This window comes from Andrena cerasifolii, chromosome 12 (assembly GCF_050908995.1).
Source record: "Andrena cerasifolii isolate SP2316 chromosome 12, iyAndCera1_principal, whole genome shotgun sequence".
NCBI lineage: Eukaryota > Metazoa > Arthropoda > Insecta > Hymenoptera > Andrenidae > Andrena > Andrena cerasifolii.
Genome location: NC_135129.1, coordinates 6,774,925 through 7,282,692, shown reverse-complemented (window position 1 = coordinate 7,282,692; position 507,768 = coordinate 6,774,925). Strand labels below are relative to the sequence as shown.

The 507,768-nt window shown below is 49.8% G+C and overlaps 25 protein-coding genes, 2 long non-coding RNA genes and 1 pseudogene across 75 annotated transcripts; 11 read left to right on the top strand and 17 right to left on the bottom strand.

Moving 5' to 3' along the window:
• Positions 1-20,568: 20,568 nt before the first annotated feature.
• On the bottom strand, positions 20,569-76,832 carry LOC143375005 (ubiquitin carboxyl-terminal hydrolase 48). Of its 7 annotated transcripts, none has more exons than XM_076823683.1 (18): positions 76,693-76,832; positions 74,925-75,064; positions 74,644-74,847; positions 74,239-74,565; positions 73,822-74,058; positions 73,499-73,749; positions 72,865-73,412; positions 72,690-72,791; positions 72,208-72,611; positions 71,757-72,120; positions 71,492-71,676; positions 57,082-57,189; positions 55,064-55,170; positions 45,660-45,790; positions 45,136-45,255; positions 42,055-42,180; positions 26,471-26,555; positions 20,569-21,866 (listed from the first exon to the last, which is right to left on the bottom strand). In XM_076823683.1, the coding sequence occupies exons 2-18, from the start codon at positions 75,056-75,058 to the stop codon at positions 21,844-21,846; spliced, it is 3,456 nt and encodes a 1,151-aa protein (XP_076679798.1). In that variant the 5' UTR covers positions 75,059-75,064; positions 76,693-76,832; the 3' UTR covers positions 20,569-21,843. The 7 variants fall into 7 exon arrangements, with proteins under 7 accessions (XP_076679798.1, XP_076679797.1, XP_076679795.1 ...); XM_076823682.1 differs by lacking the exon at positions 76,693-76,832 and adding an exon at positions 76,307-76,447; XM_076823680.1 differs by lacking the exon at positions 76,693-76,832 and adding an exon at positions 75,617-75,757.
• Polz2 (DNA polymerase zeta subunit 2) lies at positions 76,100-77,048 on the top strand. Its single transcript, XM_076823687.1, has 3 exons — positions 76,100-76,242; positions 76,309-76,606; positions 76,677-77,048. The coding sequence occupies exons 1-3, from the start codon at positions 76,224-76,226 to the stop codon at positions 76,981-76,983; spliced, it is 624 nt and encodes a 207-aa protein (XP_076679802.1). The 5' UTR covers positions 76,100-76,223; the 3' UTR covers positions 76,984-77,048.
• A 3,167-nt stretch (positions 77,049-80,215) lies between these two features.
• LOC143374980 (DET1- and DDB1-associated protein 1) lies at positions 80,216-82,227 on the bottom strand. 8 transcript variants are annotated; one of them, XM_076823608.1, is made up of 6 exons: positions 82,085-82,227; positions 81,859-81,916; positions 81,573-81,711; positions 81,429-81,499; positions 81,274-81,355; positions 80,216-80,637 (listed from the first exon to the last, which is right to left on the bottom strand). In XM_076823608.1, exons 2-6 carry the CDS (start codon positions 81,871-81,873, stop codon positions 80,597-80,599), a joined length of 348 nt encoding a protein of 115 aa, XP_076679723.1. In that variant the 5' UTR covers positions 81,874-81,916; positions 82,085-82,227; the 3' UTR covers positions 80,216-80,596. The 8 variants fall into 8 exon arrangements, with proteins under 8 accessions (XP_076679723.1, XP_076679719.1, XP_076679724.1 ...); XM_076823604.1 differs by having other exon boundaries at positions 81,859-82,030; positions 82,085-82,225; XM_076823609.1 differs by having other exon boundaries at positions 81,438-81,499; positions 81,859-82,030; positions 82,085-82,225.
• A 464-nt stretch (positions 82,228-82,691) lies between these two features.
• LOC143374977 (TBC1 domain family member 31) lies at positions 82,692-85,716 on the top strand. Its single transcript, XM_076823599.1, has 4 exons — positions 82,692-84,077; positions 84,176-84,645; positions 84,719-84,948; positions 85,034-85,716. The coding sequence occupies exons 1-4, from the start codon at positions 82,692-82,694 to the stop codon at positions 85,321-85,323; spliced, it is 2,376 nt and encodes a 791-aa protein (XP_076679714.1). The 3' UTR covers positions 85,324-85,716.
• On the bottom strand, positions 85,427-87,085 carry Aprt (adenine phosphoribosyltransferase). Of its 4 annotated transcripts, none has more exons than XM_076823602.1 (6): positions 86,930-87,085; positions 86,666-86,834; positions 86,442-86,568; positions 86,077-86,308; positions 85,911-85,989; positions 85,427-85,825 (listed from the first exon to the last, which is right to left on the bottom strand). In XM_076823602.1, exons 3-6 carry the CDS (start codon positions 86,522-86,524, stop codon positions 85,686-85,688), a joined length of 534 nt encoding a protein of 177 aa, XP_076679717.1. In that variant the 5' UTR covers positions 86,525-86,568; positions 86,666-86,834; positions 86,930-87,085; the 3' UTR covers positions 85,427-85,685. The 4 variants fall into 4 exon arrangements, with proteins under 4 accessions (XP_076679717.1, XP_076679716.1, XP_076679715.1 ...); XM_076823601.1 differs by having other exon boundaries at positions 86,442-86,582; positions 86,662-86,834; positions 86,930-87,084; XM_076823600.1 differs by having other exon boundaries at positions 86,442-86,576; positions 86,930-87,083.
• A 1,368-nt stretch (positions 87,086-88,453) lies between these two features.
• Positions 88,454-185,266, bottom strand: Eph (Eph receptor tyrosine kinase). 4 transcript variants are annotated; one of them, XM_076824317.1, is made up of 17 exons: positions 185,200-185,259; positions 183,368-185,071; positions 151,709-152,740; positions 132,327-132,406; positions 104,629-104,914; positions 103,984-104,520; positions 103,730-103,890; positions 103,363-103,627; positions 103,088-103,276; positions 102,881-102,992; positions 102,677-102,747; positions 102,064-102,081; positions 101,366-101,431; positions 100,012-100,188; positions 99,438-99,907; positions 98,992-99,350; positions 88,454-93,086 (listed from the first exon to the last, which is right to left on the bottom strand). In XM_076824317.1, exons 3-17 carry the CDS (start codon positions 151,836-151,838, stop codon positions 92,822-92,824), a joined length of 3,186 nt encoding a protein of 1,061 aa, XP_076680432.1. In that variant the 5' UTR covers positions 151,839-152,740; positions 183,368-185,071; positions 185,200-185,259; the 3' UTR covers positions 88,454-92,821. The 4 variants fall into 4 exon arrangements, with proteins under 4 accessions (XP_076680432.1, XP_076680433.1, XP_076680434.1 ...); XM_076824318.1 differs by having other exon boundaries at positions 98,992-99,329; positions 185,200-185,257; XM_076824316.1 differs by lacking the exon at positions 88,454-93,086 and adding an exon at positions 95,202-97,077 and having other exon boundaries at positions 98,992-99,329; positions 185,200-185,266.
• Positions 185,267-185,416: 150 nt separating this feature from the next.
• Conv (insulin like growth factor binding protein acid labile subunit convoluted) lies at positions 185,417-271,788 on the top strand. 2 transcript variants are annotated; one of them, XM_076824320.1, is made up of 13 exons: positions 185,417-185,957; positions 230,091-230,139; positions 266,815-267,064; positions 267,123-267,404; positions 267,475-267,712; positions 267,780-268,026; positions 268,087-268,341; positions 268,427-268,743; positions 268,818-269,115; positions 269,199-269,679; positions 269,837-270,100; positions 270,174-270,402; positions 271,004-271,788. In XM_076824320.1, exons 2-13 carry the CDS (start codon positions 230,104-230,106, stop codon positions 271,338-271,340), a joined length of 3,234 nt encoding a protein of 1,077 aa, XP_076680435.1. In that variant the 5' UTR covers positions 185,417-185,957; positions 230,091-230,103; the 3' UTR covers positions 271,341-271,788. The 2 variants fall into 2 exon arrangements, with proteins under 2 accessions (XP_076680435.1, XP_076680436.1); XM_076824321.1 differs by lacking the exons at positions 185,417-185,957; positions 230,091-230,139 and adding an exon at positions 263,320-264,022 and having other exon boundaries at positions 271,004-271,787.
• LOC143375332 (zinc finger protein 346) lies at positions 189,301-192,988 on the bottom strand. Of its 6 annotated transcripts, none has more exons than XM_076824327.1 (8): positions 192,848-192,988; positions 190,938-191,408; positions 190,693-190,766; positions 190,410-190,559; positions 190,246-190,340; positions 189,842-190,149; positions 189,699-189,767; positions 189,301-189,625 (listed from the first exon to the last, which is right to left on the bottom strand). In XM_076824327.1, the coding sequence occupies exons 1-8, from the start codon at positions 192,885-192,887 to the stop codon at positions 189,471-189,473; spliced, it is 1,362 nt and encodes a 453-aa protein (XP_076680442.1). In that variant the 5' UTR covers positions 192,888-192,988; the 3' UTR covers positions 189,301-189,470. The 6 variants fall into 6 exon arrangements, with proteins under 6 accessions (XP_076680442.1, XP_076680443.1, XP_076680440.1 ...); XM_076824328.1 differs by having other exon boundaries at positions 190,938-191,381; XM_076824325.1 differs by lacking the exon at positions 192,848-192,988 and adding an exon at positions 191,536-192,179.
• LOC143375333 (UPF0415 protein C7orf25 homolog) lies at positions 193,289-195,124 on the top strand. The gene is made up of 4 exons (XM_076824331.1): positions 193,289-193,438; positions 193,655-194,096; positions 194,194-194,747; positions 194,811-195,124. Exons 1-4 carry the CDS (start codon positions 193,289-193,291, stop codon positions 194,895-194,897), a joined length of 1,233 nt encoding a protein of 410 aa, XP_076680446.1. The 3' UTR covers positions 194,898-195,124.
• On the bottom strand, positions 194,311-198,060 carry LOC143375374 (uncharacterized). The gene is made up of 5 exons (XM_076824380.1): positions 196,357-198,060; positions 196,222-196,251; positions 195,815-195,963; positions 195,555-195,749; positions 194,311-195,491 (listed from the first exon to the last, which is right to left on the bottom strand). Exons 1-5 carry the CDS (start codon positions 197,487-197,489, stop codon positions 195,022-195,024), a joined length of 1,977 nt encoding a protein of 658 aa, XP_076680495.1. The 5' UTR covers positions 197,490-198,060; the 3' UTR covers positions 194,311-195,021.
• LOC143375334 (uncharacterized) lies at positions 198,368-203,701 on the top strand. 2 transcript variants are annotated; one of them, XM_076824334.1, is made up of 3 exons: positions 198,368-198,764; positions 201,600-201,815; positions 202,132-203,701. In XM_076824334.1, exons 1-3 carry the CDS (start codon positions 198,671-198,673, stop codon positions 202,266-202,268), a joined length of 447 nt encoding a protein of 148 aa, XP_076680449.1. In that variant the 5' UTR covers positions 198,368-198,670; the 3' UTR covers positions 202,269-203,701. The 2 variants fall into 2 exon arrangements, with proteins under 2 accessions (XP_076680449.1, XP_076680448.1); XM_076824333.1 differs by having other exon boundaries at positions 198,382-198,764; positions 202,087-203,701.
• LOC143375331 (uncharacterized) lies at positions 205,244-222,599 on the bottom strand. Of its 2 annotated transcripts, none has more exons than XM_076824322.1 (8): positions 222,182-222,599; positions 214,779-214,825; positions 212,475-212,614; positions 211,676-211,897; positions 208,369-209,066; positions 208,090-208,289; positions 207,838-208,015; positions 205,244-207,562 (listed from the first exon to the last, which is right to left on the bottom strand). In XM_076824322.1, the coding sequence occupies exons 2-8, from the start codon at positions 214,813-214,815 to the stop codon at positions 205,948-205,950; spliced, it is 3,090 nt and encodes a 1,029-aa protein (XP_076680437.1). In that variant the 5' UTR covers positions 214,816-214,825; positions 222,182-222,599; the 3' UTR covers positions 205,244-205,947. The 2 variants fall into 2 exon arrangements, with proteins under 2 accessions (XP_076680437.1, XP_076680439.1); XM_076824324.1 differs by having other exon boundaries at positions 211,676-211,894.
• Positions 224,538-228,770, bottom strand: LOC143375336 (U-scoloptoxin(01)-Cw1a). Its single transcript, XM_076824336.1, has 5 exons — positions 228,580-228,770; positions 228,298-228,369; positions 226,108-226,230; positions 225,896-225,997; positions 224,538-225,012 (listed from the first exon to the last, which is right to left on the bottom strand). The coding sequence occupies exons 2-5, from the start codon at positions 228,367-228,369 to the stop codon at positions 224,935-224,937; spliced, it is 375 nt and encodes a 124-aa protein (XP_076680451.1). The 5' UTR covers positions 228,580-228,770; the 3' UTR covers positions 224,538-224,934.
• Positions 232,449-238,134, top strand: LOC143375045 (uncharacterized). 3 transcript variants are annotated; one of them, XM_076823758.1, is made up of 5 exons: positions 232,449-232,898; positions 235,162-235,304; positions 235,470-235,691; positions 235,949-236,095; positions 236,414-238,134. In XM_076823758.1, exons 2-5 carry the CDS (start codon positions 235,179-235,181, stop codon positions 236,930-236,932), a joined length of 1,014 nt encoding a protein of 337 aa, XP_076679873.1. In that variant the 5' UTR covers positions 232,449-232,898; positions 235,162-235,178; the 3' UTR covers positions 236,933-238,134. The 3 variants fall into 3 exon arrangements, with proteins under 3 accessions (XP_076679873.1, XP_076679872.1, XP_076679871.1); XM_076823757.1 differs by having other exon boundaries at positions 235,101-235,304; XM_076823756.1 differs by having other exon boundaries at positions 235,045-235,304.
• LOC143375048 (uncharacterized) lies at positions 237,773-239,416 on the bottom strand. The gene is made up of 3 exons (XM_076823761.1): positions 238,992-239,416; positions 238,704-238,907; positions 237,773-238,633 (listed from the first exon to the last, which is right to left on the bottom strand). Exons 1-3 carry the CDS (start codon positions 239,094-239,096, stop codon positions 238,415-238,417), a joined length of 528 nt encoding a protein of 175 aa, XP_076679876.1. The 5' UTR covers positions 239,097-239,416; the 3' UTR covers positions 237,773-238,414.
• On the bottom strand, positions 241,099-243,692 carry LOC143375047 (uncharacterized). The gene is made up of 2 exons (XM_076823759.1): positions 243,231-243,692; positions 241,099-241,442 (listed from the first exon to the last, which is right to left on the bottom strand). Exons 1-2 carry the CDS (start codon positions 243,547-243,549, stop codon positions 241,099-241,101), a joined length of 663 nt encoding a protein of 220 aa, XP_076679874.1. The 5' UTR covers positions 243,550-243,692.
• On the bottom strand, positions 245,249-246,412 carry LOC143375364 (uncharacterized). The gene is made up of 4 exons (XM_076824367.1): positions 246,328-246,412; positions 246,129-246,260; positions 245,781-246,031; positions 245,249-245,681 (listed from the first exon to the last, which is right to left on the bottom strand). The coding sequence occupies exons 1-4, from the start codon at positions 246,410-246,412 to the stop codon at positions 245,286-245,288; spliced, it is 864 nt and encodes a 287-aa protein (XP_076680482.1). The 3' UTR covers positions 245,249-245,285.
• On the bottom strand, positions 248,357-249,254 carry LOC143375515 (uncharacterized). The gene is made up of 3 exons (XM_076824709.1): positions 248,889-249,254; positions 248,714-248,811; positions 248,357-248,626 (listed from the first exon to the last, which is right to left on the bottom strand). Exons 1-3 carry the CDS (start codon positions 249,082-249,084, stop codon positions 248,411-248,413), a joined length of 510 nt encoding a protein of 169 aa, XP_076680824.1. The 5' UTR covers positions 249,085-249,254; the 3' UTR covers positions 248,357-248,410.
• Positions 250,029-251,760, bottom strand: LOC143375109 (uncharacterized). The gene is made up of 3 exons (XM_076823883.1): positions 251,147-251,760; positions 250,895-251,032; positions 250,029-250,567 (listed from the first exon to the last, which is right to left on the bottom strand). Exons 1-3 carry the CDS (start codon positions 251,379-251,381, stop codon positions 250,353-250,355), a joined length of 588 nt encoding a protein of 195 aa, XP_076679998.1. The 5' UTR covers positions 251,382-251,760; the 3' UTR covers positions 250,029-250,352.
• Positions 254,026-261,422, top strand: LOC143374955 (uncharacterized). Its single transcript, XM_076823535.1, has 3 exons — positions 254,026-255,375; positions 255,877-258,640; positions 258,711-261,422. Exons 1-3 carry the CDS (start codon positions 254,053-254,055, stop codon positions 260,543-260,545), a joined length of 5,922 nt encoding a protein of 1,973 aa, XP_076679650.1. The 5' UTR covers positions 254,026-254,052; the 3' UTR covers positions 260,546-261,422.
• LOC143375335 (uncharacterized) lies at positions 262,113-262,952 on the bottom strand. Its single transcript, XM_076824335.1, has 4 exons — positions 262,814-262,952; positions 262,709-262,752; positions 262,372-262,637; positions 262,113-262,301 (listed from the first exon to the last, which is right to left on the bottom strand). Exons 1-4 carry the CDS (start codon positions 262,857-262,859, stop codon positions 262,193-262,195), a joined length of 465 nt encoding a protein of 154 aa, XP_076680450.1. The 5' UTR covers positions 262,860-262,952; the 3' UTR covers positions 262,113-262,192.
• A 1,971-nt stretch (positions 271,789-273,759) lies between the features above and the next one.
• Positions 273,760-292,285, top strand: Qsm (Zona pelucida superfamily protein qsm). Its single transcript, XM_076824079.1, has 8 exons — positions 273,760-274,170; positions 287,424-287,525; positions 287,636-287,745; positions 288,209-288,384; positions 290,467-290,697; positions 290,761-290,908; positions 290,983-291,127; positions 291,195-292,285. The coding sequence occupies exons 1-8, from the start codon at positions 274,104-274,106 to the stop codon at positions 291,437-291,439; spliced, it is 1,224 nt and encodes a 407-aa protein (XP_076680194.1). The 5' UTR covers positions 273,760-274,103; the 3' UTR covers positions 291,440-292,285.
• Positions 292,179-295,276, bottom strand: Mccc2 (methylcrotonyl-CoA carboxylase subunit 2). Its single transcript, XM_076824077.1, has 9 exons — positions 295,101-295,276; positions 294,524-294,777; positions 294,180-294,451; positions 293,575-293,722; positions 293,091-293,506; positions 292,886-293,020; positions 292,687-292,823; positions 292,543-292,628; positions 292,179-292,481 (listed from the first exon to the last, which is right to left on the bottom strand). Exons 1-9 carry the CDS (start codon positions 295,212-295,214, stop codon positions 292,364-292,366), a joined length of 1,680 nt encoding a protein of 559 aa, XP_076680192.1. The 5' UTR covers positions 295,215-295,276; the 3' UTR covers positions 292,179-292,363.
• LOC143375186 (protein daughterless-like) lies at positions 294,894-393,670 on the top strand. 17 transcript variants are annotated; one of them, XM_076824063.1, is made up of 19 exons: positions 294,894-295,103; positions 295,325-295,450; positions 298,090-298,407; positions 309,936-309,985; positions 312,479-312,719; positions 312,798-312,826; positions 312,908-312,955; positions 377,817-377,901; positions 380,545-380,681; positions 383,078-383,419; positions 383,603-383,764; positions 384,537-384,596; positions 385,243-385,395; positions 385,482-385,599; positions 386,916-387,069; positions 387,445-387,534; positions 389,015-389,160; positions 389,244-389,398; positions 389,478-393,670. In XM_076824063.1, exons 3-19 carry the CDS (start codon positions 298,326-298,328, stop codon positions 389,520-389,522), a joined length of 2,097 nt encoding a protein of 698 aa, XP_076680178.1. In that variant the 5' UTR covers positions 294,894-295,103; positions 295,325-295,450; positions 298,090-298,325; the 3' UTR covers positions 389,523-393,670. The 17 variants fall into 17 exon arrangements, with proteins under 17 accessions (XP_076680178.1, XP_076680181.1, XP_076680176.1 ...); XM_076824066.1 differs by having other exon boundaries at positions 294,894-295,167; positions 312,911-312,955; XM_076824061.1 differs by having other exon boundaries at positions 294,894-295,167.
• Positions 295,457-297,931, top strand: LOC143375193 (type-1 angiotensin II receptor-associated protein). 3 transcript variants are annotated; one of them, XR_013086831.1, is made up of 6 exons: positions 295,457-296,019; positions 296,504-296,538; positions 296,646-296,757; positions 296,829-296,898; positions 297,025-297,231; positions 297,423-297,931. XR_013086831.1 is itself a non-coding variant. In XM_076824081.1 (6 exons), the coding sequence occupies exons 1-6, from the start codon at positions 295,981-295,983 to the stop codon at positions 297,491-297,493; spliced, it is 465 nt and encodes a 154-aa protein (XP_076680196.1). In that variant the 5' UTR covers positions 295,457-295,980; the 3' UTR covers positions 297,494-297,931. The 3 variants fall into 3 exon arrangements, 1 of the variants encoding a protein (XP_076680196.1); XR_013086832.1 differs by having other exon boundaries at positions 297,025-297,235; XM_076824081.1 differs by having other exon boundaries at positions 297,025-297,162.
• Positions 393,671-393,920: 250 nt separating the features above from the next.
• On the bottom strand, positions 393,921-401,551 carry LOC143375188 (ATP-binding cassette subfamily G member 4 pseudogene; annotated as a pseudogene). The gene is made up of 2 exons (XR_013086830.1): positions 401,359-401,551; positions 393,921-396,710 (listed from the first exon to the last, which is right to left on the bottom strand). The product of XR_013086830.1 is annotated as an ATP-binding cassette subfamily G member 4 pseudogene (transcript).
• On the top strand, positions 400,013-406,747 carry LOC143375195 (uncharacterized). The gene is made up of 3 exons (XR_013086833.1): positions 400,013-400,801; positions 401,875-401,922; positions 406,244-406,747. It is a non-coding gene; the product is annotated as an uncharacterized LOC143375195 (long non-coding RNA).
• A 31,960-nt stretch (positions 406,748-438,707) lies between these two features.
• On the bottom strand, positions 438,708-442,821 carry LOC143375164 (uncharacterized). The gene is made up of 3 exons (XR_013086826.1): positions 442,627-442,821; positions 440,519-441,273; positions 438,708-439,924 (listed from the first exon to the last, which is right to left on the bottom strand). It is a non-coding gene; the product is annotated as an uncharacterized LOC143375164 (long non-coding RNA).
• Positions 442,822-507,768: the final 64,947 nt, after the last annotated feature.

Below are 507,768 nucleotides of genomic sequence, written 5' to 3'. Positions count from 1 at the left end.
TTCCGAATAAACGTTATAAAGAACCTAAATATCAGACTATGTAAGTGTAAGTTACGGTTCCTATATAGCTCTATAACTTTTATGTTTTAGGTTCTATAACTTTTATTTTTTTAGGTTCTATATAAGTTGAAAAGCGGTTATAGAACCGATTCTTGTAACGATTGTACAGAGTTTTACAGTAAATGAAATCACAACATATTACAACTATAGATTACTCTGTGCAACCAAATTGTTTAAAAATCATTGTAAATAAGTAAAAACTCTAAAATTCTGTACAATCGTTACAAGAATCGGTTCTATAACCGCTTTGTAACTTATATAGAACCTACAAAATAAAAGTTATAGAACCTAAAAAATAAAAGTTATAGAGCTATATAGGAACCATAACTTATACTTAAATAGTCTGATATTTAGGTTCTTTATAACGGTTATTTCGAATAAAGGTTCTTCGTAACTCTTTCAGTCAAAACCTTTATATAACAGTTTGAAACAGTTATTTCCAAAACCTTTTCAAGCCCTCGTTAGAACCACTCCCAATGGAATAAAAGGAGCTTAATATCGCTAAAACCCTTTTAGTCGTAAAAATGTCAAAAATGTACAAAGTATACGCGGCTGCTCTATCCCTCGTCGCCCCTGTCGTGCATGTTATCGGCCAATTATCTGACGCACGGTAATGAAACGTAAGCTGCGCGGTTCTCCAGGAGAGTTGTCTTCAACTGGACACCGTGGAAATCCCACCGTGAGGGATAAACTGGGTGGCTAGAAGAAACGGTATTCCGAATGGAGAACGCGAAGCTAGGCCCTGACCTTGTACAACTTAATTTCACGCCGGCACACGCGTCGAGGAATAGGTTGGAAAAGGTCACGGAGCATCGCGAGGCATCATGCAAAAAGCCGCCCCTGAAACGGTCCACGAATTCCTGGGGAATTTCTTCGTGGGAAAGGAAAAAACGGCCCCTAGGATAAAAAGTCACCCCAGCGACGACGTGGGGTCGGTGAACGCGTGCACAGAAATATCTCTTGAGCCTATCTCCTCTGGCTCGTCCCACGCTTGTCATTCGTCGAACCATTCATAGCTTTAAGACACTCCACGGAAGCTTTCTGTACCACCCGAGTGTAATAATAAATAAACAATGCTCCTCGAGCTACCACCGTGAACGATTTTATTGAAGATATCTGTGAATCCCACTTACAATTCTTCCTACAAATCCCTTTGAATGCTTGGGTTCCCGATTCTAGATCATGAATGCCTCCAAAGAATGCTTTGAAATTCAAATTCTGACGTAGCCATGCCAAGAATGAAGAAGAATGTTCAATCGATTGTTTGGAAAAAAACGGGGTGGATTATAGTTGCAAGCTTTCGTACGATCCTTCTTAATCGCGAGCCTCGAACTTGAACCTTAAACATCCCTCTGATCGTCCGTTAGCAAAAAGGCATCCAGCAGGAAGTCGACGACGCCGTCGACCCCCGCGGCGTGGTCCAGAGAAGAGCTATAACCACAAATCTTATCGCCAAGGGTGGAGGTAGAGCAGAATGGGGGTTGATGGTCACGGTTACAGGGTCACCGGACCCAAGACGCTCCAGTTTCTTAAACGTGCCGCAGTTAACGTCGCGATTGCCCTGTAGGTCAGTTCCGCCGAAGTGAATTCAGGGGTGGTTCGAATAAAACCCTGGGACGGGGGGAAGAAGCAGTCAGCAATCGCGTTACGAGGGGTCGAAGAAATACTTCCCTCCTTTCTGTCAACAGTGACTAAACGACTTCGAGGGGTATCGAAGACCAAGGTTTCTAGAATCTGATAGCGAAATTTTTAATATACATTGGATTTCATAACGAGCACCATGTGGTGCTGTATTGCGTGCTGCCCGAGGGTGGCGTGCAAAAGAGCTATGCTTCAGAGACTTCATTCTATAAGACACGTACAAGGTGCACCACTCTGCAATGCAGTGGGCACCATCGGTAAAGCAATTCTGCTTTTAGACACAAAACTGAACGTTAACTGCAGCTTTTCAAGCTCCATCACCCCAACCACATTAGATTGAAAACACTGGAAATCTTGTATATTCCCAATTTTCCCCTTTTCTCCGAGGAACCATTTCAGCCCTGAGTACGTCGACCTTGAAGTCTCCGCCTAGCCCCTATTAACCGCTTCCTGGTTTCTTTCGACCCCGTGGAAAGGACGTAGGCAAGGCATGGCCGTCGTCGACCCCCGCGGCGCGCCCCCAAAAACAAGCTATAACCACAAATCTTATCGCCAAGCCGCGGGACCAAGTGGAAGAAGGCGCGATGGGGGTGGCTGGTTAGGTTCAAAGGGGAGTCGGTCCCACCTTCTGAGCTACCTAACAAGTAGCCTGTAAGAAGAGCCGTTTCGCCCGGTGATTCGTGCTCGTGGAGCTGCCGGCGGCGTCGTTGCTGGCCGTAGGAAAAACTGCGACACGGTTTTTCGGCCAGCGAGAGACTCCCTCGAAGTTCAAGGCCATCCTCGAAGAAAGGAGAGGGGCGGTTTTTTGTTTTCTGCCGCTGGCTCCGACAGCAGCACGACCGACAGACCTCCTCGTCGCCCAGTCATCGGGCCGTTTCTTCGACACCTGTTCCCTTTTCGGCTAGATCGCTGACCTTTTACGAAATTTCGCGTGTATCATGCACGATGACGCTGCTTCTGGGTCTCCTCCTTCTGGGAGACCTGCGAAGTGGTACCTTTTGAGAGCTTCTGAGTGACGAGCATGGAACGCAGCTTCGTTAACTTTAGGTTTTGAATGGGTTTCAATTGATAGAGATATGCTTCTGGAAGCTGATGGAGTTTCAGGGGAGAGAAGTGCACACAGCTCCAAACCGCTTGCCCATCTTGGTGCACCAGGTCATAAAATTTAGAGGGAAACACTGTTGTAGAGAAAAAAACTGGAGTAAACCTGGATTATCCAGAAGCCAACCCCTTGTACGTGAAGCAAAAGAGGTTACTAGCTCCCTTAAAATTCAACGTGCCATATCAAGGAATTCTACACGAATCTGGAAAGGCATCAAAGGATCAAGGAATCTCGAAGTGAAGGGTTCTCCAAAGCTTGGTGGATTCAAACACTGCTCCCCTAACCCCCTCGAAACCCCGTAAAGCATCGGCGTATCGGCGGAGGGAGCTGGTCCAGCGTCGCGGCCATCTTCCGCGCCGGTTTTCACCGACCAATCGACCGGACGAACCGGGCGAAATTTGAAAAATCCCGGGACGAATCGTCAGGATGCTGCTCGTTGGTCGATCCCCGTCGGCCATGTTGTCAGGGGGCCGGGGGCTGGGAAAGGGAGGCGAAGGAGGCGGCCAGGCAAGTAGCAAGAAATCTTGAAACAGAGCAAAAGGGTGGAGACGGAGATTAATGAGAAACGAATCCGAGAGGAGAGAGGAGAGCGAAGGGAAGAGTGCTGGTCGAGAACCCGAAGATCGGAGGAGCCTCCGAGGCGATCCTGCGAAAGGGCTCGCCATGTTGCAAGGGAAATAGACGACCTCCTCGCGCACCATTGACTCAGGTCAGGGTTAGACTCTGCTCAACTTTTCCAGCCTGGGCTAGACCAATTTTTCCATTGCCTTCTGTGTTTTGTCGAGACGCTTGGAGGCTTGTCGGGGAGCACGAAGACGTCTCCATTTTTACGGACCACTTTTTCATTTCTCATGGGAAGAAAGGAAGCTGGCGCGTCTGATCTTCGGTGCACTGGTGACTTTGGGTAATTGACAAACTTTGTCGCGTATCTTTTGTTCTATTTTCTTATCATTGTCCAACTACTGATGCAAAAAGTGCGCCCCGAATTTTCGATAAATAATACATGCGAATAAACGAACGATCCTCGATCACTCGGTCATCGTTCCACCCCGAAGCTGGCGTCACACGCACGACGTCGATTTTTTTCCACCCCCCAAAGCTACAGACCGCTGATAACGCTGATCCACAGCCCCGTCGGAGCGGGGCTCATGCATAATTAATTAAATGGATGTGCAGTTTCGATTGCAAGCGACGGCGGGAGGCCAGTACACACCCCATGCCTCCCAGAGGGTTGGGTTGCTCATTTAGAAAATGAAATTGCAGGAGAGGGCGTGCACCCTCCGCGGGAACATGCGCACACCTCGCGTTACATCATCCTGCTAGGTATCCCCGCAGGTCCACGGCTTCGATCCTCCTCGGAGGATCCTCTTGTTCCCTCTGTCGCGAGGAAAATGGAGGCGGCTTTTTTGCCCAAGTACACTGACGTGCTCGCCATTTTAAAGCCCGTCTTTGGGGATGAATTTTGTTTATCGCTGTTATCGTTAACTAGACCCTTGAACGCCAACCCCCGCCGAGGGTGAAATGAAAGCTGCAGGGCCCCGTTCTTGCGCGGATGGTGAACGAGCGTGTCTTCAGGTTGGATGATAATGTACCGTAAAATGGGGGAACATTGGCAGCAGGGGATAAAATTGGCACATGCCGGGGTTACATTGGTACCTATACGCATGAACATATAAAGTCGCATTCGAGATCGAGATTTTAGGTATTCAATTATTTCAACGTTTGCGGTTAGATATCCAATAATCGCCTGTCAAATAGATAACTTTTTTACGTTACACATTATATTATTAATAACATTAGATCGCAATAATGCCTAGATTTATAGAAAGCATTTATAGATTCCGATCTTGATAAAGCTTTAGCTGATGTTAGAACTGGAATGTCTCAACAGCAAGCTAGTAAAAAACTTGTAATCGAGGAACCGAAACAATTTCTTATGAATGTCCAGTCTGTCTGGATGACGATTAGATTTTAGATAAGATGTAAAAAATAAAATAAAATAAACAAATTTAAGTGTCAATGTATCTAAAGGTTGGTCCAGTAATTTAGTCGAGTAGCGAGTAATTTAGTAATTTACGATTGTTTTATTAAAGTACTCGACTAAATTTTAATATCCACACACGAAAAATGATTAAATTACTGGCTAATCGACTAAACTACTGGACGTGTCTGAATCAGTCTTTACTGACTTCAGAGTAGTAAAACTTAACCTGTTACTGGTATTTATATGATGTGCCAATGTTACCCCATACCGGATGGTATTTAACATGTATTAAGGAAGAAAATGACAAAAATTTTATGCATTTTAACACTTGTAGTACAATCACGAAACATGCAATGTTATGATAGAATACTTAAAGCAACTGTAAACATTTAAATTTTTACAGTATATAACAAAATGTATCAAAAACCTGCCAATGTTCTCCCATTTTACGGTACCTTTTCTTTTTACCAGTTTTTGGAAGTAACCTGATACAGTGAAGATTCCAACAGGTCAAGGAACATCGAATATGGAATTCCTACTAACCCTGCGCCCTCAATTAAAAAAGGTACAATCTCTTTCAAAGAAGACTGATTCGAAACCCCGAAAATCTCTAGTCCCCAGTCGCGAAAGATACCAAACACTCAAAATTGCTAGCCCACATCCTCGCCTACCCTAAACGACAAAAAAGGAAAGCGGACAGGCTCGAATGGCAATTCTTCTTCCTCGGTGGAAACCTGGCCACCGCGACAGATCGCGTTGCTGGCGCAGGGTGTCTGAGGCGGCGCGATCTCAAGAGGAAAACCCCCGGAGGAAAAAGCGGGGCCATAGATTCGGTGCTCGTTGGAGGATCGGTTTTTGCCGTAGTCTCGCGGTGTCGCGCGCTAGAGGATCCTTCGCAGATGGCGCGAGGGCTCGTGATTAATTAAAACTCGTTTCCGCGGCTTTCGTGCCGCGAACCACACCGTGAGAGAGGAAGGAGAGGGGAGGGTGGTTGCAAGTTGCAGCTCGGGTAGACGAGCGCCTTGGAGGAGAAAGGGCGGCCGCACCCCCTCGAGGAAGGGGTTGGTCCTTTCGAGGAACGGTGCTCCTGCAGGGTTTACGGCGAGCGAAAAGCGGCCATGCGCACCTCACTGCCATCATGAAACCCTCCCCCCTCTCTCCCTAAGGGTGGAGGAAGGGTCGATGCCGCTGGCGGCCACACCTGTGCAGCTGCAGCTCGGTGCACCCTGGCTGCAATTCTCCTTCGAGGTCGGAGACGTGGATCTTGGAGCTGGATAATGGCACCATGCGAGCGGGAAATGTCGATGATGCTTTGGAAGGAGGCGGTGGTTCTGGAGTGATACCAATTTCGAGTTTTCTGTTTGGTCTGCATGTAACGCGATGATTTCTTTTACACAGAGGTCTGCGCTTCGCTCGTTATCATGAATTGAACAGCCACGGAGGAGTACCCGGTGTGGGAATCAGGTGGAATAAACGACCTCTGTTCCGTGACCACTAAAAAGCGCGGGAAAGGGGTAGAAACTAATCCGAAGCACGCGATTAACAAAACACGCGAGTCGATGCGCGATTTTTGCGAATCTCAACAGGTCTCTGCCCCAAAAACCGTGGACACCCGTCGATAAAATAATCAGGAGCCTCTAAAGAAGCGCGAGCACACCGTTACAGTGTGCTGGTACTGCAACACGATCCCACCCCTATGCAACACCCTCACCGTAAAACTGTCCACGCTGGAAAGGACACTGTACTATTTTCTCAAAAACAAATACACAGAAACAGAGAATGTAACAACAAGACCCAAAACATCTGAAAGGTGAAACTTATCGCGAGGTAAATATATCAAAGTGTACGAAGACTATCAATCTGAGACCGACCCACAATAATCTTCGAACAAAAACCACAACTCTGCCATCAAAACCAAAGAAAAAAAATCATAGACATCCATGAGATGCTAAAGAAATCTCGCCATCGACTTCAAAAGGTTAGCAAACGCACGGCACCAAAGGGCCAAGGGAAGCACCACCGTGAAAACTCGGCGCAGAAACCTCGGTATCCCTCGCAACAGGGGGACAACGGTCCAAAAACGGATCATCGAAAAAGACGCGCATCTAAAGAGGACCGTTCCGATCTCCGCGATAAGCTGAAGCGAGAGAGCAGAGACCAGCGTCCAGGGGAGAGGAGCGAGGGGGCCGTTTGCAGCCGGTTAAGAGGGACGAGGAGGGTCGATCCTCCGGGCAGGCTGCACAGGGGGGTTGAAGGGGAGACGAAGAGGGAACTACAGAGAGGACCAGCCGCGCTGAGGTCGATGAGGAAGCCAGCCTCGGTCGGCGCACTCAGAGGCGTAACCAGCAGCTCCGTCTCGATTGGTCGAGAACGGAGCTGCCTGGTTTCCACCCACCGCAGGCGCAAGTCTGAAAAAAATCCCGACCCCCTCCAGGAGGTGGAAACCGAGGCGAGGAAGGAGCCCGAAGGTGGACGAGAGAGGAAAGGCAGGAAAAGGAGCCAGACAGGAGCCTCTCCGCCGCTCCAGAGGCCAGCTGGTCCTCCGTTCCTCCGTTCCTTCGACAACCCCGCCCGAGGGTTGACTTCCAGGTCCTTCCAGCCCTCTGCCGCCGCCATCACCAACTCCCCTTCAACCCCCCATTTCCCTCCGTCCAACAGAGTGTTACTGAATCCAGGGATCTCCTCCAGGAGCTGGCTCTTCCCTTTTTTCTCCATCGCGACGCCTCTGCCACCGAAGGGTTTCATCGTTTCAGAAGGAGCTTGAATGTTTTAAAAGAGGGTTGGAGGCGAGCCCGGGAGTTGCCTGGGGGAGGCGGCGGACCCGGTGCTGGTTTCTGCAAACGTTTCGCAGAGGTTCGCTCGGGGAAGCTGGTTTTTGCTTCCCTCCTGGAATGCTTGGATCTGATGCGGGCGGTTGTTTTGAATTCTGATGGTTAATTGACTGGTTAGCGGAGGAACTAGATCTCCAAGTCGGCCGGAGGAAGGGGGTTTGAAAAAGTCGGGGTGAATGGTTTGTGCGGAGGTGTGGAGGTGCTCGCGTTGGAATGGCTGAGAAAGGGCTTTGAGTTTGTACCTTCGCGTATAGGTGCGCAGGGGTGAGTTCTTGACGATGATCGTTGCGAAGAGGTGTCTTTGGAGAGTTCTTTAGAGGAACATTTACAGAGAGATGAAGAACTTCACCCTACTTCTGCAAACCTCTTCTACAATAAATTTTCAAACAGCTGCGATTTCGGTAACAATGTCCGGACTTGGTTGCATCTAGTTCGGGCGATAACTACACTCATATAGATTAAAGAAATCTTTGGTACTATCGTTTCAGATGACTAGGACGGCCGCAATTCGTGCGCCCGATGGGGCCGGTTTTTTGATGACACGACCTGCGCTTCGGCGTGTAACTTGTACAAATTTCAATATAATGCATTCCAAAAATTTGTGTCGATAGTTGAAACGCTACTAAATATATGTGCAAAACCCCTGCCCTGTAGGTGCGATAGGTTTTCCAGAATTAATTTCCAAATATCACCTTCAAAAACGAGTGTCTAGACTAGAATACCCCCTTAATGTGGCAAAATCAATCCCGCCCCACCTCTCTCGCACGGTGCACACTTGGCAGCCGATGCGCAGAATGCTCGTCGCTGGAGAAACGTATCCCCGCGTTAATTGCAGGGGCCAAACGGCGGACGTTGAAGGTTGAAGGCGGTCCGCGGCGCACCGTGAGACGAATCCGAAGGGGAAATTAGCGAAACTCGCGTAAGAGACGGTTAACGAGCGGTCGCGCTCGGCTCCCCGGGGCCGAAATGAGCTGAAAACGGGCCGAAATGAAATTAGGATGCCGCGCGCGCGGCGTTCCTCGACGGCTGTCCCCAGGTAGGCATTGACTTTGCCCACGCGCATTCCTCGCCCTTTTGCGGCAACTGGAATTGGAGCTAAAATTCTGAAAGGATACGGCGCGGGATCTCATCCAGCCAGCCAGCCCTTAAGTAATCCCAGACAGTGAGGTATTCTAAAGAACTCCGAGGGGGGTGAAAAAAGTCCGCGGCGTTTTAGGCGGAGGAACGGCCGAGGATCGTTGAGAGGCCTGGACGCGTCTCCCACCGTGTCGCTCGATCGCAAAGATCGATTAAGAGCAAAAAAATCACCAGCGCGATCATATCCCTTGATATCCGCAGCAATTTCTGGAATCCGCGTGTCCTATTTCGTGCCTCGCACGAAAACAGCCAGATGAAGATGGAGGACTGCGCCTTATTCGTCACCGATTACCTTTGCTTTCATCTGTCCTTCGCGTTATTTCATTCTTCGGGATCCCAAGGTTGCATTCGCGAGGTTTAGATGGGATATGATTAATACATGTCTTACATGAAAGTGATCTAACATGGATTCGCAGGCAGCGCGTAATGTTCAGCAATTAAAGCAGCCGTGCAGATGAGGCTCGTCGACCGACGAAACCGCTTCTATTCGCCGAGCCTATCGGCGTGGCGATCGCCAAGCCTTCCCTGCGCCTTTTCCTATTCCCATATACACCGGTGCTAATTACAGCATGGCGATCCGACGAGTGGCTCTCCATAGAGGGAAATGGAATTTTCTTGGCGCGCGGAGTTCAAAGTCATCCGCTTTCCTGGAGGCAGGAAAGACGCAAGAAGTCAACGGACTCACGGTCAAGGAGTACCGTTCCGACGACGCTCGCGACGAATATCACGACCGATCGATAGATCCTCCAGCCTCTGCCGCCATTTAGCGGCACGCGGAACGTAGCAGTCTTCCACGAGAATGCAATCGAAGAAAAATAATATGGACGATAATCTGTACGAAAATTTGGTGGAATGAAATTCCCGAATTCTCACTAGAAGGTTTCACCCCCCAAAATTTATTTTGAACACTAGATCTTCCTCAGTTAAAATGCAGAATTATGAGGCGAAACTTGTTTCTTGCTTCTTTTATTCCCAGGAAAGTCACAAATCTCCAAGAAAACGGCAGAGAATTTCTCTCAAATGAGTGAACAGGGGATGTAGTCGGAGGTTTCTGGTTCACCCCGAAATTATTCGGGAAACGCCGGGATTCCCAGGGAAAGGCGCACGATAACGGTGATAACGCTCGGTTAACGATCGTCTCGAGAGGACGTGAAAAATCGCGAGTCACGGGGAAAAGGGGAATCCCATGCGCGAAGGGAGAAAGGACAGCAAGAAGGGCTACGCGAGATTACACGGCACAATCCGCAAACGAGCGAACTTAGGCCGCGTTCTAATTGCGAATATGACTGTGCTTAATTTCCCCCCTTCGACGTTGCACGCGGAATTAACGTCGCCCCGATAGAATTATCGTCCCCGTGGACTTCCATTGAGAGATGTCAGGCGAGAGAACGATATCTCGCGGTCACCCCTCGAAAAACCACCTTTCTTACCGTTGTTCCTTTTCGAAACCGTTGATCACGCTGATCGATACGTTTGTGGGTAGAAATTAGCAGCAGGCACTGAAATTTAAGTGTCCAAATTTTGTTTTATGGAGACAAATCACTCAATTTTCTCGAGATACTTTATAACTTTTCTATCAACGGTCACAGAGTTCAAGATGAAGCGACCTTCCACAATGTTTTAATGATACCACGTAGAATTTTAAAGTCCCTTCGTGGAATAAAGTATCTCTGAGCAGAATTATTCAATTCACGCCACGAAATCGCGTTCGTGTTTCGTTCAAGAAAGGTTCACTGTGATCGACGCTGAGTTCCACGATCGAAACCCGACGTTGTCTAGCTCCGGCGTGGAAATTCAATTCGTAACATCCTTGACTGGGGTCGTCGTCGAGGAGCGCAAAAAAAGGCAGAAGAAGAGCAGAGAGCAGCCTCCTACGCTTCGAGGAGAGAGGCGAAAAGAAGAAGCCGATGGCCAACTTTAAATCTGTGGCTCGTGCGTCAACCAATACCGTTAGGTGTTATTGACACCTAACCTGGTACCACCTGAAAGCCTTTCATTCACTTCGAGACGTTCACTCGGCTGCGAGGCTATTCATCAAAATGTGAACTTCAAAGATGCTGACCTCTCTTCTACTCAGACGAAATTCGAAGATTGAAGATTGTGTGACTCACTTTGCGAGAGATAACTGAATGGAAACCCCTGCTGTTTTCCTCGTTGCTTAGTTTTACGATTTTCCTCTATACTGTGATATTTTTCCATTATTTTATGACAACCCAAGTGCACCTGAATCATCGTACTCATCTTATCACATCTTTGCCATTTCCCTACAGATTTTATCAAGAACACCAAACACTACAAATCTCCTCCTCGTCAGACTCCCCTGGCCAAATATATCCATAAACTTTCGTAAAACAGTGATCCTCGTGATCGTAATTGAAGAAACCCCAGCCAAAGGCAGAGTCAGAAAGACTAACGAATCGAGGATGCCTGTTCACTTGCACTCGACTGGTAAATCGTTCATTCAGTCCCGCCATTTGAATACCAATAAAACCACTGAAAGATAGAAAGAGTGCCGAGGGCCAGCAGAGGCATGACAAAGAAACGCGTTAAAATAAATACGCAGCCGAGGGTGAGCGCGAAGTGCGCTCGAGCCGCTCTTAAACCGAATGAATATTTCCTCAGAGCGATCCAATTACACGTACATTTGCTGATCGTCGTGTAAAACACACCCCACACTGTACGCTACATACACGAACGTCACCCTCTCCTTCCTTCCACATATACAGGGTGTTTCTCAATACATGTACATAATTCCAGAGCTTCATCTTGCAAGTCCCACTTATCCCTTACCAATTTCTAATGAAAGTAATATAAGTAACTACATATATGTACATTTATCTACACTTAACACCTCACACCTCAATACCAGAAGTTTCTTAATTGAACTGCAAAGTTACTTTTCCATCACTACACTGCGGAGGTACGATAATATGCGTGATGCAAAAATCGGCGTAACTTGGAAAGCAGATGTAATTTGACAAATGTTTATACGAACTTTTTAATGAACCTAGTGAGCTGAATTTACGCTCCCATTGCACTGACGCTCACGCATTAGGAAACACCCTGTATGCATGCAGAAAGATCCACGCGAGGCATAATTCTGGACGGCAGGCCCGCTCCCTGGACGCAATTATCCCATTTAAATTAAGCCGCATAATTGGACGGCCGTCTATTCACACTCGTAAAGCACCCGCGCGAGCTTTTACAGCCCCGGGCCAAGGCAAGGATGAATTTAAGAAGCCGCTGAAAAAAGAGGGGTGGTTCCTTCAAGTTGAAAGGATACTGCTACTGTTCGCCGCTGCGAAACGATTTCGTCTCATCTCTGTCTGTTTTTCCCCCTCTAAGTTCCTTTTTCTCCTTTTCTTTGAGTTCTATGGCGCGCATTTTTTTCAGCCATTCAAACATCATTCTCTCTGTTTTATTCGCTTTTTCAGGATATCCTTTCGAGGCTGAAGCTTCCGAGTTAGGTATCACAGTGGCTGAATTTCGAGGATCGATTCTTTTGGTGGGAAAATGCAATTTATTCGTTGGGGGTGGAGTTTTTTTTCTGAAGAAAGGGACGAGGTTTGCATTTGGGGTAATTGATTTGTTTGGAAGGGGTGATGGATTTTTTTTATGAAGTTCTGTTGTTAATATTCTCTTATCCTCTGGTCTGATAAGATTTTTTTTCCTCCCACTTCTGCTGCAATTTAAATGTAATCGTACGTGGAGACTCGAACGTCGGTTTAACCCCAGGATCAAGCAGAAGGGTAATTTCCCTGTTCCTCCCAGTCACCTGATTTCCCATTCCCTTTTTAAAAGATTCCACTAATCCCGTGGCCAATGGGACGCTGGAATTAATGCCTGACCTTCGTCAACATCGTCGTTCCCGGTGACTAATTACTTTCACCGACGAAATTTCGTAATTTCGTATTTAAATCCAGCTCCCCACATTACGTGACTCGAAAAATATCCTTATTGCATTAGAAAAAGAGCCTGAAAGCTCCCGTCTAAAACTAAACTCGATCTAATCAACAATTTCCATGGATCAATCGATCAACAACAATTCGAACCTACTTTCGCTGATGAAACGAGCACGAAAATCGTGTTCCAGCGCTAATTGAATTTGCACTCGAGAGGAAGAGGCTCTCCTGATTTCTGTAGGACCAGATCAAGGAATCCATGGATCGTGGGGATCAACGGAGGAATGCATCGATCGGTGGGTCGCCTAGGAAGGGCTCGGGGATCTTTAAAGATCCACGGTATTTCGGGGACGAGCGTTTCGGCGGGAGCAAAGGGCTTCCTGGAAAGTCCTGAAAAAAGGTTCGCGTTCCAGCGAAGGTGGTCCTCGGTATCTCGAAGTCCTGAAGCTCGGCAGGACCTATCTGATTCGTTTTCGCGTACACACGAAGCGATTAAATGGAGAAAAGGAGATTTTCGGAAATACAAGCCCCACCGAGCGTGCGATCCAAGATCGATCGGTGGACGTGGTCGATCGTGAAGCAATGATCCACCACGCAACGCCAATTAGCCTGTTAATGCAATCAGCAAATTGGCGCCAATGTCGCGGTCGACTGCTTTCCCACAAAGTCCCAAGCGGAAGATCGGCCCAATTACGCGTTAGAGTGATAATTGGTGAATTTATAGTCGGCTGTGTGCCCCTCGGGCCATCTCCTCCGCTCGCCCGGGACGAGGAATTAATTGTCTAATTATCGTTAATACTGGCCCTCCGACCAGTCCCTCCTTCCAACGCAGTCTCTCGATCGAAACACCGTTGCAATCGCTTAGTCGCCTCGAATCGTTCCTTCAAACGGTGGCACAATTAATTCAATTCTGGGACCATCTATGTGGGCTGCTTTTCGAATTACACAATCGTCGAGGCTGCTGTCCTCTTATTTCGTCGAACTTCTGGCGTGAATTTCAAAACGTTCTCCAAAAGTTTCCTATATCGATAGCTCGCAAGAAAAACCGCTGACCCTCCCTAGAATTCATTGGCAGACACGATCATTACGCAAATTCGATCCTAAATGCTCCCAAGAAGGGGGTCCCAATCGCCGTCCTAAAAAGACTCCCAAATAAAAATCATCCCCAGCCATCAGTGGCTCAATAAACGCGCTGAAAAATCGTCTGGACAGCCAGCAAAGACGCCTGAACTTTTTCACCGCGTGCCAGGAGGTCCCGGTCGTTCGTCGACGGACGTATTAGACGCTAGGATCCCCTACATATTGATATGAACCGGCCGAAATCGGGAATCGCTAAAGAGCTGCCCCCCAGAACTCCATCTCTCTCTCTCTCTCTCTCTCTCTCTCTCTCTCTCTCTCTCTCTCTCTCTCTCTCTCTCTTTCCGTCTCCCGCGAGATCGGCGTATTAATTCACGATAGACGGGATTAGAAATGGTAATGGACGTTAAGAGGAGCGCGCACGGGGGATGATTAGTTTTTGCCCCGGCGAGGGACCGCTGGCACACTCGACTCAAATTAGTTCCTCGCTGCACGAACGTGCACGGGACCAGAACGGTGGACCAGCCTCGAAAGCGGGGATAAAAGGGCGAGGGAGAGGGACAGAGGGAGGGCGGCCGGCGTCGGAGGAGGGAAGGGTGAAATAAGTGGGAGGGAGCGGCCTCTGGGAACATCACAAAGCACCCGGGGAACCGCGTCTCCTCGCCGCGCTATGCCTTTTGTTTTATTTCACTTCGTTTTTAATTCCTCCCAATTCCACTGTCAAGACCCGGCCGACCGCCACGAAAAACCAGGGACACGCGGCCGCCCTTTCCCTCCGAGCCCTTTCCTATACCGTCCTTCGTCTACGCTCCATCGTACGACGATCCGCGATTGAGAGTTTATCGGCACGTCCCGGATGATCCTGAACGATGTCGACGGATTGCTGAAGCTTCCAGCGGCGAAGCTGGCGGGACAGGAAGTAGGATTACTGGAGAAATAGTGGGAGGAAGTTTGCTTCGAGCATGAAGAGTTTTCAGCTTGAAGATTCCTCGAGGCGAGGGTACATGCTAGGGGAGAATGGATCGTGGGTGTTGGAGGGTTAAGGGGGTATTCTACTCAAAAATTCTATTTTTTTTTGTTTGATTTTCAAATATTTTAGGGTTTCGAAAATATGTCTCGAAAATATTAAGGTGAAATTCGAAAAACTGCCAGAGTTATAGGGGTTTAAGGCCGCAGCGTGGCCGGCAGTCGTTCCCTCGACCCTTGTATCTAAAGAGGCTATGACATGATTTTTTTTAAGCTCAGGAAGGTTTCCTCTACGGTCCTGGTATACCAGATTAGGGATAAGTTACAGAAATTAGTTGTTATCTACCGCAATTTCAGTCGTATAGGTCGTACTGCATGAAAAACTTTGAACGCGTTTTTCTCGAAACAATTTTTTTAAATTGGGCGCACATTTTTCTGAAAAACTACTGGACCGATTGAGCTAAAATTTCACATACATTCAAAGTGAATGTGTACCTATAGCCGGAACTAGAATTATATCAATAGTTTTAATACAACCTTCCCCACACCTTGTTTTAGCTCAAGAAAAGTCGGAAAAATCAAAGATAAATTTTTAAACAGCTGTGATTTCGGTAACAATGTCCGGACTTGGTTACATCTAGTTCAGGCGATAACTACACTCATATAGATTAAAAAAATCTTTGGTACTTTCGTTTCAGATGACTAAGGCCAGCCGCAATTCGTGCGCCCGATGGGGCCGGTTTTTGATGATATGACCTGCGCTTCGGCGTGTAACTTATACAAATTTCAATATAATGCATTCCAAAAATTTGTGTTGATAGTTCAAACACTACTAAATATGTGTGCAAAACCCCTGCACTGTAGGTGCGATAGGTTTTCCAGAATTAATTTTCAAATATCACCTTCAAAAACGAGTGTCTAGACTAGAATACCCCCTTAAGGGTGGGTTTGTTCGCTCTGTTTTTGTGTGAAAGGAACGAGGATTGATATTTTGATTTGTCGTTAGAGATTCGGCGCAAGTGGTGGCCATGTGGTTAGAAGGAAATTTGGAATGATATAAAAGGCGGTGTGTAACAGGAAGTGTGGAGAAAAAATTCAAGCAAGTCGGAACGAAATCGAGCGGTGTTTCCCTTGCCCGAGCGGCCAAAGCAGAAACTTTGCTAATGTCATTATAATGGCCCGTCGAGACATCCGACCATTTGTCTCGAAATTGCCGAAAAATAAAGGATCATGGGCATCCTGCGTGGAGTGCGTCCTTCCAGTCGCGGCTCCCGAGGAATTCCCCTCTTCCAGCTAATGTTTCTCGACGCGGCCGAGTAAGACTCGATCATACTTAGCTTCCATTCCCTTGCCCCTTAAAATCAGGGCTTGAATAGGTTTCGAAAATAACTGTTTCAAACTATTATATAAAGGTTCTGACTGAAAGAGTTATGAAGAACTTTTCGGATTAACCGTTATAAAGAACCTAAATATCAGACTATTTAAGTATAAGTTACGGTTCCTATTAGCTCTATAACTTTTATTTTTTAGGTTCTATAACTTTTATTTTTTAGATTCTATATAAGTTGCAAAGCGGTTATAGAACCAATTCTTGTAACGATTGTACAGAGTTTTACAGTAAATGCAATCACAACATATTACAACTATAGATAACTCTGTGTAACCAAATTGTTTAAAAATTATTATAAATAAGTAAGCAAATATGTATTATGTACAAAGCTATATAGGAACCGTAACTTATACTTATATAGCCTTATATTTAGGTTCTTTATAACGGTTATTCCGAATAAAGGTTCTTCATAACTCTTTCAAGAACCGAAATCTTTATAATAACGGTTTCAAGACCTGCTTAAAATATTCGTGTTTTATTCGAGGTTACATCGTGCCAAACGAATTACTCCGACTGAAACTATTCCTTAATCACCTCCCACCTTTACTTAGCAACTTCATTCCTGAACTACATTCCTAGCTTCAGAATTACCGGGCATTAAATTATACTGGAATATGTACGAAATCTTCAGAAGTACCCACTTAGAGACACTTACTCAGGCTCGACAAAAACGTCCCCCGAAGCTAAAGAATCCCTCTGAGCAGCCGTTAGAAGCGAAACCCTCGGCGGCGCGCGGATCCCAATCGTTCCAATTTCGATTTCAATTTCAATCAGGAACGACGAGCGAAAGTTCCCGTGCCGGACATCTGTCGCCGACCCCTACCTGTCCCCCCGACGAATCGATCGTTTATTGGGGCCATCTTCCACAGGGGGGGAGTCCAAAAAGTTCACCTCGATGCCCCCGTTGCTCCCTCTTTCCGGCCGTGGTTCGTGGAACGACGTTTTCGATTCGCGTCGCCGCGGATTTTTTGTAATTAATCCTCGGTGCATCGCGACGCACGGGGGAGGGCGGGGGGGCGAGGTGGCAGCGGTGGTAGGGGAGCAAGAAGGAGGCGAAGAAGAGAAGAAAAAGGGCAGTCGAAGGGAGACAAAATGAGGAGCAGATAGCGGAGGAGCGTAGAGGGAGCGTAAAGGGAGGATGGTGGGAGGGGAGGAGGGAGGGAATGAACGAAACGAAAGGGAATAAAAGTAAGGGGGTGAGAGAGGAGAACGCGAGAAAGAGAAGAGGAAGGAACGGGGGAGACCAGTCTGGCGCGGTGTATCCGGTTTTTGCGGGCGTCAGATGACAGTCGCTTATTTACCGGGGCCCGCGGCCATCTTGCTGCGATCTGACTTAAGGAGGAGGCCCACGAACGCCCGCGGAAAAAAAAGGCACGGTGGCGCAGGGGATCCGAGGCGATGGACGTGGGACTCCGCGTTCGAATTAATCGATCGGTTATCAACGTCCACGGGATTCGTGGAATGGAAGAAATATGGCAGCCGCGGAGGACGCTGTTATGTGTATACGCCGTGGCAGCCTCCACGCACGAGGAACTTGTATGATTTCTTATTGTTCCCGCGGGTCGCTGGAATCGTTACCCTTCGTGGCTAACGACTGGGTCTTCGTACTCGTGCTTTTTTATCGTAATGGGCGCTTAGTGTTGCAGCCATAATGGGGGGTTATTAGCGACACCTTTGAGTCTCGATCAATTCATCTGGTAGATTCGAGAAATTCTTTGAAAATTCTTAGTATAGTTGCTCGCAAATGTGATCAAGGGTTATTGTATTCCTTCGTGTAATGCTTTTCTAATTAGAAAGAAACTAGGCGTCAGATACAAATACTAGAGTCTCTGATGTGAAACTTTTTTCGAGGGGGTGAGTTTTCTTCAGAACCTTCTGTACAAGACACTTAAGGCTTACGCAGCACAGGCTCATACCACTCAAGGGTTCATACTACAAATTCCAATCCAAACTGAATCTATTGTACTATGTAAAAAGGACCGTTCTCACTTGCGAGTCTCTAATAGCACCAAGAACATAGAACAAATCACCCAGAGGAAATGCGAAGAGCGCGCGTGGACCCGTCAGATGGCTCAATAATTACCTGGCCACCCCTTAATTATCGGCGAGGATTGCCGGAGGAGCGAGCTGCGAGGCGAGTAAATTAATTATGCCCGCGTGTCCTGCGGGAGCGTGTCTGCGAGGGAAACGAAGGGGATTCCAGGTAACAGGTAAACCACGTCCAGGAGGAAACGCAGAAGCGTCCGATCCAACGGTGGATAGCGGTGGACGAGCGCGCTTTAATTACCGCTAATTAACATGTTCCTGCCCTGGCCCAAGTCAGCCCCGTTTACGGCCAACTACTACGGAATGTCCGCCGAGGCCCGCGGAAACTCGATTGTTATATTTTTGCCCCGCCACCGTTTTCTTTTTACCCTCCTCCGCGCCGATCCACTCTCACCCTCCTTCCTCCGTTACCTCTTCGTATTTCAATGACTCTCCTCCGTGGAATCTTAATTCCACGCGTGGCTAGAGAAATCCACTCGGCTACTACTCCTTTCACTTGCAAATGCAGACCAGACAATTTCGATTGCTGGTGTAATTTCTTTCCTCGAAGCTGGAGCGACTCTTCAGTGCACCTGATAAATGAGTCACTGGATTCGTGTTCAAAGTGGCGAGCTTCGGTGGCACCCTGAAATCGAGCCGAGCGCTGCGAAATAGATGCATCACGGTGGGAACCCTTTTAATAGAAAAGGGGGTGTGTAACAAGGACTTGCTGGAAGATGGAGGCGAACGAGACAGAGAGAGGGACGTGGATCCATGCTACAAATGAAACAGTCTCCGTCCGCCTCCCTCGTGACGACAGATCTCCTTTCATTTGTCATCTCAGCTTTGCGTTTGACTCGCCAGTTTCTCCCCATTGTCTGGCCCAACGCGGGGATAGTTTTGTCCCCCAGCGAGGAGCCTGCAAGAAGTTCTCCGGGGTGCTATACACCACGATCTCTCGGAGGATCTTTAAGGAAGATCGAATATCAGTCTAGATCTTCGCGAGTGTCTAACGGTGGATCCTCGCTATGGCCTTGGCTGTTGCGGTCACCGAGAGGCTCGTCAAGGTCGCTCAAGATGGTCAACATTTCCTTGGCAGCCACCCCGTTCCATCCACTTCCTCCACTCGCGGTCTTCTCCCCTTTTTTCTTCTGCAACCCCCGGCAGGAGCTTCTGCTTTCTTTCCTGCGGAGTGAAACTCACGAGGAAGCTTCTTGTCACCCCTTTCTCCGCTTGGATCGATGTTGCTGGATCCTGGAGTGATCTGGATCGATGGTTTTTGACGGATCGGACCTCGGAATTAGTTTAATCCTGTTTATGGACGTAGAAGAGTGATTTGAAGAAGAAAATTTGATATTCTCTGGGATACTGGGAGGTGACTTCGGGGTTGCTTCCCCCTTCGACTGTCTATTGAAATTTCCTAGGAAAGCAACAGGATCGAAGTGCTGAGGGGGGAGCAGAGCTCGTGTGTGCGTTGATGGGTGCACGTTAATTAGTTGTCGAGGAGTTGAAAGGCGAGGCAGGAAGGACTTTGGCTTGTTCCTAGGTGGTCCCGAAGCCTCGAGTCATCATAGCCTCATTTACTTTGCAAAACAATCTCGTCGGCAGTTCGAATGGGCCTAACTACATTAAACTTGCCACCGCGTAATTAAACTTCGTTGTAAATCTCTAGCTGGGCCCGTCGTGAGGCGCGTTAATTAATTAACAGCTACCGATTTCGAGAAGTGGGTCGTGCTCCACTCACAGCCCCCTTTCTCTATGATCTTATTACTCTCTTCGATGATTCCGTTGCGTAATACTCCTCTGAAAGTGTCGAAGCGAAGGTGAGGATGCGGACGAGTCATTTACCTTGCAGAGGAGGCAGCTGCAGCTGAAGAATTCTTGTACAGTTAAGAAATATGTGGAGGTATCTGTCGCCTAGTAAACAATGAATGAAATTCGAGATCAGAGTCGGAGAAGTCGCGAAGGATTATCAGGGTGGGCCAGATTTCCCGCGCCAAAGCCCCCTTTTTTACTTATTTCCTTAGTAATCCTTACAAATGCCACGGCAATCAAGCTTTTTTCCCTAATTCGTATTACGAAGGACCCGCATGCGAGGTGCTAATCCTGACGGAACGCACCGCGCTCCTTCGTGGCTATTTGTTGAACACCTCGGTGCCTTATAAACAATCCTGATAATACCGGTTAATCCTCGGAAACAGGATCGATTGTCGCGATCTCTGTGATCCGTCTCCACGGAAATAAATAATTGCGCGTAATATCGTTTGCGGAGAACAGAGAAATGATAAAAGAAGGGCATGAGAAATAATAAAAAAGGATAAAAAAAATGATAAAAGAAAAGGTTGACACGATACCCAATTAGATAAAATATCGCTAACTGAGCTGATGGAACTTAAGATTAGAGAAGTCTGTGTTGAAGACGAGTTAAGGATTAAATGATTCCCAGGACACGGCGTGTATGGTCAGTGCTACTGTGCCTTTTATTGTAGTTTCTACGACAAACAATAAATTATATATCTAAGACTCCTAGATCCTTCGAACGCGAACCTGTAACCTTTCTTCTCTACGCGATAACAGTGACAGACGATTCCCGACATCTCGATGGGCCCGAGAACGAAGAAGGCGCTAAAGGCAATCGTACAGTGTTAATTAATAAAGTGTGCAAAAGCTCCACGCGCATTGCCACTCAACATTCACACGCACGCCCAGCACCGCGTTGCCACATTCGCGTGTACAAGTGTAAAAGTGTCGCTCACGCGGCGAAAGTCTCTCGAAAGTGGTATGATTACAGTCCTATCAGCACCTTGCGAATCGCACGATAATCCGTTTGAACTCTCTCCGCGCTTGGGGAACATATCGGAAGGGATGGTTCGCGAAAATCGTCCAATTCTTCGACTTCCCATTTCCCACGTGCCCTAAACTCGAACGTATTGCTGCATCATTCCGGCGCAGTGGCCTCCTTTGCCTCCTAAATTCAAGATACTCGAAACTCGCGTTCTCGAATGGACAAGATCCCGTGGAAGGCTTTAAAAATTGTATCGCTCGCGAAGCTGACGCATCTTCGCATTGAAACGAACAGCCACCGCGCGGAATAATGTTAGTTGGAAGGGACTGAACAGAGAAACTCGAGACAAACTAGGGCAAAATCGGTGACTTGTCGTTGGAACAGACAAATCGGTGGTAATTGCTAAAAGTTTCCTCAAGACACTAGTTTTCGTTGGTCATTTCCCCCAACCATCTCTTCGGGTACACCCCCGTTTCTTAATAATAGAGTATAATTCTGTTGCACCTTGAAAGTTGAACTTTTAAAACTGCGAGAATTGAATATTAGAGAGATATTATTTAGTAAGGAGAATAATAAGACTGAAAATGATAAAAGGAAACAGCGAATTGTCTTTGGGATCACTCGTGTTCTGCTCGCAGCTCCCATATCTCCTCCCCCATCTGTGCGTAAAATAATGATGATAATAATAAAAAGAATAATGAGCTCTCTCAACTTCCTGATTTCATTTCTCTGCGTTGATGCCATGCTAAGTAACGTTGGTATCTCGTTAATATATATATATATCTGTATATACGTATCGCTATATATACAGACTATTTATACATATATATCTATATAGGATATCATAACTCGTGTACAAAAATATTTTATGTTAAATCGACTATCGTTATTGAACGTCCCGTCACAACGCGATTGGCTATCCACTGATCCTTGGTGATGCAGATCAGCTCGGCACTAATTCCGTTCCTGGAACAATGGAAAACATCATTAATAATCATTCTGCGCGTGGAAAGCAGGCTACACCGAGACACGGTATCTTAATTCGATGAAGGAGCTCGTCGATCCAAGCGAAAGGTGTTTGAAGAACAGGAACTAGACTGATAGGAAATGACAGAGTGATTCTTTGAGGAGAAACGAGTCAGGGTTGTAAAATAATTGTGTCAAGAATGAGATGTGTGCAGGTGACAGTGTGATGCTGAGGACATCTGAAGCATTCACTCTTCTTTTCTTCTAACATTCATCTATCCTTCTCTTCTTTCATCCACCTATCTACACAAAACACCGCCATACATACACTAATTCCAATCCCAAAGGCGACACACAACCCCCAGAAGCTTCTCCACGACCAAAACGGACATTCCTCCAAAACACGACACTCCCGTCCAAACTTTACTTCTCCCATTGTCTTACAGAAGGGTCTGCCCGTGCTTTCACGAGTCACACACACACGTACCTATCCGCGGAATCGAATGAGGCGCGTGCTTCGCGGTCCACTGACTTTTCCGAAATGTTTTTCCCGCGAGCAGGAAACGACTCCATTCTTTCTTTCCCCCAGCCGTGTTCTTTTGTCTCCGACCGTGGAATCCTTTCTCGCGACGCTCGGCCGAGTGTTACCAGACGAGGAAAAAGTTCGATCGCGGAGGTTTTGCCCGCGATTCTCGAGCCACGGGAAAAACGGGACGCCGCGGAACGATCCTTCTGTTCGGCCGCTTTTCTAATCGACCGGGCTAATTTTTGTCCGCCTTGCTTTCGTAGATCATTAGAAAAGCGCGGGTAAAAAGAGCTCCACCCGTGCCGGGGAACTCTGTAGGATCCTCGCCACTTGTCTTCGATTGTGTTCACCCCGTAGATTATCGTAGATCGTGGGCGAGGGTGGAGTTGTGAGCTGGACGCTGGAAGAACTTGGATTAGAGGGGACAGAGATCGGGGTGCGTATTGGTATATCTGTGAATGGAAAAGTTAAATGAAGATAATGTTGAATGAAAATGTATAGACACTGTAGGAAACGGGAGGATGCTGAAAGCAGAAAGTCTGGAGTGAGTTTATGTGTTTGTGATCGATGATATTCTGGTGTCCCTTAAGCAATTTTCTATAAAAATAGTGATTAGAAGGTAGATGCAAGTACAGTTAAATATGAGAAAAGAAACTTTTAGTACAACAGTGCACCATCGCCTGGAAAAACCCTCTACCCCCACAAATTTGATTTCTTCTCAAGAATAAAACACAAGATTTTTAGAGAAAGTGTTTGATTCTGGTTGGAAAAGGTTATCAGTAGGATTTTAAGAATAAAGACCTCTTGTTATCGTGTACCATGCAGAGCCTAAAGGGGATGTTGGTCCGACGCGCAAAACTTCCCTCTATTTCCCCCTCTTTTTTGCTATTAGCTAAGTATACTGCCCCTGGCTTATGTTAAGCTTCGGCAATTATTTGTCATAGTCAGCTAAAACGAAAGCTGAGGACAAAGGCGAGGAAGGAGGCAGCGCCCTCGAGCTAAGACGTCCTCATCAATTTCTCTACAATCGCCCCCCTTCTTCGTTACCCTATTTCCGTGTCCGGCCTTCACCTCGCGCGTACCTCGAATAAAATAATCGATCGACTGATAACGATGCCATCCCGGAGCACGAAGAAGGTGCCGCTTCGATCACCTTGACCCCCTTCTACAGCCGAGAACCAACGCGACCACTCAAAACCCTTCGACCTCTCGATTGCAAGAACAGCAGGGAGGAATGACGCAGCGAGGAAACGCAACGAAGCCATTCGAGGCGCTCGTGGAAATGCTGGGGGCCTCCTTCGGAACGACATAATAATCAGCTGGGTCCGAAGATTGCGAGGAACAGGTCCGCCTAACTTATACTTATTATTCCATTAACTTCTTCAGCCTAAGTGTCGAATGGTAGTCGAAGAGTAGCTGGCCCTCGGGGAAGGGTGTGTCCTACGTACTCGATTCATCTTGCATACTCAAAACGAAATTAAAACACTCCGAGCACACGGTCCACGCTTCCGAAACGCGCAGCAAGCAAGTCTGCAACGCGTATCAACTTCCTCGGCTCAGAGATTCTTATCCCACGCAATTCGTAGCCTCTAAGGTCCCACTTTCATCCCTTAAATTCGTCAAGGCATTCACACCGCGGGTTAACATTCCAGATCGTATTCCTCGAGGAGAATGGCATTGATTCCGTGCACTCGGGTCATGTCCCTCGTTAGTGTACCTGTGGACAGGTGCATCCTCCCTTTCCTCCTCTCTCCCCCTCCACCTGCGAGGCTCCCTTGCGTTCTTGCGACTCTTAAACGCGCGGCCAACGATCACGATAATGTCTTCATCTGTTGGTTTCCGCGAGCGGATCCCGCGCCTCGTATCTGCGTCGAGCTTTTTACGACGATAGCGCGTGTAATTCTACCGGCTGGCAAAAAGGCCTGGGCAGAGGGAGGAGGGGAAATTGATACGGGGGCTGCGCGAGATTCGCGAATGCCAGAGCGAGGGAATGGTTGTTGCTTTTTTGGGGGATTTTTCTGACCACCCATTAAGATTTTATCATTGGGTGTGTTGAATCGTGTCGCGCTGCACTTGGGAGTGTTTTTTTAAATTATTCTACTGGGAAGGTGAATACCAGGGGTTGGCTTATTCTACTGATTAAGTGCGCAAAAGGAGTTTCTGTGCTTGCAAACCCCTCAGCGTTCTCAATTATGCCTGCTGATCTTATCTTCCGGATTTCTGCGAGTGTTATTAATGCTCTCTGTGGTTAAATTGAGAAGGGTAGATTTCGTTAAATTGTGTTCGATTCTATTGAATTAGAGCTTGGTGTCGATTAGTTTGATTTCTATGTAATTGTTCGCGACAAGTGGGGGGACAAGATGACTGGCGATAATTTGAATGCGACGGACTTGAAGGGTTCGAAAAGTCTTGTCGCGGCTGCAGAAAATAATATACGTTGCTAATTTCGAGCACGACCACCGTTCCTGACAAGTCCACCCCCGCGGACGGGGTGGCTTTCTCATGAATGCGCCGCGGAGTTTCGTGAGCTCCTTAATGAACCGAGTTCGCGAGAACCATTAATAACCGAAAGCCAAGTCTGGAAAGAGAGAGATCTGGGAAAGGGATGGACTCCTTCAACCCCCTGTGAGAAACGCTGGCAGTGTTCAGCGTGAACACTTTCCCTCGTGAGGGAAAGAATTCCACAACAATTCTTTCTCAAACAAACCAGTAGAAACTAAAAATAAAAACGTCCAATCAAGAGAACTTTGAAAATAAGCAGAACAAGATGGAGCATAAATGAAAAATAAAAGAAGACTAAATAATAAAAATATAACACCCAATAATTCTCTGCAACCCAATCAAACTTCAAAAAAACCCGTTGAAATCCTAAAAACACCCCGCAAGTATGAAAAAATAAAGTATAAAGGGGAAAAGTACCCAGAAGACACAGAACTGCATGGGAAATACAAAGATACTAAGGGAAACAGTAACCATCAACGAGCCACAGAAATCGGAACGAGGAAGGCGTCCGACGGGGGTGTCTGGCAGCCCCTAATGCGACGTATCAATATACGTGGGTGCCAGTGATGGGCCAATATCGCATAAGTGGCCCGATTCACCGTCATTTGTTACGTTTTGTTCGGTCTAAGTAATTTAAGAGTCACCCTTTGCTCGCCGCCCTCCATCCCGCCACGGAGAACGACCATGGCAAGTGGGATAGGGGGTGGATCGGTCGAGGAGGGGCCCAAGGATCCTTGGAGAAAGGGGAAGGCTGCACTTCGCCTCCATTCTTCGGCAAATCGCGGCATATTTGTCAGATTTTTGTTCGAGAACAAAACCTCGTCGACCTTCCTCCGTGCGCGGCGGGGGTGGCTGCTCTCGGAGCGGGGGGTTGGGAGCTAAGTGGATTGGTTTCGTCGGAGATCGCCGCGAGAAACGCGACCGACTTAATTCGAGCCCACTTCTCCGCCAGACACTCGATTCCACGACTTCCGATTCACGGGGGGCAGTGAACGATACTCTCTGGGAGGATCGATCACTTTTTCTTCAGCAAATTTTGAGGGTCGAGGTGACTACACGAGGGATAGCTTGCTTCATAGGCAAATCCCTTTTTGTGTCATCGGAGGCTGCTCTGTATTTTGTGTAAGATGGTTGGGAGAAGTGGGGGTGTAGAGTTGGCGAAGCTGAGAAGTTTGATTCTAACTATTCTGTATTTTCTCTGAGTACTCGAGGAAGCATCACAGACCCTTGAGTACCAGAAAGATCACCCAGATTTTAAAAAATCATTCTCATTTTAGAATCAAGATCCTCTTCTCCGTTTCAGCGTGTTAAATGGTCGATATTAACGAAGGGAAGGAGCGTTTGAGACAATGTGAAGCATGAAAATAAGGTAAACTAGGAAAGGCTGAATGGTGAATTGTAAATTGGGGGTGGTTCTGTAAAATCGTTGGAGTGAAATTACACGGGTGTACTGGGTCGTAAACGGGGGATTTTAAAACGTGCAAAGGGAATACCGTTACTCTACGATGCATTGCATGTTGATTAGTGAAAATAGTTTAGGTAAGCGCGGTATAATATCGGGGGATCTTTCACTCACCCTTGAAACCCTTTTCCGGGGAGCTGGCCTCGGGGTTGCTACCGTCCGCCGTCACGTCCGCCTCGTTTTCTATCGGTGTGTCGATCTGCAATCAAAGAAACAACATTCAATCGAGATTTCCTCAACAATTCAAAATAATAGAAAAACTTGTTGCAGAAGTACGCATACACTTTACAGATATGAAATTTCCCAGATGACTTTCATACTATCAGAGAATGTTCCAATATGAAATATAAGATCAGATATATATAATATCTGATAAGATTTTTGGATATGGATAGAGTTCAGTGATTCATCGAATCTTCAAGGAGCCACAGGCGAAATCTCACGATTCGTTTTGCATTAGAGGCAGTTTCGAGGGAAAGGGGGGTGAAAAAAGACGAAGAACGGTGGATATTTAGCGATGTACATAAAGGACACGTGTGAACAGCTGCCGACGTCCGTAACAGCGTCTTCCCACGCGTCTTCGTGGATCACAACACGTGGGATCTCGGAGTGCTCCACATGGATCTGGAGCCACGTGGATCCCTCGAACGAACGAAACGCTTGCAGCACAGGGAAAGAATTACGAGTATTTCCTTTGCAGGGGTTTATTCACAATTAACCCTCGCGAGCATCTTCTAACGAACGACAAGCTACTTCCTCTTGCGACAAATGAAATAACGAAAGCCCGACCAACGAAGCTCACGCGAGAAATTTTCCAACAGAGATTTGCACAGCATTCGCTCTCCCGGCAGAATTAAAAATTGCCTCGCTGTTGATGGAAAAAGGAAGGATGTGTTTCACGTAGGTGTAATTATGCCGCTGGAACCCCTTTTTCCCACAGAACTAAATATAGCGAGTGTCATCCGATGGCCTGGACACACATGTCTCGGTACAGAGAGCCACATCTGGTCGCTGTTTCCTGCTGGCCCCTAGCGTCCTCAGCGATATGATTTATTTTCGAGGCAAGGAATCCCAGAGATTCACCGCGCTATTACTCGGTGACCAGAACGAGCTTTGTTCAACGAGCGCAGAATACCATAGAATAAAACTTCCATCGTTTCAACGTCTTCGCTTCTACCATCTGCACCATCCACTTTCAATTTACCAAAAGAACTTAACACTTCATCCAACGAACCCTCTATAAACCCTCAACAAAATCAACCCTTTCCCTGAACTCATCCAACCAAACCAGAGAAGTCCACCCACAAATTCCCCATCTCCACCGAACCGATCCACCCAAGGGTTAGCCTTCGCAGAAGACGACGAGCATCGGGCAGCTCCCCAGATCGAGGTCACCATCGGCATCAGGAATGCACGGTGCACCGCGAGTTCCTCGAACGTTTCTTTCTTTCATCTCCGAAACATTATTCTCAGGCCTAACAACGGGCCCGTCCCTACTCGTGAAACAGGGAGCAGGGGGGCCAGAGGGGCCAGGTAAAGAGCGTCTACGCGCGGCCAGCCTCGAAACTCACGGCAATATAGTGAGTTCGTTACGAGGCTCGCCCCGACGTGCTATGGCTCATAATTGCAGAGCTGGCTTTCGAGCTGGCCACCTTGGGGCACGCTGTTCCCATCGACTGACACCTATTGTCCACAGGAAGATTCGCCTGCACCATAGAAATCGACTTCGGATAGTAATAAAACTGCCCAAGCGCCAGATTCCATGCAGATTCGTAATAGGGGTAGTTTTCGCGTGTACCCTCGGTTCTGGGCGCCACCGAGGGGCACGAGGGAAGGAGAGAAACGTACAAGGGGCAGACAAAATATTTCCAAGCCAAGGATGAAAATTATTAGCTCCAGAATGTCTTAATCCCCGGCAATGGAGCGGAGGCTCGCGTTGCTCGGCTTTAAACGCGAATTTTTTTTCCACCGCGGCGGCCCCCTCGAAACGCAAGAGGATGCGGCCTCTGGCAGACGGTGTAACGCGAGTGCATAATGCATGCGAGGCGTCGTGAACGCCGCGTTTAAGGTAGGCCACGCTTTTTGCAACGGAACGCTGTGCCTTCCTCGACACCTTATCACCGGTACACGGTCCATCTGGATGCTGCGTGTTCCTGGAAGCCACTGTGCTTCCATTTCGGTAGATTCTCGGTTTGGTGGATCGAAGTGCCGGGGTTTTTGTATCGGCGAAGCAAGCGGCAGCGACTGGGGAAACTTTTCCAGGGGTTGTTCTGAAGCTGTTTGGGGGATGATGTAGGAAGACTCGGCGATCTTCTTCACTTGCTTTGTTAATCGCTTTGTTCGATTTTAAATTTAATCTGTTTTAAGGCTGCAGAAAAACAGAGTGTTCCAAGTGAGCAACGCGAAGGAAGCGTTAGCAAGGCGGGGACCAGAATTAGGAAGCATCTCGTACGCTTTCCCCTACAAGAATTCCTCGTGCTTTCCTCGATCCCATCACGAATGCGCGTCTTAAGTTATTCCCAGGCTGTCTCCAGTTATTTATCTGTCTACACTAAAGGGGTGAATCCCACCCTGCCCCCTGACCGCGTCTTAATACGCGCCGCAGAGTAAATAAACCCGCTGTTCCCTTCGTGCTACAAGACACTTGTTCGAAAATTAAATTAATCCCCTTGGAACCGTGTCATCGTACGATCATCAAAATTTCCGGTAGAAATACACTCTGCGCGCTGAATATACGAAGGAGCAGTGCCCCTTCCCTTTGGAACTCTGTCGGAAAAATGGGTCAATAAATATGAGAACGGTGGAAAGAGAGTTCTGGGGAAACGGAAAAACAAAACCATGTGACCGAGAAGAGTAAAGTTGAAAAGCGAAAGAGAAGCTGTGGGAGGACTTAATACGGCGGAAGCTACGTGGCGGAAGACCGCGCGGTGTATAAATTCAAAGTAGATTAATATTGTCCCCGCGGCTGTCGCGGTGGCAAACTTATGGCGCTAATTCGCCGGACGAATTATTACTCGGGGCTGCCTCCAGTCAGCCCCACCGTGTGTTTTGCCAAAAGAGGGGGCTCTGTCGTTAATAGAAGTCGTACGTGCTCTCCACAGGATACCAGGGTCGACGTGTCTTCGGATATTAGGACCCCTTGATACCAAATTCCTGGGGCATTCGATGCAACACTGACAACCTTACCCCCCCTTTTCCTGTTCATCGTGAATCATTAAAACTGACATGTACTGTTTAGAATATAGTTATACAAAATTCTTCTCGTTCCTTAAAACAAATATAATTCGTGAACAAATTTGCGACTCTATATTTCCATATTCCATCACTCACAAATTTTGTATCTACTATGGTAAAAGTTCGAAATACCTTATAAAATATTTGAACTTCAACAAATTCGAGGCATTTCACTGTTTTCTGGGACAGTTTTTGTTCTCAAACCTTGGCCCCAACATATCTATAAAAATGGAGCCGCTTCGATCCCCGGTCTACACCGTACCCCATAATCCTCCTTGCCGATAAAAACGAATTCCCGTTGTCATTCTAATCGCGAGGAGAGGGTGGCTACCCGCGGACGGTCTCTTAAGAAAATTAAGGAGACCCCTGCATTGTCTCCTGCCTCGCGGATGCTTCCTCGGAGAGGAGCGTAGACAACAGCTGTTTAGCATCCCCGATGAAAAAGTCGGCCCGGTAATTATTCAAATTATTCTGAAGAAGGGCCGCGGCCTCCTCTGTCCCAGCCACCGCAGCGGATGTCTTTATACTCCCCTCTGTCTAACGGGTGCGAAGCCAGTGCACAGTGGTCCTCTCATCGCGCCGAGAGTCCACGAGAAGAAGAGGTGCACAACAGCCACTTTGTACGGGTCCGGCAAACCTTCCCTCCACATTTCCCTCCGCGGGGGACAAAAATTCGCCGCGACGAGACAGAAAACTGTTTTACACTCGGCCCTCCAATTTTACGGATCGTTACCTCTGTCGAATCACCAGCCCTTTGGCAGTCACGAACGAATGAAACGATCCACCGATCACTTTTCAGCAGCTTGCAGTGCTTTCATCCTTCAACTCTGTTCTTCTTTCCTCTTTCTGAGTTCCATCATTCTTCTGGATAGAATCCTAATGTTTCTAATCAGAATACTGTCGGGTCGCTGGCGCTTTTCAATGAGAGTCGCATTGCAGGCGAGAACGCGTCAGATTCGTGGAGGATTTAGGTCGAGCGTGGTCAGTGAACGGTATTCGTGACGACGTCATTGGCAAGGGATGGAGGAAGACAGAAAAATGAGGGAATGCTGGCTTCACCGGTCAACCAATCGAGCGGAAAACTCATCAGTCACTCCCACACACAACACCTCCTCCCGCTGGCTATTGGTGATCGTCTAAAAACCTTCCTCCAACGTCTAATCTCTACCACCCTTTCGCTCCTTTTTCCAACACCCTCGCCCATTTTTTCTGCTCATTACGGCGCCTTCATCCAGTCTTCCACGCGTCGCTGTAACCCTTCCAGGATCGGGTCTCTAGGTTCTGGGACAGCTGATCGCTGGAGAAGTCCAAGGCGCCAAGCAGAAATCTTCTGGATCGAGCACAGTGACTTCTGATCTCGAGGAAGTTATTTAACGATATTCCTTTTCAAGCGAACTAACTTGGACACCATACAAATTGCTGTTCTAAATAAAAACGATTGGTTTTGATTGATACTTTTAGGATTCTAAAAGTAGTTCTAATCCGTAGACCTCAGGAAATCTAATGACTATGACGTGAAGATTCGTGCAATTCAATGTGGACCGAGTAGCAAGCAATGACTAAACGTGGAGGAAACTCAGGGAACGTCGAGAATCACTTTAGAGTCTTTAGACACGTCTCCTATCAAGAGACGAACCATGCTTCCGGTAAAGCACAAAGAGTGCCTTCATGCCACAGCAGCATCCTCCTCGTCGTCATCGACGTCGCCCTCTTTGACGACGACCAAGCAATCGAGCCTGCTCGCTCTTCCAAATGACCAAGCAACTTGTTAATTACCATGCTGTCTCGACGTGTGACATTGCTTGCACATTGAATGAAAAGAAGCACCTTCATATTGGAGCGGAATTCACTTAACTAGAGATACAAGTGACTGGAAGCTGGCTGAATGCAGAAATACAAAGGTGAATGGAACCGTAAATTTATATGTACAATCGCTGAAGTTCGCGAGCAAAGCGGTTAGAGAGCGATAAACCGAGAACTCGCGACAATTCAGCACCCTCTGCAACCCTGGAGCGAGGGTGAGGGTAACGCCCTGGCAAATTGTGGATCGTAAAAGATCGCGATTCACCAAGCAAGAGAATTATATCACTGCAACTCTTAAAAGAGAAACTCTAAAGAAACATGCACCGAGGTCTCAAGCTAATCACGAATTGACTGCATATCTAAATAGAAACGACTAATAATGCAAACTTAAAAAAAGTGATCGAGGAAGTAGAAAATTGGAAGACCATTATCCACTAAAGTTCCAACAGCGAAGATTATCCAAACCAAAGAAGAAAGAGATATCCAAAGACAAAGAATTCCAAAAGGTAGGAAAGAGAATGCTTCCTCGAGGAACGGAAAGAGGAAAAGGGGAAACGGAGAGGGGTAATAGGTGGAAAAGAAAGAAAAGAGGGGGTGGGATATCAGGGCGAGGAGCAACCCTCGAGGAGACGCGCAGATAGTCAGCGGTCTTAGCGTGTCGCTTAGCACCCTATCTGCCAGGATCTTCTCCCTGGTCCGACCCCTGCTCATCCTCCCCTCCTACCCCTCGGGGGCTGCGTTTGTCGTGAGCATTACTCACTTTCTAGACGCCTACTTGCGAACCCCATCGTCGAGCCGTCCCCGAGGCTCGCTGACTACATTAGGGGACAAATCTTCCAGCGCTCGGCCCAGCCAGGATTCGAACGGGGGTGGCGTTTGCCCCCGTGTCACCCTTGCACGCAGACTGGACACTTTCCACGGCAGGACACACGCGACCGTGGACGTTGAACAGCGGCGATAGGCGTGAATCCTTGCTCCAGATTTATAGCCCCGCACTCGTGATAACCAGGGGGTGGTTTGCGCCACCAATGGGAAACTTCTCGAGTTTCAACCACGTGGATGTAGACTGGCGAGAAGAATGGAGGAGGTACTAGTGGTGGGTTTTGGTGGACACAGTGAATTTGTAGAAGTAAGGTCCTGATGACGGTGGTTCTGAGTAATAGTAATATTGCAAGTTGAAGGGTAGCTTTGGTTGAAGAAGCTGCTGCTAATGATTCCTCCAAACCTCCAAATGGAAGCGCACGTTACCCCCGACAATTTTATTTATTCAAAGAACAAGCTGCGCGTCCTCAGAGAAAGTCTCACAGCCACCAACTCGTCATTGAACCGTCCATCCTCGTGCGCGACGGAAACATTCAGAAGTTGGCTGTTTTTATCGAGAGGAAGCTATCGATCAAGCGGCTACCTCGTCCGCGAGCCACCCGATTAGGCCGCGCGATTCTTCTGGCGGAAAGAGGGGGGAGGGCGCAGGGGGTTGAAGAAGGGCGGCGCAGCGTAAAATCTTGAGAGGAATCTTCATAAGAGATTAACGAGATCCACGTGTCTGGCATTATCGGCACGCACCCGAGAGACCACTTGTTCGAGAGGGAACAACCTGTGGAGGCTGCTGGCATACCGCACCGCGTACGAGAAACGAAGCAGGAATTCAGGGTTAGCTGCTCGGCCAAATATAGATCGGAGTGTATGTGGGAACACGTGTACCCGGCCATAAATATACATCCACTTCGCGTTTCGTGACTACCGCCACCCAACTGCATACGCTCCGCGCATAATTAACTCGCCCACTGTCAATGTGCAATGGATATTTATTCGCTTCCCCCTGTTCCATTTCTTCGTCGTTTTAGAGAAATAGAAAGGAACCAAGAAACGAAAAACTTGAACTCAATATTGATCGAATTTTGGTTTGCAAAAATTTTGCAAGTCGATGATAACACAGATCAGAAAGTGTGAAAATAATAGTGGTTCTACGCCTCCAAGTGATATGGAAGGAACAGAAGACCCCCAGAAGTAACAGAAAAATAAAACTAATATTCCCTCCCTTGGACAGGAGGTGCAGGGGGTGGGAGCACCCCTCAGAAATTCGGTTCACCATGAATTTTTCGATCGCCAGCCAATTCCCAGCTGCGCCCAATATGAGATTCGTCCCTGGCATACGAGATTTTTTTCCTACCTCCCCCCGCCACCGCAACCCCCCCTTCCCCGTGGCCCCGATTTTTTGCCTGCTCGTTTCGGTCACTCGATTCTCGCCTTCTAGCCTAGCCTAAGTTAATATTAATGGGGATATTTATGGGCGCGGGTCAACGGTGGTCACCGCCAGAGCTGCGCTGATAAAAGGAAATCTGAAAATGCCATGATTTATGGCGCCCCCGCCTCCCGCACCCACTGCGCCTTTTTTCTTCTACGACATATCGAGCTTCCCTTAAACGGTGAATAAGTTACGAACGAAGCTGCATCCTTATTTCGGAGGCCTGTGTATACGCGTGTGTATTCGTCCTGTTTTAGCTGAATCCACGGAAACTTCTGAAATCGGGCGAATCACCGCGTGAAATCGATGCGAGCGTCGATTAAACGGTGATTTGGTTTCTTCGGTTGCTCGGGGGATGAAACGAGGAGATGATAGTCTCGGTTGCCTCGCGGTGTTCCTCTTCGATGGCAGAGAAGGGTTTCCAGAAGATATTTCTTGCTCCTGGTGTCTGAGATTTGGAAACTATTTTGATTTCTAGAGCACCATGTCCTTCGGCTCGCACTTTCTTGCCTCCGACCCCCACTCTATCGCTATCCACGTCGGCGCAAGAAAAGTGCAACGCGTGAAATGCAAAAGAGGACGGGAGACAGGTCGCGTGCACGAGTTCGATAGAGCTGCTTCGAAAAAATTCGATCTCTCTGGGCGAGGAAAGCCGACGATTTCGACACCTTGGTGCTCCCGTCCATTTTTTGCCACCTGCAGCTTCGCCACGCTCCGATAGGCCGTGCCTGAATTACACTCTCCTTTTCTTTCGATTTTCTATCATCTGGAACCTAGACTTTAACTCTCGCTGGGCGGGTGCAGGGTGTACCTCGACCCACCCTAAATATTAAGTCACATGTGTACGTATTAATACTACTTCTTCAGGGTGTAGCAGTAAAACTGTAGCTCAAAATCCACCCTGTGTGAGATAGCAGCCCAGCTATTCGTCATGCAAGAGTTAAAGAAGCATAAAGCAAATTTTCGAACTATCCACGACCCTATCAAACACTTCTCCCATTACAACCCTCAGATAATTCCCAAAGAAGCACCCGTTCAAGTAAACACAAAAAGTCCCAAAGAGAAACAGCCTCGATTTGCAAATTACCCTAAGGACCGTAAGAACAGAGGGTCCAGCAATTAAAGACCCAGCCGAAATGAGTCCCCCGTTAATTGTTCGCCGGCAACACGACCGCGGACGCTAAAATCACAATAATCACACGCGCCGCTGAAAAATCGAGCCGCTATTAATTGCCCACTTTCGTTAACCTCCACATATCGACATTGTAGCCGAGGCATAGGTGGATTTTTTCCTGTGTTGGTAGGAAGACCGGTAGCGAGGAGATCGGTAGCCGGAACACGGTAATTATTAGCCTTAATTGTCGAGCCTTTCGAGGATAAGATCGAAGAAAGGGCTGGCGAGGAGAAAGAGGTCCTTCGAGGCCGATCGTCCTGTCTGACACGGCCCCTCTCTGTCGGCCAATCAGCGCCGTCGGTCCCTTCGATCGCGGACCCTCTCAGAAATAAATCAATTAAGCCGATGCAGGCTTAAAAGGCATCGTCATCATCATCGACGTCGCTTCCAGGCTGAAAATAATCGAGCCGGAGAGGCGACGAGAGAGACAGAGGGAAGGAGCGAGGCTCCGGTCTTCCTTTCCCTGCCACTTAAAAGGCTTCAATATATCCGCGGAGATAAGTGATATCGCGTTGACGATCGAAAAAATCGTGGGACCGGATCATTCTGTCGACGGGAGCCTCGTTTGAACGTCATGCCGGAGGCTGGCTACTTTCAGAAGTCAGACCTTTTAGTCGCTGGCGAAGTTCACTTGAAGGATTACCGATCGCGAGGCTACAAAGAGGTGGCAGCTTGGTACGAGGAACATTCCTGTCTACTCGATTTTTGTCCTTCATCTGTTCCCCATTTCATGTTCTTCCCTCTTTAAGATCGTGCAATACTCGCGGTATAATATACACTTTGTGGTTCCTCGACAGGTATGTTTAGGTAAAGAGTCTCTTTGCGTTAATAACAGCTGTTTGGTGGATGAGGATGGATATAAGAGGGTCTTTCGGTATCGAGCGAATCCGCGAATAATCGTGAAGCCATAGGAATGGTCGACTAATTGAGTGGCCGTTGACGACCGTCCCTTTCCATCTCGTGGACGGGACCGCAAAAGGGTCGACGAAGGGTCCCGAGACACGCAAGAATTCCGCGAACGAGATTCCACGCGGTTTCGTAGCGTCTTTCGACCGAGAAATTTCATTCTTCTGGCCTGCGGCGTCGAAAAGTCGAACGAGCTCGGGATACGAGCGCCAGCGAACGATAAACCCTGCTCCGCCATCGATAAAAGCATCCTGCGAGCCTGCACAGCGTCGATTTCGAGCAACCACTCCCTCATTTTCCGTTTTAAAACGGGGAATGGTTAACTGCGGCGATCGAGGATACCCGCGACACCCCCTGGGGAAGGTGGTTTCCTCGCGGCAAGAACTCCGAAGACGCTTCTCTCTTTTACCTCCCCTCTCACTCCGTTCCCCAGGTGAAGGATCAGGATTCCCAAGCAAAACCATCTCGAGCGACAGTAAACACACCCCTCCGTGCAGGTAATGACGATAATTACTCCGTTTTCCGTGAACTTGACGATGAAATCGAACGGTTGGAGCGCTTTTTCCTCCGATCTCGATCCTCTAATCTTCCGATCCGTCGATTTCTCAGATCAATATCGCGGGAGATATTTTCGGAAGTCTTTGACTAAAGGGTTCCCTTGCAGGCTGAAGTCTCATCGGAGAAGTCACGCTTGGAATGTTAAATCGAGACGTACAGAGGTCCCAGGCGCGGTAGGATCGATCGATCGGAGCATGGATCGGCTTATTCTGCAGTCGAGCCAGTCGCGCGTCCCTTTTTGCCCGTGGCTTCGGGATCGGGGGCATAAAGGGCCCTATCGGATGTTTCCAATTTTCTGTTGGCGCGCCACAGGACTGCCCTGTGCGCAGCCGGCTATATTGGAATCCCTGGTGAAAAAGAGAAGAATCGCGGGGGGAAGGGCGCGATCGCTGGAGCAGAGAGGGAGACGGCTAACGGTGGAGGGAAGAGAAAGAAGACACGCGCGCGGGGTAATGAAGTAGAACGGGATGGCGTTCTCTTACAGAAATTATTGCGCAAAGAACTTAGAAGAATGAAAGCCTTGCAATTCATGGAAACATATTTCCCCGAAGAAGACAAAAATATAAGAAAGCAAGAGCACAATGGAAAGGAGCTAATGGACACTTAATCGAAGGAAAGGTACTCCAAAATGAAATCAAAGGGACCACGAATACCCAGAGGCCCAAATTCCCAGCTCATGAAGAGAAACTCCTCCGAAACTGATCGAGGAGACCAAAGGAAGCCACGAATGACGATCGAAGTCGCGAAGGAATGGAGAAAAGAAGAGGCTAGGGGTGGCGAAGGGGGGAAGGCGACAGAATTAGACGAGCTAGGAGGAATGAAAGAGGGGCTCGATCGAACCGAATACAGGAGCCCCCTGATAGTCAAACGGGGGACGAGGCGAGAGAGGCTGAAGGCGCGTAACGGAGAGAGAAATATCCGTGAAGAGAGGAAACGAGGATCGAAAGGAAGAGATGAGAAGAGAGGAGAATAGAAGAGAGGGAGAGGAGCGCGTCCAACGCGGACATTCGTCACACGACATCAAACGCGGCTGCCGCCCCGTTCGAGGCTCGACCGACCGACTCTAAAGACTCTCCCGGTCGATCAGCCATGAAGAGAGGGCGCGCACCGACCGCGGAATCGCAAAAAAATTGGGAAAAATGAGCGAGAGGAAGGGGGTGGAGGAAACGAGACCTGCCGACTTTGTAGGCAACTTTGCTGGCCACCGTTACCCTTGCCCCCGCTAATTTAACGCATCCTCCACCTATCGGGGGGGGGGGGGGGGGTGGAAGAATGGTAATTAGATCCTGACTGAGTATCAGGAGAGTACAAAGGAAGGAGGTAAAGAGACGTCCGAGTTGAGAAAGGTATGTAGGTGGATAGGGAGGACGCTCGGTTTGGAAAGAGAAAGAAGGGTGGAGCGAATGACCCGTTTGTGAGTGAGAGTAGAAGAGCCACAGGAGTAGATACTTTTGATCGTCCAGGGAAAGGTGCTAGAGGAATTTGTAGCTAGTGAATGGTCTGGGTTAGAAAGGGTTGGAGGAAGGAGAAGTTGAGGACCAAGGTGGCAGAGTAGAAAGAAGAGTGAAGAAGATTCTTTTTATGGCGCAGATGCAGTGGCCTTGTGAATGTCACATTTAACTCAGCACACAATATTTCTTTCCATTCCGTGATCCTATTCACAGAAATTCGAGCGGCCTGCGGTGGCCTGCCAGGCAAGAAAGCCGCGAATTCTCGGGCCAAGAGATGACTGTAATTAGCCCAGTGGCAGTGTCGAGTTCGAACGCTGGCTATCGGTCCTCACGGTCGCCGTAACGATAGTGATAAATCCTTGTAAGGATCGTCTAGCTGGTTTTAACGGCCGTGCCACGCTATCGGGGCCGTAACGCGACGGAAAAATCCGCAACAGAGGGATATAATTGTTCGCAGTTACGCGGAATAACCGTGGGCCAGGTTAGCAAGAAGCTCCACCGCGTTGCTCGATCGTTTCGCGAAATCCTCCGTCGTAAAATCTGCCCTCGTTCGCCGTCCAACGCGGCCGCGCTCGCATAATCGTATGAAATTTAGTTAAGCAAAGATCGCTGTACATACTTGCCAGCAAATTCCTATGGACAATTAATCTGTTCACGGCGGGAGACAAGAAACTGGGCGAACCTCGACCAAAGAAACGAGTCACAGATTTGTTCCTTACGGCGAGGAGAATTCTGGGAGTAGATACTTTGAGTGCTGAAGTAGAATTTGGAGCAGGAATCTGGGTGAAGAACTCACTTTATTTCGATCTAGAATTTAAATTATCGATTCCCTTTACAAATACTTCAAAGTAACCTCGAGAATGAAAATCTCCCTGCATGGAACTCCCAGACCACGATCTCAACAAAATACCCCACTGCAGAGGTCTCTTCGAATGCCCAGTGAACTCATCCACCCTCCAGATGAGGGTTAAAAGTTCGTAAGATTAGAGAGATCGTGCAGCTTCGATCCTAGGAACAAAGGAAGCAATCGAGTCACCTCCACTCACGAATCAGCCCAGAACTCTCCCCCTAAAGCAACGTCCACGGCTCGATGCAAGTTTCGACGCGAGATTAGAGCAGTGCCCCCCTGAGGCGTACAAAAACGGATGCGGTATTTCCGGCGTGAAATTCGTTTGGCCGTGCAACATACCAGACCGACGTCGTACAATCTATCCGATCGAGGGACACCGTCGAAAATCTCGGCTGGTCGCAAGCAAGTACAAGAAGCCTGCCACCACGAGGAGACCGCAAACCCAGTGGACCGTTCACACCGACCAGATACAAGCACGCGTATCATTTATTTCACGGTTTAAATATAGACCTTCGGCTATCGGGCAACGACGGTGTTTTTCGTTTGGCGCCATGAAAGCTGGCCGAAGGGGAAAAATGCAGCGACAAAATGCTGAGAACGCGAGCAAGACCGACGGAGTCAGGTGTTTTCAAATTCTCAGCCGTCACGGTGGCTGGGCCGAGCGTGTGTGTGAAATCGTCTTCCAAAGTGGAGTAACGAACGACACGGTGTTTTATCGTACCCTGTCGCTGCTTACTACTGTTTTATACACGGAAGATACCTGTACTCTAATCAAGAACTTTCCCTGCGATACATGGACCTTCTATGAACACACTCTCTGCATCGTCTATCCGGATTTATCTATGGAAATCAGCTAAACCCTTGTACGTCCACTCTGTAATCCTGATTTTCGTTCATAATAACATGCATATGTATCACAGAACATACTTTCGCATTAAATTTTGATTTTGTAACTGAGATTTCTTTTTTTCTTCTTAATCTTTTTAACCCACCCAGTGCAATTTCACACTCAATACCAAGTGAAGTACTATGTATGCAAAGTGTTAAGGAATCACGAAACTCGAAATGATTGAATAGCAAGAGTTATGCGCGATTAGAATTCGCAGCTGGTGCAAGCATGACCAACGAAACCTGTCCACGACGGAGGATTTCAGGTGTTCCTCTCGCCGAGGACTCCGGTTTAACGGTTCCGAGCGCGTCGAACGTAGAGGAGCTGAGCTGAGCGAGCTGCTTTCATAAAATCAGTGGACTGTGAACGGAGGAATGCGCAGGAATGCCGGAATTATGCCGACGGTTTCGCGGACGGACGGCCTCTGAAGCTTTCTTTCGACTGCCGGCGACAACTCGACTTGGCAAAAACCAGCCACGTCCGCTGAATTTTTGGCCGAATCTTCGATCCACGCGCGAACTGCTGGATGCGAGGAGTGTAGCATCGCGAATGGGGGAGGAAGCTCGGGATGGCAGATTCTGCTGCAAGTCGATGGATGGATTCGAAGATCCATAAGATTATAACCACGAAGAAAGTAATTGCTTGTGGAGACGAATTCTGCAATTTGATTTTGATATTTTGTGGGCAGATGCCTTCTCACAGATAAAAAGTTTGAACGATGGTAGAATGGACGGTGATTAGAGTAGATCGGAGAGTTCAGTTCCACCACCACTTTGCTTTCTCATTGGGACAGCTGCAGAGAACAAGTAATGCTCTAGAATTCGATAGCTTTTAAATATACAAAGGTAATTCAGAGTTCTGAGAGTTATGAAATTTCCAGGGGTCCAACTAAATAAATTACTTTGATCACTGAAGTGGATTTGATATTCCAACGTTGGGAACTATAAAAGGGATTTCTTTGGTCGTTGCAAAAATCGCTGCGCTTCCTGGAGAGCGTCGAAAGGACTGCTATCGTCCAATTCGTTAGATAAGGAAGATTTTTCCCAGCTGTATCTCTGGCGTGAAGAGCTAATCTTCCTCTAGTAAGAGGCCAATTAACGCTTCTAATCTCGAGGAGGCGACGTTCTCCGCTAATCCCAAGACGAAATCGTCGGTGTTGCCCTTATCTTGGACCATTGCCGACGTTACTTATCCATTGTCTACGGCTTAAGGGAAGCGGTGGCTAGATCTTAAATCTAAATTGCATCTGTTTGTCACTGTCCACTGCCCCCGAGCGCAACAAACGTATCGTTCTGACAACAATTAACACGCCAAGGGAGACGATCATTGAGAAGATCGATCAGGCTCTTCAAGAGGAATTAGATAAGCTACAGGGGAAATTTATAGAACTTAAAACTAGAAATTATTGAAAACACTGAGCTTCCCAAATATTCAAATATCAAAAGACAATATTCCCAGTGTTTTTAAACACTGAGAAATTTAGGCACCAGTTTCCCTCAATCCCTAATTTCTTCAAATTTAAATATGACCATATTGATGAACGATATCTGATGGAAGATTTCTGAATGGACCGAAATAAGGATGTAAAAGAGGCGAACGCTGACGCGTTAACCCAGCTTTCCTGATGGAAAAAGTCCGCTGGAAGGTGAAAAAGTTGTAATTGATCCGTGGTTTGTCCGTGGCGAATACAGGCTGACTAAGGCTCGAGTTATGCACAGCTTTAACACGTTTACGTAGTCACTGGCTATTTATCGAAGTTGTCGAGCACGTCCCTCTCTCTATTCTGTCCGCAGAGGCGATTGTATCCTCGATCGTATCTATATATGCTGGATTTTTCAGGTAATCGCAGGTGTAGCGATCCGTTTCAACAGCGATAATTGATTTCCAACTACCGACCTGGCTGGCCACTGGCAAAAATCCGCCACGAATTAGCGATGCCTTTGTCGGGTAAGAAGTAACGATTCCACTCTTTCCTTTTGCGCGGATTTTCAGGAGCGATAGAGAGCTACAGATTATTATTGTGGAGATACTAGGAGGAAGAGCGTAAAACTACTCGATTCTCGAGATGAAAGGATGTTTGCAAGTTGTTTGGTGGACTGGGAAAATTAATTGCGTGTTTAGAAAGGAGTTGAGTGACGATTGAGGTTTTTACAGCGAGGAATTTGAAGGGTAAAGTGGCTGAAGATCATTCGAGTCTCTGAATGAAAGATTCGCTTGGTGGGAAGATCGATATAGACAATTCTCAAACGCAGCTAACGCTTCTTAAATGCCCCTGCTAATTATTCGAGGTACCACCTCAGGATACCCAAACTGACTTCTCAAGAGAACACAATGTATTCCATATGCCAAGTCACTGAGAAAATCTTGCATTGCTGGAAGCTTAATTAAGAGATTCTGCATCTCTGACTTGCAGAGAACTCGAAATTGCTGAAATACACTGTACTCGACCGAGTGATGAGCTGTCTACCCAAAGATTATTCAATCTTCCTCAAAGGAGGATTACAACACCCAAATATTTCCAAGTCTCTCAGCAATTTCCACTACACCGCCAACGTTTCATGAAAAGTGTAAAAAGTCGTCAGTCCTACCTTTAAAGTTAACAGTGTCCCAGGAAATATACCAAGCGCCGCGAGACTCTGGCTGTGATCGGTGAGCTCGTGTTCGCCCAGCATCAGGTGTTGGTCGTACGGTCCCGCTCCACAAATTTGCATCGTCTGGGAAGCAAAACAGAAACACCTTAGTATCGCCTACACTCCCGCACAGCACCATTCCACTGCCTCCAAACAAGTCCCTTCCTCCACAAACAAAACCCTCAGCCTCTGAAATCATCAAATTCATCGGTGCGAACAGTCACTTCCCTTTACCAACCATCCACCAATCACCCAGCTTAATGAAAAGCATCGGAAGACGCGATATTAAGTCCAATGTGATCAACGAATTCCCTGAGCGCATAAAATTCCGGAACTCGGTGTTCTTACTCCTCCAGGCATTGAACTCTAGAAGCGCGTCGCGCGAGAAGACGGAGACGGGGGGGGGCTGTAAAGAAGAGCAAAGAAGAAAAGGACCAAGTCGGAATCGAGGAGCATGCGTCCAGGTAATTGCTTAATTTGTGGAAGCCGCCTGGAGAAACGGTTTCGCGTTGCTCCCTTCGTTCGGTTGCACGTTGCCGGGGACCAGCTTCCACGGTGTAAACGTGCAGGTTTCTGTTTTACGAGCGAGCAACCGACGGGAAAAAGAGCCACGCCGTGGATGGAAGGGCAGGGGAGGTGGTGCACACACGGCACACCCTGGTTACACCGTGTCCCGGTGTAAACGGAGTTAATCTGTCGACGGAGCGCTCCTCTTTTCAAATGGGTTTTTCCTCCTGCGATCCGAGTGATCCTGTGATCCCTTCATCCGAGACCCGGTGGAAAATTGAAGGCTGGATCGAGGATACGGGGAGACACAGTGAAATGTGTAAGGCTGCAGCATTGCTGAGGAGTCTGGTAGTGATGAAGGTAAATGGGGATGGAAAATGTGGTGCGGTGTTTGAATTTCTGGAGCACTTGATTCGAGGAATATTTGCAGCAGAAGTGATAGTGATTTGGAGTGCTCTACGTTAGGTTTTGGGAGTACTATCGTGGTAGAGTTTCCTGTAGAAATTTGGGAGTTACTTGACCCCGATATAGAGTGATGTGGCAAGAGTGCGTGAAATCGATCTTGAATTGGATTCCTACAATTAGTTCTAGTCAATGAAATTCAGAGTCGACAGACTTGGAGGAGGATGTTCGCCGAGGATCTTCAGAGTGACGAGGCTTATCGGGCAAGAGCGTTTACCAGAGCAACGAGAAAAACAAAGGCGACCAAAGGCTACGAGAGAAATGATTGGTTGAGTCGAGGAACCGACGCTTCCTCGTTAAAGTCTCCTCCGTTCGACAGCAGCGATAAATAGAGAGGAGTTTAACAAGGTTGCGAGGCGAGGGGGCGAGGGGCTGAAAAATTGCCGCGGGGTCGAGGAACTTCTCGTCTTTCTGAATACATTCGCAAACATTTGGAAAGCTTCTCGATTTTTCACTAATTATTCTGCATCTTTTAAACACCTCCAAGATCTCTCAATCATACACTTTCAGCACTGACAAACATGCAGCCAAATCGAATTCCTAATGAAAGTATAACAAGCCAACGAGCCAGCTCCTAAAATCCAACAAAATCCTAAATAATCCCTCCACAGCAAACGCAACTCAACCCAAACATCCCCCCTAAGCATTTCGCAACGATCGAACCGTATCAGACACGTGGACAAAGAAAGTGATCGCCCAAAGTCGAAAGAACTTCCTAACAAACTTTTTCCTATCCTCGATCGATCGACGTCGGTTCCGCGATCTCCAGCCGGGGGCAAGAAAACAGATGGAGGGGCCCCCGCAGGGGGTGGAAGGAAGGATTCGCGACTGGTGACACGGAATGTGGTAGAAAGTAATATTTACAACGATTATGTAAAACGATCGACGACTGTTGTCCCGCTTTGCTTGCTTGCTCACCGTTTGTCCGCGCTCGACCATGAAATTCGACTATTTTTGCTGGATGGTAAAAAGCAACGCTGATTTTTGTCAAACTTCGCCGATATCCGCGAAACAACGACCACCCTTCGGCCTGTAAATACTTTCCAACAGGAATCGTCGTCTAATTTCTGGCTGCTTAAGCCTGATGGCTGGAGGATCCATCGATGGATCGTGAAATCGTTTAAGAACGCTGGAGTCGAAGACGCGCGAATTTAAGAGTTTTACTACTGTCGGCGGGCAATTATTGCGGTGAAACCTGGGGCTAATTTGTGTCCCGTTGCTTCCCTTCAGTTTTTGTGGGGAATCCAGGAAGAAGTAGGCCGAAGAGTTATTATCAATGAAGAGAAGGAGACTGGGAAATGATTGTATATTCTTTCGATTCTCAAAAATGGGTCTTAGAAGATGAAACAAGATCCTCAGGGAAACGAGAAGACTGCGCAGCTCAACTACCCCAATAATATCCGCGCAGCGAAGGTGTTCGAGGATCCTCGAGCGGATTCGAGGCTTTTACAGGAGTGAATTACACGAGCGACCAGCGCAGAGGGGCAGAAAGGAAGAGAATTGAATAGCCATCGGTATGGAAGCAGGCAGTCGAACGAAGTAGAGTGAAGTGGAGTGGAGAGTCGTCGGAGGCCTGTTATTAGCGCAAGGTTTATGCTCTTTCGGCTTTTTGCCGGTGGCCCCAGCGCGGATGGAGAAAGAGACGGCCACAGCCTCGCAATATAAATACGCTTAATAGTTTAAGCACACCGACGGAGCCCGGCCGTATGCTAACCAGCCATAACTACGGCTTTACTACTTTCCTCCACCCAGAGAATCGACTCGAACCTCCACACCCCTTTTCCCTCGTTCCACGGCCGAAACGGCAGAGCCTCGCAAAACGAAGGCACCCTTTTCTAAACCACAGGTGTAATCCCTTTCAATTACCAAGCGATGTCACTGTCAACAACTACGTACGATCTATTGGAATGAGCACGTGTATCAACCTTCTGAATTGTTTGCACAGTAAGAAGAATGATGTTCCGTTGAGTTGTGGAGGGAGGGTATAATCTTGTGTACTAAGTGCTGTGTAGCGTTGATTGCCATTTAACTAATACAGAAACTACTAGAATATAGAAGCTGAACGCTCACCATGAGCTTGAGCTCCTTCAGGGTGATGTCAGAGGAGACTTTGAACTCGTGGGAGCCCTTCAGGTTCCTCCGAGTCCTCGAGGGCCTCGCGCTCTCTATCTTAGGTCTCTTTGCAGCCACCTGTAACAAACAATGCAATAAATTCAGAAACGATAATACATCACGTCGAATTATTATCAATCGGCACTTTTATAATTTGCAGCAGCTCGATGCTGCCTTCTCAGAGCGAGCAAAAGGGACTGATTCTAGGACGAGAGGGAGCAGGTGGCCTTAAGGTCCACCCGTGGAAACGTAATGACGATTATTATCGTGAAACGGACGAGACGGGGCCAATCTCCTTATCGTTCGACATCAATCTGAACCGGTCGACCGGTTCCAGGACACTCTGGTGACTCGGCACGTTGGCCCATTAATAAAAATCCCATGTAGCCGGGCCTCGGCGGCCGAGTTTTCCCCAGGGAGCTCGTCATTTCGCCGATTCCATCACAGAAATACGAGCAATTTTTAGCTGGCCACTGGCTCACCTCTGTGTCGGTGTCCGTCTTCGAATCCTCGTTGTCCTCCACGCACTTTACGTAAATCGTCGCCCTCTCGTACTTCAGGCTTTCCAGGCGTTCTTGCTCCACTCTCGCGAGCATGCACGCCGCGCAGATGCCTGCAACAGAATGACAGGAAAAAACTAATTTATTCCATTCGTTGGCCCTTTGTGAGAAGGGAGAATTTTTATACGATTCGGTCAACTATTTTAATGTTTCATGGAGGCTTTTTATTCTTAGTGTACTTTTCTAGCATGTGATGCAAATGGAAGTTGCACAATAATTGATTGAAACCATCCCATCACCTTCAATTTTATTCTCCTCCGTTTACAATGTCCTTCCATCGTATATACAAACTTTCAACGCATCCTTAAAATGGATAGTTTCTCACCCCCAGCCCTAAACGCTGCAAAGTGCATCGAGCGTCAAGGAAGAAGTGGTGGTCGCGGCCAATTTCGTGATTCCTTTAGCACCCTTTCCTGCAGCCTCCCTTCGTTAACACCCACCCGAGGGGGTCAGATTACATGGAACCACGAAGTTACAAAGTCACAGAGGGGTGGAAGAGGAACAAGCAGCGGCTGGGGTGTGGGCGGGCATTTTGACGACGACGGAGCCAGCTCGCTGGCTCTTATCCCATGTATAATAGATTGCTTACGGCCGGCGAGATTAATACAGTAATTAATAATATACGGTGACCAGAGCGGCCGTAAGAAGCGGCCATTGTTGCTGGCCGGACAGCGCAAAAACCAAGCCCCGAACCGCTCCTATCCGAGCGGCTTTCAGGAGCGTTACGTCATGTTCAGACAGTTTTCCGCTAAAGGGGCCAAACCCCGTTGCTCCAGGAACGCCACGACCCCGAATGAATTCGAATGTCCACCACCCTCCGGCAGCCCTAATTACCCAGCCCGCGCCCGTCGAGGTATCGCGCCCCCTGCGCCCCAGCATCTCGCAAGAACAGCCTCTCCAGCGATTACCTGACGGTCAACGACCTGCCCCGAGGATGGACGCGGGCGATGTTTCTGTTTCGAGAACGGTGACTGGTTTTTTTTTTAGAATTGGATGTATGGAGTTTTCGAAATGGGGATTGTGGAGTGTTCGGGGTTTCAAGGGAGTGGGCTTTTGCAGTTTGAGGGTTTAGGAATGGGAATTTTGGCGGATTATATAGGAAGTGTTTAGATGGGGAGGGAGGTAGGTGAGGACTTGGGAAAGTGGAAGTCGAGAGCTGGAAATTGGAAGATATGGTGAAGTGAGGTTTGGATATTTGAGATTTGGGATGCTAGAGCTCTAGGACTTTGGGTGCAATGGGAAGCTGAGAGATTAAAAATCTAGAGCTGAGAGCTCGGGGAATTTCAGTTCCTGGTACTGATACTTCCAAGGGGGAGAGACCAACGAACCACCAAATCAACTTTCCAATGAACGTCCTCCTAAATTACGCGAGGAGAATCTGAATACGTAACGAAACATTGGAGTTGAAAATCTCTATCCCAGCTTCCCACCGAATTCGATCAATAGCCACAGACGAAACTGCCAAGATCTTCTTACAGAATCCTCGAAAAACGCGATTACTGGTAAGAACAGGTAAATCGATTTACATTTTACGTCACCACAGACGCATTAACCATTTCCTAGGAGCAGAACGCAGGTCGACGTAGCTGCTACCCCGAATGAATTCAAATGTCCACCCTTGGACCTCCAATTACAGGGCTGCACGGGACGCACGATAGGATCGTTTGCTATCGAGTTTAATCGGAAATACGAGGAACCTAAGCTAATCAGGGGATGCGTGGGGATGACTGAGAATCAGAAGCCACCCGACACCCCTTTTCCGAGTCTTTTAACCCTATCACTACACCGCTGTAAATCACCCCTTTCGCAATGCGATGCTTGATCAGAAAAGGAGGCTACGCTCACTGCTGCAAGTATTCCAAGCAGATGCTGGGAAGATACATTATCCAAAAAGAGAGATCTACTACTCAGATTACTAATAGAATTGAAATTCAGTGCTGTGAAATACAATTTATATTGAATCTCTCCCACTATTTTACTAATTATTTGCATGGTTGTTAAGTTTTCTTGCAATCTACTGACCAAAGTTTAAGAAGAGACACCGAAGCTCCCAAGGAAGCCAATATAGGGAGAAGTGGAGGAGGAATCTGGAGAAGCATTCGCGCGTGTCGCGAACAAACATCCATCGGGGTTTTATTGGCTAATAATACACAATAGGCTCCACTGGTTGCCAATAGAGGCGAACAACGACGTGGCTTTCCTCGTGCATTTCCCTAAAGTGCCATCGGAGGGCAGTGAAACCATAAACGGGCGTGGAAAGGGGGACAAAAACTTGGACTCGATCGGTGTAGAAGTTTCCTCTCCACGGCACCGCTTCCTTCCGATTTTATCGCGTGCATGGAAACGGCCGGTCCCGAAATCCCCCCGTGGCACACCGTATCCAACTTTTCCTCCACTTCACCGTGCAATTTCGATGATACGATGGCTGACCTTCGCGCGAAATCCACTTGCAAGTGTATCCCTCGTTTCTGCGGGGCAATGGGGCCTCCAGGAAATTTAAACGAGAAACTTCGGTCGCTTTCGACGTGCTCCTTGGAATATTAATTATTTCAAGCTTCTATTTCAACATTTGTAATTATTAAATGGATCGCAGGGTGTATACTTTTCTAATTTTATCAGCCGTGGAAATAATTGATGGATTAATTAGGACGTTGCTTCAACCCCCACCGATCGATCACCGAGCTCAGTTTCACAGAAAGATTAGATCCCGCTGGTAATCAGGCTGATAATCGCGTGGAGACAGATCTAAGAAGCCACTTACAAGGTGATCGACTGCTGTTCACGAAATTAATTGGGAAATCGTCGTGAGGAATGGAACACGAACAGAAATCGCAGATGTGCGAGGGAATTATGCACCTGAGACCCACTAAATTAGTAACTCGATGAACCGAACACTTGAAGCTCGCAAATGACCATTCTGAAGAAAGATAATACCACTATTACCCTCTAAAGAAATTTTCCTCAATTTTCTTGAATGAATTGGTAATTGACAGTAGCTTTAAGATTCCTAGCTCCTCGAAGATGGCATGAATAAAATTGATAGAAGAAGCTTGTAGCACAGGTGTGCTCGAGACGTTAACAGACTTAGAAGTTCCCCGAAAGTCCAGGAAGCCGAAAGTTCACCCTCTCCGCCAGTTTGCCTGGGTCTTCGATCAAAATCGAAGCCACGTTAAGCGAGAGGACAGGCAGCAGCGCGACATTATATTAAAAGGCCTGGGCGACTTTCATTCATAACTCGGAATTCATCCCGTGAATGAAAGATTGATGCTTCCCAACCCCTCGATGAACAGTCGGCCACCCTCGAATATGCCTCGAGTTCTCCCTGATCGCGGCGAGTAAATAATGATTTTTTCTCGTCCCACGAGCTGGAGCGGTTTAATCTTCACCTGAACGCTGCGGATGTCGTGGGATATCGCTGAAAATTAAGAGCAATTTAACAGCGGTTCCTGTCCTCCAGCGGTTGACCTTGGATATCCCTATCCACTAATATATAGGTAACAATAACACACCAATCTTCTTTAACTTCTACCATACAAAATCCAATAAAAACTGAACAAGTGAAGAGCCACCGAGAAGAATCCGAGAAAAATCCTCGAAGAATCCCAAGTTGGTCTTCGCGAAGCAGGAGTTACTCGGGAAATCGAGGTTGAATGGTGCAAAAAATTGCTGCGAGCCAGAATTAATGGCCAGAAATGAGGAACTGCAGTGTGCTTGGAGGGAGGACGCGAACGGAGGAGGAATTTAGCCTAAGGAGCGCGGTTTCGCGTTTTAGGCGGCCCTCTAACGACGCCCGGCGAAGAAGGAGAAGATGGTCGGCGGCGTAACAATGATTTCGCTAACGAACGTCTTCGAGCGCCACAACAAAGTCGAGATTTAATCCTCTTATGCAGGAGGAGAGGCTGCGAGGCTGGCTGGCGCGTGTAATCGGGGCTTAAAAGCGGGCATTACACGCGGCTCCCTGTATCCGCAGCCTAGGCTGCGCGACTTTCGAGGAAATCGAAAGGACCTCTCGTGTCGCTAATGGATCCTCGATCGACGACTTAATTAAACGGGGAGCGGTGGTTTGCTAGGCTCGGTGTACGACGAGACGCAGCTACAGCCGTTTCCACTGTCAACCCTGCGTTTCATCTCTAATAGCCTCGGAACGAATCGAGGGAACTCCTGAATGAAACTCGAGGGACTTTTAGCGCGAAATGAACCTTGAATTCATCTGAAAAGTTGATGCAATTTTGCGAAGTCCTGAGGTGCGCTCATCTACTTTATATTTTATTAAATAAAGGTAGTCATATCTATGAGATAATCGACATCAGAGTACGAAAAAGATTCAAGTTTCCCACGCATAAAGTTAAAATCGACAATATGCCCCCCTTCGCGATGGAAAGCTCGAGAGTTGCAGACCAAGGGTAGTTTTTCCAGCAGAGGAGCGGAAAAGACGAAGCGTAGCGACGAGTCCAGCGATCTGCACGATTAGGCTTCTGGATTAACGAAGGCTCCTGGGCTGCCAGCGTCGCAGGACACCCCCACGGTGTTGTCAGTAGCGAGGAGAGGAAGGCTCCAAGCTTTATCCTCGTTTTATCTTGTTTTCCAACCACCCCCCTCGATCCCCTTCGCGAGTCAGGCGAGCATCGGTCATCTAGGCGCTCCATTTAATCCAGCTTGGAAAAGAACCCCCTGTAGCGCGGAGACAAGTGGGGATATCCTGGCAGGATAAGAGAAGGACCAAGATAAAGGGGGAGGGTGGGAGCCGGGGAGGCTCGAAACCGGCGGGATGTCGCTAATTCGAACCCTCGAAACTTGACCTGTTCTCCCGACTTTCCTAGTCCACTTCCACTTTAATTTACGACGCTGCTTCCTGCCTCGTCCGCTAATGAATCCTTTTAATCGCCCGTGAATGACACCGCGCCTTGGATGAGTAACTGGTACATGGACGAACAACATATTAGTCCCCCCAATCCGCAGAACTCGATGATTGCCAAAGTTGGCGAGGACCTCGATTGCAATAATTATCAAATTCTGAAAGTAACAGGACCTATTTAATTCCGACGACTATCAACCCCTTCTCCCACGGAAAACCACAACCTCACCCTCCACGACCCTCGCCGAAAAATCAAGGAAACCAAACACTGATATCGAAGGGGCAACCGTTCAAGGAACAAGTCGCAAAGTCGTGTTCACTGGTCGGCGAATGCATATATTAAGACGTGTCCGGCGCACTTGTCGCTGCTGCTCGAGGGGGAGGAAAGGCTAACAAATGTCCCTCCAGAAGCGTTTGACCCCCGGGGTAAGTTCGACCACCTCCTCGCCCCTCTGGAGACTAAATCTCGAGTCGAAAGGCGGGTGGCGACCCTCTCTCCAGGCTCAGCATTTATGGAAGGACGAGCGTCGCAGCGTAGCCGACCGCACGGGCCACGGGAGGAAACTAATCAGCAAATTCGTGTTCTAAATCTAAATCGCCGTCCGAATATTAATTCGAGACCTCTCTGTCCCGCGGCCAGAAAACGTCCCCCACTTCGGAGCAACGAAACACACTGGCCCAACCCCGTCCGCCGGCGTTTGCTCTAGGTTTTGCGATACAACGCCAGCGCAGCTAGGCTGATTTGTGGCACCGTCTGGCGCCTAAGCGATATTTACGACTGTCGTTCGAGGAATCGGGACACCGTGCGACGCGTCCGTCGCTTTTAATCGTATCGAAAAGTGGAAAGGCTTCCTGGAAATGGGATTCAAGCGGCAGGCGCGAATAAGAACCTGGGACTCCACCTCCCTCCATTTAATCTCCTCTACTGCGGCCTCTGTAAATTCTTTGCTGTTTTAAAATGTGCTGCTTTCAAGTCACGCGCTTTGAGCTCAGAAATTCTATTCTCCTTGTAAAGAATCTTCCACTACTGTATAACAATGTCGACTGCGTACTCGCTACCGACATAACACCCCTTTACACCACGAAGAACCATCCCTCTACGAAACCTCGTGGCAAGGAGGATTCCCTCGGTGTCCAGGCGAGTGAGTACAGAACAAACAGACTATTTGCCTCGTTTTAAGGGCGCGCAGGGTCGTGCTCACGTGTGCCCGGGTGAACAAAAGTGAAGGAAGGGACGAGCCACTTGGCTCGCGGTGGCAAAAAATCGGGGGTTGCTTTCGGTGACTGATACGGCCCTGACTAACGAGCCCCAGAGCCGGACGATCGTTCCGCTCACGAGGAGCCTCGAAGGGTGGTCCTGTCTCCCTTCGACGGCCACGTCCTTCCCCATTTCTTTCTCTGTCGTTCGCGGAGGCACATTAGGCACCGTCCAACCTCGTATCAATCACTCGACTACCCTGGTCGCTGGCTGGCTCGTCGGCCCCCGGGGTTGACAGAACCGGAGGTGACGCGATTGAATACCACCCCCGTCGGCCCACCGGCGCGATCACCACCACGCTCCGCTGGAAAACCGACCGAGGAAATGTTTCTCGTGCCGCTGCACCCGGTTAATGGACGACAGGCGAAAGACGATCGACGGCTAACGAGCTGGTGGCGTCTTCTCCTGGGTGCTTTCAGACGACGACAGTGTTATCGATACGCGTTCGGTGGATCATCGAGGAAAGGTTGATAGTGCTGGTGGAGTTTGCTGGGTTTTGTGGAGACGAGTGCAGGATTTCAGAGTTCTGGTAGAGGAGTTTAGAGAATTCTGTTTGAGAGTACCAGGGTTTACTCTGAGAGGGTTCAGAGTATTCGAGTTCAATTCAAGAGAATTCAGATTACTTTACTGAGATTCAGTTGCAAAGGGTCCAAAGTACTAGGGTTCACTTCGAGTGAGTCCACAGTAGAGTTCAACTCGAGAGTGCCCAGACTACTAGTCTTCAATTAAGGGAGTGTCCTGCTTTATAAGGTCCAAAAAATTGATTTTTTTTATTGCCTAAATCGATAGATAAACTATCTAAGAATGTATTCACAAAGTTATAGCGGCCGATTCGAAGTATTTTTAAAGATACAGAACCGGGAGCAGGTGAGCGGCAGGCATATGTGCGAGTGTTCGGCCGGAAACGAGCGCGTGCTTCACCCAAAAAAATCATTTTTTTTTTAACTTTTTAAAGCAGGACACTAACTTAAAGAGGGTTCAAAGTACCAGAGTTCTCTTCCTCAAGGTTCAATCTACCATACAAGTACCCAGCTCAAAACCTCCTCAAAGTCCCCACCTTCTCACCTCTCCCCCATTCAATCCCCCCAACTACGAAACTCCAGAATACAAGAACAACCTGCCCAGTAACTCCTCTCTCGCTTTGAAATCCTCCCGAAGCCCAATTCCCCATCGCAAAAAACCAAGCAAACCAACATGTAATCGATCCCGGGGATGTAGATCGATCGGCACGAGGCGAGGCCGCGAGCCGCACGCTCGCGGAGAAGATATCACGGTTTTAACCCTAAACGACATCTCCATCTGGGCGATCCGCGGCCGCTGGATGTTACCAGGAGCAGAGACGTCGGCCACTCGAATTCGTCTTTGCAATTCAAATGCAACGGGAGGCGGGGGACGAGGCATGGCTCCACGGGCCGTGGCAGGGCCTTGACAAATGTCGCGGGGCAAGGGAAGAGGAGGGTGAAAAAAAAGCCGCGGGCATCCGCGACCGAGAGACGGACAAGACAATGGGATGTTTAGAGGGCTCTCTCGGACGCGAGACAGGCTTCCTCGACGGGCACCGATGGAACGACGTGGAACATCGATTCCGCAGGCAGGATCCCCCTGGTGCCACCGTCCTGGGAGCCAATTTGCCTGCCAGCACGACGACAAGGATCAGTCGTTCGACAAAGTGGGCTTGCTTGCGCGTGGCCCAACCAACGGCCGCGTAAATCTGATCGGGACTTTCGGGGCGCTCGTATTTGTCCACGCGAATAAGGGGGAATTGAATCGTACACCATCGCGACTTTCGACCATCTAAAATCCGCCCTCCCGCTGCCTTTCTTCCGACTGATTGCAGAGAAATGGGGGCCGTTTTCGAATGTCTGCGCCCGCGTTTTCAGGGGAGATATTATTGCTGTGAAATCTGAGATTATTGCAAGGATATCCTGCTCCAGGGAGTCGCCAGGAGCAACTGAAGTTAGGGGTGCATTTGAAAGAGTGCGGATGAAGAAATCTAGGAATATTAAGATCCCTGTGGCGAAGGGAGGATTCCTGGTGCACGGAACGAGGGACCAGGGCCAATCGAGGGGCTACGGGTGAGAAACTTTTAGAAGGCCATTTGGACCGGCACCACCTACTCGTCTGCCCCGCGGTGGCGGTTTTTCTGTCAGTTAATTTTCAGGATACTTCTTAATTATAATGAGACACTTTGGGGTCCTGCAGGGGAAGCCAACCACGGTGGCCGCGAAACAAACGGAGGAGGGGGATTTATGTAAATCGACGGTTAATGTCTTCTGGCATTATTCCTTGCGCCATGGTTCGGGAAGGGAGGGCAGGAAGACGAAGGGCTGTGCTCCTCGCAGACCTTCCTCTTCGAAACTGTCTCCAAACGTCCCTTCTAACCGGCGATCAAAAGTGCAATTAGACCTGCGATCACCGCGTCTCAATTAACGGCCAAATCAATCCCATTAGCAGAGTACAGATTTGTCGCGACTCGAAAAAGAGAACTCGAATTTCCGCGGCACCAGCGATGGCTCAATTAAGGTTGAAATAGATTCCAGGCACATGCAGGGATTCGATTGACGCGAAAGTCAACGATTTATCGCGACTTCCAGCCTGCCGCGCTACTCGAAAAAGGGAGCTCGAATTTCCACGATTTCCACAGGCTCGATTGAGCGACAAATAAATTCTAGACACGAGAGAGAGAAATCGTGGTGTCCGCGAGATTGTGTACCGATAATTAGACCGTGCACGTCCGCGTGGAGGGGGAGGGAAAAAAGGAGGAGAGAGATGGAGACGTGCACCGTGGGGGAGAGAGCACTGGTAACGATCCGCCTAGGGACGATCGTTTACATAACGACCCCCCTGGAATCGTACGAAAATTAATTGCCGATAAGATCGAACGGTCCCAGGATGGAATAAAGAGAAAGCCGTTAATTGCGCGCAAGCGGTTCCTCGGTCGACGGTTTACCAGGAAATTGATACGCCCTATCGTAACCATTATTATCCGCCGCTGTAATCGTTTCAATCCACGTCCCCAGATTCCATGCAATAATTTCCCCCCATCCCCTGGATTCGTGAGCCACGAGAACTCGTCGAGAACTTAACTTAATGAGAAATATATGAAATGTTTATGGAACATGCAGGTGTACATTTTTTAAACACAGAATGCTGATTTAAGAAGACAGATTATGGAATGTATAAAAATATGGAAGGAGGATTGCTTTTACTCACTCGGTTCTGTGTAGAGGTTGCTGCCGTTCTTCTTAATGATAATTTGATAATCGACGTCGTAAAATTGCATGAGTTTCGCCCACTCTTCGGAAGTCACTATCGTGTATCTGGAACAGAATTTTTAAATTGTAGAGTAAATTAATAAATACGTCCGATTTGAGTCAAAGTTACTTGGAGAATTTATCATTGGAACTCGATTTCTGTGCGTGTATTTTAATCAAATTGTTTGGACTTGGGAATACGGAAGGAAGCGCCGATCGATTATTTACTTAAACAATTTACCGCGGAGTAACGCATTCAGAGAGCCGACTGTTCTGCGATCGAGCCAGGGGCGTACTCGCAAGGTGGAATTCGCGATTTTCCGACAACAGCGTAGAATCCCTGATGCTTTTTGCCCCGTCCCCCTTAATTATACCGCAAATTAGAAATTTCTTGCCGCGCACCGGCTCCAGCTTTTTGCCCTGCAATTGTTCACCCGATCCTGGCGTGGTTCCTGAAGCCCTCGCGCAACCCACCCGGAATCTCTCGCATCGTTATGATCGATAACACTTTGAGAAATCGTGCAAGTCCCATAAAAAAACTGCATTTCCAAACTCGCACACTGTCAAAATAATTATTTAGAATCAAATATTCCAAGTTCTACTGAAAATGCATCGGGAAGCGAAGTTCCCAGCTAAAATGGGGATGAAACTCGTGAACCATCTATTTGCACAATGATAATTACCTACTAAATAGAAAATTCTAAAGATTGAAAAAAGGGAAAAAGGGTAGAACCTTTCGAGCCTGAAATTTCCTCACCAAGAAGAAGGTAGAACCCATCGAGCTTGAAATTTGCTCCCCCAAAAGAAGGTAAAATCCGCGAGCTTAAAAATTCCTCCGCAAAAAGAATGCCCGACACATTTTCAAGCGTTCCAAAAATTCCACGCTCCGTGAGAAAGAAATGGGGTGGCAAGGGAGGCGAGGTCCGCCCCATCAGAGAGAAAAAGTGAAAACGACGCTCGTTAAACGATTTAATTGGAAATTATCGCGCGGGTGGGGGGACAATAAAAATCAACCAGCGGATAGGGGGACGTAGAAATTTATAGAGGCGACCAGGCTGGCCGATACGGGAGACACGGTGACGACACTGCCGCCGATAATTAGTTGCGCGACATTAATTTCGATTCAGCGCAATATGCCGCGCGGTCTCATTTGAATTTTGCGCCAGGCAAAAAGCACAAGCGGACGAGAGGAGCGTGTCGCCTCTCTCCTCGTGTATTTGCCTAACGCCCGAATAATGGTGGATGCATCGCGGAGTGCCGGAGAAAAAGGGAGGGAATCGGAGAAACCCTCGTCGAAAGCTGGAAAAAAAGCGGGGTGGCAGAGATATCGTACGCGTTATCGAATATAATTGCCCATCGATGGCATGCTTTCGAGCGTGGTCGTTACCTCCAAACGATCCCGCACCCTTCATTTTCATTTTGTATTACTATGTTAAAGAGGGAATTTAATATCGCGCTAGACGCAAAATTTCTTTCGATTTACTTTCGGGGAATTCAATTGCCACTTCGCGGAAAATAGTAAGACGTGTGAGAAGGCAGTGGAAGGTCGAAGATAAAAATGATTTTTTAACCGTCTCGAGGCAGTCAAGGGTGGAGGACTTAAGCCGTCGGCTATCTTAGGCAGATAGTGGACAATGGTTTAGCATAATGGTCAGAGGGTGGATGGTGCGTTAGCCCTGGGGCCATGTCGGTGACATTTTCGCGTATCCATCACGTCACGAGCTCCAAGGACGGGGAAAGGAAGAAAGCGATGCTGGGTCACGCACTTTCGCTTTATAATACAGTGTGGGGCATGGAAGTAGCTGAAATCACGACCACTTTTCCCTACACCGAAATGCGAACAGGACATCGTAACCCAGAGGATTCTAAGGCTTCTGGTTCCTCGCTTTTTAAATGGTTCCACTACCAATTCATGCATCAATTTCGTAGAAGTAGGAGAACTGATTTTAAGCGATGGAAGAAAGGCAAATTACTTACAAGTCGTTGTTAACCGTAGGTGAGTAAAGAAACCCTTTGTGCGGTTCGCAGAGGAGTATAGCGTTCCGGACGCCAGCCGGGGGTACTTTCCAAAATACTTCAGCGTATCTGAAACAAAGAAATTTCGCACTGATTAAAAACGCTGCATATTATATAAAATTAACACCTTACTCAAAGAATACCAACTACCCACCACTGGTCACACTATCTTCCACCAACCTCGTTATCAAACACCCCCAAAGTTGATCTCAAATTTCCAAAAAGGCAGAATAAAGAAACCACAGGTCGTTAAGAGATCCACCCTCGAAAGTCCAATTGCTTCCCCCCAGAATCCACCCCCTCGTGTTCGAAACAAGGACTGGCCTCGATTCGCGCCATAAATCCCCGAGCATTAAAAATATATTCCCAGGATTATTTTTTACCAGCACTGTCAGCCAGTTAATCGTTTCGAATAATGCAAGCTCGCCCGTGACACGTCTCTTTCGGGTGGTGGACCAGAAAGACGAGGAGGAGGAACGCTTCCTTCGGGACATTCCGCGGCGGGGAGGGCGGAGATATGTCCGGGGGATTGGGGTTGTGCATCATTTTTCACATACCACCGAGGGGGCGGACGGTTTTTGCCGTCTCCCTACCCGTCCGCCATCCAGATAATGCTCTTAAAGACAGATATCTCTCGCGAAAACGAGCCAGGTATGCGATCTGCCCTGGATTTCCCAGAGAAGCATCCTCTCCCCTAGCAACGCATCCAGAAAGATGCAATTCGCTCTGTGCATTTACCCCTCCGCTCGATATCCAATAACAGCCAAGTTCGAGGTTTAAAGGAAATCCAGAGTCTCAGCTCTATCGGATATTACAGAGAGAAATTTCTCTGCAACAAATCACAAGACGAAGACGAGGATGATCGTTGGAAGTCCAGGGAGGATCGACTGTCAGGAAAACCGTATCCGTCAGGGATGAACAAGGGGGAGACACGAGGCAGATGCTCGCGGAAAGCGTTCGGAAATCGTGGAGGAACGCCGTGGAAGAGCAAATACAGGAGCGGAGGATTTGAAAAAATGTCTCTCAGCCGGATACCCTGGAGCCTCTGGTTTTCCAGAAGCGGGTACGCGTATTAATTATGAGGCTTGTTCAAACAGTCGAACGTGGGGAGAGGCAGGGGGCGTACGAGAAAATTGGTCACCCTTATTACAGTCGAACCGGGGACATTCTCTATTGTCCGTGCTCTCTGTGCGTCCCTCTGTTTCCCTCCACCCCCTTCGACCACCCTCTCCGCGCCGACCGACGCCGGTCCTCCGCGTTTTTTCCACCGTTCCTCGTTCGTGGCTTTGCTTAACTTCTGTCGCGGAATTTTTCCGGCCCGCGGCGATTATTGCTCCCAGGAGATCGCGAGAGGAAAACAGGCGACCGAAACTCCTGTCCACGGGGGTGGTTCTGGCTAGCGAGACGGGGGTGGGAAAGGATCATTCGCGGTGGTCGAGGAAATCGTTGGGAAATACTGGATTCTTTTCTTGCTTCAACGATCCTCTGGTCACAGCAGAGAAGCAATTAAATTATAATCAACCGAAGTCCAGAAGAACGATCATTTTAATAAATTAGAAAGGGTGGTGAAGTTCTACTGCAAGGTTCGAGAGATTTAATGAGCGATTTCTAAGTTAAATTCATCTGGAAATTCAAGTTCCGAGGTTCCTCAAAGGATGATACCAAGGTGAGGATCGTCACCTTGAGATCGAAGAACCCTCCCTCCACGCGAACTCCAATTAAGCCACGAGTTACAGAGCAACAGGAACAGCCGATATGATTCACATACCAGACGGTACAAGTGGACGCGTCTCAGATATCCTCGTAATGATTGCGGTTTACATGATCACTGCGGTCGAGATATCATTACTCCGATACCGGTGCGTAATATCCTGCTCTATGCACGAACGAGCCTGGATGACAATCGGCGATCGCCCCTGGACTTTAATCAACAGAGGAGATACCGAGGCGAGCGGCGAGCGCCTCTTCCTCCATGGAAACAACGACTTGTTGGCGATCTACGCGCGCAACGACACAGAACCATCTCAATTTCATGCCCTCGCTCGTATTAACCCCTCCGCTCTGGCCGCCGCGTAATCGCTTTTCCTTTGACGACCGTACCTTATTTTCCGTGCAGGTAAAAAACCGACCAGTCTCGGTGGACGTATCGCCAGGAATCTTAAGACAGGTAGCGTGTATACAAATTGCCGCTGGTGATAGCAAATTACGCGTTAAAGGATCAGGCAACAGAGGTGTTCGGAATGATAGCTGTGATTTGTTTACCGCTGCTTGTGCCTCGAGAGGATTGTGATTTTAGGGGGCAGAGTTGGATAATTGAGATTCTGCGGGTTTATTCGCGATTGCACGAGTGTTAGGCGCGAGTACGGAAGGTACAAAGAGCGATGCGACGGAAAATTTTAGGCTGCGGTGGTTGTTGGTGGTCCTGGCTCGCGCGTTTTTCTTGGCACAGCAATCTTTTCATTAGCAACGTCAGAAGTGACACGCGTCGAAGAAGAATCGCCTGGAAGGGGACCAACAATGCCATTCCTTCCCCGACATCCCTTTGAACGTGGGCGACGGTTCGATATTAGCTCGAGCAAACCGCTTCCGACGAGGACGAGACGATTATTCCACCGAAACAGGGGTGATTCCTCTCCGTTTCACTCGCAAACACCCCGATAACGTAGCGGGCTTCCCCCGCGTCCCTCTGCCAATTCTTCCTCTGGACCCACGAACTTTTTCCTCGCCTCTCGTACCACCAATTATCCACGTGCCAGATCGTGCTCTCCTCTGTTTCCCTCGCTCGAATCTTCGTTTAATTACTCCGACTTTTGCTACTTTGACCAGAGCGCGAACATCCAAGCGCACGGACACCGAGATCCCTAAATTCCAAAATCCCACACCCACCACAGCCCAAAAACAGCGACCCCCAGAACCCTCGCAGACACCTACTCCTCGTTAACCACGAAAAGGGGTCAAGACACCCAAAATCACCACCGTCGATTGCGCCAGCGTCTCTCTCCATCTATCCGCAAACAAACGTCGCCCATGAACGCGCAAAACCCCTCGCCTCTACCCAGCAGGGCGATAAAAAAAACCCAGCTCGCTCCCCCCAAGAAACCGCCGGCGCTCGATGCGCGGTGCTCGGCCACGGTAATAACGCGATAATAATTTATAACATAACAATCGAGCCACCGGTGTGCGCGGCAACGATCCTTGTACGCGGTGCAAGAGGATGCATCCTCTCGCGGGTTGCGCGCATCGAAGCGTTGCGATCATTACGAGAGGGGGGGGGGGCAGCCAGGGGGCTGTATACGTGTCCGTGGCGAAAGGTCCAGCTAGGAAAAAGGAAGCCCAAAAAGCTTGTCCACCGACCCCAGGGAGGAGGGGCCGGGGGGTACGAGGAGGGAGAAAAACAATGTTGCGCCCGGGTACCGCGGTACATTCAGAAAACGAGAAGAGAGAGGGAACGTATACCAGCAGTCGGGGATGATGAGAAACGGACCGTACCCCCCTGCACTGCACCTTCCCTGCACCCTCCCCGCCCTTCGCCCACGATGGACGAGGCGAACGGTTGCACCAACGAGAGCGAATTTAAAGGCGATCACAGTTCTCGGCTCCCCTTCGTAAATGGAGGCGTAAGGATAAACTGTAAATCATCCGGCTCGTTATCCAGCCCGACACGATCCTGCTCGATTCTATTATTTTCTTGCGGCGCTTTTAGCGGCCCGCGGCCACGGGACGATATCGTCGGGGCCCCTGGTTCGCGTGATCGCGACGGGAAAGACGACGGGGCACCCGTCGATGGCGGCTGCCCGGCTGTCGCCGGAATCGAGCTCCTCTGGGGCATGGGGGTCTGGGCTTCGAGGAGTATTCAGTGGGTGGGGTTCAGAAGTTTCGGGGCACTGACGCTGAGGAATGTTTGGGAATTTGGGTTTTAGATATTCAGAACTATGGGATTTAGGAGTTTGCAGTCGGGAGGGTGAGAGAGAGGTCGAGGAATTGTGGGAGGGTTGAGAGTATATAGGGTCATTCCACGCGAAGTCGGACACTTCTCGGAGTAACATTTCGGATTTTGGTGTAACTTGGATACGTTGTAGTCTTTAGGGGTATATAAACATATCTCGAAGGATTTTTCGAAATGTCAAAAATTGTGGATGTTAGAGTGAAAAGGATTTCGAGGCTTCGATATTTCTAAACTCGCGAAATCGTGGGGTCTGATGTTGCGAGATCGGAAGTACTGATAATGCAAGTAATTGGTGGGACTTCTGCCCCATAAATCGGGCGATCTCGGGGCATCGCGGAGATCCGGCAGCGTTTAGTCAAATACCGTCGGCAGGAGCTGTAAATCAGGGAAAACCTGGGGACAGTCGTGTTTCCCTTCTTCCCGACCGGAAGACAAATGTCACCGGGGAGTGTGGAGGGTGGGTGCAGGGGGATGGTTGGCTTCGGCCTCTCCAGCGCGTAGATGCATGGTCTCGCGGCGGTAAATCAAGCCCGTTGATATTAAAAGGCCGCTTATACGCGAAAACACAAGATTTATTTCAGCTGAAAAGGAGGACCGCGCAAGAAACCGCCTGTACACGGGCGGCCAATCAATGGACGGAGACGGGGGCGAGGTGAAATGGAGAAGGACTCCATTCGGAGAGGGTTTGATTTGGAATTAACGAATTGGAAGAGGGAAAAAGCTGACTCCTAGGAGTTTCTCAGACAAAATCGGGCTTGAATAGCATTGAAAATGTATGCCAGCTGAAAGAAGATTATAAAAAAGATCTAATATTCGAATAGATTTCTCCCTGAAAAATATCAGATTCGAAGAAAGTGGAGAGCTTTAATTTCCAACTGCAATCCGAGATTCTCGACTTAGAACTTGGAAATCCTGATATTTCTCGGTTCCACTGCACTCACCGAGTCCTGCACGTACCCACGATCCTTCGATCGAACTCTACTTTTCAGCTCCGCTGATTTCACCGATCGCGCCAAGGTGAGCCTACTTAACGAAGGTCGGAGCGTTGCCCCGAATCGTTTCTAGCTCGAGGTCTCGGCGAAAGGCTGCTCGCTCTATTTGAATTTTTTTGCCAGCGCGCGATTAATTGATCACGATCGAGCGTGACTCTGATCGACACACCGGCCGAGATCTATCTACCTCTCTTTGTTCGGTCGTTTCAGCGTTTCCACGGGCCGTAATGCGCCGTTCCGTTCTGCAATCGAACGAAAATCTTGGGTATCCGTTCGAAAGACTGGCAGCCACGGGTCGGTCCGAGGAGGAAGACCCTCTGCCGTCGATAAGTCGAGTGGAATGCGGGTTGACTGCGACTCGAGCGATTATTGCTTCCCGTACCGTTAACGAAGCCTCGTTACAAGCGAACTTTGTAAATACCTGACGGTAGGAAGCGCCCGGGATCACTTTTTCGAACAATGAACGAGCCCCGCGAGCTTCGCTGGAATGCGCGCGGCATTAAATCATTCCGCGCCAGGTTCACGTAACGCAGAGTCATAATTAAGCTTGCACCGCGTTCCTTTCCTTCGGTTTTGTCGCGGGATGCTCGGCAATCTGTCGCGCACGATGAAGAGTCGAGCCGAGGCTAGCATTTGGAATCATTATACCCTGCAGAGATTCCAAATTTCCGAGCTTTCAACACCTGAACTCTGAGAAAGGATACTACCGACCCTCAGAGTTTGATCAATTAGCAAAGATCCTTCATTTTCAAGCTGAACTCGAAAATCTAACGCTACAAACTCTCACAAGTCCCACTTCCACTACCTACTTCGTACCACTGTCCAAAAATCTCCCATCTCTCTACCCTGAGCTGCAGAATTCAAACTTCCCAGCCCTTGAAGCACCTGAAGCTACGGAGCCTCCCCAATTCGCAGGAATTGAAGCTGCGTCCCGCCAACCGAGACGCGAACGCGTTCGTCAGACGAGGAGAGGAAAAGAACGGAGTGGAAACCGCACGAGCGCGAGGGAAACGTGGAGGATTTCACAATTGCGTGACGTGGCCGGTCGTAAGTGGGGAGGGGAGACGAAGGCAAGGCTGATTCGTTGAAGAATCGCTGTCAGCGGGCGGAAGCCGACGGGTGCGCTAGAATAACGAAAGCTAATTATGCGCTCGCCTCGAGGAAGGGGGAGGAATCGCGGCAAAAACCGTCGATAATCGACATCCTGCCGCGGTCCGTCGGTCAACTACGCTACTCTGGCCGGCGTAAATTTAGTCCCCTGCCCTCGCCTCTCCTCCCTCGAGGAGAGAACGCGACCGAAGAAGTCCCCCTGAGCAAACAAGAAGATCGGCCGAGGGGCTTTTGCCACGGCGTAAAAACCAAATCCGTGGACGATGCCCCGGCGATCACGGTATGCAGCCACCCTGCACCGCGAGATCCTGCGAGCGGAAAGGAGGCCCGCTCGAAATCGAACCGTCCACAACGTTCATCCTCCAGCGTCCGTCCAAACACCGCAAGAACCTTCAACAGAGTCCTACCAGAAGAATTCGGAAGAATTTTCTTTGAAAAGGGTTGCTTAATATTCAAGCTCCCGTTAAGTGAAAGCCACACTTTGGATTATCTTTAAACCTCCTCCAGAGTTCCTCTTTGAACCCTTGAACCTTCACAGTCACCTGTTCAGGTCTCCCTGATTAGTTATACATTGAAAAATAGTGCACTAATAAGTTCCCCTAGATATTTCCTTCCCTTTTCCCAGTTACCACACTTTTCACCTCGAAATCAGAAGCTCCCTCTTTGCAGGTGACTCCTCCAAGTACCCGTTGCGATCGGTTGAAGTATAAACTGTTAAACAAAAGTCGGGCGTTCCATCCGGGATGGGAGCGGAAGATTTTGATCGTCGTGGATGGAAGGCACGTCCCCGCGAGGGATCGATCGATCGCTGCCCGCAACGGTGCCAATGTAAATAGAGGTGAGCGACTGAGCATGGCGGGCGGCTACGTTTTTCGTGGTGTATCGCGGTAGCCGATGGTCACGCCTGGCGTGCAAGCTACGCGTGTTGCTCCCTGATCGGGAACGCTCGATCGGTTTTGAGAAATCGAGCAAAAACGCGGCACAGCCGGTGCAACCGATCCGCCGGCTCTGTCGGCCCCTCTCGCCGCAGCCTCGTTTCGAGAATCCATATTTTCCTCCCTCCGCAACCCTTTTTTCGCGACACCTCGATAGAATCGGATCTTAACAGCCGTGCTGCGAACGGATCTTTGAAATCGGAGGGCAAAAAGATTAGAGGAACGTTGAAGAACTGCTGCGGAAGTCTGACCGATTTTCCTGAACGACGTATTCGACTGATAGAGTTATGTTGGACACTCAAAGTTTCGGACTCTATGTGCTACTCACATTTATAACTAAACTGATATAATTGATATAATTCAATTATAATAGTATCGCCAGCCTAGGAAGATATTTACCGTGGAAGGCATTCCATAGATTCTTTTGCACCCCTTTCAGTACCTAAGGGAAAGCTTGCACGCTATTTCCTTCCGATCGATTCCCTCGGAAACCATCTACAGAAACGATCGAACACCCCACGAATTCGCGGAGGCAGTGCTAACGATCGTCGCCGTTCGAGACACAAATGCACGGGCGCACGTACATAAGGAATTCTTCCGGAATCAGGACGTATCCTCCCTCGCCCCGTCTCTCCACCTCCGCCAGGGGGGTGGCCAGTGTCTCGGGGGCGGCCATATATCATCCACCCCCGAGGGGGTGGCCGCGGGGGTGGTGGCAAAAAATCTTGCCGAGCAAAAACTATCATCAGTGCTCGGGCAAAGCGAGCTGAACGCCTCCACCTCCTCTTCCTCCTCCTCTTCGCCCTGCTTCCTATTTTCGTTCCTCCTTCGCGTATTCCTCGGGCTCCTTCGGAAACTTCGGAGGAAACGAAGGAAGATGAGAAACCGTGGGCCTCGGGAGAGAGCCGAGCTAGTGTTCATTAGGTTTTCAGACGTTTGCTTGTGGCAGCGTTTAATGAGAGAGACAAAACCTCCTGGAGGAACGGAGACCTTTTCAATTCCATGGAGGGTGGTTTTTTCGGCAGTTTCGATGGAAGAATGATCTGTCGTCCGATGTGTCTTCTATTTTAAGCTGCGAGTGCGACGCTGCGTCGTGGACGTTAAGGCTGCTGATTTCAGATTTTAGAAATTTGTGGTCTGAAGGGGTAGGCATCTGTAGTATTAAACAGGAATGCAGACTTCAATCGTTGGACACCTTCGAAGGAAGTGAATCATCGAGAGAAGGAGACGCTGTAAAGTACCGAGATCAAGTGTTCCAATTAGGCTGATCGAAGCGAGCCTGCGAAATGTGTATTCCCAGTCGTTTCGAGGAGCTTCATAAAACTGAGCATGTCAATTACCGTGAGAGTCGCCGGCGAGAGCTGCGCCCCAGGCCAATATCGAACAACAAGCAAGCTTATGGGAGGACTTAAACGAATCTCGGAGTCGATACAACGATATTTCATCCACGTTCACCCTGTTAAATTTCTTCGAGCGAGGGCTCGCGCGCGCCTCCCTCCCACGGGGTTGGCTGAATCTTCTGAGAATTAGCGAAATATCACCAGAATCGAGGACGGAAGGAAAGAAACATCCACGAAGGGCAGGAACATGAATCTCAATTGAAGCACCGGGGGTCGAAAGCTAAAGGGACAGAAGAAAACTGTAGAACTCTATGGAAAATCGTGCCTCGACAGTATAAATTTTAGGATAAGCTCTTGGGAGTATAAAATACTAATAGCAAAGAGAAAAGAAACAAGTTCGTTAAGATCAAGATCAATAAGAACATTTAAGAATTCTTTTTCTTTCCTTGCTAATCCTAGTCACCATCTTCTTCCAAAATCCCATTACCAAAAACTAACGCTTATTTTATCCTGCGTTACCAAAGTTCACGAGCTGAACGATACATTTTGTATCAAAGAGCACCTTTACATACTACATTACATTGTCGATATTTAACTGCAGCCTAGCACTTCGTGCATTCCAAGCTAGCCACGAATAAACAACAGCCTGTAAAAAGTAAAAGAAGAAAAGTGTCGAGTGGTTCGTAAGAAGCCAGGGAGGAGGTTGGTCTGAGCGCTGGCTGCAGAGGCCTCCTGCAATGAATCAACTTATTTAAGGGTAGTTGGATTTCGCGAGTCGATGCACGGCGACTACGAAGCACCCCTCCAACCCCTAGCCACCCACCTCCTCTTCACCCTCGACGCAGCACGCCTCGCGGAATGATTTATAGTTTTCCTTCCGTGGCCACCCACCACCCCCCTCGCCCCTACCCTCGCGTGAACGGCACCCCTCTGCCAAATGTACGCAAAATAGTCGGAATTTGTTCGCCCCGAGCTAAATCCCTGTACGAAGATGGAGAAGGCTGGTGGAATATGAAGTGCCTGCCTCGATTAAGACGTTTTAAAACGGAGAACCGATGATTGGATATTGAATAATACCGGGGGAGGGTGAAACGGGGGATGAAGCCTAGGTGATCGATGGAGCTGTGCGTGATGCACAGTTGTCTGATTAGTTCGGCATGAATGGGCGCGGAACGTGGACCAGGACACTGCCCCGTGGCTAGAAGGAACTTTCTCTGTTACGAACAGTGAAGATGCGAGGAATTTCTTAAGGGGAAGGGTCTCCAAGAATGATTTCAAAGTGGAGCAACCACTGTGATCTTTCCAACAGATGACAGCCTCAAGAATGAAACATCTGGCGCACAGTGTCTGGAAGCTATCCCAAGAAAGTCTCACACTCGATAACCCTGTCGCTCTTGAAACAGGGATACCCTAATCAAATGATTAAATACTCCCTGTTACCTAGTATAGTATCTGTTCAAGATACTACACGCGCCCGAGGGAGGTGGCGTGGAAAAACAGGCCACGGGAGGGCAGAAAAACCGCGAAAGAATCCATCCGGGGCGCGAAGGGCATCGCTAAATAATTATTAATGACCGGGCCGGCGTAAATGTGACTCCGATCGTGTTGACACTGCATTGTAAGCCGCAGACAATGCTCCTGGTGGCTTTCCGAAGCGTGTGCCTTGATGGAGGAGCGGAACGCCGCAGGCCCGGGCTCGTAATTAATAACTTGGAATTGATTAAGGTGTCAGATAAGTCCATGGAGCACGGCTCGTGGCTCTTTCTCCCTCTCGCCGCTACCATCTTCCCTCCCGCTCGCTCCGTCGTCGGGACGCGTTACGATGTGATTAATAATTTCGAGATAACGCTGGCCGTCCCTGGCAGAGGTCCCTGCGACGCTGTCCCTTCGAGAGGGACCGATTTGCGGCCCCACTTACGGCCTCATAAATGACTAATTATTCTCTCACCGTCCACCGTCCCCGTCGACTCTGCTTACCGGGGAAATCGGGGAAAGTCTTGACCTTTTACACTCACTTTTACTCTCCACCTCGTCGGCCATCGCATCTCCTTGTACTTGCAGTGAAATATGGTGGTTGGTGGTATCGCGTGATTGATTTCGAAATTCTTATGGGTACAAAGTGCTGTGAGAAGGACTGCGTGACCTTCTTAGGGAAATTGGAGAATAGTGGAAAGCTTGGAGAGTGGAGGGGAACTTGAAAGCAACCGAAAGGTCTTAAATCTTCTCCAAGCGAACGATGATTAGAGTTTTCTCATTCGAGATCGAGCAGAATTAAATCAAAGAACTCCTGAAGATGCACCGATGTTTCTAGAACCACGGAAAGACCCCAGTGGAAATACAAGAGGGGGGAACGTAAACGTAATCGGCCAAGGAGTTTCCAGCGAGAGGCGAATAAAAAGGCGTCACACGGTGCTCCTCTTCCCGCGATAGAAGTTGAGCGATCGTCTATGCAAATGCCTAATCCTTTCGCGGATCCGTCCAGGTGACGTTGACGAATTGGTGGAGGACTTTGCTCAGCAGGCAGCCCGAGCAGATTGCAATCCACGGGACCATTTGTTTCACCCGCTTGGGGGAGAGCTAGAGGCCGATTAACGGGTCTTCGTTAATTGCCGATAGAGAAGCTTTTTACGCGTCGAAATTTGCTCCGTTTGCTCCATCAGAATGCTGAGATCTACCCTATCGGAATCCTGGCAACCTTAGAGTCACTAAGCAACCCTTAAAGATTGTCTCCGCACGAATCCTTTTCCTCCCACACCTAACATTTCGCTCGCAGTGACAGAGACCTGAAATTCTTCAACCCAAAATATTCAAAAGAACCTCGAGATCTCTCTCAGCTTCTCTCATTCAAACCGAATCATCTCGCTTCTTCCACTCCAAGAGGACTTCCTCTATCCGCAACAGGGATTCGTTTGGAAACCCCGAAAAATATAAAAAAAAAAAACAGCCGTCGTTGATCCATAACGAAATTAAGCCCGCCACGAAACGGGAGCGTTAAATCTTCCCCCCAGCACAGGTGGAAAAAAGCTCTTAAAGCCCAGCCAGGGGAGGGCGTTACGAGGGTGCAACGCCAGGCTGATTATATGCTTCCTCCTGGACGCTCGAGATTGACGGATTCAAATTTGCCAGGGGCTTAAGTACCGCGGTTTACGGACAGCCGGCTAAACTGGGATCAACCCTTTGCGCGGATTACGCCGCGTGTCATGTCACGCTTGATTTCGGTACGAGCGCGAGCAAAGGGCCGCGAAAACCCTGCAATAAGTGGCCGCACCTCACACCAGACTGCTAAGTATTTGTAAAACGGTGGGAGAAGCGTCGCAAACCATCGCAAACCTGTGAGAATTAAATTACAGTGGCTAGTTGCCATCGGGGAAGTCGATTGTTTAAGTTGAACAGAGGTGGACTCGTGTGGGAAACAAATTAACTCGATATTTTATTTGGGAACATGTTTCGAAGGAAATTGTGATGGAAGGTATCATCTATTTGGGGTGCAAACAGTTTTCGATTTGGGCCTGAGTTTTAGTCATTTCGGAAGCGATGCTGGTGGATAGAAAAATGTAAGATGGTTAAGTCTGAATATTATCGAGGCATTTTTTGCGAAGATCTACGGTAGGGAAGCAAACCAGTCGCCTAAAATATTGTCGCCGTTTCATTGTAGAAGCTTAACCCTTGCACGAAGAAGGGAAAAGGTGTGAAATATTTTTCCAGCCCGATGGTATTGTCTTCGTGCCCCTGTCTAGGGGTGATTAATTTTTCAGACCCGCTGTTTTTTTCGGTAAGAGTAATTATCGGGTTCCAGTAGGCTTTTCATTTCTGACGATTTATAGACCTTCGACTTCCTCTCGGAATTATCAAGCGTGGCGTTGGTACAGGAGATTGGAACGTTGAAAATTCCAATGCCAATGAAAGTGTCGCCTTACACTGTCTGTCGGAATAGCTGGGATAGTTTCTAGCGTGATGCTTCGGTGGATTTCGTAAGCTTTAAAGAAGAATGTGCTCTTCCACGGTAACTGGCAAGATGCTCGAACTTTTCAAACACGAATACTGTGTTGACCCAAATACCTTACTTTCAATACCTTTACTCCAACCCTACCCCCGGAGTAACCCTCGGCAACAAGGTCGAAGAACGAGCTCGCCAAAACATTCCCAATTGGAACTCAGGAACATCGAGATACCCAGGTGGACCGAGGATGAGGAAGGATAAAAGTAGAATGAACACACAGACGCGGCCACGGGCAGAGAAGAGGGAGACAGGAGTCAGGGGCGCATTAACGAGCTTTTCCTAATTATGAGAAAAAACTGTACCGCGCGATTAAGGGCTGCGGTGGGCCCCCCCCCCCCCCCCCACTATCCTCGTGTGGATCCAGGGCCAGGAAAACTAATTGAAACCGCCTAACGACCCACCGGGCAAATGATACATCAGCCTCGAGGAAAGCAGACCCCGTCGTCTTAATACCGTTTCGCCTTATTCGACGCTCATCGACCATCGCGCAATTTCGCCCTTTTCCACCCCCCATATCCGCGTCTCTTTCCCCCCTAAGACGGGCGAGAACCCTCCACGAGAGCTCGGACACTCGCGTCGCCTAATTGCTCGCTCGAACGAAGATCGAGGACGCTTCCTCTACGTCCCTCGAATGATTTATCGCGTTTTCTGGATCGTTTGCTCGGCCTCCTCTTTGGGAAGACCCACGGGTGCACGGAGGACTAAGGGCTTGATCAGGAATAAGGGTCGAAGAAGGCGTCAGCGCCATCTGCTGGCGGGTTTGAGATACTATCGATTATTTTAATACGACGCGGAGGCGAGTTTCGTGATGGTAATGTAGGAATTTAGGTTTTAGCAGATTGATGGTTGGTGATACAGGGTCGCGAAATGGATAATCTACGAATGACGAATAAGGTTATTTAGGATCGAAATATGGGGTGGAGAATTGAAGAATTCAAAATTGCATGATCTGGATATGTAGAATTTGGAGTGGAGAAGCCAGAAATTCAGAAGTATGAAATAGTTCAGTAATGTAGAATTCACAAGGAGTAAATCAGTCGAAAGTGTAAAGTACAGAATCTATATATCTAGAAATACAGAATTAAGAAACTTGGAATTCAAAACTTAACACGTGAACTTAGAAGTTTTAAGTTTAAAAAATTCAAGATATTCAAGTGGCTCAAGTGGCCACCATGCTTCCCGCCATTTTCAACAAAGCAATCAAACATGGCGTCGACAAACTTTGCACGAAAGTGGGAATGACAAGCAGACGCCTAATTCTCAACACTTTCCTGCCATATCTGCCCTTGTAACAATATTCAAAGTCCATACTTGCAATATTGCCCAAAGCTTATTACTTTTCTCCACGTTTCTGATAAAATATAAAGCTTCATACACGAAAAATCAATAGCAAAGTGTCAGAGGCTAATCGTCGACAATTGACCAAATTTGTCGAACATGATTTTCACTTCACCATCAGAGATCAATCAAACTGTATCCACGAAATCTAATCACAGAGTCAAGAAGACGTTAAAGTATCATTCGATTGATCCCTGTCGCGATATTTAATGAAAGCCAGAAAATTATAATACCTATTCAAGCATCCAGCACCTTTTCAAGCTTTGACTCCCGTGCCACTTTTACACAAATAAAATCTAGTGCACACGATTACGAACACCAGTCACTCACGCGATTACGAATGACGTTAACACGAACCTCTAATAGAAGCTATTAAACTAAACAAACGCCGCAAAATCTCTTAAAAAATTGCTTAAAAACGGACCGACGCGACGGGGACTAGAAACACTGCACGCGACTCGATAGAACTAGCGCGAAAGTATGAACTGGAAGTTCATGCGCAGAAGTTCGTTAACCTGCGCCACCTATCACTGCACTATGAAATTAATATATAAAACTTACCAGCGGAATGTAATTATCAACATGGCAGATTATGAAATATTAACTTCGAGTAGTATAGGAATCAATTTTTCCAATTTGACAAAAAATTGCTACTCGATGTGACTTGATAAAAGCTAGTTCCATAAAGTTTAGACGCATAACAGACTCACCGAACGAAGGAACGCCATCCGTCCAAGAAGCCCTTCTCCACGATGTAAAACGGCTTGCCTGGGTCCTCGCACTTCAATATCTCGTTTCTGTTCCTGGCATGATACAAGTCGTTCAGTTCATCCTTCTGATGCTTCGCCTTTATCTTGTCGTCTTTCTTCGCCTTCTGCGCGTTCTCCATCTTCTCCTGCGCAACGAAACGCCACTTATGTATATGGGAGTTTAAAAGAAGCTTCGATTTGAATACATATATATTAAAGAACATACTTCGCAAATGGAACACGACGCAGATCCAATGGCATACTCCTTGGACTCCGGGAAATACTTCCGAAGAGTCGTCCAGGCTTCCCCCGGCACCACTTTCCTCGTAGAGTCCGGCGTCTTCAACGAACCGTGCTCGCAGAGCAGGTCCTCGTTGAAGTAGAGTATGATCTCGTTTCCTTCGCTCTCCTCGGCTTCCTTCGACCCCTCGCTCTCCTTGTTCGAGCTTTTACGGTCGTCGCGAGAAGCATGCGGATCTTGGCAGTCTTCGTCTTCTATTTCGTGCTCCATGTCCTCCATGAACTTCTCCATCGCCAGTCTCCGCCACGATTTCAACGAATCAGCGCCCACGATGTAGCTGGTCTCGGTCCTCCGAACGTGGAAATGAGAATTTTTCAACTAAACTATTTGCCCTCTGTTTAAATAATCGTATCATAATTACATACTCGTTACTCACGGTTCTTTTAAGTTGCGCACGAGCTCGCTGACCTCCTTGTGATCCCGTTCCAGCGATATTTTGAAGCGCAGCAACTTATACCGTCGCTTCACACAAACTTCGCAGAGAGAGTTCTGATCTAACCGCGGACCTCCGCGGTACTTATCGTAGATCAAGTTCGCCGCTTCCACTGGCATGCATTTCGCACGGTTCACCTTCAAAGGATCGAGCCGATAGTGAGAGCACATCAACGTGGAATTGTCGATCGGCGATACTCCGTCGACGGACGAGTGTCCGTTCAGCCATTTCGATAACCAATCACTCGGAATCCACTGGTATTCCTCCCAGGTCACTGTGTTCGAGATGATATTGTACGCGTCGATAACGAGTTGCCTCTTCGTGTTTTGGTCCTCGATCTCCTTTTGCTGAAGGGAACGGGCGTTACTTTAGAGCACTTGGATCAGCATTTGTATACTTCCAAGGAGATTCCATTGGTAACGTACCTTTTCCTGCTGAATAGCCAGTAAACTTAGCTCGTGCTTCACGTTTTCTTGCCTCACCAAATCGCGCAGCGTTGGACTGACTTCCCAATTCTCGAACTCCATCTGCAAAATGATGAAAACTGTGTAACCACGTGAATATTAAAAAGAGATAGAAAGAAAGGTGAAGCTTCCCCACCTCTTCGTAGAAATCTCGCTCCCCGCAACTCATTGCTCGATGCGCATCACCGTTTAACTGTTTGTAATCTACTTTCGCGTTTTTCATGAACGATTTTTTCACTGGCATCTCGTGGTGATTTTCTTTATTGTCAGACTCGTAATGTTTACCATTTCGTTCGTCGGAAGTAGAATCCACCGTCGAAGGGGCTTCATCTTCCTTCGCCGTTACGTTGTCCGATGAAGACACCAAGGTTTCTGCGTCCATTTTATCGTCCATGTCCAGCTTCAATATCTTTCCGGTGCTACACAAGTCCGGAACAGTGGAGTCCGGCCCGTTCTTTCGTTTCCCGTCGTCCGGCGAGTCTGACTTATCTTTCACGGTCAGCCTCTCCATGTGCGCTATGTCGTTATGGCTGTTGCTCTCTGCTTCCACTTTTTTCACCTTAGTCTTCTTCCCGTTGTTCATCCGCCCGTCGTTGGTAACTTTCTTATAAACTAACATATACGCGGTGTTAGACGAAAGAAAGCCTTTCGGTACACGACCGCGTTTCACGACTTTCGAGTTGTCTGCAGGAGAGAACAAATAAAGAGCACATTTAATCACGTCTCGAGGATGAATTTAGCAAGTACGGTGCAGTGGAATCCATGCTCACCGCTAACACCATCCTCGATTCGTTTGTTCTGCATCTTCTCAACCTTGTCGTCGCTAAACTGATGCCATTCTCCGTTCGAGTTACATATATTGGCAATGTAATGGCCCGAATGCGCAGATGGGCCTTTATGGCTGAGAACAGCGACAAGACTGTACACGTGGCTTTGCGGCGGACATCTTATATACTCAGACATATCGAGGTCTTCTGGGAACTGTATAAATGAGTTCAGCTTCCTTTTCTGCCCAGAATCCCTGTCCAACAGAATAATGCGATCAGTACGAGTGGCAGAGGGTGTCGTGGGGCGTCAAGCGACAGAAATATACCTGTGAAAGACAAAGCGCATTAATTGTATGTTCAACGTTTCTGGAAGCGATTCCAAACGTATGAATCGTCGCGCGTCCTTCTTGTCGTTGCAGGTAACGCAATGATATTGATTTGGTCCGGTCAGTTGCTCCACGGACAAGTATGTCTCTACCGCCTCCTTGAGGGTAGCCGCGAGCTGCAGATCCAGCTCGTAGAATGTGGTCGAGGTGGGATATTCGGTGCCGCATTTAGAGCAACTGCGTCAAACATAAAGCGCAAGTTATTTAGGAAGAGTTGACTTCTCTCTCGGCCAGATCAGTTGATCGCACCAGTCACCGCAGCGAGCAACGTGTCCTACCATGTTCTCATCGTCAAGATCATCAGCATCATCATCGTTTAGGACAATTCTCATTTGTTTTCCACTTCAGAAAACCCACCAATTGATATAGCTGTATCTCCCTTGTGTCAGCCTCTGCAGCATCTGCTTCAAGTCTGTGTTTTGTTGCAGTTTCCCTTCGATATGGCAGAGGAGCAGCTTGGAGAATTCCTGCGCGTCCTGCTGTGTTCTAGTATCCAAAGACAATGCAATAGCAAGATTCAGTGGATCGAGGAGCCGTCGATTTCCAAATTGCATCATTGCGAATATGTATTGCAACTGTCCAACCGCTGTCCCCGGATGGAATGGTAGTCCTGCCTTCGCGGCTTGCTGCTCAGCCTCCCTTTCTTCCGGATCCTCCGTGATGCTCCATTTGTATATTATCCTCCTGAAACGTGCCAGATTTCGTTTCGTAACAAGCGCGACAACTAGCTCGAACAGAATGTCAGTAATGGTGAACGCATACCTCATATCTTCGTTGTGAAACCACATTTGAATTAAACTGTTAACGTAACAGGTCGCCCCCAGATTCTTTAAGCCGACATACTGAGTAGGATCTCGTAATTCGGACAAAGAACTTTCTAGAGAAATTATTTCTATAGGTTGCGACTTTATGTACTTTTCTTCGCCTAGTCCAGTCAGACATTGTGGATTGTTCGTGCAATTGCGTCTGAAAACAAGATATCCATGTTAACGTATTCAGAAAAATGACCGGACGTATATTCTCGACGAACGTATCTAACTTACTTGCAATTCTTACAAGCCTTTAAACCTATCCTATACGCAGTTTCCAAGTGTATCCTTTCTATTTGTTCCGGTTCGGCACCTTCTACCCAAGCCCACGCTAATTTGTCTAAATCAGTCTTCTTCGTTGGTGGCATTTTTATCTGGAACACATCGACGCAAACCCTAGGTAAACGAAAGCGCATTAACACAATTCTCTTAGTAACTAACGCTAGGAATTGAATAATTTATTAACATTTTCTACGATCCGCCTTCTTGCCAATTCTGTATGCACAAATACAGAGAGAAATACATGGCTGTCTGGTGAAATTTAAATGCTTCCATTGAAACATGTCTTCAAATTGAATAGCTACGATTCTACGTAAAAACGCGGCAAGAGCATGCTAATTAATTCTACATCCATAAATATATCGGGACGAACAGTTTCCCTTCGAAGGCTCGTGAAAGAATTAGAGGGAATCTGTAACGCATGTCCGGAGCAGATCGAGAGTTCCGTTTCGCGCCATAAGAAAATCGTAGACTCGCTCGGAAAATAAAAATGGAACGAAAGTGGTACTCGATATAATCGATTTCACTGAGCGTCTGCAATCGAAATTAGCGACGGAAGAACGAACGCGGCCGATGCGGTCGACTAATAACGAGTACCGGATCCGCGGACGAATCTCGCGTGGCTGAGAATTCGTAGGGCTACATACCTGCACGAAAGCGATGTTCGTTGCTGGTTTTCAAGGTTATGAAAAACGCCGCTATAATCTCTATAGCGTTCTACTTTCCTCCTACAACATTATCTGATTGTAAAAGAAACTTATCACGCTCTCGAGCACACTTATCACTAATATCTATCGCTAGTCCCCGCGAATTGGTAAAAAAAAGTCTCATCAAAACACTCCAACCGTCTAATGTACACTGATCGCCATATGCAATCGTTTTCCCTCGAGGCCCGCGTCAAATCAATCGCTAAACAACACGACACCACGAGCCCAGTAAAAACGCACTTTTACAAAGCCATTTATTTGTAATATTTATCACAACGAATTTGTAATAGTTTTATAGTAGAAATTAAATTATCTTAACCCGCGAGGTTTGATAATAAATAGAGGATGGAATCGATTCTATTTGAGGATGAATGATATAATGATTTATATCAAAGTACCAACATTTTTTTTGCAGGAAACGATCTTGATACTTGAGATAAATGGACAATTGTTGGATGGTTCGATTTAGACGCGAAATGTGGCAGATTTAATTGATGATTTCGTTGTATCTGGGTGGAGGATATTATTGATTGGATATATAGATAGAATGTCTCAAGATAAAATAGGTAAATACTAGTTAAAGAGGGGATGTAAGTTAATAGGCAATAGAGTGAACTGAAATTTGCTTACAGTTGGTAGCGATATCCTGTTAGAATTCTTAGAAGTAGCATTCAATCATGTGCTGTTCTTCAGAAACCTATATCCCAAAGAGATCTTTGTTAAGAAAAAGATATACAGTACAACGGTATATGTTTCTGAACATCCAGAGCTGAATGAATACATAAAGAATGTTCTGAATGCTATCAGAGAGCTGGTGAAGGAGGATGAAAACAGCGTGAAGGCGGTGAATCTTGTTTTCTATAACAGAACCAAGCAGCCAATTGAGAAATTCGTTTTCGAACTTGTCAAGTTACAGGCGAATGCCGCGGAGTACGCGCACTTCTCAACGACTCGTTAACGACGTAATAATCTTCCTCGTTTAATTTTACAATTATTCTAGGAAAGATCCTTATTACTTGAAGACGGAAGAAGCGCTCAGAACGATCTGCTTGAAACTATCCATGTGCGGCGCGTACTTGAAACCATTGCCGGAAGACTCGTCCTTCTCTATCGAAATCCAAACGTACGAAACTGCACATGTCGCCGTGAGCGAAAATCCTCGTTGCGAAGATTTTCCCTGGATCATTGATGAAGGGAACCTTGAAATGAGAGACAACAACTTACTTCCATTGAAAACAGTCCGAACTGATTGCCTGAATTTGCAAATGTATGTGCTCGAGAGCGAAACAAACAAAACTACAGACTAATTGTAACTACTGTAGACTATGCCTCTACTTTTTTTTAAATAAAGAATAATTAATCCTTTCGAGTAGTTTATCTATCATTTATCTCTGTCATAAATAACTTAACACTTGATATGTGTGTCCTTATGCACGCGGCTACGATCAGCAGACTTACACAACTTAATAATCAGTTGATTTCATAGAAATTTTCGTTTTCTTTTATCGTTAAATATATAAACCTTCGTTATTCTTAAGCTTGTCACAGTTCCTTCTAATAGTACCATTGAAACTTCCAAAATTTCGTTAATATCCAAGTAGAATTTAGATTACAAAGATAATTCAGTATGTAACGTATTAAACACAAACTAATGACCAATAACATTTTAGGGCGTAGTCAGTAATCCATGTTTTGAGAGGCAAGCCCAAAAGTATCGAAATGAATTAGATAAAGTATTTACAAACACGAGAATTCCTTAATTTCTGTAGTAGCTCAATAATTCACTGGTTAAGAGGTTATGTTTACGAACAAGCAGCTCTTTTATTTCTTTATTTATTTATAATCGGAGGGCCTGAACCTCTTCTAGAGCCTTTACAAAACATTATGCAACAATTTCCAACAACAGAATTCTTTTTCTATTGCCGTAAAAAGGCTTTTGAAAGTTTGTTTAGTTTATAGACACACAAATGCTAGCGGCGAAACTATATAGAAACCAAAATTTGTCGATACATCGTAGAATAAATGTTCAGCTTTCTCAACGAATTCTTTAATTTGTAGAAATAATTTGTGCACTTTTGCCGTTAGATCTCAGAGCACAGACCTTTGACTACATCACCACATAATCTTTATAGTCGCTTTATTCATAATTAATTACTTACTAACGATTCTTGAACACGATCACGCATACATGCCGTTGTCTTCAGTACTATTTACATTAACTACGTACTCAGATCTTTTAATAAATTATGCATCTTCTACAGAGAATATATACACATTTGCAATTACAATTAAAGGTATAAACCCTTAGCTACCTTCCTGTATGACATTTATAACGATCGTCATTATAATTGATTACTTATAAACAATTCTTCATCGTGGTCAGACGAACGCACATAGTTGCTGTTGAATATCCACACTAACGATGAAATATGGATTATCCGCGAAGAATTTGTGCATTTCGATACCTAAAACTGAAAATATGGCCCCTTGCCTGTATTCTGCAAAAATTTTCATAAATGTTTCGCTCTATTTATATCATGTAATTAATAATCTAAAAAAGTGTGTTTTATCAACTGAAGAAACCCGCCCGTTCTGTCTATCTCTGTCCTTTTCCAAACAGCATCCTCTCTCACTCTAATCGCCACTTCCTCGCATTATGCGCTCCTACTATCCGGAGCACGAAAGCATCAGGTTCGCATAATCAAAGTTAGTGGCACAATTGTATCTCTATCTTTGTCGCACGTCATCTCTCTCTCTCTCTCTCTCTCGCTCGCGCAGCTAGACCGTGCCACCTCCTCGCGTGATGCGCTCCTGCTACCAAGAGCGCATAACCAAAGTTAGTGGCACGGAACTAGCGCTGTCCTCGTCGCCCGTGCTACTTTCTCCCTCGCGTAGCTCGGTCATGCAACCTCCACTACTATCATGTAATCCTATTAGTTTAGAAGATTTTCAGCTCCTGGTTCGCGCACACTTGACACGCGTTGCACGGCGTTTGAATGAGATAGGCAAACTACCGCATCGATAAGTTTAATAACTGCTTACATTTACACTAAATATGCGTGACAAGCATTGCCGATTATTATTAAGGGTCTACATTTTCGAATACGATTCCGAAAGAATATAAATTGGGGATGAAAATTCTATTAATTAATGAGTGATTAGAATACGAATGTGTTAGCGACGAGACAGAGTATCGGGGTTTCGAAGAATTTTTAAAACTAATGAGTTAGAAGCGATATGTGTGCAAATGTTATTGGGGACAGCTGTGAGAGAATAGTAGATTGTGATGGAGTTGTAAATGTACATGATAGAATCCATAATTCATTGAAATCTGCGAGGGTGTACTGATGGTTTGGCATTTTTTCTAATTGCGTGGAATAATTGACAATAACTGATTAATTGTCAGTGAAATGATCGCAAGTGTCGTGTAGGAAAGTAGGCCAAGGTCTAATCAATACAAGTGTGTATGAATTACTCGTAGGGGAAGATATTCGTAATTTCCTGGCACTGTCGTTAAATTGTATGTTGAATTTTAAAATGGCGGGCTATCTCTATCTTTGTCGCACACACTACGTCTCTCTCTCTCTCTCTGGGTGGCAGGCGTCTACCTCCTCTATCATTCTGTACTCCTGTTAACTTCTCAGAATTTTCTGATTCAAACGAGCGAGATATTAGTTATTTAATTTACCGACCGCGTTCAGGGCTAAGCCGGTAACTCAATGGCGGAACTCGTATTTGGGAATGCAGTCACGTGAGATACGTTGTTCGTTCTTATATGAGCAGATTTGGGGCTGGGTGAGGTCTCATTCGAAAGAGGAAGATTCAATGCAGCCCGCTCTGCTCATCGTTTGAGTCACAAAACTCTTTTAGTGACCTACAAATACTTGAAATCTGCGAGTGTCTTTTGTCGATTTTTTTTCTACTTTGGACACTCATATTATTAGATATCAACACAATCTCGTTGAACCACGATCAGAGCGGGCTGCACTGAACCTTCCTCTTTCGAATGAGACCTCACTCAGCCCAAAATTTGCTCATATAAGGACGAAAAACGTATTTCCCCAAACCCATGTTTCGGGCCAGATTGTGTCGGTATACCCGTGTCTACCCCCTTAAGCGTTTAAAAAGATTTTTTTAGCACTAAATTAACAATTACGTTGCTCAATATGATTATAGAATGAACTATAATGAATTTTATAAAAAGATCGAGGCTTTTTGATTCAGAAAGAAGAAATAAATCAATTTTCATACTTTACCCAACTGTCTGCTCCAGTGAATAAACAAACTATCGTACTTAGATCCTAATTAATGGATTAATCACTTTTTAAGAATAATTTATGCACTTTTAGAGTTGCATTCGGAAGTATAGATCTTTAGGAATCATCGGCAAAACTTTTCACATTTATTTTATGTAAAAGTTTATTATTATTAATTATTCTGGTCATACGTTGTTCTCCCAAATAACAGCAAGTTAAAGGCGGCGGTAGAATGAGTTCTTTAAATAAAGAAGAAATGGTTTGTAGAAAGAAAACGAGATAGTTTCGACTTGAAATAATGGTATATTCTATAATACACGTTAAAATTATTAATTTTGTATTCCATTGCACTTTATACAGAATTCAGGGTGGCAAATAGTATACTTGTTTTAAGAAAGAAATATTTGTTAAATTAGATATCTATTCAATTCCGCTAGAATTTACACTGTTCTGTAACTCTGTTTAAAAATAAATCGACTATCACAAAGAATATGAAATAATCGTTTTACCACTACTGTATACTCGTTGGTAATCTTTTTAAAAGCACGAGAGCATTCTCATCACACATATCTAATCGTTACACAAATTAATATTCCGTCACATTATTGTCTGCTTTTTAATGAAAATAGAAAAGAACGTATAAATCGGCTACAAAAACACTATATTACACGTATTTTTTTTTGCAAAATACACGTATATTAAGAACTTATCACTAAATATTTAATACAGATCTGAAGAATAGATTGCAAGACAAATTTACAAAATTCCTTCAAGTTAAATGCTCTGACAACTGACATCTTAAACTACAGCGACATTAATACTTGCTTCCTGAACAGTAATGCAAGCACATTACTGTAATTACACTTTTCCTTCGTTCCAATTAATAGCCATACAGAATTGAAAGAACGATCTCGAACGATACACCAATGAACACACTTACTTATCCGTACTGTGCAATCTAAAGTAATATATCACTCGGTACGCTAAATACAGACTCTCAAATCAATTTCAAACATACAATACAGTAAGATGAACATGCGAAATTAATAGAGTAATTCTTACTTTCGTTACAGTGAGTTTACATATCTAAAGAAACATTATTTGAAAACGTTCTTCCCACATCTTTTTAGGTCCATGCTCCGCACGCCGTTAAATCTAAATACAAATTATACTCGAACACCGAAGGTAACGTTTTGAAATAATCTTTCTAATGCAGATATGTCCAGAATATTTTGCCCTCTGCTTATATGATTTGTTTTCATCGCATATAAATATAATTCAGTGGAAAATGGAAATGAAAGCTGTGCAACACGTTTTAAAGTGTATTGTTTAGATCAAGACGTGGCCTTTTCCTACGGACCGCTGTACCATCATCTTCGGAGTCACCATTGGAAGATAAAAAATCTCGTTTCCTCTCGGCGTTCTGAAACATTATTATTAAACGATACATTTTGAAATGTGTAGCAACTCGTAGAAGACACCTTATGCAAACATACAATTTCTACCTTTTTATCCCATTGGTGGTGAAGGTACCTTAATAATATGGTTGTTTTCTCTGTAACTATAACTGAAAACAATGCTGTTCATAACAAACTGTTCTAGCCTTTCTCCTCTGAACATACCGCGAACTCAGAACTCACCTTGTTCCGAAGGATGATCTTTCGTAGGGAGGTAAACCGATGGCTTTTTCACGCAAGTTCTATTTCCACTGTCCGTATGAAAGTTCGCAAAATTGTTTTCATTGTGAGAAGGCAAACCCTTTAAAAATTCAGCAACGGACTGCAAACATAAAATAAGTTACGTCGCAGAACTGGAAATCGTAAGGACACTTTTACGAGAGCATCGATGTCAATGCACATTAACGTAAACTGTGTTAAAATAAAGAATGAACTAGGTTAATGAAAATATCTAAGAATTAAACATTACTGTTTTGTTGCTCATTGTGTCTATTTTAAAAACTACGATTTCCAGTTATTCCTTCGGTCTTCTGAAAAGCGCCGCATCAAAAGATTGTTGAAAGCGAAATGTTCCGAGCATATGAGACAATAATTATTGGCTTCCATTAGATTTCAACACAAAATGTAAATAACCTACAAAGCTGTGTCGCAATGAATGGGACTGTAACAGCATACGAATCGAAAATCAGACTTACCATTTTGAAACGAACAAATGTCCACTTAATTGATCCACGGAATACTTATGCAGCTTAGAAAAATATTTAGAACGCTGTAATTGATAGAAAATTAGCTACCGTCATTTCTCTTAAACAACCGCAGAATCCAAAATGTCTACATCCTATTCCTCTTGCTGGTTCATGGCATACTGAGGTGCCGAAAATTCTTCCACGGAATCAAACAGAAACTTCAAGAAACCTACACACGTATACCCTATTTCTGAATGTTTCTGGCTGCTTCTTATTCCTTCTTCTCCTTGCGAGAAACGAAAACGGGTTGTTCTTTCACCTCTTTCGCTGCCTGACTGCGAACGACCACCATACGAATGTTCTCTCAAACGGAAAAAGAATAGTCGTGTCGACGTAATTGGTAGAAAGTCTAGCACTACTGTTGCATGTTTTGCTACTAGTTTTTTTGTTTCTTTTTTTTACCGATGAAAGCCTTCGAGGAAATGAAACCTGAATCATACGAGCGATGCCGTGTTTGACGTTTCTCCGTGTAAACACAACCTAGAATTGATTTGTATCGAATGGAAGGAGCAAGCGGATTGGAGTAAACTTTGGCTTGTACCTGCAAGTTGATATAATGTATAAGAAGAAGTGGCAGAATCTGAGGAAAGTTGACGACAATTTTGAGCTCGAGCCAGAAGTAATTAATAGAACACAGTGCTCCTTGAGAGTTAATTTCACTCATTTGGCATTCGATTGCTACGAGGAGCACCTCGCTGCAACCGATACGGCAGGATATTTGTATTACGTGGACCTGTCTAACAATTCTCCGTCTTACCAGAAACTAGGGAATGTCGGACAAGCGACTTTTGTAGCTTTCAATCCTATAAACAAATTCGAGATACTGGTGGGTCTGACTACGGCTGACATAAAGATACTAAGGGTGAACGTGAACGTCGCCCAATTTTGCTTGCTGATTGCTCACAAAATACCGCCCGTACATGTTTCCTTCTATAAGAAGTACTGTTTAACTTGTTCGCGTAAGGAAGTTATAATATGGTGCCTGCGCTCTTGCAGCAAGGCTCAACAATTGAGAGTGAACACGAAGAATGTAGTGGTAAAGAAAGCGAGCTTCTCGAACTTAGGGCATATCGTTGTATTATATTACAATGATACTTTACAAGCGTGGAACTTTAATCACTTGGAGAATGATGTGAAAATCGATGTAAAGACATTCGGCGTAAGAAACATGAAGGACTTTGTTTTTACCCAAAATGGAAGAGCAATGATCATGTCTAGCGCTCAGAATAAGATCGTTATTCTGAATACGTCTAAATGGAATTTAATAAAGACGTTGCATTTACCAGACACCTTTATCGGGATAAAGCAACTGTCGCTTGTGCCATCACCTTTGGACGGCGGAGCAAATAATATATTAGCGTGCATCTCGTCCAACTTCAGTCTTTATTTCTTTGATATAAGTCAGTCTTGTATTATCAACACTCTGCAGCTTATCAAACCCATAAGAAAGATCGCAGTTTCTCCAAGCGGCAGGTATATAGCGCAGATAGAGAAAGAAGGGCAGTTGAAGCTAATAATTGCTGAGAAGCTGCTTTCAGAGAAGGGTGAAACCTCGCAGAAGTTGAAAGAAACGTGCAGGCCAGTCGCGCACGGGATATGCGACCACTTGCAATGCGTTAGACAGAACATGGAGCAGGAATTGCGATTGGAAAGAGTAATCCCCATCCTAAAAGAGTTTGGAGAATATCCCGAAGAATATCGTGTGTTAATATGGTCGACTATCCTAAAGTTGCCAGGCAATAGAAGCGCGTACAGTACTTTGGCTCATAAAGCTGCAAACTGTAATTTCACTTCAGAGCTGCTAAGAAACTATCCGCTGGCAAGTAGGAGTAAGAAAACAGCACTGACGACAATAATAAATTGTTTAATACAGTGGTGTCCCTTATTAGCTCAATGCTCTTTTTTACCAAACTTGATATTTCCATTTCTCGTGGTGTTTCAGGTAATAAACTTACCGATCCTTTTAACGACACAGAAAACAGTATGTTAGGAAAGGTGAAATTCTGGTCTTCCTTATATAACTATTTGTTTATGTTGCAGAAGGATCTCCTGCTTGGCTTCGAACTCATTTTAAGTATACTACTAAATTACTGCCAAAAATGGTTCGAGTATCACCCTTTACCGCCCCTGAATGTGTTAGGTATAATAGAAAACATTCTTCTGCAAGCAGATCCACCTTTGTTGAACATTTTCTGTGAAAGAGGAATAACGTCTAGCGAATACGCATGGCCGCTTTTGAAAACCGCAATGAGCGAAGTTCTGTCAGGCCCCGACTGGTTAATCTTATGGGACCATCTAATATCCTTCAGCAAACCTTCGTTTCTGTTAATGACTGTTGTCGCGTACAGCATCTGTTCCCGTGAGATTATAATTTCCTCGTTGCACACGCCAGAAAATGTTAAACGATATTTTACTACTCAGGGGCATGTCAGAGCAAAGGAGTTAATCAAAGTTGCTCAACAACTTGATAAAGACACACCGTTGAGAGTACACCCTAGTCGTTATCTCAGGTAAACTGAGATAATCAAATTAATTAACGTGACTTTTTATCTCTTCTATAAAAATGATCTTTTTTCCTCACAGAAACGAATTAATTACGTTGCCCTCTAAAGGGCCATACACGCCGTTTATGTTACAAGATTTTCCAAAATATTTGACCGACGATATCTCTATTTCTGACTTGGAAAAACTAAAAGAAAAAGAACGAATTATGCGCGAACATAATCTTAAAGCTGTGGAGCTCGCGGAAGCGAAGAGACTGAAGCACGAAGTGAACGCTTTTATGAATCAAATTCATCAAACAAGACTGAATGGTACGAGTTTGTACAGTGAATTAAGAAACTGCGCCAGCAGATGAATTACGAGAAATTTTTAAACTTCGATTTTTTTACTTTTCAGACGTACAAAAATGTATCAACGAACAGTTGTCTGATATGGACTGGAGGCTGGGAACAGCGCCAGCACATCAACCACAAACGGAGGAGATGTGCGACCGTATTTGTGAACGATTCCATATTGTTCCACGATTGGATCTAGATGTTCCGCGTGACGAGAATATCGTAGGTCCCGAGGATGACAAAGCCAAACAGTACGAACAATTGCAGCGCGATGTAGACAAATTAGAATACGAAGTGTACAGTCTCTTGAATTCCTTAAGATCTCAAGAATCAAGAGTAGAATCTACTTGATACATTTTAACAGAGACTTTCTTGTATGTTTATGTGTAACGTAAGAAACATTACCGCGTACTAATAGTGTCTAAAGTGGAATCAAAAGGCACTAATAGATAAATATTGTTTATCTGTATAAATTTATTATAAAATTTGTATAGAATATTTACAGTTTGTAAATACTATAAAATATCTTTGTATGTGAAATGATGAGATGATATATACATATTATGCATATATATATATACACATATACTACATAAAAATATTGATCTCTTTATTTAAATGCTTCGCTGTAAGAATATCGATATTATGGAGAGTGGATTGCCTAAGCTGTTACATTTAGATTTGTGCTCTTCGTATTTCTCTAATGTTCGTGACTAATCATACTGAATAAATGAATGCACAGGTGCACCGAGTTTCTCCCTTCCCTTCAGTTCATTTAACTCGATTATTACTAAGCATTCAACTACTTCAGCTCCAGCTGATTTTACTAATTGTACTGCAGCAGCCATAGAACCTATAGTTGAACGATTAAAGGAAACCTTGCTAACCCTGTTACTTTTACAGAATTAAACAAGTCTGTTTAATTAATTTTGCCTTACCTCCTGTTGCTAACAAATCATCTATAATAAGCACTCGAGCACCTTTATTCACGTTCTCTGTCTGTATTTCAAATGTAGCCTGTACGAAAGAAATTGTTAAAGAATATTCATTATGATATTAAGAACAGCATGGTACAAATGTGCATGGCGCTTTATATTCATATACCTCTCCATATTCAAGAGTGTAGCTATATTCCAAAACCTCTCCTGGAAGTTTCCCTTTCTTTCTAATCGGTAAGAAAGGCTTCCCCAATTCCAGACAAATCATTGGTCCGAAGAGGAAGCCCCTCGAGTCCAGGCCTACAACCAAATCAACTTCGAGGAATAAGATATGTTCCACTATCAAGTCTTTCATTGCTCGCAATGCCGTCATGTTACGAAATACGCCAAATATATCTCTGAAAAGAAGCAATTCCTGAAAATGTAATAACTTCTCCTAGAATCCATGCAATACCTGAAATGATCTTGGAAACGTCTCGAGGTTGATCGACTGAGATAATTGATTCAACGAAAGTTTAATGCAATACCCACCGAAATATGACGCCTGGCTTAGGGAAGTCGGGGTAACTTGTAATTGCATTCCGCAACAATTGAATTTTCTCGTTTTTGTTCATTCTTGCTGGCTAAGGTCGTTGAACAATGACAACGATTCTATGTGCTACACCGCTGTTTCTCGCAAAGGAAACGTAATAAATTAATTTTAACAGTATATCCTTTTAGATTAAAGATGTTAAGAAATATATATGTGTACAAACCGTCACAACGAAGGAGCGTTTGAAAATGGGAAAAAGTTGTAAGGACAGTTTTGATTCCGAAAGTCACGTGTATTATGCGTTCAAAACAAGACAAAAATCGACACGCCCGTCATCTTGCGTCGCAATTTATAATTAGGTAATCAGCTCAGGGTCATCTGATTAGGATACACTATGAACAGATAATTTATGAGGTTGCTGTTAGTAAAGTGGGAAAGTTAGACGTGGTAAATATGAAATTACAGACGGGGTGTAGAATGTACATACCTGACATCCAATGCATTTTTCTGTGACGGGTTTTGGAGGTCCCGGTACAGAAGAGATATAGAACAGATTTTTTCACTTGATGGACTTCTGCGTCTCACGTTCTGAAATTATCTGAAATACCAATTTCCAGAAACATTACTGCTTTTCGAGCACCTTCTACGTTTTCCGAGCATTGGGTGTGGGAAACATATTGCGTCTCTATCACTCACAATGGTAGAACCTCGTCTGCGAGGCTGTAATTAGTGTAATTTGTAATGTCACCACTGCTTACTGCACTGCAACATTCTGCAATACCGATCTGAGCTATGCTCGGAATAGGGTCTGAAAATCTTCTAAACTAATAGGAATACATGATACTAAAAGAGGTGGCACAGCCGAGCTGTGCGAAAGAGAGAGAGAGAGAGAGCACGCCAGTGCGTGCGACAAGGAGGAAGATAGATGGCGTGCCACCAACTCTAGTTATATGTGCTCCTGCTCCTGTACCAGGGATACATATAACAAGAGTTAGTTGCGCGTCATCTATCTCTGTCCTTGTTGCACGCACTAGCGTGCTCTCTCTCTCTCTCTCTTTCGCACAGCTCGACCGTGCCACCTCTTTTAGTATCATGTACTCCTATTAGTTTAGAAGATTTTCAGACCCTGTTCCGACCATATTGCTTACTGCACTGCAACATTCTGCAATACCGATCTGAGCTATGTTTGCTATGTTTGGAATTGGGTCTGAAAATCTTCTAAACTAATAGGAAACATGATACTAGAGGAGGTGGCACGGCCGAGCTGTGCGAAAGAGAGAGAGAGAGAGAGCACGCCAGTGCGTGCGACAAGGAGGAAGATAGATGGCGTGCCACCAACTCTAGTTATATGTGCTCCTGCTCCTGTACCAGGGATACATATAACAAGAGTTAGTCGCGCGCCATCTATCTCTGTCCTTGTTGCACGCACTAGCGTGCTCTCTCTCTCTCTCTCTTTCGCACAGCTCGACCGTGCCACCTCTTTTAGTATCATGTACTCCTATTACTTTAGAAGATTTTCAGACCCTATTCCGACCATATTGTCGGTACTACAGGATGTTGCAACGCAGTACGAAACTTGGCGCGCGAAAAATTCTTGATAATAATTATAATTGTAGAATAAGTTGCCGTAGTCAGTTTACGATATTCCAACGTGAAATAATAAATATACAAATAAATTTACATACCTTGTCAATATGTTTAACGAAGAGACGCAGAATTTTGGAGCGCCTCTTATTTGCAACTTTAAGACGATGCCTTTGAAGCTGAAATTTAGTATACCTCTTTCCACTTCATGTTCTCCTGATATATTGGCCAAAATCTGGCGAAAATTTTCAGAATGCACAAAATTGGGCTTTGTAACAGGAGAAAAAATAATGTCCAACTCACCGAGTCCCTGTTTAAGCAACTAATTAATGATGATTAGTGGTAGTTAACTTAGAAATGATGCGTGTTGTTTTGAAGTATCAGTAACTATTTAGGTATGTAGGATTGAATACGATAAAGGACTCAATTATTTTTTACATCGTATAAGGTATATTATTTATTATATCTTATTTACATTCAACATCGTCTTGACAACACCATAGGAAAAATGTTTTTAGACACATTCCAAAATTTGTCGACATTAACTCTCTTATTGCATCTGTTGCGCTTTGTCGCTTTGTTTCGTTTTTTTTTTTTATTTTATACAATGAATCGAGGACACACGGTGGCGATTCGCTGAACCAATTCTGTGAAAACTCAGTTCGACGAGAGTATACATAAATTATGATTGCGTGTACGTGATACAAGTATGGTGAGCTATTTATAATATTATACGGGACGGTACCTGTGTGATTTTTATTATCTCGCGAATTTCATATACGTTTTGTTTTCCGTTTTCTTATCGTTCTCTCTTTCAACATTTTGTTTGCTTTTCGTTTTCAAAGCAGGTACTTTGACAAAGTTCGCAGTAAACAGAGACACTGGTAAAAAAAAGAGGTAATCACAATAAAAAAAAAAGGAAAAAAATAGAAGAGAATTAAACGACGCGCGAGCGCACATAGATCGCTTTAAAAGGCGAAAAGAAGAAACGCTTAACTAAATCGATAATATAGCTGCTTAGAGGCTTGACGATCGATATCTATGATGCTGTGCTCCGTTTTTCCTTCCATTTCGTTTCTTTTTACACACCGACAGAGTTTTACGGAAACTCCGAAATAAGGAAATAATATGCGTATATCTTTCTCTCTTTCGTACTTTCGTTCTTTCTATCTGTCTTTCTATCTCTTTCTTTCTCTCGTCCCCTTTCGCACGATTCTAGCAAAGGTAAATAGATAACCTACGACAATTAGAACGTTCCTTTTTAATTTAGTCAGATCTCTAAACAATAAATAAGGCTTTCTTCGCTTTTTAATAAATAGTTGTAGTACAGAAGTGTTAATCGAGTAAAAAGTATTTAAGTATAAAGGGAGTGGCTTTAGGCTCTAGGGGTGTCTACTCAACGACTTATTTATCGTCCGTTTCACACCCATCGATGCATTTCTTCGATAGAAAGAATAGCGAATTACTTTAAAAAGAATCCGTATCTAATAATAAAAAGGATATGAAGAAAAGAGGAAAACGACATACTACTATTTAGTACGGGGACGAAGAAGGGGGTGAAGCGGGAGGAAGAGCGATAGAAGTCTGGTCGCGTGGATCGAGGAGAATTTTGATTTACGTTACATAATCTTTCGTTTTCGAAAACCAAAAAGCTCACCGCGCATATATCGCGTCAAACGATGGGAAATGGAGAGAAGGTGAGGGAGAGGCAGAAATAGGCAACGTAAATACGAACTATGGACATGTAGTACGATGAAAAGCTTTGAAAGTGTAGGCGGGTGCCAATAGAAATGTAGATGATGACGACGACGACGATGATGGTGATGATGATGATGAGGATGAGGATGAGGATGAGGACGAGGACGAGGATGAGGATGGTGATGAGGATGTTGTTGATGATGATGATGATGATGATGCTAAAGAAGAAGATGATGATGACGAGGATGAATAAAACTGAGGAGATTAGTCGTGGGGAGGGAAAAGAAGAGGGAGAGAGCCCCCGGCGTATGAAACGCGATAGACTCAAGTGAAAAATCGAAAAGGTCTCTCTAATAAGATATCCTTTACGCTCTAACTAATTATCATCTGCTCGTTTCGTGCCTACGATCGTGTAATATCGATAGAGATCTATGAAATCTAAATATTAATCGGCTGAAACTATCGACATTCTCAAAACATCAGGTCGCACTCGCAGGTTCGTCGCTAGACACAAATAGTTACAGCTGAAAGAGTTCTTAAAACCTTTTCTCTTCTTTCCGGTTCCGCGTGACTTCGTCACCCTCGCACGCTTTTACCATACCCTCTCGCGTTAACCTTTTTTTTTCCTTCTTTAATACGAACATTTAGGAAGATAGCGCTATCGATAATTAATATCTTCTGAAATTTGTTAACATTCTCTATATAAAAATCTGCATTTGCGGCGTAGTCGCTTATTGCTTCTTAAATCGTCGCCATTGTTCGGTAGCCAACCGGTTCTCTTCCACCTCTGAACCGAGACCTCGCGGCCATCCCTTCCGCTCCGCATCCGCTTCCGCTCCGAGGGCGGAACGCTGCGCGTCGAACCAACGTCCCCCAGGACCTTCCCATGCATTTTTTCGAATGCAGACGGAACAACCCTCGAGGAAGAATCTCCTAATCAAGAGGCACGGCGCGTGGATCGATCGAGTCCAAGGGAAAGCCCAACTTCCTCTTCTCGCTCCCCGACACATGTATTACATTTCATTCGCTACGCGGAACCCGCGCTTTCGCCTTCTGGACTCATTCCATCGCGGCGTCGACCTCGACAACTATATTCCTACAGTGTAATTCGTTAAATTAAGAATAAAAATTTCTCGTCACTTGGCGGACCCGCACGGAAGCGCTCGCCGCCTGTCTATGGACAAGTGTCCCCAGTCTTTAAAATCAGCGAACGCGGCTGGGACAAGATACGGACCATTCATAGCGACGAAACGAGCCCTTTTTTCTTTCCTACCTTCCCTACCTTCCCTCTGACGTTCGCTGTACGGCGTACGCGATGAAACTGCTCGAAAGGAAAACCCCACTCGCCTACTGCTTTGTCGCGCTGCGGAAACCCCCGCGAAACATCCCTGTCTCGTTTTCGCGCTCGTTCACGGGTCAAGCCTTCGCTGTGCCTCTCTTCCCTTGTCAGATACGCCATGATATGTTCACGTTACCGAGGGACTCGCTCGACGGTTTCTTCGCTACCTTTTCCACCCGATCCCGGTCGATTCCTCCCGTCAACCCCCTCCCCCCCACACACGCACACCTCCACTCTGCTCGCTCCACCCTTCGTGTCTAGGTTACGCGCGCAATATAATTTCTATTTCTCTCTCAAGTACGTACATATACAGGGGATGATTTCTCTAGCGATCCAGGCACACGAGGCCTCCCCCTTTCTCTCGTTCACGCACACTTTCTCTCGTTTCACAGCGTCATTGGCACATGTTCCTCCTCCCTCTCGTTTAATCGACAGATAGCTACACGGATCGCGCGTACAGCGTATGTATGCTCGTGTTTTCAACGGGGTAAGCGCGAAACGCAAGAATCATATGTCTTTTCTCCCCTTTGTCTCGTTTCGTCGCCGCGCTCTGGGGCCAATCTCGAGCAGATCATTTGGTCTGGCGCGCTCTCTTCCGTTCCCCCCTCTTTCTCTCTAGCGAAATCACAGGCGAAATGATAACGCGCACCTGCGTGTACGTGGTATCTGTGTGAATGTACGTGTTTGTGCATCGATTAAGCGTCACCGATATTATAACAGCTACGTAATATTCGTTGCACGCGGCGTTAGGCTTGCGAATGGAGACACGCTTGCGCCGGACTTCTCCCTTTGCCTACGTTCCTTATACTAATCTAACAGAGCCGCTTCGATTCTTCGCTGATTACGGGAGAGCGAGGGCAAGCGTGTCGGGGCGTCGATTAGCTTTTAGGCCGTCCGTTTGTTCACGCAATAATTGTCCATGGGGGCGATCCAGTCGATCGCCATCTTCGCGCGAAGGAATACCGATGGACAGGAATCGAGGAGCGTTGTGACACAACGCGAGGGGTGATTCGATCGATGGAAAGACTGTTTGTATTTTATATCGAGAAACGTTTCGTCTTTGTGTGTACGTATGGCGTGTGAGCAAAGATTCAGCGCGTTAGAGAGTCTCGACGGTGAGCAAACGGTTTCGCTCGACTTGGGTGTGGGCTAGGATTCTCCTTTCTCGTTTCCAGTGGTCGCGCACAGTTTCGTACGTGGATACGTAAATCGTTACGGCAGTGATTAATACAGTTTGGCAGTTCGGTCCTCCCTGGCCGGTGGGGGATGTTTTCATGATCTCGTGATTTCTCCTTAGGGAAGGAAAAGACGAAGTGGACGAGACTCGATTATTAGGCCGTCGTGCGGCGTATTCGCTAGCGGTTGATCCCGTCGCGAGCCTCTTCGATTCCAAGTTTCTCGACTTGATTTTCAAGGCTCGAGGAACCTCGGCCTATCTATCTACCTACCGATGGAATGTCTGCGGTGCGCGACACCTCGACTCCTCGAGGCAGTCGGACCCCGGTCGCCGAGGACCTTTGGACGGCCGTCTGGGTCGCTGCCGCTGGTCGCGGTAGTCGCGCGGAAATGGTACTTTTCTTCGAGAACGCCAATCGTCCTGACTAGGATCCCATCGTCGCCCCGCGCCAGAGCGTTTGCCGGGGGAGGGTTACGATCGACGCGAGTGCTCCCCGAACGAACGAACGAACGATCCGTGAAACCGACGGGATCGCGGGATCGATGCGCGCGAGAAGGTTCTGCGATCGGGGCGCACCGTGATTAGACGAGAAAGCCTTGCGAGGTGGCGGACATCTGGGCTCTGAGCGCCGTCACGCTGTTCATGATCTTCTTCTGGTGTCCCACCAACGTCACGCCGAGCGCCGTCAGTTCCTGGACGGTGACGCGCGCGGCCGCGTCCAGGGTGGTCACCCCGGACCTCTCGAAGTTCTCCGCGTACCGAGACATCTTGATCGAGCCCAGCCACTCGCTGACCGAGGTCAGCTGTGTCAAGTCCACCGCGTCCGGCGCCAGTGGATTCGCGCCCCTGTCGAGAATACTGCGTTAGACAACTTTCACCTGGGCCCCCCCCTGCGCGGCCTCTGGAGGGGGGAACGAAAGTTCTGGGACGGGGCGCTATGGGGGAGAATTAAAGACCTGTAAGTTCTCGTTCAAGGATCTACAGGTCGTTCGGTTCGATATCTAAGGAGGGTGGGCGAAAGAACGCAGGCGCTTCTCTGATTTCTAAGAGACTCTCCTGTACAGTGTCTAAATGCGATCATTTCGTAGAAACGAAAGAGAAGCATCGCCTTCGTTTTTACGCGTTGTTCGGGGTAGGGGGTGTAAAGAGCAGCTTCGAGTTTACTTAGAATTCTATTACTCAAGTACTTCTAGCAACAAGGGGGTCAACCCGCTTCGACGAGCGGACTAGAGCTCCATGCCATCGTCGAAGCGGTGATGCTCGCAATACTGTCCTAGATCGGTTCACACGAAGAGGAGCTAGATACCAAGAGATACGCATATGTACAGTACAGATATCCATTAGTTGGCGAAACGATAAAACACGCGTAGAATGCCTCGAGGTCTCTGCTCGTGGAACGTCTTCCTTGTAGAATCGATTCGAGCGTAGGCGTCGTTGCGCATCAAAGTATCAGCGCGTGTTCTTTACGCGTGGAAGACGTTCTGCGGGCGGATGTGAGATTCGGGGGGGTTAAAGTGGATTGCTTGGTTAGGGGCGAAGAGCGTGAGTCAGATGGTCCAGTTTTCGAGAGTCTGCTACTTGATCTCTAGGAGAAGTTAGTTCGGTTGGTGTCATTTATTTGACAGACCTTTTACGGACATGATACGGTGTTAAGACGGATCTTATCCTAAGAGGGGGGTTGGTGGTCGATAATGAATCTTTATGTACACTTGGACGCGATGCTCGATAGGTTTCCACGACCGCGCCTGGATTCTTGGCCTGATTCGCGTATCGGGCAGCCAGCTGCGCTCGGCTGCAGGGAACGGAGAACGGAAAGTTATCGGGGACGTCGCGGCGCGTGGCGCGGACGCGATTACGCGGCTCCAAGAAGGCGCAGCCGAGATCGTGGAAAGTGGAGGCATTCTGGATCGTTGCTAGCGATGGGTGAACGATGGTGATGAGAGTCGCTAATGGCGGTAATGAGAGAGTACTATGGCGGTGTGATTACGTCCGGCGGTGTACACAGAGCTCGGAGATTAGCTGGACGTGTTACGTATATACGTGAATGGATAAATGGTGCGTATGAAGCAAGCAGTGCGATACCAACTAAGAGGGTACAAGCAGAGCAAATGCTGTCTACGTGGCAGCAATACTCGGTGGTGAGGCAAGCGGAGGAAGCGACAAGCCGCGACGAACATTGCTGACGGCGCTGGTCCCCGGACGTATCAATCCCGTCGGAGAGTATCGATCGCGGGAGAATACGTTTGAGATCGCGGCTTGTTGCTCGTCGCTTCTTTCGTACTTTGTATACTTTTGGTCGGCTGAAAGCTGTTCTTGATTTTTTTTTACCTTTTCCTTAAATGCACGTTGGAGGATGTCGACGAGGCGGGTGGGGGTGGGGGTGGAGCACCCCTTTCCCTGATTCTGACAATTGTTAGCATTTGTTAGTGCGATTGAGGTCACACACTCTAGTGCGTGGTTCTGTGTGTCTCTGTGTGTGTTGTGCGTGTGCGTGTACCTGTGTACGTATAATTACCTCATCCCCTTTCTCTATCTTTCACTTTCGTCCCCTTTCCTCGAATTTCTCTCGAAACGAGCGTCAAGTGTGGTGTCGGTGCGGGTGTGACTGTGACGGTCGCGTGTATGCTTGCGCGAACCTGTTTTTATTTTTATTTCTCATCGCGATTGTCCACGTGATTGTTAGGTAATTAGCGCGCGCGTCCATTCCATTTCTGCGGGCTAAACGCGTTTAAGCTGATTGTCCGTTTCGATTCTCCTGCGTTTCCCTCGATACAGCAAAATCATTCGAGAATCCGCCCCGTCGCCTCGAAAGAGCGCGGGCAAACTATTTAGCCTCCCCTATCCGCGGTCACCGCGGATCTCATTTTTCCTGCAATGGTGTGTCGCGACGTTAACGTTACGTACGATTCAACTACGATCGACTTTCCGAATTTTCCTCCTAGAATCTAGAAGGTAGAAGTATGCGCGCGGCGATGTAGATCGTCGCGATCGATTCTGCTTGCCGTGGAGACACGGCCATTCACGGGCTTTGTCTGTACGGTGGTTTTCCGATTTCCCATTGAGGCTCGAGTAGAAAAATACTATTCTAAATCTGGTCGAACGGTCGCTCGCAAGATTATTAAATGCTAATAAGTCTTTGCAGGTTTGTTGCCGTAAAGTCGATGACGTCAATAAATACTATGTATATATCCGCTTCTTCAATAATAGCAATATTCATAATAATATATTTACGTATACTCGTGCAAGATGTATATTTATATATATATATATATATTATATATATATTACGTATATCAAGAATTAGAAAAACATCTGAAAGACTATAACTGCATTCTCGCGTACAACACGTCTCGCGGATAAAATCCTCCATCTCCCTAAGCTCCGAGCTTAAGTCTTCTCTCTCTCTATATTGCTATTCGTTGGTTCGATTCGTCCTCTATAAATTCTCATTATCTCTACGAAAAAACTGGAGGGTATATCTCATATACATCCATATAAATGCTCTCTTAAAATTTTCCATTTAAATCCCTCTAACTAGAACCATAAATATTCTCTATACGACTTCCACGTGGCAGCTAAGACCGATAAAATCTACCGCGCCTGGTGCTCGTAAGAACATCGCGATAAAAATTTCTCTGCTGTTTCGATAAGTATATAATACCTATATACTTAAATACATATGTATACGTATGCCTACCTATATACGTATCTTTCATCACGATAATCGATCGATATACATAACTGGAAATCGAGAAAATCTGTCATCTACAACGGCTAATCCTCTACCATTTAACATTTAACGCGTGGCTACACCTAATTCGCGTCCCCCAACGAAATTGACTGACCATTTAAATTTCACCTAACGCGATCGCGATCCTCTACGGTCTATAGACCCTATAGAAATGCGCGCAAACGGCCTCCGTCGCGATCTTCCGTCCGCGAGGAAAGCGTCCTTGCGGAAATTTCGTCGCTACTCCATGGGGATCCGTGGCGACGTGTCCGCGGCGAATGATGGAGAAAAACCCCAGTGATTCGTTCGAACCTGTTGATCCAGTCCGTCGACAGATCGGGACGCAGCCAAGTTCCATCTCGTCTCGTGGGAAAATGGCAGGCGTGTCCCCGCGTGTGGTCTTCTTTATTACGAGTAGAACGAACGGGGAAAGACTTCTCGCGGCTCCGCGAGCATTCAGTCGCGTGTCTCTGGTGTTGCTTGGATCGCGACTGTACGAGGGAAAGCCAAACTGGGGCATGCACGTACTTTGCAACCCCTGCGCGGCGAAGGAAGACTATGTCAAGTGCGCGAGGTAGAGAATCGGTGAAAGGAGCCGAGAAATCAGCGGATGGTTGGGCGAGGTGGATCGAACTCAACTCGATGGGAATGACGTGAAACGCGAAGGTAGCTTAGCGGTGGCTTCGCTCCCCTTTCTGACTTTCCCTCGTGAGATGACCGGGCAAGAAGCGCTCGCCTCGCTAACGGAAGAAGACCGATCGTTCTCGGTGTTAACCAAAGTGCGTGAACGGGACCCAGTTGGGGTAGGTAAGCGGTGGTTGCTGTGGCAATGCGTGTGTCGCTGCGTGTGTGTGATAGTGTAAGCTACGGCCGGCTCCTGGTGGCATTACTGGAACGGCAATCGTCGACTGGGCTTGATGGGCCTGATGGGCCTGATGGGCCTGATGGGCCTGATGGCTTACTACGTCTACGAACGGGCCGGTGGCCGCGGCTGGAATCGCAGTGGCCGCTACCGCGACCTGAGCGACCTGAGCGGCCTGTGCGACCTGTGCGGCTGCCGCCGCGTGGCTTGTGACATAGTATGGATTGTGTGCAGGTGGCCTCACGCTGTTGTTGTTGTTGGTGGTGGTGGTGGTGGTGGTGATGGAGAGGTGGTGGTAGAGATGGTAGTTGTCGCAGTTGCGTTCGGTTGCAGTCGGGTACCAAAGACACCACAAAACCAAAACCACAAAGAATTAGCCCAGAAAAAAGGGACATCGTCAACGGGAGAAACTGAAATTCTTTTCAAGGAGGGGCAGGAGGGAGCAGCGAGTGATGGGAAAGGAACAGCGACGCCGCACCGTCCGTTCCGTTTCACCGAAAACGCGCTTTCACCGATCCACGGTTGACGTTGCGGTGAAACAGTACGGGGCGGTGCGCGCCGCGGCGGCCCGTGTGAAATCCAACGATAATCGATTGGTCCCGTGACGCGACCGATCGATTCATTCCGAGGCGGACTCCCGTTACGATCGTTTTTCTTCGCCGGGGCAGAGAAAAAAGGAGAAGTTTTTCCCGTGGCCCGCCGCCGCTCGTCGTAACACAGACGTCTTTCCTCCGTATTCTTCATTAAACGATCTGCCGGCGATAAAGTGGAACGGGACGTCCGACTATCCGAGTATCGTTTGATCTCGCCTTTGTTCGCCTTTTTTTGTGTTTCGCGGGTAGGAATAAGTGATGGCAAGAGGACGGGGAGAGGGCTGGGAGTCGGAGGATTACAGAAACGATAAGCGCTAAAGCGATAAAAGCTCTCTGAAAGCCACCGCAGTACGATGCGCACTTTTCGTCGTTCTCTTGAAACGCGAGCGAAAAAATTATCCCGCGAGACTGATCGCGTAGAGAGACTTTCGTCCATAAATTAATTTTCCTCCCCAGCAAGTAGACGGAACAGAGACGACGGTTAGCGTGCAGCGGATCTTTTTTTTTCCGGCGTTCCAAAGCGAGTTAAGTCGTTTTAAAGCCACTTGTTATCGTTGCGAACATTCCGCCGGCTCTTTTTCCGCGTCGCGTCACGGATCCAACGAAAATATGTGCTAGAAACAAGAAAAATCCAACAGAAAGTTTTGGCCACTCGGATCTGCTGCTCGTTACTCGCACGGCATCGCGCGTTCCTTCGGCCCTAGCGCCGTTGAATTTCAAAGAGAACGATAAGCGAGGAAGCGGAGGCGCTGTACAAATCAATTTTGACGACTCTGAGCTACGGGAGACGTGAGTATCTTATGAAAAAGCGATAAAAAAAAAATAGACAAATAAAATAAATAAAAAAAAAAATCAGAAAACAATGAGCAGCTTCGAAAGAAAATGTTAAAATGGTGAAAAGAATCAGTCCAGTATTAGATATGCCCGGTTCCAGTAATGCCAATCAGGTGGAGGTACTTTCACGACGCCTCGAGCGCAGACGTGCACACGAATCCTCTCTCTTTCTCTTCTTCTTATCGAGTGGGCACACACACGTCGAGATTATATCCCTGGACGGTCAAATATTCGTCGTTTATGCGTGACAGACCTATTTACGAATATGAGCAACAACATCAAAGCCCAAGTCTAACAGCGTACGTGGAGAGCGCAGAGCGTGTGAGCTTTTTAGTAATCAGCGAGAGAACGGAAAAAACACTTTGGCTGTCGAGAGAAATTAATTTATGGACACGAAGTGTGATTCGCGTGGCATGCGGCATGATTCGTGTTAAGAGATGATAGACGAACGATTCTGCTTGGAGGGTCGGTCGATCTTAGGCGGATGGCGGATCTTCTGACCGTCCACGCGCATCGAATCGTTCGTGCGATGAAGGCAACGACGTATCGCATTGGCTTTTCCACTGTTCCTGCCACGTTTGTCCGAACGGAAACATTCCCAGCGAAACTTGGCCTGCGAGTGAGTCCCGACAGAGCGAAGAACACGCGGCCGCGGACATTTCGTAGCGCGCGCGATAGAGATACGCGAAGGCGCGGGTAGAGTCTCGCGCGAGCAAGGATAGAGACGTTTACCTGTTCTGGGCGATTTTCCTCAGCGTCTCCGGGCTTCGTATAAGCTTGTCCAAGGTCTGGGTGAGATTGGCGAAGGTGGGACGATGGGTCCGCTCCTTCTGCCAGCAGTCGAGCATCAGCTGGTAGATCGCCTCCGGGCAGTCCATCGGCGCTGGAAGCCTGTATCCTTTCTCGATCGACTTGATCACGTCCTGATTAGACCAGTTCCAGTACGGCCTCTCGCCGTAGGACATCACCTCCCAGCAGACGATGCCCATGCTCCACACATCCGAGGCGCTGGTGAACTTTCGGAACGCTATCGCTTCCGGAGCTGTCCATCGCACCGGGATCTTTCCACCCTTTTGGCAGGCGTAAACAGGCTTTCAAGATTCGAACGTTAGCAGCGTCTCGTGACATACCGAGGCAGGACGAACGAGAGAATGGTATACCAGAGGTGGAGTGCTTACCCTGGTCGTGTACGCTCCTTCCGTGGCGCTCTCGATCTCCCTGCTCAATCCAAAGTCGGCGATCTTGCAAACGAGGGCAGCGTTCACCAGCACGTTCCTCGCCGCGAGGTCGCGGTGCACGTAGTTCATCTCGGCGAGATACTGCATACCGCTCGCGATCCCTCGCAGCATGCCCACCAGCTGCAGCACCTGGAACTTGCCGTCGTTCGCGCGCAGGAAAGTGTCCAGGCTGCCGTTCTCCATGAACTCCGTGATGATCATCACCGGGTTGCTCTTGGTCACGACACCTTGCAGGAATATCACGTTCGGGTGCTCGAACTGACCCATGATCGAGGCCTCGGTGAGGAAGTCGTTGCGAGCCTTGTCCGCGGAGCCTGGCTTCAAGGTCTTGATGGCCACGTCGATCTCCGTTCGACCGTCCGGCGGCAGCTTTAATTTCCCTCGACAAACGTCGCCGAACTCGCCGCCACCTGTTCAAGCGGAAGCATAAGCGACCGTAGCGGGGGATGAGTTCTAGATGGAGGGACGCGTTGACGCGGAGAACGAGAAGGAAAGGTCTGGGTTATTCGCGTACCTATGATGGCTTCTATCGTGATGTATCCCGCGTCGATCTCGCGAGCGAATTCCCTGACGGCCTGATTCGGGTCCTCGTAGGTGTGAGGATCGACGTAACTCCTCGCACCTGCGCCACCAGCACCTCCGGCACCTGCGGCGGCGACCCCCACTGCAGGTGTGAACAGCGGCGTGGTCACTGCAACGTCACCAAAACAGAGTTCATTATATTAACACGAGGGTCGGTGTGTTAAATTTTGACGGAATCTCGGAGCGTGAGAGAAACAAACGCTCCGCGCCTGTCAACCGTTTCATCCCGTGAAAACACTCACACACCCTTCCTCTTTATTAAAACGAGTCTCGATACGTTCAATAATGTAAAACAGAATAAGAGAAGCTGTTACGCAAGTGAAGATCTATCTAGAGCTCTCTAACAGACCCGTCTCCGAGTCTCGCTTCTATTCAGAATTCTCTAGCTCTAGCGCGTGACAAGTAAACGTATCGTTGATTCCGCTATCGTAGAGATCGCTCGGGACCAATCGAGCAATAAAACGAAACGAAACGAAAACAGAAATTAGAACGAAAAGATTGTCTAACTGCACTATGTGTAAAAAAAAAATATATGTAATAATAGACAAAATGGTCGCGCACAACCAATTTCCATGCCAGCGTAGAAATTCTCGCATGCCTAATACGCCAAATGATCTCAATTACGATGCATCAGATTGAATGACATTAGTCGTATAGTACGGAGTGCAGAGGATGCTTCGGTCGAATCGAATTACTTGGTCGTCGCCCGTTAATCCACGTCCGCGAATGTATCTGCGGCCGCTCGGCTGGGTCTCTACGAGCCCGATTAATTCGAGTTCCACCGAAGCATCCAGTATTTCCCGCACGTCGACGCATCCGAACGTGTACTAGACGACCGACGATCGTCGGAAAGATCGGTGATCTGGCTGAAAAAGAGAACGATGCAAGAGAACACGGAGAACACGATGCAAACAACAACGTGACAGAGAGAAAAATAAGAAAGGAACGGCATGCTTTCTTTTCGTGCTTCTCGTCTACGTAACATCTAACAGACGGTCGAGAGAAAGATAGAGAAAGAGAGAGAGATAGATAGATAGAGAGAGAGAGAGAGAGAGAGAGAGAGAGAGAAAAAGAGAAGATCGGATCAAGGAACGAACGAAAAAGTAAGAAAAGGGCGAGAGCGTGTTGTGTCTGAGTTCGAACGAGTGTTGTAGAGTGTCGTTCCGTTGATCGAGAGAGAGTGTCGTTTGTGTCGGCGCATTTCCTCCGAACTGGACCGAACTGGCAATTTTGAACGAGCTTTCTTTTTTTTCTTGTTTGTTTAGTGGGACTGACTAAGGACTTACGCGAGGACTTGCTCTTGTTGTTGGTGTGGGTTGTCACAATCGGTGAACTGTCCATTTTGCAGTGCACTGTGAACAACACAACAACCAACACGCTAATTCACAAACAGCAAACAAAAAGAAGCGGTGGGTGTTCGATGATGAGCTTAATGACGCGAAGCGAAAGGAGACAGCGGATCGGAGAGCAGAGTAGAACAAGAACAGACAGAAGAAACATTATGTATCTGGCGCACGGCGTCGAGCAACCGGACGCTCTCCTCTAGCTCGAAGGAAACGCGTTCGATTTCCCCGTGGTTTCCTCGATCGTCGTGTCAGATTTCGTGTTCGATTTGCCGCGCACGGATGGAGCACCGAAAACGAAAACGAGAATAAAAGAGGACGGTACGCGCGGTAAATGAAACGAGTGCAGTGCCATAGAGAACACGCTAAGAACAATACGCATGCAGAATACAGAGAGCACGACACAAGGTATGCAAGCACGCGGCGCGGGCACGCACGTCTTTCGAGCAGATTGCTGCGCAAGGAAAGCACGGCTGGATACAGTCGCTCCGGGGGGAGAAGCGAATGGAAACGGAAGCTGTGCGTGCCCGCGCCTCGGAATCTGGAACGCGTTGAAAAAGATGCATGTACAGGGGGTGCAGAGATAACTACGCAAAACCGAGTTCCTAGAAAAAAAACTTGAGGTGTTGGAGAAGACTTACTGTAGGTCACAACTAGTCCTGTAGTAGCAGGCGATTGTGTACATTGTTTCATTGGGTTTTTTCATGGATTTTTCATGGAGGCAGGTTCGATAGATTAGGGGAATCGCACATGAAAAGAAAGAATCGAAAGAATTTGGTTAGAATAATGGCACTTAAGCTGCGGGCCGGATCGGATATGAATTTTGCTCGAATGCGATCGTCTCTCGTTTTTTACATGGCACGTATGTAATGTATGTAAGTGGCTGCTGCGGCCGAGTCGCATACACTTCGACAACTTTCTTTTCGCACATCTTTTTTCTCTAAACGAACCACTTTTCAGTAATCTTTCTTTCATCGAAGAGAGAAACTTATAAAAGTAGTGGGTGTTGAGCGACAAGACATTACCGTGGGGGGTGGTAAAGGGGGGGGGGGGGCGGGTGTTACTGTATACATGAGAGGGGGGGTTGGGGGCTGGGGTCGATACTTGCTGGGTCTAACGGGGTTGGTGGTCCAAAAATATTAGTCACAAGACACGAGGGCGTAGTGAGACAACTATGAAAGTGACAGGGGGTAGTAGCGATAATAAATTTATAAAGAAAAGAGTATCAAGCCTGTCGGCATCGGACAAACGTACCTTCGCCGTTCCTGTACTCCAGAGTGTCGCAGTCGCTCGGCTGTTTCTTGTTGCACTCGTCCGAGGCCCTGCTGCATCGAAATCACATCGCATCAATAGAATCAAATTAGCCTTAGAGATAATAGCGTGCAGCCACTCGCGCGATCTTCTCGGTCGCCGGTCCATTTGCACCCGAAAGTTTAGCGTCAAGATCAATTCGTTTACCTTCTGAGAATCAAGACGGTCATGATGATGATGATCACTAGGAGCACGACCACGGCCACGATAGCCCCGGCTATAATCCTCACTTGCATGTTGTCGTCCTCCCCGACGTAGTCTGTAACAGAGACGGACGTGCCCCATTGAATAGCCGAAAGCTCGATAGCTGAACCAGTGAGTTGGCCAGTCCCATTCGAACGTGGAGAATCTCACCTAGACCCATGGCGTGAGGTGTCTTTTTGTACACCACCGGCGTGTACTCGCCCCAACCGCGCGTGGTCTTCGCCCGCACTTGGATCGCGTAGTCCGTGGACGGTTTCAGGTCCTTGAACGTCACCGAGAGCTCGGTGGTCTGGATGACGGTCGCGTTGGTGGCGTCGTCGTATCGCGGATAGCACCTCACTGGAACAGTGCAAGGTAAAAAATCTCATTAGCCCCGCGTGGGAGGAGGACACACCGCGACGGAGGCGTCGAGGGTTCCACCTCACCTTCGTATCTCTCCACCAGATCGCTGTCTCCACCGATGTCGGTTACAGGGGCGTCCCAACTGATGCTGAGTTCGGAGCTCTTGACGCTCGTGATCCGGACGTTGCTCACCAGGCTGGGCACGCTGGCTTCGGTGGTGACGGTGATGTCCACGTACTCGGACTTGCCAGCCAGCGCCGACACTCCGTTCTCGGCGAACACTTGGAATCGATAGGTCGTCACCGCGTTCAGGCCCGTTATCGTGATCTTCGTGTCGTTGAAGACCTCCTGCTCAATGGAAATCAGACGATCGAGCTTTTAGAATCGAAAGAGAAACGGGAACGGGAGGATTAAGGGCAAGGGGAAGGGCGGGTGACAACGTCGACTTACGGTGTTCGGAATGTATTTGACGCCCATGCTACAGGCATCGCAGACCACCCTGTAAGTAGTGTCGGTCCTCCCGCCCAGCATGTGCGGCGCATTCCACGACAGAATCACGGTGGACTGGTCAACGAAATTCACCGTCAAATTCTGTGGCGCGGACGGTGGCTCTGCAAAGAGAAATCGTTTATGGCTGAGGTGTCCCGGTGGCGGGCCCACGGTTCGCCTATGGTAGCTAAAAGGAAGGAGCGTGCGCCACTCACGTGTACAGGGCATCTTCTTGGGGTCCTTCTCCGCTCTATAATAACCGGAGTTGCAGCGGCATTCCGTGAATCCGTAATCAGAGGACTTGCTGTGAGCCGGGCAGAGTTCGCAGCTCTGCGACCCTGCCTCGTGCTTGAATTTACCGATCGGGCACTCGGTGCATTCCTGCTTTTCGACGTCAGCTTGGTATCCCGGCTTGCAGTGGCATCCGCCGCTCGGAAGGTACCACTTTCCGTCCCCTTTGCAGAGGAAGGTGGGCTGCTCGATCACCATCGCGTTGGCCACGCAAGTGCCGATCGTTTGCTCGATCAGCGCGACCTCGCGACCAGTCGGCGTGGCCGGGAAGTGAGCAAAGTTGACGGAAATCTCCGGACAGCTGATGTAGTAGACCTTGATGGCAAGGATGGAGATGCAGGCGCCCTGGTCCCGGAACGCGAAGTAGACGCCCTTCTTCGTCACCGGGATCGACTTCACCTCCGTGTTTATCACCACCTCGGTGTTGGTGTTGAACCTCCCCTCGCCGGCGGCGATGCGCCCTGCGAATCAAACGGGTCGTTTCTTTTCCCGTCGAACGAACGGCATGGTCTCGCTAGAAAGTTTCCAGCGCGTTCGAAGGGAAGAGGCAGAGCGTTTGGCAAGCTTACCGATCAACTTGTAACTGTCGGTCTCCCATGGCGGCGGCTCCTTGGTGGCCGCGTCGAACTCGTAGTAAAGTAGACTGAAAGTTTCTTTGCAGCTGAGCGCGTTTCCGGGGAACAGCGAGCAGTCACGGGTCGTGAATTTGATTTCTATGTACATGCGGTTCGCCGGTCCCCTATCGATGAACGGCGTCCACAGCCAATTGTTCACGTTGTTGTACGCCACGTCGCAGACAACGTAGCTCCGCCAATTGATGCCCTTGTCGAAGTTGGTGAACGACTCTTCCAACCACTGCAATCAGCCGAGCACACGGGACCATCTTAATTTCGTGCGATTCGCTCGTTAGCCACGGAAACGCCGCGACGGGCTTTTTATCCGCGACCCCGCTTACCTACTCTAAGTGCCTAGTCGAACGCACGCGGGCTTCAAATCAACCGCGATAAGATAAACGCTGTTTAAATAACGCACGGCTCCGACGGGATCCCCTTTTGGGACCCCCACGCTGTTTGCGCTCGGATTACGCGAGATTCCACCCAGTCAGCATCTACGAAATCAGCTTTTCCCAAACTCCCAGCTTCTCCCCCTCGGGCCTTGTCGCGAGTTCCTCCGGAGGAGTCTTCCGCTCCACGCTTCAAGGTCTTCCTATTGATTCTACCTCCCAGCCGCGCCGCTTTCATGATATTTACAGAAACAACGAAGACGGATTACCGTCTCCGGATCTCCGAGTTGCAAAGAATCCCAGCCAGACGACAAAGAGGAGCCAAGCGTTCGGCGGAAAGATTTATTTCGGTGGAAAGGTGGACTGGATAGAGACGCTTCCCGATCTCCATCTGGCTGATCGCTAGACAACAAGGGGAAAGGAGCAAGGGAAAGGGGAAGAGGAAGGAGAGAGAGAAAGGAAGAGGGAGCGAGGCAGAAGGTCCAACGTCCTAAGTCCATGTCCGATCTGAGGAACCACTTGTCCGTCGACGTTGGACGCGGTATCCTCCCTCGGCAAATGACGAGGCGGAGAGGCCAGGTCGTCGACTTGCGACAAACAGACCGCAAGGAATTACCGGCGCGCGTTACCATTAGTTTTATTGCCCCCCTCGGCTTGGGCTCGTCCCGAGAGAGACCGCAAAAAGTTCCGACCGAGCAAGAAGGACCCGTCGTCGTCGTCATCGTCGTCGACGTCCACGTCCTCGTCCTGCTCGTCGACAGCTTCTCTCCTCCTCGCCTATCCTCTGTCTCTTTCGATACTCGCGGAGGACGGGCCTACGTAGGTAAGAGGGGGCAAAAAAAGGTGGATCGAGAGAACAGCAGGCTTCTTACCCAGAAGAAGATTTTCTTGCGGACGTGTTTCCGGCAGGGAGGCCGCAATAAATTCAGCCGTACGGTTACTCGGTAGCACAAAGAGATTATTACGGGGAAAGATGACGAGAGGACGAGCCGAGGAAAAAAAGTATATCGTCTCGGTACGTAGAGAGACCAAGGTCTCGTCAACGTCCAACGATCGGTAAAATCGAAGCGAATCGCGGTGACGTTAATTGGCGCGTTTAAGAATCGCGCCAGCCGATCGTAATTTATTTACGAAAGCAGGCTCCCAGCCACGGCTCTTCCCTCCTGTCGCGTCGGAGGAATCGTCGGGGGAAGAGGCGGACGGAGACTGGGAGTGCGGTAATATTGTAGCGCGCAAAGACTATTAGGGGAACGAAGAAAAGTCCTAGAGATGTTATTTCGACGCCTCCGCCGGAGCTTTATCGCCTGGGAAATTGCGTTACGACGGTAAATTCCACCCCTGCTCATTTCTCTCCTTCTCTTTTGCTTCGTTCTTTCGCCGGAGCCTTGCTAGCAGCCGCGAAGCGAAAAAAGACAGAGTACGCGCGTCGTTAATGCCGCGGAATTTAATTGGATCTCTCCGAGACGTCCTCCTTTAACGTGCCGCGTCAATTTTTCGGCAAGCCAGATTTCCCAGCGGCGCGACTCTCCCGTGAAATTACTCGTCAGTAGCAGAGAAGGAAAGAAAAGGCTGCGAGGGAATGGATATATCGATGTCCGAGAGTGCGAGAGATCGCTGCCGCGAAATACGCCGAGATTTTAAATAAAATTAATTACACCGATTAACCGGTTTCGCGTCCCGATTTCGTTGACGCGACGCATGCAAGATTAGTAGGAGCCTGGGTTGGCGATTTCGCTTTTTATCGCGAGAAATGCCAAATTCGCTGGATTTCGCGTTCCCTTCCCCAATTAGTCGCGATCAATCGATCGACGCAGCGCGACGCGACACGATGGGAATCCATTAGCGGCGTTGACTCGAGGATCCTGTTTTCGAAATCGGTCGGAATAATAAAACGTACGTCGCGGGGAATGGTCGCGTCACGAGTAAATTCGGTCGGAGCTGGGCCGCGAAAAAATATTTCCACCCGGGTTCCCATTGAGTTTCATTGCTCCGGGTGTAATAGCTGGGATGCCCAACCCCGCGGTGCCTCACCCTCCTTTATGGCCACGGAAAAAATATAGTTCTTTCGCGTCGATCGACGGTTATTAATTCGCTCGGAAATAATTATGTCGAGCACGAGCGTCCTCGACGGCTGTCGACGCTCGATGTTCCTCCGTCGATCGGCCCGGCGGCGCGGCATCCAATCGGCTCGGATTAATTCCCGGCGATTATCGATGGAAAAGCTGCGAGTTTCTGCGAAACGGGTAGCGGCGACGCGGTGAAAAAAGAAATTAGAAGAATACCACGAGGAACGTTGACCCGGGCTGATCGAAAGAAGCTCCGGTGATCAGGTGAAGAGGAGGAAAAAAGGCCACGTTCCGCATGGTTATCCCGTCCGCGATGGATTCCGCGGTCTTGTCCCGGGGAAACGATGAAATTTAGTCCCCGGCGAATAAAGTGCAACGCGTTACACGAACGGGGCATTAAGCTATCGATTCGTCAGGAACAGGAGCGTATCCCTGGCCGCAGCAGCGCGCAGACCAGTCTCGTCTGGCCGATCCGCTCGCCGTTTTCTATTTCCTCGCGGATCAGCCGCGCCAGTAAATAGATATGAACTGCTGCTTTCAAAATAAAGCCAATAAGCTCGGCGAGCGAGCGAGCGAGCGACTCGTACCACGAGTTGTCGGAAAGGGGACGACGGATAAACGAGGAGGGCAAGGAGCAGTAGAAGTAGAAGACGCCGAAGGAGAAGCTCGTGTGCTCCGTCTCTTTTTTCCTTGCCTATCCCGCGGCCACGTAGCTCCGGAGATACGGAACGGCCTCTCTCTCACCCTCGGCTTGCCGTAATATTGCCACCATAATCGCAATTCCGATGGTGTAGCCCCGTCCGTGAAGGGCGGAGGGTGGAGAATGGAGGGACTCGGTGGGAAGACTTAGGGGGTTACGTGGGGTGGACGAACTTTCAGTCTAGCGGAGGGTTCGCGGATCTTAATATATATTGAGCTCTCGTGCCCGGCCACCCCTCGCCCTTGGGGTTAGCTGCAACGGGGCGCACGTAGTCTCATCCTCGGGCTAGCTGCTATACGTGCATCACGTTCTACCGGCTGTTTCACAGGAACGCGCGCGCCGCTGCGCGATTGGCGGAATCGCGAAAGTTAAATTAACTCCGGGGCAAGTTGCGCGAGACGGGATTCGATCGACCGCCGCGCCTCCTTCGACTTGGCGGGATCGTTTTTTTGCGGACAAGTCGACGACTCTCGGGCCACTTTGCAGTCGATATTACTTACGGCGATAATCTTTATACAGGCTTTCCGTGTTTACACGGGACCATCTCGCGATCGCGTAATTGAGCGTTTCTGGTCCCGCGACCGGTCTCGTCAGCCTCTGCTATCTGTTAGATAACTAAATCCGCAGGATAGTTGTAGCCAGCGCTACATCTCCCTGGAGAAGAATCTCTTCCTCCCGTGAAATCGTAGAAGACGGGGCAGCTGATAAAGTTTTACGAGGCAGCCTGCGCGAGCTTTATTTCAGGACATTCGGTGGATTAGCTCGCAGATCCTGCGGATAGCTGGGTGACGGAGTGGAAGAGGGAGGCGAAACGTCTCTTTTGAAGAAGACGGTAGGACGCTAGAAGGTTCGGCGCGTAGATGAAGGGGGCGCACGAACAAGTGCACATATGTGTGTCCGAAACTCCCAACGAGCTGGCCACCCCTCGGACGATATCAGGGTGGTTACGCCGCGTGCCAATCGCAAACTTGTTGTAGCCGTTTTATTCGGCACCCTCGGGCTCGTACAGCGACGCCTCGAATGGGGAAAGTGGAAAAGTGGGCAGGAACGCCATTTAAGGAGCATTTCCATCGGGTCTGGGGCGTTAACCGAGATTTTTCTCCCGGCGGGTGGGTATACGGTGGCGTGTACTTGGAAAGGGAGGAAACATCAGGGCGAGAGAAGGGACGAGGAACGCGATCCGGTGAGAATTTATTTCTGGATTATTCGTCGGGGGATCTCGCGTCCAGGATTGGACAAATCGTTCTCTTCCTCGGGATCGAAACGTTGCGGGGCAATTTCCAGCCGTCAGATTTATGATCGGGAGATAGACTCCTAGCAGCGGCAATGGCGGCCGCGACAGCGACGGCAACAGCAACGGGGGTCCCTACGAAAATTCGATTACGACGCGCCGTGGCTATTTCGATTCTCTGCGTGGAAAAATCACCGCTAATCGCGTCGAATCCGGGGATGAACTCGTTGTCAGTCGTCGCGCGGCTGGACCTCGGCCGGGTTTTCGATCGGAAGGAGCGTCGCGTCGATTCGTGGGATCACCGCCGCGGGTTTATTGCGTTCCACGGCCCGTTGGAAACGCTCGCTCGTAGGTCTGTGAAGTTGGCAACCCCAAATACGATTTTTTGGAAAAATCGATGGCATTCGTTTGTCCAGCGTCCAGAATCGAATTATTAATAAAAATAGTCAAGAAGAAGATATTTCGAAAAATCCTTCGTTCAAATACTAGATAATATAATATAATAAGTAAATTCTTTCGAATTTTTTATTTTAGATGATCGACTTTCGAGCAGCAGTGGTCACCGCAGAAGCCTTTTTTTTAGAGAACCTTCGAGTGATGGATAACTTAGTTATTGCTAAATATTTTTAAATAAAAAAATTACGATGCACGGTACTAGACGCAATCCTTGAAAGGAAAAAAGATTTTTTGAGAAATGTGTTATAGCTTTTGAGTAAAAAATTTCCAAAGACCACTTTTTTTCGGCCTCCTGACTGAGCATGATCTCTTCAGTTCGATTTGTTGCAGATAAAACGATGAAATTTTCTTGTTTTGGTCATAACTTTTTTTTCGGACAAACGAAAATTTTGGGTGTACAAACGTGGACAATTATTTCCCACTGACAAATTTTAAAAAAGTTCTATGGAGGTGCTGATGGAAATTATTTTATTTCTTTATACCTTTTTTGAAGGGTGGACAAACGAAAATGTTTGTTGGACAAACGTGGACAAACGATGGACAAACGAATGCTATCGATTTTTTCCAAAAATTTGAATTTGGGGGTGCCAACTTCACAGACCTCTCGCTCGTCGACGTCTCCTCCGTTTCCAACTGTCCGCCGCCAGACAGAGGTGGAGGAATTTTTGTTTGAAGCTCGTCTGTCGGTGGGAATTTACTAGCTGCCTCGCGGTTGGGTGTCAGTGGCGACGGCGACGACGGAGACGACGACTCGCATCCATCGATAGCTATCCATAATGAGCCTAAGCGGCGTCGTAATATTTCGAGTTAGCTCGGCGTGTCGTCAGTGTCGCGTGTCGGAAGGGTTGAACGCACCAATGCCCGTCGCCCCTGACGAGACGGCACGTCACCCCGTAACGAGGAGGGCTGCACAGCCACGTGGGGCTGAGAACTCGACCACGTCCTATCGAAGCTTCGACTTTTCGACGAACGTTAACGGCTGGTCGCGTCTTCGCCACCCCTCTGTCGATTCTAGAAAGCCCCGCGGTACGTTCGGGGTACGCAATTTACTCCGACGTCGGAAACGGCGAGGAGGCAGCGCAGCTAGACGGACAGACAGGCCGGGCCAATAAAAGGTCCGACAGGAAGAAGAAAAGGAACAGACTCGGCAAGATCCGGAGCACGAGTTGCGTGGAGTTCGGGACTGTGAATGGAGTCTGGTCCAAAGATACACCGAGCGATATCCCGGTGCTATTTCGAGTCGGTTGCGGCGGGTGTCGGCGCGTAAGGGGCGTAGCCGGGCAATGATCGTGCACCAGACGGGCCGGCACGTCGCGCCGCGTCGGCGGTTATGGGTTACGGGCTCTCGTTGCGACGAGAGTCGATCGAACACCGAGTGGAAATTGCGGATCGAGTCCTCCATCGGCCTGCATACTCGATGTAATTTTTCTCTTCCCGCTCGGTGCACCCTCGCGAGCAATTGGATATGGGGTGCAGACGAGCGCGGGCGCGAGATCGCGCGTCCGGAACCGATCTTATGCTAATGGACGGAAGGGAGAAAATTCGTGTCTCGTTGCGTTCGTTTGTCATCCCCGTCTCTCCCCGGTGCTATAATAGTAGGAGGAACACAGCGGCTTTATAAAATCGTCAGAAATTAGCCTCGGAGGGTCGGCCCGTAGGGGTTGGCTTTAATATCGAAGGACCTGGTCAGAGCCCTCGACGCACGCCCCTGGACCTGTCAGTTTGACGTATCGCAGTCGCAGGAATCCATTATATAGTCAATTACTCGCCGTGACAGGGAACGCGAACACCAACGAGGCATCTGACGCCCTCCATTGCGCTCGTTCCACATCCGTGTCCGAACGCGAGCGGACCTCTGCGTCCCCGTAAAATCCAGCGTTTCTCGAGTTTCCCAGGCATTTCGACGATTCGCTAAAGTTAGGCGAGCGCGACGCGGCCACGAGTACGGTCGCGACCGCGCTTCTCCATCCTCCTCGGAATCTTTAGGAATGTCGAAGGAATCCCGATGACCGGCTGAGACCGACAGCTAGGCGATCGGCTAAGAGAAGCAAAGGACAGGCAACGAGCAGGTCGGCTGCATTAATTGAAATTCGCATGGCCGTATTGGGTGCCAATAAAGCGGGCGAAATATTGCGAGGAGCCGACGCGGCAGGTTGCAGCCATCGAGTGGAAGCGGCCGAAGCAGCCGAAACCCTCGATCGGGCCTCGTTAGCCGTTTCGACTGGTTAACGACGGCATCTTCTGCGCGCGGTTGCTCCGGTAGACGCGATATTTGGCTAATAATCGAGCCTCCCCGGGACGACGCGAGTGGGTACACGAGCCGCATAATGGGCGTCCAGATGGTACGCGGCAAAACGATCTTCACCTGCCGGCAAACGGCTTTCCTACGACCATTGTTCGAGCCTCGTTCCCTCTCTTCCGCCGCGACCTTTGACGCCCCGAGTTATTTCACCGGGATTGCCTTTCGATTCGGCGAAATATCAACGCGAGTCACCATCACCCGTTCGCCGGCGAATAATGGCCGTCTCGGTGAAACCGCCCGGATCCGTATCGTCTGCCGGCGGCGAGGTATAGGTAACCGATCCGCACCACGGGATTATTAAATTAAAAATACAATTTGCCGGGTAACCGAGCGTTTCCTGAGCCGCCACCTCGGTCGACTATTTTTTCAGGGGGCTTAGCCGGCGAACAATGCCGTCTCGTCTTGGGAAGATATCGCGCTCCAGCTAGGTATATCCCGAAAAAAATGCTACAACAGCGAAGGGGTGGAATAAAAAAGCCTGGAGAAAGTTCGGAACGGGGAAAATCGGAGGCGAGGATGGTAGGAGGTCGGAGCACCGGTCGCCATCACTTTTCCCGGCCGGTGAAATTGAGTTTCCGAGTTCGCTTTCCCCCGGGGGTGGCGTTCCCGTTCGATGCTACGCGATGCGACGCTCCAGCTACGTGCTACCACCTTTATCGTCGTAATGAAACTGTGTTTATGATAATCCAACAATGGAACAATGTAGGTAACGACCGAGGGTACCGCTCCAGTCACAATGGCCCGCGGCTATGCGCTCTCACCTAGGAAGAAAGCGAACGGGAGACCAGGGGGAGGGACGAGAGAGAGAGAGAAGCCGAGGGCGCAGAAGAGGGTCTTCTCTCCTCCGGGTTTCGGCTCCCGAATCTTAATTAGGAATTTCACAAGGGGTCGGGCAGCCACCCCGCTAGCGGCCGTGTCCGCGTCCGCGCTCTAAGGAAACGGAAGAGGGCACCGGCCAAAAAGAAATAACGTCGTCTCGGCACCCCAGTCTGATCGTTGCGTAGATAAGCTTCTTGGAGATAGCGCGATTGCGCCGGGGGAGACGAGAAAGGGTTCCTGCTACTCAGTGTTACCAACCCTACGGATTTTTCCGTAGATCTACGGATTTTTTACTTTATCTACGGATCTACGGATTTTTTACCTTAAATTATTTAATACTATTGATATGTATAATTTTAAAACTAAGGTAATTCGAAATTGATAAAACAAAAGATTCTGATTCTGATTAAAGAAATCATTTACTGTTTAATTTGGCCCATTGATTTTACGATCCAAACTGCCGATTTACTGCGGTTAGCCAAATTCCACTTCGCTACAAGAGCTTTTCATCACACTTAATCGCTGGAATTCAAACTATTATTTTCTAGTTCTACTACCCTGCATTTTGAACGAGTACAATAGGAATTAGCAAAGTTGATTTCAGAATCTTTGCACGTGAACTTTTTTCGTAATTTGTGAATTTTTGTTGTGACAATAATTTTTTCGAGGATGTTAGGCGAGGGTCGAAATATAAGATTTCTAGAAAGGATTTCGGTAATGACTGTTTCCATGAGCAAGGGAATTAGCTTCTTTCATACATGTAATAATTAACACTTATGAAGAAAATCCGTAGATCAACGGATTTTTCAAAGGAGGATCTACGGAATTCTACGGAATGTTGAACTTTTCTCTACGGATTTGCAAAAATCTGAGTTGGCAACACTGCTGCTACTACTACTTCTTTTTTTCACAACTTCCACCGCGCTCGCGGCACACAAGGGTGCTTGTTCCCCGAGTTCATAGAAAACTCCTACGAGGATTATTTAAAGAACGTTGGAAAGTTACGATGGTGTCTTGGCGATTCCGATGATTCACGGTGGAGGAAAGGTACGCGGATCGTAATTGAAGAAACTGGCCGGTGAATTAGAGAACCTCTGTTCCTCCTATGGCTTCGGGGATCTACTTTATGTTATGGATTCCTCGGCCGTCGTTATATCCCAGCGCCAGTTTCCCCAGGGAGCTGTAATTTCCGTCCTTCCGCGGATACGAAAGTTCCGGGCAACTTTTCGAGCAGATTAATTTGAGAATTTATCACGATCGAGAGGGAAGGGAGCTGACCGCAGGCGCAGCTGAGATCGTTCGAGTCGGAGGAATAAAAGTGTCGCGAAACAAAGGGCTGGAAGTTTTCGATTCCCTGGCGGTGGGAATGGGCAACGGCTATTCCCTGTGCTTTTCTTTCTGCTCGTACCTCGTCCCTGTTTATGGCCGTTCTACCACCGGATGGCCAAACACTTCTCGAGGGTGAAAAACCAACGACTTTTGGCCCAGTGGTCCATAGGAAAGTTCGACCGCGAATCTTCTCGAGACTCGGACACCGTTAAACTAACTCGCGACGGATCTATCTCCAGCCGCGTAACCTCCCTCTGCCGCCAACCCTCTTCGGTGCCGTCTTTGTCCGCCCGTCTCGCTCGAGTGCATTATCTGCTGGAAGCTGCGGCACGAAATTCTCGTGGAAAGACGCGCGTGGCGCCGCGGAGATCTCAACTGGAAGCGATTATGCCGCGCGCACACTTCTTCGGGGCATGTTCACCGACGTGTAGGGGAATAGGAAACGCGACGAGCCACTCGACGACTCGTGTCAATAAACAGAGTCTCTTCTAACGACGCGGCCCGGATGACAGATATATGGGGGATCTAAAGGCGCGCGAAAGAGAAGGAGTGGGAGAAGGAGAAAGCGAAGAAGCAGAGGGACAAGGAGGATGGAAAGAAGAAGAAGAAGAAGTAAGAAGAAGTAGAGGAAGAAAAAGAAGAGGGGGTGGAGAAGAAGGCTGAAGAAGAAAAGGACGAAGGACGGGGATGGTGGAGGGGCTGGGGAGAGAGGGCAGGGGGAAAGGGAAGGTGAAGCGGGAGAAATAGAGAGGAAAGAAAAGGCGGGAAGAGAAAGAGAGAAGGGAGGTGCAGGCAACGGCCTGCAGAAGCCCCGAAGGCCGTTCACATGAATACCAGTCTTTCCATTAGTACTCGAATGGAGGAGCCCTGGCCGATGCATGATCGATACTCGTAGATCCAATCTCGCTCGGGTCTCGTCCAATCGCGATCGAGGACCACCGCGAGACACAATGTAAGCGAGCTACGCTTCTTCAGCTTTAGCCCGTTGCTGTTTCTTCGGCGCGCGTGTGTCCTCCTACATGCGAGGCGATATCGTCGCGAAACGACCCCGTCGCGGCGGCTGTTGAAGCTTTTCCTAAAAGCTCCGGTAGAAAATGAAGCGTAACGAGTGGCCAGGATCCAATGGAAGCGGGGATCCTCGCCGGCTTCTCGAGGTTTCCGCGCGAAAATTGCACGTCCGAGGGAGCCGGGCGCTCGAGCGCCGGAAGAAAAAAACTTGTGCGAAAAGAAGAGGGCAATTACGGGGCGACGAAAGCAGGCCAGGGTTCCTCGAAATACTGCGAGGAGTGGACAGTAGTTTGAACTGCAGCTCACGGTGGATTCTCTCTCTGGTTGCCGGTTCCGCTCTACCCACTTTCCATCCACCACCTCCTCTCGGGAGGCTCGGAATATTAATGTCCCTCATATTTTATAGAACCACTCGGAGGGCAGAGTGTCTCGGTGTGCGTGCCGTCCTCCTCCCCCGCTTATAAAGGACTAAAAATATAGATATATATATGTACGTAGGGTGTGCGCGCGGGCACGGTAGATCCTTATCCGCGGGGACAATGACAAAACGAGCAAAGGTCGAAATACCTAGAGAAGTTAATTCGGTTGTCGGTTCGCGGCTCCTCTTCCTTCTCTCCCGCTCCTCCTTCTCCTTCCGTCCCATTTCTCTCCCTGGTACCGTACACCAGCCGCCACGCCACGCCGGCCTTATCAACCTCGACTTTTTATTTTTCACCCGATTTCTCTAACCCCGGGCTTTCTCACCCACCCCTGTTCCCCCGTCACCGTATCCCGTAGATAATTTTAACGAGTGCCACATTTTTCTCTGGGAAATGACCCCTTCGCGGATTAGAAGGAGTCGTTCGGGAGGAGGCAGAGTGAGAGGAGACCCCGAGCATCGTTCGCAGAGGGTACTTCCCAGCTCTTTTAGCGACCACCGGTTCTCCTCTCTCTCCTCCGCTGCTCCTTCTTCTTTTGTCCCGGCTGGAAACAACGCGTCGTCCCGACGAACCTACGGGAATACACACAGCGCGTGGATACTAAATCACTCTCGCTCGAGAGAAAGCAATTTATTAGCCGGCGATGCGCGTCGCTTTACTCCGAATCGTAGAATTAATTTCTCCCTGTAATCCCGATCGTTAATGCCCCGTGCGCCGATCCCCGTCCGCGGCACGGATAAAAAGAACCGGCCACGAATTCGTGAGGCTGTCGTCTCCGTCCCATCGTTCTTATTAATCCTCCCGCGATCCCATCGGTAATGTTTCCAATTAAATTTTCCACGGCGCGGTTTAACGCGCCCATACGCGTCACGGTGACCATGGTGTAGGTGTAGACTATAGGCTGCGCTCTACAGCAATACCGCCGACTCGTTGCTGGCGCAATAAAATTCGCGCGATACGCGACGAAGCGGACCAACGCTTCGATAACGAACAAACTGTGACTTCGGTGAGCAGGATCAAATTACGACATGGACCTTATCGCGGTGATCGGGACTCGAGCTTCCTCGAGGATTGACTCCTCATAGGGTCATTCCACGCGAAGTCGGACACTTTTCGGAGTAACATTTCGGATTTTGGTGCAACTTGGATATGTCGTAGTCTTTAGGGGTATATAAACATATCTCGAAGGATTTTTCGAAATGTCAAAAGTTGTGGATGTTACAGCTCTTTGAAATATAGTGTTTACTATTTTTCCAAAAATTATTGTTGAACTAATAAACTGATAAAAATCACCTTTTGGGTGCTTACAGTGGAGATATAAGAGTACCTAATAAAAATTATTTCACTTAATAATTTTTAAAATTGGCCAAATGAAAATTAATTGAATGTAACGCTGCGTCAAATCACACCGGCTCGACTGGTCGCTCGGGCCGTGCGGTAAAGAGCTGTGACATCCACAATTTTTGACATTCCGAAAAATCCTTCGAGATATGTTTATATACCCCTAAAGACTACAAAATATCCAAGTTGCACCAAAATCCGAAATGTTACTCCGAAAAGTGTCCGACTTCGCGTGGAATGACCCCATAAAGACCGAACGGTTCCTCGGTTCTGGAGAACTGTACAGCTCTTATCGAACGCAACCTTTTCTCCCGATTTTATCTCGAGAAAGGATTCGAGCCACTTCGGCTCCACTATCGAGAAAGCTGTATCGCGTGGAAAGTGTTGGGAAGGCTGAAAATGTCGAGGGGATGTCTTTCCTCTGGCGGAGATGCCAGTTTCGCGGGTGTCGTTGATTGCGTTCCTGCTGTCCGTCTAACACGCACCCTCTCTCTTCGGCGCTTCCCTTCTCTGCCCTCGGCATCGAGTCCGAACACGCTGAGCTTTTCCAAATTGACTTTCGCCCCGATTCCTCTTCCTGAAGGAGGCGCGGGAACTTTGGTATGCGCGGCCCGTTTCAAGGGAAAAGTCGGGGAAGGCTCCTTATTTCGGGCCAACAATGCCACGGGATGAATCATCGATCCTAGAGAGCTGCGCCTCCACGTACGTGCCGCGCGCGGTGTTTAAGGTGTATTTGTGCGGGGAATGGCTGCGATAGCTAGCGGGGTTCTCTGGTGGTGGTGCGAGATCCTTTGAGGGGGTCGAATATGCCGCGGTGCCAATCCAACCAACCGGTGGTAGTTGGACCCTTGGACAAATTGGCAATCCTCTCTCTCTCCCTCGCGGTGGATACGGCGGATACGGTGGTTCGAGTGTCCTCGATCGTGCTGTCGCGGATCGTTTCTTTTGTGCTCGCAGCGTGCCGCTTCGAAATTTCCCAAGACCGGTTTATCGATCATCGACTGGAGGGCCCGAGATTACCACAGGGCTCCTCGCCCCGGCCGCGTGCACGATATTCAGGACGGCTCGAGAGCTGCGCATTTTTCCGTTGGACGAAAATTTTATTAGCCCTGTTGTGAGCCCCGAGCCCGGAGAGAGAGAGAGCAACGCGCGTTTCCAAGCCCCGAGTTCAATTCAATTCCGGCGTCTGTGCAGTCGGTCGCTAGTTTTTCTCGTTGCGCCCCGGACGTCGGAACTTTTTCCAAGGGCCTGCCGTGCTCCCACGTGACCTCACGGTTGATTTAACCACTCTCTTCTCTACCCGCTGTATCCATTTATCCGGCTACCCCCGGCCCTCCCTTTTTCTTCGCTGAATCGAGGGAATCGAGCAGGAGGGAGGTGGTGAACGTGTGCCGGTATTGCACCCGTCACGCTCCTCCTTCTCTCTTCCTCCTTCCCTTCTTCCTTCGATCCCCTTGTCCGCGTTCCTCCTTCTTTCGCTCGTCTTCCCCATGGGCAACGTGGTCACGTCCCAGTCGCTATGGAAACCCGGCCGAATCGAGATGGAAACTCACCCCCTGGATATCCCTTTCTCCCGTTGGTCCTTCACCTATCTCTCTCGCCTTCACTCCGTCACGTATTCTCCACTCTCCCTGTCTCTCTGTCTCGCTCGTCTTCCATCCTTCTTTAATCCACGGAGCAGCCTGCTCTCGTCTTCCACCCGGCGTTGTCCTTCCCTTCTGGTTCTGATCTCTTCTCACCCTCTCGCTTCCAGTCGCCTGGTCTCGTTAGTTTAACCCACGCGCACCGAATCGTAATGGGAAACGTACAGATGCATTAGGAGAGGCTTTGCCATCCTAGATACCCCGATGGCAGCCGGGCTGGCTGCCACGTTCAAAGGTATTGCCGCTCGCTCCCGTTCTTCCATTTTCCCACCATCCCGTCCCACCAGCCCCACCTCCACACCCCGTCTCCTTTATCTCCCCGCGCACCTTTCCGAACCGCGCGTCCTTCGACGCCGTTCAGGATCCTTTCGATCGACATACTCAGCTTTGCTATTTAAATAACACCACTTCCCCCGTAGATCAACTTCTTGCCATCCTCCGGAGCTTTTCGTAACAAGTCGGATGGGTATCCGTCTAACGGGCGAGACGAGCGTTCCGCGGTATAAATCTTCAAAGGAGCAGGACGAGCGTTCAAGTAAACGCGCTCTTCGTGCCGGGAATATCGAGGCCGCGTAAACTCAGCGGAACATCGACTCCGCTTTCGGGCGAAATTAAATCTCGATCCGATCTATTCCGTGATGTACATAAAATTCGTGGTTCCCGTGGCGGTAAGGTCGGGACTTCAGAGAGGCCGCGAAGCTGGCCGGCTCGTTAGCTTTCCAAACGCATTCGACCTATCCTCCGGACTAAAGGACCCACGCGTCCAACGCAGACGTACATATCGTTTCGTCCGAGGAATATAAAGCGGCCGAGATGATGCGAGTGTCGAGACGCCCAACATCTCAAGGAATGTAGGTACCAAAGATCGAAACAGTCGGCGAACACGAGGTCCCAAGCTCCGAGAAAAATTCGGGTGGCATGGAAATTGAATTAACGAGCCGGGGTCGTAAGCGGTCGTAAGCGACGGTCGCGCGTGCGACTGATACGATAAAGGAATTAGGAAGACCTTGCCAACTCCTCGAGTCCCCAGTAGCGCTAACAGAACGACGACTTGCGCGTTACCTCTCATTCGCGATAAGAAAGTGATAAATTCGCCGCACCTTTAGTCATCCACTTTTCCTCGAGCCGTCTTTTGTGGCCACGACGCGACGCCTCTTTGGCCCGCATCTCCGGCTGGTTAAGCCGCGGAACTCTGAAGGGTTTAATCTGCGGGACGCGAGCCCCGATCTGGTCAAAGTCGTCCGCGGTACCTACTTATTCCGTCCGCGATCCTATTAATTCGTCGCGAGTTCGAGATACGAGGAGAGAGACAAGCCCGGGCAAACGAAAACGGATGGCAACGAGAAAGTTCAGAAGGTTGAATTTATGCCGCTGGTGAGTCTCGGGGTGGATCCAGCCATCCAGGGTACCCGCGTTTGTATGCTTTGTACTCGCCGGGATGTCCTCTTTCTCTTTGTCCGCGGGAAAGAGGGAACGCGCGGATTTTAGTATTCACGCTGGTTGTCGTTTTTATGATTTTAATTCCTGGAAATTACTTTTGAGGTCTGGCAAAAGGGTTCACCGTCATGTCCCCTCCCACCGCGGGCGGAGTTTGATATTCTGCCGCCGCGCCGAAGGGAACTTTGTAACGAAAGCAGAAACGTCGACGGAAAGTGCACCGGGGTGTTTTTCTGATATATCGCGCCACCGAAAAACATTGCGCCACGGACGGCTGAATTTCAAAGTCGTTTGCGCCCGCGATTCGCTGGGGAAAAAAAATATATTCGTGGACCACAAAAGGCTGCGGATGAGAACGGGGGAAAGGGTGGAGGAGAAGGAACATGATGGACGACAGAATATGCGATCCGCATGCCCCCTCCCCGAGAATACCGAAGCTCGATGTTTGCGCAGGCGACGCGACGTCCTGCACGCGGAAGGCTCCAGTTTGATGCAGCTTTCATTAATCCTCGCGAAAGGGGCAACGCTCGCCGCTGGAGATTGACACGCGCGCGTAACGCTTTGCCTGCACGCGCGTCTGTCCCTTGGAGCGGGCTTCCGGGGAACCGTTGTTATTCAGCCACCGTGGGGGCATTCGTTTTCAGCCGCGTCCTTCTGGTTAGGCTCGAGCTAGGTCAGGACTCGCCCGTCGAACAGGCGAACCGGCCCGTGACGCCGATTTTCAATTACTCGGTATGCTAAGTATATCCTCTCGCGCGTTAAACAGAGCTCGAGTCTATTTCCCTCTACCCGACAATTACTGGCACGATCAGGGAGGGTGCAGCGTAACGGTAGCCGCGAAATTCCTTGAAAGAAAGGTTCACGCGAGGCGTCATCGACGCGTTCAATCGGCGCGGTGGCGGATTTTTCGCCCGTGGCTGATGGATCCGCGGGTAGGTACGCGAGGCTCAATGGAAGACGGCGGGAAAATCCGTGAAGAGCGCGTGGCTCGTTGGTCGCATTCGCGTGAGACAAGCCCCGTTCTCTCTCTCTCTCGCATTCGCTCTCTGTTTCTATCTCGATGCTCGAAGACGACGCGAGCGTGGATGCTCAGGCCTCAGAGCGCACGGTGTGTGGATCGTAATCCCTTGTCGCGTTGTATACGATGTACGCTGGCAGTATATTTCACTGAATTCTCCTGAGTGGAAGTCTTTTAGAAGCCCTCCGCGCTTTCATTGCCAACCGCGGCCAGACGATTGATGCAGAAAACTGCAACAACCGGCGAACCGTACCTTTTCTCCCTTAATTAACGCATCCAAGGCACTTTACGGCGATCGCGAGGCCGTACCAGAAACAAAACGCTGCTTGCTTGTTATTTTAATAACAACGTCGACAAGTCGCGAGCTGGCTCTCGGATAATTAGACGTACCGCCGATCAACGCGCCACTATTTACCGTTGATTCATTGAAAGATCTCGGCGGAGTGAATGCCCCGGGAGTTCCCCTTCGATCGTCGCGCCTCCAAGATCCACCGCCCCTCCCAGCCTCTCTGGCTTTCGCGCCAATAATAATTGTTATCGTGGAATAACGAGAGACGCCTCGCGACAATGATCACACGACACTTGAAACTGTGTCAAAGATGCTTGCCGCCGCGCTCGAGCCGGGGTCGACGACTCCCCGGCCCGCAATCATCCAGACGATATCGGGGGACAATCGGCGAACGATTGAGCTCCATCCATCACGAAATCATTTGGCCCGTCGTCAAAGGGAAACCGACAGCGCCTAGCATCGCGGAGCCTGGCTGTACGGAGAGAAAGCAGAAGGAAACGTCAGAGGAGGAGAAGAGAGCACGTGTCGCGATGTAAATTCGTTGCGGCGAGTGGTCGTGATTTAAAAATTAAATCTTAATCGAGTGGAATTCGGCCCACACGCTTGGTAACGAGGACGATCTTGGCCGAACGCTCGCGCACACTGTGTCCGAGAGCGTAATAAACGGACGTGCCCGTGGATTGGTCTGGATAGGCCGTAGATCGTGCTCTTCGCTCCTTCTCGTTCCTCCTCCATCGTCTTCGCTCTCTCCTTCTGCTTCTTCTTCTTCTTCTTAGTCTTCCTGACTCGACCGACTGAAATATCTCAGCCAGTTAAAACGCTATCAGTTCTAATAAACGATCATTCGTCTGTTTCGTCCTCCCTGGTGTATCGTTAAACCCGAACAACATGCTGAAGGTGAGGACACACGCGGGCGAGGGGAGGCAGCGTCGTCGGGAGAAAGGGAAAAAAAGAATGAGAGAGAGAGAGAGAGAGAGGAGCAGAAGGAAGACAGGGAGAAGCCTGCCCTTTTTTAACCTGCACAGTCACGCGGTACACGAAAGGGATCGACACCACTGATCCAGATGTCGAGATCGACCGAGATACGCCTAGGGGCCGCGATGACGATGCCCCGATTCGATGTCACTTTCAATAAAAGATAACGCGGCCAGACCCTCCCGAGCATCCAGCTCCGCGAATAACGAGCTCCGAATCACTTTGCTCCGAATTTCTTTCAACCTGCATCTCTTCGATTCGACGAGAACGCATCTCGACGTCCGAGGCTGCTATCCACTTTGCGCGGCCATCCGTGCCGGGGCTTTTCGACGCGGCATGCGGCAGTTGGCGCCGAACGACCCTGCCTTATGCCGTGCGTGGCGTTTCCAGCGACCGGCGGGGGATTTTAAAAAATGGACAATGGCCCACCGCGAGGTCGTAAAGTAAAAGTCCGTGGTGGAAGGAAGAAGGTACGAGCGAGCAGAAGGGGAGGTGGGACGTGGAGTACACCATGATTAATCCCGTGGAAACGGGCTGACGCTCGTGTGACCGATGGCGTGTCCCGGGGTAATCCACCTCTATTCTCTCATTCGGCTCGGGGGATTAATTCCTGGGGATTAGCATTAATTTCGTCCCATCCGAGGTCACTCGGGTGTCCCTAGCCGGGCGACCCGCGTCCTGGAGGCTATCGTCGAAAGCGAAAACGGAATTCGGGGACATTCCATGGGTGGACGGAGGAGGTCGAAAAATTTGACCCCCGATCACGGGAGGAACTCGCGATGGCCCTCTTCCCCCGCTGAGAGACCCGTTAGGTAATCGAAGAAATCGGCTCCTACGCGCACAAGCTCCAAACGCATTCATTCGGCCTGCGTGTCGTTGAACCGGGCGTATTCTTCGCAGCGGACTAATTATCGTCGAGGTGTTTTCGAGCGCGAGGAAATTTACGGCACTGCAAATTCATCGAAGTTACGATGTTCCGCGCGAAAGGGTCATTCCACGCGAAGTCGGACACTTTTCGGAGTAACATTTCGGATTTCGGTGCAACTTGGATACGTTGTAGTCTTTAGGGGTATATAAACATATCTCGAAGGATTTTTCGAAATGTCAAAAATTGTGGATGTTACAGCTCTTTACCGCACGGCCCGAGCGACCAGTCGAGCCGGTGTGATTTGACGCAGCGTTAGATTCAATTAATTTTCATTTGGCCAATTTTAAAAATTATTAAGTGAAATAATTTTTATTAGGTACTCTTATATCTGCACTGTAAGCACCCAAAAGGTGATTTTTATCAGTTTATTAGTTCAACAGTTATAATTTTTGGAAAAATAGTAAACACTATATTTCAAAGAGCTGTAACATCCACAACTTTTGACATTTCGGAAAATCCTTCGAGATATGTTTATATACCCCTAAAGACTACGACATATCCAAGTTGCACCAAAATCCGAAATGTTACTCCGGAAAGTGTCCGACTTCGCGTGGAATGACCCGAAAGCGATAAAACGAAGGAGTCCAGGGTGGATCGGGAAGGGCGAACGACGGACCCTGAGTAGGAAGAGGATTTTCGTCGGAAAATCGCGGATCGATCGTGATCGACCGTCGATGGTATCGGGACACGAGAGCGCAACTTCCTGCTGGAGAGTGAAACGCACGAGAGCAGCGTAGTCTCTTTACCTGTTTGTTTCACCGCGAAGGCTGTACAACCTATACGCGCCACTTGTAGGCCCCTTTCTCTCTCTTTCTCTATCTGCCTCTCCGTCCGTGCTGCGACGAGCGGTACACGCTCGGCTAGTCACGAGGGACAGGATGAAATAAAGGACCGACGATGCAGATCACGCGACAACGATCCAATCCTGACCGAAGACGATCCAAGGATCGTACATCTATCGAGTGTCTCGATAAAACGTCTCGGCTCATCGGCTCCGAGGAAGCCGGAGACCGGTGGAGAAGGAGAAGGACAAGGAAGACGGGGAAGACGGGACACGAGAGAGTTCGTCCTTGCTTGTCCAACGGCCGGAATTCCTCTCCGCGTTGATGCCTCCGTATCCATTAAATCCGTTTCCTTTTTCCGAAGCGGGCACGATGCCGCGCGCCGCGTCGTCCTTCGAGGCTGGCCCGGCCAAAAAAATCAATCTCCGATGCATTACGATTAATGCTACCGCGTCACGAGAGGCCACGGCGACGCACGGCGTCGCGTCGCGTGTAAATCGATGGATAAGTAATAAACGGGTAGAAAGCTATCCGAAGGAGGAGGGATCAACGATCCCTGGACGTTCGATGGATGCCGGCGGGAAAAGACGACCGTCCTTTCCTCTTTTGCTCTTTTCACAATGTTGCAGCTCACGGATCCTTGGGGAGGATAGAGATGGAGATGGGACGGAGGAGACTGTGCACGCAGTATCGGCGTCGCGCGGCCGCCGAGAGAGAAGAGAAGACGAGGAGGACGAGGCAGAAGAGCGGCTGGTTCCGTCTCCTATACCTGCTGCCGCGGAAGGCCTTAACGACGCAATCACCGGATAGCTTCGCCGTGATAAAAATCCCTCGGCGAAACGACGCCGGGCCACAAATCAGCAAACAGATGCGTAAGCGCGACTCCTGGGTCAGGCCTGGTTACGAGCATCGATCCACCTCCGGTAACGACCCCGCTTGTCGACGATTTGGGCCGAGCTTCGCGTCCCAGGACACGCTCGTAATTGCGTATAACCCATCCACGCCGAACACCAGTAGGAGCAGGGAAGAACGAGAGGAACGGAGAGGGTTGCTAGCTCGCTCGTTTGCCTCCGCGATTTATTTATTTTACTTGTTCTTTTTTTTCCTACGTCTTAGGTACCTGGCTGTTTCTCTGCCGCGTAATCGTATTTGTACGAGCCGCGACTCTAAGCCAGCCTTTAATCACCGTGCGTTTGCATTAAACGGAGGGAACACGATGTTTACCCGCGTCTCTAATTATCGCGTCTTTTCCAAGAATCGTGCTCGCCGCGAACAACCACGTCCGGCCCCGTTTTTTCCTGTTCCCAGGCCCGCGAATCACGACCGTAAATACCTGATTATTTCGCGACCCTCCGCGATAACGTCGACGCGTGCCAGTTTCGCCCATTCCTTGCGAAACTTCCTCTCTCTCCCCCGCGTAATCCCAAAGATTTCGTTGCCTCTGTGTACCAAGAGTTTACTAGACTCCTACTTTCGCATGCCGCGCGTGTCGTCGCCGCTGCGATAAACGAGAAACAGAAGCAAAGAAACAGATGTCCCGACTCCGACCGTTTGGTAAATTTCAATATTTTCCCTTCGGAGCAAATATTCCCAGAAACGAGACTCGACCACCCGTCTCCAGGATCTGAATCACCGCGTCCCTAATTTTGCCCCCGAAGTTTCAAAGGCGAGTGCATGTTTGCGTAGCGGGAGCAGGAGGAGTGGACGCTCCGAGACAGGCTTCATATTCGAAGGGGTATTAAATCGGTCGCGAAGACACGCGCGCGAACCCGAACCGTGTAATTCGAAAAGGTCACGGCGAAGAGGGGGGCCCGGCTGGTTATCGATCGGGGCCCGTGATTTCTTTCCGTTCCGTTCTGTTCCGTTCCGCGGGGCACCCGATGAGAAATCTGTAATCGATACTTTCGGTTCGACGGGGCGCGCGCTCATGCGCTCATACGCTCGTGGGTTGGTCAGGGTGGTCCCGCGCCGCGAGGGACCCGTCGACATTTTACGAGCCGAAAACACGTGTAACGTTCCGCAATTCGAGAACTCGCCGGTCCGCGAGGCCGAGTTTTACCGTTTCCTGGACACCAGGCTCGGCCTCGGGCTCAATTAATTCCGCCGAGCGCCGATAACTCGCTCGCTTAATTTCACTCGGGGACAACGTTCCGTTTTTCTGCCCGGAGAACGCCCAGCCCGACCACCAACAGCCCTCCGCGGAGTACGATTACCCGATTTTGCATAATGCGTCCCCGTGCAGCGCGATAAAGAAAACAGAGGACAACTGGATAGCTTGAAAGACCGCGGAGGAACAAGAGAAGGAGGAGGAGAAGAACGGAGCTGAGTCACGCGTACCTGGAAGAAACGGAAATTCGATTACGGGTACCGAGAACCCGATCGGCCTCTATTGGCAAAATCCACCGTGTACAATGGTGTACACGCATACGCGCGTGGTTCAACCTCCCCCGAAGATAAGGGGAGCAACCGATAAACGGGGTCAATGACGAGAAACGAGACGCCTCGGCGTGGAGACAAGTGGTTCTCGAATTTCCGTCTCGAGGAACCGATAAATCATGCCGGGGAAAAAGCAGCTTCGTTTGCCGGGTCCCGTTCGTATATAATCGTCGCGATAATTTAGGGCCATGGATCGTTGCTCGTCTCGATAACGAGTCTCCGCTGATCGATCCTGGGGAGCTGCAACTCCTCCGCTGCCACCAACGACGAATTAGATGGTTTTTTTTAGTGGTAGCCGGGCTATGTAGGATTTCGGAACGACGTTCGGTCGGTTTACGTAAGCAAACCGGGGAAAATAAATCATCCACTTATCTGGCTAATAAATATTTAGCTAATAGCCGGCTAGTTATTCTAGACACACCCCCGAAGGTAACCCGATATTTATTATTCCCGCTCGGCGCGCGGTGCGGCGCGGCGCCCCGAAATGTTCACAGCTGTACGATTATTGCGCTCCACCCGGTACGCGGCCCAGCCCAAAGACACACGCGGCTGTCTCCACCCTCCTACTTATGTTGCCTTTTTATGAGCTACGGGTAATTACTTAGGCGCTCCGGCTATCTCCATAAAACCGAGCCAACACCGATATCAATTTCCCCGGCGACAATCGCGCTCTCGTCGAGATACTTGACGCGTGGAAAGTTTACGAATTCCGTAAGTCCCCGGAGGGTAATTAATCCTGTCGTGGGAAATTCTCTCCATCCCCTGGCCGGAGACGTTGAAAATCTGACGGCTTTTAGCGGACCGAAAAGAACTGTGTTTACCTAATAACACTGAATGGAAGACCGCGGTCGTAGCCACGTCGACAGCTACTAAATTGTTTCGCATTTTAATTGCCGAGCAGGCAAGGTCTCCGAGGGGCTCGAGACGACACGATGACTCATTCGTTTGAAAATTCGCGAGGCAGGCTGCCGAACGAGTGCCGCTACCGGTATGCAAAGCGCGAATACGCTCGGGGATGAGCAAAGTGGAGGAGATGGGTGCGCGCGCGCGTTGCCCCGGCCAAAGTGTTTTCTCGCGCGTCGCGTCGCGTTCACTCGCGTCGTCTCGCATTCCGGGAAGACGATCCTTGACGAGCGAGAGCCCCCGAAGACGCGGTTACTCGAGTCACATATCACCACGTGACGTCCTCAGAATTTCGCATCCGAGGAGCGCATTTAGATGCAGATACGCCCGCGGAGCAGCTCGGTTAAAAAGACCAGCTAGCAGAGAGAAAGGAAGGCCGAGGGTGGCGAGGGAGGCGAGTAGAAGGGGATGCGAAAAGGGAGCGGGCAGGTCGTTCCGGCGCGAGCTGAACGAAGAAGGAAGAGGAGGACGAGGAGGATGAAGATGAAGAAAACGCGAGATGAAACGGTCAGATAGAAGCTCGAGTGCCACGTGCGAGTCGAGAGGCAGACCTTTTCGCCGGAGAACAGCAGACACGATCGTCGCGTTTCATCGTCTCCAAGATGAACTTGGCGGCCGGCTTGGCTTCTCCTCCGACCGTTCACGATCGGCCAGCGATACAGAGGATCCTCTTTCGGAAGCCAAATTTCTTCCACTTTTTCTTTTCTTCGCGCTCTCCACGCATCAGCTAACCCGATCGAGTACCGTTAGCCCTCGCTCGTTTCCACGGAACCGCGCCAGGAACGTTGAACGACACCGAAGTTATCGATGAAAGTGTAAGGGCTCGATCGTCGCCGTAGCGTTTGTTCCTCGGGCGGGGAATAATTTAAATAATCGTTCGAAGAAACGTTTTATCGCGCCCGCCTGTTGGAGTCGCTCGCCCTGTTCTATCGAAGCTCTATCTACGCGGAGATAAATCGCTTCGCGTACCTATTTCCGACTACTATCCTCGACTTTTCCCGATGTCCCCGTAGATTGGGCGTCCCCGACCGGTACACGAACGATTGGTCCGAAGCGCATCTTCGATAATTTACGGTTAACGAGGCAACCGGCATAAAGTACACGGCGCGTACGATCGGTGTTCCCCAAAATCGTCCCGTCATTGTTTATTGGACTTTCTAAACGTTCCTCGGTCCTCTCCTACGCGCGAGAATTACACGACACAGGGAAACGAGTCGAAGCCGGCTGGAACACGGGTAAACGGACGATAAATTCATTCCGGGAAGAAGATCGAAGACGTACGGACGCATCATCTCGCAGCATTCGATGGACGTTGGGGGAATAACTATTTTCGATGCTTCGGAGAAATACTAGGGAAGTAGGTGCGTTGTTGTCGCGGTAAATATCCACGGGTACATCCACTCGAAGAGAGCCACACTGGTTGGAGGAGAAGCCCATGCGAAGAGGCTGCTAATAACGACGGGAAAGGTTCCCTTGATTGTGAAAGATGGAAATGAGGTAAAGTCGAAGGGCCGAGGGGGAGCCAGCCGATGGGTGCGTCGTTCGTCTCTCGATCAAGTGACTGGGAACTCGAGCATTCTCAATTAATTCAAGCGGGACTTTCTCCCCTGCTCCCTTTTTTTTCTTTCTGTTGTGTTTAAAGTCTTGAGCGTTGCGGATCTCTCGAGGACGAGAGAGAAACGCGGCCTGCTCTCTGCGAAGTCCTGCAGCCGAGATTAGCGGTACACGAAGAGATAGAGGGAGTTAAGGGGGAGCGAGAGAGACAGAGGGAGAAAGGGAATATCTTCAGGATCCCTTTATACGAGTTTCGAGGCTCACCAGCATCGCAGCAACGCCATCAAAGCGGCGTCTCGCCTCGCCACGCACGCCAACCCTTCTCTCCCCATCAGGTTGTTCAAATACTCCGAGCTAATTCTGTTTGGCTTGTTTGTTCTGACGCTGTTCGCCCTACGGTTCTGTATATTAATAACCCCCACACTGGCCTTACTTATTACGCGGGGACTTTGGCCTCCGATCCGGGAAAGCAAAGTGATTAGAAACGGGGTAAGAACGCCGGTAAACATGCCCGTCCCGATCCACCCTCCCTCGGGTCACCGTTTCCTCGGTTAATTAACCGTTTCTTGCCCGACGCTTCAAGGTGCTTTCGAAAAGCTTAGGTTGTCGAGGCAGTGGACCCAGCCGTCTGGAAGTACGGCTGATTTGCCCGGCAAAAAAATTCATCCGCCAGTCGCGACGATCCCGTAATCTATCCAGACGAGAGGTGCCGCTCGATCCAGTCAAACAGAGAGACGTATGTACGACTATCGTTAATCCCCGTCTGAGAAAACTGATTAGACCGACTTAGGGGGCCCCTCTTCCATGGAAGGCACTCGATCTATCTCGCATTCCGTCCTCGCGACTCCCTCGGAAAACCATCAGTTGGAAGCGGATCAAGAAGCTGGGCCGCTCTAACGTAAGAGGATTCCTCTCTGCCCTTCGCAGGATTTTTACCCGTCCCAGGGAACGCGGTGCGACGGAGACACGTTTCGGGGGTTGAAGGATTCCGTGAGACTGGGCACGCGTGGACGTTGATTCCACGTCGCGAGAATCATGCGCGCCCCTTCGTCATCCCGACGACCGGGAGACGACGAACCGGAGCCCTCTCGTTTCGATCGATACCGATGAGCTAAGGATCCGTGGAATTCGAAAGGAGAGCCGTTCCGGGAATCGTCGCGTGTTCTCGTTTCACGCGTAATCGCCGACAGGAGAGCGGCCGATAATCGCGACTAATAATACGGTTCGCGCATTAAGCGAGCTCATAAACGACTCGGTAAATATTGCAACGAGTCGACCAGCAAATTGTTCGAGAGCGGACAGTTAATTATTTACGCCAGTCCGTCGCTTGGGCGACAAATCACGGTGACGTTCGGCCCCAGCTATCCAGCCCGATCGCGATGAGCTAAGACCTCGAAGAATTTCAGGGGTAGCTATGCCGCCTCTTAATCACCGATACCGCGGCCGGATCGATTACGTCGTGCTTTCGAATGACAAGCAACGGGCGATGCTCTTTTCATTTATTTATTTATTCATTTATTACGGTATTTAATGTCTAATTTATGTCTTCAAACATTTTAGGCATCGCATTGCTAATGCAGATGGGCCTATAATTACTGACTTCAGTCGCGCTCCCGGATTTGAGAATGGGAGTAATCAGATTGACTTTCCAGCGCGCAGGGAAATCACCAGCCTTTAAAGAACGATTAAAAATAATCCACAAAGGACGCGACAATATAAAGCAGCATGATTTGAAAAATATTGGAGGAATACCATCTGTACCAGGGCCCTTCTTCACATCCAAAGAGTTTTTACGCGCCCATCGGTGCTTGGAGGCTCGGGGAGCGCGCTAAGAAAGTGTTAAAAACGATGAAGGGTCAGTTGCCTCCAGGAGGCGCAAACTGTGCTGAGGTCCTTGAGACAACACGTGCGCGAGGAAAACCATGAGCACATATTTGGACGTTCCACTTCCGTTTCTCGTGCGGCGCGAGTAGATATAGACAGAGGAGGTGCGAAGTGAACTCTCGAGTGCTCGAGGATGAGAGCACCGGCCCCGTTTTCTCCGCTCGTTCCAGGGAAAAAATCGAGCTTCCGTGCACGAGCCGGTGCGCTCGCCCCCCGGTCCCTTTCCTCCTCCGAAGGGAAACGGGAGGACGTTTAGCAGCTAGAAAAATCAACAGCAGCGTCAAAGAACCTTTTCAAACGGAGCGTTACGCTGCTCGATTAGCGGCACGGCACTAACGATCAACGCTGGAAACCAAGGGAAAAAGGTAAAACGCGAGCCACGACCGATATCCTTTCAGTCGCTGGCCGTTCCAATTCCAACCATTTATTTTCCCTTCTTCTTCTTCTTTTTTTTTTAAATTGGACGCGAAATAACGAGGTTGACCGACCAATAATTCGTTCGTGCCTTTATATCGGGACACGATCGCTGATTAATTATCCCCGGCTCTCGCGTTGGCGTCTCAATTTGGTCGTTATCGGTTATCGATCACGAAAATCTCTAGCGCGTAGCATGGGACCAGGATCGAGTCCCGGGGAGGAGTATCCGTTGCTCTCCGGAGCGGCGTGCCGGCCGACGCGACGCGAGGCGACGCGCGAAGCGGTTCGGACAGTTTATCACTTTGCATCGCGGCGAGGCCGGGATATTCAGCGTTCGACACCCACGTAGGGTCGCGCAGGAGGAGTCGACGGGTTCGAGTGAAATTTTCAGCGGCGCTGGGCACACAGGCCCGCGCCTATTAGCTACACATGCACGCAGGAAACTATACGTCCTACGAGGTTTAAATAAACGCATCCTCTCTCTCTCTCTCGCTCCGCTCGTTCCTCTCCTCCCTATCCGGCGGCCGTCTCTCTAATTTGTCCGTTCAAACAAAAAGCAATTTGTTACCCAGCGGACTGACTCTTGGTCCGGCGGTGCACGTCCCGCGCGAGACGAGCACAGCGAGAGCGAGAGGAGAAAATGTGTGCCCCCGTGCGCGCGTGTGTGTGTGTGTGTGTAAACGAGAGACACGGAGAACGAGAGGGAGATCGAGGGGCGAAAGCAAGATGAAAAGAGAAAAAGAGCGCGAACGCACGCGCGCGCAACGGAGAGAGAAGGAGAGACGAAGAGGGAGCAGGAGGTGCTGGATGGTCGGTGGTGAAGGAGGAGGAGGAGGTAGTGGCTGATTTAAACCTGTCTGGCGGCCCGCTGCGCGCTTAACAACTGAAAAACAAACATGGCGCCGAGAGAGCGCACCGGCCAGCGGGAGCCCACGTATGCCGCGCGCACCGAGACCATAAAGTGCTTCTGGTACCCCCGGAACCCGCTCTTCTTCCTCCACCGTGTTCATTCTGTCGCTTCGGACGCCTCGCGGACGGACCCAAAGATTTTTCCCCAGCGAAACGGTGCTGGCTATTTTCCCGAAGCTTTTCCCACGTCTGCCGCTCGGTCGCGGGTTCCACGGCGCTAAGCGCGTGAGCGATCCAATACGCGCGGACCACCTTGAATTCCCTGGCCGAGTGCAGGCTGCTACTTCCGAAGTCCGACCCGATTTGTAACTCCCTTGCAAAACGTGCGCTCGCTGTTTCGCTCGCAGAATACTCTTACGTAGCTCCCTCAACGAGATCAGCTAAACGAGATCCCGGTGAATCGATTGCAAAAACTTACCCCTGGGGTGTTGGCTTCCGGGCCGAACGGGTACTTTGTCCACTCGAGCTTCTCCTCCTGTGTCGTGTCCAAGAGAACAACTGCAACGAAAAAGAGAGCGTGCGGTTAGTGGCGATGCTAAATTCGTATCTGCGTTGTCCTTCGTTTGTCCAGCTCTGATGGACAATTTAATCGCGGGGCTGTTCGAAGGGAGAAAGAAAACGGGAGGGCTGCAATGGGAAATTGCAGACGACGGGTATGCTAATCGTCGGTCAAGGTAATCTTTCATCGCGTCGAAATCCTCGTCGGTGTATCGAAACGCGCCGGAGAGCCCCTAGCAAAGATTTTACCGTAAAAAGTCAACGTTTCGAGGGGGATGAGGGAAACGACTCCCTCTCAAAATGGCGGATCCTCGAGACCGTGCTAAAACACCTTGCTTCTCGGCAGCTCTCGTTCTCTCATCCTATACGAGAAGGGTGAGAAAGCCCCGGCCGCGAGGCGAAACAGGGAAAGAGGGAGAAAGAGGGAGAAGAAGGGTCGCGGGTATCGTTGCACACGCAGCAAAGCCAGCAGGTTGTGCGTCGTGTCCTGCGACACGTTTGTAGTGGTGGTCGTATCGACCGGCTCTCGGCTGCTGCTACAACCCACCCTCTTTCCTCTTTCCTCTTTCCGCTTTTCTCCCTTTCTCACTCCCACGTGGCTTCTCTCTTCACCCTCCGGCTTTCACCCCGTTTTCGAATCTCTCTCTGTCCATCCTCCACTTCCCTCTCTCTGCTTTCCCTGTCTATCGGCCTGTGTCCGTCCTTCTTCCACGGTGTTCACCACCGCCGTGCTGCTATCGGTCCAACCCCCTTCACTCCCTTTCTCTTTTCCCCTTTCGCGACTTCAATGACCTCTCTGCTTTTCTACGCGTCGATCTTCCTCCGTTTCGCGCGACGCCCTCGCTTCCACCCTCGCTCCTCCCCTTCACTCTTCATCCCTTTCTATTTTTCTCGATTACTGTAACTGCGTCCTCGTCGCACGGTGTTCAGCAGTGCCACGCAACTATCAGCCGCGTCGCCCCCGAAGCGCGAGCAGCGTCGTCGTCGCCATCGTCGTCGTCGCCGTCGTAGTCGTCGTCATCGTCGTCGTCGTCGTCGTCGTCGATCCCTCCCCAGACTCTGGGTCCTTGAATTCCTAGACCAAAGTACCCCAGCCGACGCGGTGGGTGCACAGCCCACCCCTGCCACCTCCACCATCGCCACCACCACCACCACCGCCACCGCTACCGGATGGAATCTCAAAGGTGAAAACTGCGCGCTGCAAAATCCATCCGAGCTCCTCGTCCCTCTCCCTTCGCCCTTCGCCAGCTCCGTGTTCCCGTCGACTCTTTGCCATCGTCACTACCCCCTGTCTACCACCACCGACTGCTTCGACGAGCCACGCAGAATCCCAGGGGCTCTCACGCGTACCGCGATTATCCGACCTCATCGAGACACCGTCGAAACACGGGGTGCCGGTGAAAATAATTGTCCCGCCGCCACCTGCTTCTGCCGTTCCTTTCACCGGTCCCGTCAAATTTTCGTCGCGGCTTTCCCGCCTCTTTCAAAGGGGATTCCCCGTCCCTTCCGCGCGCCCAGACGGAAACGTGTGCCACTGCAAATTACACCGACTGCTCTAATCGCTCGACTTTTCCCTAATCCTAACGTCCATGCTAGTATTCCCAACGTAGGAGGCAGAAAGTAGCGTTCCCTGCAGGATTCCCCGAACCGTACGCGATTTGCGGTCCCAAGTCGACCAAGGAATTCCAGGGATGGGAGGGTGTTTCGTAATGGACGCATAGGTATCCGTGAATTCTCGCGAACAGACCCTCGACCCGAAGCCACTCGAGCCGGTCCTCCTCTAAGTCGTCTCATTGTGTGTAATGGGCTTTGCAGCGCGCCGGCCTAATTCGAGCACCCTCCAGAAGCACTTCGGATATATCCAGCAACGCTCCGCCCTGCGCCGAATTCGCCAAGTAAGATCCAAGTTTCTCTCGCCACCTCGGCTCCGATAAACTTCCGCAATGGTAAAGCTTCCAGATTGACCCGCTATTCCGTAGCTGCCCAGAGGATTTACTCAGGGCAGCCGGATCTGGCGAGTTTCTTCCGTTTGCTGTTGCGAAAGCTCGGAAACGATTAGACCGGGCGCTATCCCAGCTCCCCATCGACGCTGAGACGCTGCCGATTAGTGCCGAGTAACAGAAAAATTTCAATCGCATTATGCAGCTGAGATGAAAAATTTCGCGAGCCGCATGATCCGCGGTGGTCTCGCGCGAGTAAAGAGAAAGTGGCGGGCTAGTAGGCACGGTGGGCTCGCAGATGCGACCGCGGTGCATCGTGCGTGCGACACGTACCTGCATTATGCCACTTAGTGCGACACGTGTCATGCGAAGCAAGCTACTCGTGCAGGCATCGTGGAATTCCTCGGGTGCACGAGGCAGACGGAATCGCGACGAGGAGCAGAGGGCGGTCGTGCCCGTCACCGGAAGCGAAGGTGCGTTTGCAAGGGACACTCCGATAAACCTCGGTGTCTGTCACGTTGCCCACTGATACAGTGACATTTGAGATTTGAAGATTTTCGAAGCAACAGCGTGTTGGAGCGCCGCCACGTCGATGGAAAAGAATTTCTCGGGGGAAGCTACGGAGGAGAGCGGACGTTCCCGAAAGCGAGCATTTTCGCCGGACGCGGTATCAGTGGCGAGAGATCGACGAGGCGAGTCAAACGGCAATCTCTTGAGCCAATGAAGCAGCCCGACATCAGGCAGAGGAGCGGGAAGATTGCCTGTATCGCGGAGGATAGGACGAGTCGCGAGGTCAGCGTCGAATTACTATTCCCGAGGGTGTTTACCGAGAAGCGGAAAGGAGCGAGCGGTCCGTCGAATAGTCGTGAAAACGACCGTGCGTCCCGATGCTTTCTCCTCTTACCCTCCTTCGCTCGATCCCCTTCCTCCGAACACGCACTCTCGCCAGTACGTAGGAGCGCGCACGTGTGAGTAACCGGTGTACGACGCGGTCCCGTGAGACGTACCGAATTTAAATTTCAAATTTGGAGCGTGTCGCTGGGTGTGACGGTATGCATAGCGTTGCCTGCCGGCCCTAACTCACTCCACCGATCGTGCGTCTTTCTTCTCTCCCGAACTTCTATGTCCCTCCCTCTGCCTCTCTCTACCACCCTCGGTCACAAGTCCTCCCTCGCTCTCCCATCAGCTCACCATATATCCGTCCGTCTCCCAAGTTCCCTCCATTTATCTGTCTATCTATCTTCCTTCCTGGCCCTCTTTCCCCCGTATCGGAGGAAAAGACCTCGATTTTTCATATTATTCAAATGAGAGAGAACGTGCGCGCGCTCCGAGCCGAGCATCGATATGCGCAACGGGGGGAAAAAAATCGGGAAGACTTGGGCGGGTTCAGCTGGCAGAAAATCACCGCGCGTCGAGGCAATAAGGTAAATGGCCCAATGCTTAAACAGTTAAGGCGAAGCTTGCGGTTACTAAGACTTTTTATAATTAAAAGCAATTGTTAGACCGAGTCTTCTTCTTTCAAAAAATGTATTACAGAGTATAATTTATATAAAGAGAAATATTAAAATGTATAATTTATTAAAAGCGTCCATTGCATCCAGTGATTGAACAGAATTTACGGCATGTCCCAGTGATTAAACTTAGCTATCTCAGTGTTTGAACATAAAATAAAATTGAATAAAAATCATTGATAAAACAATAATTAACATTTTTTTATATTGCAGAACTTTAAGAAGTTCGGAAACAAATATGAAAACAATAAAATATAAAAATAAAAGCTTATAAAATAAGAGCTATGACTTTATAACCTAAAATAAGGAAAATGTCCAGCGGTAGAACAGTTAAGGAAACAGTTGAGATAATTGCAATTTCTTTTAAGTATTTAAACAGTATAAAATTATAACTAAAGACAATTATTCTAAAGCGTAAAATTTCTACTGTCAGATAAAGTAACAAGAATCTACATTTGTTAAAGGAAAAGTTTCAAATTAATTAAAATATGCAACTGTTCATATGGGCCAGTAATTAAATGAAATTCGTAGCATATCCAAGTCATTAATTATCAGTGTCCCAATTATTGAATATATATTTAATTGAACTATTTCTATCAGTTAATGAAAAGAAATCAACATGGTAATATTTTGGGGTAATAAAACTATTTTATTTATAATAAATTTGTGTTCAATTTTTATTATTTACCCGAATTGATTAATTTGGGTTTTTTTAGTCGCTGTACCTGCAAATTAGTAAAACTGTTATTATTAACAATTTTTCTCCTCAATTTTTAATTATTGGGCCTTGTTTAAGCACTGGGCCATTTACCTTATCTCGAGTGTAGAGAGATGGAGGAGGAATATCGCGGTCGCGAGAATCGCGCGACGATGAAAAATGCCACGAAATTCTAGGGTGGATCGATGCCGTTCGACGTCGGAGAGATCGATGCCGTCGGCTTATCGGTAAAACACCAGCTCGATTTCCAATTATTCTTGCGCAAGAAGGAGAGCCTGGGCTTTCTCCGCTCGCTAACGTTGCGTTGGATGCAACGGCGACGCGTTGTCGTCTTGATTCCGTCCGAGTACAATGCGTCCCGTCTAATCGGAGACGATCGCGATCCACGGATCCACGATCGCGCACGCACACGGACACGCACACGCGCCCCCAGCGACAGGCCGAAAGAAATGAGAATGCCCGGTTGGACGATAAATCAATAGCCGAGGTCGCCGAAGGAGATGGATGAGTGACGTAACGAGCCTGTTCTTACCGTACGCTTGTAAGAGAGGTCGGCTCTCGCGCGTATATAACCCAAGACACGATTGAATCGCGCGGGGGAACCTGTTGCCCGATCCGGGAGACGAGCGACCGGCTACTCGACGCCGATTAAGATTACGATTTCGCCTCCTGCCCGCACGCACACCTGCGCGATGGCCCCGCTGTTGCTCGATATAATATCGTCCCCTGTCCTCCGGCTGCCATTCACCCCAATCAGCCGCCACACCGGAAAGCCGATCGCTGGACCAGATTTTTCAATCTCACGATTCACGGTGTTTCGGCCTTTAAACGGAACCGGAGGGCCGAGCGACTTTGCCGGGGAAGGGAATACCTTTCAGAAGGAGAGACACGCGGGCAGAGAGAAGGAGGGAGAGAGTAAGGGAAAGAGCTCCGATCAGGCTCGCCGGAAATAGGTTACGACCGATGTTATCGCGCGGCGAAATTTACGTTTCGCATATAAGTCGAGCAAACCCGGCGCGGCGTCATCCCCGATTCGTCGATCTTATCTCTTGTCCGTAAAGACGAACTCGTCGAAATACCCGCGTTGCGTGCTTCCCTGCCGTTTGAACTATCGGGCTGCCCCTTTCCGCGATCGCAGTCCACGTAAATCTCGGACGATTCAATCTCTGGAGCCGAGGTGCGGCGCGCTCGCTTTGCAGGGGCTAGCGAGAGCGGGACGGATAGAGAAGCAGGGAACGGAGGAAGGAGAATATTCCAGCAGTTCAAAGGCTCGATCGATCATAGACGCGGATCGATCGCGGCGACCGAAGGGTCAGGGGAACGACTTCCGATAGCTCCTATATCATTCGAAACAAGAGACGCGTGTGCGTTCGATTATCGATGCTCGTGCGAGCCTCGCTGCCAACCACCGCCGTGCGTCCAGATGCACGAGTTTCGGTGGATCGACCAACAGAGACGCGAGAGACGCGAGAGAGGCGAAAGCGATCGAGACAGAGGGAGGAAGCGAGAAGAGACGAGTGGAGAAGTGGAGAAGAGGAGATTGCCGGTGAGAGGAGACCACCTACGAACGCGGAGTGCGCGCGGCCAGCGCATATCCAATGGTATACGTTCCTCGACTTTATTTCGGCTCTAAAAATGCCGGGACGAGGATCGTCCTGACACGACTGTCGCGCGCGCGCGCGAGCGAGCGAGCGAGCGCGCCCGCGGCTCGTCTTTTCCCCGGAGCTCTCGGAGAGCTCTCCTCCCGCCGAATGTCGAAGCTCTTTTCTCTTTGCAACCAACGACGCGACGCCTCCGTGCCTTTGGCTTAACGGCCTTCCAATTTGTCAGGATCTCTCTTCCTCCCCCCTTGTGCCGTTCCGTCTCTTTCTCTTTCCGCGTCTTTTCTTCCTTTGCAACCCTCCCGTGCTCCTTTATTCTCTCCTCCACCGAGAACTCTCTCTTTCTCCTCCGTTCTCCTTGGTTCTCCTCCTTCCGCTTGCCTTGTTCCTTCTGGCCTGTTGAGTGAGAGAGAGAGAGGAGAGAACTCTTGCTCGCTCCTCTTTGCCGACGTATCCTATCGCACCTCGAACCGTTCACCAGGGTGTCGTTGACCTATCGGACGGCCGCGCTTCGAGCTCGCGGCCGATCGTTCGGTCACTCTGCCAAATTCGTGCATCGATGTAGCGCCGCCGAACCCGAGGACGATAGAGAATCCGGTCTTAATTGTCGGCTCGTCTACGGAGAGTCGAGAGTAGAAAGTCGAGAGCGCGGCCCGATCCACTCTTCCCTCGTAATGATGGCCCTCGAGGATCTTTTTAATTACGCTCGCGATCAAACATCTCGCCGGGTATCATCGGTCGCATCTCGAATGCCAGCCATCTCGCGAGAGATTCCCCCGGATCGATCCGAGATAAATCAGCTCGCGACGTCTTGATCGTCACCGACACCGGACCGTCCGAGGATTTCGAGGGGGGGCAACCGTGGGAGGAATCACCCCGAGCTCCAATCGGATGCTGAAGAAAACGCGAGAACGACGCGAGGAGGAGAGCGAGAGGGAGCTGAAGGTGGAGGCGGCGAAGACGGTGAAGGCGGAGAAGGAACAAGAGGGACAAGTCAGGGGGAAGAGAGAAAAAATATGAGGTGCTCGGAAACTTAACCCCAGTCTCCGTTCGCTGCGGGATCCCGTGGGCACCGGGCACGATCTTTGGGTCCAACTGGGCGGCATGGGGAGCCTAAGGGAACAGCCAGAACCAACGGAGAAGGGTGAAAGGGGTTCCGAAGGTGGCTCGGCCCACGCTACGATGGGGGCCAGCACGCCAGCCTTCGCTGGAATTACCATTTACATAGCGTTATTATGTTTGCGCATAATGTATGTACACGTGTTAAATCAATTATTTAAACAATATGGGTCCCAATGGTGACGGTGTGACGCGGCCGCGGATGAATCGGGAGATACATACAAGGGGAACGGCTCGGAGGAGAGGATCCAGCCTGGATACCGCGTGTCCACGAGATGTTAGATTACCAGTCGCTTTACCTTTTTCTCTCTTTCTCCGTCTATAATTTTCCCTCTCCCTTGTCGGCCCTCGCCCATTCTCCCACCCCCCCGAACGGTCCTCCGGCTCTCCCCGGCCCCCGCCGGTTCTCGCGAGGCTCTTTGCATATGGATCTTGAATTTCAATTGTGCTTTTCAAGTGCAGCCCCCTCCCTTTTGTTTCCCCCGTCCGTCTCGGCCCAACTGCCTTCACCCTCACCTTTATTCCCGCTCTCGCCTCGCTTCGTCGCTCCCCGCCCTCTGTTTCCCTTTCAATCTCCTTTCCTCCTCGCGACGCACGGAGGGACACAAGCGCGACAGACAACGCGATGAGCTGGCACGAAACGCGAGTACCGGAACACCCGGCCGGGGGGATGGAATGCGTGGACGAAGTTGAGGGGTAAACGCGAAACGGGGGGACGTAGGTGAAAACAACGGTGTCGCGAGGCCGAGCATCCATCATTCGCTGGATGGAAGCCAAGTCATCGAAATACTTATTTGTTCCTGTGCACGCGGTGATGTAGGTGCCTACGTTCAGCCGGATGGATAAATAAAACTTCTCAGTGACGTCTCTCTCCGACTCGTAAATTTGTTGGGCGGTGTTTAGCGCGACTACACGGCGACGATACTACTCGGGCCGCGCGCGAGCATGTCCCGCCGAGCTGACTTTTAATTTATCCCACCACCCTCCGCTCGCTTCGAAGCATCGTCTTTCCTGGCCGGTCGCGAGCCGCGCGCGTCACCGTTCCCCGCATTAGCATCTAAATCACTCGGCGCGAGAGGCCCTTTGGGAAAGAATCGGCCGCGATGAAACAACGGCAATCAAATTCATTAGCTTAAAGAGCCATGCGAAACCGGCACCGGGGCACAGTGGGACGGATCGACGTTTAGGTAGGCATTCAGTTCATTTCTTACATATTTCATCATTTAATGATTATAATCTAAGATTACAGGTAATGTATTGTATAATAAATACAATAATCTTTTTTTTTCTCGTCGCTCTTTTTAATAATGGGACTTCAAGAGTCCCTTCATGTTGATTTCCATGTATATACATCCATATATATGGATCGGGGCTTATTAATAAATTCACATCCAACATATATTATTCATTATTATTATATTTGAACATTACTCAATTAGTGTAATTTAAAGTTAAAAATACGAAAATGGTAACAAAAAATCTTAAGTTGGCAATAGAATATAAGTGTTTATATTTTTCATTACAAGAAAAAGACTAACTAAAACTATTCCAATGTGTAAAAGCTGGTCATTTTCTAAAAATGGAAATCTAAAATTTTTTTTAGAATATTTAACTGAGGAAGCCCAGAACGCCCGAAATAATGATTTTAAAAACTACTGCGAATTATACGCAAAACGAGCAGCCGAAAAATGACAAATCAAGATGTTCTAAATAATGTATTAATAAGCCCCGTCCCATATATATGGATGTATATATATGGAAATCAACATGAAGGGACTCTTGAAGTCCCATTATTAAAAAGAGCGACGAGAAAAAAAATGATCGTTGTATTTATTGTACAATACATTACCTGTAATCTTAGATTATATTCATTAAATGATGAAATATGTAAGAAATGAACTGAATGCCTACCTAAACGTCGATCCGTCCCACTGTGCGGGGGTTCCGCGACCAGTTAGGTCTCGATCCCAACTTGCCGCAAAAAGAGCCTTCGAATCTTTTTTCCGGAGCAATTTGCACCATCTACCTGGCCGTCCGTCGAATATATGTAGATACCCAAGTCCCATTTTTCCTTCTCTCTTTCCTCGAACGTTTTCACCGCCCCTCATCATCGATCCGCGCGCGCATTAGCATGCAAATTAGCCTCTGACCACAATAATCAAATTAATCGTCCCGTATAACCCATCGGCCGTTATCAAACCCCGCACCACGAGACAAAAGCGCGCCGGATCATCCCTGTCCTACACGTCCTGCCTCCACCTCCGCATCCGCCTCCTCCCGCCCTCTGCCCTGTCTGCTTCTGTTCCCCCATTTTTTATTCGATCCATGTCTTCCCAACTCGTCAACCGGCTATAAATTCCTCGTTATAACCTCGGTCGCTTTTTTTTTTACGCTTTTTCCCCCAGCGGGTCCATCGATTCGTCGAAGCGATCGCGGCGGAAATCGCTGGAAAATTGATAGACCGGCGTGGCGCTGGCCGGCGCAACGAAACCTTTATTGGAAATTTATGCGGATCAGTAATTCTACTAGCGGCGATACTGTTAGGTATTCGAGGATCGTTACCGCTCGGCCGATATCGGCCGTGGATTATACGGGACGCGCGAGTACAGGAGAACACGGGCACGCGCGCACACGGACACGCGAGTTAATTAATAAAATGACCGCGATAGGGGACGGGGCGGAAAGTACTCCGATTCGCGGTAGCGGTGTCTCCGTTTTCTCGAGTCCATTTGTCGGCCACCTGTCCGATCGGCAATTTATGCCTCTCGGTAATTTCACATACCGAGAATATTAGACATCGACACGTTCCCTCCGCTACCAGCGCGAGCCAGCGAGCGAGCGACCGCTGCAACGTGCTCGATCGCTCGCGTGTAGTCAGCATGCAACGCCTGAGCAGAGGTGGAGAGAACCTATACGATCTTGTGGCAAGTCTCACACAGAAACGGCCCTGCACACGTTCGTTAAAGCAGCTTTCTCTCTCTCTCTCACTCTCTCCCCTCCGGTAGGTATACACGCCATACACCCTGCGACCGCGATTTATCTCGACCGGTTAATGCGTTCCGAGAATCTATTACTGGCCTCCCAATATTATAATTATTTTATTAGCAGGTCACTCATTATTCTCCTTTTTACGACCGCCCGGTGAGATTACGATTATTTTCCCTCCCTTGGCGGCTACCTTTTTGTCTTTCATTTGCATGGAGACCCCGGGAGGAATCAAAAGCGTCCTTTCTGCTCGGTTCGCGAGCGTCCCAGGCAGCCGTGCATTAATCGAATTCGGTGCCCCGCTCGCGCTCGCGGACAGCGCGTGTTTTGTCCGCTCGGAGTGATCGTCACCGTGAACAGCTCATCGTCCGCGGCTTTATTTTATCGTTAAGGTATTAAGCGGCCGGTTCGACGAAGCCTCGGTGAGTCACGCACTGTGTCCGTGGATAAGGCGATCGTACAAACGTGTACCTACTTTCCAGAAATATGCACTCGCGCCGATCGCCAATGAACAGCAGATGCAGTTGGCCGGTGAGTCTTCTAGGGGAGGATTTTCTCGGAAGCGCGTATCGATTCGGCCGCGACGGCTTCTCGATTTCGTGGAGCAGCCCGTTATTAATCAGCGCGAGTCGCGTGACGTTCATTAGCAATGCGTTCGAAGGAAATATTTGCGGCTTCGGCCGATCCCCCAGCGTTTCCCCGTTCTGTCGCCCTCGCCCTCTCTTCTCCGCTGCGAGGAATCTTTTAATTCCGTGGCAGAGGGAGGGGTATACTATATTCCCGCGCGCGTTGTTAAGCCGGAGATTTTACGACACGATCCGAAATAACGAGAAACCTGAGTCATCCGCGCGCATAACTTATCTCGTTTCGTTTCACGTTCGAGTTACCATTCAGCCTCCATTTGCGTGACCCCACCGCGGGCGGCTCGGAGAAAAGTCACGATCCTAATCCCGTGGAGGGAGCTCGTCGGCCTAGATATCTCGCTCGTATCGCGCCTTAATTCAATCACCTTTCCCGATCCTTTTTCCACGCCCGTCCTGGACGAAGGTCGAATTAAAAGTAATTACCTACCGGCGGCGGACAGAGCCGGCCGTCGAGATGAATCGAGCTGCACGCGGACACCGCTGTTACAATCTCACGAGGATTACGGACATTCGCAATTTGCTATTCGCGAATGACGATACTGCCGCGAGGAGGAGACGGAGGCCTCCGGCCCTGTTCACTCGGGTATTATCATAATTGAAAAACATAATCCGCCCGATGCTATCGCTCTCTCTCCGCGTACACATATACATATAAAGAAAATGTATTGCTTTAAGTCAAATTTTACCGCGCCCCAAGCGTCTGTAACGCAAACTGCCGTGCACGGCGGAGATAGAGAGGTATCTTAAAAGAGTCACGTGTAAAGATATTAATTGGTCACGATAATTAAGTATAAGATTAATCAGGTTGTTAGTTTAAAGTTGTGTAAAGGGGAATTGACCATTAAAGAATAGACTTTAATTGTCGTTACTCTATTTCAGGTAAGGAGTTTGTACATAATGTAAATTAACGCGTAAATAACGAAATAAACCTCTATTTCAGAGCAACACGGGGTTTGCTCTTAATAGTATATTCCCCACAAATTGAATAATATTATATACATATCTATGTATGCACCCGCTCGCCTTCCATTTTGGCTCGAGTGCCGTTCTTTGTTCGATAGAGCTGCAGAAGCGTTTGCTAATCAGAGAGGGATTCTGACGGGTGATCGGTGCAACGTTCGAGTCGCGAAATCTCGGCTGGATCTGAAAGGTTGAGTGTTTGGAGGCAGTGGGAGTTGCGCGTAGCCTGTCGCGGAAATTCGAACGCTTCTGCCTCGTCGAGCGTGTAGCCTGTAAACGCAGCCGTTTGCCTCCTAAACGCGGGTCCATTATGCCGCCTGGGAGATACATCGGCGAGCACCTGCGCTCCGCAACAACACGGCCACGCTATCAAACTCGTTTGAAAGCGCGAGACCTTCGTGTACCAGATCTGGACATTCCATTTATCCCGCGCTCGGCCGAACCTTGTACAGCCTTATTACGCTCCTCGCTATCTCTAACGTCTTATTTCCTGGGAAGCTGGCTAATTTTCCCGCGATCGCGTCCCGATCCGTGTCTTTGTTCTTCCCATCGACCGCCATTGTCGCAGCTCCCGGGAATCATTAGCGGAGGCGACGGAGGCGGAAAGATCGCGGCGGTTACCGCAATCGCGCGATTCGTCGTTTATCATTAACTTTTTAATCCGAGGAGCGGTATTCCGTTTAGCTGTCGGCGCTTTTCCGAGAATAAGGAAGTTCTCGCGAGGGATTCCGCGCTCCGCGGCGACGCAAACTCGAACGAAAAGCAAAAGTAACGGTAGCTGGCTGGTCGTAAAAGCCACCAGCAGAGCTAATAGACCTATCCTGGCCGCGAAAGGAGAAGAGAGGAAGAGGGAGAGCGAGAAAGATGGAGAGAGGGAGAGAAAGGTGCGGAGGCAAGAAGCGAAAGAAAGGAACGCTTTATCTCGGAAAAGGGAAAATTTAGGGGTCCCTTTTACCACTTCTCTCTCCTGCCTATATTCCTCGCGCACGGCAGTCTGCCATATTATCACCGGCCTCCAACTACCTGTATTATTAATGGTGGCCTCCGGGTACAATGGGACGAAAAACAACCTTGGGTTATCTCGCCTCGTAAAATTCTATTGGCTGTGTGACGTACACCGGGGAAACACGGTGGCTGCCCTCGGTTTCTTCCACAATTTCCTCTTATCTGCTGGGCGACTTCTTCGTCCTCGTCTCCATCTGTGCCTACCCGAATTTTCCGTACGCGTTACGGCAGATACGCGGTCGGCTCGCGGTGGACATACAAGCGGATTCTCGTTATCCGTGAACACGCGCGGCTCGATCGAAATTCGCGGCAACTTTCGTGGACTTTTGGAGCGCGATAACGCTGCCAACGACACGATACGTCCCCGAGAGAGATATTATCCGCGCGCGGGCATCGCGACCCGATAACTCCCCGGATTCGGCGAGCGTGACTCGTCAGCGGAAATGGGATCGATACGATTTTCTTGCGCTGCGATAAGAGAGCAGCCATCGGCGGGCGTGCAGCGAGCAGAAACGAGTCGTCTCGTTGAAATTTATTATTTTTGGAGTAGCGCCGGCACGCGGGACGGGGCACGGCGCGCGTTCATTTATTGCGAACGAAAGGGTCGTGGGAGAAGCAGAGATTCACGCGGCGTTCAGACACACGCAAGCGTGTTGGCGCGCCGCTAGAGAAAGAAATCCCTTCTCCTTCTGCTTGTCGCGCGGATGCGGCTGCTGGATGACGGAGGGAAGTCACAAATTTTTTCATTAATATGCAGCGAGACACCCTCCTAACTCCCTGCACGGGAAAGGTAATGTAGTAGCAGGGGTAAAAGGGGAGAAAATGCAGTCTACCTGCGTGCGTGTCGGCGCGGTGCAGCCCTGCTCGTGTAGGTTCGCGTCCGTGAGGCCAGGGCACGGCGTGGGTGTAAGAGAGAAATAATGGTCTGCTAGGAAATGTAACCAGCCGACGCTCACGCCCTCGTCGCGACGCCTCGAGAGACTTTACGGGCGAGGGAGGGATCGAAGAAAAGCTGGCGCGAGAGACAAAACTGGATAGAGGGGCGGACGGAACGGAGACGGAAAACGGGGTGCGAACCGGCAAAGAATACCCCGTGCAAAATGCACGAATCCACCGATATCTGCTCGGATGTATACGCCTCGTTCGGGGAACATTGCTCCCCTTCCGCACCCACCTACCTTCCCCCGAATCGAGCTGTCCGTTTCCTGAAATATCCTCCGCCCTGGGCTTCTATGTAAATGAAATTCCGCGGCAATTCGACCGCCCGGGAGAATACCGTTGGTAAACGATATTAAAAACGTTAGAAGCGCAATTCGACTGGAACCTAGACCCGAGTTAACGTTCGTCTTCCATGGAAAACGTTCGCGTGGATCCCGTTCGACCAGCGGCTTTTCGCCTGCCTCCGCTGAAAAGTTGGCCAAGATCGCGGAAATTCTGGCGGTTCGCAGAGCTCAAGAGAGCTCGAAACACGTAATCCGGGCTCTCCTCCGCGTAGCTCGTCGTTGCCTCTCGTACTTGGAGCCCCGCTATTCGAGAGGCGTTTTACTCGTCGGCATACCTAACCTCTCTATATATCTCTATACCCGTCTGCTCCTTTCCTTATCCAGCCTCGCTCTCTGCCCGTCCTTCCTGCTCGAGATTTTTCTCGGCGATTAAAATTTATGCTCACTCGTGTTCCCGGTGCGTGCATATCGCGTTTCGTCTCGCGCGATCCTCGTTTTGCGCCGGGTTACGCACACGCCCAGCATCGCGGGTCTTTCCCGACGCGTTCCATAGGGCCGTTCTGGCTTGCCTGCCCTCCTACGAACGCAGCGCCTTGAAGCGTGCCGACTTTTCGCGACGCGGAAGACGAACGAGCAGGTACACGAAATTCCGATCGCGAGCGGAGCAATTGCCCTCGCGCGAAGAAAACGTCTACCTATCTATCGTATGGTACACCTGGGACAGCTTCTATACCGAACTGGTCCGACAATCAAGAGTAAATAGGTATCGTTGAGTAATACCGAGAACTGGAGTTTCCCAACATCCGTTCGATAATGACCACACAGACGTGCCGGCCGCAGGTTTTTTAGCCTGGACGTAGCCGGAGCCAAAGGAACCCATTTGTCCCAGGGGGAATGGAGCGACGTAGAGGCGGTCGCAGGGACGGTCCGGTTCGCAAAGGGACCACCGATGATGACCTCGCTTTTGTCGCGGTAGCGCGATCACCGCGGAAGCTGATGGCTATTGCCCCGAAACCAAATAAGATTGGCATTAAAAGCGAAGGACGCGGTCGTGTCCGATCCAGGCGAGCCTTCCCACCGGAAATATTGATTTTTAATCGGGCCCGTTATACCTACCGCACCTTTGTCACACGGTGGCGACGCGAGGATGGATATTGCGTCGCGACGGGGCGTATCGAATATTTAAATCGACTTGCCGCGGCTCGCGCGACGAATAAGCACGCCGAGAGGAAGAATATCGCGGGAACGGGTCTAATGTAAGTTGGAGTGGCGTCGAAGCTGCCGGAGAGCGTCGCGAATAAAATATTGTACAATCGGTCCCCTCGGGATTAAGGTAGGTAGGTAACTGTACTCGGTGCACGGTACCGCTTCGAAAATTCCTGCGGACGTTCGACTTAATGGAGGATTGCGTGGTGGCCGAAGGGCCGGCTCCGAGCCATCCTCGGCGGCGCTGGGCGACGGTTTCCTCGCGGAGGATCGTCCCTCGATCGGTCAGGATTCTTCTTGTCCCGTTCTGGCCGCGTGTCTCCATCTCCATTGCTCTCGGAGTCGAGCCATACTTCTCTCGGGCTCGGTCAATGAGAGTAGCCTACATTCGTCCGTGTGATCTTTTGCTGGCGCACGCACACACCTGGCGGAACGCTGCGGCGCGGGCTCGGCTGGGTCTCTATCACTGTTGCTGCACGGTCCGCGGCATCGCGCGCCCATGCCCATAGGCGCGTACAAAAGGACACGAACTCGGGAACGGGCACACGTACGCCGTGAGAAGAGACAGCGGAACGCACGCAAACACGTCGAAAGAGCCGCGGCGAGCAGCAGCCACGGCAGCGGCAGCACCAGCAGCACGCACCAAAGGCCCTGGGTCTGGGCCTGTGCCTGTGCTCGCGCCTGTGTCTGTGCCTCTCCGCCGTCTTGCTTTCTCTTTCCGGCGTTCCTGCTGGTTGGCCGTGGCTGGCTCTTCGTCGCTCGGACGGCAGGGGGCAAGTTTCAGTCCGTCCTTGTCAGCTCGATAGGATGCTGCCAGGCTTCGTACGGCCTGGACCTGGACCTGGAGTAGTAGGCTGTACAGGTATGCACGAGGTGGGCTGGCCGACCGGGCATTCCTGCGGCGTTGCCGCGTCTCTTACTCACCGTGGCCCCGTGGAGTAAGAATAAGAGAGAAACGAGGATATAGCCAGCAGGGACGAAGCAAGAGAAGAGCCAAACAGGCCGAGGGGATCCGAGAGAAAGAGGGATCCGAAGTAGGTAGGAGCTGAGCCATCGAAGCATCGAGCCACCGAGCCACCGAGCCACCGCAGCTCCAAACAGTCTTTCTGCCTTTTTCGTGGAGGCAATCGAGTTTGCTCGGTAGAGGACTGCCTCCCTGCTTCGACCTGCTTCCGAGACTTTGCCCGCTGTTGCTCCTGCTCCAGCTTCTGCTGTTAACGTCACCGCAGCCCCGATCTTGCGGCCTTAGCGTTCGCTGGACCCCTGACCGAGACACGCCGCGGCTCCCGCTGTAGTTAATTCCATTTCCCCGTTTATACGACTCTGACCCCTTCTTCTTCCTGCTCCCCACGCGTCTCGGATACTCCACGTACGTCCGAGCAATTCCGTTCGCCACATTTCATTTATCTTATTTCCTCGATAACGAACAACCGACGGGCGTAAATTAGATTCCTCCACAAAAGTCTGATGGATTTTTCTTCCAAAGAGATGGAAGAGAACGCGTCCATCGAAATCGTATTAGACGATCTGCCAGTTTCGTCGGGTCTCGTTACGGTCCACGATTAAAGGGAAATCGCCGAAAGGATACAGAGGACGAGAGAAAGAGAGAGAGAGAGAGAGAGAGAGAGTATCGAGGGTGGAGGCACGGAGTAAATCGAGCCCTAAGCGAGTCCACCTAGCGAACGAACCATGACGTTGGTTCAGAGTAGCTCTGCCCGTCCCTGTAGAAAGTAATCGAGTTTCGACCACCGTGTTATTGCGTTCGGCTGAACCCTCTGAGGAGTTTGCTCGATTCGATGGAAAGACACCCCCGAACTCTGTCCAGACTGCCCGACAAAAATTGACTTTGTCGATCGAACCGATCCCGAAACAGCTCTGCTTCTCTATTCCCGGTTGCTTTTAAATTTTCAATGCCCGTGAGAGGGACAGATGCGACCAGGCAACGTCCGCGGCATTAGAAAATTGTTGGCTAGACAAATTCGCTCGGCGGTCGCCGCGAGTTTATCCTCAAGTGGAATCGATGTGTACGAGTCCACCGGCGCGGCGCGGCGCGGCGGATACGGTAATACGAGTAGCCGATCCTCTCTCTCAGGGGTCCGGTGGAAGAATGAAATTCAGAGATATACCTACTAACGGGAGAGAAGTCGAGGAGAGGAAGGCATGAGCCGAGATATATCGAATAGGCAAGGGTAACGAGGAGCTCGGGTTTCGTGCAGGTCCAAGGAAACGAAGTTAGTCGTCTCCATTGCGCAGACACGGTCCACCGGGAACGTGTATCCTTGGCAAGTTCCATTAAACGCGTTACGTACAGAAGCAACTCCCAAAGGACCACGGCGCAGCAACTTGCCGCAAGAATACTCGCCACCCGAGGAATCAGCGTGGGAGGGTGGCCGGCAATCCCGAAAATATCGTGATTGAAAAGCTCCTAGGCTGTGATGCTCGAGCTTGCGCGTCGCCGTCGATGCAGCCGCGTTAAAATTTGATGAAAATGCTCCGGTCAGTTTTTCAAAATGGTAACGGCGTTCGTGACGAGAATCTACGAGAGTGGAAGGAGAGAAGGGAGCCCGGTCTCGCCTTAGCTGTCGGTATCGCGAGTAGGATACCGCTCGCATCCGAAAAGGCACGGAGAGGAGACCCGCTCTCCTTCATCTAGAAATCGGCTCACGTAGAGTAAACAGGCCCCGCTGAGTTTGCCGGTCAATTTCGACCAGCCGTCTATATACCTACATGTATATCCCCACCGTCCACTCCTTCTCCAACGGTCGCCTCCTTTCCTTTCTGTCCAGAGAGCGCGTCGAAATGATCCCCTTTTAATGCCGCGGCACTAACTACCGGCACCTCGAACGATCCCGCAATTCGGAAGATTGGCCCACATTACGAAATTATCGTTATTCCCGTGGAAAGAGGGATGAAGGGGTGCAGAGACGGACCCATCGAGAACCCCGGGGCGCCAGCTTCTTTTCGGTATAAATATGGAAAACGTTCCGGGTAGCTCACCTCGACCATCTCTGAGAAAGCCGGCTTCCTAAAGCCCCGCCGTCCGTTCCCATCGCTCGAATAAATCTCCCTCCACGTCGGTTATAGTCCACGACCACGACCACGACCAAGACCCACGACCACTGCCGACGTCCATCGTCTTCGCATGGTCGGATCGTTAAAAAGCGATCACGGAGACAAGGTGAACGAGGAAGCTGCTGAATCGCCGATGGTAAAAACGCGGGACGCGCGTCGTTAGGCCACGCAATACTTTCTCGTTCGTCTAGATAACCACGGTGGTGCAACCGGCAGAGAAATTCCTCGGCGAGTTTTCTCGGGGCGAGTAAATATTCGACAGAGTACAGAGATCGAGTTCTCGGCAAATATCGGCGCACTAGGCTACGAGAATACCGATTAAGTCGCGTACGTTCGAGAGGCTCTATATAGTCTTGGCTAACATCGACCGAGTTCCCTCGGAGGAGCTCGATTCCCTGCATCTTCGATGGGGCCGAGCGTGCATATCAATGCGTATCGATTCGCGCGAGTCGGTAAACACACGGGAACCCGGGCTAATCTCGACGATACATAGCAATACCTGAGATCATTGCGTTAACACGCTGTGGGATAATCGCGTTTCTAAAACGCACTCCACGCGGACCACGGACGCAACTGCATACCGAGGCAACAACAGCTGCTCGGAGCAATCGACGGCGGGAGGAGGAGTACAATCACGAGAAACAAACGGAATGCTCGATAAACGGTAACTCAACTGGTCCCCGGCTATAACGTTAATTAAGTTAGGTATTTATTGTACGCGGTGGAGATGGACAGCGACCGTATCGAGAAATCTATCGATCGAGCTCGTCTGGATCCCGTTGGAAAAATCTAGGGAACGCGACTCGGAAGCGCAGGAACTTGTTCTCGGAGAAGCTAGTACCTAATTACGTCGCCCGCGGAGCGACTTCAAACGCTGCTGCGTCCTATAGGGAAAGACTTTCCAAGGGGAATCGCCGAGATAGGTACGTCTGGTCACAGACGTACGACTTAATCGATGCATCTGGCTAAGTATACAGAAGGAAGTAGCAATCGCATAGGTGTATCGTGTCCCGAGGTGTCGTCCGAGACTATCATCTCGGTTGGCGATCCTCAGATAGAGGCAAGTGCAGCGCGCACGGTACAGGATGGTTCAACGAGCGTACCGCCGGGTACCAACAACGAATCGGCAGCGGGCCAAAAGTAATTCGTCTGGATATCGTGGCTCGATCGTTGCTGAATCGTTGAACGTCCCAATGGAGGGTGGAGGAAATCCCGTACGAGGGTGTGTAATCGAGTACCAGTTTGAGAATGTTCGGCGGTACGTTGTTGAATCGAGCTGTAAAGAAAAGAAGAGGAGGACAGGTAGCGAGAGGGTTACCTTGTTCGGCGTGGGTCCCTCGCGGGCAGATCAGCAACAGCAGCAACGGCAGAAGGTGGGCAGCGGAAGCAGCAGCGGCGGCGCAGGTGGCTAGAAGGCCTGCTACGCCCGCCATATTGAAGGGGGCCATTCTTATCGCAGCCCCACCGTCCTCGTGGGGGCCGCCGGTCCTCTCACGATCTGTGCGAGGCTGCAGCACCGGCAGCGTCGTCACTCTCTCCTCCTCATGCCTCCTCCACGCTTCGTCTGCTCTTTCCGCACGTCACGCGACGACGACGTGCAACCACCCTCGTCGCCTCCCGACTCCTCCAGCTTCAACACTACCACTAGCACTAACTCCTCCTCCCCCTCCTCCTCCTCCACCTCCTCCTCCTCCTCCTCCACCTTCCGCTTCTCCTGCCACCTCCTCTTCCTCTTGCTCCTGCTCCAGGTCGTGCAACCCTTCCGGATGCGCCGTGCAGCCCAACGGCGCTTCTTACCCCTCCGAACAGTAGCCTCGCTCTTCACCGATAGACCTCGCCCCAAACAGCACACACACCACCCCCCGCCGTTAGCCGCTGGCCGCTAGCCACTCTTATTGTCTATTCCCGACGTGTTGGTGATCCTCCGCCTTCTTTTCTTCTTCACCGAAAGAAAACGCTCGCCAGCAAGTTGCCCCTATGCCATTAAAAACGATTAGGCCGACCGCTGAAGGCTCGTGGCAGATCTGGACGCGATTAGGCCCTCTTCTTCGTATCTCGCGACTCGCGACCAACGTTCACGGCCGTCTGTGTCTGCTCCCGTCGGGGTATATCGGTGTAACCGGAAGTAGTAGGGCGACGATGCAACACGGCTGCCAGAAACGTGTTCGATTTTTCCCCCCCGGTCGTCGTATCACCTACAAAGGGTTGCTTCTCTTAATGACGAGAGTCGAGATGCGTCGCATCTCCTCTCTCTCTCTCCCGCTCTCTCTTTCACTGGCTGCGGCTCCTCCCGCACCTCCGTCGGCGCCTGAATTTCTCGCAGACGCGCGACTCCACGGGGCTGCCTCGTCTGAAAGAAACAAAGATGAACCGCATTAATTAAAATCCGCGAAATATCCTTCTCCCCATTCGCTCTCCACCCTTCCACCCTTCTCCTGATCCCTGCCAGCCGAATAGACCGGCGACTCTGTCTCCATCCCCCTTTTCGCGCGTGATACGAAGCGCCCCTAATGACATCCCTAAATGGAAACAACGCGACGAGGTCGTTTTTTGGCTCTGCCTCGCGGTTTCGACGATCGAGATCGAGACGTACTAACTGGTTGGGCGCGGCTTTATGCGTCCTCCTGTCCCTATCTGCGGCGCTTTGTTTCGAACTTCGGATCCATTAAATGGTCCGCGCGGCGCGGGAAAAACTTTCGCAATTTATGAAGCACTGCTCTCGAATCGCCGCACAGTGGGGTATTCGCACCGAAAAGCCGGACATTAGCGAATTTCAAAAATTTTGAGTAAGCCGTAAAATTTTTAGTATCAAAGGTAGATGAATGCCTGAGGGACAATACATCGGTATTCTTTTCTAAATTTGTGCACTCACAAGGCAGTATAGTTGATCTAAAGTCAATCCCAACCACTCTCTGAAACAGCGTTCGCTTATTCGTGATTTTCAAGTGTTCTACTGGCATTGTGTAAACTTTGTCATTGTAGAAGTTTTTTAGGTACATGTAAACAGCAGTTTCGAACAGTTTTCAAGCTGTCATCATCTATACTAGTATATAAATTAATATCTGAAGATAATTAATAATTTATTAACATTTTTGACGATTGTAAAACTTTATTTACGATTTTGTTATACTTCCGGGCACGTTTCGATACTTTTGCAGGTGTCGCCAGATTTGGTAAAGATTTGTGATCCCGGTGCAAAAAAATTGGATCGATATTCGTCCCAGTTCAATTTTTATAGCTAATTTCGTTAAGTAGATATGATGCTCGCAGCATTTCATCACGTAGGCCTGTACGTTTGCTTTCACTGGGCGTCCGCTAGATGCTTCATTTATGTTAAAGGAGATTACGAAGTCGCCCACGCGAGCAACTAAATATAGGAAATTTTGACAATGTGATATACTCCACTTTAAAGCCATTTTTACTTTTTAGATACCATTACGATGAAAGCACTTTAAAGAATCAAAAATTAGACAGCGCAAACTTTAAAATGGTTTTGTTTGATTCATTTTGGATGAATTCTGACGAAGTTATGGGAATTTAAAGATTGAGCAAATTTTAAACTCGTCATGTCCGGCTTTTCGGTGCGAATACCCCACTGTGCGCCGGCGCACTTTTACGGGCAACACAGCCCAGTGTAAAGATGAAAGTACACCGACTGTACAAACGCGAGGGTACTCATGAAATAATTAACCAACGGCGACGCACAGAACTCGATGGCGATCGAAACACTCGTCGCAGCCGCTCGGTATCCATCGGGGCCAACTTTCGTCTCGAAGGTTAAAAAGGAGAGGCAGGCTTCGATCAAGTTAAGCCCCGAGTCGAACGGGAAACTTTGGAGACGCCTTTGCGCGGATTTGCCGAGTGGTTTACTTTCATCGGGGCCGGCGAGAGTAGTCTTCCACCCTCGGTCCGCTGGTCGAATAAAGTCGAATAAAGTCGAATGAAGTCGAATGGAGTCGAGTAAACTCGTAGGTACCTTTCGAATGGGGCGAAGCGAGACCACGTATACCGAGATTCATCGAGTGGAAACGAGCTCCTTTTGTGGCTAACGCGACCGATGCGATCGCTCGACCCTCGGTTCCGCCAATGCAATATCAAACGTTTCCGACGCGGCTTCATGAAAATCAACTACCGAATATTGGCTCGGGCCCCGATCCGGACGGCCGTTTGGCACCTGTACTGTTAAGCCGGATGACTCTGCAGGGATCATTGTTTCTCCGGATATTCCATGGAGCGTGCCAAATGACGCGGTGCGAGGCAGATGGATGGACGGCTGCGTGCTCCCAGATCGTAAAGGCACTATCGGGATAACTCTGCATCCTGCCGTCGCATGGCTCGGTTCTTTCGCATCTCTTCCGATGGTCACACGTCGCGTATCGATCATTCCGTGGGGAACGACGACTACCTGGTAGATTTTGCCCTTTCGCGCCTGACTCTGCGGTTAAATACAACGACGTCCGTCCGATCGATTTCAATGCAATGCCCATTCTCTGTCGACCACGCGAGCGGTATTGGCTTCCGATGATTTGCCAGACGCGACGGAAGCAACGCAACGTTCGCGCGGACGGGGAGGCTACGAAGGGTCGCGGCGCGAGTGGAAGAACGAGGGAAGAGGGAGGTTTGAGCGACAAAAGCCAGGCGGATACGCACGAGGCCAGAGACTAATTCCAAGTTCAAGGTCGACTTGCATCACACACGAGGCATGCATCCTAAGGCTCGGTGAAATTCGCGCTAGTCGCTGAACCAGTCATCTAGCCGAGTCTGGAGGGGGGGAGGAGACGCGAGAAGAAAGGGGGAGGAAGAGAGACCGAACGCAACTTTGGGGTTCGTCGGTGTAGAGGAAGGGGTGCTAGCTGGGTTGGGATGAGGAGCGCAAGGGGTTTTAGGATCAATACCATGCGTTTATCCGTCTCTCTCTACCTTCCCTCTCGGGCACACATAGAACCCGCGAGACAGAACGTGCGAGCGAGAGAGAATGGCAAAGGGATGAGACGCGCGCGCGAGAGAGAGAGAGAGCTACCAGGGCGCGGGAGCAGGGTGAAGAGAGGGAAAAGCATCTCATCCACCGTCTTCTTTCGGCCAAGCTTTTGGTCGATCTCTTTTGCTCCGGTAGGCCGCAGGGTCTGGCCGGCGTCTCGCCATTCTTCGACGAAAAGAGACGAACAAGGGAGAAGAGAGGAGAAGAAAATAGAAGAGAAGGGAAGAGAAGAGATAGAGGACTTGGTGTACGAGAGGTGGAGGGTTCGAAGACGAGGAGGAGATGGCTGGGCAGAGGACTGAAGGAAGCACGAAATTCTAGAGTACCAAAATATAGTAGAGTCGGAAAGGGAAGGTGGACCGAGGGAGAAAGAGGTGGAAGGCAAGCGCGCTTTAGGAGTTCTTCTAAAGCGGGCAAAGACCTTCCTCTCCTTCCCTCGCGTTCTCTTGCTCTAGCTACACCAGCCGAGATGCATCCGCGAAATTGCAGACTTCAGTGAAATGCTGGTGCTGGTAGCCGCGCAGCGCCTCCTAGGTCTACGGTGCTTGCCTTCTTCCGTTGCCATTGCTCACGAGTGGCCTCGTAAAAAATTTAAGATGTCCTCCTCCTCCTCCTCCTCCTCCTCGCTCTCGTTCTCTCCTCTCGCCCTTCTCCTTGCCCTTTCTCGTCCTTCTCTTTCCTCCTCGACTTGCTCCTCCTCATCCTCCGCGACTCGGCCGGGCTAGAAATCCGTAGTGCCTCTTTTCACCGGCATCTCTCTTTCAACTTTTGACAAGACCCGGTAGCAATTGCCGAAAACAGCTTCGTGTCTCGAGAGAGGGAGAGGGAGGGGAGAGAGAGAAGAGGAGAGGACCGCTCGAGGAGCACAGCCTGACAGAAGAGCGGCAGGTTTCACGGAGGTTGGGTGGGTGGAGGTGGGCAAGAGTATCTAGCCTCCTTTGATAAGCCACGATTTCCCATTTTTTCCCCTCTTCTTTTTTCTCTTACTTTTGCTTCCTTCGGAGCAGATGTAAACACGGATGAGGATCGTCTGGAAGCGGGTCGACCACTCAGAAGGTGGTTGGCCACCATCTTCAGCGTGCAAAGGCCTCGTTCTTTTTCTATTCTTTCCCGGTGTAGACTTCCTTTCCAAGTGGCTGCTTACGATGGATCCCGCCAAATTGCAGATTTCGGCGGCGGGAGGAGCCCGGGCCTCGAGAGGCTCGTGAAATTTTTAAGCCGTCTCTAATAGTACTCGAACAGGTGCAACCGAGGCGGCTACACAACGTTCGCTTCTAACGAGCACTTCTTCCTCCCGGTCCACGTTCACAGAGCATTATAAAACGTCCTTTGAACCTAGCCGGGGGGGGGGGGGGTGAAACGGACGAGATGTAAAATTCTGCCGATATTTAAAATTTTAATCCAACGTGAAAGCTCGTTGCCGCCCGGACCTCGTTCCTCTTGCCGCGGTACGAAAACATTTCGCCGCTGGCCGCTTCCCTCGTAAAATACAACGCGAATATTTTAACATCTCGATCCCGATCGTAAATCAGCCGGGTTTGTTTTCGTTTTCCTGCGAGAAAATTAAATTCTCGCCCCACCCCCCGCGGTCCGCCGCCGCGCGCCGTGCCGTTTCTCACTCTCGGCGATGATGTTTCAGTAGGAAAGCCGGCACGTGGAAAGCTTCCTGCTTCCCATTTCTTCTTCCACTACTCTCGCTACAGCATTACACCCTCCACGGACTCTACGGCGTGCTTCCTTCCCGCGACATTACGGATTCTCTCGATGCCCGCTGCCTTTTTCTCTCCTCCTCCATTCCTCCGTACTCCTCGGATTTCTTTGCTCTCTCCTCTCTCCTCTCCTCGCGCCATTGGCTTCCGTGACCGCCTCGGGACAAATTCTATTTCCGCTTGAATTTAAGACCCTCCGGAATATACGGATTTATTTCACGGCTCCACTCGCTCGAGACGATACGAGAGAGATAGAGAGAGAGAAAGAGAGAGAAAGAGAGAGAGAGATGGGAAGAGAGATATAGAGCTGTGGAGAAGAGAACCAAGTGCAGAGAAAAAAACGGGGGTGGAAGCGTGGCAGAGGGTGGAGGTTTTTACTCTGGATCCAGGGAGGCTCGTAAACGTAACAAAGGAAAGACGTATACTCCGGAGACGGGGAAGAAAAAAATATATAGAACGAAACGGAGTGGCGAAGGTGCTGGTGGACGAGGTGGGCGAGGTGGAGGAAGGAAAGTTCCCCGAAATTATTATACCTTGGACGATCGCCATTCTCGACGACGCTCACTTTTATTTTCCCGAAACTCTCCGGGCGAACCCCGTATTTTTCTACTCCGACTTTTTTTTCTCCTATCGTGGTTCGATGTCGCGGGACACGGACCGCAACAGACGTCTACGGGACAAATTCTATTTCCGATGAATTTAAGGAGACTGCGACCTAGTGGACGATCGGGACAGAGATTGGAAGCAGCGGCGCACAGTGGGCAAAAGTGAGGTGGTTTGTTTCAAAATCAAAGAACTTTTGATAGAAATGCGATAGAGCGATGATTTTTTTTTAAATTAAAGCTGAAAGATTGCAGAATATGGGAAAATTAATGAAATTATGGTACGAACGTTTTTTACCTTTGAAAATCTGTGTTAAACTTGAAATTTTACAATAAAATTATGTTTTATCCATTACCATGTTCGGTTAGAATTTTTTTTTTACATGTTGTACATCAGTTCCCATAGATTTTGTCGCGCTGATTTCAAATCCGTTCGTAAAATTTGTCTACTCCCTCAGGATTTTGAAAAAAATCAATTTTTGTGAAATAAACTAATAAATCATAATTTTTTCGTTGAAATGATTTGATAACCCACTGGTTTTAAGGTATATTGTATTTCCATATATTATTACACAATCAAAATAAGAATTTTTAATGTTTATTTTAAAATATTGAATGTTTTACATGTCGTGATCACTTGACGTATCGCTGTCATTGTCGCTGTCATTTGCACATGAATTAAGGTAAGTATTTAATCTTTTTACCTTACTTCTCATCAACGAATTTTTTAATTTCTGCCGATTCATTATTTTGTTCGTACAACTTTAATCGATTGTTTATTAACATAATTGAAATTTTCGGGTCGGTTAAGTATATTGCTCGATTAAAAACGTCTAACATTCTATTCTTTCGACTATTTTGTCGTGAATGCAATATCATATTTTTCCTATAAAGTTTATGCCAGGATTGTCTGTCAAACTGTCTTGCTACTTGGAAATCATTCCAAAAAAAGATTTCCTTTTATGCATACCTATAAATTGGATATTCTACAATGCTTGTTCCTATGTGGAAAGTACTGTTGGATAAGAAGTCAAGTTGAGATTTTAGATTCAATACATTGTAGCGAGGCTAGATGAGAGTCCGTTCTCCTTATCGTGAATAAATATACAAATGCATAAAAGGACTACTCGAATAGCTAATTGGAAATGAACGAAACATTCTGCAGTTCTCAGTTAGAAGCAAGCATTCAGAGAGAGAGCAAACCACAGTGAAATTCATTTCATATAGAGAGTTTATTATATAACAGTATATTATAATATACAACTAAATATATATGTATAGTGTGTGTGCTTTAATTTAAAAAAAAATCATCGCTCTATCTCATTTCTATCAAAAGTTCTTTGATTTTGAAACAAACTACCTCACTTTTGCCCACTGTGCGGCGCGGTGGTTAGATTTATTTTCCAAGGATTCTGCCCACCGTCCTTCTCGTCGGGTTTTGCTGCGGTGGGTCGACGGTGGTACGAATTTAAAAACAGCCCTTTGAATTTAGAACGTTCCTTCTCTCTCCTCTCTCCTCTCCGCGTTCGCATCGCTTCTCCTTTTCTCCTAAGCTCGCGTCGCTCGGGAAGAAAGAACGAGCGAGACGGAGGACAGAGAATAATAGAATTTTTTCGACGTCTCGGCACTAGCTGGCTACGGTTCGTGTTGCTGCTCGTGGCTTCCCCTTTTTTCCTCGTCGCTCGTAATTAAAAACAATAATGTCGGCTGTACACCACCCCCCGCGCGTTAACTGTGATCGCGGGCCCCATCCTCCGGTATTTTTGTTTCCCTCGCGAAAACACATCGCCCCCCGCCCCGTCCAATTCGCGTTACAAAAATATCGGGGCTGCAAGGGGATACGCTCGCGGCACGATAACTCTTCAACACACGGCCTTTCAACTGCGTTCGTCTATCGTTTCGATTAACGAAGCCCGTGAATCACTCGCGCGTTGCCTACAATATTTGCAACATTCATCCTGTTTACGTGATCCGCGCGTGTTCGATGGGAAAGCCGCGCGTTTATCCCCCGGTCAAACAATTCTATCGAATGTCCTGAACTACCTGGCATTCTACCACCCCGCGTGTGCGCGCGTGGTTCACTGTCCTAAAAAATAAACCGAGTTTCAAGAATCTCCCCATAGCTGACCGCCGCGCCAACTGCGGGACGGCCTGGAGGCCGCGCACTAATCGAGGGAAAATACGAAATCTCCCATGAAACGCGGAGGCGACGGTCTACTCGCGCAATAACTCTGCATTAACCGTCCGCGCGGCGTGTACCTTTCTTCGTTCAGTCGCCGGTGGAAATAGAGGCTCGCTATCGACGCAGAGAACAACCGCGAGGATTTCGCAATCGACTATGCGCACGCGGCCGTTTCCAACGAGTGAAAGTAAGTCGCCCGGCGAGCGCTGCGCCGTCGAGCGAGTCCCGAGCGAAGGATCGACTCGCCTTCGAGCTTAATTAAGAACGTACGAGTCATTAGAGCCGATGGAGCGTTATATCGAAGCGTACGATAATTATAAGTCGGGGCTACGCAAATCTCGAGAGGCGCAAACGAGTAATTGGCCAGAGTCAGAGGTCTCTTTCGTCTCGCTTTCACTAGTTTCGTTCAGTCGACGTCTATCATTCGCGAATGTTTCCCGTAAGTGTTTAACCGAGACGCGAGTTTTCCGCCGCAAGCTGCAATCTACACCGCGGAAATGAACCGTGGCATCTGAATGTCCGTTCTCGTGTCCCTCGTTTTTTCGATTCTCCATATTCTGCTCGGGGGTTACGCGGGATCGCGAAGATTGCCGGTGTCCGCAGGATCCCAGGCCTTCGAAGTTGTAAAATCGGCCGGTTCACGCAAGGGAAGTGGACGCTTAGATGCATGCGCGGGATAGAAGAACAAAACCTGACGTACCTACGTTCGTCGATAATCGCCTCCTATACGCTTCCTAACCAGATTATCCGTCTATTTTTCTCGCGCCTCCGCTGGGCTTGTGCCTCGTCGACGGGAAAAGACGGCTCGACAAATTTCCGGGGAATGAACGTCGATGGGATGGAGGGGTGTAGTTGAGAAAGGACTAAAAAACAGAAGGAAAGAGGGACGAAATTCCAGGCGCGCTATCGGATACTGTCCGGTACGCGAGTCTCAGGGGCCGATGATAAAGCTAATGGCGTCCTTCTCCGCCCCCGTCAAGTCCATCGGTGATCAGTCACGCGATCCCGAGGAGCGAGCCTCGTGCCCGCTGCTCGCCCTGTTCGTGTTCTGACCACGGCAGAAACCGAGCCGTCTCGCTCGGTGCAACGGAACAAACCGTTATCGGGTTTTCGCCACCGCGCCAGGTGACCGAACCACGCTGAAAAGGAAGAGAACAGCGAGACGAGAAGAAGGAGGTGGAGGAGGTAGCCGGAGGTAGAGAGGAGGTGGAGAGGCCAGCAAGGAAGAGAGCGTAGCCGGTGCAGGTGATAGGCTAATGGTAATCCACGTTCCTCGGCTTATCCTGCCGCGGTGACAAACGTCTTGTACGCCAATCGCATGCGTCAAAATAGTTCGACCATTAGTGGTCTCTCCGCTATCGAGGACACTCCGTCGGTGGAAAAAGAGGGAAACAGGGAAAATAGGAGGAGAGAGAGAGCGACGGGGCGGGAGGAGCGTGGGACTGGCGCGGCGCGGCGGCCGTAATTTATACGCCTCTAATCTGGACGATAAGCTGCTCGTCGTTCGCGCCCCGGGGCCACGTTAAATGCCAACGACGCGTTTTCCATCGGAAAAGAGAGGATGAAAGAAGGAAGTTCTAGTGCGTGGGTGATATACTCGTGTCTTTTGCGGCAATAACGCTCTCCGTCGAGAGTCTCGCGTGCCTCGTAACTTTCCTTCCGAGGTCTAGCAGCCCTATATTTCACGGAGGGTTGCTGCCCGAACCCCGAACTTCCCTACGTCCTCTTGCCCTCCCCCACTCTGCCTGTTCACCACCCACCCCTAGCCTACGGCGTTTCTTTCTAGACACCGTACCGCACCGTACCATACCATACCGTATCGTATCGCATAGGCACGCTCCGTGTCGAGAGGGCCATATGGCTTTCGTTTCCTCTCGGTCGAGTTATCTTTCTCGTCTTCTTCTTCTCGCGGCATTCACCTCTCGCGGATCTTCTTCTTTTGCTCTATATTTGGAACCAGCGGATAACTTCCTCGAATACCGGGGCCCACGGTTACGCCGGCGGTCTCCGGACCACCCCGAGTAGCTCGCAGCACGTCGTTATCGCTGTTTATTGCCGGTCGGATGTTTTTTTTAACGAGTAACATTAATAATGCGCGAGGATAGCCGTAACACCGCGGGCAGATCGAACCTTAATCCTCTGAGAATTTTGAACAGCGACGACGCGTACCCTAATATCAATTTATCGCGCAAATCGAACCAACCGATGTACCAATTTGATAATCCAATAACCTAGGATACTCGACGAAACGAATACCGCCGCGAGGTTCGGAAATTTCGTTTCGTCTACCTACCCCCTTTTTAATTACCGGGAATATTAATGTTTAAAGTTAAATTGCGTCTAACGAAGGATCAAGCGAAGCAAGAGCGCGTGTCAGGGGTCGTATCCGCGTCTGCACCCCTTCCTCGCGCCGAAAGCACGCGGCGCACTTATTTTATCCAATAAATACAGGCGAACGAACAAAGTTCCTCGACTGGAAAGTTTGAAGCTTTTGTCGGTCTTTCGTCCCTATCTCCGTCGCCGGAGTTTCTCGGAACGAAATTATTTCTCAAAGGGACGCGCGTTTCTGTTTTCCACCCCGAAGCATTATCAGGCTCGTCCGGCGCAACGGCCGTGCGACCGCGCACAATGCACATCCTTCAAATTATTTCTTCCCGCAGAAACGATCAAATTTGTTTGCCCGCCTCTTCCTTTCTTTTGTCGCCGGGACCCGCCGGAGCACGCTGGAAGAGGAGCTCGCGGCGGGAAGCGATTCGTCGTCGGAATTCTAGTCGCCGCTTCCGGATTATCTCTCCGACGTTTTTTCTTTCTCGTTACGAAAGGGCGTCTCGCGCGTGGACGCTCCACTCCCACGGGCTCATTCTTCCCCGCATTTTTGCGCTGATCAGACGAGGCAGCGTTCCAACGTTAGGGTGGCATCATCCCGTGACATATGGAGGGTCCCTGAACGCCATGTTTTCCCCGTTATCCCCCCGGGATTCGGGATGTATCTTGCTGACCGACCAGATACTCCGCTCTCGTTCTCGACGAGGGGCTCGACCTTGGAGCAGTTAACGTGGAAGACCGTGGTTGTCGGATATTCTCATCCCTCTCGTCCCCTGTGCGCCGAGAAGATCGACGATGGGCGGCTATGTCGCCCAAGAGAATTATGAAAAGACCCGGGGATTTTCAGGGGAATCGAGATCGCCCGGATAATCTCTCTCCTTAGAAGCTCGAAGCGTAAACCAGGGCCCGTCCACGGGACGATGCCGATCGTCTGTTGCTTTAAAATTCGAGCGGGACGGAATATATCCGTGGATGAATTTTCCCGGCGATAAATCCACGGCGCCATTGACAAAGGAACGAACCAGTTCGACTCGCTGAATTTTAATACGGCCGCTGGCCCAGAGCGCCGATGCAAATACCTAGTATATATTCCTATTCTGCTTTACCGATAAAAATTCATTTCGAATACCAGCAATCCAACTTCTCAAAGGCCGCACCCGCGCGGTCGATGCTCCGACTCCGTGAGCGAATATGCCGGCCGCAAAATTGAACATTGAACCGGAGAGAATCGCGAGAAACAAAGGGCAGAAGACGATTAATGACGCTGCGTTTTCGACGATCACCGGTCACGTGAACCCGTGGCAGAGATGATTCGGACGAAACGAGCACCCTCGCTTCTCCAATCTCCTCGATGGGAGAGAGCACAGACGGGAGCAATGAGATCGGCCGCTCGGAGGATGTTTTCCGCAAACGACACCCAAGTGTCCACGGACCGACAGAGGGAACACAGAGATTGGTGGATCGTGAACGGGGGTCCCACGGACGATCCGTGCGTCAAACTCATCCCAGAGGAAGCAAAGGCAGCATGGGGTTTCCGCCCGCAGCCCCACGGCCCCCAGGCTCGACCGCCTCGCCGCGCCGCGCCGATCCACAATGGGGGAATCGTCCCATTAACGAGCAACCGTTCATTAGTCCCACACTCGCCAGTAATGCTTGCGTCGAGGTCAAGTTGCCCTCCGTCCATTTAAGTGCCACTAACGCACCTGACACAACGCACCTATCTCGCATCCCATATCTCATCGAGATTTCCACTGAAAAACCGTCGACCCTGGATTCGTCTATTTCGCGATGCATTCCACCAGCAGCCATGCAACTTATCGCCACGCGTTTCCGCTGCTGGCCAGAGCTCCTGCGAGAGGGGCTCGCGTGCAACGAGTTCAATGCGCACAATTCCCTTGGAAAGGAGGAGAGACCGAGAACTTGTACGAGCCTCAGTGACAACATTATTACACGCTGGCATTGTAACTTTATTTCAACTTTGACGGACATTGTCCCTCGTCGCGGCTAACGACGCTGCCAACTCCGGTTAACCTTCGTCAGCGAGCATTCCCTTGGAATTGATACTTTTCTTCATTTTTTTTTTATCGTCCGTCTAGAATCGCCACATTCCGGATAGCCATCTCCATCGTGGAGAACGATTGCTCTATAGAGGGGCTTCCGGTGTGCGGAATACACGCAACTGGAGGATCAATGAACCCAGAACGAGAGCCGTGGAAAATCGAGAAAGAAAAACGCCGCGAGTCGGAATTCTTGGGAGACCAGCGAGAGCCGCGCGCATCGTCACACCGTACAACGCTGGATGTTTCTGGGTCGAGAATTGTGAGGATACAGCGAGAAGACTTTGTCACCGAAGGACAAAGCCGCGCAGCGCGCCTGAATAGATGATTAATCCTCCGGGAATGAGAAAGAGGGACCATGTAGGTACGCTCGCGAGAGTGCGCGCGTCTGTAAAACGATCGTAGAAGGATCTCGCAAGGCCTTTTGCTTTTCAATTAAACCAGACGAGCACCGACTTATTAAACCAGCCAGAGGGTAAGACTTTCACCGCACGCTAGATAAGACACTCGGTCGCGCGTCGATCACGAGCAAATGGAAGTGAACTTTCACCGTCATCGATCCGCTCCTCCACGAAGAAGAAGGAGACGTCGAGGGATCTTTACAAGTCTGATATCTAGATTCGAGTAATGGTTTTCTTGATTGTCTATGCCGTGCACTCGGGAACCAAGGAATTTCGAGGCAGGAATCGTCATTCGAGTCTAGTCGACGACGATTACTAGGCGAACTGCATGCATATACCTTTTTGTATGCTAGGACAGTAGCAACGTTTGTAATTCCCCTTGATATATATCCCGACATAGATATAATTTTCCCCGTTGTATTCGGGGGCACGTAATCTCATCACGGCCGTTTCCGCGTATTCGTCTGGATCTAACTATAGCATCAGTCGCGAGCGAGCGCTGGTGCGCCGCGTTATGTCATTTTCTCGAAAAACACGTCGGCAGCGTGGACGACCACGACCACGGCCACGACGGAGAGCACGACGACGCAGGGTTCGAAACATACGTGCTCGGAATGACGAGGATCCTTCCATCAGCGTCGGGACGCGATCGCAAAGGCCGCGAGCTAGCTAGCCCGCACGCGTCCCCCTTTCGCCGTGGTCCGTATGCTCGGAGACGCCACCTGCCAGCCTCGCGGCTGCTAGTTTATATTTAGTTTCCCGAGTTTGGAAAACTCTTAATGGATTCTTAATGACCTGGAGCAGGCCTGCGTCGGTTGCGGAGCAAAGACGAGGAGCAGGCACGAGAGGGCAGAGAAGAAAGCAACAGCTGATGCACCGTCGCGTCGCCACTCTCCTCTGCTCGTTCGTGTTTCGTCGCGGGACTGATGACGATGGCGATTACTGGCTCGTCAAGAAGGAAAGGCTACGGTTCGGGCGTTTCACGCTCGATTTCGAATCGCCGTACGAGTCCTGCGCCGCGATGGCATCGCCTGCAAGCCAGTAAACCTCCGGCTTAATCTCCTGGGGAAAGAGTTTTTCCTCGGCAAACGCACGGTTTCGTGCGAACGGGCGAGAAAAAAACGATTAACGAGATCCTCTCCCCCATCTACCACCCTGCTGCTTCCAGCGAAGCTCGTAACTCGAAGCCAGAAAAACTCCGTATTAATTCGAATGGAGCGATATTTTATCGGGATAAAGCTGTCATTCGAGCGGAGGACATTCGTTATAATCTCGGGGACCGGAAGAGAGATTACCGTCTACTTTGCGAGCGAGGGAGCAAGTGCGCGCGCGTCTTCCCCGGGCCGGCATGGCATCTCAACCCTTCAACCAGCATGTCCTGGTTCTTCGGCCCCGAACGATCCCACTTAAGACGATAATGAAGATCGACGGAATTCCCACGTAATCCTTTTCTCATCGGCTGGATGAAAAATGCGCGCGCCTCGAGGCTGCTGCACTGTGCGGCGCCGGCGGAGGGTAGATATCGTAATAAATTTTTCACGACGAATTTCGAACGAGAACGATCGCGCGTGCACCCTCTCTATTCGTCTCTCGTGCAATTTAAAAGGTCTGCGCGAGCTCGGGAAGCATTTTTCCGGTGAAACGACCGGAGGGTGAAAGAGAGAAGGGAGAACGCGAGTATCTGGATTCCGGAGGTGGGGGGTGGTCGGAAGTTTTCCCGAGTTTATCGAGGCGTCTGATTCCTTTTTTTTCCCTCGATTGGCATCGATTTGCGTCCCGCCGTATACACATATACGCGGCCATCGGTCGTACGGTGTCGGTGAACGGTAAAAAGAGAGAAATAAATTGGTGGACCGAGGGGGAAGCAGAGACAGAGGGGCTAACAGGGCGCAGGGGAGAAAGAGGGAAAGCGTGTGCGGTTATAACCGCGGAACTCAGCCGCTTAAATAATGTCCAACGACCGACGAGGCGTAATTCACGTCGGATGAGCTATCGGTCCCGATATTTCCTCGTCGAGGAGCCGAAAAAAAGGAGGAGGAACCCCGAAAGGGTGCGAGCAGGGGAGAATCCCCAGGATCGATCACGCAATTATCGGAAATGCAGCGATCGTTGCTGGCGCTCCGACAACCAGTCGGGGATGCATATCGTCGGGGTTCCGCGCCGCGCGCCGGCTTTCGTCGCGTCTGGGAATACAAGTTATGGATAATCCAGACGACTTTACGATTCCGTGCATCCTTAAGAGCCGCGAATCGCGTGGCGCGTATGCGCGTACATATGTACCTACACGTCTGGCGGCGTGGAAATAATGCAAACCCGTACGTTATAATTTACAGTCGGAAACGGGGTCAGAACAGTCGAGTCCGGTTCAACTCGTTCACGCGGTAACACGCGCGTTCAATAATTGATGGTTTCCTTCGAAACCCCTACCGAATGTCCCATTAATAACGCGAGCGATTCTTTGAGAACTAAATCGAAACTCGATGCCGCACGAGTCTCAATATTTTCCACCAAGTAGCTCCTTTTACCCCTTCCACGTTCGCCGAGCTGATTGGATCGGCGAAACCTCGGGCCGCCGTGGTATTTAAATAATTACGTCGCGAAACCGATTAAGGATTAAGCCGGCCAGAGTCTTGGCAAGAGAATCGCGGAGGGGCCGGGGGAGAGTAAGGTGATCTTCGGGTAAATTGCGGCCAGAATCGTCATTGCGCCCAAGACGACCGTCTGTTTCTCAAGGAACCCTTAAATTCAATGAATGCGGCTTCCGGGGGATAAAAATAACGACCCGAAGAAGTCGTTGGGAACGCGAGACAATCGGCAATAAGCGTTTCTATGCAAAATAACCAGCCAAGTGCCTGCCGCTTCTAACGAACAGCTTGAAAGTAGATAGACGCGGGAGCACCACGGCGATGAAAAAGTCGCACCGTGGTCACGGATAACTAGAGAATTAACATAAAAATACACCTTCTAACGAGGAAACGGAGAAACGAGTCTCGCTGGCTTGGCGCGTTTAACGCAGGACCGGGCTGGATTATGCGTCAAAGTTTTCATTTGCCCTTCGGTTGGCGGAAACCGCTCGGAAATCCATAATTCGAGATCGACAGAAGCAACGGCAACCTTGCTGCGGGAGCATCGCGGAGGCCTCGAGGACGAAGGACGTAACGCGAAGAGAGGACGGAGAGGGCCCATCTCTGCGTCTGCACGCTCCGTTTCTCCATCGAGCCGACCATAGAACGAAGGACCGAGAGAGCATGTCACGCCAATTACGAGAGACGCCGATGGAGGAAGAAGGAGAGGCCGAGGGAAGAGGAGACCCGCGCGACACAAGAAAATGAGAAGGATGGGAAGAAGTTCCGAGGGAAGGAGCGAGAGACACAAGACCCGGGGACTCAGGTACGCCTAAGTCGGTCCGAGGGAGAAGGAAAGGAACGGAGAAAGGGGAGAGGGAGCAGGGGGGAAGGAGCAAGAGCTAAAGGTAGAGAGACGAGGAAGGTGAAGTGCTGTTCCGAGAGATGCTGCAACGCCGGCCTGCGGAAGAGAACAGGCGAGCGAAAGAGCGAGGGCAAGAAAGGCACAAGGTAGAAGGAGGGAGGATAAAGAAGAAAGGTGGACTGGGGAGGGTCGGAGGACGAGGAAACGAAAAAAGAAACGATCGAGCTGCTCCCGACTCAGCGGCTCTCATATTTAATGATATACTCCAGCGTGCCGGAGTCCCGCTAATGCACGGACACTACAATATGCCAGCCTCTTTTCTCTTTCCCTCCTTCCGCGACCGATGGCATTTCCCTCGCCCTCTCCTCTCGTTTCGTTTCGTTTCATTTCGTTTCGTGACGACGCGAGCTGATAATGCGTCCCTCAAAGCCGCGCTGCTCGCCCAGCAGGAGCTTCTCGTGAATCGCGATCGCCCGGAATATCGGAGGCGCCGCTCGATTCAAGGATACTCCGCGTACGAATAAGTGGAGACTTGAACGAGGGAGTAAGAACGATCGCCAAGGGAAATCGATGCCAGGAGAGAAGGTGCGTGGCTGGCCACCAAACACGAGCGTCGGCCAACGATACAAGAGGAACCAGGTCTTCTGTCTGGTGGCAGAATTTTCGAATAGCATAGGTGCATCCTTCAATTACGATCGAATCTGGATAATTCACTTAAGACCGCGAATGAACGAGGATTACCTTCGGCCTCGATAATTGTTAATTATTAGCCCGTACCGCGAGCACGGTATCGTCGGTATCGGCCGAATTAACGGTACACGAGAAACACGAGGCGGTGCTCCTCGAAGGCGAATTGAATACAGCCACCTCCGGAGGAAATTAAATACAACCAGCCGTTTGCCTTTTTCTTCTGCACAATTTCGCGTCTACGGTCACGTTCGAGGGAACGCCGCGCCGGTCGCAGCCGTGCCTTACGACAAGTAGAAGAAGGTGCGAGAAGAGACCTTTCGAGTCGCCTTTTTTACACGAGCCCCTTCTCCTCCCTTCCTTTCCTTCCCTTTTTCGGTTCTGCCGCGTAATGGGCTCCGCCAATGAATGATCCTGACAATGAAAGGCACTCCGGGCGATAATTAATCGAGGCCTGGGAATAGTAGCCGAACCAGCGAGATGTTCGAATTTTTAATTACTGGAAAAATAAACCGACCTCCCTCGTTCTCGCCCTCTTTCTCCGTCTCTCTCTTCCTCGCCCTCTCTCAGCTCCTTTGCCGTCTAGCGTCCCCCAATTAAGGACTGCTGCTCGACGATGTACGCTCGCACGGGATGCCGGAAACTATGACAAATCGGCCCTTTTAAAATTCCTACGAGACACCCGAAGTAGCGGACTTGTAAAGCACCAAACTCGTTTTCATTTCGTCGGCCTCGTGTTCTCGCCGCGTCTCAGGACCAACAAGGACCAGAATATATAAATTCAAACGGTCCTTTTCCTTTTACGAGAGAGAGAGAGAGAGTGTGTACACTCCCTTCCGTGGGCTGAGCATTATACTCCCGCAGATGTTTGCAGATAAATTAAAAATGCGCGAGGAGTCGGCAGTGTTGGCGTGGAAGCGCGCTTAAAGGCCTCGCGATACGTATGGGGGACCGTTAAAATATTTAGATACCGAATCCGGCAATGAGAAAAGAATCTCCGAATTGCAAATATTTGAGATATTTCAAACGGAGAGATCCGCCTCGTGGCGTCGCCAGAGGCAAGGAGCGGCGAGGACGAGGCAGCGAGAACACGGGGAGACGTACATACAATACAACGCGTGCGATTCGCCGATTATTTGGACGGTTGGCGGTGGAGCGTGTGTTTAAGGAAGGAGCAGCGCGTCGAAAAAGGAAAGTGTAATTGTAACGCGACGCGCTACACGAGAGTGCACTTTGGGGTTGGCCGAGGGGATGGAATTTCGAAAATAGACCGAGTCACCAGGGAGTGATCGCGTATACGTGGTCTGAATTGCCTCTGGTCACAGGCTACAGAGGACAGGAAACGCGGTGCAGAGAGCGCGCGCACGTTTGCACTGCTCCCGGTCCCAGGAGCGCTGTAAAAGTTACTTTTAACGCGTATCTAGAAAACATCTGGCGGTACGTGCGTTCGCGGGGATCACCAGTCGCGGCAGCGCGGAAAGCGAGCGCACGGTGGAAAAGTTTCTGGTCGAACGACGAAAATTCGAAACGACCGCGTCGGCAGACAGGCGAAACTCGTTCCTCGGCGACTTCGCTTTCGCGTGACTCGGCAACTTCGTCGCGCGACACATATCTTGGGCTTTTCGCGACGCACCGGAGAAATGCCTGCTCGACGAGAGCCGCGCGGAAAGGTTAAAGTTCCCGGCTGGAAGGAAAGAACGGGAAGCGAGCGAGCGAGCGAGCCAGCCGGCGGAGCTAGCGAGAACACGCCGAGCCGTTATCGCTCTCTATCGTTTCGCTTCCACGAATTCTCCTCTTTCTTTCATTAGGCTAAGAGTGAAAGTGCAGAGGACGAGACTGGTCGGAAAGGCCGCGGATATCGTCGTAGAAGTCGTAACTCGTAGCCCGTCGTTGCCGATGCCGTTGTCGTCGTCGTTGGCATTGCCATTGCGTCGCGTTACGGCTTCTCACCGTCGGCTCGGCTCGGCTGCAGTTTTTACGACTTCACCGAGAGACTTTTACGAGTCGTCGTACCCTCCTCGATTTTTCTCCTGCCGCGCCACCCGCCGTTTGTTTTCGTTGTAAATGTTCCGCGATCTTTGGCGTCGCCGTCGCGGCCGCGCGCTATCCGAAATCTCGGCGCGCATCGGCTCCGCGCGAGAGGTGGGCGTTTTATTTATTTATTCTTGCCCCTTTATGGACGTTTTATTTGGAATCGAGAAACGCTGTCGACCGGCGGCCCTGCATCCAGCGGACGCGTCCGTACCTTTACGACAGCCTCTCTAATAATAGATGCCAGAATTATTGCGGCGGCCTGGCGTAAAAATGAATTATACCGCGTGCGCGCCTCGAGTGTCAGTCCGTAATTGGTACCATAAATTCATTAGGTACAGATTATTCCCGAACCTTCCCAGCCCGTCGCGACCATCTTATTTTAAGAGGATTAACCAGGGAAATCTTGAGCGGTTGTAAATATCGAACGCGGCCGAGGCGTTCTCGTTTGCCAAAGGATATATCGCCGGAGTTAAAATAGCCGCAAAAAAAGGGGGCGGATAAACGGTTCGCGGAGCTTTTCCTCGGGATTCGCGGGATTTTCCGTGGAACGAGCGTGGACCACTTACGCGGCCCTCTCTCCGCGGGCTTGGGACAGTGCAAACGTACAGAAAGAGTAGAAAAGGAGGGAAAGCTCGGTCAGAGAGGCTGAGAGAGACAGGGAAAAGCTGCAAGAGAGAGAGAGAGAGAGAAGAGAGGAAAGCGTACTCGTTAATGTGAATGGCGTTTACATTGGGAACTTGCTTGCAGGTTTATTTATTTAATCGACAAACCCGCCCAATCCCCGCCACCTACCCCAATGCCCGCGGCGACAATGGGAGGACCGGAGCGAAATGTTTGGAGAATTTCCGGGGCAATCTAGTATAGGTACACATGCATAGGTACCTATATGTGCGCGGACAAGCGTGAAATAATATTTGCATGTTTGTTGGTTTATCCGACGACATTAGGGCAATGGGGTGTCTCGGCAGGCGCCAGTTACATAAATACAGGCGAATAACCGTGGACCAGTTTCACCCGCGGAAAAATATCGCACCCCAGCGGCAACCGGTTCCGTTATTTATTCAAACGGGGGTATATCTCGGCGTTTACGTATAATTCAATAATTTTTCGGCAAACAGCTTCCGCGAAACGCTCATTCCACATTCTGCTCGACGATACCTCCCCTGCGAGCAACGTTATCTGCCGCAGCTTCTCTCTTTCGGCGCGGCTGCTCGCTCGCGTTACATCAGACGGACGCGCGCGAAACCTTTCCCTCCGACTGCATCGCGCTTAAAGTGGGCCAAAGCTTTTAACGACGTTCCATACCGTTTGAAATTGGATTTGAAAGAGAGGAGGACGCAATCGATGGAACGCGCTCGCCTCAAAGATAACGTTACTCGGCAAAGAGCTACCGTTCCGCGTAATGTATGCACACCCCTTAACAGGACAAACGTTTTTGCCGCTCAAAGTATCTGGCGTCCTCGCGTGAGGAGGCTGTTTATCGGGGGATTTCGCGGCCGCGGTATACTTTTTATTGGCCGGCTCGTTAGGAGAACGGGCGTTTTCTAGAGTTCGACACCGGGAGGAGGAAGAGCAGACGTGGAAGAAGCCAGAGGGCTGAATGGAGAAGCGGAGGGCTAAAAAGGCAGAGGAGGCGAACGTCGCTGCACATTATCGCGTCCCGGGTCTTCGTGGAATCGCGGTCGCCTCGGGACAGGAAGAGGGTTCGTAGACACGTAACTACGGGGACACCGGTTACAATGGTGCTGCTTTACATACGAAATTACAGTCCAACGCGTGACACGTATATTTCTCTATGCACGACATTGTCATTACGTTTATTAGGTTCCGCTCGCTTTGCAGGCCACGGTACGCGTACAAATTATTAGTTCGCACGTACCGGCGACCAGAGAGTAGTCCGTATCGCGCCTACCCCCGTGCTAGACATTGTAAGAAGTAGGCGCGTCCACGCCGACGGAGATCTCTCGCCCGAGTGGCGATAGCCATTAACCTTCCGATCGGTTTTATTGCGCTTTATCGGCCCGCTGACATCTAATGAGTCGCGTGTCTAATTGGAAATCGGCAAAAATACCGTCCGCTCGGATACACATCTCGCACCGACCATATGTTCGTCGTTTCCTCGGCCAAGATAATTAGCACCCTGCCGCGGAGATAATCGACGCGCGAATATCTTTCTGCTTAACTGTTTTACCGCGAGATAATGGCCCGCGGACCGGCCCCGCCATTCGATATACCTAGCTTCGAATCTCGGACGAGTATACACGCGGCAGGCCGGTGCAAGAAATTCGAGAAACCTCCGGGACGGAGTACCTGCAGCGATTCATCTCCGCGAATGAAATTCCGTCCACGAACCGAGCCGGATTTCCACGCGACCACTCCGATTACCCTGTTGCCCGTCGTCCACGAGAGGCAGCCGGAGACGGAGATGCAGGCGGAGAGGGAGAGGGAGAGAGAGAGAGGCAGCGGTGTTTAAATGGAATTTCTCGAGTGACACGATTCGTGTCCGAGGTACGCGAGCCCCCTAAAAAGAAGTTGTCTCGATGGCAGCGGTTATTACCGGTCGGCTCGTGACGAGGAACCGCTTGCACGTACCACTCCGCTGATATCCGGTTGATCCGCTGGCATTGGCAGGCCTGGAAATATCCAGGGGCACTTAGCGCTATCTACAAAGGCTAATGTAGCCGCCCGATAGGAAGGTAGACGTGCCCTCTGTATATATCCTGCCAGTGAACGAGAAGAAGAACCGAACACCGGAGAAGAGGGGAACACAGGCACGCACGCCTCGCCACGGCGTACGGCATACGTTCTCTCTTCGTTGCACGCGTATGCACCCTCCTGATTTCTCAATCTTCACGAGGACCCACTGCTCCCGGACTTTATTTCCTCGTCTGGTCCCATGAAGAAAATCCGTCCACGAGATAGGCGCCGATAAAGACCACCACGCGCTGCGTCCAATTCAAGTCGCGGTTGTCACGCAGTAAAAGGCTCAAAGTTTTGAGGTTGACGTGTGCCAAGGATCCGCCAACTGGACGAATCGAGATAGCTAGGAGCAGGCAGAGTCACCTTCGGTCGAGGACGCGTCACCCCCCCGGAAAACATAAACCTGGGAGAAGCAATCGGCGCCATCCACGAATCCCATCGCGCATCGACGTTTACGTCCGACGACCGTTTTACCGTATTCATTTGATCGAGTAATTTACAAGGCATAAATCACCGGCGTGTATCGCCGCGCTTATTGCGGGTGTCACAAAACGTAGCGCGGAATTCGCGACGGACTTTAACGCTTGCCCACGAGCTGCCGAGTGAATGAATGATACCGTAAAAACGAGCGTAAATCACGGTTAACGAACCGACGTCGGTCGTCTTCGATGCAAAAACCTCCCTGGTGGATAATTATAAACAAATAGGCGAGGCGCGCGTACCTTTAGTATACGAGACCGAGGCCCGCGTATAAATAGTGGGGAGCGAGACAGTGGGGTGGCGGCGCATAAATACGCAACGCTGCTATATTTCCTTTCATCTTTTCTTCGACGAACGTCGGAGTTCGGAATCATTAACCTTTCGAGAGGGAGATGCTCGCGAACGAGTGGATGCTATCGCAATCATCGGAGGCTCGCTCGACCTTATCAGCCAGCTCGACTTCGAGTGCGAGCTCGAGCTCGAGAGAGACAGAGAGAGAGACAGAGAGAGAAAAGAAGAGAAAAAGATGTGAACAGTCCAAGAAGCTGCCGTAATAGACCTTTTTAAATCGTCTCCTTTTGAGCATTGACTTAACCCACTTCTCTGCAGCGAGGAAGAATAGCGAAGAGTAGGGAGACGGAGGAAGACCGACGATGAGAATGACAGGGACGGAAGGGAAAAAGGAAGCAGGAGACAAAGACGAACGGAAAGGAATATGGGATTGATCCCGGTGAATCCAATTGCGCCTTACGAGATACTTTCATCCCTTATCTCTCGCGACGTTGATAATGGATGCAGATAAGAGCTAGCTGTCCCGTAATAGCGTTTCTCGGTATTATTAATACGCTATCTGCTAGGCGGGATAAAAAAGAATTGAATCACCGCTTCTAAGAACACTGAAACGAACGATACCGACGATAACGATCGCTAACAAGGCGCGCGCACTGACTCTCGTGTATCGAATTAAGGGAGAGAGACAGAAGGGGGAAGACAGAGAAACGAGGGCCGGGGGGAGAGAGCAGGGAAGGCAGGGAAACCAGGGAAACGGATCGGCGGTTCGAATTTTTACGCGTAAAACGGCCGACACAATGGGATCAGCCCCGTATTCCGAAATCGCCCGTACAAATTGACCTGCGGAGGCAGAACGATCTGCCCCTCTTTATTTTCGGTCGGCTTTTACACGAGCGGACGGACGGCTTTGAATCCGTCGGGTGTCAATTGGAGAAAATCGTTGGGGGAGACCCCAGGTGTCCTCTGGAAACCTTTACACGCGCACAAAAGTCCGAAAGGGAAGCTACTTGGGCAACACCCCGAGCGAGCCATACACACGCGCGTACCTACGCGGAGTAAATCGTGGCCGAGAGGTCGAGTCGATCCAGGAATTTCCGCAGGATGCACAAGCAGTGGCCGACAAAGGAAAACGAGCCGGCCCCGACTATTTGCACGGGGGCCGTTCGTTTCTCACACCTCGGCGCCGACGAAACGATCGCCGCGAATCGTTAAACACCGTGAAATTTCGGTGAAATTGACCGGATGATTTCTCGAAAGGCGAGCCCAGCCGCCCGTTTAACGCCGATCGGCGATACAGAGCGAGGCGATTCAAGTTATCACCTGGACGTCCGACGTTACCATTCTCCGTGAAAGGGATGCCTACTTTCAATCGTTTGTGGAGAGAAGCTGGTGAGCATTCGATACCGCAGCGGTGTCCATCGTGCAACTTTTAATTGATTAACTTCCCTCCGCGTGCAATAATAAAGGCGGTAATTTGAATCGCTCCACCCTGTAGATATCAGAGATTCATTCCGCGCGACCGCTTCCTCGTCGGCTGCAAATTGCTTCGACGGTTTCGCGTGTATGCAGCTTTCGCGGCGCGGATGATCGCGTGCCGCGGCGAAATTAATTTGACCGCCGGTTTCGCGGGAACAAAAGTAAACTCGAGCGACTCGCGGATACGCGAGAGTTCCTCGTAAATCGAGCCGGGCGAATCGAATTCGTATCGAGTCCTCGTTAATCTCGCGCCCAGGGCCAACTGGCTCGTAACGGCAAGCGGAGGAAGAAGGAAGAGGATGATACGCGTCAGGCATCCAGCTGGATTTCGTAACGATCGAAATCTCGCGCCTTATGTCACGGATGCTGAAATGTCGTCGCAGCTGTTCGCGGCGTCAAATATTTATTCCGGGATTCAAACGGTCCGCAATAAAAGGACGAAGGAAGCTACCTTTCGATTCTTCCCGGACTTTACTTCGTGGATCCCGCGGGCACGGAAGACGAACGGCAGCCAGATCCTCTGAGCAAACATCGAGAACCATCGAACGAAGGAACGACCGAGCGAGCCTGTTCGGTCTCCCTGCCGATCCCGCCGCGGTCGTCTCAGGTGCTTCGATTAACGTGCCGCTCGATCCGTGAATTTTCAAACTTCCCTTCTCCACGGTCTAACGAGCTCCGGCGAAAAAACGAGGAAATTGGAAAGCCAACGCGGGGATCGTTGGTTGTTGGTCAAGTGCAAATAAAGTAGTCGTTGGAAGAACGGATGCGCGGACACGATCGTTTATCCTGGACGTTGAATCGATCGGAGTCGAGGTAAACGGCCACAGAGTAAATCGTTTCTGCCTCTCTCCGGAGGACGGGAGGGGGGGATTCGATTAAAATATTTCGCAAAAATTAAATCGGCCGCGCGGGGCGAGGCGCGGAGGGGGAAAAAAAAGATACCGCGGAATCGGAGGAAAAGGCACGAAATTAATTGCAGGTGCCTCGGAGGACGAGGTAGAGATTAACCTCGACCCGAATCTTTTGATCCTCTCCGTGAGATAACCGTTCGCGAGCGCAGAAAGAGAGGCAGGGAAGCACCAGTTCTAACGGTTCATTCTCCCTGCCTCCGCAGCCCGTTCTCCAGCGGAATTCTTCCTGAAAGCGCGTTTCGCCCGCTGACGTCTTTCCTTATTGCAGTCCGCCGCTGCGATCTCTCGCTTTTCGCCGACCCGTTCGGGCCGCGGCTCGTATTTTCACGGTCATTTTTGCCGTCCGTTCGAAAGTGTAATGCAAATAGGTTGGATCTGGAACAGCGGGGGGGCGAGGCGTAGCGGCGGTCGGCTAGGAGGAATCTCGGGTCAGAGGCACGGAAAAATAATTAGCTGGACTCTCGGTGAAGAGGAGAAGCGGTCCATTGAATCGGGGGAAAAAGTAATGCTCACGGATGAGGAAATCATTAATTCGAGCGTGTCGAAGCCAAGTAGAGAACTCGCTCGATACAGACCGCGTAAAAGGGTCTTTCTCTCCGTCTCCATCTCCTTCTCCCTCTCTCTTTCGTCGTTCCTTTGATCGCGTACAAAAAATGTCCCTTTGTCTCGAGCCACAATGCGAGCGAGCCTTTCTTTCGACCGGGCCAGCCTAACCTGTACTTTACGGCTTTTTCGAATGAAATTGGCCGACCGGCTACGCTTTCGTCGTCAACGAATCTCCTATGTATCTCGAGGGTCTCTCCCAGGTGACGAGCGAGAAACGACCGACCGCGTTTTTCGACTCTGGCACTAATGCTTCCCCGCTTCGCGACTTTAAACCCTCCGAAACCGCTACCTCCGCACTGCCTGGATCGTATTAATTCTCGATTATCGATTATCGCGGCCGGCCAGGCGCAGGAGGCGAGCGAATTCTTCGCCGCGAATTTGTCTTCGGCGGGGTGCCCATTTACAAGAAAACAACTCGAAAGTCAACGTGAATTCGCGGGGACACGTGTGCGAGCGGGCGTGCATGCGCGGGCACACACGCGTCCACGCATACCAGTTAGGGTACATTCTTGGCGAGTGCAAGAAGAAGAAGAAGAAGAAGAAGACGAAGAAGAAGCAGAAGAAGCGGGAGACGCGACCACGACGATGAAACAGAGAATAAGGAGGGAAAAGAGGAAAAGAAGAAGCGGAGAAGGACGAAGAAGAAGAAGAATCAGACAGGGCGGAACACAATGGCCCAAAAACCGGAAAGAGGTACGCCCACTTCCCCCAAAAAATGGTCCCCCGAATGAAAACGAAAAAACGCAGCCATATGTACATCGCTGCTAACTGCACGGAGCGTGCAAGAAAGGCACGAGGAAAGGGGCACGGCCATTGGCCAGATTCCCATGAAACTCGAGCACCGAGTATAAGGCGAATCTCCATTCACGCTCGCCTGTCAACGAGAAAATAAACTTAAATCCATCGAGAGCAACTCGCCTGCCTGCCCGCCCGTTTGCCTGTGTACCACAGCATAATCACGTCCGACCGAAATCCTGGTAATTACCGCCATTGTTCCGACGATTCGCCGACGTGTGCGCCAAGCCATCCACCCCGAAACAATGAACATCGTGGACATTATACTTTAAATTCCGAATTAGCAGCTGGCCCTCGCAAAGTCGAGCTAAGCGACCACTTGCGAAAAGAACCCACGACTCACCGGCGTCCTTTCTCGCGGATTCCTCTCACACCCCTTCCATCCCCCGCCTTTCAATTCCATTTCTTCCCCCGGGGTAATCCTTGGAAATCCATTTGCAATTAACGCGCGAAGAGGATCGACGTCGGTTCCGTCCCGTCGAATCTGTCTGCCTGGACGACACTGTTTTTTCCCCCCTTTTCCTGCGCCCCCAGCAGAATAATAATGCACCGTTCGATCGGCCGTGAATCGACAGACGCGATACAGCCTCCGCTAGGAAGATTTAACCGGATTTATCGCAAGGTTGTCACTCTGCCGAAGGAGGAACGGGATCTTTGTGATCGACAAGCCCGATCGCGCACTAAAGGAACACGTGGCCGATCGTTTAGCTAGAGCTCACAGCCACGTGGACACAATGAATCGCCGTTTACACTGGCGCAGGAAAATTCATGAGCCGAAAAAAAGGAGGATAATTCCCGGCCCCTGTTGGGGACGTTCTCTCCGTTGAGCGGGGCCGCGATCAGGCGACACAGGTCTTAATCGACCGAGGAGATTTTAATCGACTCCTTTATCGATGGAACCAGGTAAAGAGAGAAACGCCGACGTGCCCGCGATAGCATCGTAATAAATTCTCTATGGCTTCATCGATGCGACTGCATTCTAATTTATGCGAGGCTGTCGCGATAGGTTTTTCCCCGGCAAAAAACGACCGCCTCGCGCTAACTGGGGCGAAACTGGATTTTCATCCACTTATCGATCCGAAGGAGACTTTCAATGTTCCGCAGACAACGATTAACGATCAATTCCCTGGTTAAAGCTTGCCATAAATTTGCAACTAGTCGCGTGTCGGTCTTCCCTGTCCCCTCTAAATTTAAACGACCGATAAGTTTTCCTCGAGCTGGAGAGTCTGATAGATAACTGGGTCAAAAGACCTTTCACCCTGTATCCGCGCGATTATGTGCGATCAACGTTTCGCAATGCACACGTACGACGTGCATTGTAACGCGGCTAATTATTACCGCGGTTGTGTCACAGGTACCTACTCTCTCGATTATGGCCGATCGCGGCCCGATACGCAGACATCGTGGATTCGACGTTGGCATCACGCTCGAGGCAGTGCCGGTGATTTTTTCAGAAACGATACGACAGGCCCCGAGCGTAAAAATTCATGCAATCGCTTCTCGACAGCGAAATAAAAATCCTATGTAAATGAAATTGCGCAACGCCGTTCCTCGCGGTAGGTGCTTTACCTTTTTCTTACGGATTTAATAATGCCCAGCCCACAGAGCGCGCGCGTGTATTTTTTTCTTCTCTCCCGGGCATTGCGCGAGTGAAATTTGATACGCATCAAGGAACGTCTCTCCCAACGACCAGCACTTTTCTTCGCCGGCCGGGAGAGTTTCGAACGGTATATATTCGAATTTCGAGATGGTATCGCGGCTAAATATGTTCGCGGCGACAAATGAAAGTCTCCGGGCCCGCGGTACGCCCCGGAGCGCGATCGGGGCATTATTAATTCAACGCCGCGCAATTATTAATTCCGCCTTCTCCGCGTGGAATCGAATCGAATCGTCGAAAGTATGGAAATCAGCGGGGCTCATTAAGGATTCCGGTAGCGAGCTTACACGTGTGCCAGCTAGCTCAACAATTTGTTAAGGAAAATGTCACGGCGTCCACCGCGAGCGGTAAGACGGAGAAGAACACAACCGGCGTGTGTAATGGAATCGAAACTTTCGAACACGAGCATGCCATCGATCTCCCTAACTGCACGGGCAGGGGGAGTTGAGGAAAAACGGGGCTCCGGCTGCAAATTGAATTTCCACGGCGCGCTGGCGGCACGGAAATGGCGATCTTATCGGGGCGATATCTGTCTTGGCATCTCCGGTCGGGTCGGGTCAAAATGCGACCTTGCGAATAATATAATAATATCCCGGAGGAGATGAGCGTGGACACGGCGGGCCTAAGTACTTGTAGATGCTGGGGCCAGGTAACCCTAGATCCTAGATGAGCCTCGAGATTAGCGCGGGAGCAGAGAGACCTGTCGCCATCGTTGGAAACGTAAAACGAGATTCGAATCGGCCCCGTCGCCAGTCAGGAGGCTGGGTCCCGAAATTTCGGCAACGTCCTGACTGCGCTTTGGGTCGCGGGATGCGTTTAGGGGGCCAAGCCACTTTCCAGCTTCCAGCTTCCGCTCCGATTGAACCAGACCTCCGCGCGCGTCTATCGCGCTAATAGGTTGCACGACAGACGAAGCAGACGAGGGGAGGCCGCGGCGTTCTCGATCGGGGAGAACGCAGGTAGACAGGGACGAAAAGAGTTGGAGATCCTCCGTTAGGGGTAACTCGATCGCGCGAGAAAGAAACGAGAGCGCGCACCGGGCAAAGGTGTACGGTGGGCACAAGTGGTTTTCAAAGGACGAGCCAGGTGGTTGCACTACTTTCACTATTTCCACAGGTCTGCCGGCACGGCCGCGGCGCGGCGGGCCGCTCGATCGAGCGACGCATTTCCACGGGGCCGACGAGAATCGCTTTGTAACACTTTCACGATGCAATTACGCGCGGCAATGTGCGCGCAACGGTCTCTACACCGCGGCGTATCTAACGACAGACTTTCGACGCGCGACTACACACACGCTCGCGCGCTCCATCCGATAAGCGAGCCTCTAATAATACCAGGGATCATAATTAATCGGTCGAGTCCTCTCGCGAACGACAGTGGAGATTGCCTCTCGAGAACGCGCAGCTTTGGCTGCGCGAGAAAGAGCAACGGGGAAAACGAGGGCCAGCCGCGGTTCCTCTGTCTAACTCCGTCTGCTCTGTCTACTCTACCCGCGATCGTTTTCTTCTAACGGTTCAAGTATTATAAGACAGATCCTAGGGAAGATGTGCGGTGCCAGAGACAAAAGTCGAGGATCCGTTTTCTCGCGTCTAGCACCTCGGCCACGAATGGACGGCTGGCTCTCAGGCGGAACTCGAAATTCAGGCTAATTATCATGAATGTCCCTGGCAAGCAGCTCGGCCCGTTAGAAAATGAAATTAAGCTTGACGAGACCTATCGATCGCTCTATTAAATTACTCGCGTTTCAACCTTCCTCCGACTTTGCTCCCCGATCTCCATCGCGAGATTATACGATTAAAGTGCACTCTCTGTCGTGCAACTGTCCTACGACCCACCGAGCACCGTCTCGGATTCGTTAATCAGACCATTCGTACCCCGTGCTTTCCTGCGCGCGATGCGAGTGCACGTCCGGGGACCACGGAAAGCAGGATCTCTACAATTTCGTCACGTCCGGGGAGGCGCGAGACGACCACGATAAACCGGGCTTAGGTAAACCGTGGACCAGGAGCCCGCTACCTGTGCCAACAGGTAGAAGGCAGAAAGGCGCAGGGGTAGCCGTCTTTTCGCCCAAAGAGCCGCTCGTAAAGTTACTATTCTACCTGGCCACGTCGGTGTCAACCGCGATAGCGATCGGCTACCCCGAAACCGCCATTCGTGACGATCCTGCCCCACGAAAATTCATTTACTTGCCCCTGCGACACCGATTGCCAGCTCCCTGTCCACGCACCCGGGAAACGTTTCCTACAGGCGTCGTATTCCCTCGCTACAGTGGAATCTGATCGCGACGCAGGGGACGGTACCCGTGACGCGATAACGCGTCAATGATCCTTTAATGAAACGGTGATTTATCGTGCCTACTCTAATTCTCGACGAGCAACCCGCAGGGGAGCGCGAGACTCTTTGTTCGCGAGATTACGTAAAATTCAGGAGGAAATCCCGTTGTTGGCGGGTACGAGCACCTTCTTCCCGTCCGCCTCTCTTCTAGGAGGGCATGATCCGTCATCGCGAGTGTTTGCCCGCGCGAAATATTTGCACGAGGAGGCGAGCTCAAACACACACCGGGGCCTCCGACGATGGCCTGTCATTTTCCGAGTAGAACATGTATGTAGCTTCGACTCTCCCCGCTCGCTCGCCCGCTCTCTCGCGTTCGGCACGTTTAGGCGCGTGCGAAAGCGCGTGTGTACACGGTCGACTGTGCACACACGCGTTACCTATGTACACACGTCCAGCCGGGCTCTCGTGTGCGTGCGTGTCACTCGGACTTTCAAATAGCCCGCGAACCCCAACCCTCTCAGATTTATTTGCATAATTACGGAATCGTTAATGCTGGACGCGCCGTGCACTTACTGCCATTGCGGGGCGAAAAAAAAGCCTCCAAGGATTCGGACACCGATAACGAACCTTCCTCCTCCGTGTGTGTTCGGTTCATGTAAGCGAAACAACGTCGCTCCCCCTTTTTTCAATCGCTTTGACTCGTTAACCGGGGTAAGACAAAATTAACTATCTTGCGAGCTATCGCGTGCAGAGGTTGCCTGTGATCGAGGAGCGATCCAATTAATGGGTGAAGGAATGCAGCGAGTATCTACACGCTTCGGAAGCGTCCGCTTATCCTCGCTATCCGATAAAAATGTAACGAGTAAAAATGCAAGTTCCGCGAGTGAGAAAGAACTTTGAAAATCAACATCGAACGGGCTGCACGTGAACGGTTTATATACATCAGCCTCCTGCTTGTGCATAGCGCGAAAGAACTGGAAAGAACGCGCGATTGCGGGCACTCGAGCCGAGGAGCGTTCTTCCACGGCGCGAGGCGAAGGCAGCGCGAGTTAAAACAGCAAACCTGTTCGAACGGAATCCACACTCCTGACACAGCGATACGAGGTTCAACGAATCAATGCCTTTCACTGGGATCGTTAATATCTGGTGTCGTAAGCCGTGGATACCGAACGGAAAACGTGCATTTTCTTCCATTGTCGACGCGGCCCCGAGATAAAATTTCTCGTGACCTCGTCCTACCGAACTGCCACTCGCCTAGGGCCGTGAACACAATCCTGCGTAAACAACAGCCTGCCCTACGTATACGAAAGCTCTGCCGATTTCTAGAAATTGCGACGCGCCGGCTGCGAGTCCGCTACGCGAAAAATAGCTTGCGGTATTTACCTTTCTCGGTGCGACGCGTGTTCCTGGAAGTCCGCTCCGCCGACGACGCAGCTTCGGCCCCGAAAATTCCAGCCTCCGGACGGCTGGGCAACCAGCGGCCGCCGCGGAATCTTCCTCTTCTCCGGCGACGAAGAGTTCTCGGCGAGCTGGACTCGGCGATGGTGCGATGGTGGTTGCCGGGTTCCCAGGCAAAGAGACTTTAAAACCGCCGAAACGATGGAGCAGGCTCGGGGGAGAGGCAGAGGGCGGGCGGTGCGAAAAGGAGATGCGATCCCGCGAAATGTTCGGCCACTCAAAAACGTCGCGACTGGCGTCGACGCGATTCCATCGTCGGATTGTTTGTCACGGTCGATAGAGGCACACGGACGAAAGCAAGCGCCATTTTATCCCGTGCACTCGCGGCAACGCGAAAGGTGGACGGAGAACGGAGGACGGTGCACCGCGCCGCGGCCACCACGGGCCTACGATCTCTGCTCCCGTCTCACTCTCTCTCCCCCTTGACAATTCTCGCCGACAACCGTTCGAAATGGGAATCGATCCTCGATTTAAGAAGGGGGGAGGGCCCTTATCGGACGTAGACCGTGGCTGGCACGACGCGGACGATACAGACTCGCGCACTGGGTTCACCACTTTTTTCTTTTTCTTCCACAAGTCACAAAACTCGATCGCCGGCCGGAACACTACGACCTCGTGCGTCGTTCTCGGGAGACACGCGTCCCTCAGTCTACTCGCTTTTTCCGTAACCCACGACGCGGCACAGTTCGTAATATACGCGCGAACACCGTCGAATTTACGTACTCGTCACGCGAAACTCGTCGAAGGATAAAACAACAGTCCTCGTTCTTTATATCCTCTTTCCCTCTCTCCTTCCCTCTCACTCTCTCGCTGTCCCTCCTCTGTCTATCTCTCTATCTCTCACTCTCGGAACAGAGATGTGGAGACGCGAAACCGGGCTCAGAAACGTCTGTCGTGTACAGCGAGAGGACACGAACTGAAGCGACGAGCCAAGGCGAGGCGAGCCGAGGCTTGCTCGGCTGGTTTCACCGTACCGCTATTCGGCCGTGTTACACTAGCGCCACCACCCGGGGCTGCACCCTCGTCGTCCGACCATTTTCCTCGCTCCTTCCTCGCCTACCACAGATTTTCGTCGTCTCGTCCACCGCGAACGGCTCCTCGATCCTCCACCTGCCCTCCTCGCCAATCGAATACCTCTTATCCTCCGACTTCTTAACACGCGGGGAAATAAAGACGCGAACACGAGCCCATCGCAGAGAGGGGTCATTGATTTTTTGAGCCCGTCAAGTGTAAGCCGGGCGCATGCGCGATCCTGCCGGCGGCATGACATCGGGCGTTCTCATACCCATCCACGATGTTACGGACGAATTTCTGGTGACTTTTGCCGGCGGCGACGACAACAGCGAAATATTCTTCGAAATATGCTTTGGCCTGTCTACGTCGCTGTTTACCTTTTCTCTTCTCCTCCTTCGTCGCTGACTCGAAGCGTCCTGCTTTCGCGTACCAGTTCCATAGCAGTAGTCTTTCCTTGAAATCTTCTACGTTCCAAGCAGCAAAATGATGATCGATATTACAGATCGTTCTCCTGGCACCGAAGGTGCCACGGGAGAAGCTTGTCCTTCGACGGAGACGACATCGATGCTACTGTCTTGAGAGGTTATTATCCTTTCCGTCACCGTTACCATGCACCTTGAAAACGTTTAAAAATATTACATTTATGTTTGCGTTATAACGAATCGCATTCGCGCAAGGGACACTCGGCATCGACAACGATGCTTTCTGACAGACTCCGCAGGTTGTGTCGGTCAGTTAATTACCTTTTTTATGTACCGAAGTAATTGACCGCGCGACGAGTCCGCCAATTTTTCGACGACAACTGACCGACCTACCTTTCCAGTGATCACATGACCCAGCGAAATGCATCTTGGGTAACTTCTTGAAACTTGAAACCACGTGACCAATCCTATTGCGTACATACGCGACTTCGTGTACTTCGGGGGTCACATGACTAATTCGAAGTGCATCATGGGTAATTTCTTGCAACTTGCTAGTCGCGCGCGCGTTCTTTACCCGTCGTTTTATCGCCTGCGGTTTCTCTCGTCATTCCACGCTATTAGCAGAATGATTCGCCGCCTGTCGATTCTCAACGATCTCGTACAAGTCCCGCGAGCTCGAGTGAGTGTTATCCACCAGTTTCAAGCGTTTCCGATCGAGAAATCTCAGAATCTGTATTGACGTCGCGAGCCGGTCGCGGTGTGTTCTGTGATTCCGTACCGAGTGCCTGTGAAATCACCGTTTCCCTTGTAATTACGCAGTGTCATTAGAAATGAGATCCCGTATGACGATCGAAAGTGAGTGATTAATGTGTCAGTGCTTTGGAATATCGTTCTTCGATATCACTGTGCTTGAATTATCATCGGGACGAAAGTGAACATCAAAGGGGAGCCATTACCACGACGATCCTCGTCCCGGCAATCCTGTAAACATCTTTATCTCCATCGATCATGAGTCTGGCTGGAATTAGACGGCAGCTGAAGGCAGGTTCAACCCGAGACCACCGTCCGGATTCTTCTCGGTAAGTAACTTAAACTGCATGCGATCTTTACTTTTCATAGCTCTTCCTGCTTCCGTACACCACAATACAGCATCGGCCGCTCGTTTCCTCGTGATCCGATACTTCGATAATTCCCATTTCCGCGCTCACCGCGGGTGCTGCGATTGCGTTGAAAATAAGTAATTAATTGGCTCGGATGAAGCCGATAAGCGGGCGACAGTGGTGGAGGCAGGAAATATGGATTTCGATAATCATACGATCGCGAGTGATGCATATGTACGTATTATCCGTATCCTTCGCGAGAAGATAACGCGCTCAGTTATCAGCTGCCTGTTCTGAGAAAAACTTATGAATTTCTTTGTCCGTGCGATGAAAAACACTCGGCACATGTTCGATCTCGTTAATATCTTGATCAATTGATCAAGGGTCTGCCGAGTCTGTTCTTCTTACCATTCGATGGTAAAGCGTTAAGTCGGTGCGGTACGATTTGGCGGGAAATGTATCGAAAGCGTTGGTCAAAGGAAGTTTCGTTGGCGGCTCGCGGAGGTAAATGTATCTATCGGCTCCTTGGAAGCCCAGTGACGGGGGTAATCGGTCGAGCGATCAGGATCCCTCGACTCCCCTTTCTGTGTCGTCGCGGCGGTGGCGGCAGCCAACTACACATAAGCATAGACGGACGGCTATTTCCGCATGACATCACACCGCCCGCATTTAGGGGCACCAGGATTTTCTATTTTCTTGTCGGTCTACATTGGTGGCCCGTGAAGACCTGCAAGGTCAGCCCCACCGGGAGATGCGCGCCCGATCTCTTTTTATCCCTCTTTTCGTTCCGCCTGCCGCCTCGCCGCGTCTCCTTCGCCCCCCTCGCCCGGCCGGCAGATTCGCAAAAAACGTCTTATTAAAGGCAGGCCGCGACGTGGCCGCGAAATTTCCGCGATTCGTAGGAAATTAGGACCGCACGCTGCACGCCGTCGTTCCTCTTCCGCTCGGCTGTAATACAGCGAGGCAATCTGGCCCCGGTCATCTCGCCTAATCGAGAAATAATTGCACGAATTTGTCCGAGGGCCGGCGAGCCGGGCGGAAAAGAAATCTTCTCGCGTTCCCGCTCGGTCGCTCGCCTTTCGGACGCTGTTTTTTACCGATTCATACTCTCAGCTGGAACAATGCTTTCGGCGAGACAAAGGAGCGGCCGCTGCTGCTCGCCGGCGGTACCGTTTCCCGCGCTAACTCATTTAGCCGTTCGTTAGCGGAATTAGAAATGAGAAGCTTCTTTTCGCGCGAGAAGAAAATTCGCGGTGGACCCAGCCGCCGGCTTATTAGACCGCCTCGCGCGACTGCTACACTCTCGCAGACTTCAGCGAGGGGGGAATGATTAACGGAACGAGCTCCGAGTCGTAGGACTTAGCCGCGATCCGTGTCGCAGGCGCTATTAGAAATTCTAATAGCCCCGCTTCTAACAATGAAACGAATCTTTCAACGGTCGCGGCCCGTTTTTAGAAACGACTGCCCCGCGGCGATGGACTTGCCCATTTACCGATCGCGTCTGAATTCCACGGTGCCCATCACCCGAGACGATACGCCGATCGATACGTGTTCTGTTAATAAAGTGGATCCACGCGACCACGGAAGAGGATCTCTGCGCGAACAACTTCATAACTGCCGGTCGTAACGCGCCATACGTCGGCGGGCTTTTATAGGATCCTCTGGGGAATGTATTTCGTCGCAGAGGAATTTATCGTCCCGGGTAAATTACGATATTAGAACAGTTGGAAGCACCGGCAAGTCGAAGCGATACGCAGCTTAAACTTCGAATCGATCGCTCGATCTCTTTCGCTGTACCATCGTTTCGTCGACTATCCCAGGTGAACACGGTTCGCGCTCTTCCGGAGGTTCTCAGGAATTCCCCCCAGTCATCGGGAGGAATTCCACCGAATTTCAGAGCGGACGCGCGATGATTGATAAGTTTTTACGCGGATTACACCTGGCCGCGTGACGAATCGATTCTCTCGCACCCGTTCCCATCGCGGCTCACTGTTCCCATTATTATTGTTTCACGGGTTAATTTTCGCCCCGCCTCGGAAAACTTTCCTACCTCCGCCGGGTTATCTCGTCCATCTTCTCCTGCGTTCCTGTTGCGCAGAAATTAACATTCCGGTCGCCCCGTGGTAAGAAGAGGGCCGTAGGAGAAATAGTAGCGTGTGGGCATGTGTACGAGACGAGAAGATGGAAAAGGGATTTCGGGTGATGTCGTGGATTGGGAGTAGGACGCAGCGAGGAATAAAAAGAAGGGGGACACGTTGAGAGTGGAACCGGGGGTCATAAAAATCCGAAGCGCAGGTATAAACCAACGATCTACAAGTCCGTTGCGAGGACGATCCTAATCTCTGGTCGCTAGTGGGATAGCGGGAGTTGAAGCTCTGGGGACGGAAAGGCAAAAAGAAGCGTCGGAAGAAAATAGTCGGGCAGCTAAATTGCTACGGCAAGAGTTTTTTTAGAAAATCGGCGGAATGCGGGTTGTGGGAGGAGGGCACGGTTTTAGAGGAATTTTCAAGACCGAACATCTATGCCACCTAGATTTTTGGTCTTCTTTTAATAGCTGCGGCGCGGTACTCTTGAAATTTTTACGAGGAATTCCTTTCTTCGCTCGGCCTAACGACGACTAATTTTATTCCCTCGAAATATGCCGGCAGTTGGCTAGTTCTTTCTCTCGCGGCACAGAGTTCGCTACGCTTCTGCTCGCTGTTTCTGGCTATCGCGAACGCTAGCGCCAGGGTCCTCGGCTGATTCATACTTAACATTATGTCGACGTATTCGTATACTTGTCGCGAGTAGACGATAGCAGAGACAGGCTGGAAACGTTGATCCATCATACGTGTGTTAGGAGGTAATTAATAGAGGAGGGTTCGACACGGCTCGTTCGCTCGGTCGTAAATTCTGCGGAAGATCAAGAGGCAGCGACGCATAAATTTCACGCGTGTGCGATAAAACGCTGGCTAGTTTACGCGAGTGCGATTTCGCGAATCGAGCGACTCGACGCTCCCCGGCGCGACTCGGAGCTAATGGTTTCGTAATTGAATAAATGTAGCCGATTAGTCGCGTTGCCTCCGAGAGACGGTTAACGAGCTACCGTTCGAATAACCGTTCGGCTGACTGGCAATCGAATTTAGAGTTAATCGGTATTTAATTTAAATATGCTCGCGCGCTAACAGACTTATCTTGCTCATCAGCCGCGAGACGATCGGATCTATCTTCGCATTAATTCATAATTTTCTGCCAAGTCTAGGCGGCGAGCCCGCCGAGACGTCTCGGCCGCGAGGGGTTACTGACTTCCTCCTGGAAGTCAGCGACATTGGTGACACAGCTATATCGAACAAGAGTTTTATTTCTTTCTCCACAGATCACCGCGCGCTGCCTTGGCGCAGCGACAATACATCTGCGTAACCGAAGGGAAATGACAGAAACACGTCTCGGTGAAAACAATGGGCGGGGGGAAAATGTAGAATACGCGCGCACAATGCCCCGAACGCCGTGGCCTTATTTCTTCTTGAATCTGGCTTTCTTCGATACCACCACGGAGTTAGACGGGGACTTTGGGTTCGACTGGTTTTTGTGTTTCTTGCTCTCCACGTGCTGAGCGAACGTGCTCTCCGAGTTTAGCGACAGATTGCACGGCGCGCAATAATACTGGCCTGCAAGGGAAAGGGTTTATTAAAAAGGCAGGGCCGATGATAGCGCTCTCCTCCCCGCGGATCGTATCCTTACCCGATGGTGTTCGGTAGATAGAATAATCTATAGGTCCAGGCGTGGTGGGGGCGGTGTCGTTCTCGGTAGCTGAAAAACATTAATCACCTTCTTTCTTTCTTTCTTTCTGCTTGCTCCTCGACTATTCTGAATCGGGTACTTACCAGCCTCCGGAACGGGCAACCCGTTCAGCCTGAGCATTCGCAAGTGCCTGGCGCCCCGCTTGTGCGTTTCTAATTGGTCCTGCCGATTCGCCGAGACTCCGCACAGATCGCAACGCAACGGCGTCGGATAAGGCGGTGGTGTGTAGATGGGCCCTGTCGCCGGGGTCGGTACCGACGCGGTACCCTCAGGTACGACCGGCTGCGCCGGTGTCGATTGCACTTCCGGCTGGAATGCCAGCCCTATCCCGAATCGGCCGCTCGGATCTAATTGACTGTACTGACTTTGATTTTGAGACTTCTTCGACGGCCTGCAGAATTCAACGCTCTGGTATGACGAACTCGGCTGACACAGCTACAGATATCTAATTGTAAGAATAATTAGAGACAAGTATGCATCTCTGTACCTCGCACGACGACCGCCGTTCGCCGCTCTAATGTGCTTTTTACCGGCGTAGTGTTGCGTCGCATCCGTTTGCGACGTGAACCACGTCTTACAGATCTGGAAAAAGGGAACATTCGATCGTAGAAAGTCGAGGGACCTCCTTCTTTTTGGGGGGCTGCTACTTACGTCACAATAGTTTTGCCAGTCGGTGGTGGTGCTAGTCACTTGGCCGTCCTCGGTCTTCAGCTTCTTCACGCTCTGATTTAGAAACATGGACACCTTCTTCTGGTGCGGCTTCCCGTCGTAGTGGAGCTTGGCCTGCAGCGTGGAGTTCATCTGAAAATCATTCGTCCCGTTGTAATGGTCGCGCGAGGGTACACGCGCTTCGATTCAGACAAGACTCGATAAAACACGGTGTTATTCAACAGGATCTACAGTATTCTCATCGGATAAAGTAATCGAGCCTTACAACTGCATTGCACAGATCGCATTTCAGCGGTTTCATTAGTGCCGACAGTTCCCTCTGGGCGCTCGCGACTTTCTCTGCGAAATAGAAACATAAATCAATCTTTAATTAGCCCAACCGCCACTGGAATCTGGATTCCGATTTCTCAATCATATAATCTGATGGGCACCGAGAGTGACGGACGCGAATTCTCAAATCGAAGCGTGTTCCAACAGTATCCCGCGGGTATCAAACCTTTCCCTGTTTACCTGCATCTTGGGCAGGATCGATGAACTCGCTCTTTCGCTTGTGGTGCTTGCTCTTCGCTTTCCCGGGCACTTGTAGCGTCGGCGACGTGACCGTCGCGGCCGCCGCTTTGTAAGTGGTGTTGTACCACCGCGCGTAGAGCTCCGACGTGTCCGCGTCCGTTGGTATCCACCAGGGTGTAGCTGGCTGCCCGGGGGTGTGCGGCTGCATCGTCGGGTGCATGATGTACGGCGTCGGCACGGGAAGGCTGGGGAACGACGCGACCGGTGCTTGTGCCGTCGTCAGGTTCGCCGCGATTTCGCTGGTCGATGAATTGGTCGTTGTCGGCTCTGTCTTTATCGGCTGCTCCGGTTGCTGGTGCTCCGTCCTATTTAGTACGTCGTTGCTTTTCGACGTTGCGACCGGAGGTGGCGGGGGCGGAGGTGGCGGCAGGAAACACTCGAGTCCTGTGTTGCATACGGTGGTTCTAAGAACTGGGACAGGGTATAGCTCTTTTCTCAATGAAAATAGTAAACACTGGTACAGGAATGCGGCGCAAGGCTTAATGAGACCCGTCCACTGCTAATGGAACGAGACGTCTTTAATCAGCGGAGATTGTACCTACAGCTCTGAAACATGTCGTATTTAATAACGGATAACGACGGTGGCAATGATCGACCGGGGACACCAGGCACATTTTGCACGGCGGCAGGAATAAAGCGGATGGCAGGAGTTTACGTTACGCGTGTCACATTTACGACGACGATAAAGAGCCGGAGACAGTCGAGGCTGGTTCGAACCGCACGCGAAAATGCGCGGTTAAATTATCGGAAGCACGAGCCGCGGAGCGCAAACTAATAAAGCATGAATCATAAATATCGGTGCCAGAGGAGATGCGTATCGTCGCGATTTCCTCCGGGTTCGGATTTAATCGCGCGTAACGCTGATACTGATTTCGCTAATTTCCAACGATCTGGCCGATACCGGGCCCCGTAATGTCGCACATTTTTATTGGCAACATGCGAAATACGTTTCGCGAGAGGCGCGCACATTTCCCTTATCGACTGCACGCCTGCTGTCCGCACTGTGCACTTCAGGAGCGAACGAGTCGATTTAGCGCCCGCGATACTCGACTCCGTCGCGATCGAGATAACGTGGCAAACGTATCGGGCAAATTAGTCGGAAAAAAAATTTGTATTACGCGGACCGAATGAAATTATGGATAACGGCAGCGGGTATAATCTTCGACGATCGTTCCATCGACCACGGACGCACTGTTCCAACGGATACCCTTTGTTGACATATGTATATATACATACGTATAAGAATCACAGGTTACGAAGCAACAGGATAAACACTCCGCCTTCGCATCGACGATTATTTCCTCGGAATTACGCGCGAGACGTTACACTTTCGTTGACGAGCTTCGGAAGCGTGTGCAAGCAACTGATTGTTAGTGTCGCACTGCATTTGCAACCGGTATATACAGTACGTGTCTGTTATTTTTACATCCCGAGTCGTCAGCTGATTTCGACGGACGAGTATTCAATGAAATTTGTCAGTTAGCACGAAGATGCTTGGCAGATCGTATATGCCTTCGTGTTATGGGCCTGATATGGAGCACGATATGCTTATTCTTCGCGTAATTGTTTCGATAATTGGCTGATGGCACAAGCTGCATCCGGCTATTTCTGTCGGGACCGCGTTACAAATACGTAGGTTGCTATCGCCCTCGCAGCGACGCTGCTCCCTTCGAAAATGTAACGCTTCAACGTCATCTCGACGATAATGTGACAAATATCGTGTATTTCTACAGATCGATGCACGAAGACTATTTACGCGTTCACGTATCTCCCCGATAGCGGATTCACTGGGGCACAGGTCTCCTATGAGCGTGAATCAATGATATCGCTTCCTAGCACGCGAAACTCACCCGGTATTTCTGGATTCTCGATGATCTTAGCACTGGACATTTTCTAGCCGAAATATCGCGGTATTCTCTATTATTGTCAGGGAAAAGTTGACAGCGTGCGATAATTACGGCGCGACAAGCAGGCTGGTTTTCGTCTCCTTTCCACTCGCGAATTATTTCTACGCCCGTCGCTTCCCTCTTCGCACGTTTCGCTGAACCGCGGTACCATTACCATTCATGTATTACGTTTGACTGTCAATTATTCAGCGAAATAGAAAAGTTGGTGAGGTTAATAGGCGAGTTTGACAAGCGACTCGACGACATTACACGATATTGACCTGTGATGCAAGATGGCTGCTGACACTACGTTCGTCGGTCGTGCACTGTCCAAAATTATTCGAATCGCCAGAAAAAGTACGACCTCCCATGGGCAAGTCGTTGAGGATCGTTTGATCGCGAAGGATGGAGGATAAGGCTGCGCTGTTGAAATGTCTCGGGGAAAAAATTTACAGTGGCAAGGCCACGATAGATCGGCTGAAACTTGCAGGCAAGATCGACGGGATTGAGAAGCTTATAAGAAAGATTCAGCAAGAGATTAAATTTTTGGAAAAGGTATGCCCCGTCGATTCACTCGATACGTGCCACGCAGTTCCTTCGCGACGTAAAATCATTAATAGGTGTAAGGTGCAGCTGTGCAGTCTGGGGAGCATCGGTGCACCTGATCTCAGTATTTTGTATCGAGCACGGATAACGTGGAACATTATTTAAATACCATATGCTGTCGGATTAATACTGTCAGAATTATAATCGCCCACTATTCTCATAAAGGTACAATCTACAGGGAATGTAAAGAAAGAGCATCTGCAGAGCACAAATCTCATTCACCTAAACGCAATTGTGGCACGACTCTTTGGCAGCAGTAAACCCGTCAATGTTCTGAAACCCTTCAAGTATGAGGAGTCGAGGTTAGAGGTAGACATTGTGTGCAATGACGGAGCATCGTGGGTGAAAGTTATTGCTAGGAACGCTAGAGCGCTTACGTTGATCTCAATGGGTAACGGAGAATACGGGCAGAAGTCTGTACTAGATCAAGCGGCGTGTTATTTGGAATGCGCCAAACATTATCCGCACCTTTATAGGCCACCAGATATCGTGTTCCACTTTGCTTATGGCATAGAAGTACCATTGGCCATGCGTTTGGAACAGACGGGAGTAATTGTCGAAGGAGATAGAATAGAGTGCGAAGATGAAAAGAGCAGTGATATATGTGGTATAAATTTCTTTCTAGTACGATAACTGCATGAACCTATACAGTACAATAAGTTAAAGGAAGATATTCATTGCTATGTCTATTCTTTCGGATGTAGAAGTGGAGGACAGATTCTCTATGTGGATGTACACGACGGGATCGGTAGAGGAACCTTTAGAGAAAAGCAAAGAAAGCGTAACTTCAGATCTAGAAGCATTGAGCACGTCTTCTCTGGCAACTGAAATAAAGATTCTTAATCTGGATGTATCCGCTCTATTAGCATACGTAACAAATATGACTAATGGGTACGATCATTTCATTTATCGGGAGCCGCTGCTCACGCAACAAGCAGAGATGGAGAGAAAACGTCCGATCAAACCAATCCTAGAAAAGTTATTTAAGGACAAAGAACTGATTATTTGCCAGACTGCTTACGAGAATTTTATGAACATCGTAGATGTTATCGGTGGGTCCAAGGAAACCCTCAGGGCAAAAGAATTATTGAACAGAGTTCGGATTGTTGGCGATATAACTACAGGCAGAATTATGGAAAGGCTAAGTTTGGGTGGTAAAATTAAAGACAGATCTAGACTAGTTTTTGCAACAGGTGAATATATGAAAGCTATTACGGTATCCGCGAACGAGGGATTTGTTAGAGCTGCGCGTATGCAGGTATAGGTATTATTACTTTAAAACACAAAGGGTTCAAATAATTTCAGTAATAATTTTTTTCAGGGCATTGAGTGTACAGTTTTTCTGCATGAGCCTAGATCTCTCTCGGAGATCAAGGAAGCTTTTGCGACCAAAATAAGTTCGTCCTGATATATATTGATAAGATTTTAGACTATTGCAAAAGAAATACAAGACACTGTACATGAGAAATATTTCTATTTTACATAAGATCAGGCCTGGTAGTCGATACACGCGTCCATCTTCTTTTCAAAGTCTATAAAAAAAGAAACACAGACGAGCTGAAATTCGATCGTAATAGGAATGTTTCAGTTGTTAAAACATTAAGTATACCGTCAATAAATTTGTTGAAGTGTGGATTTCTTTCTCTGGCTAACTGAATATATTCTTTACACTTGATCTGGTTTCCAAGATGCTTGTAACACTTGGCACTGTTTAAAAGAGCTTTCAAATTCGTGTCAGATACTTTCAGTGCCCACTCGAAGTCGGCTAAGGCTTTTTCGTATAGTCCAAGATGAATGTACGACAAAGCCCGGTTATTCCATAACACAGACGAGTCTTTGCGTTGCTCTATTGCTTTGCTATAATAAGTTACAGCTTTTTCATAATTTCCCTCCTTAAATGCCCCATTCCCGATCCTCTTTAACGTGTCCGCTCGTTCGTTATTAATCTTTCGGCTATCCGCTCTCTCCTTCGCATCTTTCTCTACGCTCCTCATGAATGCCTCTACGTGTAAAGAAACGTTGGATCAGGACGCGAGCGAAACGATCGCAACGGCAGTGTGTATACCTTGTGATATTTGCTCCGCGCTGATGTTACTGTCGTCCCTATATTTGTTTATTACTGTGCGATTAGTCTTCACTGTCAGTTCATCGTGTTCGGAGAAGCTTTTCCCAGATCTTTGTTCTAACATCTGATCAGCCAACAGTTGAGCTTGCTGCTGCTCCTCGACATTCGACGACGCCAGTTTCTTCACAATCTTCCCTTAAGTATTACGATATATCAAATATTGTATCCATAACCCAAACATACTTACAGACGATACTTACCCACTTCTGTAACGCGATGCATGAAGTTCTGAAATTCCTCCTCTGTTACTCGTTTATCAACTGATAAATCATCCAATATTTTTTGCCCCTCCATTATCTTCTCGCGCGTTTCACCGCTTCCTGATCTTTCATTCATATCTCTTGGGACTCTCGATGCAAATGATTAGAAAAATTGATCTAACTACATTTGAAGCAGTTTAGTCACAGTAGGTTTCCATAGAAACGTATGATATAGCGTTAGAAGTTGTGTATTGTAGTAAATATTTTGTGCGGTTAGTAGTATGGTAGCGATCTACTTTCTGATTGGGATAAACGATGCGAAACACAATGACTGGTTTATTATAAAATTGAATAAGATTGTGTAGCAATGAAGCGAACGAGGTGACAAACTGTGGGTTAATTTGTACATGTTTTTAAATCTTTGGAAATGTTGTCGGCTAAAGAAAGACTCGTAATCATAAAAAGAGTTTTATTCAGTCTAAGTATTATCATTGATGTAACACGTATTAATCATTTGAGTTTTCAAAACACTTTATTACATCTATTCACCATTGGATTTCCTCCTTGAGTATTGCCGAAGTGCGCCTGCATTAAAAGATGTCCGATCAAGATTGGCAAAGGAAAACCGTCGGGACAGTGCCGAACCTTCATTTTCAAGCTCTTCGACTTCAAGGGGATCCATCTCTTCCTCGTCTTCTTCTACCTCGTGCAAGATATTTAGCTCGTCTTTAATATAAACCTCGCAGTTCATAGATTGGTTGCTCTCTGAATTATTTCTATGTTTCCTTCTATCCAAGGGTTGATTTTCCGCCGTGTCTAAAGTAATAACAGGTGGTTTCCCAGCTGTAATCTCTACTTCATCCATAATACATAACTTCTTCAAGGGCATAGATTTATCCTTCGAGATAGCTGATAGAATACGAGGCCAACTGACGACAGGATCAGGCGATTCTTTCCTCTTTTGAGGCGGTGGGTTCGAAATTCCTCTACTAGTGCTTGGCATGTCGATGTCTATATAGTTGAATCCTGACCTGCCAGCCTCCAATCGTTGATTAGTTAAGCTATTATTCTCCTCGACCCTCCGAGTAGCTTCCTGTGGGAATTTGCTTGCCGTTTTTTGCGTATGAGTAGACGAGATCAATTTTGTCGACGTGCAAGAGGGCGTCTTATTCTGTGGTCTGGCATTGGGTTCGTGTTCAGGTACAGTCTTGGTTGGTAATCCTTTCGGATCCTCGATTCTCACGCGAGACGCCGTGGTTGTACTTTTCGAGGTGTCGTGAGACGCGTTGTTGGACTCTCCGACCATAACCGAGGTCTGTACGTGCCTCAACCCGGTTACTTCTAATATTTCGGCGAGTTTCAGCAACCGTTTAACCTCACTTTGTACCACTTGTATCTCGCCGCAGTACATGAAATTAATGATAGTCTTCAGGTCGTCCGCCTCGATATCGTGCAAGATGATCATGGGATGAGGGTGGTCGTTGGCCACGAGCAAACGCCGAAAGAACGTGCTCGAGTTGGCCAATACCATCTTGTGACACTTCAATATCGTCCCATCTTTACATACTAGCGAGAGATCTACAAACTGTTGCTTCTCGTAGCACGTATCGAGGGAGACCGCTAAATGGGACGGGAAACTGTGCCACTTTAAGCTCAGTACCGTTTCTTCCCTCATTTCGATTGCTGTAACTGATAGCTGGTGGATTTTATGTGAACGTCTCACGGCACACGACTTTCGTTTATGACAACACTACTCGCCATGACACGTGCCGCTGCCATCGCGACTACGTTTCGACCACCTACGTGTTAACGTACATTTATGCCTGTTTGCTTGCCAATCTTTTATTTTCAAATCGCCGAGATTCCACTCTGAAACCGCGCGATCGACGCGTCGAAATCCCGCGAGCTAGTTTCGCACGATTCTAGTGGATTCAGCGAGGGTCAGCGAGTTGCGGAGCTTTTCCAGAAAACTTGGGCTCGAGTGGGGATTCTACTTTTTAAAAATACCTTGTATAGCAATCGATTTCCGCCAGACGGATGCTAGCGTTATCTAGCAGACAAAAAACAAACTATCGGCACGGATACATGGTCCAAAAATAAAACTTTCGTAGAGTCGCGACGATAACGACACCCGTATGTTAGCGAAGGTTTTTCGCTTCGTAATTGCGTATTCATCCAAAGCTATGATTGCGAAACGGCTCGTTCAGTAGCGTAACAAGTAATCCGACGTTACACGCGTCTTCGAACCGACCGTTAAAAGATTCCAGAGAAGTTTGGATCGTTTCATTAAAAGACGAAACTGACTAGGACTAGGAGATTGTGCCCGGTCAATTGTGCGCGCAAGTAGCTCGACGAATTTCGCGAATCCGATGGATTCTGGCGATTCGGAGTGCGCGGCTCGCGTTTGAAATTTAAGCGTGGCGCCACGCTGTCGGCGCAGGCGTGCTTCGGCTCTCGAGATATCTCGAAGTCGAGAGGCAGCCAGCGATCCCTCGATGCCAATTGGCTTCGATAATAGCAAATGGTCGTTTAATAACAGATGATTGAACGCGTTCCGCGGCGCGGCCTAGCATTTATCTGTCAAAAGTGGTGACGGCCGGCCGATCGGCGATGAGCCGGTACATGGGCGAATCTTGATCCCTCTCGCGAATCGATTCTAGGTTAACGAGGGCGTATTACTATTGATGAGAGACGCGTGTGCACGTTCCTGCGTTTCGACGTTAGCCGTTTTTCCCAGCGGCACGAACGCACCGACCGTCAGCGACTGCTGTTCGTATAACCGGCCCGCGTCGTCGTTTATTATGTGATCGTGAACTGTGAACGAACGATAGCAAAGAGAGAAGGCAGGAAGGCAGAATGGAGGAAAGGAAAATGCGGAACGTTCCACTGGACGTTCTCTACTGTCTCATCGTGGCGGCTCTTTTTCTAGCGCCATTCGCTCGTGCAGCAGGTAAGAGCACGACGGGTTCTGTGAAACGATTCGTAGCCCGTTTGGCAGTAAATTCAATCTCCCTTGTAGCGAACGAGGGCCCGAAATTGCCTCGCTCGACCGAACCATTGGGGTCACCCCTGCTGCTCAGGCCACAATAGTCTTCTTCCGCTTTTTCTCTCCTTCCCCTCGACCCTCTTCTCCTCACCCTTCTGGGCAAAGCACGCTTTCTCTATCTCTCTGATTCTCTCGCCCCGGTCGTCTCTCATTGTCAGCGTGTCTCTTCTCTCCTCTTTGGCCTTCCTTCGGTCCAGTAATCGAGTTCCCTTCGGTGTTGTGTTTCTCGCCGCTCCGCGTACAGTTTCCGCTCGATTTTTCCAGATACCACCGGGGGCTATTCACGTGTACACGATGTCCCGAAGGATGGCAAACGGTTAACGTGTCACGCGCCACACACGCTCCCTACTCGCAGAATCAATTTCATTTCAGGAGAATGCGATTCCTCGATGTGGTATAATTAATTCGGTATTCCCCGGCGTACTTTCCCGTTTTCGAGTTCTCGGTGACGTCAATCGTAGCCTGGTCGCGTTCTTCTATTAAAACATCGGCTCTTTCGCGCTGCATATCGGGTGTCTTGCCCGAGCCGACGATCCGGAAAATCCGCGATACCCGCGCATTCGTCGGTTACATTGTCGATCGTCTTGCAAGCTCCGTGCCCGTAGAAAACTATGAGTTTAAGTAAGTCGAACCGCATCGGAAACACGCGGTACGCACATATTGCCCAACCGAGAAAGCTAAAGGCTGTCCTTTGGAGAGGCCTCCGCTACGCTCGTTTCTTTATTCGGCTCGGTAGCAAGGACGCTCGTTTCGCTCGTAATACACCAGATGAGTCAACGTGATAACAAACGTCCGCGATATCGTACGTAAATCGCTTAGTGTGGCGCGCGCGATCCACGAGCACATTTATCGTTTTCGTTTCACGATCAAGGAGCGACGATACCCCGTAGGCGAAAGAAACACGAACGCGTTACGAAACTCGAAATCGTGACGCGTTGAATTGGAAACGTGACTGGGTGCCACGCAATAATAAATTTCCTCAGGGGACAGGAAGAAGAATAATTAACGCGTTTAATGTGTTTGGACTCTGTATATTGCATTGTTTTTGTATTTCGTATACTATGGGTATTTCCGTATAATAATAATAATAATAGTAATAATAATAATAATAATAATAATAATAATAATAATAATAATAGTAATAATAATAATCACGCATCGCTGGTTCGCGAGCGCGTTATTTCGCAAGCTTAGTTCATTTTTCATCTTCCTTTCGCCTCTCTCCTCTTCTTTTATTACAATTTTATCCAGCAGAACTGTTCCTTTCGTAGGAGAGCACAGTTACGCGGCGCTCGCTCGAAAACGTTGCGTTTAACTTTCCAACAAAAAATTGTTGTGTAATTTCATCTTGTGCGTGCAGCGCACCGTTCCACCTTGAATCGAAGATTGCAGTTACGTAATTTCTTTGGGATCCATCTGCTCCGGTTAGCTCTGTACAAGGGGGCTATTCGCTTCTGTCCGTTTCCTCGGGATAAAAGTACCTATCGCTGAACGTTGCGGAATCTGAATGAAAAGGCCCATTGTTCGATCGAGCTATGAAATCCGCGACGTTATCGCGCGAAAGTTCGTCAGCCCGTATCAGCCGTTCGAATTAATCCGCGGCTGACCCGCGAATGTTCGTCGACTCCCTGAAATTTTGCCGGCCGTGTTTATTCAGATCGCGTGTAACCGTATCTTATCGAATTAGCGCTATACCGTCTACTTAAATCAAAACTAACTCCATAATTTGCTTGACTCAACCGTGGCGTAGTTAACCCCTGTGTGCCGGCTGATAAAACGAATTCGTCTCAATTAACTGATTCAGCCAATCTCGGCACACGCAGCTCCGATAGAGTCTCGCAAAAATACCAACCGCGTCCGAGACGTTCCGTGTCTTTTGTTCGGCGGGGAAAAAAACAGCCGGGAACGCCGACACAACTCTGATAACGAACCGATAACGAGCACAATGCGCGCTCGTGACCAAAAAGCCCGAATCTCGCTGTGGGAACGACGAGTGCCGTTAGGCTCAGGTAAAACAGCCAACGGTTTGCGTAAACCACTGCGACGCGCGATAAACTGCTGTTCTAGATTAAAATTCATGAAGCAGGGTGAATCGCAGATACGGTCGCAGACTTGGGCTCGCTAATCGCGATTCGCGAGCGCGGCAATGTTCTCGCGCGTTCCATTGCACGAGCATCGCGACTGTTATCTACATCTATTTAACCTTTGGTTGGACGAATTAACTGGAAGCCCCGTTACGCACTGTCGACAAGTTGCCGGCCACGAGGTACACGGAAATACACGAGTCCTTACGCGTTTGGTCGCGGCGAGCAGCAAAGGTTCCTGCACAAGTCGCCGGCGACTGGTCGACAATGCGTTACGAAAGGGTGTCTCGTGTCCCCCGTTTTCAATTTGCGTGATCGTTGACGCGCGACGCATCGGTCGATCGAACGCTATCTGGACCGTTGTCATTAGCTACTTGTTGATCCCCGATGCGCTATAGGTATGCAGCGTTCGCTCGCGAACCCGCTGCAAAGAAGGGTGATTTACTGCCAAACGGGATAACCTTCGACATAGAAGAAACCGAAGAACAATTTCGCGTTCTGGTTAGAGGAGATACGCGGTGTCATAACTGCAATTACGAATGCGATTAACTGTCGAGTTCAGGGTCCCACGTATCGTCGAATCGTTTGTTCTGGACTCGCGCGTGTTTCGCTCCCTATCGGCAGCGTGTCTCAAATACTCAGATCTGTTCAACAGGAAATGACATGATTCAGTCTAAACCGTGCGACACGCACAAAGGGTACGAGCAGTGCGATACAAACGAGAGATGCGCTCAGAACTCGGAGGACGAGGAGCCGCAATGTATATGCAAGAGGGGTTACGAAAGGATAGCCGGGGTGTGCACGCAGGAACCAACCACCGTGGTTATTAGCACGACTACCGTTCAGCCAGACCTCAAGCACAACTCAGGAGGTACCTATGCATATGAAATTGAGGAGACGGAAAGGCAGGCGAAAGGTTTCGCGATCGCGCTCGAAAGAATTTGCCGGGAAGCTTTGAACCGTAGATACCTAAGTCGAACTACTGTTCACTAACCGCTTGTTTGCCCGATAATACGGTTGCATTAGTTGGTTATTCATAGGCCGATGCGATAGAGCTTATCGTAGGCGGGAGGTCTAAAGTAAGGCAACAGCTGTGCATGCCGATGCTGCTGGGACTAAATACTCATGTGAATTTTGTTTAGGTAGTTCTGTAGCCGCTGGTTTGTTAATACCGACCTTCCTCGTAGTGGTCGGTGTCTTGCTGTACTTCGGCGCGAGACGATACAAATGGCTGCAGCGATTTAGACAGTTCCGTCAGAATCGTTACGGCAATGTCCTAGTCACGAGGGATGACGATGACGACGACGATCCGCCGATAGCGTAAGGGGGAGGACTTCTAACGATAAGCGGAATGTATGTGCCGTGTACAAAGTGCGTTTCATTTTTTGTTTTTTTTTACTCGAAGCCACGAATTTTAACCAAGAAGACGCGCTCGGTTACACAATCCATAGTTAAAAGCGGTAAGCTTTTAGTCGCATCGCCGTGCGTATATCGCGTCTCAACTTTCTCGCGAAGTCAATGAAACCGTTCTTGCGGAGTCTTTAAATGCCACGATTTCAACGGGCTCTTGCTCGCGCACGAAAGTCTTCTCGAAGCTTGCTGACGCTTAGGGAACAATGTTGTGTAACTCGGAGTAAATATCGAGGAAATGTTTTAGACACAAGGTATATACATACCTATAATGCAAGGGAAAATATCGTCGAACTGAATTAAGAGGCTAAATGCGAAGGGGTGTTGGTGTAAGTGGACGTGTCTCTGCGCTAGGCACTTTGGAGTCTCGTCGATTTTCCAGCGAAAGATTTCGCATCGCTGATAATTTATCAATTGTATTTCGTTTTACAATGGGTTCTAATTCCTTTCCTCCATTTGTCGCGCAAACATGCTGCTGCTTACACGATCACTGGCTCTATGTTTATATACGATGGTTGTAAGGGATGCGGGGTAACTGACGGCGTTCTCGATAGTTTGTAAGAACACACTGAAAGCATAATTTTCTACGATGATATTAATAAGCTGGTCAGTAAATTTTACACGTTATTAACGTCTTGTAGTAGGAAAACGGTGATCGCTGGATCGCCGTGCGCTAACGTTAGGACAATTGTATTAAGTGTTATCGAAACTTCGATTGCGGGATGAAATTTGTTGCATGCGACGCGATTATCCCGTAGGTTTCATATTTCTTTAAGCACGCATCAATTACCGCGACTCTGACAACGTGTCTGAAATTTCATCGGTTTCTCTGAACGTCTTGTTCTTTCGTGGGTAACTCTCCAAACGGGCGCCTGTTCGTTTCATCTTCCTTTACCAAAGAATGACGGTCCCAGGATCCACACCAGTTCAACACGATGTTTAGAATTCTCAAGCAGAAGCCGTTGGTATTTTCTTATCGCTGCGAGGTTTCGTTGCAGGCTTGAAACGCGTATCGATCAAATGGAGTTAACTTTTAAAGTGCAAGACGTTTAGAACGCACCGCGCTCACACCAAAACAACGTTACATTTCTTACTGTGCATCAGTGGCGCACTCAGGGTTTAATCTAGGGGGAGTCGAGTTGAAGGGGTAAAAATATCTTCAATGCAAATTCAATAAAATTCTTTAGGTGATTAGAAAAATTTATTTAAAGAATAAAAGTTAGTTTCCTTCTATTTTTACAAAACCCCTTCTTTGGAGGGTGCCAGGGCCCCTTGGTGTCCTCCCTGGGTGCGCCACTGCTGCGCATCGATGTGGTATTTTGTAATATAACAAAATTTTGTAAATAACCCTCCGCCGTTCCGCGGACGCGTATTCTTGCCAGCCCAGTAACTCTTTTTCCTATAGTGTGTAATCTAATCGTGAATTCGAAAACGAATCGCATTGTCTATGTATAGGGAGAGAAGAAAGGGAGATTCCTAAGATCAAAGGGAATCTTCGCTCGCGAAAGATATAATATTATCGAGACGTACATTTGCGAGATTTATATATACGTATATACATACATATATATATATATTTAACCTATTCTTGTACTCTACCATTTTTGTACAGAACTATACGCTAGAAGAGCAAATCGGTAGCGTAATCAGTCGGTACTAGGGATCGATCACGATTCGTTAGACCGCTCGGCATCGCAAGACGACGAGATTCGATATTTTTATAGTTCGCGAGTACAAAATGAAACGGTGCGACTGGTACTAGCGAATTATCGTCATTCATCTTTAGTTTCATATGGCTCGCAGAATCACAGACATCGGCGATAGCTGCGTTTCCTTCACTTGTTAGTACGCTACCCCCTGCGATGCATTTCGACAATTTGACTGTATGGAGTTGTTGTTACCGTTTTTCTGTCTTAGCCATAGCCACTAGGGCGGAGCGGAGAATTTAAATTTGATTTTTCTGTTGGCCTGGGTGCGGGATAGTTGTCTTTTGATTAACCAAACACAACTGTAAAAAAAATTTGGAAAATATTCATGTCTGCAGGTTTCTTTTCCTCCTGAAAATGATCATATAATCATATAATCATTTTTAGGGGAAAAAGGAACCTGCAGACATGAATATGTTGGCAAAATTTTTTTACAGTTGTGTTTGGTTAATCAAAAGACAACTATCCCGCACCCAGGCCAACTGAAGATTCAAATTTAAATTTTCGCCTACATAGTATCGCTTCGCTCTAATAGCCACGTTTACGCGAGACACTTGTGATCTTCCGTTGCAGATGCGTTTCGAAGCGAATTAGAAGCTAGAATTTTGCTACACCGACTCTGTGTGCGCGTGGCTCTGTTAAGTTGTAAATTTTACTCTGTGATGTATCTTACGTTATCCTTGACTGACCACTTGTCCATCGATTAAATCGCACTCTATTGGCACAATCTGTTAGGATAGATGTTTACTCGATTGCAAAAAAGACGTACCGCTCTTCGGGTTTCTTCGACGCATTCACGTAACAGTTTACGTGTTAAACGCGTTATGCAATACAGTCCCTGGATTTAAAATTCTGACAGCGGGAGTGTTGCTATCGTACCGTACCGTTGACAGGTTTTACTCGTTCTTTGCATATGGCTGTTTTACTTGCAGTGAGCTAAAATCCATTCGACTCCTCTGCTTCTGAAATTACGTGTACGAAGCGGATCACCAAAACTGTCTCGAAATCGGCCGCGACGAAGAATTTGTAAATATATCAGTATCGATAAGTATGGAACAGAAAATAATAAAGGAAATAACAGTGATGTGGTTCTTCAACATTCCTGATCCTTCTGTGTAAAGCAGGGAAGTTGATATTATTTAGATTAGATTATAAGTCGTAGGATAAAGAACTCGCTCACCTGTGTTTTTCATTGTTTAATGTCGTACGTCACAGTTGATATAATTTACAATACGTTTGAAGTAAAATGTAATACTCGAGACGACTAATTCGCTACTAATGTCGAAAGAAAAACTCGAGACGACGAATGCGCTTTCGTAGAAATATCCCGCGCTTAGAATAATAATTTAACTGGAAAGTATGGTAGAATTAGGCGTAATCGTGCGCATATTTACAAGTTCAGCCGAAAGTAGAAACAATTACAGGGTGATTTATAACCATCCTATTGTGATTAAGTTATATCTGCCGCAGGGAATTACAAATTCAGCGTTAATATTATATTGCTAGAGGACTACACTAAACGTTGATACCTTTCGATTTCTTTGCCCAACAGAAGCTCAAATTTCGTTTCGGTCGTTACGCTTTTCAAATTCAACAGTATGGAGGGTAATTGATGTTTTGAAACGCTCTGCTCGATTCACAGCTCTCATCTCGTTACTACCATCGACGCTTGTTAACGTTACGAGAGTTTGATTATACATGTGTTCGTTTTCTATTTTTCAAAGACTTAAGCACGGAAGGATTCCGTTTTCACGTCAGCGTGCATGAGAGACATCGAGAAGTCTGACCACGCGCCTAACAATAAGGGCCGTCCAATCCAGAAGGAAGTGGATCCTGGTAGGAGCTTCTTTACGAAATTCGGCTGGCTGGGCCAATTCCGAATTCCTTTCAGTAACCGGTGTAATCGTGCCACGGTCCCCTCTGCTGCCTATACTGCGTTCCGCTGATTTGAATGGTCTCGGGCTGCCTGTAGAACACGGTCCTAAGCCTGTCGTTGTTGCTGACTGCTGGCAGAAACTGGGGGCTGGGCACGAACGGTTTCTGTGGCTGCTGATTCACGGGCCTCGAGACTTTGTAATTGTTTTCGGAGGATTGGAGGACCGCGTCCCTTCCGGCGATCTGTCTGTGGAGAGGCAGAACGAATCCACTTGGCAGATTCGCCTCCTGATTCAGCGTGGGCGTCAGAGCGTCGTTCAAAGTCACGTCGTACTCGCTCTCCGGGATATCTTGCAGCCGATGCGTCACCTCGTTAATCCTCTGTTTCACGCGGAAGCTGCCCGGGCCCGTTGGATGCTCTTGGTTCTCCTCGTTCTTCAAGGTGGACCCATAAATGCTGGGGCTTTCGCTCGCGGTTAGCCTTCCTTTGCCACGAAGGGAGGAGCTCGGCGGCTGCACGCTTCCCTCGTTACCTTCCGCGAGGGCCGAGTAATCCTCGGTGGACCACTTGTCGTTGGTCAGACCTTCCTCGTAATTCTGCCGATCCTGCCCCTGCTTCGATCCTCTAACAAACGTTTCCTCCACAGGCTTCTGCGTCTCCTCCTCTCGTTGTCTGTCCAACGGTCTCCGAATCGCGGGTCTGGCGATGGTCGTGTCGTATTCCTCCGGCCTGCGCTCGTGCTGGCTCTCGGTCTGCACAGTTTTATATGGATCGTAACTTTCCTTCTCTTCCGGCTGGGCTTTGGAGTCTTGATCGGACCCTCGGCTGCTGTCTTCCACTGGCTCGTGCAGATAGTAATTCTTCGGCCTCTCTTGCAGCGCAGTCCTCTCCGTTACTCTGTCTTCCTCCCTCTTAGGCGTAGTCGCTTTCGAGCCAACAGCCGACAAGCCCCTTGGATTCGCATTTCCGCCCCTGGACGGCAAGAATGGCCGTTTCACGATCCTTACGGCTGTTCGCGGTGGAGGGGTCGGTGGATCTTCGGGCTCGTCGTAGTACTCCTGCGAGTATTCCTCCATCGACGAGGTCTGGTAATGGCCCGGTTCTCGTCTGTCCTCTTGGTCCCTTTCTTGGTAATCCGTTTGCTGGTTCGTTCGATCAGGCACACCGTCCTGGATCGGTGTTCGCGTCGTTTGGATCGGTCTGGCTGGTCGATCCGTGTGAGCTGGTCTCTCGGATCGTTCCCCGGGCTCCTTCGATTCTAAATCTGGTTTGTGAAGCAGTTGCTCAGGCATACAGGTGGTCGTAGTCGAGGTGGTAGTCGTCCTTTCGGTGCGATCGTAACTGTTCGGTCTCCTGGCCGGCGAATCCGTCACCTCTTGTAGATCCTTCGATCTCGAGCCCGTTCTAGTACGATCCATCTCCCTTTCTCTGTCGAGGGGCCGCGTGGAATATGGCCTCTCGCGATCCGGAGCTCTGTCCGCCGTGCGATCTTTTCCACGGTCCAGGGATCGATCTCTCCCGCGCTCACCACCTCGGTCCCTGTCTCGATCATAGTAGCGATCTCTCGAGCGATCCGAGTGACCCTTCCTGGGTCGCAACTCCTCCTCCTCGTCCCGGTAACGGGGCCTGGAATCACAAGCTTTGTCACCCTTTCGCACAGACCAGATGTTCTCACTGTTTTGTGTCCAGTGTTTCTCGAGAACTGCATTATGTGGTAACATGAGCGCATCGACGAATGTACAATGCTACTGTGGCGTAGTTAGGAACGCGTGTTATTGTGTGGTACGAGTGAACAGCGATATCAGTCTGCAGAATATCGCTGGGCCAACGATGTACATTGATTAATCGGTTATGACACACGAATATAATTGTATCAGTGTTGTGTACGTACGTCGGCTTACCTGAAGGGTCGGTCCCTGTCCCTTGTGTCGTAAAAATCTCTGTCTCTGTCTCTGTCCCTGTCCCTGTCCCTGTAAGACGGTCTTCGTCTCAGTGGTCTTCGAATTGGTCTGTAATCTTCCACTTCATCTTCGTAGTAATCGTCGTCCGCGGCGTCCGCGGGCCTCCTTCGAGCCTCCCCTACAAGAAACGAGCGCAGACGTAATTGCTTGCTCACAAAGAGCCTTCTAAGCTATTCAGTGGTGCACAGTTACCCGTTGCTGGAGTCGAAGTGGCTTTGTAAGCGTACTTGTCCTGCTCGGAAAGTGGTACCGGTCTTCGGATTTTCGGCGGGGCCCTTGGTCTCGAGTAAACGGAAGTCGCGGATGCCGCTGGTTTCACCAGCCCTTCCGAGCTGGTAACTGCGGCCGCGGATGCAGCAGCGGGATCCTTGTCGTCGTACTCGTCCCTATATCTGTACAGAAATTGCATCGTGTTCATCGCGAAGTCAATTACCTCGGAGGACTATTACTCTTGATCGCTGGATGGGTTACCTTTTGTCCGGGAACCGACGATCGTCGGTCTCTCTGACTCTAGATTCGGTTCGTCGGTCGTCCAACTGGGCGTCGTCGGCTTCCCTGGAAGCGGACCTTGATCCTTGATCGGGGTCTCTCGCTCTGACTCTGGTGTCTTCCTCCTGACGGTCTCTCGGTCCGGCAGGGTCTCTCCTGTTGTTTCTGCTCGGGTATCTGTCCCTAACGCTCGTATCTCGATCCCTGTCGTCTCTGGCAGTCCCGTCCCTAGACCTCGGCGCGTCCCTCTCTCGGAATTCGCGCTCTCGATCTCTGAACTCGCGGTCCCTGCCCCTACTGTACTTCCTGTCCTCGTAATCGTAATCGTCCCTGGTGTAGCCACGTGGACGACTGTAGTCGTCGTCGTAATACTCCTCGTCGTAGTAGTCGTAGGCTGGTCGTCTTCTGAAGGGTCTTCGTCTCCTCGGGAGATCCCTGTCCCTCGACGAGGAGCGTCCCGCGGCCGCTGTCACCGGCGCCTGCGTCGTCGTCGTCGTTGACGTGGACGTCGTCGAGGTGGTCGCCGCCTTGTAAAGGGCGTCGTTCCTGTGCCAGTACTTCTTCGAGTTGGCGCAGTCCACTTCGGAGACGAAGTGGCAGATGAAGGTTTTCTGGTCGAACGCCGTGAAGTTCGCGCAGAGAAAGTCGTACCTCGTGCCAAACAGGCAATGATGATACACCTTGAACAAGAAAACATTGCGTTAGCTCGGAGTATCGTACATTTCGGATCGAGGATCGGCAAACATTTGTGTCTCCCGATAGTTTTAGGCGCGACACGGTCGGATGAGTGAAAGCGATGGGATCGCAGAGAAACTTGCGCAATTTTCAGAAACAGTCTTGCACGCGCCAACATTACCGCGCAGGAAGCGCTGGGTTCCCGTTCGGCCCGCAAACATAAGTGTACGTAGTTGGCACATCGGTTCTTCCAAGTCCACCTATTGCCCTAACGATCATTCGCGTATTCCCAAATTGTCCAGACCAACGCAATCGCCGCGTTTCTCGGGTGCTTCCTCTCTGCTTCGGAATGGGGCAACTGTAACGACAGTCTTAGCACACTTCTCATCGAAGCACACAGACGGTCGACGCTGCTAGACGCTACCATAGCTTTCACACCGAGACTACGTGTGCGCGGGTAATTGCTCCGAGCCACACGAATATACATCGCCGTGTAGCACGTACGAGCTGGTTGTCTCTGTAAGGGTATCTGCGATTGTCTGGCACGTATCGCCGCGCAGGATTATCTAGAGGAATTATCTAGAATCATTCAGAGCACGTCCTCGCTCGTTCGTCCAACATTCGGTTTCGTTTCACCGAAGCACTTGCAGCTGGTGGCTCGTCGTGATCTTTTCCGAGTCGCTTCTCCAGTTTTCCTCGCGTCGCGATTTTTCATCGCGCAACCTCTTTGCACGCTCGCCCCATTACACCTCGCCGGCAGAGAGTTTCTCTGTGCTTTGGTGATTTTACTGGAAAGTCGGCGTCCCCTGTTCTAGATCGCAGGAAGTGGCTCGTTGCGTATTTGCACGACAAGAACGCCAGCTCTGCTTGAAATTGCTCGGAACCGTTGTTTCTAAGCATCTCCCTAGCCAAACACGGTTCGGAACTCGATTCGCCTACGTTTTCCAAGATAGCTCGCGATGCTTGCTCAACTTTTGCCTCCGGTAAATGTCAGATGAACGTCGATACGGTACCGCGGGCATTCGTTAGAGGAAGCTTGATTGCCAAAACGGTTCCGCTGATTACGGGTCGAGTGGAGCGGAACCCGTGTCCAATTGCGAAAGGCCCGCTCGGCTCGCGAGCGTCTCGCGAGGAAGAGTTTTTCGATGTTTTTCTCTGCGGTATACGGTCCGCCCGGTGTCCGATCGAGGGGGAAGCGAATCCGCGAACATTTGCATGACAATGGCCCATTCGGTTGGTATCCCGGGCAAAACAATCGATAAGGAACGTCGGAAAGGGATACATTTGCAATCGCTTTCACAATACCAAGATCGACGGGCGTGAATCTGGAAACGGTCAGGGACGGGAAGTGTATCGAACCGCGAAACTCTCTTCTTCTTCTTCGAGCTGCTCCCGTGGCCTGCGTTTCCTCCTCGCCTTCGTTTATCTGCTCCTCGACTCCGGCGACATCGCCCGAATTCAAACGAGAAACGCCTACCGTGACGCGTACTCCGGACACGCGTGTTCCCTTGGCTGTATCTGCATACACGGTGAAACGATCGCTGCTGTTTTTGCATCTGCATCTCGCTTCAGGACTCGCTTTCGTTCGCCGTTTTCCGCAGTCACGGAGAACCCTGGTAGAAATCTGAAAGGCCGTCTGCTTTGATCGCGATCGGTGTCTGTCTCGTGGCTCCTTTGCCGAGCCGGAGAACCGCAGTCACGGATCGTTGACATCCGTTCATTACGCGAGTGGACGACACACCTTGTCAGAAAATCTTTCTCCGGCATTCATCCAGATGACACTGACTTTCCTTTTCACTAGAGCGGTCACGATACCCACTTTTACTCCTGCACCGGTCGCGATCGCCCCCCAGTTTCTTGATGTATGCGCGATCGCGAACGGGTTTCCACCAGGACGATATACAGACATACATTTGCACCTACGCGTTCCCTCCCGGAGAAAAAGGAGCAATTTCAGATCGCTGGTAGCACCTACTTAGCAGGGTAGTTTGGCCGCAAGAACGATCGCCCGACCTGTGTTAGGACATCCAGGACTTGTGCATCCAGGTGGCTAGCGCTCGTTGAGAAACACCCCGTTTTGTGGTCTCTGTTTTCCATCACGTTCGAGCACGTATTCCTATTCATTACGCAAATGCGCGAGAGTGGGCAGAGGTTTATATGGGCCGCGCAGGGATTCCTCGAGAATGCTGCGATATAGACCGATTTACCTCGAGAAACTGGGCCTTATTAGATCGAGTCTAAAAAGGTTCGACGTTGATCGCACCGCGGGAAACGTGTCTAGCCCAGAAGCAACAGGTGCTTTCCCACGCGGATCCGTTTGTCCTTCGCGGGATTTTTACACGAGTCACGCGTTCTGCAGTTTCGTTTTGCCTGGCAAGGTCTTTCGGGACGGGAAGGATAAAGATCGCTTAATTACGAAGGCGGGCTGTCTCGGATATTAAAACCTCGGGCAAAAACTGAGCGATCGTTAAATCGAACGCGGGCCAAACATTTCTCCCGCTATCACAGTGGTGCATTCCTTTGGACGTTGATAGAGTTTGCCTCCATCGCTAGTAATAACCGAGCGATTGATGCCGCGTCAAGTGCAATAATTGCGACACGCGACTCTTCTCACCTGACATTTGTGAGGCACGCTGGCGTAAAACCCATCGTGCAAGCCGTCGCATTTGAAATCGATGTCCTCGGGTATGCTGTTGTAGAACGGATAGTCGCTGAGGTTGTAGCCGTTCAATTCCCGCGGCAAATTCGGGTCCCAGATGTAGTCGATCTGAGGTATCCCCGTGAGAACGTGCCCGCTCGTCCCATTCGTCTCGCTGGCCGCAGTGGTCGCGGTCTGCTGAAACAAATTAACAGAGGCATTCTTTTGCGGGTTAATCACGCCGCGAGCTGCTCGGAGCTACCCGGAGCTGTCGACTGGCTCCAACAGACGCGGCAGCTATTTAACGCATCGCGGATTCGCCGTGGCTCATGGTAACGGTCACCGATCACCTCCCGATGCTCGTTTGATGATGTCACGGTGTCGTTTGTGTGTGAAGGCAAACCTGTCGCACGTGCCGTGACGATACTTTAGCTAGACGTTAATTAATTTCACATGAGCACGGCAGAAGCGTGCGGCATAAAAGGAACCCGTAAGAATAGAAACGGTTGTTTGATCGCTACCCGCGATACTCGGACAAGCGGCTGGAAAACAGAAAGAGACGCGCGGTGTGTCGTGACTGCGGCATCGTCGGCACCATTTGCATCATCGAGGATAAACGATCTCCTCGTTGGGTTCCGGTACACGCAGATACCTAATGCAATCGCCGCGAGGCGTCCCGCTTTGCATCGCGCATCGATCGATGCCTAGCTGCAGCGAACGGTTTCGCGGGGAGCCTCGGCCCTAGGTGGTATCCGGGCGGTAAACGCGATCTTACCTCTGCATCCTCGTTCCCGTTCTCCCCGACGTGGCTCTCCTCGGTGGTGCTCGTCGTGGAGGTGGTGGAGGTTGTCGCGATCTTGAATTTCGGCCTGGTCGCCTTGAGCGCAGCCGAAACTGCATTGACCAAAAGGATTCCTGGAATTCGGAGCAAGTATCAGAAACCGGTCGCGGGACCATTGGGAGTTTTCACGAGGGCGAGGATTAAAGGGCACGGCTCGATTCGTTTGGACCCCGGAATGGAACCACTCAGGATCGGCCATCGAGAAAAACAATCAAAGGCCGTCACGCATCCGTGGATTGCGTAAATCGCGAAGAAGCGTCGGCGTTGCAAAACCCGCGCAACGAGAAGAGCACCGATAACTTGGCGCATGTGTCGCAATTTTCGCGGTGCAGGTGAACGCATTCGGTTGGGTAATTGTTTTAAAACGGATCAAGGCTGTCTATTGATTCTTTTCTTTCAGTGGCTTTCGTTGATTTATGACTCGCGCAGTGCTCGCACGGTCCACTTCTCCTCCGGGATATTTGCCTGCACCGCGCGAGTATCAATCGTTTCTTTTTCTGGCTGTATCGCCCTTCTGACGATGTCTAATTAGCTGAACTCACAGCCCTCGCCCACGAGCTACCCTTAATTAGTTGGAACCGGTTGAAGGTCAACGGTTCGACGAGAACTTCTCGAACCAGACTAGACGATAACCTGTCATCGGGTAAAAAACGAATTACTTTCGCCGCTTCTCGCTTTCTATGGAGCATTTAGCTGCAGCCTCGACTGTCCCGAGTCTAATTAATTTGGCGCATCTGAGGGAAGAACAGGTAGCGATAAATCGCTTTATCGATGCTTCTTCGCCATGGTCCAGCGGTTACCGTCGATGCTACCGTCGCCGGTGCTCGCACTCTCTTTCGTCCGTCGTATAAAACCGTGTCCGAAGCCGGCGATTTTGTTTACGCGGGTGTTTCACTTAAGGAATTTCGGTGTGAGGATTTCTTTACGGGCCTCCACGGCGATTGGTTGTCCTCGATGCTGAAAAACACGTACTACCCAGCAACGGTTGTGCAGCTCTGTAACGGGATCGTGGTTTTCCGAGCAGGGATCGATAACGAGCAGACGGGGGTCGCGACGTTGCATAAAAATGAATTATGGGAACGCGCTCGCATTCCGTTTGTGGGAAACGTTCGCGTGGGCACGCCCTGCCCGCGAACGTAACGGCGGAACAGATTTTCGTGACGAAACAGCCTACCGACGCCGCGCCGTAAACAAATTGCTTCACCCCGATCGGTTATCTCCGAGAAACGATTGTCTCTACGATTTCTCCCCCGCGAATGGGAATGGGAACGTCCTGACATTTTCATTAAAAAGGGCGCGACGACATTGGTTTCCTCTGGCGCGACGATCGGACAATTTTCACCCAACCCACCAGCTCTCCGCTCGCGAAGGTCCCGCCGGAGATGCTTGGATCGGGATCGGGAGCTGGCGAAGGTCAGGATCGTTCGGGAGCGTGTCGAACGAACATGGGTGGAAATTTTTGTGGTCCCGCGGAGGCGATCTCGCGGCGTGCAGGGCACCGTATCGTTCGGTAGCTTTCAAACGAGTTTTCGAAGGCCTCGACTGTCTCTCCTCGCGAGCAACAGTCGTCGAACGGGTGAAAATGTCAGAAATCGCGTTAAATGTTAACCCACCGTCACGTGGTCGCTTTAAAACCTTCCACTGGACACCCTCGATTGCGCCTTCGGCATCCTATTAGTCTGTAATCTGTGACGGTTGTTTACGCGAAACTATGTCTAATGTGTCTGTCCGGTTGGTTTGTTATTTCGGCCAAGAATTTCGGAGCTCGTCGGCTCGCGCTGCACGTCGCTACAGGACAAAGGAAGCGAGCTTCTTGGTATGCGCGGGAGGTTCATCTTCTCCTTCGTGGAGTCTTTCTGCGAAGCTCTTTCGCGCGTCACGCCTATCTGCGCGATGCATACGAAACGTATATGTTTTTTTTTTCGCGTCGATCGACAGATTCGATCACGGCTCGTCAAATTTTATCAGGCAAACCCGATACGTCGGTGTGAACGAACCTTGAGCGTCGTTGCAAAACACTCGGGTGGAAGGTCGGCGCCGTCTTCGGCGTGCGTCTCCCGATATGGTGAGTCCCAAAATACTGGAGACACTGTCGCGGCGCTGCTATCAGCGCGGACGGGACTTTTACTCGCTGGCCGATCGAGAGTTTCAGCGACGCGTGCCCATCGAATTTCTAATTACTTAATAGCCTTCATCGGCACCTACTTGGCGTAGAAGCTAAAAGTTTGATTCACTTACCGTACAGAGCGAGCAGAAGCCACCTTTTCTCCCGCATGTTGGCGCAACTGCAACAGAGAAACAACCATACGGATTAATTCTACGGAGAAGTTTCACGACGATGATGCGACCGGTGTCCTCGTAGGTTTCGCGATATTGAGTTGTAGCGAGCAGGATCGGGGCACGTTGAACATAGCCGAGGCGTCGAGCATAGAGCGCGCAGCCACTTGAGCATATGGGAACGGATAGGGAACTTTCTCTGTGCTGTCACCACTGCTAACCATATAATGCAAGGATAATGTGGGTGTTATATAAATGCACGATCACGTAATACCGGGTGTGACTTTGTCGTCGCTGCTGCGCACCGCGCTCCTAATAATTACTCGAGCCATCCGCGGACACGACTGCCAGGGTTCCTCCGCAAACATTCCCGAAAAGAAACTCTTTCGACACTCCGTCCTTGGCCGGGCAAATAGAGTAGCTGGACGCCTCGACCTGGGACGCAAGCGAGTTGGAAATATTTTATCTTGCCGTATTCCGATGGGATTTACCCGGCGACCTTCGGCTTTAAATCTCCAACCACGACGGTGTCCCTTCAGTGAAACAGAATCTGGTGAAAGTGACCTCGCAACGAATCCACTCCGCGATAGATTTTTGGCTACGCGCTAGGAACTTTTCTACGTAGCCAGGTCGCTTCTCCTCGCGTACTGCGCACGCGAATTACTTGGAACGGGTGATTAGAGCGGGGCATTCGGAGCTGAGGTCGAACCGAGGTTCCCAATACCGATGACGGGGAGGATTTTCTACTCCCGCTGAAAAATGTAGACCACTCGGCCCGATCGCTCTCGGTTCGCGGCATAAATTCGCATTAATTAAGCGCTCTATCGCGCTCCAGTTCGCAGGCGGCTCGTTATCGTTCGCGTAAAAGCGGCAGGAAAAGGCGGAGGATGCCTGTTCTCCGTTCAAACGGAGAATCGTGCGTCTCGGTTACACAAGTTTCGTTATTGCTTTCCTCGCTCGTGTCACAACGAGTTCTCAGGCAGGCTGGGAAATTCCGCCGCGGCGTTCCTTTCATCCGGGGGCTGCGCGAACAAGCAACGGTGCATCTGCCTCGGTACAATCCCGGAGGCATCGTAATGTATTCTCGCCATTAGGATATCTCGTCGGAATCCATATGAATTTCGAGACATTCACACTCGAATGGAGGAGGATTCCCAGCTGGTAGTGTCGCTGGTGGAACGCAACACTCGCAGCGTTACCTTACGGTAAATTACGTTGTGTTACGACACAACGTAACGGTCATCCCGAGCCCGCTAAAGGTCACCGGAAGCAACTCCCCGTGATCACGACCGGTCCCCTCGATCGGTTCTATATCTTGCGATTAAATTTAAATGAATCCGTAATCGAGGAACGCGTCTGCTCCTCCGCGCGCGTCTCTGGAAAGCGACTGTTCGGTTCATGAAATTCTAAGTAATCTTAATTCCCCGAACGAGAATTCTTTCACTATGCGTTTCTCGCGCGAAAAGAGATCTGGCTAAGAAAAACGAACTTCGCTCGGCTGATGGATAGCTTTCCGTTGTTTTCCACCCTCGGGACAGGCATACGCGCGATTTTTCAGATCGACAATGCACGGAGGCGTGGTTACAAAACCCGATAGCCTTCAAAAGCAGCACAGGCCGGTGCCGGCGAGCTTTCATTTCCTCGTGCTTGCTGCTCGAACACCTATCGCCGTTGCATTAATAAGTTATACGCGATCACGGCCGTAATAATGATTCAACGAGAGGAAACGCTGGTCGTTGGAGTCAGATTACGCGTGAATCCGCGAGTTTCCGCGTTTTTCCCCAGCATTCCTCGCGGTCGCTCGCATCGACAGTGTCCGTTCCCCTTGGTTCGCAATCGGAAAAACGATTACTCGGAATCGGAACGTGAGAATGAACAATTCGCTGGCACGTTTCACCCGTCGCGTAGGGAACGCGAAGGTGGCACGCGTTCACCGGAAGCTTGAATCGTTCCGATCGCTCCGCGGTAGAAAAAGCCGAGAAAAAGTCAGCCGCTTATCAGTGCTCCCTAAGTAGATTCCGATGGTCGCGGCCAGGCATTCCCTGGAAGCGTTTTTCCCGGCCAGAGGCCGTTTACTTTCTCGCGGGAGTATAGTTTCCCGCGGCCAATCTCGCGGATTCAGATTATCGTTAGGTAACCTTATTGGCGTGCTTTCGAGCACGTTGCGATCTCGCTCGTTTCAGTGGAGCCGCGACTTGCAACGGATCGGGCGAGGTCAAGGCACAGGGCAATTAACTTCGATCCTGAACGGGAAAGGTAGCGCGATATTACGTCCTTCGTCGATGGATCGAGCCGCGCGTTCTTTCGCTCGTCACCGCGGATCATCCGTCTCTTCATCCGCGTTTCACGTTCATCGATCTACGGACCACCGCGTCCACGGTAGAAAGTGTCTCATCAAGGTGTAATGTACATTCCGCGCGTGCGCCCGCTCTTCTTCGACGATCTAGAATCCGCTGGGACGGCAGCTACGATTAATTCCCAGAGTTCGTACATTTATGGGACTGTTCCGTCTCGTTTGCTAGCGCGATCGCTGCTAATGGATTTGTGTTATTAACAGCGCACAATCGAGGCAATTCGCAATTGTATCTGGCAGGCCGTGATCACGTTATCTCTCTGCATCGTTAATCTTCGCGTCGTTTAGCAGCGGGATCGGCACTTTGTATGTAGAAAGTGTTGGATTGTGCAGGCGAACGTGTGCGGCACGAACTAGCGCGCCAGTTCTCGCCTGGAGAATATGGAACGGCCAGTTGTATTGCGATCGATTTTGCTCAGGCATTCGACCGGGTTGTCGTAATCGTTGGAAATTAGGCTGAACCAGCTTCGCTCTCGCTCTGGAAGCTAGCGAGCCTCGCGCAGGAAAGCTCGGGAACAGTTGGCCGCGCCTCGTCCGCTTCTTCGGACACGAAAATCGAGCACCGTGGTAGGGAAGGTGCGCCTTAATGCTTGCTGGCTTTTCGTGTCAAGGCGCCAGAATTATCCGGATCGGTCGCGTGCGAGTGAACAGAAGCTGACACGTGAGACATCGTCCAATCCGCGCTGGTCCCTTGCCAGGGGAACAAAGACGTTGGATCCGAGAACAGGAAGCTGTCTAGGCCAGCCCGATTTCTCTTATTAGAATATCCGAATCCCTGCGCCACCGTCGCGGTGTCGCCCCCGCGGGGCACTTCTGCGCGCGTAAACGCACGGCTCTGCGATTGATCCCGTGTTCCGTAAGATCGGTCTGCTTGCGTAATCGATCGCAGCGCCCATTCATCGGCGGTAATCGTCCTCGAAGCGATGCTCGCGATCGTCACGGTGGTTTCTAAATTCGCGGGCTATCGGTGGAGTTGCTTGAACCAGGAACCGAGCCACTCGAACTTCGCTACTTTAATTTACAAGCGTGAAATGTTTCTGAAACGGCGATCCGCGAGAGGTGGCGAGTGTTTTGCTTTTGCCGCGGAGAGAACCGGCTTCGAATCAAATTTATTCGACCGTAAAGCAGCGGTCCCCGCGCGCGTTTTATCGGCGCATTGTGCAAGCTCGCCGCGCGACAAGTAAAGCCGCCTTTCAGCCTCGGGATGGTTTGCAGAATTCGACAGGTTTCGTTCGTTTGCGCCTGTTCTCGCGGTACGCCGAGGAAACCGCTGATATTAATCAGAGAATTGGCAATAAAGATCCAGGATTTCCTCCTCGCCAGCCGTATTACGGCCATCGGTCGTTTCGACGGTTCGGAGTATCCAATTTCGCCACGGTTTCGAGGAAAATTTAGTAACCGGGATAGTTCCTAAACCACAGGAAAGTCATTACGCGGGAAGAAACTCGGCGTAATCGGAAATTGAACGGATCTTACCGCTGTCTTCCATGAATTCCTTCCCCGATGCAGTAGGAAGGGGACACTTGCATGTATAATTAGCGCAATTAATACCTGGCGAAGTTGCTGCGCCTCTCTTCTGGTCTTTCACTGCCGCGGGACCAACAATTGTTCGCTGAGAGAGCATAACGAGGCCGATGCTGAGTAGCGCACGGGATATTTTGCACTCGCTTCCTGCCGCTTCGTAAATTACAGCCGCGTCTGTAAATTACACCGTCGCGTGGGCTATCGAGATGGAAAGCTCACGGACCATCGACATCGACAGCGAACGATTACCCAGCGTTCAAGAAATTGCGGCAGTTCTAGCTCCCCTTTGGATCGCCCAAGTGCGATCGATATTATAGTCGACAGCGGACAGTTGCCTCGAAATTTAATGGTAGGCGCAGATCGAGCGGGCACCGTCGTAAGCGGGCATCGCGCAATATTCACGCCTGTGTCGTAGAACAGCCTGACACACTTTGTTTCGTTTCGAAAGCGGCGATGGTCAAATTTCGCTTTATCCTAAGGCGGAGAATAATGTTCGGAGCGATTGGTTCTTTCGCCAATCCCCGTTTACACGAAACTATTAGTTCCACGTTATCCAGTGTCTCACCTCGAATCGAACGCGAAATAACGATTTTACGATATCGGCGAGAGCATCGTTGACGTCAGATCGAAAGCCAGATTCACCGGTATTTCAGGTGCTCTTTCGGTTTCGAGGAAAGCGAAATAAGAGGAATCACGAGAGTGTCCTCGAGCAGAGCGCAGCCGAGAGATAGTACTATCTGCCGGCATTATTCAAGATTCAAGTGAAAAGGGTGTTTCGAAAGCACGTGCTTCCAGGAATCCTCGCCGCGCGAGGCAGCGGAGTCGATAAATTTTCAATGTTGCATCGGTGGATGATGCTCGACCGCAAGCCACCGCAGAAACAGCGCAGGACCCTTCAATTATCATGCCTATCAATGGAAACGCGGTTAACCTTTCCGCGGCGAGGCCTGAGCCGTCCGAGAAAATGAATTTAAACGAAGCGGCGTGTGACGAAACGCGTCTCCGCAGCTGTCCAATTACGCGTCCATCAAAAAGCGCAATTACGTGTCGTGCATCGCGCGTCGTCTATTCACTGGATCGGAATCCGGTTGGGCCAGGAGGGCAGAAATTCGCTCGGTTTTCGCAGCGTTTCGCGACCGTCCATTAAGCCTATTCCCGGCGCGGAGTGGCGGTTCGATTACGGCGAAGTCGCTCGTTTATTTTTCCGTCGGCGTAGAGCGGGAGAAAGCAGACCACTCGCGAGAGCGCGCGAGCGCGCCTCGTGTCGTAACGCTCCACGCGATATTGTTTATTGAAAAAGTTCTGACAAAATATCGGTCGACGTGTCAACGGTGCTCGCGAAAGCGTCCATGGATTACGCAACCACCGTCGCGTCGTGTCGGCCCCGTTCGCGACTCGTGCGCGGTTCAATTAGCTTTCCAAGGGTTGCGATTGCCGGAGCTGAACCTCTTTCACCCTCCTCATCCAAGTTTCTTCCCGCTTCTGAAGATTCTTGCTAGCAGTCTCGTGGCTTCCGCTGGTAATTCATTTTCCGCCCCAGTGGCCATCGTTTTGGCGAACAAGAAGTAGGAGCACTCCGTTCATTGGTCGTTACTGTGCTAAATACCTAATGCAATCGTACTGGTATAAGCGATCGAATCTCGGGGACCTGGAATCCTTCTATTTGCGTAGGAATCGCCGTAAGGACTCGAGAAAGGACTTTGCGGTTGTTTTCTTGGCCCCTGCGAGTAATTAGGCCGACTAGGCGTGTCGCGCGTCTAACGGGCTCCTCGCGAATTAAATTCACTTTCAAGCGTATATAGACACAATCGGCCGCGGAATCTGTCGATCGAAAGTGAACGTGGACGCGTTAGAATGCAATAAGGAGGAAGGAGCGGACGAAAGGGAGACAGGCGGAGGGCGGAGAGAGAGTAAGGAACGGTGGTTGGTCGAGGCACTGTCGAGGTTACAGAAAACGCACGGGACTGATCCGTACGCGGGGAGAGGCTCGTTAATTTCCATAGATCGCCAATAAAAATCGAAGCTGGAATTAGCCGGCGCGTACATAAGTCGATTAACGGTTGTGTGGCAAGCCGCGTAACGCCTCGGGAACGTTACGTTTCGCGTTATACCGGGAGCATAAATCCGTGCTCGCGAGACGGTCATAACGATCCTGAATCCGTGAGAACGGGATTGAGTCGTGACGTTCGATCGCCTCTGTAATTCCAGCCAGGACGTCTATATCCAGCGATCCTTTTTCATCGCGTCGCGTTTACTGGCGAATCAATGGGAATCCGATCGAATCGCGTTTTTCCTGATGCGTGGCATCTGATTGCGCGCGCGTCGCGCCGAGCACGTGCGCCGCTTCCTCAAATGAAACTATCCGCTCGTTAGCGGTGATTCTCGCGGTGCAGAATAGAAACCGGCGATTCTCCGCTGTGGCCGCGGCCGACTCGCCCTGGAAACGCGCGAAAATACGAGCGGTCCCGTGGCTCGCGAACAAACGTAACGCGGATATTTTTTTCCTTTCACCTTATTAAATTATCGCCGAGCAAAAGGCGGGCGTAGGAGTGGCGCTCGCTTTTTTACCCTGCCGAAAGGAGAGAAAAGAACCGAGTGGAAAGTTGGACGGCGGGCAAATTCGACGATAGAACCAGTTCGCTTTCGTTGTCATCCGGAGATGCAAAAACGTGTCGCCGCGAGGAGCAGAGGAGCTGGGGAGGAGAGGATGCGGCGGCCAGCGAAAGTCCTGGCGCTTTTATCATGCTCCTGAACCTCGCGCTCCGCTCGATCGTCCTTTCACGACATGCGTGGTATTTGTCCACCGATGGATTCGTCGCGCGGCCCGTCTGGAGTAAACAGATTTCCCGTTCCCGCGAGACTTTACGCAAGTGGAAGCGTTGAGGTCGCTGTCAGGAGAAAAGCGTACCGACGCGCCGCTGGCAGCAGCATGTGGCCGTCGCAGTTTTCTCTTCTTACGAAAATTTCGCGCGTCTGAATAGCGGGGCGTCGCGCTCGCGATCTCTTCTTTCTGTTTTCGACTATATCGGGCGGAGCGAGCTGTTCGGAGTTTCGAGCGGTTTCGCTAGCCGCGAGGTGTACGGCTTAACTCGGCTGGAACGCTCACGTGGAGGGATTGTCGCAAGAAAACGGTGACATTCTGGCCGCGGGCAGAAGCCGACCACCGCTTCTCTCTGAATAAAACACTGTGATTAGCGCCGCTGAAGTAATCCGAATTTCGTTCGCGTCGGCCCGTTAAGAAGGCAACGTTCGCGGGTATAAATAGCGAACGAATTGCCACTACTTTCGCCACGTCAATCTCGCGGATCCTTGTAAACCCTCGTACCCCCGCAGCGAGGATAATCGGTGCCGAGCAGTTTTGTCACGAGTAATTTTCTTTTCTTCGCCCGGAGTTTCGTGCACTCGATGCCGATCGCGTGCGAGTTGCTCGCAGCGCGAGGAAAACGGCGCGGTCTATGTGTAATCAAGGAAGAAGAAAAGCACAGACCTGTCTCTCGGCTCCGCTGGTCCTTCGTTAATCCCTCATGAAAGACACCGTGCTCGCGTCGAGGCGCACACCGACTAGAATTTCTCACACCTGTACACCGCGAATCCTGATGCAGCACACTTGGCGAGGACGCGCTCGGAGTCTCTGACAAACGGGGGTGGTCGACGCGTGCTTGATCGTGGATACTTTCGAGAGGAACCACCGGGGGGGTCGGCGCGCGTTCCAGTGTTCGAGTGTTCGAATGTTCGAAGCAAGACCGCGTCCGGTCCGGCCAGAAGACTGCGCGATGGAAGTGGAAAAGCCAGCAGCAGGAGCGTTGTGCTCCGACCAGCGTCGTCTGGTCGAGCTTTCTACGACCGAGGATAAGGTCGAGGAGGGGGCCCGCACGGGCATAGGCGTCTCGGCTGCCCTCGCATTGGCGTAGCTCGGTCAAAAAACGGGGCCCCACCGAGGGAAAGGCTAGCCAAGGAGCACCTGCGTCGCCACCTGATAGCTCGCCTGAATGCCACTAGAACTAAACCACCGACGCGCTGCGGAACCTTTCAAACTTCACTAGCGAGCGTCGCGTCGCCGTCCATTAGAAGGCCGTCCATTATTTCGCTACAGCCGCGACTTACTTTTACCGGGGATTTTTCGCGCCGCCCTCGACGGAGGATCGAGCCGAGACAAAGGGTGGACGGATCTCGAGCGGCTGGAAAGTGGAAAGGTCTGACGGCGCCTTCAGGGGATTCCTATTCGCGCTCTTTTCCCCTTTTCCGGCGCGACCGAGCCCACCCGGCTAATCTCTGGCTGCAAGTTTCCGAAAGATCGATCGAAGAAACCCAGTGAAAGTGGAACACGCTGCTCCACCGACAAAGGACATCGACGAGGGCAACAGTGACGAGCCACGCGCGTACATCGCGCCTCGGGGATATCATTGATCGATAAGAGGCTCGCGCTCTCGCTTTCCTAGCCCGTGACTCGAGGACCGGCTGTTTAGAAATAGGAAGTTTGGCTTCCCGTAACGATCCTTTCGCAATCGAACGGCGTCCAGCTCGAAAAGTCGAGCGTCTCTCTCGGCGAGCTGACCAGCTTCTCAATAAATTACCTTCAGGGTCGCAGTCGGCGGGCGAGAGAGCCATCGATACCAAAGAAAGCGTTTTCAACGAGCTCCCGCTCGACTTTGAAGGCATACGAGATACGAGTGGAGCTGGCTGCCCATGTAGTACATGCGCGCAACCTCTTTTTCGCCTCTTTTCCCCTGCTTTCTCTAAGGACGGCTGGTCCTTTCTTCCTCGAAGCCCAAGGACGAAGCATCCAGTCCCCATTTTTCCGCATTTCTCCCCCGGTCTATAAAAATAAGGTCGTATCCGCGTACGGGCCGTTGCCCCGCCTGCAGCGCGAAGGACTCGCCGGCTACCCTACCTTAAATTAAACGGAGCAGCTCGCTGGTTAATGTCAGCCAGTTCGAAGATGACTCGCCTCGGTCTCGCTAATCGTCCGACACGCCTGTTGATCTTTGAAAGGGGATCGCGAAGAATCTCAGGACGAGGCGTCAGCTACGCCCGTGGTATTTGCGCCTGCGATCCGCTCGAGGAGCGTCCTGGCGCGTGCTTTTCACGCGCGGAATATCAACGCGTTACGTATTCCCCGGAACGGTCTGCGTAAATTTGAATAAACCTTCGACGTCGCGTCAGGCTTTTTTTCACCGTAATAATAGATCGTGATGTCGAGGAAGACGGGCGCAGGAGCGTCCCGGCGGTTGGACAATTATAGTTAGCGACGATGCAATCGCTGTTTTTCTTTTCATTTCGCTCGCGTCGTCGACGCAACGCGACGTCATCGGAATAACGGCGCTGCTCGATGACTTTGGCCTTGCCGCTCTAAAATGTGTTCCGCAGGCGGAAGCTAGGCTTTCGTAAATGGGCGTGCCGAATTTCTACTGGTTTATGTAACGCGCGGAATTACGATCAAAGTTTCTCGCTGTAGATGGTAATTAGACGCGCATAGATCGCAAGGAACGCGTCCGATAGAACTTTCGCGGGGGCCAGCTTACTTCGCCGAGGCGAAGAACTGCTCGTAGGCGTATTTGGTCGATCTCGAAGCTGTATCCGCGACGAGGCGCGCATGCAAATCGCAGGCGGAAAAGTGTAGCATCGAAGACAGCAGTTTGACGGGGAAAAGGTAGAGAACGGACAGGCCACTCGCCACCGAACCATTCACTTTCTATTGTCCAATCATGCCAAGAAGTTTAAGCGATAGAGGCCCCTTTTTCTTCGTTTTCTGAAGTCTTCGCTCTACCCCCCTCTCGAAGCGCCGTTACGCTCGCAAAAAGCCGCGTAGTGAGTATCGCGTTCGCTCGATTTATAGCAGGGAGTTAATGCATCAGTTGGTTTGTTTTATTGAAGGATCGAGTTTGTTATAAGGCGATTAAAAGCTATTCGGATCGTCCGTCGGAGGAAATTGTGCGGTAGAATTTTAAGAGGTCTATAGAAACATTAGAAACAGACGGCATGCGTGGTCGTGTCCAGTTGAGGGTGTATCTACAAGTTCGAACAGCTTGTAACAGTCGATTGGTATCGTGTAATTTAGCGTCTGATAATATTACAGCGGCCTGTTGACACGCTTCTCCGCCGGCAAGCTAGGAACTCACAACTCTGTGAACGAATCACCCTTCTATTAATTAAGTTACTCTCTTGCCCCGAAGAGACTGTACAGAAATGTTGCTCGTTGACACGCGTCTTGGGGTTCGCAGCGTAGGATGTTGGTTCAGGTTAAATCTTGTTCCCGTTCACGTCTCTGTAGAGGTCGTCGTTGATACCGTACAATCTCGGCGAGTCGTTGCAATCCACCTACGATAAACAGTCATTTCAGAAATTGCAGTAGAAACGCGAAAGAACGACTGAGAAGTGTCGCTGTCTGCGGAGTTCTGCTTGAGGCGTTCGCGCGCTTTGCGTTGGAATCGGAAGAAACCGAAGGAGATGTGGTATACATGTACCTACTCCTTACGACTCCTCGAAAGTCTCGTAGGCTGCTTCTTTTCCCACGTTTTTTTCTAGCCCATTGATTCAGTGACCGAGGCTTTTTTGCTTCGAAGTCCGACGAGTTGACCCTCTGATCTATTCCGGTTTCGTCGCGACGACAAGCGGGGTCAGTGAAATATGAGACGCGGTCAGCTCTGTCGCGTGAAAAAAAAGTGTGAACAAGCTTCGCGTGAAAAAAAAGTGTGAACAAGCTTCGCGTGAAAAAAAAGTGTGAACAAGCTCGAGGCTTTGGAGGGGTCGTAAGAAATACATATATATCTACATCCATCGCCTTCGTGCGCTTTCGGGTCCCGTTGCGTTTGCTTTAAGAGAGGAGGCCTACCTAGAACGGTGAAAACAATATGCTACTTTGGGAATTTTTTCTAGAAAAACCGTTTTGGGTCTGAGCGCTACACCGAGAAACACCTACCTACTTACGCGCGTATAACTTTGTCAATTTTGATCGGATTAACTTGACACTTTCAGGGAATATTTTCAAGATGTTGTACTTCCATAAAAATCGATTTTTCGAAAATTTCTAGATAGGCCTCCCCCTTAAAGGAGAGCACCGTAGACGGCTGTATCGGAGTATTCCTACTGCCTGATCTAACGCTGCTGAATTTAAGGTGTTGCTGCGCTTGTACCAAGGTTCAACACGTGTTTCAATTAATTATTTAACGCCTGAGTGATACCTCTGCCACCTTAGACATACCTTGAACCACCAATCACAGACGCGAGCCGACTGGCTAAAAACGGTGCCGTTTGGACAGAGGAAGCTGAACTGGCGTCCATTCGGCAAGCACCAGTGCCAAACCTGAAAAATAATTGAATAATTAACTGTCGGCAATCGGTACATAAAATCACGAAGTAATTAAGTATCGTAATTTGATTCGACACTGTCGAGACGTCGGTATCGAGAGTTACCTGACATCTGGCTTCAGGATCGGCATAGTAGCCAGGTAACTTGCCTCCGCAGGTAAATGTCAGGCCGAAAGGTACGGAATCGTAGATCGGGTAGTCCACGCCAGGTGTGTAACCGTCTACTTGCTGGAACACGTCAGTTAGCATTGATCGGCAAGGTGTTTTAAACTCGAACGGAAGCAGCCTAATTAATGCTAATTATTCGATGGTGATTATCAATGGTATTACGCGAAGGTGTTTCGTGGATTCGGAAAGTTTTCGCGCGAGCCATTCGAGCCGCCGCTGATTTGAATTGAAAGAGCCGAGTAGTTGCGTGAATCGCATCTCGGTTTCCCTCGGAACAAAGGCAATTAGCCGAGAGACGCAATTAAGAAAAGCATTATTTGCATCGAGATTCCCCCGTAACTCTGTCGAAACAGCACCGACAGCTTTCGTCATGTATCATCGTTCACAATAGAACGTGGACCGCGCGGGGATGCACGCCATAAGCACGCACTTCCTGTCCATATTAGCCGGGTTATCGCGCGCGTCTCATCGGCTGCGGGTTAGAGGGAGCTTACTCTTTTCGTCAACGTCCAACCCCGTAAAAGCTAACGATTCTTTCGCGATTGTATGGTAAACAGATGTTCGCGTTTCCGGCGCGAAAGGCAAAGGGTTGCAGGAAAGGTCGAGGAGGGGGCGAGGAGCGGCGGTTAATGATCCGAGCAGCTCTAAAGGAACGTCTAGACCAGCGCGGCGATCGAAGGGGATCTCTCGGCGAGATCTTTTTCGCAATCGGGTATCGGACGAAATGAGAAGAGAAAAAAAAGAAGGTGGCCGTTGCGACAGACGAGAAGGCCGGATCGAGCCAGTCCAGTGCGTGCACGTGCCGATGTCTGACCGGAAGTTGGGTTACATTGTTCCCCGCAAGCGGATGCGCATCTCCGTGCCTTTGTATTCGATCTCTCGTCCAGCGGTAGCCGCGCAACCGCAAAACGCGGCCTCCACCCCCTCGACGTGACGTCGCCGGGCGATTTCAACGGCTGGGTAGGAAGGCGGAGCCGCCAATCGTGTCGCCGAGCACGAGATTAGGGCAGGTCAGGGTCTCGCGCGAGCATCGTCCAACGAATTTCGCCAACATTATCGGCTTCGACGCCGGCGATCGTCGAATTCTCGGAGATTACGGGATCTCTGAATAGAGGATTAAAGGAGAATGTCCAGAGGCGCGCACCGTGAATGTTAGCCGCGATAACGATCCTCCGATTAATTAATCTCCCTCGGCTCTCTGGCCGCTGCCCCGGCGGCATTGAAAATTCGGTGCCTTTCCGTTCCCGCCCTTCCTTCGCGACCTGCTTTCACGGCCATCGTTTCTTGTGAAAATGGACATCCTCGCGGTTCGCTAGTCGCACGATCGCCTGTCGATTAACTTGCGAATAAAAGTATCGTGGGTAGGGGCACGATGGGAGCCAGGCTGAAATTGGATAGGGGCCAGGGGCGTCCGCAGAAGGGTGGGAAAGGGGCAGTTGGGGGTTTGAGAAAAAATCGCGTATGTTTTAAAATAAGTTTATACTAAGAAAGTGAATATTTTCAAATTTCAATTTTAATATTTTTAATTAAATTGGCACTACAAAATGGCTTCGAACGAGCAACGAATTGTCGCCTGTTAACTTGACTGTTTCTCAAAGTTTCCCCCCCTGGAAACAAGCCTGTTTCTCAAAGTTTCCCCCCCTGGAAACAAGCCTGCGGACGCCCTTGATAAGGTCTTTCGTAATTCCGGGAACGAGCGCGGTTTTCGCGGACCGTTGAGTTGCGCAAGGTAGTATCCTAGTTGGTCCGGCGCAACAATCGCAGAAGGAAGAGACGGAAATTTCAGCTAACGTTCCCCGAACGACTTTGTCTAACGAAGCGCAAGCAGCGCGCGCGAGAAAGCACGTTCGCGCAAGACGAGCTAATTAATGAATTACTTCATACTGCCACCTGCGCGAGATGACGCGAGAAGATACCGCGTCCTCCCTCTGTCATTGTTGCACGTGAGAATGCTCCGATGAATATAATAATTTCGCTCTTTAGCTCATCGCGGGTTTCGCAAAGGCATTGTGCCCGCCGGCTGGTATCCAGCGGGGTGTCGCGTGTCGCGCGGCTCGCTGGACTTTTCAATCGAATCCTTTTCGAAGCACGATCGCGCGCCGCTTCGTCCACAATGTAGATACTTACCGCCATCGCCTGGTAGAGCAAAACCGCGCCGTACACCAGGATCGCGCACAGAATTTCATACCGCGAAATCATCTAGAAACAGATCAGAACAGTGATTACCTGACAGGATTGGCGTAACTTAACGAAAGCTACAGATTCGATCGTGGTTCCTTATTTCGAGCGGAGAGTTAAATGCACGGGGCAGAAGGTGGACTTTAGTGTAGCAGCAAGCAGAACACTCGCGACGTACAGGATTTTTTTTGCAAATTTTTCTTTGGAACGGGGGGAACTAGCTCGACTCACCTTTTCGTAGAGAATCCAATCACCTTAATCCGCACTATCCTTCCACGTGGTGTTCATTTATCATAGGGTGGTCCTTGTTGTTCGATCGCACAATGCACTCACCGGTCCTGATCCGCTGGACCTCCGCCTACACAAGTTTGGTCTCCACGGTGTTACCGGCAAAGTTTCTTTCTCGAAGGATGCTACCACGAAGAGGTGGTATATATATGGCTTTAGAGATCGAGCAGGAACAAGGGGGGGTTCTTGAGAGCCCCTCTTTCCCGGGGCTCCCACACCGGACGAACGGAGAAAGAGAAGATCCCAGGGAGGTAGGGGAGGGATCCACTTGTGCGATGCCGCAGATTCTTCTCTTCTCTTACGCAATCCGTTCGTGCTCTTACACCCGTGAAAACAGTCGTAACGATCGTACTTGAACCAGGGATGCGACTTTTTCCACGTATGTACACGAGGTACCTACGCGCGCGAGGTGTACACGCTTCGTCGACGCGAGGGCTGCCAAAAGAGAAAGACACGGTAGTCCTTCGATGGCCAGAAATTCGCCTGGTCGAGACCTTGAGCAGCGCGGGTTTCTTCATCTGCGCGCGAAAGCGCTGTCAATCGCGCGCAAGATCCTTCCCCTGCACGGCTCGATGACAGGAAACGTTCCCGACTCTTCTCACCCGTCACCTACGTACTCTCGTTATTTTTTTCGCCGCAAATGCTAAGTGGACGTTACCGGGGCGGTTACGCAACGGCTCTGCTTCCAGAAGCGTGAAAACGATCGAGCTGCAAGGACCAAAGGGAGAGTCCGCGCGGTTTCCTTAAAATTTGCCCGTTTCAAAACCACGTCCCGTATCGCCCATCTCCCGGAGAAGCTCATGCTTCGCCAACCCCGACACCTTTCGTAAATTGAACGCGATCCTATCGATTAATTACACTCTGTGTGTTTTTCTCCAGGAGGATGCTCGAGATTATTTCGCAGATCCTATCGATCAGATACGAATGTCTTTTATTTCGTGGGATCCTCCGGCGGAACGGAAAATGCCCATCACGAGTAACAGCCCCCGTAGGAGCCTGCGCGTTGCCTCATCTCCTTCGTCATTCACTTACGGTTTACAGGGTTCGGCAACTATTCATTTAGAAACATATGTAGCGAAGAACGTTGGGAGTTGGAAGACGCCACGTTACTCTGCGTTAAGTAGACGTCCGTTGCAGTCGAACAGGCGGAAAACTGGAATCTCGTAATCGCGTATGCGATCAAATCGTTCATTTGCATGCTGTTGCCTGCTTCTCATCTTCCTCTCGGCAGCCCCTCAATTTTCGAGGCGCGTTCAGTCGCCAATTAGCGGCGCGTAATTGCTGCCCGCGAACTTTTACAGATTGACATGCAAATTCCACGGAATTAGACGGCCGATCTCAGCAACGGTTCGCTTAGTTCAGCCTCGAATTGGATAACAAAGTTTTATGCCAAAACATCTTCTGACACGTAGACACGTAGGACAGGAGCTAACGCGTTTTCTTTTCTGTTTCAGCTGCGCGGGCTGAATGCATGAGGCCGGCAGCGAAGAAGAGGGCGAGAGGGTGAGTGCAGTCATTGCTATGAATTGAATTATCGTTAATTATATATTGGGGCAGTTGCGAGATCCATGTAACGTGCGTGGGAAGGTCTACTTCTTTCTTTTACGATTGAGCGTAGCGCGGAATCATCTTGTTGTCATCGTTGACGGAGAAGAAAGCTCGTATGTCCTCCGCCTGTCGAGGAACCTACTGTTAGGAACTTTCCCCCTATCAGCCCCGTAATTGTCAAATTTTACGCGAATCGGATAAAAAATTCCTACGTCTTGTCGCATTTAGTTTGCGTGGTAACGTCATCGTTTCGAATGCATGGTGCAAAGGCGCGGGCGTTATTGCGTCCGCGAGCAAAGAATGGCTGAGCCACCTGCTGCTCTTCCTCTCTTCGGGAAGGCAATCAAAAGAAGACCATTTGTTTTAATGGACACTTTCGTCAGACGGTTACCTTTATATCCCGAATCTTCACACGCTCGGCGATGTTCAACCTATATAAGCTTTCGTAATTTCATAACGAGTTGACTTCCGAGCATCTTTCCTGTCGCGTACAAAAGCGCCATGAAAGACTTTCTCACGTTTCTACCACTGCTGGCCGATTAAATATTTAATTATTATGATACGCTACGGGAGCCCGATAGTCGCGTCTCGAATTATGCCGCGGGTTTAGCAATCCCTTTCAGCCAGGCCGATCGCCACGCATTGGAAAACGGCCACAAATTTATGTAATTTACCATTGAAGGGTAAGATGAATTTTTCGTGATTTCGCGATTTACAGCATATTTTGTTGGTGGCAACTGGGAGTACAGGATTGTCGAATTACAAGGGGTTATAACGTTCAAATACCCCCGTAAAATAATTTTTAACCGACTTCAAGAAGGAGGAGGTTATAGATTCGACTCGTATGTATTTGTTTTATATGTGTGTCCCTGCATAACTCCTCAGCTTATAGACCGATTTTGATAATCTTTTTTTTTTATTCGAAAGACGGCTATGCCTCGGTGGTCCCGTCTTACGCTACATCAATATTGGCCAATATTTCGCCAGTTCTGGTTAATAATAGAGACTACTGTCACCTAATTTTTATTATATTATGTACCTATGCACATATCTTTTCAGCATGCTGTATCAATATATATATATGAAACTAAAAAGTTGAAAATAAAAAATTTAAAAAAAAATTAAAACCGACTTCAAAAAAGTAAAAATGTACAAAAAAGTGGAAAATAATTTTTACCCATTTAATCTACGACTCTCATATTTTTTAAGTCGACGCCTCATCCTTTGCACTGTGTAAATCTGGCGCCGACTTAAAAAAAATGCGCGTCGCAGATTAAATAAGGGAGAAGATTCTTTTTTACTTTTTAGTGGATTTTTATTTTTTTGGAATCGGTTTAATTTTTTTTTAAATCTTTTAAAGGTTTGGTATACTGGTTATAAACGGATAATGTCCACAATGAACTGGAACAAAACACTTAATTTTATCGATAAAGCTGTTTTGCGACATCCCCTGTGTTCCCCCTTACCTTTCAATTATCTAGATTCGGCGACGATCAATCGATGCTCGAAATCGTTTGGACCGTATCGCTGGAAATCCTTATCGATTAAGCTCCGCGTCCGCCGATTGTCCAATTATTTTAATTCCTACCTAGCCTTTTATCCGCATCTTCGTACCTGCGCGAGCGCGCGCACAATCAAATCCGTGATATCTTTGTTACGTAAGAGACTGCGCCGGCATCGCATGGATTTTATTGTATTCAGAGTTACGTAAGCAATATACCATCAATTATAACGAATCCTAGGAAGCACGTCTCGTTTTGTCGCACAGGCGACGCGAGTAACGTTCCAGCGTTCCGTATCCCTCGCAATCAGTCTTGCCATGTCCATATTTGGAAGTGTCGGCAGGGACGCGTGAGGAAACATCTTTATAATCGTTCTCCCTTGTACTTATCTCATGTTCGACGCGCTGCTTTATCGTTTATGAATCACGCATTCCACGGTGTACATACCATCGCTCAAAGATGTCCCAGATTTTCAGCGCTGCGTACGTGACACCTGTTCGCGGGTGAATTGATAAGTGGGGGTGCTGGTCGTTGCCGATCGACTAGGCAAATTTCTCGTCCCAGGGACAAAGGTTGAATATCTTTCTCTCTTGTTACTTTATCGGGGCGGGCACCTGAATGAAATTACAACCAAAGTCAGTAGCATTTCACCGAATAGACTTAAGTAGTTTCGGGTTTCTGCCACGCGCTATTTCGCCAGGTGTAGCGGCGTTATCTGGCCAGCAATAGCTGAGATTTATCAGAAGCACGGCGATAATGGGCGAGGAAGACAGAGGCATGCGTGCGTCGTGGCAGCTCGCGACGCGTTTTATCAGTCGGCGCGAGCGGAGCGGAGTGGAGTCGAGGCGAGCCGCGTTGTCCCAGATTTTCAGTGGCGCGTCCACGCGACAGTGCATAGCACGCAGCTGGCTGTCGATCGTTGCTCGATCCTAGATCGGGTCCATCCTCAGAACGGTTTCGCGGTTGAACGAGCGCGGATCGATAGGCCGGCACCGGTAGCCACCACGTCCACGGCCATGTTTCCGGATAGCTGGAACTCGTAGCTGCGCGCTGCGTGCCGCGAGCCGCAGCTGCATTCGAATCCAGATCACCTGAGATTGCACCTGTGTGCAGCAAGCGCCGGCTCCGTCTCGATCTCGATACGGCCAAGTGTTTGGTGAACGTGTCCCCCCGGTGATGGCAGTTGTCGTTCCACCTCCAGGAACTGTCACGGTAAATCATTGAAAGTAATTCGCTGGATCGTTGTTAATTTTCACGTAGTGGGTAAGACGTAGAAGGCAGCTTCGATTCACTTCTCTAGTTCACTTCTCCAGCCAGAGAAGTCTCGCGAAATCTGATCGCTCGATGCTGCTGCTCAGTATGCATCATTATTTTGCCGGAACGCGTGCGAACGCGCTGCATCCTTGGCTCCGTCTCCACGTAGCTACTCCAACGAAATCATCCTCCATCGAGCACAATAATTCCTCCTTATCTTTCCGGCGGTATTTGCTGATGATAAGGTCGACAACGATTTCTGGCCGATTGCTTCGAGAAGCAAAGTTCTTTCGCAATCCCGCTTTCTACTCTGGACGCTGAAAGGGTCTTAAAAGCCCGCGCATCCAACGCAGCATCGTTATCTTCGACTCCTGCAAAGTTCTTCTTCCGCGTGCTGAATCGCGACCAGTATCGTCCTATCGTGGGAAAGTGTGGGAAGGAACGGCTATGAATAACCCGTTGCACCATCCCATTTCGTCGGGGCAAGTTAGCCATCGAAGAGTCCGTTCCCTGATTAACGCTCGACTTTAATTAATTAGAAGACTCGCGAAGCGTTAACCAGTAATTGAAAGAAAACAGCATCGTCGCGATTAAAGAGAGTAAATACGGCCGGGTACGGTTGAAATTCCAGCGAGCCGAGACGCGCGTCGTTGCGGTTCGCTCGTGACACGAGTATAATAGTTTCCGGTCAGACACCCATCTACCTCCGCTTCCGGTATAGTTGTTACCCTCTCGTGAGCTCGAAACGAACAGGGAATCGTTCTCCTTCTCCGCTTCCTGCGCGCCGACGTCCTCGGCGCTGTCGCGTTATTATGAATAAATAATAAATATCGACCTCGCCGCGAAAACTCAGCGAAGCCCGATACCCCGGCGGCGTAACGGAAGTCTCGGAAAACCGTAATAACGAGCAGTGACTGTCTATCGTTTCATTTGATCCTCGAGCGATACCGTTACCGCCACCGCCAAGCCTTTTTCTTTTCCCCGCGTAGATGTCCTTGGGCCGTCGTAATTGGTCAACCAACAAATCCTCGCCCTTTTCTCCGATAGCTTGCATACGGCCCGCCGGAGGCGGGCTGCTTCTTTGTTCGAGCACCCGGTACGTGGACACGCGCGTTAACAGTTCTAGTATTGTACGCGGGTGTAATTGGACGACAGGTGTACAAGCGCCGCGAGTATACAAGGTGTTCGAGAATAAACTCGTCCACCTTTTATCGCTCGAGGACCTCCTGAACTTGCAGCTTCGAGCTCGGGTCAACGACGGTGGACGTCTCGTTAACTTAAGTCGATTCGTCCGTCGTGCTTCTTATTTCCGATCGCCGGGAAGCGCGTTATCTAATTTCGCGCGGGGGAAAGAGGTGACCCGAGGCGGGGTAAAATTTCACGAATGTCATTTCGCCTCGGTCGGCTGGTTTCGACCTTCGTTCTTGAATTTCTGCGTGTCCACCGGCGCGTGTTTTCGAAACGGTAACCGTGCACACGGATTCACCGACGGGAGCTCGCACAACAGAATGCCCGCACACCTGATCAACGGACGGAATACGTTAATGAATCCCTTTTCACCTGACTATCGGTCACCTGACTCATTTCCTGCCCGTTCAAAGCCAAGCCCCCTGTGCGCATTTAGGATCCACGATATCATCGCAATTTGCGCTCTACGCGCCTCCTCGCATCCGTTTCGTTCGATTAGATCTGCGTCGCCGTTGTCTCGTCCCTTTGACGCTGCTGTCCCCGCGCCAGGATTCCCTCGCTCATCGATTCCCGAAGCTTCGAAAGCCGGTCGGTGCCGCGTATTCGTAATAAAACGGTCGTCCAAGTGGCCGGACGGAAAGAGAGCGAACGGAACGACCGTGCGGAGCGCAAGGTGCAACACGTGCTGCGCGACAGCTGTTTTCCGCTTTAAGCCGAGACGTTAAGCTCGTTTTTAATTCCGCGGCCGAACGCGTTTCGGGATACAACGATGACTATAATGACGGCCACGAGGGCCGGATCGTCCCCCTCGGCCGTTGCTCCACCGTAAATTGCGGGCTGCGAGAATTGTCCGTAAACAAAGGGAACGCTCTAAGCTTTACTTGGCACAGGCGCTTAATGTTGCGCTTTCTGGTAGGCGGTCTTAGAGGGCCATGACGAGGACTAAGCATTTCTGCACGTCTTAAGGTGTAGGAAAAAATTGAGGGGAGGAAATAGATGAGCTTGGATAGAGCGGGATATTTCGATTGTCAAGGGGACCCAAAGATCATTATGGAGGACGAGGACTTTGGTTTCACGAAGAGGGATGATGGGATCCTGAGGAACGTGAGCAGTCAGCCAGACGAGGGCAAAGATGCAGGAAGGGCCGAGAAGGACAGTAGCCCTCCAACGACAAAGGTTCGTTTTTAGAAAGAGAGAGAGAGAGAGAGAGTGGATGGGGGCTCTGTAAATTTTGTCTCGGAAGAGGGGGACTGCAGATCGTAGAGAAATGTTACGATACTGTAGGAAATGCATGATTATTGGATGGGGGTCGGTGATGGAGAAATTGTGAAAATTTGTTAGACGGGAGGGGTGGTCGAAGGGTCTGGATCGGTGACGTCAGCGCCGTTATCCGGGGCGACCGAGGCCGGAAACGCCGTCCCTGAGCGGCCAGCGACCGTCTCTGCGTCCTCTCCGGCTTCCTCAGTCGTTTCCAACCCGCCGAACATACCGAACGTGGTCGAGTATCACCTGAAAGTGAAGCCTGGACAAGCGCAGAGAGTCTACCGGCTCGATAACACTCCAGTGAGTACCAATCAACGCACGCAACGATTTCCAACGATTCACTGCTCGAGCTGTCTTTCGATATTCTCGGGAGATTTAGAGGAATTCGAGGCTGCTTCGTAATTTCACTGAGTGCGTCAAGTGATGCGATGATACAACTCTCGCCTCACGTCCGTTTCGTATCGCAAAGACAGCATCTTGCCCCGTGCATTCGGTTTAGGAATCGTTCGGCAAGATTCGTTAGGTTTATGTACAAATGTTGACGGTTGTTCGCACAGAGAAGTGAAGCGGCGGAAGAGATGAAGAAAGAGAAGAGCCCCGTCTGCAGCGGTGACAAAAAGAAAGACCTTGTGTCAAAGCTATCTCGCCTGTCCATCGACAATAACGTGTTCGAGGGGTCCACGGATTTGCCTCAAGTGTTTCAGGTATAACTTTCGATGTTTACCTTCTACCTGCCCCGCTAACTAGTGCATTTAAAGGCTGCTGGCCGTGTCGAAAGCGTTCGAAAGTGCTCGTCCCCCGATCACCATAACAATACAGTCAAAGTCAGAGGCTTCCTAATTCATTGACCAAACGTGGTAGAATTTTTGCGTCCAGTTAGTATCGTAGCGTTTCGTAGCCTCCTACTCGAGCTGTTTCGAAAGTAAAACGCGTACGCTATGGGCCCAAGGCCTCTGCATAGGTTTAATTACTACCTGAGCGGACCGACCGACGCGTGGGAGACTAAAGGGGACCCTTTTCAGGTGAAATATCTGGGCTCTCATGATGCCAGGGGCCTCTGGGGCATCAAGCACACTAGAAGGCCCGTCGATAATATGGTGGCTGCGGCGAAAGCCTTGCCAGCCAACACCATGCTTCCTCTCATCAAGCTGATTGTCTCCCAAGAAGGTGTCGCACTGCTGCCTCTCGAGAAGAGGAAGCAGCACCCGAACTTCGCCAAGATGTACGCTATCGAGACGATCTCGTACGGGGTCCAGGATCTCGTCTACACCAGGGTGTTCTCCATGATCGTTGTCCGGGAGACCGAGAACTTCAGGAGAGTCTCGCCGTTCGAGTGCCACGGTTTCGTTTGCGAGTCCAAGCACCACGCCAGGCAGCTCACTTACGCCCTGGCCACGGCCTTCGAGATCTACTCGAGGACCGTGAAAGCCCAGGACAAGATGGCAGAGATGGCTGGTAATAACGCGAAAAAGAGATTCGCCATAGATCTCAGGAGCCCCGAGGAGATCGAGGCCGATCTGGCGTTAGACTCCGAGGCTTAGCTCTCGACAGTCTGCCCGAAGTGATTTCGATTGTTGTTTGGGCACGGCAAAAGCTGCCGCCTACAGGGAAATCCAGGAGGAAAAGTGGTACGCTGGAATGCAAGGACGTCTACTCGGAGGACAACACAGGGTACACATTGTCGAAAATATTTAATTTGTATATAGGACACTAATACGCTGGTAGCCGCACGCTCCTTTACGAGGAAAGTATTAGTATTATTTTTTCAACCGTTACGAAATAAAAGACTAGACGATAGGTGGTTTGTTAAAGATGCGAGGGCTCGCGTTCACGTTCGCGAGCGCTCGTATCCTTGACAACTTTTTGTAAATACACGGTCTACCTGTATAAAGGATAGTATATATATCGATTAAATAAATAGCAAGTCGTTTAAATACTGATCACTGCTTTTTGCGTTGGTGTAACTAAGCGTAACCAGTGGTCAGCGACTGTTCGAAGATAAACGGGATGCGAAGTAAGTTTACATTTTCTTCTTTTCACTAGAAAGTACTTAAGTCAATGGTCGAGTACGTACTTTAGGGTCGTTGGTTGAGAAAGGCTTGTCGCGAAACTGTTTGCGGGCACGAAAGTTGGTGTACTTGTTGATTGTTAATTACGCTATCGGCATTTACGAGCGGAGGAATAGGCGCCGCCTAATTCCACGACATAATGGCTAGTTATCCAAAGATACCAAATAGGAAAAACGAACCGAAGATTGCCGACTGGTCTCGGTGATTCTTGCGATTTCATAAAGATTTCATATCGTGTGGTCTCTTATCACTTGAATTAAAACAAAAAAACATTGGATTTACTTCTAGCCGCTTTACGTGTGTGCGTGTGAGTGTGTTGTTTTGTTTTCTTCTTTTAGTGTACAGCAACGTTCATTATCTTCCTTACTCTCTCAATTACTTTATTTATTACCTTCGACTTACCGTTAAGTCACGAAACCAATATCGACACATATCAATCGTTGTAAATAAATAATCGAGAAGATGGTTGTTCAGTAACGCCAGAGTTCCGCTTAGTTATTAAGTCACTATTTCTTTGCTTTTAATTGAAACATATCGAACCGCTGCACATTGTAGGCTTGGGACATTTGTGTAACTCCTTTACGCGCGTGAGTCGACTGCTTAATTATAGCCATCTAATTACCAGTATTAGCGACTTGTATGGATATAGTGTATAATAAATTTTCTACGGACAATTTAACCCATTTATTGCGACACCGGTCAAAGGACTTAAGTTTGTCAGAAACTCGCACACCACTATCTCTAATGTATTGCACATTTTTACACGTCTCGTGCATACCTTGCGACTGCAAACATTACAATTAACGCTTAAACACTAGATAATCTAATTCTTCGCTCGATCGTGCTCCAGGCAAGTAGGTATAGTCGATTCCGTGTGTTTCGTAGTCCACGAGGTGGACGAATGATTCTGTAACGCGTACAGTTCATAATTGTTGCCCCTCGACGAGCATCGTCTCAGTGTCGCCGCGACGACTTCTTCCTGTTCAAAATCCTCGACGTTCTAGCTGGCGGCTTGCTCGAGATCGGCTCCACAGCATCCGATTCCTTCGTCGACTGCTCCATGTCCCTTTCCTCCTCTTCCACTTCCTTGCCAATCGCCTCGTTCAGATTGTAGAAGCTCTCCGATTCCTCGCAGGGTATAGAGTTCTCGGTTCGCGTGCAAACGAACGTGGCCTACCACGAAATGATTTGTATCGCCTCAAAGTTGAAACGTAAGATAGATCCAAGGGAAAAGGCCACTTACTTGATTGAACACTGTCTCCGCAGGGCAGATGAAACTCCACCTTGCCGCGCCCCTAGCTTGTGGCATACAGACGTGGAAAATCTGACAGTCATTCTCCATGTCGGCGTAATATCCATAGATCCTCTCGTTGCAGGAGAAATTGTCCACGATGTCCTCTCGAATGAGCGTCGCGTTGTCCGGCAGTTCTAAGCCTCCAGTATTGTTCTGCGATTCACAGAAATTTCATGTAGCTACATTTTCCAGATTAGCTGTTCGAACACGGAGCCAGCTAGGTCTCTTGCGACAAACCTTGAATTCTGGGAGGGGTCTCCTAGACTTGGGTTGCTGAGGAAGACCCCAAACAGTGGCGAGAACACCAACGAGCAGCGCGATCAGACACGTTCTACGAATCATGATAACTCGAACGGAATCTATCTCTAGAAATACTGCAGAAGCGTTGAGCCAAGTTTCGTTGGAGTTTCCAGGGGGATTGGAAGAGTTGTATAGAGTTCTGTCTTCGAGTATCCTGAGAAGACTGATGATTCGATCCGCGGAAGGGTGTTATATAGCGACCTGCGGCGTAAGGATCTTGAATATTGTATGAATGGCCAATTCTCGGTAGGCAGAAATTAGTAAGTTCATCACGTTTGGTCTGCCAATGACCATCCAGACGTCCACATCATCCTCGAAGGCCCGATGCAAATTTCTCCGCTGATGTGCCGAATGATACGCGCTCCTCGTGCAGCCGCGACGAAATTCCTTCGGGCTGGCGAGCGCGTAACGCTTATTATTTGATCATTCAGCGATCGTTCGCCATGCCCATTCAGCGATTTCAGCTGGCCAGGCCGCTTCTTCCGATCGGTACGTTTACGAGCAAACGTCCATTCGATAAGACGACTGTTTCTTCCCCGAGAGTTGAACAAAGAGGCATTAATATGCCCTTAAGAGTCCCACGAGCCGCAGACGTCCTTCCGTCGAAGGAGGAGTATTCCTGAAAGGAATCGGGCACGCCGGTGGATGCTCTCTGAATATCCTGAGGACGTGCCTGCCGAAGGTCGGATGCAAATGGCGGTGGAATCGAAATAGCCCCCGCTAAGCTGGATTGAATTTCGTTAGCTGATTAAGAAAAAGTTGAACGTAGTCGGGTCGCCGAAGAAATTCTATAAATGAACGGCGGAAGGATATTTCAGCGTCTCTTCTCACGAATTTCGATGATTCCGATGTGACACGGTGGTCCGGTTGGCCGCGGTCCAATCGGAGCTCCGAAAAGAGGTTTCAGCCGTCGAGAAGCGAGCCGCCGAGGGCAAGCAGGCCGGCCAGCGGGCCTCGTCTTCGGTAAGGCCGCACCGCGACCACCCGATTCGTCAGGATGTGAATACTTAACAGTTTCCATGGGGTCCCCACCTGTTACGAAACCCTGCCCGCCAGAAGTCATTGACCATGAGGATCACGAAAAATGTTGATCGTGATACATTCGATCGCGTCTTCTTCTGCGTGAATAATGACCCTCGCGTTTGCTTCACTTTGACAAGCATTACGCCAGAGTTTATCGAGTCCCGACTGACCAGGCCCTAGGGGCTGGTTTATGATAAATTTTTCCTACGAGGGGGATCGAAGTGCGCTGGGAATTTCTGGACTGTGTAAGGACGAACGTCCCGGGAGTGCAATCACCGCGTAAATCTACGGTGTTTATCGTTCGATCACATTCGCGGCAAGGTGAACAGCCCGAAAGTATCGGTGCTCGTTGGAAATTCCATCCGCATTTTCCCTCCGCGCGATCACCGGGAATACAAAGGGCATTCTTCAGGTTGGTCCACGCTCCGCGGAGAAAGAAGGTCGTAAGTCGATTCGGCAAACTTTCGCGGTGGCGTCTCGATCATGGGTGTTTCTTATTCACCGTCGATAAACCGACGATCTACGGTTCGCGTTGAATGTACAATTACGCGGACGTGTTAATGGAGTGTTCTCCGCGGAGGTGCTTGCTCGAGGAGAAAATCTTCGGCGGTCTTGGCTTAATATGAAAATAATTTATTGCTTGTACGTTGCTTACAGGTGTTGTTAGATAATAAATTACGGAAATTTCGCAGGTATAGACAGTGAGTGTACAACGGATACGCAAAGCGGACTTTGGTTCGGGAAGCGTGATCTCGATCGAACGCTTTGCGAGTCAGCGAGGATATTTTACAGTAGAATATTTACGCTGTGTCGCGATATAAATAGACAAATAAATAATTTAATAAATATAGAAGTTACGTAGGTTACGAAACGAGCGACGATCAACTCCTCGATCCTTTCAACAATTAACTAGAAACCTGAGCACGACGAAAATAATTAGCAGGAGCGGAGGTTCGGCCTTTCTCTCTGCCATTAGTTTTCATCGAGAAGACGAAGCTGCCCTCCCCGGTCCCATCCCCCGTTAATTTTTCGGAGCGTAGGCCGAGTAGGCGAGATCCTGAGGGGAATCGTTGGAGGATCGCCCCCAGTAGCCAGGCTCGTGGTCCTCGTGATCGTAGTGATGCTGGTGCTGAGCGTGCTCGTAGTAGATAACCTTGGCCGGGGGGTGGGATTTCTTCAGGTCGATCCAGAACTTAGCAGCGTTGATCACCAAACTGATGATGGCGACCGCGAAGAACTTGAGCTGCACGTGGTTGGAAATCAGCTGAAGCAACAGGCTCAGCTTCGCTTTGAACAGCATCGCCAAACTCAACAGCTTCGCGAGCTGCTTCTTCTTTTTGCCGAATTTCTTCCGGCGTCCTTCCACTGCAATCAAAGTTTGAGGAAAGGTTCAGCGGCGGGTAAAAACTACAAACGAATTCGAAAAATGCAGACACGCAAGCGATCATTGATCAACGAGATGCAGGCCCGGCTCGAGGCATTTTTGCGCCCCAGGTGAACTTGCTAAACCTGGCCCTTTATTTATAATACACTTATTTGAGTTTTTTATGACCTTGCTTTGAATTTTTATTCGTAGCTCGAAGTATTTACAGCGCAACCTGCAATATTTCATTTAAAGATTTATTTTAAAAAGTACCAAGAATGAAAAGATCATTTTGCGCCCCTTGCCAGCTTCACACAGCTGCCTAACTTTGCCTATAGGGACGCGCCAGGCCTGACGAGGTGTACCGTAATCAAGTAAAGTACGATAGGAATCGAAGGCACCGTAACACCGTTATGATCCCGAAGACGCTCCTGGAAACCGTGGCACCGATTTTCCCTGCCACCCTTCTCCGACCCATGCTCACATTAATGCGTGAATCGACACAGAAACCATGGAAACAAGCGACTCGTTTCTTACCACGAACTCACTCTCTTCGCTGGACTACATACATACGTAGTCGTTATTCGTTTCTATCGGCCAGATCACTCGTAGCAGGATGTTTACGGCATCGATTTACATGCTCCTCGCTTGTCTCCACTTTCGTTCAATATCTCCGCCGAGCAAAGCTTCAGCTGGATATAAAAGTTCAGCTGACTTGCCACGGGCAGAGAAAAAGAACGCGAGTGGACGTCGGACGACCTAAACAGCGCGGGACTGGTCGGAATAATTAAAGTAATTTTTAGGATGTCCCAGTCGCGTGACCCAGAAACCTCTAGCTCTCACAGGCCACGTAATTCCTGTCTGGCGGTCCTGCTTTCTTAAAAATGAGTCACGAGTTTCGTTGCGAAAATAGTCCCCGACCCTGATGCCCCGGAAGCAAAGCCGACGTTTTGGTGCTTTCAGAAAGATTACCCTGATGCCCGGGAAATTGATCAATTTTCTGGCAGCGATCTGCTCGAAAAGATAACGAGCCCGACTACCGTTAGCGTAGATTTGCCTAACTCGTGGCATCAAACTGCGAGCACAAGTCGGTGACATATCGGATGTTGTTTTTCAAGCGATCGTTGCTGACCTAAAGACACGTATTCGCATGATGTCAGAAGGCTCGTCCTCCGCTAACGTTCCCATGCTAATTGCTTTTCTTTAAACAAACGTCGCGAAATCTAGGATGTTGATTGATAAAAAGCTCGCTCTTCGCGTAACCATCTCGGAAACGTCTGGCTCGTTCTTTCCTAGGATCCATTCATAAAAACGAGCCTCGCGTTACGCGCGACACTCTGCAACGCCGTTCATCAAGTAACCTTGCGCGTTCGAATTTAGATTCAACGTTCCTCTACACGGTCAGTAACTTGCGAGACTTCGTTACCTTTAGCGGAGTAAAAACAACGAACGAGAACATTCAGAGGTTAATCAAACGAATCTTGAGCCCAGTTTCGATAAGGCAGGCTGAAGGTTGGTAAAAGTTAAGCCGACTTTTTTACCGGTGCTAAGAGCCACGAAGGAAAGTTGACGGTTGATCTTATCATGCGCTCCACGTGCCGGCGAGTCAATTAGAAATTCGAGCTACCATTCGCGTGATCGATCTATCCTTTCGTGAATCAATCGGTGCTGCGATTTGGGACCGGTTTCGAAGGAAAACGTCCACTCGATTCACTCTGGGAACGGTCCTCCAAGATTGCTTCCCCGTGACCTGTCGCGAGTTCTCTGACAATCTTACAATTAAGCCTCACCTTGTTCACCAGCTTCCGCCTCCTCCTCTTCCGTTTGATCCGCTCGCCCAGGATTTTGAATGTCATCGACGACCTCGGCCACAAAGTTGCCGGCCTGCTCGATGACCGCGCTCATCGGTGGTTCGCTGTTCTTCCCAGTCACCTGCATCTCCACCTGGTCAATGTCCCTGGCCAGCCTCGTCCTCAGACATGTCACGGCGTTGTCCTCGAACACACAGTCCAGGGCACTTTGCTCTTCCTCCTTCCTCTCGGTGGGAGAGTCAGCCTGGGCGCACAGGGCGAGCCCCAGGAGCAGGAAGACGGACACTGTTATCCTCATGGTTCCTTCGAGCTACCTCTGCGATACGTGATCCTTGGAGAATTGGGGAATAGTCACTGTCACCACGCGTTAGCACTGACTAGCGTCCCTCGTGTGCTTCCTCTTCTACACCCTTGGCCGGCTTTTCATTAATCCGCGCTCGACCTTCCGCTTTTTATATCCTTGGACCGCGTGTCACAGGCACCAAGTGGTTGTGGAAGGTGCGTGGTCGAACATATATGAGAGTCTAACCCCTTCCTCCTGCACTTCCTCCAATCAAGTTGGTCCTGTTTCAGGTGAGACCTGACCGGCATCCCCCCACTGCCACGCTTTTCGTGGGCACACGCCGTTCTAACCGAACGGCGACGTCTGCCTCTCCTTAAGGAATTCTGGCCACCTCGTGGGGCTAGACGCTCCCGTGAATGGGAAAGAATTTTACCGGATATCTGTGTAACAGGCCGATGGCCCTCCAAACGTGCGACCTTTCGTTCGTTAATTGATTCCTTAATCAACTCTGTCGCTACGCACTAACGGGGCCTTCTTGTTACACGCCGAGATTCGTTGTCAGGGTCCCTTTGATCATCTTTCCACGGCTCCCGATTGCATTCCTCCGGAATCGGTACACAATCGAAATCCGCTTGTCCCTGCGCGGTGGAAATGAATTTTTATGGCACGTTCGGCGATGTTTCCCCGTTGCTGAAAAAGCATAATGAATTTAGGATTACGCGCGTGTAACTTGGCACACCGGTGTGGGTCACGTACGTGGACCGACGACAGAAATTCCGCCTTAACTATGCTGGGATGCTAATACAACCTAATTCCGGCCCTCTTTATCGTTATTTAAAGAATCAACGGACACGGAATCGTAGTGAAATCGTTACTTTCCAAACACCATGGGATCAAGAACAACCCGCATTTTTTACGTACGCTATCGCGACCTTTCTTTTAATAAAAACTTTCGGTGACAATGACGGAAGGCCGTGAGATTTATCAAAGCGACACTGTTCTCGCGACACTCGAACAATCGAGGAAATGAAGCGGCACCTTTCGTTCGGCTCGATTACCATAATAAAGACGTCCGTCTTACAATCGTTAGGGGCACAGTCTCGCGTGTACGAGCGCAACGAAAGGACTGTCACAACAGCTTGTAGATCATTCTGCGGACGATTCACCGTGGACGCGAAAATGGACATGACGTTCATCCTCCCTTTGCGTAAAAGCTAATATATTCGATTGCCGGAGAAGTATTTGCAGACATTTTATGGTGCAAGAACCGGTAGATTTTCGCGGCGTTTATGAAGGAAATGGAAAAGCATAATCGACGTAAAATTTCCCCGTTTGAGAGAATGCTATGAGCCTTACCTTTACCTTACGAGTAAAAGAGAAAATTGAGATCGCGAGATCGAGCTGCCACTTTTAGACGACGAAACGAAGGCATTTATCTTCGTATTCATCAACGGCAATTAACTCCTCCGTCAAAATTGTCCGCGTGAAATTAGCCGGCCGCTTAATTTCTGTAAAATGGCCGCGACGCGACCCGCACGGCACACTTTGACCGGTCAAACTAGAATTTTTGCGGAACCAGTTTCGTCTGGCCGAATTAACGTTAGGAAGAAGGATTTCTAAACACATGTCGTTTCGCCAATGAGGACTGCCTTATTGATCATCGATATAATCTTTATTTCGCGTGTTTCTAATGCTACATTGTTACATGGGCCCCCTGTCGGAGGAAAAAACTTGTTCGAGGGGATGATCTCTCAGGACCAGTACCAAAGAAAGGAGTATCCCTTGAGACGCTGGTCCTCCGTGGTCCCATTGGCCCTGGGAACGAACGAAATGTTGGGCTGATGACCGAATTCGTTCGCCAGATACTTCACCCGCGTGTCGACACCATTTTCACTTTGCGCTCGATAACTGCCGTCCTTTTTGCCGCTCCTGTACCCGTCCTCATGGTGCCCGTGCGTCGTAATCGTATAATTGAATCGATAGTACAGATCATCCGCCATTTTCTCAAGAACTCGATCGCTCGTCAGCATATTCCTGGAATTCCCATCACCAGCTTCCCCTTTGCTCAACAGCTTCTTCGCCGAGTTCACCATGTCCCTCACAATTCCCTCTTTCAAGCTCTTCCCTCGTCTGTCATTCGACTCATCCTTCGAATCCTGAGGAATTTTGTTCTTCCCTTGAAGAACTTTGCCCTTCGAGGCTCCTTCTGCAGAAGTTACTGAATTAAAAGAAGAAGAATCCTAAGCGCTAAAGTCGCTCGTAGATAAATTTTTACCAATTCTCCTGCTCTCAGCTAGAGTCTTCATCATCTCCTTTAATATGGGACCCAATTTTGCTGCAGAAGTGGATGTCGAGGCTGTTGGAGGAGCTTGCGTGGTTGTAGCAATCTTGTCTTTCGTTATGGGAATCGTACACCCACCGCAGGCCTTTATCACAGCCTCCACCAGCTTCTTCGCAGCTTCCGGCCTGTCTTTGAATATTTCCTGAGCATCCTTCACTTGTGAATGTAAAATTACGGTCCGTCCAAATTATTGCCAAACCGTGCAGTAACCAGATGAAGATGTACTCGCGAGGTTGATATTTGGCAAACTCACGGCTGTTGATCTTTCTGTTTCTCATCCTGGTGATAATGAAATCGTCGTTCTTGTCCGTCGCGTACCCGGTCTCGTGATACACTCCGTCCGCGGTTATGAATCCGAACTCCCCGGTGATAATTCCGTCGGCATCTCGTAAAGTAATCGTGCCATGTTAATCTGCCTTCTCGACGCTTTAACCTTTCCTCCTTTTACGTACCTTTCTTCTCGTACCTGTGCTGGAAATCGACGATGTTGAATGAAAATTCGTAAGGCCTGGTCTGGTTCCTCGCCTCGTCCCCCATCGCGATGCTTGCCAGCGAGACGTAGCAGAGGAGACGCAGAACAGCGAGACCTGTCTTCTGACAGGCAAAGGACAACATTTCCACGAGGATGCCGCAGGTTTAAGATCGCAAGACTGAATGAAGCGGACCATTAGATACCTCGATGGTCGCACGGTGATGCAACTAAGCGAGAAAAATGTTTTCCCTCTCGAGGGATTCGCAGAGGGAGAAGAGGAAATTGTGGAATCCGCGCGAGGGAAAAAATCCTGGGAGGCTGACAGGGATCCTCGACGTTCGCTTTCACGCGGTTCGCGTCTTCGAATAATTATACAACGGCGAAGAACGATCGTAAATCTTGGTGCTGGAGCAAAGGAACAACTATCTACTCCGCAGGCACAGAGTCGTAAAACTATACGTCATCTTTCTGCACCTTCATGAAAATCTTGCGTTTTAGGAAGGCGACGCCAGGCGTGGCCAGAGTTCACGCGACCCAGTAATAAATAATCGCGAGCAAAGTGAGAAGGCTACATAATAGAATCTCGCGAATTCCTTCGCAGCAGATCCTTCCTATCAACCCGTCAGCGCATTGTTATAACTTGTACGATTACCTATGACGTTCAAGATATGCATCTTCTCCACTCGAACGCGACTTCGACGTCCTTTTGACGAGCCGCAAGTGCAATTGTTATTAAGAACATCGTGGCCTAGAGATTTTTCTGCGTGTTGTCAGAGGGACGTCATAAATCAAGGAGAACCGAGAGGCATCGGTAATCTGCCGGAGGAATCAATGTTCATAATGTCAGCAGAGCATTCGAGGAATCACAGTGAAAGGGCCGATTAAGAGAATTAATTATGAATGAAACTGTATACGAACGGACACGGGGAATAAATGCTGCCAATTTGTATTGTCAAACGCAAAGGGGCAACGGTCGCCGAAGGCCTTCGACTTTTCCAACAGGCCGTTGGACAGTTTGGCAAACTAGAAAGGCGAGGATGGATTTCTGAAAAGCCTGGATGCTTTCACGTCGGCAGACCGCTGGCGACGATCTAAGCAGCGAGGTATGCAAAGATTAGTCCGGGTTCGAATCCGATTTGCCTCGTATGCGTAGTGCATCGTGCATTTTGTAGTTTAGAAAACGGTATAGCGTTACGACTCGGTATGGCGAGGTGTCGATACAGGATCGATGGCGGCTGGCATACTAACTATACAATGTACAAACGGAAGGTGGGTTTCTGGCACGTATACGCACCGCGAATATCGAGGCCTTGGGAAATAAATTCGACATTGACAGAACTTTCGTTACGTGCCCCTAACACTGATCTAAATATGTGCGTAGTACGCGCCTAACGATCTAACGATGTACGCTCTGCACGCAACGTTACGTCGCGTTGTTCCCTGAACAAAGTGGGACATATCGCTCGCAATAACTTGATTATTCTAATTATAGACCAAAGAGGCTTAGAAATCGGCGAATAATAATGTGATTCGAAGGACTCTATTACGGGAATGTTAAAAGCGAACCGTTACAGTCCAGCCCGTCTATATTTGCATCGATGATGAGATCGATTAAGATTATACTAATTTCGATTTCGACGTTGGCTTTAACGACAGAGAAAAGGGAAACCCGGCACGCCGTCGGAGGTGGCCGCCGCAGAATCTGGACCGAAATGCCGTTACGCGGGGACCGAAGTAGGTCACCAAATATCTCGCCATTGGTCACCTCATCGGATGGTTATTCGAGAACCGATTTCATTTAGTAATCGATCGAGTGTCGCTTGATTACGTGGAGAGTCGTAATACTTTTGAGTCTCTGTATATTTTCACGCAAGTATTACAATTGTTACAAAAGGAATCGCTTTCGAATACCTTATCAACTAGCCACTTGGTGGTTATCACGTATCACAGGCGCGCAATTTTGTCGCGAAAAGAGTATCAGAGTTTGAAAAAGGTAAAAAGAGAGCAAAGTGATTGGAGGTAATATGTCGGACGTTTCGTTGACGGAAGCTTTGTCATCTCGCTCATCTCCCGAACCAGCCTTGGTCGTCGTCTTCTGGTTGATAATTACTGTGGTAGTAGTGATCGTGGTATTCGGGTTTATGGACCAGCACCACCTCAGATTTTTGCGAATTCTTGATTATATTGTAGAGAATTATGAGTAACGCCATTTTCCCCACGAATAGGCTCCTCAGGAGACTCATCTTTATGGTTGCGAGAGCGCCGGGTAAGGACATCATCTGAAAAGTGATGGGACGTTAAAATTACCAAGTCATCGAATACCACGTTCGATATTATTTCAAATGGTACAAGATATTCGTTCAAACCTGTATCACAACTGGGGCCATCATTATCGCCATTCCTATCTTTTTCAGGCCATCTTTGAACTTCAATCTAGGCTTGCTTCTTTGCTCCACCTCGTTGCCTAAATAACAGAATCGCAGTACTGATGAGAACATCGTCACGCCTCGAAGATAATTGGTACTTCGTAGCATCACCTACCAGAAAGCAGAGCCGACATTCTTACGGCGATGCTCGTTTCGTTGTTTGCGATTTGCAGCCTCATACCTCGAGAAATCTCAATCTGGAGGCTTTGATTCGAATCCTTCGAGCGCCCTGTCCCTCCATCTGCTCCAACAAAGTTCTTAAACGCAATCGTGAAACAGAGACACCAAAGGATCGCTTCCACTCTAGTCATAGCTCGTAATCACGGTCCACTTACAGCGCTAATTTCTAAAACACAGAGCAGGAATTAATGAAATCTATTCTATCCGAGGCTAGGCCTCGCGGTCAGTTCCAAAGGACTCTTCGATTGCTCTCTACATTCTCCCTTACCATTTTCTCGATTTCGCTCGTTATGAGAAGTGCAGAATCACGATACCGGACACCGTTACTCACTCGATCGCTTGTCACATATAATGCTACGTATTTATCGCTACCTTTTCCTCAATTCCGGAGACACTGTCAAGTTGAATCAACACTCAGACCAGAGGGAACATCTTGTCATCTCGCGGCGCACTCGACACTGCAAAGATTTCACGCATTCCAGGGCAAATGGCCTCCTTCCTACCGCACGGCTGGCAAACGGCTAGCAAAACGCGCCTCTCTTGCATTAGATCGGCGAAGAGACTACCGGGTGATCCGCCAAGCGGAGAACAGACATTTTTCTTTTTCGCTGTACGCTCACCCCACTAAGGCCAGGAAACTGGGTCTGTGCAGCCTGTCGGTGCAATTCGTGTCATAGAAGGTGTAATACACACGCGGCTGGCCACAGACTCGTGCGAGTTCAGCAGACCTTGAAACGTTGAAAATTCAACCGGGAATCGCCGTTGAAAACGGTGCTTTCGATTTTCATCTCCTCGGTAAATAGCTGGCGAGCTACGTTTTATCCGAGTTCTCTAAATTTCGATCATCCTGGAAGTCTAGGATGGCCGTCTGCTCACCGTTACGAGAGCCGACGGCGCTGACGGAACAACGGAGTGAATTTGACAATGAATTTAATAAATACGATCGACGATGATACACATGACGGTATAAATAAATGGAAGCGCGGCGCGAGACGCAGCTTCTTACAAATAAGTTACTGGTAACGTGAGGTAAACGGTTATTCCTTAAACGTACGAGTGCGGAATTTTGGTTTTACAGTTTGGAGTAAAGTCTACTGGCGATATGTATCCACGCTTATTCACTTTTCAAGCGAGATAAAATACTCTTAAGGTTATCGTTACAAGTTGTAGAGGTCCTTTGGTTCTCGGGAGATGTCTCCGTAGGCTAAACAGTAAAGTCGTCGGGCGTAAACCGCAGCAACAGCCGTTCCATTAACGTTCGTTCGCGTTAGGAGAGAAGTAGACGATAAAAAAAGGGAACGACGAAGGATCGCGGGTTGAAGCGCGATAGCCTGGTTCCGTTTGTGGTCTTCGTAGAAGTAGAAACAGTTTCTCGTCCGCGAGATCAGCGTTTCCTCATTTATCCTCTGTAATAATAGTGCTCCTCGTCTTCTGGACCGCTGGCACTGTGAGGATGCATCCAGCCGGCATACGGCTGATTGTGAGCGACTGGTAGGCTGTTGTGAACGTGCACATGGACCGGTTGAGGCGACCAGGCCTGTGCATGGTGCTGCTGCCAACCGGAGGAAAACTTGGCTATTATCGTGCCCAGCTTCAGCACCAGCAGAGTGGCACCTGTAACGAATTTAGCATCTCTGTATTCTCCTGTGCTCGTCGATTTAACGAGACTAGAACGATTTCTGCAACGTTAGCCAGTTAGGGTGTCCATCGAAACAGAGGCAGGCGAATGAAAACTGATTTTGATACCGAACAATGGTCAGAGAAAGGAAAGTGGGTCCACCGGTAAAATTTGGTTCTATCGCGACCGGCGAACCGTGGAGACGCCTTATCGATAAATAGGTCGGCAATGTCCCCTGATTGTGTATGCGCAAGGTGTACGGCCAGCATACCTTCACCGTTATCTTTTCGTGGATCGAACGATTCTCCATAATCTGTGCTTACCGATCAGCAGTCCCTTCAGCGAGATCACAGTCAACACTGTCAACATGGTCATCATCACTCCCATTTTGTACATCATCGGCATTAACATGAATTGCAGTCGCTTCATGCCGAAAGTCCGAGCTTCGCCCGCTGTCGTTTCTAGGCACACCAAGATCCATTAGCTTCTCGATCGCGCAGTTTGCCAGGATAAACAAATACCGTTTTATACGATCGAAGGAGGCAGGTGAAAAGGTAGATACGCTTTGAACTCACCTTGACTTTTGCTCCGGCCACTGAACAGATCGTCGAAAAAGTCCCTGAGCTGTCGAACATCGGGATCCAGGGCGGTGCGATTGGCAATTGGCAATAGTTTCGTGACTTTGCCGCGTGCAGGTTGATGCTGGCTCGCCGTGGGGACACGGACGTTCTCCACGACCGACGAGATCGCGCTTTTTGAAAAACTGGTCGCGAGCAGCACGCACGCCAGCGTCCAACCAATCGGCTGCATTATCGAACCGGTTGCCAGCTATCACGTGATCCTCCGCATCGACACCGCGGTATCCGCCCGAATAATCGATTCGCCCTGTCGCTGGAGCGTCCCGCGATCCTCGAACTGGAACCGCGAATCACGTGCTAATCGAGCCCGTACGAGTCGGCGTATGATTCGGACGAACGGCCACGCCGCCGTTCCAACTCAAAAGAGGATCGGCCGACGCGTCGCTGCGCGACGTGTGCGCGGCAGATCTGCGCACCGCCTCGAATTTCGTGGACGCGCGCGGAACGCGGCTGAAACACTTTGCGGGAATGTCGATAGAAACGTTCCGCGTGCTCCGCCTGTTATGCAGTCGATGATCGCATCGTTGCGTTTCCGAGCGCGCATTTTTTTCATGCACTTGCCCACGAGTACCGCGCTCTACGCCTCGTTCCCGCGATGCTTCCTCAAAATATCGGTCTATGTAAGATGAGAGATCTCGACCAGGCGGCTGTTGTACACAGGGATTTCGGGTTTTAAGCGTTTTCGTCCATCGAACGTATCGTCCCACTTTCTATAGGTATCACTGCCACGGTCACGGTCCCGCAATAGTCCGCGCGCACTCCTCGCCTTTACTGGCACTGCCTGACCGTGGAAACCTGCAATCATACGATCGCCTTGTCAATGGGACGAGGCATTGATCCACCATTGTTTTCGGAGAATGACAAAGGGCTTGGTGGTCTTTCTGCTAAGGCTAGAATCCAAATCAGGGAACGACTGCGGCGTAGAAGTGGAAGTAGGCGTCTAATCTATCAAGGTACATTTGTAGTTTAGTGACCTGTTGCTTCCACACGAATTCGTGGGTCGTAGTAACTTTCCCGGAGAGTCAATAGCTAGCTGAATTTTACGGCATTCCGTTGCAGTAAAATTTCGTGAATTAATGGGTAACATATTACCGAAGATTCGTCTCAGTCAAGCGATTTCGTTCGCTCGAATCGAAACGGAAAGCGTAGCGTTGGCGATCAACCCAGACCAATGCGACATCGACAGATAAATGTGCAAATTGCTGGGTGAAAGAGAACGACAGAAGTAAATGACCGAAACGAATGGTTGCAGCGGTCTCGAATCGCATCTGCAAAACAGTCGTGGCCAGTAAAATCGATTCAGCTGTTGTGGATGCACCTTAAGCGCATCGTGCAACTCGACGGTTAAAAGGAAGAAATGCGGTACAGGTTTAGTGCAGCGGCTTTGCGCCGCGAATCCAGCGGGGAAAGAGAGAGAAGAGAAGGCCGAAGAAGGAAACGAGGGAGGCCATCTTGGAAAATAATGCGCGCCGTAAAAATTCTTCACCCTCCCGTACCCTGTCCCTGGGAACACCTCTTCCTCCCCCTGGCCGTCTCTTCTAGCCTCGATTCCTTCAAGGACTAAAAATACAACCCCTTGCGCCAGAACCAGAAAGGCCGTATTAAAGATGAGCCTGAAACCTGGTCTGGACTTTGTTCGAGCTGCATCCTCCGCGTCTCCAAGACAACTTCTTCCACCCGCTGCCGTTTTACTCCCTTTTCTTTCCACTCGAGGGTACTCGATCTCCGCGAAGGCCTGGACGGTGCGTTTACCGCGCTGATTAAAAACATTTTCCTCTATCGAAACTTTGTTCAGGCTTTACCAAACACGGTTGCAACGATTTCTTCGGCGATTCGTTTATAGGTAGCTGTTATAACCTGGCTTCAGATTCCATCTCTACGCTGTCTAGAAAATAGCAGACGACTTTTTTTCCCTCTGTAACGCGTATCAGTGGGCGTACGTTGATCTATCAGAATCATGGATCAAGGAAGAGACGCGAGTAGATAGCAACGTGGTTGTTAAATATGCGGGGCAAGTGGCCGAGTAGCGAACCGCAGGTGATGTCCATGTTAGATCTCACTCAGACAGAATGTACCACGTTACTTTCCAAGCACCACTGCTTCAAGGCTAATTGGCTCATTACCGCCCTGGCCGCAAGAAGAAACAGAACTGGACACTTATAGCGGTTGGTCACTATTTGCCAATACGCTTCTGTGATTAACTCGTCGCTCCGATAATTCCAATTGTCAGGAAAAGCGGAATTTAATCCAAAGATATTGCTCTGTTGAAAAACTTCCAGGAGAAACCAAATGAAACAAAATTATTCATTTATTCAGGGATATCTATTTGGTCGCCTTCAAAGTAATCCTAATTGCTTGCAATACACTTATGCCAACGGGTTTTCCAATCTTCATAGCACCCCTGGAACTCGATTTCTGGGGTTTTTGTTTTATCGCCTCAATTGACTCAAAAACTGCGTAGTGGAAGTTTCAGTTGGGGCTAATGATACTAATAAAAATGTTCAAATATAGCAGAAAATTGCAGCATCAGCGTTTCGATGGTACTTGTTTGTTGCTCTTCGAGTTCCGTCCACCTGAGTCGCTCGTTCACTGAAACGCTCCCGCGAATCTTTGTTCTGGATGGGCTGATCGGAGGATGCATCGAGCTAAATGCATCTGCGCCCGTTAGACCGTGAACTCGATCCCCTCGCAACCCCGAGGAGAGTCGTAGAGGGGCAGCGTAAAAATGGGAATAGCCAGGCTGTTGCCTATCCACACAGACTCGCGATTCCCCGCGTCTCGTTGGTTGAGCTTGTACGTACACTGCGACAGGCATCTTGGCACGCTGCAGAAGGGACGATGGTATGTGTATTACCATACCTCTGCCATGGCTGACCATAGACCGGCTCCGAAGTGGCCGCGACATTCGCCTCTCGACCGCGACCATGAGAGCACTCAACTCGCGACGCCCACAGCTAACTAGTACCTTCTGTCTCTTCCCTCGTTCCTTCCTCTGCTTTCTGCTGTTGCTGTTCGTTATTCACGCTGGCCGAGCGCGCAGTGTGCCACGCGACGAAGATGGGCTGGTCCAGCCCGAGGGCAAGCTTTCGCCAGCCGAAAACCAGCCTGACGTTCAGCTAATTTCGGGCAAAACGGAAGGCAACAGTGCGCCGGAACAAGTGCAAGGGAAGCTGCTCCTCGCCGCCCAGGACGATGGCGTTCACGGTGAGAAGGTCGAGCCTGAGGAACCGGAGAATATCCAGGGGAAGATTTCGCAGTCGGAGATTGAGGGCAAGTTGGAATGGGCTGACGACAGCAACGTCAAACGGGTCATTGATCCCTTACGAGAGGACACCCCGTTGCTCCCCGAGCAACTCAGTATTGAGAAAGAAGGGGCGAAAGAGATCGATGCAGTGGAGACACCGGTTGCTGCAGACATCAAGATCAGGGTTGCTGTTGAAGGTAGCGAGGTGTTGAATCAGGACGACGAAGAGGCTAGCGTGGCTAAGAAGCGGAGGAGGAACGACGTTACTCTCGTCGGTAAATCTGAGATTCAGGGGAACGAAGGAATCCCTGCTGAGCAGGCGGAAGAGGCCAAGAGCGAAGGGATCCGGAGGTTCGACGTGCAAGTGGACGCGGAGGGTGCGGCTCCTTCTCAAGAAAACGATGACGCCACAACAGTGAGCAACGCTGATGCGTTCAAAATTCTGATAGACGTTCGACAAAATGAAGAACAGGAGCTAAAACCAATTGGAGGCAGCGACGTTCAATATGTCCAAGAACCGAAGGAAGAAATTCCTGTCTATTTCCGCAAATCCGGAGCGGTTGATGATGATGAACTGAACAAGGGCGACGAGGATATCGGCTCGAAAGGTGATTCGGGTATCGAAGAAGACGCATCTGCCAAGAACAGGGAGAACAGGTATTTGACCGACTCCCAGAGCAAATCCAGACGCAAGAGCTCCACCGTCTACCTGAACGCCGAGGAGAAGAAGATACCCGATGGGGAGCAACAGTCGATCGTCGAGGGACAGATAAAGAAGCTGATATCGATTCGCGACGACGCCCTGGACGCGCAAAAGGTGGACAAGCTGGACGAGGCTAAGGTTCTCAGCTCGAAGCGGGAGGTCGGAATGGACGAGGTCGCCTTCACGCAGCAGAAGGATGAAAGCGAGCGGGAGAACAAGGTAAAAGACATTACACTAATACAGTCTAGGCAATCGGTAGGCAGCAACGGTGTTTTTAAGAAATGGCGGGATCAGGCTATAATGCTTCAAGAACAGATTCGAAATAGAACGTTCCTGTCCCGTTTGAAGGAGCAAGCAACCGAACTACTCCCAGAAATTCCTAAATTTACGGAGAACCAGTTGCTGAACACGTTGGAGCAGATCGCGCTTTCGAGGAAGTCTTTAACCGATCAGCATTCAAACTATTCTTACGCGAGCACCGTGAAAGATCTCGGGCTGACCGATAATCAGCTGCGGATAGTCAAATGTGCCGCGCAATTGTTAGCCGCCAGAGAGCGGCAGTCCTTCGTCGCGAATTTGGCAGATTGCATCCGAGGACTCAGTGTGTTTAATTGCCTAAAGATCTTCGCCTGGCCCATCGTTGTGGACAATCTACCGGCATCTATCAGTCAGAATCTCGGCAGCTTGCCCATCGAGATAAACTTGTTTGACTTGTTTCAGAGCAACAAACAAAAGTCGGGCCGGGCCCAAAATATTCACCAGGTCAGGCTGATCACTCCAGAGACCATGGTGTACAGCATTCTGCAAGATGCTCTGGAAACGTATCCCAAAGACGAGACTCTGGTATCCTACGTGAACCCGAATAACGAGACGCTGAAGGAACTTCTGACATCCAATCAGGTGACCATCCTTCAAATGGCCGAGAAGCTTCTGCCGCAGACGTTGCGGCAGGAGTACTCCGACAGCATGTTCTCGTGCGTCAGGAGATTCGAGTACTTCAGCTGCGTCAAGTATTTTGCCTGGCCCATGATCAAGCAGTACTTCCCAGCTCTGCCATCCTTCCCAGATTACCCGAGCTGGTACCCAATCGTCGACTTCATCTCGCAGTATCCTATTCTACCCTTCCCCAGCTTTTCTGGAGACGTGGGAGAGCTACCAGAGGTGGTTGACACCGATGCAACCAGACAGTGGAGACCCAGGCCCTCAGCCGCGGATCGTAATCATCACATCATTCTCTATCTTGAGAATATCTTGAAGGAGCGACCACGATTATCGACCATACCGTCTTCCCTGGATCCCTCTACGGACTCCTATATCGCTCTGATACCGCAAGATCAGCTGCTGGCCTTCAACATGGCCGAACAACTGCTCCCAGTTTCCTTGCGACCTGAATTCGCTCAGAAAACCGTCAATTGTATGAAGGAGTACAACTATCTGACTTGTATCAAGTATTCCACCTGGCCTACCCTCCGGCAGGTCATACCCACCTTGCCCGACATCTCTGGTCTGCTGCCAGACTTCCAAATTCCAGGACTGTCGGACATTTTTGGCAACATTCCACAGCTTCCAAGCTTCCCAGACTTCGGTTCTTACTGGCCATTCGGGGGTGGTTCCGATCCGGGGACGGCGGGAAGCCCGACTTACATCGTGTTGAAGAGTCACCCAAAGATCCTTCGTTCCACAGACGAGCTGGAGGCAAAGATCTTGGAGCTTCTGCTGAATTTTCGAAACTCCATCGAGAAATCCCAAGAACTATCGCCGTTCATCCTAACGGGTAACTCGATAACTTTCTCCACGTTTACGAAGAGGCAGCTGGATATTCTGCAACTAACCGAGTGTCTCATACCGGCTGCTGCTCGACCAGCTCTGATCACCGAAGTCATCGTCTATCTTCAGAGGAACGACAACTTTATCGATTGCGTTAGATACGTAATGTGGCCGACGATCGCGAGGTACCTGCCGAACTTGCCAGAATTCCCTACACTGGGAAGCAAAGGAGAGCCCGTAAGTTTAGAGAGTACACAGAGCCTGCTGAAGACGAAGGCACCTGCTATCAGTCCTGGCGAAAAAATTCAGGAACGAATCAATTCGGACACCGAGGCGATCCCTTCGACTCCTCTACAGGATAAAGAATCAGGAAACAAGGGCCAACAGAACGGTCCAGTGATCAGCGTGACTGGTACCAGATTCGTACCAATCTTCACGGAGCATCCGGAATCCGTGATCCTCAACATCCTTCGATCGGCCCACCTGCAGGCACTTCACTTCAATCGAGCAGGCACCGTCCCGGCAACTAAGAATCAACAATTCATCGATTTCCTCAACCAGCAACAGCTGACTATCGTAAACCTCGTGGACAGCTTGCTCCCCCAGAGCATTCGAACCGACTTCGCCAACAAATTGATCGTATGCCTCCAAGCAAACAATTTCGTAGTCTGTACCAGAGACGTGATCTGGCCAACGTTGATGCAGTATATCCCCTGGTTGCCTGCCTTCCCGAATTTCTCGAATTTCGGCTCCCCAGCCATTCCTCCCAGCAACGACACGTCACCCCAGCCTGCCAGACTCAATCTGACAGAGCCCAGCTCAGACTCTCGACTCCTTTCGGAAACCGACGTCAAAACCGGCCTGCACGGAGACACCACCGTCACGATAACAGACACCAGATTCTTCCCCATATTCAACGAGGTGCCGGAGTCGGTGATACTGAACATTCTGAAAGCCGTGCAGCTCTCCGTTCCGAGCCAACCCGGCTCCCCAGTGCCAGCGAGGAAGCAGGAGTTCTCCACTGCTTTGACAGACCAACAGATCAACATCCTACAGGTCGCGGAGAATTTGCTACCCATTCCGATCCGATTGAATTTCATCGGTAGAATCCGCCCTTGCCTCCGGGAGAAGAACTTCCTGGAATGCACCAGAGACATAACTTGGCCCATCATCGCCCAGTCTTATCCGTGGCTGCCGAGCTTCCCGAACTTCGGGAGCCTGCAGAACTTGCCCAGGATCAGGTTCCAAGTGTTCCTGGCTGAGAAACCTCCAGCGTCGGATTTAAACGTGCAACCCTCTCAAGAGAACTTGAACCAGAATTCAGAAGAAGAGCTCTCGGAGAAGGGTGCGGACAGGATAGAAGATATTCTGTTAAACCGCGTTGCGAAAGCTAGCACGCAGAGCATCACCTTGCCCACCCGCAAGCAGTTCGCTCGTTCCTCTGGAAAAGCTGACACCCTGGAAGAGTTGTTGTCGCAAATGTTTCCAGTCACTGAGCCTGCTCCGGATTCAGCTGGACCCATGGCAGACTCTGATGGTGACATTCCGATCATCCCAAGTAACTCTGAAATTCCTAGCGGACTTCCTCCGATCCCCGCCGAAGTTTCTCATTTGCCGAGTGTCGCAGGATCTTCTGAACAGAGAGCCTCGCAGGCGCAGCTTTCCTCCCGGTCAGGAAGCCAAGGGATGCCAACATCAGCGTTCACGCCGTCAGTAGGTGAATCTGTCATTCGCTTGACACCCGTTTAGGCTCCCGGGACGATTTCTGACTCCCCCTGTGTTTGCAGGTGACGAAGGAGAAGTACCCGGCTACGCAGGACAACCGCCAGGCATCCTCATAGATATCTCGAAGGAGAAAGTTCAGTTGCCCGATAACTTTCAGCGACAGGGAAACACACCCCCCACGAAACCGGCCGTAGAAGCTAGCAGCAGAAAGCGCAGGAGCGCAGACCTTTCGAATTCTTATTACGAGACCCACGAAGGATTCAACGGCTCTTCAGCCTCGCCCCAAATGTTTCCAAACATCACGGAATCCAGATACCTCGAGCTTCTAGTTAAAATTAAGCAGAACGTGAGAATCGCCAGCGGGACCTCCTCGAAGCAGTACTTTGTCGACACATTGAATTCCACGATCAGGGACTCCCTGACCGCGGATCAGTACGAAATTCTCAAGCTTGTCGAGGACTTGGAACAGAAGACGTCGAGCAGAGGAATCGTTCAGCAGATCGCCCAGTGCATTCAGGGTCTCAGCTTCATCAGGTGCGTGGGAATCTTTGTCTGGCCCCTGATCACCAACAATCTGCCTTCCTTGATCGGACTTCCGTCTTTCCCCGGCCTGGGTATCTTTGGACGTTCCCTCGACATGGAGAACAAGGTACACGAATATTTCGGCATGTCCCCTACTGATTTCGAGAGCGAGCTGCTGACAAGGAAAGAGACGATCGAGACTTCCTTCCTCGACTGGTACAAGAAGTTGGCCGAGGACAAGTTCCAGGCGAACGTGGGCTTCATAAAGATCAAGGGCTACGGGAACGGTGAACTGGGGTTCAGCTTCTCCGGTTTCAGGGAGGGAAGGGGTGCGAAGCTGAAGGACAACAAGAACCTCCCCAGTATACTGACGATCATTAGCGACATCATGGAGGAGGTCCTCGAGCAGAAGCCGGAAGGCGAGAAGCCGAAGAGAGACAAGGAGAAGAAGGAAAGGAGCATAGACGTGTCGAGGGAGTCTGATATCCAGTTCTTGAAGGACAGCGAGGAATACGTCGACATCAAACGATCGATAAACGACGACGAGATCATCACGATGTTTCTGGATAAAATCAAGTCCAACGACTCCAAAGCGGATGGCGACAAGGTAACGCATTTCGGTCTGGAGGATGCGTACAATGCCTTTGGGGTTCTCTTCGGTACTCGTTTGCACACCAGACTCGCCCACAAACTGCAGAGCGTCGATCGTCAACTGAGGTCCCTGGAGGAGGCCGGCCCCAGCGGGGCGAACAAAGAAGTGGAAATCGTGCCATTGGAATCGCGCGAAGGCTACGATCAATTGAAGGTTCTACCTTTAAAGAGCGAAGTAACGTATGACTTGGAGAAAGAGTCAGCCGCAGAGCAGGGAGACGGGCAGAGGCAGAAGCGAGGCAAAAATTTCTTCAAGTCGTTTCTGGACAAGCACTTGCACAAATTCTCGAAGGAGCCTGACGCGAAGAGGTTCGAAGATATCGAGGACAATAAAATCACCGATAAACAGCAAGGCAATGATGGGAAGTCTGGCCTGATCGTTAAGCTGCCGCGTCTGGACGATAAAATCACGCTGAAGAAACTGACCGGCACGCTAGCGCACGTGGGCAGGTCCATGAAGACAAAGATGATGCAGATGATGCCGGGAGTCGGACTGGTCATGTCCTTCTTGATTCAAATGGGCCTGGCTCACGCGCGGACCGCTGCCTCGATGGCTGGGATCATCAGTAATATGGCCATGGGCTCTGCCATAGTCGGAATGATCCGCGACTCCTTTTTCGGATCGAACAAGCAACCGCAAATCAAGTACGTTTACGACAACGACAAGGTGGGGCCGGGCATCTCCTGGCCCGCCTACGGCCCTACTGCCCAGCATCACGGATAACTGAGCGAGTCCTAATCGAGAATTTTATCAAAACCTAGGGTGTACTGTTTGCGCGCGTGGCGACATTGGTGAACGATCGACGTCGCTGAAAGAAATTTAATATCTATAGGGATAAGGCTAGACCTAGACGATATCTGAGAGAGACACATTTGGGAACTTGGAAGCGTTTGCTTTGGGGTGGTCTCGGTCGGACTCCCACTTACAATTAGAATCGCCTACGAGCCATTTTTACTTACGATTAGTATGAGGGTTCTAGGGTTAACGATAGGGACTGTATCCTCGTAGAATCGTAGATGACGCACGGCACTTGGTCCACTAAGAGTTAAGATTGAACGTGATCGTTCTAACGTTCGTTTGTTTCCTTAAATGTTGAACAACAGTGAACGTTCATTGGGCTAGCTTTAATTTTCTTCCGTACGCGGTCTACGAAGACCGCCGGTGCTTTCTCCCGATCCCCTTGGACATAAGTATCTACGTAGACGTTTTTAGTAGCACGGACTTGGAAGACTCGGTTTTAGGTAGCTGCGAATAGCTCGTATTCTGTTGGTTTGGACGTTCTGTTCATTACTCGTATGTTAAGGTGCACATCAGCTCTCATTCGTTCCTATGGGATTTCACGGTGATGGGTAACAATCTCTCCATGTAATCAATCCGCTCAACAATAAAACCACCATCATCTGTATGGAACATTGTAAAACCCTTAGCTTGTAAGACACTCGACGGTTCTCGTTTAATTCCACGTTTACGAAAATAAACGTTTGAGTAATCCATGTACCCTGGTTTCCTTCGCTCGAGCGCCTCGATTTCCGCATCGACTTCTTCTCGTGATAAGCATCTCCAGATGCACGTACGGGCAACGTAATTGCTCGTGCTTCCAGCGCTCTTTATTACGTTAAAAGGAAGAAGAAAAGGCAGCAGCAGAAGGAGAAATGATCGTTATTGAATCCTGCGGCTCTATCGCGATCGGAATCACCGCTGGCTGGGGTCTCAAGGACCTGGAGGAGCTCCATCCGAATGGTCAGGGTTAAGATAAGCCCGAGATTATTCTCGGTTTGCAGCGTAGGGCCCCCTGGTACATACGCTTGCTTCTTTATTTGCCCCACTTTTTTACCAAAGTGCATACGAGCGGACGTTGCATCTGCGTGCGTTAGGAACCGAGCAAACGGCACGCGAGGTCACTCGATCGAGCGTTGAACCCTTTGAAGATCGAAGGGTATCGCAAGAAAGAAAGCGAGAAGAAAATATCTGCCCCCGATAATTTAAAAGTAGACGTCCTTAGCAACACGATCGTTTATTTTAATAGCTTCTGCTTTTCCTATACGTCGGCCACTTTGCCGATCATCTTAATGTTTGCAGTATACCATTAGTCGGCTGCTGCTGCCATGCACTCCATATTGCGCCACTACAAGTACTTGCAGCCACGGTACGAGGCAAAAAGAGCAACGAAATCTGTCTACAGGTTTTATTTGCAATAGCCGCGATCGAAAAAGCGCGTTGGCAAGCTACGATACCTCCCGAGGAATCCATTTATCGTGGGTATTGAACTTGCAAACGGGCGAAGCTGTTTCGAAGACATAAAGTCTCTTCTTTATACATCAATATATTATAAATACAATAATGGTTATAGATACTTTAAGCTTATTAGTGTCATGATGACAGGAGAGGTAAGACTGAAGGGATATCTTCCTTTTCCTCCACCCTAATCTCATTTGCGTCTGTCACTTCCACAGAGTAGGGCAACTCGTTTAAATAATACCTGAAACAATTGATTTTACGAAGTAATTGGATTCATAACGATCCGAATCAAATATCAAGATTTAAGGTACCATTCATCCACACGTCCGCAGTCAACGTGTTCTTCTTCCACGCAAACTCGCTCCCTCTGATCGAACAATGTGTTGTTAGGACAGATCACGGGAAAGCCTCTTCCAGAATCGTCGCAGGCGTGAAAAATTCGACAGTCGTATTCAGGATCGGCGTACAAGCCGATGGGTCTGCCCTCGCAGGAGAATTGAAACGTTAGATTGCCAAAGAGGTCCATGTCGTTCGATTCCCCAGACAGATCCTCGTACGTCTCCAAGCGATGTCGGTCCTGTTCAGTGAAACTTTTTCAAATTCAACTGGATAGTGACCATTACTTTTCGAACGAACGAGATTCCTTACGATGTAACCCAGGGTTGGTAACGCGACGACTGTGATTAACATCCCTGCAACCCGATGACATTCAAGCGTTTTCCACCAGAGAACACATGATTACGTTTCACTTACGGAGTATCAGGAGATGCTTCAGCACTGGCAAAATTTCCTGGTCCATTATAAATAAACTCGACGAAGTCTTCTGGATCTCTGCGCACCGATTCGATACTCGGCTGATGCAGTAGCTGTCGTCACTGGCACTCGGTTCATGGACCAAGCTGCTCGGAGAACTTATCGACCTTAATGAGCGCGTAATGTCTTGAAAGGCGTGACGCTATTTCGCGCTACGGTCTAAACGATGGCTAACCGGGATGTCCGGTTATTTCGTGGGACTTTAAAAATCTTTGCGGTTATTTGAATTGACGGCGAAGCTTCTTGGTCCTCGGTGCTAAACCGCGTCACCGTAAACCGGTGGGGAATTTTGCGAAGTAGAACAAACTTGACAAGTACACGGTCATCCATGAAATCGTTAACAGGTTCATCAGTTTCAAATTGCTCGAACGATATAATCGATCGAACAGTTCACTGCGAATATTTTAAGGTGCCAACAGATGTCACTGGCAGAGGAAGAAGCCAGGTAACCGTGTTCTAAGTGACTTTCACCAACGTCGACCAATGGCAATGGCCGTTCTTGAGTTAACTTTCTTCTACCGCGAGCGCGCCTTTCAGGGACGTGCGTCGACTCAGAAAGCCCCGTTAGAAATGCTTCTAAACATGATTTTCTTGGCTTCTGATACTAAAACGACCCAGCTTATCACCTCCCCTAACTTTCACACAGCTTTGACATAAAAAAGAACCGAAGATCGAGGCATGACTCGTTTGGAATCGCTGTGGGAATCGTAATAATGGCGTTTGAGACGGTCCTGGAAACCAATGAACCAATGAAGCGCAACCTTAGCGTCCAGCTCGGTTAGAAGTAAGCCGGGTTTAGAGCCAGAGAGTCGCGTGTCCGCGAAAGGACAGCGCGTATCAACTGCCAATGAGAGAAGCCTCGCTTCTCAGGCTGCCTTTCTCTTTAGCTCCTAGCCACCGCTCAGTTTTCACGGCAGCCTCATCCAGGAACCACGGGCAGAATGTCTTCAAGGCAGAGATGTGGTGAAACGTTCTCGTGATCTCCACCTCCTTCTTCTTCTCTTTTCTGGCACTGTCACACGGCGCGCGCGTGCACAGAGAACAAGGACTGGTCCAACGACGAATATGTGACCCGAGGACGAGGTAGTCCTAAAAGCAACGACTGTCATCGTGCTTTCGGAGTCGTTCCGGGCAAAGTGCAATAACAAGGTATTTTATCCCGAGTAAAACGATCACTTTGGAAGGACTGTGGTTTGGTAGACAGCTGTCGACAATGGAAACTGCTTTTTCTTAATGTAACTTTTATCTGAAATTCCTGAGACGAAGTTGAAATCATTTATAACTTACAATTGCTCGGTAAAGTGGAACAAAAGCACGTTGGTATGGCGCGTCACTGTTCCACGTGTGTCGTGTGTCATCTGCTAGGTTCGCTGAGTGGTGATTTCAACGCGTGGACAGAGAGATTACTCGCGATTAAGCTCGGCTCACTTTTCAGTAATTCCTTCACTTTGCCAACGAACGGTTCGATCGCTTGTGTAATATTCTTTCCGATCCAAGCTCATAGCTCGCAAGAAAGTGCCGAACAATAAGTAGTTCCTCGCTCACTATGAATTTCGCGTTGAATAACTTGAAATTCACTCCGTCACGAAACGTGTCGCGTTACAAGAAAACTTCAAACCTTTGCTAACACTATCTTGCACGAAGCCACAGCTACAAGGACAACCGGTGAAACGAAAATATCCTTGTGCTCGGTTGAGGCAGAAGAAAAGAAACGAGAATGCATCTGAATTTCGCAAGCTCGTTTCTCCCTCGCATAGCAAATACAGATTAAACGGAGACGCGTCTGGAGTTAACGATTGACGTTACTCTAGTTCGTCAGAGCTTTCCCCTGCCGCGCTGTTTACAACAACATTAATTGGCCTCGGAAAGTGGAGCGCGGTTTATTGTATTTTCTTCGCGCATCAATTATTTCTTCCGCGATTGAGGAACGGAAACAGCGTTCTCTCACGAGATCAGATTTCTTCTTAATTATTCCCGGCGCGTCTTGGCGCTTTTTCGAACAGAGCGCAGTCAGCGGTGCACCTTTTCCACTCGACTTTCGTCACAATCGCCCGATTTCTCGTGTCCCTGCGGATACGGGGCGACCTGAAATATCAGGTGTCAAACGCGATATTACGTCAGTAGAACCGGTGCATGGAAATCTTTTAATACGAGTTTGAAGTCCAAGTGATTCGGTTCATTGCTTATCGCAGCGGTAGCTAAGGTCGGTTCGAAATAAGTGAAAGGAGCGAGTGTTTTCGTTCGGCGTACTTACGGCTCCATCCGCATACTTCTCGCCCGTGCATCAAGCTTTTCTTTCTAATTTTCATGAAAGAACTTTCCGCTACATTTGGCGGCGAGCGAATTGCGCAACCGCGTTAAAAAAAAAACTTGGCGGAGCTTCCTAGGAAACAGCCGTTTCCACGGTAAGCGACGGATTTATGGTTGGCTGTCATGGAAGGCTCGTATTATGTTCGGCACGTTGCATAAACTAGCGGCGAAACTAGATCACCGCGCGTTTCTTTTTACCTTCTCGCTCGCTGAATTACTAGATTACTGGAACCGTAATAAAGTCTGCTTATTCATTTGCCGGGTTAGTGGGCCTCAATGGGTTAGTTCCACCAGCAAAATCTTCGCCGTTCTTCTCTTCCCTCCTCGCCGCTCAGTGACCCGTTTAAACACTCCATTTCAAGGCCGCCTCGATCGCCTTCGCGCATCATCGATACGTAAGTACATTGAAATGAAAACACTCGATTCGCAATCATCTCTGGCCCACGCTTTTCTCCCGTGGCTCCTCTTCGAGGTAAACGGTTGCCCACGATCTAACGGCTCCGACCAACAGCTCCTCCGCGGGCCTATTAAGTCCAGTTTTAAAAAGAGCAGCGCCTACGAGTAGCTGCTACGTTGCTTTCTGAGGGAACGATTTCATTTAGCCAAATTGATGCTCGCACGCAACCACTCGTTTCACCGCGGATCTCTATCTTCGAGAACCCGCTAATCTGAAAGAAAGTATTTGCATTCGACCGCGCATCGCGAGAAGCCTTCATTTCACTTTCCGTCGGAGCTCTGCCAACCGGGGAGCGCATCCACGGCCTGGTGTTTTTTCACCTTGCCGATAGTTCGCGCAAAGATTAACGATTCTTCGGTAAGTTGCAGTGCCCCATCCGGGATATTTGTACAAACTCAATTAGTGTAATTGCTTGCTGGGGACGACAGCTTCGACGGCGCCCACTCGCGTAGCTTTTATCGCGGTGACCCCGCGAGTGGAATTGTCAGCTGGAATCACGGCTTAAGCAGATACGCAACAGGATAACAGTTCCTGCACGCAATTCCTCGTAACACGGACACGGCGAGGAAGTAGCAGCAACGAGGTCGTTCGTCGCTTTATGACTTCTTTGTCTCTGCCGGCCTCTCGAAGCGGCGATCGCCGGTCCGCGAATGAATTAGTCGCGCCTCGATATGAGCGGAGCGCCCACGAAATTCGCGTTTTTACAGACAACGGGTCCTTAATGAATCATCGTCCGCGTGGGTCGCCAGTTAGAAAAACAAGCTGAGGGACATGCTGATTAGTTTCTTGGAGTCCTCAGAGTCCAGCTCGTCGCGGAAATCTCAAGTGAGTCGAGAGGTTTCGAAACGCGATGCGTCACGGTTTTTGAAACGAAACGAAACGAGGAGAGTAGAATGCGCAGCCGATTCGAGGGTCTCGTTTCGAACCGGGGGGAAAATTTTAATTGGCCCGCGTATCTATAGGCGAGTGTTATCGCGGCGCGGATCTAACGCGGGGCCAACCGACCGCGGGGAAAACTTTCTCACGTTTCGCGCAAAACAGTGCGCGATTACAACAGGAACGGTGACTAATAAAAGTTGTAGGTCTCGGAAACGATTGTTCCCGGCCCGCGTTTCTATTGGGGGTGCTCGCGGAACGAGGCATTAATTGGAACGCCCCATTGTTTGTCGCGCAGATGATACTGTTCCCCTTATTATGGGCCTTGGTCCTGCCCGCCATGGGTGGATACGTTCCACCTGGGCCGCGGTTCAGGTGTCCCAAAGAGCCCAAGTACATCTACCCCTGCGTTTGCCTCCGCGGCAGCGACAGGGGACTCTACGTCCGCTGCGAGAACACCAATCTGGCCAGCCTCAGCTTGGCCTTCTCGAATTTGGGTAACGAGGGCACACCCATCGAGGAGCTCATTCTGTACAAATGTAACATAGGTAAGTGTAGCGACCGATTCATCGAACACTCGCTCACTTGAAAGTGTCCCGTTTAAAGGGCGATTTTATGGGCCGGCGCTCTATCCCCTGGATGTCCGGGTGTTGAAGTTCATCGACACACCGTTGAGGCTGATCGAGGAGCACAGCTTCCTGGGCGTGAACAGGACACTCCAGGAGCTGCACGTGCTGAACAGCGCGCTGGAGAAATTCCCGCGCGAAGCGTTGCAGATCTTGGGTAATCTGAGCATTCTGATCATCGCTGGTCATCGTATCTCCACGCTGCCAGCGGACAGCTTCGCCGAGAGCGGGGCGAAAATTGAGAAGCTCGAGATTAGTAACGGTACTGCCTTTCGCAAAAGGAAGCCACGTCGATGTAGGTTTTCTCCTTGACTTTCCAGTCTGCTTTCTAGGGACGTTGGCTTCCCTGCCTGTCGAGGCATTGGCGTCTCTGAAGAAGCTGAAGAGGCTCGACCTCCACGATAACGAGATCAAAGAGCTGAAGAGGAATCAGTTCAAGGGGCTGAGGGACACCGAGTACTTGGACCTGTCCCATAATTTCATCAGCAAACTGGACGGTTCCCATTTGGCTGATCTCACGAAGATGGGGTGGTGCAATTTGTCTCACAACGCGATCGCCGATCTGAAGAGGTACTTGGTTTATAGAGGGACTTCCTTGATCGCTGGCTTCATGGATACACCTTTTTCTCGGACACAGGGGAACCTTCGCCAGGAACTCTCTGCTCAAAGTCCTCAACTTGAATCACAATAAAATCAGAAAGCTCGACTCCAACACCTTCCGTGGCATGCGTTTCTTGGTAAGGCTGTATCTGAGCGACAATCAGATCGACGACGTGGGCAGGGGGACTTTTGGGCCAGTCACCAGAATAGGCACCATCGATCTGGCTAGGAATTTCATCAGAAAGATCGACTTTCAGATGTTTAATCAGCTGCAGTTCGCCGAGGTACGACCACTGGGTCTTGCGAAGGAGTACCTTCGACTATTTATTTGTTCTGCTTCGTAGGTGCTGGACGTTTCTGAGAATTTCGTGTCAGTGGTAGAGAAACTGTCTTTCAAAGATCTCTACCTGGCTAAGATCAACTTGTCGCATAACGAGATCTCGAAGATAGAGCCAGGGGCCTTCGAGAACTGCGTGAACATGACGGTCCTGGACATGAGCCACAACAAGCTGGAGAATATCTCCAAGTTCTCGTTCGACGCGTCAACCTACGCCAACGACTTGCAATTGAGTTACAATCAGTTCACTTCCCTCAGCCAGGTATCGTTTGAGCGTCGAGTAAACCTACGAATCGAAACTTTGAATGCTAAGAATTCTGAAGCGAAAGGATCAATAACGATTGCAGGTGCCGCTGCACAACATGACCGGTCTGAAAGTCCTGAACGTTTCTCACAACCTGTTACACTCTGTGCCTCGACAGACGTTTCCAAAGTTGTACGAGCTGCACACGATCGATCTGTCCCACAACAACTTGTCAGAGATACACAACGCGGTATTTCAGACTCTGTTTAGCCTTCGGTTCTTAAATCTCTCGCACAACTCTCTGGAGAAGATCAAACCGTCCACGTTTGGCCCTCTACCGACGCTCTTGGACCTGGATATGAGTTACAATCAGTTAAACGACGTGGCTCGCGGTAGCCTGACTAGATTGGCCAGCTGCAGGTGATAGATAATTTCATGAGAATTCGATGTTAGGTAAGGGATTCGAGTTAGCGAGAGACTGTGTTAAATTGCAGAAGCTTGACAGTGAGGAGCAACCGTCTAACAAAGATCTTCCAGCTGCCAATTTCTTTGGGCTCGTTGGACTTTTCTGATAATTTAATGGAAGACATACCGACGATGGACGTGTGGCCGGCGATGAACGCCCTCCTCTCCTTAGACCTTTCGAAGAATCGGCTGGGCGATAATCTCAAGCATAAGAGCTTCGAGAACCTGCTTACCTTGAGGACCCTGAACCTCCAGTCGAACAACATCACGAGGCCGCCTTGGGAGGCGCTCAGCACACTCAACAGCCTGCAGTATCTCCACCTACAGGTTGAAAAATATAAAGAAACTCCCTCTCTTCTGGTAGAGGCTAGATCCGCCAGGCAGCGTGTTAACTGTAACCAATAATTTAGGACAACCAGCTAACCGAACTGGGAAAGTCGGCGTTCGGTCGACTGCCGATAGTGTTCGAGCTGAATTTGGGCAACAATCAGATATGGAACGTGAGCACTCGCGCGTTCGAGGGCCTGCTGCAGCTGCTGACGTTGAATCTGACGGGAAACAAACTCAGCCACATTCCAAACGGAGCCTTCCAGGGACTCGTCTCCCTGAGAACGCTCGATCTCTCCCACAATAAGCTAGAAAGACTGGACAATAAGACCAACGGACTGCTGGACGATTGCCTGTCCCTGGAGAGGCTGAACCTCAGTCATAACAAGATCTCCTTTATCACCAGGAAAACCTTTCCATACGACCCGTGGATCCCTTACAGGTTGAAAGAAATCGATCTCTCTTACAACACCATGCCTGTGCTCACCTTTGAACTGACCATCGGGACGAAAAAGGTTCAGTTCTTGAATATCAGTCACAATAACATCAACGAGATTCGAAGATGTGAGTAAACAAAGGGGTCGTCCTTAAATTACTGGGGAGGGGGTCAGGAAGCGTCTTACGTAATATTTTTTAACCCAATTTAATCTATTTTTCATTCAAACACGAAAGCGTGTTAAATGAATTATATAAACCTTTAAAAGAATTTTAATCGCTTTAGATGTGATCGGGAATCTGACGGCGTTGCAAACGCTTGATCTCTCCCATAATGACATCAGCGACCTCTCCGAAACTGACGTGTTCGATCCACCGAGGAACCTAACTACCTTGCATTTGAGTCACAACCATCTGAGTCACATACCTTTGCACAAAATCCTGCCGTTGCCAAATTTGAAGATCCTCGACGTCGAGTCAAACAGTATCGGTGTGTTTGACGATGTGTTCATGAAAATCATTCAGAACGGCACGAAGCTGCAGTATTCTGGTAAAGAAGAGTTAAGATACGCGTGGGCGTTTTCCAACGGAAGGATAATAGGTAATGCAAGTTTCATATTCAGGGAACCCATTGCATTGCGACTGCTACGTGCGGCCTCTGAAGAGGTGGCTGAACACGCACACCGAGATACCAAAGGAATGGCTGAACGTCGGCTGCGAAAGTCCAAGCTTCCTCGCGAATAAATTGATTGCGGATGTGACGGAGGATTTAATGGGGTGCGGGGAGAGGGAGATCAAAGAGTATCCCGAGTTCGATATCACACCGGACGTGAAATATCGAGCCATCGAGTAGTACGTATTCTCCACCAGTTGGTACACTGAATGTTGCCTACTCTTTCGCTCGAAAAATCCGCCACTTTTCGGTGATGGTTTTTGTAATGAAATTAACACTTAACGTTTTCGAACTTTTGGGGGTATATTGTACCACTCTTAAAATACAAGAAAAAAATCCAATTTTTGGACAAGAATTATGAAAATGGCGGTCGATCAAAGTAGCAAGTACTGGAAATGGAATTTCTATTTTATTTAATCGATATAAAAAAGTGGGAAAATATTAAGAAAACTCTTGCAAATTGAAAATATGTTTGATTTTTTTCAAAGTTCTTTTTGTCAAATTCTGAAGACGCCAACTTCATTGCGAAATATTTACGTAAACAAATGAAATAAACAAACAGCAAATATTTCTTCTTGCATTTCAGGAGTGGTAGAATATACCCCCAAAAATTCGAAAACATTAAGTGTTTATTTCATTATAAAAATCATCACCGCAAAGTGGCCGATTTTTCGGTCGAGACAGTAGAATGTCCCCTTAATTTAGGTCGTCCGCCTCAGAGGGTATAGGCTAGTCCAGCAGGCCAGCATTTCCTTCACGTAGCAAACAAATATTTTCCAGCAACGAGGATGACAGAAGCTGGAAAGCGACGTGGTACGTAACGTCCAGGGAAGATATCGGCGACTTCTACGTGGTGGTGAGAGAGTCCGGAAGCAGCAAGTCTGCAATCGAGAAAGATCTGGTTTACAGCGAGCGTTCGTTCAAGATCCAAGATCTGCAGGAGTCCAGGTCCAAGTACGAGCTGTGCGTCCTCGCTAGGGACTCCGAAGGGAACGTGAAGCACTTCCGGAGCTCGCAGTGTCAGATTTTGGCGCAGGGCGCGTACGATTCGTCGACGAGGTTCACGGTCACCCTACCCTTAATCCTAATCGCTGTGTTCTTCGGCAATTTGCTGTGACGGTAGAGGGAGAAGTAAGTGTTTTCAGCGGAACGCAGAGTTTCGTAGGTCCTAGGTCTCACAATTAACCGCGTAGGTAAATGGCGACGCGGTTCGCGGTTGTATATACATAGGTTGCATCGTTACCAGTGCGAATTTGCGAGGGCGTTGAACGTCGTGTATTTATTTTTGTAAAATATACACTGAAGGATTCCGTAAGATCGCGCCTGATCCTTCATTGCCAGTGAACAATTTCCAGGCGGCAGCCCGGATCGATCAACGAAACGAGAATGGGATCGGCGGATGGAACTGGAAGATTGATCGATAGAGAGGGATCGAAGGTAGACAGGAAAGCGGGAAGAGGACGGGGTCGGGGAATAATTTGAAATCGTTAGGTGGGTAGGGAGGTCGAGACGATTACCGGACAATTTGTCTTAATAACTCCGGCCGGCTAATCCCACGAGCCTAATTCCTCCGCAGAGCGTTGTCCCGTCGCTAATAAAGGCGTTTCTCTCGAGGCCCGGTTGAAAAAGTTCTCAAGGAAGTCAGAGCGGGCTGGCGGGCTCGTGGGCCTCGCGTACCAGCATGATTTCATTATTCCCCGCATTATAATTAGCATCCACGGTTATCCCGGAGGAAGAGGAACGGCTTGGGGGCTTTCTAATGAGGCCTTGGTCCCGTGCAAGTTGTCGCTTCCGCAAAACGATCAAACGGCAAGATTAATGCCGTCAACGCCTACGACACGATCGTCCACGCGACATCTTTCGCTCCACTTCCTATCGTCCTGGCATCCCTCTGCCGGTGCATCTTGCAGGATACTTTCCGCGACGAAGGCTAGCACCGACGCAGGCCTCAGTTTCGAAGGTTCTTCGGGATTTAGCGGGGAACGGGCTTGGGTCGTTGACGATTAACGGTACTTGGAATCAGTAAACGCGCAGCGTGCGCCGATCATTATCGCCGGGCTGCAAAGGGAAAAAACAATCGAACGTACGCGCTTTCTCTCGTTGCGTGTGTCTCGAACAGGAGTTGCGTCAAGGACCCGGGGAGTTTCAGAAGGCATTGGTGCGGCCGTGATCTGACGAGGAAGAGGACTCCGAGGTCATTAGCATACGTTAAAGATTGACAATTAGGTATAGGAAGGTTGGACGGCATCGTGGCCAAATGAATGACACAGCAGAGGGCGACGGGGTATCCGCGATCCTGCGGGACGAGGTAGAAGCGCGTCCATCTTTCTCCAGACAGAATCGTTATATATTGCGATCTGTTTGCGCGATAGGAGTGGATCCACGATAACACGTAACCGGAAATGTTGTTTCGTGCGATCGCTTTAATTATCGAATATTTGCGAGGCAGTCGCCGCGGAAGGAGTCCAATTAGACTCGAGCCGTGGCGGTCGTTACGAAGCCAAACGATTTCTCGTCGCAATCGTAATCGGTATCGGTGGCTCGTTACGAAATCCTTGGACACTTTCACCCGGAGGGCTAGCGATGCCGTGGCTCCTCCAGGTGCCGTGCACGAGCGTTCACGATCGCGCCCGAACCGCCACGAAGTCGTCGCGCAGCCTGTGTCTACGAGGGGCAGACATCCGTTCGTCTGGCCCCGGTCGGGCCATAAGGCCCCAAGGCTGTTTAACGTGAAAGAAATTTATGCGAGTCCTTTCCTCGTTGGTCGATCGAGTCGCGACTAGCCTCGGTTTCGTTGAACCGTGCCTAACCCACCTCGCACGGTTTCCTCTCGCAAAAAACGCAATAATTAATCATCGATCTGCTTCGAGGTTCATCCACAGCAGAGAGCAATTATAAATAGACTGAAAGGTTTCACGGGGGGAAGGGACGACCACTTCTCCAAGCTCGCTGGGACTCATTTACATAGTCGACTTTGGCCGGTAACTCACTCAGGATCCGTGTGTCCAGTATCTCGCGAATCTGAACGCCTACGGCAAGACTCGGGTCGACGTCCATTTCGGAAATAAAGATTCCAAAGAGGCTCCGAGTCTCCAGGAGTTTCTAAACTCGCTAGCCACTGTACCACTTGAAGCTTGATATCTCCGCTACTCCGCGCGACTTTCTCAAAGTCCATGAGTGTTTCTGGACACGAACTACATCCGCGTATTCTCCAGATTCGTCGAGAGATAGAGGAGCAGTTTGGCCATGAAAGGTGAACTGCCTTCGTTTCGAAAACGGCGTAGATTCCCCTGGAATTCCCTAATTGTCTAATTGCTGAGAAGGGTACCTGCTGCGCAAAGTACACAGGCACACGCATATCAGCCAGCGGATACTCACGTGCGCCCCGTTAAAAAGATGTTGCCCCGTTCCGCGTGGACGTCCGGCCTGGCAGCGCGGGCGGGTTCGGGCCCGCTGGGGGCCCGGTGTGTGTCGGTGTGCGGTTCGAACTCTCCCGCCAGTGGTCGGGCCCAGTCAGTGTCTCTCGCGTTCTCGCACGGGGAACATCTCCGTCGCGTCTCTGAGTTGCGGTCGCGGTGTCTCTGTCTCTGCCTCGTCTCTGTCTCGTATTCCGTGCTCGGTCGTCCTGTGCGCCTTGTGTTTCGCGCGAACCCACTCGCACAGCGAACGTTTTCCCAACGGTGGACGCGCAGCGACGCTGAGAAAGCTCGTCCACCAGCAGCCACGGCAATCCGACTAAATGAGACTTTTCTGCGGTTAGACCGAAAACTCCGTTCCTTCTCCTTCTTCCTCCCTTGTCCCCCCTTTCTCGTCCCTCTTCCCTATTTCCGGCTGCGATCCCTGAGTGCGTCGTCGGGACCGACGATCAAACGTGTGAGCCATGGAGACTGGAGTTTGGAGATTGACGCTGTGCTGGATATGTGTGCTGGGAGCAGCGTGGGCCAACGGTGAGCGAACCTCCCGAGTCCCTCGAGCCGATTTCCCAAGGGAGAGCGACAGGGAAAACGGGACACGTCCCCTTAATTTCGAGACTCTCTAAGCGTCACGTGGGCGATGGACGATGGACGGTGGATGCGTGTCTCAAGGCCGACAGGCGTTCACTCGTCCATTGCGCCGATCTCACGGATCTCGCGTTCTCCGTCCGCCGAGACGTCGCTCCTCTTCCCTACACTCAGCACCGAAATTGTGCGAACCCTGGACAATACCGGCAATTCTCACCCGCGCCGTTTAGGCTGATTGCAGGTTCTTTTGTTCCGAGAGTCGACGGAAGTGTCGCGCCAGTTTAAGAACCGGGAATCGCTACCAATCGTGGGTGAGCTCAGGCTCTAGTTCTACTCGAGTAGCTATCAAGCGCGAATTTCACTGTGGCGGCTCTCATTGTTACCATCGCGATCGATTGCGCAATCATCGGAGCCCGGTAGAATAAGAACAACTCCGCGACTCTGCGGTGTACTTTCGCGAGCAGGAAAGCCTCGAGGAATTGCGTAAGGATTCTAATAATACCGCGCGAAAGCCTCGCTAGTTGCGTGATTTACGCGCGAACAATAAGGCTGTCCGATGAATCACGCGATCCCCGTAAATCTCATTATTCCGCTCGCATTGCGTCTGTCTACTGCAAACACGGCGTTAGTTATTAGCGGGATCGCGCGATAAAAGTGAAACGGCAGGCGGGAAATTAATTTAATTGCGAATCGGTCGTGCCCGTAAGAAGCTAGGATAGATCTCGGTGCTCTTTGATCCGACGAGACCGCTTTTTTGCGAGATCCGAGGGAAGACATATTGTTCTTGATTGCTTCCTCCAGTTAATTCCTCGGCGTAGGCCTAATGGGCTCCATCTTGCTGCTTGATCGACCGCGATCGATTTTCTTCCTCGCTTCTCTGTTGTGCCGCTTCGAATTCTCGTCCAACGGTCCGGCGGGTGAAATTGATTATCCAGCCTCCGTTCGCGTAATTGAGGCGACCCTGGAGAATGCTAGCCGCGCGGAGATCCTTTCTGTCGCTGAAAGAAAGGGAAGGTGAGGAGGAAAGTGATTTTCCGCGCTCAGAGCTGTGTGCTCCAGCTCGGCCTCTCCTGCCTGCTCGTCAAATTGTCGAGAGGTTAAAAGGAATGCCGAGCATCCGGGGAGTCGTTCGAAGCTCGTTGCTCGCTGTCTGGAGATCGGACGAGTTTTCCTGGATTCGGAGTGGAGAAGGGGGGCCAGGACGGTGGCCAGAGGCGGGGCTGGTTTTCGTATGCAGCTCCTCCGCTTCGGTCGCTTCAGATTCGCTGCACGTGGGTAGGAGAATCGAGGAAAGAGAAGGTGAAATTCGATCTAACTAGTTCACTCTCGTCGCTGCTGCTCGGTATCGAGCGACGGAAGATTTAAGAACGATGAGCGATGTCCCTTGGATGGTCGGTGAAGAGATCTAACGCCTCGAACGCATCGGCAAAGGATGCGCGAATTAAGTTACCGTTTTTGCCTACGAGCAAAGAGTCGCCTCGCTCCATCACGAGTGACGTGGCTGGTTTTTGCGTGCCCCTGTAGGTGAGAGGATAGAACACACCGCAGTATCCTCTGCTTGTCGTAAGAGGCGACTAAAAGGGGGTGGAGTCGAAGTAACCGAGTCCCTCTTGATAAAAGTACGCGCTACACCATCATTTGAGGAGAAGAAGAGAAGTTGGATGAACGTAACATTGTAGGAAACCGCCTCGATTCGATATCCTCCCCTGAGATCCACAGCTCGCCGGAGGAAATGAAAAAGCGGAGATCGAGCGTAACGCAAGAAACGCGGTTCAATCACGGAATAAATCGAGTTGTCCGATTAAAATAAAACGGCCAGGCCGCAGCGGTCCGTGGCCAGATGAAACAGTAATCGCGGTGGTTTCGAGGCACCGCGGCCCACCCCTTATCTCCGGCTAGAAGGCCGCGAGGGAAGCCGTGAAAAATCCGCCGCGAGCGGCGAGATTCTCGCGGGAAAGCGAAAACCAGTTCGCGAAAGAGGTGCGCTGCGGACACCGCGATTTGCTGGAAGCTGAGACACGTGGCGAGGAATGAGGACTAATGAGAGTACCAAGGATCGTTCAGCCACGTAGCCGCGGAGCTTGACGCCCTGCTTTTCAGCCTTATGCAGATCAGGGACAAAAAGACAGGCCGGGGAGAGAGGGTCACGCGCGTCGAGCTATAGGAGACCGTCTCGCGATCGGTGATGTAAAGAGCGTTCGCGCTCGAGAGACACACCGAGGTCGTGGCGCATTTAATTGCAAGGCAGCGCCTCGCGAACGCTCACCTTGTATGCAAAATGAGTATTCGCGGAAAAGTGAATCGAGTGGGTGTCGCCCAGTATCGTAGACGGTCGAAGGCTGGCCCGTTAAAGGAGATCGCCGTAGAGCGCAACTAGCCTCTGCGGAGAATCCGCGATATCGGGCGTCGACACCGCGTAACATCCGGCATAACAGTGTTCCTCTCCTCGTGATACGGCGGCCGCTCAAAGAGCCGGGGAAAAGATAAGGGGACGAGGAAGAAAGGGAGAAGACGGGATAACGCGGCGGCCCTGGCCGAGGAGGACGAGGAGGACGCGGAGAATGCGCGAGGGTTCGCTGGAATGGGAATCGGAGGTGGGAGTGAGAGTGGGAGTGAGGAATCGGCTGGGAGAGGCCATAGGAAAACCGGTTGCCAATCTGCGCGGACGTTGGACATCGCCGGAGAGAGAGAAATCCAGAGAAAGAGAGCGAGAGATGGAATAAAAGGGCAAAAGGACCGGCACTCCGGTTTTCAGCAAACCAAACACCTACCCTCCGAACCATTTTCACTGATTTTTCCTCGAGACCACCGTGGACGGGGAGCGCGAGGTAAATGTACAGATTAATAAGACAAGTAACGAGCGAGAGCCACGAAGGAATATTCGCAGCGCTTCGAGCACGCGGAGAAAAAACCATTCACGATCGCAAAGCAGCACGGAGGGAAGCAGTTCAAAAAGTCCGAGCGATCCTGTCGTCGATCGAAGCCGAAGCGATCTCCCCACCTGGGAGGTCTGAAAATGACTCGAGCTCGGATTTCCAGATCGGAGACTCGATCCTACATCTCCTTAGAAGGCCTAGTTATCGGCCGATGGATCACTCGATCGCCCCTTCGCGACTAATAGCCTCGATTGGGCGCTGAGAGAAATCGACTACCCAGTTCTTTGTTCGTTCGCTAATCAATCCTGATCCATGAAGAATAGCTAGCCATCTGGAGCGATCCATCTATCGACTCTTTCCCTGAGGGTGGAACTAGGTCGCGTCTGCTTGATCGTTCAACGATCCGCGACGCGTACGCGGGTGATTCTTTTCCACGCTCGCCTCCGCGAATCCTGCGGACGGAAATTGCTCGGCGAAAGATAGCGGCGACGCGCGACGGGGGAAAAATTTGTACAGTTATTGCGCCGTTCCTCCGCGAAAACGATCGCCACGGGATCGTGATCTCTGACACGGGAACTTTTTATGTCAGCTCGTGCATGAATGGCGATACGTCCGAGGAAGGAACGTGCCGTCTATTCTTCGTACCTTCTTTAACGATCCACGCCACGCTGCCTACGTTATTCCCTCGTAAATGTTATTTCACCGCGGAGAGCTTTTTCGAATAGGTAAAGAATCAGTCGTTAAAATCTCAGAGGCGGGTAGCTCGCTCTCCGCGCACGTCCCTGGATGTTCAACGGTTACGTAAAAACGGTTTTCTCAATTCGATGACTTGACACGATCCGCGCAAAAACCGTGAAATCGATAGAGCAGAGAATCGTTATGTTCCCGTATGAAAGGGCTACTTCGACTCGCTTGCTTCGCGTGCCGAAAAAAAGTGTAAAATTACAGGGTCTTAGGTTTCTCGATCCTGCACCCGAACCGTGGCCGTTCGAGGCAGTCAACTCTGTGCTTCGAAATGGTTAACCGGCGGTAGAAGACGTTGCTCCGCCTCGGCGTTCCAGGGAGATGTTGCCATAGAACGATCGTAGAAAGCCTTACCCTGGCCGCGATAGCTTTCGTGACCTCTTCTCCTGGTGGATTTCTGCTTCTCTGTAGTTCACGCGGCTGTTCCCCCAGCCAAATATGGCGGATACCGGTCGAACCACTCGTGGTGCACGCGTGTCACCGTGGCTGCGTGGGCACGCGCGCCTGTGCGTGTGGAGAGCTGGAGACGAAGAACAGACAGGAGCACCCACGGGCGAATTCCTGCCGTTCGACGATCGCCATTCGATGCCGTATAAGCTTCTCCGCGGTGAGGTTCGCCGTAAAAATCGCCCACCGGTACCGAGCCTCCGTTTTAGGCTGACGATGTCTTCTTGCGAGGCCGTTTAAGCGAACCGTGCGCGTCGATTGACACGTAAAGAACACGCTGCGCTTCTCTTGCCGCCAAGCCCCGCGTTGGCTTCAACGAGGCTGTCCGGGAAGACACTTCTATTCCCTTGGATGATATTTTTGCCAGGCCTCCTAGGAGCATTCCTCTGTATAAACAGGCTGGCGTCGTTTCTCCTAAGGCTCTTTCATTCCCTTAGACTCGCCACGAGGCTTTAAAAGTGAAACGCATTAGGCGAGTTCAGTAGTTCAGCTTGAAGGGTTTCCAGCAACCGGATCTACGCATCTGGGACGTAATTTCAAGCTGGTCTCGCGTCGCGTACAGAGTAGCAATTTCCAAGGAACGGAGTATAATCAAGCCAGCGAGACGACACATTCTTATTTCTATCCTCCACTCGAGAATGTCAATGACGATACCGCCTGTCGACGTGCCTCTTCACAGATCTTCCCACTTTGCTCGAGCAATTGTCTTCGCGTTCGTCCGTCCCATTAGAACCGTTCGATCCTGTTCGCCGGACTTCGCGGTCGCTTGCCTTCGCGTTTAATAATCGTCGAGCGAACTCGAGGAACGACTTACACGCACGGACCATCATTCGGAGTTTGCGAAGTCACCCGGTGATTAATCGTTAGTAGCGTCTTTTTCGCCGGTCCTGTAATCCCGCAAAGTCGCTAGTCATTCTTAATTCATTATCAAAGCGCCTTATTTTCATTGAGGAAGAATGGCCCCACGTGAACGTAACCATTCGCGTACTCGCGGGCCACGTATTCCCCGCGCTTTAGGATTTATATAAGCGAATTTAATTGGCCTTCCATCATCGACCCGCGAACTCTTCCCCCCGATTCGAATTCAACCAGATAGTCCCTGAGCAGTTTCCGTTTCCGCGCCGACCGTGTGACGATCGTTCCACGCAACCGATCGGGGCCCAAAGTGCTGGCGCGGTCGCCGTTGCACTCGCGGAAACATTAATGAATTGATAGGGGGTAGGTAGGTGCTCCCGCGAGATCGCGTTAAAGGCAAGTTCGCGGTGAAGCTCGGGAGATTAATGAAGAATTAATGCTAACGAACGTAATAATTACGGCGGCGTTCGAAAGGAAGCACCATAACGCGAACGGAATGGGCAATCCTAATGGGGATAAGGGTAGAAAATATCGTCGAAAGTCGTGCACGGGGAACTATTAACGAAAAAGAATCGGGCGAGGATTTCCTCGATCAGATAAGGGCCCGACGAAGAAGGAGAGGGCTGCCGTAAAAAACGGGCGACATTGGCTGTAAAGTAACGGCAATGAAGCGGCCGGTTAACGAAACTACCGGCGGCGGATCGTTTCGTAGCTCGGGTATCGAATCAGTGGGAATTACAGCGACGATTATAACGGTCGTTAACGAACCGCGTTTGCGCAGATTCTCGGCAGACTCGGGCAATTAGAGCCGAATCGCGGGCAACGTTTGCGCCGACATTACGATGCGTGACCGATTCGCGCAGACTAGACGGCGCGGCGTTCCCGCGACAAAAAGCGAACCGATCTCCGCGGGATCATGGAGAACTCACGGCGCCTCGATATCAGAGCGCTCCCTCGCCCGACGTTATTGCTGGCAATTAGCCTGAGTGGCGAGCATCACGCCCAGCCATTCCGGCGAGGAAAAACTCCAAATGAATCGGTGAAAACTGCGCAACGCCTTGGAGACCGGTGGTCTACGGGCTCCGAAGGCTTCTCGCGGCTTACAAGCAGCGCATTTGTAAGGATTAAAAAGCCGTCTTCTTCAGGGAAGCGTGTCGAGTATGCACCGCCACGCGTTCGCTCGTCGAGTGTGCGAGCGCATTATCGCGGCTGGATCGCGCGTATAGGTTCCCAGACGCACGCGTCGTTCGTGCGTGTCTTTCGTCAGGCCCTGTACCCGAGAATTCCACATTTCTGCCAATGCGTTCTTCGATCGTTAGCTCGGCCATCAAGCGCGATAAATCTGGCCTCGCGTACCCGCGCCCTCCGCATACGTTTACTTATACCTACTTTGCGATAATTGCGCGCTGCGAGGCCTGGTAGCCGCGCGGCTGAAATTTCAAATAAATTAACGACCCGCGAAACGCCGGGCAATTCTCCTTTGGTCATGGATCGTTTCGTGAAAATAGCTTTCTGTCGGGGAGAACGTGGCGTACACTCCCATCACCTTTGTCGGCTGTCTTCTGCATCCAATAGTGATCTATCGCATCGCCTTGACTTCAATTAATCGACGAACGCGGTGCATTTTCGAAAGCAGCGACTTCAGAGTGACACGGGTTGCGCCCGCGGGCTTAAGCAGGATCCGCAGGGTCTAATGTTATTCCCCCTCGGGAGACGTCCAAGAATCAAGGAGGATAGGACGGACTCGAGGAAACAATTAAATCCTGCGATCAGATAAGCGCGCGAGTATCCTCCGGAAAATGTATTCCGCGCTCGGGTCGAGAGCTACAAAGTCTGGATAATAAAGCGTGCCGGAAGTCGCCTAGAGATAGATCCAGCCCGATTCGATATCTCGATACGACACGATGCGACAGCACGAGCAAGTCCCTTTGAGCGATCGGGGATTATCGTTCCTCCAATAATTTCCCCATGAATTATCTCGCTGCGTCTGAGGCGATACGTTCCCGCTCCACTGCGATTATCGAGAAACTTATCGCCGCGTGAGATGTGACAGCGACTCTCGATCGTATCAAATACTAATTTCTTCCTCCTCTAATTCATTCCTCCTCGGCTGCCCCACTCGTTCAGGCTTAGCCGCTGGACAAACAAGAAATCCCTGATGGAATCGCGCTCCATAGATTCGTTCCCGATCAATTTCCCTTGTTTCGCGAGGGAACGATGATAAAAACTAGGCAACGATGTTTCCTCGACCGGCATCAATTGCCACGTGTGCTTAGGATTGCCTGGTTTTTGTGAAAATACAGTACTATATGTGATGAAAAATATAGTACAAAATAGAACTACATTAAATTGACACCTTATTTTTTAAATGTATATATTTTTCTGCATTTTGCATTATTAATTAATTTATTGTCCTAAATATGTCAAAGGTTTGATGGCACTGAAACTCCAAATTAACATAGGTGTATGGAGGGCTCATTTTTTATGAGAGATAGACTGGCTCTGTTTCTCGCTACTTCATATTAATGAACATAATGATAGGAAAAATCCTCTTGGTTAAGATTTAAATACGCAAATTAAAGTTTTGTCGTTGCCATAGAATACAAAAATAAGTAAAAATTGCAGAATTTTATCGGTGTACCAGAAATATAGTATTTTTGCATGGATACTACCTGTATCTTTTTCTAACAGTATATAGTATTCTAGACAAAAATATAGTACAATACTATATATTATCGTGCAGCTTGCGTATTTTCGCGAGTGGCGAACAGAGATCCAGAGTGGAGAGGTCCCGTTACGCGTCGGTCGTAATTAAGCAGAATCCTCGCTGTTCCGAAATCCTGGTTGGCGAAAGAATACCGCGGATGCCCCGGGGAGGAAAGATCGACGCAGCTCGTTACGTCTCGCGCACAATACCATCCGAAGAATGCGGGCCGAAAAAATTGCGCGGCGAACGGGACGCGTAACGACGCGTGTGAACGTTTTATGCACCAGCGAGTCCAGGCGTAAAATCGTTCAAATGATCGCGCCACCGCCGCCGGTTTAATCGTCCCCGAGATTACCGAAAATGTGCATAACGGTAATCAGAGGCCAGTGGCATTATTCCTGCACGGATCCCTGCCGCCGTGATAAATTATTCATCCTGCATTCAGCTCGCGCTGGATGCACCTTGCTCTTTGTGCCGTTCGGCTTTCGTGACTAGCCCGCGACCTTACGGGCGACCAGTTGCCCGGTGTCGCTTGACAATTATTTCTTCCCCCGTCCAACGAGGAAGTCAGCGGGTCGCATAGCCGCCAGATGCCTCGGATCCCATCGTTTCCACTCTCGTCTTTTCCGAAGCTCTTCAGACTTTGGCGTACCACGTTAGTGGGAAACGAAGCAAAAGGATGACGGAGAGGAGAGCGCGGCTCCCCGAGAGAGATAAGATTATCGAGTCACCGAGTACTTAGTAAGAAGTAAGAAGGCATCGGCGAGATAGCATCGAGATATCGAGGGTTGTAGTCGTGGTCGCATGGCTCGCAGCTCGCAGTCTCCGGCGACCATATGCAGTCGGTTTCGCGGCGATTCCGTCGTTTCCCGCGGTCCTATCGACAGAATCGTAGACCGCTAATGATCTCCGATGATCAGTGATTTACCGCTGGCAGCCGTTGTGTAATCGGTCCGGCGTGTATAGCCACGGCCAAAGGAACCGGAATGAAATCACCGTTACCGAGTCTCAGCCGCTCCTCTTTTATCACTCTCGCGGGCAACCTGCCTCGCACCGATTACGAACTTTCGATCCTGTTACGCAGCCGCGTACATCGCTCCACGCGTCCATAGACGAACGCCCCGGGATCCTGTAATTCCTAGGCGCGGGCCGTTCCGAGCGTTAGATCATAATTGAGCGCTTCTGACGCCGTTTAAAATGCTCGACATTCGCGAGGCGGTGCGCGTCGACACACGCTCGCGATCCTTAACCCCCGCCGCAGCAGACACGGGAAACTCGATAGCGCGGCCTTTTTCTAAATACCTCGCGCCAGGAAGCACCGGCACAGAACCGCGCAACAGTTCCATTGTCGGGGGGAGAATAATTCAAGCTCACGCGTCGAGATTCAGCCGTCGAGGAACGCCGCCGTCGAGTAATTGAGTAATTGAATTACGTAGCGAGCTGACGTTTGAATTAGCGGGGCCGCGTTGACGGTGACCGGTGGAACGCGAGTGGCGAATTTATTTGCATAACTGCGAAAACGTAGGCAACCGTTTAATTAACGTCACGCGTAACGAGCCTCCCCGGTCGGCCAGTGGCCGTGGTTCGCGGGGAATTGTGCCAATTAATATCGCGCTGTTCTTAATTACGGGCCGATGTAGCGTATCGTGTAACGATTAAGAGCTTTCCGCTTCTTTTTAGCGTCGCTCCCCGGCGTGTATCAATTTGTAGTACCGCTTCATTTGTCGGCCTTGAATCTACTGCCGACGGCGCGTTCGACGAATGGCCTAGTCGCCTGGGAAACGATTAGATCTGTCCCATCTCGATCGCACAGCGGATGCTTCTCTAAATCCAGCGAAGCTAACTGTAACCGCAGAAATCCGCGCCATGTGCGCTCGGGAGGTTGCGAAAGTCCTAAGAGAATCGTTCCTTCAGCGTCTCGCCTGCTCGTATCGCGGTGATTTGCAACGGACGCGACCGCCTTCGTAGAATACCGTGGCTCCAATCTAATTTCTCGATCCCCATGAAAGCAGTGGGGGTTCCCGCACCCCTGCCGGCTCGATCAACCCGCGTTCGCGCTGTTAGAGGCAATAGGAGCGCGATAATGATCGTTACTTTGCCGCCGCGACTAACCGCGATGCAGTTGGTAAATCGGCCAATTTGTCGCCGGCGAAACGAAACGGCAGCGACGGGCGGCATCGCCTCTCCGCGGCGCGGCGCTCCTAATTGCAAAGCGCGATCGATTTCTCACGCGGGACACTCCACGCTCGGCGTGGACGGAAAAAGGATAACACCGTTCCGAGTCACGCCTACGTTCGGGTTGGCTTCCTGCTCGCGCTGTGTTTATCGGTCGGGTTAATTGCTGACCGTAGAAATTTCCAAGCATTTCGTTCTTCCGATACGCGAGATTAACAGTCCGCCGAGCCACTCTTCGGTGTACAGTTAACGCGGCGACGTATGGGCGACGGGACGCGAATGCTAATCACGCGGCGGCGGTCGTCGTGGTACCGGATTTCCACCCTTCCGCGTCGCTGCGTGCCTCGCGATGAGAACGCTCTCCTCGTCGAGCAGTTCTTTATACTCGCGATGACTTTGGCAACGACGCGACGCGACGGTGCACGCTCGTTTTAGAGAAAAACGCGAGCCTCTGGCTGTGATCCTCCCTCGGCGCAGGTGTCCTTGATCCCTGGCACGGCGATCGTCGGAAAACGCGGTACGCGAGATCGCCCGGCGACGCGTAATTATGCGCCTTCGCTCCTGTCTTAACACTCGGCCAGTAATGGCCTGAAATTATTGTAATCCCACTGATCGCGCGTTGCCGCAATTTGCGTCGATTCTCCTGCGCTGCCCGCAACTTTACGAGACAGTCGGAGAAAAGGCGGCTGCGGAGGCGCGAGGGACAGAGACAGAGGCCGGAAGAGGAGAGCGCTCGAGGGAGCATCATGCAAATCCATGAAAACTATCTCTGGCATCGACAGTGAAACCGGTCGCTCGACAACCGATTCTCTCCTCCTCGGACCCCTATCTCCGATAGTCGCGTGCTGTTTGAAACGCCGAGGATACGCCACGAAACGCGAAGTGAACGCGAGAAGTGAGGGGGAGGAGAGGAGGACAAAGTTCAGGGCCGTGGAGCTACGGCTCTGCTTCGGCGTGGACGTTATCCGCGTTGGATCGCGAGCCGGAATAAAGATCGCCGCGTGGATCCGCGGGGCTGATACCAGCTGCTGATTCACGGTGCGCGGCGGAGTGTCAAAACCTCGTGGCATCTGTTGCGATTCCCGATCGGAGAGTTTAATTGCTCGGAGGGCGGGCCGGGGCGGAGGTGGGAAAGCTCGTCGATAGAAACGGAAAGCGGGAGGCAATTATGATACAAGGTGGGAAGACGAAGAGAGTCGCGAAGACAGGAGACCCGTGCGGGGGCACAGAGGTCGTCTTCGACTTGTTCGTAAGCTTCCTGAGATCTCAATCTCTGTGGACGGAGTGCACAGAGTTTGCAGAGTGTGCAGACCCCGCGAGAACCAGCAGAGGAGGAAGTAGAGGACGACGGCGAGGGGAGAGGCGAGAGGAGCGGAATTCTCAGAGCAGGGTGGTGCGTGCTTCTCGGATTTAATGGCGGAAAACAGCGTCGGGATAGAATAATAAAGAAGGAAGATGCGAGGGGTCACGGACGCCCTGGCAGGATCGAGGAGGGTTCGTCGAAGGCAGCAGCCCGCTTTCGGACGGAACGATCACTCGAGGATGAACGCGGATCCCTATCGGCGCCGCGGCGGCATAAATTACGAAAACAATGGACAAGTGTCCGAACGCAGGATGCTGGGAGAAAAATCTCGTCGCTGGCTCGTTCGGGGCCACGGTGGACGGCGTTGAAAAACCGAAACAGGAAGTCGTCCTCGCGCCTGACAGCGGGGTAAATAAATGACACCGCGGAGAAGATGGGGACACGGTGAGCGGAGAAAATAAAGGAAGAAGGAGGAATGGGAGGTGCGGGATCTCTCGCGACGAACACGACTTTGGGAGACACAGAGGATCAAAACACAAAGAGGCGAACGGCAACGGAAGACAGAAGAAGCGCGAGGAGGAGCAGAAAACGAAGAAACCTGGTCGATTCTCTCCACGAGAGTCGGGCCGGGTGTCTTTGAACTTGGAGAACCGGAGGTGGAGCAAATAAAGGCGAGTCGGACGGGGCGGCGGGACAAAAACGTAGCGGATGTCGAAAATGGAAAAAATGAGAGGAAGAAGAGGAGAGAGAAGCTTAAGGTTACGGACCCCGGTCGAAGGATCGCGCAGGTGGTGGTGCTGCCTAGGGAAGCGTTTAAACTTGCTAATGGAAAAGACCACCGACCCCCGTGGCTATTTGAAGGCGACACGCAGCGCATTCGCGTAATATACTCGCGTTAACCGTAGATCCCCGCGGAGACGCGATCACCGCTGGTCACTCTTCTTCGTCGGCTTCTGACACGAAACCGGAGAGGTCATAGGTTCCCTCCGAGCAGGGAAAAGGCTCTTTCCCGCGATACCTGCAACGTGTACCCATCTTTCATTAAAGAGAACCGAGCAGTTTACCCCTGGCAACCGAGCCGGGACGTGCACGAAACTTTCTCGAGCCCGTTCCCTTGTCGTGTAGAACGCTCGCCAGGTTCTTTAACACCGTGTTGCGCACGTGACGATGATACTTCACCGTGAATTATTGCTCGGTCCGCGAACCTGCCCGCCAAGTGCGTGCGCTACGTCCCGTGGAGAATACCACGCTTCTCCCTCGGATGCACGCTGCAACTGCGTTCCGAACGATACCCTCGATATTCTTCTAGATAGATCCGAAGGTGGGGCCAACGTTTCGACAAGGCGACAGCCCGAATCGCCGGCCGTTGAATCCATTAATCTGCCATTCAAACAGAATTATCGTTGACTAGGTTTGATGGGATACCGGGTTACGATACCGACTGGCAATCAGTCCACGTTTATTTCAGGCTCGGGCATTCACGGCTGGAAATTCAATTACCCGGGGAGGAAGTGATCTGTGGGATACGCGGCGATTTCTTCTTGCCTTTTGGTTATTCGCGGCCGGATGGGGCGTTCTTTTTCCATCGCGATAATGCGAACCGGTGGTTTCGGTGTATCACGCGGACATTACTCGCGAACGGTGAAAGTATCTATCATCGTGTACCGCGAATAAACAGGGACCAGCCCAAGCGGGATATACATCAGCGAGGGATCCTCGAGCGCGCGATGTCGAGCTGTTCGCTTTTCAAGGTCGAGACGTTTACGACTTTATGGGGCAATTACCGTGGTATACTGCAAGTTAGTTTGCGGCTAGGCCAGACTCCTTCTTCCTTCTTTTCTTTTACCTGTCCGTCGCGCGGACAGGATCGTGCTGCGCACCTTTCCAAGCCTCCCTACCCCCTTTTTTCCCGAAGCGTCTAATCTACCGGAGCGATATCGCGCGATACTTTATGAGGAACTGGTCCGTCGTCCTTCCGCTCCTTTGAATTACAATTTCCTGCCGTTGGAGAGGCCTCAGGGACACGTCTCGACGTTTACATCCCATCGGGACGGTGAAAAATCAAAGATTTCTAGCTGTTTGTCCGTTGCAGTTCAAAGCAAAGTGAGGTGCTCCGAGCAGTGGATGGAGGTGGACATCGTGAGGAGTAGTCCGCGAGCGAGCATATACCTGCAGCAGTTGAAGGACTTCCCAGGTAAACATGGATCCCTGTGAACGTTCCGTCACCGGCGCGGCCGTGAAACGTACACAGCAAGCGAAGGTACGCGCGTATTTTCCGACGCTGAAACGTATCTCCGTTTGCAGACGAGGCTTGCAAGCCGCAGCTGAGCAACGGCGTCGCCACGTTCCGATTATCGCTCCTGGAGGAGGACATATTACGATGCGGCATCACGAAAGTCGTTAACAAAGTCACGGTAAGGCATAATTACCAGCCTGATCGCCGATAAGCCGCTATGACTTCCGAATAATTAAACGAACGGACAATTTGCGCGACGGCGATGCAACGTGATTTATGTCCTTCGATTAGCCTGGTGATCGCGATGGATTTTCAATCCACGTCGCGTCGTAGACATTCGCGCTGCCCAGCGCGATAAACTCTTGCCGGGTCGATTGCGTTCTCGTGCTTAAAGCTCGGGGAAGGGAATCGATTAAGCTCGCATCCGGCGCAGGGCGCAGCTAAAGGCACCTTTGCGTCCAATTTCCCGTCACGGTTCTGCCCGCCAGGCTGGAAGGAAAAGTACGAGAGGCAGCTTTTGAGACGAACGTTGCAACGCGGGCGCATCGAACGATAATCCGTCGCGATTGCTTTCATTGTTTCCCCGTGTTCGCGATCCCTCGCGGATTCGAGCGAAATTACACTCGCGTAATGATACACAGGGTCAGAAGGTGTACTTTCATCGGATAATAGTGGAGGAGCCGGCCGACTCGAGCAAGCACACGTTCACGGTAAAGTGTGTGATCACCGAGGTCCTCGTGAAGCCTGGAATCTCGGTCGCCTCCAATCACACCACGGTTCGGCGCAGCGTCTTTCCAGCAGGCTTCCAAGAACCAGAGTGAGTTCCTTCACGTTTGTTTCGCGGACCCCTCGCTTCCCCGCGCTTCGAATTAAACCGTTCGCGTGCAAGTGCAACGACAAAGAGCGAAACAGCTGTTGAAGGCGGTTAAGTGATTGTGCGCGTGCAACAGTTGCGCTCCCTCATCAAGGACAGCCTCTTCTAATAGACTCTAGCAGCTAGTAGCAATAAGAAGCGATAGTTACGGGCTTCTTCGAACGCTTCGTTCCAGCCAGCTCTGACTCACGGATGTGTGAAGCGGTTTTCACTCCAACGATTTCAGCGCTTCGCATATTCCGCGCTGGCTGCAGTGACACGAGGCCGTGCATGGCCAGACGGGGCTGTCCACTCGCGAGCAGGGCTAATTCGTCATGATTGCCCGGGCTTGTTACGGAGCTAATTAGACTCGTTCAGATTTCAGTGAAAAATAGGTTCGACTTTATTTAAGGAAATTTCTATCATCCACTCGGTCCGCGAAGTAGAAAACTCAAGGACTCGTCGCGTTCTCAGCCGAAGGACGCGCAAGGTGGACGGAGCCCGTGGTCACCGACTTGATTCATGGTTTCACGATCCATTTATTAATCGAGACTATACGCGCGCAGGTGCTGGAAAACCTGAAATGTAATTTTAGCCTGGAACACGTCGCGTCACAGAGTCTCCTTCTCTTTTCTGCTCGCTCTATGGAACTCAACTCCGCGAGTCATTCGTATTCCCCGTGTATTCCCAGTAAAATGCTCCAGCTGGCGCGCGGCTATCAAGAGGGATCTTTTTATTCGCCCAGAAACATGTAAATGTGGTCTAAGAGCCACTAACGACCGTGTCGAACCTGCCTCTTCCAACATTAAAGATCGCTTCTCGATTCGAATAAAACTTGACTCCTGCAGCTTTCTCCGCGCTTCGTCAAAGCCTCTCGCTTTCATCCTCCACCAGATAAGCAGTCCGTACTCGTAGCAATCAGCTGTCATAATCCCACTCGCTGTTACGTTTCGGAAGAGGCGGAGGTGCCGCGACGAGGTCCCAGCGAACACTTTCCAAATTGTGATTTACTGGCGACGGTGGACGCGTATTTGCATACCCGACGGTAACGGGCAGATGGTAGGAAAGCCGTAATGTAATTTTAGCTTGGTTACGGAGTGGACGGCTGTCACGGGTCCTCTCTTCCTGTTTCCCGTGGACGAAAGTCACTTCGCCAGGCGACATTCTTCTGGTATACTCCCGGGACTCGGCCCGCCAGAGCCGCGGTCTCGCCGGGAATTTTTCTCCCGTTCCTGTTTTCCTGCTAAGCTAATTTATTGGCACTAATCGATCGTGGCCGGCGATGGCTGTTGCGCGGATACCGCGGGATCGCCGATGTCGCCTGCGAAACCAGGAAGCCGTAAAATCTTTATTGTTGAATTATCAGGCTGTATCTCGCGCGGCCGATCCCCCCGCCAGGGGTCGAGGCACGCACCACGGGAAAATTCTTTCTCGATCTTGATAACTGTTTCTGCTTCCACGAACTCCGCGGAATCGCATGCCTGCCCGATTGGACGCGTCCACCGCGATTAGGGATCGCCGAGCGCGTCACTCGGCTATCGACCGACGATCGAGCAACTGAAGATTCTTCGGATGCCCCTCGACTCACGGAAGATAATGGACGCGGCCTGAAAAACCGTCCGACGTTCCCTTCCTTGTCATCGTCACCCGATTTCAGTACCGTTTTTACGTAGGCGCATATGTAGCCCGTGCCGTTCAATCTTCAGAACGTACGGTTCTACGAGAACGGCGGATGAGTCTGCGAAAGCGGGACAGCGATTCGGGTTGACGAACAAAGTGTTCGATGACTGTGAAAAGTGGCGGGACTCGTTCACGGTTTTCAGCGTTCTTGCACGCGGACCGAATCTTTCCCTAACTGTTCACCGAAACATGTAGATCATCGCGATCTAGCGATTCGACGCGGCGCGATACCGTTCGTCGGCTGTTCTTTTTCCTTGGAAATTGCATTCGGACGCATCTTCCTCTAAATCGAGCGTTGCGTTCGCCAGATGCCCGCAACCCGAAGGAATGAGAAGCTTAATCTGCATCGTTTGTTTCTCGCGGTAGTATGGTCGAGATCAAGGGCGAGATCTCGAATTCGGCTCCGGTACCGATTTTGGGGGTTGGCGTGAGACAAGGTGGGATTTTGGTGACTGGGGAGTTGAACGTCAGTCCGGGCACACCTTTGCAGATGGAAATCTTCTTGGACAACATGTCCGCACCAGTTTATGGGCTGTTGGTGAGCTACATGTTGGTAACGGACACCAAATCGCAAGAGGAAACGATCATTATTAACGGGTAATTAGTTGCTGATCCGTGTGTCTGATTTGTGGAGCTTGTACATAATCGGTTTACCTTCAGTTGCTCCGTGGATCCGTATCTGTTCGAGAATTTCAACACAGTGGACGGGGACTTCCTGACGGCCAAGTTCCGAGCTTTCAAGTTCCCGGAAAGCACTTACGTTCAGTTTCGCGGCACTGTGAACGTCTGCCTGGATAAGTGCCAAGGGGTAAGTCGATTCTCGTGCGTGAAGCGCGTTCGTTAACTGTTAACCGATACTTACCCTTGGTTCTGTTTTGTCAGATCGAATGCAGCAACGGCCAAGTAGGATTCGGCAGGAAGAGGAGAGCCATCGACGTCTCGAGCACTGACAAGAACAAGATCTTCGAAGTGACCATGTCGACTTTCATCAAAGTCGACTTCGAAGAGGACGCCGTGGTCGACAAAGGTAACTCATCCACTGCAGACTTGACCCTGCCTTTCGGGTGATTTAACGAAAGTTTCGCGCTCCACAGCTCTGTCGGAATTGTACATCAGACGGGGGAAGAACCGGACGAAAGCTAGGGCGGTGATCGCCGAGGAAGTCAGGGAGCAGGCTGCCCCGACTACCATCAGGACAGAGGAGAGAGCTTTCATAGCGCAGGAAGTCAACGAGCAATTCAAATACAAGGTCACCGAGACGGAGACGAACGGCTGCTCGTGTAGAACGCTGCCCCTCACCATAGTCCTTTCCTTCCTCTGCCTCTGCAAGTTCTTGTAGAACCCGAACGTCGACGAACAATTGCTGATTGTAAATAGGAGGCAGCTTGAATGTCGGCAGGATTCGAGTGCGCCACGAGCAGGGAGGATGAAATTTCTCGCTGGACGTTAGTATAATTCCTTTTCTTTATGCGTAGAGAGAAACTGTGACTTTCAAACGTGCCCGGCGACGCGCATCTACTTTGCGCGGCATCGAATCGAAAGAGAAGTCGATGAGAGGCACGGGGTTCGCCGCTGGGAGAGTAATCGCATAGCTTTTATTCCGGGGGTCAGGAAGGCAGGCAGGCAATGGCGCGAGTGCTCAAGAAATTTCTCCGCTCTGCGACCGCCGAATTTTCCACCGTTTCCCCTCACTCGCAGTCCGCGTCTTTCCTATAACTCTTATACGTTCTTAGTCATACGCTCGCGAATAACCGCCTAATATTGCATACAGTCGCTATACCGCCAGAAGAAAATCGGCCTTTGCGAGCGGAGAATGCCGGGGACCTAGTCGCGCGACCAGCTGTCACATCGCAATTATCACTTAAGCCACTTGGACGATCGCGAGATAATTAATTGCTGCTATAATCTCAAAGTAATTATAACGGGACGCGCTAGTGTAAAATAGCTGTTAATAAAGCGAGAGAGCGAACGGGTCGATGCGCTTAGATTCGCGCTCGTTATTTCTCGCCTACGTGGAGGAGTGTCCTTATCTTTTAGTCGCGTATGGAGAAGAGAGAGGGCTAATAAAGACGCGCATAGAAACGTAAAAAATACGTATATACTTGGAATGTCTAACACTCATGTATACACGATGATTCCGTATAAAAAATATATATGTATATCTTTGGCTTAAAATTATCTCGGATACAGGCGCAATAACGATCACACCGAGCGACTTACAATGTTATAGTTGCAGATCATCGATTCCATCATCGAAGCCACTTCACATTCGGAAAATTCCGTACTTTGTTTCCGGTATGGGCGCGTTTAGAGTGGCCGATAAGCTGAGCCCGAGCACCACTCTGGTGTCCGCGGGATCGATCACCCCATCGTCCCACAGTCTGAAAGATAATTCATTCGAACGATTCTTTTTTTGCAGCCTGCTATCACCAGACAGCTTACCTCGCGCTGCAGAAGTACGGTGTACTCTCCTTATCGAACTGCTCCAAGATCGGTTTCTTCAGTTCCCTCTCCTCTTCCTCCGTCCACTGTCGATACAATCAGAGCTCACATCGATCCGAACGATACAAATCACGAAGTTAATACCTCTTTCCCATCTCTCTTCCGCTGATCCTTGGTAATCTGAGCCAGCACGCCGGCAGCCTGCTCTCCTCCCATCACGGACATCTTGGCGTTCGGCCACAGATAGAGAAATCTCGGGGAATAAGATCGACCGCACATGCCTGCGTAGAAATCAGTCGGGACGTACACGAAATTAAACACTGGCATCTTAATCGCAACGTACCGAAATTGCCTGCACCGTAAGAGCCCCCTATCACCACCGTGATTTTAGGCACCTGGGCGCAGGCTACAGCAGTCACCAACTTTGCCCCGTGTTTGGCAATGCCCCCGGCTTCTGCGTCCCTGCCCACCATAAACCCTGCAGTTTTATAATAGACAACGTTACTCGCGGGTTATCTGGCTGGAACTTTGACGAGCGAGCTACGTGCCTGTGATGTTCTGCAAGAAAATAAGCGGTATCTTTCTCTTCGCACAGAGCTGCACGAAATGGGCACCCTTCATCGCGCTCTCCGAATAGAGCACGCCATTATTCGCGACGATTCCCACAGGGTAACCGTAGATCCTGGCGAATCCAGTGACCAGCGTTTCGCCGTACTGCTCTTTGAATTCGCGGAACTTGGAGCCGTCCACGACCCTCGCGATCACTTCCCTCACGTCGTACGGCTTCTTCACATTCGTCCCGACGATACCGTAAATTTCGTCGACCGCGTGGGCGGGTATTTCCACGTCCCTGTTCACGTTTACGTGCATCAGTCTCTGCCTGTTCAAATCCTTGACGATCTGACGGGCCAGGAACAGGGCGTGGATGTCGTCCATGGCGTAATGATCAGTGACTCCTGATACTCTGAAATCATATTTCGGCGATTATGGTTGCACACGGTAGGGGAGGGTTAAAGTGTACTTGTCTATTACCGACAGTGAAGCGCAGCACCTCCCAAATCCTCGGTGGTAACGTCTTCGCCCGTAGCAGCTTTCACCAAGGGTGGTCCGGCTAGGAAAATTGTACCCTGGTCGGCAACGATCACGTTTTCGTCAGCCATCGCTGGAATGTACGCACCCCCTGTGGCAAACAGTTGAATAATATCACGAATAGGTAAGGGGCCGTGCTTAAATTACGTAAGGATAATTTTATCGATTTCGTACTCCCTCCCTCTCCCAGTATAAAAATTCGTAAGATTTGATATTGCAACTTCCTCCTTACGTAACAATTTTTACATTTAATTTTTTCAGTTATTAAAATTCTGTTTAAAGTTTATATACTTCATTTAACTCGGTTTCGTGAAATTTAAACTAAAACTACTTTTCTGGAACATTAATGATAGAATTTGTATTTATTGAAAATTAGGTTGAAAAATATTACGTAAGACGCTACCTGACTCCCTTCCCCCTCTGTAAGAAAACGCAAGAAATTCGCGACCCACTCCCAAAAGCCTTACGTAATTTAAGGCGACTCCGAAACACATACTGCTTCGAGTTGCCGGAGAACCGCGAGTAGAACGAGTTGACAATATTCAGACCTGCCGTGCAACTCCCCATGACTATTGCGATTTGCGCGATTCCCTTTGCGCTCATGATCGCCTGGTTGTAAAAGGATCTACCGAAGTGCATCTTATCGGCAAACACCTCGGCTTGCTTGGACAGATTCGCACCCCCGCTGTCTACTAGATACACGCATGGTAACTGGTTCTCTTCCGCGATCTCCTGCGCTCTCAACTGCTTCTTCACCGTGATGGGGTAGTACGTACCACCCTTCACGGTTGCATCGTTCGCAAGTATCACGCACTCGGTCCTAGTAACGAATAACCGCATTTTTATGCTATCGTCTTTCGTGAGTGCATTAAAGACGATGGTTAATATTTACCCCTCCACTCTGCCTATACCAGTGATAATACCACCGGCCGGCACATCCTCTTTATCGTACAATTCGTAGCCCGCCAATTGAGAGAATTCAAGAAAAGGGGATGATGGATCGAGCAGCGCGTGTATTCGTTCCCGTGGCAAAAGTTTCCCCTTTTTCGTGTGTCTCTCTCTCGCTTTTTGCCCTCCGCCTTCTGTAATTTTCTCAACCGTCTTCTTCAATCTGTCTACCGCGCTTTTCATTTCAATATAATTCTCCTGGAATATTATGATTTTTAATCGGTTCTAAACATTTGAAATCCTAAGGCATAAACGATCGGAGCATGCGCAAGTGTTTCGTAGCATTCGTAATACGCGCGCAACGATTGCGCGGCAGTCGCGCGTCGGGTTCCTAAGCGCTTTCGTAAACATTTTTAATTTATCTTGATAGAGATAACGGAGGTCACGACGTTGTGCTGCGACAAGCTTTACACCTTTTTCGAGAAAACGAAGGCAAAATGAACCGACAATCGGATTCACGATAGAGAAGAATCCAGAGTTATTGCGTTGCGAATGGAAAATGGCTGCACTATCATTCTAACCTGGTAGGCTGATGACCCTGAGTCCTGCGTACTGCCGATAATAATCGCTTCATCGTGAAATGTCCTTGTAAGCATTCGCAAGCGCCTCGTTAAAAAGCTACTCTTTCGCAACATCTTGTATCAATAATATTTTTATTCTACTTTTTCAAACTACGTTAGGCAGTTAACAACAACTCACGTGTGTACCATACGGTGGTTACGACAATGCAATTCGCATATTTCAGGGAACAAGTCCCAGTGCCCTCTCATCGTAGTCACGCGTAGTACGGCGAGTAGTGTTCAACGTATGGCGCGAGTAATTCGGAATTGCGGCAGGGGCAGCGTTTGTCGGAAAAAGATCGCAAAATGAGGTAAAATTTGCACATATAAGTGATCCGAGGTCCACGAATAATTCCTACGATGCAAAGTATTGAAAGCTGTTTGCTTTTCCACCCATTCTTCCAACGTACATGCCGAAAGATCATGAAATACAAAAACAAGTTTCCCACGCGTCCCAGTAGAGAGATAAATAGTCGTACGATGCATTCTTTATTTAAAACATACGTTTTTATGACTAACACACTATCGTGTGTTAATTAATTCTACAGACAGTCGTAAGATTGATTGGGAGGGATTGAGGTTAGCTTTTAGCTTTATTTGTACTACGGAAATCTCACTAGAGGTGGCGTTGCAGTAGGTCGTAGGCGGTATTGTTTCATACGCAGTACGTATTCGTTTTGTGTTGCGTTGGTGGGACGTTACGGTAGCAAGAACATTTTGATAGTCGAGAGTAAACAATCGTGTTTTGATGAACAAATAATCGACATCAACTATCGTATAAAGAAGGAGCCTGTTAGTAACTTCAGAGTACAATATACGAATAAGATTTCACGACAGAAAAATGCCGGATACATCCAGTATATCTCATTACCCGTTAAAGGTAAATATCGTAGTATCGTTAAGTTTTCCCCACTTTCTCACCTGAACTTTTTATTACACGCAAACTGTTTGCTCCCTCTTTTAAAACATAATCCGTTGCACGTTATGATTGTCCCGTTATCGTTTCGCATTTTTATCGCTTTCCCCTCGCACGCACGCGTGCAAATATTTCTATCCGTTGTCTTCTAATGTGCCCGATTATGGGACCACATGTGAGATAATCCCTTGTAAATGTAATTATGTATTCGTGGAAGCTTTTATGTAATTCTTTCGATGCGGTGGACGTTCAGCACGGGATAAAATACAATTATATAAGGGCATACGGCAATGAAACAATTCCATAACTTGCTCGACGAGTTTCTCGTGTTATCGAAGTGGTCTACTCATTACCGATACTTGTATTTACGAGAATCCGCGTTTTAGAACCGTACACTTCGCGTTTATATTCTGAAATCACTTCTTACAATCCTCTCGGACTTTTTCAGGTGATATTTGCAATTCATTTAGTGCTAGTAACATGGTAAGAACAAATTTTATAACGTTATACGTAACGATCTATAATGTACAAGTACTTTATAGCGCAGTGTACAGAGCGCGATAATTTTACTTAATACACGACTATTTTAGGGGTATTCAGGGTTTCTGGTGCCCGAAATCGGTTATGTTTTACAACACCCTATTCTTTATCTGCTTATTATGGGCTATTCACAATATCGAATCGGACGAGCCGTTGCAATTTGTAAGCACCTAACATTATTATACCCTGCGTTCCCTTAGCGCGCGTGTGTATAATAAAGTTAAACATTTTAGGCACTCCTTATAAACGTAGTTTCCATATTTTTTGACGTAGTAACATTAGCGGTCTACTTCCCGACAACATGTAAGTCTGTCCATTGTGTTTATCTGTTTTATTTAGTTTACGACTAACACAAAGCTTACATAATTACGTCATTCTAATTAACCTCCCTGCGCAGAGATGTATCTATCTGATCGCACAAACTTGTAGATGCATCCGAGAAGTTTAGCGCAGGAATTATGATAATAAACCTGATTGTGCGCATCTTCACAAGCGTGTACCTGCTGAGAATAGGGCAGGCAAGAGGTGGATGCTTAGCCACAATGTTTCCGCAGAGTCCTGCGATGGGTCAGTAAAAGATTCGATACAGATCCATGTTTTGTAGACCTGCCTTGCTTCTTCAACATTTCGCTTTGAGTAGGTGCATGAAATTTTCTTTACTTTCAAGCAGAATTTTTATTACTTCGTTTAAAGCTAGCGTGAATGTAGACTATGCAATTGCGAGCCTCTTGTACGCAAGCATTGTGAAATGTGTGTTACGTCGTCTCGTGCGTGGAATTTAAAATGTTCAGGGGGGCAGGATGATCACAAGCATTTTTCTATTTTAGGCTTTGGCCGACAGGATTACGAGGACATATCTCATTCGATTCCACAAAATTCTGATTTTGCTGGAGTCTAAGGATCTGACGTGATATTTCCAAACCTAGATATAATATCAAAGGTCACAATGTCGTTGTCGTACCTATATTTGCTCGTAAGATGTATGCGCACGTATAGCTTCGACATGCAAACCTAGTTTTTGGAACAGAACGTTCATATATCAGAATCTCAGAAAATATCTCAACAGTAAAGCGGGTGGTCGTTATTTTTTTATCGTATCGCCTAGTTTCGTGACACCCGAGCGTGGCCTACCGATCCAGCTACCGTTATCTGTCCACACGTTGACGACAAAATGCAACGCGCATTGTACAATCTTAATACCCGATGAAATTGTATTGTTATACCACTGTAATAAACGTTACCCTAGATTTATATTTCATACGTCGAACCAACGGAGATTTATTCTATATAATTGTTTGTATTTATAACGTATAAATAAAAAGTCGTTACAAGCTAATGAAGACTCGTTAGGTTCCTAACGTTGTTATTTAAGGATTTCTGGTACGAGCTGTTCGAGCGATCTTTCGATAAATTTTTAATTTATTTTTGCAGCAAATAAATAGCGGTCGCATACGATACATTTAACAATGGATGGATGTTCTGTTTGTTTTCAAGGTACGGAAGGAAGAAAGAGTGAGATTGAAAAGAGCGGCTTAGCGTGGATGGCGCGAGTGGTGGATGAGAGGTGGCGCCACTGATGGGCTATAAGAGTAGCGTCGGTGAGGCGGCGTGGTTCAGTAGTGTGCGTGACCGTTCCGGGAGGAGGGTGGCTCCGCGCGCGGCCACACCGCGAAACCGTGCCCACTCGCCTCAACTACAGACGTCCACTCGTTTTCTCGTCTCGTGAAAACATGGCGGCCAGCGACGACGAGCCGATGCATCTCTACGAGGTCTTTCAGAACTGCTTCAATAAGATCGCCAACAAGCAGCCCGGTGAGTGCCGTCAGCCACCAAACAGTCCCTTTCCCGAGCCACGGCCGCCACGTTCTTATGCTGTGCGTGTGAAAAATAACAGCGACAGCGGAGTCTCTCGTGTGTCTAGTGTATTCTTGCGAAAGATGCACCGTGCATTAAATCTCGCGAGCAAGGCTACGACGGTATTAATGTGTCCAACGGGTCTCTCCTGCAACGGCCAGCTAGAGATCCGAGTGTCGTGTTTGGGTCGATCGAGGCACCGATCTCCTCGAGGATCGCGCCGGACGTATCTCTCGACCGACTCGGTCTGCCCTGTGTTTTGGTTTGCTTGTCAGTGCTTTGGACAGTGCTGCCCCGTGGTAGTGAACTAACCCCCGGGACAGATCGGTTCTCCCTTCTGCTCTCTGCACCGCTGTCGTCGTTTACACTTAAAACACGCGTTTTCCTGCGCCTGACAGACATGCCGGACGTTTAAATACAAAGTCGACATAACCTAGACACACCAGAGAGGCCCCCGTCGCTGTCTCTGTCGCCTGTCATGTGCAACAGCGTTCCGTCCACGGGGACCGTTGGTACGTGCTCGTTACTCGCTACGCGATCAGGCCTCAGACACGAGAAAAAGACTGCCGCAAAAGTTATCGCATGTTCCTTCGCGAATGCACCGTGCAGCCGCCGCGAGATTCGAGAGGTAAAAGCTGCTAGGGAATCGGGCGTGCTCGCGATCGGTCGCGTACCACGTGTCTTCGTGACGCCGCTGGAATCGTTAGAGGTTAATCGCTCGGACGTAATGCACGAGAGACCATAAATCGGAGTCTTTTTCTCGGCGGACAGCCCTGGGGGAGATCTCGAGGGAAGGGGACTAGCGTGCTTTTTTTTTTTCCTTTTATTTTTCTTCTTTTCATACACCTGCCCGACGGAGCGAGGGAGAAAGGTACGGGCGGAATGAGCGAAAGAGAGAAGGATCTCTACGCTGAGCGATGCGCCGTAACCGCTGCGTGTCGTAGAACCGTACGAAAGTGGTTCTCAATTTTTCGCGACTTTCTAACGTCACCGCTCACGGCACGTGTCCGCCCGTCTCTTTCCTCGCGTACGTTATCGACGCTCCCACACACGCTCGCGCTTTAATATTCTTATCTGTTTTCAAAAAACGATGTTATCTAACGCGGCAACATTGTCGAGCTTTGATTTATCTGCGATAAGACGTTTGATAAGCTTGTGCTAATGTTGTCCGTCGCGATACCGCGAAATCATTCGAAAGTTTTCGGCGAAAGGTAGATAGGTCTAACGTCGCGGGTTCGAGGCAATCGGATTGAGAGTCCGGGACGTTTGTTTATAGTGGGTTCGAAAAAAGATTCCACTTGGCAGAGCAGCCACTACTCGTCCCTGATATGGTAGTTAACCCCCTTCCACGCTTCCTTGGCTGACAAATCCTCCCCGACGATTCGAAATCCTTGTAAATTCACGATGTAAATAGGGAAACGCTAAGGAGCGAACCGAGAATGCTATTCTAGAGCTTGATGCATAGGCATCGGAGGAACCTGCCTCCTCGTTGGTACAGTGTTTATAGCAACTGTCATTGACATTTCATATGCACCAGCTTAGTAATTCATTCTCGTTAGAACGATCGAGTTGCGCTAATGTCGATGCACGCGTCAGGCTCGTGTTTAATCGGAGATTAGATACATGGCTCGCTTCGTGTTTTACGGGCGGTGTTTGGTCACCGGACAGAGGCAATTTCGAAAATATATATATATATATATATCGGTTTGTTTGGGGATCGATCGTCGTCGTCTTACTCATTTATATTCCGATGTTTGAGCGCGCGCGCGGTGTCAGGTTCGTTAAGCGTCAATTGTTCCGTCGAGCCGGCGGGCAATTGCCAACAATCCGGTTAATTCCACGCTCGTTTCGGCCGGTTAATTTCAACGATTGCCACTTTGAGTGGAAACTCTGCGCAGCGTATCTATCCCGGAGCGTTTCGCGTTTGCTTTCCTCGAATCCGCCGATGAAATTCTAACGAGAGCGCGCGCGCGCGTCAACGTTCATTGTCCAATCTCTTAAGGGTCAGGCCCGCGATCGTTCAAGTGCAAGGGTATCTAAAAATACGAGCGAGCCCGCGGCCTGCACTCCGGAAATATTTTCTTCCTTTCAGAAGCGCTCGCCCACGCCCGGCGAGACGCTTCTTTTTACGCCGGCTGCCTCGATCGAAGCGGAGACAGGCCGCCGTATCGCGACAGCGCCGCGAAAATCAATTCGAAATTGCACGTAACGCGGCGAAAACGCGCGGATCCCGACCGCCGATCCGATCTAAAATTATCAGCCGGTGACTCACGAGTAAATCTACCTGGAGCGGAGTTTGTTTCAGGAAACCGTGCTACGATAAAACGTACGTTCAACAACAGGCGACGCGTACAGCCCCCGGTTTACAGTAAATGTTTGGAGTGCGCGTTAATTATCCTCCGGCGATGGACGAATTACACGCTCGACGTAAGGAAAAACAGGCGGGGAAATAAATTGATTCGTGGAACGCCGTTTCTTCGTTGCCCGAGCAACAGAGCCGAGGTAGTTAACGTAAAATTTTCCTCGGCTTACCGTGCTTCTTTCTCGAATCGGTGGCTCTCTGTACGGAGAACCTGGGGTAAGATCCGTGGAAGGTTTTTATAAGTCGAATGGTCGATACAGGGACTTGGATTTCGCTCGTAAACGGTGGCGACGCGTCCGGGCGACTTTCAGGTAATCCGAAGATTACCTTCTCGCAGGGAAACGTGGCCGATTTGATCTGACCCCAGAGCGCCGTTTCTGAAACTCTCTCGTTCCTTCGAGCGAGAGTTTAAACGAACAACCATAAACGAGCTTCAGACACAACACTCGTGACTTAGCTCCTCTTCTTTCCTTCTCCTTCGATACTCTCTTCTCATGATTCGGTCTCCCTTTCTCTCCTTCTGCCGGCTCTCTTTCCTCCCCTCGCTAACTCTCTCTCTCTCTCTCTTTCTTTGGAGAATTATCGAGGGAGTGTCACCGTGATGCACCTGCCTCTTGCTCTCTCTCTCTTTCTCTCTTTTTTTTCTCACTCCCACTATATCCCTCTCTTCCTGGCATCCTCTCCCTCGTTCTCTCTCGCCTCGCTCCTTGGTCGCACACGCGCCTCGCACACGACTTCGGAATCGTAATCGCCCGCGTATGGAAATTCGCGCGTAGGTACTTGGAGCGGATAAGTTGATAGATTTCCAAGGGATTTCGCGGCATCGTCCGAAACAATCTCATCTCACGCGCACAGTGGCAACGGATATTTCATGGGAGTGGAAACTTTTTCGGCTCCGGAGGTGTATAGAACAGTTTGTTAGCCCGCGATTGGGAAATACATATTCATGGGGCCAGTCGGTTGCGCTGTTCCTCCGAAGCTCGCATCGCGAACAAGCGTCCCCCGGAAGTGGACTCCTCGGCGATAGTAAATCAGGGAAGTGTTTTTTCCCCGCGACTGGGCTACGAGCTACAAGACTTTCCGATTCCCTGCTTAGGAAAGGCCAAGTCCAAAGTGCGTTTCACGTACGGGCGCGCACACAAATCAAGGATGAGCATAATCTACATTTACAGCAGGGGCCCGATGAGCATCTGCTTCCACCCCTCTCGGCCTCGACCCCTCATCCCTCGACGCCCTAGCCACGAATCCCTTTCTCCGCCGACGAGAGCATCCTCCCACTGTGCATTCACTCCCAATCACGATAGCTTCCTCTTCGTCCCGCGTGCAACTCCGCCGGCTAGCCTCCTCTCTTTCCTTTCTGCACAGGAACGCGTGCACGCGTGCACACACCAGTGTCGATAGGTCACGCGGAGAGATCTCGGCGCGTTATCGCCTGCCGAGCCTTCATTATTCGCCGTATCGCGAATCCCGAAAAAAAAACTGCCCCGGCAATCGTTCGCGCTCGACTTTTCAATTCCCTCCCGCGATTCTTTCCGATCGTCCTCGTCTATTGCGTTCTTCGCGAAATGTGCGTCGATAATTGTTAATCGACGATCGTTTCGCCTCGCTGGGGATAAAAACGCGCCCGATGAAACAGCCGACCGGTTGACTCAGCCCAGCGAGCGCAACGCGCAGTTGCAATTTTTCGCGATAAGCCCGAGCGCACTAGCCACAGTCGATCGGTTTGCATATTTTTCGAGAAGATGCGAGGAGTTTTCGGCGACGGGGCTTAGCGGCAGAAGGGAGCACCAAAATGGTCGGAGAAGTTGGTGAAACGGGCGAGTGCGCGGTGCGACTCGAATTCCTGACTAATGCAAGTCCCTCGTTACCGAACGCGCGCCGCCATTCGCCGCGCTCCCGTTATGGTCGATATGAATTTGCCACACCGTGGAACACCATCGTCCTGAAACTCTCCGGTTCCCTCTCTTTCTCCGTTGGCTCTGCAGCTCCGGCAGCCTCGCGTCTCCGTTCTATCCGCGTTTCCCCGCCGTGGCCGTGGCGAGCAAGACCGGGTCTTGGTGAATTCGCGATGCTCCGCGGAGAAGAGCAAAAGTCCATTAGCTGGCGCGAGAACTGGGTTACCGAAAGGGGCTTGGACCGATAAAAAAAAAAAACGATCCCCGACGATTCTGTGTTTGCTGCGCGTTCCGCGCCTTTCGCCGGTCGCTCGATGCAGCGCGACTCTGCGGGATATCTCCTGCAAGCTCTCACGTGCCACCAGGCACCGATCTGCGGCTCTTTGATCGGCTGCTGTACAGGCTACATTGAAATGCATGGCACCGTCCTCGAACGAGGTGATTTTCTCGAAAGGAATCGTCTTCCTTTGCACTCCGCGTCTCGTTATTCAGCGCGCGGCAGATCGTAGCCGTTGTATTTACCAGAGGACACGCGTGTCCCTTGCTCAGGAATGTCTTTGCACGGATTCGCTTCCGAAGGGCATCCATCGCCCTAGAGAGTCTCTTAGCAGTCTGACTGAAAGAACCACCCTACGAGGTACCATATCCTGGTATCCCCTTGCTGCATTGGCGTAGCCAGCGCTGTTCTCAACTTCCTCTCCGAATCGTCGCGTGCGAACCCGCAGAAGCACCGGTAGAGTTCCCTCCGGTGTCGATTGGCTCGATCGTTCGCGGATACCATTTCTCGACCGGTTCCAAAAATAATACGGCCCCCTCCTCGAAAAGGAGCGAAAGAAATCGAAGCCTCGTGGTTCGGTGGCGGCTCTCACGGAGACGAAAAGGTCGATCGCAGCCCGATAAGAACCGGCCAGGAAGAAGGATGCCACCTGTACCGGGCCGGGGAGCGCGCGCAATCGGCGAAAAGCTGTTGGCACGGACGCGTGTGCAGGCATCTACGCGCGTGCACAAGTGCACGCAAGTGCGAGCCGCTGGTGGGTCTGGCTGCGCCGACCTGCACCACGTTCGGGAATAGACATCTGGCCAGATTTCGTCAAGTCTGTGCCCACGTGTACACCTCGTACATATACGTAAGCGCCGTGTACACGTGTGCGGAGACGCGTACACGCGACACACCGGGGCTCTCGAACAAATGTGCATTCGCCTCCTGGCGCCAGCCGAAAAGGGGGCTCTGATTTTTTGGCAGGTGCCACTGTCCTCGGCCAGCGTCACCTTCCGACGTTCAATAGCCTGCGAGGCCGACGGAACCCGGAGGAATCTCCATTCTAATTGGACAAGAGATTCCTCGGGGTCAGCCTCGACCCTCGAACTCCTCGTCTGCCTAGTAATTTCGCCCCGGTGATCATCCGCTCGGCTCTTTTTCGTCTAATCTTGGTCGATTAATGAAGCACGCTTTGGTAGGGAGTCAGCGTGCCAGGCTCTTTTATTTTCTCACCCCGGGAGGAGAAGATTGCTCTCTCGGCTCGCCTGGATCCGTTCGTTGGCTGCGTGAGAACGCGTGCCTGTAAAACGTAGAGGCGAACATGGCGGCAGGCTCTCACCTGTTGAACGCATCCCCGAGGCGATCCGCAAGATTTCCTCCTGCCTCGAACTTTCGTCCTGCCGGTGGTCCTGCTGTTCCGCGGCGGTTCGCGTGAACCTCTGAATGAAAATGCGCGTTAGCTTGCACCCCGTGCAAAACGGAAGGAGACGACGAGAGGATGAGAAAGAGAGAGAGAGAGAGAGAGAGAAAGAGGGAGAGAGAGAGAGAGAAGCAACGGAAAACCGGAGCACGTGTACGCCACGTGCCATGGGCGGCACGCGCGCGCGTACGCACGCACCTTTACCACTTTTTTCGACGCGATTTTACGCGCGGCCCTCGACCGTTTTCACCGATCGCAGAATCACCGCTGGACCGGTCGGTCCTCTTTTACTCGTCCTACTCCGGCTAAGTTCTCGAGCATCGAGGCTCGCTGGCTTGGCTGGTGCAATGCAAATTGCGATTCGACTTGTTTTCTCTCAACTTTATTGTCTTTGAAAGTTCGCATCGAAAGAGGGCAGGAGGTGGGTGTAGAGAAAATTTCGAGATACCGGAGGGTTTGGAAAGTGACTCGCCAGGGTCGATATACCTAAATTTCGAGAAGCAATCTCTCGTCTATCGCCAATCTTCGTCTCCGCTCGGAACACCGAGTTGGACTGCTTCCAAAGGAGACGAGCAAAACGCGCGCCGAGGAGATACCTAGGGCAGATAATCCATTTCCAGAACATTCCGAATCGGTCTCCGCAATCAGCCCTGCTGGTCGAACCGTTTCTCCGTCTCCCGTTTGCCGGGGAATTTCGAAGACACGCTGGTCGGGGAAGATAATCGTTAGCGGAGGAGGTTGAAAGGTGGCCGAGGGGCCATTGAGAGCCACTGGAGCCCCTGTGGTCTGCGCCACTGTCCTCCGGTGGGCCCCTTCTAGGGTAACACGAAGGGGGGCACTGACAGCGACAGCTGCCGCTGCTGTTGCTGCATTCCCCTCTTTCCCTTCTACGTTTCTCTGCTTGAGCTCGGTCCCTTTTGCCGAGCCGTGGCTCTCTCGGTCCCGCAGGGCCCCTTAGCACCACGGCATCCCCACCATAGGGCCCCATGGTCGCGTGGCAGCCAGCCTTCTCCTCCACAAAATACACCTTCGCTGTTCCGTTTACTCCCAAACGCCGCAACCGACCATCTCCCCCTTTTCCTCTCTCGCTCACTCCCTCTCTTCGTTCTATTCTCTTCCTCCCGAGGCCCGTAGTTTCCTTTCCTGGGTGTTCGCGAGGCCGACGCGCGAGCCCAGCCGTGTTCTCGGCGAATTTCTCAGCCCGATTGGGCTAAGGTCGATTCGACTACTCCTGGTCGAGTCGTGACCACCGATGCTACTATTCTCCGCGAGGCCCGGTGTTCTTTTCGCCTGGGATTTTTTATGCGCCTCCTGGTACCTTTCCGTTCCAGAAAGTAACGGTTCCGGAATGTTTGCTCCTCTCTTTTACACGCCAGCCTTTGTGGCAGGGTATCGAGCGTGGCCCGGCTCGCTCTAAGGGCGTACAGCTTCCGAATTATCAGATCGGAGGCGAGGAGGCAGGGAGGCACTCGGTAGCGTGTTCAGGTGCCAGAGTCACAGTTAGTTTCGTCGAAGTCGCAATGGGCACGCTGGTGACCGCATACCGATCAAGTTCGAGGTCTTCGATTCAAGGTGCAACAGAGCTTCTGCATTTCCTTCGCTGAAACTTTACAGAAGCGTCGCTGCTTCGGAGCAATCCGAAACCGCTACCATATAATAACGACTTGGATCTTTCTCCTTCCGATCCTGCGGAGGTCCCCTGGACTCACGGATCCGCTACACGTATAATGCCCTGCGGTTTCGGGCCCCACGAACCCTGCCAGTGCCGAACAAGCTGGTATATTATAGCTGAAAGTGTAGCGTACACGCTCTTCCGATTACTTTCAGTCCGCTGGCTCCACTGTGCCCTTGTCGAAGCAAGCTTTCGAAACCCAGGCCACGGAGGTGCCTCCACGTTCCTGTCTAACGGGTGCAAATGGTCGGTTCTCGTTATAAAACCCTTCGTGCCTCTTGCGCAACCACTATTACAGGATACTAGCTCAGCCTGGGCATCGCTAAATGTGCGCAGATATTCCCACAGGATCGAATAGCGTAGAATAGCCATCCGACTAAGTATCGTACGATCTTAATTGTCATTGGAATGACCGATCGACGCGACACACCTGGTGAAGTCAAAGTGCAAGTTCGGTTGAGCACCAGTGGCTACCTGAGTTCTTTTCCACATTTTTTTCCTCTTTCTCCTGGCTCTCTATTCTTCCTCCCTCTGCAGAGGTGTGCGTACCCCCTCTACCGTTGGGGTCGAGGGCCCCAAGGGTGGCGAACCTTCCCCTCCCGTTCCTGCCCCTATTCTCTGGCCGGCCGCGAACTTCTTTTTTCTCCTTTCTCCTGCCTCCCTTCCTCCTTCCCTCTGCTGCTCTCTCGTTCTTACCTGTGAAGGCTCGAAACTCGAAAGGCTGGAACACCCTTTTGGGTCGCGTGGCACCGTGCACCGGCACGGTACGCACGCGAATTCTCCCATAGAAATGGCTGGTTGGGGTGCGTGGGACTGCACGGTGGCCGTCCACGTATCGGGTGTCTCGCAAATACGGTGGATGAAAAAAATGGTGCGTGAGGTAAAACGATATCCAGAGAGACGCGTTTTGTGCGCCTTCGATTCTTCGGGTTTCAGGACAGACGCGTCTTCGCTCCCTCGAGACAGTAATCCTTTGCGTCTTCCCGGCGAATTTTCTAGCCGAATGCCGAGCTTTCCTTTTACCTCCTTCGCCGCGGAGGATGCCGGCAGTTTCGTTCTGTCTTTAGGCGGCACGGAACACCGAGGGCGACTGTTAAAATTTACTCGCGGGCATAAAAAAATGCGTCGGCTATCCGTCGAGCAAGATAATCGAATTAAGCCTTTCGAGGGCGCGCAGGTGTTCCATTATTTCTTCGGCCGTTTTACAGGCCTCGCCTTTGTCGCGGCTAATTCCCTTGGATTTTTCTCGGCGTTCGTTTACGTTCGACTCGGTTTAATCGCGCTCTCGGCAGGTGGTGATGCGTCTCGTTGGGAATCTCGATCGGCAGGACAGATACCGGGACGAATTAATTTTTTCGTAAAATCCCTGCTCCTCGTCTCCGCGGAGAAACTCGATCGAAATCCTCGAAATTCTGTCTGCTCTGTATGCACATGGAAAGGAGAAGGATCCCCCGGTCTAAGTTTCACGAGCGCTGGCTGCAAGGTACCCACGCGGATCAGGCGTCCTATCGTTTTTCGAAAAAGGGGAAAAAATTGTCGCGCAAGGTGGACCCAGGAATCTTGGGTCAAGATCCAGACGGGCAGCCACCCAATCCTGGCCTGCGTTAAGGACGTTCGATCGAGCGTGTAATCGTGCACTCTAACGCACCCTCTTCATATTTCTCCGAAACTTCGGATTCCAACCGCCCATTAACTTCTTCTTGGTTACTTTTGCCGACGGCGGCTGCCTCCTTCGACCTAAGCATGCAACACGAAAACCCTTCTGGGCTGCTGTTTTCCAGGACCGCGAAATGCAGATGCGTTGCTCGCTTCCGTTTCATTCCGGCGTGTCCCTCTGCCTTCGCTGGCCATATCTTTTTTATACCCGCCCTTGTTTCCCAACGATTCGCGTTCCACGCGCTTTTTTTTTACGAGATCGTCAACGCTGAAAGTGTCTGGCATTTTCGTCGCCCGTAATATTCGACGGTATTTCTTCCCCTTTTTCCCGCGGATCCGTGGAGCCTGCACCGTTTAATGGGTTCGCGTTTCGGGGGCGATTAGAAGTGGGAACGCTCTTCGATACGATCTCGCTGCTCGTCGAATCAGAATAATGGCTTGAATGAAACGAACGTAAGTAGGAGCTAGGAGGAGCTAGCGCGGTGGTTGGTTCGTCGTGGGTAGTTTACGCGATAGCGACACCGCGAACGGGGGAAGATAATATTCGGTAATTCTAATTCGATGATGTCGCGCTGATATACGACGCCGAGCGGAGGCTGACCACCGAATCGCGGTCGTGTCTCGCGCGCTGAAAATCGCCGATAGCAGCGCGAGGCACGCTACGCGCGGTTTTCGAGGTTGTGTCGCGCGTTTCGCGAGCTGTAATGCCGTATTGATGCCGGCCGAAATCCATGTAGATGGGTATCGCGTTGACCAGCGGCCGCTTGTAGCGCGTAATTCGCCAGCCGGTGCTCGATTTCCCTATTCCTCGGCCCCATATTCCATAGGAACGAGAGAAAAAACCGCGTGCCACCCAAAGTTGCGAGTCGCGAGTGTAGAGGCAGCGGGTTGGTCGAGCGTTTAATCGCTAATCCTTGTGCACCGAAACACCGGCGACATTGTATCTGCGTGTTTCGCGCACCGCTTGCTCGGCAAGTCGGACAAGGCCAGTGGCAGCGGAATCTCGCTGGTGCTGGCCGGGAATCCGTGGGCAATTCTTCATCGTGCAGCCAGTCGATAGAGGTGACGCCGGCAGGAGACAACGTGGAAGACGAACACTAGTCGTGACACGAGGCTGCCCGGTGCTCAACACTACGTCATAACGGTCGAGCTGGCTTGCACCGGCTAGGCTCTGAGGATGACACGATGGACCATGGTTTAGCTTGTCCTTTGATGCATGATATTGCAGACTCGGCGCTGCACGCTTCGGCAAACATGTCACGAGCAAGCCGAAACTGTTAGGATTCATAGTTATCTCGGCCGATCGTGTCGTAGTCGGACACTCGCCCTATCGTCCACGCACCCACCGCTATATCCACGTCCTCTGTAACATGATATACTCCTTCTGTGCTGGCCTTTTCCCAGCCAGTTATCGGGCAGCTGAACTTTCTGCTCTTACAACTTTGATAAGAGGACACGCTTACTCCGACCTCCTCTTTGTACGCTGCCAGGTGAATTACTGGGAATAATTAATGCCGCCCGAGTATTCGAATTCCCTTTGATCGCGATCTCTTTTTTTCCCGTCGGCGCAAGTGTTCCTCGGAACTTTAAACGCACCGTTCCCCGAGCAACGGAATTCGCGGCGGATCGGCGGGGGAGGAGCTGAGGCGCAAAGAAATATCGTCGAATTAAGATTAATCCGAACTCTTCCACCGGCGGTTTTCGAAACCAGTAAATCCAACGGATCCTCATAAATTCTTGGCAAGACGCGCGTGCACGTAGATTCGCGCTCTCGTCTCTCTCTGCATGCGCGCCTGTATACGGGGTGGGCATTAATAACGGATGAAGCCCCGACTCGCGGGGGAAGATCGTAATGTTTATCTCGTTGTTTATTCCGCGCGCGTGGCAGCCGCAACGCGGAAAACCCGCGCATCCTACCGAGGCGGCACGCGGATTCTTAGCGCGATCGCGGTTTTGATTTATAAAGACGCGCCGTGAATTTATGCCCCGACATTAATTTTGCATCGACTTCGCCGGGCGTCGTACGTGTTCGCTACGGAGGGGGATCCTCCTCTGCTCTCCTTTTCGCCGGGGACTGCGCCAAGAATATCGCGCGATCTCGTTATTATCAATATTTCCGGCTGTGTTAACGGGAGCGGCCGTCTTCGCTGACATTTGCCCTCGGACATGGAGTCGCCACGGGGAAGCTTTCTTCTAACGTTTCGTTCCTTTCTCTGTTACAGAAAAGTCGGGTTTCCAGTCCCCGTATGGCTCCACGATGGACAACGGAATGGTGAGTGCCTTCTCACACTTTCATTCTTTAGATTTAGAAGTTGTTCGCCATCTATCTGGCCGGCTCGGATCTAAAGGCGGAGCGGGATTACGTAAGGAACAGGAGCGTAATAATTATTGCAGTCGTAGAGGCAAATTTATCCGAGAAAAAGTTACTCCCGCTCTTCCTCCCTTTCGTGCCGCGCCCCTCGACCGCCCTCCGGATAATCCGAAAACTTTAGCCCGGGCAATATTTTTGAGAAGCGGTTCTCATCGCGCATAAAGTTCTCTTTTCGAAGGAACCACGCCGTGATCCTCTTAATCGATTCGTAAAACCGAGATTTAATTTCTCCGGTCCCGGGAGGAGGAACACCGTCGCGATGAAATAGTTTTAAAGCCACCTCCGTTTCAAGATATCAGCGTGCTCATTAAAAGCTTATTCGATGCAGACAATTAGACGTCCCTCGGGGACCAGTGATATTTCTTCGCGAGAGTGATTAATTAAGTGCTCGAGACGATCGTCCACGTTCTTTAATCCTCGAAATACGAATTAACCAATTTCGCGAAGGTTGAGCGTCGTCAACCGCCAGCTTTAATATCACTTACGCTCTCCCTCGTTCGCGACGATGTATTTATGCGCTCGTGTACGCGCGCATGCATACACGGACACTTAGATACTAATATACATACATACATATATATATATTATTATTACGTGGAACAAAGCGGGGGGTTGCAGGGGGTTAAACGATGCTCGGATGAAAAGTTATCCCGGAGTGCGAATAAAGTCACCCGTATCTTCTCGGGCCTCGCTTCGATCATTTGTTTCTTCCGCGCAACTACCGCACAGTGTCGCGGCACGTGTTCAAAAAGCAAAAATTTGAGTTTTTAAATTTTGTATTTCATTTCATGGAATTGGTAGTAAACAGTCCTCCGACATAAGAACATCATGACATAGTAACGTAAATAAAGGATTTAAGGCCAGTAATTACATTCAAAGTCGAATAACCAAACGCAAGCTGCCACAGACTACACATAGGAAATATTTACAGTGCATTTTTGTTGTATTTATAAGTTCTTTTCTTTCTTTCTTTCTTGAAAATAAGCAAAATATATCCTTCTTTCGTTTTTATTGATTAAAAATTCTTGCGTTTAAAGATATGGATACGTACCAGTGATTTTTTTCTTATACATTCGTTACACTGTGCACCGTCGCGATCGCTAATTAGAGAAGCTATTCCAAAACTGCCGTCGGGACGGAACGTTTCCGCTTTATGTCCAATAAAACCCGCTAAGAGGGAAATTAGAGGCGCGTTAAAGTCGCGGGGCGATCGATCGAAATTATTTACGCGGCGGGCAATTATCGACAAAGTTTGCTTGTGATTTTAAAAGCGCCGCGTTATCGAGCGCTCGTCGAATTTATGAAACGCGTAATAGGAAGGCGGCCTTGCGCCCGCATAAGCCGGTGGTTTGTTGCTACACATTTCATTCTCGCATCTCAGCGGCCTTCCTTTTATCTGCGAGAGTCGACGTTTGTACAATAACCTCGGTGGATAATTAACGGATCGCGGGCATTTCCCCTCTGCCTTTGAAGCTGCGCCGGCTTTCTCCGTGTTATCCGAAAAGAGCGTGGGTGCGTGCGCGAGTGGCCGGCGAAGTTTCTGGGAAGAGGGCGGAGATAGGAGAGATTTTTCGACGCCAACGAAGAGCAGTATCTAATCGGCAGTCGTTAAACTGCAGCTGATAAGAAGTATTGATTTCGATGGGCGATTTATTCGAGTCACTCTCTGCCCCCGCTTCTTTCCTTCGGCTTCTCCTCGCGCGTCCTCCGATTCAAAATTCCCAAGCACCCACCCGTTCGAACTTAAGGGGTTATGCCTAGTCAGGCGGTCGAAAAGAGGCGAATATTTGTGAATTTTTTTGAAGAAGCGAAAGCGTATATTTTTACAGAACTTTTTGCAAGTAAAAGAGCAACATTTAAAGAACATTTGGTAATTTTTTCGTGGAAAAATATTTACGTTTATAATAAAATAACATGCGACATCCAAGAAGCATTTTTAAAAATTTGGTTTTGCGGTGAGCACTGCCATTCGGAACCAGATTATCTAAAATCAAAAAACAAAAAAGATTTCGTTAGTATATTAATGTATCCTCAGGTTGACAGAGAGAAGTTTCCGAAATATTAAGTTAAAACAACATGGCAGCTATTTAAAGTTGAAATCCTGATTTTTTCCTGCAAAAATTACGCGAAAAAATCAGGATTTCAACTTCTTGGATGTCGCTTGTTACTTTATTATAAACTTAAATATTTTTCTACGAAAAAATTACCAAATGTTCTTTAAATGTTGCTCTTTTAAGCACAAAAAGTTCTGTAAAAATATACGCTTTCACTTCATCAAAAAAAATTCACAAATATTCGCCTCTTTTCGACCGCCTGACTAAGCATAACCCCTTAACGCCGCTCTTGAGCCTTCTTTAGCACTGGACTAACGAGAGTAACATGTTGTTGTTGCAGACGTACGGCGGAGGAGCATTCGGCCCGACCGCTGGAGGGCCAGGCGGGGGGCCCGGGGGAGGTGTCGGAGGCGGAGGGGGCGGCGGTGGCGGCGTCGAGGGCGCCACATACCCCCCGGACTCCCCGTACTTCCCGTTCGGGACGAGGGGCGTACCGCCCTCCGTGGGGACACCCACCCCCGCCGCTAACCCTGCAGCACCCACCGGCACCAACGGGGCACGGTTACCAAATTCCACAGCCGGTTAGTCTTTTCTCACCCACCCTTTTCCTCCGCGATAGGAATTCGTGAAAGTTGAACCGTCTCGTTGGACTGTTTCAGGTGCGGCGTCGGTGAAACGGAAGAAGGACGTAAGTATCTTTTGCTTGTTAACGGAGGGGGTGTTGTGTCGAGTCCAGCAGAGGAAACTGATCTTTCGCTGTTCCGTTTAGCAGGCCCTCGAAGGAGCGGACGGCGAAGTGGTGACGACGCAGCATTGGGTGAGTGCCTCCAAAATTATTCGATAAATGCATGCTAGTCTCTGGAGAAGAGCGCTCCCTAGTGGATAATGGCCTCGTTGTATCGGGACCATTCGAGGCGCGATTGATAAACGCCAACGACGGAAAAACCGTAGAATTAGCTGGCCCCGTAAATTACACTTTTTCCCGAGTCGAGCCGCGGGGAAGACACTCGCTCGGATGATCTCAGGCACCGCTCACGATCGTAATCTTTACGAGCAGAGTTACGGGGGATAATGATTTTACCAAGAGCCTCGCGCGAGATAGAACTCACTCGAGTCGTTTTCTCACGGACGTTAGCCACGTTGGTCGCGCTACCCTCGTTTCTCATCCGAAGGGACTACCGTGCACGACGCGGAGAAATGATAGATCAGAATTCGGTCGAGGCGCGACGAATTTTGAGATCGAATGGCGACGATTACGGAGAGGTGGGTTCAGAATTGTGACACGCGCTCGGGCACGCAGCAGCGGCCTCTCGGCAAATAGAGTACAGTATCGATCGATAGGAGAAGGTTAAATATTTGTCATCCGCCGTTCGTGACTTTCCTTCGAGTGGCGAAGAAAAAGAGGCGAAAACAAATTGCCGTGGTGTGATCAAACACGCTCCCACACCTGTTTAAATTCTCGTCCCGTGCATCCGCTTAACTGATTTATAGGAGGATAAATCGGGGGATATTTGAGGCTTAGAAATTCGTTTCTCCGGCGCTCGTGTCGATCGTTGTCCTTTGTATTAGTTCTCTACGGTCTACACCATTCCAGGCGCAATCGTTCTCTCGCCGATAAACCACCACTTCCGTGATTACCAGGCAAACAGGGGTAAATTTGTGGAGGGAGGCTCTGGAAAAGGGTCGTGGGTGGCGTTTTCGCACCCTCCCTCTGCGTCGATTGCTTGCAATCGTTAAAAGATATTCCCCGCAACATAGGGAAGCCTATTATTCCGCCATGGATCGCTAGATTCTTCCGATTGTTCCGCGAAAGAAACGTGTGGCGCGTGGCACGTACGTAGCTACAATTTATCAGGCCCGCTCGATGTCTGAAATTTCGCGAACGTTCGGGCATATTCAGGGCCATCGGCGATTAAAAATAACCGTCCCGCGTGATTGGACGTTTCCCTGGAAATTAGTCCGATAGCACTCTCGGGCCGAGTGAAATCGATAAGATTAATTATGACGATTCGTTGTTTTGCTTTTCGGCGACGCGTGACTTAACTAATTGCGCGAGCTGTCGCTTTATCGTCGCCAACGATCGGCCTCCCGATAATTCCTATTCGGCTGTTATCCCGCCGCTGTTAAGATTCCTACCGACGCCGCGCGGCAGTGCTGGCAGATGGGAATGGAACGAGAAGTGAGGTGTACCCGTCGGCGATAGTCCGTTATCTTGCCTCTGAAAAATCGCGGGGTGCAGTAATGGGTAATGGGGCCAAAACAATAATAAATAAGCGCGGAGAGTCACGGCCGAATAAATCCTCGGTTATCCCACGGTGCAGATCGTCGTTAATCCGAGCGATATGGCGTGTTACGCGGACCCTCGGCCACACCGTAAGCCTGCTAATAATTTATTCAGCGTGCAGGACACTGCGCGATTACGTTTCTATTAGGATATGAGCGTTCTAGTGTCCTCGAGGGTGCTGTAACCGTATTCCCGCCGTCTCCGCTGGGAGTTTCACTTATCGTTACCACCGTCCCTCTGCAACGCCCCATCTCTTGTCTGTTTTTTCGAGACCTCTCGACCGTGTCCGGTGGCGTTCTACCCCATAAGAAAACACACCAGGCCCCCTGCTTCTCTCCCAAAATATAAATACTCCGCTACTACCATAGAGCCACGGTGGAAATGGAATCTTCGTTAGGACGAGGGACAGTAGGAATTATGGATACCGGAGTAATCGACAGGGGAGCCATGGGATCCATTTTTTTTTTCAAGCGATCGTCGTGCACGACGAGCTTGAAGAGATCCAGAGCACCCAGCTTGTCCAGCCGTGCCCCGTTTCCCTGCGCGCTCGTAAAGAAGGGAATTCTTGTTATCTGCTTCGGGTTCTCCTCGATGCATCGTTCCGTCGTTCTCGTCGGTTGAGATCTCGGTTCCCGTATCTTTAGGAGCAGTTCAGGACAGCGTGTTTGTGCATCGGGGGGTCATGGGTATCGGGAGAGGGACCATATGGTGTCGCGTGCTACGGTCGCCAGACCGTGGAGCCCTTCCAGTTCGCTACCATGGCTCGCGCTATGGCTGCCTGAATGGCTTCCCGCTAATTCGTGGCCTCGAGGAATTTTGTGGCTGCCTCGTAGAACCGAAGATCCAGACTCCCGTGTAAGTGGCACGCATTCGTACAGCCCGCTGGACGATCTTCACCGTGGAGCACCTTCGACATTCCATGGGTAACGCGTCGCTCTTGTCTCTGCTGTTCCTCTATTTTCTACGTAGAAACCCTACCTGACAATTTCGTCGACTCTTACTACAGACAGTAGAGATTTTCTGACAAGATGCGTCGGCCTGGTGGGTACTTTGATTGACTCGCCTCGAATTTACGATACCAGCGTCGCAGGTGCTTGTCGAAGAAATTAAACCGCGGCCGCTTTTGAGGTTTCGCTTTTAATTGCATCGTAATACCCTGCTGCTGACCGCGCAGGGTTTACAGCGAGCATCATTAAGCCTGATACTTTTACAGCCCGCGTTTCGTAACGCCAAAAAGTCGGTCCTTTAAAGAATTTCGGACCTCTCCTCCGTCCACGCTGTGCGGTGTCCAGAGCCGCATTCATTAGATAACTCGATTACGTTATTAGATCTGGCTTTATGACGTGCTTAATCGCGCGTGCAGGATTAATGGGCCGGCGAGCGATTTTTTCCTCGAGCGTCGTCAAACAAAGTAGCAGCTTTACGAGCAGTTTTCAATATTCATTTGCTCGCTTTGACGTTTATGGGCCGCATAACTCGAGAGCTAGCCGAGTGTTACACGGTGAACGCCTCTGCTCCGCGCTTTCTGCGTTTCACACAGTTGCAGCCCGATCCATGCTACTACGCGACTTACAATTAGGCGATCCATGAATTCTCTAAATGCCAATGAAATTCGATTCCTCTCGATCCTTCGTGTCGATGAAGCTGCGGCTCCCAGGGAGCCTGCTGTATCATTTATTTAATCGCGCAGCTCACGCCTCGTAACGATCGGTCCGCCACGAGAACCCTGGCGTTTCAAAAAGCTGGGAATGATTTCGGTGGCGCCACGGAGCACAGTGGTTCCAAAGTGCCTTTTTGTGGACAAAATTCCGTATCTCCGTCAATTCTTAACCGATTTTAAAAAAAAACATGTTTTGGCCGCAATTCAGGTATTTGATATTGTAGAAAATTTAATCCCCGACAAAACCAGCAAAAAAATCAAAAATCGGTTGAGAATTGACGGAGATACGGAATTTTCTCCACAAAAAGGCACTTTGCAACCACTGTGCGGAGGCCGAGATCATTCCCGTCCTTTGTCAGACTTGGACCGGACTCATTATCGGGGTTAGTCTCCGGTACGCGTTCTCGGGTATTTTAAATTACATCTCTCGGATGCAAGGTCGGCCACTCTCGGATCGCATTCGTACGTCCGATAAGACGAGTTAATGGTAGGAAGCAGGGGAAATCTCCGTAGAGGGCTCGGTCGATGAACGACTGGCCGGCTGGACAAGGGATCAGCCAGGCTGTCTCGTCTACGAATCAATTATCAGGAATCGCGTGCGAGCCGATGCAGGAGAGAAAGAAGGGAAAAAGGGAGTAAGGCGTGCGCGAGAGATAGAAAGGGACGGTTCACCAGAGACGTTGAACGCTGTTTGACGGGCACCTGTTGCTGGTAGCACACGAGCCAATGCCTCTTTGGCTTGCACTCGCCTTCCCTCTCGTTCCCTGGCCTCCCCCTTTGTGTTATTTTGGCCCCTTGCTCCGTTCGCGCGCGCTATTTTGCCTCGTCGCACCTTTTGTTTGCTCCTTCCGTCTTGCGGGCTTTCGCGGTCGGGGATCGATCGCTCTCGGAGGCTTTCGCAATTGCATCTTCGCCGCTCGCAATTGCCAGGCAGGAAGCTGTGGGGCCCTGGCCCTCGAGTCGATCGAATTCGCGTAGAAAGGTCGCGCGGGCACTCGCGGCTAATCTCTGGAGGCAGCGTTCTATTTAGGCGAAGGATCGAGTCGGGCCCGGCTCATGACGCAAATATGTTGGGAATTTTGCGTAATTTATGACCGCCGCTGTCTTGAGCACGCTATTATTGGACAGGCACGGGGTGACGTAACGAACACGCGCGGCAGCGAGTAGGAGAAATCGGGGATTTTTCGCGGTCGCGTTAAGCTCGTAAAACGAGGTGTCGAAGCGGCGATTACGCGCGCACTCGTAAGTGCACTCCACGATCCAGCCCCTTATCTCGCTCGCAAAGTGGTTGCCCTGTCGAAGAAGCACGTTGTATTTAATCCCTCGGGGGCTCCCCTCCACCCCCAACAATTTTACCTTATTGTCTCGCCATTGTGTCTGGCTTCCGTTTCCGAGCTTTACTAGCTCGCCCGCGCAGTAAATTCGCGTATCATGTCCGGAACTTTTCTTGGGTAGGTCGATTTTTTCCTCGCCAGGGGGTGATAAATCTAACCTCCTTCTGCCTTTCTCCCCGTTCCGCGGCAATCGCATCGCCGGTGCACTCTCTATCCAACGCTGAAATTGCTCGTTGCTCTCGCAGACCCACTTACATCTCCATTATTCTCCCATCTACTCGGGCCTTCGTTTGCTCGGCAAAGAATCAAAGTTCCCTCGTCGCTTTTCCAATCGGTCCGTGGCCCTAAAGGGTTTAACGACTCTGCTTATTCGACCCGGTGGCGCTAAAGCTGCACGCGAGCCACGGTAAACAGCGTGTTGACAGAGGAGGCAGGGTTCAGTCGCGAGGAGCGTCCGCGGAATTATCGCGTGGCTCTTATCGTATTTATCCCCCTTCCTTTTCTTTACCTTTCCCCGTCGATCTTCCCTCCCCGTTCGGCCCTCTCTTTCCCTCACGGGTCGGCGTGCAAACTCGCCGCAGTGTACAGAGTACACAGAGTACACAGGGCGGCGCAGCACGGGTTTATGGAGTGAGTTGTCGACTTACAACGGGTAAACCACCACCCGTCGCCGACCAGGGGCACGGGGGCGACGAGCGGTTGTGTTGGCGGGCGGTGGTAGTGGGTCGAGACGAGGGGAGGCTTTGCATCCGCGTGGATAAAGCACGACGAGAGAGAGAGAGGAGAGAGGAGAGATATCTGTACACATATTTTCTGGCTTGCAACGAAACCGAGGTCCACGGCGCGTACGCCGAGCACTTTAATTCGTTACACCAGGCATTCGCGGACCTTTCTTCCCGATAGATAATTACTGGACACCGGCATTTCCGTGGGTTTTTTTGCGGGGAATTAATTTGAAGGGAGGAGCAGGATTTATTGGGACGTTGCAGATTACAGCCGATCTACAATCGGGCTGGTTGTGGAAGACACGGGACGTATATATCTGGCGCGCGATCGGCCGAAAATGCACGCGTGAGCGATAGTTTACGGTCATTGTGGGATTATCGCGATAAATTATTAGGTGTATCGCAACTGCGCCTATCGGTATGTCGATAGCATTAATTGGGTCGTCGAGATTATTACCGGGAATGTATCAATAATAATTACCAGTGTTCCCCGGGATAGAGCCGGATTTCCTGCGACATTGTGGCCGTTGCAGTTTTTCCTACCTCGCGTTTAAAAAGGAACATAGCCGCGAACGTAAGAGGAGCGCGCGTGTCCCTCGCCGCTGGTTAATTATTCCGTTAGGCGCATCGGCTTCTCTTTCCGTAAGGCCGGCTCGAACAAAAGGAAGACACCGGTAATTACACGGCCGAGATGACGCGGCCTGTCCTGCGAAGGGTTGAAAACCGGCCCATACGGCGAATCCCATGGACGGCTGAGCTCTCTCCATGGCGTGCGCAGGATATTTAACGATCCTTTCGTCCGCTCATTCGTTCCTCCGGCCGTCGACGTACGAGATTAATCTATTACCTTCGACCGGCACGAAATTTCGAGTGGCCACTATCTGTTCCACCCCCCTGACCAGGGTCACGTGGCCAGCCGAGGGTCTTCTACTCGAGTGGCCGCTCCACGTGCACCCCCGTGATCGTTTTCATGGGAGATTAACGACCGCGGTGAGAACTGCACGCCAATTAACATATCAATCGCGCTAAACGGATTCATCTTGCCGCTCGACTCGGCCAATAGAATTTTGCGAGCGATCGATCGGCCGCCCGTCGGTTGCTGGATGGGTACCCACTCTTGCCGGTTCTGGTTTCACGCGCGTTTCCAGCACTTTCGCGCGAAGATAACGGTCGCGATAAATGTCGCCACGGCTGCCTTGGTCTCGCATGCGTGCGCGCACGCTCGGTGCACACACCAGTGGCTCGTTACCGTTGCATAGACGATTGCGTAAACCGTAAAAGGACGGGGCTCGATCGCGTAGGCTCTCCCCTCGAATCGAGGAGATCCGCGAGGGTGGCGCGCGTGGATCCTCGCGTGTGCCAGCACGTGAAACGAGACGCGTGTGTTTGAACAGGCTGCTCAGAGAACGCGTCGTCATTCTCAGCTTTCATCGCGGTTTCTCAGTGTCAATGTGTGCTCGGAGCGCTGGCTAGTCATTGCTCTAAAAGTTCCTCGTCCGAAAGACGATTAGCCGGGACCTTCTTCGAGTCTCGTAATCTGGAATGCGCTTCGCGAAACGCTGCTCCAGTGCCCTCGCCGTCTGGCGGATACGGAGGCAGATTCCGAGCCGGCATATGCATCTATAATTCCCTGAAATTACATGTGTACACAGAGCGGCGCGTGTGTGTGTTTGTTCTACGTACGCGGCAGTGTTTGCACGATGCGTACAGCCTAGCCGAGGGTGCGGGATGATACGAGCTAAATCGAGCACCACCCAAGTGTGCTTCATTTGTGGCGTACCGGCCTGTGAAATTCGGGGGATGCCCCTCCAACCTCCTCGCGTTCATCCCCCAGCTCGCGACGATTTGTCGACTATCAGGGGTATAATGTAAACGAAAGCTACGTAGAATTGGAGGTGAAGCTTCTCGGCGAGATCGCGGATGTATAATCTGTTCCTTTCGTTTCAACCCCTATCTTCTCGCGGGACGTCTAGGGAATTTCCAAGCGGAATCAGGGTAGGTAAGAGGAAGGACGTCGGGTCAGAAGGAAGGTGGACAAAGGGTGGACGAGTGTCGAGCCTCCTTTCGTTATAATTCCGTGAAAAATGCAGAGTGGCAGCTCCGGCGGGGCGTAAAGCTAACAAAGCAGGGGCGGAAAACTGCAGGTCGTCCCGAAAATCGAATTCGGGGAGATGTGGACGGGGCGGGAACATGCCTGACCGACCTTCGAGGTGAAAGAGTGGCTTTCGCGAACAGGAATGGAAATAGAGAGCCGACGGAAAGCCGCGATCGTGTGTGTGCAAACACCCCCCTCGAGGTAAATAACCCGTGCGTCCCGTGGTGGGCCCAAATTATTTGGTCCGGCGTGTACTTAAGGCACGCCGTACCCTTTGAACCTTTTCGGCGTGTTTAGGTTTGTATTGCGCATCGTAAACTCCGTGTTTTCCCTAGTTTACGATATTTTAACCCCTTGCCGTGGCCGTTCGGCTTTGCTTTAATTGGAACCTCGTAAAAACGATTTGTACACAAAGAAATTATCCTATTAGGGACTTATTGTGTGGAAAGACAGGTACTTTCCCGAATTAATTCGTGTTGCCCGCGGAGGCAAAGGGGGAAGCAAAGGGTGAAAGCTCGTTTCGGCGCCGTCGTTAAATTAATTCCCCAGCGATACACGTATCTAGGGATCCCTGGAAACGGTACACTCGGCCTCCCAGCAGGCTCTATCATCATCCACTTTCGACGACGGAATCTCTTTATTTTAATAGTCGGCGTTCGTCGCCGCGAATGGTTTATGGTAATTGCGGCGGAACTTGGAGTTAGCCGGACTCGAAAATCGCTGCCGTTTTTCACGTGGCATTCGAGATTGACCCTCTCGAGTCTGCTCGAGTCTTTTTTACCGTATTTCACGTGTCCCGCCCCTCCGGGGGATTCTTCGGGAACTATCGAGGGCGTACAGCGGAGCTGATTAGAATTTTATTATCGCGAAGGAGGAGAGAAAAAAAAAGCAGGGAAAAGAGGTTGCCGAAGGGTGGCATATGGCGCGACTCGCTCGGCTTTTGAAGTTTCGGGGATGAAAGAGGCCGACGGTTCTCGAGTTTACTTGACTCGAGTCCCTCCCTCCGAGGATTCTCCTTCCCCTCGTGTCCCTTCCTCCGAGGGGCCGAGTCCTTGCTTCACGAAACGAGCTACGATCCCTCTTTCCATCGTTCCGTCGTTCGAAGTGGCCCGACTTGTCTCTCCGAACTCACGAAACGACTACCGCCGCGGAAGACGTTGGCCAAACATCCGTGTGAATCCAGCAGTTAGGCCGAGTCGACGATGAAAGTATTTCGGCCGCGCCCGCTGAATTTTAAGGGTAAACCCTCTCCTCCCAATTCCGATGGTAATTCGGTGGTTAAAGTTGCGCGAAATTTCGCCCAACTTTCCTCCCTCGAAAATATATCATAAATAGTCCAACACTGTTTTGGCTGGCTCGTATCGAGCCGGGGAGAGAACTGCTCCGAGGATTCTTTCGCGTCTCTCCCCCACGGGAAGTTAAGGGTCCCATTTCGTGGAGTGGTTTCCTCCTCTAGAACTAATAGAAATTTCGGGGCTCGGTACCTTCGTATCCGGGTAATGTACCCTAAGTACAGCCGTATAAGATAACAGTAAGTGGGGTGAACCAGGATGGATAACACCAGCATCCACGCTCCGCGCTGTTCAGTCACCACTGGCTTCACGTTGTATCCAACATTCCCGGGAATTTATTAGGATCGACCTACGCCGCTCGTACGACCTTGTCTCCTCCTATCCTCCCTCCCTTCGTCGGGGGCAGCGATGCTTCTTCCGGCTCCTAAACATTTCCCTCTTCGTTGTCAATTTGCAGACTCGTTTAACACGCTCTCGTAACTCGAGCTTCCTGTTCTCTCTCTCTCTCTCTCTCTCGTGTCCGTTGTAGCGCGGATCAGTGGGTCGCGCGGGGGTGAAATCGTTCAGCCGCGCGGGAGGTAGCTTTGTTTCTTAATACCATGAGAATTGATTTCTCGAGTTGAGCTTAATCCCCTCGGGACAGACGACGCCTGCCCGGGTCACCGTTGATCCGCGTTATTCCGAACTGCGTGAAAGTTTGGCCCATTGAGAGAGGGAATGGGAGCGGGCGGCGATCGAGCTCTCTCGGTGCCGCTGACGGAGGAAAACCGGAGGACCGATCAATTTTAGGGGACAATATTTTGCAGTAGTTTGGTATTTCTCATGAGTATCGACTATAGTTTGGGACGTACGGTACACACGTATATACGCTATAGCCAGGATGGGTAGACTAAGCGGCGGAGGTTGGTACTAAATCTCACCCTAAAGCATCCCTACCGAGCCACCCCTAACTACGCTACTAGTGCTCCTGCCACCCCTCGTTCAGTGTCTCGCATTGGCGTAGCTATCGCCGGAAGGAACTCCGGCGTTGCCTTTGCCAGCAGCTTTCCGCCGACACCGCAAACATTTGCTATTCAACGTTTAACCAACTCGAATTTGTCGATCGGGGCTGCTTCTCTTCGCCTCGCGTCGCTTCACCTTCGGACAACCGGCTACTAGACGGAGAATGCGCCGCGAACGATTTCTGAAACACTGCCGGAGCGTGGACGGGGCGGCGGAGAGGCAGCGAGAGTCGAAAGCCACCGTTAGCTCGCGGATTAATTTCGAATCGCAGGACGAGGAAGCGGGGGTGAGTGGAGAGAGGTCGTGCAGGTTTAATCGAGCAGAGAGTATTTATTTCATCGGATGAAAATCGCCCGTGGAGCAGAACGATCGATAAGACGGGGACACGGTGGGTCGCGCGAGCGACGCGAGTCGATAAAGAGAGCTGAAAGAAAATAGAATGGCGCGTAGCGAGCAAACGGGAGACACGTCTCTCTCGATATGGTCGTTGGCTTTCGTCTCCTTTTTAGGGCAGCCGGCTTCATCCACGTAGGTACGTATACTATAAAGCGCTGCACATATGCCCCGGTATTATGCGTTTCTCTGTGCCCCTCTCTGGGCCGCGCGCAAACGAGGATCTAGGAATCGACGTGCCAGGATACACACGTCGTGGCTCTGGCTCGCGATCGAGATTCGTTAGGTCGATCTATATTTGGACGAATCGATCCAAAGGGAGGGGAAAATGCACCGCTAGCGCAGCCTCGATTAAGGCTAATCGGGATTAATCTCGCGGATCTCGCAACGAGAGAAAGACCGACCGCGCTTGTTCTTCTGCGTCTATGCTGGCCACTCGGCCCGAGAGCCAGCGAATTAAAAAGAATTAATTAGAGAGATTAGATATCGAGGCCCGCTAACGACGAGCCAGCACCGCGGGGAGTCACGCGGTGATTCTTTCCTGCCCCCTGCCTCGTGTCTCGCTCGCCGACCGCCTGCATAAATCTATCGAAAATTGACCCTTCGTTAGCGGCTTAATTAACAGGATAAGTAACGATGGAATGCGGAACGCAGCCACCGAGAGAGTGGCCGAGATTTATTCCCTCATTCAGCGCGGACTCTTTACGCGGCCCGAGCGGACTCGAATCCTTTGACGATCGCCTCCGCCTGGCTCGCGAGCTCCCTCGAAATTCGCTCGGCTAGTTAGCCGGAACGGTTCGCGATAACCGGTCATCCAGCCGCCGAGACAATTTCTTCTGGCCGATGCCACGGGATCAGTTTCGTTTCGCGTGACGCGACGCGTCGTCCTGATAATGTTCGCGGGTTCGCGTTCAGGGTACGCAAGCCAATACCCCGGAGTACACCTCCGTGACTCGCAAGAAAGGCCAGATTAAGCCGTCTCCTTGCTACGCGCTCTCGAGCAATCCCGTTTTCCATTGAGCTTACGCCAGTGGCGTCGCCCCCAACCCATCTCTATATACCCCGTCGCCCTGCAGTTAATGTGTTCCAGGGTGGAACCCTGGACTCCCCTCCTCTCAGACCGCCCCCAATTTCAGCCCTCTTTCCACATCTACCCTTACCGTTTACCTCTCTCTGTCTCTCTGCCCCTCCGCCTCCCTGCCTCTCGCCACCGAAACCCACTCGACTCTCAGGATCTCGGGTTTGCCTCAACGACAGAGAGAATATTTCTCTTTCCCTCGCATGCCCTCCCTCCTCTTCCCCTATTCCCTCGTCTCTCCCTGCACTCGTATTTCGGTTTCTCTCCGTTTCTTTCGAGCTCCTCCTTCGGAGGATGAGGCGCTCGCTCGCGTAATACGCTTTCTCTCTTTGTTTTAGAAATTAGAAGCGGATTACCGAATCCCCTTTTCAGCTGCGCTGTTATTAACTATTACCTCCTCTAGCCGCTCACCCTCGCGCGCCCGAACGAGCCCAGTACAGGCAAATTAAATCACTTTTATGGAACTTCGTACTCGCGACCATTCTTTCGCTCCCCTCCGGCGAATTTGATTCTCCGCGAGAGTTTCTCTGTCTCGTCGCGCGCGTTATCCAACGATCGACCTCGATTATATCGTCGATCCTGGGGAGCCGCACTCCGAGACGCAGCGGCTCGTAATGGCACGAGGCACGGAGTTCCGTCTTCTTGCGAGCGGGGCTTTTTGTCGGGGTCCTCGCGAACGCTCGACAAGGAGGATCAGCGCCGACGACGATGACGACCGCGACTACGACCACGGTCTTATGATTTTTTTTTCCCTTCCGAAGCTCGAACGAGGGGGCCATACGACGACGACGACGAAGAGGAAGGAGAAGAGGCGTCCGGGTCGACGACTCTCCTCCACCTTTCTTTCTCGTCTCCGCTTCTTCCTCTCGCCGTTCTTCTCCTCTTCCTTGTACTTTGGATGTCTACTACGCGCTCCGTTGCCGGACGGGGCGCAGAGCGCGCGGATGATCGCGTGGAGCCGCAGTTTACACAGTTGGTCAGGCGAGGTTACCTAATTATTTGTTGCCCGCTGCCAATGACGAAACGTTTCCCACTAGCAGGTTATGTGTCGTGTCTTCTTTCCTTTCGCGCCGCCTTTTTTTTCCCCTCTCGCTGCTTCCCGAGCGTACGTGTCGCAATAGGGACATTCCATGCGAACTCGGACAGATTTCGGAGCAACTTTTCGTAGATCGCTGAAATTTGAATATGTTGTAGTCTTTAGTGATGTTTAAACGTACCTCAAAGGATTTTTCAAGATTTTGAAAAATGTCGATTTTACAGCTGTTTGAAGTTAAGGGGGAACACCACTCTGACCGCCGGAAAAGTAAGCCATTTTTAAGATTTTTTTCAGGCATAATTTACAGTTTTCATAGAAATATTGTATTACCTACCATTAGTACGCTGTCTTAAGAGACTATAGAAAAAAAAATAAATAGAAAAACATCCATAAGTTTTAATATATTAATTAATCTTCTAGACCCCCACACGCGAGCTGGTCGAAGGTGTAACTATGGAACAGCTGGTCCGAAATCAAATTTCATTTTTTTGTTATAAACTATACGAGTGTAGTTTCCGTTGTACGTACGGATTCTTTGATTGAAAACAAATGTTTTGAAATACGCTCGAAAAACTGTCCATCTTATTCGAGGAATTTTGAAACTTTTCTTGTAAAGCGCACCATTTTTACAAAAATAATTTGTTTACGAAATCGGTACGTACAACGAAAACTACACTCATATAGTTAATAAAAAAAAAATTAAATTTGATTTCGGACCTGCTGCTCCATAGTTACACTTTCGACCAGCTCGCGTGTGGGGGTCTAGAAGATTAATTAATATATTAAAACTTATGGATGTTTTTCTATTAATTTTTTTTCTATAGTCTCTTAAGACAGCGTGCTAAAGGTAGGTAATACAATATTTCTATGAAAACTATAAATTATGCCTGAAAAAAATCTTAAAAATGGCTTACTTTTCCGACGGTCACAGTGGTGTTCCCCCTTCACTTCAAACAGCTGTAAAATCGACATTTTTCAAAATTTTGAAAAATCCTTTGAGGTACGTTTAAACATCACTAAAGACTACAACATATTCAAATTTCAGCAAGCTACGCAAACTTACTCCGAAATCTGTCCGAGTCCGCATGGAATGTCCCAATATCCAAACGAATCGTGGATCGGGGAAAAAGCGAAAGCAGTAGCCCGGAGCTTCGTGCACCCACCTACGCATTCCATATTTCAGGCTGTGCGGAGTGGAAGAGCGAAGGGACGGGCTAGGTAGTCCGCATTTTTTCCCCGAGTGTACGCGTTTCTGCCCGAGGCACCGATTCCTCGGAGGGGCAAGGTGCCTCGGAATGATATTCGTGAACACCATATGCCAGTGATCCCGAGGTAGTCTGGTGGCGCGACAAGTACCTTTCGAGATTTACAGCGGCCATATTAATGGCAGCAAGTACACCGCAGGAGTCCAGGGAAATCCCCTGTGGCCCTTGGCTTCGACGTAAAATTCTAGCGCGCGGGGACGGAATCTGTGAGGCCTAGGCACCGGGACGCCGCGACGCGGCGCATCGTACGCCTTATCAACTGAATCAACTAAATTACGGAATTACGCAACTATTTATTCGAACGGTATCGTTATTTATCTTCGAGCTTGACGAACTTTCTGGCTGCCTTCGTTAACGCCCAAACACGGGACTCCAGGCCAGTATCTCCTGAGCGTTTGGATCTGATAGCGAGGGAAGCATGTATCGCGATGTAGATAAGCTCGTAGTTGGGGAAAATATGCCACGACAGTGGGGCGTTCCTTCGACTCTTTTATGCCCGGTGAAATTAACCCTCGGGAATTGCTTTAACGCACTAATAAAGCCTGCGATGGAAATTCGTCGCGTACAATTTGTGTCCCGCGCGTCGCATAAATGCCAGAGGTCGATTTAACAGCTCGCCGCTGGCCGAGCGAGAGACGTTGATCGCTTTTGTGTCGGAAAAATCAATTGGTTTTTAACGAGCGCGCGTAGGATCGTGCTGTCCTAAAAAATTATGGGTCCCGAGTCCCCGGAATCGTAATATGGGGGTAAGGAGGAAATAGAATTTTCTTGGGTGCCTCGGGAAGATTACCTCCCGCGGGGTCAGGTACGAAATCCTCCCTAACTGTACATGGCTGGTGCTCCATTGTACACGCGGCTTATTTTCATTTGGGTTCGGTGCCCGGTACCCGTCACTTTTAATTATTTTACAGCCGCGCACCAGCTAGGCGGCACTGACCGTTTCTTTCCACCTGACGACAAGCGTCTCCGCAAGAGCTCGGTCGTTTGTTTTGACTCGACTGGGCCTCCTTTGCTGCCCATACTGCCCCTTTGTGCGGCCTTTACTGTTTTACTGCCGAATCTTCGTTCATGCGAGCTCATTGTCCCTGATTGCCCTCAAAAAACATTTAGGACATTAGGAGGAGGTCGAGTGCGAGAGAGTGAAAGAGAGAGAGAGAGAGGGAGAGAGGTTAGTCGTTTCTGCCGGAGGTTCCGGAGTACCTGCGCCCTGGCCTGCACCTATCGAGGCGGGACCATGCAGAGGATCGATCGATCCGCTCCAACTGTTCGTTCCCGTGATCGAAACTCGGATCAAGTGTCTCCAATCGAAAGGTCCCGACGGCGATTGATGTCAACTCGTTCCGTCGTCGTCCGAACGGACTCGTGGCCAGCGGAATACGTTCCGCGTGTACGAATAATTGCTCCGTTCGCGGTCTTATTGGCGATCGCCGGCGAAAAAGGTGCGGCGCGCGCTCGGTTTTAGGCAACTAATTAGGCTTTTTCTCCGCTCCGGCCGCCGTGTCTCGGCGAGGCTTTTTTCCCTCCTCGACGCCGACGTCCGGCTGGCCATATCCGGATTTCGGTCCGGGAAAACTGGAACTCTCGTTCGTTTGCCAAGTGGGTTAGATTGGGTCGGGTGAGGTTAGGTAATTATATACCTTCGGCCAGTCGCGTGGGTACGACACTAAAATTACTCACGAATTTCCAACTAACGAGCACTACCTTCGGCGCCACGAGGCATCTCGTTTGTCTCCGGGGACAGATTTTCCGAAACCGCGGCATCGTCGCGAGCCTTCCGCTCCTCGGAATAAAGATATTTTCGCCTAACGGATCGTTTAGCGACGCTTCAACGCGAAGGTATCTCGACGGTGCCGTTTGCAGAATTAATGCTTCATGCCTTTCCCTCTCGTTGGACCGCGTGACGGCTTTCCTACGCAGCTCCAGCGAAACTCGTCTGTTACGCTTCCAAAAAGGAAGCAGAGTTTACCGAATCCACGGGATAGTCTAGCATCGTCCTGCTCTCGAAGCTGTCGGCGGGTCCGAGCCACCGCTTTTTGCCGAAACCAGCGAAAGGTATTTCGCGAAAAGGGAAAGTGGAGGTTTCCCCCCTGGAGTAAGCGTCTCGTGGTCGATCCATCGGCTCGTCTTGCGTTTCGCGTCCCGTACACGGTGTACTGGTTTCGTCTCGCGTGCTACGAGCAACTTTGTCCCCCTGGGCGGTGGGTCTCGCCTTCTCGCAGCAGCTTTTGTCCGCCGAAAACGGCAGCACTTTCTCGTACGCGGAGAGAAGATAGCCGTGGCGTTCATCCGGCTCTCCCTTGCTCTTTCTCTCGTTCTCTTTTCGACTCAACAAGTGGACCGATGTTTTCGCCACGGTACATAGCCGGCGGAGAGCCGGAGAGCCAGAGAGCCAGAGAGCCATCCACCCACACTCGTAGCTGGACTTGTCGTTGCTACACGAGCAGGAGAGTGGCGGGTTGTGCAGGCAAAAACGGTGGCCCTTCGCGCTAGGGGTTGCTTCCTGTGAGAGTCGTCGTGCACTGGGGTTACGAGGCGTGGGGAGGCGAAGCGAGGCGAAACCGAAACGCTGTAGGCCCGACACAGGGGGAGAGGAGAGAGTCTGTGCTCTCATCGGGACCGAGAGAGAGAGAGAGGCCCTCCTAGCGATGGCTTTGAGTCGAGCGTTACTCCCCTCGAAACTTGGATGCCTCAAAACTTTCACTGATCCACATTTTTTTAAACATACATTCTGTCGAAAAAGTACCGGGAATCGATCATTTAAAAAGCTCGCTTAAAGGGATTGTTGAAATTCTTTTTGTCGCTAAATTGAGACAACTGTTCTCTATACTCACGCGGAGTTTGAGCGTCACTTGTCATTTAGTTTGTTTACATCTCAAGTGTGTTTTGCGATTTTTACAATGGATAAAAATATCGGACAAAGAATCTGTCTGAAATTTTCCATTGCAAATGAAATTTCGTGTGCCGAAGCGCTGAAAATGTTACATAAGGCTTGCGGTGAATCGACTTTATCAAAAACACGCGCGTATGACTGGTACAGTGCATTTAAAAGCGGTCGAGATGTGGTGGAAGATTTTCCTCGCTCTGGTCGGCCATCAACGTCTTCGACTGAACTTCGCATCGCTAAAGTAAAGGAAATGGTGGCTGGAAACTGTCGTTTAAGTCTGAGAGAGATAGCCACCGAAATTTCTGTGTCTCGCGAATCAATTCGTACCATTTTAAACGATCGTTTGGGCATGAAACGCGTTGCCGCTCGACTAGTGCCGAAAGACCTGAATTTTCTGCAAAAACTCAATCGCGTTAAGGTCGCCGAAAACCCCACATTCATAAAACGCATTGTATACTGGGGATGAGACATGGGTTTACGAGTTTGACATGCAAACTAGTCAACAAGCTTCGGAATGGCGCCTTCCAATTGAGCCGAAACCGAAGAAAGCACGTCAAAGTCGATCAAAAGTGAAGGTGATATTGACAGTTTTTTTTTTCGATTACCGCGGTGTTGTGCACTGGGAATTCTTGCCACAAAGTAAGACAGTAGATAAAGAATATTATCTGAGCGTTATGCGGCGTTTGAGAGAGCAAATTCGTCGAAAAAGACCAGATTTGTGGAAAGAAAACTCATGGATTTTGCACCACGATAACGCACCATCTCACAAGGCTATTATCGCGAACGAATTTCTGGCTAAAAACTCAAGAAATCTTATCGAGCAGCCACGGCATTCCCGGTATTTTTTTGACAGAATGTAAGTCTGTCTGAATATGTTTAAGACGACGAGGGTTAAAGACTACCTGTTTACCTCAGGTGGCATAACTTTGAGTACAGAGTTAGCTACGAGTCTCCCTCGTTCTTGTTTTCTCTTTGATATGCTTAACCGAGAAATTCTGAATATCTGGGGGAAGTCGAATGAAATTGAAGACGATTTGAAGTCTCAACGAGGAGATGGAATTGTTTGAAAACTCGAGAGAACTCGGTAGGAACGGGCCATCGCTATCCTCGCGCTCGGAGCGAAGTGGGGGTATGCGATCGTGGCTCTGGCGGGGGTAGGCCCGGCGTTCGGGGAGGGGTGCGGCGGCCGCCTCCCCGCACGGAGCGTCAGTCTCGTCGCGTACCCCGAACAGGAAGGAGCTCGTGTGAACGCACATCGTTCTATCTCTGCGCTCATCGTTGCCTACCTCCTTCCCGATCGATCTCTTGCTCTGCACCGGTATCCCCAGTGTATCGGACGGTGAACGACAAAGTTGTGTGATCGGCAGAGTGCGTCGAGTGCTCGCGTGGACTCAGTGCTCCGTCCCGTGCGCCGCGTACGATCTCCTTTCGAGCCGCTTCAGTTCGCGAGGCTTGCTGGAATCGGAACGTAGATACCTGGAAGCGTGGCTGGTTTGATCGCGAGGCCCGCGACCGTGGCCAAACAGGTGTTCGAGGTGCTGATCGGAAAGCGACGCCGCGCGGAGGATGGAGCGGGGACGCGCGGGTGAATCGTAGTAACGCGAGTACGCGATGCGTCCTCGTGGCACGCGGCGGCGTCGGTGAATCGAGCCTCTCTCGTCACCTCTTGCTCGCTCTTGGAAAACGTGGTGACCTCTCGGCGACTTTGTTCGCGTGATCCCTGGTGACCAAGGACCCGAAGGTGCGCGACCGAGACCGACTATGCCGGCGATATCGTTGATCCTCCTTCCCGACACGCTGCGGGAAGCTCGTACGTGACGCGAGGTGTTGTTGTTCCCCCCGAGTGGAATCCTACGCAGAGCTCTCGCCCGTTCACGATAGCGCGCCTGGACGCGCGTGCTGGCACTGCCGACGGTCGTTTTGGCGGACAATGAGACCGATAAACAGCCTGTATCGAGCCGCGATCCTCGCCGAGATTTGATAGCGAAGCCGGGTCCTCGTCTACGTTGCCAGCGAACATCCTCGTAGCCGCGAGATGCAATCGAACACGCTACTGCGCGACATCATCAGCACGGAGAAGCTGATGGGCAACAATAACAACAACAACAACAACAATCTGAACAACAACGGATCCCCGGGGGCGGACATAATGTTCCAGATGGAGGATGACGGCCTCACGCAGCTGGGGAGCGTCTTTCAATCGGCCTATCAGTCGATCGTCGGCGGTGGTCCACAGGTAAGGGAGAAAAAAAAAGAGCTTCACCGCAGCACCGTTTTCCATCCCCTGCTGATGGGAATTCTCTGTACTATCTCGAAACGCTTTGATTCACTGACCGTGTCGCGTCGAAGCTCGCCCTCCGAGGAAACTTTTCCACGCCGGAGTCGAGGAACGGTCTGCCTGCCCGGTCTCCTCGGCTGTTCGGGGCTGCCGGGTTGGCCCCGTTGCGACCGGGCGCAGCCCGGATGCGCCACTTGGAAACGAGTTCCTTTCAATCTCCAAGGTTTTTCACGGTGCACAGCGTCTCCCTGTAAATCCGATTGCCCGTCAATTGGAAATAGGGGCACGTTTACGATTTTGTCCGTGTAGCCGACGGAGCGTGCCGAGCACGCCATCGGCCCACTGACGTCAGGATTACGTCACGAGCATGGCCGTCGGTCACGTGGGCGGGCACGTCGGTCGTTCGCTCTTTTTGCGCCTACCACCCCTTTTCTCCCTGCACGGGGTGCCCCGGTATTTTCGAATCCCGATGCACTCGCGTCGAAGGCGATTGAAGGTGAACCCTGTTACTTGCTTGTCCCTTTCCACCTCTGGCTCCTTTCGTCTCTCTCGGCGAACTTTCCCTATATTGGGTAGCTGTTGGTCGGGAAGCGTGGAACGAAGAGGTCGTTCCACGAATTTCTACCGTCCCGGCGCTATTATCTTCGCGACGACAATCCACGCGCAATAACGCATCGAGGGGTATCAGAAAGGCCGGCGGAGGAGGAGCGAGAACGTCTATTTCGACTCGTATGGCAGCGGAATGACTCATCGTCATCCCTGCATTGTTTCGTTAAATGGAATTTCTATCTAATTTAAATGCGGCTTAGCCAGAAATAATGCGATTATGCGTTAGCTTATTCTGTTTGTTAATCTCCTTTGCACACCATTGTCACCCTGACGGTGAGTGAGGCGAAGGTATAGAGCTATAGGCGCGAGATAGAGGGAAAGAGAGAATGGGAGAACGGGAGGAAGAGAGAGAGAGAGAGAGAGAGAGAGAGAGCCACGATGTTCCGTGTACTCAAACCCCCCGCTACCCCTGCAGTTTGCCGTTTTGTACGGCACTGTACATTATTTCAGTACAGTCCACACACAGCCGCTAGATCCTCTCTGGCTTATGGACTGGTCGCAGCGGTTCTCCTTTTCCAGTTGGAACTTTAATTTCTCCTTAATCGCGCCTCCGGAACTTGCGTCGTTCGATAAATCTGCCCGTTGTTACGGGGGCGCGTTTTACTTCGCCCCCGCAGCAACTGTGGTCACGGTTCCTCCCAGCGAGTTTTCTCGCAGCCTTTCCGCTGCTGGCTTCCTCGATTCCGAGCATCCAGGCAGAACTCGGACGGCTATGGAAAACGCTCGTTCGGCGCCCGACGTTGCGCAATTTTCTCGCGGCAAAGAATTTCTGCTTCTCGACCCATTTTCGCGCCTCTTTCGAAACTCGAGCGGCTCATTAACTGCGGCGGGACAAAAGAATCGCACTTACAAAAGACGTACGTCACCGTCGCGAGACAACAGGTTGGCGGACGTGGTCTCCTCTCGCTCGATCGACGTTCGATCGACAGCTGCCGGTCCATTATTCGGAAAGAACTGTTGGCACAGCTTCTCCGAATCGCCAGTTGCCGATAGGAACGGTGATTGCCCAATGACACTGGACGGGTATCGATTCGACGGCCTATCGAGAAATTTTTATCTCGCGAAATTGTTGATACGATTACACAACTTGGACAATGATAGCGATAACAACGGCGCGCGCGCGCGCGCGCGCGCCCGCCGATGGGAATTCGTGCTGCCGCCCGGCAATATTCGAAGAGGGGGCGGCGGTGGCCCTTTTTTTTTATCCCCCTGATCTCGATTTCGAGCGTCTGGTGAAACCAGTTTTTGATCGGGCCCTGGTAAGGCCAGCCATTTCCGGCCCGTGTGCTCCTCCCTCCGTCCGCGGCTCATATCCGGTACGGCACTTGCAACGTTCGAAACGCTCGGCTCGGCCGTACACGCCCGCCGTAGGAGCTTTTTTCGGGCTTTGTCGGGCATAAAATCTTGGCGGAGTCATCGCGGTCGTTGGAGGAGGATGAGCGGCAGGGTAGCAGAGAGCGTGTGGCGGAGGCAACCACTTGGAAATACGACAACAAAAAGCGAGCCACGTTCGTTATGAAAACGTTATCTCCCTTTGGGACAGACTTAATTAGCCGCTCGCGCACGGGCGCGTTCATTTTTCCGCTAAAAACGGAGTCGCAATTAAGCGTTTAAATTAGCGGCTCGCGCGAGTGGCCGACGAAACGCCGTTTCGTAACCGACACTGGGGCCGTTCGTGTAATTTCGATCTGGTTCTCCTCAGCGATCGGCGACTCGACCGTTCGTCGGCCACCGTATAAGGCACTTACACCTCCGACCGTCCCGGATGGAACGCTGTAGCTTTTTGATAACTCGCGATCTGGCGCGCTACCGTCTGTCGCGTTTCTCCCGTTAACAGACGGCGGCGATTCAGCCGAACGGAGCTGCGAAGAGGAGGAAAAAGAGAGACTGGGACACGCGCCGCGGAGGGAAGGGTACAAAAAATAAGAGAGGAGAGAAGAGAATGAGAGAAACGAGAAAGCGAAAGTGCTGGGACTCCGTCGATGGCGGTGGTCCGGTGCGTGTGCCGCCGCGCCGCTTCAATTAGGACGAAAATTCGAGACGATGGTCGCGCGAAAGCTGTCGAATGGGAGGTTTTACGAGCGATCTACACGGTCGTCAGAAAATCGACGCTGCTCGATTTCCAGGAGGTCGGCGGCGTAATTGCCGGCCCGAACACCGGCACCGGTGGGATTGAATGAAACCGATAGGCCCCGTTACGTCGCGGTCGCCCTGTTTCACCTGTCCGTCCACGGGGCTGACGACAAAGTCGCTTCGAGGCCAGAAATTTATGCAAATCGTGCGAGCGAGATCTCAATACACGGCAACGCTCGGCTCTTAACCGCCATTCACGGCAGACTTATCGATCGCTCGGGCGATAATCGGCCGTTTTCGGGGCTCTCGATGTTTAGATACGCGAAATTGGCCCTCATTGTAATTGGGCGCGTGAATTGCAACGAGCGTGACGCGGCAAAGGGCCTGGACGAGGGATCGTTCCACGGAGCATGGAAATCGCGAAGGATCGTGCCCCGGGGATCGAGATAGATCTCGAGGTGAGAGTCACTGGCGGCGAGAGGGCTAGGTTAAAAGCGGCAATGAATAGAATTGATATAAATGGGACGGCGACCTGGCTCCGGTCTCTCGAAGCTGATTGTTTTTTCTTTCCCCTATCGTCGAATTGGCCGACAAGTGCCACTTTATTACAGCGACCAGTCGGTTTTCGAGCTTTCGCCGTGACGGCGGCGTGGAAACGCGCGAAATTAAAGGCCGTGGTACGGGTCCCCGGATAAATTCCCTGGTGATTATCAACGCCGCTGTCCCGGCCCGATCCGCTGGCTATTTTTAAGCCACCGAATAAATTCCGGCTTAAGGAACTCGACGCGAAACGATATTAGATGGTCCCGATGTCGGACGAGAAGCCAGAAGCTAGAAGCCAAAGGGTCCCACGAATTTCCTGCGGCATCGGTGTGTTCCGCTTGATCGTCGCTGCTCCTCTCGTAATCTATGCTCGGGATTAGCATTAGTACTTAGGCACGTATGTGTAACCCATATGATCACGCTTGTAGCTACATCTCCGGGTGCACGTAGGCGCGCGCGTGCGAGCGCTCCGCCACCAATCCGCTCCACAATTTGCCCCCGACATATACACGCGCGTAAATAGATACTCCGCCTAGGAATATATTCGCAGTGGCGCGCGGGTGCACGAGCGGGCACTCACGGACGCGTAATTAGACACACGCACAGGCGACGCGTGCACGCGTGCACCGGCTCGCATACCAGCTAGTCGCGTGACAACAGTGTGTCCCTGTGCCTGGAGCTCTACTAATAGCGGTATCCTAGGATCCGACGCTCGCCTACTGATATATCCATTTCTCGTAACCATTATCCTCTTGCCTCTGTTTGCACAGTAGCACGGAGAGACACGCGTATTACGCGTGCACGTGCCACCCTGCTCTCCCGAGGTAGACGACGAGACTTTTCGATCGGAGGTCGCGAAATAACCGCCCGATTCGTCGCGGTGCCTGAAAGGTGGTCGTTCGGAACTCGGTAATGGTCATTCCGACGTAACTCTGCTTCAAAGTATCGCCGGGATTTAGGGCTCGGTTGATGACTCAGGAGTAATCCTAGGCGCGCTGTAATTAAGCTGGAATTAATAAAGTGCCGGCGTGAAAATTCCGCGGCAAAATCACGCCGCTCGTATCGTTTTAATTGCCCCGTATACTCTCGCTCACCTGTGTTTGGCCTTTCGTGTACGTACCGCCTGACAAGATACCCACACGCCTGTGACCGTCTGTGTGGATTCGCACGTGCGCGTGTGTGCCTCGTACACAAGCTCCAGGGTGTGCACACCTATGGACGATAGACGGGGCTTGACAGGAATGTGTGATACGTACATATATAAACGGCTACGCCCGCGCCACCCCTTATGTATACACGTGTGCTCGGAGCCACTGTATAGACACCATATATACGTCCGATTATTAGTGTGTCACACACGCTTGATTTGGTAGCGGGCTTATAACGGCCGCCATAGCGCCGAGAGGCGCCAGCTGGATGTTTCGGAACGCACCCCTTCCAACCCGTTCCTCCAGCCTCTGCTATCTCGCTTTCGTGTACGTCGACTACGATGACGTTGATGATGACGAGGGCTGACTATATCGATGACCACGAATTTTCCACCGATCCTCGGAGACAGTCCAGACCGATTTACCGAATCTTCTAAGAGTCTAAATAGTCCTGCCGAGGATTTCCTGTTCTTCCGCGATAGCAGCAGCGAAAATCGTGGATATCGCTGTAGTTAAACGTGCGTTCCAGTTGATTTGTGAATTCATCCATTCGCAACGAGACAATAAGAAGTCGCGGCAGAGCTTCGCGCTCTTTGTCCTCCGGCTTAATCCGCTCGGGCGGTAATTACGCGTCGTTAGTCGCAACTTTTCCCCGCGCTCTCGAGGTGTGAGCAAACAATGGTTATTAGTATCGGTATTAGTGGCGTTAGCCGAGGCGTGTACGAGCGATTTAGTAACGCAGCTCGGGTGGGCGTCGCCCGTACGCCACGGAATACTCCAATATACAGTTTCGATATGTGCCGATGGTCGATTATGCGTAGAACTGTCTCTGTGTACGTCTGCTTGCCCGTACAAAGGGAGTACACGTGTCAGCTCATCTGTAATTACACGCTTTCAGACGCTAAGATCTGTTCTCCGCTAACGGTTTCGTTCTCCTTCTGTTCCAGGTGAGTTAACAGTTCCTGTATCTTGTCGATTAAGTGGCGTCAGAGACACGTACGCGACGGTGTAGAGCGGTTAGGTATGTCGCTCCCGATTCTTCCTCCCGTTTGATAGTAAGTTCGCCCGAATCGTTAGACGTTCCTCCTCTCCGAATACGCCTGTCGGGTCCCCGGAGAGCTGTCTAATTTTCTATCGGGTAGAAAGAATTGCGCGCAGCGCGGAACACGATTCTCGGGATCTTAACGAGAGAGAGAGAGAGAGGCAGCGGCTTGAAAAAAAATGAGGGACAGAACGTTGGGTCCGCTCCGAGACGAAAGAAAACGAAGGGGAAGCATGGCGACTTTCGGGCCATATGGCGTTTACGGATAGCCAACCACCGTAAAACTTCTACGGACATAACCTGACCTCACCGTTTCTCTCTTTCTCCCTCGCTGGTCTGAACGGGAGCCACTAATCAACAACCGTCAGGCCCTTAAAGGACGACGAATGGTCTCGGTCCGAAGTCACGAACCGCAGCGCATTAGTCGGAACCTGGCACGATCGGCAGCCCTACGATTCGAACTCGATCTTCCTGCTGGAAATAACAGGGGAGCTCTCGCGCAACCGAGCCCGAGGAAAATCCTGGAAAAATAAAATCGTGCTCGGCAGTCAGGATTAATGGCGCGGGGGGGGATCGAGCGCCGGTTATTAAACCCTTCAGACATTTGCGACCGAAATTGTATTCAGTATAGTGCATCGGAGGGTGGCACGGAACACCAATATACGCGCGGCAGCACACAGGCGCGTTCTTGCCAGCGAAACGGGCCTCACCTTCGACTCCGGGGATCGATCTGCATAGCGGTAGCTCGCATAATCGCGGAAAACGTGTAGAGCAACCGGGCACATGCACGGGAGGCGGATTCACGCGCGTGTATGTGTCCGGCGCACCAGGGAGCTCCATAACACGCCGCCAATGTGCAAGCCAGGTTAGGTGTCTTGGGGGTTGAATCGGGCTTAGATTAGGTTGGCTCGAGCCAGTTCCGATTTCCGTGGAGATCTCACGGTAGATCGTGCCTACCACCGTGCCTACCTCCAGGTTTCACTGTTTCTCCGATCCCCGCTGTATCTGTTCGTATCTCTACTCTGTCATTTTTCTCCACGCTCCGCCGTGCAATTTCCTTTCCTCCGCAACGCACGAGTACCCCGCGCTTTTGTAATTCAATTATACGCGCATTGTTCCCAGGGGTTACGTTATTTCACGCGACCCGCCTTAGCCGCATAGCGACGTTACGAGCCACCCGTTAATCGAACGATTGTTTCTTTCCACTGCGAACTCTCTGCTGGAGGAGTCGTCAGGGGAGGAGGTAGCAGAGATCTCCTTTCTTTTTCCTCTCTGAACACATCTATCGTTCATTTAGCCATTTTATCTGTCAAAGTTTGATTGGATGCCATGAAATCGCCGGCTGAATAATTGAGAACCCTGTGGCGAGCGTACGTAGAGCACGTCGTATCAGGTTCGGATTAGGGTTGCCCCGAGCCAGTTCCGATTTCCGTGGAGATCTCACGGTAGATGGTGCCTACCTCGGTGCCTGCCTCCAGATTATATCCTGCTGATCCTCCGACGAGTTTTCGTCTCTACGTGCTGTTCTTGGTATTGTTGCTCGCGCCGCTACCACCCCCTCGACGCATTTAGCCCGAGCGGAAACTTTTCTCCGCCCCTCCTCCGCCCCTGCAAGTCACGAAGCAAGTTTCGGTTTCGAAGATAGCCGCCGCCCTCGCCTCAATTTCGCTTCCCTATCTTCGATCTTCGCCTCGCTTCTACTTTTTCCCCCGCCGACATGCGCGCCTTTATCGCAGACCCGGCAAGTTATCATTCGCAATAAGAGTTTCGCCCGCTCGCTCGTTTCATAGTACAATCCCAGTCGCCGACATTTCCAGTCGCCGAGGCGGGCGGGCTCTCGACGTCGCACGTTCGGTTGACAAACGACGCGACGCGTCGAACGGTACGCGTTACCGTTTAACGGCGTATCACGGTGTCGCGTGTGACGTAATCGATATCAGCGGGATTAACGCGGGAAACGGTCTCAGATAAACGATAGCTTTATTGCAGGAAAATTACACGCGACGGTTAATCTTTCGTCGAGCCGCGCAGCCGCGGAGCGGCGGAGTCGATTCCGCTTGGATTGCAGGGCGCTTGCTTTCGAAAAAAACGTCTCCGTCCCTCGGAAGGGACGCGAGACGGTCGCTTTCAATGGCAAATTGAAGAGACACGTGTACCTTCGCCGCGACCGGCTTGATCGATTCGAATTAACTTATAGCCGACGATACTCCGGCGGGCCGGCTAGCGTCTTGAATTTCTGAACAGCGGGGTAATCGTCATCGATAGAGCAATTTCGCGAGCGACGGGGATCATTCCCGGAGCGTTCTCAAAGTGCTTTTCGGGCCTGGATTGCGCCAAGAACGTAGCGCCGGTTGGTTGGTCGAGCCGTACTCTCCGCTCTCGACGAAACACGATGCTTTCTGCCACGAAATTATTGACTGTTGCTATAAATACTCCCGCTAACGCTTGCTATAGCCGTTTGCGCGAACCTTGGAGCATCGAGATCGTTATCCAGACGTCGTCCCTTTCCGTATTTCAATGCTTTTTACTCGATAGGCGGCGTTTTCGAGTCGCCTGTTTTTTTTTTTTTTTATCGGATCGGTTCGAAAGTTCCCCGTCGGATTCACGCCGAGCGGCGGCGGAGAGAGCGGCTCCTCGGCCGGCAGCGGGGTCGGATTTGTTCTCACGAGGGGTTATTTACGCGACGAGTCTCGGATTTTAATTCGAGGCCCGGTGACCGGACCCGAAATTCGATCCGAAATTACGAGGACGGTCCCAGAAGCGAGTTCCGGGGGCAGCAGAAACACGAGAGTGTTCCCGTTGGTCCCAGGGAATTATGCTCCCGACGGACGGAATGATGGTTTCGCTGCGCCAATGGGTGGGTCATTTCCTGAGTGTCGGGGGTTCTTGCTCCTCTCCCCGTCTCTCTCTCTCTCTCTCTCTCCCCCTGCTTTCTTCTTTCTCTCTGTCTTGCTCTCTTTTCCTCCGTCTCGTCTCCTCCTGCTCCCCTTTTTATCCCTCCTTAACTGCACTTAACCGTGGCTACCTTCTTCTTCCACGCCCGACAGGGGAATGGTTCGTTCGTTCCGTGGAGAAGGAAAATTACAGATGTAAAAAAAAGAAGCTCGGAGGGAAAAAATGTGACCCTCGTTCACGGCCGAGGAAAAAGTCCCCGCTCGGGGACCTCGATGATGTACATGGTCTAGACCGAAATGACTTTCCATCGCGACGCGAGGGGCGAGCGGTTTTTCGAGACGCTCGGCACCGGCCAATATGTGGCCAGTAACGCGTGGATCTCGGCTGGAAGATTGCGTGGAAAAGTCGAGAGCGGATCGATAACGCTGGCCGCCCGTTACTTTTTTCCCGTCGACTCGCGAGCGAATCAATTTTCTCCGCCGCGAAACTTTTCATCGCGAGTATCGCGGCGGGATCCCCCCCTTTTTTTCTCTCTCTCTACACCGAGATTAACGTAATAGACTCGAGGCAGGGGAAATATTACGGAGGTTCCAAGGATCGATGCGTCGATCTCTTTACACAGGTGTGCCTAATCTGGACTGCTTTTCAACTATCGATGATTGAATTGTGCAATCGTCGCGATAGCCGCTCTCGCTCGAGAGGCTCTCGCCTCGCTGTCAATTCACCTTCCGCGAGCTCTGCTCCCTCGGCTGCATCCCCCGCGACGCAGCGGAGGGAAAGGAAAACGTTGCCCCGGGTTTCGTTCCGGGGTAGGGAAAGCTCGCGAGCAATTACGCCCCGCGGCTAGATTTACGAACTTGCAGCTCGCCGAAATTTTCTGCCATCCCCACGGCCGTAACTTTTGTTCGCTCTCGTTATCGCTCGCATCTCTGGCGGAGACCTAACCTCGCGATGAAAATCTATCCACCGAATCTTTCACGGCATACCCGGGGCCAAACTCTTCGCCGAGATCCTCCGAGCCTGCGATTTAAGTTTTTCGAGGACCCTAATCCAGGGACCCTCGTCTCCTTGCACAACCTCGTTATTGCTGTTCCGTGTGTAAAACAATGAGATTAGCGCCGCTCGAAAACCGGTCGCACGCTTTTAAAACCCATAATCCGGCCGAGGAGAGACCTGCCACAGGATAGTGCTACTGCCTGTGCACCCACTTCTTCCCCTCTCTCCACTTCCCTTGCAGCCCTTGCGAGCAACGCTTTCAGTACCGCGTCTTCACCCTCTGCCAATGTCTACCTGTTCCAGCAATCTTCAGACTTTCCGCGTTTCCCTTCGAGCCTCCCGAAATCGCTAGGCGAACCGACGTTGTAATCCCCAAACTTGAGTAAGTTCCAGTGCCTGGCGGGGGATGTAAATAATAGGGTAAACCAACCACTGAATGACCGAATTGTTGAATTTGTGCACCTTTGAGATTAATGCTTGAATACATTTATATAGCAACAAAACAACTGTTGAAATTGCTTTTAAATTTAGTTTCCCCGAAATTTCAATAAAGATAATTACTTATTCTTATCGCAATTTTTAAAAAATCAATTGTAAAATGCAAAACGTGTAGAAGTCAAGTAAATGACCGCATACACCCATTAAATCACCGGGTATGAGCTAGTGAATGACCGATCAGCTGAAATAATAAATTAGGAATCAAATATAATGCAATAATTACAGAAATATTTTTAAATTAACATTACAGGTAATTATTAACTGCAACAAATTTTTTTCTAAAACTTATTTAAAGTGTAACTACACTCCATTTATAAACATAAATTAATTTTTAAATTTATAATTTACATTTCTTTGCCTAACGGTGGTCATTCACTGGTATGCGGTCAATTACTGGTTGGTTTACCCTAGCCGAGACTTGCATTCATTGAATTAAGATCGCAGGTGACCTCTGCCTGTTTAGGGGGATCTATTTGGCGCGAAGGTGTGCCACGAATTCGCAAATATTGCGAGAGCGTGTCTATTAATCATTTTCACTTCTTTTCTCTTATTCCGCTGAATGCAAGGAAGATTTACATTCGCGCAGACATTGGGCGCGCGCTGGCTGCGTGTTGTCAACGATGCAGGGCAGATAGCGCGCATGTGCGCGTGCATTCACACGTACTTGCCGTAACGGCGCTGACGCATGCGCGTACGTGGTATCGTAGCAGCTGTCCGCCAGGTGCGTGGCCCGCTCGACCAATCAGGGGCCTCCCCTTGACCGGGGGGTGCTCAACCTTCGGCGCCCTCGATTACCTGCGCCCTTTCCCGTGGGTTCTTGTAACTTGTAACCTGCGACCAGCCGCACTGTGGGACGGATCGGCACTTAAGTAGGCATTCACTTCATTTTTTACATATTTCATCATTTATTGATTATAATCTAAGATTACAGGTAATATATTGTATAATATACAATAATCTTTTTTTCTCGTCGCTCTTTTTAACGATGGGACTCTTGATGTTGATTTCCATATATTTATATGGATCGGGGTTTATTAATAAATTATTTAGGACATCTTGATTTGGCATTTTTCGGCTGCTCTTTTTGCGTATAATTCGCAGTAGTTTTGAAATCTTTATTTCGGGCATTCTGGGCTTCCTCTGTTAAATATTCTAAAAAAATTGTTAGATTTCCATTTCTAGAAAATGATCAGCTTTACATTGGAATAGTTTTAGTTAGTCTTTTTCTTGTAATGAAAAATATAAATACTTATATTCTATTGCCAATTTAAGATTTTTTTTATCAATTTCGTATTTTTCTAAATTAAAAGAATTGTTCGTGATTGTTCGTAAATCCAAGCATACTTCATAATTCTGGATAGATCCAATTTCAGAAAATTCAATTATTTATATCCGTCTGCATCCGACCCTTTGAAAAATTAATATTCTTTTGTACAAAAGCAGGTGCAAGTCAGGAAAAATATACTATTTTGCTTCAATTTTTTATTTTCAATAATAATTGTGCAAAATGAATGTTTTTAACTTCAAAATATTCTAATGAGTAATATATGTTGGAAGTGAAGCACGCAGAGGTGTGAAACGTGCAAAAGTATGAATGAAACGCTAGATAAATAAGAATGAATCATGCGTGTAATCAGAGAGTGATTGGAATCGATTTTTGGGGAATTACACGCAAGAAAAACCAGCCGAAAAATGACAAATCAAGGTGTTCTAAATAATTTATTAATAAGCTCCGATCCATATATTTCAACATCGAGAATCCCATTGATAAGAACAGAGCGGAGAAAACAAATATGGCCAGAAACATTGTCTTTGCTAGATGATCCGGATACATAATCAAGTTCTGTATTTTATTTAAGCTCCTTATCAGAGATTTAAATGATTTTTGTATTTATTGTACAATATATTACCTGCAATCTTAGATTATCTTAAGTATAAGATAATCTGTATTAAAGCAGAAAGTTTATATATTTGTGTGTTTGTGCATCGCCTAAAAACTTTCCAGCGGTAAACTCTGGGGTCACGAAATGTACCCCAGCTCATTATGCCTAGCTAATCCAGATGAATGTGTCTATTTTCACAAAAAGAAAATAATTTTTTTATATAAAATTAGTATCTAAATTCTGTAATCTAAAGCTAGTAACCACTAAATGATGAAATATGTAAAAAATGAAGTGAATGCCTACTTAAGTGTCGATCCGTCCCACTGTGAGCCGTCCGGACGCCTGCCTCTCGAATATCTCGCCTCCCTCGCGAGATAGTCGCCTTTCCTCATGGAAACTGCGACCCACCGTGCTCGGAGACTTCCTCCTCCTCCGGAGCACTCCCTTTCGAGCGATCTCTTCTCGAGAAACTTATTTGACGAGTACGTATCGTCCGACTGCGTTAAACTCGATACCCAGGCCGAACGCCGTTCGCAATTTCTCGGGGCTTGGACGTGCGAATAGCTTCGCTTCGCGCTGGTAATAACGAAAGCTCGCGGCGCGCGGGATCTGCCGCGATATAGCAGCGTTAGATAGCTACGCGGCACTCCGCGGCAGTTTATCCCCGAGCCTGGACGTATTATCGCAATCAGAATTCACGCAGCTGCTCGAAAAGAGCGATTTTCGCGCACCCGTCCACGTGGGTCCGCGTTGCGAAACGTCTCCGTTCGAAACGGAGGCGAACGAACCAGCGAGGGAGTAGGCAAGCAACCGAGCCGGGCGACCTATGGCTAGGATAAGGGGCAAAGAATCGAAACGTACGAGCGATCCATTAAAGGCGATCGGCTTCAGCTGGCCGATCCGGCTAACTTTATCCATGGCGAATTGTCCCGAGTTGGCCGACAATGGACGCCATTCCGTCTTATTGTCCGCGCGAGGAAGAAAGATACACTGGATCGCGCGCACACCCACAGGGAGGGAGCACGACCGTGCGTTACAGGGGAAAAATTTTACAACTCCTATTCGACGTAATCACTTATTGTGCGGGCCGGACTTAAGAGTCGCTGGTACTATTATTCGGTGATACGTGTGCCGTGTAGAACATAAAAGGGTACAAATGCGCCGGGTCGCCCTAGAGAAATCGATTGCCCGCTCCTTATGGTAACTGGCCGGGCGGTGCGCGGCTCTAATCCGGCCGCGAAAACTGCCGGGCGCGATTCTGTTAGGGTCAGTCGCGACGAATTCTGAAGCACGGGACCTAATTACTCCTCCTGGCTCTCGAGAGAAATTGCGCCGGCAGTGTCGCGCGAACGGGAGAAAGGACGAAAGCTAGGAGGGAAAAAAGGTGGGGTGCGCGCGGGGAAAAATGGTTTCGCCGTTACTAGAGCCGACGAGAGCCGCGAGTTAACCGTTTAGGGAAAACGGCGGCGCCTTTGAAACGCCCGCGCAAGATTTGCCGCTGATTCGCCGAGGAAACGTTAGGGAAATGTCGCACGTGCACGTGCAACGTGCAACGGGCAACGTGCGCGCCGAGTTTAGGCAAGGGACGATTGATGGCGACAGTGGAAAACAGAAGAGGTGGTGGGCCGGGCGATGCAGAGGGGGAGTCAGGAAGTGACATTTTCTTGGCGGACGGTTTTGCCACCAGAGAAAATGCAAATTGTGGGAACCAGCGATTGCGAAACTGGAGAACGCGTGGTCTTACTCACGCTCTTCTGTCCCTTTTCTCCCAGCGACACCTTTGTTCTCGAATCCTGACCAGCACTCTTTCCAGCATTCTTTCGGCTCTGGTGTTTCAAACTTGAGCGATGCAAGCGTTGTAGGTGTATACAGTGGAGAAGCGGTGCATTTTGGTTCAGGACGGAGTATGTTTCCGAACGGGGCTCGATTTCGGCGGCTGTTGTCTTCTTTTGAATGTCCAGCGCACAAAGTGCATCGCTGAACGCTGCGCTGTTTGTTCACCAGACAATCGCACTATTAATAACGCAGCCGTGTTGTGCTAGATACAATCGACGAGTCCGTATCCGTCGACGCACCGTGAAATCGGCCGGTTTACTATCGAACGATCAAACGTTTCGCGCATCGTCGGGCATGCTAGTGAGATTAATGAGAGGCTTTGATGCGTGCCAGTAATCATTAATTACATACATTACGCGACGCTTACTGACTGCGGCCTCTCTTCTCTCTCTCTCTCTCTCTCCATCAGTGTGCATTCCGTGTGGTGTTCAATCGCGTTAACCGCTGGCCTTAATGTACCAGGAAATGGACTTGCCTTTGGTGATCACGTGGCTTTCGTACATCGTCCGCGTAACCGTCCGCTCGCGATGATATCAACGTTGCGACGCAACAATTTCGTCGGCTCCGTCGGTTACGTGATCGGCGGGAAATTCTCCCGTTCCGCCTGCCGCGAAGAAGTCTATCCTCCTGCACGTTATTCCAGGGGAGGAGACCGTGGAGAGCTTAATAAAGAATGTGCTCTCGAGGCGCAAGGGGGTTGTTTCTCTTCTGGGAACCTGGTATTCGCGCAAACGGGTGGCGAATTATTCAGCAGGTTCTCGCTTAATTGGCCCTTAATTAGTCTCCGATAATTTGCCCGGAGAATAACCGGACCGAGTTGTCGCGGCAGGGCCAAGTCAGCCGATGAATTATTTATTGCCCCCCTCCCGTTAGATAGGTCAAGGGTACTTTGGACAGTCTCGTTCGTACCAAAAGCCATTAGCTCGTGAGAAGCCTGCAGCCTCGTCTCTCTCTCTCTCTCTCTCTCTCTCTCTCTCTCTCTCTTCCTCTTTTATTCGTGTTCTCGCTCGACACGGCTCGTACTTTTTCCCCACCCTTCGCTGGCTTTCACTTTTCCATACTTATTTCGCGGCAGGACCACCGGGGCCCTTGCGCCTCGAGATCGCATCGATTCGAAGAAAGCTTCCCGTGTCTCGTCGGCCCCGTGAAATTCATCGAGCCGGCCTGCTTCGCCCCCGTAATTTCGAAATCGGCGGGAATTCTTGACTCGATCGCACGTGAAATCCCATCAGGCCTCTCGTTGGCCGTCTTACGTACAGGGTGTCCCTGGAGGTTCGGCGAGCAAGAACGGAAAACGGCGCTGGCCTAGCCCGGGGGGGTTGCCAGTGACTACTTGACTGACAACCAATTATACGAGCCGGTTGGCAAGGCAGACGCGTTTATATCAGACAAACTGGGCAGATCCTGGAATCCTCTTTCGGTTAATCTCGGCGAGGGGTTAGAAAACGTCTTAAGGAGGATTACGTACCGAATGGAAGGACAATCGTCGATGCCGTGGGAGGAAATCGATGTTAGACATCCGGCAATACCGTGAAAAATCTTCCGTTCGTTTGCTCGCGGAGTTACGCGTCCTCTCCTTTATCCTCTCCCACGCTTCCTCTCTCTCACTGTCTCTCTCTCTGCCGCACTCTCTCACTCACTCTCTCTCTCTCTCTTTCTCTCTCTCTCTCTCGCTCCGGAGAACGGCGTAATTGATTTGGAAAATCCGCGTTGTATAATTGCGGCTCGAACGTAATTCATTGTACACGCGCGGCGGTTACATAGTTAGTTGCATATCTATTAGGTCCCTCGGGGCAGCGGCACGGAAAAATGTATTATCTCGTGTAATAAGCTCGCCGTGACACGCGAGCTGGAAGATGAAGCGAACCGGTAATTAGTAATAACGCGCAGAGACATTGTCGTCACTTCCAAGAAACACGGCTCGCCATTTTTCTCGAGGGTGCTCTCCCACATCGTCCGGGGCGACAGGGAACAAGAAGCGGCCGCGGCGGCGTGCAGAATGAACGAGGGCAAGGGAGAAAAATTAGATAACCCCCGGGTCCGCGGGTAGATAAAGTTTGCCGGCCGTTTATTTTAATCAGAGGCAGCCCGATAGTCGCGGATCACCGAGGAGCGCCATGTTGTCTGCCCGTTTATCATCACCTCATTGGTCGTGATTGACATTCGACTAGGAAGAGTTTGCTGGCTGACCGAGCCGATTAAAAAGAGATCTTATCAGCGCCCGGTCACGACCGAGATCCGTGATTTTTCCAACGATACGCGGGGGGGGGGTACTATCTCGATCCACGCGGGGATTTTTTCCCCTCTACCTCGTCTTCCCTTTCTTTTTTCCATGAATCGCGTTCGCGCTATTGTTCGCGTACTCCCAAAGCAAGCCGAGGCTCGTCGATGAAATTTAATCGTCGGAAACATCCACCGCGATAAATTAAAATCTCTTTTGAAGCAGACGATCGGAATCGCGGCGATAACACGCGCGCCGGACAGCGGACCGCGGCGGAACGGTGAAAATGAAATTCGTTTAAACGAGCGGGCTGTTTTTTTTTCCCCGTACGCCCACGCGAAAGCATTTTTTTCCCCGGCAGCGCTTTCGAATCGCGGTTTTTGAGATATGACCTCCGGCCTCTGTGGGAGGAGGCGGGAGTTCAAAAATTCATTTGTCGCGACAGCATGAAATTTTCGATTTATCCTGGCGCGGATGTGTGGCGCGTTTTTCGGCTGCCCGCGATATGTACCTGCATATACTCGGGGGGTCGGGCCGGTTGAAATTATTACATAATTGTTATTCACACCGGGCGTGGCGAATTAAAGCGGAATAGCGCGAGAATAAAGCAGACGCGAGCCCGACCGAAGTATAGCCAATAACGTGGCGGTCACTCGTTGCTCGCCCATCGCCCGTAATTTTCGTATCCGCGCAAACATCATTTTTACCCCCCGGAGCAGGCGAGAGCGCGGTGCTTCCCAACGAGCGCCGTTCACCCTGGTAGCCAGCGCAAAAACCCGCACCCCGCGAGAATAATGTTGTGGAATAAATAACAATCGGCAGACAATTACGTATCCCAAGGCTGCTGGAATTGCAACAGCAAACGGGGGCGGTGGGAGAGAGGGAGAGAGTGAGAGAGAGAGGGAAATGGTGGACGGTGATAGCCGCAGGGTTACAGATAGAAAAAATCACTTGTCCGTCGGCGGCGGAGATTCGTCGTGCGCGATGCGGATTCTATAGTATAATTCGTACAAACGTTCCGCATTGTGTCGCGGAAAAAGTGAGTTGTTCTCGGTTGATTATCGGCGTATCGTGCTAGATAATTGTATGTGATTACAGCCGGGCCGGGGGAGTGATGGTAGTGTTTAATTTAATGTAAATTCCGTGGATCGCGCTTATTATTGGAGTGTTGCTCGGTACAGATCGATCGGCCGCGTCGCCGATCACCTGCGTTGCTCTCGCGATAAATCTCGCGAGGAGCCGATAATAGGCTGCGAGAGGCGGTTTTTTTCTCCTCTAGCGGCCGCGGCCTGTGTGCATACCATTAAAGGCGCTTTCCTCGCTGGCCGAACCTAATTGTAATTATTATTATCATCGTACGGAGAACAAAGTGCAGGTTCCCTTGCCGTGATCATCGTCATTATCTCCTTATCGTCTCCGGCATCGCATTACCGCTCTCGTTTACATCGGATTCGTGCACGTTCATTATTCCACGGCCAGATAAGCATCTCTCTTATCGACTCCTGGCCCGCAGACCGCCTCGAGACACGTGGGCGTGCATCGCCGAGGAATTGAAATATTTTTTCTCTCGCATGGAGTAAAGTATCCTCGGGGAGCAAGGCGCTATCTGGTCGATACGAAATTGCGGCCGCGGGGAGGTCGAAGCACCGCGGCTCGGTCCACTCGGGGAAAACTGCACCGTCTCGATTTCGAGTCTCCCTCTTTACAGCCCTTCCGTAGCTGTTAGGAGGGCAAAGTTAAAGGAGCGAAGTACTGTCCGATCGCTTCGAAATTCTGGCCGTGGAAAGGTCGATCTCGTAGCGTTTCCATGGGGGAAACTGCAACGTCGCTCGACAAGTGGAAAACTCTATTGTCTCGTTTTCAATTCTCTGTTTGAACTCCGCTCTCTTTCTCTCGCTTGGCGCGCATCGCGACGCGCCTCTCCCCGCGCACAGTCGGACGATTTACATATTTCGGCGTGCGTTTGACCGATAATAATGTTTCATCCCGCTTTCGACGAATGGCTCCATTACCGTGGCGAGGCATCGCGGCGCTGATTTTTCGTTATAATGCGCTTTGAAAAATCAACCGCCCACGCACGCGAATCGTCCGCTCACAATGCGATCCACCCGCGCACCCAGACACGCGGAATTCCTTTGTGTGATTGAACGAGCAGGAGCACGAGCCGTAGACCAGGGGATACGAATGTAACTTTTCACGGGAGCGGAGCCTGCACGAGCCATTGATCATAGGTCCTGTTGGCCGCGTAGGCTGCCGATCCATCCGGATTTCCACGGCTTTTCCGCGGGATTAAAACCCGTTAAAATGTTTACCGATGCCGATTCCTCTTTTCGTTTGGCCCGCTCGTGGAAATCTGAAGGATGCTCTGGGAAATGTTTTGGCTACCAAAGCGCGCCAGGCCCTTGTCCAGAGAGACCCGAAGGGTTTACTTTCTCCTCGGGGATAAACACAAGGGAGATCTACGAGCGAGCAGATGCGGTAAAAACCGTTGATCGTTTACATCGGAGCGGCAGGATTCCTCTGCGCCGTTCCCGTGATCTTTTAAAGAAAACCATTGACTCCGGCTTCCGTATTTGTTTCGCTTAATAAGTTCGGAGAGCAGCCGCGAATCGAGGTTGCCGCGGGATATTCTCGCGAGACGCAGAGACAGGAGGGAGAAACTCGGCTCACTTTGCTTAAATATTTAAGTAACAGAGCATTTCACTCCGAGGGAGTACGCGGCAGGGCGCGAAGACGCCGGGCTGGGACATCTCCAAGCATCCCTTATCTTTATCCGTGAGATATCTCGCGGTGGCGAAGACGGCGGCGGAGAGTCCAATCGCGGTTTTATTGGCTCTCTTAGAAACCGGCTTAAGTACGTTTCTGTGTCCCGCGGAAATTCACCGGAGCAAGGAAATGCCTTTCGAAAATTCCATCTCCCGCTTTCCAGCCTTCCCTTCTTTGCTCTTTCGTGGGACGAGCCCCGATTCCTCAAGTTTATTCCCACTACCTTCTGCTTCGCCGGCTGCACTTTTGCCGGGAATTTTTGCGCGACTGACACCATCGGAAAGCTAATTCGCATCGAGATCGCGTGGTATAGGGTGAAGGCAGGTAATATGGAACGGCACGTAATATGGAACTTCGTAAAATTTCGATAACGAAATAACGAACTCTTCAGACAATCGTGTATACAAGATCCCTAGACACAATAGACGATGATACTGACAATTGAGTATCAGTCGGGCATCCATCATTGAAAGAGAAACGTTTGTATTTTTCGTGGGGTGTAAAAGTCTGAAAAGTGCATCAAACAGTTAAATATTGCAGCGAAGGTATGTTACAAAGTATTATTTTGATATAATTTATCATTAAATATGTGTGTTCTTGATTATTCAACGATAGTATACCAATAAAAAAAATTATGTAGGGGAGAGTCGTGCAGTACCGACCGCTCTAAGTTTTTTTGTCATATCTTGGGGTAGAGTCGATAAAAATTAGAAATTCAAAAGCGTGTTTGTAGTATAGATGGAACTTAATAAGAGGGAAATTATTTTTATGAAATTTAATAATAAGAATTGATAATTCGCAAAAGTAAAAAAGTTGTAATTTCTAGGAAACGAAAAATTGTCATCCAGTACCGACAAATTATTAAATTAGTAGATTTTTAGGTCTAAATGATTAACAATGTTAATAGAAAGACATTTAATTGGTATAATACAAGATTCTTTTCAAATTTTATTTGTACAAAATTCGCAAGTATAATACTTAATTAATATTATCCTGATCGTTGTATTCGATGTGTGCTCAACCTTCACATTCGGTACACTGCATCCAATTTTTGTCAAATGATTCCTTGCAAACAGATATGGGCAAAAATTTTTATTTAAATAAAGTTTCGAATAATGAATACAAAATTAACTTTATTGTTGGATGGTCGGTACTGTACGACAAACGCGGAGAAACATTTTAGATCATGATATATTATGTACAAAAAAAATATTGCAAAACTAGGGCGTTTTAGTAAACTTAATAGACCACAGATAGTATACATAATAGAACAAAATCATTTACTCACATGAGAAACAAAATATTAGCTTTAAAAAATAACTTTTAACCCACTGAATATCAATGTATACGTTTAATGCCTCGGAACATCGAGATCAATGGAGTAAACAATATGTCCCCGAAATAGGTTATAGAGAATTGTGATTTGCATTCGTTAATACAAGTAAAGTGCTAATATCTGGTCGAAGAAGCGAGAACTAGCTTTGGTCGGTACTGTAAGCTGGTCGGTACTGCACGACTCTCCCCTATATTTATTTATTACGTTTTCTACTTAATAAATCTTCATTTTTAGTAAAAAAAAAAGTAAAGATTTTTGAGTTTTCTTTACAAATTTGCTAGGTGTTCCATATCAGAACCCATTTTTTCGAAAGGCCGATTTTCACTCTTTTCAGTTATCTTACTATAATTGCAAAACAATTGGATTTTTTTACATCTGACGATGTCAATATGATTATGCATTAGTTCCTCCGTTCCCTCATGTCAGTTTTATTAAAAAAAAAAAATTCCCCTACTTTTGACAAGCTTTTGAAATCAGATGTTCCATATTACCTGCCTTTACCCTGCGCGACCGGCGAGAACCCAAACGTTAATGGACCCACTTTGCCCGCGGTGCGAATTAATGGAATCGATGGCACTCGGGGAATCGCGAAACAGTTGTCGCTTGGAGGGTCGTCGACGTTTCAAAAATGATATTCCACTCGATGACCGGGGGGTGGGGGGGATAATCGAAAAATTAGCAGAGTGCCCTCGACGGCTCGGTGCCGCTCGTCGAAAAACGCACCCTCGATCGCGCGCGAGAACCCTCGAGTGCCCTCGACCTCGGGCTTCGATACTGCGAAACGTTTTCGCGGTCGAGGCTCCTCTCCCTAGTTTCGATTCCGCGTTTTTCCACGGCGAGCTCGCGGCCCGGCGTCGCTCTGCCTCGAATTCGTTCGCGGCCCGGCGACGATCGCCTTGCTCTTTTCGCAACTTAATTTCCCTGTTGCATTCGATTGGCCTCGGCGGCAGTGGCACAGGTAAAAACGGGCGCGAACGAACTCGCCGTTTCCGTGTAATTAATTATCCACTCTATATGCTAATTAGCCCGGTAGCTAGGCGTCTCTGTACCATTGTACGCGGGCGAAAAATGCCGAAGAAAAGAAAAGCGGCGGGGCTTCCTGTTTACGACCTCTTCTCTCTGCGGTCTCATTAATTCCCGGAAAAATGCGCCTGTCCCCCGTGGAGACCGAGAACTCCATCGACGCGAATCCGCCGGGAGTACTGGATTGCGCCGCGATCCATAACGCCTCTCCGGATGATCTACGCGCACGTGGAAGCGCGCGGGCTCGGCGGGAAAGAAAATTATTTACAGGTGTGCGGTGTGTTTATGCAAATATCGAACAGCCACGGGCCGTTGTACGATCTCTCGTGGTCGGGCACATACGTTTACGCGTCGATGCGAGCTCGAGCCAGAGCGGAGCATTGACACCGCGACTTTCCACCTAGTAAATTCCTGCCGCCGTATTTCCCCCCCGTCGACTCGGGTTAAATTTGCGGAAAGTCGACTGGAAGAAGCGTAAAGGATACACGGCTCTGATCCAGATTAACCGTCTCTTGCCCGAAGATACAGACGGAGTATCTCCAGCGATCGACGATTATCGGTTGCCAGGCGATCGACCAGTATCTTCGGTGAACTTGAGATTAATCGACTCGCCTCGGCTGGTGATTAACAATCGATCTCGCCGCGGATACACCGCTAGGCGGCAAATATTATCGCAAGTCTGGGGATCGATCGGAGCGAGCGTTACAATCGCGTAATTGCCGCAGGTGCGGCCACGATTTCTCGCGTCATAATTATTTGTTATCGTTTAATTAATCGCGCCGACGAGCATTTATTTATTTAGGGAGTGGACGAGGCGCATCTGCCTCGCGGTGCCGCCGAAGCGCCGCTGGTGAAAAGCCGAGAATCAGCCGCGATTCGACTAATTGAAATTGGGCAACGCGACGGCCCCTTTCCACTCTCAGTTTCGTTTCCACGATGAAGCGCGGCGAAATGAATTGCGCCGACTTTCTGGCCGCGGCGCACGGGCGCTCGCTGCGATGGAAATCGAAGGAGGAGGAGACGATTTCAGCCTGGTTTCCGCCAGAGTGTCGGAGTTAACGCGATCGGGTGAACCGTGGCCCTCCACCTGTGCGTGTCGAGCACGCGCCACGGGCTTCTCGCGTGCGTTTTCTTGCGAAGCAACAGCGCACGGGGGTGCATTGAAGCGGAACAGGAGGCAGAGGGAGTGAGAGAGAGGCAAGGCTGCGTACACCGATCGTGGAAGAGCCCGGCAACGAAGGAAAAAAGGGAGACAGAAAAGCCGTTAGCTCAAATTACACGGCTCGTTTTATTATTTATCGCCAGCAATTTCTGCTTGCACGAGGAGAGCCGCATCCTACGTACGACTGGCCGGCGATCGAAGCATGATTTGTGCGGCCGCCTCGCGAATTCGTCGTAGATCAATGGACCGGCATAGATCACCGGTGTCCCTCTTCACGGAATTTCCAGTGGTCTGGCGAGCCTCGGGCTTCGAGAAAAATTGAAAGCCTCACGCGAGCCGTGCCCCCTCTACGTTCCATTCGCCTGGAATACGAGAGAGCCGCGATACTCGAACGAAACTCCGACTAATTTCTATCCGCGGCCAGTGACATCGTTTCGTGGCTCATTTTTCCTCCTCCAGCGCAATCAGCCCTCTGCCCCCTGGGCCGTCTTATACGCTTCCTGACATTTTCAGATATTCAATTACCGCGACACAAGGTATTGCGGCCGAACGGGGCCGGGCCCGGCCGCAAAAACGTAATAAATCGTCGACGAGGCCGCGACGTATACGCAGCGGGCACCGGCTCTATCGCGTATATTTGTATGGATACGCGAGCCATTTGCATGCGCGTGCACACACATGCACACACGCGCGCGTCGCGGCTATATCCTCGGATGTACATGCATATCGATGGCTCGCTTTCGGAATGCTGCGTGCGGTTGATCGGCAAGAGTCGCCGCAGCTGAATGCGAAATACGAGCGCGCCGTCCACTCGGACTGAAATCGATGGATCAATTGTGAAGGGGCCACGGGGTCGCGTAGCCACTTCCGCCGTAGGTCGTAACCGCGTCGCTGCTTTCTATCAACCCTTCTGGACTCGATTTTCTCCACGCGTTGCTCTATAATGCAGAACGTTAGACAAACGCGCCCCGGCAAAGTGTCATTCGTCCGAGCGTATCGCGTGCAAGATTCGATCTATGTTTCGACCGAGAAACAGCAGAAGGCTTCCCCGAACGACGCGTCGCCCGATTCACTCCGAATTCAAGGGTCACCTGATGCGATTCGATCGGCGATAAATATTTCCACGCGCGATTTGGCAGGCGTACCGCCTACGGCATTCCGCTGGACAAGCGAGGGTCTCAGAGTACGCGGATCGGAGAGGAGTACCGAGCCGTAAGATATTTATCTGGTGCTCGCACGCGCTTCGTAAATTCGCGCGCCGCTGAACTTTTTATACTTTGCTGCCTTTAATACAGTCTGCCAGGGCGCGCGAAAGAAAGCGCGAGAGGGCTTAGCTCTCTTCTGCCCGTTCGCTGGCGAAAAGAGTCGAGCACGAAATAATACTTACGACGTCTGGAACGATTCTCGGAGATCCGCGGCTCGTGTGCACCAGCTCCTACGCGTCGCAGCTTCCCTATCGCCGATCGATCCACCCGCGGGGATAAAACCGTAAGCCCCCACCGTTTTCGAACACCCCGACGATGAAAACCAGCCACTGGGAGGAATGGAATTTTCGCGAAAATCAGATTTACCGCCTCGCGGTGTCCGCGTCGCTCTTTCCCTTCTCCCGAAAATGTTGACTCCTCGATTACGCCCCCTCAGCGAGCGCGTGAACTTGCCTTTACGCCCGGTACCACGGTGCTCCGGTTCGTTACGCCTGGACAGAGGAGGTTTTCCTTCCCGCCGTGTTACAGTCGCACAGGTTATCGAGAAGCGAGCGTTGGACCGGCGAAAAACGTGGACGGGCTGCGATAGCGAAATAGCCATTAATTACGAGCGTCGGAGCTGCTCTTCCAATTAGCTCGAAAAACCCGGTTTCGTTTCTCTCCTCGTCTCTCCCTGTCTCCCTCCGCCTCGCCGGCGAACTTGTAATTTATGAATCGACTAACAAGCGACGAGAAGAAGAATCGCGAGCCAGCCGATAGGCCGTGTCCGACGACGCTCCGACCGCATCGACTTTTCCTCCCTTTCCCGATTAATTAATCGGCGCCCATTCTGCCACGCGAGTCTCGCACGATTCGTAGAAAGAAGAACTCCGGAGACTGTAATCGCTTCGAGCGAACGAGAGACCGGGAGACGGAAGGATTACGCGGTGACGGGGACGCGGCTAGGTTATTTTTGACACGGTGTATAATCTTCGCTACGGGGGTGCGTTGCCTCGTGATCGGCTTTGTGCTTCGCTCCCCCTCTCGGAGGAATATTTTTTTCCGTTGCCACCCTCCTCGGTCCGATCCAAATCCGCTTCCGCGCGTATAACTCTATCGGTCGATCAAATAATTGAAACGCTTTAATGCCGGCTCCCTTTTCTTTCTCCGTCCACCCTTTTGTACCTCGGAGTGGCTTGCGACTCTGCGACGCGACAGTATCAATCACTGTGCGCCTGGGTTTCGTCAACTGCCAGAAAGGGAGGGACGGCTCCCAGTGCCTCGGAATTCTAGGGGCTGGAATTCCTCGAGCTAGAGCCCGGCAGACATCATACTTCCCTGTGTACTTCGAAATCGAAGCGTATTCGCGCCAAAAAACGGAACACTAGAGGCTGCGCGGCGTTCGCGACGGGTCCACCGCGTTCCCGGCTTTGTAACTCTTCGCTGCCCCTCCGACTCCCTGTTTTTCAACGGAAAACGTTGCTACGTGTTGCTATACCACCGGCCAAGGGCCGTGAAGGGAGGAATCGGTGCGTGTTTCACGGACGTCCTGCGTGTTTGCTACTCGCCCTGTACTTGTGTGTTTGTGGAGGGAGACGTCGTGGGGTCGGGGAGGAGGGTAGAGAGGGTGAGTCAGGGTGCCGGGTAGTTGAGGCATTATAGTGCCGCTACAAATCATAGGGCAGACCCCTGCTATCCCCGTAGGTGTGCGCTCGTGCTCGTGTTCGTGTGCTCGTGTTAGTGAGCTCGTAGCCGTTTGTGTTCGGCGGAAGGGTCGCCTGACAGTGGGACGTTACACGCTCTGTGTACTGTATATACCGTTGGTGCAGGCAGGGGTGGCGCACCCCCGAAAACTGCCACCCCACGAGGGGCCTTCAGGATTGGTGTACACGTCGTTACTACGTGTCCCCTTTCTCCGCTCCCCATTCGTATTTTTTCCCCTCTATTTCGTCTTCGCGTTTTGTGCATCCGAGCTTTCTCCTCCAAGCATAGTGACGTCACCGGTGATCCAGGAGTATTCGGAGATCCCCAGAGTTTCGATTTCGACGAAAGCCTCTCCAGAAACTCTGGTAACCTCGTCGACCTGGATCTCGGCGGTATTTCGATCCCCAGAGGAATTAACGCCGCCTCAGCTTCCAGCCGAGCGGATCGTGAAAAGCCGTGGACTCGTCTAGATGGAGCGATAGTGGCTGGCAAATTTATGAAGCAGCTGACCGTTATCTCTCCCCGTAACAAATTCATACGCGTCCCGCGATAGTATTTAATTCCGCGGCGGGGAGTTAATTAAACCGAGGTCGCGCGCGTTAATGGATCCGCCGATGCGCTTAATCGCGAAATAATTTAGCGACGCAGGGTCGAAGGAAATTTGTCCTACGACCGCTTGAAAATTGAGAACGGAGAGTGGACTTTACTTTGAAGCAGGGCTTGAAACCGTTATTACAAAGATTTCGGTTCTTGAAAGAGTTATGAAGATCCTTTATTCGGAATAACCGTTATAAAGAACCTAAATATCAGACTATATAAGTAGAAGTTACAGTTCCTATATAGCTCTATAACTTTTATTTTTTAAGTTCTATATAAGTTATAAACAAAGCGGTTATAGAACTGATTCTTGTAACGATTGCACAGAATTTTACAGTAAATGAAATCACAACATATCACAACTATAGATTACTCTGTGCAACCAAATTGTTTAAAAATGATTATAAATAAGTAAGCAAATATATATTATGTACACATTTGTACATGTGTATACAAGTGATCCTTGCGTACCGCCGAGTGTACACATATACATATGTACAAATGTGTACATAATATATATTTGCTTACTTATTTATAATAACCTTTATATAACAATTTGAAACAGTTATTTTCGAAACCTATTCAAGCCCTGCTTTGCAGAGTCTAAAATTCGGGGCTGCTTTCTCTTCGAGCTTTCCTCGGACGTGGCGAGCTTGAGCTTTTTTCTGCACCCTCCCTTGTCTCTGTTGTTTCTCGAGGAGGTTCGTCACTATTACCCAGTCACTCTGTACGTGGCCTAAATTGATGGCGGAGAGGGGTGGAGTTGAATCGCGAAACGAAGACGGTTTTACCGTTGTTAACCGGGGGCAGGAGAAGGAAAAAAGAAATCCATTGGTACAGTCGCTGGTAGAGAGACTGAGACGAATGGTACGCGAGGGAGAAATGTGGTAGTAGTTCGATAATACATTGCCCAGTGGCTCTCAGTTCCGTTGGGGGCAGAGTAACCACAGCCACCCGAATAGGACCATCAAAGTGCCTACCTCCCCTCGAATCGTTGACCGATCCACCTCCTCGAATCCGACGGTAAATTAAGGGACCGAGTGTTTGCTTTACCAGCGCGTCAGACTTGGCAAAAGGCGGCGAAGGGAGCCGCAGAAGCGTTAAGGAACGTTCGAAGGGGGATGAAAATTGAAAGGCACTGACTGCGCTGGCAGAGCTCTGGATTTAGGGGGACTCCCTTAGCGGCTAGCTGCCTACATTACCAACCGACCGGAGGCGAGTTATTAAATTTTTAATGTGTCCAAGTTGATACAGGAACACCGACAAGCCCGTGCTCTGTTTCTCGCCCCTGCCGCGCCGATTCTCCCCCGAAGCCACTCGAGCCAACGATTCAACCCCTCCTGGCGGAGCGAGTGTCGGAGGAGGGTCGGCCGCGAGCTACGGAACGAGGGTGAGCGAGAAAGGGAAGCAGGGGAAGACTCCTGTGTGTTGTCTGTCGCAATAAATTTATGAATTGTTCCCAATTACACGGAAGCTCGTGGCCAATCGCGTTAACTCCCTCTTGGACCAACGGAAATTCACCCTCGCCTTTTTCTGGCCACTTACCGAAGCCACGCGTAAACACGTTCGCGAGACTCTGCAGGCGAGCTATTCCACGTCAAAACGGATAGGTGAACAATTTAGTTTCACCGATTCTCTTGAAAATTACAGCATTTATCGATAACCTTGCAAAAACAAAGTATACTAATTTTCAGCGGCCTATGTCAAATAGGTTTCGAAATATTTAATGTTAAAGTTTCGAAAATTCAAACAAACGCGGCTGACGCGTCGTCACTTAAACTGTAATATCTCGGTCATTTTTAAAGATAACGCAATCGGTCTTGGGTTCATTTTAAAGCCGAAGGAATGCTTTCTCAACCTGTGTATAAAGTATTTTGTTTATTGTTAATAATTTTAACAGTAATCGATGTCAAAGTTTCAACTAGCGATTTGACGCGGAATAGCTCAGGCGGAAAGGGAGAAAGGGAGTAAAGGGAGATAGGGGCCAGGAAGAGGCGCGCAGAATTTCCTTGCGATTTTGGGAACATCGCGGCGGCTGGTGGGCGGGTGAGCAGCGATAAGTCGATACGCTTCCTTTTTGTTTTCTCTGGCGAGCGCAAAGATCCCGGCGTTCGGAGAATTTTCGCCCCGACATTATTTCAGATTACAAAGCTCGTGACTCACGTAACTCGATAGACGGGAGATAGTTGGCTGATGACCGTGCGTTCTCATTAAACACTTGACGCGGTGTCGAGTGACACGGCTGTCAAGGATTGTTTGCATGTCGCGCGTCGCCCGCGGAAAACACCTTCGCACAAAAATCTCGATTATTTTAACGAACGATCGATAGGGGAATCGACGGCGCGTCGAACCCGCTCGGACATTCCAGAGGCTCGAGACGACTGCATTCTGACCACATTGCCAATGGACGCGCTAGAATTTCCAACCGATCGGACGCCCAACGCTAGTTCTTCAAAGCATTCTAGAATTACTCCGCGTAATTGGCGATTTTTCTTCCACACCCCCGAGGAATCACTTGGCATTTCCGTGTGGCGAGTAATTCAGCCGCAGATCGAGTAGGTGCATTACTTCCGATGGCCTTCCTGCCAGATATTTCGCACGCTATCGTTCCTCCCACGTTAGTCCGTGGTTACTTACGCGCTCGCGACGCGAAAAATCACGTGTCGGAGGTGTTTGCTGCACCACACGGGGGGTGACGTCACGCGTCAGCAAGAGTGTCGTATAACTGCACACGAAATTTCACGGAAAGCCTGCGCCGCAACGGTTCCCGACAATCGCGCTCCTCGCGATTAAAGTCGTTCGAATCCTGGCTGGAAAAGCTCGCGCTCCTCTCCGTTCCTCGTGAACCGTGGACACGTCGCGTCGATTGGACCGGTGGACGATGGAAAAAATTAACGCGATTGATGGAGGGTTTTGGAAACGAAAGTGGCCCCCCCCCCCCCCGCAGCTTTTAATCGCGGCTTAACGAGCCTTTGATGAAAACGCGCATCGCGCAATGGTTAATCTTCATTTGACCGGGGCCGGAAATTTATCGCTGCCGGACGATGATGGTACAAACCACTGTTAAATAACAATTACAACGCGACGAGGGAAAGCAGCCACCGAAATGCCCGTGTAACGTCAACCGGCGGTAATTTAACTGCCGCCTCCATAAACAATCGTAGCCAGGACCATAATTATTATTGTACAGGTCGCGGCCGTAGAGAGAGCACATTGTATGCGCGCCACGCCGCGACAGTTAAATCGCCATCGTTAAATGTCCAGCTTTACGAGTGTCGTTGAATCGACGTGGCCTCTTCGTTATCGCCGCCCTGGACTCCTCCCCCATTCACGCGGCCCTCCGCTTTTTCTTCCTCCGTTATCGGCGCGTTTGCGTCAGCCGATGCGTAGGAGACTTCCGGCGACCGCGATCGAGAACCGCGAAAGCGTTCGCGGAACAGGTCGCTTTCAACACTAATCGGAGATGGTGTATCGATAATTGGGGGGTGGCCTTCAGTCGACGAGGGTGGCGTGGCTCTGGCTCGAATCTCGAGATCCATTTGCTACCGATTGGCACACTATCGACGGAGAAAGGTGCCTTCCTTAAATTACGTAAGGGTAATTTTGGCGATTTCTTATCCCCTCCCAGTATAAGAATTCGTAAGATTTTCTATTGCAACCCCCTGTTTGCGTAATATTTTTTACATTTCATTTTTTCAGTTATTCAAATTCTTTGAAAAGTTTATATAATTCATTTAAGGTGAATGTCCCAATTTCTGCTCATTTAAGAGGTAACTCGTCATAAAGAAAGTGTAAAAAATTTGTTTGTGATAAAAATTTGCAGAATAATTGATTAATTCTTTAATAATAAACCAACCAACTCAAAAGCTATTTAAGAAAGAACGGAAACTACACTCGTATAGTTTATAAAAAAAAATCAAATTTGATTTCGGACCTGCTGTTCCATAGGTACACCTTCGACCAGCTCGCGTGGGGAGGCGTAGAGGATTAATTAATATATTATAATTTATGGATGTTTTCCTATTTATTTTTTTGTATAGTCTCTTAAGACAACGTACTAAAAGTAGGTAATAAAAATTTTCCATGAAAACTGTAAATTATTCCTGAAAAAAATTCTTAAAAATGGCTTACTTCTCCGGCCGTCACAGTGGTGTTTCCCCTTACGGACGAGTCTAAATCGGAAGGAGAGTGGCTTTGCTGCCAAGTAGAAACTACTTTCCAGGGGAGACTGACAGTGCCTAGTCAGACACGCCGTCGTACCTTTAACGAAGCGCCGCGGAAATTCTTAGCGTTCGCGACGATCTTCGATATCGAGGGGAGTAATTGCAGAGGCAGTGATTAGGTGGCATGCTTTCCTTGGACGATCCTTGCAAAAGATACTCGGTCACGGTGTGCGACACAAAGCGCAGAGGAGGCGCAACCTCGAGCCCATGTTTGGGAAAAAGTGGCCGTCCACTGGTAGATGACTTGCAGCCGCTTATCCGATCGGAATAATCACGTGGCCTTGGTCACAGGAGGGCGACGGTGACACGCGATGAATTCTTCGCCTCTCGATTCCCCTTCTTCGTTCGGTGGATCCGTGATTGTCGGCCTCCTCGAGGGGGCAGCGCGCTGAACGGCGCTGCTCTCGAGGACTTTCCATGAAAATCGTTCGCCCGTTACTTCCGGTCGCCTTGAGCGTCGCAGCTAGCAATTAGCTTGTCCCACGCGTCATTACGTCCCGTAACGTCCGACTACCTCTTCCTCCCCACCGGAGACGTTACTAATTGAAATTCCTCTGTTTTGTTACAGGTAAGTGATCGAGCAACGGACAAAGCTGCGTTTCCCGAGGTGGGACCGCCGATTCCGGAGAGTTTCGGGACCGAGTCGAGCGCGAATCGGTCGAGCTTGCAATCCCTTGTTTCGCCCTTGAGCGGTGAGAGTGATTGCGACTTTCGTAGAGAGTAGTCGAGTACTCGAGAAATTGGAGAGACAGCTGATCGGTTACGGGCGGAGCAACGAGGCCCCGTTGCATCGAGCTCGAGCGAGACCCGTTGTCTCGAGGGGAACGAAGGTGGAAGGTGGAAGGTAAATTCCGCGGACACGGCGGGGACCAAACGAGCCTACGGACTTGGCTCGCGATCGCGAAGCACGTGGGCAGCCGCTAACAATCGTAAACAGGCGTGCTTAATTCATTCAACTTTCTAGCACCGCGCCTACCTCTCGCGGCTTGTCGCCGCCGGAGATATTTTCCACGCACCGCGCGGAAATGTTTGTCATTGGCGTTCGTGCCGTTTCTTTATTCAGCTGCCGCGTAATATGCTGGCATTTTATGTGTTTACCTAGCCCGATCATTAATCTTTGACCGCGCCTCGTGGAACGACCTGTAAATCTCGCGTGGAAATCGTAAGGTTCCTCGCGCACGCATCGGGAGGGTCGTAAGCCAGTATTTTATAGTTGCTTGTCGATATGATATTTATACTAGCCGGCGGTGGCGCGGGAAACTGGCACAGAGGCGGGAGTAGGTGTGTATCTCTTTCGTCGGATCAGCTCCGTTCTCCTCGCGGCTTCCAATTGCGACGGAGAAAGGGCTACATCGATTTTCGGTGAGAGGAATTCCTGTACAAGGTCGCGAACGGTCGCTTGGTATTCTCTAGAGTCTAGCCAACGATCGTTTGAGATTCAGGAAGCCTCGCGATCGACGAGTCGCGCCGGATGAGTTAACGGTACTGGGAGACTGTTAGAAATCGGCCGAGGAACGCCTTCTAATTGTACCAGCTCCGGTTATCTGCCTACGGAATCTCTTCTTCCGGAGTATCACGCGCGATCAGCGAATTCGGGGCCGCCAGCCGGTTGCCGTCGAATTCGACGGGATCGTTGAACCGTCCAAGGTGTTATTTTTTTCATCGGCAATCGACACTCCGGCCGATCGAACAGTCTGGGCCAAAAGCTTTCGCCTTGGAAAACACCGCTCGGCAATTAAATCACGAACGCGTGGGCGACTGCGGTGAAGAGCCGAGCGGAATAGATGGCGCGGTGTAGGAAAAGCTAACTGACGCGTTATCAAACGGGTGCCTGACCCAATTGTTACGCGTTATTGACCGAGGTTTACGCAACAGGATGTCGTTGGAGGTTTCGTTTCAGCCAGCCCCAGCTCCAGAACTCGGGCGGGTCAGTTCGGGGATAGCCGGGCTCGCTTTGATGACGAGTTATTCGGAGCCCGGAACCGGCGATCGTGTCTTTCAACCGTGCCCAATAGATTTCTAATTTCGTCGAATAAGGTCAGAAAAGGTGCCCACGTCGGTGGGGTCGTTTTAATCGCGCGTTCTCCTCGTTCTTCCGCCTCCTCCTCTCGCTCCTTCTCTTCCGACCAGTTTTATTGGCACGTGTAGCCACGCTCCCAAAGGCGACAGGCAGTCTGGGCCAATTTACTCTTCGCTGATTAATTCTTTCGGCGGGCGAACAAAAGGAGAACGTCCCGTTAATCGATCCGCCCGTTGTCTACTCGGAAGAGGTCCAGAAATTGCGAGCAACCACTCCCACCGGGTGCGGTGGCTATCTGCCACGGTACCCGAATACTTGAAGCTCCAAGGAAAGACCCTCCGTCCTGGTCCTTTCGAAGAATTCGATACCAAATCCCACCTGCTGCATACCGTAAGAATGTCGCTTCTATTCCCCCCTAATGAATCGCCTCGAACGAAACAAGCACAGGACATCGCGGAGTATTTCGCCCAGGACATATTGTTTTATATGCAGCGTGTCGCCGTTTCTCCGATTGCTCTCTGCACGTTTCCCCTACCATCGCTCCCCGTGGCTGTCTGAAGAACGGTGTTACGTTGTCGACGGCGGCAGGCAGTCTGGCCAGTTTGCTCTTCTCAGTGGCTAGTCCACCTCTCTTCTCGTTTTAGCCGTCCTGCTCGTATCCGCTCTACACGATTCTCTCTTCCCTTCTCTATCGCCTATTCTCGAGCCACGGCACGATCACCTCTCGGCTCCGTCCTTGTCGCGCGCACCTCTCAGGTACGCGAATCATACCTGCGGTGCACGCGTGTGCGTGCGACCGAGAGCCTGCACCGTCGCTCGTTCCTCTCTCGCCTCTTGTTTCTACTCCTCCCGAGTCCTTTAAAACCGGTACAGTACCGATAGAAAGCATATCGGCTGGAACACGCCCTTAGTGGTTCTGCGTTCCCTCCGAGCTTCCAGGCTCGAGTTTTATCGTCCTTGTTCTCTCCTTCCGCTTCGTCTTCCTCCTCGCGACTCGCCGGTGCATCGTGCCCGCAGCGGTGGCGCGTCTTGGTCCGCCGGACGACGCCTCGCCGCAACTTCTGCGTAGGCATTCGGCGATAGAAGAAAATACGAGTTCGCCGTCGAAATGGAAAATATGTGTCGGCTCGACGATCCGAACCGGTTGCGGAAAAAATGAACCTGTCGCGCTGCCGCGGTGGCTCAGCCGCGTTATTGCGTCGAGCTCGTGCCGGTCGGCGTAACACGAGTAACCGTGCGCGATTCGAAAGGGTACGTTGTCGCGCAAACATCGACGGATATCTAGGTGAAGGTGTACGATTAGGCACCTCACGGCCCGTGGTACGGTACTAGTTTTCGTTGAGCAACCGCCGGCCGATTCTGGAACGCGTTGGCTGCTCGATTACGCGCACCGATTCGCCTTCCCCGCGCCAAATCCCGCCGGACAGTTTTCTGCCCCGGAGTGAAAGAAACAAAAAAAAAGAATTGGATTTATATTCATTCATTCCAGCGGATGGAGAAACGAGCGGAGATTGATTACATTCCTCCAGTATTGGATAGAGAAAAGTCTCTGGTGGATTCGTTCCGATAAGCCCTGCGCAAAAAGTTGCTTTCCCGCTAGCGGGGTGACGATTCCAATTGGAAAGAGGTCGCAGTCGATATTTCGGTTTCCCGAAGGGGAGCTTAACCGCTGCCTTCGTTCCGCCGATATTTGACGGCCTGCTTGGACTTGCACTGGCCTGTGCATTCGCTTTCCTACCTGTTGCACGTTGGCCAGGCCAGTTTTTCCTCGGATTTACCTCCCCCGAAAGCGGTGCCTCCCTTGACGCTACGGGGCTAGAGCACGCGGGCTGAGCTGCCTCCACGTACTGACCCTGCGAATCTCTGAGCAAGATCTCGCCAAGCGATTGCCATTTTAGCTCGAACGCTCTCGAAAACCATCGGGAATCAACAAATGTCCTCGGCTCTTCAGAGATGGCACAATTAGATCTCCATTAGAGTACCCTCGCTTTGTTTCGTTTCGCAGAAGAAGGCTCGAAAGGCTTCGTAGTCTCCGGGAAGAATCGATCCCTGAGCGCACGGAAGTCGGGACAAAGGAGCCGATTCACCGGTGGCGGCCTCCTCCTAATCCTCACAAAGCGCCTCACGTCGCCGCGAAGTCGAAGTTTACTTTTCGTGCTCAAACATAACTCCAGGCCTTTCGGAAGTGTGGGGGGTTAAACACACATAATCCACCGTTTTCCGCCGTAACTCGTAACTCCCGCTCGTATTTTCTCTCGTTCTCTCTCTCCTCTTCTCTCTCTCTCTCTCTCTCTCTCTCTCTCTCGTTCTCTCTCTCTTCGTCTCTCTGGCTGCTCGCCGCAGTCGCGCCCCCCTCCCGAAATCCCTTCGCGCTCCCGCGGATGAACTATTTCTGGTAGCTCCGCGGCGCGGCGCGGTGCAACGAGAGATGCAACGATGCACGCGAGAACTTTCCAACTGGCTCGCGCCACCGAGTACGCGATCGCGTTTTAACGGGAACGCGACGCCTCTGGCCGCTCGACGGAACCGCAATTCGTCGTGGCCGATTCGATTTTCTCGGCTGCACAGCCACGAGATCCCCTCACGCGGGTCGCACACCGCTGCGGTTCGTTCGCAGAGTTTCACGCTGAAACGCAAGATCCTCTCGGAGCTCGGTTTCCCAATCACCGACGAGATCCGAGGCCGGCGAGGTGCTTGACCCCTGGTAACAAAAAAAAAAAGGGAAGAAACGGCCGATTAAGATATCGCGATCACTGCACGCGCGAATAGGGAGGGCAGATAGCCGCGGCGAACAACGCTCGCCTCCACGAATCAATATACACTAGCTGTTTTTGACGATGCCCAGCGCGTTCCGGAATAAATCTCGCGACGGGAAGCGTGACGGACCCTTTTCCCTCCTGAGACGCCGAGACCTCTCCTCTATGTTGATCGCTCCCGATAGAAGGGAAGGGAAGACACCACGGGGGGAGCGCTTTCGATCGAGATGCCCGTGACAAAGCGGGCCGCGCCAGCGACCACCCACTCTCTGCGGCCATTTGCTCCAGTTCTGGGAAGCCTTGTCGCGCCTTCTCCGCGCCCGAAAAAAAAAACTGTTATCGTTACGATTAGTCGGTAAACGCTAACAAACCGATGGAATAGCCGTGCCTTCCACCAGTGGTCCATCGAATCAAACCTTCAGGATGGAACCCAGCCTGCACAGGAATCTTTCCTCTCGCGGGAAAAACAGTTTTAAATAGGTGGTGGCCCCGTGAAATTCTTATCGGTGCTCCGCGAACTTCGAGAAACTGCAACTGGCGTGGCGAGTGCAGCGGTGCAACGGTGCAACGGGGCGCGTGGAAACGGGACGACGAGTACAGTCTAGGGTCGAGAAGCGAGAGAGAGAGAGGTTTGCACACTAGCGTTTACGTCTACGTGCACGGAACAAGAACGCTCGCGATCGTGGAGGGGCACGCTGGACCCAGGCTCCGTGTAGCAGCGCGTAGCTTATGAGCCGAGTAACAAAACCAGTCGTCTCTCCACTGGCTAACCAGCTGCCCGTCGCCTGCCTTCTAATCCTCTCGCGATTGTTTTCGCTGCGATCGTCTCGCTACGCCGCTCCGCGCGCCTGACCGCCGCGTTTCCTCTCCTTCAATCGTTCAACCTCTCGAGCAATCATCGGCCGCGGCCTCAACTCACCTCGGCGATTATTCCGCGAGGCTGGCAATCACCTGTTGAGATCGCCTGGAATCGATTTAGAGTCGCTTTTCGTCTGGAGCTGCGTTAGGAAGAAGGAAGGCGAAGGGCGGCGCGTTTTCGCAGTGAGCGTGCTTTTTAACGCGCGTGAAAGTCTCGTGCAGCCGAGTGCGTGAAACGCGTTGTCCGCGAACAGTCGCGCCGCGGCGGCAGGCTCGTAATATCTCGCTGGTTCGACGAAAGGCTGGAACCATTCGAAGAATTCGAGTCGAAGGGAGCCGGGACACGGTTTCTCGCAAACTTTCCACGCTGATTAATGATCATCGCCGCGCACGCGAGTTTAACCGAGTAACGAGGAACGGGAGACTTTGCCTCCGATTCCAGCAGTTCCTGCAGCGATAAATTGCGTTAAATGTTAGCGGAGGAGGGCACGGGGAAGTGGAGAGTCGCTCGTCCTACGCGAGATTGTTTATCCTCGACGTTGCACGCCGGATACGAATTTATCTCGCGACTTTGCACAATTTTCTCCGATCCCGCTGGCCAGTGACGCTCGGTGGTCGCGTGCGCGCTTCGACTAGCCGAGCTGTTTCGAGGGTCTGCCGACGTTTCCGTTAACAGACCCACCGATTCAGATCGAACTCGCTGGAAAGGACCAACGCTACGATGCTAGGATCGAATTCGTGCCAAGGCGGCCAGCGAACAGTTGACAGTCCAGCGAATTTCTTCGAGCGTACCAGTCGCGCAATTAGCCAAGCCGAGGAGCCGAGATGCAGCCAATCGAAGGGATATTTTCGTTGGACACAGTGCAGCAGTGATCGCAACGTTCGAACGGTGAGGATTTAGGCCGGTCAGTTTTGAAGTGAACGCGTCGATGGAATCGCCGCGCACTCGACGTAGATCTCGTTGAGCCGAATCCAAGGAAATATCCAGCCGCTCGACATGGATCGGAGTTTCAAGAACAACGCCGACTTCAGGATGAATCAGCAGAACTTCAAGCTGAGCGACTTCGCGATCGAGGCGAAGCCGAGCCAGGCGGGCGACCAGTGCAAGGCTGTCTCGAGGTACGCTCAGATCGCGAGCGTGCAGTCGCAGCAGGTGCAAATGAGACCCGGAAGAGTGGGCCCGGGCTCGAGTGGATCGAGCCCCCTGCAAGTCGCCTGCAATCGGTCCCGTTTGACACCGAACGGTTCCCCGTTGACGTGCAACAGCCACCAGCTACGGAGGAGCCCGAATCAATCGCAGTCGATCGGCCAGTTGCAGAACGTATCTTCGGATCGGTTCCAAGCCTCCAGCCCGAGCAGCTTGCCCGGAAGCGGCTCGATGCTGCAGCCCACCGTCTCCTCGGTGCCATCCCCCGGCTATTGGAGCCACTACAGCGGCCAAGAGAGCGGGGTAAACGCATCAACAGTCGTTTCGCAGAAAGTAGATGATTCCTCGGAACATGCCGCGAGGAGGTTGCGTTTCGAAAGCGTACCCGGTCGGTCTAGGACCTGTCCCCGTTCGTAAATCTCTGGAGGAACGATCCCTCGGTGTAGCCTACTCGGCGCTGGGCTGCGCGCCGTGGCCTCGCGCGGAATTTCGCATTCGCGTTTCGACAGGTATGACAGTTTTACGGCCGGAATACCTGTTATCGGACGAAAGCCTCGCACGAGGCCTGTCCCACAAGACCGGACGATTAGTCCCAGACGGTATAGGACCGGTTTAGTACCTGTACGTGACTTCGAGGCGGCTCGCAACTTTTATTGCACCGCGCACGCACCAGATGCACTTGCCGTTGTTTAGTCGCAGGCAAGTCGAACACTCGGCTGTCAGGGAGCAGAGGACCCTTAAATCTCTGGGTCCTTTTGGGCACCACGGTGGGCATAGTAGCGTTCCATCGTGCTGGGTTTGCGGCACGTTGGTGCTAAGGTGCGGCGAACTCGAGTTCTGCTGAGACCAAGCTACCCAGGTGCACTTAGGATACGTTGAACCTGTGTCGCGCTGAATTAAGAATAATTTTAATCGTCCTGAACATGATCCGCGAGCAGCTGGCACCAGGAAGTGGCTTGCAAGTCCGAGCTTCAGCCTCGGCCTAACCTCAAGTGCCGCGGCTCGTATCTAATGTTTGTCTCTCGACGTGAAGTCGTATTCACGGCGCGTTTCGCTCGCACAGCTAATTAGTATGTGCCGCGGTGGCACGTATTAGGCGGCAGTCACACTTGCATACGAAAGCCACGCGCACAGGGCGCGTCGTTCCACCACCACTGTCGCATTGGTCGCTGGTAAAAAATCGCTCGACGGAATTTGAAGGATCCTCTTTCTGCTTGCCGGTTTCTGCCGCCCTCGAGGCTTCGCGGCGGTGAGTTTCGACATTCCGCGAGATCTGTATCCAAGAAGGCTTCGGTTCCGCTCAGAGCGCTGCGGCTGTCAAAAACGCTGGAAAACAATTCGTCACGGTGCGCGGGCTCGTACTCTCCTCGATTAATGGCAGTTTAATTGATAATCGTAGCCGTTAATGCCTGCAGGTGTAGTTCTCGGCGGGATAAATAAATAGAAGTAGCGCCCTGGCGGTACGGCAATTGAACGCGCGTCGTCGGAGGACAATTATATTAATTAGTTGGCGAGATCATTAAAGTGCCTGCGATGCTCTCTTGTGTACGGCCTGTGCCGCGTACGTTTCAGTCGCGCGCTCGTCTTCCTCACCGCGAACGAAATTTACAACGGAGGAAGATGGTTTCTTCCCTTGGCTCTCGTGTCCCCTCCCGATCTCGGTTTTTCCGTAAATCGTCGGGAGCGCTCGTTGATGGTTCCGCGGATCGAAAAATACGACGAATTTATCGGCCGCTAGTCCCGGGAACGCTAAAATCGCTCGCGAATAAATTCCACGAAAATTCGCGATCCCCGCGGTGCCTGAGCCGCGTAATTACGACTGTTTTTCAACGGATAAAACGTGAAAATAACCGCGAGTAAAATTCGCGCGTCACAAAGCTTCGGCCTCCCTTTTTTTTTCGGACTCTATACTTTTCCAGCTAGTCATTTGCAAGCGGTTGAAATATGGCCGTGCTCACGGCGAAATTATCGGGCGTTCTCTGTACACGCGGATCGCGTTAATAATCGCGAGGCGCTATTATGGAAAAAGCGAATGAAATATTCCGGATCGGGCGTGGTGCACGTCCCACACGGGCGGTGGAGGTCCTGTCTCTCGCCTTTCTATTCTCTGCTCGCGGTGTTCCAACCGCGAAGCTTAATCGGCATCGCCGTCGCGCGATTGTTCCGGCTCGAGTGTTCGCACGTGGCAAGTTCGTTCCCGAAGATTTTGCCAAAGAATTTCGGGAGCAGCCTGCGAATCCTCGTTCCCGTTTGCTGCTCGCCGCAGCATTTCGAGCCCGCTCGTGAGATACGCACTCCGATGCAACAGAATGCACACGAGTTGTATTTTAATTGGAACGGCGTACAACACTCGTGGCAGAAAGCGCTCTCCCCCGACCCGGCGAGAAAAACTCGGCCATTAAGCGGCTAAATTTAATGAATCGCGTTCCCTCCGATCGAGTATACGTTTACACGAGGCGGTCCCGTCCACGAGCTAGTCGCGGGGAAGCCTTGAAGCGGCGAGCAGAAGCGTCGCTCCATGTCCGCGGGAGGAATAAACTTGAACGCTCCGCTGCCGTGGTTACAATTACGAAACGTCTTCCACGAACCGAGCAGCGCAGAAAAACGCGTATGCAACCGGTGAAAATGTAGGCTATCCTTACTCTCCCCACCTCGAAATGACAGAAAATGATCTTCTTGCGACGCGGAGGCTTGCTCGGCTCGCGTGGATGATCCGAGCGTCGCAAAAATTCCGCTCCTTTACACGGTTTCTTGCCACCCCTGGCTCCGCGAACGAGGCCTAATTGCGCGCGAACGCGCTAGGAGCCCCGCCGAATGCGAGCGGAATCGAAGATGGCTCGTTTCACAGCTCCTAGCCTATTTGGGAGAATGAATTTTTGGTCTGGAAGCTCTGTAGCACCGGAGAGAGGCTAAATAGGGGAGGGAAAAAGGGAAGAAATGGGGGAAGGGTCTGGTAGGAATCGGTTTATTCCCAAGGGAAAAGCTCTCCCTCGGAGGGATTCGTGAAAAGGTCTCGAAGCGAGCGGGAACGCGCGATAAGCGATCGTTCGGTATTCCGCGCGCGGTGACAAGAGAGGAAAGTTCCTCGGCGCGGTGTATGTCGACGAGCGGAACTGCATGCCTCTTGTAATTCTGCACGGCCGTCGTCTTTTATGCAGGCTTAAATCACATTCTCGAAGAATGAGTCGACCCTTCGAACAGAAACGCTCGCGTTCGGTGGATTCTACCGGGTGTTCGGCGCGGAATGACGGCCAGCCCCGCTCGATTCCGTCCATTTGATCCTTTTGTGGGAGGCTGTTGCTCGCTGGGGTCTCAGTCGCATTCTGATCCGGTGACTCAGTGGCCGGGTCCGGGGAGGGGACGAGAAAGAAACTCCGATCGACGAGCGCGTTTACGTCTCGCCACTTATTTTTATTGCCCTGGAAAAACCGCGGGCGCGTTTTAAGTTCACCGAGATTTACGGCGAGATTGATTCCACCGGAAGACGAATTACGCGCCGGCCAGCGGCGCGTATTCGTGCCAAGTCTGCACTGATTTAGCAGCCAGACGAAACTTGGTCCGCCGCGGGCTAGGCTTACCATGAGTTAGGCGCGGTGTAACCCAGATTCGGGGTAGAATGGATCCACCATAACTTAGATCAGCTCTATCTGCGGCTACAGATTAGATACCCACCTTACAGGTCATCCTAATTTAGCTTCTACGTATGCAGTCCGGATCCCCAATAAACCGTGGGTATATCAGAAATCTGAAGCGGCGCAATCTAGATTTCCTATAATTTCGGCGGGCCAGCGTCGCTCTACGCAGCAGATCCATTTGTCCCACACGCGATGTCCGTCGCAGTGCCGAGCTTTTCGGTAGCGTCCCTCTGAACGGGAACGCAAGAGGCCCGAATGCAAACGCACCGGCGTCCACCTCGTTAAAAACCGCTCACGTAGACCGTATCAGCCAACTAATTGTTGATTATGCAGCCGTTTGTCTTGGCTCTCGCTATATACGCGGTGACGATACGGCTAATAAATAATGTAGACGTCGTGGATCTCTAGTCTCTTTTCACGTGCTGCGCTGCTAGCCGAGGCACCCATTCGGAATTACATATGCACACCTGCGCTGTGTGTTCGGCCGTTGTAAACCGACGTACACCTTACGCCCGCGGTTGTATTGGTACCGCTGCCACCGGATCCTCCATCCCGTGTAAACGGCCTTAAGCCTCTTACGTCAGGTCCCCGCGAGTGGGTACGCCTGATAATTACCAATTAGTGGGTGCCAATTAAAACGGGGGAGGCATGCATTTCGATCACGCCCGCGCGCCTCCGCTCACCCCTCCTTTAACCGAAGATTTACACGTCACCGATGGATTCGCAGGTCCTCTCCTCTCCGCGTCTCTGTTTGCGCTACGTATCGTCGTCGACACGCGGCTTCTTTGTTTAACGAGCGGACTCGGGGAAATTTACTTCGGAGCCGTTTAGTCATCCGCCGCCTATAGACACATGCGCGGTTCTTTTTGCGCCAAAGAGGCGCGTAATTGCCCGTGGAAGCGTAGCTGGCCGGCCGACGTCGACGATCGCTCGCGGGCGGTAAAATATAAGAGTGATTTGTAAACTTTGTTTCCGCGTCAGCACAACAACCGGATCGGATGTCGGTGTGGAATAACGTCCACTAATGAAATCTCAAATATTAGGCGGCATCGTATCTCGTGTTTTGCAAAACCTCTTCGCACCCCGCGCCGCCTCTTCTCCTGTTCGCGCAGCGGCTTCTTTCTACGATACGATAAACGCGATTCCGCGAAATCGGAGCCGCGGAACGCGAGTCGAGATACCGAGCCGCAAGGGGAGAGTAAAGTTCGATACACGCTCTCGAATCGTGTGTCCCTCCCCTGTTAACCTTCTCCTTTCGAGGTGGCAATTAAAACCTTCCGTGTTCTGGCTGCGTTTCCGTCTCAGGCGTGTCTCGAAAATTATGCGCGCAAACGGCGCGAACGCAAGCCCCCGAGCATTGTGGTCGCCGAAGGAAAAAAGAGAGGAGCGTTGTCTCTTCCGATTCCTATTCGTCGCGACGGTTCGGAATGGCACTACCGGAAGTCATCCTGTGTCGGAACATGCCTATTCCATCTACGGGTATTTCCTTTACGGCCGGCCGTTCCCTCCGCCATGGGAACCCATTGGAACCCCGTCCTACACGAGCCGAAGGAACATAAATTTCGAAAAAGAAAATACGGCGATCAACGTTCTATCCTTCGACACGATTCTTTCCCACATTCATCTTCTAACGCGTACGATCCACCACCGTTCGCCGCGGCTGCCGAACTAGCCTTGCCATGGATCGGACGTAGAACAGATTAAATTGTCGATAATCTTTGACTGCTGCTACTTGGACACACGATTCAGTGTCTACTCCTCGTCAGCACCTGCCCGTCGCTCTCGAGGGAGGATTAGGGCCCCTACTATCGCAAGGAACTGGCTTTTATTACCGATATCGTGAACAGGATGGGTCCGCGTGACACGAGCAATTTGCTCGGAGTCGAACAGTTTCATACGGGTGCGTGCAGGGGAGTCCGCCAGCTCGTTAGAAATTATCCGACATTCATCTGCGACACGAGGGCCATTAAGCTTTAAAGACCGTTGCATCTAGCCTTTTTACAAATCGCCAGGCATTAATCCGTTATGCGAGCTCCACCGATAGCGAGAGGAGACAAATAGAGCCCCTCGCGCTCGGGTTTACGCTGTAAACAGGCCGACCGGGGAAATGGATCTATGCGCTTCTTTAATTAAAGTCTAATTAAATCGACAAGCGGACACGTTATCGAGCGCAGTATCTATTTGCAACAGAGGACAAGAAAGACGCGAGAACTTTGAGCGTTCAATTTCTTTCGTTGAACGTCGAGCTCGAACACTATGGCGGAGCTTTTGGAAAGTTCTTCAGCTATTTATTTGACTGACTAGGAACGCAGTATTTACGGAGTCGTTTTGTCATTCGAATCGCATGTCTGGTAGAGGAGATGACTCGTGAAATATGCATAAGTGTGCAGCGATGCCGGTAGAAGAATTCTCACGAGACCAAGGAGGCACCTGGTTTCGTCTAATCGCTCCTCGCCGGGCAAAAGTCTTGGGTACAGTAATTAATAAGGGGGTAATCGCCGATCCATTATACCCGGACCGGTGACCCTCCACTCTCACAGCTCTCCCCTCTGCTCTTAAACTTGTTTCCGCCCACGTGTAGTCGATAACGAAGACGACCTGCCCGGAGGAAGAGGAGGAAGATGTTAATCGATTAAAACGTCTCGAATATTTCCTGGTTTTTTATAATCTCGATACTACAGCCTGTTCCGGGCGTCGGCGTCGGTTTTATCCGCGGCTCCAGCGGAAGCGTCGCACAGTGGTCTAATTCGCCAAAAAGCTGGCCAAAATGCAATTTTCAAAGTATAAAACAGCGTTTTGCTACTATGGCACATTTGTTATATATATATTGCAATGTAACAAATACTGTTTGAAAAATTAAAAAACAGTAATCAGTTATTATTATATAAACCTTCAAAGTTGGCTTAATTTCTTGGTCTTTAATGTCTTGATATTTCTATCATTTTTAATGTGTCACACAAAGTTTCATTGAAGGAATTCATTTGTGAAATGTTTTACCATTAAAATATGTGTTATAAACATTAAATTTCCATAGCAGCAGTCCAAAATATTTGCAAATTCTTCATTTCAAGTACACTGCCTAGAAGGATATGCAACTGAAAAATTTTGCTATAATTTGCTACCCTATAAGATATTTACATTTAAAGCGCTTAAGAGGGTCTTCCACAGTTATAGACAATTTTTTGCATTCTCCGGAATTTTTTTATAACGAAACTATGAAACTTCTTCCATTAACGTTTTTTACATGTATTTGTTCATTTTTCAACAATACTTAGAAATTTTTACAATGAGAAATAATCAAAATTGGTGGCAGTACAGAGCCTCGTACGCAAAAGGGTGTACCGAAAGGATATTCTCATTGCTCTCATAAAATCTCAAGATCTACTTAACCGATTTCATTCAAATTTGGTGTGTATCTTCAATACACATGTTGCTATAGCGCGTACTAGAATGAATGCAGAAAACAGAGAAATCATCACGTTTTACGAAAAAAATACTTAAAAGACAATATCTATGCAAGCGGTATTACATCCTCCATTACGAATTTTATATTGTCGATGACACATTTGATATCAGCGACCACGAAAACCCTAAAGTACTAGGTGTCTGTTAAATTTGATATCTTTTTCAAGTACTCGACCACCATTTGTTTTCTTTTTGCAATTTTGAATCAGCGACCTCGAAAACCCTTGTATACCAATTTTTCTACAAATCGGAAGATGCCTTCATATTTCGGCCAGCTGTTTGGCGAATTAGACCACTGTGCGTCGCTTCGCCGAGTTTTCGCGAATTCTCCCTGGATTCTCCAGCGACGGTTCGAACGGTGACGCAACGAAATCGAGATTATATCCGAGAGGGACGGGAAGGGAATAATTTCTAAGATGGCAAAACAGCCGGTATGAGAACGTGAGACGGACATCACGTGCTGAATCTCCCGAAGGCGTCACGTAACACGCGTCGCTTCGCTCGTACCGCTGCGACGACCCTTCCTTCTGTCCTATTTCAAACCCCCGAAGGAAGCTAATTTCCCTGACAGAGACGTTTCCATTCGTTTCCTCCCCTACTCCAGCTCGTCGTCGTCGTCGTCGGCGGCGGCAAGCCCGGGAAAAAGAGAACTAAATCAATGTAGGACATTTATATTGGCTGGAAATCGCTGACTCTCGCCACCGTGGACACCCACCAGGACATATTAAGATTTCTGATCCGCCTTGCCGGCCGCTGGACATTTTTATTATTGCGTGTCCTCCTCCCCCGGGCTATCGCGGCCGGGAAATAAAAGGTGAATTATTGGCCACGCGGTGTCTTCCCCTGCCCACGAGCCTTCGTCCGCTCTGCTTTCTCGCGTCCATCGTCGCTTCCTCGGATCGATCGCGTCGATCGGGATCAGGGACATGGGCAGCTGACGCGCGATGACGTTCCCATCGAGCGATCTACGTCAATTTCTGCAAGCATCGAGAGCTTTCGTGGGTATTACTACGTCGGACGCTAATGGGACCCTGGAGCCGAGATATCTGTTGCTCGATGCCTGTGATTCATCGGGATCAGGCGGCCGATTTTTACCGGATCGCTCGACAGCCCGAGATCTATGGTACCGCGGACGAAAGTGGAAGAAGAAATCGAGGACGGGATCGCGGAGGGAAGTAATGATATTGAACGAGCCGCGGTATCGGAGCCACTAATGTCAAAGCAATTCATTTAAATTAATAGGTCCAGAGGCCGGGCGTTTATCGCGCGATTAGCAGCAGCTTTTTTCACATGCCCCCCTCCCCGAACAGGCGTTCGTATTTGTAAGCCCGTTATCGACTGCTGCCGCGATAAACTCGACGCTTTTATCGCCGTACAATTATGTACCCCGACCCTCCCCCGCCAGATACGGATGCATCGCGAGCGCTCTCGAAGATCTTTTGTTCTTGGGACCGATCTCCCGCCACCTTTTTACGCATTGCACCCTTTCAGCACCGCGCTGCTTCACCCTGCAACCTACAAACTCTTCGATCAGCTTCCATATAAACACCTGCATCGAGAGCTTAATTATTAAAAATTTTCTAGCCGAAAGTGATAACTCGTTACAGATCTGGCTATTAAATGCAGGATCTATATGGATCATAGCTGCCCGGTGGCAAAGCCGTGCCCCGATTGGTAGGCCGCCGACCGCTGGCCCCACCACCCCGCTCGGAAGTCAATCGGCGCGCTGACGCGGCGACTGCTCGCAGTCTCGTGTCGCCCTTCGCGTGACTGGGGTCGATTTTCCTTCATTGTTTCCTTGGCCATCGGCACTTGTTCCCTGTGTACGTGCGGTGTGTTTGGAAAAGTGCGTCGTTTATCGAAGCCGCGTGAAGTGGCCGAGTGCTTGAATCAGAGCTGCTCGTAGATCGCGAGGGTGGTTAGGCGGCGTTCTGTTCCGGGGCGAGACTCGGAAAGTTGTTGAAATCGCGCGATTCTTTCACGGTGGTGCTCCAGTGCTCCGTTAAATTCGGGCTCGCTGGCCATAGTCGTCGCGTTAGCCGAAACTTGCCTGTCCCTCTCTGGTTCCTCGGCACTTTTCCTCGTCGCTGGTAGCAGGTGGAGGTGGGTGGAAGAGCAAAGGGGACGGCGGAGCGAGGACCGCGGACGAAAGTTTTCGGCAGAGCGGCGGGAGCAGAGGAGCTGCTAGGATAAGGGAACCGGCGTGGAATATTTTAACATATATCACGGTGAAATTGGGACGAGGGTATGCTGCTGCGAGGCTCTCCTCCCGCGGCACTTTCCATCCCCCGTCGTAGATCGCCGTTTCCCTGCTCCGCCGCGGTTATGTTGCCTCGCGACGCGATCTGACTTCCTTTTCACTGCTTCTTCTGTTCGCCGCCAATATGTTTGTGTGCCCTGCGGAGTACGCCAGCTACAGAATGGTAAGGGTGAAAAGAGCGGCTGATCTTTGGTGTATACGCGCAGTGTATCCGCTATTGTGGATATTGTTTCCAATCCGAATGGCTTCCTGCCCCGGATTGTCATCGTAAATTTACGCTGATTGTAGATTGCGCGGATCGATATTCTAGTTGACGTCCACGCCGTTCAGACAATGCGTTAGGTCCGTTGTTGTAACGTGTTGCTCCGAAACTCCATTCACTGCGATCTCACCTCCCGACTCGATAGCCATTCAACTATGCATGCATCTCGCTGTCGCCCATGACTAACCTTGATCGTTACTTCTTTTCCAGTACGGCTCGGACGAATTCGGCCAGGACTCGCCGAGATACACCTCCCCCAAGGCTGCGGCCCTCTACGCAGACCCCTATTATATCGGTAAGTTTACGCATCTTTTTACACCCCGTTCTCTTCGCGCGTTCTTACGGTCTATTTAAAAACGTTCTATAAAAGCGCACCGCCTAGGAAAACTCGTCGAAGTATAAACAAAGCGTCTACCCCCGTTACCACGTTCTCCTAAACTGGTGCAAGGAGCGTAAGTCGAAAATGTAGGCCGCTCGTTACCGGACGCGACAAACAATAAAAGTAGTTGCATCGATCGATCGTTGTCTAGCGATCGAGCCCGCCGCCGAGCGTCGTGCGGCGATCGTGGCGCGCTTGCATCTATATCTGCTGGAAATCGCGTAACGATTCGAACGAACGATAAAAGGGAGTTTACGATCGCAGTAATATTCAACTGTTTAACGCCCGCTCGTAAAATTCGTCGCTCTGGCTGTCGCGCGTAAAAACAATAACAATCTCTCGTTATTTGTTCGAGCGTGCGGCGCGTCGTAGTTAGCCGGTGAAATTCGTGGCTGCAGCGGAGAGAGAGAGAGAAAAAAAAAGATAACAGAGAGAAGGAAAAATTGCGAGCCCCCGGCTCGTGGAAAAGCCGCGTCGACGTGCCTCACCCCCGCGGCACACAATAAACTTTATATCGCGGCTGGCTGTTCCTATTTTACGCCGATATAATTTAATCGCGTTGCGAAACCGACGGTCGCGATGCTATTTCGCGCGACCGACTTCTCCCTCGCGCCGTATATTCGCGATCGTCGGTGCGTTCTGTTTGTTTTTCGGACGAGGTGCTCCCGAAACGACGTCAGACGATTTACAGATGTATCCCGCCGGTCGAAACTAACGAAAGAAACTTGATAAACTGCCATCGACTGCGCTCAAACCGACGGAGGCCCAATAAAATTCTTGGACCCCTGGGGCCAGGAAAACGTGGGCCCAAGATAGCTCTAGGAGTAGCGCACTATTCGCGAGATTTCAACTCGCAGGATAGGGGAGACCGGGGCAAAGTGAACCTCGGGGTAAAACGAGATTTCTTAATTTATTCTTTAACAATAGAATATATTTACAAATTTTGGTGACGTAATAAATCTCTATAATACCACAATGATAATCATGCAGAGAAAACATTAATCCTAACATTATTAAATAATTAATTTTCCACTGAGTACACATTCGGGGTAAAGTGACCGGGGTAAACTGAGCTGCAAAGAAAAGATGCGCGAGTAGGAAACCACGCGGCGTGATGGAACAGAATCTAACCTCAAAAAAAAAAAAAAAAATGAAAAATCTGCTACAGTTTTTGGTAACAACCGTTAAAAAAAAAAAAAAAAAAAAACTGACGTGCTACACACGTCATCCCAGCGCAAGGGATTAATAATTACCTATATCCTTAATTAAAACTCGTATTTTATTTCAGCTCATTTTACCCCAGATAGTAGCCATATATGGTGTAAAGTGTTCGTTTTGGCATTTTCTTTTCAAGTTGAATTTTAATATACTTTAAGTTTATTTTAAGTATTGCTATTCGTCATTTATCAATAGTAATATTCAAATTATATTATAAATCTATTTCCACACATTTTTATTGAAAGAGAAAAATTTTATTCGACTTCAAACTTGTTCCGCGTCACTTTGCCCCGGTCTCCCCTACATCTGCGAATATTCTGGTGCCATTTCGGGCGTCGGTAAACGTTTCGTGGTTCCTTTGGCGAGTAATTCTTCCGGGCACGTTTCCGCGCGAGTCCTCGCCGAGCGTGTTCGAAGCGTGTTCCTGGATGGATTACCGAGGCGGTAAATCAATGAGATCGGTAAAGTTTGTCGGGTGAAGTTGTTATTAAAGATCAGAGGGTAAGGAGACTCGTTGGGCAGCTTGTGGAGTACGGTCCCGACCAGTGACACCCGGTAGGCGAGAGTGGAATAGCTTATAAATGGCGGCGTGGGCTGGAGGACGGGGCGAAAAAGTTTTATCAGACATCGAATGCCGGTAGTTGGGTAGGAACGGGCGAGTAGTTTGGCTTAGTTTCAGTTTGCTCCGCGGAGGAAAGCCCCGCGCACGGAATTATATCAAGCAAAAGTATCAAGAAATACGTTCCCGAAGCTTATTGCTGTTGTTTTCAACTGAAATAATGGCCCACCGCGTTGCGCCGCCTATTGCCCTCGATATCGGGTGTCCAAGTAGAACCAGGAGAATCATCGGCCTCTCGGAAGCTAGAAATTTCGTTCACCCCGAGCGGAATCGGATCTCGGGGAGTCACATTTGAGGAATCCAATGGAAGCTTTTTACCCGTCGATCGTCGAGCAGCCGAACGATAATATCGAACGGCGGGTAATTCGGGCGAAGTTGGCTGGTACGTGTCCCTTAACTCGATTCACCGGTGAGCATTATTCCAGCACGTGCGCGACATTCTCTGGTCACTGAATGCCACGTGCCGCTATTTGTTGCTCGACCGTCCACCGGTGTCGAAAGTGTGCGGACGCGAACGATCGGATTACACTTGTCTGGAGAGAAGAATCCCTTTTTCTCGCGTCGAAGGGGGTCAGTTTACCCTGGAGCTTCGGTAGAATTCTGATTAAATAATACCGACGACGTTTGCTGAAATATAGCCAGGGACGTTGCACCCAATCTCTTCCGGCCCACTTCCCGTCGAAGCTACGATTAATGAACTTGTGACTTTCCTTGTGTTCCAGATGGAAACGCGGCAGGAACGGGTCCTGGTGACCCATGGACGGGTGGCGGCGGCGGTGTTCAGCCCCCGTACAGCGGATACGCACCCCCTCACCTGGCCCAACCAGCTTACCCTATGCACCTACCCCACGACCCCATGGTAAGCGACTCCTCTCTCCCCTTTGCCTTTCTTTCTCTCGTTTGTACGCGCACCCTCGACGATCAATCACGCGCCACTACGCTCGTTTCTTCGGACCCGACACTCCAGGAACTTGGCGATAGACACGAGGCACCACCCCCGAAATTGTGTCGCCGGTCGGCCAGCTGGCGACCAAGTCGTTCGATTAAAACCTTCCGCCTAATCTTCGTCCGCCCCGGAAGATCGATGCCCTCGAGGAAACTTACCCCGCAGGATCACGGGGATCTTAGCGATGGCAGTGACGTTTAACGACAGATCGCGTTACTACGAATTCCTCCTCGATCCAACTCCCCGGAGCGTCCGCTGATATATTCCCCGCATGGAGGGAGAGGAAAAGTTGCAGGTGAAAAATCGCGATCTCCTCTCGGTTAGGCGTTTCGCTGCATTCCACGCGAAGTCGGACACTTTTCGGAGTAACGTTTCGGATTTTGGTGCAACTTGGATATGTTGTAGTCTTTAGGGGTATATAAACATATCTCGAAGGATTTTTCGAAATGTCAAAAATTGTGGATGTTACAGCTCTTTACCGCACGGCCCGAGCGACCAGTCGAGCCGGTGTGATTTGACGCAGCGTTACATTCAATTAATTTTCATTTGGCCAATTTTAAAACGTCCACGTTTTTCAAAACGTCCATAAAGAGGAAAAACAGGGCTTTATCCTCCTATTTTTTTTTTCAAATTTTTAAAAAGGTGCCTTTAACTATAAATTGCATTTGTTTAGAACAATGACTAAATAAATGGTCAAATATTCGTTTTTATGAAGTGAAATAATTTTTATTAGGTACTCTTATATCTGCACTGTAAGCACCCAAGAGGTGATTTTTATCAGTTTATTAGTCCAACAGTTATAATTTTTGGAAAAATAGTAAACACTATATTTCAAAGAGCTGTAACATCCACAATTTTTGACATTTCGAAAATTCCTTCGAGATATGTTTATATACCCCTAAAGACTACAACATATCCAAGTTGCACCAAAATCCGAAACGTTACTCCGAAAAGTGTCCGACTTCGCGTGGAATGACCCTGCAGCGCCATAAATTCCGTCGGCTCTCAGCCATTTCTCCCGGACTCCCTGGAAGACGTTCGACCCGTTTGACACCGTCAGATCCGAGGGCACGCTCTGGCCGTCGTTAACTCCCTCTCGCTAGCTCGCGCCCGATGACTTTAATCCTCCCGATCGAGCCTGATATCCAGGAGACCAGCTGGCGAAACTTCGTCGCAGTCTTATTTCGGACCACCCGGTGTCCGACTGTCTGGTCTAGCTCTTCGGCCTGGCCCGAGGTGGTTGAGAGGCACTGTTGACAGTGCTCCGTGTACTCGCAGCAACGTCAAATGACTCAGTGGATTCTATATATAGAACGACCCTCCCGCTACTCGCTGTTTCTAGTCAAGTGCAGCCTTCGTTTGATTTACACCGTTCATGGTTACCACGAAATCCTCCCGTTCGCGGCACCCTGAATTCCCTTCTCGCGAGCGAGCAACAGCGACCTGGAGCGGGCAGGAGCCGAGCAGCCGGGCCTGTTCGGCACCGCTCCACGCTTTCGAGTCGACGAGTCTCTAATTAGCCACGGCGAATCGGCTGCGAATTCGGATGTAAGATGGATCGAACGATCGCGTCACTGGGATCTCTCGTTCGAGCAGAATGCGTGGATCAACGCGAAACAGGCACCTCGGACCACGATGCATAACGGAGGTGAACGTTCGACAAAAGACGCAGCTTCGAGGCGCTGCGGCCGGTCGAAAGGTTAAACATTTACGATCCCGCGGTTTAATGACCCCTCTTCCGAGAAGCTGGCCTCACCGGCGGCGGAACTCCCTTTTGTTGGAACTCGTCTTTGGCGACGAGGCCTCCCCGGGTCCTGGATGGCCCGGCCGAAAAGCGGGCCGGTGACACCGAGCTCTGCTCGTCCTTAGTTATCGCCTCGTTCCTCCGTTCGTAAAGCGAACAATTAACGGTGCTAGCCGCTCGTGAAAGCCCCCGAGGGCCGTGGTCGCGTGCAAACTCCCCCTCTAATTTGTTGATAAATACTCTTCGCTGTTCGGCCGGAGAAGATGCTTAAAATTAGACGTTTTACGAGCTAGCTCCAGTAGGTGCGAGCGAGCGTGGCTACAGGCCACTAAGCGTATCCGATATCAAAGCTGTTCTGGCCCGGTCCATTATGAACCTGAAGAAGGTTCCCAGTCGTAGCCGAAAGGTCGTGCGAGTCGTCCGTCGCCTTCTGCCACTTTACGATATCCCTCGTGCCTGGTTTTTATGCCGAAACACCGTCTACCTACGGTCGTACGTTTCGCCCAATGAGCTCGAGCTGTGTGACGCTTGGCGAATCGGCCCGTAATTCAGCGTCCACGTCCAGCTTGCACCTACAGGTCGTTGTAGGAGCCAAGACGGTGAATTTGCTGGATGGTTGCAGGCGTACTCGGCCATGTCGCCGAACGGAGAGCCGGCGGCGCCGATTCTGGGCTCGGCGGTGACCAGCGCTGCCTCACTGCCACCGATGTCGACATTCCGGGGTAGCGGAGCAGTGGCGGCGAACAGCGGTACCGGTGCGCCATCCCCGGCGTCCTTGCAATATAGTCATAGTCCCGGTGCACCGACCACCGCACCCTCCGCACCCAACTCGGCACCCACGACGAACCAGCAGCCCACCACGGGGGACAACCTCGGCAAAACTCTCGCCTCTGTAGTAAGCACAAGAGTAAGTATCCGTTGCATCGCTGGGTCGATCGTCCCGACCCTCCTATCGTCTAAAGTCCAAAGCGCTGGGTAGTATCTTGAGGACCAGTTACGGGGACAAGACACTCGTCGCCGGTAGACGTCGTTCCTTTCGCTTGTTATCCTCAGATTTAAATATAAACACTGCCACATTTTCACGTCGCAGATCTACCCCACGGACCAATCGGTATCGAGTTACAGCAGCAACCCGTCCACGCCAGTGAGTTCGCCGCCACCCCTGACGGGATCGGCGCCAGGCTGGGCACCGGGTGCTGCACCAGTGTCTCCACACTTCACGGCGGATCCCAACCGTGGAACTATCCACATGGTATGCATCAATGCCTCGCAATTACGAGATTCGTACCACCTACCTTCAACTCGGTTTATCTACCGTTCGACCGTTACCCGACACTTGCGACGAGAGATTCGAGTCTTTTCGCTCGACTCCCCAAGGGTTCTTGGGAGTGCTCGTATCGTTGAGCTAGATTCCGACGAGGATCTCGTTGGAAAGTGACGGGTGCATCGTCGAACGCAGGCACGCTTCGTCGCCGTTTCGGTGCGCTTCGGAAACGGGTCAAGGACAGTCGTAACAGAAGCCTCTCGTGCTCGTTCACTTCTCTTGCGATATTTTATCGTACGGCACCACGGTGATGCGTTGAAAGTACCGCTGCTACACGCACTGACTTCAGTTCCGATCGGGGGAGGATCGAGTCGGTTCGTCGACGCCGGAAGACCGAACGAAAGGCAACCCCGTGCACCTTCGCACTCGCAGTCGAGGATCGGTCGCGGCAGGGAAGCTGCAGAGATCGTTTCAACGGTTCAATCTGCCCCGCGACCGCTCCTGGATGTCGCACATAGTAGCATGCACTCGATGCACCGGAAATGCACCACGCGTGTGATCTACGTTGCAAGAACTAACTCCGCTCGACCTCCCTCGATGCAGTCGTTCGAGTCCGATCATCTCCACCGTCATTTTACATGTTTTTTTTTTCTCTCTTTTGTTCATCATTCACTCCTTGTTTGTTGTGAACGTTGTGTTGACTTGGTTGTTCTCTCTTTTTTTTTTTGGTTTTGTTGTTGCGTTGGTGTTGTGTGTGAAGCCGGCGCCTGAACAGCAGAGGCTAGACGATGCCATCGGCTTCCTTCGCGACCACGCCGAGGTGAGGATTGCCGATTTTCAGTTTTTTTTCCTTCCCCGTTCATTCTTATTTCAGCCCCTCTTCTCTCACCCACTCGCCCACCTACGCCACTTTGTGCATGATTTTTTTTCACACTACACGAACTACCTGCGAAAGTACATACTTACCACAGTGGTTTCTATGTCTGCTAACGACTGCGACGTTTTCAGCGAGACTAACCGTGCTACTTCCCCCTTCTCCTCTCTAATCTAACGTTACTTCCCCGCAGACTAATTATTCCGTGACTTCGGATGATCCTTAAACTGCAGCGGCAAACTTTTCCCCGCTCGAGCTCGTGGATCGTAGCTGGTTTCGCAGCAGTCTGCAGTTGGAGGATTAATGGCATGCTGAATTCCCGACCCCCGCGACCTTTCTATTACCCACAACGCCTACTTTCAAACATAATTACTCGATACAACCCTCTCTGTCTTTACACACGCTTCTCCGTCGCCTCAGACGTACATACATTCGAACCACAGTGCCAGTGCTGGAGACGTCCTGACATTGTCCCCGATAAATTGCACACAGAGGGGGCATTATCGGTGACAGATCTTCTGCACTGGTACCGCTGGAGCAGGTGACAAAGGTCGAACACGACGCGTAATCGAATCGAACGTTGGATATTCTGTTGGTACAGGGAACGCGGATGGAGGAGCGACTGGACGATGCCATAAACGTCCTGAGGAACCACGCGGAGAGCCAACTGGGCCTACACCTCGGTCCCGTTGGTCCGCACGGTTCCCTCTACTCCCACACATCACCACCGCAACTGGACCACTTGGTAAGTCGTCTGCTCTCGCCTCGAAATCTTCCGCACCACCCCCAGAAGGACCAGCAAACCGATACACGTCGATTTCTTCGTTACAGACGAGTCCGCATCCCGCGGTAACAGTGGCGCAACCTCAGGGATCCTATCCTGGCCTCACGCCCACTCCAGACACAGACGGCTCCATCAAGATCGAGAGGTTACCTGTGTCAAATGCCAGTAAGTTGGAGCAATTCTTTCCATCATTGTACGTCTCTCGAAGAGATTCATGGAATAGGGAGCAGACCGAGTCAGACACCGTCGGGGCCCGTTAATTCGCGTTAAAAAGATAAGCGCGAATGGGCCCCGACAAAGACCAATCGAAACGGCGTTGTTCTATTCTCGGTGTCGCATCATCGGGCCAACACTTTTTCTCATGAGCAGCGCGACGGAGAGAGGGGAAAAGGAGAGAAGGAGTTCCCAGGTGTTCCACGGCGGAGTTGGAGCCCGATAAGGAAACATTAGATAAATCACGCGAAGTAGCTACTATCCTGTATCGCTCTGTCGTGCCTTTATTATTCCCCGAGACCTCTGTCTCTGGCCGTCCGTCTCTCTTTCTCCTTGCTTCCGTTTCTGTCACGCGCCTTCCTTTTACTCGGCGACCGCTCGCAATCCTGCTCCCCTCCCCGCGAGCTGGCTAATGGAATGCGCAAGTTTTCCGAGGGCCCTTCGCAAAGAAGCGCTCTTTTCTCCGGCGGCCACCATTTTTGGCGATTGGAATTCAGAGCGCACGTATAGGTACACACCGCCTGGACCCGCTCGGCCTCCGGAGCCTCTGAAGCCCAGCGAGACTCGAGCCGCGTCCGCACGCGCGCACGATCCTCGGTCCAATTACTTCATCTTTTTCTAAACGGTCCTTCCCTCTCGTCCAGGAAAAAACGCTCGGGAAACTTTCGCCGCAGCATCGATAGCCGAGTTCAGAATGAAAAGTCGTACGCCGCTGGAGCTTTGCACACAATCGCGAGGCTGATTTATCTGACTCGGCCAACGGTGACTTCCCGAGAAACGCACCGCGCCGAGCTAATGCATTCGCGAAACGCACGGCGGATTGTCAGCCGTGGCGAGCGTTTAAGGAGACCGTTGAATCAGTATCGAGCGCTTCCTGCTCGTAATTGGACGGTTTTCACGGTTTCGTGACTAAGCAGCCTGCCCAAAGCTCGAGGATAATATCGAGGATCGCGATCTCCGTGTTCGGCGAAGGTCGCTGGGTTTCCGGCTCAGATCGAGCCGCATTTTTTCCCATTCATCGCCGTCGGAGATCGTCGACGACGGTCCTTAGGCGGACCGTCAGCCCGGCTTTCCTAAACGGCTCGAAGACTTATTCATTTGTCGCTGAAGAATGGCCGAGTACAAGGAACTGGTGGTCGCTCCGTGCCACCTTGAGTTTTTATCGCGAACCGCGACGTTTTGTTCTCCCCGTTCCATGAATGCTGTCGATGTTATATCAACGTGAATGCTATACGGTGATGTTAAACAGCGCTATTTCTAATGAACAGAATACGTCTCTCTGGAGAAGAGAAAGGATCCGCCGGATAGTAGTGGCGGCGAGACGAAACCTTCGAGCAGCGATCTGACGGCAGGGGGTGTCATTGGTACTGGCACGGTGAATTCCACGTCTCAGGGAAAAGGGACGAAGAGATCGCGCAGATAGTAAGTATATATATTGGATGTGTCCTTCTGTCCGGGAATAAAGCGCGTTACGTCCACGTCGATCGTGAAACGGCAGTAGTGAAACCGAATTAAACAATTGCCCAAGGCGACTAGACTTGATCTCTTGTCCAGTGACTAATTGGAAAACGTTGTTTGAATCTTTGTTCACTCGAGACGACAACGTTACCGCCTCGAAGGGGCTATCGTATCGATTCACATCTCCGTTCGAGGGGGTAACGTTGCGCGTAGAACGTAAAACGTAAGACGCAAAATTTTATCGCCTTGTCGTCGCTGAGACATCAACTAGCTAGATGTTGTCCCCCTTTCGTCACCGTACAATGCAGAATTAAACTAACCAATGTATTTAAACAACCGTTGTTCGAGCGCTGATGAAGATTGCGACGATCCCAGCACCAAAGCGGTGCGCGAGAAGGAACGTCGCCAGGCCAACAACGTGCGTGAAAGGTTAGTGAACACACGCAGTACGCACTCCTGTTGTACTTTCAAGTCCTTCGAGTTCCTTCGGGGACTTGGAATCCTCCTATCCTCGTATGCATGCCCGATATAAGATAAGAATAACGAACGGACGATTTGCGGGATCCTCAAGGTTCGATTACTCCTCGATGACTATTCAGCATGCCTACATCCTCCCCGTCACCGAGGCCCGTATTCTAGCGTGGAAATTAAAATGTTTCTGGTTCAGGCGAAAGATCGACAGCTCTCGTGCTCACCTATCAATCAGTCTCATTTTAATTCGGCTGCGATTCGGCCCCCTCTAGGCATGCTCCCTTTACTTCACAGCGTGCGAGCACCTTTCCATCACCCGCGTCACACTAAACATTATTGCATCGAGAGACTTCTGCTCTCTTTCTCTCTCTCTGTCTCTCGGTACATACCCTCGATAGATTCTCGTGAATCCTTCGATCAGCTTGCCGCCATTATTTCTCGTGCCTAAACGAAGGTGACGAACCGGGGACCACTTGTGCATATAATGAAGACATGTTTATTTCAGAATCCAGTATCATTCAAAGATATCCCTATTCCTTCCACTACGTTTCGATGCCATCCATCCCGAATCCACGTGGTCCCTCGGACATCACCTGAATTCTGAATTTTCTAGGTAACAGCACGAAATGAACTCTGCGCGTTAGATCCGCATCTTTCTTCCCGTGTCGTTCGTTCTCCGTGCAAAGAATACGGGCCCCATTCGAGAATGGAAACCTGATTTCTGTCCATAACCACAAGCCGACCAGAGAGCTCTGCGTGTGTTCAGCCACCGAGTATATCTTGCTCGTGCAACCCTATCGTATTCGGAAGATCGACTAGCCCCGAGTGAAATCTCCTTTAATCCCTTCTTGCCGGTACCGCTCGGTTTTGTTAAACGACCACGGTGCCACGTCGGTTTTACTGCTGTCGGGTCGCGCGCTCGATTCTAGGACAAAGTAACCGCCTACGTCAGGTGATTAATCGAGTATTGTTATTGCGCAACTGTTGTTCGAGCGTCGAGGACGAGGATGACGATCCCGACGTGAAGGCGCAAAGGGAGAAAGAGAGGCGGCAGGCGAACAATGCTAGGGAAAGGTAAGGAACTCGATGGTAGTGTGCAGTGAATCCATCGCGAAACCCACTTGCCCACCTACAAGCTGTGATTCGACAACAGGTCGGCCCGTATTCTATGTATGCGTGAAAAGTACAAAGAGGTTGCTCGCCGCAGTCGTCGTTTCTCTACTTGCGAACGATCCGGCTCTCGTGCTATTACGTAGAAGAATCTCGAGTAGCCGACGCAAAACCTCTCCTCTGGTCTCAGACGCGTAAGAAAGCTGCTTGCCCGAAGGATTCGCGAAGTCTAAACACATTTCTCGTTTCCCATCGAGAGTTTCGTTCCCCTGTACTGCCCCATGGGGTGGATCCGCTCGCGGCGCGTAACCAAGATCTGTCGCTTCAGGATACGTATCAGGGACATCAACGAGGCTTTGAAGGAACTCGGTAGAATGTGCATGACGCACCTGAAGACGGACAAACCTCAGACGAAACTCGGTATCCTCAACATGGCTGTCGAAGTGATCATGACGTTGGAGCAGCAAGTTAGAGGTAATTGATCCCCGGGTTCTCTTTAATCGCAAAACAGCATCCTGGACCGTTCCTCTAACGAAGGTGTCGGCGTTTGTTTGCAGAACGAAACCTCAACCCGAAGGCAGCGTGCTTGAAGAGGAGAGAGGAGGAGAAGGCAGAGGACGGGCCTAAACTACCCGGTCATCTCGCGGCGCACATAGCTCACCCACATCCTCATCCCCACGCGCATTCTCAGCCACCCTTCTCCACGATGCCTGTAAGTATCCTCGCGAAAGATGCGCCTAGGCGCGTATTTGATTGACTGGTTGACGGCATGAGGAAACTGTTTGTTCCAGGGCCCGCCACCTTCCCTTCAGCACAATCCATCGCAGCCGCAGTAGCAGCGGCTCAGTGGCGGCGGTGTGATCCTCTGTTAAAGGGGTAGATACAGCTTAAGACGGTGATAGTTTTGGGACTTTTGAGGGACTTGCACATACAGATTCGAGAAAGATTGGGGGTATTACGCGGCGTGTCGCGGCACACTCTTCGAACGTAATTAACGTACGTTCCACGGAGGCAAGGACGCTTGGTCGCTGCTTACGGGATAGAGTAGGCAGTCGGAGAAGGATACTGCGCTGCTCCAGCGCAACATGGTGCATGCTGTATGAACCAAGTGCAAACGAGCACCCAGTAATATCCACGGGTTCCCTGAGTGACTCTCGTACGCGCGTGCGACGAACAGGGAGCCAGGATTCTGTATGCCGATGCGCGAGCATCGGGAACAGAGGGAGTGAGAGCCACGCGGTTACCTTTAAGAGGCATCTACCCCCATTCCCATCCCTATCCCCCGAAGGCGGCTTGAAATTATTTTTATAAATAGCGAGAAGACAAAGGAATATGGTTCCTCTCTTTCGAGGTGTAAGGAAGCGTGTAGTGCGATCGAGATTCTATTGAAACGATCGATCCCCGGCTATCCGGTACAACCGATTCTTGTTGAAATTGCCCACTTCTGTGTGTGTGTACGCTACTGGCGACGACGCGTCGCGTTGTGTTACAGAGCGGTAATAATTGTAGAGGAGACACGAGGTCTAGACACGGCGCACAGACGAGAGAAAATGCCTGGCGGCCGAGGACGATCGCGAGCGCTCGTCGTAGGTCCCTCGGAGTCGGAAGCTGGACGAGGTAGGAAGGGTTTTCATTTTATTTTTCTCTTCGTGAAGTTCAGTTAGAGTTCTCGCTTGCCGTCGGTGTACATAAACGATAAACGACAGACGACTCGAGGCGCAGGGGTAGCGAGATCCACGGTCGTCCTCGGTTAGGGCTGATGGTATAAACTGTACATACATGCATAGAGGAGACGATTGTTTCGCGAGCGTTCAGTGTGAATCGAGGACGCGTGAAGTTAGTTCAGTGGCAAACTTTCTGTACTTACGCGTACGAAGGGGAATAGAGGGAGGATCGTGGCGAACGATCGAGAAAATTAAATTAGGAGGAGGGGAGAAATTCGCGTGGAACGGCGGCGGCACGAATGAATCGTTTTCGCGGAGTTCAAATGATTCGGACCACGGGCAAATACGATGAGAGAGTGAGAGACAATGCAGAAGTGCAAGGACCGAGCAAAAAGGCAGAGTACACCGCGCCCTGACGATTCGTTTCGGCTGATCGCTTATGGCATTTGGGGAAAAGGCGCCCCTACCTATGCGCTTTCCAACCACTTGCTACGGACGGGCATCTTTCGCGCTCTCTTTCTCTGGTTGGGAGACACCTATGAAGGAGGAACCTTCTTCGTCGTGCATAGGGGGTAGTTCGGAACGATTCATCGGGACGCGGTGCACGTGTATAGGTGTGAGTGGTAGGATAAGATGGGAGAAAATGAAATATCGGAACATCTACCTATCGATCACGGAAAAAAAGTTCAAACATATCTCACGCATAATTGTACATATACAGCAGTGACGTACGCCTAATCAATTACCTTATTACATTATGATTATTATTATTATTACTATTATTATTATTACTACTATTACTATTATTATTATTATCGGCATCATTACGATGGTTATTATTATTATTATTATTATTATTATTGTCACGATCATGATTTTATTATTATTAATTATTTTAATGCTACCAATCATTGATCGCCGAGGAAATCCTCCGCGACAGAAAGAGGGGACATTTTTGTTTTTGAACAAAAATATAGCTCAACTCAATGTGTACCCAGTTGCCATGTATTTTAATTTATTTAGATTCATAAATAAATTTTATTGAATAAAAACGAAAAATAGTACGACATCGACAGGAACAAGAACTGACCATCGAAGAAAACACGTGTGTCGAGCGCCCGTGTTCAACTCTGACTAATTCCGCTACACGTTCTGTTCTCTATCTCTCATTTCTTTTCTCTTGCTATTTCAGTCTTCTTTGCCTGCATTTGGTTCTCGCTTCCGTGTTCCCTCGAGCGACCACGCGATGTACATCCTCTCCTCACACATATCACACGCGTGCAGCTATATTTTTCTTCAAAAGCATATCAACCGTTCCGCGCGGTCCTGAGGGGAATTCACACGCGTATTTCGCTCGCTGTACCTTCGTGTTCCTCTCTCGCTGCTGTCTGGAATCTCGACGAACGATAACCGATACGTTCTCGCTCCCGCGCTCGGCTATTTTCTTTGCTTTCCGCACGCCGATCGCCGAGGATACCGAGATAAAGGCGGCGAAGAAGGAACGTTCGCGAACCAGAAAAGGCTAGACAATTCACGAAAAATTTCGACAGGTTCCGGTTTAGTTCGATCAGCAGAGTCAGGACCGTCGAAACGCCCGCGAAAGGTATCGACCGGCAATCTATCACTGTTGCGTTCGTTCCCGACGAATGGATCGCGCCCAGGCTCGGTCGAGATAACTCGCACAACCTCGCTTTACATTTAATCTAGGATCACAGAATCGCGCGAAGCGTCGCGGCTATCGCCTCCCCGGGGGGAAGCGAAGACGAGGAGGGAGGACCGTGGGGGGGAAACGTGAAAAAGCAGAGGCACGCACGCTAGGTAGGGATTAATTGAACGGTATTGCGATAGAGGAGGTCAGCGGCGATTCGTGGGAGATAAATTACAAACACACGCATACACACACGTATATTCGCGATGGTAATCATGTAAAATAATAACGACAATAAATAGCTCGTAAGCCCGTCTAAGCTAGGCACACCTGTCGATAGTCTTAGATAGTCAAAGTGGAAAAGGCGAAAGGTGAGGAGAGTGTGCAGCTCGGTTCGAGTTGAGAACTACGATCGCAAAGGTCTCTTCGCGCAGCTCTCTGGGCGAACCTGTCTTAAGTTTCAAATCGCCACCGCGCGTTAATTGCGTTAAGCTGTTACGAGGTGGTTTTTTTAGTTTACTACTCTCTTAACATTTCCCAGTCAGACGCGTGCTCTCCGTCAGCCCGCGGCTCGACGGGCTGCGGAGCCGTGAGATTTGCGAAATCGACCCCGTCTTTCGTTAATTCGAGTTTCGATCCCGCGAGGAAGATCGCCTCGACTGTTGGGAGACAAACTACTGTTCAGCCGCGATTTCCAGTGTTCTTCCATTCCGAACGCTGAAACTCGCGGCGCCGCTTGCGATCGACGCGATCTTCTTTCGTCCTGGATCAACTTGCGCGACACGGACAACTCCCCTCGATCGCCCGGGATACCGATTGTCGACGAGCGAAATCGCACGTGTACATTAGATCTAACGACATTACTGTATAATATTGTAATTAAACGAGAAGCGTACGTAGGTCTGGCGTGGCTAGTTGGCGTGACACCGGGCCTTAAAAGAGGGCACTGAAGCGATCTTTCCGACATGCATGCGATTGTTAGGGGAGGAAAAACAAAAAGAAACAGTTGCGATTCTATCGACATCGATGAAACACGAGCTGAATATTATGCGTATATCGAAAGAAAGGGAGGCGAGAGTACGCGCGAGAGAAAGAGAGGGAGTGTGTGTGTGTGTGTCGAGAGAGCGTTGCGTTTGAGAAAGAAAAAGAAAAAAGAAGGAATGTATAATTATCGCTAGTAATATTATTATCACTAATAATATAATAAATGTGCCATTTTTTCCATGATCATGGTGCCTGACTCCGGCCCGACGATGACGCCTCTATGCTTGACGCTCTTTCACGCGGCTTCTCTTCCGGCCATTTTCCGTTCACTTTTCTTTCTTTTTTTTCTTTCTCATTCGAGCTTCCGTTTTGTATAGCTGTGCGCTCCCTCCGGCATTAGACGATCGCGGGAAAGAGCACCCATTACGTTTTGTCTCGCTTTTACTTTCTAAGTGCGCCTCTGTTTCAGTTTCGTTCGTTCAGCCGCCTACTTCTGCATAGATACGAGCATATAACACGATTGTAGATACGTTTAGTCGATAAGACGTACAGCTCCAACCATCGTACCACAAGTACGGCGAACGTGGCTGTATTTATCGGTTACCTTTGAATCGTTCAGCTGTAAAGGCTATGCAAATGTCGGTCGGTGGATGTTTGTAATACAGATTTTCAACGTTTTCAGGAAGCACACGCTCTAATGATTTCTTTCCTTTGCGTTCCGCTGAATGGACCGTCCGTGGCAGCGCGACGGTACGCTGCTCGAAAATTGGTCGGAGCTGGCTTTCGAGGATGACCAGGAAAATATCACGCGGACATTATTTCGAGCAGCGTACTTTAAAGAACGTCCCCCTGAATTTACCTTGCGTCCAGATCTCCTCATTTACCGCGGGGTGTTACGCGATCTGTGTCGACCAGAGGGTCAGAAAAGAAACAGAGAGTTTAGTTAACATTTCTTTAATAGACTTCCCTTGTAGGTCTCCAATACAAAACAGTACATCTTAAGAATTATTAGCTAATAGAATTCTAAAAATAACCGGATATCACTGTCCTTACGTTCGACACTCGCCATACATCCATTACAGTAATTGCTATTCATTCGTTCCCATTCACACGATCACGCATCGCATTCGCCTCGCCACGGCCATCATCGGTAACTACCGCGAGCATACGCGAAATATCACTATACTTGAAACGCGGTTGCGGTAGCTGGATGGAAACTTCACTGGATAAGCTGCCGACACAGCTGTCGATGTCCAATCAAATTCACTCTGCCGCGAGAACATCGCAGACCACAGCGCTTTTCTTAGGCGGAGGAGAGCTTCCTCTTTAGCGTGCAGTAGGCCACGAGCTTGAATAGTACGTAGTAGCAGGATAGCACGACGATGTCGATCCAGTATTTGCTGTCTGTCATGGCCAACTCCGACAGCAGCATTTCCGGCATCCGATAGTGACAGTAGTTTTTCGGGCAGGTGAGCTTCTCGCGGCTGAAGCCGTATATCGCGTGGACGAGGGCGTGGACCGAGTATTTCAAGTAGCTCAGGTAGCTGATGTAGACGAGGGCAACCGACATGTGATTGTAGAGAGCGAGGAATCCAGTCATGGCCAGCATGGCGCACGTGAGGATCGCCGCAATGAAGGTCCCGTTCACGGGATTGCAGAGAGTACCGATCAGTAGGCCGAAGCTCTCCGCTATCATCGCCGTCAGGACCGCCACGGCCAGAAACATGAGGAACCTGTTGGTGTCTATAGGCTGGTGACTGAGGAAATAAGACGGAGAGCTGTAGAACAACGCGGACAAAGCCTGCAGCGGCATGTTGGTAATCAGAGATGCGATGTAATACGTCCTCAATTGGTACCAGTTGTTGAACCTCTCCTTCTTCAGCGTCGGGAACTCCGACGGGAACTTGAGCACCGCCGGCATCGCGCTAGTGTAGCACAGATACACGCTGCTCACCATAAAGTACCCGACGTTGTTGATAGACTTGCTGCCGTTCATACCGGAGTCCGTGTACAAAAGGCCCAGCAGAATGCCCACCAGAAGGTGAAGCACCAGCTTCAAGTGGGTGACCGTCCAGTCCCTGAACATCTGAACCATGCAGCGATGCAACAGTATGAAGAACTTCTCCAGCTCGGAGGGCGGCGTGACCAGCACCATTGCCTTAGTTTCGTTCTCAGGATTGCGGGTAATGTAGTCCTTGATTATGTGCGGCTCGTTCGATCCCCAGTGTCGGTCGTTGCTGTCGCACAGCTGGGCCAGCTGGTCGTTGTAGTCGCCGTACTCGTTGCTGACCACTTCTATCATGTAGTCAGCCGGATTGTGGTATTTGGGACAGTGGAGGCCGATCATGGCGAAATAGTCGATCGTGTTTTTGGACGCGCCGGCGTATAGGCGCCTGCCATCTGCCAGGAGATAGACGCTGTCGAACATCTCGTAGATCGCCGCGCTGGGCTGGTGGATCGTGCAGACGATCGTTCTGCCAGCCTTGGCGAGGTTCTGCAGTAACCTGATGCACTGGTAAGAGGACAGGGCGTCGAGACCGGTGGTCGGCTCGTCGAGGAACATCACCGGCGGATTGTCGATCAGCTCCAGGGCGATGCTCAGCCTCTTCTTCTGGCCCCCGCTCAATCGACCGCACCTGGTCTCCTTGCTCTTGCTCAGATCCAGGTTGTCCAGCACATCGTCGATCAGTATCTCCTTCGCCTTTCGACTGATGTTGCTGCCGATTTTCAGATCGATGGCGATCCACATGGCCTCCAGCACGGTGAACAGCGGGTACAATTTGTCGTCCTGCTGGATGTAGCACGACTGCTTCCTGTACTGTTTCCAAGTGTGCTTACCCTCCTTGCCGATGTACTCGATCTGGCCCTTCCAGTTGTTCCTCTCGAAGCCCGTGAGGATGTTGAGCAGGGTGGACTTGCCAGCGCCAGACGGCCCCATGATCGCCGTCAGCTCCCCGGACTTGAAGGTCCCGGTGACCCCCTTCAGGATCCGCTTCGAGGGATTTCGGAAGCGTTTTCTCGTGTCATAAACGACATTCGAGAACTCAATGTCAATGGACTCGGCCTTCGGGAGGTTCACTAGCACCGCTCGCTGATACATCTCGACCCAGTGAATTCAGTGATCCGTATGACCCACTGAGAAGAGGTCGTGCTACGTCGCGGGACAGTTCTATGGTCCCTCCCTTCCTCCCCTTGGCGATGCACCACGTAAATCGCGCGCTATCTGCGCTTCTCTTATCACTCTGCCACAAACAATTCCTAACGCGGCACTGCAACGGGGTCAGGCGTTTGCGACAAGAAAATTCCAATGAATTCGTTGCTTCCGAGCTTTCGTTAAGGATCTTCCGTGGAAGTGGCGTGTTCCCGAGGGCTCTGCAGTGTTTACATATCGTTCGCGATTCGAGCAGGCGAGTCGCCGGTAAGTACGACTGCTTCACGTTTGCTTTCACGTTCACAATTCTTTTTAGCGGTCACGCGCCGCGACTCATCCTCCTGTCTTTGATCCTCGCAGGTCCTCCGCGGGAACCGTATTCGCCTAGTAAACACAAGTGGCTAATATCGCAGTTTCCGTGTAATCGGCTCCCTCGTCATGTTTATCACATGTCTCCTGGCCCTGATGTCTGCTAGGCACGTCTCTCGTAGACACAACAAATACTTGCAGACAGAAAAGGCCGCAGCATCTCCTCGGGCAGCTTTGCACTTCCTTGGGCGCTGCTCGTCTACGGCATCTGCAACGAATTATTCAACACTTTATTACGCGTTCGATCGGTATAGGACTCCACTGGTTCGGAAATCAAGCTCTTAAATGTAGCAATCGTGCAACAAGTTTGCAACAGTGTAATTCCTTGAATTATTATCAGTACAGTTGCCGGCGTTGCGTAAGTGCGCCGATTGGTTGGCTTCGGAAGAAGTGTATTCTATAATGATTAATAGGATGATGTAGTTTGCTTATTCCGATTAAGGAAAAAAATCCGAGATGGCGCAAGTCTGAAACATAGTCGATCGCCGGCTGTATAGAACACGAGGCGGCAGTTCTACGAAAACTTTGTGCATATGGTAATTGAATCAGTGCCGGATCGTAATCATTAATGATTACGCTAAAATGGAAATGTCTGGCCACCGCGAGGCATTACCATATGAAACGGGAGGAAGAAAATATGCCGCGCTTATGCCGTTTTTGATTAATGGAGCTGGCGGCAAAAAAGGGGCGATCATTAACCAAGATTTTACAACATATCGTTACATGCAATGCTCGGTTTAATTAAATCTGCTGGAGGTGGAGAACCTGGGTTCTCCAACCCGCCTAGGGTTTGCGAGTAAACAAGCGGGATAATAGCTATAATATTTCGTTAGATCGCTGTTTATATGAGCGGTAAACAATTGGCGGCCGGTAATATCTGACAGATGATTCAACGAGGAAGGCGTGGATTTCCCGACGCCGCGCGATAAAATTACTGCACACCGCTGAATTATACATGCATCCGATGGATTTGCTGGTAAAATCGCGAGATAAAAATAGCTAAGGGGAATTAGGCCTTCCGCCACGTGTCAGCCGACAATTTTATTGTCTCGTTATACCACTATTCAGTGTATCGCGAAACAAGCAGGTTTCATGCGGCGCGTTACATAAACATGATCTTGAACCGTGCATAATGGCTGGCCTTGAATCAGCGGACGAATTGCTCCGAGAGCCATTTCACCGTTGGGACACCGTCAACAATCTACCTGTCCTTTTTTCCTACGATCCCCCCCCCCCCCATATTTAATTCCACTCTATTCTGCTCCCTCGCCGAGCAGTATCGTCACTGCACGCGTTGTCCCGCGGTTTATGTAATTCTAACGTAATTACAGTAATCGGTGTTATACTCGACCAATACTTAAATCTGACACTTGGAAGACGCTGTATCATGAAACATTCAGCTGATTTTTTTCTCACCCTTGGCCACGTCTTCAGCGCGGCACAATGCCGATACTAAACGGTAATAATCAGTGGGTAGCAAAGGTCACAATTTATCACCGTTCTGAATAGGAGATTAGCCTGTGATTTATCACGATCGATCGGCCAACGACCATCACCGATATGCAATTATTAACTCGGACTGCACGAGCTCCGGAGGCAAGAAAAATACATTCATCGAGGAAACCGGTCGACAGTGTCGTCACGGAAACCGCGAGCCCGTGGCGAAAAAGAAACCAACACTTGGGTCGATTGACACTTCTCATCGCTGCGATTGTCCCACGAAAAATGTGCACGGCGATGCGCGCGCGCTGTCATTATTATTGTTCGCTCCGGGAAGGAGGATGGCCTGCGACGTATCGCCCCGGGGATCTTCTCTAAATCCAGCCTTCCACGAAAACACTGCCGCGATAGAGGATAAGATACGCGACACACGTTCCCAGCGATATACATAATTATGCGCACTGTGATTAATTTCTGGGCGAGAAGGGTTCACTAAATAATACGCGTGCATAAATGATGTAACGTCGCCGACGCTATTATAATTTATAATCACGATGATCGAGCAGTTAATCAGGAAAAAAATGAGGAAGTGGCTTGAGCGTCGAGTGTGAGTCAATAATCTCCAGCTATTAGATAGGCACTCCCTAACAAAAGTTTAAGTAGACGGCGGCTGGCATTAATTAGCTATCAAGGTACCGCGGACCGTCTGGGCGTTTAAGAGTCGGCAGCGGGCACGAAAACGCTCGTGTATAACTCGGACCGAAGGCGTACTTTCTGATGGGTCCGGTGATAAGATCAAAGGGAATTTACATAGTCCTTGGCAACTATTGTCGAGATCTATTATATCTGTTCACGCATACATATCGTAAACGGGAGGTAGCTGACCGAGCGACTCGAGCATCTTACCTTTCTTCGTGCAGTCTACTTGGGAGCTGCTGAATGATTTCATTCAAGTTTATGAACGCGAATTTAGAAGCATGCATAGCTCGACACAAAGTGGTATGCTAACATATTTCTTCGTCGCTGTAATTTTGCATACGTAGCAGAAATACAGCAGAGTTTGTAGCCCCTAAGGCGTCGCCTTCCGATCAACGATGTCTCACGTACCTATGTATGCTCGATCAGAGCATTCAACTACTTAGTTTTTATAGTACGTGTACAATCGTTGCACAATCAACGGGCATCGATGACGAAGAGATAAATTACACTAAATTAGCTTCTGCCGCCTTTGTCTATGGAGTATGAAACCTGGAGGCGTTCGTTGCCCTTTGCCGCATCGAATTTTCTAATTCAGTTTTTAAATTCCAGAAGAGAAGGAAACTATCTTCTCGCGGTTTCCTTGCCATCCGTCATCCAGTTTCGCTGGTTATTCATGCTTCTGCGATATACCGTCTTACTTTTTGCCGCCTTGACCGTCATTCGGAGCAGCTTCTTCATCCGCGTGACGTTCCGCGTTCAAACTTCGCCACGTGCCGTCCACCTTTCTCCGTCGTTCCGGATTCGCAATAAAGACGTAAAAGTCGTGGAATCGTAAAGCATATAAAAACGAATTGCTTTTATTACCGTTTTTTTGTCTAGATTAGTTTTTCCTCTGTAGGTCGATCGATTTCGATAAAAAATAGACACACTCGTTCCGTGCCTTCGAACCGTGCCGTACGCAGAGCTAGAATGCATTTGCATACGACGTATCTTAATAGCGTGACATTACTGTCACTTTTTGCGCACGCCCGTTTGCCATTGTGTTTAATGTATTTCTAACAATTAGACACGACAATTCCCTGTAGTCATTAACCTTTTTAGTCGAATGGTTCCGCCTACCAATTACTACCTACGCTGTCGGCACCGAGGCTTTCCACGTGATTCCCTGCGGGTAGTTCTTTTTCAGCTGTCGTCGCGATTAAAGGGGTAATTTATTCGGCTAGGATCTCTCCATCGCACTTACGTAACGCGAGTGGCGCTTTATCGATGCCGCCGTTTCCTCAAAAACAACGGTCTCCGTCGTTTTCGCGAAAATTGTCGGCGAGTACAAAGTCACGCGCATCGATATCGCATAACTTTATTATCAGCGATTTCACCGACAACCGGGTACTTTGGCAGAGACTCGATTTGTGTAAATACTTTCTTCCTCTGGTTTTATCCCTATCAGATAGGAGGACCGTAGCACGGAGAGCTTCACTTTCCGTTGTCTAATTTCCGTCGCGATTTTCTCCAATGACGACGGTGCAATGCCGAAAATAAAAACAGAAGCTTGCATCGTCTTCGCAGTTGCCGATGAGCAGAGGGTCCTCATTAGAGACATATACACACGGAGCGTAAGCTGCGTGGGATGGTAAGGTTCGCGGCAAGGGTGCGATACGGGTAAATCGGGTAACTGAGTGGTTTTGCGCGCAGAATGCATCCAAAGATAACCGACGCGCCCGTAAACGAACCTCTGCCAGTTCCTCTTCGATCCTACGTTTTCCCCGTCGATAGTCCGAACTCGCGCTTCGTCTATACCTATACATACATGCCTATGGTTCTTATCGTGTAAAAGATTGATTCGCATTGGACGGCGGAAAAATGTCACCGTTCAAATGGAAGCATCAGTCATCTACCGCAAGGTCAGGGTCGTTTCATCGACCACACAACTTTCTTTGGATTCGCTCACGTCAGCTAAAGTTTAGAAAAAAGACTATCTATTGCTGAGCCAGCCATCCAAGCCCGCGCAAAGTCCACGGTGCATTCATTCTGCGACTCCCCGTTGCCTCACCCGATTATTGCTCCGCGAAATTTCGACAGCGTCGTGTCGCGGAACGTGAGGCGAACTTACGAGCGCCGGCGATTAAAGAGCCGGAACCGCGAGCGCTGATAAGAATGGAGGTAAGGGTGTAGATCGTTAGGCCGTGCAGCGTTGGAAGAGGGTCGACGCGTTGCTATCGAAATCGTGTCGAGCGGAGGTGACGATTCGAAATCGGATTCTTAGCTGTTTGCTTGGTAATGAAGCGAATAATAGATCGCGAGCGTTTCCGAATAGGCTGCGTCATTTTAGAATTGAATTTTTCATGCAGGCGTGTAAAGACACGGCTCTACGATTGAACTGTCTCTCTCGTGGACAAGTGCTCTCTTTTACAAGCTTATGCACTTACGATATAGTGATTAAGTGGGACGGCGGCTCGTTAACATTTCAGAGCGTTAAATCAGAAGCTCGAAATAGAAGGGTGCTATCTATTGATAAACTTGGATATGATGTCGATGGCGGTGAAATAGATGAGTGCACTATTACCCTCCATGCCGAAGGATGAGAGTTGCAAGACGTTCGAACTGCTACTGGAGCGACAGCCTCGAAAAAGCGACGCGAGCCCTTCGAGAAGTCGCTCAGCGAACTTCTCTGAGTTTCGAATACTAGGACGGTCCTTCAAGCGGTTTGCTTCACTCACCGAAGTAAAATGCAGTCACCGATCTTTGCAGCCGGCTTCTCGGAGGAGATTGGAAACTTCTCGCAGCGAGAAACTAGATCCAGATCCAGAAGCGTGTGGGCCCGAGCGAGGGACGGACCGCGGAACCGAAGCTTGCGCGGCAACTCGAAGACACCGCGCGGAACAGAATGCGATTCGCAGCGTGGCGACGCGAGTGTCGAGGAAATTGCGCTCGTGCTCGATGCGCCCCGCTCGCCTCCGCCGCCGGTTTGCATACGCGCGGCTCGCTGCCGCGATTCGCCCTTCTAACGCGTCGCTTCTGTCATCTCTTTTCACTTTATCGCTCTCTTTTCACCTAAACCTTTCCTGCTTCTTTCGGCGCAACCTGCGCGGACGTTCTATCCCCCTTTCATTCGGATGGACTGAAGAACCTTAGGTTCTTGAAGGCACCATTCGTCACGTCGGCCCTCTCTTACTTCTTTACGACTGTCGCGGCGCCTAATTAATATTGTTAAAGGTCAAGTTTGAATATTTCAGCGGTACCGAAGCAAAGGAAGATTCCACGGTCTGCAAGGCTGCGCTAGCGTACGAACAAGGAGAAGGTTAAAGTTTAATCGAACTCGCGCGTAATGAGTGTAACTGGTTCGTACGAAGCGAAGGGTTAAGTGAGATTAGCTCTGTTTAATTAGTCGTAGGCGTCTCTCAATGGTGGATCGTATCTTTTCAGCGGCATTGAGAAGCTTCGTTAATATGCCTGAATATAATGCGCGTCTGGCGAGGTACGAGCGACTTGGATTTCCTCGGATATCAAACTCGCGGCTCAAAGTTCTCTCTTTGGAACGGTCGCTTGATTTTGAACGGAACCGACTCGGGTTGCCGTTCCAATACCATTTCACTGGTAGCTTTCCTCGCAACGTAATTTAAGGGTATAAAGGATTTTATCCAAAGGCGCGCTCTATCGAGTAATATATCGAACGGGTTCCTCAGCCTTGTAATGTTTCGCCGCGCGTGCACGGTCGATTTAGCAATCAAGATTTATCCGACTCCTGACAAGTCTGATAGATCGTGCATGCAGGAAAACCTTAGCCAACAATAAGCGTGCCTACATCGGCGAATCGCAAACCCGTGACGCTAATGCAATATTACTTAACTCGGATGCATGTAACCGTTTGAACCCGGTATGGAGATTCTTGTCACACGGTTCGACCCATTTATTACGCGATTCTCTTTTAATTCCGTATAATTACCTGCTGTGTTACGCTCGGAGATACTCGAAAGTCATCCTCGCCGATATGGCGACGGGAACTTGGACAGAATGGAGATGGTACCTACTGGCTGGGTCATCGGCAAAGAATGTACCTGCGCCAATAACTTTTTGTTCCTCTCGTGCAAACAGTGTCAAACCTGTCCCGTCCGCCAAAATACGTTCCGCATATAGAATAATAACCGACGCGAAACGGTTCGAAACCGTTGATAAGAGCGGTAAGTAATTATTCAGGCGACTGGTCGCGAGTCAGCCGTGGCGTTAGTTGTCCTTGCGGCGGCCCACTCATGGGAGTTTTTAACAAGTGTTTCGACTTGAACCGCGCTGGCCATCGCGCTCTTTTCTTCGCTTTTCTCGAGGAATTTCGAGCGGGCAACGCGCAGGCACCCGTCTTCCCACTTTCCCCTTCCGCCTTTCCTTGCCAGCTCTTTCCTTCCCACCGGCAGTTAAACGCGGACCGTCGCGCAAGTCTTATTGTGTGGTAACGATTCGGGGCTTCGGAATCGTTCCGAACCGGTTGTCTACAGGTCTTTCCTGCCGCGAAGGTTCCTTGGCAAAATGGATCAAAGCTTAAGGGGCTAGACACGTCAGGTGACCTGGCCGATTCGGCAGGTCGATATTACAGCATTTTTTTCTGCACAGAAATGGTAATACCGATAGATCCACGATTAACCGGTGAACGCGAGAGGGAGCTGTTTGCTATTTCTGTATTCTATTCTGAATAAGGAAAGAAATTCTCAGCTGTTCCGTTATACTTATAAAAATTTTAACGAAAAGTCGGCTGGTACTGTAAACGTAGAAAATTCATTGTACATTTTAATTACTTGAAATGTGCTTATGCTACAATATTCTACGTTAGCAGTAAGGAATTCTAAGTGAAAAGGAAAAATAGACGAGGGAATGTCCCCAGAAAATGAAATTTGTTAGGTTAGACATTTTTTTATTAGCAAAGCACCGATACAGAACATGAAATACAGTTATTACACGTCCTCTGCAGAAAGCAGTTATCAACAAACATTTTATATACAAAATTGTATTGAATGTTGAATTGGGCTAGTGAAAATGCGCAGACTGGATGCGCGTGATTATTATGTGGGCGGCTCCTCGAAGAGCCAGAAAATATAACCTAAATATATGCTATATGACAACAAATGTTTAGTGGCTATTTCAGCTTCAAAGACATCGCCTTAAAGTTGCAAATAAGGGGCGCTCCAAAATTCTGCGTCTCTTCGTTAAACAGTCACTGTCTCGAAACATCTGCGCCACTTCTCGCTCTTTAATTTGCTCTCCGGAGACATTACTTTGTGCCACCTCTTTCGACGGCATGTTCTCCTGTTACAAAGCCCAATTTTGTGCATTCTGAAAATTTTCGCCAGATTTTGGCCCAGGTATCAGGAGAACATGAAGCGAAAAGAGGTATTCTGAATTTCAGCTTCGAAGGCATCCTCGATTCTCTCTCCGAAGACGTTACTTTGTGCCACCTCTTTCGACGGCATGTTCTCCTGTTACAAAGCCCAATTTTGTGCATTCTGAAAATTTTCGCCAGATTTTGGCCCAGGTATCAGGAGAACATGAAGCGAAAAGAGGTATTCTGAATTTCAGCTTCGAAGGCATCCTCGATTCTCTCTCCGAAGACGTTACTTTGTGCCACCTCTTTCGACGGCATGTTCTCCTGTTACAAAGCCCAATTTTGTGCATTCTGAAAATTTTCGCCAGATTTTGGCCCAGGTATCAGGAGAACATGAAGCGAAAAGAGGTATTCTGAATTTCAGCTTCGAAGGCATCCTCGATTCTCTCTCCGAAGACGTTACTTTGTGCCACCTCTTTCGACGGCATGTTCTCCTGTTACAAAGCCCAATTTTGTGCATTCTGAAAATTTTCGCCAGATTTTGGCCCAGGTATCAGGAGAACATGAAGCGAAAAGAGGTATTCTGAATTTCAGCTTCGAAGGCATCCTCGATTCTCTCTCCGAAGACGTTACTTTGTGCCACCTCTTTCGACGGCATGTTCTCCTGTTACAAAGCCCAATTTTGTGCATTCTGAAAATTTTCGCCAGATTTTGGCCCAGGTATCAGGAGAACATGAAGCGAAAAGAGGTATTCTGAATTTCAGCTTCGAAGGCATCCTCGATTCTCTCTCCGAAGACGTTACTTTGTGCCACCTCTTTCGACGGCATGTTCTCCTGTTACAAAGCCCAATTTTGTGCATTCTGAAAATTTTCGCCAGATTTTGGCCCAGGTATCAGGAGAACATGAAGCGAAAAGAGGTATTCTGAATTTCAGCTTCGAAGGCATCCTCGATTCTCTCTCCGAAGACGTTACTTTGTGCCACCTCTTTCGACGGCATGTTCTCCTGTTACAAAGCCCAATTTTGTGCATTCTGAAAATTTTCGCCAGATTTTGGCCCAGGTATCAGGAGAACATGAAGCGAAAAGAGGTATTCTGAATTTCAGCTTCGAAGGCATCCTCGATTCTCTCTCCGAAGACGTTACTTTGTGCCACCTCTTTCGACGGCATGTTCTCCTGTTACAAAGCCCAATTTTGTGCATTCTGAAAATTTTCGCCAGATTTTGGCCCAGGTATCAGGAGAACATGAAGCGAAAAGAGGTATTCTGAATTTCAGCTTCGAAGGCATCCTCGATTCTCTCTCCGAAGACGTTACTTTGTGCCACCTCTTTCGACGGTATGTTCTCCTGTTACAAAGCCCAATTTTGTGCATTCTGAAAATTTTCGCCAGATTTTGGCCCAGGTATCAGGAGAACATGAAGCGAAAAGAGGTATTCTGAATTTCAGCTTCGAAGGCATCCTCGATTCTCTCTCCGAAGACGTTACTTTGTGCCACCTCTTTCGACGGCATGTTCTCCTGTTACAAAGCCCAATTTTGTGCATTCTGAAAATTTTCGCCAGATTTTGGCCCAGGTATCAGGAGAACATGAAGCGAAAAGAGGTATTCTGAATTTCAGCTTCGAAGGCATCCTCGATTCTCTCTCCGAAGACGTTACTTTGTGCCACCTCTTTCGACGGCATGTTCTCCTGTTACAAAGCCCAATTTTGTGCATTCTGAAAATTTTCGCCAGATTTTGGCCCAGGTATCAGGAGAACATGAAGCGAAAAGAGGTATTCTGAATTTCAGCTTCGAAGGCATCCTCGATTCTCTCTCCGAAGACGTTACTTTGTGCCACCTCTTTCGACGGCATGTTCTCCTGTTACAAAGCCCAATTTTGTGCATTCTGAAAATTTTCGCCAGATTTTGGCCCAGGTATCAGGAGAACATGAAGCGAAAAGAGGTATTCTGAATTTCAGCTTCGAAGGCATCCTCGATTCTCTCTCCGAAGACGTTACTTTGTGCCACCTCTTTCGACGGCATGTTCTCCTGTTACAAAGCCCAATTTTGTGCATTCTGAAAATTTTCGCCAGATTTTGGCCCAGGTATCAGGAGAACATGAAGCGAAAAGAGGTATTCTGAATTTCAGCTTCGAAGGCATCGCCTTAAAGTTGCAAATAGGAGGCGCAGGCCTTTCAAGAGGCGTTCGAAAATTCTGCGTCTCTTTGTTAAGCGCGGCGGGACGGAATATATTTTTTTTTTCAGTTTAGCGCGACTGACCGGCATTACGCAACTCATACATATTTGTAACTGTTACAGAATCTCGAATTCAAGTTTCAGATAGCGGGACATTAGTATTTCCAAGAATATGGCCTTCGGGGAACATCTCCAAAATGGAACTGCCTGTCTGGCCGGTTCAAGGTGAAATGAGAAAATACGCAACAATCATTCCACTGTCTACTACCCGTCATTTCTTCGCGATGAGACCAGTTCGCCCTTGGAATTTTTTAAGACTCTCGTTTGGGACCACCTCTTTCCACTTTCCACTCGACGAGTGTGACCGTGAACCGTCACACTGACAATGATCCTGCGCCCTGACATCGACCACAGCACAGGTACTAGTTAGAGAGGATGCGTGGAAAAAAACCGTAGGTGTAAGGTGCACCTGCCACCTCGTAACACTATATTCCAATGCATAATGTTGTATTTTACTGGTCAATGTAAGAATGTATAGTAACAATAAGATTGAATATGTATGTACTGTATATAATAATGGGCTATCAATAAACAACTTGAACACGATTTATCCAGTCTTCGCGCATTATTTTTAGATTGCTTAAACTACATTTTCCCGCAATAATTCATTCTTTCACCATTTTCACATCAGTCGATAATTTGCCTCTGTTGCAATGGTTGACTTGTCATTTTGTCGCACCTGCAAAAACTCGAAAAATCGCCGCGCCGTTACTCTTGCAGGTGCAGCGCGAAAATCTGCTTCTCTTGCAGGTGCGGCACTTCAAAAACCCCTTGTTCCGAAATTCGTGGCATGATTCTTGCACCTGCAAGAAAGGCAGAATTTCGCGCTGCACCTGCAAGAGAAGTTGCACTGCAATTTTTTGATTTTGTGGGAAAAAGTCAGTTTTGTGGGAAAAAGTCATTTGTGTGGTAGAACACCGGTTCCACGCCAGGGAGTGGTGCAAGAATATCAATGGAATCTTACCTACCTTTCCATATCAGCAGCGCCTCATTAACTTACCTTTGCAGTTCGCATTATACGATTTACCTTTAGATGGTAGGTCCATCTTCTACGTCACCTATGATAAAATTCTCGAATGTGGATAACGTAGGATTCTGTGACTGCCGCCCTTCTCACTGACGGTTGGTATAAGTTTCAAATTTAAAGTGGTCGATCGATAATAATATTTTCGTGTATAAATTCAATTTATTTGAAAAACCACATTAGAATATAATTAAACTACAAATCGATAATACAATACGATTGCTGAAATATTTTCTACTTACTCTCAAGTTTTGAATAAAGAAGTTACAAATCTAACTTGAGTTTAAACATAAGTTTACAAGTTCTCCATATCTTTATTATTCTAAAAATCTAAAAAATTGTAGCCACATAATCTTGGCTTACAAATAAGATCGCGATATTACATAATATGGGGGCGAAAAAGGTGTCATCGTCTAGCCACCTTAAGGAAAGGGTTCGTTTTAATGCACAGAATAGTAAGTTGCACTTAGCAAGAACTTATTGATCTTAGCTTTTCTTTCTCCTGAACCTGGACACCAATGTCTTGAGGTGTTTACCAGTGTGGGGGTGGCCATAGACGGAATTAAAGATGGCGGTACTTTTTCCATTGTTTCAACACTCCCTGGAACCGTCCCGCTTTCTCTCGGCCTCCTCAGGAGGGTGGCTCGCCTCGGAGGGGCGAAAAATGGCTGGAAATATTTTCGAAGGAAATCCAAGTAGGGGTGAGCACCCTCGGCGTCTCCCCTCGACCAGTTGCAGTGTCTGGATGATGGCAGTGGACCGTCAAAATGTCTGCCATTGCGTTTGTAATTTACGATTTAAATTCCAGCATCTCTTTGTAAAAGAATTTAAATAAACTATTAGAAATATTTCAAAGTATTTGACTTGTTTCCTAATAATCCCTAATAGGGTAATCACCCATCCTTACAACACGATAACTTAAAAACGATTACCGCCCTTTGCAAAGTAACGCGAAAAGAATCTACAACGCGTTGGGAGCTGCGAATTAAATGCTTAAGCGAGCATTATTTTTAATTACGCGCGGAAAACCACGCGGAACGTTTGAAAACAGGGCTACTCACTCTATCCTCGTGGAAGCTCGCCAAGTGAATGCTCCGACCTCTCTTATAGGCATCTGGAAACCGCCCTTGCGCTCCCTCAGCCTACCCGATCCATCAGGGAAGCTCCTTTTTCTCTATTCTTTCTCTGGTTGCACGGGGCCAGGTATTGACCGAACGGCATCGCAGTATTTTCCTTGAAGCTTCCTCGAGACCGAGAAAACGCTCGCCTTTGTTTTTATTGCCCGAACGCGGAAAGCGGGGGCAGTCGTTCCGCTGGCGGGCGGAGAGGAGAGGAGGGAAATGGCGGGGGTGGCCGGGATGCTGGAAAGGAAAAGCAAATGAGGCTCGATGCTGCCGGGGCTGGGAGGATGGGGCCAGTAATGCGAATGGTATGCAAGAAATCACGAGTCGTTCCTGTTTCCCTCTTTTCTGTTTTTCACCCACACACCCGCTCCGCTCGAGACTTTTCTCTGCGCAAAAACTCGCTGGGAACCCCGCGGCTTTTCACGGTAAACGATCGAGAACCGGAGAACGAGAGAACGGAGAAACCCCCATGATCGAACCTGTTCTCCGCTGTTAGCAGCGTGAACCACTTTTTCACCGATGCCGAAACACACCCCCGACGCTTTAATCGGCTCGATTAGCCGCGTCTGCATTAAACACGATTCTATCAAACACGATTTCTATCACAGTTTTCCGAATGAAACTTCGCAGCGGTCAGGCGTCTGGAAATTAAGATTCCGAGGGGAGTTCGCGCGGGACTCATCGATTATTATTACGCGAGCCAAGTGTCCGGCACGAACCTTACGCGCACCCCTACGAAGGAGGAGGACAAACTGAGCTGGAGAGCGTGGCGAGGTCGGTATAAATACGTATGCGAAAGGCGTACGATGGTGGCGTTTGAAAATGCAAATCGCCGGTTGACCATCATCCCTTGAAAAAGGCCTCGTCCCGACGATCTTTGTCGAGGGTTGAATTCCGAACAGCTGCTGGCCTCCCTTTACCCTGGTCGGTTTCGGGCACCTCCACTTCCTGGTTGCCTGGCTGGGATTAATTTTTGGTTGGAACTCGAGTTGATTTCGTTAGGGGTTGAGAGAGGACGCGTATAACGAGTAGAGGGACATGTAACGCGGCGCGTAATTAGTTTCGGAAAGAAGATACCCGTTGTTCGACGTGTCCGAAAACAGTTCCAGTTCGATTGTCCGGCGTCACCGAAAATTCCAGTAGTCAGCTATTCCGCGTGGCAGGATATAAAATTACAGTGGTGGCGCGGGAGGCGGGCCAGCGCGGCAGTTTATTGATTTAATCGCGCGGCAATTAGTTGGCCGTTTGTCGTTAAATTTCATCCGGAACCGGGCGCGGGCAATTCGCTTATTTAACCAATGATTAATCGTCGCTAGTTTTATCTGTAGCTAACAAATGACGCTAATGGGTAACCAGAAACGCCATAGCGCCGATACACCATTAGCCGCGTCGACATTAGCGGTAACGCGCCTGATCGAGCGAGCCCGGGCAACTTTGATGCTCTCCTCCGTTCCGGTGGCGGTGTCGATCGAAATAGTTTTTCAATCTTCACGGACGATTGGTCACCCTCCGTTCGCAATTTTCCCGTCGCTTGGCTTTTCGATTATCCGCCGATCGTCCCGGAACGTCCGTTCTCCCCGACGCCCGAGGAGCACCAGCGCGGACGCGCGAAAACGCTCGATTCGTCTTTCACCGGTCGATCGTGTCGACTCTCCTTGCAAATGAGGGGTTCGGTGATCGTTAATTGGTCGGGGCGAGTCTACTTCCGATAGAACGATCTACCCAGCTGCATTAATAGCCAACCTGTTTTATATCGATCCTCGGCATCCATTTGCGCGATTATTGTACATACACCGACAGTTTCCGTTCTCGGGACGTGCCTTTGGTAATCTTCTGAAAGGGACAATAGCCGTGGAAGGAAAGCAGGAGAGGCAAAAGGGTCCCGATGACACTGAGGCGGAGGGAGGGGTTGAAAATCGCGTTGGATAAATTATTACGTTATAAGGCAGCAACAAAAGATGGCGGCTCGACTGGGAAAATAATAAAGACTCTTAGATGCTACTATAAATTCAAGGCCTTTTGTTTTTACGTAGTCGCTGCCTCGCTGGCTTCAACTTTATAGCCGTCATCTTCGCGTTATCGTTCTCGTCATTTTCTCCGATCGATATTCAGTAACCGAGGCTCGCCAGCCGCAGGTACATAATTGCATTCTTTTCGCAGGGACAAGTCGGAGCGTTTGGATAAAGCGTTTCTCCAGAGGCTGGTAATTCCTACCTAGAAGGTTAGTAGGGCAGGAGGGCGAGGGGTTGACACGAGGGGTTGCGGACGGAAGAGTACGGGTTTGAAAACTCGTGAATCGTGAAACAGGTTTCCTGGACACCCGGAAGCCTTTTGGTCATCGTTTTTTCCCCACTCGAGCCCTTCGGCAGGGCTGTCCAAACTCCTGCCCTTTGCGTCGACGATGGGCCAGGGAGGAAGGGTGCGGTGAACGCAACGCGATTACAGCAAGAATGAAATGCAGTCTGTGGATTGTAATAATCCTCATTGCACCGCTGCGAAATTGTAAGGGTGAAACGTGCCCTCCGAGGGCGGCCAGAAAATTTCAAAGTAGCTCGAGCGCGGACGTTCTTAATTAAAGAAAAGTCGAGGATCATTAAGCTGCTGGAGGCTTGCGAGGAGCCACCCCTCTCTCTCTGCGAGTGTAGGAGGGCATATAGATGACGTTGATCGCGGCACACTAAAAACTCTGACGGCTTCTAGCGTCGTTCCGCACTTTTACGTGCGTCTAAAAAGTGCAGGGACGGTGATAAAGGCTGGCCCTGTGGGGTGCTCGTAAACTTGGAAAGACGGGATGTCTAAAAATCTTTAAACCCTCTCTCGTGGCTCCTGGTCTCCTTTGTTTCGTCCTCTTTGTTCCTTACAATCTTCTTTTCCTACACAGCACGCCCTACTTGTACTAAACATAAAATAGTTAATGCCAAGAAGAATAACACAAGACTTACAATTTAGTCGCGAACACCAGGAATCATTGATTGCACAGCAATCACTAACACGTAAATAGGTACAAGCGCGACCGCTGCAGAGGGAGAGGAAACTCGAGCAACCCCTAAGAACCGTGGAGGCTCCCCACCAAGCAGGTCACCCCCACCGTTCTTTTGCTTCTTTCCCAGGTTTTTCCTGGAGCGAAGGCGGGGGCGAGCCACCCCCAGGAGCACCGTAGAGAGCGTCGGACGGTTAGGAGGGCACGAAGAAAGAGCGACCACCTTCGCCTCTCCGGTATTTCAGATAAGAATAAAGTAAACGGCGAATGGGGTTGCTAGAGGGGTGGCTGCAGCATCCAGCCGGGCTGGGGTGACGGCGACGGGGGTGGGTGATGCCTCTCCGACTGGGCCGTATCAAAGCGAAAGGGGTGAAGCAAAAAGTACGACGATCGATTCTGCCGGCCACACGGAGTACAATCACGGCACTGTGTCTCGCGTTTCCTTCCATCCACCCTCTCGCACCTTAACTTCCAATCGAGGTACTCGCGAGCTCCGGTAGGCCACAGAGTTCACGCACTACTTTAGGAAGTATCGCGAGGTGCGTTTTAAGTTTCAGTAAATGGTGGAATGTTAAGTGAATCGCTCGCGGAATAGAATAATAAGTTACGTTTGCAAAATCACTCGAGCGAACGGCGCGACAACCTACCGTTACCGAGTCCCGACCCAAATACCGACTCACCGTAACAATTCTTACGAGCGACCGCATGGAAGACCAGTCGCGCTAGGGGGTCGCGTGCTCCTACCAATGTCCCGCCTCGACAATATTTCCTCGACGAGAAGTACGCGTGTTAATAGTCATTAGAAGTTGCCCAGAATTTTCCTCGCGGTGTTAACTGAAAAACGACGAGTCGTTACCCTTTTTTCATCACCCAACCCCCAGCCCGGTGGGTCGGTAGCTATCTTGCGAACGGGCTCGGACGTAATAGAGGCGAATGGGGCGGCGGGATGAATTTCCTAATTAAAACTCGCGGGAAACTATTTAAAACTTAAAAAGGAACGAGGCTAGACCCAAAGCAAGCCCGGGCCCCCCATTATCGCCATCTCGCCACGAGGAACTTCGGCAAATTATAAATTTCATCGGACCTGGCTCTACCCCCTCGTTGAGGGGTAGCACTCTTGTAGCTTGTTTTATTTTTCCTTGCTCCTTTTCTTCCCTCTTCTTTCTCCTTTTCCTTGGCCACGAGAAAATTGCCGGTGAATTTGCCCGCGCAAATTGGATTAATACCGTGGACAGCATATTTCAAGCGAACTTCCACCCCCGTATACGCGCCTATTATATTTCTTAACGCTGCTCCTGGATGGAGGAAGAGAAACTCGCGCGTTACTAGTTGCGGAAACACTCCACCGCCGCTAACGCGTGAAATCGAGGGCTCTAAATTAGCGGAGGGAAACAAGAGCAGAAGGGGTGCGGTGGAGAATTCGCGAAAAATTCGCGGCGAGCGCCATTAATCGTATCAAGGGTTTACGTTCCGCCGGCTCGTTTCCCCGGGAAGCCAGAAACTGGGAAATGCCTGGCTCGTTCCTTTCTTTTTATTTCACGAAACGCTTTCATCCCCCTGCCCCTACCTCGAGACTTACTTTAACTGCCTCCGACGTGCCGGGCAATTAGAAGCGGCGTCTTTTAAGCCGGGTCATAGATTTTTCCGCGTAGCTACCCAGCTTAAAGCGGGAGAATTTAAGGGCAGTTTACAAGCCACTTGATGCATGCCACCGAGATGCACCAAATTTCCTAACTGCCTCCGCTCCTGCGACCCCTTAGGATACTCTGCCTGCAATTTCGTTCTGCTTCGCAGAGGACATTTATAACGATCCTTTGGCATGCTTTTAGACGCGCGAGGAAATCGAATAACTTTACTCCGCTTATACTGTTGTCCTTAGGGGTGGTTTTTCCGGGAACTTCTGAGAGGTAAAATAGGCGACTGCCTTATCGATTTTAGAAACTACGAAAGCTGCCATCTATTCTATGCCCGTGGACTATGCGGAGGCTTTCCTCCCGATCGAGCAGGAAGGAAACTATTCGTGTTTGGAAAGCCCTGATAAGGAGCGGATGCCAGAGGGCGGCAGGATTAAAGAATCTGATAAAACGTTGAAAATCTCTCTGTATAAGAGAAATTTAGAAAAAATTACAAATTAAAAATTAATCGCATCCATCGCTTAATAAGGCAGGTGTTGAACAAGTGTCTACAGTGTTCTAACACAATTTCGCAAATAATTAAAAAAAATCTACGCTTATCTCGAAGAATAAATTGATACACCGCGATACCGAGGCAATCTATTTCAAGCTGGAAGAATCACATCTTCCACGCCGTGATTGAATCCCTTTGGTTTTAATGAGAAACCCTACAAACATGGGGCGAGGATAAAAATGGGATCAAACAGCGATTCCTATGCGTTAATTAATTCGTAAGTGAAGTGTCGGGCGAGGCCGGTGTACTCGGCTGTGTGTAAATTCGTAACAAGGCAGGCCACGTCGGTAGGGGCCCTTTGAATAAATAAAATCGACTACGGATCGATGGTGGACGTCTGCGCGGGAAAAATTCGCGCTTCCCATCGGCGCTTAAACGTCATACAGCCGGCCAGCGCTAATGAAGTTTATAATTAACGCGACAGACGAGCTCGCAACGCGACCGGATTACATCGCGTCAAACGAATCGAGGCAAATGAAACGATTACCAGCAGGGCAGCCTACCCCCATGAAATTCAACGACCAGGGGAACGTATGCTCGGGATCGATGTGTAAAATTAATCGGCTAATCGGCTCCACTGACGCGATACTTCCGCTACGCCTTCATTCTTTCAACCTTATCTATTCGCACGATTTATTCCCGACGCACGTATCTGTCATGGTACACTAGACACTGGATCCACTAGCCCCGTGTGTTCTAAATTCTATATATATGTATATGGGTATTACGACTGAATTTGTCTGTCACATTTTAGTAAGAACCTTTTAGATTTAACGAGAGCGAAAGGAGAATTTTATTTACCCCGGGGAGGGTGCGAATTTCCAATATATCCGTGGCTTTTTGTCCGCGCGAAATCGAGTTGGTCGTTAAGCCAGCGATATGGCGCGATTATAATAAAATTATTCGCGAGCGTGATTCGGCGCTGGCACCGAATTCGCGTGTGGAAATTAAATACGCGCAATTATACGCCGGCCGGCCGGTTAATTATTCAGTCTATCGGGCAATTAATTTTTGTAAGCGTCTCCGCTGCCCGTTTGTGTAATTCGATACGCGTGTATCGGCGGGGCCGATAATTCGTTTTCAGCCGGTGCGTCGGGTGTGTCGCCGTGAAATTAAATGACTGCTAACGAGCCCGATAAAAAGTCGACGACCTAATTTCGCTCGACGGACCGTATCAACGGCCCTCGTCGCTGATTTCGCGATTTATCGTGCGCAAATAGATGGGCGGCGGCCGGTTTTCGTTTCCCCGCGAGCGTTAATAATAAGCGCTCTCGTTAATCCCCGTTCCCGCTTTTGTTTGACGCTTTTAATTCGCTTTTCACGCGTCACTTTCGCCGCCGCCCCCTCCTACGATTAAAAAACACGTTAACGCCCTTAGGAAGGCCGGCTGATATAATACCGCTAATGTTTCATATCGATTAGAAAGCTTTCCGTGATACATTTTCCATGCAAATTCGTGTCTCTGTCCGAGCATCAACAGAAGTGAAGTAAGGGGTCATGCTCAGTCAGGAGGCCGAAAAAAGGGTGGTCTTTAGAAATTTTTTACTCAAAAGCTATAACAAATTTCTCAAAAAATCTTTTTTCCTTTGAAGGAATGCATCTAGTACCGTGCATCGTAATTTTTTTATTTAAAAATATTTATCAGTAACTAAGTTATTGTCCATCACTCGAAGGTTCTCTAAAAATAAGTGTTTCAATTTTTAACATAAATCGTGCCTGATTTTCGTCAATTAAAGGAAAACTAAGCATCGGATAAAAAAATTCTTCGTTCAAATACTAGATAATATAATATAATACGTAAATTCTTTTGAATTTTTTATTTCAGAGGATCGACTTCCGAGCAGCAGTGGTCACCGCAGAAGCCCTTTCTTTTAGAGAACCTTCGAGTGATGGACAATAACTTAGTTATTGCTAAATATTTTTAAATAAAAAAATTACGATGCACGGTACTAGATGCAATGCTTAAAATGAAAAAAGATTTTTTGAGAAATGTGTTATAGTTTTTGAGTAAAAAATTTCCAAATACCACCCTTTTTTTCGGCCTCCTGACTGAGCATGACCCCTTAAAGGGGATACACGCGGGCCGAGTTGCGATATCGACTGGCGTCGATTCTTCTATCCTCTCCACTGAAATGCGAGCAACAACCCGCACGAGGAGGAGGGCAATCGATTTCGAATGAGATTCAAAGGGTTACGCCTAGCAGAAAATGGCCGAGAAGGGACAGCGCGTTCCTTTTCTCGAAAAACGGAAGCTTACGGGGCTGTTTAGAGGGGTAAAACTGTGTTTAGAGTTTCGTGGAAGGGACGGGGAAGCGGAGGAGCCCGACCACCATTGCTAAGGCTCTCCTAAAAATCTCAACCCCCTCCTATTTCACCCCACCCCTGTCTCATCCCCCGGCCCTTTCTCTTTCAGTCCTCTGGAAATCCGTCTTCTTTCAGCCGTTGCGCGCGGTCTTTCTCCCGCTCGCTCTCTAAGCACGGCTAATTCAAAATGGCGTCGCAGCCCCTATATCATTCGCAGCCCTGCCTGGCCTCCCCGGCATCCCCCTGCCGCCCCTACGATCCTCGACCCTAGCCGAGGCAGCGCGTCAGAGGTGGGGCCACCCAACTATGGCGCCCCGTACACCCTCCGACCTGCACCCTAGATCCTCACGCTCCTCGCGTCTCGGAACTCGACCAACAAATTGAAATCCCGCATTTTCCACGAGCCTAAGCCTAGCTAGCTTTCCGTCTGCTCCGTGCGCGATTTCTCGCAGGGCTTCCCGCTAACCCTCCGCTAGACCACCAGCGACTTTTTCCCGGCGTCTACGGTCTCCGTCGCCCCAGAGAGCGAAAGAATGCATAAAATAGACTGCAGTAATTCTATCGTGGACGTCGAACGGTGGCGTCTAGCGACGTTAAGACACTCGGAAGTCAGGAGCGGTCCGAAAGCATCGTAACGAACGATCGTACCGTTCGAACGCGAACGATGCTCCCTTAAAGTGGGAACGCAGACGAGTCCGCAATCTCTGGTCCATCGTCGGCCACAGAATTGCGTGCACGCAAACAGACGGTGTCCGGAGATATCGTGGCGATAACATTTTCGCGCGGAGTGTTCGTTGGACATTCAGCCGGGAGCAGGAAACGTACGGGGGTAGGTCGGTGCTGCAACGAGGGTGGCGAAAGAGGGGGTCGTCCGGTGTGTCGGAATGCGAATTCGGACATCGCGAGCGGCACGGAGGGAGGGGGAGGGCCGCGTCCGTCCCGCAAATTTCGACGACCGCCGAGATTTCGCTGCCCTGTCCATATAATCACCGTGCTCCGAATTCCAGCAGCGAGATAGTTAGGGCACTTGTGGCGTCCTCGCGCGACACTTTCGTAGTTTCTTCCGGTTTTTCCCGCGGGACCCCGTACCCCGTCGAATTGCCGTCGAAATTGCGCCCACCGCGGGCGCATAATCGCCGTTCGTTCGCAAACCGCATTAGCCAGGTCCGTTCGATGACGGGTGTCATTGCGCGGCTTGCATCGGCTGCGCGGAATTTACGAAAAATAAAATAGTTCGCCGTCGCTGACGGGTCGCCGAGGAATTCGACGATTGCCGGATCAACGTGGTGCTCGCACGCGATACTGATCGTGGAATGAATCTCTATATTTTGCGTTTGAAATCGGTAGTCCGTTGATATTTGCAGGGTAAAGTGATGAGTAGTATTCGATTGCTTATCTATCACGATGCTCGCGTATTCGCTTCCAGTTGTTGCGACTCACCAGTTATCTTCTGTTCCTCAAAATCATTCACTCACATTTATCCATTGTCAGAGGTGCTCTCCGGTTTCCACAAATTCGCGCCTCGTGTACGGAAGACTTAGCGGAGGGACGAGATGACGCGGGAAATTGCGTGAATTTTTCCACGGCTCGCGTCCAACTGACCTCGCCCTTATTTTTCGGCCCCGTTCATTCCTTGGTCCCTATCGCTCCCTCCTCGTCGTCGATCCTCCCCTCTTTCTCGCGCGCCTGTTTTTTACGATTCTGCGCGTGGAAAAATCGCCTTTTTCCAACGGCCAAGCCTGCGCGTCGACGCGCCTCGTCGACCCAATTCTTTCTGCAGCCTTCCTTATCGTTTATGCGTGCGTAGGTAGGGTAGACTGGGGCGAATCGGATCAAAATAAGAATTTAGTCCATATTTCTTACATCGCGATAGAAATGAGCATTCCGATCGTTCGTAGTACCTCGTTCCTCTACTCCGCACCTACCGCAATAGACCGTCAATTGTTTTAAGTCATTGTTTAGAGCTGGCACACGTTTTCAGTGAGATGGACGCGCGCGAACGTTGCAATTTTGGTCTGAATCTAACCTACGTAATCTGCAATTTCGTATTTAAAATAAAAAGTGAGCTTGGAAATTCAAATGTTTGTATTGTTATTAGTTCGCACTGTGTCCATGTTTAGTATTTTATGTATTTTAGACTATTATATCATAATATGTGTATTTAATCTACAACCTTTGAAATACTTATATATGGGGCTAATCGGATAAAGTTATTTGGGCCAAATTGGATCACTCTTTTTTTTCATTTGTGTATTTTTATGACTAAAAATAGGATAATTCATGGTGTCAAAAGAAAAAAATAAAGGAAGCTATGATAAAAATTAGATCTAAAGAAATGACGAAAGGAATAAATAAATTAATGATCTTAAGAAGATGGCATTGTATTTACTGTGGTGAAACATTAATTCGTCCACTCTCAGAAGATTATCTGAGAAGAGTGGTGCCACGAGAATTGTGCTGATAGGAGCGGCAAAAAACGGAAATATCCTTCCGATCTGTGTGCTAAGTAGTTTCACTTGACTTCACTGTCATTAAATTAGATTTGTTTAAGTTGATTCTAAAGATTTTGTTATGAAAATTTCAGGTTTTTCAGAAATTCCTGGGTTATCCGATTCGCGGATTAGTTTAAATTTTTATATTTAGTTTAAATTTTTATATACTAATGTTCAAGCCAAAGGTGTACTGGTCACGAATATATAATAAAAATTTAGTTCTTTAATGTTTGATTATTATTTCTTTACCGTCAAACACAAAGTGATCAAATTCACCCCGGTCTACTCTACTTCGAGCACGTAGATGCTAGGATACTTTCCAACCACTTTATTATAAGCTAGTTTCTCTAGACGAGATTACAAGCGTACCGATTTTCTAATTTCCTCCTGTCACTTGGATGGAACTTGAGTGTCAAGAAACTACCTCTTCCAACCGATCAGGAATCTCAACATTTACTCAGCTTTCCATCGAGGGGTGCCTAACAGTTCCAGCGCGTAGAATGAAATAAATGTCAAATATCGCGTGTGTCTGTTGGGCCAATCTCGGCGTCCACCGCTGGGAGATAAATCCAGCGAAAGCCCCTATATAGTGGATCCCAGCGTCGTTGGATACCAAGGCGAGGCCGGAAGCGGGCAACTATTATTCAAGAAGACTAGACGGAGGGCGGGCGTGGGATAAGGGTACCGTCTGAAGCCGGACGAAGTCTAAAGGAATAGCCTGAGAGGAGGCGAGAGGAGGCGAGCGGGGGTGGTTGAATCGAGCCTCGCGAGACCATAAATTCGCCGCTCGTTCCGAAATTCTCGCTCACCTATGTACGAACGATGCCGCTAGGTCCTCGCGTACACGAGCGCGGGAAAATGGAAGGAGAAAGAGAGACAGCGAGCTGCACGCGCGCGTACACGTACACCTACTCCAGGCGCGTGAACGCGTACCACACTTACACCGATAGAGAGAGGGTGAACATATAAATTCGCTTCGCGGAATAAGGATCGGCCCCTTTTAGACGTCGGCCGGGCGGCGTAGTGGCGAGGGGGTGGCGTGAGTTCTAGTCGGGGGTAGGTCGAGCCGAGGTAGGAGGGTGAGTGCCACCTTCTTGGATCAATAAATGATTTAACATTCACAAAATGGCGGGTGAGCCCCCGGCGGGGGCGGAGAAATAATATAATCTACCTTAGACTCTCTCTGCCGGTTTCCTCCACCCTCTTCGTGCCCGTGGTATCGTCGTTCAGGGGTTGACGGAGGGGTAAGGCAAGACGCAAGGGGGCTCGTCGGGTGGCTGCACCGGAGGGTGGGCGCGTCCCCCTTTTCCACCTATCTCCCACCCCCCTGGCCCAACCGCGTCCCACACCTACCCCTTACCCCGCATCGTCAGCAGACACGAATCCCTGAGAACTCCGGCAATACCTACGTTTCTGCTTGCAACGGCGTTACCACCTAAGAGGGAGCGTCCCGGGGCTCGCAAAAGGTGCGGTACAACTGCGAATTTTGACTTTTCAAATTCCTCGGATAGTTGCAAAACCGCCTGGCCGCGCTCCTCCATCCCCTCGCTGCCAAGAACGTGATGGAAGTCGATTGGATTCCCGAGAGTGTGTCGAAGCGATGAGAATTTCCAAGAACATACTGGAGAAAAGTCGGTGGATGAAGTTTTCGAAGCAGAGTAGCATCGATAGTGGAGACGCGATTTCAGCAATTAAGGGGGTATTCTACCCAAAAATTCTATTTTTTTTTTGTTTGATTTTCAAATATTTTAGGGTTTCGAAAATATGTCTCTAAAATATTAAGGTGAAATTCGAAAAACTCCCAGAGTTATAGGGGTTTAAGGCCGCAGCGTGGCCGGCAGTCGTTCCCTCGACCCTTGTATCTAAAGAGGCTATGAGTGCCAGCAGAGAAGAGAGAGCTGCCCAACCTGATTTTTTTGAAGCTCAGGAAGGTTTCCTCTACGGTCCTGGTATACCAGATTAGGGATAAGTTACAGAAATTAGTTGTTATCTATCGCAATTTCAGTCGTATAGGTCGTACTGCATGAAAAACTTTAAACGCGTTTTTCTCGAAACAATTTTTTTAGATCGGGCGCACATTTTTCTCAAAAACTACTGGACCGATTGAGCTAATATTTCACACACATTCAAAGTGAATGTGTATTTATAGCCGGAACTAGAATTATATCAATAGTTTTAATACAACCTACCCCACACCTTGTTTTAGCTCAAGAAAAGTCGAAACAATCAAATATAAATTTTTAAACAGCTGCGATTTCGGTAACAATGTCCGGACTTTGTTACATCTAGTTGGATCGATAACTACACTCATACAGATTAAAAAAATCTTTGGTACTTTCGTTTCAGATGACTAGGACGGCCGCAATTCCTGCGCCCGATGGGGCCAGTTTTTGATGACATGACCTGCGCTTCGGCGTGTAACTTGTACAAATTGCAATATAATGCATTCCAAAAATTTGTGTTGATAGTTCAAACAGTACTAAATATGTGTGCAAAACCTCTGTCCTGTAGGTGCGATAGGTTTTCCAGAATTAATTTTCAAATATCGCCTTCAAAAACGAGTGTCTAGACTAGAATACCCCCTTAATGAAACACGAATCGCTCACATTCGAGCTGAATTCTATTTCGATCTGGTCCACGCTGTCAAAGTAGAATGTTTCGCCAATGACGCGAGAGAAATTAAGGATACCTTTACATGTATTTAAGCGAAGCGCGGAGGGCAAAGTGGATTTTAAAAGGGCGGAGGGTGAAGGCGTCGGTAGTTGAGCTTCGAAGCGGACAGACACGCGAGATCCCTAAATATTAAGGGGGCATTAACGTGGTCGGCCATTTTGCGAGGCCTCGGAGCTGCGCGTATGCGAGCTTTCTGCGGCGAATATTATTATATTATAAGGGGGTGCCGCAGCGCCTCCCAAGATTATGGAAATCGCGATGGGTATTAAGGGAAGGTGGTGGTGGGGGCGGTGGAGGAGGAAAGGGGCGGAAAGGAACGTGAAACGAAACCCTAGAACACCTCCACTAGCGAGCTCCTTCGAAATTAGAAGCGAAAATTGATTTCAGAATAGATTTCCTCGTGTTCTTGCTGGGACACTATTTAGAGACCTTCGCGTATTAATAAATATGCAATAATAAGTTGAGCGAAGTAAAAACCCTTCTGCTTGGACACTCGATTCTTTTGCAGGGTTTCGGGGAACAGAGGATGGTAGCTGAGTGTTCACGACAAGATGGAAGAGGCAGAGATTCGTACGGTGGTAGGCCCTGTCACATATCTTCATTAAGGGGGTGGCAACCGTCAGGGTAGGAGGGTACTTAGTCCGCGGAGGGAGGCAGGGGCGCGCAGGAAGGAGGCAGTAACTACCGTCGGAGAACCAGCTTCGGAGTTCCTCCAAGTTTGTTGTGTGAGAAAACAGGGACTGATTTGAATTTATATTACTTGGCCTCCCCTCTGAATACGGCGCCGGCTAAGGAAATTTCCATATATCTGAGAAAGCCCCGGCAAGTCAAGCCGGTCGCGAAATGAATACCCGTGGCAAATTCAAATTTTGAACGTCGTCGAACTCCAGCAAATCTCTATTCGTCGATCGGTTCTGCACATACCCTCCTGCAGCCACCCCACGCCGCGCCATCCCCTACCTTCCTATCGACTAACCGTCACGTCGCGAATTTCCCTGAAAGTGTAATGAACGCGCGATAAGAAAGCATTTCGACTTGCGAGCGGTGAAGGCTTCGATAAAGCAACAGTTCGCCGATCAAATGATTCGAATCTTACGAAGTTGAAAAGAATAAGAAAGATCCACTTTTGGAACACGATTCGATCAAGTGGACACGGAGAAAGCGAGTTTAATTCACTGCACTCGTTCCTCGGTGTCGGCTCTTAATTCTCCCTTAACCTGCGGCTTTTTACGCTAAATTTTCGCCGGTCTCACCCTCGTTACCGCAACAGGGGTGGGCTAGGTGGCCGGCTACGCGTTTAAGCACTTTTTAAACGTCCCGTATATTTATACCGCCCTCCCCTCCGGCAGCGCCGGTTTCTCTTTCTGTTCTACCTTCTCGCGCCACGAGCACGAAACAATTAAAACGTCGAAACGAGGGTCCGACTGTTCCACGGAGAAGCGTGTTTTCGCACCACCGTTTCCCACCGCCCCGCCTCCCGCCCTCGCGTGCCCGCACCCTCTCGGTTACATAATCCCGAATGAGAAAGAAGGTGTCTGCCGGCAGCTCTCCATTTTCCGGCACGGATTCACCCCTTTCCTTCCAACCACGTGCGTATCGTGGAAAATGATTTAATTCTCCCACCTACGGTTGCATTACCGCGGATCGATTAATCTTCCCGGCGACTTTCCTCCATGTCCAATTCGTGCAAGTGCTGCTTCTTTCCCACCGCGTAGGAACGTTTCTCTCGGAGTGATATTCTGGTGCCTCGAGTATCTTCGCGATAAAGATCCGAGCCGAGTTTGAACACCCACGCGGGCATCTTTTCTCCGTGAACTTTTGAAACGATGAGTCGCGTTCTCCGATCGCGGAGAGGGAATCGCGATGTTCCTTCGGCTAGAAACGATACGAGACTGTCAAGTTCCGTATCTGAGATCGGAGTCGGCGGCGTCTCGTCCACTTCCAAAGATAAACCTGTTGGACACCCGTTGCTGACCAGTCACGTGAGAATCGCAACGCGGTGGCCCGATGAGCATTGTGAAAACAGACTCGCTTTCCGTGGGCCGTGAATGTGGGACAGCACCGCCAGAATTCCCACAGGACTGGTCCTAGTAACCTGTTATCGTTGTTTCTACTCGTATGCTCCGCAAATAGATACTGACCAGTCGCTGACTGGTCAAGTCGGTCCCGTCGAGGCTCTAAGGAGACGTCTGCAGGGAGCTCGCCTACCTAACTTGGCCCGGAGACTTGGAAGATCGTCGCGATGGCAAGTGCGGGTAGTTCTACTCTGTCTTTAACGTTCTGCATTTGTTTGTAGATACCCAAGTGACGATGAAACAAAATTTAAAGTAGAATTCAAGTACCTACTGTTTTTTTTTTCACAATTGGAAATATCTTCTTCTCTCGAAGTGCTTTAATAATTCGTTGACAAATTAAACCGTGTTGTTCGAGGGAGAAAAGAGTCTGCAGCGATAGAGATGGCAATTGCAATCCTAGTGCGGTTGCTCGGCCATTTTCCGACGGCAGACGAGCGTCGCGACGACCAGAGAAGGCCCTCGAACATTGGAAACATCTGTAGTGTTTAGCAGTCGGAAGAATTATTAAAATATTGACAAACCACGTTCGATATCCTTCGAACGTTTGCGATTCGAGGTACTTTAATTTCGTAAGCATTTCTTCGATGTTGTCGAAGCTCCATAGAGTGAGAGAAGCTTTTGCGAGAGTAGAACAGTAGGCCCCGTTGAAATATTAAAAAGTATAAATTCTCCAGACGGTGGCGCTGTTTCAGTCCTCGTTTGCAAACCTTCTGTGACTTTTATTTCTTAGTCCTCGGACCCTTGTAGTCGTGAAAAGATTGCGTCACGGGCTGTAATTCAAAGGGTCTAATTGGTTAATTAAAAGGTGCGACAGGGCCATTGTTTTGGCGGCTTTTTAAACCATTGTCCTTGTAAATCGCGATTGGCAGTGGGCCTCGTGTACGGTACTGCAGACACTGGCCGGTCCACAAAGGCCGACAATGCTCATTGTCGCGGTCCCGAGGAGAAACTTAAGTTCTCAAAGGCGACAAGTGTACAATTAAGTCGTTAGGGGGACTTCCGGCAACTTGGACCGTGCAAGTTTTCGCACGAGAATGGACCTAAGCGGCCGTTAAACGGTTTGCAAATTGCAATTTCGCCGCCCTTCCGCGTCCACCGGCTGGATTGATCAGCCTCTAGTCCGTTCCACTTCCCGCCCGCCGGCAGAAAAAAAAAACACTCGATCAAGCCATCGATCGATCGATCCGGCCGAGTCATCGGGTGAAATATTTAATCTTCGATACACTGTTTCCGCAATTACGCGATGCAAAGATGCTCCCCTTAATTAAAGCAGCCGAAACGTTGGAGGAGAAGGAAGCTGGAACCGAGAGGAACGTTTCAGAGTCAAAGCGTTTGCGAGTTGCTGGAACGTGCCTCGACAGCCCTCGACGAAATCGAGCGAACGAGTTCGAGAGAGGGTGGGTCCAGGGGTGGTGATCGACGTAGGTATCGCGAGGGTGCAGAGACGCGGTCGGTTCGTAAGACCGATAAAGAGAAAGGTGGAAAGCGAAGGTCGAAGCTCCGCTGGAGTCTGGCCGTCGCGCGTCGTTCGTTCGATTCGATATTCATCTCTAGATTGAATTCAATTTCCCCGGCAGGTATCCCGCCGCTCTCGGCGTCGCAGCGCGTCGGGAATCGAGAGTCGCTGTACGGGGGTGGCAAGTGGGAAGCAGTAAGTGGGTGGCTGTGGGTGAGACGACGAGCGAGCGAGAGGAGAGGGTTGCTGGAGGAGTTGGAAAATAGGAAGGTGAAAGGGTGGGCTGCATTGAAAACCACCGCCTACCTCCTCCTCGCCATCTCGAAGAGGAGATAAAACGAGCCGTGCACACGGCCAGCCCTTGCGCCGCCACCCCGCGAACGACACCCCTTTCCACCCCCTCTGGTACCGCTGGCAAAAGCCGTCCGCCCCCAGCCTCCTCGTCACCCAACTCTCTCACGATGGCAGAAGGTACTACGCCGCGCCGCGCCGTCTCGAGAAACTCTGGTGCTCTCGGGGAGCAACGAGGGTGGCTGGAGGAGCGGCGCGGGGCGGACGGGCTTCGAAACTGTTTTCCACTCGGTCTTACTGTACTAACTGTACCTAACCTGCGCTCGTATCATTAATTATCTAAATTGAAGCTGCCACGGCGCACCCGAGTATCTTACATCGAAATTCTCAAAGGAACGGCTCTAGCCCCAGCCCCCTACCCACCCTCTTTCCCTCTTCCGCATATCTCCGGGAAAATGGCGGATGTTCGCGGGTAGACTATAAGGCTTCGTCTTTGCGTCGTTACAGCCCCCGACTAGATGGATAGTTTCAATTAATACGGCTTAGGGATGGGGATGACGTCGGTGAACTGTCGCTCCGTGACATAGGGTTGTTTCTTCAGGCTGTCTGCAGGCAATCTTCCTTCCCTCGAGGATTCTTTGCAGTATCGAGCGTTTTTTATTTAGAAAAAACTCTGTTCTCTATAATTAAGCCACTCTTTCTGAAGGACCTCCACAGAACCATTCCAGTTGAAGAAAGTAGGGGAGACCGAGGTAAATTGTAACATAAGTAAAATCTTTTGAACGACAAATCTGGTGACCCACAGCATTCGAGAGTTTTAGTATTTAGAGCACGTAAGTAAACGTTGTCTTAGCACTTTTATTTCAATTAACCGTCATTAGAAACCGTTTGAATTTTTGCTTTTTTGTCGCAAACGAATCAGTACACATTGGTTTAATATAATGTGTACGCATTTTAGTAATTTGATGTTTAGTTTCTCGTTTGCTGAGATAAAACTCAAAAATTCGAGCTCGGGGTAAATTGCAACATGCTACTAGTTACTCCGCTCCAAATGGTGCTAAAGCAAGCTATTTGCTGACACACCAGAAAAAGATGCTCTAGACGCACAAGAGAACAATCGAGAATCCAAAAAGTATAAAACAGTATAAAGACTAAAGTGAAGAAAGCGAAAAAGAAGATTTTGATAGAATCAGATGAATAAGCAATTACTGTTTAACTCGTGTATATCAAATGTTTAATAATGATATGTATTTTCATTTATATTCTTTAGAAATGTTTGTGTTCATATTTGTATTTAAATAAATAAAATAGATGTGTTACAATTTACCCCGGGACTGAGGTACATTGTAACAGAGGTTCAGATTTGTTTAAGATGAAGCTAAATGTCTAAGTGTCCAAGATTTTGCCACGTACTTTCACGCAATTAGTTCACCACATATGTAAGTAGTAAATCACGCAAATTATTTCCTAATTGAGGAAAACACTTTCGAGAAAAAACTTTTTTTGTTACAATCTGCCCCGGTCTCCCCTATTGCAATGATTCCTAACAAATCGACCGGAACTTCCCCTCGGCAAAAGAACGAGCTCGAAACGACTGTTTCTGTGAGAGAGCGATTATTCATTCTGTAATACCCTACGTTCCCAACCGCGTCCGTAAACCTCAAAGAACCCCGAGGCAACCTCATCGAATTTCCCTAAAGTTTTTCTTGGAAACGGAGCCTCGATGGGACGGGGATCAGGGATGGTTGTCGGAGCAAAGACGAGGTTCCTCAGGTCCTCTCATATCGACGTATTTTAGGCGTTTTCCCCGGGATCGTCTTGCTCGAACCTAGACGGAGGGTCGTGTGTGGTTGAGCGAGCGTGTGTGCACGTCCGTGAGTGCGCACGAATCTCCCTCTTTCAAGCCCCGGAGTCTCTGGGCTCCCCTACACCCTCGCTCTGCCCTCTCAACCCTCGACTTCCCCGCGACTAGTGAGTAACGATTTTCCTCCATCTTACCCCGATTCCGGAACACACCCTTGGGGCACCATCCTCCCCCCACGAGCAACGCCGTCAACCCCTTTCCACAGCCGCCATCCCTGATTCCTGCAAGCTGCTGCTCCCGCGTGAGGCGAATTTCGATGAAGTCCAACGATAGACGGAGGCGGAGGGACATTTTTCTCTCGTTGATAAATTTTTCCGGGACTTTCTGCGATCCAATCATCGCCCGAAAGGATTCTTCGCTCGGAAATCGTTTGCTAACCCAGGTACACCTGCTCGGGGAAAGCTGTTGAGTAATTGCGGAAATGCAGTTTCGGAGGGGAGTGGTTGGCAGCTCGCAGGGAGATATCGCGGAGAGCGGAGGTAGATTTTTAGCAGCATCGCGCGCACGTTTCCATGGAAAGTTTTTGCCCGCGCCGCTCTCTGCGGGGCGAAGTAGTGGAAGGGTGGAAGGTGAGGAAAAAACGGGGATTCGTCGGTGGAAAACGAAAAGTCACACCCACTGGGTCGCGGAGACATCGATGCGGGGTGGAAGGATATTCTTTTCTCCGCTAACAGCCTCCCTTTTTGTCGCTCAACCGAGCCGTCGCGCTCCGAGGCACCCAGGCACCATAGAAACGTCGTTCGAGGGGGAGAAGTGTCTCGCGATTCACTCGTCGCTGTAATCAGCTTCCGTATCGAGGATCTCGGCGCGGAGGCTGTTTCTTCGCGAGGAAGGAGACGTAGGGGGTGAGAATTCGGGGCTCGTCTCGCGGTATCTTGCTAAGTAAATACGTAGCTACGTCACCGTTGATGCCTATGTACTTGGGCTTAGCGGCTCCTTTTCCAAACTCCCTGGATGTGGGTGGAAGGGGGGCGAAATGGAACGGGTTGCTCGAAGGAGAAACAACGGCACCACTAGGATGGGTAGGATGACGCTTCAGCAACGAAAAGCAGACGCGTCTCTGCTGATTACACGAGACGAGCCTCGCGGGTAGTGTTGTCTTGCCAGTTACCATGAAACGTTCCACGCAAGTTCTGTCGTGTTTGGTCCCGACGCATTTTCAGAGGGGGTTGCTCGACGCTGGATGATGGCGCGCTGCTCCCCGAGTGGGTCGTGTGAGATCTCCGATGGATTCTTCTCTTTATCCTCCATTTCGTTTACGAGCTCGTTAATCCTCTCTCTATAATGAATTCGCGTCTTAGTAATTGGTGCTTTTGCTACCCCTGGTCTTCTGAATTGTCCCAGCTCTATTCTCCGCTCCGACTAATCCAATTTCCATTATTACTCGAACCTCCGACCGCCGGATCCAGGCACTCGGAGGAGCTCGGTTACGCGGGGGCGAATCTTTTCCAGCGCGGGGCACACCCCCGTCTGGCGGAGTCTTGTAAAATGTATAATCAGATGCAAATGGAATCCGGAACTCGGGGCGGGCATATTCGAGGAAACGAAGCGGGTGTTCCCAAGACAGTGGGTGGTTTTAGTAACGAGTTGGAGGTGCACCAGGCATCGAGGAATGTACGCCGGGGCTGCTGAAAGAGATAGAGCGAGAGAGGTAGCCGGGAACGAGGACGGGGAGACAGACAACTTCCCCCTTTCTCCGGAGCGGTATCTTAAGTCTTACAGGGTGGCTCGGTACGCCTGACAAGCGACGTTAATGTATGTATGAGATCCAAGAGAGCGCGGAGCCGGTGGCCCCCATCTACCGTTTCATCCCCCTTTTCGCTCACCACCCACCTCGCGGGGGCATCGCACCACCCACCCCCCACGGCTCGTCCTTCCAACGTCTTCCTGCCGTCATCCATCTCTGCGTGTACGTGCGCCTTTGGGTTTCTAAGGGAGGCTTGCACAATGAAATGAGAAACATGAGAGATCGAGCTGAGTCGAGCAAAGCCACCCCCTGCCGTCTCCTTCGTAGCTACCCCCCCCCCGCCAGACGTCGCGTATCCTCAGCTGCATAGGACGAATAACCCCTTGAAGGCGCGCTAAGACTGAGTACGTCCGCGTTTCCAAGGAATCTTCCTATTTGAATGACAAACTGACGCAATGGAGTTGAATGCGTGCCTCGCGCAATCAGAAACGACGACGTTCCACCAGTATCCGAGCTTCTCCGGGAAATGGAGCTATTGCTTTTACTCTCTGACGTAACGATGAGGGAGTTTTAGGGGGTGCATGACCAATGATCTATTCACACTCGGCTGTGCCTGGAGTGCTGCTTACGTCGGAAGAGGCTCGATGGGTTTTTCAGCTCGCGGACCTGAAAAGTGTATAACTGGTCTTGAAGGGAACGTAGAACCGCGCTAAGGAACCTAAGCTAAGGTAAATGTCCCTATAAGATCTACGCGCACGTTCTAACATATTTACGTATTAAAAGTATTTATTGCAGTTACTCATTAATAGCCTATCATATGGCTGGTTCTTTTCCAGTATGAAAAAGGTCCCTTTTTCATGATGAAATTGTTCGAATATAATTATTAATATAAATATATGGTGCACGTGTACCTATTTTTGAGCTTCAATTCTCTCTTCGTCCCAAATAGTGACCTATGTCGGACCGTGTCATTGATCGGGACACGCAATCTAATGTCCCAATTGCTTTGTAGCTGGCACACGTGAAGACATTTATTAATTACTTAATCATATGTTATGATATACAGTAGCGAAACCATCAGCAAGATACTTTGAATATTCATGAATCGAATTCAATACTTTTAACGCCCGTTCCGAACCGAAAAAAATTCATATTTAAATATAAAGGATAAACTGTAAATAATTAAGACTAGCTCGCTGATTGGGACATTTACCTTACTGTGGATAGAGAACGAACCAGTCCCGTCCGCAATTGCACGAGAAAGGCCTGCGAGACTTTCTCGTTTCTTTTCCACCCTTTCGGCGTAGTTACTGCGACAGAAGAGATTGGAAAGCCTCTGGAAGGAAGGGTACGTCGAAGCTCGAGACGAAGGAGCAGCGGCACGGCGAAGGGTGTTTGCAGGGGGATGGCCGGGTGCGCGAAGGGTGGCTCGGGTTTACAGTACGGCATAATATAAGGGTAGTTTGTGTTGGAGAAGCTAGTGGTAGTACGCTCCGCACGTGTCTCCCCCTTCGTCGGCACCCGCCACCCCCCCAAGACGTCCGGGCGGGGCTTCTGATTGGTCGACATTATTCAAAATGGCGTCTTCGCCACATAAGATCCGTTTTATTAGCATACCGGGAAAGGAGAGCGTCGCCTGTTCTCCTGATGACGCGCGAAAAATTTCCCAGACACCTAATGCCTTTCGATTCCCAGCGGTTTTTCGCCGCTCTTGCGGCACCACCGCTGGGCACGCCGTGTCCAGGTCGATCGGTGAACGGTTCGAGGTCAGCCGCGGTGACCTTGAAGGGTCTGCGAACTCTCGAAGCAGCTTTCCACGGACAACACTTTCCAGAGGAGGGTTTTAAGCCGCCGCCACCGTCTAGCGGGCCCAGGGGGGAGGCAGGGGATCATAATGTTGGATCCCAGGAGCCTTGGATGTTCAGAGGGAAACTTTCATTACTATACCGGAGCTATATATTTATCGCTATGTAGTCTAGCGGCGCGCGGTCGGCTGGGTAACGTAAATCCTATATTAGCGTCCTCTGTCTGAAGTCCGTTGCAAGGAAATTTCGTTACGTTCTACTTCCTCGTATCATCAATTACGCCAAGGCGAAATTAAATTCGAATCCCCTCAAGGCAGCGTCTGATCAATCCACGCAAGTATTCGTTCGCCGCTCCTGTAGGGGAAGGGCCTGAAAAGGAACGGCGGTTTCTGCGGTGTTGGCAATTTCCAACCCCACAAACAGTCTTCCGTTCTCTTGGCTCCCAATTTCTTGAGGACCAGGTCCTGCAGGCTCGAGGAGATTGTCCTACGATCCGCTCGAGCAACAAGCCAGTCGTAATTGGGCAAACGAGGGATTTGCGAGAACGCTGAAAAGAAGTTTCTCGAGTAACCGGTCCCTCTGGCCCTAGGTCCGGTGTGTCCTCGAAGGACGAGGCGCAAAAGGCGATCTCGGCCGTCCTTCGGGAACTCGTCCAGACGGGTAAACGCGCTCTCATTGTGGTTATTGTATCCTCCGTCGCGGACTCCAACTCCTGCAAGACCTTTTCGCAGGAGCATCAAGGTGGCGGACCACCTCGTCGCAAACCTGTTCGTTTCACCCCGCGACTCTCTGGAATCGCGTGAAAATTGATCGAAACAAGTTTATCGAGATATCAAGTGGGGCGATGGAAGAAGGACCGGGGATCCCATCGACGCTTCTGGTTTCGTGAGAAAATTCGGGGTGGCTTGTAAGCCGGACTGCTGGCTGTTATAATTTATTGTCAATGTTAAAGATGTGCCTCTGAGAATATCCTTCGGGTTTGAATCGGGCTGATTTAATCGTTCGCGAGTACTATTTCGGGCTGTTTCTGACGCTGCTGGCGTGGCAATTACTGGGTAATCGAAATAGGAGCCAGTCGAAGCCATGTCGGGGACAGTTTTGTGCTCGAAGGATTCCAGCAGTGATTGGATTCCGCTCGACGGTAATTTCTGTCGAGAAGAAAAATTGCAACGTCTCTGAGGGAAGTTGCGAAAGTCACGCGGGAGACCCGTTCGGGACCAGTAATACCGGTAAAGGAGTTTCGAGCGAGCACATGGCACTTTCCCACCGCTGACCGGTGGTCAAGCAACACCGGAGACCCTTGAACCGGCACGTAGTAAGCGATAGCGAGGGAATGCGGGGAAACAGTTGCCCCAGGTATCGAGAATCAACGATACGAACCGGTGAGATTATTTCGCGGATAAGGGGTGAAGTAACAGAGGGTGAATCCTTGCCTTAGCGCGGGCCGGAACATTTTTATGGACCCCTCTGTCTCGGTAGCAATCGTCGTACGGGTTTCAAGATGTAACAACGTGAAAAACTGGCCGCATGGTCTGAATTGGACATAAAATAACAGACAGGTTTAGCGATCTTCCATCGATCTTCCGTGGTGCCAGCGGGGAACACGGTCAGAGAGCGAGACGGTTTGTGAGAGGCGAGCTACAGTCCGAAAATCCTATTCGGACATTAGGGAAGTTCGAGACGCGGCCACGGTCTGGAACAACAAACTCTAATTACTGTAATTAATCCCGTTTAACTCGGTAAATCGGATTTTTCAGTTAGCAGTGCGGTCGCCTTGTCGACCTCGGGTCAGAGTTCCTCGACTGACGTCCCGGGGACATCGAGGAACATCTCCGAGACAATTAGCGAAGACCGAAGGACCGTAGGAAACGCTGATGAAGACGGTCACCTCAAAATTGCCCCGTTGTTTCTCTAACTGACCCCTTTGTTTGCCAGTCTCGCGGCCCCTGTTACGCGTACGCGGCTGGAAACCAGATGGAGGGTCTATGAAACATACTTTATCGGGAAGAACCAAGGATACTCGGTCGATAGAAGTTGGCAGTGGCAGGAGACTTTCCAATCTACCCACTGACAAGTCTTTTTAACCACGAAAGCAGTGTTGCTTCTACAATTAGTAACCGCAGTCGGACACGTTCAACAATTCCCCAGAAAAAGCTGCGAAGCAATTTGCAGCGCAACCCTCCATCGGTTGCAAACTTCGATTACCAGCAAAATCGAGTCTGTGTGGTGGTGAAGGGATTCGAGGCACGGCCGGAGCAAGACACCGATCACGGATTCTTCCTACGACACCGTCATAATCCATCTCCCGGGGAACTACTTCGCTAACTACCTCCGCAGACTCGCCCGGGGTGGGTTCTTTCGGGCAAGGACGATCATGCCGGCGCTGCTCGCTCGGTGGGGTGCAGGGGGCGTGCGGGGGGCGGTTGGTAGCTGCTTTCGGGGCACATTAACGTCAATTTCCATCCAGGCTCTCGAGAACTTACTTCCAGTCCAAGTTCCTCGCAACCGAGGCAGCCCTGAAGTCTGCAGGTGGAGGCGGAACGCGGGGGGACGGCGGTACGGTGGAACGCGGCAGTTCCCTCTTCGCTCGTATTATTAATGTTACGAGACACGTGAATGCGCGATAGAGCAACGGAGAACGCGGGCCCGCTTCCGGATAAGACGGATTTAGGAAGAGAGGCGCGCTAAGGCACCGTAAGAGCAGCGAATGGAGGAAGATCAGCGGCAGCAGCCAGCCGAACCAGCTACCCTGCTGTTGCCCGAACACACCCCTCCGGCTCCCTTCGGCCCCCAGCCTGTCCTTTAGTCTTTGCTAATTGTCTCAGGGATGTTTCCCGAGGCAACTCGGCGCTGGAGTTCCGGCAAGCTGACGATTCGGGCGGCAATAATGAGGGAGAGGCTGAGAACAGAGGAAGGAACGGGAGACTCGACTTTCGTGCGTCTTTTTCTGCTCGATAGCGAGCCGTTCCACAGTGGGGAAATTTTGCGATTTTATGGCCAAAACCAGAAAAATAAATTTTTCAATTCGACAAAATAAATGCAAATGTCAATTGAAGAACTAATATGAGCATCAAATGCCTCCAATTTTACTGTTAAATGTTTTAATACAAAGCTCGTGTAGACTCTTAAATATTTATGTTCGTGTGAGGTTAGAACGATCGCAAAGAATTAATCTAGATTTTCGAGTTACTTCAAACATTTATATTGTATTATCCAAAGTTCCGAAAATAATTTGAAGTCATGGATTCAATTCCTGATGGTGCGTAAGATATCTTTTTGTCCTCAAAATAACTATGTTTCGGTTTTTAATGAGCAATTTATACAATTTTTAAAGTAGTGTTTTAGAAATAAACTTTTCATATAAGAATCAATTTTCATTACATAAAATACTTATATAAATCCCATAATATCCTGCAATGATTTTCATTCCTATTTTACGTTGAACTATTTTGATTCTATAAATCCAATTATTAATTGCTAATAGTTGCTAATCTTTTAATTATATGCATTTTTTTAAACACGATCCAGTGTGTCTTGTATAGCGTATGGCATAACTGACCGAGACTGGTTTACGCGTTATGCATTACAAACCTTTTTATTTTTTTCTAAACGATTTAATTCAGCTTTGATCCTCTGTTTGATTGTTTGTATTAATAGATTTCATGTTATTTTACAAGTAATATCAAGTGGTTACGCAGTAGATGTTAAAAAATTTCAAATATATGCTATAAAACAAAATTATTTGCTGCATTATATCCTTGGTACATGATGCTTACTACTGTACACAAAATTTTAATTCATGGTCCTCACATAATCGAAAATTCTGTCCTTCAAGTTGGACAGCTTTCGGAGGAAGCTCAAGAAGCACGGAATAAGGATATTAAAAAGTGCCGACAAAATTTTTCTCGAAAATGCTCAACGGAAAAAACTATGGAGGATGTTTTCAATTGGTTTCTATTATCGTCAAATCCACTGATTAGTAATTTAAGAAAACTTCCTGATAAAAAATTAAAAAGCTTGTCACCAGAAGCGATAACCCTTCTTCCATGCCCTGTTGCACTGTAGCAGAGGCATGCTCTAACAAAGAAAAAAGTGTATAAATGTAAATAATAAAAAAATCTTTATCGTTCGTAATTTTTGTAAGTGCTGTTTATCGGATAATTTATTTCCTCATATATCAGAACGTAAAAGTGCCGAATTTTAGGTATATTAAAAATAAGTTTTCAGGTTTTGACCACGAAAGTGGATATAGTTCTGCAATTGACATTTGCATTAATTTTGTCAAATTCGAAAATTTCATTTATGTGGTTTTGGCCATAAAATCGGAAAATTTCCCCACTGTGCGTTCTTTCGATTAATTTCTCGATTGGACTGTCCCTCGTCGAAGGCACTCGAATTTCCCGTGAAAAATAGAGCCACGCTGTCCAGGTGGGAGTCCCGTTTCTTCGCTAAATTGAAGCTAGCCCCGTTCGGAGCGTAGATCGAGAGCCGGGTGCACTTCGGGCGACATAAATTTAACGGGAAACCGGATTACCCCGGTAATTGCGTAATCGAGTAAAATATCGTCTTTCGCGCTGAGGCTGCGAGTCGAAAGGACAGAAGGGTCGGTGCCACGGCACGTTAGGAGCGCGCACAGGTCCGTGAGTCTAACTTATCGATTTCTCAGCCTCTCCTTTCGCGGCCGCCCGGATATGCCATTGGCCCCCCTTAAAGGTTCGCGAAAAGCGAAGAAAAGCGAGCGCGGAGCCAATGGCCGTGCCGGCTGCTCCTCGTCGCCTTTTTACCCCGGCGATTTTTCCGCGGCGGCGACGCCTCTAAGAAAGACGCCTGCAGCGAATCGCAGCGGCGCAAAATCGACCGGTTGGCCCGCGATTGGCGGAGCCGCAGCGTCTTGACACCGCCCCTCGGCGAACAACCCGGGAAAACAGAGCTCTCTCCGCTCTTCGTTCCCTCTCTCAATCCAGGCTTTTCCTTCCTCCGGCGTCGCGCGCGCCTTCGTTTTCTCTCGCTTCCGCCCTGCTTTCTTCTCCGTTCCCTCTTCGTCGGCCACCTGGCGCGCCACCGAGCCTCCTCCACCCTCCGCCGGCACCTCGTTCCCACGTCTTTCCTCTCTTTCTCCCGGTCGTTCCTCCGCGACAACCCTCGCCCTCTGTTTCTCCCTGGTCTTCCGCGATCCTCCGTATTCGCAGCCACGTTCTTTCCCTCCTCTCCCCACTTTCCATCCATCCCTGCTTTCGTTTCGTTCTCGCTCTCCTCCACCCGCCCCGCCGTTTCCTCGGTATCCTTCTTCTCCCAGCCTGCCCACGAGCCCCCGTTGCAACGCGACGAAACACGGGGGTGGAACAGGCGTGGAAGACGAGGAAGAGGACGAGCTGGCCCGACCAGCAGCGGCACGAGGCCGTCGCTTCCTCAGATATTAGATTTTACAAGGAGCTTGCCGGGATTTTAGAGGGGTCACGGAGAGGGACGCGACCGTCGGCTGGTACACAGGGCCGTGTCAGGGGGTGGGATAAATATTAATTACGTTCCTAAGGGTTGCCTGCGGCTACCGGCCGTTATACTTCCCGGCGGATCGGTGTGCGCGCGGTCTTAGCTCCCACGAATCTGCGGGATAACCTAGCCCGGTTGCTTTCTTATTGATCATCTCCTGCGCGCTAGTAGCTGCCGGAGAAACTAGTCGCGAGAGGAAGAAACCCTTCTTCTAACGTTCTCGCATCCACCGAGGAATATTTCACGCAAACTTTGCCTGGAAAGATGCAAGGATCACGTTCAGTTCGTAGACAGTGGAACGGTTTAAGTAGTATCGGTCAGCGCGTAGTCAGGCGCGCGAGGTAATTATTGGAAGGCGTATTTCGCGGCGGTCTCGGCCGGTGTGACGTTCGTCAGCGGCGAAAAAATACTCGATACGTGTGGGTGGAGGGACAAAAAGTGGTTCTGGTCGTTCGATCGAGTTCCACTGCCAGGCTATTATCTCTCACGCCGGTAAATTGATTCCCTTTATTAGAGGCAGCCTGAATTGGCCGCGAAAGTTTTTCAATTTCCCTGCCACTGTCTCCGGCCGTAAATTACATTGATAAATTACACAATGCCGCTAGTGGGAGGAAACCGAGCCCCAAGACACATACTCCGCTGCGTCTAGACTCGTTTGTGCACGTTAGAAGAGACGAAAAATTCATTCGCGAATGGGGGTGAGTCGATCCCCGATACGGTGTGGAAGAAACAATCAATTGCGAACTGCAAATTTTCAGAGACTCTTCGTACTTGTTTTTACACCGAAGCTATTTAGATCCCCTTTTAATTTGTGCCCGAAAGTGGATAGATTAAACCAGTCGTCGCCGCGAGCGACGTTTGATAGTCGATCCATCAAATCTGCGGGTAATTATATGGGGTGATGGTGGTTGAAACCGAACGATCGCATGATTTCGTGTTACGCGTGGCCGGTGATCGTGCTCGATTATCCGCCGAGTACTCTTTCGCTCGCAGGGTAACTAAGCAAATGATCGCCGCCCGTCGGGAACACCCTTCGGGGAAACGAGTTCTATGGGTGGTTGGTTCGAAACCGGGCTGAGGTAGTCGGTGCTGCCGCGACGTGGACGCCACGCCAACCAGGGGGTGGTAAAATGCTACCCATTTTCGTGGAGACATTTTCCCGGAGAAGATTTTCGTAATGCAATGCTCTATGAAATTTCAGAGAATTAAATTTGAAGTAGTTGCTTGAGACATTACCGTGATTTCGTTTGAAATGTTCCTAGAAGTGTTTAAAATTCTCCAAAGTGAAGGGACCACCTTAAAGAATATACAAATCTACTTTCGAAAAAATTCCAGAAAGATTGAGGACGTTACACAGCGGAGCAATAAATTATTACCAAAGATACTCGTGACTTCGCAGAAGCTTTTATAGGATTAAAAATTCTAGCCAAGGGACCGAAGATCGATTGATCGATTCGAGAGATCATCTGTGGCCCTCGACGCAACGCGCTGTAGCAATCGAGCTCCGCCATTACCGCAAATGACGCACTTAGGTGGCGGTGATTTCCCAGTGATAACCGTCAATGCACCTTCGGACAATGATTGCAACCCCTTGGGACTACGCGTAGGTCCGTGCCCCCTTCTTCGTTCACCCTATTGATTTTCCATTCGGAGGAGCCTCGCCACTTGAGCCAGCAAACGTTCGACCGATTGACCGACATTCGATTATCAATCAACGCTCGTCTCGATCGATCGTTCCGAAACAATGAGCAAGACACCCTCGTCACGGCTGCGAGGAATGCTCCCAGGGAGCGACGACTCCTTACCGTGGCCGTGACACAAAATAAATTCCACCTGTATATCTGTTTCTACTTACGCAGCAGAAAACCTTCGCTGAAGAGAGGGCACTTCGATGGGAAACCACGCGTGCACTCCTCTCGACTAACCCTTTAGAGCAACATGGATCCAAGAAAAACCAACCCCTGGGAATATAATTCAGTCCAAGGGGCGAGAACGCCGGGGAGTCGGGATCAGTAATTAGTCGTACTGTTTGATTTGGACGCCGCGGAAGATTCGCGGCTCTGATTGGACGGGGCTTCTGGTAGCTGCGTCTTGGCTTTCGAAGGAAAGAACAGCCCGGGGCCGTTTCGCCCTAGGATATGAGGTAAGACGTGGCTAGAGTAGACGAGGCACGAGTTAAGAGCCGACGAAGTCGTCGGCTTCGAATGGGACGAGACGCGCCGCGATGAGAGAGGAACGACGACGAGACGAGATGAGAAACAGCACGACGATGGAATGAGATGCATACTCCGGGGACGGCAAAGGTTCGTGGAGCTGGCCCGCGAGCTGTCTTTGCTGACTTGCAATGATAACGTAGCCCATCACTGCACTTCGAATGCCTGCTACTTTGTTTTCTTTATTTCCCTTGAACGACAGGAAAATATAATATTATTATTAGAATAATAATACGTTTTTATTACACCTACAGGTATATTCTATTTCAGGTCCATCTGTTTTTTCTGCTGTGGTGCAATGAGCGTGATTCAGCAAGATGCTGTGTTTAGAATCTTACCCTGCAATAGATTAACTTATTATATAATTTATCTATATGTTGCGACGGAACTTTTTTATTTTATTTGCGTTGAAATAGTCCTGATTTCTACCCCCGTGTCTACCTCGGAAAGAAGAGGTTACCAACAAGGATAGAAGAGCATAAGTGGTATTATACACCCTCCAGGTTTTTCCCCAACCCGCGTATTTACTCTGCCGAGGCGGATTTTCCGGGGCGAGGATGAAGAGGGTGGAAAAGCAAAAGGAAAGGAAGGCGCATTGCTGGGGGGCGAGGAACAGGGTGCAGGATGTAAGACGAAGGAGGCGTGGCCTCGGCATTGATCCAGAACCCCCACTCTCGTGCTTAAAAGTACGGCCCTGGCTGCTCCGTTCCGTGCTCACCCCCGTGTCGACCTCCTGTAAGAAACCGGCAAGAAATGAATATTCATGAGCCACCGGCTTCGCCGTCTCTACCTTCTTGATTCGAGACCCGACCCAGCTGGGGAAAAACCAGATATTCCATGGGAAGATACGGAGTGTTTATTAAATTTCGTCACCATACTTCTCCTGGACCTACCCTTACAGCCTTGCCGCATTTTTTTCTTTATTTTGCACGATGATGTCCGTGGAGAAGCTGTGGTGGAAGGGGAGGTCCAACATGCGTTCAAGTTACTTATGTATTTTATACAATTCAGCAATAAAGATTTTTAAACAAGCCACGCGTAGAGAATTCATTGAACCCTGACAGCTTAGGGCGCGAGCGCGATCTTAAGGGCTGAGAATTAGATCTGTTTAACAGTTGAACGCCGATCAACGTGTTATAGAATTCAGGGAACCAGTTCCGCTGGAAATATCCAGCCTCGGCTGCGTTTGGATTAATTATAGCAATCCTATTTCTATTTACCGTCGCAGGATATTGCTTTATCCAATTGCCAGCGAGAACCGAGGGGAAGGGAGTGGAAGGTGGCGTTGCCGATGGATTGGTAGCGTCAACTTCTATATACGCTGCCTACCCATTTCCTCCTCGTTCTTCATAGAATCTGAGAATCAAGTTTCCCTTCGAGCTATGCCACAGAAGAATTCCTATCATTTCGCCATCGCAAAGTTGCAGCTTGGTCACCCTCGCGTTCCTTATCGCAGCATTTGACATTCACCGAAACGCTGCCTCGTTTTCTGCCTCTTCTCGGTCACCCACGCATGGAATAAAAGTGATACGTTCTATGTATATTTATAAGTATTTAGCGTCGAGCTCTCCTATCACCAGAGGAAGAACCATCGAACGCTTGGGGATAGTCCAGGGGTGGTTTTCCAGCAGGATCGCGAACAAAGTCGAGCCTCCACCATCCTCATTTCCAGATGGATCGCGGAGGATGTTATTTTATCTAATTTCAGGATATTCGCGGTCGACGAAGGGGGAACGATAGCGACCAGGGGGTGAAAGGGGTGTTGATACGCTGGTGGATTGGTTGCCGGCTACGACGTTCCCAGAGTACACTGGGAGTTTGTTCTAACTTGCAGTCGGTGCCAGTTCTGCTCAAACAGGATAGATTATATTCCACGTCTCTCCATTTCGTTCCCGCCTAGCTCGCGAATCGCTTGCGCGCACCGATTGCTCGTGTTTGTTCAATCCGGCCCCACTTGGCTGCCGCCATTTCGCTGATTGTGAAAAATACCGCGAGCTCTTTAAACCTCGACGATCCTGATCGCGGGATATCCTCATCAACTGTCCGGGAGCAAAGAGTGCACGGAGTCCTGCGAAATCCCTGCCAGCGCACAGTGGGGAAATTTTGCGATTTTACGGTCAGAACTACAGAAATGAAATTTTTGAATTTTACAAATTTAATACAAATGTCAATTGAAGAACTATATCCATTTTAGTGGTCAAAACTTCAAACCTTATTTTTAATATATAAAATTCGGCACTTTTACGTTCTAATATATGAGAAACTAAATTATCCGAAAAACAGCACTTATAAAAATTACAAACGATAAAGATTTTTTCATTATTTACATTTATACGGTTTTTTCTTTGTTAGAGCATGCCTCTGCTACAGTGCAGCAGGGCATAGCAGAAGAGTTATCGCTTCTGTCGACAAACAAACATACATAATACAAACAATCAAACAGAGGATCGAAGCTGAATAAAATCGTTTAAAAAAGAATAAAAAGTTTTGTAATGTATAACACGTGAACTAGTCTCGGGCACAGTTATGTCGTATGTTAGACAAGACACACTGGATCCTGTTTAAAAAAAACATATAATTACAAAATTAGCAACTATTAGTAATTAATAATTGCATTTATAGAATGAAAATTATTTTTGTGATTTTGACTATAAAATCACGAAATTTCTCCACTGTGCAGCGATTGGACTCCCCTTTCGACTAAAGGCACGCTATCGGCCATAGCTCTGAGAATATCCTACTTTGAACTTGTTCCTCTTCAAAGATTGCCCCCCGGAGCCATTCAATTACCCTCAATTATTTTCCCTCGAGGGTACCGAGCGTAAAACGCGAGCAACTCCGTCTTACCTCGTCCACCAACACTCGTTAAACCTGAAACGGCCGAGACGGTGGCTGATTTACGGAGCCGTTAACGTATCCGATAAAATACAAGCATCAGTTTTAGTGCGACCATTTCGGGCACGGAATTCTCGCGAAGGAGCGTATCTCTTCGTTCCCTCTTACCTGCGCTCCTCTCCGCGTCTTTATCGCGGTAATTTCAATTGGCCGTGACGCGCGCGTTCCGCCTCCTCCCGGAATATTTTTGAAGGGTGGCGAGAGGACGGCAGTAGGAGGGAGCGAGGAGAGTCGCGTGGAACGCGCCCTCCGCGATTTAATTCACTTTGATCGGGTGGACCGAGCCAGGCTGCGGTGTATAACAGAAACCTCGAATTCAGATCCGAAAGGTGGGATTAACTGGGCTTCGTGGAATACATTGTGCGCGGCCCAGTCTGCCGGAAGCTGCTCCATTGCCAGCTAAATTATCCTTCTTCCAGATTTTTTCACCCCCTTTGCCGGCGCTGCAACTTCGGCTGCCTAGTTGAAGGCGCGAGGAATGGTACGGTGGACTCGAATGGTAGATTCGCTGGCATCTCGTGTGTCACAGTTACCTGGAACGTGAAATTAAAACGTCAGCTCGAAGGGGTCAACGGTGAGCGCCCTCGAGCGCCGCGATATCTCAAGAGGTGATCTCACGGGGAAGATATTAACGCGGGCGTAGATGGAATTTTTCATGGCGAAGCGGTGTCTTTGAATCGAAGTGTTTCCGAGGAACTCGTAAACCGAATTCTTGCTCTCCTTTAAAATATTTAGAGGATCTCCAATCGAGGGACGAGGAGAGAAGAGGGCGGAGGAGAACGTGGCGGAGGAGCTCGTAGGTGGCGGAGGAGAGACTCATCCAAGTTGGCAACTTTCGGTCGTATTAGCTTTTGTATATATATTACCTCATTTGCGAGAGGAAAGCTTATACTTCTACCCCCTGTAGACACTGTATAGATATATGTGCACTCGCCTACCACCTCCCTTTACAATATACTCGTGCACGTGCTATATTCCAGTCTCGCTGCGACCAAGTCGGTTATCGTAGCGGGGCCAACGACTGGTGCAGCCGAAAGTCTTCAAAGTAGAGGCTTAATGTATTCCAAATGCAGCTGACCCGGCTACTTCGCGATCTATGGGATTGAAAAGTCTGCGACTGCAGTCCTGGCGAACCTTGTTGTTCCATTTCTTCAGAATTCAACGCGATCGGATCGAGGTAGAGACTTGCGAGGGATTGGCGGTAAAATAGTGGGAAAGAAAGAGGCATAGGGTGTCGGTACATCGAGCAAGTATTGGCCGGCTGTCAGATGGTGGGTAGTATGCAGAGGTCTGGTAGAAGGAAGGTACCTACGCGGAGGTTAGGTCGGAATATAGTTTAAGCTAGACGAATGGGCTGGTGGGTGGTTCTGAAGGCAGAAGAGTGAGCCGAGGTGGGTAGTTTTGCCTGGGTACCGCCACTCCACCTCGCCAACCTCCACCCCCGTGTTCCCTGCGCCCCTCTCGTGCCGCCACCAGTTACTACTCCACCACCTTCTCCACCTCCTCGACGACGCCATACCCTCGTTCATAATATCCTGCACGTCAGACTTTGAAAACTCCAACAATTTCCTCCTGCCGCCTGGTTGGAGAGCCGAAAGAGGAGGAGGCTGGGGAGTGAAGGGGATGGCCGGGGCTCAGGGGGGTGGTTCTACCCGCTACGCGGAGGAGATGGTTCCAGGCTGGTGATGCTGGTGCCGGCTCGTCGTGGTGGTAGTGGCGGTGGTGGTGGTGAACCGACGGTGCGAGGGAGACGAGTTTCGAGTTTATATAAAGTTCGGGCCACATCAATAATTATAAGTAGAGAGCCGAGGCAAGATGGCGCGCCCGACTGGCAAACCCCCATACCCCCACGTGCCAACCGAGTCATTATTCAAACCATCTCTTACTTCCTCTTGTTTCCTCTTGTCCGTATCGTCCTCCAGCAGCTTCTTCCCTCGGCGGGTGGATGATCGACGTGTCTCTGCAGCGATCGAGGATCGAACCTCCCTCGATGAACGGGCTGCCTCGTTTCACAGAACATCTTCCAGCTTTGGTGGTTTCGTCGCTGCTGCAATCCAAGCTCCGGGATAAAGGACACGTGCCGCCTGAAATATCGCCTAATTACGACCCTGATAAGTACCGCGTTTTTTCCAATAAAACGCGCTTCCCAGAACCTTCTCGAACGTGAACGTTCGCCCGTCCGTGTAATGATCAAATGATCGTGAAATTAACCCCCTAGTGCATAGATTTTTAATTCAGTTGGAAAAATTAGACTAGTCAAATTCGGGGATGAAAAGACCGAATCCGATGTCTGTTTTCAATTTGGAGGAACTCTAGACCCCCCAGGGCAGCCTTCTGGGTCACCGCCTTAAGGCGGCATCATGTAGCAAGCACAGAAAATGTAGTGTTTTTTTTTATAAAATAAATACCTTATTTTTAATGAAAAACTATGAAAAAATATTCAAAAAATTGTTTGCTTTCAAATCTATATTCCATTCGATAGATCACTACACAAACTACTTACCAATAATTTTTATTTAGCCGTACGGTGTCGGGAAGTATTTTATTTGATTTCTTTACTTTCACAAATAATTTTCGCAGCATGCTTAGCTCAAGAATGCACTTCAAACTAGATTTCTGTCAAATCCAAACGTCAGATTGGCATGTTTCTTAGGCTAATGTGCGCGGTGTGGCAATACTTTTAAGGCTGGCAACTGAGAATTCTGAGAAAAAAAATTATAGGCGCCCAACTCCTCGATTAAACAGGTGCCCGCCTTAAGGCAGGCGTATGCACTAGAGGGTTAAAGATCCTTCTCGTCGCGAGCACCCCGTTCTCCTTCGTCCTTTGTTAACCCCTTCTCCCATCGGAATTAGGTCCGCCCGCATCGAGAGATCTTGTTGAAATTCGAGAAGCCTCGTCTCGCCAGTGGAGAACGTCAAGGTCGTTGTTCCGGCTGATCGAAGGTCATCGTGGCCACTCTCGCCATTTGGAATCGCAAATATTCCTCGACTCGATTATTTCCGGTCGATAGACACCTCCGCTCGGGGAGAAGTGTTCCCACCGTTGCTCCTCGAGGATTAGCCGCGCGATTGCTCGACGACTCGAAGCGGCAATGGGCAACATCGAAAAGATGAAAGATTCTGCTTCGTCACCCTCGAAGATTCAACGAGCTTGGGAATTATTAAGGGGGCTAAAAACACGGGAGGGAAGGCGATAGGAGAGCGCTCGGTTTCCGGCAAAGATGACGGTTGATTAATGTTGGGGGTAGTTTCTTACTCACCCCCCAGCGGCACGGGATACTCGGTTACAATGGCGGCCGCCACCTTAGATAACGCGCGGAATTAATATCGCGCGCGCGGAGCCAGCCGGCTACGGTTCCACCCCCGCTCAATTTATAATTTTAAAGATACCTCCTACCGTGGTACAGTCTGGACGATAAATACCAGGAATTAACCCTTCTACGGCTGACGAATCTTCCGAATCATTATAGTATATGTTGAAATTCTAAGTTGTCTCAATCAATGAGTTAAAGTAGGGGAGACCGGGGCTAGATGTTACAGGGGCAGGTTGTTACAGAGCAGTTTAAATTTTTTTCGCTTGGACTATCACTTCGACGATGAAGTGGCTGATGTGTTTCAACCATACACAGCTCTGTATGTTGTTTGTTTGTAGTTTTTTATTATTTTTAAAATAGACTTTTTATTGTATATTTATTGTAATAGATTCTTACCATTAATAAATTTACTTTTGTCCAAGAAAATATAATTATATTTCGCATAATAAGCCTCGTTTCGTAAAATTTAATCCTGTAACAACTTGCCCCGTATTGTGTAACAACTAGCCCCTACTCGAGGCACGTTGATACAACATGTCTCGACCTTCAAAATGGCTTGTTTCAAAGTCATGGTTTTCGTTTAATTACACGCGATATCGGTCATCGGTAGACGAAAGAACGTACTTTAAGTGAGAGTCATTGATAGTATTGAATATGGAATGCAAAAAAAATAAAAAATTAAAGTCTGAAAAATGTAACAACTAGCCCCGGTCTCCCCTAACATTTGTCCCGTTCAGATCGAACATCTGCAAGGGTTTCCTCGGATCAGCCTGGCGGAAAGCTTCGTTCGTCGAAGGAAGAGAAGATTTTTCACCGACGAACCGGTTTCCTCGAGTTGTCGGCCACTTCCGACGCCAAAGGGCGTCCGGCTGCAGCCGGCCACATAGATACACACTGGACCACGGACAGGGGGGGATCGGTTCGAATCTGTCCCTAACGTAGTTTCCAGTTGAAACGCAGATCTGGTGTTGCCCTAACTCGGCTGGGGAAACTCAGAAATCTAATGCCAGGAGGACACACACAGCCCGTGCCAGCCAGCCCCGACGTTAACTTTTAATGCACGGGATTAGTGGCGCGGGTGCACGCGGGGCTGCTGCCCAAACTTTGCGCTAATTTGTTCGTCTATTAATCTCGTACTTCCAGCAAGCCCGTGTCCCGCCGTCGCGTCGGAAAGAACAAGCCCGCCTCAAGAGCATTTCGTTTCTCCGCGACGATCGGGACACGAGCCCGTGAAAAGGTTACTAGTGGTACCGTTGGGCCATCGAGGGGTTGAAGTCCGATAACATTCTGGGCGAAAGGAGGAGGGCCAAGTATGAACGCAATCACGGTGAAATGGGGGATAATCGTGCGGGCGAGAGAGAAATCTGGGTCGAACGGGCCGGTGTGGCTGACGGGGCGGTGTAAAAAGAGAGGAACTGGACGACTGCAGGGGGTTGGAGAAGCGAAGAGTGGAAAAAAGAGGAAAAGGTGGCTCGCGTGTAACCGGTGCCGCAGTGGGATGAGACGGAGGAAGGAGGGTCCGCGCTCAATTTACCGGCCGCGGAAAAAAGGAACGCAGGAAAAGACGGGAAACAGCTTAACGGGGTTAAAACCACCCCTTCGGGAGCGTCGAGGTAGGAGGTAAAAAAGCTAAGCGGCGTTTTATAGACCCAACAAGCGGCCCGCGTATACCGACCCGACCGGGTGCCAACCCCGTTTTTACACCCTCGTTGGAAATTAGAGGCTTTTTGTGCTAAATATACCCTCTTCCTACTCTTCCACATCCACCCCTCGCGCTTTCTCCGTTCCTTTTCCGCACCGGATCCGCGCACGCCGCCAGTGAATCTCATATTAATTTCAGCTCCACGCGAATCTCACCGCGCCACAAATTACTGGCCGACACTCTTTTTAATTGTCTCCTAGCGAAGGGGGTGACTTTATAGACGACACAAGGGTGGTTTATACCCTGCTCTCGAGCTGATGTTTTCTTCGGCGATGTTCGTTAGGGAAGCCACGATGAATCCCCGAAGGGTGTGCGTTCAAAGGAAGAACGTAATTGTGAGAATTTGATAAAAAATTTTGGGGTACCGAAAATTCGAGAGACGCGAGAGGCTAGAGGGTGACATAAGGTGGGGCAGAGGCTGTTTGAGAGTCTCGTCCGCGGGTCTAAGTGAAAATAAAACGCTCGAGCTGCCGGGTAAGAGAGTGTGAAACGAGGGTGGCGTTTCTCTCACATAAATTAGCCCGCGGGAGTGAAATGCAAAACATTCGTTCAAACCGCAGTTCAACACGGACGAGATTGGTCACGTTGCGGCTTTGTCTGTCCGAATTCGCTCGGGGGTGAGTTCGTCCCTCTCCTGCCTCGTTCTTGATCTTCCCCTCGGGCGGTGATCACGCGAATTTCAGGAGCTAACGTACCGTCGTTTTTCCACTTGGCGACGTGTCAGTTTCAATGGACTTGTTGCCTGCTATTTAACTTCCCACGAAAGAGGGAATACACTTGCTTTTCGGAGGACGCGAAGCTACTTAGTGGTTGTTTACCGGGGTATTCTACCCAAAAATTCTATTTTTTTTTGTTTGATTTTCAAATACTTTAGGGTTTCGAAAATATGTCTCTAAAATATTAAGGTGCAATTCGAAAAACTCCCAGAGTTATAGGGGTTTAAAGCCGCAGCGTGGCCGGCAGTCGTTCCATCGACCCTTGTATCTAAAGAGGCTATGACTGCCCGCAGAGAAGAGAGAGCTGCCCAACATGATTTTTTTGAAGCTCAGGAAGGTTTTCTCTACGGTCCTAGTGTACTAGATTAGGGATAAGTTACAGAAATTAGTTGTTATCTACCGCAACTTCAGTCGTATAGGTCGTACTGCATGAAAAACTTTAAACGCGTTTTTCTCGAAACAATTTTTTTAGATCGGGCGCACATTTTTCTCAAAAACTACTGGACCGATTGAGCTAAAATTTGACACATATTCAAAGTGAATCTGTACCTATAGCCGGAACTAGAATTATATCAATAGTTTTAATACAACCTTCCCCACAGCTTGCTTTAGCTCAAGAAAAGTCGAAAAAATCAAATATAAATTTTTAAACAGCTGTGATTTCGGTAACAATGTTCGGACTTGGTTACATTTAGTTCGGGCGATAACTACACTCATATAGATTAAAAAAATCTTTGGTACTTTCGTTTCAGATGACTAGGACGGCCGCAATTCGTGCGCCCGATGGGGCCAGTTTTTGATGACATGACCTGCGCTTCGGCGTGTAACTTGTACAAATTTCAATATAATGCATTCCAAAAATTTGTGTTGATAGTTCAAACGCTACTAAATATGTGTGCAGAACCCCTGCTGTGTAGGTGCGATAGGTTTTCCAGAATTAATTTTCAAATATCACCTTCAAAAACGAGTATCTCGACTAGAATACCTCCTTAAACGACGATGCGGGATATACCTAGTTTCGGGAATCTATATGGAACAATAACACCCCAAGACGATCCGTGTTTTGGATGTGGGATCCCTGGTGGACCGCAGTCGCGGTATCCGGTCCAAGAAGCCCGGATCGGAACATCCAAAGGGTTGTCCTTAACGGGAGCCATTTTTAGCCGGGCGCTATCAGCGATTACAGAGGACGCAATACCCAGGGGTTCCATCGGGGATGCAACTAGCTGAAAATTCATGGGTCGCACGAAGGAATCGAATATCGCCGGTGCATCGGAACCGATGTATCTCTCTCCCCCGGTTATTCCCCCGGGGGGTGAATCGGAACGACGAAGGCTGCTACTCGAAGGCGAAACGTTTCTCTAGGCGGTCGAATGGGTGTAGGGCAGCGGAGGAGGTGTGGGCCCTAGATAGCGCCCGATTCCAGCAACGACTACGAGGTTATAGGTATGTACGAGAAAGGCGCTGGAGAAGAGGAGGACGAACATCCAAGAGGAACGGGAGAGCGACGAGGGGGGTGCAGAGAGAGAGAGAGAGAGAGGGAGAGAGACAGAGAGAGAGAGAGAGAGAGAAGAGACGGCGGAGAAGGTAGAAGGTGGTGTAGGTGGTAGCAGAGGTATCTCTCTCTCCCTCTCTCCCCCTCTGTCTCTCCTCTCCTCAGCTCTCCTCTGCCGCTTCTGGCTTTCGAGGCAATATAACTCGAAAATGGTGGCTGGCTTGCGAGTGCCGTTATCATTTCTTAGCCCGGTATCAGCCCGCCCTCCCGGTTATTACTGCACCCCCGGGGCTACGCCATGGACTCTTAGATAAGCCACCCACCGCGAAGGTGTATTGTCTGTTTCACCTACCCCAGCCTTTCTATACGCTCCTCCTTCTCCTTCGCTCTCCTTTCTCCGTCTACGTCTACGTCTCCGTCTCCGTCTCGCTCTTTCCGTGCCTCTGTACTCCACCTCTTGCTATCCTTGCCACTCTCCAGCCACTTCCGACACTCGGGAGATGTATAGAATTGTTTGAGAATCGCCCGAAGCGCCGCGAGATTACTTGGGAAAACGGATATGTCGTTCGCTCGCGCCGGCCGATAGCTCCGAAAAGGACGGTCCGATCGATTCTTCGCCGGCCTTCCTGCCTGCCTGCCTGCCTGCCTGCCTGCCTGCCTGCCTGCCTGCCTGCCTGCCTGCCTGCCTGCCTGCCTGCAGGACGACCTGTTGGAGAACTCAACGGCCAGGCCTGTTCCGGTCTTCTTCAAGTCGCGAGGATAATCGGCCGAAGAAGACTCGGGAGTCACGCCGGAATTGCCGTCGCGTGACCGCGCGCGATAACGCTTCTCGAGACCCGAGCAACCCTCCTCTTCGGGAGAGAGAATTAATTCCCGGTCACCTGCGCGGTAAACGACCAGGGAGACTTTTCTCGTCCCCCGGCCTCGGCTTCGATTAAATCTCCAGGAGCTCGACAAACTTTGCCCAGGAATGTTGGCTGGGGTGGACCTGAAATCACGGCAGGCTGAGCTTCAAATAAAACTAGCTGTAAAGTGTGGAGTACGAGATAGAGCAGGAACTGCGGGTACTTGGATCTACCGGAGTGGGTCTCGCAAGACGGTCGAGGATGGAAATCCGTGGGCGCAGGATGTAAGACCGCGAAGGTGCGGAAGCAGCTCGCGAAGACATCGCCGCGGCGGGAAGAAAGGATTTCCACGGGAGTCGGAGGCCGAAAGCGCGAGATGGCTTCGAGAGTGCGAACGATTCCAAATGAGGTCGGGCCGACTGACTGATGACGTCATTACTGTCAGGCTTAATGAAAATTTCCGGAAAGTTACCGCTCGCCTCGACTGCTGACGCCATGTTACCTTCGCCGGGGCGCAGGAGGCGGCTGCTGGGGGGGTTGAGCAGAGCGAGAGGGTGGTGAGAGAGGGGCGGTTGGCGCCCGCGAGCGAACGAGAAATTTTACGAGAATTTCCGAGACTAATTTCTCCGGCGCTTTGCGCTCGAGGCAGGCGGGCGTCGTTAATTTCTGACGTTAATTGCTAAACCTGAAGTTTCTAGAAATTTCCTGGGCGCCCCTGGCCGCCCTTCCACCTCGTTCTCTCTCGCCATCTCTCTCTCCCTTCCACCGGTACTTCTATCTGCGAGCGTGTGCTGATCCTCCGTGCCTCGCCATCGTCTCTTTCTCCCGCGAGCGTAACTGCTTCGCCCGCTTTTCTGATATGATGATTAAACATCGTTTATTCAGACCGGACCTGGCCCACGAGCTTCTTCACGAGGCCTCCGAGACACGGCCATTCGCCCTTCTTCCGCCACCAACACTGGTGCGTATCTCCTTCGTGAAAAATTCATGGCATCTCCTAGGGTAAACCGACCAGTAATTTACCGCATACCAGTGAATAACCGTTAGGCAAAGAAATGTAAATTATAAATTTAAAAATTATTGTATGTTTATTAATGGAGTGTAGTTGCACTCTTAATATCCCATATTTTTAGTTACGCGCATTAAGCAAACATTAGTATGTATGATTCTTATTAAAAGTATTTAAAAAATGTATCCCGTAGCCACTCATTCAAGAATCGCTAAATTTTTAGTAAAAAGACAGTAAATACGTAATCTCGAAAATTATGTATTGTGCTAGTAATATTGATTGTTTTTATTTATAAACTAAATGACAATGAGAAGAAAATCTCATTAATTATTCAAATTTATTTTATGTAAATTAAAAATAATTATAAATATTCATTGTTTTAACCTTTCTGTCGGTCATTCTTTGGTATTGAAAACAGAAGCGTTCTGCCAGTAAATGACCGACTGGTCAAATATTGGCAGGTTAGAAATTCATTACAACCAGTAAATGACTGTGAAGCCTGCTGGTCCTGCTAAGCACGTTTTTAAGATTATACATTTATAAATTATAATTTACAGTTAGTAAGAAAAGTATTTGGACACTTTTTAAAATCGCATAATTTTTTTAGAATTGGTCCAAACGACATGAGTTTTTTTTTTGAGAAACTAGAAGGATTAGTTTGCTAAGTGACGTGTTTCGTCGTGTTGAAAAACAGTTGTTTTATTGTTATACATAAGTATATTCAAATATTAATCTCAAAGGTGCATAAATTCAACAATTCGGTCATTCACTGGTCGGTTTACCCTACCTAATTCTTTCACAAGCAACGGAGAAGTTCTGCGATCCCCAATAATTACCTTCTTGCACGAGGAAAAAGGGAATAGAGGGAGACCAGATACCAACACCTGGATCTCTCCTTTAGCCATCGGAAGAGGTGAGCGTCGGAAGACGACAGAAAGGGTTACGCTGCCTGGTCGGAAGCGTGTAGCTGCGGAGGAAAGCGGGGGCGCGGGGGTCAAATTCGTCGCGATAAAAGGACGAAAGAGGGAGCGAGAAGGAGAGTCGTTCCTTGTGTCCTCGCCTAGTTGTTTAGTTTTCCGCCATCTTTGTTCGCGCTTAGACGAAATGGGGGTGCGAAGGGGAGTAGGGTGGTGGGGCGGTTGGCGGGTGGAGCAGAAGGGAAAGGAGCGGGTTAATAGCGGGCTCCAGCGGCTCTGCAGCCCCGTCGACGGTTCCCGTCGTGGGAAAGGGAGCGCGGGCAACGAGAAAACGAGAGAGACCGAGGGGTGGCTGACAGAGGAGCGGCGCGGCGGGAGGGCAGCGAAAGAGGGGCGTAGATCGAAAGGAGAGAGCGGAAAGCTCTTCTAAGGGAGGGTGGAAAGAAGGAGAGAGACTGCCGGACGGAGAAGGTAGCAGAAATAGCAAAAGACAGAGACGGGCCGGGGAGGGAGAAAGGCGGAGAGGTTGAGGGAGAGAGACTTTACTTACTTACACCCTCGTCGGGGCTCTCTCTGTCCGCGGTGAGACGAAACGATGCGAGGCTGAACGCGGAGGAAAAGGAACGAGCGGCTAGGTATTTCCCGTAGCGCGCGCGCAAAAGGCACCGTAACGATTTTCTGCTCCTTCGAAGGAATATGAAAGGCGATATTTGCGCGAACCCCAGGACCAGAACGCGCTCGCCGGGTACGGGAGGTGGTTGGCGCGGCTCGAGGGGCACCGAGAGGGAGAAGGCACGTCGGGCTGCCTCTCTTCCTCTCCTTCTCTCGCCGCCTCTCCGTCCCGCTAATGATGGAAAGCGAGGGAGGCTGGGTCGCCCTGGCAAATACCACTCGGGCGGGATTTAAGGGATGAAAAGGGGCAGGAAGCCTTCTTTGCTGCCTCCGGCGGAGAGCTCTTTGATGTCACTCGACCTGCCGCCTAATTTTCACTCCGGCTCGGCGACCTACTCGGAAGACGCGCGAAAAATTATTAATGCTTCCTCCGCGAGATTATTAATGCGAGAATTGAACGCGACGAAAGTTCAGGGCCCGTCTTCTGGAAAATTTAACCCGACGCCCTTCGCCTGCCTTTCCACCGAGGCACGAGCGAAGACTCCGATGGTTAATTTAATATTTTCCTCTGTACGTCATCGCCGATCACTCGAGGCGTTCTTAGGGCTGAGAGAGTCGCTCTTCTGGAGACTGGCGATTACCATCGATGCAAAAATAAGCAACCTAGAGTTAGTTCCTTCCGTCAGAGTGATCCGTGGTCAATGAATATTCGCTGGTAATTCGGGTCTTCCAAGCAACACTCTAATCCCTTCGCGGAAGATTTGTCAAATGTCCCGAGACGTGAACCGTTTTCTCGCGCTTCATTTAATCCCGGGATCACGCCACGTGTCCATGGAAACAGAACTTTGATGAGAAGGAGTGGATAAGGCGCAAGCCGCTGTCAAGGTATAATCTTTCTCACCATTATCATCCGTGAAAGTTCCAACGATAATAAATTTCTTCGACTCAGAAGCTCACCGCACAGTGGGGCTGGAGAGGAAAAAAGTCTTAAAATGAAAGTTGTATTTTTGTGTATCCATCACTGTATCCTGATAGCCAATCGACCAACGTATCTAACCTATTTGACAGATATGTCATATTCATGTTAATTCGCAAAGAAAAATTTATCTGAAGTTGATCTTTCGTATTCTAACGCGAAACGTGTCAATATTCGTACCAGATTGTCGATTTTTTTTCTAAATTCCTCTAGATATTTTTATTTTGTACCTCATGTATTTCCAATGTGTATAGTCTCAGCTTATTTGTGACATAAATACTTTGCGAAAACTCTGCACCGTAATCCCACTATACAACTTCAAATGAAGCTACCTAGTATTTCAAGTTTTCATTAACTCTTTTAAGTTTATAAAAAAAGCTCCGCCTTCATCCGGACTCTAGACAGTACTAATTGAAAGCAGATACCATCTACTAACAGCCCTCCAAAAATTGTTCCTGTCCATATAACCGTTGGCTATTAACAAATAATATAAAAAACAGTACTCAAAAATATTCGGAAACACCGAAGTTATGAGATTTTTTCCGCGAATCCTATGTTACGTGACCCACTATGCGCCGTTTTCCGATGCTAAATTACACGATTGATCATTCTTATCAAGTAGTGCTGGTCCTCGCGTCTCGTCTCCCGAGCTCAGTGAATTATACTTACGAAGTCAGTGGAATGAGTCAACCACTGGTCAGACGCGCGAGACATACCGTACAGAGGTGGCAAAGAATTCTCAACGTCCGAAAAACGCGATCCACCCTCTGCGTCTCCTGTGGAGATGTTTTCTGACAGTCAAAAGGCAAACAGGCTTCGACTTGCAGATGGAAAACAAGGGAGTCGCCGAATTCCCAGAGTCGTTTAAAGCAAAAGCTCGGCGAGAGGGTGGCATTCGGAAGAAGAGGCGGGGAAGAAGATTGCGGGCGCAGAAATGGGGTCCGGGGGGGGTGGTTGTGGATGGTGGCGAAGAAGAGGTGTGCCCGGGTGGAAGCTCCCTCATTCCCGGCTGGAGACTTAGAGTTGGTAATTAAATACAAGGAACCTTGCTTCGCCTCGTCTCGCATGGAGTCAGCTCGTGCTCGCCGTCTCTCTCCCCCCTCGTCCACCCCCTCGTCTTCTTGCATCCCCTTTCGGTATGCCCGGAATACAGAGAGGGCTGTATTTAATTCGAGACTTCATTCGATTTACTTCGAGTCGCGGATTAGGCGCTGTCGAACTTGGAGCAAACGACCGACTGACGCCATCTCCGCGATCGTGGGGGAACGGTACCGACATCTGTTATGGAACTATCGGAGGAGAGTTCCTTAAAACACAGAACAAAGCTCTTCATTGCAGACCACTAAGAGACTCTTCTCTATTCAACTTTTGTATCTGCTCTCAGACGTAAGTAACTGGAATAGTCGACTCGCTACGAAATTAAAATATACTACGACCAAGAAGAAAGATTTCCGACCGCACAGAGGAACAGCGTTGGCGAGAGAGACAGGGCAGAAACGTGCAAGAATACGCGTGGATCCGGAACGATAAATCGATCGCGTCGGAATGGAATCGCACGTGTGGACCGGGGCGTTTCTTTTCATAAATCAATTTCTCGATCAACCGGCGAGACATATACGCGCATAGTCGTGCCATTATTGGCAATAACAGTGTTACAGCAGCCCATCCAGCCAGCCAGAGGCCTCTCCCTCCTCGTCTATCGTCGCGCGACTCTGCTCTCTCTATCTCCTCGGAGCGGCTCCGCGGCGGCATCGGCAGTCTCCTCGCTCTCCCGAGAGCGAGAGAGCTCCTCTCGCTCTCTCGAGGCGAAACTCAATTCCCCAGGCCGTGTAGAACGGAGAGGGTGCGCACACTTTGCTTGCTCCCGCTACACAAGACGAAATTTCATTCCCGCCCGCGCCCATCCTGTGCCCGGTAATTGTGCACGTGAAGCAACCTGAAACCTGCATTTGCCCTGTAGGTTCGCAAAGGAGCTTCCCAACCCCCTCCAATACACCGACCCCCACAGCCGCCTGCCCCCCAAGACGCTATCGTTCCCAAGGCCTTCTCCTCGCGATCCATCATAGACGAGGAAAAATCCTGTCCTCTGATGTTCCTGATGCGCCTTGTGATAGCAGTGCCCTACGACACGAGCCTGTAGTCTGACAATCAGATAAGTTGACGAAAAGATAAGACGCCAGAGAGTGAAAAATATGCGAGTTCTCCTGGTCGAATTTCCTTCGGGGTTGGTAAATCTAAACTTAGAAGATCAGGAGGCACCGACTTCGTTGACGAGCGCTCACAACGCGGTAACATAGGCTTCCTACGAGGCATGTAGATGCGGAGAGGTTTGGATGGGGTGTTTTGAGCGACTGCACAGTGGAGAAATTTTGCGATTTTATGGCCAAAACTACAGAAGTGAAATTTTTGAATTTTACAAATTTAATACACATGACAATTGAAGAACTATATCCATTTTCGTGGTCAAAGCTTCAAAACTTATTTTTAATATACAAAAATCGGCACTTCTACGTTCTAATATATGAGAATCCATTGCCTTGAAATTGTTTTCAGATCTTCGGATAACACAATATATGTGTTTAAAGCAACTTGAAAATCTGGAATATTTCTTTGCGATCGGTCCAACCTCACATGAACATAAACATTTGCGAGTCTATCCGAGCTTCGTATTAAAACATTTAACAGTAAAATTGGTGGCATTTGATACACATATTAGTTCCTCAATTGACATTTGCATTTACTTTGTCGAATTGAAAAATTTATTTTCGTGGTTTTGGCCATGAAATCGCGGAAACTTCCCCACTGTGGGCTGGAGCAGCCAGAAAAAGGTAATTCTGGGCTAATTCTATAGGGGAGAAATCGTTCGGCTTCTCCGTTGACGGAGGAAACAGGGAGCGTAACGAGCAAAGGCGGAAGCTGCGCCCGGCGGAGCTAAGGAAAGGAAAACAGCGGACGTGGGCAAACAGAGCCGCTAACGTCGTTGGAAACTTGAGCGGGACCGGCACAATAAGACGGCTCAATGAAAAGCGTCCTTTACTGCGGCTGCACCGTGAATGCTTATATGCCGTTCCACCGCGCGCCTCCTCTCTTTCCCTCTTCGCCCGAATCCGCGCTGTTTCCCTGCGTTTCTCTCTTTCTCTCCCCGTGGCCCGTCGTTTCGTCGTTTCGTCGTCGCTATTTGCGCGATATCTCGCTCGTTGGGCGCTGGCTCAGCCAATGAAAGCGCGCGGAGGCGAGCTTTTACGGCGTTCTTACGGTATGGCGGGGGATTGCGGGGGGGGCTGGGGGCCGCTGCCTCCGCAACGTTCTTATTGTTTCAGCCACCCCAACACCCCCAGCAGCCCCGACGCCCCCCGCAGCCTCGCAACCACCCACCCACCCAGCCCTCCCGGTGCCACTCCACGAGTTTACTCCCTCTTCTCCCGGTGCCGCGGCACTGTGCTTAGAATTTTAATGGACCGGCTTAGAAATTGTTGGCGGAATTAGATTTTAGGACGAGATTAGGCGGGGCTGCTGGAAATTACTGCAAGGAGCAGCGGAGAAAACGGAACGGGGGCTGAGGACGAGGTTGGCGAGTGGGTGGCTGGTTGGTCCCCGGCGAAACAGGCCTCTCCATGAATTTATGCCATTGTGGAAAGAGCACGCGGCCCTCCTCGTGAATCTCGGCCTGCTTCGTTCAATTTCCAAGGGGTTCCCCGAATTTTACGATCGACCTTGCCTTCGGCTCTCGCGCCCTTTGCCGCACGGCAGCCTCTCCTCCTCCAGGATTTTCTCTTCTCGCCCTCTAACCAGCCGAAGCCTTCTCGGCTCGCACGTAAATTCTAATTAACGCGGAGCAGGGGAGACGCTTCTTGTAGCTCGTCTTATCGCTGAAACTTCACTTTTGTTACGGGATACGTGCCTCGTCGGCGGGAGTCTGTATCTAATTTCCAGTGGAAAACAGATCTCGGAGTTTGGATCGACAAACGAGGAGACTGTGCATCGAAGGTTGCTCGTAGAAAGACAGCTCTAAGCTTCTGCTTACGCTTATTCCCTTTATCTCGAAGCAGAGGGGATGAGGGACTAGATAAAATATAAATCGTCACGCGGAGGTGGAGGAAAGGGAAGACTGTGTCAGCTTTGACGGGGATAATCGTCGCCGTCGGTTTCCTAAGGGCTAGGGAGGGTCTGGCGAGGAGACTCTTACCCTCGAGGAAATCTCAGTCGTCCTTCGATACCCTTTTCCGGCCTGTGCTTCGAATACGCGAGTAGAGCAGCCACGGCACGAACGGGACGATGGAACGAGCACGGGGGTGAGTCGACCCCCGGTGGTGTTTGAGTTTGAAATTACGAAGCGAGAGAATTTATATGCCTGTGCCGGCTGTTCTTGCGAGGCGCGGTAGAAGTTTCATTTATTTAAGGCATCTTGTACAAAAGCGGCAAGGAGAGGCAACCCCTTGAAGAGAGGGGCGCGAGAGCCGGGGATTTCGTTGGCTGTCGCACCCCCGTTGGCTTTCTTCCGCCACGTCTGGATTCAACTTGCCATGGGAACTTGAGTGGTCGCGCGCCTTATGCTGGTGTCAGCGGCGGGGTCAGCTCGTATTTCACCCCCGCAACCGGGAAAATTTAACAGGGAAAGTGATTCGAGGGCGGGCACGCAGCTACGAACCATGGAAATTCAAAGATGTCCCAAGATGATGGCCGCAAAGAACATCAGTTTCACTCGCTGATCCACTAAATCCACAGCTCTGTGGATTTTTACGAAAAATCAGGGAAGTAGCCTATCATTTCTCAGACCAATCGCTCCTTTACCAGAATAAGTACGGAGGAAACTTGCCTAAATAAAGTTACGTATACACGAAGACACTTTTGTGTCTGGATCAAGTGTATACGACACTCAAAAAAATTTCTGGAAGATTGGAAACTGTCTAGAGCAGTCCGCGACACTGAATTTGACCTATCGTCGCAGGAGTTGCAGCTAGAGCTAGACTGAAGACCCTGCAACTAGCTCTAGCTAGACACAAAAGTGTCGTCGTGTATACGTATCTTTAAGAGGTAGGTATCTCGAAAGCTGGAGGATCGTTACATCGACCGCTGAAGTCTCACGCGAGAAAAAAAGGAGATGTAGAAACTCGAGTACCGACAATGAGCACAAGGATTCGGGCGGATGAAAACGCAGCAACGGCGGCGGGGGGTCGAGTGACTTGGAGGCACTTGTACGAGAAGCAGCGACGTGCCCCGAACTTCTCGAGGTATCTGGCCCCAGCCTCGTACCCTGGCTCCTCCATTTCAGCGGAATGCTCCATCTCCCCCCGTGCCCATCCTAGCCTGCAGCCCGTGTCCTCTGCCTCGGCGGCTTTGTCTGCAACTTCAGAGCCGGGGTGTTTCGCGATTATAATTTAACGACGCCGGCAACGAAGCGAAGTTGGCCCCAGAAATCAATGCGCGCACCGAGACAAAAGCCAGCGACGACAGAAAGTCGGGGAGAGAGTGAGAGAGCGAAAGGGCTTCAGAACGGGTCTCGGGTGGGGGAGGGGAGCGCGCCAGTTGAGGACCGAGGAGGGCTGTTTTCAGAGAATATAAGGGACCAGCTCCTCGAAAGGGAGAAGAGGATGCTTCGAATGTCTGCATCCACTGTGTGCGAGTCCGTTCGAAATATCTTTCGGGGCGAGACAGGTCACGAGGCTCGCCCTCCCCTCGAGGAGTAGCATCGAGGCTTTTTCCGAACCGAGATTATCGTTAGGAATCCTTGAGATCTTCAAATGCTTCGAAACATTGACCACGATGTAGAAGGAACGCCAGAGATGAGGCAACTTAGAGGCAGAAGTTCGGTGGCCCTCGAGGGGAAAAACGCGAGCCATAAACGTTTACGATATCGTTTCCAGGCTGCACCCTCTTCCGATTCAACGCGCGACAGAGACCACCCCCGATCCCTGAACGACGCAGTCACAGACGCCAGGCATTTGCGGCGGGTATTAAGAAATCTCTGCGGACGTTTGGCGGTCGGCCAACATTCCCGACGAATTAAAATACCGTGCCGAACGTGCGGGGTGTCTCGCATTGCCGGGGTTTTCGTAGCCGCCACAAAAGTGTCTCGCGATTTGTCTCTTCGGAGAGGGCGCGCGTGTTTCGAATTGAGAAAAACGAAACCGAGCAGATAATTGATCCCGCCTGGACTTGTTTTTAGTTGAAGCTGCTCGACAGAGTTCTAGCGGAGGGTCCTGTGCTGTGCCGATAACAAGGAATATGTGCAACAAGGCGACAGAAGCAGAAACGTCGACGAAGGAGTAACGAGCAGGCTGGAGCCTGCGTTAAGGAAACAGCAGAGACGGTTTTCAAGGTGCAAGGGGGTAGCTGACAGTCACGGACTGGAACGTTTGCAGACGCGCGTACCCGGCGCACAAAGTCGTAGCTCGCGGCCCTTTCATTTGTAAACGAAATTACAGAATAAGGCTGGCGAGGAGGAGCTGCGGGGCTGAAGAAAGATAGGAATAGAGAGCTGGCGTCAGCATCGAGCCGGCGACGGTTATGCGACGATGCTGGCAGGGCTAGGGGGTTGCTAGAAAAGCGGAGGAAGGGCGGAGCGGAGGGGGAGAGGGTGGATTTTACTCGGAAGCAAACGGCTCAAAGGAAATTAAGGAGCATTCACTCTGCGAGAAGCTCCTACGGAGAAATATCTTCTCTGTGGAGAGACGCGGAGATAGGGAGAGAGACGGGTACGGAGGTGAAAGCTGCCGACTGGTTTGGAATACGAGAGAATCCGGTCGGAATCTTTCCCTGCAAAGGGCTACACCTCCCCTCCTACATTTATCGAAACGAAGCGCGAGACAGGCTCGCCAGCTTTCGATGAATACTAAACGTCATTCACCGTCCTCTCATCTTCAACGTAGTCTCTGATTTTCTACGAAACTACGACGAACAAACCGGCACTAATGGTGTGACGGAGAAAGTTTGAAGAAATCACGCGGAGTCACTTTTACGCGAGGAAAGAAGCGGCTAGGGCAGATAATTTGCAGCCAACCACCGGCAATTTGTCTCCCGAAAACCGAGCCATCCGTTTCAGAGATTTTCGCAAAGCGCAATTCATGGCGTAGGAAAAGCAATAAAGGCAGCACGGAGGGGTGAATTCCCGATGAAGCTTCGCGAGCAGGCAAGCAAGCAAGGCGGCATGCTTGAGAGCGCGCTAGAAGCACCATTGCCCTCATCCTGTTTTTCATCCCTTATTTTGCCAGAGGGGGTAGAAGAGGGTCGGTAAGACGGGGGTGGCAGTATGGCCGCTTTACTCCGGGACTCCGCCCTCGAGTGGCTTCCCTCGAAAGGGGAGAGAACTTGGAAAACCTGACTATCCTACAGGGTAGTACAAAGTACGTACTTACGGCGTAGCGCGAAACGAAATGGGGGGTGAAGCGAATGCTAGTGGGGGTGGAGCGCCGTTTCTTGCGTGGAATCTAGCGAGCGTTTACGTGCCACGTTTACTTTTAATGCTACGTGCACTGAATTCACTATCTTTTTCTGAATAATCATATAGGAGAGATACCGTATTGAGATTGACAGTCAGCGTTATCGCTGAAATTACGAGACCTGTGCTTTTCGAGTAGACTCACGCGCAGGAAGACTACCCCACTGAATTGACAGGGGATTAGAATAAGGATGAACGACAATGGACAATCGAACAGTGTTACAGCTTACCCAGTTTCTTTTTATTCCTTCTCAGTTTCCCCGGTGATCGATTCAAGAGACTCCCAGCAACGCGGCACCGTCGATCACGGGACAAAATTGTAAACTGACCAAAGGCCGGGGTACGCATCCGGGAACTGGTCAGTCCTGGTGCCCCACTCTTCCTGTTTCCCCCTAAGTGACCGGTGGAGGCCCCGGATATGTGGGAAAGAAAACCAGTTCCCTGCAGGATATAGCGGGCCAAGAAAGATGGACAATCGACTGGAGGTCAATCTGACTCGGACACGAGGATCGAAGGGGGAAAAAACAAGACGGCGAAGGAGACACAAGACGGGAAACCTGTTCTGGGTCAGTCTCTGGCCCTTCTGACCCAGAGAAGGGATTCCAACTGGTGGTGGCCCCTTCTCGTCTAAAATCTGACCGCTCGTATCCTTTCACTGTGGGAAAGTTGCCAGAGTATCGAGAAATCGTCTTTCCTTCAAGATTAAATTCTCCGACTCCCTTAACCCGGCAGTGCACGCGTGGGGGTCTTAGCTCCACCCGTGGAAAATCTTATCGCTGTCTGTTGTTTCTTTAGGAATTGGGTTAACACTCAGTCTAGCTTCCAGATACATTGAAAAAAATAAATAAAAAAAGTAACAAAAAATTGTTAGTTAATATTTTTTTCTCGTATACTATGAAGTAATGTTAATGTTCGTTTAGGTCTATATTGTTTGATTGTTAATAAAGAGACGTAAACACAGATTTTTCTACATCGCGGTCAATCAATGTTACTTTTTACTGAGGGTTCAAAAGTTCACGTGTGCTCTGCCAAGTTCAGGGGTGAACCTGGTTTAGGACGTTGAAAACACAGTGATTTTTTAAGAATTATTTCCTCATCAAATATAAAGAGAATCTTTCCAAAATTTTAAGAGTGTTTTACTGTATACTCAGACAACAAGAAAACTATTCTTTTATTCAATATTAATTCATTTAATATTGTTTTATTGGTATGTGTTCGTAGCACCGCGCCGCCGGAGTCCTAGCGGATCCAATTTTTGCTCGAAATAAAAAAGCCGAAGTTTTTCTTAATTCACATGAATTTATATCGTCGACGAATGAAAAACATTTATGCAGAAATTAATTAAATTAAATTAAACCATTTTTTTGCATAAAAATGGTCATATCAATTCATGTGAATTAAGAAAAATTTCGGCATTTTTATTTCGGGTAAAATTGGATCCGCTAGGATGTACACAATAAAACAATATTAAATGAATTATTATTGAATAAAAAAAAGTTTTCTTGTTGTCTGAATATACAGTAAAACACCCTCAAAGTTTTGGAAAGATTCTCTTCATATTTGTTGAGAAAATAATTCTTAAAAAATCACCGTGTTTTCAGCGTCCTAAACCAGGTTCATCCCTTAAAAAGCAGCTCGTTTTCTGCCACTAAATTCTTCCTGCAGAGCTAAGAATTTCAACATGTTTTATCCAAGAAGCTTTACCCATCGATGAGTAGAGCTAGCTGTTAAGAGTGTGCTAAAGGACATGGGGAATCGCAAGCTACTTCAGCAGACAAGCTACATGTGACAATTTTCATCGGAACGGGCGATCTAGCGAAACAAGAGCGACCGGATTTGCAGCCGGACAGTTGGGACCAGTTTCGAGCGGTTCGGTTTCGTGGCGCCTATTCGGCCAGAGCGTCTAGTTCGACCAGTTTTCAAATATTTCTGGGACAGGACAATGTCCAGGAGGAGCGGCAGATGCGGTGTCCGATGAAAGAGCCGCGTTCACCGGGTGAAATTTACTTTTTGATTCAAGTGTCTCGCAACGAAAAGGATTTATCGCGGGGCCCGGTGATCGGGGGCCGCCTTTTTCCCCGATTCCATCCTTCTGCGAGTGGTTTCTTTCTATGGAAGACCTTCTACGCGTTCTACACGCGGAAAGGACACCGGCCCGCCACGCACGTACACGCTCGCGAAAGTAATGGAGAGCTAACGTGGAGTTTCGTGCGCCGACACGCCGGAAGGTAATGACGGGTGCACCAGAGACGTTCATTAAGAAACTTTAATTAAGTTCCATCAAGTTCCAGGGGAAACGGCAGGCGTATAAGAAGTTCTTCTCGCGTTAAAATCGACGTTAGTAGCGCACGGGCTTCTCCGCCTTGACGGGGGTAGTTTCGTAATAAAGACAGACATGGGCCATGTTCTTGGGAGATCGTTGCGATTATTGTTATTATTCTGTACGTTCAAGCTTCGATGAATCTACTTCGCTAAAGAGAATCCTAACTAAATCCATCCTCAACTTCCAAGAGAGATAAGGAATTTCCCGCGAGAACCTCTCGCTCGAGAGATCGTAGATGGAAACAGTGACCATCTATTACTGATTTCGAAATGCACACACTTGGCTTTTAATTCCGTCCGAGTCACAGCGTGGGGCGCACGGATCGGTGCATAGAGGGGCCCACGGATGAGAGGGGGGAAAAAAAGAGAAGAAAAAGAATCGACCTTTAGCCCGGCGTGACCAGTGGTCAGCGGTGTTCCTCTTTTCTTCGTGGCGTCATTAGCCCAGCGGTGCCAGTGCGACAATGCCGGCAAATCTCTCGCGTGCGGTCAGTTGATCATTAATAAGCAATTATTCAACGGCTCATTAGATCGCGCGGACGCATAAGATCGCGACAAAAGGGCTCTACCGAGGGAGGCGGCGTGGAGGGAGGGAGGCAGAGGGACGCGTGTGCGTCCACGATGGCCACGTACGAGCACGCGATGCACACGGCCGACTTGTGTGTGCCTTTCTGTTAGAGCAGCCATCGCCCCAAGGCATCGGCACCCCTCTGTCCAGTCCTTCTAGCGAACTGCCACTGAACTAGTTTCTGGTCATTGGTCACTCTGGCTGTGATTAATACCGGGGACTATTAATTCACCGATAGTAGTAGGTGAACGTTGGATTTCGCGGCACGCCTTGAAGAAGCGTCGAGAAGGCAGGCACGGATGGACGATGGGCGATCTGAGAGTGATGATTCTAAGAAACTGATGAGATTTACAATAAAATTATAGGGTACGCTAGTTGCGAAGAATTGCCGAGGGCTTCTCTTTATTCCTGCTCACGCTCGTCTCCAAAATCCACGATTCCCAAAGATACGACAGCCGCGAGTAGAATAGTTGATGCAAGAGTTCATTCTCGGGCCCAGAGCTGACGGAACAGAAGCAAGAATAATGAATGCGTGGTTTCTATGAAGGTACATTGAATTCCATACTTCTGCTTCAATTAAATGGGGACTAAATTAAGAAAAATGGCCTCATCGCCACAGAGATGAACACCTAGGTAAGTTGATAAATATGACGAGCAAGAAGGAAGAGGGAAAGAGAGACGGACCGAAGGGGCACAGAAGGGGGTCTGATGATGCGAGGGAGGAGGCGACAGGATAACATCCTGCAAGAGGGAAAGAGGGATGCGGGGCTACAGTGGGCGCATGCGGATGGTAGTCGCGAGCATATAAGTAAAGTTTGTTCGCAACTTATAATAGGGACGGCCCCCCCGCATCACGAGAAGGATGAGGTAGCAAGGTTCGAGGCTAGGTTACTCTCTCGCAGACGAACTTGCACGGTAATAGACCGTGCAGGTGCAATCTACGGGAACAGGCAAATTGCAAAGAGGACTAGCGCAGGCAGGACGTGGTTATCGATGCTTTGTGTGCGGCCCTCTGTTACGCCTCTCTCTGTCTCCCCCCTTTTTCTCTGCATCTCTTGTCTCTACGTGCATCGTTACACATACCTGCGAACGAGAGTGTTGATAACGACCGCTGCTGAGAAAATGTAACCACCCACGCCTCTCCCTCGGCTCCTGCAATGCAAAAGAATCGAGACAGAACGTGAGAAAGATTCTCTATATTACGCTCGGTTTGTAAACTTGACGGGGAGAAATACTTCCTTCGATACAATTCACCCCCCTGGCTGGAGTACGTTCACGTTCAGGTAGGTTCGCGTGGCCTGCAAGGAGAGGTCGACAGTAAGCAGCAATGGACTATAGAAAAATTATCTGCAAGATTATCTCGACCCAGAAGGGTGACACCCCTGGTATAAGGGGCACCCTCTAATGCCTGGCCCACCGAGGGTACCGAGGCGGGGCCTGTTCCACCCCTGTACCCTATAGAAACATGGGCGACGAGAAAGAACGGGAAACGTTCTTCCTATGGGGGTTGGGCTTCTTCCGTAACATACAAGTTGCTTCATTAGAAACAAGACACTTGATTCTCTGCTGTTTTCTACCGGATCTCGTGTTCCACAGTAGCAAGCTAGCTCTAATCGACAAGTATATTTGCAGAGACAATAATTTGCAGCGGGGTCATTCCACGCGAAGTCAATGTATTTACTTCGAACCTTGCAGCGGTCCTCATTAATACCCTATATAAAAGTGGCAAGTATAGCCGCTTGGCCGCTGCGAGTACCGCACGGCCCGAGCGACCAGTCGAGCCGGTGTGATTTCACGCAGCGTTACATTCAATTAATTTTCATTTGGCCAATTTTAAAACGTCCACGTTTTTCGAAACATGTCCATAAAGAGGAAAAACAGGGCTTTATCCTCCTATTTTTCCAAAATTTTAAAAACGTGCCTTCAACTATAAAATTGCATTTGTTTAGAATAATTACTAAATAAATAGTCAAATATTCGTTTTTATTAAGTGAAATAGTTTTAATTAGGGATTCTTATATCTGCACTGTAAGCACCCAGAAGGTGATTTTTATCAATTTATTAGTTCAACAGTTATAATTTTTGGAAAAATAGTAAACACTATATTTCAAAGAGCTGTAACATCCACAATTTTTGACATTTCGAAAAATCCTTCGAGATATGTTTATATACCCCTAAAGACTACGACATATCCAAGTTGCACCAAAATCCGAAATGTTACTCCGAAAAGTGTCCGACTTCGCGTGGAATGACCCAGCGGGGAGATGGATGAACGAGATTTGTGTTTACGACGCGGCCACCAAAAAGTGTATAAAAAATATCAATGCCGGAGGGGACAGGCAGGAAAACTGTTTCGTACTTTACGAGCCCTCAAGTGGCTCTAAAGCTCGTGTCTCGCATCAGGGAGATAATACTTTGCATGGGGGTGACTCGGGAATTTCTCCGTTAGAAATTTATACCATCTCCACGTCTTTTCCCACGAATTACTCCACTCAAATTCACCCACAGAGTCATTACATACTTAAATTACTGAATAAAGCAAACGTACTTGATTACTTTTAATGAAATCCTGGTTATTAGAGGAATGCACCGAAGAAGCTGAATTTTTCAAGTGAATGTGAATTATAGAGGTGCGAATGCGGTGAACTTTCTACCCGCAGCAAGACCAGATCACTTTGCAATGATATGAATTATTACATACCCACGATAGACTCCGATTCGCGTTAGAAAACTTTTATGCACGCAGTCGATAGGAAAAAAAAAATAGAAAGGTTTTTCTATTTCCACTGTAGAGGACAGGAGGGTGCAATTCCAGTTGGTAATACAGGGTTGGAAAGTTTGCTACGGGGCCAGCAGATGTCAGGACGATTGCGACATAAAAAAGAAGGGTGAAGGGGTGGCAGGTGATTTTTTAGAGAGACCCTCACGTGCCCTGAAAAGGTTGCTCCTTCGATAGAAAAAAAACATCGCACCCCACATACTATAGCACTCTAGTCAATGCACTTCACGCTTCGCACTTCAGCAGTTAAAATCAATACGAAATAACAGTGCAGGGGATGAATGTTGACTCGGTCTTCGGAGTTTTGCTGTTACGTATTAGGAGTCGAAGAATCGGCGAAACGGTGAAGATTCGAGGGGCGATTTTCTTGATACATGACCGAGTGATGCAACCAGCCACTGACAGACGTTCGAGGAGAATATAAAACGCGCCTCCACCCTCTGGCAATTATTCGCAACCCTCGGAGGCCCGGCGAATTCTTCGGTTCGCTCGTGCGTCCATCCCCCCTGGCGCGGGGAATTATTAAAATCCAGATTGAGACGAGAGCGATCGCTCGCGAAAATCCTGCTGGCAGCCACGATACAAAACCGTCGGACCCTTCCGTTTGCTAATCGGAATAATCTGTCCGAGAGTAGCCCTACGCGCCATTTCCCGGGGCTTCATTTTCTTTTCCACCGCGAGAAGACAAGAAAGCTGACAATGCCTTCGATTTCGAGCCGCGCACGCATGCTTCTGACATTGCAATTGCCAATTACCTACCCGAGAGCCAGATATTCGTGGCCCTGCGACACATTCGTTTCTTGAAAAAGATTAAATAGCTTATAAATTCTAACGTTTCCGTGCACGGTGCGATTACTCGCAGCTTAACCACTTCTCCCCTGCTCGACGATCTGTCGGAATCGACCAAGAAGAGAAGATTCAACGATTAATTCCCAAAGGACGGAATCTAGCCAGATTTCTGGAGGAAGATACGCTTCTGGCCGTCCAGGAGAGGCTTCCCTTTTTCAAGGACGCTCTCTCCTCCTCCCACGTCGATGCTGCCGGTGGCCAGGCGGCTTGAAAGGGCAACAAAAGGAGAATACCCCGGGCAGCTCGCTCGCGCAGTTATAAAACGCTTGTTACTGGCGCTGGCTCTCGCAATGTTTAATAATTACAACGGTCGAAGGGGTAAGGTCGGAAGGAGCCGGCCGACAGAGAAAGAAACGGCTCGGCGAACCGGGAGAAACTAAGGAAGCGATAAAGAAAGACGGAAGAGGCGAGCGCGCGGCTACGGCCGCGGGGGTGGCCGCGGGGGTGGCTGGAAGCAGGACGAAAGGAACGGACGGCGGAGCGAGGCTGGGCAGAGGGAAGCGAGGGGGTTGGCGAGAGGTTGACTGAACGAGAAGGACCGAGAGAGAGAGGGAGAGAGAGGCAAATCGAGGGAGAGACCTCCGTAGACGGAGGTTGGAGGTGGCGAAGAAGGTTCGTGGAAGAGGCAACAGAGCCAGCGGAACGGGGGTGAGCGCGCGGAAAAGAGAGGCCGCGATGGAGAGAGAGGCGATCCACGGCTGTTGGGATCTCTACCGGTGCCGGAGAGAGCACCAGGGAAGGAAAAAGGGGGGAAAATAAATTGAAAGCAAAATTGTACTCGCACAAGAAAATGGAATTATTCCTCGACGCTGTTCCAGCGAGATACGAAGAAAAAGAAGGGTGGCGGCGGCGTCGGCGGTGGAGGAGGAGATGGAGAGCTGAAGGAGAAGCCGGGCAAGGAGGGTAAGGTTGTCCGAGATGGATTCGGGCTCCATTGTGCTCGCAGGAAGAACCGGAAGAGGAGGTGAGGCGGAGGTGGTGTAGCTGGTAGGCAGTCGGGGCCAAGGGAGGAGGGCGAGGGTGAGGGCCAGCAGGGCTGCCGAGGTGGGAAAGTGGAGAAGACTGCTCTGTATCTGGAGGGTAGAGAGGTCGGGAGGAACCAGTAGTGTGTTTCCAGAAATTTTTATCTGGGGCAGAAAAATGTAAACTCCGATCTGCCGCTTAGCATTCGCCACTTGGAGATCGGCACAACCGCTAGCCGTCCTTCTACGATCATTCCGAGTGGACCGAGCTGCGACAGGGGCCGAAAGAGAGGCACAGACTCTCGACACTGTCGATTTCACGGTGATTCTTTGGGTATTGATATATAAACTCGACTAACCGAGGGAAAATTCTTCTACATTTCTTAACTTCTTTAATATACAAGAGGCGCGACTAAACTCTGACAACTTTACGAGCGAACCATTACAGATCGTTAGTAGTTTAAATTGGAGAATGCGTTTACGCGGACCCGACTCACGCTCGCGACGAGACCGTTCAAGGGAGCCAAAAAAAGAAGGAGCGCAACGACGTTAAAGACGGCTGTCCACTCTGCAGACTTGAAGTTACAAAGAAAGAACAACGAGCAAGTGGCTCTTGTCCCCTCCCCAGTACACAGACTCTCTCTCAAAGGATCGTTTACAACCAAATCACATTAAGCAGAGCGAGGCCAAACGAAATTTGTGCCGCGAGTATGAAAAAGAGCGGTCCGAGGGTGGCTAGAAACGGACCAGCGTAGAGAAAGGGAGTGAAAGATGAGAGAAAGGGAGAGTCCGCGCGCGAGTCTTGTCCGTTCTTAAAGGTCTTGCCGGGACGACGGTCTGGAACGCAAGCCCTAACTAAGTTCCGCCGATAATGGCAATTAACGGAAAACACACGACTGGGGTAATGATATTCCCACGCGTGCACGCCGCCCTGTATGTGTGCGCGCGCCTTCCTCCCGACGCACTTACACGCGCGTGCACACGCTCCGACGTATACAAACGCTCCGGTTAAAGAGGGTGCGCGGGGAGGGCGAGCGTGGGGTGGTTTCTGTGTACGCGCGAGCCTACCACCCAATAAGGTCGCCCGCTCTTGGTCTTTTGAACGCGACCTCTGTGCAGCTGCCTCGTACGTTGGGTATCTATCTATCCATCCATTTATTGGAAGCTAGAATGGAAGGCGGAGGGCAGGACGAGGGCTGGCGAACGGTGGCGGCGGAGGAGGATGCTAGGTACTTAGGTCCTCTCAGCATCGCTAATTACCCAACGATACTGCCGTGCGAGCGTGTATACACGTAACGGGGGCCAGGCCCACCCCCCTTGATCGACCATGGAGAACGCCTAGCTATCAGCCACGCGGAAAAATACGGCGTAGCCTGTTTTCCCGTGGCGCAACGTGAAAACCGCGTGTAGCTAGAGATCGAGGAGCATGCTACGGCGGCTGGGTTGAAAGGAACGCGATTTCAAACGGACCTGCTTCTGTTTTCATTTCTTTTTTTTTTTGGAGCCGGCTTACGAGGCAGACGCGATTCGAGGTGTGCAGGTTGGGAGGTTGATGTCGAGGGGATGTAAAATCATTGGCGTTACGTAGTAATATCGTTAAAACTGTGATAAACTACTTAGGACGCTCGTGGAACGTTATCGCTCGGTCAGATCAATTGTAATGGAGATTGGATGGAAATGATCGTCATTAAATAAATTAATTTTGTAGTTCATACGTGTAGGTATAGAGCTTGGAGACGCATCACCCTTTGCTCGAAATATCCTTCTCTCATCCACCTCTCCATCTCACTCACACTTGCAAACGCGTGCACATGTTTTCGTACGCGAAAAATGAAGTTCTGACAAGGCAAGATCTCGAACCAGAAAATTCAAAGAATTCTGAAACTTTGTGAGTGTGTACGGGATTTCCTTCTAATTACAACGCAATTTTTGTTTGCTGCCCAAATTCACACGAAGTGGGTGAAATTGACCCCTGGATATTCGGCTATTTTCTGATTTTGTGTTATTACTCGCGAAGTGTAAGAGATAGAAAATAAGTTTCACGACAAAAGTTACTTTTTTTAATTAGATGTATCAAATGATAAAAGTTTTATCAATTGTTTAAACAATTAGAAAACAAGTTATAAACGAAAATATTAATAATGTTTTGTAAAATTAGTTGTTTCACGCGAAATCTGAACTGGATGTTTAAATAATTATCATTATCATTTGATAAAAAAATTATTTTACAGTCCACGAGTTATAACACAAAATCGGAAAATAACCGGATTTTCAGGGGTCAATTACATCCCCTTAGAGTGAATTTTGGCAGCAAACAAAAATTGCGTTATAATCAGGAGGAAATGCCCTACATGTTCATAAAGTTGCAGATTTTTGGAATTTCCGGGTTCGGGATGTTCCCTTGTGAGTCAATGGTGATAGAATCGAAATGGTAGACACGGATGGAAGGAACTATTATATGTCACGCGCGACGCACCAACTCGATAAGGAGGTCAGACGCGAACTGAGCCGTACCTCACCTCTTGGATTACAAGGAAAATTTCGATGGTTTGCTTATCAACAAGCCACGGGGCGTAAGTTGCTGGAAGTATGTTGGCCGCACGTTTGCGGAGCCGTGCATGTGGTAGGGGTTAACGCGCAGGTAGCCGAGGAGATCGCGCTACAACCGTGGCTAACTCTACTTGCAATTGCCCTTAAACGAATAAAATAAATGCAAATAAAATCGGAAAAGATTGAACGCTAAAGGTATTACTTTATCAGAAGCATTTTCAAGGAGGCTGAATTATTTCATTGCAAGCAGCAAAGTTCATCTCCTGCTAATTAATCGAAATTGATAAAGTTACCAAGTGTCCCCCACTTTCCTCGATTTTCCCTAGGCTCTGTTCCTCAAACATCGACGCGAAATTACGAACGATGTGCATCGATTAATCGACGCGATCGCCGGAGGAACCTTCGAAAAAGAATATTTCAGAGATCGCGGGTCCGACGGGGGTATTCCTGTCGCGCAACGAATTTACGCAATTTGCGAACTTGCCCGTGCAAAGAGTTGCTCGCGGGACCACGCCGACAAAATTAACTTATTCCGGCGGTGTTTGACTTCTCGGAGAATGGACGAAACGACATCGAAGTGCACGCGTGTGCTCTCGAAACGGGAGCACACGCTCGCGTGGCACCGATACAGGGGCGACGGAAAGCCCATCGCGATGGGATGTTAATATTTTCAGGGGTGCTGGACGATGACGCTGGCAGGACGAAGAGGAAGGAGCCTAGCCGAGTAAAGAAGCGATTCGAAAAGGTGGAAAGCGAAAGAGAGGTAGAGGGGCAGAGGAGCGAAGAGGCGGCGGGGGAGTCGAGAAGCAAGAACGAAAACCGCAGGGGCTGGAATCCCTTAAAACATTCGTGCAGCTTCCATCTTGCCGATATTATTGACGTTTTTTGCCACCCCTATTTTTCCACCACCCTCCTTCTCCACCCATCGTCACGGTGGGGTTGACGGGGTGGCTCAGGGACGAAGAAGCAGGAGGACGGAGCCGCGGCCGGGGGGTCGGGGGGCTGGGTTGCCAGCTCGAACGAAAAGGGGGTTGAGGGTGGCTGGGGCAGACGAGCGGGCGAGCGGGGGCAGGAGGGAGTAAGACGGCTCTTATTCGCGCGGGGTTTTTAGAATACTTTATTGACTGAGCCTTGGTGGATGGAGGGCGGGCGCGGGGGATGGCCGGTGGTACTGTCGGAGGAGAGCGGTTTAAGGGGGAGGGTGGGCCGCGCTTCGAGGGAAGGATGAGGAACGAGAGAAAAACATTAGGAAAGTCCGCGCGCGAGACGAGGACGGGCTGGAGCTGAAAGAGAGAAAGAGAGAGAGAGAGAGAGAAAGAGGCAGAGGAAGAAAGCGGAGGAACCAGCGAGTTGGCTCGCTCTCGTTTTTGAATTTAAATACCAGAGCGTAGGAGGGAGCAGAGCATCGGGTCCCCAGGAGCCCCTGCAGCCGGAAAACCCCCGTGACTCTGACACTGTCTTTGCGAGAAATTAATGAAGCGAAGTGGGTACCATGGCCGAGATGCCGGCAGCAGCTTTTCCTTGATCTCTTTCTTCCTCTTTCTCCCGATTCCTCTCTTTATTCCGACCCTCTTTCGCCGACTTCGTGGCCCCTTCATTCGCCCCCACGGATGCGTCCTCGTTGTTTTTTGATCTTCGCGAAACTCGCGTTGTCGAGGCAGGACTCTTTGCGTTCGGCTGGGAGCAGCCGGGGACAGCGCCGACGAGAAACGAGAAACGAGCCGGAACTTTGACCCACCGATTCCTCATCCACCCCCGTCACGCGAATTAATTCCGCGCACTCGCCCGCTCCCTGTCTTTAATCGCGAATCCCTCGAACAGATTGCGTGCGTCCTTCGATTCTTTCGGCCTGACGCGAACCAGAGATCAACGTCCCCCGAGGAGCATGAATCTGCCTGTCTTCTGAAAACTTTGCTCCTTGGTTGTTCTCTCCTCTGGCAACGCTAGTCAATTGGCAGTGAAATGTTAAAGTCTGTCATGTAAGTCATGCTTGTTCCAAGCCGCCTTAGCAGGGTTAACGTTGCTAGGATCGCAAGAGTCATCGGACTATTTTGATTGGAGGTGGACCAAAAAGTTCACAGAGAGACGGGAGTTCGCAGCGATCCCGTAGCGTGTACAAGGAAAGGGGGCGTGATTCGAGGATTGTCCGAAATCAGGAGCGGTTCGAATTCGTGCAGCGTAATGAGTGCCTGGGCCAGGATTTGGGCCATATGTCGAGTGACCCTTGCCGCCGACCCGGCAGCCTCCGCCTGAAAGGGCGCGTTTGGTACTTTCAATGGGATCTCGGTACAGTCCTGGATACAATTTTACCCTTTCTACCGAATCCACACCGATATATTCTTTGCAATCATTCGGTTAAAAGTCCTGAAGCCCAAATCGAAGATCCTCTAGCGAGCGTTTGGTATAACTGCTTCTTTACCTGAAGAAATCGGCGTTACCTTGACGAACTCTGACGAAACCATAGATTCTCGAAGTTTACAACATCCACGCGTGATGGAAGAAGTCGACTTGGATTAAGCCTGATCTAAGCGAAGCAGAGCTGTTCGAGCACTCGAATATTCGAGTAGCTCGAAATTCGATTCGAGCTGAGACTCGGTTTCCGATCCGATCTGAGCGCTCGAATTAAGCGAGCAGCTCGAAAGAACCGAGCAGTTCGAACGTGTTTCGAACGGATTGAAAAAATCTAGTGGCTTGAACGATCCGAGCACATCCGTACATACAATGTATTTACAATGTACATCTTTCGTGCAGGTCGCTATTATTGAATAGTTCGTTATATCAAGTATGATAAATGTTTCGAATATGTTATCGTATGTTTTTCTAATGGAATAGGTATAATGATTACACTGTCCGAGAAGGTTTTTGAACCTTAATGAAATGTATCGTTCCCGATGAATTTTTGCTCGCTGAAAACGAATTTGCGGAGAAAATGGTGCAGCACGTCATGATACATCGATGTTACGAATACGATGTTTAGTCCACTAAACAAACAATTTGTTTAAACAAATTAATTTTACAAATACTATCGTCGGATTCGGAATCAGTGAACTTATTACTGTACGCCTTTTCTTATCGCTTTCGCTACAGTTCCCTCTACCGGAAACTATACTCGTACTCGTTTTTATATTAAACTCAATATTCGAATGTAAATAAAATAATTTTGTTCATAAAAATATTTTAGCGTAAGTGTTTTTTGTTTGTAACTGTCGCACGAAAATTTGCAATGAATGCTTGCTATTTTGAAATGTAAACGCTTTGCATTGGACGAAAATAGTCATCCATAGTAGCGAAAGGGTTAATACAGCTTACAATATTCTAAGCATTCATATTCAATGCAACCACTGCATTGCAGTGGGGCAACTCGAAAATTTTAATATTCCCGAAACAGATTCGAACTGCTCGGATCGTTCGAGCCACCCGATTGTTTCAAGCCGCTCGGTTCTTTCGAGCACACGGCTCGGCTCGGTTATTCGAACCGAGTATATCTCGGCTCGCTTTTTCCGAGTACTCGAACAGCTCTAGCGCGAAGGGTCGATGGCTGAAAACGTCGTCCGAAGTGAATTTTGATTTTCACCCCCGACGTTGGGAGCCGTCGCACAGTGGGGAAATTTTGCGATTTTATGGCCAAAACTACAACAATGAAAATTTTGAATTTTACAAATTTAATACAAATGTCAATTGAAGAACTATATCCATTTTCGTGGTCAAAGCCACAAAACTTACTTTTAATATATAAAATTCGGCACTTTTACGTTCGAATATATGAGAAACTAAATTATCCGAGAAACAGCACTTAAACATAAACATTTGCGAGTATATACGAGCTTTGTATTAAAACATTTAACAGTAAAATTGGTGGCATTCGATACTCATATTAGTTCTTCAATTGACATTTGCATTTATTTTGTCGAAATCAAAAATTTATTTTTGTGGTCTTGGCGATAAAATCGCGAAATTTCCCCACTGTGCGTCGGAAAGAAGAGAAAAAGCCGAAAGGAGAAGCGAAGGGTTGGCCGAAACGGAGGATGACCCCTTCTCTCGCAGGACTGAGAAGGAAAACTTTCTAATCGAGAATTATGAAAGTTATTTGCTATGCCGGGGCTCTGCGAGAAGGGCGGTTCGTCGGCGAGGGTGTCGGTGGGCCAAGGGGGTGACGAAAGAAGAACGACGAGAGGTGAGCTACAGAAAGAGAGAGGGAGAGAGAGAATAGGTTGGAATCGGAAAAAAGGAAGGAACGCCCAAGGCAAATCGGTAATTTCGTTCTGCGCGTGCGGCTATGATATTTCCAACCGTTTGGCCCCTTCTTCTTCATCCCCCTGCACGCCATCCCTCTTACCTTCCTTCTTCCACCCCTCTGGAGAAAGTAGCTAGGCTCTCCGGAGCTCTGCAAAAGACAAGGGCGGCCGGGTGGCGAGTGGGGTGGAAGGTGGCTGCCGCGGGGGGACGGGGGATGCAAATTAAAATCCTCGCCGTTTTCCCGTTTCTTATTTTCCACGGTGGTTCTCAACCGATCCAACCGTCTCCAGTTTCGCACGTTTTGCGCGCCAATAATGTCTGTTAAGCGGTCATGCTCAGTCAGGAGGTCGAAAAAGGGTGGACTTTGGAAATTTTTTACTCAAAAGCTATAACACATTTCTCAAAAAATCTTTTTTCCTTTTAAGGATTGCATCTAGTACCGTGCATCTTAATTTTTTCATTTAAAAATATTTATCAATAACTAAGTTATTGTCCATCACTCGAAGGTTCTCTAAAATAAAAAGCTTCTGCGGTGACCACTGCTGCTCGAAAGTCGATCATCTAAAATAAAAAATTCAAAAGAATTTACTTATTATATTATATTATCTAGTACTTGAACGAAGGATTTTTCGAAATATTGATTTGGGAAAAAATGGCTGATGTTTAAAGTAAAAGTTTCAATATTTATCATAAATCATGCCTGATTTTCGTGAATTAAAAGAAAACTAAGTATCGGATAAAAAAATCCTTCGTTCAAATACTAGATAATATAATATAATAAGTAAATTCCTTCGAATTTTTTATTTTAGATCATCGACTTTCGAGCAGCAGTGGTCACCGCAGAAGCCTTTTTTTTTTAGAGAAAAAAGATTTTTTGAGAAATGTGTTATAGCTTTTGGGTAAAAAACTTCCAAAGACCACCCTTTTTCGGCCTCCTGACTGAGCACGACCCCTTAAATCGCGGCTGACAAACTCGTCTCCATCCAACATATCTAAGCATTCGCGATCCAATTACCGTCCGGCTCGGCAAATGAAAAGTAATCAGCCTCGATTAGAAGAATCCAGTTAATCCCCCGAAGAAATTTCGCCATCGCTAGAATACAATGCGCCGAGATCGATCGGTAACGCGCAAAAGATTCAGTGGAGCGTAATTCCAAGTTCTCGGGCCTCGTTAAGATGACGCCTACCGCCCACCTCCGATCCCTTCGCTTGTCTCCTCGCGTAGCACTAAAATAAGCCCTCATCGTCACCACATTATCGCCTTTCGTCAACTCATCCAGCGACGCGTCGCTCCGAGATCCGACTGCCGTCCCTAAAAATTCAGCGGTTCCTCCAGATCCCGGCAGATCCCCCAATCTCCTCGGCCTGCTGAAATAAACCGAGGATCCTCGAAGATTTTCATACCGCAGTTGCATCACCTAACAGTACCCTCGGAGAAAAGCTAGGCGGGACAGGGAGAACGGAGGCGGAAACGCGGTGAAACGATGGCTCTGTCCGTCGTTGCGTGTTCGGAGCGGCGAGGCAGCCCAGCGATCGTCATCCCCGGAACAACAGTTGCATTTGACAACCTCGCGCGGCTCCGGACTAAGACAGATTAAGTATTTTAAATTGAACAGAGGAAGGAGAGGCTGCTAGGCCGGGAGAGTGGGTGGGGAAAGGGAGGGGGGTGGCAGTCGTGTCGGAGTCGGGGGCTTTTTCCCTCCTTATCTGCTTCTCTCTTCGTTCCCTCCTGGCCGGAGGGAGTTCAGTTTTTATAATAAAAGACCGTAATTAATGCCGCCCTCCTTCTACCACCGCCGCCAGCCCCGTCCTCCTTCTTACCTACCCCTTGCTCACCCTCCCACCACCGACCCTTTCTCTCCGGTTGCCTTCTCTGTCCGATTCTCCGCAGGGAGGGGGCGCGAGAACCGCCCTGAGCTTCCCTTTTTTTCCTCTGGACCGGGCCAGCGACTGCTTTCCAACTTCTTCCCGCGTGAAACTACCCCGGGAACCGACGCGTTTATCGCTCGCGTTTCCACGGGCTAGCCTTCCCTCTTTCCCTCGTCATCCACCCGCCACCACTGGACGCTGGCTTTATTTTACAGAAGGCAGACTCTGCCGAGAACAGCGTAAGATCGGAGGAGCAAAAGATTCGGGGTCAGCGTTTGTTCGCAGGCCGGCCAGCTATCGAGAAGTCATTAAGCAAATTGCCTGTTAGGGGTGGATCGCGGGTCAAAGGCGAGGACCCGGTCAAAGCGTCTCCGTTTCTACGTCCACGTTGTCGCGCGGAGTCCACTGTGCAGCTCTGTCAAGGCCCTCTGGAGATTCCCCAACTTTCCAACTGGATTTGCTTAAGCGTTGGATTAATGTTATCGACGCGTTCGATGTGTTCCACTTCTGTTTACATGGAGTATAACAGAAATGCGACGTGTTTAGGCTCGTAGGCTTCTAGGTTTCGAATGGGAGAAAGTGAAATATAACGCGCACTTAGGGGGTATTCTACCCAAAAATTCTATTTTTTTTTTGTTTGATTTTCAAATATTTTAGGGTTTCGAAAATATGTCTCTAAAATATTAAGGTGAAATTCGAAAAACTCCCAGAGTTATAGGGGTTTAAGGCCGCAGCGTGGCCGGCAGTCGTTCCCTCGACCCTTGTATCTAAAGAGGCTATGACTGCCAGCAGAGAAGAGAGAGCTGCCCAACATGATTTTTTTGAAGCTCAGGAAGGTTTCCTCTACGGTCCTGGTATACTAGATTAGGGATAAGTTACATAAATTAGTCGTTATCTACCGCAACTTCAGTCGTATAGATCGTACTGCATGAAAAACTTTAAACGCGTTTTTCTCGAAACATTTTTACAAAACTTCTGACGGCTACTGGCAGAAGTAGGTAGGGGAGACCGGGGCTAGTTGATACGTTTTTCAGTTTTCAATTTTTTTCATTTTCCAAAAATTTGTGTTGATAGTTCAAACACTACTAAACAGGCGTGCAAAACCCTTACCCTGTATGTGCGATCAGTTTTCCAGAATTAATTTCCAAATATCACCTTCAAAAACGAGTGTCTAGACTAGAATACCCCCTTAAGTAGGCCGTGCCCCGTGCCCAAGAATCTCAGAGGCGAGAAGGAACCCTTGTCGACCAGGACGAGGAACATCGACCCGGTAGACTCGTTGTCGACACATTTACCTGAAGACCCGGCGTTGCACCCGGTCCGGGTGACCGTTAAACGTCCGAAAAATCCCGAGGGCCGTACTGGAAACCGGTTCCGCAATTTTTATGGGGTCATCCGGTCGGCCGAGAGGGGAGGTCATCTCTCATTGAGGTCAGAGAGCCGATCTCTCCCCTTTTAGGCAGGCCTGCCGGCCGGCAGGCCGACGGGGCATCTGGTCATCGAGAATTAAAAAGTGCGAAAAAACTTACCTGACCAGTTCTCAGGGCCCCCTGGCACACATACCGGCGCACACGTGGACAGCTCTCTCTCGCGGAAGGGTTATGCTAATGCGGAAAGGGCCGTTTGGAAGCTGTTCCTCTCCCTCTGTCTCTCTGCCGCCTTCTCCCTTATTCACTCTCTTTACTCTGTTCACTCTGTTCTCTCTGTTCTCTCCGCGTCCTCTACCCTCCCTCTCCGGCCGTTCCACAAAAGCCACGCACGCCAGGTAGGGTCACTTTTGAGGAACGGGTTTCCGGATTTTTTCGCCGTGATCAAAGGGTTCGCCTGCAAGGGTGGGGGCTGACCAGCGCGATCTCCGCCACGAAACCGAGTTAGACGCTTTGCTGGACACGCGCGGATAGCCGCCGTCCGTGATTTCCCTTGTGTTTCGCAAGTTTTCTCGATCGCTGTCGCTTCTTCGGACGTGTATCGGCTCGGCGATCGAGGGTGGAGGACGTGACGCGTCAGGGAGGAACGTGCGAGGCTTAACGCGTGGCCGGGTGTTCGAAGAAAGTGGAGTAGGAGTGTGAAGATACGTTTATTTGGAGACGGTGTTGCTCTTGGAGACTCGCGGTGACTGGATGGAAGCTGGAGGTGTTTGTGAATCCCTTCGATCGCGACCTTCGTTAGTGCTAAAGTTTGCAGGCTGAAGGCCAGCTCCCCGCGTTCTTTCGTAAGAAATTAATATTGCTTAGTGTCGAGTGTTTGCAAGGTTCGAGGAATCGATTCGTCTGTAAAGGGGTTACCAATTCGAGCAAAAATGTGCAGCTCCGCTTTAAGTTCCATTCGGAATCTCTTTGACTCTGGCGTGTCGGTTCAAAGATCGTAGAAGCACGGGAACTGCAGCTAATAACGTGATCGTCGTTCCCGCTTCCCTGTTTTTCTCGGATCTTCAATGAAGTACATAGTTAATTCCACCGATCCCTTCGCGGTTGAGATCGAGACGGGAACGAGAATTTTTCCCCGGTTTGGGTGGGCGATTAAAACGAAATTAAAATTGCAAGTTTCGCGGAAGCCTCATTAATCTCGAAGTAAAACGGAACTTTCCAAAGGCCGCCCTGATGAAGCTCGATCTTCAATATCGCGTTTTGCATCAGGCTGGAACAAAAGAATCCGCTAATCAATAAGAAGCCCGCAATGAAAACTCAATTGCCTTAAGCTTCCGTGTACTCCATTAATAATAATAATAAGAATAATAATAACGTCGTTATTACTTCGCGAATTCAAATAATTAAGTGATGAATGGGCGAGGTTCAGCATTACTGCTGTTTTAAAACATTACTCCTCGCTTACAAGTTCTTTCAAATGCACCCTTGTTTCTGTAAGACTAAACAGATCCCCTTGAAGCCAACTCAAGCTGAACCTTAGAGCCGTAATTCTGTTTCTTAAACTGTGCCTCGAATAGCTCAACAAATTCCACTACGGTGCAAACTGTGGAATGGAAAAACTCGTGGAAATTGTATCGACGATCAATTATTTGCTTTCTATTTATGCGAACGAGTTTCTGTTAAAATTAAGGAAAACAAACTAGCAGAACTTTCGTTCCAACCTGATTCCCTGATGGGAGAAAGAGGAGGAGGAGGAGAAGGAGGAGGAGGAGAAGGAGGAGGAGGAGAAGAGAAAGATACAGAGAGAGACAGAGGCAGTATGATCAAACTCGTTGACCCGCGAAGGAACGAGGGGACGAAAAATGAAAAGAAGAATAAAAGGAATCTAGCACGGCCATTTTACTTCGGAGTTTCTTTTTCCAGGCAATCCCCTCGTCGACTGGCTCGCAGTGGTCCGCAATGGCGAAAGGGGATGGAAGAAAACTCGGGGGACGGTAGGGTGGCTGAATTGGACGGGGGTGGTTTTTCTGACGTCAACCCACCCTCGGCAACTCAGTCTACCCGCCTCACCCTCGGTTTTCGGTAGGAATGAAAGACGAATAACATGGCCGATAGCTTGCTTAATACCCACAATGTGCGCGGCAGAAATAAGGCTGTCTGAAACGCGCGGACGTCAAGGGAGGAGGAAAAGGACCACGAAAGTCGATCTGCAGCTATCGATAATGAGAACAAGCTGCCACTTCGACGACCAAATAAAGGGCTGTGTTTCGATTGTTTCACCGATGTACAGGATTTCTTACAAATCGCTGGGTCGAAATTCGATTGGTCGTTATTATCCCGATTCGAGGGAAATTCTGGAAACGAATGTTTGCGAAGTCGCCGGAAGTCTGACGCGTGTAAAAACTATCCGGTTACGATCGATCGCGCAAACAAGCCAAAATCGAATTCGTCGTCTTTCCGTGAGCGAGCAAAGTACCAAACCAAGTTTCCATATTGAGTTTCCGATTAGAGAAACCCTTGCCCCGGGATTCGCTCGCACTAAAGTCGTTATCGTTTAATTTCCCGATAGTTATACCTCGCGCGGTCCGCTCGCGTGAGAGATCGCCCAAGCGTTTCGACGAACCGTCGAGTGACACGGGGGGGAAAAAAGGCCCGGCAACTTCCGTCGAAGGCCCTTAATCGCAGAGACGCGTCTACGAGTCCACGGTGACGCTGTATTTTTTGCCAACAGATAAGGGTAATTAAAGTTAGAAACACCGCTGCATATCGAGGAGAAGGAACGAGCCACGGTGGCGGCGAAGGGGATGAATCTCGGTCCTCGGAAGAGGGACGCTTTTTGTCACTTGAAATATGTTGAGCGAGGGGTGCGTTCGCCCGCACCCCGCGGGGGCGAGGAATGATAAAATGGCGTCACCGAGACAAAGGGTCCTAAGATTTTTACCTCCTTCCAGCGCCGGCGTCACCCCTTTTGTCCTGCTTCTTTAATACAACGCCCGAGTCAACTTCTGGGCGATCGACGTTCTCGCGTCGGCCTGGGACAATTACCCCTGGCGAGGCGCGTGAATTAATTCGCAGAGGATTATTGCACCACCATCGAGTAATTTTCTCTTTACCGATTTAATTCTCCACCGTGTGCAACGAAAACGTTAATACGTGCATCCCACGTAAACACAAACGAAACTTCTCACAAAATCTATTTTATTATTATTATTATTATAATAATAATATATACGGGATAAAGTCCCATTAGTGTACAAGAGCAAAAACGGAGAAAAAGACAAAAAGAAAAAAGAAATAGCAATACAACGCGCATACAAACGAGCATACAATACTTAAAGTAGGTAAATGGTTCAAACACCATAAACTCACACACAACGAGGTTAGATAAGTATATCAAGAGCCTTGTTAAAGAAGTTTAGGGTCATGTAGTTATTCGCACACCATCTCTCAAAATTTGCAAGGTCCATCTGTAAACCGTGACAGTCCTCGTTACAGGATATTCTTTTAAAGATCTTTAAGTCATCTGCGTATAGTAAAAAATGGCTATGTTCGAAAATACATGATAGATCATGTATAAAAAGGTTAAAAAGTAAAGGACCAAGATGTGAGCCCTGAGGAACGCCTGACAATACTGAGGTAGGCGATGAGCAGATACCAATGACACACACAACCTGACTTCGGCCCCGCAAGTAGCTTTCAAACCATGAACGCATAGCATTGCAGAAACCCATGGCAGATAACTTTGATACCCGAATGCTATGAGACACCGTATCAAACGCTTTCTTAAAGTCCGTAAATATAGTATCGACTTGAAAGTTGTGCTCCAGAGAGGATGATACATAATGCGAATAGTACGAAAGATTTGTAACTGTTGATAGTGAAGGCATGAAACCATGTTGTTCTTCACAGATCAAATTAGTAATGTAAGGATTTTATTGGATGTATCTTATTCAACCATATCCAAAATTTCATTGCAGATACAGCGAGTTACCTGACAGATCATTGTCTGAACGTCGTTGTTTCGTCAATTGGAGGCTTCCAGGCCACTCGGAATAATCGAAGCGAACAACAAACGCCTTCTGGCCGGTGTTTTCGTTTTGCATCTTAACGGTGTATTTATACGCGACGCCGGGGCTCGCTTGAGGGTTTTTGTCGGGCTTTCGCGAAGCTCTTCAAGTACCGCGCCGCGCTCTCTTCCATCCCGAGAAAATCTTTCGCGGCACGAAGAAGGAACAAAAGAACGTAGCCCCGGATGATTTGCCGGATCGCAGGGGCGTAGGAGGGGCCCGGGACACGGGGGCGCGAACGGGGTTGCCGAAGGAACGAGGGTAAAAGAAGCGGGGGATGCCAGCCGCTCGGCAGTCTTCGAAGGGGTTGTATTTTAAGATTCACCCTCGGCTATCTCTGCCGCTCTATCGAGGAGGGGTGGATTTTTCCTTCGACTCAGCCGCCCGAAGGAAGGGACGTTGCACACCTCGATTACGCTACTCAAAGCAATGCTGAAAAATTTATTCGCTCCCGTGGTTACCGCGCGATTAGTATTGTAAATTGTTCCGGTAAGTAGTTGAGGCGACGTCTCACTTATCGAGTGAAACAGGTGTGAGAATCGTAGGCGGAGACAATACCCACTGTGTGGAAGTTTCTCAGGGGAATAGGCCGGTATATGGTCAGACATCGATGAATTTAACGATGCTCTTTCTTTTTTTCTAGTGCGACTTTTCTCCGTGGGCAGAGAGGATATTGGGAGTTTACCAAGACGATTATGGAAGCTCGATTGCAACGACTGGGTACAAAGAGGCCCATTCGTGACAGCGAGGAAAAATGCTGAGCTATCCGAAGCGTTTGCGTTCGCACGTGGAGCGTCGGTCAAACATTTGCCAGCTTCTTCGAGGAGCACTTTGTCTTACGAGCACCCTCGACTCTCGAAGGCACTTTGCTGCGATCCGAGAGCGACGTGAGGCTAGTTGGAGGGACGCAACGAGGTTCAAGTGCCGCTCGCGGCGCAAAACACATGCCACGGCACTTGTAAGCGCGAGAGGAACGCGACGCGATGGTGTTCGCTGAATGGAGACCGCGCGTGTAAAGTTCAAGCAATTCCGAGTAGATAGAAAAAGATAGTGGGGTAAACCAACCGGTGAATGACCGAATTGTTAAATCTATGGATGTATGAGATTAATACTTGAATATATTTATGTATAACAACAAAATAACTGTTGAAATTGCATTTAAATTTGTTTTTCTTGAAATTTCTATAAAAAATAATTACTTGTTCTTGTCGTAATTTAAAAAAAAAATTATAAAATGCAAAACGTGTAGAAGCCCAGTAAATGACCGCATACTTTTAATAAGAATTGTACTTATTAATGTCTGCTTAATACGCGTAACTAAAAATATAGGTCATTAAAAGTGCAACTACACTCCATTTATAAACATATAATACTGTTTAAATTTATAATTGACAGTTCTTTGCCTAATGGTCATTCACTGGTATGTGGTCAAATACTGGTTGGTTTACCCTGTATCCTTTTTACGATGTAAAGTTAAATAAAATAAATGAAATACATGAAATTGCAATGTCTCTTGTAGCCTTCAATTGTTTAAACCCATTCTCTTCCTGAATTCCAAGTATGTACAATAGAAGAATTTAGACATTGTGAACAGAAATGGACTAACACACGTTAAAAAACATTAATCTTTCCTATTTTATATGACTAGTACAGCCTATTGGAATAAACTATTCCTACTAACTCAATTTCGAAAAAAATATGGGTTTATTTTATTTAATCACTATTAAATCTTCGTTGAGTATCTGCAACTTTTATTCGTTTTATTTCATAGGCTAAGTAGGTAGCCTAGTTGTCGTCTATGATCAAGCGACATTGTCGCGTGTCTTTTGACACGTTGCTCGGGAAATTCGAAGAAAGTTTCGTAGAGAATTTGAGGAATCGTATTGCAGCCGGTGCCCGGCCGGCACCGAAGAAGAACACTTTCGTATTTTTATTGATTTGCCTCGTAAGGGGTAGTTAAGGGGCGCCAACCGCTAGTCTTACCCCCACCGTTGGTCCAGCGCCCCAGCCACCCCTTTTTCCGAGGGGCCGAGGGGGATGGATTCTCCTTACCTCCCTCCTGGTTCTTTTCCTTTCAAACCCCCCACCCCCGGGGGCGGACTAACTCTCTCCACCCGTTCGTTGGCTTTTCCAACGGACGCCGTTAAAGAAAAGTACCCACGAAAAAGAAAGAAAACTTTTCCCTCCTTTCCGGCCTTTATCTCCGTCTTTTTCCGGCACGGCGGCACGCAACGGTGGAAAATTTCCAGCGAGTCGAGGGAACGGCGAATTGCTCGCGGGCGAAAAGATCTCCGAGGTCCACCGGGGGCCGACGCGGCGAGAAAAGTGAAAAGTTTCCTCGCCGTCTCATTGGCCGGAAGCGGAGCGCGAGAAAAGAAATAGAACGAGAGACGACTCTCGCCGTGGTTTCTCGCACCCACCCCCCTGGACCGCGCTGGAAAAACTTCGCGGCGAGATTTCATTTCGCGGCCGGGAAGCGAGCGCAATCTTCTCCCTTTGCGTTTCAATCTAATGGGATTCGTTCTCCGGCTGCTCCTTTTTCACCGGCAACTAAGTTGGAAGAAAGAATCGCGGAGCTTCTGCCGTTTGTAGTAATCGTTCCGCTTCAAAGAGGGTAGTTTGCCGAGCGCTCGCTGCCCCCTCCGCGAAAGAATAAAGGGCCATTTCCGTATCCACGATCGCCGCAATGGTCGTGCTCTCCTCTCAACTAAATGTCTACGCGCGTACTGTAACATTCAAGTCGATTACCCTCGCGAAGAACGGAGGAACAGACATCTTTCCTTCGATAAGCATAAATTCGCGTATTCTCCGAGCGAGTGGTCGAAGAAAAGCCCCGGCTGGCTTCGGTGACGCTAATTACACAGCGAGGATCTCGGCTCGTTTTCACTGCACGCTAATTAACTCTTCACGCCGCGTAAAGTACCGGCTCTGAAAAACCGACCAGCCACGAGAAGCGAGCGCGAGCGAGAGAGGCGGAGGGTGCGCAGAGGTTGGAGAGAAAAAACCGTGCGGAGCAATTTGCGGAACGCGAGCGAAAGAGACACGTCGTCCAGTTTTCCCATCCCTCTTTCGCCCTCAACCCTCATCCCCCCGTTGCCGCTTCTCTTTTTTCCCGTGGCCGTGTAAAGCGGACGGGGCAGCAGTTTATGACCTCTAATTAAGTGAAAAAGCGTCGAGCAAGTGGCCACTCCGCTCTGCGGCGGATGAATAGGACACCGATGCGAAAGCGGAACGGGGGATAATGGGTGCACCTGTGAAAAAAAAAAGAGGCAGCAGAAGGGGAGGAACGCGAGAGAGGGAAAAAACTGCGCCGCTGTGGGCCACCACCTGTTAGAAAAAGTACCCTCCCGTGGAGGATCACGGCCGCTAGGGGATGGGGCGAAAAAAAAAACGAGAGCCAGGAACTCGCGCGCGCGCGCAAACGCACACACGTAGGGGTTGAAGCGACGAGAGAGAATCTGGGGTGGTGAAGCATGCCACGTGCCGACGGTCCACGAACGTTCACGGACAACTTCCCCTCCACCACGGAGTTCATCAGGGTGCACGATTTTTCTCAACGTGGATCATCATTTTTTTTTAAGCTCGCAGAAGTTCTCAGGAGCGGAGAAGGGGTTTTGACGAGTTCCGACGACAACTTTTTCTGATAAACGTGCTGGATTCCCAACTTTCAGGATTGCCACTCTCAATTTTTCATGGGCCTGAAGCTTTTCTGAGGCGCGTAAAAGATTCAGACGGTCGCCTCCTAACGCAGCTGGTTTCTAATTTGCTTCGCTATTAAACGCTTTCCATTAGAGCCAAGTTGCCCGGCGCTGAAGATAAAAACCGCGCAAAGAATGGTGGAGGATAAAGGGATGGACGACGCTTCGCCAGTAAAGAGGGTAAAACACGGGCGGTCGTAAAGCTCCTGGGAATTGGATGATAAATTTAAAACACTGTTAAAACACCCTTAATGAAATCTGCACGGAGGATGAGCCTGCAATTCTTTTCCCGTAGCACTGAAATTTTATGGAAAGCAACAATTTATCGACAGCACTCTGGCACTGAGAGTCTCGAGGCAGAAATTATTGAAAAATTCTAGAGCGGAGAAATGGCTAAACTGAACTTCGTATCTAGGTAGCGGAGACTCGAACCGACGAGGGTAGAACAACCCCTCTGCTGCCATCTGCCGGCAGGGTGCTGCACCTCGTAGCGACAAGGCGACTTCACACGAGCAGCATTTTTACAATCCCTTATTCGGAACCAACCCTCTGAATTAATTCTAGCGACGAATGAGGCAGCGTAGAAAATTCGTCCCCGTAAGGTGCACTAATTCATGCGCTTTCATAGCGATATTAAGGACACACCTGAAACCAATCAACCCCTGAGGGACTCTACCCCTATCGCGATAAATTTCCGCAGCGATCGAGCAGTAAATTCGCGTGCACGGTGTATCGCGGCACGCTCCAAGCGTCGGCGTCGGTCTCGAGGGCCGGCGGGTCCCGAGATGAAATATCCCCGGTGTGTCTCGCGAAATAAAGGGGAGAGCCTCGGCCCCCGCGTCGCGAGGTGCGACAGTCCCGCGAAATAAGCGTCGCGGCGTTAAATCTTCATGGAAGTCTGGAAGACCGCGTTAATGTTCGGCTAACCATGTAAAACCGTACTTACTTATCTCGAGGAAAACAGCCCCTGGCCGCGAGGACTGTCGGTGGGTGGAGCAGGGAGAAGGGGGCGGTGGCGCGAAAAGTGGTGGGCGAAGAGGGACGGGGGCCTTCCGCGTAGCATTTGCTTTTTAACGAAAATTAACGGCCACGAGCCGAGATTCTGCAGATGCTCCGCGTAATCTAATAGCAGCCGGCGAAGTTACAGCGCGAAGGGTGGCGGCCTGGGGCCAAGACGGGCCAGCCCGTGGCTTTTTCTAATTTATTATATCGCCCCCGCAGACCAGACCGGCCCTCCCCCAAACCCCAGGCCCTCCTTTCGCCGTCAGATTCCACCTACGCCAAGTTATTTCTACGTTATTACTTGCCCGCGGAACCCCGGCTGCTCGCGAGTTTTCCGCAAATTTATGCACAGACCACGTCGATGAATTCCCCGGAACGGATCGTTCCGCTTTGAGAATTACGTTGCTCGGTAAGAGGTATTGTAAAAAGCTGCTAAAAAGCGCCAGCAGTCGAGTGAATATCAAATTCAAATAGTCTCCGTTTAAAGTCGACGAGTACACTTTCATGGAGAATGCCACTCAACAGCTGATCGCTCTCTGTAATTAACCCTTAGTATCATCATAGTGTACCACCCGTGTGATACACTTCACCATACTATGATACACTGTCCCTTACTCATATTGCGATACGCTGTCTCGTTTCATTGATTACAACTCTTAATTTCGCCAGGGCACAGAAAGTACCAGGTAAATGCTACTTTCATCTCTAAATTATTTCGATTTTCCTGTTTGAATAAATTTGATGTCAAACATAATAATGGATAACACTAAGTAATGTGACATTCTGCAAAACCGAGCATTGGCTTAAGGGGGTATTCTACCCAAAAATTTGATTTTTTTTTTTGATTTTCTAATAGTTTAGGGTTTCGAAAGTATGTCCACAAAATATTAAGGTGAAATTCGTAGAACTTACACTAGAAATTTTTTGCTTATTTTCACGATGAAGTGTGGACAAAAATGCACCGATAAGAATTTTTCTGGGTAAAAAAAATCACGATACTAAGGGATATAATAACTAGAAGACTTTATCCATCCTGCATCAGAGTAAATCCTTTCAGTCACCAACCTTTCACAGCGGAATATAATATAAGAGTCTCGGCCCATGGAAAATAATCGTACCCAGGCAGGTTTCTGTGCTCGCGTTTGGGGAATTGAATGAAATTGCAGAATTTTCATCGGTCCGCGATGAAGGGAGAGGACCGTCGTTCTTTTTACCGAGTGGAACGGGGAACGAGCGTTAAGGGAAACCCTTCCGAGCCGTGCTTTTTGTCCGGCAGCAACCAAGACAGTATGTTTTCACTTAAAGGGCGGTTTAGCCACGATATTCCCAACGCCACGGAGGAGACACGGTGTCCCTGGCAATTTTTCACTCTGCCCGAGCCCCCACGCTGCAAGCGGACGTCGCCGACCACTTCATAAAATTACTTTATTACTCGTCCGGCCCTTGTGGTGGCCCCCGGTGTCCCTTTTCCGAGGCCATTTTTTACCGCGACATATGTATGTCGACGAGGGTCTCGCCCTCTGAGGAGTTTACGGCCCGTACCCGCGGAAGCTTTTTCCTTAACCGACGCCTTTTCCCACCCCATCGCCATCAACAGCCACTACATTCGCATGTCAAGCTCAATTTGCCATTTCTCCATCCCAGTCATCTGATTCCTCGTTGTTTCGACGAAATTTAATTCCACAGTCCCATGTTCCCGTTCTTTTAAACGAATTCCTGAAACTGCTACGAGTCCTGCTTCTAGGGAGTGCACAAGGCGCAAGCACCTTCTCGAATCGCGGTAAGACCGAAAAGAATTGCAGCACGGTATTCAGTGGAACGGGAATTCATTCGCGTGGATTTACAGATTGGTAAAACCGTTTCGTCGAAGAAGTTTCCACCGTTTAATCGAGTCTGGGGTTGAAACGCAGCCCTCTGTAATCTATCCACGCAGCAAACCGACCTGCGACACACTTCCCGCGATGCACACCAATCTAGCCGAGTAGCAAGACGCTGCGGAGACGTAATTTCATTGCACCCAGTCCAATGATACGTTGCCCTGATGGCATCGGTATTACGCATGCCGACAACCAACCCTCGCGCCTCCACTTTCACCCCCTCGCCTACGACGTCGTTGTGACGTCGCTCGTCGATCTTTACCTTCGTTGTTGATGCTCTTGCATTTTTGCTACCGGAGTTGACGATCGAAATTCGCAAATACGCTCGTGGAACTCTCCCAAGATGTCGGGAACAGAGTCTTCGACAATAGAAAGAAAAGGAAAGAGAGCTGTTCAAGCTCGATTATAAATCCAAGACGGGGGTGGGACACGTTCGCTCGGGGCGGATTCTCACGTTTTAAGCGCGCCTTGCAGACGAAGTTGGCGACTTAGCTGAACATTTTTCGGGGTTATCTTAATCTCGGCGGGATTAGGTGGCTGCCACGTCTATGGAAAGGAGCGGGCGAACACGCGCACAGAGAAAGGGGCTGGGAACAAACGTGAGTGCAACCCCTGCGGTGCATCGTGCGCGCACACCATCCGAGCGACCAACGCTTCCCATGCACTTGCACGACCCTCCGCGTGTGTGCGTCCATTATTGTGTACGTTTCCGCACGAAAAGTTTGTCGCCGCGGATACGGGAACTTCATCGCGCTGGCCTTTCCGAAATCCGCCCGCGGAACTTGGCGGAAGTCGCCGGCGAATTTAAAATAAACCGCGACCCGTCTGGACATCGTCACTGGGGATGAAGTGATCCAAGTGTCCAATTCACTTCGCTGACATCCGACTCATTGCTCGATGGGAATTTTGATTTAAAATCGAGAACAGATTCTCGAATAAACCTTGAATTAGGCGTAAGGTGAATGTCTCAAATTCTGCTCATTTAAGAGGTTACTCGTCAGAAAGAAGGTGTCAAAAATTTGTTTGTGATCAAAATTTGCAGAGTAATTGATTAATTCTTTAATAATAAATCAACCAGTCGAAAACTATTTAAGAAATATATTTCAATATGTTTAACTACTAGTAATTTGTAGTTAAATATAATGTTTTAAATGTCCGTATTTCAGCTTACGAAAAATAGCGATGTACGTATTTTTACTCAGCATTTTACCAATTTCTGCTCACATAATATGTTAGCTTTTCAGGTTAAAATAAGTTACATCTTTTATGGAGATTTTTCTAACACAACAGTAAAGCATAAAATAAAGATAAACAAGAAATAAAATGCCTTCGAATAGAAATAGAGGTTACAAATAGAAAAAAAATCTAAATCCAGAGCACAATACGGAATCTGTTTTTGTTATTAAATAAGAACTTTTACTGCAAAAACTATTCTCTGCCCAATTATCGAATACTAATAGTGACCCTGTTCCTTACCACAACTATCTAAAACACGGTCGAAAAATAATGAGTCTCTCATTTTAAAAGTTTTTCGTTGCTTATACTCCACTTTGATTAGCCCCAAGCTCGTGCAACACTCGCGTAAATATTCAAATAATTTAGAACTATTTTGTTGTAACTACAGTACAAACGTGACGCTTATAATAATAAGAAAAATACGAAATAAGCAGAAATGGGAACATGAGCAGAAATTGGGACATTCACCTTACCTATGTATTCCTTCGTTCCGATAGGGCGAGATCTATCGCGCATTCATCGCCAGAATCACGCAAACGTCACGTCACTGGGGTAACAAATTCCACGCACGATCGCTCGACAAAATAGTGTGGCGCGAGTGCCTTAAAAAAATTCATCCACGATCGTGCCCTGGAAAAATAGAACAGCAAAGGGGGCAGGGGGTGGGAAACTATTCGCGCGAAATCCCCCGGGGCGTGAAATCGTCACGTCGAGCGGCCTCCTGTTGGAAAAATCCGTGACGCAAGGGTCGAGATCGAACGGTCGTCCTTTTTTCCTCGCGAGGAAGAACAACAAACACACCCGATGAAGGGGTGTGCGAGGGAATCGGGGATTGCGAAAGGACGCAGGATATACGGCAAAGTCCCGTATCCTCTCGTTGGCGGCTTGTGGTTTCAAGCAACAACCTCCTTCCCTCCTCTGCCGCGTACCACCCCCGCGACTCGGCGAGCCAGCGAGCACCGGTGGAAGGGAGCTGTGTGGGGCGTAGGTGCGGGTGGCCGCTCGTTATTTTTATTGGCCGCGTTTATCGGAGGGCTCACGGGGCGAGAAAAAGAGAAGGGAAAAAATGCGGAGCGGGCGAGAAAAAAGCAGGGCGTCGAGCGAGTCAATCCAGTGATTCTTTTTCCGCCCTGATTTCACGGGGGATGAGCGGATCTCGACCCGAGGGGCCGACTTTTTTGCGGTTTTTTCAGACAATCATCGTATCGAGTCAATGTTACCCCGTTCCCACCTGTTCGAGGACGCGCTGGCGCTGTGGGGAACTGTTCAGTGAAATAAGAAGAGCACGATGCGACAAGACGTCGAATTATGAACTCATATTTTCTGAGTACAGATGAATTCGGCTTCTTATCTTCCCTTTTAAGGGTTTATACCTAGTCAGGCGGCCGAAAAGAGGCGAATATTTGTGAATTTTTTTTGGAGAAGCGGATGCGTATATTTTTACAAAACTTTTTGCGCCTAAAAGAGCAACATTTAAACAACATTTGGTAATTTTTTAGTAGAAAAATATTTAAGTTTATAATAAAGTAACAACCGACATCCAAGAAGCATTTTTAAGAATTTGGTTTCGGAACCGGATTATCTAAAATCAAAAAACAAAAAAGATTTCTTGACGGAGAGAATTTTCCGAAATATTATTTCAAAACAATATGACGGGGCAGTTTTTCATCGCTTAGCCTATTATAAATTGATAATGAAAAACTGCTCCGTCGTTGTGCACAATGCCTCACGCAGAATTCCAATGAAAGTTTGCATAGCATGATATGGCGTAAGTGCCCAAAGGATATTTTTCCTTCAAAATATCTTGTTGAAGCTGCAGTCGCAGAAGCTGTCACCGAATAATGTTTTCGAATTTCTTTTTTAAATCTTGAGAAAAAAAAATTGTCACTGTATTAACTCTCACACAATTCATTTCAACGTAAAAAATAATATGGAAATACATATTTTCAAATTTTTATCTGTAAAATAACTGGTAGTTCATTTTCACCTGAGTGACCCCCCTTAAGCGTAAAAAGTTTTGTAAAAATATACGCTTCCGCTTCTTAAACAAAAATTCACAAATATTCGCCTCTTTCGGCCGCCTGACTAGGTATAACCCCTTAACTCTGCTAAAGTAGTATCGCTGTACATAATCATACCTAGTGCTGGTTCCTTCGTTTATCAGACTTCGAAGTATATCTGTGCAATAAGAAGGCGATTGAAGTATCGATTGAAAAATGAAATATAACAGAGGGTAGGGAAGGTATTTTCGAGGTGGATGGAGGTTTGCCCGAAGAGGAAGCTAGTGTATTCCAGAGTAGAAGCCATCTTGCCTCGGACGAAGCAACGTGGGGTTTTTCCGGTAGCTTTCCTGGCCATTTTCCGTGGACTCTGCGGAAGCACTAAATAATGCGGATGCTCCTGGCGTCCTGAGAGGGTGGAGGGGGGCGAGCGGCAAGAAGGGATGGGGGATGGCTCTGGTTTAAGCCACGGAGGAGAGAGCGGCGACGGGGGGTTGGTAAGGAAGGAGGGGATAGCAGGACGAGCTGGAGATTTTGCGCGCAGGAGTTATAGTGAAACTTTCGAGCATTTATTTCACGAATCTGCATACTACGTCCGCCGTCGTCGTGGCTGCCGCGCGAAAGAGGCTACCCGGAGGGGTGCACCGAGACGAGTGTCCTCGACTTAGTAAGTACATGCACCAGCGAGAAGGGGTCTTGTGTGTTTTGCCGGCCTCCAGAAAGGGGTTGCGAGACGACCAGCGACTTTGCGACTCCAGCCACGTCCGTCGCCGTGCCCGTGAACCCCAACCCCTCCAGCAATCCCGCTGATTTGCAGCTCGATGATAATCTTGCCCTCCCCCGATTTTTCTCCATCGAGTCTTCGACTCTCTGCCTCTTCGTGAACGTCTCGCGGATCGGAAACCGATCGCAGCCGCGAGCAAACCTACTCCCTGCGCGATTTTTCAGCGAGCTGCATTATCGCGACGAAAGTTGGCGGAAAGTTTCGCGAGGGAATTATTGATAGAAGATGGTGGAAAGATATGTGGCGGAGGCTCGCCTCCGTGTTCGCCCGCGGCCCTTAACTCCACCCCCCCCCCCAGCCCCAGCACCCTCTCCCCCCACCAGCAGGACCGGGAGAAAATTTACGGCCACGCAAACTACCCTCTTAAACTCCGGGAGGCCAGCCCCCGCCCCGTTCGAGCGCGCCGCCATTGCGGGGAACTTTCAAAATTCGGCCCATAAAACTTTTCGAGAAACTACCGCTCCCCGCGCTCGGCCACCCGCTGCTCTCCCGATTGCCGAATTTCGTGATCGGGTTTTCAACCCTCGACCTCCCCCGGACCGTGTCTCCGTGGTCGAGCGAGGAAGAATATAGTCGTTGATCAGGGCTTACGTCGCGCGGAACGAGTGTTTGTCGGAGAAGAGATCGATGATTCCTTCGTTCCTACGATCTACCCGTTCCATATCCTCGGAGAAACCTCATTTCTGGATTGTTGATTTGTGACTTTTGCGCAGGGCTTGAAAACTGCTATAATATCGATTTCGGTTCACCAAACGGTTATGAAGAACCTTCATTCTGAATAACTGTTATGAAAAACAGAAATTTCCAACTATTATCTGTTTCAGTTACGGTTTCTATTTCCTTCTTCATATCGATTTCATAAACGTTATTTTTCGATTCTATATAGGTTCCGAAACGGTTCTATAATCAATTCTTGTATCGACTTTTGCCTAATTGATATCTTTAATTATTGTAGCTGCAGATTACTGTAAGGTGAATGTCCTAATTTCTGCTCATGTCTAATTTCTTATTATTATATGTGTTACGTTTGTACTATAGTTGCAACAAAATAATTCTAAATTATTTAAACATTTGTCGCGAGTGTTGCACGAGCTTGTGGCAATACATACATCTTTATTTCTCATGAGCAGAAATACGGACATTTAGAGGATTATATATTTAATTACAAATTACTAATAGTTAAACATCCTGAAATATCTTTCTTAAACAGTTTTTGAATTGGGTGAATTATTATTAATGAATTAATCAATTACTCTGCAAACTTTTGATTACAAACAAATTTTTTACTCCTTTATGACGAGTTCACCTTATATGTGCATATTCTTTACAAAATCCTTATAGAAAAAGAAGAAACATTCATACATATCATATATAATAAAGCGTTAAAATAAAGAAATTAGCTACATATTTTTTACATTCACACACACTTTATCAATCAGAATAGGAAGTTAAAAGTTTCTCCTGTTTCTATAAGGATTTTGTAAAAAAAGATGAACATCTACAGCAATCTACAGCTACGATAATGAATGATATCAATTAGGGAAAAGTCGATATAAGAATTGATTCTGGAACCGTTTCGGAACCGATATAGAACCGAAACAATAACGGTTATGGAACTGATACGAAGAGGGAAATACGAACCGTAACCGGAACAGATAACAGTTGGAAATTTCGGTTCTTCACAACAGTTATTTGGAATAAAAGTTCTCCATAACCGTTTTAATCAGAACCTTTACATAACAGTTTTGAGCAGTTATTTTCGGAACCGTTTCAAGCCCTGCTTTTGCGAAGAGATTAGGAAGGAGTGCCCTGAACGTAATTGTGTTTATCGAGGAAAGAAACTCCGACCGCTGCTTTGTTCCTCGGTGTAGACCTCGGTATGCGCTGCAGATTTTGTGAAAAACCGGTGCTGCCACCCTTACGAAGGTAATTAGCCGTTGAATTAAGGGCAGAGCTCGCGTCGCAGCGCGTGCAACGCGATAGTTAAAGGTTCCCGGGCGCTCGTCACCTCGACGGCGGCGCGCGTTTCAGGTGGCACGAGTTTCGCGTTACTCCGGCGGAAGAAAATTTCCCAGCCGGCGGAGTAAAGTGGGCTGCGACGGCCGACAGAAAATCAGCCCTAGCGTGCGACGCGCGTCAGGCGATCCGACGGTGGCGCGTTTTAAGAGGCGACATTTTTGAAGAGGCCATTAGCGCACACGTGTAGATGCGTGCCCGTCCTCGTGCTTTGCCTCTTTTTGGAGTGGAAACGATTACGTTACAGGGGGTGTACAGCCCGGCCACGGAGCAGCGTAACGCGTATACGTTCCCGTTTCACCCAAGTAGAGCAAGTGCGGCAGAGAGAGGCGGTGGGACAGAGAGAGGGCGAGGGTAAGTGAAACGAGAAGGAAGAAGAGCTAACGGAGCAGTGAGGAAAGAGGACGGAGGGGTGGTTGAACTGCATCCCTGTCTGAACGAACACGAGGGGTGGGTTAAGAGGGTGTATCACTTGTTTACTACCCGGCCGCAAACCGCCGACAAAAACATTAATGTCGAACGTTAGCGGTGATAATGCAGCCGACCCGCACACTCCCTCTCCGACCACCGCCCCGGTAGAGGGGATGAATCCTGTGGACGACCCATTTATTAAAATTAGTATGGATACGGCGAGTGTAATCATACTTTTACTTCGACGGACAAATTGCTTTTCCTCCCGAGACACACGATGCTTCAAGGCTGCGAGGGGGTAGGAACGAGGCCATGAAAAATGATCACCACCCCCGACGTCTCCGAGGAGGCAGGAGGGAGGAGCTCGCTGATGGGGAGACATAATTCCGAAGAAAATGGCCTCGTTTATCTGAAAATTCTCCGGCGGGCTCCGATGCCTAGGCTGAAGAGGATTGGACGAAACTTTATCCATTTTTGCCCCTGCCCCGCTCTCTCTTCCGCCCGGCGGCCGCCTCTCACCCCCCGCGTCACGTCCCTTCGCTAGCTCTAACCACTTTGCCGGTCTACGAGTGTGCTAGCTTCTCCGGCAACAGCTCCGCTAACCGCCCGGAGGCTGCTCCGCGACTCTTCCAGCCAGCGTCGCGAACAGAGAGAAAACAGGAGAAAGAGAAGCGCCGCTGGTCCTCTTCGGGGGTGCGCGAGGACGAGAGGAACGCGGGGGAACGGCAAGTTGGATGGTTAGGAGGCGAGGCAAGATGATATTTTCTTATCTTCTCATTACTTAATTTTACGATTGCCCCCTGATAGCGGGCCCGTCGCCATGGTTACACCACTTGAGTGCCCCATAAAAAGATGAATTGCAAGCGAAGCATATTTCCCCGCAGCGAGGACTGGAACACAGCTTCTTCCGCTACCCCCAGACTGGTATGTACCGACGCTGCTCGAGCAATTGGAGCTCTCGTTCGATCGACCATGTGTATGACTCTGACGATCGCGCTTCTTATTTATAAACGGATCGTTGAATCATTCCAACTGTCACTTGGCTACGTTGCAAATTACTTTTAATCTCGAGCGCCGATTCCCCAAGCATCCGAGGACCGAATCGATACCGTTTCGAAACGAATGTCAGCCATCCATCTGGGCAGGGTGTCGTTTGTATCTCGGCGACAGGCGAGCGTCTCCAGCATCTCGACGTCGACGGCGACCTAGCCGCGGGCTCAACTCCGTCCGAAGAAGGGACGAAATTGATCGCGGCGGTGCCGCGCGATTACACACCGGCGTGTTGGAAATCTTCCGCGCGATCAGGTCCTCTTCTGAGCTATTTCTTGCTGATCGTCGCTCCAGCCAGCCAGGCCAGCTCCGGTCTCGGTTCCGCAGTCTTCTCTCCTCATCACCGTCGTCACGGCTCCCTTCCTCGGAGCGCCTTTATCCTGCAGTATCTATCTTCATTTTCTTAATCGCTCCCAGCCACCTCCCGAACCCTCCCGCCGCCACCACCCCCGTCTCCCTTCTCACTGGCCAAGATGGCGGCCGTTGACGAAGACGTATTACCCGGGCCGCGTTACCGGGCTGAAAGGGATCGGCTGCGGATTTCTAAGAGATTGGACTTGCTTCCCGAACGAGCGGATTCTTTGCGCGTCCAGATCGCTGGTAATCCCAGCGTCTTAGTCGGACGAGATTAACACGCGTGTCTCCGTCGATATCGGTCCGGGGTCGTTCCACGCGAAGTCGGACACTTTTCGGAGTAACATTTTGGATTTCGGTGCAACTTGGATATGTTGTAGTCTCTAGGGGTATATAAACATATCTCGAAGGAATTTTCGAAATGTCAAAAATTGTGGATGTTATAGCTCTTTGAAATATAGTGTTTACTATTTTTCCAAAAATTATAACTGTTGGACTAATAAACGGATAAAAATGACCTTTTGGGTGCTTACAGTGCAGATATAAGAGTACCTAATTAAAATTATTTCACTTAATAAAAACGAATATTTGACCATTTATTTAGTAATTGTTCTAAACAAATGCAATTTTATAGTTGAAGGTACCTTTTTAAAAATTTGGAAAAATAGGAGGATAAAGCCCTGTTTCTCCTCTTTATGTACATGTTTTGAAAAACGTGGATGTTTTAAAATTTGCCAAATGAAAATTAATTGAATGTAACGCTGCGTGAAATCACACAAGCTCGACTGGTCGCTCGGGCCGTGCGGTAAAGAGCTGTAACATCCACAATTTTTGACATTTCGAAAAATCCTTCGAGATATGTTTATATACCCCTAAAGACTACAACGTATCCAAGTTGCACCAAAATTCGAAATGTTACTCCGAAAAGTGTCCGACTTCGCGTGGAATGACCCTCCGAGGAGTTAATAACCGGGGACGGTGATTGAACTAGGGGGTGGGTTTTCTTCCGAAAACGATGGAGATTGTGTCCGTCTGGAATCAGGCTTCGTTATGGAACTTTTTATGAGATTCCAAACTAGTGTTTCACGTGCTACAGTGACGCTGAACTCGCAGGAAATGGAATAAGAAAAGAACAGGTTCTCAGCTCGTGGAGGATGCGGTTAACTCGATCGCTTTCGTTAATCTGTGAGCGCACACGTACTCGCACGTACACAGGCTGCGTGCCACGTGTTCGAGGTCTCTCTCTCTCCTCCGAGGTAATCCAGAGACGAGCGAACGCACGCGTGCACGCACGTACCCACACACCCCCGCGCGGCCGGAAGCCAGGAGCACGGAGGAAGCCGAATGTGGGACAAACTCATACCCCATTCATCCGAACTATACTAGTCGCGTTTGCCTTCTGGCGAAAGTCGAGAAGCCCGCTTCCGTCGCTCCGTCTGTTTCCACCCGGTCTATTTATTTCGTCCAGCCTCACTTTCCGCGTATTGATTTTTATTTTCAAAAGAACGGAGGGCCTGAGTAACGAGCGAGTCCTATCTGCAGGATAACTAGTCGGGCTGGGATGGAATGGCCAAAGGTTCCTTCTTAGAGTCGACGCTTGGAAAATTCTTTTGCAGAAGGTGCCTCTGCAAGGGCGTCGCTATCGATGGTACGTGCGACGAAGCGGGTAGGTGAAATTGGACGCTGGGGGATGGCCTCGGAGCGCTTCGAAGACTGCGAAGTCGCGAGGAACGGGAAGAAGAGGAAGAAGAGGAAGAAGGCGATGAAGGAGGAGCGGCTCGAGCAAGTTGCCGGCGAGAAAACGAGTTTCTGCCCGGAAAGTCTGGCTGCAGCCCCTTCGCGGAGGCACGGTGCACCCCACCTCCGTCGCCGGTGGCAGTATCAACCCCTGTGCCCAGCGGTGGCGTCCGTGTAACTCCGTAGGTGTGCAAGAACGAAGTTGCCGGTGTCGGAGAGCGAGCGAAAGACAGAGAGCGAGACGCGGAGACAGAAGAGGCTAGAGGAAGAAAGAGAGGAGGAACGGAGAACGAAACGGACGGGTACGGGCGAACCGGCGAGGGTGGACGGGGGGGCGAGAGAGAGCGGAGGTTTTCCTTAGCTCGCGAGTGGGGGCGGCCATTTTCCCGAGTTCTTAATATTTTCATGATGGCGGCCGGTGCTGGCGGAGCCGCTTGGAAATGGGGAGTGGGTGGCGGTGGGTAGCTCGAGGGTGGCTAGGTGTAGGGTGGATGAAAGAGGGTGGGCAAGCGGAACGGAGCACCAGAGGCGGGCTAAGGGGGGCCAGGCGCGGCGAGAGGGGAGAAATTAGAAAAGGGGAGATTTAAATATCAAGCTCCGAGGGGCGGACCAGGCTCTCTCTCTTTCCCTCTCGCCTGCTCTTCCTCGCCGCTACTCACTCTTTCCACCTTTCCACCCTCTTTCTCCCGTCTCCGCTTCTTCTCTTTCTCGCCCACCCCACGTCCTACCCCGCATTACCAGCCGTTCTTCGCTTATGCACCCCCACAGCCACACCGTCGCGGACCTACATATATACAGAGGGACGCGGACGTACACCCACGCACACACACGCCTATCGATCCTCGGCCAGAGAAAAGGCGTCTTAGAGCCGTTCGACGTCGGAGGACGCCGCTAAGGCAGTGCTACGTGCTAATTGGACGGCCCCCGCCGACGCTTTTGTCCTTTCTGGACCCGACATCGCCAACTTCGCCGATATAATGACACACCGTGCGCCGACGAGTATGCGGTGGCTGCTGCGAGTATTGCGAGCCCACCCTCTCCCCCGCCGCCCGGCCCGGAGAATGCACCGGAGCTGAATGCCGGCTCGCATAATTCGGAAAAACTATCAGAGGCCCCCGGTGTCCCTGAAATAACACGGCATTCCATTGTCTGTCTTGCGAGAACTCTCCAGCGACGGCTCGAATTCTGCTGACCCGCCAAACTCCGCTTCCCGACCCCTGCGAAACATCGAGTATCGATCGAATTCGTTACGATTGTGCATGAGCTTTTTCTTATTTCGTTATGCACACGTAAACCCGTGAAATCGACTGTCAACCTCGGTGGAGAGGTTCTTCTATGTATAATAAGGTGAATGTACCAATTCCTGCTCATTTAAGAGGTAACTCGTCATAAAGACGCTGTAAAAAATTTGTTTGTGATCAAAATTTGCAGAGTAATTGATTAATTCTTTAATAATAAATCAACCAATTCAGAAACTATTTAAGAAAGATATCTCAAGATGTTTAACTGTTAGTAATTTGTAATTAAATATAATGTTTTAAATGTCCATATAGAAAATGCGGACACGTCGGTGATTCACTTGACCCTAAACCTAATCACCTGTTTTTTACTTAAAATAATCAAAAACAGTGAAAAATTTAAATCCGGAGCACAATACGGTATCTGTTTTTGTTATTAAATAAGAACTTTTACTGCAAAAACTATTCTCTGCCCAATTATCGAATACTAATAGCGACCCTGTTCCTTACCACAACCAGCTAAAACACGGTCGAACAATCATGAGTCTCTCATTTTAAAAGTTTTTCGTTGCTTATGCTGCACTTTGATTAGCCCCAAGCTCGTGCAACACTCGCGTAAATGTTCAAATAATTTAGAATTATTTTGTTGCAATTATAGTACAAACGTAAAGCATATAATAATGAGAAAAATACGAAATGAGCAGAAATGGGGACTTGAGCAGAAATTGGGACATTCACCTTACAGTATACTTTTTTTTTGCGCAGGTTCCAACTGTGTTTAATAATCCAGCCATTCTCCTAATTACGCTGAATGTAATGTTCCTCTAAAGAGGAAACAATACGCTTGATCTGTTATTTCGCGTTGCCCCGTCTCCTGGACGCGCGTGTAGCGCATCACGTGTGCGATGTCACGTGTTTGATGTAGGTCAATGTCTTCGGTCACCGTACCAAACGCGTCGCCACAAATCAAATAACTGTGTACTTGCTCTCAAATATAGCCACCGTTCCAACGTGTCGAGGACTCGGGGACGTTTCCACGCAATTTCCAGCTGTACCCCGCCACCAATCCGATTTTCATGAAAGGATCGAGCGTGGAATCGTCGACTCCCAGCGTACTATTACGCGTCCCGTCGCGTACGGAATCTCGTCAATCGCTAATCAGATAGATCTACGTCTACGAGCGCCGATCATTTTTTATCTCATTTTCTTTCAAATGTTCCGATTCGTTTAAGGGGTCATGCTCAGTCAGGAGGCCGAAAAAGGGTGGTCTTTGGAATTTTTTTACTCAAAAGCTATAACACATTTCTCAAAAAATCTTTTTTCCTTTCAAGGATTGCATCTAGTACCGTGCGTTGTAATTTTTTTATTTAAAAATATTTAGCAATTACTAAGTTATTGTCCATCACTCGAAGGTTCTCTAAAAAAAAGGCTTTGAGAAATGTGTTATAGCTCTTCTTTGAGAAATGTGTTATAGCTTTTGAGTAAAAAATGTCCAAAGACCACCCTTTTTCGGCCTCCTGACTGAGCACGACCCCTTAAATCCTCGATAGAGGCTCCTCAAGAGTGGACCCTGATCCTACTAAAAGAATGTATGCTACATACACCCTGACAAAGGGCCGCAGCAATAGGTATTATTTCGAAAATCCGGATTCTAAGGAAGAGCTCGTCCCGTTTGTTCTCGGTACAACGAAATAAATGACGATGCCGGTCGATCGAAAGTTCCTCGCCTGCTCGGCGTTCGCCGTTTCCAAGGGAGAGGAATATTAGTTACCCTTTCAGTCGTAAGCGAGCGCCGTAAAATTATTCACCGTGTTATTCCTTCGCCCGTTCCTCCGAGGAGGGCCTGATACGGAAGTAAGGAAACTTATGAAAATCTATATAAGGAAAATTCTCAAGAGTAAGATCGTCGAGGGAGGAGGCAGCCTGGGGGGTGGGCGGACGTAGGGTGGCGGAGGGTAGTTGCCGAGCGCTCGAAAGGAAGGAAGAAGGTGAAAGGGAAGAGGGCGCGAAGAAGGAACCGGGTGGGTGAGCGAAAGGAGGAGGGGGTGGGTGGGTGTCAGGGGTGGGAATAGGTAGGGAACTCGAATTCGTCCTTTGAGAGGCCGACAGCAGGCGCCAGCCGGAGGAAACAGAGTAAAATGTCCTGGAAACAACGAAGTCTTTCGCTACCCCCGTGCCACCCTTACCCCTCGCTCTCGCAGGTATAATGCCCCCTCGCCCCAAGAAGCTTACCCGCCCTATATTTTCCGTATCTGGAATAAGTGTGCAGGGGCTTGCAAGACCGTGCGCTACGCCCCCTTCTTTAATTACGTTCAGCCGCCCCTCGCGAGCAACTACTTCCATCCACGGAGGTACCCCTTCCGTGCTAGCCACCCTCGCGCAACCGAGACTCCAACACTCCACCCCCGCCCCCGCGCCGGTTCGTTTTATCTATTCATCCTCCCGGTGTCTTCTGTTTTTAGTGAAGAAAATTTTAATTGGAATTTCGAGAGACCATCCTCCTCTCTACAAACCGTGCCCCCTACTCTGTACCCTCGGCTCCTCCACTTCCACCGGCTGTCCTTCTTACCTCCCTTCCGTTCCCTTTCGCGAGCGAAGAACTGGTCCCGCGCGCCCAACCCCCGCGACTTCCAGCAGGACCGATAATCCAATAGTCGGCGTCCTCCGCGGTAGGAGGCAGATGGATGAATATTAAACGAAGCCCATCGCTTCGATGGCATCGATCTCTTCCCGGCTTCATCCACTCAAGTACGGTGAAGGGAAAAATCCGCTCGCAAGATCGACCTCCAAGCGTCGCAATTAGTGGCGCTTTTCTTGGAACGTCGATTATCTTTGCAAGGGGGCTGCTCCAGGGCAGAAAGGGATAAGGGGTTGGATCACTTTCTTGCTAATTGCAAAATCGATAGAAGACGAACGCGAAGCAGGGGTATGAAGAAGCGAAGCGGCTGGCTTTCTCTTCGGCCGAGCGGAGTCGAGGCGGGAAAAAATCTGAAGTGGTGGGGATAGCGTCAAGCTCCTGACGCGTAGGACACACCGAGTTCTTAGCGTAGAAATACATACGTCAGAATAGGTGTGCATAACCTCCGAAAAAATTCAGGAGTTCTATTGGTCAGCAGATTGATTCTTTCTCGACATTTTCATCTCGTATTGGTTTACGCGTATCTTCGTAAGGCACACAACTATTACGCTCAGAATAAATAACAGCCACACGGCTACGTTCAGGCGGAGCCGAGCAGCGTTCCCGTTACTTCACCATACCCTTCGGGGACCACACAACTCCAATTGACAAACCCACGATCGTCAGATGGTGGTGGCTGATTTCTCCTCCAAATTGAAAACAGACATCGGATTCGGTCTTTTCATCCCCGAATTTGACTAGTCTAATTTTTCCAACTGAATTAAAAATCTATGCACTAGAGGGTTAATTAAAAGCATCGGGCCACGCGTCAACCGACGCATCGCCATCCCCTATTTGTGACGGTCCACGGGGGTGTTGGAGTGTATGCGCGTGCTGAGGCATGCCGGTGTGTGTTTGCTCCCGAAGTAAAGGACGGTTGATTACCCTGATTTTCGCCTGGCTGCCTCCCGGGGACCTGTCTCACCCGGCGCGTGTTTCTTACGATTTCGGAGAGAATTTTTGTCGAGCCTAAGAGGCGGCCGGTCGCTTGGGTCGTCTGCTCTATTTTGGGGAAATGGCACTCGGCGAGACTGAGGCAGAGGCAGGAAGAGGTCAACCCTCCTATAGTTATAGCTACATACGTCTACTAGGAAATGCCAATAGATACCCTACACCCTTCAACAACTTCCAATCAGTGGAGAGAAACATAAGAAGCCATCGACTTGGAAAAAAACAAATGCGATAGCCAATCACCTCGACTTCTAGTGGGGTGGAATCGAAGGGATGGCTCGTTTAAGAAGAAGGGAACAGAGACGCCAGAAAATAGCCGGTTCTGAGGACATTTCCGGCCGATTGGAACGTGCAGATTGGTCTGCGAGAAAGAATGAACCGGGGGAAAGGGATGAAAGGAAGACGAAGAGGGAAGCCGAAGAGAAAGGAGTCGGAGATAGAACCGCTCGATTGAGTCCACTGAAACAGTTTGTGTCTGCGGTCCACCGAAATTGATCCGGCAACACCGCGGCAACTGTCTCCAACACTCTCTCCAGCCCTACGCCCACGCTCTCTCTCTCTCTCTCTTCTCTCCTCTCCCCTTTCGATCCCTCTTTCTCCCTTTCCAGCATCGCCGCCATCGGTAACCGCCACCGCATCCTCTCGTTCTCGTTCTGGTCGCGCGGACACCTGTGGTACGTCCTCGAGGATCTTGACCCTTTGCGGGCGTTTTATCCCGGATCTCAGGGATCTTGATCGATGAGTATTACGCAGCGGAAGGTGGAGTCCTCGAGGTGGGACATTCGTCCGGATCCGATGACCGATTTGGTAAAACGGGAGCGCACGAAAGGCATTACTTTAGAGGGTATAGGGCAGGGTACCCTGAAAGAAGTCACAATTGGAAAATTGACAGATTATTATAAAAAAAGCTATATTACGAAATAAAAACAATATTACAGCTATGAAAGCTGTCATATACGTGACAATATACCACGCAGTTTCGACGGATACGAAACCACAACATTATAAATGGCCATCGGGTAAAGAATCATGGTGTTTCTACTAATTAGCAATTGCGAAAGGAAGAAAACCTGGTTCTCATGATAAGAAAATAGGAACACCTACCAGAGAAAAATTTCTGGATAAAATATTTCCAATTTATAATAGGCTAACCGATGAAAAACTGCTCCGTCGTTGTGCTCAATGCCTTACGCAGAATTCCAATGAAAGTTTGCATAGAATGATATGGCGTAAGTGCCCAAAGGATATTTTTCCATAATGAAGGATGGATTAAAACAATATTACATTCATTCAAGGACAACCAAATGCAATGGAGCGAACAATCATTCAAAATTTTTCAACACCGTCACAAAAAACGAGTTCTCAGGTATAAGGATAAAGCCTCAGCACGATATAAACGTGCAAAAAAAATGATACAGGCAAAAATGAAGTTTTCGAGCTGAATTTTTTTTGCAGTCTTTGTATACCATACTACAGAGATAAGAGTATGGATTTTACAATCGAAGAATTTTTTCGAAATTTTTTTTTAAATTTTGAGAAAAAAAATTGTCACTGTATTAACTCTCACACAATTCATTTCAACGTAAAAAATAATATGGAAATACATATTTTCAATTTTTTTCCAGTACCGGACTATCTTCAACGATTAATAACTTCGACAATTTTATACATTCCGGCGATTTTTGTTGTTGTAAATACTCGCAAACATGCCCACAATAGATTGTCAAAAGCACGACTATAACGATTGTTTGGTATCAAAGTAATTTAGCGTCAAAGAAACTAACGATTTTACGTATCCAGTAGTCCACTACCCCCTTAAGATCTCGTTAAGTTAGAAGTTGCGAGAAGCCTCCTGGAAGTGTTTCTTGACCACAGGGTCCATCGAGGCCCAGGAGCTCGTGGTTTCGAAGGGTGGAAAGTGGTCGATCATCTTCGAGGAGGGGCGAGCGGCTCGACACGTATTAGTCACGAGGCCCTTACGCGTTACTTCCCGTGGAACAAACTCGGCTGGCTCTACGGTACACGTTCAAGCCGTTGAAATGCCAAAGAGGAGAGAAAAGGAGACCGGTTGGAAGGAAAGCGGGTGGAAGAAATAGCGGATGGTGGCGGCAAGAATAAGAAGACGTGGAAAGACAAGGTTAGAAGGTACCCGTTTCCTAAAGGTCGAGCTTCCACGTGCGCGAGAGCAGGAGGGTTGCAGAGGGTGAGAATGGAGAGAGGAGGAGAGAGTGAGAGAGGGTGGAAAGAGGGTGAGCTCGGCGAGGCAAGACGGATGGAGGTCGTAGGACCTAGCCCGGAGGAGATGGAGGAGACGAAAGGAGAGGTCGTAGGAGGAGGAGAGGGTCGAGGTAGAGGGTAGGAGAGAAATAAAGATGGCCGCTTCTGCCTCCGGGGCCGAGCCACCCACCGGAGCCACCTTACTCCTCACGGGTAATAAAAGGAAAAAGGGGAGAAAACTGAGGAGCAGAGCCGAAGGTGGTAGGTTGGCTTGTGGGGGTGCCATGAACGAACGAACGAACAGCGACGGACGAGGCGTGGAGGGTGAGGGGGGCATTCGCGGGGGAAACAGTTCTTATTGATTCAGAGGAGCCACCCTCACGGAGGAGCAAAAGCCTGGTGGACCCGCTCCTGGACTTCTCTCCTTCTCGGTCTTCCCTCTTCGTCCCCGCGTCAGCCTGTGCCTTTTACGAACGAGGGCTCGCGATCTCCGTCACTTGCGCTCGACCTTTTCTTCCCCTCTCCAGCCTCCTTCGACCGTCCACATTTTCCAACCCCTTGCCTTCCCCAAAATCCTCTATCCTCTCTTCCTTCCTCCTCTCTCGCCCGCTCCACCCTCCTCTTTATTTTTCTAATCGACTCGTTCGAAGTCTCATCCCCGATGCGTCGTGTATCCCGCGAGCCTCAAAGAATCTGGGCCACCGGTCAATATTTACCCGCGATTAAAAAGTAACAAGCCCCCCCTGTCGGCGTGCAAAGTTTACCCCGGTTATTAAAGGTCAGCCGGCAGGTTTTTTACGTCGTCGGATTGAAACGAGCGGGTAATTGCCGGCTACCTTTTTTCGTTTACGCGTGTGCCCGGTGCGTACCGTCTCTCAAATCCCGCGTTGGCCCCGCGTTTGCGTTAACTGCGGGGGTAGCGCGCGGGAGGAGAGAGCGGTCAAATTGACTCACGGGCTTTCTGCCTCTCCGCCGTTAGCCGGTCTCGTAAGAGCAGCCCCCGAGTTTACGGAGGGAAAAGCGGTTTCAACCACTTTTTCCGGGGTGGTTGTTTACGCTGCCGACACACGGCTCCTCCTGTCGGCAGGTGTGCGTTTGCTCGCCGCTGATGCGTCGTCAAATATAAAACGAGTCCGCTTAAAAAGCTCCGCCGTATATCGCAACCCACTTTGCCGCGGGACAGGCAAAGTGGAGTGCAAAATTTGCCCCGGTCCCAGCCGGTGTAAACCAGTGTTGGGCATTACTCGACTAAAAAGTGAATGAAATAACTTTTCAACTAAAGATACTTCATCTTTTTCCTTAGTCGAGTAAGAGTCACCCGAGTTAGCTTTATTGAAGGAGCCAGAGATGAAGCTGGACGAGTTAGCTTTCATGCTATTCTTAGTCTAGAACGACGCGCGGTCGCCTGCCGGTCAGATTCTACAGAATCCGAATTTGTTTTTTTTTCATCATATAAATAATATAATATAATAAGTAAATTCTTTTGATTTTTTTATTTTAAATGATCGACTTTCGAGCAGCAGTGGTCACCGCAGAAGCCTTTTTTCAGAGAACCTTCGAGTGATAGACAATAACTCAGTTATTGATAAATATTTTTAAATAAAAAAAATACGATGCACTGTACTAGATGCAATCCTTAAAAAGGAAAAAGATTTTTTGAGAAATGGTGTTATAGCTTTTGAGTAAAAAATTTCCAAAGACCACCCTTTTTTCGGCCTCCTGACTCAGCAAGACCCCTTAAGAAAAAACGACAGTTTGCCAAGGAATATTCAATGTTGGGCTTACAATTATTATTTTTGGTTAATTAACAAAAACTTACGACAGTTTGCCTACGAATATTTAATGTTGGGCCTACAATTATTATCGTTGGTGAATTAATAAAAAACCAGCCGCTATTCGCAACTACCCAACACACTTCCTTGAAAACACTTGTAATTTCTAGTTACATATCTAGTACTAATTTTATATAAAAACCTTTAGATTTATTCTTTAAAAATTTCACAACACCGACGAGCCACATAAAATCTTCCTGTTTTTGATAAGTGTTGATGAAAGCATTACCAATCGATTCCTCATATCTTCCCGATGAAAATGACCCCCAAAATGATATAATTCGGACCATAATTAAGGATATTACGTGGGAAATTTATTTGCAGAATTCGAAGCCCGTTCGTTAAAAATAGTCCGATTTAAATTATTTTCTGTCCAATTAATCGGGAGAACGCCAGGAATCCATTGGTCTCACTTTCATATTGATATGATAAAAAATAAACAAATTCAGATTCTGTAGAATCTGACTGGCAGGCGACCGCGCGCGGGTCGGGCCGCTAAGGCTTTCGCCGGTTAGTGGTTTTCTAGACTAAAAAATAAAAATTGAATGAAAGTTGAATCCACGTTAGTCACAACCCAAGGGCTAAAGATCCTTCAATAACCGGCTTAATCTCTGGCGCATGACTAAAGCTAAACCATCAAAATTCAAACTTTCAATAACCACTAACCGTAAGTACCTTTTATCTAGATATTATATAGATCTTATCTTTGCCCAACTCCGGTGTAAACCACAGGGACATCTCGAGGATGGTACCATTGATATACGAAAATGCAAGAGACGAACAGCGATCCCTCTCGATCGGGGGGCGTGCTACGCGAACGTAGAAAAGCTACGTCGTAATTTTGCAGGACTTTTCCGCGCTGCAGTTCCGCAGAGTCGCCCCTCTCCCATCCCTTTTCTCTCTTTCCCCGTCCCCCTCGCGCCCGTTCGCCCGGCTCTCCGGGCAAATTGACTTTTCCTAATAAACCAACTCGCGAGGCAACTTCGGCGAAAATCATTTAAAACTTTGCCAGACTCGAATTCGCCTCTCGTTTTAATGCGGAGGCCCGCAGAAAGCTCGCTCGCTAGCGCGCGCGTTGCGTCGAGTGCATCCCCGTCTCGCTCCCCCGCGCCACCTTTCTTACGCTCTTTCCGCGCCGCTTACACGCTTCTCCCGTTCCGTTCATCGTTCTCTGGTATCGCATTCCGCTTCGTCGCCTTTGTGCGCTGATAGCCGAGGCGTCTAACCCCGAAGCCTCCTCGCGGTCGGAAAAAACCCTACGCTCGAATTTCCAGGAACCGAAATACTGACCGGACTACACTGACGAGGAGAGCGGCAACCTGGATGAATTTTCTCGGCGCAAATGCGGCAGACAC

Excerpts from the sequence above, each read along its gene's own strand:
- LOC143375193 (XM_076824081.1), top strand. The coding sequence starts at position 295,981 with ATGCCGGATACATCCAGTATATCTCATTACCCGTTAAAG. Across the intron at positions 296,539-296,645 it reads CATTTAGTGCTAGTAACATG|GGGTATTCAGGGTTTCTGGT; the intron begins GTAAGAACAAAT and ends CGACTATTTTAG. Across the intron at positions 297,163-297,422 it reads TCCGCAGAGTCCTGCGATGG|GCTTTGGCCGACAGGATTAC; the intron begins GTCAGTAAAAGA and ends TTTCTATTTTAG.
- LOC143375374 (XM_076824380.1), bottom strand. The coding sequence starts at position 197,489 with ATGAGGGAAGAAACGGTACTGAGCTTAAAGTGGCACAGTTTCCCGTCC. Across the intron at positions 195,750-195,814 it reads GCATCGCGTTACAGAAGTGG|GGAAGATTGTGAAGAAACTG; the intron begins GTAAGTATCGTC and ends GTAATACTTAAG. Across the intron at positions 195,492-195,554 it reads CGCGGAGCAAATATCACAAG|AGGCATTCATGAGGAGCGTA; the intron begins GTATACACACTG and ends CTTTACACGTAG.
- Polz2 (XM_076823687.1), top strand. Across the intron at positions 76,607-76,676 it reads TTACAGGCGAATGCCGCGGA|GAAAGATCCTTATTACTTGA; the intron begins GTACGCGCACTT and ends CAATTATTCTAG.
- LOC143375364 (XM_076824367.1), bottom strand. The coding sequence starts at position 246,412 with ATGGGGGACGAGGCGAGGAACCAGACCAGGCCTTACGAATTTTCATTC. Across the intron at positions 246,261-246,327 it reads GCACAGGTACGAGAAGAAAG|ATGCCGACGGAATTATCACC; the intron begins GTACGTAAAAGG and ends TTACTTTACGAG. Across the intron at positions 245,682-245,780 it reads TATCTACGAGCGACTTTAGC|GATGAGTCGAATGACAGACG; the intron begins GCTTAGGATTCT and ends CAGGATTCGAAG.
- LOC143375048 (XM_076823761.1), bottom strand. The coding sequence starts at position 239,096 with ATGATTCGTAGAACGTGTCTGATCGCGCTGCTCGTTGGTGTTCTCGCC. Across the intron at positions 238,908-238,991 it reads GACCCCTCCCAGAATTCAAG|AACAATACTGGAGGCTTAGA; the intron begins GTTTGTCGCAAG and ends TGTGAATCGCAG. Across the intron at positions 238,634-238,703 it reads CGGAGACAGTGTTCAATCAA|GCCACGTTCGTTTGCACGCG; the intron begins GTAAGTGGCCTT and ends ATTTCGTGGTAG.
- LOC143375515 (XM_076824709.1), bottom strand. The coding sequence starts at position 249,084 with ATGACTAGAGTGGAAGCGATCCTTTGGTGTCTCTGTTTCACGATTGCG. Across the intron at positions 248,812-248,888 it reads AATGTCGGCTCTGCTTTCTG|GCAACGAGGTGGAGCAAAGA; the intron begins GTAGGTGATGCT and ends TCTGTTATTTAG. Across the intron at positions 248,627-248,713 it reads TGGCCCCAGTTGTGATACAG|ATGATGTCCTTACCCGGCGC; the intron begins GTTTGAACGAAT and ends ATCACTTTTCAG.
- LOC143374980 (XM_076823608.1), bottom strand. Across the intron at positions 81,500-81,572 it reads AGATCATCCTTCGGAACAAG|TTATAGTTACAGAGAAAACA; the intron begins GTGAGTTCTGAG and ends CATTGTTTTCAG. Across the intron at positions 80,638-81,273 it reads GGTCCGTAGGAAAAGGCCAC|TTCTTAATATACGTGTATTT; the intron begins GTCTTGATCTAA and ends TTTAGTGATAAG.
- LOC143375331 (XM_076824322.1), bottom strand. The coding sequence starts at position 214,815 with ATGCGGGAGAAAAGGTGGCTTCTGCTCGCTCTGTACG. Across the intron at positions 209,067-211,675 it reads GCGTGCCTCACAAATGTCAG|GTGTATCATCATTGCCTGTT; the intron begins GTGAGAAGAGTC and ends TTCTTGTTCAAG. Across the intron at positions 207,563-207,837 it reads GACAGGGACCGACCCTTCAG|GCCCCGTTACCGGGACGAGG; the intron begins GTAAGCCGACGT and ends TTGTGATTCCAG.
- LOC143375332 (XM_076824325.1), bottom strand. The coding sequence starts at position 191,611 with ATGTGCCTGGTGTCCCCGGTCGATCATTGCCACCGTCGTTATCCGTTA. Across the intron at positions 191,409-191,535 it reads GACATGTTTCAGAGCTGTAG|TTCTTAGAACCACCGTATGC; the intron begins GTACAATCTCCG and ends ACCCTGTCCCAG. Across the intron at positions 190,341-190,409 it reads ACTGGCAAAACTATTGTGAC|ATCTGTAAGACGTGGTTCAC; the intron begins GTAAGTAGCAGC and ends CCCTTTTTCCAG.
- LOC143375335 (XM_076824335.1), bottom strand. The coding sequence starts at position 262,859 with ATGGACCAGGAAATTTTGCCAGTGCTGAAGCATCTCCTGATACTCC. Across the intron at positions 262,753-262,813 it reads GAAGCATCTCCTGATACTCC|GGATGTTAATCACAGTCGTC; the intron begins GTAAGTGAAACG and ends ATCGGGTTGCAG. Across the intron at positions 262,638-262,708 it reads TACCAACCCTGGGTTACATC|GACCGACATCGCTTGGAGAC; the intron begins GTAAGGAATCTC and ends TTCACTGAACAG.
- Eph (XM_076824316.1), bottom strand. The coding sequence starts at position 151,838 with ATGGCCCCCTTCAATATGGCGGGCGTAGCAGGCCTTCTAGCCACCTGC. Across the intron at positions 132,407-151,708 it reads AGGGACCCACGCCGAACAAG|TTGTTCTCTTGGACACGACA; the intron begins GTAACCCTCTCG and ends TTTTCGTTGCAG. Across the intron at positions 102,748-102,880 it reads ACCGTCTTGATTCTCAGAAG|CAGGGCCTCGGACGAGTGCA; the intron begins GTAAACGAATTG and ends ATTTCGATGCAG.
- LOC143374977 (XM_076823599.1), top strand. The coding sequence starts at position 82,692 with ATGTATAAGAAGAAGTGGCAGAATCTGAGGAAAGTTGACGACAATTTT. Across the intron at positions 84,078-84,175 it reads CATTTCTCGTGGTGTTTCAG|AAGGATCTCCTGCTTGGCTT; the intron begins GTAATAAACTTA and ends TTTATGTTGCAG. Across the intron at positions 84,949-85,033 it reads TCATCAAACAAGACTGAATG|ACGTACAAAAATGTATCAAC; the intron begins GTACGAGTTTGT and ends TTTACTTTTCAG.
- LOC143375045 (XM_076823757.1), top strand. The coding sequence starts at position 235,125 with ATGAGCTTGGATAGAGCGGGATATTTCGATTGTCAAGGGGACCCAAAG. Across the intron at positions 235,305-235,469 it reads GTAGCCCTCCAACGACAAAG|ACGGGAGGGGTGGTCGAAGG; the intron begins GTTCGTTTTTAG and ends AAAATTTGTTAG. Across the intron at positions 236,096-236,413 it reads ATTTGCCTCAAGTGTTTCAG|GTGAAATATCTGGGCTCTCA; the intron begins GTATAACTTTCG and ends GACCCTTTTCAG.
- Mccc2 (XM_076824077.1), bottom strand. The coding sequence starts at position 295,214 with ATGTTGCGAAAGAGTAGCTTTTTAACGAGGCGCTTGCGAATGCTTACA. Across the intron at positions 294,778-295,100 it reads CAGGGTCATCAGCCTACCAG|GAGAATTATATTGAAATGAA; the intron begins GTTAGAATGATA and ends ATAATATTCCAG. Across the intron at positions 293,021-293,090 it reads TTTCTTGCAGAACATCACAG|GGTTTATGGTGGGCAGGGAC; the intron begins GCACGTAGCTCG and ends ATAAAACTGCAG.
- LOC143375047 (XM_076823759.1), bottom strand. The coding sequence starts at position 243,549 with ATGAGGATAACAGTGTCCGTCTTCCTGCTCCTGGGGCTCGCCCTGTGC. Across the intron at positions 241,443-243,230 it reads GGCGGAAGCTGGTGAACAAG|TGGAAGGACGCCGGAAGAAA; the intron begins GTGAGGCTTAAT and ends CTTTGATTGCAG.
- LOC143375334 (XM_076824333.1), top strand. The coding sequence starts at position 198,671 with ATGGAGGAAAGGAAAATGCGGAACGTTCCACTGGACGTTCTCTACTGT. Across the intron at positions 198,765-201,599 it reads GCCATTCGCTCGTGCAGCAG|GAAATGACATGATTCAGTCT; the intron begins GTAAGAGCACGA and ends TCTGTTCAACAG. Across the intron at positions 201,816-202,086 it reads CCTCAAGCACAACTCAGGAG|GTAGTTCTGTAGCCGCTGGT; the intron begins GTACCTATGCAT and ends AATTTTGTTTAG.
- Conv (XM_076824320.1), top strand. The coding sequence starts at position 230,104 with ATGCATGAGGCCGGCAGCGAAGAAGAGGGCGAGAGG. Across the intron at positions 230,140-266,814 it reads GCGAAGAAGAGGGCGAGAGG|ATGATACTGTTCCCCTTATT; the intron begins GTGAGTGCAGTC and ends TTTGTCGCGCAG. Across the intron at positions 268,744-268,817 it reads ACTAGATTGGCCAGCTGCAG|AAGCTTGACAGTGAGGAGCA; the intron begins GTGATAGATAAT and ends GTTAAATTGCAG.
- LOC143375186 (XM_076824060.1), top strand. The coding sequence starts at position 367,835 with ATGGATCGGAGTTTCAAGAACAACGCCGACTTCAGGATGAATCAGCAG. Across the intron at positions 380,682-383,077 it reads ACCTACCCCACGACCCCATG|CTTGCACCTACAGGTCGTTG; the intron begins GTAAGCGACTCC and ends GTCCACGTCCAG. Across the intron at positions 388,651-389,014 it reads GCGAACAATGCTAGGGAAAG|GATACGTATCAGGGACATCA; the intron begins GTAAGGAACTCG and ends CTGTCGCTTCAG.
- LOC143375005 (XM_076823683.1), bottom strand. The coding sequence starts at position 75,058 with ATGCCACCAACGAAGAAGACTGATTTAGACAAATTAGCGTGGGCTTGG. Across the intron at positions 72,792-72,864 it reads AGCGAGATTTCTACGAAGAG|ATGGAGTTCGAGAATTGGGA; the intron begins GTGGGGAAGCTT and ends ATCATTTTGCAG. Across the intron at positions 45,791-55,063 it reads CAACCTCTACACAGAACCGA|GCATCTGCGCGGCGTGCATG; the intron begins GTGAGTAAAAGC and ends ATTCTGTTGCAG.
- LOC143375333 (XM_076824331.1), top strand. The coding sequence starts at position 193,289 with ATGGAGGATAAGGCTGCGCTGTTGAAATGTCTCGGGGAAAAAATTTAC. Across the intron at positions 193,439-193,654 it reads AGATTAAATTTTTGGAAAAG|GTACAATCTACAGGGAATGT; the intron begins GTATGCCCCGTC and ends ATTCTCATAAAG. Across the intron at positions 194,748-194,810 it reads TTAGAGCTGCGCGTATGCAG|GGCATTGAGTGTACAGTTTT; the intron begins GTATAGGTATTA and ends AATTTTTTTCAG.
- LOC143374955 (XM_076823535.1), top strand. The coding sequence starts at position 254,053 with ATGTGTATTACCATACCTCTGCCATGGCTGACCATAGACCGGCTCCGA. Across the intron at positions 255,376-255,876 it reads AAAGCGAGCGGGAGAACAAG|AGCAACAAACAAAAGTCGGG; the intron begins GTAAAAGACATT and ends GACTTGTTTCAG. Across the intron at positions 258,641-258,710 it reads AGCGTTCACGCCGTCAGTAG|GTGACGAAGGAGAAGTACCC; the intron begins GTGAATCTGTCA and ends CTGTGTTTGCAG.
- LOC143375109 (XM_076823883.1), bottom strand. The coding sequence starts at position 251,381 with ATGCAGCCGATTGGTTGGACGCTGGCGTGCGTGCTGCTCGCGACCAGT. Across the intron at positions 251,033-251,146 it reads TGGCCGGAGCAAAAGTCAAG|AAACGACAGCGGGCGAAGCT; the intron begins GTGAGTTCAAAG and ends TGGTGTGCCTAG. Across the intron at positions 250,568-250,894 it reads GCTGAAGGGACTGCTGATCG|GTGCCACTCTGCTGGTGCTG; the intron begins GTAAGCACAGAT and ends AATTCGTTACAG.
- Aprt (XM_076823602.1), bottom strand. The coding sequence starts at position 86,524 with ATGAACAAAAACGAGAAAATTCAATTGTTGCGGAATGCAATTACAAGT. Across the intron at positions 86,309-86,441 it reads AAGCCAGGCGTCATATTTCG|AGATATATTTGGCGTATTTC; the intron begins GTGGGTATTGCA and ends GCTTCTTTTCAG. Across the intron at positions 85,826-85,910 it reads TGATTTGTTAGCAACAGGAG|GTTCTATGGCTGCTGCAGTA; the intron begins GTAAGGCAAAAT and ends GTTCAACTATAG.
- Qsm (XM_076824079.1), top strand. The coding sequence starts at position 274,104 with ATGGAGACTGGAGTTTGGAGATTGACGCTGTGCTGGATATGTGTGCTG. Across the intron at positions 288,385-290,466 it reads GCAGGCTTCCAAGAACCAGA|TATGGTCGAGATCAAGGGCG; the intron begins GTGAGTTCCTTC and ends TTCTCGCGGTAG. Across the intron at positions 290,909-290,982 it reads GCCTGGATAAGTGCCAAGGG|ATCGAATGCAGCAACGGCCA; the intron begins GTAAGTCGATTC and ends CTGTTTTGTCAG.
- LOC143375336 (XM_076824336.1), bottom strand. The coding sequence starts at position 228,369 with ATGATTTCGCGGTATGAAATTCTGTGCGCGATCCTGGTGTACGGCGCG. Across the intron at positions 225,998-226,107 it reads ATCCTGAAGCCAGATGTCAG|GTTTGGCACTGGTGCTTGCC; the intron begins GTAACTCTCGAT and ends ATTATTTTTCAG. Across the intron at positions 225,013-225,895 it reads TCTGTGATTGGTGGTTCAAG|GTGGATTGCAACGACTCGCC; the intron begins GTATGTCTAAGG and ends TGTTTATCGTAG.